This window comes from Hemitrygon akajei, chromosome 3, assembly GCF_048418815.1.
Source record: "Hemitrygon akajei chromosome 3, sHemAka1.3, whole genome shotgun sequence".
In the NCBI taxonomy this organism is placed as follows: Eukaryota; Metazoa; Chordata; class Chondrichthyes; order Myliobatiformes; family Dasyatidae; genus Hemitrygon; species Hemitrygon akajei.
In genome coordinates this window covers 35,185,611-35,730,846 of record NC_133126.1, presented here as the reverse complement: position 1 = coordinate 35,730,846, position 545,236 = coordinate 35,185,611, and the positions used below count along the sequence as shown (strand labels likewise).

The 545,236-nt window shown below is 39.8% G+C and overlaps 7 protein-coding genes across 12 annotated transcripts; 3 read left to right on the top strand and 4 right to left on the bottom strand.

Annotated features, from left to right (window-relative positions):
* Window positions 1-78,260: 78,260 nt before the first annotated feature.
* LOC140724855 (protein SIX6OS1) lies at window positions 78,261-149,728 on the bottom strand. Its single transcript, XM_073039547.1, has 21 exons — window positions 149,435-149,728; window positions 144,385-144,499; window positions 137,154-137,210; window positions 136,599-136,655; window positions 135,722-135,848; window positions 125,551-125,640; window positions 121,346-121,533; window positions 121,199-121,241; window positions 118,953-119,058; window positions 118,008-118,105; window positions 114,730-114,881; window positions 109,338-109,414; window positions 104,474-104,578; window positions 102,731-102,816; window positions 102,378-102,442; window positions 93,261-93,346; window positions 91,645-91,736; window positions 90,815-90,950; window positions 87,636-87,698; window positions 82,370-82,430; window positions 78,261-78,941 (listed from the first exon to the last, which is right to left on the bottom strand). Exons 3-21 carry the CDS (start codon window positions 137,203-137,205, stop codon window positions 78,784-78,786), a joined length of 1,842 nt encoding a protein of 613 aa, XP_072895648.1. The 5' UTR covers window positions 137,206-137,210; window positions 144,385-144,499; window positions 149,435-149,728; the 3' UTR covers window positions 78,261-78,783.
* Window positions 149,729-149,888: 160 nt separating this feature from the next.
* LOC140724854 (homeobox protein SIX6) lies at window positions 149,889-161,097 on the top strand. 2 transcript variants are annotated; one of them, XM_073039546.1, is made up of 2 exons: window positions 149,889-150,612; window positions 158,646-161,097. In XM_073039546.1, exons 1-2 carry the CDS (start codon window positions 150,041-150,043, stop codon window positions 158,689-158,691), a joined length of 618 nt encoding a protein of 205 aa, XP_072895647.1. In that variant the 5' UTR covers window positions 149,889-150,040; the 3' UTR covers window positions 158,692-161,097. The 2 variants fall into 2 exon arrangements, with proteins under 2 accessions (XP_072895647.1, XP_072895646.1); XM_073039545.1 differs by lacking the exon at window positions 158,646-161,097 and adding an exon at window positions 151,355-151,829.
* A 77,296-nt stretch (window positions 161,098-238,393) lies between these two features.
* Window positions 238,394-241,127, bottom strand: LOC140724853 (homeobox protein six1). Of its 2 annotated transcripts, none has more exons than XM_073039543.1 (2): window positions 240,310-241,119; window positions 238,394-239,252 (listed from the first exon to the last, which is right to left on the bottom strand). In XM_073039543.1, exons 1-2 carry the CDS (start codon window positions 240,867-240,869, stop codon window positions 238,949-238,951), a joined length of 864 nt encoding a protein of 287 aa, XP_072895644.1. In that variant the 5' UTR covers window positions 240,870-241,119; the 3' UTR covers window positions 238,394-238,948. The 2 variants fall into 2 exon arrangements, with proteins under 2 accessions (XP_072895644.1, XP_072895645.1); XM_073039544.1 differs by having other exon boundaries at window positions 239,068-239,252; window positions 240,369-241,127.
* Window positions 241,128-293,915: 52,788 nt separating this feature from the next.
* On the bottom strand, window positions 293,916-323,001 carry six4a (SIX homeobox 4a). Its single transcript, XM_073039539.1, has 4 exons — window positions 322,202-323,001; window positions 316,610-316,968; window positions 316,274-316,495; window positions 293,916-299,645 (listed from the first exon to the last, which is right to left on the bottom strand). The coding sequence occupies exons 1-4, from the start codon at window positions 322,933-322,935 to the stop codon at window positions 298,828-298,830; spliced, it is 2,133 nt and encodes a 710-aa protein (XP_072895640.1). The 5' UTR covers window positions 322,936-323,001; the 3' UTR covers window positions 293,916-298,827.
* Window positions 321,886-475,547, top strand: mnat1 (MNAT1 component of CDK activating kinase). Of its 2 annotated transcripts, XM_073039540.1 has the most exons (9): window positions 321,886-322,110; window positions 334,892-335,007; window positions 381,360-381,512; window positions 383,322-383,395; window positions 387,893-387,996; window positions 395,108-395,248; window positions 396,793-396,918; window positions 423,464-423,585; window positions 474,982-475,547. In XM_073039540.1, the coding sequence occupies exons 1-9, from the start codon at window positions 321,901-321,903 to the stop codon at window positions 475,100-475,102; spliced, it is 1,167 nt and encodes a 388-aa protein (XP_072895641.1). In that variant the 5' UTR covers window positions 321,886-321,900; the 3' UTR covers window positions 475,103-475,547. The 2 variants fall into 2 exon arrangements, with proteins under 2 accessions (XP_072895641.1, XP_072895643.1); XM_073039542.1 differs by lacking the exons at window positions 321,886-322,110; window positions 334,892-335,007 and adding an exon at window positions 356,895-357,014.
* A 3,023-nt stretch (window positions 475,548-478,570) lies between these two features.
* On the bottom strand, window positions 478,571-496,450 carry trmt5 (tRNA methyltransferase 5). 3 transcript variants are annotated; one of them, XM_073039537.1, is made up of 5 exons: window positions 496,418-496,450; window positions 484,747-485,390; window positions 484,310-484,434; window positions 479,799-480,450; window positions 478,571-478,964 (listed from the first exon to the last, which is right to left on the bottom strand). In XM_073039537.1, the coding sequence occupies exons 1-5, from the start codon at window positions 496,420-496,422 to the stop codon at window positions 478,894-478,896; spliced, it is 1,497 nt and encodes a 498-aa protein (XP_072895638.1). In that variant the 5' UTR covers window positions 496,423-496,450; the 3' UTR covers window positions 478,571-478,893. The 3 variants fall into 3 exon arrangements, with proteins under 3 accessions (XP_072895638.1, XP_072895639.1, XP_072895637.1); XM_073039538.1 differs by lacking the exon at window positions 496,418-496,450 and adding an exon at window positions 496,193-496,398; XM_073039536.1 differs by lacking the exon at window positions 496,418-496,450 and adding an exon at window positions 491,867-491,952.
* Window positions 496,451-496,501: 51 nt separating this feature from the next.
* Window positions 496,502-544,952, top strand: slc38a6 (solute carrier family 38 member 6). Its single transcript, XM_073039535.1, has 16 exons — window positions 496,502-496,595; window positions 505,368-505,498; window positions 507,597-507,670; window positions 507,918-507,970; window positions 508,698-508,737; window positions 518,293-518,368; window positions 519,127-519,212; window positions 522,432-522,490; window positions 536,056-536,118; window positions 536,990-537,040; window positions 538,239-538,318; window positions 539,147-539,247; window positions 539,337-539,461; window positions 540,332-540,476; window positions 541,283-541,377; window positions 542,811-544,952. The coding sequence occupies exons 1-16, from the start codon at window positions 496,536-496,538 to the stop codon at window positions 542,904-542,906; spliced, it is 1,335 nt and encodes a 444-aa protein (XP_072895636.1). The 5' UTR covers window positions 496,502-496,535; the 3' UTR covers window positions 542,907-544,952.
* The last annotated feature ends 284 nt before the right edge of the window (window positions 544,953-545,236 follow it).

The following is a 545,236-nucleotide window of genomic DNA, read 5'->3' as shown; positions in this document are numbered from 1 at the left end:
GCTGAGAGTAAGGATGGCCACATGTAGTGGCCTTTGGAGCAGCACAGTTGTCTTAGTCTATTTTTAAAAATATTCCTGAATTCATTCAAGGTGGCATGCAGAGGTCGAGAAACATCGCCCTGAGTTGCCAGGATTATCCGTAGGGTCCTTTGTTCTACCACAGCCTCCAGTGTGTCTGTCCAGTTTGACTACCAATAACAGAGCCACCCATGTTGATGCCATTGCCTCAACACACCACCATGTAGAAGATTGTGGCTTAATGCTGTTACAGCACTAGCGACTCGGGTTCAATTACTGCTGTCGTCCGTGAGGAGTTTGTATGTCCTCCCAGTGATTGTGTGGGTTTCATCCATGTGCTCCAATTTCATCCCACCTTCAAAAGATGTACAGGTTAGTAGGTTAATTGTTCACTTGGATGTAATTGGGTGGTGAGAATACATTGGATTGTAAGACCTGTTATTGTGCTGTATCTTTTTTTTAAAAAAAGGGAAGACCACTAGGTCATACTGAATGGTGGGACTGAAACAGGAGTAATAAGTCATTCCTACTTCCTATGTTCCTATTTGAATGAATGTTAGTTTGCTATTGAATTGTTTTCATGGGAATGGGAGTGGTGGGAAGCTTGTTTATTGCAGATAACCTCATTGAAATTTGCATACGTTTTGGAGATGGATAACTGGCTAAGAAAAGGCTGAAAACTTGCTTATGTTTTGTCTAATTCAGAATCATTCACATTTCAACAAAATCTGGAACAAGCTTGGTAACATGGTCAGTCGCCGTTGCAGATTTGGGTAACTTGCTGTCAAATGCACGCCTACCAAATTATTATGGAGTTCCAAAAAATTTGTTATGAACTTTTAAATTGAAACAACATATAGCTATTGACATCAGCTGCAAACCATACATTGGCACAATGCTGCTTTGCTTTTAAGTAGGAATTGTTGATCTAAAATATGATTATCGTCCAGTTTGAAAACTGATATTTAACCATGCTAGCGTACAGCACCAGCGACCAGGTTCAAGTTCACCACTGTCTGTAAAGAGTGTACGTTTTCCTCATGACGGCATGGGTTTCCTCCAGGTACTTCGGGTTCCTCCCACATTCCATAGACATACAGTCAGGTTTAGCGAGCTGTGGGCATGCTCTGTTGGCGCCCACAAAATGTTCCACCAGCATTTTGTGTGTGCGTTGTTGTTTGAATTTCCAGTATCTGCAGATTTCCTTGTGTGTACAATCTTTGCTGATCTGATTTGACAGAAACTATGCATTTCACTGTATGTTTCAATGTACATGCGATAAATAAATCTAATCCTAATCTTTTACAGAATTGAGCTAACCCTGTCCATTATTGGATTGACTTTTGTACAGTATTCTGCAGCTGATAGGCTTTAAACATTTCAGCATGATTTGGATTCTCAGTTGCCTGAGCCATTGAAATCAATGCTATTCAGTCTCCTGAGGCTGTGCTCTAAGGGTGCTAATACTTTTTGTTAACTGGGTAAATTCTATTTCCTTCTATTGTATCCCAGTGCTTATTGAAGTAACTTTATACTTGAGGGCAAAATGCATACAAAGGTTTAACAAATTACTCATCATGACTTCTGACAATGCTGAAGTCAGAAGAAAGTGTGAAAGAAATGCACCTGGTGTAAATAATTATAGACCAGAAAGAAAAGGTATACGTGGCACGGAACACCAAATGGCAGACTAATTGTTTGCAAAGGGGGAACAATCTGCTGCTGATGAGTTTGAGATCAGTTCGATTAATGCAAGCCTTCCTGCCAGTTTTGTTTAGCCATGTCATGGTCTGTTTCCTTTAGTAAAGCCATTAAATGTGACTAATGCAGGCGCCCAGCAGTTAGCCCTTACTTCCCTGGGGCTCAGGATATAATGTCAGTGGGCTACGATCCAATTCACTATGATCTGGATACATTGAATCTTTTTACTGTAGGTCTTATCAGGCAAGGCCGATTGTCTGCTATCAAATGCTCTGAAAGCACCCTAGCTCATATAAGCAATTTCATGTGCTCATTGATACGAAATAAATTCCTGAACCTCGAAGGTAAATTTTCAAGGTCAAAATGCTGTTATTTTATTTATCAAAATGCAACCTTTAAAAATATAAAGAGGCATAATGCTTTGCGTGCGTGCGTGTGAGAGAGAGGGAGAGACAGAGACAGAGAACGAACGCGCACTAGTGTTATGTCACCCTGCAATCTGGGGTTTGCTTGTCACAGAGACCACCAGAATTTAGCACTTGTTCATAGGTATACAATAATATGATTTAAACAAACAAGATCAAGCTATAAATACTACCAAACTGGTTTAGGTGTACGAGGATTTTTAATCTGCACTGATGCCGTGTTAGTGGCTGAAAGGAAAATTGTCCAGTTGCTGCTCTCACTGTTTTGTCTGTTCTACCCATCGCTAGTGATGAAGCAGCTCCCCATCTCTAAATCTGGATGACTTATTTACTTTCATTTTTGCCACGTAGATTAATTTTAATTTCGTATTGAACCTGAGGGAGAAATATTGTCTGAAAATTTACATGCATGTTGCACCATATTTGATGAAGACAAAAATTTCATTATGTTTATTTTGGTTCTCATATAGACATAATGTGTCCTCATACCTTGATTCCATTCTGTCCCCCGTGGTTCAGTCTTTTCCCACCTTCATCTGCGACACCACTCATGTCCTCGATCTTCTCAGTAACTTTCAATTCTCTGGCCCTGACCGCTTCACCATGGATGTTCAATCCCTATACACTTCTATCCCCCATCAGGAAGGTCTCAAAGCTCTCCATTTCTTTCTTGACAGAAGAGTCAACCACCACCACTCTACATCTGGCGGAACTGGTCTTCACCCTTAACAGTTTTTCCTTTGGCTTCTCTGACTTTCTCCAAATCCAACCATAAGCTGTATAGAACAGTCTGTGTTTGAAGCCTTGGTCATATTCCCCAACTCTTCCTCCGCTACACTGACGTCTGCATTGTCGCTGCTTCATGCACCCATGCTGAGCTCATCAATTTACTAAATTTTACCTCTAACTCCACCTGCCCTTAAATTCACTTGGGCATCTCTAACACCTCCCTCCCCTTTCTTGTTCTCTCTCTCTCCATTTTGAAGACAACCTGTCAACCAACATCTTTCAAAAACCTACTGATTTCTGTGGTTTTCTCAACTATGCCTCTTCCCACCTTATAAAAATGCTATCGCTTCTCTCAATTTCTTCACTTCCACCACATCTGTTCCCAGGATGTGGCTTTCCATTCCAGGACATCTGAAATGTCCTCTTTCCTTAATGAAAGGGGTTTCCCTCCCTCTACTACTGATGCTGCCCTCACTCAATCACCTCTATTTCCCATACCTCTGCACTCACCCCATTTTTCTGCAGTTGTAATAGTGATAGAGTGCCTCTTGTCCTCATCTACCACCCTATCAGCCTCCGCATCCAGCATATTATCCTCCACAACTTCCGCCATTTCCAAAGGGATCCTATCACTAAACATATCTTTACCTCCCCTACTCCACCTTCTGCAGGGATTGTTTCATCCACACTTCCCCTGTCTATTTTCCTGTCACCACTAATCTCTGTCCAGACACTTATCCATGCAAGCAGCCTAAGCCCTACACCTGTCCATACACCTCCTCCCTCACCTCCATTCAGTCCTTCCAGATGAGGCAACACTTCACCTGTGAATCTGCTGGGGTCATCTATTGTGTCCCATGCTCCCGATGCGGCCTCTACATTGGTGAGACCTGTCATAAATTGGGAGGTGCTTTGTAGAACACCTTTGCACCACCTAGCATAAGCAGGACTGCCTAGTGGACAAACATTTTAATAGCCATTCCTACATGCTGATCCATGGGCTCTTCTTGTGCCAAGATGAGGCTATCTTCAGGGTGGAGGAGCAACACCTTGTATTCTGTCTGGTATTCAACCTGATGGCAAGAATATTGATTTCCCCTGCCCCCCACCTCCATTCACCACTATTCCCCACTCTGACCTTTTACTTCTCCCCTGCCTATTATTTTCCCTTTCTCCTAGTGTTCATTCTCTCTCTCTATCAGATTCTTCTCCAGCTCTTGGCCTTTCCCACCCAACTGACTTCATCCATCACCTTCCAGCTAGTCTCTTTCCCCACCCCCACCTTTAAATCCATATACAAAGCAAGGATAAAATTTACATGTGAATTGCACATGAATAAACAAAGTACATAAGTATTGGCAGGTATAGAACAGATTAACTGGTGACACTTAAAATGTGATGCGTCAGGGAGTTCAGATGATTAATGGTCTGAGGGAAGAAACTTTCCCATCCTGACTGTTCTTGTTTTTATGTGTCAGAGTCTCTTGCCTGATGGTAGAACGTCAGAGGATGCTGGATGGCTGGGTGGGATCCTTGATAATACTAAGGGCCCTGTGTACACTGCACTTCTATTCAATGTCCCCAATGGATGGTAGGGAGACCCCTATGATCCTCTCAGCCATTCTCACACTCCTTTGTAGGGACTTCCAGTTTGATGCTCAGCTGCTCCCATACCAGATGGAGATGCAGCTTGTCAGGACGCTCTCAATGGTGCTCCCGTAAAATTTGGTTAAGATGGGCGGAGGGAAGCTAGTTTGGCTCAATCCTTAGGAAGTGGAGGCACTGCTGTGCCTTCTTGTTCAGGGAGGTAATGTTGAGAGACCAGGTGAGGTCATCCCTGACGTGAACTCCTGGGAACTTGGCGCACTTAACTCTCTACAGATGAGACAGAGGGGAACGATTCATCTGCACCTTCCTTGGTCTTCTCCACATTCAGACTTGGGTTGTTGTTCTCACAGCAGTCCACCAGATGCTCCTCTTCCTCTCTGTACTCTTACTCATCATCGTTGTTGATGAGGCCAGCCATTGATGTGTCATCTACAAACTTGATGACAGAATTTGAGCTGAATCCTACAACACAGTATCCACATCCAGAATAGAGAATAAAGATCAGCCTTGTTTGTCAGAAGTACATTGGAACATCGAAATATCCAGTGAAATGCATTGTTTGCATCAACAACCAACATAGTCCAAGGATGTGCCCAGATGTTTTGCCATGCTTCAGGCGCCAAGATATCATGTCCACCATTTAGTAACCATTACTAACCTGTATATCTCTAGAATGTGGGAGGAAACTGGAGCACCCAGACAAAATCCATGTGGTCATGAGGAGAAAATGCAAATTGGACCCGACTGCTGATGCTGTAAAGTGTTATACTAGATGCTGTGCTACCACACGAATAAAATAAAGTCACCTTTATATGGTCAAAGATTGAACAAGTTTGTGCACAGCCGAGTAAACTACACGAGGCAATGAGATAGCTGGCCAACCAGTTGGTTGTTGTGATGGCTGAAGGATGGTGTGAACCAGGTTGGTTTATGAGCTGCAACTGATGTTTCCTCTGAGCCACGGCACCTCTGACACCAGTACATTCCACACTAAAGTGTCGGTCTATCTCATATTCTTGGATCCTAGGTATGAATTGAAGTGATTTAATTCAAATGATAGTCCTGTATCTAAGCCAAGTTACCACTAAGCTGCCTGTAGCACTTGCTTAATTGGCAACTTCTTGGCCTTTCTGTTGGAAGGTAGTGGATTCAAGTAAAATTATAGGTTTGAGTACTTCAGCTCAGCTCATGTTAAAGGAGTAAAAGAATTTTACTCAAAATTGAGACCACTACCATCTGCTCAGATGAACACAAAGGCTCCTATTGAACTATTCAAAGAGAATATTGAGTACTTGTGCCACTTCCTTGAATTAACACTAACTGACACTAAGAGAATTATTTGAAATTGCTGATTCATCTCATTTGTGGACTGTCTAAGCGAGTTATCAGCTACTTTTTTTGCAGGATCACACATCAGAAGTATGTTCACCTTATTGAACATTTCATTATGCACAGATGATTTGTTGACCTACCACCGAACATATTCCTGAGTCCAATGCCAACCTCAATTTAAATTAGCATTATTTGAATAGCTAAGTTTAAACTTTTTACACATCAGCTTAATTCATATCTTGGCCCACTCAGAATGTACACAAGCCACTTCTTTTCCTGCATTAACTAATTGGTTGCTACCATAATCAAAACCATTTTAGGTATTATTTCAGTCTCTGCATGGGAGAGCTTGTATAATTTTTATTGTTCTCTTGTCATTTCCAACAATTGCACATTACTATGAATTGTAAAACATTCCTTATTAGGATAGTTTTTTTAACAGCAGCCATCTGCAACAGGTAATGGTGCAGAAAATACTGTCATTTGTGTGTGTGTGTGTGTGTGTGTGTGTGTGCTGGTAGTTGAAGTGTGAATGTTGGCTGGATATTGGAAGCTGTAACTTAATTTACATTGCCATGACCAGGCATCTGGGACATCAAATGTACAATCATATGCAAAGCAAATAATTTCGAACAATTCTGTGCTCCCTTGAAATTGAGGTCAAGTGTTCTATAGTCCTGACATGAACAGCACAGTTACAGGCCATTTGGCCTACCTAGATCCATTCATCTTTTTTCTGCTAAATCTGCCAGTATAACCTTTTTACTCCTCTATTCCCTTGTATCTTTTCCTAGCCTCTTCAATGCATTCACACTATTCACAATGTATCTGTACTCTTCTTACTCAGCTGAGAGTGCTTCAGATGTCCATAGTGTGAAGAATGCCGTGTGAAGGTTATTTCATTCTTTTGCTTTTCCCGCAGTTTCCAATTCATCATCAAACTAAATTCAATTTGAAAGCCCCTCAGTCATGTTGTATGCAAACACATTCTAGGCTGGTGCTCTATCGCAGTACTGAACAAGTGTTGCACTTTTAGAGTTGGCATCTTTTGGATAAGGTTTTAAACTGAGGCCTCCCTACTGTCCAGTGGTCATGAAAGGTGACATAAAATGTAATGCATTCTTTCAGTAGCAAAGTCTTTACAGGCCAACCAGTTGAAAGTTCAGCTGCCAGTGGCATGTTATGGAGATGATATCCTGATGTTAAGGGATAAGAAAACATGTGTATGGGAGACAACAGAACCAATTTACCCCCCCCCCCCCTTATTTTGTTATCTTAGTCCTTCATTGATTACTTCTATAAGGAACAGAAATAACAAAAATAGTGAAGAGACCAGTGACTTTCTCAACATAGAAATACTTAAAAAGATTGTTTCCTTTAAATGGAGATTTGAGACCAAAATATATTCAATATATTAATATAGATCACAAATGTCAGTACAATAGCAAAATGATTTAGGAATGTTCTAATTACTCTTTATTTGTCTCTTTTCAATGTAATATCTCCTTTCAAGCACATGGCCTAGTGAATAATTTACTGTGCTGATTTACATTTGATAGTTACTTCAAAGGCAAGGTATATCTTAGGATTTCTTGGTGAGATATTCTTTGAGAAGTTAACTTTGTTGGTAAACATTTAATATTTGTCATGAAAATATTTGTTTTCAGTTTAAGAAATGTTAAATGCAAATTTTATGATGTGCCAGGACCTAAACCAGAACCTAATTTTCCATTATGTTTCATTATTTAATTAAAAGAATGTTAAATATTTTACTTCAAGATAAAACATAATAAAAAATGATTATCACATGTAATTGACTGCAAATCAAATTTCACACAGAGAATTGGAGGTGTTTTCTATGGTCTACAGTAATTTGCCATGACAACACTTGATTGCCACAAATGCAAACTCACCAGTGTAAAAGACAAAGGCAGGATGAAGTTGCTTTTAAAGATTGCTTTCAAGGAGCAACTGGAAGAGACAAAGAGTTACTTGGGTGGTCCAAGCGCAAATCTCTTTAGACCGAGCAGGTACCAAGAAATCATTGTACACGTCTAGTTGGTTAATAGCTGAGAATTTTCTGCTTTTTCAATTGAATTGCACAACTTTTGAATACTCGCAAAACCTCAAAACAAAATCAGAAGTTATGAATTATTTTTTTAAATCAAACTGTGATGAAGTAAATTGATATACCATAATTCAACCAAGATGGTAAGAGTTAACGCAATTATTGTTTAATAAACATACAATCTGAAGACCAGGCTGCACCTAATAGGTGCATTTTATTAAATTCCAACAGCTACTTTTTATTAAAAGTTGAGAAGAAGATTTGGAATTCAGATTTTAACAAATTCACTATATACATATGAAATCTTCTAAGCTCACTATTTAATAATTTTGTTTCTGTGTATTGCTGAATGTTAGTAGAACTTACAAACTAGAATAAGGTAATTTAATATACAATCTTAGTGACTTGTAAAGAAAGCTATTCAAGCTTGACAAATAGTTGGGAAAGTGCCCTCTTGAGTTGCAAATGAAAGTTCAAAGTAAATTTATTACCAAAGTACATATATGTCACAATATACAACCCTCAGATTAATTTTCTTGTGGGCATTATCAATAGAATATTAACAGAATCAATGAAAGACCACTTGGGTGTTCAGCCATTGTGCAAAAGACAGCAAACTGTGCAAATAAAAATAATAGCAAATAATGACAGTAAGTAAGCTAACCAACCATTCTCTTATTAAAATATTGGTGTTGTTTACAATCAGTGACAATTATTAAATATTTGTCACTGCAATATTTTCTGCAATGTACATGCAAATCCCCAGATTTAGGAGATTTTTTTTTTACATAGGTCAGAGTGAAAATCTGAAACATTACCACTTTGAGAATTACAAGCTGGTAGTGTACAATTAAAGATAAGATAAACCAATATATAAAATGGAAAGGAATTGAGAGACAGGCATGAAGGAAATGGAGGAATACTCAAGTATAAAATCCTGGCTCAGTGGCTTGTTCCTCTGTGTAAATCCATCTACATATATTTCCCAATAGTCACTAAGTTTTGACTTGAAATAAATTATTTCATATTGCTAAACTTATTGCTTACTTGTCCACTCTCCTTTCATGAGAGAGTGTATAGTTAACATCTCTATGTTTAGTTTAAAACAGGACTTCCCAGCCTTGGGTCCATGGACTGCTTGGTTAATGGTATAATGGTAGGGGCCCAAGGCATAAAAAAGTTTGGGAACCCTTGTTTTAAAGTCATAGGAATATGTAGAGTAATTTTTCATTCCTTTTTCTTCTCCTGATGCAAAATCTTGTTTTATATTACTCCCTGAATCTTTAATGAACAATACTCTATAAGAACATAGTTTTGTTTAAGGTTTGATTTATTTTTCAAATTAACATTATATACCAGCAGGTGGCACTCTGTATTACTGCATATGCTAAATAATAGGATGCATTTTCTGATGGCAGTAGACAGGTAGTCATATTCTTTCGGGGTCAAAATCTACAACATAAAATACGGCATGTACTGTCGAGTCTAAAGGGAACTACAAGTAAAGTGTGTGTGTGGGACGACAATCTGCAAGCTTTTAACGTGTACTGAAAAGAGCTTTCAGTAACATTACTAACCAACAAAGAATGCAATTGAATGGGGTTACTAGGTTAACTGGCTGTTAGTTTAAGTTCTGGAATTTTGTTTTGTTTGAAGGCTATTTGCAAATAAATGCATTCACTTAACTGAGGTATAATTTCTAGTTTTAATGAATAAAAGTTTGTTTTCACTATTGTTTAATTATTCCACACATTCTCACAAAAACATTACAACATCCTCCAACACTACTCAGAAGTGATTCAAAAGAATGTTTGGCTTTAAGTAGGTTGGAAAAGCAAGGTGTTTACTATATACAGGAATTTGGGTGTTGAAGTTGTATAAGGATTTTGTGCAGTGCTGTCTCCTTAACTACAAAGAACATAGAATATAGAATATTACAGTGTAGTACAGGCCCTTTGCCCATGATGTTTTGCCAACCTTTTAACCTACTCTCAATCTACCAGTCCTGTCCTACATAGCCCTCCATTTTTCTATCATGTATATGCCTATCTAAGAGGTTCTTGAATGTCTCTAATGTAGCTGCCTCCACCAATGCCCCAGCAGGGTGTTCCACACACACAGCACTCTCTGGTAAAAACTTACCCCCGCCCCTCGTACTTGTCTCCAATCACCTTAAAGTTATGGCTCCCACCATATTAGCCACCTATAGAAAAGGTATCAATAAGAGCAAAGTTACAAGGATGTTGCTGGGACTTGAGAACCTGAGTTATAGGGTAAGTTTGATTAGGTTAGCACTTCATTCACTGGAGCATGGGAAAATGAGGAGAGATTTGATAAAGATATACAAGGCATGAGGTGTATATATAGGGTTGATGCAAACAGGTTTTTCCCACTGTGGCTGGGTGAATTTAGACCTAGAGATAATAGGTTCAAGGTGAAGAATTCTGTTGTATTTAACTTTTTTTGGTAGTATTTTGTTTCTTGTGCTGGGTGCGATAGATCTATTGTGGATGCACTGTGGTTTCATTTGGTTGTACTGTATATATGTACAATCAGATGACAATAAACTTGAACTTGAAAAGTGAAATATTTTAGGGGAACGTAGGAGAAACTATTTCACTCAGAGGGCGGTGAGAGTGTGAAATGTGCTGCCAGAGGACGTGGTGGATAAAGGTTTAATTGTAATATTTAAAAGTACATGGCTGGAATGAATGTCGAAGGCTATGGTCCAGGTGTGAGTTGATGGGACTAAGAATAACAGTTTGGTACACTAGATGGACTGAAGTGCCTGTTTTTGTGCTGTAGCACTCAGAGTCTGAGTTTTTTTTTCTCTTTTACATTTTTCCAATAGGAGGCACTGGCATTATTCTGCCTTCCAAATATGAAATATCCTTCACCTTCTACTCGTTTTCTTAATAGATCTGTCTCATCTGTCATTAAATACATTTTCCTCCATAATTGAACTCCAATTATAAAGAAAGAAACGGTAGTCACAATTCATCAGGAGAATCCAGTAAAAATATTTTAAGTGCTAATGTTGGTTAGCTGAAATACTTTAATGAATGATGAATATAAAGAATGGAAGATGCTTGTTCAAAGGACTGTGTTTGCATTAAATCCTTAGCATGTTGCACATACCATCTACTGAAAGAAGAATTTCAAATTTATTGTAGGATAGATGTATCAATCGTCACAACCTGTATAAGTTATGTTTCATGTTTTAATTTCAAAAATTCAATAATGTAATATTTGTATAGACTCACCTGTGTCTAAAAATGCATGCTATAATTTTAAAACATTAAACACAAGGAGGATAATTGCTGCTTAAAATAAATTCTGTTGCTACTCTGAAGACAATTATTTAAATCTTGAATGATATAAAATCTGAAATAACCAATCCTTTCAAATAATGGTTAATTGAGAGTTCAATGTGAGCGTTTAAAAAAAACCGAAGAAACATTATTCTAATTAGTGTTTGAGGAGTGAAGTTAATTTTAGTGGGGTCATGCTATGCTGTAAAGGGTCTAGTGACCTTGTCACAAACAATTGGAAATTTTACATACATAGCAATAGCCTTCTTTTCAGTTGATGACATAATCTCTTTAATTGATGTCGGTTAGGAGATCTACTTCTGAAAGAGTACTGGAAAACACCTATAGACAGCAATTTTACTCCATCTACTCTTACAACAATAATGCAGGAATGAACAATGTGCCAGAGACTCCTTGCAACTCTAGGCCTGTCAGCACAAAGCACTCGCAGTTGAAAGCATGGTATTGTGGATTAACAAATCTGTTTACATTAACATTGTGGTCTGTGAACCTCAAAGTATAGAGGACTGCTGAGTATGAAATGTTGTACAGAGGAGCACTGGAAAAATTACATTAATATGTCTATTTTATCTTGATCCAGAGTTTTGACTGCTGAAATGCACACGTTGGCTGACAATGAATCTAACATTAATATTCTACAATTACTTATGGTCTTCCCTACTCATTTATCAGTCCTATATGTAACTAATTCAACATTCAGAGGGGTAAATTTTCATTCATCTTTGGGTTAAAAGAAATTACTTTGATAATACTATGCCTAAGTTAGGAGGTAGGTCTAAATCCCATTTCAGCACAAAAAAATAAAGGCTGGCACTCCATATCATCAGTGGGTAAGAGCTGTACTATTGACAATGTCATTCAAATGAAATGTTAAATCAAGGTCCCTTCCTCCTACTCAGAAGCAACATAAATACTCCATGGAATTTTCCCAGTTGTCCTGGCCAACATTTATCTCACAACCAACAGCGTGACATGATGTGCTCATCGCATTTTTGTTTTGTGAGTACATGCTATTTGTTTTATGACTGCACTTCAAACATACTTAATTGGCTTTCAATTTCATTAAGATGTTCTCAGTTTGTCAGGTTATGAATATAAGATCTTTTTTTTAAAAAAAGGTCTTGTGTTCATAGCCTGAGGGAGGTCTTTAAAATAATGGATAGATTGGCTAGAGGAAATATGCAGTGAATGATTCCAATTGTGAAATTATTTTTAAAAAATTGCAGAATAGTGACTGCTAAGATTCAACATAGAACAAATATATATCCCTTGCCACCAATTTTTGTGGTGGATGTGTTTCAATTTCACAAAAGAAACAATGGGGACTGGACATGTGTACCAGTGCCTAATGGCATATGTGGTCTTGTCACATGCAGGGCCAGGAAGATTTAGAAATATGCTGCTTCCATGTTAATTAATGAGGGTAGATACCAGCCTATCTGATGAACAAAACCACTTTATATTTGTTATTTTCCACACACGTTACCACTAAATCCTATCCACTCCCATCAACAATCAAGGCACTTGTATAGGTTTCCCTAACCCCTAATGAACTGCAGTTTAGCTCTCTCTCTTATAGGTCTAATGTTTGACCCTTGCATCCTCTCCAATTCATTTCCACTAACTACTCTATGAACTCTCACCTTTCAGACCTCCTTGAACAAATTGTTGGATTAGCATTGCCCATCCATTCAGGTGCCTAAGGAGCTACTACTCCATTTCCAGCAGAACACCTTTACCTGGCATGCTCAGTTTGCCTGTTCTTGTGCTGTACTGTTCTATGTTCTAAGGTTCCTGTCATATACACTCTATGTGCTACCCACGATTTGACCCATCAAGTGCATCTGGATTAAATTCCATTTGCCATCAAATTGCCCAACTTTTCTGTTGAGCTGTGTCCCACTGTATCATGATCTTCTGGTCAAAATGCCACCAAGATACAATGTCTGCCAATGTTGTGGCTCAAACTTAGCTTTTTTAGGTTTGTAGGGATGGTTTTGGGGTGTAGTGTGCGAAGTTAGAGGTCAAGTTAGGGTTTGTAGGCAGGGTGGAGATGAAAGGCAGTAAACGAAGAGTCTGGGCAAGAGTTTTCATCCAGACTGGTTCACTCTGCAGTCAAATGTCAGCAATATTGAAGATAGAGTGGCAGGCAATGAGACCGGTGATCCCAGAGGTCAAGTCATAGTTAGTAAGACCAGCGATCCCTGGCCAGTCCTGGTCACTGGATGGAAGTCCATATGGGCAGCAGTTCCTGGGTTCAGGCAGGGCTCATGAGGGGGTCACTAGAATTGAAGGACTGGCAAGTCCTGATGTCAGCGAAGTCCAGAGGGAAAAGCCAGAGGTTGAAGACTGAAGGTAAAGGCCCAAAGGAGACACGACGGCCTAGGTCACTGGGGTCAGAATCCATGCGAGTCTGGTAGTGGAGGCCAAATGTCAAACCCATGATTGGAGAGTCCTGGGATGAAATCAAAAGCTGGAGGCCCTGACGTCTGCAAGTCTGAGAATCCAGGAGGTGACCTGTTCTGGGGTTGGAAGCATATCTGTGCGTATGATGTGTGGGAGGATGGAAACGGGACTTGGTTTGCTGTTTGTCACCATGCCAGTTCTGGATCCAGTTCACCAACGTGCCATAGGTCCTTTGCAGCTCAAATCTTCAGGACCAGCCTACCATGATGGACTTGGTCAAATATCACAGCCATTTCAAATCCTGAAGAAAGTATTGAAAGGAGATATCTCAAAAGCTGATATTAGCCAGCAGAAATCCATGATGCATTTTGGTCTTGTTTACTTGTTTGTTGTTAACTACAAACTATTTAAATCATTATAATAGTGAGTACCTGGACATAAATGATAGGAATGACAGCTAAAACATGTCTTCTGCAGAAGAAAATGTGCCAGCCATCTCAGGTAGGGGAAAGACAACAGAGCTGGAGGAACTAGTTTGCAAGGTTTTCTCACATCTAAAATCTCTCTTTTCCATCTTATTTCTTTCTCACCCAATATACACTGCAGAACCAATTACAGCAACTAATTGCTAATGCAGTTAATTCCTCCACAACCATCCCTTCATATTAATCGATTTGCAGTTATGCTTTTTATTTCAGAGATTGATTTCAGGAAAGGAAGGAGCACAGTTAATCAATAAGATCAACAAGCACCAGTTCAGACAGTGTAGCAAGAATATTTTAGGCTTGAGATGGGATTTTCACCTGCTGAATCATCAGCAGATGTGTGTGCAGGCGCCAGGTCAGAGGAATAGGATGGCACAGGGTTGTGTTTGCCAAATGTATGCACCAGGCAATGTTAAGTATTGCATCTTTTTTCCTATATTTTGCATATGTGTGCTAGAAATTTATTGGATACCAACTGCACAATGACCCTCTCAAGTGAAGTATTCATCTTAACTGTCTGTGAGCAGATACTGATATCAAGGACGCAAACACGAGGAAATTTGCAGATGCTGGAAATTCAAGCAACACAGAAAATGCAGCCTTCTATATATTGGTGAGATCCGATGCAGACTGGGAGACCGTTTCGCTGAACACCTACGCTCTGTCTCCCAGAGAAAGCAGGATCTCCCGGTGGCTACACATTTTAATTCCACATCCCATTCCCATTCTGATATGTCTACCCATGGCCTCCTCTACTGTCAAGATGAGGTCACACTCAGGTTGGAGGAACAACACCTTATATCATCTTATATTCCGTCTGGGTAGCCTCCAACCTGATGGCATGAACACTGATTTCTCTAACTATCGTTAATGCCCCTCCTCCCCTTCTTACCCCATCCCCTATTTATTATTCCCCCCTTTTTTTTTCTCTCGCTCTGCCCCTCTCACAATCACTCCTTGCTTGCTCTCCATCTCCCTCTGGTGCTCCCCTTCCCCTTTCTTTCTCCCTAGGCCTCCCGTCCCATGATCCTGTCCCTTCTCCAGCTCTGTATCACTTTTGCCCATCAACTTTCCAGACCTTAGCTTAATCCCTCCCTCTCTTCTCCTGTCATTTCGTATTTCCCCCTCCCCCTCCCACTTTCAAATTATTTCATCTTTCAATTAGTCCTGACGAAGGGTCTCGGCCCGAAACGTCGACAGTGCTTCTGCCTATAGATGCTGCCTGGCCTGCTGCGTTCCACCAGCATTTTGTATGTGTTGCTGATATCAAGGACTTCGGTAAACTGAGGGCTAATATGTATGCACCAGGCAATGTAAGTTGCATTGGGTGTTAAGTTAGGTGACTATACACAATAGCTTTAAGATTAAAGAAATTAAGCTCCAACTTGTTTCAAAGTTAAAATTTGTTATCAAAGTATAATTATCAAAGTTTCAAAGATTTCCGGTGAGGCACAAGGCAAGATGGCAGCACAGCACTGAGTACTGACATATAACCCTCCTTTTTCACATTCCTAAGCCTTGTATTAAGACCGTCTATGTGCCCTGAGTTGGAGAAAGATCTAACTAAAGACATGACCTCAAAAAAAGATCCAAATTCAAACAAGAAACAAGATATCAGCAGATGACACCAAGCTAGTGATTCATCCGAAGAAATAGCTATGCTAATTAAGCAAACAATGGCAACGGAGATGGAATCACTGTAAGAAACGGTAGCCCAAGTGCTAAAGGAGTTGCTGGAAAAGGCTCTTGACCCCATACAGAAGCATATGGCGGAGAATGGTAACATTCTCCAGTCGTTAAAGGAGCAAGCGGACATTCATGCTAAAAAAAAATTAGCATGGTCTTCAACAAAATAGACAACTTTCAGATTTGCTTACGCAAGAATGAGAAAGATACTATCTCCTGTCTCGCGGAGGTGACTAAAATACGGAAGTTAAACGACTTGGAGGACAGATCCAGGGGAATCAATGTACAGCTGGTCAACTTACCGACAGGAGCTGAGGGCGACGATCCGAGAGGCTACCCCCAGAAGATGCTGTCTAATTGGATTCCAGCACTGAAGAACTCCCACAGCACTCCATTGGAGATCGATCGAGCACATAGGAACTTTTCCAACAACACCTCAAGACCACAGACCATGGTTTTCAGGCTTCTGCGGTACACCAATCGGCCGGTATCCTGCGAGGAAAGCCAAACCTACTCTCCCTGATGGCACCCAGCTGCAGTTCTTCTCCGATTACAGCCCCGGCATGATGCAGGAACGGTAGGGATACAAGGAGATCCGCCCTAAGCTTCGACAGAAGGGGATCGACTAGTTCCTCATATGCCTCACGATTTTGGGAGTGATTATCAAGGGCATGAAGATGTGGTTTGACTCGGCAGAGGAACCGAAAGAAGCCCTGAATTCATCGGTGCTGGGAGATATGGAAGAAGACCCTGGGCAAAGTCCACACGCCCCTCGGGACGAGATGGAACTGCATTAAGAGCTCGGACCAGCCTGTATGCGCAATCTAAACAGGCATGGGCAAATTAACGGCCTAGGTGTGAAGTTTTCTGGCTATTTTATTGGAAAGTCATTCGATGCACTTTTGTATTTACGTACTTAACTAAGGGGCCAGTTTGTTTCTGAGTTGCAGGTCAGAGTTTTAAGGCAATGGCTCAGTTAGCTTGTTAGTACAAGGATAACATGGTATGGTAATGTGATACAAGTCCGCCTAGAATAAACTTATATCTTTTACTTTCTAAGGCATATATGTCAAACTCAAGGCCCGCGGGCCAAATCCGGCTGCAGTGGAATTATCTTTGGCCCGCGAGATAATATCTAATTACTATTAAAGCTGGCCCCAGTAATCGAAGCGCCTGTGGCGTATGATATGGCTAATGCTGAGTTTATTCAGGTACCAGGTTTTCAGGGTTTTTAGTGTTTATTCGGCAGTCTTCTTCATAAGAAACGGAATTTGTAAAGTGAAACACTTTGTAGTTATAGCAGAGACTGAGACACATGAGAGCAGGCTGAAAAAACGGAGGCAACGAAAGTTCGCACGCGTCCGACTGATCCGGCCCGTGACCTAAAATGAGTTTGACACCCCTGTTCTAAGGTGATATTCAACACACCCAAATGTCATACTTCAAGAATGAAGCTGAAAAACAGCCGTTTATTCTGAATAACTTTAGTTGTATATATTCATTTCGGGTTATGTGTCCAGTAGACTTGTTTACGTTCCTGGGCGCGAAGACGTCACTGGCGTCATCGCTAAGCGACGCTGTCCCACAAGTGAGCTGTTGGGGTCTTTATTGTGTGTTATACTTGCAGGGGGGGGGGGGGCTACAGCGTCCCACCGCTGGTGGTAGAAGCACCATTGTTCGTTGGTCTCTTCACCCCTGCCTCTGGGGTTAGCGGGCTCTGCGGCCAGGCCTGGTCTGGTCTGCTGCTGGGAGCATGGCCTGGTGATCTGTGTGACGGACGCCCCATTCTCCTTCTTGGCTTTCCACAGCAAGTCCGCCCGGGCTGCCACCTTCCGGGGGTCGCTGAAATCCGCGTCGGACGGCAGCAGGCGTATGTCCTCGGGCAGCTGCTCCAGGAACGCCCGCTCAAACATGAGGCAGGGCTTGTGACCTCCGGCCAGGGACAACATCTCGTTCATCAAAGCCGACGGTGGCCTGTCCCCCAAACCATCCAGGTGCAGTAAGTGGGCAGCTTGCTCACGCTGTGAGAGTCCGAAAGTCCTTATGAGCAAGGCTTTGAATTCTGTGTATTTGCCGTCCTCTGGGGACGACTGTATGAACTCCTCAACCTGGGCAGCTGTCACCTGGTCGTGGGAGCTCACCACGAAGTAGTAACGCGTGTCCTCCGAGGTTATCTGCTGAATGTAGAATTGGGCTTCTGCTTGCTGGAACCATAGGTGAGGTCGCAGCGTCCAGAAGCTTGGCAGTTTTAACGAAACTGCATGAACAGATGTGGCGTCGTTCATCTTCGGCCCAAATATCGTTTGGGCCGTCGGGGTCACCAATTGTAGCGGTGTGCTACACGCAGCGCTGAAATGACGACACGGAGTCGGTGAGCCGCAGTTGCAAAAGAGATTTATTCAAACTTCGTGGCCTCGCTTTAAAGCCTTCCTGATCCCGTCCTCCCCGGGCGGGAATGCTGTAGGGGGCATGTATTCATAGTCCCGTCCCACGTGCGGGCATTTCCCCTTGCTGGTGAAGCAGGCTTGGCACCCTCTTTGGGACTGGCCTCAATGCCAGCGCGCACCGCTTTGTGAGCCGGTTCGAGTGCGCTGGGAAGTGGGTCGCCACAATACTATATTTGAGGCGGGAACGATTTTAATTATATAGGTTAATGGGTTTGACCAGGTTTATTTTTTCTTGTCTCTTTGATATGTATGATTGTCTCTGAGAACCATTTTGCCTTTCTAATTTGTTGGTGCTGGGGGGGGGGGGGGAGCGGTTAATGTTCCGTGTCTGACATTGCTAAATGACACAGATATTACAAAGTAAAGGGTTGAATGGGAGGGGTGATGGGAAGGGGGTAACTCAGGCCTCCACCACTAACTTACAACAACAGATCCAGGGGAAGATGAGTATCACAGATAAATTAGATAATCTTACTATTGTATCATTTAATGTTAGAGGGTTAAACTCTCCCTACAAGTGTTCAAATGTTTTAGATTTCTTATGCAGAAGGAAAATAGATATCGCACTGTTTCAGGAAACACATCTTAAACCTAATGACATTCCCAGGGTTCAAAACCGCTTTTATAAACCCGTTGTGGCATCAGCTGATGGTACTCCTACGAAAGGAGTTATAATATTAATGAGACTTAGTATTAATGTATCAATTGAAAGGACTGGCTCCGACAATGAAGGACATCCAGCTTTTTGCTGTACATCCATTCAGGGTAAAAAAGTTGCATTCATTAGCCTATATGCCCCAACTATATTCGAGGCTGACTATTTTCCCTCAATAACCTCACAATTACTGAAGTTAAGTGACTACCAACTATATGTTGGTTCGGACATGAATGCTTTGGCAAACAATAACTTCGATAAATCTTTCTCAATTATATCAAGCTCTCAAGAATCTGCTTCCAAAGCACTTAACCTCTTTCTAACGGTTTAAAATTTAACTGATGTGTGGAGGGTGCATAATCCATCTGCTAAAGACTATACCTTCTTCTCCACAAGACATGAAACTTTCTCTCGGATAGATTACATTCTTATATCCTCCGGTTTGCTGCCTTTGGTACACACAATAGAATTTTTGCCCAGACATCTATCTGATCACAACCCAGTTATATCTACTTTTAATTATGACAAAATCAAAAATAAGACTACTAGGTGGAGGTTTAACTCCACCCTTCTAAAATATGATGAATTTCTAATACAACTGAGAACAAAACTGACGGAGTTTATAAATTTAAATAAAAATAGCATCTCCGATGTGACAGTGGTTTGGGCCTCCATCAAGGGTTTTTTACGAAATAACACCATATGGTTCAGTTCCCACCTACATAAAAGCTGGCTTCAAAAGATTTCCACCCTAGAAGAACAATGTAAGGTTTTGGATAATGATCTGAAAAGGGGATACACCATAACAAAAGAAAATGAGCTCTAAACAAAATAAGCAGAATTAAATGATTTATTAAGAAGGAGGGCAGAATATATGATCCATATAACCAAACATAAGTATTATGCAGAAGACAGTAGACCAAGCCATCTTTTGACACTAACACTCAAACAACAGGAAGCTAAAAGGTCTATACCAGTGATTAGATGTGCTAAACATGGAGCAGTATCTTCAACTGAGGAAATAAACAAGACATTCAAGAATTACTTTAAAGAACTGTATACAAGTGGCTGGCTCAGTTCCTTCCGAGAATGACTTCACCGATTTTTTTAGTGGATTAGACCTCCCTACATTGTCATTAGAGGACACCAAAGCTCTAGACTCTCCTATTACACTGGATGAGCAAAGCAAAGCAAATAAATAAAAAAATATTAAAAAAAAGCTACAAATAAGGGCCATATACCAGGTATAGATGGCATACCTGTGGAACTTTACCTAACACTTTGGGATATTTTTGGACTAGTATGGTTAGAAACATTAAATTATGCTATTGGAAATGGCGCTTTCCATAGAGATCTAAACACAGCCCTGATCACAGTTATACCTAAGCCCGGTAAGGACCCCTTGGAGTGTGCCAATCACTGTCCAATCTCCTTGATAAATGCCGACCTCAAGATATTTTCCAAAGTCTTAGCCAGTAGACTCGAGACAGTATTTGGGAAAATAATTAGCCCAGATCAAATGGGCTTTATCAGGGGATGTCTCGCATCTGATAATATTCGCTGGCTCTTACACATACTGAGTGCAACACATAGAATCCCACCTGCCTGTGGCTTGTTTCTAGATGCTGAAAAAGCGTTTGATCGCCTTGAATGGCCATATCTTTGGAGAGATCTAAAAGAATTTAAGTTCGGTGATATATTTATCAATATGATTCAACCACTGTATGCTAATCCCTCAGCCCAGGTATGTGTGTGAGAAGGTTTCTCTGAGTTATTTGACATAGGATGTGGCACACAACAAGGGGACCCTTTGTCTCCTTTAATTTTTACTGTATCTATTGAATGGCTTGCACATTTAATTAGAAACTCTTCTCAGATCTCCTCTATTACAATAGGTACAACATCACATTTTATATCACTTTACACGGACGACACATTAATTTATATGGCAAATGTTCAACAAACTCTCCCCTATGTTTTAAAAACACTGGAGCAATTTGGATTTCTTTCAGGGCACAAAGTTAATGTCAAAATCAGCACTGATGCTGATTAATACAAATAAAAGTAAGGTGTCTCTTCCTCCCCAGATTAATGAGATCCTCTACTTGGGTATTAAAGTTAATACTTCCCTATCATCTGTGGCTAAAACAAATTACTCTTTAGTTTTGGAAAAAATAGAAGATATTAATAGGTGGAGACACCTTGCCAGCATCAGTCCCAGCCCGCATATCGGTCACTAAAATGAACATCTTACCCCACATTAATTTTATCAGCTCAATGATTCCACTTGCACCTCCAGCAGGATATTGGTAAAAACTGGACTCCTTACTATGATGCTATGTTTGGAATGGTAAATGACCCAATATAAAGTGGTCACCTTTACAATTCAAAAAGTCAGATGGGGGATTGGCATGTCCAAATTTTAAACTGTATCACTGGGCATTTGTGCAGACTTTTTTTCTTGTCATTATTCCTTAACAATGCAGTATAACAACCATTTTACATAGCATTTACATTGTATTAGGTATTATAAGTAATCTAGAGATGATTTAAAGTATACGGGAGGATATGTGTGGGTTATCGTGGATCGGAATCGAAAAAAATCGGAAGTTCTCTTACTAAGTAAGTCAGAACAGGTACATCTGGTATTATTTAGCGTCAGTTAGTCAAACATTTGCCTTAGTATATGGTATATATTTTACCTTTCTATGCATATAAAACACTTAAGAACGTTTGTTTTAGCGCCGGGCACGGGAACGATAGTTCTCGGGACTTGGGAAAGACTGCTCCAGAGTGCGCTCTCCACTGTGCTAGGTTGATGTGGAGGATCAAAAACCCAAAACCCCATAATTAAACCACTACGTTGCTTAGTAATAATTGTAGCTTTCATTGGGGCAGAGCCTTTCTCACCTTATCCTTCAAAATTGTTCCGATCATTGACCGACTGTAGCCTAACGCTTTTCCAATGACCGATGGCGTTTCACTTCTTTCCGATCGCTTTATTATTTCCACTTTATTTTCTATCGTGTTCGTGATTATTTTCGCGAACAGAAACACTGCGGATTCAGATCTCTGCCGCCAGGTCCTAATGTCCACCGTATCGAGACAGGTTAAATGTCAGGGGTTCCACTGGGTCCTAAGATCCACCGCATTGAGACAGATTGAATAAGGGACTTGAGCATCCGCGAATTTTGGTATCCGCGAGGGGTCCCGGAACCAAGCCCCCGTGGATAAGGAGGGCCGACTGTATGCCCACATCAGGAATGAAAGCCTGGGTAGGGATATATCTGAATTGGGACAAGACTTGGACTGGGATGCGACTTGGGATAATGCTGCCGGTGCTTCGAAAAACCCAAATCATCGGTATATACACTTGAAATTTTGTCATAAAGCATATCTAACACCGAGAATTAGATATCGAATGGGACTGGTTCCTGACCCATATTACTCATTTTGCCCCCCACGGAACTGTTGGCTCTTTTATACATGTTGCGTGGGAATGTCCAGGGGTTTTTGGTTTGTGGAGGAGGGTTACCAGTACTCTTACAGAACTAACAGGGGTACGATTACCAATGGACCCCACTGTACATCTTCTAAATGATGACTCCCACCTTTCCCTTATGGAAAAAAACACGCAAAATCTGGCTGGCAGGCCTGACTGCAGCTAAGAAGATTGTAGTCCAGCGTTGGAAACCTCCACATAATATTTAGAGTACTCACTAGCTTCGGAGCTTTTTCGACATTTCTTATCTGGAATTATCATCAGCAAGAGTAAATGATGCATGACCAAACACAATCTTAATGTGTTCAAATTTGATATCTAACTTAAAAGATCTTCTGTTAAAATAGGAATGCTCTGTCTGTGTATGCACTACTATTCAGTTGGTTGGAGGGGGGAGGGGGTGAGGATGAGGATGGGGTGGAGGGGGGATAGTGATGAGGGTTGGGGTGGCTGGGTTAAACAGTCAAAAATGTAATTGGCAACGGTTGTATTGAATGTAATTTGTTGGTGTTGCAATAAAAATTAGTGATTAAAAGAAGTGTCACCATATACTACCTTGAGATTCATTTTCACGGGAAAATAAAGAAATACGATAGAATCAACTACACACAAAGATGGACAAGTAGTCAATGTGTAGAAGACAAACTATACAAGTTTAAAAATAAATAATACTGAGAAGATGGGTTGTGGAGTGTTTGAAAATAGAATGATTTCAGTGTATTTATTGATTAGTTTATTTTTTATTTAGAGATACACATACCAATCCTCATAGAGGGATCAGAAGTGGAGAGATCAAGCAGTTTCAAGTTCCTGGATGTCAAGATCTCTGAGCATCTAACCTGGTCCCAACATGTCGATGCAGCTATAAAGATTGCAAGACAGTGGCTATACTTCATTAGAAGTTAGAAGAGTTTTGTTATGTCAACAAAAACACTTAAAAACATCTATAGATGTACCATGGAGAGCATTCCGACAGGTTGCATCACTGTCTGGTATGGAGGGGCTACTGCACAGGACTAAAAGTAGCTGCAGAGGGTCGTAAATTTAGTCGCTCCATCTTGGGCACCTGTCTACAAAAGTACCCAGGACAATCTTCAAGGAGCGATGTCTCAGAAAGGCAGCGTCCATTATTAAGGACTGCCAGCACCCAGGGCATTCTCTTTTCTCATTGTTATCATCAGGTTATTCCTAAAAGGATGTTGAACCCATGAACACTACCTCTAAGTATATATTATTTCTGCTTTTGCATGATTTTTAATCTATTCAATATACATATACCATTATTTATTTATTTCTTCTATGTTATGTATTGCATTGAACTGCTGCTGCTAAGTGAACAAATTTCATGACACATGCCGGTGATAATAAACCTGATTCTGATTCCGTGCAGAACAGGCCCGTCTGGCCCAACAGGCCACACCGTCCAGCAATCCACCTATTTAACACTAGCCTAATCACAGGACAATTTACAATCACTTACTAACTAGAACATCTTTGGACTGTGGAAGGAAACTGGAGCACCCAGAGGGAACCCTCGTGAGCAGGTGGAGAACACACAAACTCTATACGGAACTCCAAACTCCAAAAGCCCCAAGCTCTAATAGTGTCGCACTAACCACTAAACTACCTTGGGTCTCCATATTAGTTATTGAAGTTATTTACACTGGTTCAGGAGCCTGATGCTTGTTGGGTAACAACTGTTCCTGAACCTGCTGGTCTGGGACCTAAGACTTTTGTACCTCCTTCCCAGTGGCATCAGTGAGAAGAGTGCGTGGTCTGAATGCTGAGTGTCTCTATGGATGCTGCTTTCTTGTGGCAATGCACCTTGTAAATGTGAATGAATAAACACTTGAAACAAGTTGAAACATGAGGTCCTGAATCTCTAAGCTATTGATTAATCTATCCAGTGATCATGACTTGGGTATCCCCCATGGTAAATCTGTCCTCAAGTTTATGTTTATTTTCATTTGATTGTACATATATACATATCCAAATGGAACAATATTGGACCATAACTGCATCAGACCATGGTGCAATCAGCATATAAAACAGAATATTATAAACATATTAATGCATATTTCAAAATGCATGTAGTGCAAGGCACAGGTAAACAGTAAGCAACTCAATGTCCTTGTATTGAGTGTTGAGACCTCAGTGGTGGCAGGATATTCATTAGTTTCACAGCCTGAGGGAAGAAGTTATCCAATTTGGCAGCCACGAGGAAATCTGCAGATGCTGGAAATTCAAACAACACACACAAAATGCTGGTGGAACACAGCAGGCCAGGCAGCATCTATGAGGAGAAGCACTGTTGACGTTTCGGGCCGAGACCCTTCATCAGGACCAATTTGGCAGTCCTGGTCCTGATGCTTCTGGCCAAAGAGATTGTGGGATGGTTGGCAGGGATCCTCAAAAATACTTTGGGCTCTTTGCTCTCAATGCTCCCAGTAAGTGTTGCAAATGGTGGGGTGGGGGGGGGGAGAGAAAGACTCCGGTAATCCTCCCTAGTCTTGCAGCTTCTGTACCACACTATGATGTAGCAGGGAGGACACTCTCGATGGTGCACCTAAAGAAAGTTGTTAGAATGGGGGCACGCCTCTGTCTCCTCAAAGTGTAGACACTGCTATGCCTTCTTGAGAAGTGAGGAGGCATGTGGGTCCAGGTTAGATGATCTCTTATGTACACACCAAGGAACTTTGTGCTCTTTATTCTCTCCACAGCAGAGCAATTGATGAGCAATGGAGAGTGGTTGACCTGGCCTTCCTGAAGTCCACAATCATCTTTCTTGTCTTGTCCACATTGAGACTCAGGTTGTCTTTTTGCATTATTTGACAAGCCTGTCTACCTCCTGCTGATACAGACCACATTTCTGGTGGTTCAGTCAAGAAGAATTGCCAGGAGTACTCCATGGCAATCTTTTGTCATGTTGGGCCAATATATGGTTAGGTGTAGTCTCAGAATGGTTGTGACACTTGTCTTGATGCGAAGTCTTGGCCTGAAGCGTTGGCTGTTTATTCCCCTCCATAGATGCTGCCTTACCTGCTGAGTTCCTCCAACATTTTGTGTGCGTTGCTTAAGATTTCCAGCATCTGCACAATTTCTGATTGATTAATTCCAGATTGATTAAGAAGGGGAAGATAGATTATGAAAGTAAATTGGCGAAAAACATAAAAGCAGATAGTAAGAGTTTTTATAGTTACATAAAAAGAAAAAGGGTGGCTAAAGTAAATGTTGGTCCCCTAGAAGATGAGACCGGGAAATTAATGGTAGGGGACATGGAGATGGCGGAAACGCTGAACAAATATTTTGTATCAGTTTTTACAGTAGAGGACACTCAAAATATCCCAACACTGGATAAACAGTGGGCTCTAGGGGGAGAGAAGCTAACTACGATTCAAATCACCAAGGAAATGGTACTTGATAAATTAATGGGACTGAAGGTGGATAAATCCCCTGGACCGGATGGCTTGCATCCTAGGGTCTTAAGGGAAGTGGCGGTCGGGATTGTGGATGCATTAGTGATAATTTTTCAAAACTCGCTGGACTCGGCAATGGTCCCGGCAGATTGGAAAAATGCTAATGTAACTCCTTTATTTAAAAAGGGCAATAGACAGAAGGCTGGGAATTATAGGCCAGTTAGCCTAACATCTGTGGTTGGCAAAATGTTGGAATCGATAATTAAGGAAACAGTAACAGGGCATTTGGATAAACATAGCTTAATAGGACAAAGTCAGCATGGCTTTACAAAAGGGAAGTCATGTTTGACAAATTTGTTGGAGTTCTTTGAGGACATAACATATAGGGTAGATAAAGGGGAACCAGTGGATGTGGTGTATTTGGACTTCCAAAAGGCATTTGACAAGGTGCCACACCAAAGATTATTACTTAAAGTAAAAAATCATGGGATTGGGGATAATATTCTGGCATGGGTGGAGAATTGGCTTTCTAACAGAAAACAGAGAGTTGGGATAAATGGTTTATTCTCAGACTGGCAGTTGGTGACTAGTGGTGTTCCGCAGGGGTCGGTGTTGGGACCCCAACTCTTTACAATCTATATTAATGATTTGGAGAAAGGGACTAAGTGCAACGTATCGAAGTTTGCTGATGACACAAAGATGGGAGGGAGTGTAATGAGTGCGGAGGACATAGAAACCCTGCAGGGGGACATAGATAGGCTGAGTGATTGGGCAGACATTTGGCAGATGAAATATAATACTGACAAGTGTGAGGTCTTGCACTTTGGCAGGAAAAATAATAGAGCAAGTTATTATCTAAATGGAGAGAAACTGGAAAGTGCTTCTGTGCAAAGGGATCTGGGGGTCCTGGTGCAGGTTCACTAGGTTAATTCCGGGGATGGGTGGGTTGATGTATGATGAGAGGTTGAGTAGATTGGGACTCTACTCATTGGAGTTCCGAAGAATGAGAGGCGATCTTATTGAAACATATAAGATTGTGAAGGGGCTTGATTGGGTGGATGCGGGGAGAATGTTCCCAATGATGGGTGAAACTAGGACTAGGGGGCATAATCTTAAAATAAGGGGATGCTGTTCCAGGACTGAGATACGGAGAAATTTCTTCACTCAGAGGGTAGTGGGGCTGTGGAATTTACTGCCCCAGAGAGCTGTGGAAGCTACTACACTCAATAAATTCAAAATGGAGATAGACATTTTCCTGGATAAAAATGGCATTAGGGGATACGGTGAGCGAGCAGGTAAGTGGACATGAGGCTAGGTTTAGATCAGCCATGTGATCTCCTGGACCAGTTTTCGATAGCCTGGATGGGTCGGAGAGGAATTTTCCAGATTTTTTCTCCTCAATTGGCAACTTGGTTTTTTCCCCCCGGGTGATCACATGGGTTTGGGCGGGATGAATAATAAAATAAAATGGGCGGCATGGTGCCCTGTTGGTTGGCACTGTTGCCTTGTGGGATTCGGTGAAAACTAGAGTTAAGATTGGATCAGCCATGATCTTGTTGAATGGCGGAGCAGGCTTGAGGGGCCGATTGGCTTACTCCTGCTCCTATCTCTTATGTTCTTATGTTTTTCTGTTTACAGTTGAGGCACCTGCCATCCTTTCTCTAGTTTAGACTGACAATTCACCTGCTTGAAGTGTATCTCCTTTGGTTTAAGTTAGGTTAGGATAGGGATGGCAGACAGTGTGAATACCATCACTGGTACCGTAGCACTGCAGAGCATACAGCATGTGGAAAGCATCATGCTCCAGCAAAAAAACAATATAGAGACTACGCCTGTTAAAAGTGATACTATGATGAACTATAAACCGGAAACTGATGTCATTTGTAACTGACTGCAAATTGTTCAACTATTAGAGACACAGTGAGTTAGCTACAGGCAGTGCTATCCAAGTCTCACAAGAGGTGCCGGTTGTAGTTGTAATACGTGACATAATGTGAGAACAAAGTTCAAAATAAATCTTATAGTAAAGTACATATATATCATCATATACAACCTGCAGATTCATTTTGTTGTGAGCATATTCAACAAATCTATAGAATAATATTAGATCAAAATCAATGAAAGACTGTCGAATCTTTGTGAAGACAAGGAACCAAACACATTACTCCAGATTCAGCAAAAACTTCTCAGAAATCAGAATTCAATTATGTGAGAAAATAGGCAAAGAAGTACTGCCTAGCCTTTTCAACCTTTTCTCATAAGGTAATCTGCCTGTTCTGGCTTTTATTAAACCTTTGAGCTGCTTCCAACACAATAACATTTTTCACTAAACAGGGAGATTATTACTGTAGCAGCACTCACCCCACATAACCAAAGTAATAACACTCCATAGGCTTTCTGAATTATTTGCCCTATACAGTATGCACACTATTGTGAATCATGCTCTGGAACACCACACCCTTTTACATGTCAGAGTCCTGTCTTCTCTCAACATTGAGATAATATGGCATTTTAACTGTCAAGATAAAAGTCCAAATCCATAGATCCCACAAGGTGGCTAAAAAGGCACATGGTGTGTTGGCTTTCATTAGCCATGGAATTGAGTTCAAGACTGCAGCTCTGTAAACTCTGGTCACACCACACTTGGTGTATTGTGTTCAGTTCTGAGTGCCTCATTATAGGAAGGAGATGGAAGCTTTAGAGAAGGTGCAAAGGATGCTGCCTAGATTAGAGAACATGTCTAATGTGGCAAGATAGGATGAGCTAGGACATTTTTCTTTGGAGTGGAGGAGGATGAGAACTGGCTTGATAGAATTATGTAAGTGCATAAGAGGCATAGATAGAAGGGATAGCCAGCTCAGTTCCCCCAGATTGGCAAAGGCCGCTACCAGAGAACATCATTTCATGGTGAGTGGAAGACACTTAGAGGAGATGTCAGAGATAATTTTTTTTCCCCACAGACTGGTAAGTGCCTGGAATGTTCTGCTAGGGTAGGTGGTAGGCACATGTATGAAAGAAAAATGGAGATATGTAGGAGGGAGGGACTAGATAGATCATGGAGTAGGCTTATATATGTTGGCACAAGATCATGGGCTGAAGGGCCTGTACTCTGCTCTACTGTTCTATGTTCTGTATTCTAAGATAGACATTTTTATATTTTCCACATTAAACTCCCATTTGCTATAGCTTTGTCCTCTTGCTTAACCTGTTTCTATCTGTCTGTTTCCTACTTGACCATACAACAAAGGAGCAGAATCACATATTTTGGCCCATCTAATCTACTCCACCATTGCAGCGTAGCTAAGTTATTATCGCTCTGAACCTCATTCTCCTGCCTTATCCTCATAATCTTTGATGCCCTGATTGATCAAGAGCCTATCAACATCTGTCTTAAATATACCCAATGACTTGGCCTATACATCATCTGTGGCAATAAATTCTACAGATTCACCACCTTTTGGTTAAAGAAAATTTCCTCATCTCTGTTCTAGGTGGATGTCTCTCGGTTTTGAGGCTGTGCCCTTTCATCCTGGACTCATCCACTATAAGAAACATTCTTCCATATCCACTCTATCTAGGCCTTTCAATATTTGATAGGTTTCAATGAGATCTGCCTCCCCCCTCACAAAACCATTCATCTCCAGTGAATACAGGCTCAGAGCTAAATGTTCTTCATATGTTAACCCTTTCATTCCCAGAATCATTCTTGTGAATGTCTTAGATAAGGGGCCCAAAACTGCTCACAATACTCCCATGTGCGGTCTGACCAATGCTTTATAAAGCTTCAGCATTACATCTTTGCTTTTGTATTCTGCTCTTCTCAAAATGAATGCTAAGATTGTGCTTGCATTCCTGACTGTTAACTTTTGTAACTCCTGAAATTAATTGAAAGTAAAACACAGGAACCACGGGATCTCTTGTGTACATTTTGATTTAGTGAGGCATGCACCCATGCTGTGGTGGCATAATGACGTATGCCATTCACGTAATTTTGCATAAACCCCTGATTTATGTAAACGACAAAGAATGCTTAATCAAACAATACTGTATACAATATTGCTCAAATAATACTCCAACTCAATATAGAATGCACCTCAACTATATACGCAGTATACTATATAATACAACTACTGTATAGACATCCATAACATAGTAGTCTTCAATCTTTTTAAACACTGTCTTGACCTTGCAGCACCTGGTCCATAGCTTTCTGCCAGAGTGCAGAGGCAGATACTAATCCAAAAATAAGCATATTGTAGTGATAAAGGCTTTTGGGAGCTTTTATGGTAAGAAACATTCTGGACTCTTTTTCCAGCTCCATCTGTAGGTAGACCACAACTAAGTCATCTTTGCTGAAGTGTTTTCCTTCAGAAAGGTTTGCAAAGATGTCCTCTATTCTGGGCAGCAGGTATTGATCTGTTTTCAGTACTGGGTTGATGGTGACCTTCAAATCAGACCCATTCTTCTTGGCTACTGGGACCACTGGTGTTGCCCATAGGCTCCACTCAAGCTTGGAAATAATTCCTTCAGCCTCTATATGATCCAGCTCACTGGCTATTTTATCATGGTTTCTATAAGGAACGAGATGGGCTTTGTAAAACTTAGGAGCAGCATTTTCATTTAACACTATTTTATCTTTGATATATTTGAGTTTTTCAATGCCACCCTTGAACACTACTGTGACATCATCCAGTAACTTTCTTAATTTGCTTCCAGTTGTTTCTTTTGCAGGGGATGTGGCATGCAAATAATTCAAGGTTCAAAGGTTCATTTATTATCAAAATACGTGTACAATATTCAACTCAGCGATTCTTCTTCTCCAGATAGCCATGAAACATAGAAAACCATTGAAGTAAATTCAAAGAAAAGCGGCAACCCCACCCCCACACAAAAAAGGAAAGAAACAAGACCATCGGCCCCCAAATCCCCCTCCGCTACAGAAAACCTAACAAAACTGCAATAAGAACATCAACCCCCAAGCCCCATTCCTGCACAAAAACACAATAAAAATATCGATCCCTAAATTCCTTACCCCGCACAAGAAAAACTAACAAAACACAACAAGAACACTGAATCCTTCCCCTGCACAAAAAAAAACGAGGAAGAATGGGTGACAACACAAAATATGAAAACCATAAGACTGAAAGAGTCCATAGTCACAATCCATAAACACAGAAGCTTGGGCACATCCTCCAACATCATGTAAAGAGAGAGACCTGGTTCAAGTGCAGAGGCCTACCATCTGGGCACAGTGATAAGCCAGACAGGCTCCTCCAGCAGCAGAGGGATCAAAAATGCAGGTAGTTGACGATGAACACTCACTCACCTTCTGCATTCACCTTGGTGTTTCAATCTTCCTCATCACTTTAATCGGCAAATAATGGAAACTTGAATTAGCAAAATGGAATCGATCATTGGCTTGCATTCCGTCTTGAAGTTTCTTTGCCTTGAGGCCTCAAGGGTTCAAGCTCAGAAAAAAGAATCTTCTCAGTGACAGCAAAATGCTGGATCACTCAATTGATCGCCAAACTGTAAGTTTCAGAAACATATTTAAGATGAAACACAGATGCAAAAGAAGTGAAATAAATTGTTTTGTGGTCTATCCAGAAGGAGGCGCTATCTAGACTGGAAATGGTGGATGGATCTCCTACAAAATTGTAGTTGTCTCAGCCAATCATGGTCCCACAATGTTCTTACCATATATAACCCCGAGGTGGCTTGTTAGTTGTTGTATTTCATTGTTATGAATGTCATTCCCACAGGCATTATCTTTTCTCTGGTATATGTTCTTAGCTGGATATCTGCAGGCTTCAGTTCAGTATCTTTGAATTGCTGTTCAAACTTATTTTGTGGAATGACTGAAACAGCCTCGCCAGTGTCCAATTCCATTTTAATTGATTTGCCGTTCACTTCTGGCATAAGCCATATTGCTGGTCATGTTAGTTTTCACATTATATATCTCAAGGCTACTCAGTCCTGTGCCACTTTCATCACTATCAGGTTTTTCATCAACAGCATGCCAAGATTAGTGCTCTTTTTGAAACTTCCACTTGATTTTTATCTTTTTCTTTTCCCCATGTAGCCCATTTATTTTTGTTTGCATGACTGCTCTTTTAATGCGTCTTTTTTGTTGCAATTTCTGCCTTTAAACCTGCATTGGCCTGGTGTATGTGAGCCCCTGCCACAATGGTAACAGAATTTGTTCGGCCAGGTAGGCTTCTGTTCAAATGTTGCAAATTTGTTCACACTTACTTTCATTCCTGATTGCAACTCAATAGTGTCCCTGGCTGCTGTTTCCATTGATGCAGTGATTTCAATTACTCTTTTAATTGTCAGTTGTGCTTCACTTAGATGCTGTTTTTGAATGCTTTCTTGTAAGATTCCACAATCTAAATGATCTCTCAGTGCATCATTAAGCCCATCAATGAATGGACAATGCTCTGACAATTGCTTCATTTCAGCTATGAAATGGACAGTTCTGATGAAGGATCTTGGCCTGAAATGTCAACTCTTTACCCTTTTCCACTGATGTTGCCTGATCTGCTGAGTTTCTCCAGCATTTTGTGAGTGTTGCTTGGATTTCCAGCATCTGCAGATTCTCTCTTGTTTTGTGAAATGGATTCCCCTTCCTTTTGATTCTGCTTATGAAACTTAAAGCTTTCTGCAATCAACAATGGTTTCAGTTTTAAATGTTCCTGCATTATGTTCAGGATCTCAACAAAGCTCATTTCAGCTGGTTTGTTTGGACCAGTCAAACTTCTAAGCAAACTGTATGATTTTCCACCTATTACTCTCAGTAACATTGACATGTACTTTTCATTGGCTATTTCATTTGCTTCAAAGTTTTGCTTAATTTGTTTGGTATACATAATCCATTTATCTGTTGTGTGATCAAACGTATCTACCTTTCCAACGTAGCCAGTCATTTCTCCTCTATTTTTATTTATTATCGTCAGCACCAGGAGCTCACTGTTTATGAACCCAGAAATTTCGTCTGTTTTCTGCCTTTTTTTTTATGACCACGTTTTTCTCCCCCTTCTGAAAGGGGAAAATACGCTCTGCTTTTTTAAAAAACTTGAATGCCTTTTTCTCCCTGTCCGAAGGAAAAATCATGCTTTTTAACTCAATGTCTTGCCAACTTCAACTGGGTAGGAAGTCATCTCAGGTTTGTTTTAAAACTACTCGTCACTACTGTTATGTTTTGTTAGTCCAGTAATTAATTGAAAGTAAAACATGTATGCTTTACTTTAGTGAGGTGTGCATTTATGATGTGGAGGCATAATGACGTAAGCCATTCACATACTTTTACATATAACCAGTAATGAATTGTGAAAACAACAAAGAATGCTTAATCAAACAATATGTTTACAATATTACTCAAATATTACTGAAATATTAAACACATAACACTTACCACCAACTCAACCTGTAAGTTAAACTTTAGGGAATCTTGCACGAAGACTCTCGAGTCCTTTTGCATCTCTGATTTTGGAATTTTCTCCCAATTTAGAAAATAGTCAATACCCTTATTCTTTTTACCAAAGTGCATGACCATGCAATTACCTACATTATATTATCTTCTTTACACTTACCTTTCTTTATATCAGCAAATTTAACAACCATATTTTTTTTGGCCCTTCTTCCAAGTCATCTGTATAGATTTTAAAATGTTGTGGTCACAGCACCAATCTCTTACTAAATATTGCTGAACATAAGATTCATTTAAGCTTACTTGCTGTTTCCTTTTAGGCAAGCAGTTTTTTTAACCATTCAATTTTGACTTTTCAAAATCTAACCAAATGCATTGATTAAATGTTATTAGATTAGATTTGATTACCTTTAGCTAATCACATGTACATCAAACATACAGTGAATTGCTTCATTTGCATCAACACCCAACATAGTCGGAGAATGTGCTACGGGCAGCCCACAAGTCCCTGTGAACTGCTTCTGGTGCCAAAATATCATGCCCACAATTTGCAAAATACAAAGTAAATTTATTATCAAATTACATATATGTCACCATACACACCCCTATGATTCATTTTCTTGTGGGCATTCACAGTAACTACAAAGAAACACAATAGTATCTATGAAAAACGCACACAACTAGAAGGACAAACAACCAATGTGTAAAAGATAGCAAACTGCAAATACAAAAAGAAAAGGAATAAATAAATAATAAATAATTACTGTCCCACTATTGAAGGTGGAATCTTAGTCTCACCCTTGTTTTTCCTTCTCTCATCCTTTCCATGTCACCTAATCACGGGACAATTTACAATGACTAATTAACCTACATAGTACATCTTTGGAAACTTGAGCACCCAGGGAAAACCACAGGGAGCACCATAATAAAGCACACTGCTTTATGTAAGTAAAGATTTATCTTCATGTTAAATGTATTTTTATCCATTAGTTTCCTATGTATACTTATGTGAAACTTTTGTGCCTTTGTTTTATATTGTTATTTATAGTTTCATTAAATTTACAAAATCCATGTAATAGATCAAATTCAATTGAAAAATAAAAGTTTACCATAATATTGACAGCCTACAAAATGGTTTTCCTAACTAGTGTTTAAGGATTTCTGTTGTTTTCTTTTTTAGTGAATAGTAAGCGTTATTTCTATATAACGGATATGAGAAGTGAATGACAACGGAAAATCAATGAAAGGTCAAGAGGTAACAAATACATCCTTTAAAGATAGCCTGAACAAATTAGACAATTGAAGATTACTATGTGTCCCTTGTCCTGACGACTCCTGTATTCAAGGCTGTCAATTTAGTTGCTGGAATGAGGAGAAACAAAGGTTTAAGTGCATTCAGTGTTTGTCCTTATCCCAGCGGGAATTTTTTCCGATTACCAGGTGACACAAAGTATGGACTTAACAAGCAAAATTTAAAAAAAGAACATAATTTTCATTATTTAGTCAATCACAATTAGAAGCAAATGTTTTCTCTGTGCAGGCTACCCTCTTTTCAGAACATTGTACTACAACCTTTTGTTCATTTCTAGAAAAGACCAGTGGTCAATGGGGACCAGAATGGTGTATACAGTGAAGTTTGGTATCCTTTGGTCTGCTATATAATGCGCTTTGTCAGGAGAACAACTCCATGTCCTGAACAGAATTGTTCAATTAAAGAGCACAGCAGGGAATAGGAAACTTGTTGCTAAGTGACTGACAACTGCTGCATGTCATTTGATGTTAGAGTGGGATGGAAGTGGCAATGTTAAGGCTGCTAGCCAATGACTACAAGTGTATTTACACAATCTGTTTTGGGAGCCAGCTGTTCATACAAATTATAAATAAATCTTTTTAATACTAAAGATTTTTCAAGGCACCAACCTGTTTCTTTCCATATTTCATGCCTTTATCATGGCTTCCTCATGCCATGAGGACTGATTGCAATAATAATCTCCCAGAGGTTCAGGTTGATTCCAGGGGCTGTCTCCAATTCTATGACTGTCAGATATTTTATTTGAAAAGTTGTATTAACATCTGTATCCTCTACATTTTGGAAAATGTGCTTACAAATATACTTCTCAAGCTTTAAGTTCCACAATCAAATAAATGATTCCAAATTACTCAGCACCCTTAGCCTTTGCCTACTCTTGCTGAAGCCTGTTGAACCAAAGTCTAAGTGATCATTAATGGAGAATGTGTGGAGCAGGTTAAGACCTACAAGTATCTGGGAGTACAGTTAGACGAGAAGCTAGACTGGACTGCCAACACAGATGCCTTGTGCAGGAAGGCACAGAGTCGACTGTACTTCCTAAGAAGGTTGGCGTCATTCAATATCTGTAGTGAGATGCTGAAGATGTTCTATAGGTCAGTTGTGGAGAGCGCCCTCTTCTTTGTGGTGGCGTGTTGGGGAGGAAGCATTAAGAAGAGGGACGCCTCATGTCTTAATAAGCTGGTAAGGAAGGCGGGCTCTGTCGTGGGCAAAGTACTGGAGAGTTTAACATCGGTAGCTGAGCGAAGGGCGCTGAGTAGGCTACGGTCAATTATGGATAACTCTGAACATCCTCTACATAGCACCATCCAGAGACAGAGAAGCAGTTTCAGCGACAGGTTACTATCGATGCAATGCTCCTCAGACAGGATGAAGAGGTCAATACTCCCCAATGCCATTAGGCTTTACAATTCTACTGCCAGGACTTAAGAACTTTTTAAAAGCTATTATTAATGCTTTTTGAGATAGTGATTTAGATGCATATCATATTTTTTACTGAGTTAAGTATTGTATGTAATTAGTTTTGCTACAACAAGTGTATGGGACATTGGAAAAAAGTTGAATTTCCCCATGGGGATGAATAAAGTATCTATCTATCTATCTATCTATCTATCTATCTAACCCTGGCCCACTCACACAGTGGCCACTCTGCTTAAAGCTTGCTTCTTTTTATTGGCCTTTGCTAGGTTACTAATAATTGAAGATGTCCCAAAAGGCCCCTCTCACTTTTTAAAACTCAAACCTATATAGAAAGAAATGGAAGTAATGTTTCAATTTAGTGAGTTTCCATCAGTTGAACTTCAGATATAAATGGCAGTGTAATTGGAATATACACACAATACTAGAAGGCCAAGGAAGAATAAAATCATATGTCAGCATATAAAATCATAGGACCCATGTCTTGTTAGCAACCTCTCCAATTCCTGGTATGACGAATTACTGCTTTGTTGATATTTCAACTTTCAGTCCCTTAACTTGTTAATACACTTTGCCTGTTTATTTCGCTATGGCTTAATCAACTTATGCCACACATTCTCCATAGTTTTGCAAAGTAAACTCTTAGATTATCAGCAAGTTTCTTAGGAAATACAATGAAAACAACCATGGTTCTTGAACAAATTGTACCTTAGATATTTATTTGGAAAATTGGTGCTACACCAATTTTCACCAGTTTACAAAACCATTCAAGGTCATCTTATCAGCATTGTGTGTCACCTGTATTCACATTATAGAGGGGGTGGATGGAACTATGGCATTAAAGCTGAATATTCTAGCTGGATACATCAATTATTCCCAATATGTGTAGATATGTTGTGATTTGTAGAAATAATGAACTATGAGGGGTGATTGAAAAGTTCATGGCCTAAGCTAGAAGGAGTCAATTTTAGAAAACCTAGTACATTTATTTTTCAACATAGTCCCCTCCTACATTTACACACTTAGTCCAGTGGTCTTCGAGCATATGGATCTTGGACCTCCAGAAAGTGTCCACAGCAGGGGTGATTGATAAGCTCGTGGCCTAAGGTAGAAGGAGATGAGTTATACAGCTCTCGTTACATGCACATGCAGTTCAACTCCTTGAGTGATTATGCAGAAAGTTTGAAGTTAATAACTCATTGGGGTGATTGATAAGTTCGTGGCCTATGGTAGAAGGAGTTGAGTTATGTCCCCTAATCTGAGGAAAGACATTTTTGCCATAGAGGGAGTACAAAGAAGGTTCACCAGATTGATTCCTGGGATGGCAGGACTTTCATATGAAGAAAGACTGGATCGACTAGGCTTATACTCACTGGAATTTAGAAGATTGAAGGGGGATCTTATTGAAACATATAAAATTCTAAAGGGATTGGACAGGCTAGATGCAGGAAGCTTGTTTCCGAAGTCCAGAATGAGGGGTCACAGTTTAAGCATAAAGGGGAAGCCTTTTAGGACCAAGATGAGGAAAAACTTCTTCACACAGAGAGTGGTGAATCTGTGGAATTCTCTGCCACAGGAAACAGTTGAGGCTGGTTCATTGGCTATATTTAAGAGGAAGTTGGATATGGCCCTTGTGGCTAAAGGAATCAGGGGGTATGGAGAGAAAGCAGGTACAGGGTTCTGAGTTGGATGATCAGCCATGATCATACTGAATGGCGGTGCAGGCTCGAAGGGCCGAATGGCCTACTCCTGCACCTATTTTCTATGTTTCTATGTTTCTATATGCATATAATTTTTATTTAATTTATTGCATTTTAATTATTTTTCATCAATTAATTACTTCTATCTTAAACTATTTTCTCTCTTTTTAATTACCAAAACATTTTTAATGGTCTTTGATTATCTCTGAATATCAGAAACATTTAAAAACTTACAACATCTTGATGATGCTCCAATCCTTTTCCTGCCTCCAGTCAAAGGCTACGAGAGTTCTTGAGGCAGAGCCTCAGCATTTTGCCACCTAAGCCCATTTGATGCTGAAGCCTCTTGGAGCATAAGGGCAACTCAATCTATCCATTGCACCTGACTCTAGGTAAGTCTCTGCGTGTAAAACCAGTGGCAAAGTATGGCTGCAGCTCAAATCCAGCCTGATTCAACCCTTTATTTCATGACATGTTATTCATATCACATTTTGCAGGATTAAAACCCAGATGTACCCAGGAAGGTTGCATTTGTGAATCTCCTGGATGTAGGTAACTTGGTGGGTGGTAAGTTGATAGTCTGGTCAATCCCTAGTTTCTAAGAGAAGCCTGTATTAGAAAATACCATGTCTGCAATTAGTTTCTATTGTAGGGAGTATACCTTTTGAATTTCAACTTCTAGCTTAATTGTCATCCAACCGTAAGTGAATACCAATGAATAAAACCAAATGAAACAGCATTACTCCAGGATCAAGGTGCAAAACACAGTACACACAGTCACACACAAGATACATATAGCACATATAATAAAGCAGTAAAATCCAGTCACACAAAAAAAATATAGTCCAGATCCTTCAGCCCATGAATGTTGCAGTCTGCATTTGAGTGCAATACAGCGTATCTTCTGCCACGTGAACGGGAGGGGGCTGGTGGTGGTGGGAATGGGGGACTACACCAACTCCAGCATGGATGCCATCCACACTGCCTCAGCCATTTTGGTGGAGTGCCTGACTCGAATACCTCCCCCTGACTGGCTGCAAATAGGTGACACCACGGCTTGAGGCAGAGTCTTCACCACGACCAAAGCGACTCAGCTCCCCTGCAATCCACCCCCACCTTTCACCAATAAACCAATGAATTGGACTTACAACGTTCCACCCCATCAATGTGCAACTGGGTCTAGTGATCACAAGAAAAGCAACAAAGATGATCACTCACTGTTAGACTGCACACCTCCTTTGTGCACCAATGCTTCTCTGTCGTAGGCAGTATCACGGTGTGCACCAAGTCCTGCTCTTTCAGTTTCTCTACCAATGAGAGAATCGCTGATGGGGTAAGACCTGAAATACTTGAAGTTCTTTATGCCCAGGAGGTCCTTGTGATCATAAAAATTATGTTTAAACAGACAATGGCTGACCTCATAGAAGCTGCTGTGCCCAAGCATGCTGCTGTCTTACTGGTACCTATTGTTAATGAATGTGAATCCAAATAGAAATCCAGTGCCTGACAGATGCCAGTAAGGATACTTCTGCTGAGATACTTCTACTGCTGACATATCAAATCTATGTAATACTTGTTCTGGGAATAATGAAATAACTTTTTTTCTGATTTTGACACCACTATTTGAAAGAATTAATGAGTAAACAATAAAAAACTCTAAAGATTATGTCTTTGCTGAATCTACTACTGCAAGTATACCAAAACTTGTTCATACCACATTCCTGAGTCTGCTTCCTAAGTGGAGATTTTAGAGACTATATAAAAAGGTATATACAATATTTTGCTTGCTTGGGACATATAGATGAAGTTTTATTGACTGAAGGTTAGGTTTTACCATATATTTGCCCAATGCCACCTGACCTGCTGAGTTCCTCCAGAGTTCCCTTCTACTGTTGTACAAACATAGATGCAGTTAACGTGGGCAGAACTTTGAGTATTTCAGCAAGCCTTCAAAGTATTATTTTATTGATACAAAATTACCACTACATAACAGAAATAAGTTTAAGGCTAACAAACACACCAGCAGTTGCAGAAATGACAACAGTAGGTTTCTGTTGCCTACGGTTTTACTGCAGGCCAGATGCTCAGTGCTTCTGGCCCTTTGAAATCTTTGCTGCTGCCACATCAAATCTGGAATGATCTTACTGCCTGACTTAGTCAGATCTACTCAGATTTATTCTTTAAATTCTTCTCCATCTTAGTCATCTTCTGTTTGATGGCATCTGTTAAGACAGCAAACAGCTGATTGGTTAAATCAGTTTTGACATTCTAATACAGCATTATAATACCATTACAGTCATACCATATCAAATCAGAGGCTACGTCTTTCTGCCTGTATTGTTATTTGTGAGTTTCATGGTACAATTGTCCATGAAATATAAAAATAAATTGTTATTTCCCATGGGTATTTATCAAATTTCTTTGTTCTAAGTGTGTAATTGAATTGTGGCAAATGATGCAATGTTCATTTCAGTTAGAATACTATTAATACCAGTTCTTACAAAGGAAGTAATATCCAAACTTTAGACATACAATTTAAACATTACGAACACAACATTATTATTGCATTATTTCATTATAAATCCATGCATAATATTTTAAAAATGTCATCAGAAGTATAAATTAGGTTCTATTTAGTATTAAAACTATCTTCCTGAGTAAAAAAAGAAGAATAATGACTTCGGAGTTACGGAAAAATAAAACAATAACCTTAAGAGGGGGCATATTTTACCCTTCTAGGTGATAGGATATATTTTCCATTCTCAGAACTCAAAAAATAGTGTACCTAAATCAATTTGGCAGCACTCTTCCTATTCAGGGTTTCAAACCATTAACATTGTCACTGTAAGGTCTGAGCAGTCATTTGTCTAACAATGAGAATTCCTAGCATGTTAGTATGTAGAACATAGAAAACTTACAGCACAATACAGGCCCTTCAGCCCACAATGCTGTGCTGAACATGTACTTACTTTAGAAATTATCTTGGGTTATCCATAGCCCTCTATTTTCCTAAGCTCCATGTTCCTGTCCTGGAGTCTCTTAAAATACCCTATTCTATCCACCTTCACCACCTTCGCTGGCAGCCCGTTCCACGTACTCATCACTCTCTGTGTAAAAAAACCTATGGCAGCCCTCCACACTATCCACAACACCCCCAACCTTTGTGTCATCAGCAAATTTACTAACCCATCCCCCCACTTCCTCATCCAGGTCTTTTACAAAAATCACAAAGAGAATGGGTCCCAGAATACATCCCTGAGGCACACCACTGGTCACCAACCTCTATGCAGAATATGACCAGTCTACAACCACTGTTTGCCTTCTGTGTGTAAGCCAGTTCTGGATCCACAAAGCAAGGTCCCTTTGGATCCCATGCCTCCTTACTCACTCAATAAGCATTGCATGTGGTACCTTATTAAATGCCTTGCTGAAATGCATATACACTACATCTACTGCTCTATCTTCATCAATGTGTTTAGTCACATCCTGACTATTCCTAATCATATTATGCCTCTCCAAATGTTCATAAATCCTGCCTCTCAGGATCTTCTCCATCAACTCACCAACCACTGAAGTAAGACTCACTGGTCTATAATTTCCTGGGCTATCTCTACTTCCTTGTTTGAATAAGGGAACAACATCTGCAACCTTACAATCCTCCAGAACCTCTCCCATCCCCACTGATGATGCAAAGATCATTTCCAGAGGCTCAGCAATCTCCTCCCTCGCTTCTCACAGTAGCCTGGGTTATATCTCGTCTGGTCCTGGTGACTTATCCAACTTGATGCTCTCTAAAAGCTCCAGCAATCCCTTTTCTTAATGTCTAAATGCTCAAGCTTTTCAGCCCATTGTAAGTCATCCCTACAATCGCCAAGATCCTTTTCTGTAGTGAATACTGAAGCAAAGTATTCATTAAGTACCTCAGCTACCTCCTCCAGTTCCATACACACTTTATTGGTCATACTCTCTCATGTCTTATCCTCTTGCTCTTCACATACTTGTAGAATGAAGTTAGATTAGAATTTAAACATGACTGTCCCTTCTTCAACAACCAGAGAATGTTTTTTAAAAAAAAATTAATAACAAATTTCAAATTATGATCTTTTGCTTTATGTACTGCTCAAAGACAGTTAATAACATTTCATATCACTATAGGACACTTGAAAGTTAAGCAAAAAGAGTCTTGAGCACAGAGTATAATGACATAATGTTGACTTCCGAATACATGGAAGGAGAGGTGAAACCATTTTTTCCAAGTAGATTGGACAGTCCTGACGAAGCGTCTCGGCCCGAAACATTGACAGTGCTTCTCCCTATAGATGCTGCCTGGCCTGCTGCGTTCCACCAGCATTTTGTGTGTGTTGTTGTTTGAATTTCCAGCATCTGCAGATTTCCTCGTGTTTGCTTTTTAAATAAACTTTATTATTTCTTTTAATGCATATATATGAACTTTCAATAGGAGCACAATGGAGAGCATCCTGACTGGCTGCATCACTGCCTGGTATGGGAACTGCACTTCCCTTAATCGCAGGACTCTGCAAAGAGTGGGGGGTGCGGACAGCCCAGCAGATCTGTAGATGTGAACTTCCCACATTTACAAAGACAGGTGTGTAAAATGAGGGAAGGATCACTGGGGACCTGAGTAACTCCAACCACAAACTGTTACCATCCGGGAAACAATACCACAGAATAAAAGCCAGAACCAACAGGCTCTGGAACAGCTTCTTCCACCAGGCCATCAGACTGCTTAATTCATGCTGACACAACTGTATTTCTATATTATATTGACTGTCCTGTTGCACATACTATTTATTATAAATTCCTTTAAATTGCACATTGCACATTTAGGCGGAGATGTAATGTAAAGATTATTACTCCTCATGTATACGAAGTATGTAAGTAATAAAGTCAATTCAATTAATTTCTTTCATCTAGCCTGCACCCTACTCATACAACCCACTACAAGTGCTGCAATTTGGATCAGAACAATTCTGGTGAAAACTTGTTGACCTGAAAAATTAACTTGGATTCTTTAGCACATATGCTGAGTATTTTCAAACTGTTCTTTTTATATTTCAGATTTCCAGTATCTGCAGAAATATACTTTTATGTTGAAACATAGAAACATAGAAAACCTACAGCACAATTCAGGCCCTTCGGCCCACAAAGCTGTGCCGAACATGTCCTTACCTTAGAACTACCTGGGGTTACCTGGAGCTCTCTATTTTTCTAAGCTCCATCAAGTCAAAGTCAAGTCAAGTCACTTCTATTGTCATTTCGATCATAACTGCTGGTACAGTACATAGTAAAAATGAGACAACATTTTTCAGGACCATGGTGTTACATGACACAGTACAAAAACTAGACTGAACTACTTAAAAAACAACACAGAGAAAGCTACACTAGACTACAGACCTACACAGGACTACATAAAGTGCACAAAAACAGTGCAGGCATTACAATAAATAATAAACAGGACAGTAGGGCAAGGTGACAGCCCAGGCTTCGGGTATTGAGGAGTCTGATAACTTGGGGGAAGAAACTGTTACATTGTCTGGTCGTGAGAGCCCAAATGCTTCGGAGCCTTTTCCCAGATGGCAGGAGGGAGAAGAGATTGTATGAGGGGTGCATGGGGTGCTTCATAATGCTGTTTCCTTTGCGGATGCAGCGTGTAGTGTAAATGTCCGTGATGGCGGGAAGAAAGACCCCGATGATCTTCTCAGCTGACCTCACTATCCGCTGCAGGGTCTTGTGATCTGAGATGGTGCAATTTCTGAACCAGGCAGTGATGCAGCTGCTCAGGATGCTCTCAATACAACCCCTGTAGAATGTGATGATGATGGGGGGTGGGAGATGGACTTTCCTCAGCCTTCACAGAAAGTAGAGGCGCTGCTGGGCTTTCTTTGCTATGGAACTGGTGTTGAGGGACCAGGTGAGATTCTCCGTCAGGTAAACACCAAGAAATTTGGCGCTCTTTACGATCTCTACCGAGGAGCCGTCGATGTTCAGCGGGGAGTGGTCGCTCTGTGCCCTCCTGAAGTCAACAACCATCTCTTTTGTTTTGCTCACATTAAGAGACAGGTTGTTGGCTCTGCACCAGTCTGTTAGCTGCTGCACCTCCTCTCTGTAAGCTGACTCGTCATTCTTGCTGATGAGACCCACCACGGTCGTGTCATCGGCAAACTTGATGATATGGTTTGAGCTGTGTGTTGCAGCACAGTCGTGGGTCAGCAGAGTGAACAGCAGTGGACTGAGCACACAACCCTGGGGAGCCCCCATGCTCAGTGTGATGGTGTTGGAGATGCTGCTCCCAATCCGGACTGACTGAGGTCTCCCAGTCAGGAAGTCTAGGATCCAGTTGCAGAGGGGGGTGTTCAGGCCCAGTAGGCTCAGCTTTCCAATCAGTTTCTGAGGGATGATTGTGTTGAAAGCTGAACTGAAGTCTATGAGCAGCATCTGAACGTACGTGCCTTTTTTGTCCAGGTGAGTTAAGGTCAGGTGGAGGGTGGTGGCAATGGCGTCGTCTGTTGAGCGGTTGCGATGGTACACAAACTGCAGGTATGCATGTACCTATCCAGGAGTCTCTTAAAAGACCCGATTGTTTCTGCCTCTACCACCGCCGCTGGCTGTCCATTCCATGCACTCACAACTCTCTGCATAAAAAACTTACCTCTGACATGTACCCTATACCTACTGCTAAGCACCTTAAAACTATGCCCCCTCGTGGTAGCCATTTTAGCCCTGGGAAAAAGCCTCTGACTATCCATATGATCAATGCCTCTCATTATCTTGTACACCTCTATCAGGTCACCTCTCATCTTCTGTCATTCCAAGGAGAAAAGGCCAAGTTCACTTAACCTATTCTCATAGGGCATGCTCCCCAATCCAGGCAACATCCTTGTATATCTCCTCTGCACCCTTTCTATGGTTTCCACATCCTTCCTGTAGTGAGGTGACCAGAATTGAGCACAGTACTCCAAGTGGGGTTTGATAAAGGTCCTATATAGCTGCAGCATTACCTCTTGGCTCTTAAACTATTCAAGTATATTTTTAAGAGACTTTTTCTAGGTCAAGGGTATCCTTGCATATCCGATTTCCAAAAAAAAAGCTAAAACTAAACTGGAGTTACATTCTACTTTTATTCTTTTATATCCTTCAAAGTTATTAGCTTTTATGTTTTCCTTGATGTTCCTTCTTTCCTTCCATTTACCTGCGCTCTATTTACAAGAAGCATCCCACAGAGAAAACTGCTCTGTTAATAAGAGGAAACTTACGAACCGGACATTGCATAGTGAGGTATTTTGTTACTTGTACAGGAAATGGGTGGAGTTGTGGAATGTTTCTCACTCTGTACTTATCATGGAGAAGGTCATGTAAGCTAGGGAATTCAGGGAAGAGAATAATAATATCTTGAACCATATCCACCGTAGAAAAGACAAGGTGCTGGTGAACTTGAGATACATGGATTATTAGGTTAATTGATCACGTGGGTGTAATTGGGCGGCATGGCCTCGTTGGGCTGGAAGGGTCTGTTACCATACTGTACCACTGAATGAATAGACAGACAGATAGATAAATAAACAAAACCAGATCAATGACATTTTATCAGTTCATTGACCTGAAACATTAATGCTATTTCACTCTCTACAGATGTTAACACCCTACTGAATATTTTTAAGTAATTTGTTTTTTTTTCACATTAATCACCTCTTCCCACTAGTTTAACTCTTGTATTCAGTTCTCCTCTTGCTTACACTCAGAAGACTGTTCCAAATCAAAGAAACTCTGATAAGAATTCAGTTTCTGTATCATGTTTATGGAAAAAATTGGTATTGAATTCCGAAATTACCCAGATGCTATTTTGATTGAATGAAGAGGGGAAAATTTACTGTATGCTGAAGTCAAATTGTTGGTATGTTATAACTGTTCTGGGACTGTTGATCAACAGTCAGTGTGTGCAGAAAATGAAGTGCCTTCAGCCTTTTCAAAGTGATTATTGATTGGCTTAGCACAAAGCTGCCAAGAAACATATGGTCTGGCTGTTATCCGATTGGATTACCTCTTGAATCCAACCATCATTCAGTGGAAGGATCTTAGCATCGGAGCAACTTTTGTAAGAAGCTAAGCACTAATCCAGAATTATCATCTTGCTGGATTTTATCCGAGTTCATGTTTTGAAAAGGTAAAGCACTGAGTTCAAATTCAGGCATATGTTAACAACTTAATATTTATTAATTTAGCAACACAGCATGTTAACAGCCCCTTCCAGCCCAATGAGCCCAAGCTGCCTAATTGCACCTATGTGACCAATTACCAACCTCTTTGGAATAGAAACATAGAAAACCGACTGCACAATACAGGCTCTTTGGCCCATAATGCTGTGCTGACATGTACCCACTTTAGGAATTATCTGGGGTTACCCATAACCCTCTATTTTTCTAAGCTCCATGTACCTATCCAGGAGTCTCTTAAAGGGCCCTATTGTATCTGCTTCCACCACTGTTGCCAGCAGCCCATTCCACGCACTTACCATTCTCTGCATAAAAAAACTTACCCCTGACATCACCTCTGTACCTACTTCCAAGCACCTTAAAACTGTGCCCTCTCGTGTTAGCCATTTCAGCCCTGGGAAAAAGCTTCTGACTATCCACACGATCAATGCCTCTCATCATCTTATACACCTCTATCAGGTCACCTCTCATCTTCCGCTGCTCCAAGGAGAAAAGGCTAAGTTCACTCAACCTATTCTCATTAGGCATGCTCCCCAATCCAGGCAACATCCTTGTAAATCTCCTCTGCACCCTTTCTATAGTTTCCACATCCTTCCTGTAGTGAGATGACCAGAAATAAGCACAGTACTCCAAGTGGGGTCTGACCAGGGTCCTATATAGCTGTAACATTACCTCTCCGCTCTTAAGCTCAATCCCATGATTGATGAAGGCCAGTGCACCATATGCCTTCTTACCACAGAGTCAACCTGTGTAGCAGCTTTGAGTGCCCTATGGACATGGACCCCAAGATCCCTCTGATCCTCCACACTACCAAGAGTCTTTCCATTAATACTATATTCTGTCATCATATTTGACCTACTAAAATGAACCAGCTCACACTTATCTGGGTTGAACTCCATCTGCCACTTTTCAGCCCAGTTTTGCATCCTATCGATGTGCCACTGTAACTTCCCACTATCCACAGCACCCTCAACCTTGGTGTCATCAGAAAATTTACTAGCCCATCCTCCCACTTCCTCATCCAGGTCATTTATAAAAATCACGAAGAGAAAGGGTCCCAGAACAGATCCCTGAGGCACCTCACTGGTCACCGACTTTCATGCAGAATATGACCCATCTACAATTACTCTTTGCCTTCTGTAGGCAAGACAATTCTAGATTCACAAAGCAAGGTCCCCTTGGATCCCATGTGTCCTTACTTTCTCAATAAGCCTTGCATGGGGTACCTTATCAAATGTTTTGCTGAAATCCATATACCCTACATCTACTGCTCTTCCTTCATCAATGTGCTTAGTCACATCGTCAAAAAATTCAATCAGGCTCAGAAGCCACAACCTGCCTTTGACAAAGCCATACTGACTATTCCTAATCATATTATGCCTCTCCAAATGTTCAAAAATCCTGCCTCTCAGGATTTGGAGTGTTCGAGGAAACTGGATCACTAAGAGGAATCCCAAACGATCATGGGGAGAATATACAAACTCCTTACAGCCAGTGGCGGGAATTGAACCTGGGACGCTGGCTCTGTATAGTGTCATACTAATCACTATGAAACCATGCTACCACAAATATAAGTTATGCCAATGAGATTGTCAATATTGAACTACCTTTTCCTTTATTGCAAACAGAATATTTGGCTTTTGGATGTTGCTAACAATTAGAGATATTTTTAAGAAATTTACTGCATGAACATCTCTTATGCTTAGAGGTCATATATATGAAGTATGATATTGCAAATTAAGAAAATTCATAGCTGATAAATATAATTTCCATTCATAATGAATGATGCAAAATATTGTCATGAGGAAAAAATATGTTACATTTATTTTCAAGTAATTGAACTTGACACAAAGGTTTATTATTGCAGCTTGGTGTACAATAATCCAGAAAACAATAAGTCCCTCTGGTCAGGGTTTGTGTCAGATAGACGATAGCTTAACAACAAATGAATTGGGACACAGGTTATAAGATAATGACACATCTTTTACATTGTTCGAGCCTTACATCATGAAATTTGTGTAGTAACACTTTGTGTGTTTTAACAGGGTGTACAGAAGAAGAAGAAGATAATGATGAATACTTTGCTTTATGTCTGCACACCTTTGTATCAATTAGATTAATACTGGAAATTATCATTTTGTCTGTGAGATATTTAATTTACTTACATCACAGACCAGTATTTGTTTCTGAGAAAACTAACATGATAAAATACTGTCACAGGATCTGAGGTGAGGCTTTCAACATTAACAGTTTTGATAGGGAAAGAAATCTAATGGGTATTTCTTGAATTTGCATAACTAGAGGTTGGTTCTCTGCCTGACTTACATTTTGGTATTGGTTTATTACTACCACATGTACTGAGATATAGTGAAAAGGTTCTGCTTCATATGCTACGCACTATGTAACATTGCTATTGATGAATTGATCTATCACTACACATTATTGTTTATGTAAGATTGCTGTAGACAAATTGATAAAATGCCAGAATGATTACTCCTCAAATATATACTTCTGTCTGTGAATTCCTTGAGATGATCTGAAGCATGAAAGGCACTTTATAAATGAAGGTTATGTTTATTTTGTTCAGCTCAAATTAATATTTCTTATTAATTAATGTTAGTGATTCTAAAATAATGTTGTGTACTATGTAGGGTGTGTACTATGATACGCTGTGTGAACTAATGTAATGTTTAATAGGTAATCATTGTGGTCTACCTTCCTACTAACTCAGCTGTAATGGAGAAAATTTTATATTTTCTAAGTGAGTCAGATTAAGCCTCCTCAGTGAATATGACCTGTTGCCATTAAGACTAGCTTTAATTTGCATATCAGATATTTACTATGGATTTCTAACATACTGTCTGAGCTTTGTAATCCTGATTAACTCTGGCAGATTGTCCTTTTAATCATGGCAAAGAATCTTTTGTATTATGAAAATTAAAAATTAAACATCTGATCAATTGGATAATGGTTTTCATATGGTCATCAATTCTGTTATACATACTGATTCTAGAAAAATTAAAAATTGCACATCCTTTACTAACGTGATCCCAAAAGAAGTGACAAATTGACTTACTGGATTTCTATTCACCCGCGTCACCTTTCTACTAATCCTCTCGAACTGATTATCATCTATGTAGATCGGGACAGCAGCGGTTTTATCTTACTGGACCAACTGAAGCTCAATGGTAAAATTCATCAGCAGTAAAGGCTTCCCAATTTCTTGATGGATCTCCTTCCTTTGGATTTCCAATGGATTCTTGAAGATTGGGTGCATTATTGGAGGGTAGTTCATACTCTATGCATGAAGATGGCTCAGAGAGTACAACAATCATCAATCTATAAGGACAAGAAGAGGTTTAATAATACCAGAAGGTAGACTAAGATGTTTAACTTAGTTCTACTCATTTTATCACCTCCTGTGCTCCCTTGGACTACTGACATGCAAACTAATCTATTCCTATGGAATTTTTGAAAACAATAATGCACCCAGTGAATTTAAAATCACTGAGTGGAAATAAAAGAAAATACAATGGATTCTGGTTACTTGGGAAGCATTGGGACCAATACATTTTGGTCCAATTAAGCAGCTACCTGAATTAGCTGAAGTTTCATGGAAAAAAGCGATAAAAAACAACTAACTACAGTTTAACTGGGTATAAGACCATAAATCATAGGAGCGAATCTACTCCAACACTTCATCATGGCTGATCCTGGATCCCATTCAACCCCATACACCAGCCTGCCCTCTCACCATATCCCTTGTTGACCCAACCAATCAGGAATCCTTCAACTTCCACTATAAATATACGTACCCACGGACTTGGCCTTCACCGCAGTCCGTGGCAGAGTATTCCACAGATCTAGCACTCTGGCTAAAAAAAAATGCTCCTTACTTCTGTTCTAAAAGGTCTCCCTTCAGTTTTGAAGCTGTGCCCTCTAGTTCTGGATACCCACACCAGAGGGAACATCCTCTCTAGTTCCACCTTATCTAGTCCTTCCAACATTTGGTAGATTTCAATGAGATCCCCACACATTTTTTGAAATTCCAGTGAGTACAGGTCCAAAGCTGCCAAATGCTGCCTATACATTAATCCTTTCATTCCTGAAATAATCCTCGTGAACCTCCACTGGACTCTCTCCAATGACAATACATCCTTTCTGAGATAAGCAACCCAAAACTGTTGCCAATACTCCAAGTGTGGCCTAACTAGTGTCTAATAAACCTTCTTGTTTTTAAACCTGCTTGTTTTTATATTCTATCCCCCTTGAAATAAATGCCAACATTCCATTTGTCTTCTTTACCACCGACTCAACCTGTGAATTAACCTTCTGGGAGTCTTACACCAGCACTCCTAAGTCCCTGTGCAGCTCTGATGTTTGAATTTTTCCCCATTTAGATAATAGTCTGCACTATTGCTCCTTTTACCAAAATGCATTATCATACATTTTCCAACACTGCTTTCCATCTGCCACTTTTTTGCCCTTACTTCCAATTTGTCTAATTCCGGCTGCAATCACATTGCTTCCTCAGCACTACCTACCCCTTCACCTATCTTTGTATCATCCACAAACTTTGCCACAAAGTCATCAATTCCATTATCCAAATCATTGACCAACAACGTAAAAAGTAATGGTCCCAGTACTGACCCCTGAGGAATACCGCTAGCCACTAGATTTAAATGAAATTATGTACTTAAATGAAGTACAGAACAAAATAGAACACTATCAGTACTACTACAGCACTATCAATCTATGTTTGTATATATTTTAGTTCCTAAATATCATCGACAAAGGAATTCATCCAGTATACCTGTAAGTTGTCATGTTCTTTTGACTGTAAATGAACAAAATCAGCGCAGACACCTGATGTAGATAATGGACTGCCTTCATGCAATGTTTTCAATGATTGCATCCTCCAAATCTTCATTTCCATTGTGACATTCAAGATGATTATCAATACCTTCAAATTCTTCATAGTTCCCAATTTGTTGAAGTAGTAAAATAATTTTGTTTTCACTCCCATCTGTTTCTGGCATCTCCAATCCTGAATGCCTGAAACCACAGTGATCAAAGCAGTTCTGAATTGTCCTACTGTTTATTTCTCACCACTATCAGTGATAAAAATATCACTGCTTTTTGAACACAAGTGCATGCAACTAATACCATTTAGAAACTGTTCACTCTAAGTACGGTGTGTAAGCATGGTGTAATGACACACCCACACGAGGATGCGTGTCGGATGCTAGTTAGAAACTGTTTGGCAACAGTCTCCTGCCCCAATAAAGCAGCATAATGCCCCAAATAACAATGGGACTCCTGCTGTTTTCTGAATTAGTTTTTGTTCTTTAAGAGTTGTCCCAAATAAGCGGCTGCACCAGTTAATTGATAGCCCAATTAACAGGAATCCACTGTATTGTGAAGATGCTGGAAATTTTCAATAAAAATAAATAGTTCTAGAAATTCATGGTAGATCAGAAGGCAGCTCTGGAAGGAGAAACCAAGTTATATAATGAAATTATCAATAAAACTACAGATGCTGAATATTTGAAATATTTGAAGGTCTGTAGGTTCTCAGACCTGAAAAGCTAACTTCATTTCTCTCTCCCAGATTCTACCTGATTTGCTTTCTCCAGCATATTTTATTTTTATTTCAAGTTTCTGGGAATGTATGTGGTGTCATTAAAAATGGAATTTACTGTTGATGAAAGAGACTTTATTTTTAAGTGGTTGAATTTTAGTGTGATAAAAATGATTTTGGGTGATGGCAAGTATTCTTGCCAGCTAGATTTCTTTAACTGCCCCTTCAGGTTAAAGAAATGGGAGCAAATGATAAGCAGTGAAGGGCTGCAGTGCAAGAAATAACACTGATCTGAAAACATCAAAGTCACATAAAGGATCTACTTTGCAACCAATAGAAAGAGTACTGTGGCACTGTGGCAGCCAGGAAATATCAGGTTGTTAAAGATGGGTCAAAGTGGAACAAATGTCAATTCAGCTTTGCAGATTGTCAAAATTGCTGTGTACTCAGACATAAATTAATAAAGTGTCAATTATTAAGGTGAGCAAGAGAGTTGGTTTAGTAAATTATTGAGGAGCTTCTGGAAAAGACTAAGCTGAGCATTTAGATGAACAGCTAATGTCATTTTCACCAACTTTAATATGACCTTTTACCAGACTGTGCTCCAGCCCAAACTAGGGTAAGTGAATGAATGAGTTGACCTGTTTTTCAGAAGAATCATGATTCATGAGCACAGACTGTATGTGCTGATAGTGAAGATGGATCAATACATTTGGCTGAGATGATGGAAGAGCCAACAACACAGATATTTTCGTGACTTGCAGGACATCATTGAGATGGAGATAATGACAGTGCAGAAGGTTTTTGCACCAAAAGAAACAAACAGAATCTATTAAGGAATTTGTACTTCTGCAAACAACATCTAACATAGTTTTCTCCAAAAAATCATATTCTGTATGACCTTCCTAATGCATGTCTCTAATAGGCCACCAAGCCTGCCCATACATGCTTCAGAAACTCACTCAAATTACACTACTTTTTTTTTAAATTAAGCAGGACCAGGAAGCTATGCAGCTGGATTCCTGTGCATTCATATTTGATAGTTAATAAATCACCCAACCTATGTGGCCCCAGTTGTGCATGCCATGTGAAGTACCCTCCAGGAGAAGAGAATGGTGAGCATTTTCACCAAGCATTCTAATACATTTACTTTCCCTTCTTTAGCTGGTTACCACAGCATTTGAAAGATAAAGATTAGCTTTACTTATATCAAAATATACAGTGAAATGTGTTATTTACATCATGACAAATCAGCGAGGATTGTCACCGCTCTACTGGCACTGATCTAGCGTTGCTATCATTTGCTCCACTGTCTGATGAATTGAGGTTGAGGCTAGGGGCCTGTTCCGGCTGCTCCAGACTTTGGGGCGATGGACTCACTTACATTCTGAATGCTGTTGCTCGCTTTCATTGTTTGCATGATGATTTGTGTTATTTTTCTCTCCTGCACATCTTGGTCTTTTTTTTAATGTGATGGCCTGCAAGCAGACGAATCTCAAGGTTGTATAATTTATACATATTTTGATAATAAATGTACTTTAAACTTTAAAATTTGAACATAATATGCCAACAGTACATTAATCCTAACCAATACGTCTTTAGAATGTGGGAGGAAACTGCAGCAGATGGAGAAAACCACACAGTAACAAGGGAAATGTACAAACTCCTCACAGATAGTGGTGATTATAATAGCCAAAAGAAAGCTAGCACCAAAATGACATCTGAATCCATGGTCATACATTAAACCAGAACAAAAATCATACATACGGTGCCTATAAAAAGTACTCACCCCCTGTCCCCTTGGAAATTTTGATGTTTTATTGTTTTACAACTTTGAATCACAGTGGATTTAATTTGGCATTTTTTGACACTGATCAACAAAAAAATGATTCTTTCATGTCGAAGTGAAAACAGATCTCTACAAAGTGATCTAAATTAATTACAAATATAAAACATAAAATAATTGGTTGCATTAGTATTCACCCCCTTTAATATGACATACAAATCATCACTGATGCAGCCAATTAGTTTTAGAAGTCACATAATTAGTTAATTGGAAATCTGTTTTTGGAGACCTGTGAACAGTCAAGGTGTTTCAATTGAGTGTAGTATAAATACACCTGTATCTGGAAGGTCCAGTTGCTGGAGGGTCAGTATCCTGGCAAAAGCTACACCCTGGAGACAAAAGAACACTTCAAGCAACTTCGCGAAAAGGTTATTGAAAACCACAAGCCAGGAGAAGAATGCAAGAAAATTTCCAAGTCACTGAATATCCCTTGGAGTATAGTTAAGTCAATCATCAAGAATTGGAAAGTATATGGCACAGCTGTAAATCTGCCTACAGCAGGCCATCCTCAAAAACTGAGTGAGCGTGCAAGAAGGGGATGAGTGAGGGAGGCCACTAAAAGACTTATGACAACTCTGGAGGTGTTACGAGCTTCAGTGGTTGAGATGGGAGAGATTGTGTGTGCATACAACTGTTGTCCAGGTGCTTTACCAATCGTAGCTTTATGGCAGAGAGGCAAGGAGAAAGCCACTGTTAAAAAAAAAACTCACATGAAGTTTCGGCTAGAGTTTGCCAGCAGGCATGTGGGAGACTCTGAAGTCAGCTGGAAGAAGGTTCTATGGTCTGATGAAACCAAAACTGACTTTTTTTGGCCATCAGACTAAATGCTTTGGCATCAAAAACACACCATCCCTACTGTGAAGCATGGTGGTGGCTGTATCATGCTGTGGGGATGCTTCACTCAGCAGGTTCTGGAAGGCTTGTGAAAATAGAGGGTAAAATGAATGCAGCAAAATACAGGGAAATCCTGGAGGAAAACCTGATGCAGTCTGTAAGAGAACTGTGACTTGGGAGAAGATTTGTTTTCCAGCAAGACAAGTACCCCAAACATAAAGCCAAAGCTACACAGGAATGGTTTAAAAACAACAAAGTTAACTGGAGTGGCCAAGTCAGAGTTCAGACCTCAATCCAACTGAGAATTTGTGGCTGGACTTGAAAAGGGCTGATCACTCATGAGACCCATGCAATCTGACAGAGCTTGAGCAGTTTTGTAAAGAAGAATGGGGAAAATTGCAGTGTCCAGATGTGCAAAGCTGCTAGAGACCTATCCACACAGACTCAAGGCTGTAATTGCTGCCAAAGGTGCATCTACTTAATACTGACTTGAAGGGGGTGAATACTTATGCAATCAATTATTTTGTGTTTGAGATTTGTAATTAATTTAGATCACTCTGTAGAGATCTGTTTTCACTTTGACACAAAAGAGTATTTCTGTTGATCAGTGTCAAAAAAGCCTAAATAAATCCACTGTGATTCAATGAAAAACAATAAAACATGAAAACATCCGGGGGGGGGGGGGGCTGTAAATACTTTTTATAGGCACTGTATGTCAACTATTTGCATTCTTGTAATGTCTGCCTTCCATGTGCATTTAGCTGCCCTAGTGCTCTGAAGGTGTGTGTCCTCCTCCCCCACTATTAGGTGGAGCCTAGCTGGTGGTAGGTGAGATATGCAGTGGAGGAGGGTTAAGATGACTTTATTGACCAATCACAAGGCAATTCACCACACAGTTTTTAATTAATACAGAGCTTGCACTTTGTTGTCTCCACACAAATTTCAACTAACTGTGAGGTACATCACGGTCTGAGGTACCCATCTGCTTCAAGCAGACTAGACTTGTGCTGGTACCTAAGAAGAACGTGGTTAACTGTCTCAATGACTATCATTCAGTAGCCTTACATCCACAGTGATGAAGTGTTTTGAGAGGCTGCTGATGAAACATATCAACTCCACCCTGAGAAGCAACTTAGTCCTGCTCCAATTTGCTTACTGGTGCAATAAGTCCACAACAGATGCATCTCATTGCCTCTTCACTCAACCCTGGAATATCTGGACAGCAAAGATGTATACATTAGGATGCACTTTATAGACCACAGCTTGGCATTCAATACCATCATCCCCTCAAAACTATTCAATATGTTTCAAGACCTTGGCCTCAATAACTCTTTATGCTATTGGATCCTCAATTTCCTCACTTGCAGACCCCTGTCAGTTCAGATTGGCAAACAACATTTCCTCCACAATCTCTATCAGCCCAAGTGCTCCACAAGGCTGTGTGCTTAGTCCCCTGCTCTACCCCCTTACAGTTATGACTGCCTGGCTAGGCAGAGCTCCAGTCCTCTATTCATGTTTGCTGATGATCATTTTGGAGGACCTGTCCTGGGCCCAGCATGTAAGTGCAATGACAAAGAAAGTTTCAAATTAAGTGCAATGGTTCAGCATAACATCTAAAATTTTGACTAACTTCTATGGATGTGTTGTGAAGAGTATATTGACTGGCTGCATCATAACCTGGTATGGAAACACCAATGCCCTTTAATGGAAAATCCTGCAAAAAGTAGTGGATATACCCCACCAATGGGCACATCTCCACAAAGCGTTCTCTCAGGAAAGCAGCATCCATCATCAGGGACCCCACCAGCCAGGTCGTGATCCCTTCTCACTGCTGCCATTGGGAAGAAGGTACAAGAGCCTGAACTGTTCCAGTTTCAGGAACAGTTATTACCTCTCAATCGTCAGGCTCTTGAACTGGAGGGATAACTTGCTTTATCATTGAAATGTCCCTATAACTTATGGGCTCACTTTCAAGGACTCTTCATTTCATGTTCTTGGTATTTATTACTTATTTGCAGTTTGTTGTCTTTTGCACACTGGTTGTACGCCCAAGTTGGTATGGCCTTTCATTGATTCTATTACGGCTTTAATTCCATTATGGATTTATTGAGTATGCCCAGTATACTCAATGGCTTGTGTATGGTGACATTTATATACTTTGATAATAAATTTTCTTTGGACTTTGAATTGTGTGGACTCCATGCCAACAATTTAAGTGATGAATCAGAATCAGAGTCACTTTATTGCCAATATCTGAAACATACCAGAATTGATTGTGGTTAAGTGCCAAGCATTAAACACAGGACAACACCATAACAGACAACACAACAGCAACCAACAATATACAAGACAATGTTGCAGTCATGAGCAATCAACTATTAGCAGAACAGTCACATGCACAAACATCAATAATCAAACTTAAATAAATGAAAACATGTGAACAGACTCATTAATTATCAACAGAACAAGGAGAGCAGGAAAGATCAATTAATAGATATTATGCTGGGATAGTAAGAGTATTGCACCTGAGTGAGTTTTCTTGAGAAGCTGGATAGCTACAGGAAAGAACCTTTGAAGATGACATGTAGTCCTGGTGGCGATGAACTTGTTGCATCTTCCTGATGGCATTTTGATGAATGGGTGGAGTCAGCTATTGTCCCATTGTACCAACACTTACTCAGACCACCTCTCCATCTTATACCATTGAAAAAAGGATCTCCCATTGGGAAAAAGATTGATTCTTTTTTCTCCCTGAAACCGGCATGGGGAGTGGGGAGGGGGTGGTCTTCCATGCAATTGTTAGTTACCAGAGTTCTCACTGCTTTTCATCTGAAGCCCTGATTCTCCTTGATTATAAGTTCAAATATTGTTTTTCAAGCTCATTGGCACTGGCCTATCTAGCTAAGATGTGTCAGCTTTTCTTTGACTCTGATCCAAAACAGCATCATGTTTTTCTTTTCTTTCAAGTAACAAAATGTAATTAATGCCTCTTTCTTTGTTGTCCCTGAATCAGAGCAGTTCAGCCAGTTGCTAAGCTCAGGTCACCTCAGGTCACAGACACAGACTGTCCTATTCATAAGCCTGCATGCACTGTCTTACCGAAGAACATCTCACAAACAACTTATTATTTGGAAATGATCTTTAGTTCAGCAGATTAACAGTAAGGGCCTCATTGTTTCCATTCTTAATTGCTTTGATCCAGCTATTCCTGGGCAAAACCTAATGTTCTAATCCTGCTCCTATGTCTTATGATCTACAACATTGAGCAGTGTGTAAGACTAGCAATGCGAAAGTAAAATTAGAAGCTTTTTTCGTTGACCTTAAAGATGTGTGGTAGGTCATGAATTTCCTGTGGCATTTCTGAATCTTTGCATTAAGCCTGACAGCCTTCTCCTCGTGCTTCTGATTTAGCATCCCTGTGAGTAATAATTGGTCCTCATCTGATCTCCTCCTCTCTGCTACGTCTGCTGTGGCTTCCAATGCTGTATCAGAAGATTTAAGCAGCAATTCTTACTGGGATTTAGCATGACTTCCAGCAAAAATGCGAAAACCTTTAGAACAGTAGCTTTCAGGCAGTTATTATAAAATATAGCAGATGCAGGGTGACTTTAAAGAATGCTAGATAAAGTTTGTTGGAGCTAGACACTAATCAGATTGAGCCTAAATTGATGCAGTGAAGCAATCCCCATCCTGGAAGATGCTGGTTGGTTACTGAAATCATGATGATGATAAATTTGCATGCTTCATTGGATAAAGGAGGTATGGCCTAATTTCACATTGTGTTCTTGGAGTCTCTTTCAGTACTGTACAATTTCATCTCCATAGATTACTCTAAGGATTTTGGAAGCATATGTCAAATTTAAGGTATTGAAATATTAATAGCCCTTGATAGAAGTCAATATATTATGGATATTTTTATAAATGTATTGAAAATAATTTTCCTACTTAAGAGATTCTTAGATAGGTACATGGAGCTTAGAAAAACAGACAGCTATGCGATAGAGAAATTCTAGGCAGTTTCTAGACTAGGTTATGTGGTCGGCGCAACACTGTGGGCTGAAGGGTCTGTTCTAGGAAAATAAGGAGCTTAATATTAGGATAAATAAAGGGAAAATGGACAAGGGAGAGCCAGTGGATGTAGTGTATCTGGACTTCCAGAAAGCTTTTGATAAAGTCCCACATAGGAGATTAGTGGGCAAAATTAGGGCACATGGTATTGGGGGCAGAGTACTGACATGGATTGAAAATTGGCTGGCTGACAGGAAACAAAGAGTAGCGATTAACGGGTCCCTTTCAGAATGGCAGGCTGTGACCAGTGGGGTACCGCAAGGTTCGGCGCTGGGACCGCAGCTGTTTACAATATACATTAATGATTTAGATGAAGGGATTAAAAGTAACATTAGCAAATTTGCCGATGACACAAAGCTGGGTGGCAGTGTGAAATGTCAGGAGGATGTTATGAAAATGCAGGGTGACTTGGACAGGTTGGGTGAGTGGGCAAATGTATGGCAGATGCAGTTTAATGTGGATAAATGTGAGGTTATCTACTTCGGTGGCAAGAACAGGAAGGCAGTTACTAGCTAAATGGAGTCAAGTTAGGAAAAGGGGAAGTACAATGAGATCTAGGTGTTCTTGTACATCAGTCAATGAAAGCAAGCATGCAGGTACAGCAGGCAGTGAAGAAAGCTAATGGCATGCTGGCTTTTATAACAAGAGGATTTGAGAATAGGAGTAAAGTGGTCCTTCTGCAGCTGTACAGGGCCTTGGTGAGAGCACACCTGGAGTATTGTGTGCAGTTTGGTCTCCAAATTTGAGGAAGGACATTGTTGCTATTGAGGGAGTGCAGTGTAGGTTCACAAGGTTAATTCCCGGAATGGTGGGACTGTCATATGTTGAAAGATTGGAGCAACTGGGCTTGTATACACTGGAATTTAGAAGGATGAGAGGGGATCTGATTGAAACATATAAGATTATTAAGGGATTGGACACACTGGAGGCAGGAAGCATGTTCCCGCTGATGGGTGAGTCCAGAACTAGAGGCCACAGTTTAAGAATAAGGGGTAGGCCATTTAGAACAGAGATGCGGAAAAACTTTTTCACCCAGAGAGTGGTGGATATGTGGAATGCTCTGCCCCAGAAGGCAGTGGAGGCCAAGTCCCTGGATGCTTTCAAGGGAGAGTTAGATAGAGCTCTTATAGATAGTGGGGTCAAGGGATATGGGGAGAGGGCAGGAACAGGGTACTGATTGTGTATGATCAGCCATGATCACAGTGAATGGCAGTGCTGGCTAGAAGGGTCGAATGGCCTACTCCTGCACCTACTGTCTATTGTCTATTGAAAAGCATTTCATTCTCCTTCACAGTAAAATATACAGTCAGTGTATTCATGACTGTATTTAAGAAAGTTGTTGTTGAGTGCTGGCAAGTCAATGGCAACCCTATGGATAGTGTAGTTGTCCAGAGGGTTTTCATGGCAGGATATGGAAGTAGATTGCCATGCTTTTCTTCTGTGCAGATACAGCTGCTGCCCGGGTTGGAACCCAGCTGGATTCAAATTCAGGACCATCCACCTCTAAGTCCAGTGTAGATGGCACTATACCACCAGCTGGTTCTACTTAAAATTTCAGTATGAATTTGCTTTGAACACAAATAGTTATGCAATTTGGTTTCTATAAAGTTTTTCCTCGCTTTGTAATTTACTGTGAAGAAGTGCGGTTGGTGCTGTAGTTAAAGAAAAAATAAGCTTTTTACAATTCTCACTACACATTTTGGAAAACAAAATTTTATTTTCAGATTGTACTAAATCTATGTAACACTTAAGAAACAAATTATTGAACATTACACAAGGATAGTCTGAATATCACTCCATCCCAGATTTTGCAGGTTAACATCAACAGTTCTGAACAGTGACACAAGCTGTTATCCATATGAACACCCCCCGACTGGGACATCCATGTGTAGGACATTGTATTAGTATAATTAGCTTGGATTCAACAGTGGCTAGATGGGAGATGCCAGAGAGTAGTGGTGGATAATTGTTTATCGGGATGGAGGCCGGTGACTAGCGGGGTGCCTCAGGGATCTGTTTTGGGCCCAATGTTGTTTGTAATATACATAAATGATCTGGATGATGGGGTGGTAAATTGGATTAGTAAGTATGCTGATGATACTAAGGTAGGAGGTGTTGTGGATAATGAGGTGGGTTTTCAAAGCTTGCAAGGAGATTTATGCCGGTTAGAAGAATGGGCTGAACGTTGGCAGATGGAGTTTAATGCTGAGAAGTGTGAGGTTCTACATTTTGGCAGGAATAATCCAAATAGAACATACAGGGTAAATGGTAGGGCATTGAGGAATGCAGTGGAACAGAGAGATCTAGGAATAACAGTGCATAGTTCCCTGAAGGTGGAGTCTCATGTAGATAGGGTGGTGAAGAAGGCTTTTGGAACGCTGGCCTTTATAAATCAGAGCATTGAGTACAGAAGTTGGGATGTAATGTTAAAATTGTACAAGGCATTGGTAAGGCCAAATTTGGAATATTGTGTACAGTTCTGGTCACCGAATTATAGGAAAGATATCAATAAATTAGAGAGAGTGCAGAGACGATTTACTAGGATGTTACCTGGGTTTCAGCACTTAAGTTACAGAGAAAGGTTGAACAAGTTAGGTCTCTATTCATTGGAGCGTAGAAGGTTGAGGGGGGATTTGATCGAGGTATTTAAAATGTTGAGAGGGATAGATAGAGTTGACGTGAATAGGCTGTTTCCATTGAGAGTAGGGGAGATTCAAACGAGAGGACATGATTTGAGAGTTAGGGGGCAAAAGTTTAAGGGAAACACGAGGGGGTATTTCTTTACTCAGAGAGTGATAGCTGTGTGGAATGAGCTTCCTGTAGAAGTAGTAGAGGCCAGTTCAGTTGTGTCATTTAAGGTAAAATTGGATAGGTATATGGATAGGAAAGGAGTGGAGGGTTATGGGCTGAGTGCGGGTAGGTGGGACTAGGTGAGATTAAGAGTTCGGCACAGACTAGGAGGGCCGGAATGGCCTGTTTCCGTGCTGTGATTGTTATATGGTTATATGGTTTGCCATATTTAGCTGACTAATGAATTGTCTTGTCCATTACTTAATAATAACATAACTTTTAAGGATATCTTTTTTAATATCTTGCCCATGGTGATGGTACAATTTAGAATCTATAAAGTATTACAATGGTTGTTTACAACTTATATTAATTTTACATATGAAGAAATTAAACAGGAGTTGGAAATATCTGAGGTTATTAGAATGGGTTTTCAACACTTAAACTGAAATCCACAACTCTCCTAGCCTTAACAAGGTAATATTCTTTATATTTTGCATTTATGCATTTATTATTAGGAACATTTATTTTGAGAAAATACAGTTTGATTCAATAAAGTCCTATAAACTTTTTACCTACGGTCTTAAATTTTACCAACATTGGAGAATGGTGTCTATTAAATGTCACTTTATATCTGTTCCCAGCACACTATCCTGTAGCTGTTTTGAAATACCGGATGAAGTCACTCAGCCAGCAGCAATGAATTGTCAGAAACATAATCATGGCCTTGAGCATGAGTTACTGAAGACAGAGAACATAAAGTCAACTCATAATCTAATCTTATGCCAATATTTTACTTTAAACTTAATTAATCTTGGCAGCATTGAGGCTGATTTTCTTCTCTATTTTTCTTTCATTATGAAAGAGTTATGCTTTTCAGGGTATAGTCAAACATTTTTTACAATGTCCTAAGAGCAAACAAAAATGTCTAAGATATTTCTAATATGAATTAAAATATACATCCTTTTTCTTGTCCAAAGATTCCTTTTCTTAAGAACATGTTCTCAATAATGATATGAATAGAATTTTGTAAGCTGCATGATGTGTTCACAAGAAATGGAAAATAGCTCATTTATACTCTGAGAATAGCAAGGAAGTCAGACAATGAAAACAATTCCTGATGAATGTCAGTTTTTAAGATTCAAGATACAAAATTATTTAATGTCATTTCCAATACACAAGTGTAAAGGGGAATTAAATAATTGTTACTACAAATCTGGAGCAGAAATTAAAAAACACAACAAAATAAAGAAAACGATAATAAAAATGCACAATAAATATAAATACATAAGAGAGTTCATGTGCGTAGGTTGATTGTACATTCAACATAGATTGATTGTATGTACCTAATAGGGAATTAAATTCATGCTGAAAATACCCAATATGTCAGACAGTATAAATAAAAAGAGAAACAGAGTTAGCATTTCAGAACAGTGAGCTGTGTTCAAAACTAATGAATATTAGCAAAGTGATATGCATAGCTAATAATGAGTATAACTTGGTGCTAATACTTTATACAATCAAAGTACTTCTGATATTGGAATGTATATTGCTTACTCTCATTATGCACAACCTTCTGTTAACGAATTAAGGTTTGTTGCATCATCTCCCATTCCATAAAATTGTACAGTCTAGAAAATTAACTGACAATTTCCGGGTGATATTCTATTGATTGTAGAATTGAGCAGAGTATTACCCTGGGTAATCAAGTTAGCAGGCCTGACCTTTTCCTTGCACCAGATATATATGAAGTGAGGTTATTATCTGTGTATTTCTGGCCTTCCAGTCACAACTTAGAGCTTGAAGGTGTATTGGTATTGGTTCACTATTGTCACATGTATTGAGATACAGTGAAAATCTTATCTTACAATATTGTTTATACAAATCAGATCATTACATAGTCTATGAGATAGTACAAGACAAAAAAAATGCAGAATAAAATGTAAAAGCTACAGAGAAAGGGCAGTGCTGGTAAACCTTGTACTATAAAGTGCATGATCATAATGAGGTAGATGTGAGGTCAAGTGTTCATCTTATTGGACAAGAGGTCTGTTCAAGAATCAGATAACTATGGGATAGAAGCTGTCCTAGAGCAACCTATGCAACCTGTTGAAGAAACTCAACAAGACAGGCAGAATCTATGGAGTAGAATAAATCATCACTGTTTTGGATTGAAAGATTAACTGATTATTCCACTCCACAGGTGCTGCCTGACTTGTCGAGATTTTCCAGTATTTTGTGTGTGCTTCTCAGGGTTTTCAGCAGCTGTAGAATCTCTTGTGTTTATGAAGCTGTCCTTGAGCTCTGTGATACATACTTTCAGGCTTTTGTATCTTCCACCCAATGAGAGAGGGGAGAAGAGAGAATCTCTGAAGTGGGTAGGGTCTTTAATTATGCTGAAGCAGTGAGAAGTATAGACAGGGTCCATAGATGGAAAGCAGTTTTCTGTGATGTGCTGAGTTGCATCTACAACTCTGCAGTTTCTTGTGGTCATGTGTAGAACAATTGCCATACCACACCATTATGCATTCAGATAGTGTGCTTTCTATAGCACATCAATAAAAAGTGGTAAAGGTCAACAGAGACATGACAAATTTCTTTAGCCTTCTGAGGAAGTAGAGGTGTTGGTGAGCTTTCTTGGTCTTATCATCAATGTGTTTGATATATATATATATATAGGAGTGGATTAATTAGATAGATAGATAGATACTTTATTCATCCCCATGGGGAAATTCAACATTTTTTCCAATGTCCCATACACTTGTTGTAGCAAAACTAATTACATACAATACTTAACTCAGTAAAAATATGATATGCATCTAAATCACTCTCTCAAAAAGCATTAATAATAGCTTTTAAAAAGTTCTTAAGTAGTTTACTTAAATACATTAAATACAATCAACCCCGGCACTTTAACATATCTTACTCCTGGCGGTTGAATTGTAAAGCCTAATGGCATTGGGGAGTATTGACCTCTTCATCCTGTCTGAGGAGCATTGCATCGATAGCAACCTGTCGCTGAAACTGCTTCTCTGTCTCTGGATGGTGCTATGTAGAGGATGTTCAGGGTTTTCCATAATTGACCGTAGCCTACTCAGCGCCCTTCGCTCAGCTACCGATGTTATACTCTCCAGTACTTTGCCCATGACAGAGCCCGCCTTCCTTACCAGCTTATTAAGACGTGAGGCGTCCCTCTTCTTAATGCTGCCTCCCCAACACGCCACCACAAAGAAGAGAGCACTCTCCACAACTGACCTATAGAACATCTTCAGCATCTCACTGCAGACATTGAATGACGCCAACCTTCTAAGGAAGTACAGTCGACTCTGTGCCTTCCTGCACAAGGCATCTGTGTTGGCAGTCCAGTCTAGCTTCTCGTCTAACTGTACTCCCAGATACTTGTATGTCTTAACCTGCTCCACACATTCTCCATTAATGATCACTGGCTCCATATGAGGCCTAGATCTCCTAAAGTCCACCACCATCTCCTTGGTCTTGGTGATATTGAGACACAGGTAGTTTGAGTTGCACCATATCACAAAGTCCTGTATCAGTTTCCTATACTCCTCCTCCTGTCCATTCCTAACACACCCCACTATGGCCGTGTCGTCAGCGAACTTCTGCACATGGCAGATCTAATATTGGACATTGGTATAACACAAAGCTACTGAATAGCTGTCAAAGTTCAAAGTTCAAAATAAATTTATTATCAAAGTCCAAACTTGTCACCATATACAGCCTCAAGATTCATTTTATTGCAGGCATATTCAATAAATCCATAATAGAATCAATGAAAGGCCGCATCAACTTCAGCTTTCAATCAGTGTGCAAGACAACAAACTGTGCAAATATAAAAAGAAAAATAATAATAGTAAATAAATAAGCAATAAATATTGAGAACTTGAGATGAAGAGTTCTTAAAAGTGAGTCCATAGGTTATAGGAACATTTCAATGGTGGGGAAAGTGAAGTTGAGTGAAGTTATCTTCTTTCATTCAAAGTTGATGGGCAATAGCTGTTCCTAAACCTGGTGGTGTGAATCTTGCAGCTTCTGATGGCAGCAGCAAAAAGAGAGCATGTCCTGGGTGGTGGGGATCCCTGATGATGGATACTGCTTTCCGACAACAATGTTTCATCTAAATGTGCTCAATGGTGGGGAGGGCTTTATCTGTGATGGACTTAGCTGTATCCATTACTTTTTGTAGGATTTTCCATTCAAGAGCATTGGTACTTCCATACCAGGCTGTGATGCAGCCAGTCAATAATCTATGTAAACAAGCCAAATAGGATTCACATTAGATTCTTTGATGCATTAGCCCCTTTTCATACCTTGGGAGTTAGATGTTTCAACTTGGCTCTGGAGTATCAGATGAGTAAGTGGTTGCAGTTGATAGATAAAGTGCCACTCCATTCATGGCATGACTAGCAGGGTTCTCTAGCAATTCCATTTTGTGAATCCTATGGATTTTATAAAATGGAAGCTCAGCATAGAAGAATTTACTATTAATATATTGTCAAATTGTTTTGAGCTCACAGTTGTTAAACTATTTGTATGTACTTAATATAGTGTATGGATTATTATTATTGGTGCTGATGAATTTTAACAAGGTATCCTTTAACAAATGTAGTAGAAGAATGGGAGTGTCTAGGCTTACATATTCCGAGTAGCACACACAAAATTCTGAAGGAACTCAGCAGGCCAGGCAACATAGGTGGAGAGGAATAAACACTCAAACTTTTGGGCAAAGACCACTAATCAGAATTGTGTGTGTTACTCTGAATTTTTGCATCTGCAGAATCTTGTATTTATGAGTTGCATATTCATTTGGCTTAGTGCAATAAGTTTTCCACAGAAGTGAAAACCTGATTTTGGCAGCGGGGTTTAATACCTACACAGAGCAGAAAGAGACTATCACTGGTATCACTGGTAAATCAATGTGCTTTGTCAAAATATTGCAAGGGCATAACATATAACAAATTTTGTTCTAGAATGCTTTGGTCTTTAACTTTAAATGAAGGATAGCGAAAAATTTCAAGAACAGGTTTTGCCCCCATCATCTTGCTTCATGATTATTAATTTAATTAATCTTTAATGACCACAAGTTACCGTTACTGCTGGCTGCAAATATAGTATGGAAATTATAAACTGCAGTATGTTCTATTTCCCCAAAACAATGGCCGCTGGAGCTAAATCTACTCAAGTGCTAATGCCAGTAGGAATACATAATTCAAGGTCACTAAGCTATTTACATAAATTTTCTGGAATACTTATGAGAACCAAGGAATGAGTTATTTGACAGCTAAGAACATAGACAATGAACTGAAGGGATTTTTAAAATTCCAATTAACATTCAGTTTTTTTCTTTTAAGAATTACAATGTTCTACATAACTTTCAAATAGAGCCTGTATCAATTAACTAATGGAATGAACCAGTGAATTTCAGATATATTTACAATTTCAATAACACAATTATATATACAATCACCAATAAACACTACAGTTCTGCATGGATATTTAGAATGCTAACCAATGCATGGTATAAAACTATATAGTCATAGATGGGTGAGGCAATTAGTGTAAACAATGGGCAATGGAATGGTGGATGAAATTTAATTCAGACAAGAGTAACATGATGCTTTTTGAAAAGTTAAAGCATAGCAGGACGTACACAGAAAATGGCAGGGCCCTGGGAATTGTTGCTGAACAGAGAAGCCTGTATGAGGGGTACATATTGGTGGCACAGATATCGACAGAATGATGAAAAATTGAGTACAAGAGGTGGCATGTCATATTTGTACAGATGTACAAAATGTTGATTAGGTTGCACTTGGAATATCCTGCACTGTTCTTGTTTTTAGACTGCAGAAAAGATGTGATTAAGCTAGGGAGGGCTCACAAAAAATTCACAAGGATAAACATGAGAAAGTCTGTAAATGCTGGAATCCAAAGCAACACACAAAAACGCTGGAGGATCTCAGCAGGTCAGGCAGCATCCATGGAAACAAGTAAATAATCAATGTTTGGGCTGAGATCCTTCTTCAGGATTGACAGGAAGTGGGGAGATGCTAGTATATAGATCCTGGTGGGGGGAGGGGAAGGAGGATAGCTGGAAGGTGATAGGTGAAGCCAGGTGGGTGGGAAAGATCAAGGGCTGGAGAAGAAAGAATCTGATAGGAGAGGAGGAGGGGACCCAGAGGGAAGAAATTGGCAGGTGAGAAGTAAAACATCAATGGGGAATAGAGCAAGTTGGGGGGGGGGCAGATACTTGTCTACTGGATGGAGAAATCAATATTCATGCCATCAGGTAGGAGGTACCCAGAGGTCCCCATGGCACAACAGGAGACCATGGACTGACATGCTGGAACAGGAATGGGAATCAAAATTAAAATGTTTGTCCACCAGGAAGTCCCTCTTGTGGTGGATGGTGCAGAGGTGCTCAACAAAGCACTCTCTCAACTTATGAAGGGTCTTACCAATGTAGAGGAGGCCGCATCGGGAGCACTAGACACAACAGACAATTCCAGCAAGTTCACAGGTGAAGTGTTGCTGGAGTTTGGGGTTCTGAATGGAGGTGAGAGAAGAGCTTTATGGGCAACACCTAGGCTACTTTCAGGGATAAGTGCTGGGAGAGAAATTAGTGGGGAGGACAAATGGACAAGGGAATTGCAGAATGAGTGATACCTGCGGAAAGCAGGGGGGGAGGTAAAGTTGTGTTTAGTGGTAGAATTCCTTTGGAGACGGCGGAAGTTGCTGAGGATAATGTGTTGGATATGGAGGCTGATGGGGTGGTAAGTAAGGACAAGACAACTGTTGTTAAAGAGGCGGGAAGATAGGATGCATGTGGACATATGGGAAAAGGAGAAGATCTTTGATGTCCTGGAATGGAACAGATAAGGTAGAGGCAGAGAAACTGAAAAAAATGAATAGCATTTTTATAAGAGATCGGATGGGAAGAGGTATAGTCGAGATAGTTGTGGGAACCAAGTCAAGTTCAGTTTATTGTCATTTAGCTATATACATGTTTATAATGTATATAACCATATATTGTATATAGAAATGATACAACATTTCTCCAAACCAGGGTGTAAAGCATAGTAGGTTTATAAAATATGTTGGTTGACAGCTTGTCTCCAGAGATGGAGACAGAGAGGTTGAGAAAAGGGAGAGAGGTGTCAGAGATGGATCAAGTGAATTTAAGGGTAGGGTTGAAGTTCGAGGCAAAGTTGATCAAATTGATGAGAGCATGGATGCATGAAGTAGCGTTAATGTAGTTGTCAATATAGCAGAGGAAGAGTTGGGGAGTATACCCAGGGAAGGCTTCAATGAAGAGGCATGCATAGCTGGGGCCCATGTGAGTGCCCATGGCTATACCTTAAGCTTGGAGAAAGAGGGAGGAGCGAAAGGAAAAATTGTTCAGGGTGAGGACCAGTACTGCCAGGTGGAGGAGGGTGGTGGTGGAGACAGTTTGGTTGGTTCTTTTGTCAAGAAAGAGGTGGAGAGCTCTGGCCCCCTTCTTGATAGGGGATAGAAGTGTATAGGAACTGAATATTCATGGTGAAAAGGAGGTTGTCAGTGTCAAGAAACTGACAGTTTCTGAGGAGAATGAGAGCATGAGAAGTGTCGTGGACGTAGGTGGGAAGGGACTGAACCACGGGGATAGAATGGAAATGAGATATAAGGACATGAGTTTAGTGGGGCAGGAACAGGCAGAAACAATAGGCCTAACCAGACAGTCCATTTTGTGGATCTTGGATACAGTTCACACAAATATTGCCTGCATTAAAGAGCTTTAGTTATAAGGAGAGATTGGATAAACTTTGTTTTTCCTGGAGGTTAACAGCTGATATGATAAAAATATATAAAATATGAGAGGCGGACATTGGGTAGATAACCAGAGTTTTTTTCTCCTTGGTAGGAGTGTGTAAAACTAGAGGGCAGATTGAATGAACTACCAGAGGAAGAGGCAAGAAAAATAACAACGTTTAAGAGGCATCTGGACAATGAATGACCAAGGCATTGAAGGGATATGGAATTAATGCTGTCAAGTGGGATTAGTATAGATAGATATAATAGCTGGCATGAACGCAGTGGGCTAAAGGAACTACCTTTATACTATACTGAATTTTTAGTATTTGTGAACTGTTAAATTTGATATTAATCTCTAAGTTAGTAGTTTATATGTAGTTTTTGTTTCCTAAATTAAAAAAAATGCTGGAGGATCTCAGCAGGACAATTAGCATCTGTGGAGAGAGGATAGAGTTAACGCTTTAGATCAAAGGCCTTTCATAGGAATTGAAAAGGTGAGGAAATAAGCATGTGTTGAGGGACTGATCAGGGGAAGGATGGAGAGAACAAAGGGAATATCTGTGATGGTGTGGAGACAAAGAGAATTCAGACAACTCAAATCTGTTGATGATATCTGGTGGTGAATACTTTTTAATTACAACTGATCTGTTTCACGAAGGTGTAAGTAGAAGGAGATGAGTGCTTTAGAATGGAAAAAAGAAACGATTTTGGAACTATGAAATATAGAACACAGCAGTTACAAGAAACCTAAAATAACAGAGAATACTGGAAATACTTAGCGGTATTACAGAGAGAGAAATAATGAGTTAACATCACAGATGAATGACCTTGCATCACAACTACCATATCTGTCACAAGACAGAAATTTTGAATTCAAATATTGCATCCCAAGGACTGCAATCTACTTGAATGTAAGATGAGGTGTTAGTCCTTGAACAACACCTGTGTTGTCCTACCTGTGCTAGTCCTAGTCAGATTTGCTTGGTCTCTGCTCTAACATAAACATTCCATTTTGTCTATGTTTAACCCTAACAACAAAAACTAATTTTCTCATTTTTCCCCAGTTCTGTTGAAAGCTCAGTGATTTGAAATGTTACATTTGTTTTTTTCTCTACAGGTGCTGCCCAACCTGACAAGCAATTCCAGCTTTTTTTTCTTTTCTATTTTTGTTACAGACTTCCAGCATCTTCAGTGGTTTACTGTTAGTAGTTTCTAATATCATCTTATTGAAAATATTTACACTGTAAATCAGAGGGCATCAATTGCTGGAGGAAGTATGGATTTTATAAAATGAATGCAACTGCAGTTTCTGAAGTTTTATCTGATCTATGAACCTGAACATTTGTATCAGACCTTCAGTTAAACGATATTAATAGTCAAAGCAAAATTACCAAATTATAATAATTAAAAGAGAATTTCATGCATTTATCTGATCTTTAATAGGGACTGCAAACTACTGCTTGAATTGTAATTGAAAACTTTAGCATTACATTTTGATGCAAAAAGTCAAAGACACTTTCCTTTGCAGGCTTCCATTTGGCCTATGTTTTTGTTTTACTTTACTCAAAATTGTCTGCTCATGAATTGCCTTGTATAAAAATTAATATAAATTGTCTAGTCTAGAAAAGTATGTTTCTCAATATTGTTACCTTTTGTGATAAAAGGTTTTTAATTTTTTCTTCAGTTTTCATAAATTTCTGTTAAATTGCTTTGATTAATAGAAACTGCAGTTGGTGTAGAGTATTCTTTCAAAACGGGTAGAAGTGAAGACTGCTTCAAAAAGAGATTAATAAAGTATTAATTCCATTTTGCCTTCTATGTTATTCTAAATGGACAATTTATATGAGATTAGTTTATATGAAATATCGGAGTATTCACTATTTGATAGAGTATTAAATACACAAAGAAAAAAGCTATTGCAAAATAATTTAAAGGTGAGAAGAGAGAAATTTAATAGAGACCTTTAGGGTGAGATTTTCCATATCAAGGGTTGTGAATATTTGGAACAAACTACTAGAAGTATTGGAGGCAGCTACTATTACAATGTTTGAAAGACATATGGATAGATACAATAGTTGGATCAGAAGGGAGTAAGAAGGATATGGGTCTAATGCAGGCAAAGGGGATTAGCGTAGATGGGCATCACAGTTGGCATGGATGAAACTGGCTGTAAGGGCCTGTATATTTGCTGTATACCTCTATTTAAAACTAGAGATGGCTTTTAATTTAAAATAAGCACCACACTGTTTCTGATATTGCTGTTTTATTATAAAGGCATTAATTTGCATTGTAGTAAACTTTCATGAAGAATTATATAAGTTTGCATTCCAGACATGGTCATGTATTCTATTAATCCCGAATATCATTTATTTCTCATTGACTGCAGAGTGGTAATTTGCAGGTAAATTTGCAAAGCCAAATGAGGCTTTTATCTATTGGGAGATTTACCCCGAATCCTGTCACAGTGATAAGTTACATAGACAATGATAGAGGCATCAACTCTGGGCTGCTAATGGCACATTTTAAATATATGACATAACTAAAACTAAAGGAGAAACTCCACTGAAAATCATCTAGAGGGTCAAATTCATTGACTGATTTCCTCATCAGAGTAGAACCAGTAGTTTAAATACCTTGTCGTGCTATATTAGGGACTACAAAGATGAAGAGGCGCTGGTGGAGGGGTACACTACTGGGGGAGGGGGTTCAATCACTAATTCATGAATACATAAATTAGTGAAAGTTAAAGGTTCACTGCACTGGATAAATTAATTAAAGAACAACATTTTCAAAATATAATAAAGTTAAATAATATGAATATGAATGCACATGTTAAAGTGACATAAAATATATAAATCCTTCCTGTGTTTTAAAGTCGACATAGATATGTAGATGATTTACAGATTATTTACATTTAATGGATAACAGGTGGCAATGCCATAATCTTATTAAGCGATTTCAAAACAGATTGCAAATAGCTGGCTGATGAATAGAATGAAGAACACATTACTCCTGAATCTAATGATTTCAGCAGTGCATTAAGATGGTTTACAGCCACAATGACAATGCAGGAAATTCAACTTTAGAACTGCTTTAGGCTGCAGGGTCAAACAGCTCACCAGAAAAGAGCATCATACACTGTTTAAATCAAAACCTACTCAAATAGGCATGGTACAGGGTCAGGGAAACTATATGCCATGAGGCAATTTCTCAGCAAGTTGTTCACATCAGAAGGACTGTAAGTGATGTGTCTGGAAGCAGAGCAGCAGAGCTGAGAACAACCTGGGTGTGAGTCACAGAGTATTAGGGCAAGGTCTCTCCACCAAGAATGAGGACTTTGATTGCTTTTGACTCATGTCATCTCTTGTGCCATCAAATGCAAAACATAACTGAGAAGCAAACAACTGTACTAGAAATGGACTCTTCAGCCACATAGATACATTAGGAACTACGTTTTAAGGATTATTTTCATTTGTTCTCCATATAGAATAATTATTTGGAATTTAATTTTAACACGCATAAAGTTTGGATTTTGTTTAGCATGTGTCAGCATCATTTTCATTGTCTATTGCTTTAATGCTAGCAATCTATTTTATTGTTATGATAATGTAACTTTTTACTCATTAGTTGTTCTGATAACAGCTTAAGAGACTGATTCTTCATAATGTCAATAACCCTGAAGAATTAAATTTTAAGAATGGTTGTTGCTGGGATGGTTTGAGCAATTTCACATTAACAGCTTCAGTTGGTTGTCTCTCTAACCCCACCAAGCCTTCCAATTTACTCTTAACAATTTTCATTGTTCAGATAATTACGTAACACCTGTAGACTGAAGGTTAAGATATTTTGATTAGAAAATATAGGATATGTAAAGTAGATGATTAGATAAGTCTAATAGATTCTTCAACAAACATTTTTAAGAAAGCAATTTTCCTAATAGCGAAACATCTTTATTAATTGCCTAATCTTCGATATTTTATTGCTAAATATTACTTCTGAATAATTAGGTGTTTATTTTTCACACATTAAACCTCAGCTGGTATCAAGGTAGATGGGAAAAAAAGTGATTAAACAGGATAACTGGCATTAATTGTGTATAAAACTATTATAATACTTGTCTTAAGTTTGCCTTCTGTCAAAGCCTATTCCAGGCAAGACCTTCATGCAATCTCCAGAAGGCCTAATCTCTATTTGAAAGTAGCAATTCTGTGTCGTAAGACAAAAACATTCAGAATCTGGCTTAATGTTTTCTGAACTTTAACCAATCTTTCATCCATGCTAATGTGGTATTCAAAGCATTGTGAGTTCTCATTTTATGTAACAAACTTCTGAGAGGTATTTTTAAAAAATTGAAATATACAACATCCTCTCGTTCGACTTGCAACTAGACTACAAGTGTTCTCAAAAATAATGTCCATTAGATTTGTTGAACATGGTTTAAAATAACATGCTATCATAATTTTGTCTATGTTGTCCTCTTCTAATTATTTTGCCTTTTTCTTTAAGCTTATACAAAATCTAGTCATTAGTTACTGGATGGGTCAATTTTCTATTTGCAATTTATTGCTGTATTTATAATATAATGTTGATGGTTGTCAATTTGTACACACATACAATGCAATTATATTATAAAATAAACTCAGAAAATGAGACAGAGAATTGTCCCATGAGCAAAGGGTCCATGGATGTTATCTGTGTTAAGAGCCCTACTTCAGGGTCTCTGATGAGATCACTGAATTCTTGAGACAATATAGACATACTCTGGGACAATGTTTTCTGCATTACCTCCTCTTGCCACTCTCCTCATAGCTGCCCCCACCTCAACCCACATTCCAAACCAACCTCCTGGACCATTTCTTCCCTTGATTATCTTGACATTATCTAGAGCAGGGTCTCTACTTTCTGCGAAGGCTGAGGAAAGTCCATCTCCCACACCCCATCCTCATCACATTCTACACAGGTTGTATTGAGAGCATCCTGAGCAGCTGTCTGGTTCGAAAACTGCACCATCTCGGATCGCATGACCCTGCAGCGGATAGTGAGGTCAGCTGAGAAGAACAGGGTCTCTCTTCCCGCCATTACAGACATTTACACTACACGGTGCATCCGTAAAGCAAACAGCATTATGAAGGATCTCACACACCCCTCTTCTCCCTCCTGCCATCTGGGAAAAGACACTGAAGCATTCGGGCTCTCACGACCACACCATGTAACAGTTTCTTCCCCCAAGCCATCAGACTCCTCAATACCTAGAGTCTTGACTAACACCAAATTACTGCCCTCTACTGTGCCTATTGTCTTGTTTATTATTGTAATGCCTGCATTGTTTTCTGCACTTTATGCAGTCGTGGGTAGGTCTGTAGTCTAGTGTAGTTTTTTCTGTGTTGTTTTTACGTAGTTCAGTGTAGTTTTTGTATTGTTTCATGTAGCACCATGGTCCTGAAAAAAGTTGTCTCAGTTTTACTGTGTACTGTACCAGCAGTAATGGTCGAAATGACAATAAAAAATGGCTTGACTTGACTTGACTTCACTGAGCTTTCTCCAATTTTGTGGGATTTCTTTATTTTATATATTTTTGGAGATTAGTAAAAGTGGTTATTTACTGATTTTGCTATTTTCTATTGATAATCAGTTTCAGTTAAAAAGGATGGACTGTACAGTTTTCATCACTTTGCAATACATATTATTTCTTCAGGCCACTGATCCACCTTCAGATCTATTATTAGGCTGAACCAGACTACTTATAATCTCAGTATTCAGTCTGACCTTGGCCTGTATGTAAAAAGAAACATCAATTTCCACCTGAGCCCATTCAGTACCAAAGTCCAAACGACTTCCTCATCCTTCAAGATTCAATTACCCCAATGCTTTAGTGGCTGCAATAAAAAAATTTCCAGCACTTGCATATTCTGTTGCTTATATCTGAAGGAGATCATCATATTTGAGAATGTTATTATGTAAGCACTTGGAATGAATTGGCAATCCAATGCTCTTTTTACTTTTATTTCTGCTGTTCAAATTTCAGAAAAGAATTTGCTTTCCTCAACTTAAATGAATTGTTAATTTGACTAACAAACCTTCTAATAATGTGTAATTTACTTTTTCCTGACAACCAATCAAAGAAGCAATTCATTTTCAGTTTATATCTCTATTAAAGGTTGGCTTAATAGCACAACACCATCTCCAACTGTGACTTTCTGAATGCAGCGGTAGGGAAGTTGACATTGGCTCAATTCAGTAACCTAGGTAAACCTATTACTGGATTTATCAGCCAAATGACTCTCTCATTCCAGGATAATAGAGACCCTAATTTTCATTCTATACAGGAGTTTGAAGAGGGTTAACTAGTGCTTGGCTGCTAGAGGAAATATGTAAACATCCCAACCTTATAAACCATGGAGTACGGGATATGCAGACATAAGATACTGAAAAGGAGTACAATGCATGAGTGTACCATTACCTTAAATGACTTCTGATTTTATGCTGGTCCTGGCTCTGTTAAACTGACTTTCTGTCTCCTGGTCATGTAGGGCTCCCCTCCTGCCTGTAACTATAGGCAGTAACTGCATGTCTCTTCATATTGCAAGAGAGGGAATGTTATCTGTGTGATGTGTCCACTGGTAATTTGTGAATGGTGTGAAATGTGTACTGTATACTGTATGTGTAAAATGCTATTCCTTTTTCTCAGTTCCTTTGTCTCCAACATACCTGTTCCCAGGATGAGGTTTTTCCTGGTCTTGACCCAGAATGTTCACTGTTTACTCTTTTCCATAGATGCTGCCTGATCTTTTGAGTCCTCCAGCATTTTATGTGTGTTGCTCTGGATTTCCAGCATCTGCAAAACCTCTTGTGATTGTATATATGAATGTTGTAATTGCTATATGTGATAGATTACAATGAGGTGAAATGGGTTTTACAAAAGTGTGTTAATTGCTGGGTATTGAGGACGCGGTGCTTTGACAGGGTAATGTTCAGTGGTGCATTTCTTTGCAGAAGGGCCTTATTGATATATTTAACCACATATATGAGGTTATTAGACTTCATCCAGTACTAAGATTAGGTCCTCCCTGACCATCACTTACAACTGCCTTTTCATTTTGGGCCAGGAAGGCTAAGACTAAGTAGAACTTACATCCACTGTGATGAAATGCTTTGAGAGGCTGGTGATGAAATTACTGCCTGAGAAGTGACTTGGATCCGTTCCATTTTGCCTACTGTCAAAACAGGTTATCAGCAGATACAATTTCATTGGTTCTTCCCTCAACCCTGGAACATCAGGACAATGAAGATGCGTACATCAGGATGTTCTTCGTTGACTACAACTCTGCAATCAACACTATCATCATCTCAAAACTAATCAATAAGCTCCAAGAGCTCTGCCATAATGCCTCTTTGTTCAACTGGATCCTCAATTTCCTCATTTGCAGACCCCAGTCAGTTTGGATTGGCTATTACATTTCCACAGTCACCATCAGCACAAGTACACCACAAGGCTGTGTGCTTTGCCCCCTATCCACTCACTTTATACTTATTACTGACAATGCCACTGTTGCTGGCCTAATCAAAGATGGTGACGATTCAGAATATAGCAAGGTGATTTAAAATCTGGCTGAATGGTGCCACAACAACCTCCCACTCAACATCAGCAAAAACAAAGAGCTTATTGATTACAGGAGGAGGAAACTGGACATCCAGGAGCCAGTCCTCATCAGGGCATCAGAGGTGGACAGGATTAGTAACATTAAATTCATTGATGTTATCATTTCAAAGGATAGGCCTTGGGTCCAGCACATAAGAGCCATTGTAAAAAAAATGCATGAAAATGTCTCTATTAGAATTTTGTGAGGATTCCACATGTCATCTAAAACTATAATGAACTTCTATAGATGCATGGTGGAGAGTATACTGGTTGTGTCACTGCCTGGTATGGAAATACCAATACCCTGAAAGGAAAAGCCTATAAAAGTTGTGGATAGAGCCCAGTCCATCACAACTCAAACTCTCCAAACCACTGAGCAAATCTGCAAGGAGTACTGTCATAGCAAAGCAGCATCCAACATCAAGGACCCACACCATCCAGGCCATGCTCGCTTCTTGCTGCTGCCATCAGAAAGGAGGTGTAGGAACCTTAGGTCCCACACCACCGGGTTCAGGAACAGTTACTACCCCTCAACCACCAGGCTCCTGAACCAGAGTGGATAACTTCACTCACCCCAACACTGAACTGATTCCACAAACTATGGACTTATGTTCAAGGACTCTATAACTCATATTCTCAATATTATTTATTATTATTATTTTGTTCTTTTTGTAATTGCACAATTTGTTGTCTTTTGCACATTGGTTGCTTGTCCATCTTTGTATGCAATTTCTCATTGATTCTATTATGCTTCTTTGTATTTACTATGAATGCAGCAAGAAAATGAATCTTAAAGTTGTATATGGTAAATAGATGTACTTTGATAATAAATTTACTTTGAACTTTGTTCGGGAGTCCTTTGACCAAGATATTGGTGAAATGGAACATCAGCTCCTAGAACTGCTCCAGCATTCCAATCTGCTGTGCTCTCATGTCTTTAGTGGTTATTGGTTATAGGTGGGAACGCAAACCAGGATCTCAAAGGTTGGGCAGTGAATGGGCATCCAATCAAAGTTAAAATCAGATGAAGGGACTGGGTGATGCTGAAGGTAGTGAGTCATGTTCAGGTGGTGCCTTTGGGAGACTGAAAACAAAGAACTACAGTATACATAACAAAAGGGGGCAGATTTCCCAGGTAGTTCCCAGTTTACAATTCCATGTCCTTCGATTTGCAGTACAGTTTGTTGAAGGAGATCTGCATTCATTGTAAGAATTAATTCTGCATGAGTGGCTATACACATATATTTGGTAGCACTGGAATCCAAAAGTGCTTAAATGCAACAAGCACATGGAGGACTCAAAATCAATTTACAACATTTGTAAAATACAGGAAATACTCAATTGCTTTCAGTATATCAGCTTTCTAAATAAATTCATTGTGCAGAGCATGTAAACTTTATGCTACTGAAGATAATTTTTCAGTCTTTATCCCTGACTTAATTTTCTTATTGATAAAGGAAAGCATCAAACACCACTCATTCCTGATGAATGCAAAGCTTCACTGATAGATGGGGTGATCTGACCTATACAGGAAATCTTATATGACCTTTGTAAAACCATCAGTGATGTCAAAAGACAATACCTGACCAGACTAGAGTCCTAGACCAACTGTCATGCATGGCAAGGCTTGCATGCTATAATGGGCTATAAAAGGAAATTGGACAGTTTTGATAGCAACAATACATCCCTCTCCAATAAGTTCAATGCACATTTCAAACAGAATTTCAAAGATATGGCACCACCCACTGCCAACAGCGTCTGATGCCCCTTCTAAAAAAAGTCATAAAAATGCAGCAGCACACCTGTTTTAATTCATCATTTGATCAAAAAGACATTTAACAGCAAAAATTAAACAGCCCATTAGAAATTATTACAGATAGTCAACATCAAAACGGTAACAAATTAAGAGAGCAGGTTTTTGTTTCTTGCACAACAGCTGGTAATAAATTTGAAATGTTTCAGTTTTGTAAATTCAGAACTGATAATTCATGCCATCACTAAATAATCGAGACAGAGTGAAAGCAGAGAGTATTTTAAACTAAGCAGTCAATTTTTTCATGTTAATTCTTGCTTGGAGAATTTCAGTACAAGACCCAGTTTTTTTAAGATTAGGTAACAAGCAAATCAATTGCATATCAATAACTATTGTAAAGGCATCCACATTAGCAGCAATCATAAAAAACAAAGCAATTAGAATTTAAGTCATATTACAATTAAGAGTTCATCAAGTAAATATTGTAAGCAAAAATACAAAACAGGAAAACCATTATTAAACATCAATATAGATTTAATATTAATGAGTTGAAGACTGAAAAAGATGTTTAACTTTAAAAGAATTTGAAAGGACCTGGTTGGTTTGATCTCTGATCTTGTCCAAAGGAGAAACCAAAACTGAAGTCTTCTTTGCTGTTTCCATAATTATTTGAAGATAAATCAGATTGGAAAGAAAATGTAAATGGCTGTTCACTTGATGGACTTGCCATTCCTATAAAAATTCAAAATAACACTTTCAAAATGAATTTTCCTAAACTATAATAATATATTGAATTTTAAACTATAACAACATCTGAATTTCAAGGTACTTACAAATAAAGAAGATATAATGGATGGAATAAGGCAAAGAAATGCAGAAATTGTGTTATTGAAGGTAGAAAGAGGCTCTTCATCAAGATAAAAGCAAGAGAAGAAGTAATCTGGATGTTATTGCAGTTCAGAAGGGACAAGCTGAAGATAGCAACTTCTGCATACTGATAGGATATTGTAGAATCTCTCAAATTTCTTGCTGGTGGAGTTGAGATAGGTGATTAAACAGAAGTAGGGCTAAAGTAGAACCCAAACTGTTATCCTCCACCACCACGCTCCTCTGTCTGGTGGAACTGGTCCTCACCCTCAATAATTTCTCCTTTGACTCTTCCCACTTCCTACAAAACAAAGGTGTAGCCATGGGCAACTGTATGGGTTCCAGCTATGCCTGCTTTTTTGTCAGCTACCTAGAACAGTTTATGTTCCAAACCTACACTGGTATCACTCTCCAACCTTCCCTACACCACATCAATGGCTGCATTGAAGCTTCTTCCTGCACCAATGCAGAGCTCGTTGACTTCATCAACTTTGCCTCTGACATCCACCCTGCCCTCAAGTTTACCCAGTCCATTTCTGACATCTCCCCCCTCCCACTTTCTCAATCTCTCTGTCTCTATCTCCGGAGACAGCTTATCTTTTATAAATCCACTGATTCTCACAGCTAGCTGGACTATACCTCTTCTTACCCTGTCACTTATAAAAATGCCATTCCCTTCTCTCAGTTCCTCCGTCTCCACTGCATCCACTCTCAGGAGCAGGCTTTTCATTCCAGAACTAATAAGATGACTTCCTTCTTCAAAGAAAATGGTTTTCCTTTTCCCACCATCAATACTGTCCTTACCTGCATCTCTTCCAGTTTCCGCATGTCTGCCCTCACCCCATCCACCTACTACCCTACTAAGGATAGGGTTCATCTTGGCCTCACCTACCACTCACTAGCCTCCGTGTCTCCATAACCCGACCAATTACATAATTCTCCATAACTTCCACCATCAAAGGGATCCCACCATCAAGCACATCTTTCCCTTCCCCCACACCTTACTGCGTTTCGCAGGGATTGCTCCTTAAGCTACTCCTTTGACCATTCATCCCTCCCCTGTGATCTCCCTCCTGGTACATACCCTTGCAAGCAGAACAAGTGCCACACCTGCCCCTACACCTCCTCCCTCACTACCATTCAGGGCCCCAAACAGTCCTTCCAGTTGAGGTGATACTTCACCTGTGAGACTACTGGGGTCAACTAATGTATCCAGTGCTACTGGTGTTGCCTCCTGTATATATGTGAGACCCAATGTACATTGGGAGACTGCTTTGCTGAGCACCTATCCTCCAGAAAAAGCAGGACCTCCCGGTGGCCACCCATTTCAATTCTACTTCCCATTCCCTTTCTGACATGTCAGTCCATGGCATGCTCTACTGCCACGATGAGGCCACACTCAGCTTGGAGGAGTAACACTTTATGTTCTGGGTAGCCTCCAACATTAAGGCACGAACATCGGTTTCTCAAATTTCCGGGTAAATGCCCTCCTCCCCACCTCTGTTTCACCATCCCCCATTCCTGTTTCCCTCTCTCACCTGATCTCTTTAACTGCCCATCACCTCCCTCTGGTGCTCCTCTTCCTTCCATGGTTTTCTACCTTCTCCTATCAGATTCCCCTTTCTTCAGCCCTTTATCTCTTTCACCAATCATCTTCATACCTTTCCCTTGTTTCACCTATCATCTACCACCTTGCACTTCTTTCTCCCCTTCTCCCACCTTTTTACTCTGACTTCTCATCTCTATTTCCAATCCTAATGAAGTGTCTCAGCCTGGAACATCAATTTACTTTTGTCCACAGATGCTGCAAGGTCTTCTAAGATCCTCCAGTATTTTGTCTGAGTTGCTACAACAGAAGGTCTTTCTTGATAGCAGTAACTCTCAACTAAACAGAACATCCTTCATGGACAGCCTTTACTCCCAATGAAACAGCAATGTTTCAGTTAGAAACATAGAAAACCTACAGCACAATACAAGCACTTCAGCCCACAATGCTGTGCCGAACATGTATTTACTTTAGAAATTACCTAGAGTTACCCATAGCCCTCTATTTTTCTAAGCTCCATGTACTATCCAGGAACCTCTTAAAAGACCCTATCGTATCCACCACCATCGCTGGCAGCTCATTCCACACACTCATCACTCCCTGTGTAAAAAACTTACGCCTGACATCACCTCTGTACCTACTTCCAAGCACCTTAAAACTGTTCCCTCTCATGTTAGCCATTTCAGTCCTGGGAAAAAGCCTCTGACTATCCACATGATCAATGCCTCTCATCATCTTATACACATCTATCAGGTCACCTCTCATTCTCTGTCACTCCAAGGGAAAAAGGCCAAGTTCACTCAACCTATTCTCATAAGGCATGCTCCCCAATCCAGGCAACATCCTTGTAAATCTCCTCTGCACCCTTTCTATAATTTTCACATCCTTCCTGCAGTGAGGTGATCAGAACTGAGTGCAGTACTCCAAGTGGGGTCTGACCAGGGTTCTATATAGCTGTAACATTACCTCTTGGCTCTTGAACTCAATCCCACAGTTGATGAACTCAATCCCACAGGACATGCTTTCTTAACCACAGAGTCAACCAGCACAGCAGCTTTGAGTGTCCTATGTACTTGGACCCCAAGATCCCTCTGATCCTCCACACAGCCAAGAGTCTTATCATTAATACTATATTCTGCCATTATATTTGATCCACCAAAATGAACCAGCTCACACTTATCTGGGTTGAACTCCATTTGCCACTTCTCAGCCCAGTTTTGTATCCTATTGATGTCCTGCTGTAACCTCTCGCTGTAGCCCTCCACACTATCCAGTCTTTGCTGTGTCTTCAGCAAATTTACTAACCCATCCCCCCACTTCCTTGTCCAGGTCATTTATAAAAATGACGATGAGAAGGGGTCCCAGAACAGTTCCCTGAGGCACACCACTGGTCACCGACCTCCATGCAGAATATGACTTGTCTACAACTACTCTTTGCCTTCTGTGAACAAGCCAATTCTGCATCCACAAAGCAAGGTTCCCTTGGATACCATGTCTCCTTTCTTTCTCAATAAGCCTTGCATGGGGTATCAAATGCCTTGCTGAAATCCATATACACCAAATCTACTGCTCTACCTTCATCAATGTGTTTAGTCACATCCTCAAAAAATTTAATCATGACTTGCTTTTGACAAATCCATGCTGACTATTCTTAATCATATTATGTCTCTACAAATGTTCATAAATCCTGCCTCTCAGGATCTTTTCCATCAACTTACCAGCCACTTTCAAGGGTTGGACTACTTACCGCTATCTTTTGAGGATGATTGAAGATTGTCTGCTACATTAGATGAGCAATGCTTTTCAGGCTGAAAAATGTATCATAAGAATTAGGTTGCAATCTCAAGTCAAATTACAAACGGATAATTTATGTAAAAAAAAGCTTCATTAGTTTGTTACTTAAATGTAATCAGTTGCCCTACCTCTATTTGTCTGCACTATTTGTATAATATCTTATTTCTTTCTTCAACACCCATGCAATCTACTCTTAAATGCTGACCTGACTGATGCCAACTTGATTAGGGGTACATTCTCCAGTGCAAACAGACCATTTCATTAAGTGCTTCTAGTTTACACAGTAACAGTTTCAGCTTTGTATCTTTTACCTCTGCTTCTTAAAACAGGTCAAGAGAACAGGGTAGAAGAGAAGTGGTGAAAGGGTAACTAGCATGGAAATGGAAAAAGTGAGGGAGGGGTTGAAACCAATGGGAAGTGGTTACTGGAATTTAGAAAAATTGATGTTCATCTCATCAGGTTGGAAACTAGCCAGACAGAATATGAGGTGTTGCAGTTCCAACATAAAGTAATCTGAAGTAATTTTTATGTCTTGCACTATACTGCTAAATTCTAAAAAAAAAATTCCAATTGTTAGACTCACTACCTTTCTGGCAATTCCACATGCCTCCTCTTTAGATCTAATACTACTTTCTCTACTAGATCTAATAATATTTCCTTGGTAACTCATGGACAAGTGCTCTTTCCTGACATATTTGATCCAGACAGGAATGAAAAAATATTGTACTTATGAATGCACTGTTTTGCATGTTATCCATTGCCCTTCAATCAACCCACTTAGAAAAGTCTCATACTATAGAAAATTTGAGCTCATGTCTTTATTGTTTCCAATTCCTGTTTAGTTTCAGTAGTTTCTGATTCAACCACCTCTCTTTCTCCTTTCATGAAGAATTTATTATGTCTGAGTCTAGAATAGCTTGCTCTCCAGTTGGTTTCTAAAAAGTCATTATGCACATATTTCAGGAATTTTCCCTCCATAATATTATTGCTAAGTTGGTTGGAGTACTAGCAAGTGCTTTTTAGATCAGGCCATTACAGAGTTTTTCATATGAACACAATACATGCAAAGACTAATAGGTAATTTAAGTAATTGAAAGACAAATTAAGATAAACAAACTGCTGAAGTCACTAACTTGGTGAACATGGCAATTGGTGAGTGAATGAGATCATTCTGAAATTCAGTTTTGCATAGCATTTACAATTTAGAATTTAATTCAGAATCTTAATTTTTAAAGCATTTTGCTTACAGAGTAAGTTAATTATTCTGTCAATGCTAGTTAACAATTATTGTAAAGCAAAAAAAATATTGTTCACAAAAAATACTGGCAATATTCAGCATCTTTGGAGAAACAGGCATATTTAAATAGCAGAAACTGGGGAGAAGTGGGGAGAATAAATTTAATGTCTATGGTAGGATGAAGACATAGAGCAAATAGATTATCCAGATTGCTATCTAGAGGCTAGACATCATCCATAAAGATTGAAACACAGTCAATACTAAGATAGCCATGTTCCACACTACTTCTCATAACCACAATCTTGCCAGTAATCTTAAGAATTTCCAAGACTTCTTAACCCTTTTAAAAGAAACAATCTGTGACATTAACTGGCAGAGCATGTGGGTTCGGAATGAATTATCATGAAAGTTACAGATGCATGTCTGCAATTAAGTGAGGCTTTTTACCCCACCAGGTACCTGGGCCTTTGAATTTAACATAACTTAGGTTTAAAATTAAGTCCAAGAACAAGGCATCAGCCACTTAGGATGTAGAAGATAAGGAGAAATTGCTTTATGGGAAAGTTTGTAAATCTTTGTTTTGGTGCATGGCCTAGTGGATAAGGCATCGGTCTGGTGATCTGAAGGTCACCGGTTCAAGCCTCAGCTGAGGCAGCGTGTTCTGTCCTTGAGCAAGACACTTAACAACACATTGCTCTGCGACGACACCAGTGCCAGGCTGCTTGGGTCCTAGTGCCCTTCCCTTGGACAACATCGGTGGTGTGGAGAGGGAAAGGCTTGCAGCTTGGGCAACTGCCAGTCTCCCATACAACCTGCCCAGGACTGCACCCTGGAAACCTTCCAAAGGCGCAAATTCATGGTCTCACGAGACTAACGGATGCCTATGTAAATCTTTGGAATATTCCATACACATGCTTCAGTCAGAAATTATACTCCAGGCTGAGATCAATAGGTGTTATAGATTTTAAAGGAATCTGTGGATATAGGGATTAGGTAGGAAGGTGGACTTGAAGTACAAGATCAGCCATAACAAAAACAGAAAATGCTGGAAATGGATATAAAGTCAGGCAGCATGTATAAGAAGAGCTACAGAGTTAAAGAACCCGTTAGAACTGAGGAGAGAAAAGAAGCTTGTTAAGATGCATGGAGTGTGGAGGGGAGGGTTATCTCTTGCACTTCTAGTTTAGTGCTATGGATTTGATGTTCACAATGCAGTATCCTCTACACTGGAAAACCCAAATGCAGATTGAATGATCACTCTGCAGAGCACTTGTTTTCAGTAACATGAGGAAGACTGTAGATGCTGGAAATCCAATGCAATACACACAAAATGCTGGAGGAACTCAGAAGGTCAAGCAGCATCTATGGAAGTGAATAAATAGTCAATGTATTGGCCGAGACCCTTCTTCAGGTCTTAAAAGGGTAAGATGCCAGAATAAGAAGGTGAGGGGAGGGGAAGGGCTAGCTGGAAGGTGATAGGTGACACCTTCTGATAGGAGAGTGGACTATAGGAGAAAGGGAAAGACAAGGGGACCCAGAGGTAAGTAATAAGCAGGTGAGAAGAAGTAAAAGGTCAGAGTGGCGAATAAGAGGAAGGGAGGGGGAAATTGCTTACCGAAAGGAGAAATTTGTGACATAAGGTTGGAGTGTATCCCGATGGAATATATGGTGTTACTCCACCGCCCTGAAGGTGGCCTCATCTTGGCACAAGAGGAGACCATGGACTGACACATTGGAGCGGGAATGGAAATTACATTGCTTGACTACCAGGAAGACCCACTTGTGGCAAATGGTGCAGAGGTGCTCGATGAAGCGGCTGCTCAATTTACATGGAGTTTCACCAATGTAGAGTAGGTCACATCGGAACACTGGACACAGTAGACAACCCCAGAAGACTCACAGATGGAATGTTACTTCACCTGGAAGGACAGCTTGGGGCCCTGAATGGAGATGAGGGAGGAAGTGTATGGGCAGATGTAGCACTTAGGCCGCTCACAAGGATAAGTGCTGGGAGGGAGATTGGTGGGGAAGGACAAATGGACAAGGAAACCATGGAGGGAATGATCCTTGCAGAAAGTGGGAGGGGGCAGGGGGCATGTTGAGGTAAAGATATTTTCAGTGGTAGGATTGCTTTGGAGATGACAGAAGTAGCTGAGAATAATGTGCTGCTTGTGGAGGCCGATGGCGTGGCAGGTGAGGACAAGAGGAACTCTTATTAAAGAGGCAGGAAGATAGGGTGAGCATGATGTAAAGGAAATGGAGGTAATGCAGGTGAAGGCAACATCAATAGTGGAGGAAGGGAAACCCTGATCTTTGCAGATATCCTGGAATGGGAAGCTGCATCCTGGGAACAGATGCAATGGAGGTGGAGAAACTGAGAAAAGCGAACACCATTTTTACAGGAGATACAGTGGGAATAGGTATAGCCGAGATAACCACAGGAATCAGTATGTTTATAACATATTCCTGTTGTTAGTTTGTCTCCAAAGATGGAGAGAGAAATTGAGAAAGGGGAGGGAGGTGCCAGAGGTGGATCAAGTAAATTTAAGGGCAGGGTGGAAGATAGAGGTAATGCCGATAAAATTGATGAGTTCAGCATGGATGCACGAAAAAGTGCTAATGTAGTCGTCAATGTAAGCGAGGAAAATTTGGGGAGTATAACTGAGGAAGGCTTCGAATATGGACTGCTCTACATAGCCAATGAAAAGGCAAGCATAGCTGGGGTCCATGTGAGTGCCCATAGCTACCCCTCGAGTTTGGAGAAAGTGTGAGGAGCCGAAGGAAACACCATTCAGGGTGAGGTCCAGTTCTCCCAGATGGAGGAGGGTGGTGGTGGGGATTGGTTGCTTTTTTTGTCAAGAAAGAAGTGGAGCGCTTTGAGGTCTTCTTAATGGGGGTTAGAAGTGTATAGGAACTAAATATTCATGGTGAAGATGAGGTGGTCAGGGCCAGGGAAATGAAAGTTACAGAGGAAATCAAGAGCACAAGAAGTGTTGAAGATGTAGGTGGTTTCAGTGTGAGCTGGTGACTCTGTTGCCTGTCATTTTATTTCTCTGAAACATCTGGTCCATCCTGCACTCTTACAATGAGGCCGACTCAAACTTGAGGAACAGCACATCTTTAGTATAGGCAGTTTGCAGCCTTCTTGCCTCAATATTGAATTCTACTACTTCAGGTAACTTGATTTCTAAGTCTGTATCCATTATTCATAGATGATATTGGCTCAGTTTATTTCTATTTTTTTCTCACTGGGAGTAGAGGACATGCCCAGCATGACCTGTCAGGCACGTCTTATTATTCTGCTATTTTGTCTGCCTTCTTTTACTTCTGTTCTCTTTCTCCTACTGCTCCCAATCACTCATTGGTTAGATATCTTTTACAACTTAACCCCTTGTCGTATCAATTTTATCCTATATTAGTCATCTCCCTCACCCACCTTTCTTATACCTTAATGATCTTCTCTTTTTCCCTTCCCAGGTTTTTTGATGAGACGTCCTTAACCTGAACTGCTAACTCTGTTTCTTTTCCCATTAGATACAACCAGACCTGCCAAGTACTTCCAGCATGTACTTTTTATAAATTTCCATTATCTACGGTTTTATTTGGTAGTTTAATTTACAGTATCTGCTACTGTATTATTGAACAAGCCTGCAGGATGGCTTAGCCTACTCCTGCATCTTTATTTTTTAAATTCTTATTCTAGGAAACGTTCATATTCAGGCAAGTGTTTTTTTTTACAGAGAGTGGTGGGTGCCTAGAACACACTGCTAGAAGTGATGGTGGAAGCAGATATCATAGTAACTTTTGAGACAGGAACAAGCTAGGGAAGAACTATGTGCAGGCAGATGTGATTAGTTTAAACTGGCATAATGGTCAGCACAGACAGTGTGGATCATAGAATCTGTTCCTATTCTGTGCTATGTTCTATGTGCATTTCACCTCATCTAACATTATGAAAGTTTTCAGATGCACTGATTTTTACCGTTTTCTTGAAAAACAAATTCGAGAACTCAAACTGGTTAACAGTGCTGTGGTTATCAGTCACCTGAAATGAAGTAAAAAAAAACTTTCAGTCCACAAACCAATAATTAAAATAAGAGGACAGCATGAATTGTTCAATATTATTTGCAGTAAATTTCAGGTTTTTCAAGTTAGAAAATCAGAGGAAATTAATTAATTGTTTATGGAAATCTCTGGCACTAAAGCAACTGAATGGTTTGCCTGTAGAAGACAGAAGGTAGTGGTGGAAGGGTATTATTGTGGCTGGATTTCTGTGACCAGTGATGTTCTGCAGGGATCAGTGCTGGGGACTCTGTTGTTTGTGATATATAAAAATGACTTGGATAAAACTGTAGATGGGTGGGTTAGTAGGTTTGCACACAGCAGAATGGTTGGTGGAGCCATAGACAGTTAGCGTACAGTAGGATATAGATTTCGGCTGGAGAAATGGTCATATCTTAGGTATTGCACTTTGGAAGGTCAAATTAAAGGAGAATGTATACAGTTAATTATCTTATCTTATGGTCTTAATAGGCTACTTAATAGCACTGAGGTACAGAGGGATCTTGGGGTCCAGATCCATATCTCACTGAAATGGCCACACAAGTAGATACAATGCTAAATAATAGTTGCCTTCATTAGTTGGGGCATGTGTATAAAAGTAAGGAAGTCATCTTGCAGCTATATAAACTTTCTTTAAGTCACACTTGGAATATTGTGTGCAGTCATGTCATCTCATTATAGTAAGGGTATGTAGCCTTTGGAAAGGGTCCCTGGATCAAAGAGTATAAACTATAGAGAGATTGGACAAAATGTGTTGTTTTCTCTGCAGCATTGGAGGCTGAGAAGATTCCTGACTGAAGTTTATAAAATTGTAAGAGGCATTAGGATAGGCAGAAATAATCTTTTACCGAGGGTAGAAATGCTAAATATCAGAGGATGTGCATTTAAGGAGAGAGGGTAAGTTTAAAAGAGACAATCAAGACGTACAAAAAAGCTGGATGAACTCAGCAAGTTGGGCAGCATCTGTTGAAAGAAGCAGTCGACGTTTTGGGTTGAGACCCTTTGTCAGGACTCACAAAGTCCTCATGAGTCCTGACGAAGGGTCTCAACCCGAAACGTCGACTGCTTCTTTCAACAGATGCTGCCCGACCTGCTGAGTTCATCCAGCTTTTTTGTACGTCTTGATTTGACCACAGCATCTGCAGTGTACTTAGTGTTTAAAAGACACAAGTTTGGCAAGTTTTTTTAACATGGTGTGTGGAATGGTCTGCCAGGGTAGTGTGGAAGTAGTTATGACAGTGGCATTTAAGAGGCTTTTAGATAGATAGACACATAAATATGCAGAGAATGGAAGGAAGGGCATGTACAATCAAGAAAGATTTAGTTTAAGTTGGTATCATGTTTGTCAGAATCAGAATCAGATTTATTATCACCAGCATGTTTTGTGAAACTTGTTAACTTAACAGCAGCAGTATAATGCAATACACGATAATATAGAAAGAGGAAAAAACTAAGATTAATTACAGTAAGAATATGTATGTATATTACAGAGTTAGGTTAAAATAGAGCAAAACAGAAATAATCTATATTAAAAAAGTGAGGTAAGGTTCTTGGGTGCAATGTCCGTTTAGGACTCATATAACAGAGGAAAAAGAAGCTATTCCTGAATCGCTGAGTGAGCGCCTCCAGGCTTCTGTACCTCTTTCCTGATGGTAACAATGAGAAAAAGGGCATGTCCTGGATGATGGGGGTCCTTAATAATAGACGTTGACTTTCTAAGACACCACTCCTTGAAGATATCTTGGATGTTACAGAGGCTAGTCCCCAAGATGGAGCTGACTAATTTTACAACTTCTTCTGTAGCTTCTTTTGGTCCTATGCAATAGCCCCTCCCCATCCCGATACCAGACAGTGATGCACTCTATCAGAATTCACAGTACAATTATAGAACTTGAAACTGCACACTCTCTCCACTTCTGATCCCTCTATGATTGGTTTGTGTTCCTTCACTTTCCCTTCTTGAAGAAAACAATTAGCTCTTTTGTCTTACTGACATTGAGTGTAAGGTTGTTGCTGTAACACCACTCAATTAGCTGGTACTCTCGCTTCTGTATGCCTCATTATCTCCACCTGAGGTTCTACCAACAATGGTTTAACATCTGCATTGTCACTAGCTTCATGGGCTGAAGGGCCTGTTCCTGTCTAACATTGTTCTATGTTCTATTAACAGCAAAAGGGATAAATGAGAAGTTGATCATAGCTTTACGGGAGAAGAGAGCAGCAGTTAAAAAATGGGGGAGAGAGAGACAGAAATGGGGGACAGAAATTGTGGCTTATCAAGAATACAGTGGGGAAAAATGACATTCAACAAATTCAGAATTAATATTAGAGAATACCAAGTTGGCAGTGGTGGTAGTGAAGAAACAGTTGATTAGAAGAGGAGAGGCTGAATAATTCCTTGAGAGTCAGTAGGGCATATTTCTTCTCCTCCAGATTCAAAAAGGGGAGAGTTAAAAAAAGAAACTCCTCAGTCAATTACCACTACCTACATTTCACTAGATTTTCTAAGATCTAGCACCCAACAATTAAAATGAAATCTATCTCATTTTCATTGTGGAATGTTAATGAAATCCCTCAACTCCTGAGGGTTGGATATTGATGTGGAATGCCAGAAAACTGCAGATAGAACCCAATACAGCAACTGGATTGTTGATCTTTATTTTAAAATATTCCATCCCAAGTGCTTAATATTGATGTTTTTTCCTCTTTTGATTTTCTTTTATTTGCTTTGTTGCTGTATGTGTCAAATTTAACTCTAGGTATCTTTTTTTCCCTAATAATCAGAGATTACTAGGGAAAAATAGGCAGATGATGGCTAAGGCAGCTGCATGTTTTTAAGGGGTATCATAATATCACCTCAATATTCATTCATGTTCAATTTTCATATATGTATATACTGTACAATGGTGTATGGATATGTATGTAAAACGGCTCCCCAAAAGAGATCAAATTTAATATTCTGTGCTATCCCTGGTGAAAATTAAACTTGTAATACAAAATTCATTTTATAACTATAACATTATATACATCAAAACAATCTCTTCCAGTCAACAGAGATATTTCAGAATGACTTTTGCATACTAAATAAATATATTTAACCTGCTCAGGTGTTTCAGTTAAGTCAAATGGCATTCTTCCAAATAAATTAAATCCAGTTGATTTGGGTGTAGATGTATTCAGGAAAGAAAAGCCAGGTGATTTTGATGGTGTTTCCTCACATTGCAAATAAGAATTCCTGATGGAAATGCAATAATTTTATTTGATACTTTTCCTTTTAAAAATTAAAAAATGATTCTGGGGTACAATATGCTGTAATATCAATTTGGATTATAATATAAAGGATAAATAGGGAATAACCATAGACTCTGCTCTTGTACTTATTAACATGCATGTGACTATCATCAAATTAGGAACATTCAACATTGTTATGGAAGAAGTTAAGATTTTAGCTTGATCCATAAAGTAACTTCCTTTGGGACACCTGTAGTTCACTAGATCTATTCTATTATGTCTCAGTTAAGTTATATTGGAAATCAGCTTCATAACTATTGATGCTAATTTGCAATGGAGAAAAACACATTAAAAGAGAACCAACAAAATTATTACTGTATGTTCATTGGGAGCAAACAAGCTACAGACTATGGAGAACATCTGTGGAAATATTAAGATGATTCATTATGCAATATATTTTCTTAAAGATCGTGCCCATTAAAAGACCTTCTTTAATGTATTAGGAATGTTTTTAGTGGCTTTCCCAAAGGAGGTTAGGATAACTTATAGCTTTTATATATGCAGATGAGTGCATGAATATATTCTATTCTGAAAAGAGTGCAACATATAATTTTTCTGAACAGTACATACTAAGTTTCTAACAAGAATATAATTACTACTAGATGACATATATTTTGTGTCATTAACTATATTATTACATTTCAAATTCCTTTTGCCCTGATTCAACCTGCTCAGGTGTTCTTGAAAAAATCTGTGTCATGCCCTTTGCAGCCTCTTCAGTGTCACCATCCTTTGAAATAATAAGAAAATATTATTTAATATGCACTGAGAATGGCATGTGCTTTCAAGATTCCAAAGTCATAGCCACCCTGGGTGATACAGTTAATCCAACAATGTATTACAGTTTTAAAGTAATATTAACTGTGACAGCTCAAATGGCCCTGGAAAAATTTCCACCAGTTTGGCTTGAAAACAATCAACAATATTGGCAGACCAGTATCTGTATTTTTTAAACAAAGCAAGATCAACTAGAAATATTAATTTGCATGAACAATCATACTTCCAAAAATATTGTTGAAAAATATTTAAAATTTAATACAACAAAAATAATTTTTGTAATTGAAATGTTGCCAAATACAAAGCAGTAGATCCATTCAAGATTTCAAATGGAAAATCAATGGAAATATCAAATATGAAAAGCTTTTTTTTATTATTCATTTACAGGATGTGGGCATCACCAGCTGAGCTAGCATTTATTGCCCATCCCTAGTTGCCCTTGAGAAGATGGTGATGAGTTGCCTTCTTGAACTCAGTCCGAGGCATAGGTACACCCATACCCACTTAAACCGCAGTGTGCTATTAAGACAAGCTAGAGAATTAACTAATGAACCAGGTATGCATACCAAATTCTTTTGCTCCTTCCTATCAGAATAATATAATTTATTGTCTTCCATCCTTTCAGCTTTAATCAGCCTATCATACTAATAATCCTAACATTAATATGAATGTATTGAGAATAAAATAATTGCTCCTCTGAATAAAAGGGCAATCAACATTCATGGACATATATGAAAACCTGAATCAAGAATAATTATGATCTGCAAAGAAAATGTTGCCACATTGGCTTCTAAACAGCAATGGTAGAATTTTACAATGGATCCCACAACAGATCATCAAGTTACACAGCGCATGTCTGATTTTCTATTAAACAAAACTTGGGGAAGAAGATAATAAGTTTAGATTTTTCTAAAAAATAAATATTATTTGATCTATTAAAATAGTATTTGGTGAAAATCTAGATTCAGACTCAATTAAAATACTGTATTCAAGTATGTACGTTCACACCATAATGAATATTGCAGAAGAGGGTCACAAGATGATTCTCATTTTAAATGTATTGACTTGAAAAATAATTAATTACATTAAGAGCTAAAATTACATTTAAGAACTACGTCAACTCAGGAATGATTTAATCGAAGTGCATAAAATAACAGAAAGCATATTTATTGGAGCACATTATTTTAAGTAGGTTTGCAAGCATAATGATGGATCAGTTAAGAGAAATAGATTGGATGTCGGGACTTCAGGTATTTACTCTCAAATTTGGTTGTGTTTAAATCTTTTCATTTTCTCCCTGGAATTGCCATGTCTATTGGTAGTTATGTATGTATTGTGGTATCTAAATCAAAGGAGGGTCTACACTATTGTGGAGTTTGAGAGTGAAAGGTGGTGGAAGGAGAACAACTTAAAGATGTAATCAACAAACTCTCTTGTTTTGATCCAAGTTGTTTTAGTTATACAAACTTTTGTTTACCTGAGAGTTATAAATTGATTCAGTTCGAACAAATGCCTTACTTTGACCAGCGTCCACTTTTCCCATTGTTCCATCATCTGCATTTACTACAGAAATAAAATACTGAATTAATGTGTTTCAATGTAAAAATATCTGTATGTTGCTGAGTCTAGGAACTTCATTAATTTTATTTTATTCTAAAATTATGATACATTTTCTAGGGATGTAGGAAAAAAGGAGAGTAATGTTAAATACTTCAATATGCCAAACTAAAACTATACCAGATTTTTAAAAAAATCTATGATATATTTATATACTATGTGCTTGTTCAGGCTGTGCTTATATAGTGTACTTAAATCTTGGCTTGTAAAATCTCAGGAGTGGCAATATGGCTATCAGTATTTCTCAGTTCTAACCATACTGACTCTACATCTCCTGATTCTATGTCACCCCTTGAAAGGGACTGAATTTCATTCCTCACCAGCAGAGCCACCCTCTGCCCACCTGTCTGTCCTTTCGATAGGACGTATATCTTTGAATATTCATTTCCCAGCCCTGGTCCTCTTGCAGCCATGTCTCTGTTATTTCTACAACATCATACTTACCAACTTCCAACTGAGCTTCAAGCTCATCCACTTTATTTCTTATTCTTCGTGCATTCATATATAATACTTCTAATCCATTACTCCCCTTGCTTCTCACATCGGTCCCTATTGCACTTGGCCATACTCTCCGATCCATTCCTGAGCTTTCTGCTCTGTCAATTCAGTTGTCTTTCTTAACTTTTCTTATTCTCTCTTTCCCTTTAACTCCATCCTTATATTTCCAGTTCGTCTCCTCCCCCCCCCCCCCCCACTTATTAGTTTAAACACAACCGTGTAGCAGTAGCAAACCTGCTTTCCAGAATGCTGGTCCCCTGCCTGTTAAGGTGCAACCTTTCCCTTTTGTACAATTCATCCTTACACCAAAACAGTGTTCAAAAAAAGTGAGGTAGTGTTCAAGGGTTCAATGTCCATTTTGGAATTAGATGGCAGAGGGGAAGAAATTGTTCCTGAATCGCTGAGTGGGTGCCTTCAGGCTTCTGTACCACCTACCTAATGGTAACAGTGAGAAAAGGGCATGCCCTGGGTGCTGGAGGTCTTTAATAATGGACACTGCTTTTTTGAGACACTGCTCCTTGAAGATATGCTGGATACTTTGTAGGCTAGTACCAAAGATGGAGCAACTAAATTTACAACTCTCTGCAGCTTCTTTTGGTCCTGTGCAGTAGCGCCTCCCCCACTTCATACCAGACAGTGATGCAGACTGTCAGAATGCTCTCCATGGTACAACCATAGAAGTTTTTGAGTGTATTTGTTGACATACCAAATCTCTTCAAACTCCTAATGAAGTATAGTCACGGTCTTGCCTTCTTTATAACTGCATCAAAATGTTGGGACCAGGCTAGGTCCTCAGAGATTTTGACATCCAGGAACTTGGAACTACCCACTCTCTCCACTTCTGGTTCCTCTATGAGAATTGGTATGTGTTCCTTTGTCTTACCCTTCCTGAAGTCCACTATCAGTTCTTTTGTCCCACTGATGTTGAGTGCCAGGTTGTTGCTGAGACACCACTCCACTAGTTGGCATAGCTTGCTCCTGTATGCCCTCTCGTCACCATCTGAGATTCTACCAACAATGGTTGTATCATCAGGAAATTTATAGATGGTATTTGAGCTATGCCTAGCCACACAGACACAGAAAGACACAGGAAGGCGTCCGCTCCAGCCCCAACAGGCGGTGCTCCTTGCCCCATCTGCAACTGTATCTGCACTTCGGACTTCGGCCTCAGAAGTTATATGCGTGCCCACAGACGTTGACTGCGCAACACATCTGTCTTCCTCGGACTTTGAGAGACTACTACTAGCCACACAGTCATGGGTATAGAGAGAGTAGTACAGTGGGCTAAGCACACACCCCTGAGGTGCACCAGTGTTGATTGCCAGCAAGGAGGATATGTCATCACCAATACGCACAGATTGTGGGCTTCTGGTTAGGAAGTCGAGGATCCAATTGCAGAGAGAGATACAGAAGCCTGGGTTCTGTAACTTATTAAATCCTGAGCTATAGTCGATGAACAGCATCCTGACATGGCGACAGGTAAATTGCAATGGGTCTAGGTACTTGCTGAAGCAGGAGTTCAGTCTAGTCATGACTAACCTCTCAAAGCATTTCATCATTTAGATGTGAGTGCTACCGGGCTATAGTCATTAAGGCAGGTCACATTCTTCTTCTTAGGCACTGGTATAATTGTTGCCTTTTTGAAGCAAGTGGGAACTTCCACCCATAGCAGTAAGAGGTCCTTGAATACTCCTACCAGTTGGTTGGCACAGATTTTCAGAGCCTTACCAGGTACGCCATAGGGACCTTCCTCTTTAAAGACAGCTTAACATTGGCCTCTGAGGGATATGACAGGAGTCATCAGATGCAGCAGGGATCTTCACAGCTGTAGTTATATTTCCCCTTTCAAAGCAGGTATAGAAGGCATTGAGTTCATCTATTAGTGAAGCACTGCTGCCATTCATGCTATTGGGTTTTGCTTTGTAGGAAGTAATGTCCTGCAAATATTACTAGAATTGTTGTACATCCGATATCGCCTCCAACCTCATTTGAAATTGTCTCTTCGCCCTTGAAATAGCCCTCCACAAATCATACCTGGTTTGCTGGTACGGGCCTGGGTCGCCAGATTTGAATGCTGCAGATCTAGCCTTCAGCAGACAACGTACCTCCTGGTTCATTCATGGCTTTTGGTTGGGGAATGTACAGTAAGTCTTTGTAGGCACACACTCATCCACACAGATTTTAATGAAGTTGGTCACAACTGCAGTGTACCCATCCAGGTTCGAAGATGAATCCCTGTATACAGTCCATTCCACTCATTCAAAGCAATCCTGTAAGCGCTCCTGTGCTTCCCTTGTCCATACCTTCTTGGTCCTCACTACTGGTGCTGCAGACTTGCTAAATACTAATTTAGTTCATCTGCCATCTCCTTGGTCCCCATTATTATTTCTCCATCCTCGTTTTCTAGCAGTCCTATATCCATTCTCATCTTTCTTTTATTTTTTACATACAGTCGGCCCTCCTTATCCATGAGGGATTGGTTCCGGGACCCCTCACGGATACCAAAAAACGCGGATGCTCAAGTCCCTTATTCAACCTGTCTCAATGGGGTGGACCTTAGGACTCAGTGGAACTCCAGACCTTATTTTAACCTGTCTCAGTGCAGTGGACATTGGGACCCAGCGGTGGAGCTCTGAATCCGCAGTGTTTCTGTTCACGAAAATAATCATGATCACGATTGAAAATGAAGTCGAAATAATAAAGCGAGCGGAAAGAGGTGAAATGCCATCGGTCATTGGAAAAGCGGTAGGCTACAGTCGGTCAATGATCAGAACAATTTTAAAGGATAAAGTGAGAACGGCCCTGCCCCAATGAAAGCTACAATTATTACTAAGCAACGCAGTGGTTTAATTATTGGGTTTTGGGGTTTTGGGTCTCGGCCTGAAATGTCAACAGTGCTTCTTCCTATAGATGCTGCATTCCACCAGCATTTTGTGTGTGTTGCTATGAAATCTTTTATGAGTATGTAATAAGAAAATGATTAGCAAGAACAAATGTGGGTCCCTTACTGCTAGAGTCAGATGAATTTATGATTGGGAAAAATAAGTGACAGAGGAAGGAGTCTTTATGAATGAAGACAAAAAAAATCTTCCAGGAGTGCTCGAGAACTAAGGATCAAGGATACAATATACTAACATTATCAGATGTCAGGCTTATTAACTTTTCTGGTAATACTTGTACTGCACTATTATTAGAAAGGAAATACAATTAGATAGATAGATAGATACTTTATTCATCCCCATGGGGAAATTCAACATTTTTTCCAATGTCCCATACACTTGTTGTAGCAAAACTAATTACATACAATACTTAACTCAGTAAAAATATGATATGCATCTAAATCACTCTCTCCAAAAGCATTAATAATAGCTTTTAAAAAGTTCTTAAGTAGTTTACTTAAATACATTAAATACAATCAACCCCGGCACTTTAACATATCTTACTCCTGGCGGTTGAATTGTAAAGCCTAATGGCATTGGGGGTATTGACCTCTTCATCCTGTCTGAGGAGCATTGCATCGATAGCAGCCTGTCACTGAAACTGCTTCTCTGTCTCTGGATGGTGCTATGTAGAGGATGTTCAGGGTTTTCCATAATTGACCGTAGCCTACTCAGCGCCCTTCGCTCAGCTACCGATGTTATACTCTCCAGTACTTTGCCCACGACAGAGCCCGCCTTCCTTACCAGCTTATTAAGACGTGAGGCGTCCCTCTTCTTAATGCTGCCTCCCCAACACGCCACCACAAAGAAGAGGGCGCTCTCCACAACTGACCTATAGAACATCTTCAGCATCTCACTGCAGACATTGAATGACGCCAACCTTCTAAGGAAGTACAGTCGACTCTGTGCCTTCCTGCACAAGGCATCTGTGTTGGCAGTCCAGTCTAGCTTCTCGTCTAACCAGATAAGTAAATTACCCTGACACCTGAAAGAGACCCAAGAACATCTACATTCTAGAGTTTTGAAAGAGAAGGTACCAGAGATAATGGTCTGTCATCATCTTCCAAAATTCTACAGATTCAGGAGATCCAAAGATTTTCAAAGACATACTCCCAAGATAGATGCTGAGTCAGCAAAGATATGTGGCGTGAAGGTAAGTTTTGATGAAATGGCAATTGAGGAATATCCAGATCAAAGTTGAAAATATTCAAGCCAAATATTAATCTATAAATTTACTAAATTATCTAGCTGGTGTAGAGCCAGTATGGCACTCGCCTATTCTTTTTTATGTTTTGAAAACATGCTCTCATTGTACTTCGCATTCAGCACAAAAAATTCTAACACAGCAGTAATACAGAGTATAACTGCTAAATCACCATTGGTTCAGTCAGTGCTCTATCTGAACTCTGAAATCTAATTTTTATTTTGTTCATTTAATTTACAGGTGTTACCATGACTATTGAAATCAAATTTCATCCTTCTCACTGTAGTAGTAAAAGTCATGCTGCACAAGTGCAGACAATGATTACCACCTTCAACAAGAAAATTTAAGCAATACCCATCACTGAATACTGCACCATTAGTTTCCCAAGTTTCATCACTGACGATAAAAACTAGCTGTAAGAGCAGACCAGATTTTGGATATTCTCCGGTGGATAACTCTTATCCTCATTTCCAAAGCCATCTACAAAGCACTGTAATAGAATATATTTTAATAACTGTAATAGACTATATTATCAAGACTGTAACAGAACATTATTTCACATGGCCAAGTGAATGTTGATTCAACAATATTTGACAAACTTGATATCAGCTAAGATAAAATAGCCACTTAAATAGAACTGTGTCCTAAACAATCATGCCCCCCTCCACTGACATTCTGAGGCTGCAGCAAGAATCATCTTCAAAACCTATTGCAATTTCTTACTCCAACAATATCTCCCAATTCCTCAACTTCAACTACCAAGAAAGACAAGGGGTAACAAGCACATGAGAGCACTATCACCTGCAGGATCCTCTCCAAGAAATGCATTCTCGATTAGGAAATAAGTCACAGATCTTTCGCTGTCATTTAGGCATAGCAGAAAAAATTCCTCCTTGGCATAACTGGGAGTTATGTTATCAGAATATGGCTCACATCACAACACATAAAGCATAATATCAAATAAAGGGAATTAAGTATAGGCATTAAATACTGCCCTGGACAGGACCATTCAAAAACAGGGGAAAAAGTCACTAACTGAATAGGTCCTTTTGATCATTTAAGACATTTAACTTATAGGAAGGCAAGAAATATCACCAGTGTTTTAATATTAAAAAAGCACTTCAAAAATATGTAAGCTACCTTTTTCTTTAAAGGAAATTATCTATGAGATATTATCTATGATGTTCCATGGCTTCTTTCCTTAGTATTTCAAAATCTATTGTAATCAATTATGTACATTAATATATACAATTTATATACTGTGTGACTAGCAGGCTGTATAAATAATCACTTAGCTGGTCCTACTTCACCCACTCCCTTTAAACTTACCATGGCTTTTTTTCCATGCTTAAGTAGCAATTTAAAACTGGTATACATAGAACATAGAATAGTACAGCACATTACAGGCCCTTTGGCCCACAATGTTGTGCCGACCCTCAACCCTGCCTCCCATATAACCCACCTTAAATTCCTCCATATACCTGTCTAGTAGTCTCTTAAACTTCACTAGTGTATCTGCCTCCACCACTGACTCAGGCAGTGCATTCCACGCACCAACCACTCTGTGAATAAAAAACCTTCCTCTAATATCCCCCTTGAACTTCCCTCCCCTTACCTTAAAGCCATGTCCTCTTGTACTGAATAGTGGTGCCCTGGGAAAGAGGCGCTAGCTATCCACTCTATCTATTCCTCTTAATATCTTGTACACCTCTATCATGTCTCCTCTCATCCTCCCCTCCAAAGAGTAAAGCCCTAGCTCCCTTAATCTCTGATCATAATCCATACTCTCTAAACCAGGCAGCATCCTGGTAAATCTCCTCTGTACCCTTTCCAATGCTTCCACATCCTTCCTATAGTGAGGTGACCAGAACTGGACACAGTACTCTAAGTGTGGCCTAACCAGAGGTTTATAGAGCTGCATCATTACATCGCGACTCTTGAACTCTATCCCTCGACTTATGAAAGCTAACACCCCATAAGAGTTCTTAACTACCCTATCTACCTATGAGGCAACTTTCAGGGATCTGTGGACGAGTACCCCCAGATCCCTCTGCTCCTCCACACTACCAAGTATCCTGCCATTTACTTTGTACTCTGCCTTGGAGTTTGTCCTTTCAAAGTGTACCACCTCACACTTCTCCGGGTTGAACTCCATCTGCCACTTCTCAGCCCACTTCTGCTTCCTATCAATATCTCTCTGCAATCTTTGACAATCCTCTACACTATCTGCAACACCACCAACCTTTGTGTTGTCTGCAAACTTGCCAACCCACCCTTCTACCCCCACATCCAGGTCGTTAATAAAAATCATGAAAAGTAGAGGTCCCAGAACTGATCCTTGTGGGACACCACTAGTCACAACCCTCCAATCTGAATGTACTCCCTCCACCACGACCCTCTGCCTTCTGCAGGCAAGCCAATTCTGAATCCACCTGGCCAAACTTCCCTGGATCCCATGCCTTCTGACTTTCTGAATAAGCCTACCGTGTGGAACCTTGTCAAATGTGTTACTAAAATCCATGTAGATCACATCCACTGCACTACCCTCATCTATATGCCTGGTCACCTCCTCAAAGAACTCTATCAGGCTTGTTAGGCATGATCTGCCCTTCACAAAGCCATGCTGACTGTCCCTGATCAGACCATGATTCTCTAAATGCCCATAGATCCTATCTCTAAGAATCTTTTCCAACAGCTTTCCCACCACAGACGTGAGGCTCACTGGTCTATAATTACTTGGACTATCCCTACTACCTTTTTTGAACAAGGGGACAACATTCGCCTCCCTCCAATCCTCCGGTACCATTCCTGTGGACAACAAGGACATAAAAATCCTAGCCAGAGGTTCAGCAATCTCTTCCCTCGTCTTGTGGAGCAGCCTGGGGAATATTCCGTTAGGCCCCGGGGACTTATCCGTCCTAATGTATTTCAACAACTCCCAACACCTCCTCTCCCTTAATATCAACATGCTCCAGAACATCAACCTCACTCATACTGTCCTCACCATCATCAAGTTCCCTCTCATTGGTGAATACCTAACAGAAGTATTCATTGAGGACCTCACTCACTTCCACAGCCTCCAGGCACATCTTCCCACCTTTATCTCTAATCGGTCCTACCTTCACTCCTGTCATCCTTTTGTTCTTCCCTTAGAACTTCCAACTGTTCTTCCAAAACCTCTTTATATGTTACATCTGGCTTTACTCCATGCACTTCTTTCACTGCTCTATCGCTCCGGGTCCCATCCCCCTTGCATATTAGTTTAAACCCTCCCGAACTATGCTAGCAAACCTACCTGCAAGGATATTGCTCCCCCTCGAGTTCAGGTGCAACCCATCCAATCTGTACAGGTCCCACCTTCCCCAGAAGAGATCCCAATGATCCAAAAATCTAAAACCCTGCCCCTTGCACCAACTCCTCAGCCACACATTCAACTGCCATCTCCTCCAATTCTTACCATCACTATCACGTAGCACTGGCATCAATCCTGAGAACGCCACCCTTGAGGTCCTGTTCTTCAGCCTTCTGCCTAGTTCCTGAAACTCACACTTCAGGATCTCATCCCTCTTCCTGCCTATGTTGTTGGTACCAACATGTATCATGACTTCTGGTTGCTTTCCCTCTCATACCAGGATGTCATGCACCCGGTCAGAGACATCCCGGACCCTGGCACCTGGGAGGCAACAAACCATGCGGGTGTCCTTCTCATGTCCACAAAATCTCCTGTCTGCTCCCCTGACTAAAGAGTCTCCAATGGCGACAGCTCTCCTCTTCTCCATCCCACCTTTCTTCACCACAGGGTCAGACTCAGTGCCAGAGGCCCTGCCATTGTGGTTCACACTTGGTCGGTCGTCCCAGCCAACAGAATCCAGGACGGTAAACTTATTATTCAGGGGAATGGCTACAGGGGTGCTCTGTACTACCTGTCTACTCACCTTCGCTTTCCCCCCTCTGACTCTGACCTGCTTCCGGTAGCCTAGGTGTGACTACCTCCCTGTAGCTCTCATCTATGACTGCCTCTTTCTCCCTTATGAGTTGAAGGTCATCCAGCTGCTGCTCCAGATTCCTCACACAGTCTTCCAGATGGCCCAGCCGCATGCACTTCTGGCAGATGTGACTCTGTGGGAGAGGGGAGTTCCTCCAAGACTGCCATATCTCACAGGATAGGCACATCACCATCTCAGGAGGCATTGTAAAGACTAACTGGGAACAAGCTTGTCTTCCACCTCTTCTCCTTGAAGCCTCTCGTGTCAAAGCCTCAAAGCTTCACTCACTCACTGGTTGCTTTCCACCACTCACTGGCCGCTTTCCATTTATTAGATTATATTAGATTTACCTGATATTGGTAGGTTATTTTCTAACCACGATACAGGAGCTTCTTGGTCCTGGTGAACAAATGGGCTAAGGTAACAACAGGAAGGTAGAAGATTAGAATTTTTCAGATTTTCTGCAAAATTATTACACACTTATAGTTTATATTAACTGATTGTACAAGATCAATGGGGTTATCTCTAGCAATAATTTTCAACTGTGGAGTAAAAGAAAGCATTTTAATTAAATATTTTGTCTACAAGTGGTATATATTTTTGTTCAATGTGTTGCCACATGAGCAAACAAATTGAAAGGTTCATAAGATTCAAAATAGATAAAATATGATTTTGCACAAGTAAAACCTTAAAGATTTATTACCAGGATTGAGCTTGTCCTTCATTCTTGGTTGCTAACGTCATCTGAAAAATTTTCTGTTGATGGATTCCACTTACTTCTGGGGTTTTCTACAAAATAATAGTCTTTTTTTAAGTAATCCTATTGTTTACAGAATTTTTCAATCAGTGTTTACTAATCCTGAAATCAATTTATAGCAAAACTCTGGCATGCTCAGGACTTTGATTTTATAAATTTTACAGTGAACACTACACTTAAAGGGAAAGCTAAGAGTGTAGTGAACACAACCAGTTAAGTTTAAAGAGAGGATGGGAACTAGGGTTCTGGCATGGGAATGGGTCTGCAGAAGATGAGCATGAGAACTTGAGCCTCAGTGAGTGGAATACCTGCCAGGTAACTGGGGTCTTGGTGAGTGGAAAAAGAACAAGGGAACCAGGATCCCAGTGATTCAGGGGAGGGAGTGAAAAATGGAGCACTAATGACTGGAAAGAGAATGCAAGACTTAGGGTCACAGCAAGTGGTAGGGAACTATGAGACACACTTGCTAAATTTACATTGCCTTTCATAAAGTATCAATTTGGGCAGCTGTACCTGCTCATTTGCCTTATGATTAACCATCAGGATGGTTAAATAACTATATAGTGGATTACCATAGCTTTACTGTGTTGTGTTGTGTTGATTATACATATATTGTATAATTCCTTTTAAATAAAATACATTAAAATGCATAAGCATGGTCCACCTATTTAGGCTGCCAATATATTCATCCATCACTATGGCATGGATTTCGTAGCTAGTAGCACAGCGATAGATTTGGCAACTGACCTAAAAAATGTTATGCATAAGGATCTAGCAATTGGGTTAAGCTTCAGTTAAAGAAGATCCCTTGTGTTCAGCAACTGTGATGTCTTCTAGTTGGCTGAGCAGGTGCTCATGTTGAAAAATCCTCATGGATATCAAACTCAGATGGAAATGGCATAACTCGTTAATGTTTCAAACATTTTTCAGAGAACAAAATAAAAATTAGAAATGCACATATGATTAAAGTGAATACTGAAACATTATTACATTTTTAAGTAATTTTTTATTATGTTAAAATACATTTTATTATGATACACTTGTTTAATATTTGTTCCTGTTTGTGGGGTAGGCAGGCTGAAGGTGTAGAATATTTGATAAACAATATTATAAATTAGTAATATAAACATAGCAAATTCTGGAAATGCTTAGTCAACGGAAACAGAGTTAACACTTCACCAGTAATGATATAATTTAGAGAAACCAATTACAAAATGCAGAGAGAGCTGGGGAGTGCAGAGAACAAAAGGAAAGATCTGTGATAGGGTGAAGGTGGGGAAGGATTAAATGAAAAAGGAATGATTGTACAAGATGAAAGAGGATGGCGAGTGGGGGAACAGACCTATAGTCAAAAGAAGAGGGGGACAGCAGAACTAAAATACTGCAGAAGAAAATGTAAATACTGGAAATGTGAAATAAATAAAAATACTGGAGATTTAAAGAAGACAAAAATAAGCTAGCCTAGGAAGAGCAATGTTTCATCGGGAACTCCTTGAGAATTCTGTATTTGGATAAGTATGCAGGAATCCTGAATTTACAAGTTTCATGTGCTAAAACTTTGTATTATTACAAGTGCAGAACATGAAGAAACCTTATTAACTTTTAGGCATTGTTATTACTATGTATAATATCTACATCCTTTAAACATCTATCACAAAGCACAAGGAAGAAAAGATAATATTTTCTTACAATGGAATTTTGAGAATCTTCTGGAACCACAGCGAAAACCTTTGTTAGAGATTGCTCATGTTTTGAGAATTCCATTACTGGGTCTTGGATATTATCTTCAGTTTCCTAAAAAGAACTTGGTTCCTAATTATCTCTGCTCCATCTTAGATAAAAATAGCATCAATATGGCAACTCAATCAATGAATGCAAAAAATATAGATTAGAAATTCCTTAACATGGGTGGAGTTAATGATTGTAAAAGATGGGAAGTATTACCCAGATCTCATAGTTTCATAGAAAAATGGATGACACAGGAAGTCATTCTGATCAAGGTAGCAGCCAAAAACAAAGCCACTCAGCCTGATTACACCATTCAAAGAAATATCTATTGCCCTGCAGGTTACAGTTCACATGAACTTACATAAGAGCTCATTAAATGTATACATAGAGACATAGAAATTTACAGCATATTACAAGCCCTTCAGCCCACAATGTCATGCCGACCATGTAACCTACTCCAGAAACTGCCTAGAATTTCCTTAGGCATTAGAATTAGGCAATAGAATTTCTATTTTTCTAAGCTCCATGCACCTATCTAACAGTCTCTTAGAAGACTCTATTGTATGTGCCCCTACTACCTTCGCTGGCAGTGCATTTCAGGCACCCACTACTCACTGTGTGAAAAATTTACCTCTGACATACCCTTTGTACCTACCTCCAAGCACCTCAAAACTATGCCCCCTCATGTTAGCCATTTCAGCCCTCGGAAAAAACTTCTGGTTATCCACACAATCAATGCCCCTCATCATCTTATACATCTCTATCGGGTCTCCTTCTCAACCAGTTCTGCCGAAGGGTTTTAGCCCGAAACATTGACTGTATTTTTTCATAGATGCTGCCTGGCCTGTTGGGTTCCTCTCCCTCTTGAGTGTGTTACTCAGATTTCCAGCATCTGCAGACATTTTCTTCTTTGTCAGTGTCCAACAGATTGAGTTACTTTCAGCTCATTTGTATGAGAGTAAGGTGGTTGAGGTACCTGGCCATTGCACCATGGTATAGGAAGCTCACAAGTGGAGAGAGGCAAACAAGAATGCAATGGTGCAATATAGTGTATATTAGTGCATGGGGAGAGACACTGCCCTTTACACCAAAGAGCAACACTATGTTTTTTGTTTGGTGTCTCAGTATGGAGAATCTCTCTTGGGAGAGGAGTTGAAGGTCAATTCAATAACCATTAAAGACAAAGACAGAGGTTTCACAAAGTTAGTAAGAGGAGCCAGTCACCAGCAATTTTTCATCAATTTATATCATAAAAGATACAGGTTACATCCTAGAAATAGCTGTAAATCAGGAATTGGAAGGAGAGGAAAAGCTAAAGAAAATTGCAATTAAAAGTAAAGTGGTAGTAAACAACTTGTTAAGAGTTGCAAATTGATAAATCCCAAGATTTTGATAGATTTTATCCCTGGGTCTTAAAAGAAAAACCCAGTACATTAATGTCTGCCATGGGAAAATGTTAGAAAACATTAATGACAATGTTATAGCAGGGCACTTCATAAAATTCAATCAGGCAAAATCAAGTAACTGAAGATTATGAAAATAGAAGTCAAACTAGTTAAGTTAGTAATCAAATGTCCAACTAAACTAATCCATTCTGCTTACACAATGTCCATATCGTTCCATTTCCTGCACATTAATATGCCTGTCTAAGAGTCTGTTGAATGCCTCTATCATAATTGCCTTCACCATCACCCCAAGCAGTTCCTGCCACACACACCAACTCTCTGTGTAAAGAAGTTTCCCCATATATCCCCTTTGAACATACCCTCTCACCATAAATGCATGCCTTCTAATATTACACATTTCAACCCTGGGAAAAAGATACTGTCTACTCTGTCTATGCATCTCATCCATGCTTTCTCTGTGGTTTCCTGTTGGAGAACACATAGATTGTCCTCTTCTTAATCCTCAAAACACTTGCTGATGAAGTCTGTGACAGTGGTGGCCTATCCATCTAGGCTGGAGGTTATGCTTTTGAACATGAACCGGTCTACCAACTCAGATCAGTTGTTTAGAAGCTGATCGATTTCCTCATAAACACAAGGGATTGTGCAGTTGCTGGAACTCCAGACTAACACATAATGTTGGAGGAACTCAGCTGTCAGGCAGCATCTATGTAAAGGAATAAAAATCCAACACTTTGCACCAAGATTCTTCATCAGAACTTGAAAGGAAGGGGAAAGAAGCCAGAATAAGAAAGGGCTCGGAGGGCAAGGAGCATAAACTAGAATAGATAGGTGAAGCCAGGTGAGGGAGAAGGTAGGTAGGTAGAGGAGGGTAGATGAAGTGAGAAGCTGGGAAGTGAAGGGTGAAGAGGAAGGAATTTGTTAGGAGAGGAGAGTGGACCATTGGAGAAAGAGAAAGAGGAGGGGCATCTGAGGGAGATGATAGGCAGTTGAGGAAAAGAAGAGGGGAGCCAGAATGGTGAATGAAAGAATAGAGAAGGTGGGGGGGGGAGTGTTTATATTACCAGAAGTTAGAGAAAGCTACGTTCATGCTGAGCATCGATGGAGGCTACTCAGAAAGAATAAATTGTTGCTCCTTCAACCTGAAAGTGGCTACATCATGGCAGCAGAGGAAGTCATGGACCAACATGTTGGAATAGGAATGGAGAACCGAGTTAAAATGGCTGGCTACTGGAAAATCCTGCTTGTTGCGGACAAAGAAAAGGTGCTTGACAAAGCAGTCCCCCAATATTCATCAGGTCTCACCAACATAGAGGAGGCTGCACTGGGAGCACAGCAGATAACTCCAATAAACTTACAGTTGAAGTGTTACCTCACCTGGAAGCACTGTTTGAAGTCCTGAATGGAATTGAGGGAGAAGGATGAATGGGCAGGTGTAGCACTTCTTCTGCTTGCAGGGATACACTCTAGGAGGGAGATGAGTGAGAGTGACGAATAGACAATGGAATTACAGAGAGATCGATCACTGCAGAAAACAGAGAGTTGGGGGTCGCAGGGAGAAGGTAAAGGTGTGTTTGGTGGTAGGATCCAGTTGCAAATGATGGAAGTTTATTTTCTTACACCAGTATTGTATGACCTTCTATAAGGTATCAACTTCTATTGTCTGCAGGAAGAAGGAGCATAATGCCTGGTGGTCTAATTTACCAAAGTGTGGATGGGGTTGGCTCAGGAGGTATCGTTGATGGTTGTATATCAATGGCCAAGGGTGTTTGATCCCCTAGTGGGACAGGAGACATGCTGGTGGTATTTTGGTAACACACTCTTGAAGTTGGCCTGATTGAAGTCATCTTCTGATTGAAAAGTCCCATTTTAAAACTGTTGAACAAAGTTTTGAGTGCAAGCTTCAGGTCCATTTGAGGGAAATATAAGTTGCCAGTAAGACAGCTGAACTCCTGTGGCAGGTAGTATGGGTGACATTTCACCCTAGATGTTCCAGGCTGGGGGGAGCAGGAACTTGCCAGGGTCATCACATCTGAGCACCATTCGGTATTGTCCCTTCTGAATCATACATATTTCTCAGCATACTTCAAAGGGGATCTGATTATAAACTTAACTCCACATTCTCACCTGTACATGGTAACTTTTGCACAACAAGTAATTGTGGAAGCAAATGGAATTTTATCATTTATTGCAAGAGAAATTGAATACAAAAGTAAAGATTTCACGCTTCAAATAAACAGGGCATTAGTGAAATTATATTTTCATATAGGATTGATCTTATTTAAATAAGCAAGTTAATGCACTACAAACAGTTCAGAGAAGATGTACCAGGCTAAGAAATGCATGGTCAGGTTGCCATAACAGAAAATATTCAACAGGCTTGGTGTATACCCAATGAAGTTTAGAAGTTTGAGAGAGGTCTCCTTTTTTCAGGGAAAGATGAAGTGATTTTTTTTTCTCTCTCAGAAGATTGTGATTCTTTAGAAGTCTCCTCCTTAATGGGTGATGGAAGTAGAAGGAATATAGAGGAAGAGCTTGCTAAATGCTTGAACATAAAGAGGATGAACAGTTACTAACAGCGAATGAGAACGCGGAGTTCCATTTACAATTAGATCACCTATGATGTTATTTAATGTTGAGGTACACTGAGAAGCCTTTATGATTCAGAAGGGACAATGTTAGCACCAAACTAGAAGACACAGAAGTACAGTAGATGGAAAAACAGTCTTCTGCAGCATTCAATGACCAAACCTAGTTGAGATATACTATCTGTTAATATTTGGTAAAATATCTGCCTGGCTTTTTAATGTATTTATGGTATTTTACCAATGCTAAATGATATTATAATGATGGAAGATGGAACTGAGGGACTACCGAAGAAGCATTTCCTCTATCCACCAGAAATAATAGTAAAACATTTAAGAGAAGGGAGAGGATCATGGGACGGGAGGCCTAGGGAGAAAGAAAGTGGGCCCCCATCCTTTGTTTGTTTGTTTGTTTATTTATCTATTTATTTATCTATCTATCTATCTATTTATTTATTCGTTCCCTTTTTTCTCTCTCTGTCCCCCTCACAATTACTCTTTGCCTGCTCTCCATCTTCCTCTGGTGCTCCCCTCTCCCTTTCTTTCTCCTTAGGCCTCCTGTCCCATGATTCTAGCCTTGTATCCCTTTTGCCAATCAACTTTCCAGCTCTTAGCTTCATCCCTCCCCCTCCTGTCCTCTCCTATCATTTCAGATCTCCCCCTCCCCTCCCACTTTCAAATCTCTTACTATCTCTTCTTTCAGTTAGTCCTGACAAAGGGTCTCAGCCCGAAATGTCGACTGTACTTCTTCCTATAGATGCTGCCTGGCCTGCTGCGTTCCACCACCATTTTGTGTGTGTTGCATATATTTTCACATATATTTTTCATCTTTACCTCGCATTCTTTTTGTAATGGATTAAGTTGTGAAACCAGCACATTACTTGCTTGCAGATTCTTCTGTGTTCCACTTTCTAAGCCACAAAATATGATTTAAAAGACAAATGAATTAATCCTATCATTCTGTGACTAATAGCCATCATATATCTTGAACAATAATTAATCATTTAAATGTAGTTTATTGGCTTTTAATTTAAATTCCAGTCATCACAAAACATGATGCAACAAGTGATGTAGGTACAAGCATCTCATCAATTTCAAATAAGATTATTGACCAGTAAAGATGTAATTCAGGTTAATAACAACAGAACAATATTAGCATAATACCCAAGGAGAGGTATCTCTACAAAGATTTAATTATTTCTGTAAGTAATTCTTTGAAGGTAACTGATAATTCCACAAGTTTGTATAAAAACATATAAAAACAAAAGTGCAGGAACCAGTAATGTTAGACTTTAAGTCAATTTAGTTAGTGACAATATAATTATTTTGAGAAGACAAATTTGCAGATTAAGTGACAACATACAACAACAAACTTGAAAAGCAAATAGTTTAATTGCTTGGAGAGAAAATTCCAGTGTAATAGGTGAAAACACGGGTATGATTGTAAAGTAATTGGTAAAGCTAAAAGGAAGTCAAATAGAATCCATTTTAATATCCCATAATTGTTTTTAATCTAAGATCATTGCGTTAAACTCTAAAAAATCCAAAATAGACGAATCAATAAAACTCAATTAATTAACCAATCAACTATTTTATAAACTGCAAGATCCAGCATTACCAGTATATTGAAATAACTCTTCTGCTTTATGTCTGATTGCACCATGAGACTTTTTTTTACATTCAAGCAAGCATTTAAGACTTAGCTAAACATCTCATCCAGTGGCATTTGCAGATTAGCCAATGGGGGCTGGGGTTTCAGCAAAGAAATCAAATTTAGTGGATGCAGACAAATTTATTTTAAATCTGAGCTAAAATAAAGTTCAAAATACATTATTAATATCAAGAACATATACATCACCATTTCCAATCCTGAGAATCATTTCCTCAATAAATCCATAATAGAATAATAAATATAGCAGAATGAATGAAAGACCACCCATCTAGGATCTACCAGAATGCAGAAGACAACAAACTGTGCAAATACAAAAAGAAGAAATAATAATAATGATAAATAAATAATATTGAGATCATGAGATGAAAAATCCTTGAAACCGAATCCATTGGATGTGGGAATATTTCAATGATGGGGCAAGTGAAATTGAGTGAAGTTATCCCCTTTGGTTCAAGAGCCTGATGGATGAGTGGTAGTAACTGTTCCTGAACCTGCTGGTGTGAGTCCTGAAGCTCTTGTATATTTTTCTTGATGGCAGCAGCAAGAAGATATCAAGTCCTAGGTGCTCAGGGTCCCTGATTATGACGCTGCTTTCCTGGGACAACGTTTCAAGTGGATGTGCTCAATGATTTGGAGGGCTTTACCCGTGATGGACTGGGCCGTATCCACAACTTTTTGTAGGATTTTCCATTCAAGGGAATTGGTATATACCAGGCCGTGAATCAGCCAGTGAATATACTTTCCATAACACACGTATAGAAGTTTGTCAAAGATTTAGATGTCATGCCAAATCCCTGTAAACTCTTAAGGAAGTAGAGGTGCTGCCACACTTTCTTCGTGATTGCACTTATGTGCTGGGCCCAGGATAGGTCCTCTGAAATAATAGCACCTAGGAGTTTAATGTTGCTAACCCTTTCCACTAATGAGTACTGGCTCATGGATTTCTAGTTTCCTTCTCTTGCAGTCTATAATCAGCTCCTTGATCTTGCTGATATTGAGTGAGAGATTGGTGTTATGGCACCACTCAGCCAGATTTTCAATCTCCTTCCTATATGTTGATTCAGCCTACAACAGTGATGTCATCAGCAAACTTGAATGTGGTATTGGTGCTGCCCTTAGCCACACAGTCATAAAGTAAGTAGAGCAGGGGACTAAGCACACATCCTGTGATACACCTGTGCTGATGGAGTTCATTGAGGAGATATTGTTACCAATCCAAACTGACTGGTGTCTGTAAGTGAGGAAATTGAAGATCCAATGGCACGAGGAATTATTGAGTCCAAGGCCTTGAAGCTTATTGATTAGTTTTGAGGGGTTGATGGTATTAAAATGTTGAGCTGTGGTTGATATAGAGCATCTAGATGTATACACCTTTGCTGTCTAAGGGTTCCAGGGTTGAGTGAACAGCCAATGGCATCTGCTGTGGATCTGTTGCTCTAATACGCAAATTGGAGCAGATCTAAGTTACTTCTCAGGCAAGAGCTGAATGTTTCAACATATCACTTCATTGCTATGGATGTAAGTGCTATTGGGTGATAGCTGTTGAGGCAAGTCACCACGCTCTTCCTGGGCACTATTATAATTGAAGCCCTCTTGAAACAGTTGGGTACTATACACTGCTAAAGCAAGAGGTTAATAACCTCAGTGAACACACTAGCCAGTTGATGAGCACAGATCTTTAGTACTTTGCTTGTACCACATCTAAACCAGATGCTTTTTGTGGGTTCACCCTTCTGAAGGCTGCTCACATGTCAGCTTCAGAGACTGAAATCATAGGATCATTGGGGAATGTGGGTTTGTGATAGTTCCTCCATGTTTTGACGGTCAAAGCAAGTATAGTAGGCATTGAGCTCATCTGGAACCGAAACCCTGCTGTCTCCTATGTCACTTGATTTATAACAGGTGATAGTATTTAAGTCTTGCCACAACTGCTGAGCATCCTTCGTTGATTTAATTGCCAGTCGCCCATGAGATGGCATTCCAGACATCGTGCCTGGAACTCTTGTAACCTTCTCAGTCATCAGACTTGAATGCCTCTTATCTTGCCCTCAGTGGACTGCTATCTCATGGTTGAATGCCTCTGATCTTGCCCTCAGTGGATTGCTATCTCATGGTTCATCCAAGGCTTCTGATTGGGGAAGACTCAATGATTTTGTGGGACACTCTCATATACAGCTATTTTAATAAAGTCTGTTACAACCATGGTGTAGTCATTCAGATCCCTAGATGAGCCATGGAACATGGTCCAGTCCACCGACCCAAAGCAATCCCGTAGCCACTCCTCAGCTTCTTGTTACCATCTTTTTGTTGTTTTAATCTATGGAGCTTTGCTCTTTTAGCCTCTGCCAGTATGCAGGCAGAACAGCCAAGTGATCAGATTCCAGAGATACGGTCTTGGCATGGAACAGCAGGCATTCTTTATCTTAGCATAACAGTGGTCTAGTTTGTTGGGACTTCTGGTGCTTCAGGTTATATGCTGATGATAATTGGACAGGATTTTCATCAAACAGGCCTGGTTGAAGTCTCTAACTATGATTTGAAATGTATTAGGATGGACTGTTTCTTGTTTAGAGACTGCATCATGAGTGCTTGATTATAGCCAGCCTCTGGTGGTATGTAAGCTGCGGTCAGGGTCACGGATGAGAATTCCCTAAATAAGTAGAATGGATAGAATCGACAGCATTTGACCATTCCAAGTCGGGCAAAAACGATTTCAACAAAACTGCCACATTGGAACACCACTGAGAATTTATCATGAAACTCATACTTCCTCCTTTTGCCTTTTCCAAATCAGCAGTTTGGTCCATTCTGTAAATCAAGAAGCCTGATTGCTGTCTCTGGCGTGCTGGGAGAAAGCCATGTTTCAAAAGCATAGAATAGAGCAGACTCTCATTTCTCTCTGATACAGCAATCTTGCCCTCAGGTCCTCAATTTTGCTTTCCAACAACTGCACATTTGCCAATAAATTGCTAGGTAGAGGAGGCCACATCCATCTGCATTTCAGCCTGGCTTGTAGCCCCTCTCCTCCTCCTGCCTCGCTTCCAGTCATGGCGATGAACTAATGTCCTCTTAAAGGTGCTGTACATGACTGGTCCACCGAGTCCTTCAGACAATCAGGTGAGATCTGAAGATCATTAAGTTGATTTAAAAGTACATTGTTTAGAGGGAAGTTACATGATGCAGATGGCAGTGAGTAATTCAAAAGAGGTATATTTCAAAGAATATTTGGAACTATTGGCTGCAGCCCACAAAACATCCACATTGCGGATGATCAACGGAGCCTCTTGATGTCTTGAAATCTGCATGTATTTAGACACAAAATCAAGGGAAATATTGTAGCTTTATAAATCTCAGATTAAACCACACTTGGAGAATTGTGTTCAGTTCTGATCACCTCATTATAGAAAGGATGTGGAAGTTATAACGAGCGTGGAGAGGAGATTTACCAGGATGATGCCTGGATTAGAGAATTTGTCTTGTGTGGAAAGAATAAGCAAGCTTTTGAGTGAAGGAGCATGAGAGACAACTTTATTGAGATGCATAGAATTATAAGAAGTAGACAGCCAGCATCTTTTTCAAGGGTAGCAATGACTAATATCAAAGGAAATTTTAGGGGAGGTGTAAGATGTAAGTTTTTTACACAGAGTGGTAAGTGCCTGATATGCACTACTTGGTGAAGTGGTTGAGGCAAATACATTAGGGGCATTTAGCAACTCTTAAATAGGCACACGGATGAAAGAAACATGGAGGGTTATGAGCTATGTAGGAGGGAAGGGTTAGGTTGTCTATGGAGTAGGTTAGCAAAATACCTTGGGCCATAGGGCCCATGCTGTGCTGTAGTGTTCAATAGTATGTTTTATGTTCTAAAACAAGTGTGACAGTAAGTTTCTGGGTGTGAAATCAAGGTGTTTTTTAAAAATCCCATTGTCTGACCTCAACATGAGTGTAATATGAAACACTTGACTCCTTTTACTCAATACAACACTTCAATGTCAATCTAAGTTCTATGTTTAAGTCATAATGGACAGCCTGAATCAATGACTTTGTGATTCTGTCAAGAATACTATGGGAGCATTCAAAGTGTAGTCAAGTACATCAAAGCATAACTGGAGGATCACTGGAAATGGAAGGAAATTCCATAATAGCAAATGTTTAAGCTTATGAGTAACTACAAATGGAACCAATTTTCTACTGAAGAAATTATGTGGTGCTGACTGAAATGCACTTAATTAATACTTAATTCTAATTACATTTTACTATAAAATTACATCTTTCCTTAATTCTCCTTATTTAATACCAAACAAAAACCCAAGAGCTCACAAGAATTCAGGTTATTCATTGGCATTTCCTGAATTATGCAGACATAGAAACAATTGTCTTAGAATCTATTCTCAGAAACTATATGAAGTCTTCAGCATTCGGTAGGTATTGCTAAGATTCATTATAATAATTTTTCTCTGATATTTAAAAAAATTAAATTCCAAAATTGATAGAAAAAGTTAAGAATCAATACACATTTACTTACTATAACTTTGCTGAAAATGAAGTACATACCTGTTTCTGTCCGTGACTGTTGCAATGGCACTTGGAATGGGTTCAAAAATAACGTTGATTTCTGATCAACTGTGGCATGTTTCTGGGATTGTGCCTGTTCAGGACTTACCACAGTATTTAACGTAACCGGGTATTCCAGCTGTTGGTAATTCCTACAAATAAAATTCAGATGCAATTGCATTAGGCTCTTTGTCCTGCACCATTTTACTCTAGATCAATGTAAATTCAAAAGCATTTTCCCATGGGGCACTTTCAGCCTTTTGAATGTATTTATCTGAACAATTCCAGATAATGCTTCTGCTGCTCCCATATAAAACTCCCTTAGATCTATACTTCATTCTAATTGCTCCAATAATACCTACATTTTACCTTTACATCATCAAGCCTTTTGGCATTTAAGCTCTTTGACATTCCACCCTGTTTCAGACCTTATTAGTTACTTGCCTCTTGCACCTCCCCACAATCCCCTGTGGCTAATTCTCCCAGTCCTTTCTCTTAACACAACTTTTTTCTGGTTCTGATGACTTGCTATGGATGTGGAATCTTAATACTTGTTTTTTTCTACTTAGTTTCTGCACAATATAGGTATATATCTGACATTTTTTCTTTGTTTAATTTTCAGGTTTCTAGAATCTGCATTATTTTGCTTTTGCATACCACATTTAACTGCTATAGGGTAACTCACTTAGGAAAAGAAGTGCACCAGATGTTCTTCTCTATAAAGTTCTACCATTATGTAGTTGTTCCTTTACATTTTTGTGCAGGAGTAGCTTCAGGTCACTCCCACATATAGAAAATATTCAAAGGAAGCTACGTGAAAGGATATATAATTTCATAATATGGAAGAATAGATTGAATGGTTGAAAACAGATTTACAGTTCAGAATAGGGTACACTGTTTCCACTCAATCCTATTATCTCAACTACAAATAATCAAAATTCCAGATCCTCTTTCTTGGGGGACATGGGCACATTATAAAAGGGAGCTTTTACTGTCTATCTGTCATTGCACGTTAACAGTGGTTTGTTAAGTCATTCTAGAAGACATTTGTTTATGGGCCAACCACATTGCTGTGAGTTTGGTGTCAATTAGGCCAGACCACTTCAGTATAGCGGAAGGATGTTAATGTACCTTATGGGTTTCATAATAATCTGTCGGTGTTTGTGGTCAAAAGAAGACAAGCAAAATGAAAACAAGAGCAAGAGTTGGCCAATTAACTCCTAAGATGGCCCCAACTTTAAACATGATCAAAGCTGGTCCACCCCATTTCTATATGGCCCTCAAATTCCTGGTCTTTCAAATATAAACCTATTTTCTCTTTAACCACCTTCGATAATCTAGCCTCTACACCCTCCATGGCAGAGAATTCCAGTGATTCACCACCATCTGCAAACATAGTATTTCCTATGCACTTCAGTTTTAAATGACCATTCCCCAAACTTGTTAACAATAGATTCTCCCAGTTGTGCAAGCATTTTGATATCTACCACCTTAGGATCATATGTTTCAATGGTATTATCTTTCATTCTTCTAAATTTCAAAGAATATAGATACACACTGAATATAGCTACATGCATGTCTATTTCTGTAATTCCATCTGTTTTGCAAAAAAGGCCATTTGCCTTCCTAATCATTTACTACGTCTTTGTATTAACTTTTGTTAATGCTAGATATTATTCTAGTGAATTTAAATCATTTCTTCATGCTTGTGCCAGTATTCTGCATTCTCACAAGCAACTTTATGTGGGTAACTCAGACAAAATGTTCCACTCTCCCAGTAGGTAATGGGTTTATGAATGGTAGCAATCAGTGCCAAGGGCTGGCTGGGGTTGTCAGTATTGTTGGCCTGCCTTTGTCAGACCTCAATAGGTGTCATCTCAACAGATATGTCTGGGTATAACTTCTCCCTCAAATTTTTCCACACTAATTCCCATATTACGTAAACAAAAGACTGGCATCCCTGTCTTTCCAAACTATCCAACACTGTCTGACAACTGGTCCCTTATATTTCCTGAAACTTGTTCTCATTTTAGTTAATCCATAATTATGCTATTTATAATTTCATAGCTCCAAAATGATCCCTAACAGGTAATTCATGCATAAAATATCTAGACACTTCTGTATTTCATTCATCTGCTATCTTTCAACATTTAGATAATAATCTGCCTTTAGATTCCTCTTAGAAAAGTGAAAAAGACATTAATTTCCATTTACCAAGATTTCACCCACTCACTCAACTTATATGTGTCCTGTTGCAGAGGCCAAAAATCTTCATTACAATATTCTCTCCCACCTATTTTTGTAGCATCAAAAAACTTGAATACCTTTGTAATGCCCATGTGAGCAAGGAAAATTGTTTGACATACAAAAGCTTGTTTACATGTGTGGGCAATAAAACTGATGACAAAACCTAAAAATATATATTTGCATTTTTAGGAAATAACTAAAATCATCTTGATACTTTGGCAAAATGTGCTGGGATGAATGGGCAATGACTTAGAAGCAAAAGGTATAATAACCAAAGTAAACTACAACCGAATGGGCAGGCATAAATCAAAAAAATTGTGGCATAAAAGCCTATCGCCAATATTAGTGATCTAGGCCTATAACTTTGATTGGCAGCATTTAGCAGCAAAATGTGGTATCTTAAGATATTGAACAACTGTGGTAGAAAATAATTACTGCTGCATATAAACTGGAATTAACACTATGATATGGAGCAACACACACAAAATCTGCAGATGCTGGAAATCCAGAGTAGCACAAACAATTAATAATTTGTTTAAAGCTAAAAGACAGAAAATTAAGATAAAAGATTATTTCAAAGATGGAAAAAATGTCTTCCTTGCAGATCTATTCTGAACAGTCACATAGTAAATTGTATGTTCAAGTTATTCAAAGGTACGAGGTTTATAAATGTACTTGAAGGACTACCAACAGAACACATGCAAAGTAAGTGATTGGGTGTAAATATTGCTGAGGAAGTCTCACATATCAATATAAAACCACAGTCTATTGAACTAATTTGAAACTTAAAAATCCTTTTAGTTCAATAGCTGATATTCCTAGAAAATGTAGGAGCCTCACCATAAGTTCTCTGCAGGAAGTTCCTGTAAATACACCAATCTTAAGTACTTTTGCAGAGGGAAGTCTTGATCACATGTTCATGAAATCTTCAAGAACCAGGCAATTCACCCAAGCAATACAACAATTTCCTGTATGATGTGTAGCTTTCTATCAGATTTATTTCATACATTCATTTAATCTTAAAACTGTACCTTTGAACTTGTTCCTTTGAAGTGGCAATATTTGGCAGATTGATATGTGACAGACTTGATTGAAGTTCATTTAGTTCTTCATTACCAGAATCACCAAACTGGTAGAAGAAATATAAATACATATTAGAACATAGAACATAGAATGGTACAGCATGGGAACAGGCGCTTAAATTTAAAAAACCCAAAAGCTAATCTCTCCACCCTACACTATGTTCATATACCTTCATCTTCCTCATACTACTCATGTGTCTATCTAAACATCTCTTAAAAGTCTCTAATATATTTGCTTCTACCATTATACTAGGCAATACATTCCTGGCACCCACCACTCTCTGAGTAAAAAAGCTTACACTTCACATCCCGTTTGAACCTACTCCCTCTCACTTTCAATGAATGCCCTCTGGTATTAGACATTTCAATCCAGGGAAAAAGACACTCCCTATCTACTCAGTCTATATCTTTCATCATCCAATAAACCTCTATCAGATTTCCCTTCAGCCTTCACCGTTCCAAAGAAATAAACCCAAGTTTGCCCAGCCTCTCATGAAAGCGCAAGTCCTCTAAACCAGGCAGCATCCTGGTAAACCTCTTCTGCAGCCATTATATGTGGATGCAGAATTAAGCAAGAATTCTAAAGTTCTGCTTAATTAGTACATGATTGGGTTATTTTCTGCATTACTGTACTTCAATTATGAGAATTAAATAAATTCAGGAATGTTGCAATCATTCTCTTGGTTCTACGTTTAAAATTTCAGATCTCGGACAGCCAAACTGCATTCTATAACTCAAGCTGTGTATTACCAATTATAATAGTTGCAGTAAAGTACATTAATCACTTCTACTCTCTAGTGATAATTCTAGTAACAACACCTACTAAAGTTTATATAATAGAGTAACACATAAAAAAATTACAAGTTGCAATGCAAATTTAAAAAGACAAGTTACCTGTGCAGCATTCTCCAACTGTTCATACTTATCTTCAGATGCCTTCTCTTGTCTGAGCGTATTAATATGTTGCAGAACATTACTTGTGTCTATTTTTAACCTGGCACTATTAGTGTTAAATGAGTAATACAAAACATACTAAACTTTAGTGGGATTACTCTTACAATTTGAACATAATGTCAGATGATATCAACAATGTTCATACCACTACCAGTTGACTCACTGATTATCAACTTCTAGGTAGAAATTTTGTATTTTAAGATTTTGAAGTTATAACTCTATCTCTTCAGGTTTTTTTTTGCTCAGGTAATGTTGACTCCAGATTGGTGCTATACTTATGTTATTGGAAGTATCATAACCCAAAAACACTTCATATCAAGTCTACATTAAAATGTAAATATGATTTGAATTACAAACACTGCAATTGCAAATATTCTATAGTCTTTCTCACATATAAAACAACATAAAATTTGCAAAAGTACAAAATGACATGCATTTAAAGTGAGAGAGGAAAAGTTTACAGGAAATCTATGAGGCAATGTTTTTTTACAGAGAGATAGGTGGTACTGGTGAAAACTGATACAATAGTGATTTTTAAGAGGCTATTAGATAGACATACAAATATGCAGGAAGTAGAGGGTCATGGCTCATGTGCAAACAGAAGAAATTCAATTTAACTTGGCGTTGTGTTCAGTGCAGATACTGTGGGCCAAAGGGCCTGTTCCTATGCTGTGCTGTCCTATGTTCCATATACTAAAATATAAACCAAGCTTAGCAAAATGAAAAAAAAATAGCAGATACATATTTTTAAGATTTTTTATATCAACAGAAAGATCCTTTGAATTATCTTCCGCATAGAGTGGAAATAGATTTATCAGGATTAGCTATTTTCGTAGGAGTAGGAGTAAGAAAAAGATTAGCATGTAGAGGGTGCCACCACTCAAGGTAAACTCAAATCAAATTCCAAGGAATGATTGATTTGAACCATATTTTTAAGAGGGATGGGATTGGATGGAACTTTTTCCTAATCTGGCAGAGCTTGTTTCATTACTTAATTGCAACAAATCACTTCTGATTTGCAGTTTGATAAATTTTGGAAAGAAATATTTCAAACTAACACGAAGCTTTTTAAAGTAAACTTTAAACCTAATCCTCTGACTGCCTTGTTTGGCATTGGTTGAGGAAATTATTTTACTCTTAAGCTGAATGATTTGCATATTTTGGTTTTTATTTCTCTTTTAGCCAGAAGAGTTTTGTTGCTTAAATGGAAAGATGCCGATCCGCCTACTCATGCCCATTGATTGACTGACGTTATGTCATGTTTAAATTTAGAGAATATTAGGTGTTCTATTTCTGTACCTAGACAAGATTTTTTCACATTATAGGGACCTTTTTGGAACTACTTTCACAATCTTTGACTTGTTCAGCAATGATGATGGCTATTATATGTCTGAATTTACGACTATGTTCAGGATTTTTTTTCTTTTCTTTTAACCAAACAGCTGTTTTTATTTCTCTTTTTCTTCTTGTTATGGGGTTTTGATTTTGTGTTAGATTAGAATAAAATATACCTTTTCATTATCACGTTTAATTTACTATACGTAGATATGGGGCATTTCAACTTTGTTTCTGTTTTCATAATATCATAATGTATTTGTATTCATCTATGCAAGTAATCAATAAAAATATTGAAAAAGAAAAAAATGATACATCAGTTTGAGTTAGGATTCAAATAAATATTTTTTGTAAACTGGAGTATTAAAAACAAGGCTTAAATCAGTTGAAATTCATTATAATCAAGCAATTGTGGAAGTGCCTCTCCAGTGCAAGGAATGAGGAAAACTAGCAACATTTTGTCTTGCCTTTTGACGGTGTGGTGATGTGACATAACTGTTAGGTGTAAGTAATGATCTTCAGGAAGTTTAGACCTTTTAACAATGTCTCTGGGAGCCTTGGTGGGCATTAGCCTTAACAATACTAATGACTCAGAGCCTTTACTGTGTCTATACTAATGTAAAGCAGAAAGGTTGATGTGGTTTCCATGTAGCCTTCAAGTTCTGTTACTTACACTTCCAATTTTAAAACTTAAAGACATCTTATATTGATTCATAATTATTGTTACGATTACATGGAACAATGAAAATGCATAATGTGCACTAAATATATATATATAAAACACCATTAAGAGTGCATAACTGTGTTACATTCAACCAAACATAATAATAAAAAAATAATCTTGCTGATACATTTCTAGAGCCCATTCATGGAATGATTCAAAAGATGATGGCTCTGTGAAAGAGATAGAAAAATGCAATTATTTCTTTTAAAATAAAAACACTTTCCATTGTAGGCTTTTCATTCTAATTCTACTGCACTAATCAAATTTTAATTACCTAGAAGGTCTGCAAGGAACTCTGCCTTTTGTTTCATTTGTTCAGTGCAGTTCAATACTCTACATCGAATGTCTTCCAACTCTACTTTTTTTCTTAAAAACTCTTTAGCTTGAGGAAATTCAGAATACTGTGATTGATGCTGTTGCAGAATATCTTTGTATTGCTTTATATATTCCTGATACATTTCCCTGTGAAAATTCAATTTTCCTTGCAATATTAATTGATAGATATCTCTTGTGCCATTAAAAAGCACATAGCATACAGTATATCATTATAATTCAGTAAAATATTCAGAAAATATCATAAAATAATTACCTTATTTTCTTCTAGCCCATCCTCAAACAACAGATAAATCACTGATTATCTTCTTTAAAATTAATTTACAGAATATGCATGTCAGTGAAAAGACTAGCAATTATTCCCCATCCTCAACAGCCTTCATGATGGTTTATGGACCAATGTTGTAGAACTGATAAAGATATTGGCGCAAGGTTTCAATTAGTAATGCTTAGGAATGATGATGAATTTCCAAACTAAAATAGTGTGAGTGAACGAGTGGAATTGTGGTGGTGATATCTAATTGATATCTTCATTCTTTCTGATTTCAGAGGTCAGTAGGTAGGAAAATGCTTTGGAAAAGTGATGGGGAATAACTACATTACATTTTATAGAGGATATATATTGCAAAATGTGTGTTGGTAGTGGAGGGAATGAATGTTTAAGGTGACAAGTAGGTTACATCTCTGCTTTATATTAATGGTGTTGAATTAGATACATATATAAGAGAAAAGTATTCCATCACACTCCTGGCTTGAAAATTATAAATGGTGGAAAAGGTTAAGGAATTAGGGGCACTCCAGCACAAGATGCTCAATAATCCTATTCATCTGGCAAAGATGACCACAGCAGACAGCCACAAGAAAAAGATTGCATAACTAGATCTATGGATAGAGTTTTAAACACAATAGTAGAGGAGTTCAACAGACTGGAAAAGTATGGATAACAAAAAAGGGAAGGAGAGCACAAGAGAGGCCACTGAAGTCTCCAGAATAAAAAATAAGAAAGAAAGTTTAGAAAAAGATGAGAATCTAACTTCAGACAACATGGTGACAAATTTGAGAAGAGGAATGGTGAGTGCAAGAATTAAGTTATTATATATTTGAAATCAAGCAATTTAAGAAATAAGGTATATAAGCTTATAGCGTAGTTAGAAATTAGCAGGTAGAATATTGTGAGCATCACAGAATCATGGCTGAAAGATCACAGCTGGGAGCTAAATATCCAAAGATTGTAACAAAAAGATAAGCAGGTGGGCAGAGGGGAGTGACGTGATTCTGTTGGTAAAAAAACCAAATCAAATCCTTAGCAAGAAGTAACAGGATCTGAAAATGTAGTATCCTTGTGGGTAGAGTTAAGAAATTGCAAGGGTAAAAAGATTCTGATAAGAGTTATATACAGGCCCCTGAATATTAGCCACGATATGGAGTACAAATTACAGCAGGTGAAAGAAAAGACATGTAAGAAAGGCAATGTTACGGTAGTCTTGGGGGGCCTCAATATTCCGGTAGACTGAGAAAATCAGGCTGGCATTGGATCCTAAGAGAAGAAATTTGTTGAATGCCTACAAGACAGATTTTAGAGCAGCTTGTGGTTGAACTCACTAGGTAAAGGACAATTCTGTATTTGCGGTTGTGTAATGAACCAGATTTGATTAGGGAACTTAAGGTAAAGGAACCTTTAGGAGACAGTGATCATAATATGATATAATTCACCCTGAGGTTTAAGAGGGAGAAGATAAATTCAGATGTATTGGTATTACAATTAACTACAAAGACATGAGACAGGAGCTGGACAAGGTTGATTGGAGGCAGACCTTAGCAAGGATGACAGTGGAACAGCAAAAGCAGGAGTTTCTGTGAGTAATTTGTAAGATACAGGATCACTTCATCCAAAAGAAGAACATTTAAAAAGTGAGGATATGGGGACTGTGGCTAATAAAGGAAATCAAAGACAGCATAAAGGCAAGAGAGTACATATAATATTGCAAGACATAGCAGGAAACCAGAGGAATGGGAAGCTTTTAACAACCAACAGAATGCGACTGAAAAGCAACATGAAGTTAGCCAATAATCTAAAAGGGGATACTATGTTTTTCAAATACTATATAGAAGGTAAAGGCAAGGCTAGAGTAGATATTGGACTGCTGGAAAATGACACTGCAGCAGGAGTAATGGGGATCAAAGAAATGGCTGATGAACTGAATATTATACATTAGTCTTCACTGTGGAAAATACCAGCAACATGCCAGAAGTTCAAGCAAGTCAAGGGTCAGAAGTGAGTGTAGTCGCAATCACTAAGGAGAAGGTGCTTGGGAAACTGAAAGATCTGAAGGTGGATATACCATCTGCACAGAATGGACCATCACTACACCTCAGGGTTCTGAAGCGAGAACTGAAGGGAATATGGAGGCATTTGTAGTGATCTATCAAAACTCACTAGAGTCAGGAACAGTTCCAGTAGACTGGAAAATTACAAATTTCACACCACTCTTTAAGAAGGGAGGAAGCCAAAAGACAGAAAACTATAGACTGGTTAGCCTGACTTCAGTGGTTTGTAAGATTTTAGAGTCCATTGTTCGCGATGCCATTTTGCGGTACATTGAAGCACATGATAAAACAGGTTGAAGATATCATGTTTTCCTTAAGGGAAGATCCTGCCTGACAGATCTGCTGGAATTCTTTGAGGAAGTAATAGACAAAGGGAGAGTTAACAGATGTTGTCTACTTGGATTTTCAGATGCCCTTTGACTAAGTGCTGCATATGAGGATGTTGTCCAAGATAGGAGACAATGGTATTACAGGAAGGTCACTAGCATGGATAGAAGATTAGCTGACCAGCAGAAGGCAAAGAGTGGAAGTAAAAGGGGCCTTTTCTGGTTGACTGCCAGTAATGAGTCATGTTCTGCTGGGTTTGGTGTTGGGCTGCTACTTTTCATTTTCTATGTTAATGATCTGGATGATGAAATTGATGGTTTTGCAGCCACATTGGTGGATGATACAAAAATAGTTGGATAGGCAAGTAGTGTTGAGAAAGCAGGGAGTCTGCAGAAGAATTTGGACAGGTTAGGAGACAGGGCCAGAAGTGGCAGATGGAATACAGCAGAGGGAAGTGTATGGTCATGCACTTTGGTAGAAGGAATAAAGGTGTAGATTATTTCCTAAATGGGGAGAAAATTCAGAAATTGAAGGTGCAAAAGGACTTGAGAATCCTAGAGCAAGATTACCTAATGGTTAACTTGCAAGTTGAATCAGTAGTAAGGAAGACAAATACAATGTTAGCATCCATTTTGACTGGATTCAAGTATTAAAGAATATAATGTTGAGGTTTTTAAGGTGCTAGTCATACCACATTTGGAGCATTGTGAGCAGTTTTGGACCCCTTATCTAAATAAGGATGTACTGGCATTGGAGAGGCTCCAGATGAGGTTTATGAGAATGATCCCAGGGGTGAAAGGGTTAATGTATGAAGAGCATTTGATGATTCTAGGTCATTAGTAACCAGTTAAAGATACTTATTTATGAATTAGTAAATGAGAACCTAGGGCTACTTACTCCAGCAGCATATTAAAAACATACTCATAAATAAGTGCAGGAGTGGTTACCAATGGCAATGGATAAGGGAACACACTATTCCGCCATGGAGGGCAAAATTAGGAAAGCTCTGTTATTATGCTTTTAAAGTAGAGAGAGTTGAAAAGTATAACCAGCACAAAGAAAACTGAATGTATACCCTGCTGTGAAAGGAATGGGGGGGACGGACGGACAAAATAGAGGGTTATACAGTTATGAGTGGCATAGACAGGGCAGATGCAATCTCCATGGTAGAGGAGTCTAAAACTAGATGGCAAAGGTTTAAAGTGGGAGAGGGACGATTTAAACAGGACTTGAGAGGCAACTTCACGCAGAGTGAGATGCATATATGGAAAGAGCTGCCAGAGGAGGTGGAACAGGCATGAACAATTACCATGTTTAAAAGACAATTGAATATGGACAGGCATATGCACTCCAAACCACACACATATTTGTTGCACAAGAGTAAAATGCAGGCATGTGAGAATAATGTAGATAGGCATCTTGCTTAGCATAGACAAGCTGGGCTGAAGGGCTATATAACTCTATAAATCTATGGGAATCTACATTGCTTACTTATCTCTCATTGTGCTAGCACGCTGCTCTACAAGCTGCTTCTGAAAATTTTCTTCATGCTGTGTTAGGAATAAACACGTTGGCTTCCACCTAATCCACAAGAACAGATGTTCAGTTCAAAGTAAATTTATTATCAAAGTAAATTTATATACCTATGTTACCATATACAGTACTAGTTTAAGATTCATCATCTTGTAGGCATATAAACAGAGAGACTGACAAACAACCAATGTGAAAAAGAAGACTATCTGTGCAAGTAAGAAATATACTGTAATACTGAGAAAATGAGTTTTAAAGTGAGTCTGTATGTTGTAGAATTAGTTCAGTACAGTGGTGATTAAAATTATCCATGCCAGTTCAGGATCCTGATGGTTGTACTGTATTAATGGTTCCTGGTGGAGTGGGACCTGAAGCTTCTGTAACTACTGCCCAATGGTAGCAGCAAGAAGAGAGCATGGACTGAATATCTGGGGTATTTGATGATTGATGCTGCTTTCTTGTGGCAGAACAATTCAAAAATAATTCACAATAATCAAGTTAACCTTTACTACAATGATACAAGACATTGGTGAGTCCACACTGGGTGGCCCTTAGTCAACGAGAGATCTACTACCCCAACACCTCCTTTTATAACAGAATCCTTGATTTGAACAGGCAACACCTCTGCCACAATTATTCTCAACACTAGTATCCCACAAGGATGCTATCTTGGCCTCCTACTATAAACTCACACACATTATACTATATACTCACACACATAGCCAGATTCTGCTCTAATCCATTGTTAGGTTTGCAAATGATACCACTGTAATAGGCTGTATCTCAAATAATGAGTCAAAATATCAATTATACCTGACATTCAAATTTTTGGGAAAAATGAATCCCAGTTTCCTATTCGCAAATTAATTTTCCTTGTTGGGAAGAAGCAAACAAGCTAAGGCTCCTCAGATATATTATTAGATACATTATGATGATGGAATAGATGGCTTTGTTGCCAAGTTTGCAGATGATACGTAGATCGATGGAGAGGCAGGTAGTGGAAACAGGAAGGCTGCAGAAGGACTTAGACAGATTAGGAGAATGGGCAAGAAAGTGGTAAATGAAATACAAAGTTGGTAAATGCATAGTCATGCACTTTGGTAGAAGAAATAAATGTGCAGTTTATTTTCCAGCTGGGGAGGAAATCCAAAAATCTGAGATGCCATGGTACTTGGGAGTCCTTGTGCAGAACACCCTAAAGGTTAACTTGCAGGTTGAGTTGGTGGTGAGGAAGGTAAAAGCAATGTTAGGATTAATTTCAAGAGGTCTAGAACACAAGAACAAAGATGTGATGCTGAGGCTTTATAAGACATTGGTGAGGCCTCACCATGAGTATTGTGAACAGATTTGGACTAAGAAAAGATGTGCCAGCATTGGAGAGGTTTCAGAGGAGGTTCACAAGCATGATTACAGGAACGAAAGAATTATCATACCAGGAAAATTTGATAACTCTGGGTGTATATTTGCTGGAATTTAGAAGAATGAGGGGATTCTCACTGAAACCTTTCAAATGTTGAAAGATTTTGATGGAGTAGATGTGAAAAAGATGTTTCCCATGGGAGTCTAGGACAAGAGGTCACAGCCTCAAGATAGCAGGGCATCTATTTAAGACAGATGCAGAGAAATTTCTTTAGCCAGAGGGTGGTGAATTGTGGAATTTGTTACCACAGGCAGCTGTGGTGGCCAGGTCCTTGGGTGTATTTAAAGTGGAGATTGAAGGGTTCTTGATTGGCCACAACATCAACGGTTACAGTGAGCAGGCCAGGGAGCGGGGCTGAGGAGGGAAAAATAAAGATCAGCCATGTTTGAATAGCCGAGCAGACTTGATGGGCCAAATGGCCTAATTCTGCTCCTATATCTTATAGTCTCATCAGCACAATCAAATAAAGGAGATGTCCTGCTGTGGTGTGTATAGAGGGGTACAGTGAGGGGTTTCTAATTACAATATTTCTGCTGCCACCATGGTTTTGAAAACAAATTGATAGGAGTTAAATCCAAATTCAAGGGCAGTTGCTGGGTAGCATTCTCTGGTGCCAGCTCAATCTAGAAGAAGGATGCCATTAGTAGCTATGTTCACTTGCTGTTACTTCAACCTTCTGTAACAATAATAACATTCATTCTCAGTAAAATATCCTAGCATAAGGCTTATTCCTTCATTATTACTGTTGGACATTATGCAGCATGTGGCCAGAAGTCAGGACTCCAGCCATAAATGAGTGCAAGCAGCTTAGGTAAGAAGTTTTCACAAAAATGAGGACAATAGCAATGTTGGACTTAAAGAGGAAGAGTGTGAAATATTGATGGGATAAACATAGAAGCAGAGATAGATTTCAAGGGTTTTGCATGTTGATAACAGAAGTGTGTTTGATGTAGCTGTCCTGGAATTTTGTAATACTTCTGACAAAGTCCATATAACACGCTAATTAAAAAGCAAAAGCCTAAGGGATTCAAGATGGAATGTCAAATTAGATTTAAAATTGGCTTTTTGGTAGGACACAAATAGTAAAGGTTGATGGAGGCTTTTCATGTAGAATATTGTTAAAAATAGGTTCTGCAAGTCTCAGTATTACGCCCTTGCTTCTTGCCACATAAACTAATGGCTGAGACACTAAACACCAGTCCAGAATGGAGACATTTGCAGGTCTCACAGAAATTGGTTTAGTGATTGACAGGGAGTAGTAAAGCTTTAGCCAGTGGGAAGATAAAGACGTCTACTTCGGCAGAAAACTTCATTTCATGTGTTAATTTGAATAGTCAAAATTATGCTTAATAGTAACGAAGCCTCAACACACTTTTACAATTACACTGGACAACAAAGATTTTGCTCCCTGAATACTTTTGGGTGTGCCTTATGGGTTGCTGAGCATGAAAATCACCACAAAATTTCCCTATCACCTACCACTCTTTTGAAATTGTTTATATTTGTTGATTCAATTCATAATTCAAGTCAATTAGAATGTTGCCCATAATGGATTCTTAAGGATAGGATCTACGAGCATTTGGAGAAGTACAGTCTACTCATGGATAGTCAACATGGCTTTGTGAAGGGAAGATCATGCCTCATGAGCCTGATTGAGTTTTTTGAAGAGGTAACAAAAGAAATTGATGAGGGTAGGGCAGTGGATGTGGTCTACATGGACTTTAGCAAAGCATTTGACAAGGTCCCTCATGAGAGACTCATCCAGAAAGTCATGACGCATGGGATAAGTGGAACTTTGGCTGTTTGGATAAAAAATTGGCTTAAAGGAAGAAAGCAGAGGGTAGTTGTGGAAGGAAAGTATTCTGCCTGGAGGTCAGTGACTAGTGGAGTGCCGCAGGGATCTGTTCTTGGACCCCTGCTATTTGTGATTTTTATAAATGACCTGGATGTAGAGGCAGAAGGATGGGTGAGTAAGTTTGCGGATGACATGAAGATTAGAGGAGTTGTGGATGGAGCTGTAGGTTGTCGAAAGTTACAAGAGGATATAGACAGGCTGCAGAGTTGGGCAGAAAAATGGCAGATGGAGTTCAATCCGGACAAGTGTGAGGTGATGCATTTTGGAAGGACAAACCAGAAGACTGAGTACAGGATTAATGGTCAGTTCCTTAAGAGTGTGGATGAACAAAGGGACCTTGGGGTTCAAATCCATACATCCCTCAAGGTCACTGCACAGGTTGATAGGGTAGTTAAGAAGGCCTATGGGATGCTAGGCTTCATAAGCAGGGGAATTGAGTTCAAGAGTAGAGAGGTCATGTTGCAACTCTACAAATCTCTGGTGAGACCGCACTTACAATTCTGGTCACATTATAGGAAGGATGTGGAAGCTATGGAGAGGGTGCAGAGGAGATTTACCAGGATGTTGCCTGGTTTGGAGAACAAGTCATATGAAGCAAGGTTAGCAGAGCTGGGACTTTACTCTTTGGAGCATAGAAGAATGAGAGGGGACTTGATAGAGGTCTACAAGATTATGAGAGGCATAGATAGGGTGGATAGTCAGTACCTGTTTCCCAGGGCACCAATAGCAAACACCAGAGGACATATGTACAAGATTAAGGGAGGGAAGTTTAGGGGAGACATCAGGGTTAAGTTTTTTACACAGAGGGTTGTGAGTGCCTGGAATGACTTGCCAGGGATGGTGGTGGAGGCTAAACCATTAGGGGTATTTAAGAGCCTCTTGGACAGGCACATGGATGAAAGAAAAATGGAGGGTTATGGGGTAGTGTGGGTTTAGTACTTTTTTTAAAGGATTATATGGATTAGCACAACATGGAGGGCTGAAGGGCCTGTACTGTGCTGTAGTGTTCTATGGTTCTATGGTAAGCTGAAAAGGTTTTTATTTTGTCCAGGCATGCTTAGGCAAGGTGCTGCATGGCTGGACAGGTTCAGAAAGGCTGTAAAGGCATCACACACACCATTTTATGCATTGCATTTATGTGTATATTAGTTTGTGATCATGTTGATGTGCATTGCTCTACCTGCATAGCATATGGTGTGTATTCATAATAATAAAGTCATTGTATTTTCAGGAGTATTTGTGATAGCAAAATGTCTCACCAATGTTGCTATAGCCGCAATATTTTCTGCTATACTTATGGTGTTTATACACTTAAATGTCAAAGATGGAGTACAACTCCTTTTATTAAGAAAGCCTATGACCTCTACTTTGGGAGTAAAATTGGCGACCAAGACAAAGCCTGGAGTCCTCACATTTGTTGTGCAACATTGCTGTCAATCTTAGAATTTGGCTCAGAGGTACTCGGAAGTCAATTCCATTCACTGTATCAATTATATGGTGAGACCAGACAGATCATGTGTTAGACTGCTACATCTGTCTGACCAGTGTGCCTGGCAAATCCAGTAAAAACAAGAACTCTATTGAATACCCCAAACTCCCTTCAGCCATGAGACCTATGCTGCATGATGATAGTCTTCCAGTACCAAAGCCAGCAGAGAAGATGCCATGATGCATGATCCATGAATGGAAAACAACACTGAAACTGATACAGATTTTGAACCCTTATGCCAAGTGAGCCTCATCTGATTACTCAATCTGAGTTAAATGACCTAGTCAGACTTGGGTATGTCAAAGCCAAAAGCAGAATTACTGGGTTCAGGACTTCAAGGATGGATTCTGCTGTCATCAAGCACAAAAGTTTCCTTGAAGGATTTCGATATTTGAGACAGATGTTTCCCAGAATAACTGATGCCAAGATTAAGGAAGGCAATATTGTGAGACTGGAGAAAATCTCATGAAGGCATTCAAGGATGTTGTTGAAAATCTTCTGGCAACTACACAGCACCAAACTACAAGAAGCTGGTTGACAACATGCTTCAAGCATACAAAACCATGAAGTGCAACATGTCACTAAAGATTAATTTTCTGCATTCCCACTTAGACTTCTTCCTGCAAATCTTGGCACTGTCAGTGATGAGCATGGTGAAAGGTTTCATCAGGTCATTGCGGACATGGAGGGAGTATCAGGGCAAATGGAATCCATCAATTCTGGCTGATTATTGTTGGACACTTAAGCAGGAGGCCTCAGACACGAGTACAAATGAAAATTATCAACAAAACATGTTTAGCTTAGTTGAACAATTGCTAAGCGTCAGCACTGTTATGCAATTAAATACATTATATTCAATAAAAGTTAGCTTCATATTTCTCCAAATCTCTATGTAATACAAGTAGCCTGAGTTATATTTGTGTTCAGATTCAAGCAGTCCATCATAAGCATAAAAAGTCTCTGAGGAAGCAATACTTTTGAGAAAAAATTTGCTGTCCAGTGAGCAATATTTGAAGAGATCATCAACAACTTGAGGAGGCAGTTAAGAGTCCACCATCATGGTAGGTCACGGGGTCACATATGTCAGAATGAGTATAGATTACTGCCTCCTTCCCTGAAGGAAATTAGTGATGTCATTTATATTCCATGACTGCCCATTGTTTCATGGTTACAAATTCTAAGTCAACCCTCTTCTTAATATTTCCAGATTTTAGACAATTGGAACTGCAGGATAGTGAACAATGTTTGATTTTCTTATCTGGATTTAAATCCTTCATTCATTCTTGCTAGAGCATTTGAGTTGCAAGTTTTCATATAATCCCTCCCATCATAACAATGGACTCATTAACGGTGCACATAATTATTGTGGTATTTACTACTTAGCTAGTATTTCACTATGATTGTTTTGTTATTGTCTCTGGAATAAAAAAGTGAGCACACGGGAAAATAGCATACTTGACCACTGCTATTTTCCCTTCTGCAATGCATACAAAGCGCTCCTCTGTCCGCCATTTGGAAAGTCGGATCACTCCTCCATCTTGCTTCTGCTGAGGCAGAAGCTGAAACAAGAAGCGGCCATAGTTAAAACCGTGCACTGTTGGTCTGACCAATCAGTCTCCATGCTACAGGACTGCTTTGATGACATCAACTATAATGTCTTTTGTGATGTGGATGTCTCCGTGTTCACAGATGGGATCACAAGTTTCATCCTGAAGTGTATCGAGGATGTTGTCCCCCAAAAATCGGTCAGTGTCAACCCAAACCAGGAAACCTGGATCAGTAATTCCATGTGAGCAGCACTTACCATTGCAAGATAGAGCTTATAGTGCCGGTAACTAACAGGAACTCAAGAAATGCAGCTACGATCTATGCAAAGTCGACAAGGCAGCAAAATGACAATGTAAGGACGAGATTCAGACACAACTTTCCACCAATGACACACGCAGCACATGGCAAGGTCTGCACACCATCACAGACTTCAAAGCTAAGCATAGTGGTGCTATCTGGGGCATACTGGGGCAGCAGTCTGAGGGTAGCAGACACCAACAGAATCAACAAACTCATTCGTAAAGCCAGTGATGTTGTGGGGGTGGAACTGGACTCTCTGATGTTGGTGCCTGAAAAGAGGATGCTGTCCAAGTTGCATGCCATCTTGGACAATGTCTCCCATCCACTCCATAATGTACTGGTTAGGCACAGGAGTACATTCAGCCAGAGATTCATTCCACCGAGATGCAACACTGAGCGTTACAGAAAGTCATTCCTGCCTGTGGCCATCAAACTTTACAACTCCTCCCTCAGAGTGTCGGACACCCTGAGCCAATAGGCTGGTCCTGGACTTATTTCCACTTGGAATGACTTACTTATTATTATTTAATTATTTATGGTTTTATATTGCTATATTTCTACACTATTCTTGGTTGGTGCAACTGTAATGAAACCCAATTTCCCTCGGGATCAATAAAGTATGTCTGTCTGTCTGTCTGTCTATCAACATTGCTACCTCTCTCCCAGAGAAGTTAAATCATTTTTACGCTCAGTTTGATATCGCCAATACTGAACTCCCGAGGACAGCCGCTGAAGCGACCTGCACCTTGGTCAACTCTAAGGCTGAAGTATGCAGGTGTTTCCAACGAGTGGACACTCACAAGGCTGCGGGACTGGACAACATCCCAGGGCGAGTACTCAGAATGTGTGCAGCTTAACTGGCAAGTGTGTTTACAGACAGTGTAGAGAGCCCTTCTGCTTCAAAACATCCACCATTGACCCTGTACCTAAAAAGACCATGTCTGAATGACTGATGTCCTGTCGCACTCAACTCAATAATAAGCAAATGTTTTGAGAGGCTAGTCAAGGACATTTGCAGCATGTTACCTACAATTCACCTACCCACACAACCGATTGACAGATGACACAACAGCCACAGCTCTACACACAGTACTTACACTTCTGGAGAAGAAGGATGTTTACGTGAGAATGCTGTTCTTGGACTACAGTTCAGCATTCAACATTGTAATTCCCTCCAGGCTTGACAAGAAGCTCAGAGACTTTGGCCTTCACCCTGTTCAGTGCAGCTGTATCCTGGACTTCCTGTCATATTGCTGGCAGGTGGTAAGAGTGGGTTCTCTCACCTTTGCCCCTTTGACCCTCAACACAGGTGCCCCTGAGGGCTGTGTCCTAAAGTCTGTCCTTTACTCTCTGTATACGCTGACTGTGTCACCACCCACAGCTCCAATCTGTTAATTAAATTTGCTGATGACACTACACTGATTGGCCTAATCTCAAATAATAATGAAGCAGCCTACACAGAAGAAGTCATCACCCTGACACAGTGGTGTCAAGAAAACAACCTTTCCCTCAACATCACGAAACCAAAGGAACCGGTTGTGGACTACAGGAGGAATGGAGACAGGCTAACCCCTATTGACATCAATAGATTTAGGGTTGAGAGGGTGAACAGCTTTAAGTTCCTTGGTATCTCATGTGGTCTGTTCATCCTGGCTGTTTGGTGAAAAAAGCACGACAGCACCTCTTTCACCTCAGACGGCTGGAGAAGTTTGGTATGGGTCCCCAAATCCTAAGGACTTTCTACAGAGGCACAATTGAGAGCATACTGACTGGTTGCATCATTGCCTGATATGGGAACAGTACCTCCTTCAATCGCAGGACTCTGCAGAGAGTGGTGCAGACAGCCCAGCATATCTGTAGATGTGAACTTCCCACTCTTCAGGACATTTACAGAGACAGGTGCGTAAGAAGGGCCCAAAGGATCACTGTGGACTCAAGTCACCCCACCATCTGGGAAACGGTGCTGCAGCATAAAAAGCCAGGACCGACAGGACAGTTTCTTCCACCAGGCCATCAGACTGATTAATTCATGCTGATACAACTGTCTTTCTATGCTATATTGACCATCTTGTTGTACAAATTACTATAAATTTGCTGCACAAATCCCTCTCTCACCTAGATGGGGTCAGTGGTGCTGTGAGGATTACATTCCTGGACTTCTCTAGTGCCTTTAACACCATCCAGCCTAAGATCTTAAGGCACAAACTAACGGAGATGGGAGTAGACTCTCACATGGTGGATTGGATAGTGGACTACTTGACAGATAGACCTCAGTATGTGCGGTTGGGAGACTGTAGGTCTGACACGGTGGTCAGCAGCACAGGAGCGCCGCAGGGGACCGTGCTCTCTCCGGTCCTGTTCACCCTGTACACATCAGACTTCCAATATAACTCGGAGTCCTGCCATGTGCAGAAGTTCGCTGACGACACGGCCATAGTGGGGTGTGTCAGGAATGGACAGGAGGAGGAGTATAGGAAACTGATACAGGACTTTGTGATATGGTGCAACTCAAACTACCTGCATCTCAATATCACCAAGACCAAGGAGATGGTGGTGGACTTTAGGAGATCTAGGCCTCATATGGAGCCAGTGATCATTAATGGAGAATGTGTGGAGCAGGTTAAGACCTACAAGTATCTGGGAGTACAGTTAGACGAGAAGCTAGACTGGACTGCCAACACAGATGCCTTGTGCAGGAAGGCACAGAGTCGACTGTACTTCCTTAGAAGGTTGGCGTCATTCAATGTCTGTAGTGAGATGCTGAAGATGTTCTATAGGTCAGTTGTGGAGAGCGCCCTCTTCTTTGTGGTGGCGTGTTGGGGAGGCAGCATTAAGAAGAGGGACGCCTCACGTCTTAATAAGCTGGTAAGGAAGGCGGGCTCTGTCGTGGGCAAAGTACTGGAGAGTATAACATCGGTAGCTGAGCGAAGGGCACTGAGTAGGCTAAGGTCAATTATGGAAAACCCTGAACATCCTCTACATAGCACCATCCAGAGACAGAGAAGCAGTTTCAGCGACAGGTTGCTATCGATGCAATGCTCCTCAGACAGGATGAAGAGGTCAATACTCCCCAATGCCATTAGGCTTTACAATTCAACCGCCAGGAGTAAGATATGTTAAAGTGCCGGGGTTGATTGTATTTAATGTATTTAAGTAAACTACTTAAGAACTTTTTAAAAGCTATTATTAATGCTTTTTGAGAGAGTGATTTAGAGGCATATCATATTTTTACTGAGTTAAGTATTGTATGTAAGTAGTTTTGCTACAACAAGTGTATGGGGCAATGGAAAAAATGTTGAATTTCCCCATGGGGATGAATAAAGTATCTATCTATCTATCTATCTATCTATCTATCTATCTAAATTGTACATTGTACATTTAGGCAAAGACATAACATAAACATTTTTACTCCTTGTGTGTATGTGAAGAATGTAAGAAATAAAGTCAATATTTCATCAGATATTAACATCAGACTTGAACCATAAGCATTTGTTTTATTTCAATATGAAAAAATTCTTACACTTTAATGTTCTCTATGGCATGTGTACTTATCTTCTGCATTCGATTAATTTCATCATCAAGCTGGCTACTTTTCACTTGTAAGTCATCAATTTGTTGTCGCTTTTTTAATATGTTTTCTGAATATACTAGAAAAAACACAAAATAGAAACTCAAAGTTTGTTCATATCGTTTACTAATTTGGTCTGAAGTACAACAGAATCTGTTTTATCTTATAATGCTTAAATAAAATCATTTCAGTTGCATAGAACCAAAGTTAGTATCTTCAAAATTTATGAATTTATGTTTCAGTGCCAATTTGCAGATGTACTTAGCTTACACTTATTAGATGAGTGATTTTACTTCACTCATTGATTGGATGAGTGTTAAGGTTGTAGGTGTTGAAGAATTTTTAATAAAAACATTCTTTAACTTTTTTTCTTTGATATACAGTAGTTACCATCATTTCATAATATCCAGCATTTTATTTTTTGATTAATTACCTGGGTCTTTATTTCCACATTACTAAAGTCAATTCTGTAAAATTTAGAATAATCCCTTGTTCATTGACAATGCTCAGGTAATAATAAAAAACAAAAAAAAATAACAGTTTTCTACTTTGGCATTAGGTTCCAAATTATGCCAGCATTAGAAAATGTTATAAATGTCATTCACAAGTTGCTAAACAAGGTAATTTCCATATTTGGAACTTTGCTCAGCAAGAGACCAAAGCATTACAATGGATTTAGAGCTTTTGGTTGGAAAAATACATCACCCAGAAGGTTAGAATGCTCCCCATACACTTGTTGAGCAAAGTTTCTTACTTAGATCCTTAAATCAGATAAGTTATCTTTACAGTCGTTTTTATTTGTATTGGCATTTGCAGAAATAAAACTTACTCTGAATCTGTTCCTTAATTCCTTTTTGCCGTTCTGAACTCTGATTCACCTGAAATACTGCCAAATTAACATAATGAATGATTTAAATACTAAGAATCAAAAGATTCAAATATGAGTAGCATACTTTAAAATCAGTGGAAGAGTATTATTCTGCTTCCTTTTATGGTAGCACATTTTCCTCAGGTCAGAATATTATGAGATTGTAACCTACTCCACCACAAAAATCTTGCCCAACATTCCAACAGTGAAGGTATACTGCAATGGCAGCACTGCCTTTTGAATAAGACTTTAGACAGGTTCTTTCTGGAATGGATGTAAAAAGAGCAGGTGGCAGTAATCTGACGAGAGCAGAGAAGTTATCACCAGTATCCTTGCAAATATTTATCTGTCAATCCACATTACTAAAAGGCAGATTATTTATTATGGTATGGTAATAACACCTGCCATATACAAACTGGTTACAACTTTTTCTACATAAGAACAGTAATCAGCTTCAAAAGTTCTTCACTGGGTGCCCTAAGAGAAGCATGTAAGGCATCAGTTGAATACTCTTACCTAGTTTCAGTAAAATCTTATCCAGGGTTGATAGCTTATTGGTATTATCCATCTTCCCTGAAGGGCATAAGAAAAACAAGTTGACAACCTGAAAATATTTGGGTGCCACAGTAGCATAGTGGTTAGTGCAATTCTATTACAGCTCACGGTGTCAAGAGTTTGGAGTAACTTCCAATGTCATCAGTAAGAAATCTCTACGTTCTCCCTGTGGGATGCGTGAGGTTTTCTCTGGGTGCTTCAGTTTCCTCTCACAGTCCAAAGACGTACCAGTTAGTGGGTTAATTGGTCATTGTAAATTGTCCCATGATTAGGCTAGAGTTAAATCTGTGGTTGCTGAGTGGCACAGCTCACAGAGCCAGAAGGGCCCATTCCTTGCTGAATCCCAATAAACAAAATGCTGGAATTGGTCAGCAGGTAAAACATCCACTATGGAATCAAAGAGTTAATATTTCAGATTGATAATCCTGCATCAGAACTTAATGAACCACAGTGTGAAGCAAGTTAACTATGAATGTATTATTTGGAAATTTTATTTGAATGTGATATGAATGAAGAGCAGTCCAAAAGCAAAATACTGCCAATGGTGGAAGGCAGGAATAAAACAGAAAGTGCTTGAACTATTCCACAGATTGCACATGTATTCAGGTCAATAGCCTTTTATTAGACAGATGAAAGTTAGAAATGAAACAAGTTTTAAGTTGCAGAGAAAGGTGAAGATAACAGTTGGAACAAAATAGGGTGGTGTCCAAGTCTGATGAAACAACTAACTGTGCAAAAAGGTAGTAAAGTTGTACTTGGAGGAGCTAAAAAGTAGGAGAAGCTAAATCTGCAATGAGACTAAAGACCAAATGTTGATTTAGGAATGGAAAGACTAGTTGTCTGACACCTTTGAATTCATCATTCAACAGTGTCATTTGCAAAGTTGGAAGATGGAGTGCTGTTCTTTGAGCTCATCCGGTATCTTGTTCAGAGGCAAAGGTTAGAGTGAAAGTACCAAGGAGACCCTCTATTGGTCGGGGTCAACCATGGGATGTACACGCAAGCCAGGGCAGTACAATCCGTAGAGCAACTGCTGCTCATGCAACGGGCTCCCCTCTCTGTACAGCTGATGAATCCAAAGGAACAGCAGAGGCCTACACAATTTGGCAGCAGCGCTGTCACAGGAGTTACAAGTCAGTGTTGAACTTAAGGTAGGACTTTTTTAGGGTCTCCAGCTCCAGATTTTATGTCGAGATTTATTCCCGAAGTTTTCCTCATGAGTTGGTATAGCCGCAAGACAGCGGAGGTTGGAGATCAATTTTCCTTCTCCAAGGTAAGCTGCCAACCATGGCTGACGAGCCCATCTGTCTGAAGTAGTTACTGTTTCAGATTTCCCCAAAGGAGATCCCATCATGAACACCAAATATATTTAATCAGAAGTACAAGTTCGGCTTTACCTGAAGGAACGTTTGAATCCATGGTTGGTGGGAAGTACAATTCTTACATTCTGTGTGGTTGCATAGGAAGTGGGAGGTATTGGTGGAAATGAAAGACCAGACTACTCCGATTGCAAATTGCAGAGAAGTCTGATAGACACCGTACTAAATGGTGACTTATGGGGATAACCAAATGAACGACGAGCGCAGTCCAGTGTAAAATGGGAACCTAGACAAAGTTATCTTTGATCTCGACAGAAGGTTAAGTGAGTGAAAGCAGTAAATGACAAACTATGTCAAGATGCCTGTTCATTATGGTGCAAGAGAAATCGCACATAAGAAACTTAAGTGCGATCTCCAACGCAATTCAGAGTAAAGTTTTGCAATAAACAATGAAGCTTAAATTAAGAAAACCATAGGGAGGGTCATAGCTGCCCGAAGATCCATCAAACTACACATCGGTAACCTATAGTACCGCAGGACAGGCGATCCTTCGTCGATCTGCGGTCCTTCCAGGTAACACGCCCGCCGCTCGACGCAAGGGAACCTTCTCGATCACGCGGCGCCTGACGGCGGATGGGGTCGCGCGGGGTGCGCGTGCGCATTTGGCGGCCGGCTTCCCTGAGGTTGCCGCGAGCGTCGCGTCGCGAGCTGCGATTCAAACCCGACTGCGCCGGCCGCGTGAGGCCCCGCCCCACTCCTGCTTCTGCTCTGGGAGCGGAGGAAGGTTGTCCCTCCCCTCCACATGGAGTTGGGGGGTCCTCATGGAGTCGAGACAGTCGTGCATCGCGGACCAAAGCATCCTCTCTGCGAGTCCGAGTTGCTCGCGTTTGACCCATAGCCTTCCAAGTTCTTTCTTTCCATGTACCTATGCCTCTTAAATGTTGTATCAGCCTCGACCACTTGCCTTGGCAGCTTAGTCTAGATAGTCGTTACCCTCTGAAAGTTTACTTATCTGGTCTCTTAAATCTCTTCCCTTATGTATGTGTGGGGAAATGCTATGACCATCGAGCTTAACCATCCCCCTCATTTTATATATTTCTCTGAGGTCCCTCCTCATACTCTTGTGCTCCAGCCAACCTCTCACTGTAACACAGAACCTTTACAGTCCAGACAGGAAGTGTTCTGCAGTTTCTCCAGCTTGACGATGCTGTTACTATAACATGGTGACCAAAGCTGTACACGGTCTCACAAAAGGACTTGTATACCTGCAGCATAATGTCACTACTCCTAAACTTAGTGCCCTGGCTGATGAAGGTCAGAAGGCTAAATGATTTTTTCACCATCCTGTCTACTTGCACAATGTTTTTCAGTGAACAGTGCACTTGTACTGCCAAGTTCCCCTGTTCCACAACACTCATTACTGCCTTTCACAGTGTAGATCCACCCCTGAAGCTGCAAGGCATCGGATCACAACACCCTACAGAGGACAGTAAAAACCTCTGTGAGGGTCATCATGTCTCCCTCATGATTTTATATTTGTATGCTAATATTATGGATGATACCTATCAGGCTAATATCAGTTTAAAAATAGGGGCCTAAGTGGCTATGATCAGTGGTATTATTGTCAAAACGGCTTATCCTAGGCTTTAGTGCAGAGATTAGACAAAGCGATTAGATGAGTCAGTGCAGATGGAGGAAAAGGTGAAAGATAGCAGTACTTAATGTTAGTGCCTTCTTTCTATTTTGGTACCTATGGAATAAAAGACCAAGTTCATTCTCACAGACCCGATCTCATCCTAGGGAATGAGGATCAGTAGTTGCTGGAAGTGTCTGTGGAGGAACACGTGGGGGAGAAAAAACAACCATAGTTTAGTGAGTTTTGATATAGCCATGGGGAAAAAAAATCGTCCTAGAGTTAAGATCTTAAAGTGGTGGAGGACTGATTTTAACAAAGTATGTTAGGACCCAGTGACTACATATTGGGAGCAGCCAATTAGGGGAGAGAAACAACACCTGATAAGTGGTCGGTATTTAAAGGCAGATTAGTAAGAGTTCAGAGTACATAAGGTTCCAGCCACCATGCTACGGGGAAGATGTGGAAGTAGTAGAAAGAGTGTAGAAGCGATTCACCAGATTGGAGCTTGGATTGATCATTGGTTATTGGTTTATTATTGAAATGTGTACCGAAATACAGTGAAAAACTTAGTGTGTACATGCCATTCATACAGATCATATCAAAACATAAACACATCAAGGTGGCATAAAGGCAAAAGCATGACAGAATGCAGTGTTATAGTTACAAAAATAAGTGTAGTTCAGGTAACAATATCCATATTGAAGAAGACTGTGATGCAAAGAGCTCATCTTTACTGTACAAGAGGTCCATTCAAGAGTCTTGAATAAAAGCTGTCTTTCAGCCTGGTGGTGTGTGTTTTCAAGTTTTTCTATCTTCTGCCCAGTGGAAGGGAGGAGAATATCTAGGGTGGGAGGGTTTTTTGCCGAGACAGAAGGGAGTGTAGATATAGGAGGGAAGATTGATTTTCGTCATGTGCCTTGTTAAATATTTAAAGGTCAGCTTTATTTGCCACATGTAGATTGAAACATACAATGAAATGCACCGATTGCATCAACAACCAACACAATCTGAGGATATGCTTGGGGCAAATGATGTCATGCTTCCGGCTCCAGCATGGCACGTCCACAGCATGCTAACCGTAACTCTAACCCCACATCCTTGTAATGTGGGAGGAAACGGGGGGAACTGGAGGAAATCCACACAGTCATGGGGAGAGTGTACTAACTCCTTACAGGCAGCAGTGGGAATTGAACACTGATCAGTGGTCACCTCCTTCCTCACCTCCATTCAGGGCCCGAAACAGCCCTTCCAGGTGAGGTAACACTTTGCCTGCAAATCTGCTGGGGTTGTCCATTGTGTCCATTGCTCCCGATGCAGCCTCCTCTATATTAGTGAGACCCATTGTAAGTTGTGGGACCACTTCATCAAGCACCTCTATACCATTCGCCACAAGCAGGACTTCCCGGTGGCCAAACATTTCAATTCCAATTCCCAATCCAATTCTAATGTGTTGATCCATGACTTCCTCTTGAGGCCACCCTTAGACTGGAGGAGCAACACCTTATTCTGTCTGGGTAGCCTTCAACCTGATGGCATGAACCATATAATCATATAACAATTATAGCACGGAAACAGGCCATTTCGGCCCTTCTAGTCCGTGCCAATGCTTACACTCACCTAGTCCCACTGGCCTGCACTCAGCCCATAACCCTCCATTCCTTTCCTGTCCTTATACCTAGTCAATTTTACTTTAAATGACAATACCGAACCTGCCTCTACCACTTCTACTGGAAGCTCATTCCACACAGCTACCACTCTCTGAGTAAAGAAATTCCCCCTCATGTTACCCTTAAACTTTTGCCCCCTAACTCTCAAATCATGTCCTCTTGTTTGAATCTCTCCTACTCTCAATGGAAAAAGCCTATCCACGTCAACTCAATCTATCCCCCTCATTATTTTAAATACCTCTATCAAGTCTCCCCTCAACCTTCTACGCTCCAAAGAATAAAGACCTAACTTGTTCAGCCTTTCCCTGTAACTTAGGTGCTGAAACCCAGGTAACATTCTAGTAAATCTCCTCTGTACCCTCTCTATTCTGTTGATATCTTTCCTATAATTCGGTGACCAGAACTGTACACAATACTCCAAATTCAGCCTTACCAATGCCTTGTACAATTTTAACATTACATCCCAACTCCTATACTCAATGCTCTGATTTATAAAGGCCAGCATACCAAAAGCTTTCTTCACCACCCTATCCACATGAGATTCCACCTTCAGGGAAATATGCACCATCAAATGGTGAACATCAAACATCACTATGAACATCAAATTCTCCTTCTGGTAAAAAAAAAATCCCCCCCCCCCCCCCGCTTTCCTCTATTTCCCATTCTGAGCTTTTACTTCTACTCACCTGCCTATTATTTCTCCCTGGGTTCCCTCCCACTTACTTTTCTCCTGTGGTCCACTGTCCTTTCCTGTCAGATTCTTTCTTCTCCAGCCCTTGACCTTTCCCAACCACCTGGCTTCACCTTTCACCTTCTAGCTAGCCTCTTTCCTCTCCCCCCCCCCCCACCCTTTTTATTTCTAACATCTTCCCCCTTCCTTCTCAGTCCTGAAGAAGGGTCGCGGCCTGAAGCATAAATTGTTTATTCTTTTCCCTAGATGCTGCATGCCCTGCTGAGTTCCTCCAGTGTTTTGTGTGTGTTCCTTTGGATTTCTAGCATCGGCAGACTTTCTCATGTTTCCGATCAGTGATGGCTGGCAGTGTAAAGCATTGCACTAACCACTACACTACCATGCCGCACTATGTTTAATGGGGAGAAATATAAAAGAGATATGAGGGACAAGGTCTGCACACAGATGAATATTTGGAATAAAGTTTCAAAGGAAGTGGTAGAGACAGATACAATTACAATTTGAACAGGTACCAGCATAGGAAAGGAGGAGGGAGATATGGACCTAATGCATGCAAATGGGAGTATGTAGACAGGCATTATATTATAGGCAACATGGATGCATTGAACTAAAAGGCCCATTTCTACGTTGTACAACTCTATGCCTCTAAATTGAAACACTCTGTGTTGGTGCACTAATACTAGAGCTTACATGGTCACCAAACAATTAAATTGCAGACCATTTTAAAAATAAAAATGCAAAAATGGTCTGAATTATCATATGAGGTTTGCAATCTATTGCAGTTCTGTACTGGACCCAGTCTCCACTGACCAATATTCAGGAATGCAATGCTTCCCAGGAGATGCAGTTGACACCAGATTTCATATATAGGTTATATCCTTATAATGCTAGAATATCAATATTGCCCTTCAGCCAAAGGTGAGCAACATTTTCCTTTTCATTTTCCATCAAGTTCTGTACACCACGTAAGATGTGTTTTCTAGCCCCAAGAACAAAGGTTCTTTGTTCTCTGTGTAAAAAGAAATTCTGCAATTCTGGCAAATGTGGATGCAGAAGTCTGCATTTTGTTCTTTCTCTTTCCAGTCCAATAAGTGCATCTAGATATAGAAAAAGAAAGAAATTTAAAGTAGACTGCTTAAGACCTGCATCACCAACCATGATCTTGGTGCTTCACTGATGTCGACTGACATGTTTTATGTTGCTGCTTTGAAATTTAGTGCAATCCACGCTGAAGAAATCACAGTACTGGTCCTCTACAGCAAAAGCAGGCCATTATGGCAGGGTCAAGGCCTGCTAATATATTACCGTAATTATCTGCAGGTGGGTGGTGCTTTCATGGAACCATCAAAGTAAAGGTAAGACATTTTATTTTGCAGGAAGGGCACAAACACTGATGCCAAAATACACTTCCTACCCACAACACATTGCACTTTCTAGCTAAATATTTATTATTCTACATGACTCTTTCAGTTTTATGACTTTCGTATTCCATGGTTTCACCTATTCTTTCTTGTTGCCACGATTTGTTAGTTTTATTGTGCAGGGGAGGAGTTTGGGGAGGGTTGATGTTCTTGTTGTCGCTCAGCATGCTTTGTTAGTGTTTTTCTGTAAAAAGGGTTGATGCTCTTGCTGCCCTTTAATGCGTTTTGTTAGTTTTTTGTGCGTGGAGGGGGTTTGGGGTTAATGTTCTTGTTGCCGTTTGGCACGTTTTGTTAGTTTTTTTGTGCAGAGGTGGTGGATTTGGGGGTTGATTATTGTGTTGCCGTTATTTTTGTGCAGGGGTGGTGGGCTTGATGTTTTGCTTTGAGAACTTTCCATGGTTCTTTGTTTCAGTCTATCTGGAGAAGATGAATCTCAGAGTTCAATACTGCATACATACCTTGATAATAAAGAAACCTTTGAACCTTTGATACAGGTTGATTTAGAAGGTAAAATTCTGAATTGTTTTTGATAACTATTGCTTCAAATCTCAGCTGAATTCACCATGATTTTATCTGGAATTACAAAATACAATACAAAATCATCCATGCTTAGACTTCAGTCTGTTACTCTTGCATAGAACATATTTGTTCAATGAAAAAATTGTAAAGCCCAGGCAGGTCACTACCTAGGCTGAAAGGAGAGAAAAAAGAGAAATACTCTGCTCTTGTTTTTATAATTTATATTTGTGATGAAAATTGATGACACAGTTGTGACGTTTATCGGAATAGTTTGAAAATGTATTTTTGTTAAACAAATATAAACACTTTTTTATTAATAATCAGGAAATATAGCATTTAGAAAGATTTTAATTTGGAGCAAAATGTACTGTATTCCAGTTCCAAAATACGTACCATACCTACATAAAAAGACATAGACATTTCTATTCATGTCTCAGAGTTTTTTGACTTTATAATCAAGGATTCCAAGCTTTTTTTTAGATAATTCTGGGGAAAATAAAACAATTATGTTGATATCAGAGTAATTACTTCTATTTTCCTCTTGAGTAAATATTTTAGAGTATGTAATTATAGTATAAACTGTTGCAGTTACATTTCTACATGTACTGCTCCATAATCCATGCTTGAAAAAGTTGGATTTCCAAATTCATATAGCATAAAAATTAAGTACTAATTACATCATGGTTGCATTTCCCAGAAGCTAGGATTGCAAAATGCTCTGTTTATCATTTCATTTTCACATGAAATATTTCAGTATGTCAAGAAAGAGTGCAAACCATAAAGTATAGATTACTAGTAAAACTATATAGTTTTCTAAGCGGCATTATCACCACACCAAAAAAGCATTATGTGTAAGTTTAAACATACAAAACTAATGCAATGTACAGAAAAATATAAACATACTACTAATCATATGCTTAAATGATAAGACTAAACCAGTAACTTAGTTTTCTAATTACGCTAAGATAACCATGGGATTAATTTCAAGCTGCCCTGTAATTAATATATTACAGCTACAATTTGATGATATAAGACTCTTTCTGAGATAGCAGGAAGCATTGAAGCTCAATATTTTTATCTCAGTAATAGAAGTACTCTGTGTGAAATATTTAGGCAGTTACAGGAATGACATTTTTAAAGATGTTTTTGAAACTTGATTGTAAATGTCTTTGGAGTAGTTCATATGGTGTGCATCAGTTGGTAATGGTGGCTGTCTCTTAATCTTAAAGATCAGGTGAAACATCTTTAAAAAATGAGATGATTGATATACTTTCCATGATATTAGAGGCTGTAGATTGCAATATTGAAATAGATTGTGAGATACAAAACTATGTAAATTAAAAATGTTATTCCAAGCAATATTTATATTTGATCATATTTGAGTCACTATTAGCAGGAGTAAACCACCAGGTTGTAAAAATGCCTCTATGTTCAGATAAAAATGTAGAAAGGTTTGATAAAAGGTAATGGCAGTTATCTCAATTGTTTTCTCCTTTACTTAAGCATGCAAAAAATCTTGGGCACACTACCCTTTGATCCACAGTTTGTGCACCAGATCTATAGGCAGCTAGGTAACAGGCAGTGGCCTGTGGATGGCATATGCTATTGCACCTGCAGTATAATGTCACATTTCCAGCCCTACACAGTTAGTGAAGATTTTTAAATGCATTATTAGTTAAGCTATAGGTGAAAATTGCTCTTGGTTTTAAAGGATCATAAAATTTGGAGTAGAGTGACTGTATTTCTTGCCTGAATTTATTATTAATCAGATATTAAGATACAGATCTCCATGTGGGGAACCTTCTGTATGACTTTACGTCAACTATATGTTCATGAAAATGCCCGTCAGATGGGTCAAGCTGTACTGCTGGTAGTAATATTTTAGTGTAAAGCATTAACTATTGGTTTTAAAGTAAATTATTGGGAAGATTTCATTTGTGTGATGGGTTGCCAACTTTTATGCTAAAATATATTAACAAATTACATATTCCTATAAGATGATATGCAGGTAAAACCAGGTAGAAGCTACCTCAGATTATTTCATGGGTATTATAAAATCTGCTCTCTTCTTCTTGTAAGTCCTAATAGAAGGTGATGTTTTCCTAATCTAATTATTTGGCTGACAAAAACATAAAAAAGGTGTTAATTTTGAGAATTTGAATCAAGTTTTAAAAGATCTCAAAGGAAGAACAACAACAAAATTGACAATGATGCAGTTGGATTGTTGTAACCACACGGCTTAGTTAACTGATACCCTTTAAAGAATTTGTTCTAATTAGCTCTGGCATACATATAACTCTAATTAAATATCTCTTAGCTGCTACCTAAAATAGCACACAAGAAATTTAGTTGTTAGAGCAGATAAATATGAGCAAGAAATGTTGGAGTTACCAATGATACTCATATACTGAGATTGAATACAAACAATGTAATCTATATGGACTATTGATGATTAGAAACATTATTGCCATCTCTGGCAAAGTCCTGGGTATTTTCCATTGTATTAACATTGCATTTGTCACTAGAGTAAAAACTTCTATCCTACCACACTAATGTGTAAAATAATTAATTCTTTATAAAATGGGGAATATCAAAAACATTGTTGGCATTCTAGGAAAATCCACATGCATAAATAAGTTATTTATCCCCATGAGGTTGGAGCTACAGCAATCAATGCACATTTCCACACAAATCAATAAAGTATTGTGTGTTCTATCTATTAATAACTTACCTCGTTGCTATGTTATTAATAGATAGAGCAGAATCTTCATAAGTTAACTTTTGAGGTTAACTGCTAGATGCAAAATTTAGAGTGTAATAAATTATGTGTATGCGTTTGAACCATTTTCCTCTACCACACTGAAACAATGCAGTTCTTTACCACGGCACTTAATACGCATAAAGTATACTGATCCACGTAGATTTCACAAACTATCAAGTTATGTATTCCAAATCTATTGAGAAGAAAGAAGCGCATAATATATAGAACGCTGCCTTGTATGTTACAGAGCAGAGCGCCATTCAGATTTCCTCTGAAGCGTTATCAATCAAAAATAACAGCATTCTGCCCCACATTGAGAAGTGTTAACATTATAAATACATGTTTTCATTAAATAATCGCCTTGTGCTTATTTTATAATTACGCGGTACGATTGATAGCTATATGTACAGGTGAACGACCATGGACTCAGTGGTTTCGAATAACTAGACCAGAAAGATTATATCTATTCAACTGTGGTCACTTGAATATAAATGATGTACTATATCATTTACGTGTCTTTAACTAATCCTTACCTTAAATGCATTCAGCTAATCAAATGAGCATTGGACACATATCAACGTGCCCCTTTCAGTTCAGCAATTTGGAATATCTGTGTTCTCGCAAAAATAAACGTTTATGTTGGGTTGCTGTGTCGCTACAAGCTTTCTGGCATAATCTGGCCCGCACTCGCACGTATTATAGTTTATGAAATAGATGCCTTGTGACAAGTTTACATAGAGAGCGTTTTATTTGCTTGGTTGATACTGCCGTCGTTGCAAATCTCAAGATAATATAAACAATGCAAAGAAGTGGAACGCCATTTACTAGCGCAGATTGGTTCAGTAATATTAGCACATCTCAATATAATAATCTATGCTTGGAAAGATTACAGATTGCCTATTGTATTTCCGAGCAAATCTAAGATGAATGACAAGTGCAAATAATATTTATCATATACATCCCTTGATAGATATAAAATATTTTGTCAGAGTTACACGATTCAAGATAATATCGCAATTTAATTGGGTCGGGCCTTCAATAAATCATTGCGGCTTACTTCTAAATAGCATTAGAAGCGGTGTGGCATAGATCGACATAACCCCATTGAACTAATTGCAATGAAAATCTTACAGAAGACAAATGCATAAACTATTTTTGCTACCATACCAGATTCAATGTAGAAAAATGTTTGCTTGTCAAGTGGTAACGAAATGAGGAAGAGGAAGTGATTGTATAATTATCGGGACTGGGTATTTTTAATCGAAAGAACGTGAGAGCGCGGGCCATAAATATCCTTTGTTGAATCCATCATTCTGAATGCAATGCCATTTCACCATTTCGGCATGTTAGTTAACTCTAGATGCGTTATTTTTCAACTATGGCTCCATTAAAATTATGAGCGTTTGTTCCAACTGAATCAGCTGTTGTCAGACGAGGCTTCGGGTGTCCATGCGCCAACGATGCATATTGGTTTATACTGCAGCATAATGCACAGAGGGCATTCCCAAACCTCTTGGAATTCACTCGAAATAGCTGCAATGGATATCTTTAAAAGTCAACTGCGTAGAAATGTTAAAATAATATAGATGCGCGTTAAAATGGTTCTTAATTTCAATGAGACAGTTGTCTAAATGCGAAAGCGACCAATTCTGATTGAAGGCAACAAAATTTTTCTATTCCCGCTTCCACTCGGAATTTTGGAAGCTGTGGCGAAGATTATTTTGAACGGTTTACACCATTTTGAGATTTTTTAAAAACCTTTTTATTATTAAAGGCCAAGGCATTTAAAGGAAGGTGTATCTTTAGAGATACGCAAGGACAGGAACGGTTCAAAATACATCAGATCATTTTAAATAGGCTATAAAACCATCGGATTTTTTCCACACCGTGGATATGAACATCATTGAGCATGTATTACTTTGAACTTAATTCTTTATCTTTAAGAAAATGATATATTAAGTTTTCGAAATTACAGTATATAATTAATTACACTAATGCGGGCAATAAGTTAAATGAGATAATATTTAGCCTGCCAGTTTGATGAAAATGTCCCAGTATGCTTAATCCTAAATGCTTTTTGAGATGTTTTGGAATACTTGGTAACAACTGTACATATGGATAATGCCAATGACATGGAAACTAAAGAATTGACCAATTCGCCGTATTATTTCACACCTTTGGATTTTGCGCAATACGTATTATTACAAGTAGAAAGCAAATATACTTACTGAACAAAGACTGTTGAGTTGAATTTTGCCACGTGAATTAATATTTCAAACTGGTCCACTTACAAATTTTCAATCTAAGCGATATGTGAATCTTACATCCAGAATCGACTGTATTGTGTTTTACGAATGGCTTTATATCAAGTTCCTTTCCCTTTTACCCGTGGAAATGTTTTTGTTTTATCCGTACCATTAATTTTTCATTACTTGTTTTTGTTAGGTTTATCAAATATAGAAACGAAAGTCAGCATGCTTGCTTTTTCAAGAAAAGCACTGTTTATTTGGAGGTGGTAAAATTCTGACTCTTACTTCTGGTTGATTGGCAAACTTGACAGTGATTGACAGGCAGCCATGGCAACCAGGCACTGAATCTGCCAAGTCCAATAGAAAATCAGATGTGGGCTGAATCCTTTTTTTTCTCCGGCTTTTAACAGCATCTCATCATCGCAACCGCAAAGGATCAACTGCTAACCCTGTCACTTGGAGCACCAAGTTCATGTTTGGCGTATGGGAATCTAACTAAAACGCATCGGCTGCCTATTTTGCCCATTGGAGTTCGTACCGTAATTTGGGTTTACATTTATTTAGCTTCGTCTTAAAGAAAAATCAATGTTCCAGCTGCCAATTCTGAATTTCAGCCCTCAGCAGGTGGCGGGGGTTTGTGAGACACTGGAGGAGAGCGGAGACATAGAGCGCCTCGGTCGCTTCCTCTGGTCCCTGCCAGTGGCCCCAGCAGCATGTGAAGCACTCAACAAAAACGAGTCCGTACTCAGAGCGCGAGCTATCGTCGCTTTCCACACCGGCAACTTCAGAGAGCTGTATCATATTCTGGAGAATCACAAGTTCACCAAGGAGTCACACGGCAAGTTGCAGGCCCTTTGGCTAGAAGCGCATTACCAGGAAGCAGAGAAATTAAGAGGTCGCCCCTTGGGTCCAGTGGACAAGTACAGGGTAAGAAAGAAGTTCCCCCTACCCAGAACCATCTGGGACGGAGAACAAAAGACTCACTGCTTCAAAGAGAGGACGAGGCATTTGTTGAGAGAGTGGTACCTGCAAGACCCCTATCCGAATCCCAGCAAAAAACGAGAGCTTGCTCAAGCAACTGGACTTACACCAACACAAGTGGGTAACTGGTTTAAGAATCGAAGGCAAAGAGACAGAGCAGCGGCAGCTAAAAATAGGTGAGTGCATACTGCATGAGTACCTGTGTATATGCATTGGATAAGCAAATATCTACATGGGTTAACCATTCTGCCAAATGCAGCAGCAATAAATCCAGTAATGTCCGAAAGTAATTTTTTTAAACTATATTGTTTGATTTAACTTAAAGTTATCCCAATTTTAATTACGCAAATAATTTGAAACCTTGTTTTAGAAAAATAAAACTTTGCAGTGCTTTACTGCGTAGGTTGAAAATGGAATTCACTGATCTGTGCTTGCCTACCTGTGTGTGCTTACAACTGACTGGTAAAGTGAACTCATAAACCATATCTCTCGCAAGATAATACTTCATGTTATATATAGTTCGTGCAGTAACTGTGTAAATTAGTTTGAGTAGGTTCATTTTCAAATAAGCATTCAGATTTCCTTATAAAACGGGTCACAGATGCATTTGGGCAGTACAAAATATAAGCGTGCTGTACTATTAAATGAATCTTTCTGACGTTTACAGATATTTCTGGGATTTCAGGGTTTTTTTTTTCTGATTCCGTGTGCGTGTTCTTAAAAACGCCAGCGTGTTTTAATGGAATAATCTTGATTTTTTTTTATTGTTCAACTCGTCTTTTTACAAATCTTAAAGGTGTTCCTTGGATGTGTTATTAGCTCCCCATATTGAAGTGTGGTAGTGTGTCAGTGTATGTTGTTACTACTTTGAGATTGCTGTATAATTCCTCGCTGTGTTCTTTTCCCTCACGGGGGCAGGCTGCAGCAGCAGATTTTGTCGCAGGCAACCGTGCGCTCCTTGGACGAGGAAGACGCCGCCGTGGAACCATTGGTGGGCGCCTCAAGTCCCGCCATCAGTCTCTGCAGTGTCTCGGGCAGGAACAAAACAGCAACTTTGGCGATCTCCATCACATCGAGCGATAGTGACTGTGACATCTGAGAGAGAGACAGAGAGAGCGAGAGAGCGAGCGAGAGAGAAAATGCCCGCAACCTGAGAGTGCCTCCGAATTCCTACACATTTAAATTGGGCAAAGACTGCCAATAATCCGAGTCGCCACATGCTTGCATTGGTCTTTTAAAAACGACTGTTATGCTATGAGGCAGAAGACTTAACGACTATGGTCTTAAAAAACTCGTTATTGCCTTTATTGAAAGGATATATATATATATATATAGAGAGAGAGAGAGAGAGAGAGGGAGAGAGAGAGAGAGAGAGAGAGAGAGAGAGAGAGAGAGAGAGAGAGAGAGAGAGAGAGAGAGAGAGAGAGAGAGAGAGAGGAGAGGAGAGAGAGAGAGAGAGAGAGAGAGAGAGAGAGAGAGAGAGAGAGAGGAGAGAGAGGAGAGAGAGAGAGAGAGAGAGAGAGAGAGAGAGAGAAAATACCGAAATGGTGCCTCAAAAAATCTGTCAACCTGCAACATTTTGAGCACCTGCTCTGTACCTTCGTGGGTATTTCATGTTGAAAATCGGTGTTATATTTTTACTTTACTTTAAAGTTATATATATATATATATACATACATATAAACATATGTTTGTTTATCTATTTAAAAAAGGTTGCGTTGTTAGTATTTTAAAATTATTTGTTTCTTTGTGCAAAGAATATTTGTAGAATGTTGTATGTTAGCTAGTGGATCTACAATTTAAAAGAAAATAAAATATTTAATGACGGGCTTTTTATCTGAATCTTCAGTTTTATTTTCTGTTTGTAAATGCAAATTTACATTCTATAATGTTTTACATAAACATTTCGATTAATTTTACTTGAATCAACTAAATCAGAAAGAATCATTTAATCCTATAATAGGAGAGAAAGCCAAGCGTCTCGCTTGGGGGGGATCCTTAAAACGTAGGTCGTTTCGTATTATACAATTTAACATTTCAACCGTTTGGTCTTTGTTCTACTTGCGCTCGCCGCATCTGTTTTCATTTGCGTTTTCCCATTAGGAAATTAATATCACTGTAACTTGATTTCTTGTCTGCTGTTGAACACTTAAGAATTATAGCAGAACGATATATCTTGACTGTGTACTATGTACATCTACGTTTATTGGCAAGTAGGAAGACCGCGCTGTTCAGTTTGTGATTAGCTATGTATTATACCTTATTATAACTTTATAATTGAAACTTGTATTGATCATAGGGACGCAAATAGATACATCCCCTGCTTATTTTCTTTAAAACCTGATTATCAATTAATTTGTTTTAATCGTTTTTGAAATCGACTGTAGAAACTAAGAAGAAATTGTGCTTATTTTCTCCACGGGAGCAAATGCTTTAGTCAGTTTAAGACAAACATTTTTGCGGGGAATTGTACAGGGCTTTATCTTGACGTCGCTAACAGTCAGCATTTCGTGAAGCGTTTGGCCACGGTCTGCAATTACTCCCATTCAAATAGTAACGTTCTCGAAAATAGTATTTACTATTTTCAACAGCTGAGAAATATTAGTGAGTCAATACATGGGGTAGTTGTAATATTTGTATGAATGAATTAATACTGCTTTATAGTGTACGTATTTTATTTAAGTCCGTAAGTTGCTGGATGATATATTTTTAAAAGTAATATAACTAAAACAGAAAATGTTGGAAAAATTCTGCAGATTGGACGGCAGTTCTCAAGGGATGCCGCCACAATCCACAGATGTCGCTTAAACAGCTGAGTATTTCCACATGTTCTGTTTTTATTTCAGATTTCCAACACTTGCAACTTTCTATGTCGCATACGATAAAGCGCGGAGGCTCTCTTCAACTTAAAGAGAAAGAGGGCGCCATATATTGTATTCCTTCATTTATTAAATACACACGTGCGTTATGCACTAACAAGGAGAGAGCGCTCTTTAATTCTTCAAATTTAATATACAAACGAGCGCGTCTCGGCCTCGATTGGTCAAAGTGAAGAATATTTACCGAATATATATTACTGAAACACAAAGCAGCAATACCTATAGAATCTTAAACCATCCATCATTTTCGATCATTAGTAATTCCTATTCATTCTATAAAAGCTGGCGTGAAAACTGCAGTGCGTCAGAGGACATTGCTAAGATAATAATCCAATTTAAAGTGCTGTGCTGCTTCATGCTTATCTGCTAAGAACTTGGCCTTTGGCGCGTCAGTGTCTTTGTACAGACGCTAGCGATCACACTAGATTTTACACAAACCATACTACTCATAATAAACACCATTCTAGTGACAGGATGCTGACTAATGCTTTCATTCCTCCACCTAGGGTTAATTTTAAACCAAAAATTAGATGTTTGTTTGTTGATATACGACATCGCATGGAGACGTAGATATAAGATACAGATGACAAAGATGCGTTTTGTTTTTTTCAATTTAGGAGTAAATTCTTGGTGAATTAGCTTTGAAACGAAGTACAAATTTATGAATTGTTAAACGATGTTTATGTTATTGTGGGTTCTTATGAATGGAGATTTTATTGTGATCAAGGAAAGGAATGGTGGCCAAATCAGGTTCGCGACTGCTGAATAAGAGCTGTTTTATTCCAGGTAAAGATTTAGCCAAAACGGATTGTTCACAACAGGTGTACACTTCGGTTTCTAACATTTTAATGCACAGAATAGAATTTTATATACTGGAACTTTTAGGAATGGATTCTGAAAACATAACTTGCTGTTGCAATTCATTATCCATTACTTTTTGAAAGCTCTGTTATTTATTTAAAGCAACTTTCAGTAGATTTTTCATCTTGAAAGGGTCATAGAGGAAATAGATCTCATTCACTGTATGCCATTTCATTCATCCATTAGGGATTTCATCAAAATGCTTTTTATAGATAACGATGAGGATAATTTATCGTTATCATTCTGCCGGCCGCAGTTAGGCGCAGACCAAGAATGGTAGACTTAACCCTTTAAGATAAAATAAAATGTATCTACGTACTGCTTATTATTCAGATCGAGCTCATGTGGTTTGCCGGATTAATTCAATAATTAACTCCAGTAAGGTCTTTTTTTTATTTTTAAACTACCATTTGTATATTAACGGCATCATCAAGAGCGAGTGAAGATGGAACATTCGATATATGCATGGTATGAAGTTTAGTGGTATCCATTGTATTGGGTTGTGATCCTGACAAGACATGACAAGACAGAAATCACCCGATCAGCCTTGCGCGAGAAAGACTTTCCACCAGCGTTCAGGATGGCACAAAAGAACTGGCGATAAGTTGCGGTCGTTTTAGGATAATGCAATCTATTTTAATCAATTTTTAAAATCAGCACCTAAATTTTGTTCCCGTGTTTACCTCGGAAGACAGACGTCCTTTAAATGTGTAGGTGTGCACGGTATCGTTCTGAATCACGTTTCATTATCATTCGACTGAAAACATCGGATGATTTCGTGAACCTTCTGCAGGTTTACATCCCCATGGGGATGAATAAAGTATCTATCTATCTATCTATCTATCTATCTATCTATCTATCTATCTATCTATCTATCTATCTATCTATCTATCTATCTATTGGCAGGCTGTAAAGCAAAAGATGAACAAAAAAAATTTCAATTAATATTCAGGTGTTATATTTAGAAAAAATTGCTCTTAAATAATCAGTTGATTGGTTGCACAACATTTATCAATGACATTCTAATCTACGGATCGTTCAATTGCGTAGCGTTTTCTTAGGAGATGCATGTTCTAAAATGCGGGTTCTCGTGAAACCTTCAACATGAAGTAAGCGTTTTACCGTGACATTATCTACATGTGATCATGAAGTTGACAGGGTCATGGAAGATTTAGGTATGAACATAATGGGACTCATGCTCTGGAAACGTTCGGCTGATTAACAAATGAATAACAAGTAGCTTCCAAACATAGCAACGGTGTACTAAATAACACGGGACATTGGAATTATGTGCTTGTTTCTATTTTACTAAGAACAGAAGGAACATAAAAATCCCGACCAATATTTCACATTTGTTGCCTGTATTTCGCATTTGCGAATTATGTGAAAGAACGATATTACCTAAAAGCGCAATTGTTGGTTTCTCGATCGGTAAAAGAGACAGAAAATATTGTGCTTTGACGTGATTGGGAGAGATGTGAAACATCTTATTCTCTTTTGTACACGAGCAAGGGAAATATTTGAATATTTCCGTTTCTATTCAAGCGTAGGGTGGACCTCGGCGGGAATGAATGAAAAAGTCTTGTAAGCAGTCAATTACATTGTCAAACTTCCCTGAGTAATAAACGCTAATGATGGGATCTCGAGTCCTTGGAGGACAAAGGGCGCTCTAAGTATTTTGTGAAGTTGTATTTGCTAACGAGGAGCTTACAAAAGATTTACCAGCCATCATTTTTGAATCCGCAAGAGGCAAGCAAAGCAAAAGGCTAGGGTTCAGACAGCATTGAACCATGCATAACAAAAGAGAATGAAAACAAGAGAAAGGCGAGCGTACGACTGAATGGGTGAGCACGTTTCCTTAAATGAAAATATTTTACAACTCAGTTTGTTTTTTAAGTTGCGGTGTTGCTTCCAGCTTAACTGTTTTAAATTCTCTTCTTTTCGCAAAATTTGATGACCTCACTTGATGTTTTCTGATATAGCCCGGATACTGGTTGGCTGATTTTGAGTCAAACGAATTGAATTGACAAGCGTATTGTTGTAAAGGTTTCAAATGTGATTAAGATGGAGACAATTTGGTAACATTGTAACGGAAGTGAATTCAGAGATAACACACTGAAAAACTTTAAATTAACAAGTGATTATAAATTTTGTCTAAGTTATTATCGGATTAAATATTAATATCTAAAGTGTTCATTTTATTGCCTATAAAACACATCTCTAAAACTCGGGAGAGCTTTTCTCTTCTTGCGTGGGTAGCGTGAGGTTACGCTTTAAGGTAAAAGTGCCACTTTTTATTTACGCGTATAATGCGAAGTGGGTGTGTAACACAGTACAGCTTATGAATCTAATACAGATTGCACTTGAATTATAAAACTGCATCAGCATCTCTTTATTAATAGCAGTGTTTTAATATTTGTTACTTATATAGCTCACTCACAATTAAATTAAACTTGAATTAAATATATTCTGCACAACATTCCAATGCCAAAAATTACAGCATTAAATGAAAAATAAATCTCATATATTGAAAACTAAAAGTTAGCCTATAAGGACTAAAGGGCTTGACTCCATATCTCTTGAATGCTGGTTCTCCGCTTTGAGTCTCCTCAACCACTGAATATCAACAGATTCAAGGGTATCTTATTCAGAAGATTTATTTATGCATGCCTGAGTGAAGTATCTTTGCCTGATATCTGACCTAGAAAGCTGAACCACATAAGGTAATTTCTTTAACTTCGGGCAACATCTGACCAACACTGATCTGTCTTGTTGGTTAACCCCAAAACACCCGTAACCAACCAGATTCTGCCTAATTTCACATTCAGATGTAAGTACTTTATGAACATACAAAGGATTCAAAGACTCCGAATGACCACAACTCACACCATTAGTGCATGAATCTGATGTTATAGAAATAACGTATATTTCAAATTTCAATATCTTTATTTTAACGTGAAAGTTATTCCAAAATATTTGTTATTGTTTGCACATTAAAGTCTTATTTAATTTGCAGATAATTTCTATTTATTTAAACTGCTCTGACTCCCCGTTCCTACTCTATGCTGATTTATAATACTTTAATATTTATAGAGTTTACAAGGCCAGGATCCCTATTAGACTACTTTGGGAAACATTACATCCGACGTTCAATATAATATCAGTATAATATCAGCACACAATTCCCTGAGGTGAGATGCCTGGTTGTTAGACTTTGCACCTGTTCGATATTCAGTTTTCTTGGGGGTGGGGATGGGAATGAAAGGGGCGTTGATACGATTTGAACGTTAAAGTTTGGCCTAAAAATGCACAGCCTCTTTAAAAATATGGATTTGTTACATCTTGACAAACAGTTGTCTATTTAATTGCTCTTTTGTATAATTCAAAAGTTGAAACTAGTAAGACCCAATTTCATATTCTCCTTTTCAATCCCCTTTCACTAATGCGCATTTCTCTAACCAATTTTCTGTATATTGTATTTGAGAACATTAAATCTGGTCCGCTACAGCTCTGTTCTGACAAATAATTTCCTAGACCACCTTTATTTTGTGTGTGAGTCATCTCTGTCTTCCGCAGCTCCATTGCCATCTGAATGGACATAATTTGTGTTAGATTTAATATTATCACCCTTTATGTGGGAGGGCAGCAAAATCTACAGACTAAACTCACATGAATATTCACTTTCCTTCTCCCCTTTAACTTGATTTTACATTTTAAAAATAAATCTGTTAGATTTTGATAGATCTACTTATCAAATTATTTTGATTCTGTTTTGTATATAGATATGAAAAGGAATAATATGAAATGATATGCAAATAAATGAACTCAATTCTTTGCTTATCGTGGAAATGTCCTCGTGGTCATTGTCAAGACATCATATTATTGACTGCTTAAACTTTAAATCTTTTTTTAAAAATCAGCTCAGCAGATTTTTAATTTTTATTTCTGTTTTTGAAGTACTTATTTTAACTTAACTATTTAATAATCATATATATATAATTACTGTAATTGAGTTTTTTCTTTACTTATCATGTTTTGCATTGTACTGCTGCCGCAAAGTTAACAAATTTCACGACATATGTCGGTGATATTAATTCTGATTGATTCCGTTTCTACTTAGAGTCGCAATTTGCAGATATTTTCAATTCCTTACTAAAATTTACCGTAGAGCAAGATAGCAATTTGCATGTTTTTTAAATTACTAACGTGAACATACTGCACTCAAACATTAATGTATTATGAAAATGTGTGAATTAATTTGAATGTGCTGTATGTCATGCAACTTATGTAGCCTATGCAACTTCTTTTTATTATAATTATGAAATTCATTTTAGATTAGTTATTATTACAACGTTTTGGAATTAAGTTTAACCCATAACATGTATTATTTGGATACATATTTTTCGCATTCTGTTCGGAGATTGTATTTATAGGCAACATACGCATAATTCTATTTGTTTTTTCCTCAGGCACCCTGAACGGAATATGAACAACGCTGTTTATCTTACTGTATAATCTCATAAAGTGCGCTGATGCAGTTGGGTATTGAAATGCAATACTAAAGAGGAAACGCTGTGTCACGCAACAAATAGAAAAATCCTATACTGACAACATACGATATTCATATTTGTTGAACTGTCAATGCTTCCTTCCAATGTAATTATAACAATTGTAGAGTCCACGCTTGTTATATTTGGATGAATCGTACTACATAGAATGCGAAGAAATATGGACATTTTCAATGTACTTATTCATTCAATAAGACTATTTCAGAGTCATGAATGTAGATTGATACTAAGTTCGCATGATTCGAATTTAATCTGCAAGGGATTTGTTTAAAGACAGCTGATAAATAAAATAGACCATTTGAAGTATGTAAATCGTGAGGAACCGTAAATCAATAACCCTCTACTGCTGTAACAACAATGTTAAATGTAAATGAAGTTACTAAACTTGCTGATACATATCCTAAGCTTTACAGAACATTGCAGTTTGAGGAAGAGAATGTAATGATATAAAAAAAATCTTCGATGTATCCAAACTGCGCTGGGGTCAAGTTACATACTTGTTCTGTCTAGGTTTGTCTACTTCAGCAAATGCTTAACAGTATATGTTAAAAACATAGTGTTTGAAATTGAATTTACAGGTGAATTATATAACGCAGAAAGTCACAGCCAGTTTACAGTTGGAAAAGATATCTCAAGTGACGAAATTATTTTTTGACAAAAGTTCGCCAATTTTCTTTACATAACTATTGTTAACAATAAGCATCATGCTAAATGGAATATATTGTCAAAATATCAAAAAACATGTTTTGTTGCCTTGATATCATATAGTTAAACCACTTTAGAAATGTTCAGTCTTCCCTGTTCTTGAGCTGTATACTGTATGAGCGATGTATCACGTTTATGATGTAACATTCTATTTATCTTTTCTCCCAATTTCAAACGATATACCGTAGCAATATTAGCTTGCATAAACTTCAATGGTTATTAGCTTTGAAATTAGAACTGTTTGCCTACAATGTCATAATTCTGTAATTTATAGGATCGAATCGGAGAACAGAGTTTTAGTAACGCATCGAAAGCTGCATGGACATGGAAGAGACCACAGTGGTTTGATAACAAGGGCTACAACTGTCATCTGCATCATATCTTGGCGCATACAGCTCTCCTCTAAGCAGCCAGATATTAGATAGAGAAAATTTGTAAACTATGTACAATTATAAACTACATTTTTGTGTAAAATTTAAATGTTAGGTTTCTTAAGCCAAACTTGTCCCAAGAAAACAATCAATATTTGCAACCTAACGGGATAGTTCAGTAATCTAAGTATAAATAATAATTAGATATTAATACAGCAAAGCTGCCTACATTTGGAATGGTTACGCCCTGGCCATACTAGAATAAAATGTTATCCTCTCTAAGTGTAGTTTCCGACATAACATTTGAGAGTCAATGTAACAGTTTAAAAAATGAGCATTGACTGTAACTTTATTTCACAGTTTAGTGTGGCTGTATGTGGTAAGAACGGGGCAGAGACTGAGCAGAAGGTTCAGGGTATCCATTATTAATTTTCTGCTTGACCTTCATTTCGTACTCCTTGGCCAGTTTCCAAAATTATACATATTGAAGATTAAGTTTTTAATATTTATTTCAGTATCTATAAGTAATATATTATCACATGGTAGACAGAGTAAGATGGAGCAACCATCAGCAGTTACAAAATTGGTTATCTTAATTCGTGGGGACTTTATAGTATCATTTTAGTTGTTATTTGTCAGAGTGCGTTCCGTAAGATTAATCGTGGAGTCAATGGGTATAAAAAATGGTTAAGTAACTGGGCTGGCAGCCTGTTGGAGATATGATTTTGAATCAACCAAGACAGTTGGGAAATTTAAACTCAAATAATAAATATCTGCAATTTTATTAAAGGCACAAAAACTGTTTATAGACACTGTAAGCACAAAACTCGCCTGTTTCGCTTGTAGCTAACAGGCCATAGCTGACCGGAGTTGCAGAATGCCTTACTTTCACTTCATCCATTACATCTACTTCCCCAGTAGATGACACTAATAGTAGTATAGGTGGTTTCAAAATGTCCAACTCAAAACAATCCTGATTTAGATCGGCGATCTGAATCTATGTCTTAAATCATGCCTCAGTAACCCCTCAAGTAATTTGTCTTTGGTTAAATCACTTTGGTTGATCTGAGATACAATAAAAATGGATAGTTGATTGACTACAGCTTTCAGTTTTTCTCAGTTAATGTACAGCATATCTAGCAATGACAAGAAGAACAAGCTAGTGGTGGAGACCTATGGGAAACACGGGCCTAAAATCATAATTTTCTTTTGGTGCACTATGTCTCATACCAATTTGTACCTTGAATATTATTTTTGAAATAAATGCATTAGAATTTCTTTTTGTTGTGTTGTAAACTCTTTTCATGATCTTCAACACCTTAGTGAAATGCCAAAGAAACGCGGAATCAGAATCTCTATAGGCCATGGACTGAAACTATATATTTATCAATCATTGGATGAATTAACAGAATTAATGGCACATCTTAGATCTGCAGTGTTTGTAGATCACTTTTTCGAGAGAGAGAAAATATCAATTACGTTCGGTGCGTTGAATCGTAGTGCAAGATGAACCACTTCAAAGTAGTTTAACGTGGCGAGTTCTATAACTTTCCCTAGGAATCTCAATTCCTCTGTTCGTTTTTCAATTGCAAGAAGACAAGCCGTGAAGAAGAATTGTTTTACAGAAGTTGATCGGAGCTGCAATTCAAACACATGTGCGAATATAATCTTTGTATGAGCTTGAGATTGTACCAGTTTCAGATATATGACTGGACGTAACATTCGTATTTTCAAATAATTGCACAACAAAATATGTCAATTCATATTCCAAGTGAATCAGTTTTTCAATCTGACGTGCACTGTAACAGGGAAAAATTGTTTCTTATTTTGATAGAATGAACTGCATCTTGAGTTAATGAAAGAGATATTTATAGTTTGAGTGTATGAAGTGTAGGTTCCGATGTCAGTACCAAGACGAAACTTTCTGAGGGATGTCTTGTTTTCCAGAAAAGAGGAGGATGCAAAACGCGACTTGACAGGAATTCATTCGCTTCGTTTAACGCCTCTGCGAAATTATAATATCGCATCGGTGAGCAGTAATGCTATACTTGAAAATAAAATGATCCGCAAATCTTGTTTTAGGACTGAATGAGAAGAACCTATCCACTTACCTGCATACCTTTCATATCAACTAATTTAAATGAACATACTCCTGTTTACAGAGGTTGCCCGTTTGCTCGGCCAATTGTTCCAATCGATTATAGACAATCAGTTTGTGACGAATAAGCATTAGATACTTTTTAAAATCAGTCTGTGATTTTACATGACCATTTTCTTTGGAAGTGGGAATGTTTGCTGGAATGATCACAAAGTAGCAGGGTAAATCGTTAATTAGAAATAACATAGCGTGATTAACATAATTAACCCAAGGTATGCGTAGAAATGTTTATGTTCAAAGAAAATTAAAACCGTATTTTTAGAAGATGTTTTTTCTGATTTATTATTTTAATATGATTGTGTAAAATGTTTTGTTAGATACATTAAGGTGCTCACGTTTACCATTTGTGCTTATCATAGTGCGTTTCTTCTTTCTATCAAACCGTGTCTTGTCCCGAAGCGTTAAGTATAACCACCGATCCTTCTACATTACCAACTACTGCAGCAATGCTCTCGACCAAAACCGGGCAGCCACTGTACTGTTCTAATCCCGAGCCCCGCCTTGTCAATTAGTGGCCCAGTTGGAGTTGTTTATTGTTCACTCAGGCGCTATCCTTGGGATTTGCCCTCCTTTCTCTTCAGCCTCTGCAGGGAACCCAACATGGCAATCAGGAAGCAATTTGCAAATTGGCGGCTCCTGTAAATAATCTGTCACATTTTAATAAAGAAGCTTTTTTCACTCGGCTTTATTGTTGCTGGACAATTTTAAAGTTAAAAAATGTCATATTAGCTTTTACTCCCTCTGCACGGCACGTTTCGTGCAATAAATTACTGATTGTCTTTTTCTCATTCGGTTTATTCTAGTCTTTGTTCGGCTCCAATGGAAGCCTACAGACGAAGTGAGTACATTGGCATTCACAATACCCTGCCTCTAATTGACATCCAACATCTAGTTTCTCGGCTGGTATTGCAATTAACACATCACAACAATGTAGCTCTATTTACTAGATTTACCGCAGAGATGTCTATATAAAATCGTTCTTTTGAAAACCTGGTTGAATTGGCTGCTGTACTCTACTGAAGGCAAAGCATTTTAACTTGTTTGTACTCATAGTGGTGTCTGAATACTTTAGAGCATGTCTTCCTCTAGAAAATTAATCACGAATGCTGGCATAACTCCTGTCATTTGGTCACAGGCGATTTGCTGCTTCAAGTGTAGGCACCAAAACACATCTCTGTGAAGAAAATTGAACTATAATTTTAGTTAAATGCGTGTTTTATTGTGAAAGGAACGACATTTTTATAAGGCTTTCATAATAAGTTTTTTTTAAAAAACACAGCAGTTTTAAAGTAAGTGCCGGTGTAGTGGGAGCAAGTGCTCTGTCATTACAATAATAGGCCATTCTGTGTGTTCCAGGAAGTATTGTAGCACTGATGAACCCACAGAGTTAGTAGAAGCTTGGAGTTTTATTTTAAAGCGAACGATCTTTCCAGTCTCTACTGTGTACTTCGAGATATAAATATAAATTTATACATTTTAATGTTGCAATGAGGAGAGGCGGCCATTTCAAACGGTTGCTTCCGTCGGAATTTTGCAAATTCCTTTCAACAGCGAAGACATCCCAACTAACTTCCTATCTAACACAATCCAGTTCTGTAGCTTTAAGTAGGATTTCCGCCTAATGCAGAGAAACTGCAGGACCAAAAGTTTTTATCTATGTAATGTTCCTTTCAATATAAAGCGCTTTCATCTTTATAATGTGAGCAAAACAATAAGAAGCCCTTTACTGAGGATTTTTATGGCCAAGCAATACGTTCATCTATACAATTTGCTCATCGTTTCATTTTAAACGTGGAGAAATATTCTTGGACACGTAAGCGGGAGTGCCACGTTTGCTAAGCCATATAAACACGTATTTTCAAATGTGATCAGACATTTGATTGAAGGTGTAGATTTTAGTATGGAAGTTCAAACTAAAATAGAAAGTTTACACGGGTGGAAAGTTTTAAGAAGGTTTGTAGAATTTCGGAGCTCAAACTGTTGCCAATGTAGAAATGAAAATTTAGATAGGCAAGTGGGAATAAAAGGAGGAGAGCGGAAATTTTGCTATTTCATGACGCAATAAAGGTTTGATGCTGAAAACAAGAATGAGAGCTTTTAAAGTAAAAGAGTTAATGGATGAAAAGCCAGTGTAGGTTAAGTTATCAGTAGTATATGTAGTAGAGGATGGATGGATCTTATTGTAAATTAGGTTATGGGAAGTTTTGCCTAAGCTCAGTTTTACAGAACTGACAAGAGATCTTTAACTTGAAGCATCAACTTTATGCTGCTCGATCTGCTGGATATGTCTAGAACTTTCAGTTATTCTTTTAGAAGTAAAGGCAAATATCTATTTCATTGCAGAGAGATTCCCATCCTGCATCCTGGGGTCCACAATCCCCTTGCTTAAAGGTTTTGGTCCATGGTACAAAAAAAACTTGGGTGCCCCTGATCTTGATGATGAGATGTATGAAAGGAAGGAGGATGCATCCATCATTAAAGACCCTTACCATCTAGGACGTGCTCTCTTCTCATTTCCACTGTCAGGAAGGACATACAGGATTGTAAAGAGGCATATTCAGTAACTTAGGAACAACATCTCCCCCCCCCCCCCCATCATCAGATATCTGAACAGTCCTTGAACCCGTGAACATTATGTCATTATTCTTCTTTTGCACTATTTAGATATTTTTGTAACTCAAAGAAGATTTTATGTCTGACACTATATTGCTTCTGCAAAACAACAAATTTCATGTCATACGTTAGTGATGATAAATCTGACTCTGACCCTAATTCTTATGGTCGCATGGAGAGGTGACATAGGAAATGCAGGTGAGAATGAAGAATATCTGATTACCTATATTGGCTCCTAGTCAAATATTTTATTTTCTGCCACTGGCTTTACATCCATCTATTCCCTCTCCACTTCCCACTTCTGTAATCTCCTTCACCACAGAAATGCTTTGGAATATTTGGGTTCATTTGCTGAGCTACTTCCAACTTCAAAGCTCTAAACTCTGAAATTCCCACTTTTACTCTTGAAAGTAGGCTTGTACTGGAGGTGGGAGAATTTGGAAGATAAACTGTTTAACCTGACCCTTGACCTAAATGGTAAGGACAAAAAACACCTTTCCGTGGTCTGAAAGGGAGGAGAAACAGTATGGGCCAGGGTTTCTCAACAGTGATTCTGCGAGTGATAGCGATTTTAAAACAATTTTTTTTTTAACTTCATGCAATGAACGATGCTAACGCTCACAGTGGTGGGCATCATCGATAGATATCTTGTTCGTGGTCCCTCAACCCAATACGGCTGTGCGCTGTATCATCGTGTTTATTTGGCTGAATCCATTCTTAGTTTTTGACATGAGATAGGGGAGGTTATGATAATTGGTGAGCGCTGTATTGCACAGAGGGGAGGACGATAGGCTGATGAGGAGCGTGAAGTGCATTTTCCAAGCATTGGAGCATTTGTAACATTTGTAAACGATGGTGAAATTCAAGAAAACGTTTTCTGATGCCAAGAGCTGCCCGAGACAAAGGCCAAGATATATTTAAAGCTTTGTCTTCATACTGGAAACAAAAGGCTTGTCTTGGAGGAACTGTGTTGGCATCCGTACCAATGGTGTCCCATCAGTGGTTGGCTTCATGACAGGCTTTGTTTCCCTGTGAAAATATTGACATCACAACACATTGCTTTCTTCACAGAGAGGTGCTGATGTCAAAAACTCTTGGAGATGAACTGAAAAAAGTTCTGGATGATGCTACAAAATTGGTTAACTTTATTAAGCAAAGACCAGCTCACTCAAGAATGTTTTAAAAATTCTGTGAAAATCTGGACAAGGGGCACACCAATCTCCTGCTACGTACAGAAATCCAGGGACTAAGCAGAGGAAGAGTTCTCAACGGGGTGAAAGGTGAATTGCAGGAGTACTTTCAAAAAAATAGAAGGCCAGATTTTGCTGAGTGTTTTGAAGATGAATAATGGCTGCAAAAAAGTTGGCTAAAAGTTCATTCTCTTTTCAATAATCTTGACAATTATTTTTGGAATATTATACTACTTCTTACTGATCACACTAATGTACTGTTAGTTGTAGGTATACAAGGATTTCCAGAGACCTGAAAATTATTTCAAGGGTTCCTCCAGGGCAAAAAGTTTGAGAAAGGCTGGTATGGGCTGACACACAGGAAATTTAATGGATTTCTTGAACTGCATAGATCTCCGAAATTGATTAGATGGCACTATAGGGTAGGGATTCCCAAACTGGGGTCCACGGACCACTTGCTTAATGGTATTGGTCCATGCCATAAAAAATGCTGGGAAGCTCTGCTATAGGATACCTGGTTCCATAATTTGCACCAAGTCTGAAATATCAACTAAACATAAACTGAGTAGCAGTATAGGGCTATTAGTTATTTCCCAAGGTAGGGGAGTCTAGGACAAAAGGGCATGACTTCAGGATTGAAGGATGTCTATTGAGAACAGAGATGCAGAGAAATTACTTTAGTCAGAGTGTGGTAAATCTGTGGAATTTGTTGCCACAGGCAGCTGTGGAGGCCAAGTCATTGGGTGCATTTAAGGCAGAGATGGATAGGTTCTTGATTAGCCAGGGCATCAAAGGGCATGGGGTGAAAGCAGGGGAGTGGGGATGACTGGAAGAATTGGATCAGCCATTGGTTGAATGGCGGAGCAGACTTGAAGGGCCGAATAGCCTACTTCTGCTCCTATATCTTATGGTCTTATGATCTTATAGTGAGTAAATGCCACTTGATGGTACAATTGGTGGCATCCTTTCTCATTTTGCTGATGACAACAGGTACACTCATGAGGTGACAATTCGCTAGACAGGATTTGTTCCACTTGGTTGGATATTGATAGTCCTAGATCACAACTCTTTAGCAATCATTTGGGGCTTCTTCAAGGTTCATAGTCATTTTTGCACCCAATCTTTCCAGTTATTTCTTCAAAAACACACACCATGCTGTAGCCATCTAGAAAATATGTCAATTTACTATAATGCATTAAAGTTTTCCTGATTTAAGAGAATTCAATCTACTTTGAGCTTAAGTGAGCCATACAATAAATTTCCAATCTTAATTAGTCTCTTTTGTAGCAGAAATGTCCATGCAGGATATTTTGGTACTGATTTTAAAAGTAAAGTTCAGAATCAGTCAAGGCATTGAATACAAAAGTTGCCAAGTCTTGTTGCAACTGCATAAAGATTTGGTTACACCACAACTGGAGTGTGGTGTGTAGATTTTTGATCACCATACCATAGAAAGGATGCTGCAGCTTTAGAGACCATAAGACCATGAGACATAAGGATGCAGAGTTTGCTCACAGGATGTTACTTATAGAGTATTAGTTATAAGCAGTTGTACAAACTTAGATTGTTTTCTCTGGAGCATCAGAGACTGTAGGGTAACCTAATAGAAGTGTACAAAATGATGAGGGGCATAGACATGGTAGATAGCCATAGTCAAATACTTGAGGGCATAGATTTAAGGTGAGGGGGGCAAAGTTTAAAGTAGATGTGCAAGCAAATTTTTTTACACAGGGAATGGTAGGTCAGCATTTTGCAAACAATTTCACACTTGTTACATTTTTGCAGTCATCAGCTAGCCAAACAAGCCACTCATTCTGTTCTATCAACATGTCAACTCTTGCCTGAGAAGTGACTTGGATCTGTTCCAATTTGCCTACAGGAACAACAGCTCCACAGCAGATGCCATTTCATTGGCTCTTCACTGAAACCTGGAACATCTGGCCAGCAAAGATGCATATATCAGGAAGCTCTTCATTGACTACAATTCAGCATTTGACACCATTATCCCCTCAAAACTAATCAATAACCTTCATATCCTTGGCGTCAATATCTCCTTGTAGACTTGTAGACCCCAGTCATTTTGAATTGGCAACGACATCTCCTGCACTATCTCCTTCAGAACAGGTGCACCATGAGCTGTGTGCTTAGCCCCTGCTCTACTCATTTGTACTTCTGACTCAGTGTCTAAGCGCAGCTCCAATGCCATATTCAAGTTTGCTGATGTCACCACTGTTGTAGGTCAAATCAGAGGAGGTGACGAATCAGCATATAGGAGGGAGATTGAAAATCTGGCTGTATCATGACAACAACCTTTTACTCAATGTAAACAAGACCAAGGAGCTGATTATTGACTCCAGGTGGAGGAAACCAGAGGTCCATGAGCCTGTCCTCATCGGAGGATCAGGGCACCTCCTTAGGAGTTTGTGAAGATTTGGCATGACATCGAATACTTTGACAAACTTCTATGGATGTGTAATGAGGAGTACAGTGACTGGCTGCATCACAGCCTGATTTGGAAATACCCATGCCCTTGAAAAGAAAATCCTACAAAAAGTAGTGGATATGACCCCGTCCAAGCCCTCCTACCAATGAGCACATCTACATAAAACATTGTTGCAGGAAAGCAGCATCCATTATCAGGAAATCCCATCACACAATACATGCTCTCTTCTCACTGCTGCCTTCAGGAAGAAGGTCCAGGAGCCTCAGAATTCACAACACCAGGTTCAAGAACCGTTATTACCCCTCAACAATCAGGCTCTTGAACCAGAGGGCATAACTTCACTCAACTTCACTTGCCCCATATTCAAAATATTCCCACAATCTATGGACTCACTTTCAAGGACTCTTCAATTCATATTCTCGATATTTATTGCTTATTTATTTACAGTATTATTATTAGTTCTTTTTTTAATGTATTTGCACAGTTTGTTGTCTTTTGTGCATTAGTTGAATGCCCAAGTTGGTGAAATCTTTCATTGACTCTATTATGGTTATTATTCTATTATGGATTTATTGAGTATGCCAACAAGAAATGAATCTTAGAGTTGTACATGGTGACATATATGTACTTCAATAATAAATTTACTTTGAACTTTGCATGAGGGGTTAAAAACAACCTTTTGTTGGCAATGACAGAGGGAGTATACTGGCTTCAAGACAAGATGTTGATCTTCTGAGGTTCAACAATTAGTTAAGCTTCCATGTCTCACAGTATGAATGGTGCACCAGGTTATTCACTGGTATTCTAGTCAAAGGGTAAACCCATAATATTTTGAAACCAGTTTCCAACTGAACCAACTTGAGACTGCCTGCAAAAAGACAGAAGTACGATTTGTTGTCTGATGCCCTCTCACAATTTACATGGGAAAGAGACCTCAGCATTTTTTTTACAGTAGTTCTGTATCAGAAAGTCATTTGTTGCAAGTTGATAGGGTGTTAAGAAGCTGTGTGGTGTGTTGACCTTCATTAGTCAGGGGAATGAGCTGTGATGTAAAGTTGCAGCTCTATGAAGTCCTGTTCAGACCACACTTGGAATATTGCATTCAGTTCTGGTCACTGCTTTATAAGAAAGAACTGGAAGCTTTAGAGAGGGTATAGAGGATTAGAGAACATGTCCTAAAGCATAGGTTGAGTGAGCTAGGGCTTTTCTCTCTGACTAAAGGAGGATGAGAGGTGACTTGATAGAGATGTACAAGATGACAAGAGGCAGAGATAGACTGGATAGCCAGAGACTTGTTTTCCTGGTATGGAAATGGCTAATACAAGGGGGAAACATGATTTTAAGATGATTGGAGAAAGTACAGGGGAGATGTCAGAGGTAAGTTTTTTTGCACAGAGTGTGGTGAGTGCATGGAGCACCCTGCCAGTGGTGGCAGTAGAAGCAGATACATTAGGGGCATTTAAGAAACTCTTAGATAGGCATGTAGACGATAGAAAAATGGAGGGCTAAGTAGGAGGGAATGGCTAGCTTGATCTTAGAGTAGGTTAAGAAGTAGGCACAATGCTCTGTACTCTGTTCCATGTTCTATGTTTATTAGTGCAATCTGCAGGTAGATGAATCACAGAAAGAGCAGCAACACTATTATGAATACTTCCATGGCTATAGGTGCTTTGGGATTTAAAACTCCAAAGTGCACTATGGCTGACTTCTTTTTGCTAATGAACCATTACTGCACTGCAGTGCTGACAGGGGATATCAGTTGTGCAAGTTTTGTGCTATCATGCAGTGCTTTTGACTGTGTGCGCAATGGAATTTTGCTGTTGATCGGCCTCCCACAAAACTATTAGTACCTTCTGCCTCAGCACAATTGTAAATAATTTTTTTCAGGCATTTCACAGTTTCTAGTCTCTTAACTTTATAACCACCTCTCATTTCTGTTTTCAAGGTGAGTAGCATGAGTTTCTCCACTCTCCTCGTAACGCAGCCTTAAGGTTCCTTCCCATGTTGTCTCCAGGATAAGACCATGGCAAGTACTCAAAAAGATGCCTCTGTTTGAGTATGATTTCATGGCATGTAATGTTTCTTGTCGTGTGTGATATCTTACTTACTGTAAAAAAAAACAGCTAGATGACAGCTGTTGCATCCCCTACACAGTCTGTTCCCTTGGGCCAAACTCACCTGCTTTTTTTACGACTGCACTGCATGATATTGAACTATGGCTTCAATATTCAGTTACTGAATAGAAAATGCCTGTCACTTTTGTCATTGTTGTGTTGATATGTTGAAACCTTTTGCTTTTATTAATCTTGCCAGTGCCAACTCTCACAGAGTTAGCTCTTGATTATCGCTTTTAGCTATGTAATTCTGCACAAATTACGGTGGATCTTCATAGAGGTCTTCAGCAAGAACACAACAGCTTTCCTTTGTTGGTCCATTTGAAGAGGAAATTGCAGAACTTGGAATGGCAATGCTTTTTAGAAATTGTGCTCCAATTTTGCCTACATCCACTTCTAAAATTAACGAGCATGGAAAATAATGTCCAAGGTGTTTAAAGGAATCGAAATAGGTTAGTTTTGTGTATGGAATGTCCTCTTCTGAGGGAACAAGAGTTGCCATGGTAATTGACATTCCTTTCACCTTCCTATCAGACTTACCCCGTGCAAATAATTATGAATAGATTTCAAAGTAGTGCTATTTATCTGGTGAATGTTGCTGGTAAATACATGAGCAAACTCTTCAAATGTGAGAAAGCAGGCAATCTGCTGTGTGCAATAATGCATGTTGTGGGAAAAGCTGCTTACAGACAATAGCTGTAACTTCAAAGATAACAGTTCTACTACATTATAAACACAAGAAATTTTGCAGATGCTGGAAATGCAAAGCAACATAGGCAAAACGCTGGAGGAATTATGCAGGTCAGCCAGCATCCATCACAATGAACAGTCGGTATTTCGGGCTGAGACCTTTTCTCAGTTGTATTATATTGCCAGTTTAACACTGGTACCAATGTTGTGGGAGGCACAACGAACAGATTATGGAACATGATTATACCTTCGGTTTCAACAAGCAGTCTGCATGTCTACATGTAATTTGGCTCTCTCCAAGCATTGAATTCTGCACTTTGTCATCACTGCTCTCTACCCAATCCCAACAAAGAAGTTTAAACTTAAGTGAAAATCATTTCATCAGCACATTAAGAATATTCATCATTGATTTTAAGAGGTGCCCAGAAAGTGCAAACCAATCAAGATGATTATTCCCTACAATTTGGTCAAATCAGGCAGAAAACTATTCTCCAAATGTATTGTGGCAGTTAACATTTATATTTTATTTCATAGTTGTTTCATGTTAAAGTGGCCTTGCTTGAAGAGGGATAACTGTTCTTAATTGTCATCTTTTACATGGAGTGTATCAGCATTTTATGACAGCCTTTCCTAGCTCTAAATTTATTTGCCATTGGGAAGAATAAAGAAAAATATATGCAAAAGAAAGAATATCTGATTCAAATCAGAAAAGTTTGTTTGTTACATATCTGTGTGGATTGGAAATAACATCTCCATCTCGCTGACAATCAACACTGGCCCACCTCAGGTATGTATGCTTAGCCCTCTCTCTCTATACCAATGACTGTGTGGCTAGGTATAACTCAAACAGCATCTATAAATTTGCTGATGATGCAGCCTTTGTTGGGAGAATCTCAGATGGTGTTGAGAGGGCATACAGGAGCAAGATATACCAGCTAGTTGAGTGGTATCGCAGCAACAACTTTGCACTCATTGTCAGTCGGACCAAAGAACTGATTGTGGCCTTCAGAAAGGGTAAGATGTTGGAAAACACACCAGTCATTATAGAGGGATCAGAGATGAAAAGAGTGAGCAATTTAAAGTTCCAGGGTATCTCTGAGCACCTAACTTGGAGCCAACATATTGATGCAGCCATAAAAAAGGCTTAACAGTGGCTCTATTTCATTATGAAGATATATATATGTGTGTGCATGTGTACGCTGACTGTATTTCAGAGTGTTTTCTCTACATGCATTGCATTCCACTGCTGTGCAATGCTAACAAATTTCACAATACATATGTTGGTGATATTAAACCTGATTCTGATATCTGAATTTTGCTACTTGTTGGGTAAATATGGACTGTATGTCTCAACATTCTCCCATAATCAGGTTGCTATACTGAATACAGCAAATGCCACCAGATCTGCAAAGATAGCCACAGCAGGTCCACGATTTTATCAGGCATTGCTGGGGTGTAGGTTAAAGCAAGGATTTTGTAATAAAGGAGAGGACTGTGACAATGATCCCACTGCAGGTCCCAGACTTACTGAGTAACTACTTGGAATCCATTTGTTGTTTTGCTGAGATTCTTCTCATTTCATTGGGAAATCTCTCTAATAGAAAGTACAATATTTTCAAATGGTGTGAGCTTGATGGTATTAATGTACAGAGGGGCCTGGATGTCCATGTCACTTAAAGCTACATCCAAGTCCTGCAACCACTGGGGGAGTCAAGGAAGAAATTGGCCTATATTGCAAAATTTGGGCACAAAAGTAGAGAAATCTTTCCTCAATTTTGTAACACCTTAGTGAAACTCCATTTGCAATTTTGCAAGGTCTGGTTCATTTACTAAATGGCAATCTAGGGAGGGCATTACAAGTTCACAGATTGATTCCTGGAGAGGTGAGTTTGTTGTATGAGGAGAGGTTAAGCAGGATGAACCTATACTCTCTAGAATTTAGACGAATGACAGGTGAAGTTCTCATTGAAATACACAAAATTTTTTTGCAGACGATGATGGATGCAGGGATAAAGTTGGGATGCTTGGAACAGAGGTAGGAAGGATTCCTCTTCCCTGAGAAGGCTGTAGATTTTTGTCATTCCATCCAAAAGGCTGGTGTATATTCAGGACAGAGATAAAGGAATCAAAATATATTGCATTTAGTGCAGGTGAGTAACACTGAGGTAAAAGATCATCAACTGAATGGTACATGGGGCCCATGACCTACTCCTCCTTCTCTATCATACATTCGATGAGATGAGAGATCTGTCAACTGTGGACAAATTATCTCATGTAATCCTTTCATTCTCACCCCTTCTCTTCTTGGAAAGGGCAAGGATAGAACTCTCACCTGCATTCCCACCAGCCACCACAGTCAATGAATCATCTTTCATCATTTTTACCAGCTTTAACTAAATTGTACACCTGACACAACTTCCCCTCTCCTTTCTACATTTCAAAGTTTCTTTCAAAACTCCCTAGTTCATGCTTCCTTCCCCACCAACCACTCCTCTTCCTGATGAAATTTTCCTACGTAACCAAGGAGATAGATCACCTGTTCTCACACACCTTCCCTCCCACTATACTAAGACTCTAACAGTCTTTCTAACTACTACAGTGATTCACTGAAACATTTTCCAATCTACTGTACAGCATTCAGTATTGGAGAAACCAAATCCTGATCCGTTGACCACTTTGTAGACTATCATAATGTGGGTTGTTGGAGTGGCCCCAAAAGCAAGACACAGACACTGAACTACCAGGAACAGAAGGAAGCAAGGGAAGTGAGGAAAAAAGGATGCTGGACATGACACAGGCCCTGGATGAGACAAGGACTCTGGACCTGGGCTAGGACTTGACTAGGATAGTGGAACCAGGACATGGAACTGGGAACTAGAAGCCTGGGCTTGGACTCCAAGCCAGAGACTGGACAAGGACCCAGAACCTGGGTTGACTCAGGCTCGGACAAGATGTGGCTACGGGACAAGGAGAAGCACACGACTGGACGAGAGACTCCTGGATGGGACAAGGGAATCCCAGCACCGGGCTGGGCAAGGTACTCCTGGGCTGGGTGAGGCACATGGACAAGATGAGAACACAGAGCCTTGGTTGAGGGAGAACAGGAACACTGAACACAGAACCAGGACCCCTCCTTGGGTACAGGACATAGGGCCAAACTCATTACACAGAACCAGGACCCCTCCTTGGATATAGGACATAGGGCCAGAACACAGTGCCTTGGTCGAGGGAGAACAGGAACACAGAACACAGAGCCAAGGGAGACAGGAACACGGAACACCGAGCTGCAGCCCCTCCTTGGGTACAGGACGTAGGGCTGGGACTCATTACACAGAACGCTGAACAAGACAGTTCCCAACACTAGGTAGTGGCAAAACAGCCAGACCTACCTAGCAAAGGCATGGACACAGACAGACAGTTCCAAACAGGACAAGGCTCCAGACACAGGCAAGGCAGGACAGGGCAGGGCAGGGCTTCAGAGGGACAGAAGGGAACAGTCTAGCCTCCAGGTAACTGCAATGACAGCCTGACTTACCCCACAGAGACAAGGACAGGACTGACAAGACAAATTCCACAGAGACCAGGACAGGGAACTGACAAGATGAACCCCATAGTAACAAGGAAAACCAACCACCAACCTCAACCGCAGGGCCACTTATATTCCAGGCCCCAAGACGAGAATCAGGTGCCTACAATTAAGCCCAAATGAGACAAGGGAACGCCAGAAGACCCGGAGTCTGGAATCCACGGACCGGACTGTGAGCCGGAATGCAGACTTCACGGACCGGACCGTGAGCCAGAACGCAGACTTCACGGACCGGACCATGACAGTAGACCTTCTGTGTCCAATCCATGGGGGCATCCCTGACTTTCTTGCAGTTTTGCTCTTTAATTCTCCATCCTACTCTGACTATGACCTACATATCAGTGGTCTTCTGCAATGTTACAGTGGGATTCAAGGCAAGCCTGAAGAACTGAACTTCATCTTGCATATGGGCACATTATAGTCTTCTAGATTTCATATTAAATTATTCATCTATTAATAGATTTCTCTCTCCATATTGGAATTGGTAATTTCACTATAAGTTACCCATCAGTGATATTGGCTTATTTTCTCCATTAGACAGCCCTGCTTTTAGCAATATTTTAAACTCCTTTGTCTGCATTATCTCCAGCTGCTGCCATTAATTCTGTTACTTATCTTCACTGTAATCCTGACCTCAGCCTATTACAGGTATTCCCTTTCTTATACCCACCCCTGCTCTCACCTCCTCTACAAATTAATGCCAACATTGTTCTCCCTTTTCTACTTCTGACTAATGATCCTGGACTTGAAAGTTTAACCCAATTTTTAATAACTGACCAGCTAAGAGTTTCCAGCATGTTGTGTTCTTATTTCAGACTTCTTAATTATTTTACTGTATTTCAATATTTTAGTGATTCTTAAGCTACTTTCGTTTAAATTTTTAAAAAAATAACTTTTAACAATTTTTGCAGCAATTTAAATATTTTCTTTTTTTTGTAATTTATTTTTTTTATTTAAGTTCATCATCGAACAAACATTTCCATAAGATGTATTTCAGACATTGTATGTATATATCACATAATCATATATGTCACAAATCTCCACATAGTATTTATCTGAGGTATACATTTATAGAAAAGAGTGGAGAGAAAAAAAACAAGCAAAAGGAAAGAACTATGTACAAGTAGGGAGTGATCTTTTTTTTACATCATATTCATTGATTTGTGAGAATAAAATCAGGCCTATGAAGCATTATGTAGTTAAACCATTTTTTCCAGTATGAATCAAATTGTTCCAGCTTATGATTAACAGATGCTGTTATCTTCTCCATTTTGTAAATGTCCATTGTAATTTCCATCCATGCATTTAAAGTTGGGCTCTCCTGTGATAACCATTTCCTAGTAAGAGTCTTTTTACCAGCCACCAACAGTATATTCATTAAATATTTATCTCTTTTCAACCATTCTTGAGGTATATACCCAAAATATATGGTCTTACTCTCTAAGGGTATTTCACATTTAAAGATGTCTTGTAGGGCATTATGTATCCCCCTCCAATAGTCTTTGATAACAGTCTTTACAGGTTGTTATCAGCCAAAATTGCTTGTATGGGGATGGGAAGTACCCGCTCCTCAATGTTTTTCCATTGAGCGTCATATGATGGGTTGCACCAACATATCACAGCTCTCAACTGTGCTGCAAAATAATAATCTCTAAGAGAAGGTAGGCCCCATCGCCCCTTTTCCTTTGCTAATTGCAAAGTTTTGAGATGAACTCTAGGCCTTTTACCCTGCCAAATATACCTTGATAACATCTTGTTCCATTCATTGAATTGATTTTGATTAATCTCTGTTGGTAGGGTCTGAAAGAGATATAACAGTCCGGGCAGTATATTCATTTTAATAGACTCAATCCTTGAACTGAGACTGAAGAAAGGAATCAGGTTCCATCTTGCCACATCTTCCTTAATTTTTTTATATAATAGCTGATAATTACATTCTGATAATTTTGCCAAATCTTTTGGCATAATGATGCCCAAATATTTGAAAGACTCTGTTTGCCATGCCCAGGGATATCTACTTTCAATTTCTTTTGGTGGGCTATAGTTATATGAAAGTAATTGGGTTTTATCTATGTTGATCTTGTATCCTGATAATTGACCATATTGATTGCATCAATTTAGGTCAAGAGTATGTTGGTTGCCCTAGATAGATCAAAATGTCATCAGCGTAACAAGCCAATTTATGCTCTGTCCCTTTAATAGTAATTCCCTTGATATCTTCATTTTGTCTGATGTATTGAGCTAATGGTTCCAGATATAATGCGAAGAGTAGCGGTGACCATACACAACCCTGTCTCGTGCCCTTTTCTAGGGTAAGACTATTTGATAAATATCCATTGATTTTAATCCTAGTAGTAGGGTTGTCATAGAGTGTCTGTATAGTTTTAATAATTGTGTCTTGGAAAGCAAATCTATGTAAAACTCTGTAAAGAAAATTCCAATTAACCGAATCAAATGCCTTCTCAGTGTCCACGCTTATCACTATTGCTTCGATTTTATTTTTTTGTATATGATCCATAATGTGAAGTGTCCTTCGTATATTGTCTTGTGTTTGACGTTGTCGTATAAAACCAGTCTGATCGTTATTATCAGTATGGGTAGAAACTCCTCTAATCGTTTGACTATGATGGGGGTAAATAATATATAATCTACTTTAAGAACAGATATTGGTCTAAATGACCCACATTCCATTTTATCCTTGCCTTCTTTTGGTATAGCTGAGATTATCGCTTCCTTCCAACTGGGTGGCATTTGTGCCTTTTTTAGAGCCCAGTTCAGTGTGGGGAGTAAAACAGGAATTAACTCATTTTAAAATTCTTTGTACCACTCTGCCGTATACCCATCTGATCCTGGTGACTTGCTTAATTTAAGCCTACTAATTGCAGCTTTTAATTCAACTTCAGTTATGTCAGCAATCATCATTCTATTTTGTTCTTCACTTAAAGTGGGTAACTCTAGGGAATTCAGGAAGGTGTCAATTTGGGTTATGCTTCCCCTGGAACTTTGAAATATAGAGTTTTGTAAAACACTTCAAAAGCTTCTTGAATTTCACTTAGCTTATTTTTTTAATCATTTTTGTTCTTGGATCCCTAATTCTATGAATTGTATTTTCCGCTATCTTTTTGTTTTCAGTTTCCACGCCAGTATTTTCATAGACTTAGATCCACTTTCATAATGTCTCTGTTTTAGAAACATTAATTTTTTCTTGATTTCTTGCATAGCCAAACTATTAATTTCATTCCTAATTTTTTAAATTTCCTCTAATGTATCCTGTGCCAAATTGAATTTGTGTTTTTCTCTAGTTCCTTCAGCCTATTTTGTAATTCCTCTAATGTTTTATTCCTTATTTTTTTCTTATATGAAGATATTGCTATAATTTTCCCTCTTAAGACAGCCTTCAGAGTATCCCATAAAATGGGAGGTGAAACCTCTCCATTATCATTAAATTCTAAGTAGAGGCCAATTTCTTTTTTAATTTGTTCCTTAAAGTACGGATCATTGATTAGACTTGAATTTAGTTTCCAAATGGTATTCTTTAGTTGTAGGTCAAATTAACAGATAAATAGAGAAGTGCATGGTCACTTACATCTATTGTCCCAATTCCACAGGTGTTTATTTTGTCTTTGTCTTTTCCAAATGTTATGAAATAGTCTATTCTTGTATATACAGAATGGGGAGCAGAATAATGAGTGCAATCCCTTCTGTCGGGGAAAAGGTCCCTCCATATATCAATTAAACCAACATCCTCAAAAAGTGTATTAACTTTCTTATGTAAGGATTTTGTTTCATAGGTTTTTCTATTGGAAGAGTCTAACTTTGGTTGCACTTGTAAATTTAAGTCTCCCCCACATATCAGGAGACCTTCTGTTTCCGCTACCATAATATCAGTAATTTTCTGAAAGAAACCAATATCACTTCCTGGGGGTGCGTATATATTCAATAGAGTAACTGAATTTCCGTCTATATTTCCCCTTACCAGAATATATCTGCCTTCCTTATCTCCCATTACTTTTTCAAAATTTAGCTTACTTGAGATGAGAGTAACAACTCCTCTCCTATGTCCTGATTTATATGAGGAGAAAAGCAAATTAGTGAAGCCCATTCTCTTTAGTTTTCTATGCTCAATATCACTTAAGTGAGTTTCCTGTAAATATACTACATGGGCTTGTTCTTTTTTCATTTTGGATAAAATTCTATTACATTTGATTGGATTTAATAGCCCATTGACATTTAAAAAAATGAATTTTACTTTGTCCTTAGCCATCTGTATTTATCTGTCAATGTATCATTGAAATATGCAGAATAAAACTTAATCGATCTACTCCCTGTACAAATAAGAACCAAGAAACGCAAATAATAACAAAAAAGGCAACGAAGGTGTGATTCCAAGGCTGAGGTCTCCAACACACACAGATACACACTCACTCACACACACACACACACACACACACTCACTCACTCACATACACACACACACACACACACAGATACACACACACACACACACACACACACACTCACTCACACACATACACACACACACTCACTCACACACACACACACACACACACAGATACACACACACACACACACACACACACACACACAGATACACACACATACGCATACATACATATGCACACACATATATTCTCATTTTGTTGGGGATAAAGGAGTAAGTGAGCGAATAAAGAAAAATAACTGAGTAATATAAATTCCACATTATAATAAGTATTTCTTGAGATAGGTATATCACCGTGTACTTTTGCTTCTGTTTAGCTTCTCAACATTTTAAAAGTTAGCCAAACCTTATGGCTTTTCTGTTAGGGGTGAGGGCTGTCTTTGGAAAACTCCCGGTCTCTTCCTGATATACTTCTCTCGGCCTCCTCCCGTCTCCTGCCTTCTCGATTCTCGCACTATTTCCCAAGCGGAGCGGGATAATTCCTCTGCCCGGCTTTCCCTCGGTTTGATCACGCTGATGGGCAACCCTCTGGCCTTCATGTCTGTAGTCGCCTCTTCCACTGTCTGATACAACCGTGTCCCGTCTTCATAAAACACTCGAAGTTTAGCAGGGTACAGGGTTTGAAATCTAATCCTTTCTTGCTTTAGTATTCACTTTACTTCAGAGTATTCTTTAAGTTTCTGCAGGACCGCGGGAGAGGGGGGTAATCTTGATCGAAATATATTAATTTATCATCTAAAAACACCCTCTTCTTACCCCAGGCCGTTTGTAGAATCTCCACCTTGGTACTGTATCGAAGGAATTTCATTATTATTGAGCGGGGCTTATCTTCTCTGCCTCGGGACGATCGCACGATGTGGTCTCTCAATTTCCAGCTCCATAGCAGAGGGAAGCTCCAGCACGTCCCGCAGCAACTTTCCAACAAACTCCGTCATAGACAAGCCCTCCACTCCTTCGGGAACGTTGTATATTCTGATATTTTTCCGCCGTGATCTTCCCTCCAGGTCAAGCAGTTTACCTTCTTGTTGATTCAATATTTTTATCGTCTTACTTCGTATCCGTTCCACGTTTTGCACTCGATCTTCCACCTTCTCACTTCGAGTCTCTGCCACCGCTATTTTTTGATTGGCATTGGCAAGCTCTGACTTAATATCATGTAGCTGCTGTTTTATATCTTTCTGGAACTCCTGTATCTCTTTAAAAATTTCAATCATAGTTGCCGCTTCGCCTGAATGAGGCCCATCGTCCGCCTCGCTAGCACGCAGTTGGGTAGGAGAGCCGCTCGCTGCACTCCTCTCGTCCACAGGGTCGCTTTTTTTATTTCCATTCTTTTTCCCCATTTTTGCCCCTCTGATCAGTTCAAATACTTTTGAAAAATCCTATATTTGATGGGTTAACGGGGCAAGATATGTGTTTTTCCGGAGGAGCTATTGACTTAAGCTGCCATTCTCGACCATGACGTCATCGGAACTCAATTTTAATATTTTCTACAGAATACCATTTCTCAAAATATCAGAGATGTCAATTCCTTTTACAAACTTGATGGGAACCAAGCTCCCAGCTTTTCATCCATTTTTGGCTTCCCTCAAAGTCTGTTGGGGCATCCAGAGTGAAGATCACTGCTACAAAGGATACATTTTGCCTTGCAAGGCATCACCAGGGTCTAAAGCCCAGGGAGATTCTGGCTATACATCCATGGTTAATGTACAGTGGATTCCAGTTAATCGGGACTCATTGGAATCAGTACATTTTGGACCAATTAAATGGCTGCCCTAATTAGCCAAAGTTTCATGGGAATAGTTAAAAGATATAAAGAACACAAGATCCACAAAAACACAAAAATGTTGGTAAATGGGAGATCATCCACTTTGGAAGGAATTATAGAAGAGCAGATTATTATTTAAATGGTGAAAGATTGCAGCATGCTGTTGTGCAGAGGGACTTGGGAGTGCTTGTTCAAGAATCGCAAAAAGTTGGCTTGCAGGTACAACAGGTTATTAAGAAGGCAAATGGAATGTTGGTCTTCATTGCTAGTGGGATTGAATTCAAGAGCAGGGGGGTCATGCTGCAACTGTACCAGGTACTGGTGAGGCCGCACCTGGAGTACTGTGTGCAGTTCTGGTCTCCATACTTGAGGAAGGATGTACTGGCTTTGGAGACAGTGCAGAGGAGGTTCATCAGGTTGATTCCAGGGATGAAGGGGTTAACCTATGAGGAGAGGTTGAGTCGCCTGGGACTGTACTCTCTGGAATTCAGAAAAATGAGAGGGGATCTTATAGAAACATACAAAATTTTGAATGGGATAGATAAGATAGAAGTAGGAAAGTTGTTTCCATTGGTAGGTGAGACTAGAACTAGGGGGCATCGTCTCGAGATTCAGGGGAGAAGATTTAGGATGGAGATGAGGAGAAACTGTTTTCCCAGAGAGTGGTGAATCTGTGGAATTCTCTGCCCAGGGAAGCAGTTGAGGCTTCTTCGCTAAATATATTTAAGATACAGTTAGATAGATTTTTACATAGTAAGGGAATTAAGGGTTATGGGGAAAAGGCAGGTAGAAGGAACTGAGTTTACAGACAGATCAGCCATGATCTTATTGAATGGTGGGGCAGGTTTGATGGGCCAGATGGCCTACTCTGGCTCCTATTTCTTATGTTCTTATAAAATAAAGTTAAAGTTAGAAGTAAATTCATTATCAAGGTAAGTATACCATACACAACCTTGAAATCCATCTTCTTGCAGGCAGTCACAAAACAAAGAATCACAACAGAATCCACACAAAAGAAATCACACACAACAAAAATCGAGAATCATTCAAGGCAAAAAAGAGGACACATTGGACGAGTAATAAAAGTGGTTTTTTTTAAAGTTATACATAAAACATGAGCTGCAAAGTCTCCGAAATTGAGTTCATAGGCTTTGGAAGACAGTTCAGTGTTGACACGACTGAAGTCCGTCCGGAGCCTGATGGCTGCAGGACAACTACTCCCAATCCTGGGGGTGTGGGACCCTACACTACTGCATCTTCTCCCTCCCCTGGCCTGATGGTAGTAGCGAACGCAGGTCAAACGCAGGCAGGTTGGATAGGTTCAGGTGTGGGATCTTGGCTGGCAAGAAGTAATGAGGCTGAATACCAGTATGTTTTCTGCTCTTGGGCCTTGATGCCTTAACCCGTCTTAAAGTTCACCCCAGTGATGTCCGACCCTCGTCTTCAGCTGCCGTAGCTGCGTTCTGGAGAGCCAAGTTTGCTGAATCCTTCAAAAGATTGTAAAATCGCTTAGACGTTTCAAAAATACATTTCTTGTAGGGAAATAACAGGGCGCGGATTGTAGTGATCATAGTTCATAAGAAGTATGCTTAGTAAATGTCTGGTAGTTCTGTGAGCTGCCTGCAAAACTTCACCAGATATTGCCAGCGCCGAGGGTTGCAAACCTTTGTTATGCCGTCGAACCCTATCATTACTGCTGAGTCCGCGGACCCCAGGTTGGGAACCTCTGGTTTAAATGAAATACAGAACAAATTAGAACACCACCAGTACTATTACAGTACAATAAAACTGTGTATTAGTTCCTAATAGTTATCGACGGAAGAATTTCAGTGTACGCTGCCGTGTTCTTTTGATTGTAAATGAACAAAATCAGCGCTGACGCGTAGTGCAGGTGGACTGAACAAAATAACCAAAAATCACTGCATTTTGAATTGGTGTCTGTTGTCCGTCGGAACAGCGTTCCTCCGGGGGCGCAAAATAAACTACCCACGGTCACATACTGTACAAGGGAAATGTAGCAAATATGATTACAATAGCTGAAAACTACTCCGTCACAAAAAAAAGATCACCCAAGTTCTTGAGCACCATAGCCTGTAAATTGATGTGGCACGGGATATTGTCCCGGAGTCATGCTTAATATAACACCAAGCACAGGCTATTTAAAAACTGCTCTCTCCGTAGTGTCTAACAGCCATACAAAAATGCACGTGACTGGCGCTAGTTAGAAACTGCTAGGCAACAGTCCCAGGTCCTAATTAGGCGGCATAGTGTCCCAAATAAACGAAGGGAATCCTGGCTATTTTCTTGATTGGCTTTTGTGCTTCGAGTTGTCCCAAATAAGCGGCTGCCCCGATTAACCGAAATCCACTATATTCAGAATGAGTGCAGATGCTCAATGCAAGCAGTCAGCCAAATCCAGCACGGAGGGTAATGGCCATTGCACGTACATGAAAAAAATGTGACAATGCCAGGAAATTTGGATTTGGGTGTCTGGGGGCAGACAGCAATGAGAATGGGGTTTGAGGTGAATTGCCTGTTCTGGTTCAGAACTGGCTTGAGTGTAGAAGATGGAGGGTAATGGTTGAAGGGACTTCAACTGGAGGTTGAGCTGGAGGTCTGTAATTAGTGGAGTTCCACAGGGAATGCACTGCCTAGTGTAGAGGCCAAGGTAGGTACACCTACCTTAAGATATGTCTGCATAGGCACATGGATGTAAGGAAGATGGAGGACATGGACATGGCGTAGGGAGAAGGGATTCGTTTTTGGGTGGTTTTGATTTGCTTTTTAGCTGGCTCATCACAACATTGTGGGCTGAATGGTCTGTCCCGTGCTGTCCTGTTTTATGTTCTATTTTCTATGTAGATCATGAGAAATAGAAGCAGTCTGGCCCTTCAGGTCTGCTCTATCAAACATGAAATTTATGGCTGACCTTCTGACTCAGTACAATTTCTCCAGCACCTTCCCCACCTCACTTCATTCCATTACTCTGTTTTGCGCGCACACGCCAAACCTGTCCAGAAAATTCCATACGTTCACCAACCCTTGAGAGGAGACAGTTCTCCTCACCTTGGTTCCAAATTGCTTACGTTTTTGTTGTGAAACGGTGTTACTTGATCCTCGACTTCTCAGCCAGGAGAAACAGCCTCCCTGAATCTAGTTTATCGAGCCTTTTAAGAACTTTGTATGTCTTGAGATCGCCTCTCATACTTCTAAACTTTATTACACTTTATAAAACCATTCCTGGAACCAGTATTTTTTTTTTTTTGCTGGAATCCTTCTTTGGCTTCAGAACATTTCGTGGGGTCATGGAAGGGAACTAAACCGAAATTTTCTTGAGAAAATCTGTATGTTCGTAATTTCTGTGGTCATTGGATAATACTGCCATCTATCTTGGAAACCAAACTGGGAAATCTGAGCTGAATGGTATGCAACAGTGCCATCTAGTGTTCAGATCAAGCCTGGAAAATGCAGTCAAGTGAAAAGAGCAGTCCAGCCCTTGTCTTACTGTGGATGATCACCTTTATTACACAACAGCAACGAATGGAGACGGCACATTGTAATTCAGTATTGATAAATAGAAAGCTAAGATTCTGGACCTTACGTGTTCACAACAGTGTATATTCTGGACGGATAATTTTGTGGTTTGCATATTTCAGTATCTGATCATCCCACACGCTTTTGTCTTCAGAGAAGGAAGGAATGTCTGGCCATTTGGTAGCCCAGGAGGGCCAGTCAAGATGTCACATAAGAACACTGTACTCTCCAACTGGCATTTAGTTCTGAATGTGGAAGAGGGTGCTGGTGCTGAAGGGGGTACCGCTGGAGCACAGCCTGTGACCCAATTAATTACTCAGCTATGCAGCAGAATAGGAAAAGGAATCACAGTGTTACCAGATCTAATAGGCAGGGCGACAGAAAAGATTTTCTGAATACAAAAATGATTCTAGAGTTAGCTCCCCAGAGCCAGGATTAAGGGTGTCTATTCTCATGAAAAATACTCAGCTTTGAAAAGTCAATCCTGTTTATCTCTTTACAGATACTCTCTGGCCCGCCTATCATTTTCTATTTCTTTACTTTCAATTATTAGAGAAATTGCAGAATTTTCAAACTTGACTGTAAAAGTGCTGAAAATCGCTGGCATTGCATCACTGAGTGTCATAGGAATCAAAAACCTTTGATTGTGTGGTTGCAGTATTTTTCTGCAGTTGAAGAGGGCCGTGTCCTTTTTGGCTCTTTTAATCTAACTACTCCAAAAGTTTTTGTGAGAGAAAGGGAAGCAAATACATGAACCCAAGTTAGAAGTGCTGGAAAAACTCAGCTTGACAAGCAGCATGAGTGGAAAGTGAAACCAGTTAGCATTCAGGCTCAAGAGTGTCCTGAGGTCTGAGGAAGGATTTCTGACTCGAAACGTTACCTGGTTTCTCTTTCCACAGATGCTGCTTCTCTGGTCGGGTTCTTCCAGCATTTTTGGTTTTTCTGTAAACAAGATAAGCATATTGTGACATTTAATAAAGAACTTCATATTTTGCAAAGTGCTTATAGGTTTCATAATTCAAATAACTAATTTTATTTTTCATAGATTAGGTCTAATCCATGATAGAATTGTCTGAGATATGGGCTTACTCTGCCACAATGACTCTATTCTGAATGCAGCACAAAATCCTGTTAATGCATTCCTCTGACATCCTCTATCCTTCCTGCTTCCCACCTATCTCTAAAGCTCAGAGTCCAGAATGTAAACAATCAGCAGCTCAGGCTGCATCTGTGCAAAGAGCAGTAGAGTCAATATTTCAGGTGAAGCACTCTCTGTTGGAGTACACTGTCCTTGTGTTCTTCCTTAACTTTGCCTCCACCTTATACATGGCCAGCCCTTTGACCTAGCCATTTCATGTGGCTACTCCAGTCCTGCAGGGAAACGTTATTCATTTTCTGGTCTTCTTCACAACTCACACTTATTTTCATCTCCACTTCCTTCACCGTCTAACCTGAGAAATATTTCTAACCCAGGAACAAATTCCAAACCAAGTGGCCTACAATTATACTTTTAAAATCTCACCCGTACAGATTTTAGAGGCTGTTTGCCATTGCCATTCACCAGCAACCGTCACTGCTGAAGAAACAGAGTGGTAGAGCCATTGTTGGAATTGCTTGCTTTTTAAATACTTTTATAAGATATAAGTTGAATTAATTCAAGACTAAAAGCATAGTCTTTTTTTACTGACATAATTTGTATTTTTGACAATTTGTATCTTTAACAAAATCGAAAATTTCACAGTATGTAGTGGTTTGTCTCCACTTACTGGCAGAGGGTGGTATAGCAGTCACATAAAACTCATTTTTTTAAATTGGCTAAGTATTAGCACATTATGTATGTGTTATAATTGTTTTAATTTTATAGCCTCTTGATTGGTTATTCTCTATCTAAGGAATTTTTGTTCTCTCGGATATAAAGGTGATAGACTTTTCAAAAGCACCATATTGAATTTATTCAATTTCTTTCATAGAAACATAGAAAACCTACAGCACAATACAGGCCTTTTGGCCCAAAAAGCTGTGCTGAATATGTCCCTACCTTAGAAATTACTAGGCTTACCGGTAGCCCTCTATTTTTCTAAGTTCCATGTAAGCTTCATGTCTGCTTTGCTTCTCAGCTGCTCATTTAGTTTCAAATGCTCTGTATTATTATTTAAACTTTAAAATAAATGATCGTGAAATTCAAAGTTTCTTGCTCATTCCTGAACTCCTGAAAGGACTCGGATCAAAAATAACTGAGACCTGATACCATACAGTACAGACATGGGTCTGTCAGCTCACTAAGTCCACACTGGCCGTCAAGCAACCATTTACACTAATCCTACGCTAACACCATTTTATTTTATTTTATCCATCAACTCCCCCCAGATTCAACCACTTTACCTGCATCAGGTCAATTTACAGTGGTCAGCCAAAGGAGGCCGGTCAGTCAAACCTGCGCATCTTGGAAGGAAGCTGGAGCATCCCAAGGAATCCACTCACTAACAGGAAGTGTGTGCACACTCCACACAGACAGCACTGGAACTGGGAGGTATCAGGTCTCCTAGTTGCACTGCTGACTAACCTCAATATTCTCAGAAAATAAACCACCGCACCTTTGTCTTAAATGGGTAACCCACGACCCCACAGTCTAGGTGCTCCAACAAGTGGAAACATTTACTGTACATCCACCCTGTCAAGACCCCTTGCCATCTCATATATGTTTTGATCCCTTATTCAGTTTTACCATGGTCAATCCCCAGGTTATGGACCTGAATTTTGCCCCTTTAGGATGAAGGTATCCAGATCTGAATGGATGCCATGCACATCTGGCTTTACCAGAGCTAGTATGGAAACATCGTGCTCTCCCCTGCCAGAATTATTCCAGGATTATCTTATTCCCCAGCTTCCTTTCTCCATTAAACGGAAGTTTTCCAAAAACCCTGACAATTAAAACAAAAACTGCAGATGCTCAAAATCTGAAATTAAAACAGAGAATGCTGCAAAAAATGTCTTTACTTAAAATGCTCTTCCTGCCTCTTCCACGCACACTGCCAAAATTAAGTCTTTGGACTAAGAGCTAGCTCCTGTGTTTCCCTCCTTCCCTTTTATTCATTAGGTTACACCCCATCTCTATAACCGTTCAGCCTAACTTGAAATTGTGTACAGTAGAGATGTCATCATCATCATCATCATTCTGTGCCATGTCGTATGACGAGGACGATCATGGACTTGACAATGATTGTTTCGGCAATTTTTTTCTACGGAAGTGGTTTGCCATTGCCTTTTTCTGGACAGTGGTCGTTGCAAGACGGTGGACCCAAGCCATCACTGGACAACATATTTTTTCAAAAGTGTTGCTTCCTCAGAATTTTTTTAATGATAGACTGCTTGAAGATGAACACAAATATAATTTCAGACTACTTGTATCACGTAGGAATTTGGAGAAACAACAAATTAACTTTTATTGAATATAATGTGCTTAATTGCATAATGGTGCTGATGCTTTGCAATAGTTCAACTAAGTTAAAATATTTTATTAACGATTTTCATTTGTACTCAGTGTCTGAGGCTTGTTGCTTAAGTGTCCAACAATAATTTGCCATCATTGATGGATTCCAGTTGCCCTGGTATCTTTTCTCCATGACCACAATGTCCTGGTGAAACCTTTCACCATGCTCGTCACTAACAGCACCAAGATTTGCAGGGAAGAAGTCTAAATGGGAATGCAGAAAATGTATCCTTAGTGACATGTTGCATTTCATGGTTTTATATGCTTGAAGCATGCTTTCAACCAACTGCATGTAGCTTGGTGCTCTGCAGATGCCGAGAAAAAATGTCAACAACTTCCTTGAATGCCTTCCATGTGATTTTCTCCAGTCCCACTAGAAATTCTTCAAATTGTCTGTCATTGATGACCTGTTTGATTTGTGGACCAACAAAAATCCTTAATCTTGGCATCAGTTATTTTGGGAAGCATCTGTCTCAAATATCAAAATCCTTCATAGAAATTTTTGTGCCTGGTGATAGCAAATTCCATCCTTACAGTCCTGAACCCAATAATTATTACTAAAATCTGTCCTGCCATGCAGCAGCCGTGCTGCCTAAGCATGCCCAAGCATGCGTGGACAAGATAGGAAACTTTCCAGCTTACATTGTAGGCCACATTTTAATTGACCTGAATTATGAATTGAAATAATAAACATAACTGATTTCAAAAAATGGTGCGTGATTGGGAAATTTCATGGTGATTTTCATGATCAATAGCCCAAAATTCACAAGATACACCTAAAGGTATTCAGGAAGCAAAATCTTTGTTGTCCAATGTAATCAATACTCTTCAGAGGTTATCTGCCTGGTGTCAGTGGTCGCATAACCTGGATTTGTTATGCACCAGCTGCTCATACGGCAATGCCACTGATAGGGGGTTAAGCAGGTGCTATACCTTGCCCAAGGCTGACCTGCGGGCTAGCACACAGAAGAAGCGCCTTACACCTCCTTTGGTAGAGATGTATCTCCACCTTGCCACTCACCACACAAACCATAATGAAAAATAATGAAAAATGCAATGAAGCTATGCGTTGACATATCAGAAAGAATAAAAGCATAAAGAATCCTTTGAAACAGATGCATTGCATGAAGTAGTACAGGGTTGGTATAAAATAAACAATATGTGCAATTTTTACAACAAAATAATTGAACACCCTGTAAAACTAATAAACCTGATTTCGATTAATTATGAGATGTATTTACAGAACTGATGCAGAGTGGACTACTCAGCATAGTTCACTGACTTCAGTGTAAGGTAGCAAAGGGGTAAATGCAGAGAGAGCAGGAACAATAATAGTCAAGTCGGACAACTTGATCCATTTATACTGCAACTACTACTTGCGGCTCATGCTGTTCAGCTGCTTTATAATTATTACAACCAGGAGGTGGTGCTGAATGTACAAAGTAATAGATGTATGAGGATCTATGCGTGCCAGGTGTATTTGAATAATTCCTTCATGTCTCCTGCTTGCATTTTGGCAGGAAAAGTAGGATTTCCACCAAAGATAAAATGGGCATGGTTGTATTCTACAGGAAGTTCAGAGAGTGCATGTGGTAACGTCTGTATTAACAACTTAAATCCAGCAAGTCAGGTGTTACTTGGGCACTTTGGAATTTGGATTGTCTGTTCTGGTTGTGAATTCTACTGGCTTGTAACACTAAATCCAACAGGTTGCTATCGATGCAATGCTCCTCAGACAGGATGAAGAGATCATTACTCCCCAATGCCATTCGGCTTTACAATACAACCACCAGGGGTAAGATATGTTAAAGTGCCGGGGTTAGGACTGAGCTTAAGTTACCATTCAATGTATTTTAGTAAACTATTTAAGAACTTTTAAAAAGCTATTTATTAATGCTTTTTAATGATTTTAGATGCATATCATATTTATACTGAGTTAAGTATTGTATGTAATTAGTTTTGCTACAATAAGTGTATGGGACATTGGAAAAAATGTTGAATTTCCCCATGGGGATGAATAAAGTATCTATCTATCTATCTATCTATCTAGATCCCAAAATCTCTCTTGTGGGAATTCTGGAGAGTCATCTCCTATCAATTTAGAACAGCTCTCTCTACCCAAGTCACAAACAAGAGAAAATCTGCAGATGCTGGAAATCCGAGCAACACACACAAAATGTTGGAGAAACTCAGCAGGCCAGGCAGCATCTAGGAAAAGAGTAGAGCCAATGTTTCGGGTTCCAAATTGCAGCTTTTTAGGCTTATGCTATTTTTAAAGAACACTAAAATTCTGATGCTAATGTGTCTGAAAACCAAAAGATACCATTAGTAATTACTAATGCAAGAAAATTATTCAATACCATAGGCAAATCAATATATTGAATAAGAAAATTAAATTACACACCTTGGCAAAATTTGGTAAGAACTGGGTAACTGGTCATTAAGGATGAGATAAGACTATCTAGTTAGTGGATCTTATGCCTCTAATCATACTATGGATGAATCAAGTCTTACTGTAGAAGAGAAAATGAGGAGCAGGCATAGAGGAATGAGTGCCGGAGATAAATTAAGTATACACCTTGACTGTGAAAACTGAGACAGTGCTACATGAAGACACATAGCAGTTCAGAGAATGATTTCAACTCCTCAAGCTATTAATTTATTAAGTAAAATGAATGACTTGCAACCTTTTCAACAGTTGCACACACCAACCACACAAGTTCAAGAGCATGTTCAAACTGTACATAAACCTGCATCGTGTGATGTCATGTCTGGAGCCCTCAAAGAATCAATGATTAACCACAGTTTTGTGGAAGTTGTGGTAAGGCAAAGGTTAAAGATGAAGATAGCCTGGGGCAGTTGTAGTCATGTGACACCTTTGCGGTGAGATCACTGGAGGCACCTCTGCTTCCTGCAGACAAGATAGGCTGGGATGACTGCAGCAATGTCTGCTCAAGGCAGACAAGCGAGACCTCTGTAGTCAGACTTTTTCCAGAAAGTTCTTAAAACATGGCGTCCATTTACACAGTTAGGGGTGCCAGAGACATAAGAGATAAGAATATTGGAAGAACGTGAAATATACCCAACAACAATGGAACAGTTGTCTTTACTTAATTTAAAAATCATCAGCTGTCTGCTTGAAGTTTTGATCGACTTCAACGCCTCTATTGTGAATGGCAATTGATCCTGCAAACAATAAATTCATATATAACAATCACAGCACGGAAACAGGCCATCTTGGCCCTCCTAGTCCGTGCCGAACTCTTAATCTCACCTAGTCCCACTTACCCACACTCAGCCCATAACCCTCCACTCCTTTCCTGTCCATATACCTATCCAATTTTACCTTAAATGACACAACTGAACTGGCCTCTACTACTTCTACAGGAAGCTCATTCCACACAGCTATCACTCTCTGAGTAAAGTAATACCCCCTCGTGTTTCCCTTAAACTTTTGCCCCCTAACTCTCAAATCATGTCCTCTCGTTTGAATCTCCCCTACTCTCAATGGAAACAGCCTATTCACGTCAACTCTATCAATCTCTCTCAAAATTTTAAATACCTCAATCAAATCCCCCCTCAACCTTCTACGCTCCAATGAATAGAGACCTAACTTGTTCAACCTTTCTCTGTAACTTAAGTGCTGAAACCCAGGTAACATCCTAGTAAATCGTCTCTGCACTCTCTCTAATTTATTGATATCTTTCCTATAATTCGGTGACCAGAACTGTACACAATATTCCAAATTTGGCCTTACCAATGCCTTGTACAAATTTAACATTACATCCCAACTTCTGTACTCAATGCTCTGATTTATAAAGGCCAGCATTCCAAAAGCCTTCTTCACCACCCTATCTACATGAGACTCCACCTTCAGGGAACTATGCACTGTTATTCCTAGATCTCTCTGTTCCACTGCATTCCTCAATGCCCTACCATTTAACCTGTATGTTCTATTTGGATTATTCCTGCCAAAATGTAGAACCTCACACTTCTCAGCATTAAACTCCATCTGCCAACGTTCAGCCCATTCTTCTAACCGGCATAAATCTCCCTGCAAGCTTTGAAAACCCACCTCATTATCCACAACACCTCCTACCTTAGTATCATCGGCATACTTACTAATCCAATTTACCACTCCATCATCCAGATCATTTATGTATATTACAAACAACATTGGGCCCAAAACAGATCCCTGAGGCACCCCGCTAGTCACCGGCCTCCATCCCGATAAACAATTATCCACCACTACTCTCTGGCATCTCCCATCTAGCCACTGTTGAATCCATTTTATTACTCCAGCATTAATACCTAACGACTGAACCTTCTTAACTAACCTTCCATGTGGAACTTTGTCAAAGGCCTTGCTGAAGTCCATATAGATTACATCCACTGCCTTACCCTCGTCAACATTCCTTGTAACTTCTTCAAAAAACTCAATAAGGTTTGTCAAACATGACCTTCCACGCACAAATCCATGCTGGCTACTCCTAATCAGATCCTGTCTATCCAGATAATTATAAATACTATCTCTAAGAATACTTTCCATTAATTTACCCACCACTGATGTCAAACTGACAGGTCTATAATTGCTAGGCTTACTTCTAGAATCCTTTTTAAACAATGGAACCACATGAGCAATACGCCAATCCTCCGGCACAATCCCTGTTTCTAATGACATCTGAAAGATCTCCGTCAGAGCTCCTGCTATCTCTACACAAACTTCCCTCAAGGTCCTGGGGAATATCCTGTCAGGACCTGGAGATTTATCCACTTTTAAATTTCTTAAAAGCGCCAGTACTTCCACCTCTTTAATTGTCATAGGTTCCATAACTTCCTTACTTGTTTCCCACACCTTACACAATTCAATATCCTTCTCCTTAGTGAATACCGCAGAGAAGAAATCGTTCAAAATCTCTCCCATCTCCCTCGGCTCCACACATAGCTGACCACCCTGATTCTCTAAGGGACCAATTTTATCCCTCACTATCCTCTTGTTTTTAATATAACTGTAGAAACCTTTCGGATTTACTTCCACCTTATTTGCCAAACCAAACTCGTATCTTCTTTTAGCTTTTCTAATCTCTTTCTTAAGATTCCTTTTACATTCTTTATATTCCTCGAGCAATTCCTTTACACCATGCTGCCTATATCTATTGTAGACATCCCTCTTTTTCCGAACCAAGTTTCTAATATCCCTTGAAAACCATGGCGCTTTCAAACCTTTAACCTTTCCTTTCAACCTAACAGGAACATAAAGGTTCTGTACCCTCATAATTTCACCCTTAAATGACCTCTATTTCTCTATTACATCCTTCCCATAAAACAACTTGACCCAATCCACTCTCTCTAAATCCCTTCGCATCTCCTCAAAGTTAGCCTTTCTCCAATCAAAAATCTCAACTCTAGGTCCAGTCCTGTCCTTCTCCATAATTATATTGAAGCTAATGCTATTGTGATCACTGGACCCGAAGTGCTCCCCAACACATACATATGTCAGCTGACCTATCGCATTCCCTAACATACACAACAGTCAACATACACAATTGATGAAATGGACAATATCTATGACTGATAAGACAATTCTGTACCAAAATAGCAAGTTTTCTGTCCTGGCTCTAGAACAGTGTGGGTGACAGGGGTCCATGCTTTTGTTCTTACGCACAAGTAAAGTAAAAGGAATGCTTGAGTTGTGAGAATGCATATGTTCTGGACCCAGTTATTTTATCTATTTTATTTTATTATTTGCGACAACAGTTTCAGCTGAATTCTTACAATGAATTGGATTGCTGGCATGGTTATGTGAGCAGGCTTCCAGAGAACAGTTCAGACTACTTGGTAATGCCTTATCTCCAAAGAAAATATGGATACTAAATAGAAACCAGGTCATTTCACCCCCCCCCCCCCCCCGCAAACCCTTGCAGTAACTTCTACTGAAAAAGACTCTACATTGAACTTTACTAATAGTGTGTAGTGGTTGACAAAATTATCATTGAATTAAATTTACAATCCTTATTAATAGCATGCAGTTTTTTTACCCTAGGACTTTACATTGCTATTGAAACCAACAATGCACACGGTATTCCAGGTATATTTTCACAAAAGGCCAATAAGCTTTGCAGCAAGACTTACTTGCAATAAAAGCCAGCATATCATTTTCTTTCCTAACCTCCAGCCTGCCGAATACTTACATACTAACTTCCTGTGCTTGGTGTATCAGGGCATCTAAATCTCCTAGAACTGTGCTTCTTGCCACTAAAGAAATACTATTCTTCTTTGCTTTCCAGCTATAGTAATGTTCCACAGGGATCTGTTCTGGGACCTTTGCTGTTTGTGACTTTTATAAATGACTTGGATAAGGAAGATGAAAGGTGGGTAAGTTAACAAAGCAGATACAACATGGAAATTTACAGCACATTACAGGCCCTTCAGCCCACAATGCTGTGCTGACCATGTAGCCTACTCTAGAGACTGCCTAGAACTTCCCTAGTGCATAGCCCTCTATTTTTCTAAGCTCCATGTACCTATCTAAGAGGCTCTTCAAAGACCCTATTGTATCCATTTCCACCACCGCCGCTGGTAGTGCATTCCACCCACCTGCCACTCTCTGTGTGAAAAAGTTATGCCTGACATCCCCTCGCACCTTAAAATATGCCCCCTTGTGTTAGCCATTTCAGCCCTGGAAAAGGGCCTCTGGCTATCTACATGGTCAATGCCCCTCATCATCTTATATACCTCTATCAGGTCACATCACCTGCTCTGTCGCTTCAAGGAGAAAAGGCAAAGTTCACTCAACCTATTCTCATAAGGCATGCTCCCCAATCCAGGCAACATCCTTGTAAATCTCCTCTGCACTCTCTCTAAAGTATCCATATCCTTCCTTCAGGTGACCAGAATGGAACACAGTACTCCAAGTGGAAAGTTTAGAGAGTCTGTAGATAACTTGAAGGTTGGTGATGTTGTGGGTAGTGTAGAAAGTTGCCTTAGGATACAATGGGATCTAAGTAGAATGCAGAATTGGGCAGAGAAGTGGCAGACGGAGTTCAGTCTAGCAAAGTATGAAGTGATACACTTTGGAAAATCAAACTTGTGGGCAGAGTACAAGGTTAATGGTAGGATTCTCAGTAATGTGGAGGAACATTGCTAAGCATTTTGAGGTCTAAGTACATAGATCTTGAAACATGCCATGCAGGTTGATAGGGTGGTTAAGAAGGCATATGGTGTGTTGGCCTTCATCAGTTATGGGGTTGAGTATGGGGTACAAGCACGAAGAATGTAGCTGCTATATAAAACTCTGATCAGACCATTCTTAAAGTATTATGTTCATTTCTGGTGGCCTTGTTATGGTGATGACGTGGAAAGTTTAGAGAGGGTGCAGAGGAGTTTTGCCAGGATGCTGCCTGGATTAGAGAACATGCCCTATGAGGAACAGTTGAGCAAATGAGGGATTTTCTTTTTGGAGCAACAGAAGGTGAGAGGAAATTTGATAGATGTGTATAAGATTATGAGAGGCATATATAGAGTGGACAGCCAGCACCTTTTTACCAGGGCGGCAAAGGCCGGTACATCTGTTTAAGGTGAATGAAGGGAAGTTTAAGGAAGATGTCAGAGGTGGATTTTTTATACAGAGTAGTGGGTATCTGAAACACACTGCTGGGAGTGGTGGTAGAGGCTGATACAATAGGGACATGGACCTATGAAAAATGGAGGGTTTTGGTCTGTGTCAGAGGCAAGGGTTAGATTGATAGTGGAGTACATTTATAAAGGTCGGCAAAATGTCATTGGTCAAAGGTTTGTATGTCACGGTCCTGACCGTTAATTCCCCATTTTCTCCTAATTCCCTTTGATGACGGCACACCTGGTTTTCATCAAGACCTGCAGCATAAGAACCCTGGCTTTGCACCCACTAGTTGCCAGATCGTTGGTTTTGCCAGTGTGGTAGTTAACGCTTCCCAGTCGCTTAGGATTGTGTGTCCTAAGCTTTGCTTCAGTACCCAGATTTACCTGTGAAACTCAGTCTCTCCGAGTCAAGATAAATTCTGCCTGTCTCCTGCCTAACTGCTCTCCCTCCTGTTTGCCATTCAACGCTCACGCCCGCGTCTGCATCCTAACTCAATCTCTGTGCCGGTGTCCTGCACTTGGGTGCACCTCGTTCGTTGCAACACTGTATGTTGCTGTACTGTTCTACGTTCTATGCTGCCCTTTCAAGATTACTTGCCATGCTAACTTCCATGCCATCAACCATACCACCTGGTGCCCTGCCGCTGTGGTTTCCACTCAAGTAGCACAGGCCAGGCTCTCAGCAAGGATGTCGCTTCCGCTCCAGTTCAGATGCAGCTGGCTTTTTGTACAAGTCTCATTTGGCCTCGAAGAGAGTCCAATGATCCAGAGACCTGAAACCCTCCGTCCTGCACCAGCTCATTAGCCACGTGTTGATCTACGTTCTGTCTCTGTTTCTCACCTTGCTAGCCTGTGGCATGGGTTAATCATCCGGAGACGACACCTTGGAAATCCTGAGCAACACACACTCACAATGCTGGCGGGACTCAGCAGGTCAGGCAGCACCTATGGAAATGAATAAACAGTTGACGTTTCAGGACAAGACCCTTCTTCAGGACTGGAAAGGAAAGGGGTGATGCCAGAATAAAAAGGAGAGGAGAGGGGAAGGAGGACAAGCTAGTAGGAAATTGGTGAACCCCCGATGAGTGGAAAGGTAAAGGGCTGGAGAAGCAGGGATCTGATAGGAGAGAGTGTGGACCATGGGAGAAAGGGAAGGAGGAGGTGCATCAAGGAGTGGGGATGGACAGGTGAGAAGAGGTAAGGACTCCAAGTGAGGAATAGAAGAAGAGGGAAGGGGGAGAGGAAAAAATTACCGGAAGGGGAAAAGAATATTTGTGCCTTCAGGTTGGAGGCTACCTAGGTGGAATATGAGATGTTGCTCCTTCGCCCTGAGAGCGTGGTAAAAGAGGAGCTCACATGGTGACATGTTGGAATGGGAATGGAGACAGAATTAAAATGGTTGGCCACCAGGAAATTCTGCTTTTGGCAGGTGGAGCGGAGGTGCTTGACAAAGTGGTCCCCCGATTTACACCGAGTCTCACCAATGTAGAGGAGGCCACACCAGATACAATAGACAACCCCAACAGATTTGCAGGTGAACCGTTACCTCTGTTTAGGACGGTCCTGCTGAAAGGTCTCGGCCCGAAATGTCGACTGTTTATTCATTTTCTAGATGCTGCCTGACCTGCTGAGCTCCTCCAGCATTTTGTGTTCATTGTCCATTTATTTGTCTTTTTAAGAAAGTTTGTGTTTTTACAGGTTTGACAACCTTTCTGATCTACCTGCTGGAATCTCAAGTGTCCTCAGCAGACTAGCAGTGGTCTTGACCAATACATTAGAACATCACTAAGCTGATGAGCAATTTGTTTACATTAGTCTTATTGCAAACACATCTTTTCATGAACAATATTAGAAGAATATTGTTAATATGGCACTTCATAAGTTGTGATATACTGTAAACTATTATTTTATCTCACTGCATAACACATTTAGTACCTAATTATAAATAACTTACAATACTGTGCAAGAGTCTTAGGCACATATATATAGCTAGGGTGCCGAATACTTTCGCATAGTACTGTAGCAATTTTATGTATTTTCACTGTACTGCTGCTACAAAAAACAGCAAATCTCTTGACGTAAGTGAGTGATGATAAACGTTCTATTATGGGTCTGTATTGTGAACTGAGAGTGGGAAGGGGGCAGGGAGAGGGGAATCATGGATGGAAGAAGGGGAAGGGAGAGAGAGGGGAGGGAGCTGAAAGCACCAGAGAGATATTTTATAATGATCACATATCCAATTATTTGGAATTAAATGTCCATGCTGGTGTCTCAGGGCTGGGTGTGTCTACACCCGTACCACCCCTCACCCCGGCACTCCTTCTCTACCACCTGTCCCACACCCCTCCCGTGTGACTCTATCGCTCTAAAAAATATCGAATAGTTAATTCCTGCATGGATTCTTAAGGAGAAATCAAGCTAATCCTACTTCTCTGCTTCATCCCATACCCCTGCAATATTTTCTCCTTAGTTATCTTTTAAGGCTATTAATGAATACACTTCCACCATCTCAAGTAAAGTGATTCCGCAGTTAAATACAATAACTCTAAAAACCTGAGCACAGAGCACACCCAAAAAACACCATGTAGTACCTTGTGTGTACTGAACAAACGTGTCCTCTCTATTTCATAGTGAAATGTTGAAGAGTAACAGGGAGAATTCTCCTCACCAATATGAATCCCTTAACCAACATCACTAACACACATTGCCTCATCAGTGTTTGCTGGATCCAGCTGTATCATATTGTATGCACCGATTTCTTCAATACAATAACAATGTCTCAATAATATTAATTTGCTGACAAAATGCTTTGAGGTCAAGAAAAGGAACTTTTAAAATCCATCTCTTGCTTTTTTTTCCCGTTGAAACATTCTTGGGACATGTGGCGACCTCCCATGCATGGAGCTATGGAGCTTAAAGATCTTAGTTTATAACTTGGCTTGAATGATATACAGTATGTCTGTGATTAGGCATTGAAACGGTTTATTCTGAACTAAGAGTTTTAAGAAATAAGACATAAGACAAAGGAGCAGAATTAGGCCATTCAGCCCATCGAGTCTGCTCCACCATTCCATCGTGGCCGATCCCAGATCCCACTCAACCCCATACACCTGCCTTCTCACCATATCCTTTGATGCCCTGACCAATCAGGAAACTATCTATCTTCACTTTAAGTATACCTATGGTGTTGGCTGCCTGAGGCAGAGCATTTAAAAGACTCACTACTCTCTGGCTAAAAAAATTCCTCCTTATCTCTGTTCTAAGGGGTCGTCCCTCAATTTTGAGGCTGTGCTCTCTGTTTAGACAGTAGTCCGCATTATCGTTCCTTTTACCAAAATGCATTATCATACATTTTCCAACACTGCTTTCCATCTGCCACTTTTTTGCCCTTACTTCCAATTTGTCTAAGTCCTGCTGCAATCACATTGCTTCCTCAGCTCTTCCTGCCCCTCCACCCATTTTCATATCATCCCGAACTTCATCACAAAGTCATCAATTCCATTATCTAAATCATTGATAAACAATGTGAAAAGTAGCGGTCCCAATATTGACCCTGAGGAAAACCACTAGTCACTGCCAGCCAACCAGAAAAGGCCCCCTTTATTCCCACTCGCTGCCTCCTGCCTGTCAGCCATTCCTCTATCTATGAAAACATCTTTCCTGTAATGCCAAGGAATTTTATCTTGTTAAGCAGCCTCATGTGAGGCACCTTATCAAGTGCCTTCTGAAAACCCAAGTAAATGACATCCACTGCCTCTCCTTTGTCCACCCTGCTTGTTACTTCCTCAAAGAATTCCAACAGATTTGTCAGGCAAGACAAATTCACTTTACATAAACCATGCTGATTTTGACTTACTTCAAGTACCCCAAAACCTCATCCTTAATAATGGACTCCAACACTTTCCCATCCTCTCAAGTTAGGCTAACTGGTCTGTAATTTCCTCTCTTTTGTCTTCCTCCCTTCTTAAAGAGTGGAGTGACAGTTGCAATTTTTTTGGTTCTCTGGAACTATGCCAGAATCAAGTGATTCTTGAAAGATCATAACCAATGTATCTAGTACCTCTTCCACAACCACTGTCTGGACTCAAGGATGTGTAACCCATCTGGTCCAGGTGACTTACCCACCTTAAGATCTTTCAGTTTGCCTAGCACTTTTTCCTTTGTAATATCAATGGCACTCACTCCTGCTCCCTGATACTCACAGACCTCTGACACACTGCTAGTGTCTTCCACAGTGAAGACTGATGCAAAGTACTTATTAAGTTCATCTGCCATTTCTTTGTCCCCCATTACTACCTCAACAGCATCATTTTCCAGTGGTCCAATATCAAATCTCACCTCCCTTTTACTTTTTATATAACTGAAAGATCTTTTAGTATCCTACATTGTATCATTGGCTAGTCTGCCCTCATATTTCATCTTTTCCCTTCTTCTGGCTTTTTTAGTTGTCTTTTGTTGGATTTTAAAAACTTCCTAATCATCCAACTTCCCACTCAATTTTACTACATTATATGCCCTTCCTTGGCTTTTATGCAGTCCTTAATTTCCCTTGTCAGCCACGGTTGTTTAGCACTGCCATTTGAGAACTTCTTCTTCTGTGGGATGTATCTACCCTTGTGCCTTGCGAACTATTCCCAGAAATTTCAGCCCTCTTTTCTCTGCCATCATCCCTGCCAGTATCCCCTTCCAATCCACCTGGGCAAGCTCCTCTCTCATGCCTCTGTAATTCCCTTTATTCCACTGCGATATAGATCTGCTTGTACATGCTTCTCCCTCTCAAGTTGCAGTATGAATTCAATCATATTATGAACACTGTTTCCCAAGGGTTCCATTACCTTAAGTTCCCTAATAAAATCTGGATTATTACTCAACATCCAATCTAAGAGAGCCTTTCTCCGAGTGGGCTCAAGTTCAAGCTGCTATAAGAAGCCATCTCTTAAACATTCAACAAGTTCCCTCACGAACCGACATCAACTTGATTTTCCCAAGCCCCTCGCACACTGAAGTCCCCCATTACAATTGTGACATTACCCTTATTACATGCCCTTTCCAGCTCCTTTTGCGATCTCAACCCCACATCCTGGCTACTATTTGGAAGCCTATATATGATTCCCATAATTTTTTTTTACCCTTTTAGTTTCTTAATTCTACCCACAAAAATTCATCATTCTCTGACGCTGTGTCAGTGCTCTCAAAAGATATAATTCCGTCTCTTACCAACAGTCACACCACCACCTATGCCTTCCTGCCTGTCCTTTCGATACAAAGTATACCCTTTGATGTTAAGCTCCCAACTACGGCCTTCTTTCAGCCACGACTCAGTGCTGCCCACAACGTCATACCAACCAATCTCTAATTGCGCCACGAGTTCATCCACCTTATTCTGAATACTACAGCGCCTTCAGTCCTGCATTCTTCACCCTTTTGACTTCTGCCTCTGTGGTACAATTTAACTCTTTGCTGTGTCTGCATTCGTACCCACTCATCGGCTTGTCCTTCCTTACATTCATGTTACACTCATCATCTATCTTTGTAAACCTACTGACTCACCCCCAGCTCTATCATCCTGGTTCCCAAGCCCCTGCCATATTAGTTTAAACCACTCCCAACGGCTATTGTAAACCTGACTGCAAGAATATTGGTCCCCCTCGGATTCAAGTGCAACCCTTGAGTTATCAGATTCTGGAAAACATTTAATGCCTACTTTAAACATTGTGCTCTCAGCCTGTACTTAAATCATATGCATTACCCAGCTGAAACAAAGTTGTATAATCTGAGTGACATCTACAATAAAAATATATGCTCATTATTTTCCTAAAGGCAGTATTATATTCAGATTTATTGCGGCAGCAGCTGCTGTTTGATCCTAGATTTCAAATTCCACAAGTAGGAACAGGAAGCATGCTTTAGCCAGTGTAGAACTAACCCCAGTGTAGTGTCCTGCCCGACTTTGATGCACCCAGCTTTGGAGGAGTGCTGGGTAAAGATGTAAATTTGCATTAGTCACCATACGTTGAGGAACTGGGCACATTATCGAGTAACGATCTCCTGTTTTATGGGATCAAAGCGAGTGGAATGTAAAAGCTGTGAAGTTGATTTTAATGTTTGTTCTGTTGCATAAGCGAGATTAGTGACAATTAATGACATTTTCTGCCAGTACGGCAAGCATGCTGTTGCTCTTTATTTTGAAGGATTTCTCATTAGGGTATGCTGCAGCAAGCATTTGCCAATTTGCAGCAGTGAGGATATTTCCCCCCCAGGTTCAACGAATTAATGCAACGTATCACCCTTTTTATGGGCAGGCCTGGGATTTATGAACTCACCAGGACTCCAGGGGAAGCTTTGGATGGCCGTAGGCTGGAGGGTTTGTCCCCACCCAGAACAGCTGTGTGCATCTGCCTGGAGGCAAAGCCATGAAGCAGGTTTCTTTCCTGTTGCCTGCAGAAGGCATCATGGAGGTGGGGTGAGTCGCAGAACAAGGTGCTGGAAGTGGCACGACAGCGTAGTGGTTAGCATAACATCTTACAGCACCAGAGACCCGGATTTAATATCCACCGCTGTCTGTCGGGAGTTTGTATGTTATCTCCACGTGACCACGTGGGTTTCCGCCAGGTGCTCCGGTTTCCCCCCCGCATTCCAAAGATGTACGGGCTAGTAGGTTAATTGGTCAGATGGGTGTAATTGGCCGCTGCATGGGCTGGAAGGGACCGTTGCCCGTGCTATAAGAGAGGAGGGGAAAGTGGAAGTTGCTCAGGGGGTAAAGGAGCATGGAAGACAGGTGTCCAGGGGATTGGAGTGGGGAGAGATTGGATCTGGTAAATGAGTTCGAAGTGAAGAGAGAGGACGGGGGAACATGTGACCGAAACATCTGGCCAGACTTTCTAAACTACACACCAGGCACACATCGCTTTTGTTCAGTCCATACCACTCATCAGTGGCGGCCCTCCAGGACAGTGGTGCCAGAGAGTCTGAACAATGGAACTGTATAATTTATGACTGGTGTCTCAAAGCACCTCCAAGATACAGTAATGACCTTGCATCCAAGGTAATTATATGCCAATTTATCATGCCTTTATATTCATGCCACTGTTAAAACTTTTCACTACACTAGTGTCTGACCTGTGTTTTTCTTTCTGTGCATTTTATTGTGCTCCCAGGCTGTGTATCCCTTGATTTGATTTAGAAAATATGCTTGTCCTACTTTAGGGCCTTCATTTGTTTGCAAAGGCAGCATGCCAGACACCTGGCTAATTGCTGAGGGCCCGTAGCTTAATAATTTAAATCAAGAGGCTATCCCTTTACAGGCTGCTTCCAGGTATGCTTACACATATTAAAAATACTGTGTTTTCCATAACAGCTGAAAAAACATAAATGATCATTAAATAAGGTCCAATTTGTTCAGGAAAGGCTAAGGTATGTTAAATATTACACTGGAGTAGAAATTTGCCCTATTGTATGTACTGAATGCCAAATATTAAAGGTTATGTGAACTATATCCTGCTGACCATAGGAAGTAAATTTCGGAAGCTAAGGACAGCCTGTATTTACTACCATTATGTGCGTGGCTGAAGTTGTCTGTAAAGTTTATATTACATAGACAAATGGAGAAAAGCAACTTTAAAGCTGGCTGTGCTATGACAAAGGATCTAGTGCTTTCCCAGAATATATGACAAATGAACTTTTCTCAACTGTTATCAATTTTAACTGACATTTCAATGTCAAACTCTGCCATCTTTATCAGGGATTATGCCTGGGTATGTCTAGTCCAGTGGTATATATACCCCCGTCATCCATCCCTCCTCATCCAATCAGGTTTCCTGCTACTCTATTCATCTTTTTTCTCCAGTCCTCCTGAAGGGCCTAAAACGTCGACTGTACTCTTTTCCATAGATGCTGCCTGGCCTGCTGAGTTCCTCCAGCATTTTGTGTGTGTGTTGCTCGGATTTCCAGCATCTGCAGTTTCTCTCTTGTTTCCAGTGTCCCGCTTGCTTACTATCAAATTCCAGATTTTTACTTGGAGCGAGACCTTCGTCTTTGCTCAAATTCTTTTTCTTTAGTTTTATTTCAATGGCTTACTTCCAGGCAGTCCCAAAAGCCATTGGCACGGCACAGTAGTTTTGTGCCATCGAAGTCAATCATTGCATTGTCATAAATTGCAATATTTCCAGTGTTCTTGGGCTATTGGGTGTCTCATCTGTAAGGTGTTATGCACAATAAGACCTGCATTGAAATTAGTTCTGTTAATTTGCAATATAATTAGCAATATAAATTCAGTTCATGCTATTACAAGGAAAGCATAAACACAAATGACTATATAAAATAGCAATACTTGGAAATTATGCAAAAGTAATAGGTAAGTATAATTTTCTTAGCCAGGAAAATGTTGACAATTTTTCAATAGTTTCAGGGTGAGCCAAATTGAAAAAAAAGTCCCAGATGTGTTGAAGAGGGATTTGCTGTAAGAAAAAGAGACATCAATTTCCCAGGGCTTCCTCTCACTTAATGACTGAGGAAAAAAATAAAACCTTGGATGGAAGCATTTTCTGACCATAATTAATTCCAGGCATTTTCTAATGCTGGCCAATGAAGGAAATTTGATTTGATTATCATGGCATGTTATACCGAGATGGAATATTTTAATTTAAAACCCAGGAAAGAGATGGGACTAGAGTCATCTTACACTCCTTCAGCTCTTGATTTTTGGAGCCATTGAGCTCAGTAACACAATTTGCTGCTCTCTCCAGTTTAGTGATTGTTTTTTAAACATCAGTTGATAACAGATTTACCTTCCTTAGTAATAACCAATGCCTCAGAAAATAATCTATTTTTTACACTGGGAAATGAAGTATTATTGGTAGTACTTTATTGATGTAAGATGGTCACAGGAGTTACATTGAGAGCGTCCTGACAAGTTGCATCTCCATCTGGTATGGGAGCAGTCGAGCATCGGACCAGAAGTCCCTACAACGGACTGTGAGAATAGCTGAGAGGATCATTGGGGTCTCCCTACCATCCATCGGGGACATTTGTCAGAGCCCTAAGTATTGTTAAGGATCCCACCCTGTGGTGAACTACATATACCTATCTGGACATGCCCCCCCCCCCCCCCCCGCTGACTGCTCCTGTGGCTCCTCCCACAGACCCCGGTATAAAGGCGATTGGAGGCACTGCTCCTCCCTCAGTCTCCAGGATGTTGTGTGATGGTCTCTTGCTGCTGACAGTGCTTTCTTCCAGCTAATAAAAGCCTATCTCGCCTCACGTCTCCGAGAGTTATTGATGGTGCATCACACCCATCCACCCAGCAGCTCTTTGACTTTCTACAATCAGGCAGGAGACTACGATGCATTAAAACAAGACATTTAGAATGAGAAACAGTTTCCTCCCCCAGGACATTAGGCTTCTGAACTCCCTGCCGCATCATATTCGAAGTGTCACTGGTTAATCTGTTCCACACTTTACAATATTTAATACTAATGCACTTTAGTTTGTTATTTATGTGTGATTCATCTGTAGCTTTTATCCTTACCTTCATAAGTTATCGTGTGTTATGTGTACTACTGTGCTTTATACCCCAGTTCGGAGAAATGTTGTCTTGTTTCTATATACGTTATATGGTTATATACAGGTATGTAGTTAAATGACAATAAACTTGACTTGACTTGACATCTTGGCTCCAACTGCAGTTTTTTGTTGACTATGAGTCTTGCACAGTTGTGTTCACCTGAGTCTTCCTTCTGTCGCTGTGCAGTAAGTTGAGGAAGTCTATAATGCTGGCTGTGGTGGTAGAGAGCGTATCAGTGGCTGAAATAGGATCAGAGGACGGAGGTGAAGTGAGGATCCTGGAGGGCCTGAAATGTAAATCTGGAAAAATATTTAGTGCTTATACTTTGTGATAAAATTCTAGCACTTGCATAAAGTTGTTGCAATTTCTGACAGAATTTCTAGGTTACTTGTTTCACATTTCTAGATCTGCATTGAAAGAACTGTGGGGAAAGACTGAGGAAGAGGGGATTCATTGGTTCATTCTTTCAAGGGTCTGGTGGTAACGCAGTAGACCCGTCTCTTGCTTGTATATTCTATCACTTGTGTTCCCTTGGCTTTCTTCACAATACTTCTGAAGATCAATTTCCATTCATCAATTACGTACTATTGCCATGTCTGTTTAACTTGTGAGTACTTTATATTTCTTGCTGTTAAAGTAAATTTACCATTTGTTCATTCAGTTGCAGAGTTGACCTGAAGCATTTTGGAAGTTCTTTTCCCCCCTGCCATTCTTGTATTTGCAGCTTTCAGAAAATCAAATTTAGAACTGGTCTTGAACTTGTTACGAATGTGCTGCAACTCTGAGGGGCCGAAGGGTACAAAGTCGCCCCCTCCTTTTTGAGAATCGCAAGATCGATATTAATTTGGGTCTGGGACCCAGGAAATGAGAGAGAATCCACAAGGTTTGGAATGTGTCCTGGCCTCAGCGAAACAAAACCATGGATAACGGCCATTGTCTCTTGGAGACAGAATTGTGTATTGAGTACTGTACTATTCATTGAAGCCCCTCAGGGGACGACCAGAGTGGGCTGGTTGAGGGATTGCATCATCCCAACCTGATTGACATCTGAGACCCCGTGAGTAAGGATAAAAGAGGGTCTGGGGAACAACCCCTTCAGACGCACCAGGAGAAACGCTAGAAATCCCGTGACAGCGTTTAATAGCGACAGCCGGTGGGGGGCTCGCGTGCGTCCTTTTCCCTTGCCTGGGATTGGCGGGCTCACCACGGAAGAACGGTTTTAGCTAAAGGAGAGGCCACAAGTGAACGGCCACACCAACAAGACTCCGACTCGTTGTAATCATAAAAGGAAAGCCGGCAAGTTTTTCTCCCAAATCTCTCTCTCTCTCTCCAACCATTGCAAACCCAGCGGTCCCCAAAGGCTGCAGCCTGCATGAACTGAGTGAACTTTATATTTCCATCGGACAATACATTATCCCCTAGACAATGATAGAGCTTATTTCTTATTGATTATTATTATACCCGCACTTTTAGATTTAGTATTGACGACGTATATTATCTGTATGTTTGCATTGATATTATTTTTGTGTATTTTTACTAATAAATACTGTTAAAAATCGTATCATCAGACTTCAATGGACCTCTCTATCTTTGCTGGTAAGTGACCCAGTTACAGGGTTCGTAACAAACTTCAAAGACTAAATGCTGGAGAAACTCGGCAGCTGAGACCGGATCTACGGAGAGGAGTAACCAGTTAATGTTTTGGGCTAATACTCTTCATCAGGACTAGAAAGGAAGGTGGAAGAAGCCAGAATAAAAAGATGGGATGAGGGAAAAGGTCATTATTGAACTTGCTAGATACAAAAAGCCTTTGGACACACCACCTGCCATGTTTCTCCAGAATAAAAATACATTCCTTTATACACATCCTGCCTGACCTGCTGAATTCCTCCAGCATTTTGTGTGTGTTGCTTTGGATTTCCAGCGTCTGCAGAATTTCTCGTGTTTACATACATACAATCTGTTTCATTGTTTGTTAAAACTGGTTGCTTCTTTTTTTATTGCTATTTTGTGCTGTTGTCATCGGGACAGACTGGTTCTGTGGCCTGCAGTCTATGAACAGCACAGCGCTAAATCAAACTGAACTGAACTGTGGTTTGATGTTTTATATTCTGTGTTTTTCGTTCATTTTTTGACGTCTGCGTGTTGGGTGTTTGATATCCCCTTTGAACGGGTTCTGTGGTTTTTTTCTTGTTTCATGGCTGTTTGCAGGAAGACAAACCTCAGGGTTGTATACTGCATATGTACTTTGATAATAAATGTACTTTGAACTTTGAAAACATGGCAACAGTGGAAATTTTAGCATGTTTAGTCAGGATTGCTGAAAATAGAAAAAAGATGACACCACATATTTTGCACAAGTAGAAAGAAATCAGGAAGGTTTCTAAAAGCAAAGGAATGCAGATGTTGAAAATCAAAACAAGTGCTGGAAATACCAGGACTTAGCAGGTCAGGCAGCACTTGTGGAGTGATAAGCAGTTTGATGACTTTTTTTCAGAGCTAGCTAAAACTTAGGAATCTGACATGCATGTACAGTATCTCATTTGCAGGAATGTGGAGGGGGCGGAGGGAATTCTCAGAAAGAGTAATACAAATGGCGTTGAAAGGGTTGTGAAAGCTTGCCGATCACATCAGGTCTGTAAGGATGAATGAGGAGAGAAGGGAGAGAAAAACAACACAGCAGCTGTTAAGGACCGAAAGATGGACATCTGAAATGAAAGTGGATGGTGGAAATACCCAACGGGTTAGACAGCATCTGAGGAAAATGAGAAAAAGGAGCAACATTACAGACTGGGGACTTCCCTTTGGAATTCACCTACAACTCTTCTTTTGAGTCAGCATTTTACCTCCCTCAGAATTTTGTGTTTTTAATCGGGTAGAAGTCACATCTTGGTTTGTATGTTAGTCTAAAATCAGTGTTAGTGAGTAGGCATTGATTTTTATTTAGTTTGAAGTCAATTGAAATAAAAGGAGGGATGTGAAGTGGGTTGCCAACTCCCTATCGTCCATTTTGCACTGTTGTACAGGCTCCTCATAATTGCTGACAGTGCTGCATTAAAATCCTGGCAATAATCCCTGGGTATGCAAGCAAATTTGGACTTCAGCACACGTGCATCCAAGCTCACAAGTCTCAAACTGCCTCATGTACTCTAGCTGGCAAAGCACAACTCGCAGAGATTTCCCAGGAATTATACTTGGGAATTCCTCATGGACCCCGAGTTGGGTTAGACTGAACACAACATCTGCAACCTCATTAATTTCAAAGTCAGATTTGTAGCTGCAAGGAAGAGAAAGAAATAATAAATGGTAGATATTCAATTTTAGCATTAGCTGTAATGTTTATAATTATGTAATATTTTTTAATATTTTTAAACAATTATTTAAAATGTTGATTGGTTGTTTAGAGTGTTTTAAATGCATCTGAATTTCGGTTTCAGAGCATTTTGAAGACTTGAGGAAAAGTGCAGATGCGATAAGTCCAAAGCAAAACACACAAAATGCTGGAGGAATTCAGGCCAGGCAACACCTACAGGAAAGTGTAAACAGACAACGTTTCAGGCTGTGACCCATCGGTCCTGCTGAAGGGTCTTGGCTGGAAGCGTCGACTGTTTACTCTTTTCCATAGAAGCTGCCTGTCCTGCTGAGCTCCTGAGTTCTGAGTGCATTGCCATTTGAAAACTTGTTTACTTTGGACTGAAAATCTAGCCACAGGAATTCATGTTAGATTAGTATGGCGCTATGGAAAATCCAGGAATCATATGTGGGAAGTAAGGTCCATCATATAGAATCTGACCCAAGTAACCAGACTGACTGTATCTTTGTGCGTCACTGTGTCCATCTTTAGTGCCCGTTGAGCGAGTTTCTTTCCAATTACCCTTAGGATTTGATGTGCTTGAGTGAATTTGGTCAAAATGTTAAAATACAATTACCATATTTTACTTTGTTTCTTGTCTTGCAGAACCTTTAGGATGAAAGGACCAGTGCTGCATTTCCCTAGGATATATTCCACAAACGGAAGCGTTTGTTTGAATTTGTTCCAAACGCTATTGCTGTGCCAATCTGATTCTTTTAAAATCCTGCTTCTGACAATTTAGTATTGCTTTACTTACTTCTGTGTTTTTTTTAATAAAGCTGTTTAAAATTACAACTGCATATCCATTATGTAATGTAATAATGTTGAATGTGCTCATAAGGTCAACTGATGGAATTCACTTTAAATTACTAGAATATCTGCTATAGTCTTGTGATTTGTTGCATTCTGCACAGTAGTTTTCAGTGAAAACTTAACATTTTTCATCCGTTGCTGGTTACTGAGAATTAAGCATTCAGAGAAAGCATGGAGTTGTGTCATTTTTGAGGATCAGGCGACCTTCCCTTTGGATGAGGTATGGAGAATTCAGCAAATTTTCACTAGTAAACTCTAGTAGCGTGCTGTGCTCAGTCTGATGGACAGCCTTGTCATCAGACTCTTAAATGGACCTCTTGTACGATAAGATTGATTCTTCACCTTTGTCTACCTGGCTATGATCTTGCACTTTATTGTTTACCTGCACTGCACTCTCTCTTCAGCATTTACTCTTTATTCTGCATTATTATTGAGTTACCTTATTCGACCTCAATGCACTGTGTATTGATTTGATCTGTATGAACAGTATGCAAGACCAGCCTTTCACTGATGCAAACATTTTAAGGATTAATTATTAGATTAATTTCTCAAGTGTACATCGAAATACCGAAACATACAGCGAAGTGAATTATTTGTGTTGGCGGACAGTGCAGTCTGAGGATGTGCTGGGGGCGGCCTGCAAGTGTTGCCGTGCTTCCGGTGCCAGCATAGCGTGTCACAGCTTACTAACTCTAACCCAAACACGTGCAATGTGAGAGAAAGTGCAGCACCCGGAGGAAACCATAAGACTTGGGAGCAGAATTGGACCATTGGGCCCATCGAGTCTGCTCCAACGCGGTCACCAGGAGAATATACAAACTCCTGGCGGGAATTGAACCCCAATCGCTGATCGCTGGTGCTGCAAAGTGGTGCGTCAACTGCTGTGCTACTGTTCCCCCCTCCTCTTGGGTACATGTGACAATGATATACCAATACCAATACCTTCCTTTACTCACTGTATCCACTTTGCTTGTCTTCTACGTCAGCCTCACAAATGGCCACTGCGGATTAAGGAATTCAGTTTCCCTGTCCTGACCCACCTTCTAGTGTCATGGTGCTGTTGGAGTTCGAACATGATGCTTACAGAAGAGCTTCCTTCTCATGAGCTGTCACTGATCTGTTGGATACTTTCAACAGACTTGTTGTTTTAAATCCATTAGCGTAGCTCAAAGTAAATTTATTATCGAAGTAACCATTTTGCACCATATACCACCCTGAGATTCTTTTCCTTGCAGGCATTTATGGGAAAATAAATAATTATAATATAATTTATGAAAAACTATACATAAGCAAAGACTTAGAAACAACTGATGTGCAGAAGAAGGAAAAATGTGCAAATAGAAAAATATAATACTGAGAAAATGGGTTACAGAATTCTTGGAAGTGAGCCTGTAGGTTGTGGAATTAGTTCATTACTGAGGCGAGTGAAGTTATCCTCGCCAGTTCCAAAGTCTGATGTTTGAAGGGTAATAACTGTTCCTGAACCTGGTGGTGTGGAACCTGAGGCTCCTGTACCTCTTTCCTGACGGTAGTAGCAAGAAGAGAGCATGGCCTAGATGGTGGGCGGGTCCTTGATGATGGACGCTGCTTTCTTGTGGTAGCGTTCCATGTAAATGTGCTCAGTGGTGGGGAGGGCTTGGCCTATTAATGGATGGACTGTATCTACTACTGTCGGTTGCTCGACAAAATTGAAATAAAATTAAGTCTCACTGGACATCACAGACATAAACACCACAGGTAATGCCGATACAGCTCAGCTTTGGGGAAGATTCCAAAATTGGCTGACTGTATCACTGGCGTTGGACCTTGGCTAAGTGCGACAAAGGCGGAGAATTGATTGGGGGAGTTAGTCATCGGAAACAGGAATGGCCAGGGCTTGGTAACCTGGGCAGAGGAGCAAATGGCAGCACGGCGGTACAGTTAGTGAAGCCATTGATCACTGCACCAGTGACCTGGTTCTATTCTGACCTTGGTTGCTGTCTTCCCCCTCAGTAACTTAATCATGGGGAGAATAAAATGGGATTAGTTTAGGATTGCCATTAATTGGTGAAATCAGTGTACCGTAAGACCATAAGACATAGAAGCCAAATTAGGCTGTTCAGCCCATTGAGTCTGCCCTGCCATTCTATCTGCTTTAGTATCCCCTTCAACCCCATTCCTCTGCCTTCTCCCTGTAACTTTTGATAACCTTATTAATCAAGAAATTATCAACCTCTGCTTTAAATATACCTAATTTCTTAGCCTCCATAGCCATCTGTGGCAATGAATTCCATAGATACACCCTCCTCTGGCTAGAGAAAATCCTCCTCATCTCTGTTCTAAAGGGATGTCCTTGTTTTCTGAAGCTGTGCTATCTAGTTCTAGACTCTCCCATCAAAGGAAACATCTTCTCCCTGTCCGCTCTGTGTAGGTTTTTCAATATTTGATAGGTTTCAGTGAGATCCCCCCTCATTCTTCTAAACTCCATCAACTACAAACTCAGAGCCATCAAACACTCCTCTAACATTAACCCTTTCAAAACCAGAATTACTCCCATGAGCCTTCTCTAGACCCTCTCCAATGCCAGCCATCCTTTCTTAGATCAGGGGCCCAAAACTCACCAGATTCCAAGTGTGGTGAGACCAATGCCTCAGAAAGCCTCACCATTACATTCTTGCTTTATATTCTTGTCCACTCAAAATGAATGCTAACATTGCAATTGCCTTCCTTATTACTGACCCATCCTGCAAGTTAGCCTTTAGGGAATCCTGCTCGAGGACCTTTGTACCCCTGATTTCTGAATTTGCTGTCTGTTTAGAAAATAGTCTACACCATTATTCTTTCCACCAAAATGCATGACCATACACTTCTCCAAACTATATTCCATCTGCCACTTATTGCCCATTTTCCTAATCTGCCTAAGTCCTTCTGCAGACTCTCTGCTTCCTCAACACTATCTGCCCCTCCACCTATCTTTGTATCATCTGCAAACTTGTCCACAAAGCCATCAATTCTGTCAACCAGATCATTGCCATATTACGTGAAAAGAAGCAGTCTCATCACCAACTCCTACAGACAGCCACTAGTCACCGGCAGCCAGGGAGCCCGTGTATGTGCTGTATGACACTACGACTATGACAGCCATTGAAATTAGGCTGAGACTGAACACATCCACATGAAATGCTGTCACAGGAAAGCAACATCCATCATCAGGGACCCTCACCATCACATGCTCTCTTCTTGTTGCTGTCATCAGGAAGAATGTACAAGAGCCTTAGGACTCGCACCACCAGGTTTACTACCCCTCAACCATCAGTCTCTTTAGCAAAGGAAATAACTTCACTCAAATTCACTTGCCCCGTCATTGAAATGTTCCCACAAACAATGGATTCACATTCAAGGGCTCTTCATCTCATGTTCTTGATATTTATTGCTTATTATATTATTGTTCCTTTGTTTTGTATTTACACAGTCTGTTGTCTTCTGCACTCTGTTTGAAAGCCCTAGTTTGGTGGTCATTCACTGACTCTGTTATAGTTACTATTCTAAAGATTTGTTGAGTATGCCCACAAGAAAATCAATCGCCCGGTGGCTTATTTGTACTTCGATAATAAAATTTACTTCGAACTTTGAGCTTTGAAAAACAATGCAGAGGCTCAACACCAGAAAAATTCCACTACTTCCAGCATCTACTGCAGGTAATTTCTTTACTTATTTGATGGCAGCCTCCATGGGAAGAGTTTTTTTAACTCCATGTGGACAATGTAATTCTGAAGACAGCCAACCTGCTTTCTTTTGTGTGAGCCTTGTCTCTGTTTCAGGGGTTAACAGCAAGATGGGCAGTCTACTCACATTCTTAAATGAGCACGCAAATGCTGGCTAACAAATTATGCAAAAACATGGGCTTCGGGGCCTTGAATTTGCCCTTTGAAAAGCCCAGAGAAACAATTCAGCATTTGGGCAGCCGCCATGCCATCTCAGCAGACTTCACTCCTATTTGCTCTTGAATTCGAAGTCTGGTTCATTTTAACGCCTTTTGGTGGGATAGGGGCCGATAAGGTAACAGCAGAAGGTTTCAGGCATGCCAGTGAGATTAGGGGAAAACTGAAGAAGTGGGTATCCTCTGGGTGCTCTGGTTTCCTCCTGCAGTCCAAAGAAGTACTGGTTAGTAAGTTAATTTGTCATTGTAAATTGCCCTGTGATTAGGCTAGGGTTAAATCCACGCGTTGCAGAGTGGTGTGGCTTGGCGAACTGGAAGAGCTTGTTCAACAATGTACCTCTAAATAGATAAATAAATAAAGCTGAGTATTATGTAAGAATCAAATCATCAGCACAGGAGAGCCCAGAGCAAGGGGTAGAAATGGTATACATTCACGCAGTCGCTCACTGCTGTCGCTTTCTTCCTCCTTGCATTCTCGGCTTCCCTTTATTACTTTTAAACAGACTCTCTAACATTGAATTGTTTAAATTATCTCTTTCAGATTCTTCACTTTGGTCCCTTCAAAAGACTGAGGTCCCATATTTCTGGAACCTGTACTTACTGTGAGAAGCACAAATATATTATTCAGAACTAATAACCTATTTGTAGCTCTTTAATTTCATTATACACGCATGGAATGTATGATTATGCACGAGTTTCTGCCTTTTAAATGGAAGTAGGTATACTGCCCACCTCAAGGATTGCAGCAGTCCGTGAAGGGAGCTCACTACCACTTTCTCAAGGGCAATTAGGGAATTAAATGCTTGCTTTGCCTGCAGAACCTACATCCCTTTAATGAGTAGAAAAGACAAGCTTATTATTTACAACAAAATAGCCGTAATCATTTTACATTACGAAACTTTATTTTCATAAAGCTGAATAAGCATTAAAGGGAAGGGGTTAATGAACTGATCTGAGGACTGTGTCATTTTCTGTGCTCGGTTGCACGCTCCATTTTTTAGATTTATTTTTAAGTTTTATTTTTAGTTACAGCCTCAGCAGCTGACCGGTGATGTCAGGCTGAAAAATACTTCTGAATTTCACAATCAAATTCCCATTTAAACTCTTGCCACGTTGCCAATCCGTGAGCTGTTTTCAACAAAGCTTACACTTGTCAGTGGATTCACGCCATAGCATTGGAGGTTTAAAGTGTTTACGAGAAGTGATAGGTTTAATGTTCGCCACTTTTACGTCTGGCTTTAATCTCTTGCTTGGGTCTAGAGAAGGGGTTTCCAACCTTTTTTTATGCCATGGACTGGTACTATTAAGCAAGAGGTCCATGGACCCCAGGTTGTGAACCCCTGATTTAGAGTATTTTGGATCTTTTTCCTTTTGTGGTGATTATATTACGTTCTGAAACTTTTCTGTCAGGTCTTGATAAGACCTACCAAGACTTTTTATATGTATTTTCCACCACAGAGAAGTTCTACCAGTTGCCCAGCTTCACAAGGTCGCTTTAATAGGGGAATGTGAGAGGCCATATGAGATAAATGTCCTTGTTCCTGCCTTGCTTTCAGCGGAATATGCAGTTCACTTTTAACTGCTGATCCACACCTTCACAGACAGTACTGGTCTGTCGCCTTTGGCAGGGGACAGCCAACTTGCCTTCCGTCTCCCACGTTATTTTCCAACAAAATCCGCATCTTTCTGGGGAAATCCACAAGAGTGTATCTCAGAACCTCAGAAGGAAGGACAGGCGATTCAGAGGCAGCATCACAAATGGATTTTGCACACAGAAGAAAGTGTGAGAATGGATCGATCATTCAATGCACAAAAAAACTCCAAGCGATTTCATTAAAAGTTCAAACCTGATATCAAAACAACAATCCCATTAGTTACTGAACATAGAACAGTACAGGCCCTTCAGGCCTTGATGTTGTACTGACCTTTTAACCTATTCTAAGATCAGTCTAACCTTTCCCTCACACATAGCCCCCCATTTTGCAGTAATACGAGGGCCTCTGTAAGAATCTCCTGATTATCTCTAATGTATCTGCCTTTCCATTTCCCCATGCAGGTTGTTCCATGGACCCACAGCTCTCTGTGTAAAAACCCCACCTCTGAAATCCCCCCACAAACAAGGGGAAATCTGAACAACACCCACAAAATGCTAGAGGAACTCAGCAGGCCAGGCAGTATTTATGGAAAAGAGTGAACAGTCAATGTTTCGGGCTGAGGAGTCCTGAAGAAGGGTCTCAGCCCAAATCGTTGACTGTTTACTCTTTTCCATAGATGCTGCCTGGCCTGCTGAGTTCCTCCAGCATTTTGTGTGTGTTGTCTGAAGTCCCCCATAGACTTTCTTCCAGTCATCTTAAAATTAAGCCCCCTCATATTCACAAAATCTTAGACCTTCTTTGACTAACCTTGTATATTCTAATACCTAGTGCAGTAATGATGAGGTGAGGGCCTTTGTCAGTCAGAGTTGGCCATGGATATTGTGTCCTAGCTGTCTCGATACGCAGGCCTGGGCAGTACGATATGGAGAGCAAGCTGTTTCCCATGTAGCAAGCTCCCCCTCTCCACAGAGCTGATGTGTTTATGTTCTTATGTATCCAAAGGAAGGGCAGAGGCCGATAGAGTTTGGCACCAGCAGCGTCGCAGGAGTTGCCAGTCAGCATTGAACTCAACGTAGGACTGCCTTAGGGACTCCAGTTCTGGATCTTTCCCTCGGGATTTACTCCCAAAGCCTTCCCTGTGAGTAGGTATAGCCGCAAGGCAGTGGAGATTTGAAATCGGAGTTTTCCTTCTGAGCTGCGAATCACAAGCTCCATCTGTCCAAAGCAACTGGTTTTAAGGCGCCAGTAACCTGCCTTTGCCCATTCTCCTGTCAGTAGAAACTGTTTTGCTGGGCTTCGTAGATAAGCTACTTGCAAAGGCCAGGAGCTAGACTTGATTCTCAGAAGCTATTTGAGATGCATGTCATTGGGAGCATTTAAAAGGTAGTGGGAGCTTGTCCCCATTACTACCCCCAGCTATAACAACCTGAAGGAGCCAATGTAGTAATACTGAGCATGGAAATATATTTTGTACTCTGTATTGTCTAATGTTCTGAAGTACCATTTTCTGCAGATTAATTTTCAAAACTGACAGCATATATTTGCGCCTTTAGAGACTAGATTTTTTTCCAGATTTTTACCAATGATAGCAGATAAAACACACAGGAAAACCTACATTAAAAGAAAACATTTTCCATTAATAATAATCTTTGGCAATATATTTTCACAGCTTTTGAAAAGAATTGCCACTTTAAAAATGGAGCTATTGTGTATTGACTGATGACTTGCATATTTGTGTAGACACAGTAGGATCTGCTTTGTTTGCACTTCTGCCCATTTTGTTATTCGGCACTTGTCGTATTTATTGTTGTATTTATTCATACCGTGTATACTGTTTACTCCGTGAACTTCTTGTGAAGAATCTCTTTGCACCCTGGTGTATAAGACAATAAAATAATCTAAATGTAATACAGGTGTCCCCCGCTTTACAAATGTTTGCTTTACGCCACTTCGCTTTTACAAAAGACCTTCATTAGTAACCTGTTTTCTCATTACAGAGAGGATTTTCGCTTTTAAGAACATTTTTCCCATATAAATTAATGGTTCTTTGCTTTACGCCATTTCAGCTTAAGAAAGGTTTCATAGGAATGCTCTACCTTTGCGGGGGGGGGGGGGGGGCAGACACCTGTAGTAATGTACCAAAGTAAACCCAAGAACATAAAACTTCTTACAGATGATGTCGGAATTGAACTCTGAACTCCGAGGCCACGGGCTCTAATAGCATTGTGCCATTATCATATAAGTCCCAGGTGATTCAATCTCCCCTCGTAGGCTGACCCCTCCTCTCCAGAATCTACCTGGTGAATCACCTCCACACTGCCTCCAAAGCCACTATATCTTTCCTCAAGTATGGAAACCAGAATGGCATGCTGTCCTCCAGGTGTGGCCTCTCCAGTACCCCATACAGGTGCAGCATAATCTCCCTGCTCTTAACTTCAAGCCCTCTAGCAATGAAGGCCAACATTTCATTTGCCTTCTGATAACATAGAACATAGAAATCTACAGCCCGTTACGGGCCCTTTGGTCCACAACATGGTGACAACCATGTAACCACTCTAGAGACTGCCTATAATTTCCCTAGTGCGTAGCCCTCTATTTTTCTAAGCTCCTTGTACCTATCTAACAGGCTCTTAAAAGACCCTATTGTGGTCACAAGAGAGTGGTGGGTGCCGGCAGCCCATTCCACACACCCACCACTCTCTGTGTGAAAAACTTACTCCTGACATCCCCTTGGTACCTATTTCCAAGCATCTTAAAACTATACCCCCTCGTGTTAGCCATTTCAGCCCTGGGAAAAAGCCTCTGGCTATCCACACGATCAATGCCTCTCATCATCTTATACACCTCTCATCCTCCGTCGCTCCAAGGAGAAAAGGCCAAGTTCACTCCACATATTCTCATAATGTACGCCCTCCAAACCAGGCAACATCATTGTAAATCTCCTCTGCACTCTCTCTACAGTATCCACATCCTTCCTGTAGTGAGGTGACCAGAACTGAACACAGTATTCCAAGCGGGGTCTGACCAAGGACTTATATAGCTGTAACATTACCTCACAGCTCTTGAACTCAATCCCACGGTTCATGAATGCCAACACACCATACACCTTCTTAACAACACTGTCAGTCTACGCAGCAGCTTTGAGTGTCCTATTGACACAGACCCCAACATCTCTCAGATCTTCCACACTGCCAAGAGTCTTACCATTAATATTATGTTTTGTCTTCAAACTTGACTTAACAAAATGAACCACTTCACACTTACCTTGGTTGAACTCCATCTGGCACTTCTCAGCCGAGTTCTGCATACTATCGATGTCCCACTGTAATCTCTGGCAAACCTCCAGACTATCCACAACACCCCCAACCTTTGTGACATCAGCAAACTTACTAACCCACCCTTCTACTTCTTCAACAGGTCATTTATAAAAATCACAAAGAGGAGGGGTCCCAGAACAGATCCCTGCAGAACACCACTGGTCACCGACCTCCATGCAGAATATGACCCGTCTACAACCACTCTTTGCCTTCTGTGGGCAAGCCAGTTCTGGATCCAGAAAGCAAGGTCTCCTTGGATCCCATGCCTCCTTACTTTCTGAAGGAGCCTTACATCGGGAACATTATCAAATGCCTTACTGAAATCCATATACAGTACTCTACATTCATCAATGAGTTTTGTTACATCCTCAAAGAATTCAATCAGGCTCGTGAGGCATGACCTGCCTTTGACAAAGCCATGCTGACTAATCAGATTATGTCTCTCCAAATGCTCATAAATCCTGCCTCTCAGGATCTTCTCCAACACTTGCCCACCATTGAAGTCAGACTCACTGGTCTATAATGTCCTGGGTTATCTCGACTCCCTTTCCTGAACAAGGGAACAAGATCTGCAACCCTCCATTCCTCCAGTACTTCTCCTGTCCCTGTTGATGTTCATTGCAAGAGGCTCAGCATTCTGATCTGTCGCTTCCCATAGTAGCCTGGGGTATATTTCATCTGGTCCCAGTGACTTATCTAACTTAGTACTTTTCAAAAGCTCCAGTACATCCTCTTTATTAACATCTATATGCTCAGGCATTTCAGTCCACTGTAAATCATCCCCACAACTGCCAAATTCTCTTTCTCTGGAAGATAAAGAAGCAAAGTATTCATTAGCTACTTCCGCTACCTCCTCTGACTCCATGCACATGTTTCCACTATCGCACCTGATTGGTCCTATTCTCACACGGCTCATCCTCCTGCTCTTCACATACTTGTAGAATGCCGTGGGGTTTTCTTAATCCTGCTCACCAGAGCCTTGTCATGGCCCCTTCTGGTTCTCCTAATTCTATTCTTAAGCTCCTTCCCAGCAGTGTAATTTTCTAGAGCTCTCACGGTACCTAGTTTCTTGAACCTTTCTTAAGCTTTTCTTTTTTTTCTTAACTAGATTTTCCACATCCTCTGTAAACCATGATTCTTTAACCCCACCATCCTTTCCCTGTCATTGCCTGTCGTACCTGGAATCTACCCTTTTGCCATTCATGCACAAGCAACTCCCAAGTCACTACACAACAGCACGCTGAAATCCTTCACAATCTAAATAATAATTGCATCTTCTATTTTCCCTTCCAAAGTGGATGACCTCACATTTACCCACATTGTACTCCATCTGCCAGACCCTTGTTCAGTCGCTTAACCTATCTATATCTCTCTTAAGTCTCTCTGCATCCTCTGCACAGTTTGCTTTTCCACTCAGTTTAGTGTCATCAGTAAACATAGATACTCTACACTCATTCTCCCCTTCCAAATACCTAATGTACGTATGTTGTGAACAGTTGTGGGCCCAGCACTGACCCCGCACCCCCACAGCATTCCGCTCACCGTTGACTGTCAGGCTAGAGATATGCCTACTCTTGTAGGCAAGTCGACAAAAATCGATGTGTGTAATTACTTCTAATGTACACTTTATTCCACCAGCCAAAAAATGGCTATGCTGTATATATATAAAAGAGAAAACCCACCCCCAAAATGTAATAACATATAACGTAACATGTAACATACATAGCGAACTTAACCCTTAACAGTCTGGGTGAAATCTGCCTAATGAAATTAAGGAATCCCTACACTTTCTGTCTTCTATTGGTTAACAAATCCTCCATCCATGCTAATACATTGCCTCTAACTCCATATATTATAGCTTATGGATGTCTTTTATACAACACCTTACCAAATACCTTCTGGAAATCCAAGGATACAACATACACTTCCTCCCCGTGCCAAAAATACTCAACAATCAGATGCAATGCTTTATTTCCTCAAGGAGACTTTGAGCACGTTTGAACCTTTCCCACTCTCCACCTGGTAATCTCTTCCCAAGGTAGAACTTGGAACTCGAGTGTGTCAGTTTTGGACGTGTGAATGACACGAATCGTTTTTATGCATTGGGTTGCTGCTACATGATTGGCTGATTAGATATTTTCATTGACAAGAGGGTATACACGTGTACCTAACAGAGTGACCACTGAGTGCATTTTGACCTGAAACATCATATCTCTTTCCACAAACTTTACCAAGCCTTCTGAACATTTCCAGCAATGTCTGCTTTTTTGTTTGAGATTTCCAGATGTTTAGGTTTTCTGATCTGCATAAACTGTGAGCCTGCTCCAGGACTCAGACATCTGCAGTTTCTGGTAAGCATTTCTTGATTTTAGCTTTTAAATTCCTGGATTGAGCTCAATGACTCTGCGAGACCCAGCTGTTCTGTTGCTGAAGGTGCCCTAAATCAGATTACAGCACTTCCCCCACTGTCTTTGTGCCAGTAACCTGCCTACTGGTTCCACCGGTTGTCCAGCTTTGGCTGCAATTTCTTTCCCTGTTTAAAGCTCCTGAATCAGAGCACATTACTCCTTTGCTTCTGGAGCTAAAAATGGAAACTAATTTAACTTTGTTCCTCAACTAATTCTGCATCCTTCCTGGATTTTCAGCTCCATATTAGGATTAGTCACAGAACACTACAGCACAGAAACAAGAACAGGCCTCCCGGCCCCTGCTCTGCCTAGTCCCATCCATGCACTGTACCTATCCAAACTTCTCTTAAATGTTCAAATTGAACCCCCATCCACCACTTCTGCTGGAAGCTCATTCCGCATTCTCACCACTCTCTGAGTGAAGAAGGTTCCCCCACATGTCCCCTTTAAATATTTTACTTTTCAACCTTTACCTAGGACCTCCAGTTCTTGTCTCATCCAATCTCAGCAGAAAAAGCCTGCTTGCATTTACCCTATCTCTACCCTTCGTAATGTTGCATACCCCTATCAAATCTCTTCTCATCTGATGTCCTGTTTAAATAAGTTTCTCTGTGGTGCTTCTAGGCCTCCCTTCCTCTCCCTGGGGTTGAATAACAGTTTACCAAAGCTTTGTGACCACTCTGCCATTCCTACATCAACTTTGTCCCATCAGAATATGATAATATTCGTCCTGTTGTTTGAGAGGAAGAAAATCTGGGTTGTATCAGTATTACAGCGGAGTAAAGGGAACTATAGAGGCATAGAGAAGAGCTGGCCAAAGTTGATTGGAAGGGAACACTAGCAGGGATGATGACAACACTGCAATGGATGGAGTTTCTGGGGGCAATTTACAAGGTGCACTGTAGATACATCCCAAAGATGAAGTATTCTAAAGGGAGGATAAGGCAACCATGTTGAATAAGGGAAGCCATAGACACCATAAAAGCAAAAGAGATGGCATATAATAGAGCAAAGATTAGTGGGAAGTTAGAGAATTCCGAACCCTTCAAAAAGGATTCGGAAAGCTTTTTTTTCCAAATACATAAGGAGTAAAAGAGAAGTGAAAATGGATATCAAACCGCAGAAAACTGACACTGGAGAGGTAGTAATGGGGAACAAGAAATGGTGGACAAGCTTAATAAGTATTTTGCGTCAGTCTTCACTGTGGAAGACACTAATACTATGCCAGAAGTTCGAGAGTGCCAGGGGGCGGAAGTGTGTGTAGCTGCTATTATTAATGAGGAGGTGCTTGGGAGGCTGAAAGGCCTGAAGTCACCTGGACTAGATGGCTACACCCTGAGGTTCTGAAAGAGGCGGCTAAAGAGATTATGGAGGAATTAGTAATGATCTTTCAAGAATCACTAGATTCTAGAATGGTTCTGGAGAAATGGAACATTGCCAATGTCACTCCACTCTTTGAGAAGAGAGGGAAGCAGAAGAAAGGAAATGATAGGCCAGTTAACCTGACTTCAGTGGCTGGGGAGCTGTTGGAGTCCATGATTAAGGATGAGGTTTCGGGTACTTGAAGGCACATGACAAATAGGCCAAGGACAGCATGGTTCCCTGAAGGGAAATCTTGCCTGACAAATCTGTTGGAATTCTTTGAGAAAATAACAGGCAGGATAGACAAAGAAAAGTCCGTGAGTGTTGTTAACTTGGATTTTCAGAAAGCCTTTGACAAAGAGCCACACAGGAGGCTGCTTAACAACATAAGAGCCCATGATTTCACAGGGAAGATATTAGCATGGATTGAAGATTGGCTAACTGGCAGGAGTCAAAGAGTGGGAATAAAAGGGGCCAATTCTGGCTGGCTGCCAGTGACAAATGTTGCTCTGCAGGGTTCGGTATTGAGATAGTTACTTTTCACATTATACGTCAATGATTTGAATGATGGAGTTGATGGCTTTGTGGCCAAGTTTATAGATGATGCAAAGGTAGGTGGAGGGGCAGAGAGTCTGCAGAAGGACTTTGACAGATTGGGAATTTCTTTTGCCAGAGGGTGTTGAATCTATGGTATTCATTACCATAGATGGCAGTGGAGACCAAGTCATTGAGCAAGTATACTTAAAGCAGAAGTTGATAGGTTCTTGCTTAGTAAGGCTGTCAAAGGTTAAGGAGAGAGGGCAGGAAGATTGGGTTGAGAGGGAAAATAAATCTGCCCATGATGGAATGGCAGAGCAGACTCAATGGGCTGAATGGCCTAAATCTGCTCCTTTGTCTTATGGTCTTATCATTTATTTACTTATTTCAGTATTATTATTATTATTATTATTATTGGACAGCTTAGCTTCTTTTGTACATTGGTTGTTTGTCGATCTTTGTCGTTTTTCATGAATTCTATTAAATTTCATTGTTCTACTGTAAATGCCTGCAGGAAGATGAATCTCAAGGCAGTATATGGTGACATATACATACATTGATAATAAATTTACTTTGAATGTTGAACTTTAAACAGTGACTTCTACTTTTAGATTCTCTCAAGAATCTAACTTTCCTCAGTTTTTTTCACTCCTGCAGTGTCTTAACTCTACCCATAATGATTCTACATCTTCCAATCCCATATCACCTCTTTCCAAGGATTTGACTTCACTTTTTACCAACAGAGCCACCACCACCCCCACCTACCTTGCCTGTCCTTTCAAGACAAATGTATCCTTCAATATTAAGCTTCCAAATATGATCTTCTTTCAGCCAAGTCTCAGAGATGCCCACATCGTCATGCCTGCCAATCTCAAACTGTGCTACTGGATCATCTACCTTATTCCGTATACTGTGTGCATTCAAATATCACACCATCCGTCCTGTATTCACCACCCTTTTCGAATTGTCCAGCATGTTACACTTCACCTCCTCCCACTAATTGTAATTTTGCTCTATCCCCTGCCTGTGCTTCCTCACAGTCTTACTACACACTGCATTAACTTGAATTCCAACTGCCCCATTCTCTGCCCTATTGCTCAGATTCCCACCCCCCTGCCAATTTAGTTTAAATCCTCCCCAACAGTTCTAGCTAGCCTGCCTGCAAGGATATTGCTCCCCCCTCGGGTTCAGCTGTAACCCATCCTTTCTGTACAGGTCACACCTTCCCCAGAAGAGATTCCAATGATCCAGTCACACTGAGAACATGAGCTGTAGAGTCCTTGAAAGTGAGACCATGGGCAGAGAAATTCGTTCAGTGTTGAGGAGAGTGAGGTTATCCATGCTAGTTCAGGAGCCTGTTGGTTGTAGGGTAAAAACTGTTCCTGAACCTGGTGGCTTAGGAGGAAAAAGAGAGCATTTTTAAAATATGGAGTCACCTACTGTATTTCAGAGAGATGAGAAACAAAATTATTTCTCTTTAGAGAGATAGGAATCTTTGGAATTCTCTTCCTCAAAGGGACGAGCAATCTACTGTTCTTAATCCACGTATGATGCTTACCTTCTGTCTCCTCACTCTCAAACTCCCACAAAATTGTTGATTTCTTGTGTATGCTTACTGGCTTCCATTTTAAATTACGTTGGAGGCTGTGTTTTAGGACTTCTCCTGGGAATTTTCGTTCTACAACTCTCTATGTTTCAATCTCACTTTTCTCCTCTGACACTCCCTTTAACACTCACCTGGCCTACACACGTCACGCTAGGTTGATATCGTTTGGACTTGTGGGACAGCTGCTTGTAAATCTGGAGGTAAGCACTAGGTGGCAGTATGCGTCCAGGAAATGTAACCCCTGCCTAATATTAAAATAGACTAGAGCACGGGGACTGCTGCTGCTTGGGTAATTTTAAAAATATCCTATAAGCTTTCTCCAGTATGTAAAGACTTCTGTTGACGTTGACGAATGCTTCTGGAGCATTCGACCCCGTTGTGACATAGAGAGAAATTCGAGCAGAATGCTCTGTATTGTGATAGAGTCATGTCATTGCGGCAACAAAGTTTCTGCGAATGAGACAGATATTGGAGCAAGCGTGTCAAACAAAAGGATTAAAAGGGCTGGTGGAAATACTAGACAATCTTGTAGTTCAGAAAGAGGCCATTCTGACCGTCCAAAAGGTGCCGGCTCTGTATCACCATTTCCAGAGTCCCTCCCTCCATTCTTCCCACAGAATCCAGCAAACTATTCCCTCTTTGCGTCTGGAGTTTGCAGACAATTTGGTGAAGAATCCTCATTTGCCAACCTGCAACTTTTTGCCATGGCTCTGTTGGCAAATCATCAACAGTTCGACATAGAGTCAAGTGACAGGGAAAGAGACCCTTCGGCCCACTGTGCCATGCTGGCCATTAAGACAGTAACGTAGCAGTTAGCGTAGTACTATTACAGTACCAGTGACCTGGCTTGAATTTTGCCGCTGTCCGTAAAGGGTTTGTATGTTCTCCCCGTGACTGTGTGGATTTCCTCTGGATTATCCAGTCCTCCCTCACGTTACAAAGACGTGGGCTGGTAGCTTAATTGGTCACACGGGTGTAATTGGATGGTGCAAGCTTGTTGAGCCAGAAGGGCCTGTTACTGTGCTATGCCTCTAAATAAAATAAATAAACATTTTTTTAAAACTTCTCTAAACTGATCTGGTTTTCCAGGCTTATAATGCAGTGTTTCCATTAAATAGCGGGTGTTGCAGATAACCCCACCTCCATCCTCAGGGCCTGAATTCCCGATTGCAACCATCTTCTGGGTGAAAACAATTCTTCCTCAAATTCCGCCTCAATCTCCTATCCATTGACTTAAACCTGATGCCTCTGGTTACAGATACCTCTGCTAAAAGGGGTACATTTCTCACTCTCTACCCTATCATGCCCCTCATAAATTTGTAGGATGCAGTCAGGATCCCCTCCCCCAGCCTTCTCCACTTCAAGGAAAACAACCCAGCTCCTCCCGTCTCTCCTCATACCCCTCTGTTGCGGAGAACAGCTCCAGCCACCTCCATCTTCTTTTCTTTCTCCATCCACTGCAACGATTTCTGCGGGCTCTTCAGTGCAATCATGTGTTCCTGCGCATGTGTGACCAGAAGTGTGCACCCTACCATGACTGCTGTTTGATGTTGCTTATGTCTGTAAGCCTCCCTACACTGTGCTTTGAGGTAAATACAGCGCATCTGCTTGTCTGTGAACATAGGACATAGAACACAGAACAGTACAGCACAGGAACAGGCCATTCAGCCCACAATGTTGTGCCGAACCAGCTAAAGAGCAGATCAAAAACACCTGAACACTAATCTCCCCTCAGCCTCCAGCGCGCCAAAGAAATCAACCCAGCTTTATCCAGCCTCTTGTGATAGCTCATTCCCTCTAAACCAGGCAGCATCCTGGTGAACCTCTTCTGCACCCCCTCCAAAGCCTCAACATCCTCCCTATAGTGGGGCATCCAGAACTGTATACAATGCCCCAGATGTGGCCTAACCAGACTTTTATAAAGTTGCAACATAACCTGCCAACTTTTGAACTCTGTGCCCTGACAAACAAAAGCAAGCATTCCACAAGTCTTCTTAACCATCTTATTGACCTGTGTAGCCACTTCCAAGGAGCTATAAACTTGGATCCCAAGTTCTCTCTGCTCAGTAACACTGTTGAGAATCTTGCCCTTAACAGGGTACTGAATCCATTCATTTGCCCTACCAAGGTGCAACACCTTTATGTGGGTTAAACTCTATCTGCCATTTCACAGCCCATATCTGCAACTGATCTATATTGTGCTGAATTCTTTCTGTTGTGTTCTACAACTCAACCAATCATCTGCAAACTTCCTAACACACCCATCTACATTTTCGTCCAGATTGTCGGGGATTCTTGGAGTGTATGCCAGGGTCCCTCTGGGTACTTCCTACGATTCAACAATTCATTGTGTTCATCCTAACCTCATTAGTCTTCTCAAAATATATCACCTCATGTACTCGGGATTAAATTCCACCTGCCATTGATAGGAATTATTTAGGCTGCCCCATGGGTGTGGGTGTGATGTCTACTGTGATTCTGTTTACACATAAACACAGCTAAACAAACCAGTTGGCAACAAAGAATGTGAACTGACCCAAACTGTCCAGGTGTAGGATTTTCACTGTGAAACCAAACTTCACCCACAGTCACCAGGGGTGTCTTTAGGTTCAACCAGCACAGGTGGACCTGTGTGGGGTGAGCACACCCCTTGTGAGTTTATCCTGTTCCCCATTATTTATGTCTGCCCAAATGGCACCAGGACCTGTATCACTTCGGGAGTGGAGCATCAAAACGGTGCTGTTTATACTGGAAGTCAGACACTGGAAGAAGATTTACCCAGGCTAGTCTGCATGTGACCACACACACACACACACACACACACACACACACACACACACACACACACACACACACACACACACACACACACACACACACACACACACACACACACACACACACAATATGGCTGAGTCTTACCTGTCCTTTGGAAAAAACCCAGCAGGCCACCAAGGTTCAGGTCAATGAGGAACAGGCATCGGGTCCTGACCTTCAAAGTTCACAGATCAAAGTAAATTTATAACCAAAGTATGTATATGTAACCATATACTACCTCGGAATTCATTTTATTGCACGTATTTACAAGAAGAATAAAGAAATACTATAGAATCTATGAAAAAACATATAAACAAAGACTGACAAACATCCGAAGTGCAGAAGACACACTTGCAAATAATAACAAAAAATATAATGAGACCAGGAGCTGTAAAGAGACTATGGCAACGACACCAACAGCCAGTGAATAAACTAAGCGGTCTGCTCCTCAGAAACCAATTCCTGATGATGTCCAAGGATTTCCTTGTGGTGACAGTGCAAGTGAAGCTGTTGCTCCTTGAGCTTTTGGACAGAACGGGTTAACAGATCTGTGGGAGTGTAACAATACGGGGAAGTGTAATGTAACTGGGAGGACAGAGACAAGGGGACCTTGGATTGTACATCCACAGATCCTTAAAAGGCAGCAAGATGTGATTAAAAGCACATGGATTGATTTTGTCTTTAGAATAAGCATCATCTATTAAAGGAATGCCACGGTGCAAGAAATTCAAAACCAACTAGGTCACGGCTTAAGATTTGAATTTTAGAAACTGTAATAAGAAACAAACACTGTTGAAGATTTTATAAGGACGATGGCAAGGCTAGAAAATTGTAACCATGAAGGAAAATTGCATAAATGAGTATTTTTTTCATTGGGACTGAGAAGGCTGAGGAGAAACATGAATAAAGTGTGTAAAATTATTTGGAGCCTAGATGGAGTAACCAAGAAGGGCCTTTTCCCCATTGCAGGTGAGATCAAGAACCAACGGGGACAAACTGATAGAGAAGTTAGATAGGAAGTGGGGAAAATAAATTTTACCCAGAGGGTGGTTTTGGACTCACTGACTGAAGGGATGATACAGGTTCTCCACATTTAAACAATACCCAAGTATTTGTACCATGTGCTAAATATGTCCAGGGACTCTTTGTGTCTGTGTTGATTTTAATTCTGCAGTTTGATATTTCAATGAATGGTGCTTCTGCGCTGCACACACCCAGGCCCTGCTGGGGGCTGTGCCTCAGTCCACACCCCCGCCTGTGAGAGAAGTCAATCATTAAATAATTAATGATTCTATCAAGAGTTGAATCCTGCTGCAAACGTACACCGAGTCTGAGGGGCTGGGTGGTAACCGGAGCTCTGAAATCTAGATGCCTGATTCGGTGTTAGAGCTCCAGGTTTTTAGGGCATTCGAGACAAAAATGCACCTAACGACTGTGAGCCAAAGATAATTCAATTAATGTGTGTCAGAAAGAACACTGGGGAAGTGTCTTCTGACCTGATTATCGGCAACTGGCGTGCAAAGCGGAAATATGTAAAGTCGACCTCATTTTGCACATCTGCAGGGTTACAAGTGTCTTCGCCCTTAATTATTTACCGTTTCTCTTCCCACCGATCCGGTCTGACCTGCTGGGTGTTTTCAGCATTTTCTCGGGGGTTTTTTTTTGTTTTAATTTTCTTAATCTTAGTAATTTTAATGGATTTGTAACCTTTAGTCTGACTTTGCTTCTGTGCGGGTTTATAAAGGAGGAAATTATATTTTCATTATTCAGTAATTAAATGCCTCCCAACATCTAGAATGGTATTCTGCGATAGTTTAGTGACGATCTGGTTTATCCTTGTATGATCCGAGGCAACGATAACAATCCTCAGTTTTCATTTGAATTGAAACCTTTAGTTGGACACCTCCTGTTCTAAATCCAAAGATTGGAGACAAGGCGGTAGTATATTATGGGTTCCTTTCGGTTTCGGGGCAAAGTAAATGAGAAGAGGCATTTTCCTTTATTCCCAGAAAGAGAGCTTAGTCCACTTTGGTGTGGAATGGAACTCCGCGCTTCGCAGGAGAGAGGAGTCCATTCTGGATTAGAAATGTACGAGATTAAAGCACGGAGCAAGATTTCACAACCTCAAATTAGTCATTATCTGAACAGGAGGTAAACATAGATGCAGATTTACACATGCAAGATATGTTTGTCAATCGCTTTCAAATGTGGCCACGTGACTTCGTGCACTTGTTTTCTCATTCTGCACCCCGTCTTGCCCCCTGACATCTCTTGAGAAATCTCTGCCACTCGCTGCAAGATCACATATTCGGACACGCGTTTTAATGACTCCCGCGTCGGCTGTAAAAATCTAATCATGGAAATGCCGGCGTTACAAACAAATTTGAAACTACTGTTAGTGCCGTCATAAAACTCTCACCTTTGTTGGAACTCAATTTTGCTCTAGAAATCGCTGATGCGTGTAATTTGCAACAGATTTGTTTCTGCTATTTGGGTCATAGGAAGTAACTTATGAACTCTGCCTGTGTCGTCTAATTAATATTCCCGATGCAACGCAATGATTTTTAATAATCGTTTTCAGGGAGCAGTGTCTATGCCATCCAGTTACTGCCCGGTGCTATTTCCCTGAAGCCGGATATCACGTGACGTTATTTGCGCTTCTTATTGAATATCAAGATTTACAATAAACCGTTGATCGGATGAAAATTCAATACTCTTGGAATTTTGGAGATAATGATGTTCGTCCGTGTGAATGTATTCACCCTCTCCGTTAATAACGCTTTTCTTACCGTTTGTCTTTGAAACGTACAAATATTTATGTTTGGGCTGCATTCTTTTTCCTAATATAATTGTCCACAGTGGGATACAAATAAGCAGCACTCTGAAATAGGTGTAACTTTAGCTCTTACATTACCAATTAATATTAATTTGTAACGATGTTGTTATTGATATCTAGAGCCTAGGCAATGTCAAATTGTCAAATTGCTCCTTCCTTATAATGGGCGTGCGGTACCACGGTAGCTATTTCAATTTAAACAGATAGATAAGCGCGTCGCCTTTTACAGGTGCAATGCACTGTCACGTTATTAATGGTCACTTAGTTGAAGAACAGCATATTGCGTTGCGTGACCTCTCCCCTTCCAACGCTTCCTTTCACATCGAAACGCGTACACATTCCCGAGTGTGCAATGCCACAGGGTGATGCGACGCAGTATGTCACGTCGGCAAATGGCTCTGTCAGCTCTTGATTGGAAAACCCCCAAACTTCATGTCAAGAAGGTGTTTAGAAAGTTGATGCCAACTCGTTGTAACGGTTGGCCGTGTTTTTATAAATCCGATTGTGCATTCGTGCACAATTATTATGGTAAAAAAAAGTACCCGTTAAGTTAAGGGATATTCTGACACTGAGGCACCAAAAACAGGTTTCACTCGTCTGATAGGTTGTTTGGCAGTGAAAAATATATGCTCATGTGAACTCCACCAGGGTCACATGGTTGGACGTTGTTTTGACATGAAATACAGCAATCGTCGAATTTTATGAGCAAAGCGCATTTTTGAAAAGGGATGTTATTTTTGGGAAGAAAAGTGCTTATTGTACACTTACGAAAATGTTGACCCATTTAAAGGGCTGCTTAGACAGACATTTCTAATAAATGTGGGAGCAGGCTGCCAGCTCGCTGCTCAATGTGGCGGCTGTTTTTTCTCTGCCATCTAGCCGCAAAATAATCCGGGTAGGTTCCTGTGAGCCTTTGTGTTTGCTCCGGGAGATGTTGGCTGAAAGGATCGGGTTACAACTTTCATTTCCTGAAATGTTTGAGGGGACATCAGAGTTTTATCCTCAAATCAGCCAGCCCCACCAGCTCGTGTTTCTCAGTCTGTCAATCAGCTGTCAGCGAACAAATGCCCCTTTTTTCAGAGAAGGAGATGGAGATCTACCTGTTATTCATGACCTTTTAACAGGTGATCGCTCACCGTAAGAACAGGTAGTAATAATGATTTAGCTTGTCCCTTGTTTCCTCTTTTTAAAAATGCTGGTAAGTGAATACTATTCTTCCCTTCCCAGCGTTAGGACAGATGAATACATCAAATGTAAGTCAATATCTGGCTTGTTTAGAAAACGCTCGGCCATTCATACAAACCCCCGGTAATTATAAATACCTCTGAGTTTTTTTCAATAAATCGTTTGAACAAATAAACCTGGCCTTAAACCTGTAACCACAACATCCCGTTCGCTGATCCGAACTGTGATCAAACAAGTATACGGTTCCATATACTGGAGTCTCCGACAAAAGCTTCGCATACAATCAGTAACTTTCTTCATTTTTAATTTAATCCGTCCTTTAAATGTGATATTATCCATAAGAAGGCATTCCACGCACACACCGCACCCCCGCGCCCGAGATAAGATAGACTCTTTGTGTTTCTAACGCACGAAATCTTGTTTTAAACAGCTACTGCTAAATTCTTGCCAAATCGAAATTAAGTATTAAATTTATCGGTTTAATCCAGTTGGAAACGGGCAAAAAAAAAATTATCAACAAGACATTTACATCGACTTTCAAACTTCCCTCCCCAGTAGCGTTCAGATTTGTTCCACCCGGGAATTTGGAAATTAGCAGTTATTACGAAAATTTGTAATTAAGTGCTGGCAAATTAATTGTGTATAAAAATTACATTTATCATCAGCATTACCCTATATTCCCGAACCAATATTAAAGTAGATATACGTTCCGTGTTAGGTTTTGCGATTTTGAAATTAAGATCTTCCGGACGACTGTGGGTCTCACAAGCAAGGGTGGTTTCAAGTAAATTGGAGGGGGAGGAGAGGCGAGATTTAATCATAACAACTCCAGTACTTTAAAATATTGAAGCAAGAGAACATAGAGATCTCAGTCAGGGCATCTGACACTAATTGAGAAGATTCTAATAGGAACTGTATTGCAGAATCTAGATATAAGGATATTTTCCCCAGTGTGATGTCGGAACCTCGCCAAATTACAGAAGTGTCTAGATTCCTACTGGATTAAGTGAATTTGCATAACAACTAATAACATTGAGTAACAGCACCTACTTTCCCTTAAAATGTCTAGATAAAATATATCGCCGCAGCCGGCCGTTAATGAATGCATTTTTGAAGAGCCTGCCGTCGCAAGTAAATATTGTGCTCGTTACCACGCATTGCTAAGTTTAAAAATACGTCTGAAGTAATAGCATCCTCCTCCCTACTGAGTGGGTCTGTTTTTCTTTTGGAGGTGGAGGGCGAGTACTCTGTCAGGGTATATAATCCGGGTATGTTTCTGTCCAGCATTCCGCTGAGCAGTTCCCCATATGCTTAGTGCATGTGCTCTCGGGAAGGCGGGCCTTCTCCCGAATGAATATTTCAGCTTGATGCTTGAATTTGAAGTGGCCATATCCGAGCCAACTCCCCTTTCGTCCCATTCTCGGGAGTTGCAAGCACAAATGGGGATTAGGCGATATTTAGTTTTACGCGCATTCCGGTTACTGCGTTCCTGGGAGAATTGCTTTTGTTGCTACATGACATCCGAAGCTGCTCTCCACTCTCGTGCCTCTCTGCGGTACCATCTCGCCTCGAATTTCAGCTTTCTCGCGGCTCTTGCATTTTAAAAAAAAATCGATATTTCAATTACATAAAGTAAAAGAACGGGAAACTGCGCACACTTTGATATCTCGGAAAACGTAGAGAAAAAGGGAAGTCTCCCCCAACAGCACCAAGCCACCACCCTCGTCCTTCCTAACATCGCATTTTCACTTAATGCGGATTAAAAAAGCAAATACATTTCTTCCCTGACTGGATGCGTGCACTGCCTGCCTGTCTCTCCACAACAAATAAACCGGCTAAATTTGGTTTTATCAATAAAGGTCTGTGTAGTGTTGATCTGGTCTCTTCGAGTTCTTCGCCCTTCAGTGGCAACTTCAGGAAGACGGAACATCTTGAAGTGCACGTAGCATCCACATCAGTACAGGGGAATGCAGGTAGTCGTTAATTTGGAAGGTATTCAAAGGGGCCGGATATATACATTTTCGAATGGGTTAAGGGTGAAACGTTAAATGTTTAAGGGGAACATGAGGGGCAACTTCTTCAATCAGAGGATGGTGTGAGTGTGGAACGAGCTGCGAGCAGACACGAAAGATGCGGATTCGTTTTCAACATTTCGGAGAAATTTGGACAGGTACCTGGATGGGAAGGGGTGCTCACATGGTCCGAGTGTAGGTCGATGGGACTGGGCAGACGAATAGTTCGGCGCGGACTAGATGGACCGATTGGCCTATTTCTGTACAGTGGTACTCTGTGACTCTTCTTCTAATTACTCGGCAACTCTAAGAAATGAGACACACAGACTGCTGGTGGAACACAGCAGGCCAGGCAGCATCTATGAGGTGTTGAATGGGTGATTTATGATTTATGTTGAAAAATTAGGTGAGCAGTGTTTTAAACGGCAGCAGCAATGCAGCCTGTGACATCCAAATTATTATGATACCGGCGTTGCCAGCACAGTGCTTCTCCTCATAGATGCTGCCTGGCCTGCTGTGTTCCACCAACATTTTGTGTGTGTTGTTGTTTGAATTTCCAGCATCTGCAGATTTCCTCGTGTTTGCTCTAAGAAATGAGAACCAGTTTCATTTTTGTCTCTGTTATTTAAAAATACGACACTTTCTATTCTGATTTTATCACCTGAAACAAAAACATACCTATAATACGCTTCCGCGACCACTTGATATTTTGGAAACAATCTGGTTTTGAGAAGATCTTGAAGGAAGAAATCACACGACCAGTTCACCTCCCTACTAAATCAGATAGTATACAATGTTGATGCGAATACGTGTTAAGTTCTACCTTTGCAGCGATGGGACAATGTCCCAGTAAACACCCTGTAAGACAGCCTGATTCTAGGGGTGAGAGTGCTGGTGGAGAACGGGGTGATGGTGGTCAAAAGGACTCCTTAACCTTCGGGCGGTATAGTTTGGGTCGCCAGAGATCGGTAGGCAATCGTCAGTGAGTTGTATCGGGAAACACGTGGCGGTGGAGAATCTTTAAATGGCTGCAGCCAAGGCTAGATAGAAATAATCCGCTCTGGACAAGGCACTCATCCGTTACTGATACAGGAAGGAACATCACTAATTTTAGAGCAGCAGTGCCTCGGTTGTTTTATTACGGGTTTGAAGCTGCAGCAATGGAATCTAACTAAATTAATTCCCCTGCTGCAGCCCCTTGCCTTCCCTTTACCATGTTGCAAACGACAACAAAAAATGTACTAAAATCAACTAAACCGTTCGTTTTATACCGAAGCAGTTAAGTGGCAACGCCGGTATCATAATAATCTGGTTGTCACAGGCTGCATTGCTGCTGCCGTTTAAAACACTGCTCACCTAATTTTTCAACATAAAACATAAATCACCCATTCAACACCTTCGTATGGACAGTTTTCTCCATAAACGGGAGCATTCTACCCATAAAAAGAACATATTTCGTTCAATGCATTCAGTGTTTGCAGATTTTATTTTTTTTAAGGATTTTTAAAAAATATATTTTTCAGGCTAATGAAAAAAGATGGCCCTAACGTTCACAGCTTGTTCCTGACAAACCGACCGCACAAAGGGTCGAGCGGCCGCCCGTCTGGCTTCTATCTCATACAAACTCAACCAACGTTTTTGATTATTATTTCGAAATGGAGTGGGTGGTCATTTATTGGACAAGCATTACTGAAGAAGCACACAGTAGTAACTGATCCAATAAAACAAGCAAAGAATGTTATCTTTTTCCCCCGAAGAAGAGTCCTGTATCAATGGTTAATACCAGGCCGTTAGCCTCTGCCTTATCGCGCATAAGGCGCTCGCTTAATTTGCACACGGCTTGCCTATGACGTGTTCATACTCGTTAAACCCTCCAAAGTATCGAGTCATGATATACAGTATCTATGCATTATTTTTAAATAAAAACTATGTCAATGTTTCTATTTAAATTAATGTCTGCCATGCAAGTCATTTCGCAAATTTATTCTGAACGTTTATCACATTTAATCCTCAAAAGTTAGACGTTTAATTTTCCTAATAGGTTATATTTTGCATGACTATTCACAAATACAGACGTGCAGTAACCGAGCTAGGGGAATTGGAAGAAGTGGTCAGTAAAAAAAAAAGCAATAACATGCATCTTGACTATTGCTTCCCTGGTAATGAATCCCCCATGATCGTATTGCGCAAGACATTTGATAGGACACACCAACTTATCCAATTTGACACATTAATTTTTAGATTCAAATCCTGCCCCGGCGGCACTTGTCCTGCCCATCCCATCGGACAAATGCTGCCCTTCCGAGATAATTAACATCTTTCTACAAACCAACATAGTGAATGTCACCTAGCTAGAGTACATGGCCCCCAAATGCCAATGAGCGCCTCCGCGGGAGATCAATTAATGTAATTCAGAAACAAAATTATAGTTAATTGTTGTCCTTTTGTAAATTCGTTTTGTGAGCTGGTTGACGACGTCTGTTGCCTAGAGTTATGAAAATCTGTTATCCAATTCAATAGTCGGAATGCTCAGGTACATAAATATTTGCTGATATCTGAAAAGTATGAATTTAATTTAATACATCGGGCACGGTAGAATTGTGAACTTATTAAATATAAATATATTAAAAGCTATCGTGTTTTTTTTAAAAAAACCGCCAAACGTTTAACTAGACCGGTGTCCTTAATAAGCTCAACGTTTCTTCGATCTGGCCAGCTTTTCTGTGATTGTCATTTGAACCTTGCTGTATTCTGTTCACGGAAAACAATATAATTTGGGAACTATTTTGTGCAATTGCAATTCGAATGCTGCATTGGAGGTCCGGCTGAAAATTAGTTTGAATCGTATCTACCGCTTGCTCCTACTTTCAAAGGACTTCCCCCCATTTAAAAAAATATATAATTCAACGAGATATAGGCCACGTCAAGACTGATTTACATTAATCAAACACATTTTCTTTAAGCATTTTTTTTTGCTAAGGAGTACTTTGACATTCTACGTTGGCACCGTTTCCCATTTCAAACAGCCCTTTATACTTTCCTGATAATTCAAACCATGGCTAGGTATGATTCAAGCCAATCTGCGGGAAAATATGCGAAGTCTGTCAATCTGATTGATTCCAACCAAGGAATCAACTCTCTTCTGTTAGAGTTAAGGAATGGACTGTAGAGTGGAAAATGTTTCATTTTAATTCGTTTAGCTGCAGGATTCTTATTGGTTCTGATAAAGGACAGGACTTCGGGTTATAGTAAAAACATAACCTCTGTTGCGGATTTAAATAAAGAACCTAGTTTTGTGAGCACGCTTAAAATGTAAAGAAAACAAATTTGAAATCAGTGCCGAGGTGCTTCTAAAAACACAAAAGACTGAATTGAATGTCTGTAATATTTGCCAAAATCTGCTCCACATTCAGCAAGCGCAGTCCAGCCAGCGGCTGGTTCACATTAACTCCAGGAAATCCTCAGTTCTCTCCAAACTGGAGCTGTTCAAAACAATTACCCTCATCTCATAGAAGGCCTTTTTAGTTTCCAGCTAAAAGTGTCTGGAGGCCAGTCGTGTGTTTATTTTACATTTAGAAGAAAACTCGACCAAAATCGAACGTCTTTCGTAACCATTGGGGTATGGGGCGCTTGTCGATTGAGCTGCTATTTTAAAATTAACTGAAAATAAAACGTCCGAAGTGCAGCAAGATCAAAGTCACCAAGGGGCAGACCGTGATGATGCCACATTCTCTTCACAAATACGATGCTAAGGTACAAGATGTATGAGGAGTAGATTTGAAGATTTGAAATCGGCAGTGGCCATTTGTCGAAAATATTCTGTCTCGAATTGCTAACTTGTAGTTTGATGAAATCCGGCCCACCGGGTTGCTTTGTCTAACTAGACCAAAGTAGGGTATCTGTGTTAATTAGCTTGGTGAAAATGTAATGTAAGCAAATCTCCATAAGCCTTCCTTCATAAACTTACAAAACGTAAAACAATACACATAATCTCCTTAACCTACGTTCTACGAAACGGAATAAACAGAAAATTCAGCTATGGAGAATTTTTGTTCTGTTTTAATAGGTACAGCTTTTTAAAAAAAAACATACTTCGTAAGATTTCCTGATGATTATGACCTATAAATGTTAAAGGGCTTTAGTCTTTAGAAAATAAAAGTTTTGTCCGGGGCCCGGTACCCCTAAAGTTACCATAAAATGTCATTACAACCGTTCCGTCCCGGTGTCTAATGAAATGATGCAGTCGATCACAACTGCTCGCTTTAGTCTCTTTCTCCTTAAACTGAGTATCAGAAAAGAAGAGGGTGCGCATGCCCAGTCAGCTGCAAGTTTTCATCTGAATGTAGTGCAATAAAAGCTGAAACTCCCCTTCGATCTCAGGTAAAACCTGGAAGGACTCATGTTTCAATTAAATCCTCTTCCAAGGCGATTATTTGTTTTAAACAAGAGTTCAGGCTGAAATAAGGCAATCCCGAGTGAACGTCTGGCCTCCAGAGGGGGCGAGATCTCCATGGCCCGAAACACACAGAATAAACATTCTACAATGTTCAGTAAACCATAACTACATACTATCAAAGTGCATTAGGAACACGACATACGAACAAAGTACTAGAGAACCTGCAGATATGAATTTGATATAAATCTGGATTATAGATTTTACCGGAAGTTGGGGCGTGTACCATTTTAGTCTGTGCCATTCCCCTGCACAATATTTAAAGGCCTTGAGGACACATAATAGTAAAAATGTATTATCTCCAGCAACCTGACAGTGATATATAGTGTAGGATGTCGAATTGGATAAAGGTTTAATTTGAGAGACTTCACTAACGGTGGCAAATGGATTATTAATATTAAAGGACATCGTTAGTATCCCAAAAACCGATAATATTGTAATTATCGATAAAGCGATAGTATTGTAATTTCTGCTGTGCTATGTAAAATAAGTAGATCCAAGCTGATAGGATGGGGATCGAATTTCGTCTTTAGGGAGAATGACTCGAGGGTGGGGAAAGGAGGCAATAAAACAAGATGACACGATTTTAGCAGCTTAGGTAATGTTTCATTTTTTTGCGGCGCATATGTTACAAACCAAACTGTAGAAACGAAATCATTCGCTTCATTAAACATTATTTTCTGGGCCATACCCTTAGCATTCTAGAGAGCAAGTCCAAAACCAAAATAAATAAGTACTCACAGAAGTGCACTCGGAAAATGCCGAATAATTGTGGCCCAGCTAAATCGGTCCCCTGCTTTAGCTGTAGGGCAAAGATTTGCTCTTTGGAGGCGAGCCGCTAATTTGACTGGTGAGAAACTCATGTAATCGTTTAGTTGCTAAATTCTAAGAATAATACAGCGGTTACTCACTGTGATATTGTATGAGGGAAACTTGTAGCGTGAAATGGGACAACGCAAACGCCGGGTACAAATCGTCGAGTCGCCTTGGCCACTGTTTTTTAACCGAAGGCTTCATTCTTCTGAATGCGACCGACAGCATTGTAGATCCAGTAACTGTTGCAAGCATTATTTTCTAGAAAGAAAAGCTGCAATTTCTTAAAAAGAATTAAAATAAGGAGACAACATAAGCACGCGCTTTTCACATGTTTTGATTTTATTATAAACTATTTCCACGTAACTCTCCATACACCACTGGTGAAAATGTAAACTTCGAATCGCCTCTGTGCCAGAACTTTGCATGGGTTAAATGGGGTGTCTTTTTTTCTCTCTGCGGTTACCTCAATTACACACTGTTTCCCCTATTCGACGTTTCATTTCAGATTCGCGATCGGTCAAGAATCTCAAGGAAGGTAGAGATGGAAAACGGGATGTAATCCAGGTCGGACTCTGACAGATGTTCGAACCTGCCAGCAAGAGAGGTGGTGGACCCGCGTGTTAACTTCATTTGCAAGGCCCTTTGTACAGTGGAAGAGCATCGGGATTTGAAGAGCATTGAGTGAAATGTTAAGCCTCTCAGCAGTTTACGAAGATTTTGTTTTGGTAAAGGCGAGAATCTCGTTTGTTTCACAGATTTAAGGACCATCAGTTGAAAATCCATAACTTCGACAAGGCTGTTAAATTATTTACACAGCACAGTACTGGAGTGTCTGTTCAGTTCATACTTGGACTATACAGCGGCGGGTTCTTTTTACGATCCCAGGTCGACCAGACTGGATGTTAGAGTGCCCAGAAGAGTGTCCTGAAGTCCATGCGGATGGATTGAGCCGGCGTGGCCTCCTGGCGAAGAACTGAGGCCGTGAAGAGAGAAGCTGGAATCCACAGATTGGTTCAGACTCCCGGGCAGCAGTAACACGGGACTGCCCGTGCAATGGTCGGGACTTTGCGGCGGTGACAACTCCTCGTCCGAACTAGACATCAGGTTCTTACTACGATTGATAGGGGACAACTGGTTCTGTTTATTGCCAGAAGAATTCGTGTTTTCGTTGTTCTCCCTATTGGAACAGGAAATATTGCATAATTTTAAAATGAGTGATGACAGTATAGAAGATAACCAACCAAGAAACCCTGATTACATTCACCGTTCCCTTACCCTGAAAATTTTCTCGGGTAGTTGTGATGAGGGTGCTAACACTTGTTTAAAATTTCATCTTAAATAAATTACCCCCATTGGACGGGATCTCTCATTACGATACCCTGGATTGAAGAGGTTCTATGTTGGGTGGGTGACATTCGCAAGGAGAGCTGTTTCCTCAAAGGGACGAGCAAAAAGATCTCACTTCACCAAATGCTGAACATTATAATCAATGTTAATGTCTATCAGTTAAATTAAATTGCTAACCTGGGCTTTAAACTTTCGAAAATGCAAAGCCAAAAAAGGACAATGAAGTGGAACAAATAAAATACATGACTGGCTTTGTTGCTCAGACTTGATACGAGGGTGCTGAGTTTATCGCGGCTTTACCGGGAAAGATAACCTCATCGGAGCAAAAGACCTAAATTCTATCACCTGGCTAGGCCTTTGCAAACGCCAGAACGAAAAGAATATACGGTGCAAGTGTGTCTGCCTCTCAGTTGTCATGTAGAGCTTCCCCAACTCTAAGAATCAAAACCTTTCGGTCAATTTCGATTTTAAAAATCTATTTTAGGCCTTATATTTTCACCAGCTCTATATCTAATTGGCAATTAAGATACTGGCATTTTAATATTTTGCTTTCAATTTAAGATAGCATCGACGCAGATTTGGTTTAGCAGACGCTGGTGGATCAGTGAATTTAGATAGCTTCCCTGCCAGCTCGCTGTAATTTGGTTATGTACACGAAGAGGATTCAATGCTACGGAATGTTTTTTTTTGTTCCTTCCCCAGAGTAGGCGAGATGATGACCACACACGCCGTCCCCGTTGGTCATGTCTACCGTGACTTAGGGCCGGAGTACGGAGGAACCGCTGGAACGCCGCGGGAAAATCTCCGTGGGAAAGCGGACTGCTTAAGTACTTCACCGGGCCCCCTTTTCTGTGTCCGCACGACCTACAAGCAGCGGCGGGGCTTACCTCTCCTTGGCTTCCGCTGCTCGGTCTCTCTGTCTTCTGTTTTTAAACCAGTTGCTAACCTGCGTGGTGGTGAGCCCCGTGGCTTCAGCCAGCTCCCGTTTCTCTCTCGGTGATGGGTAAGGGTTATGAGCGTACCACTCTCTCAGGACACCCCGCGACTTCTCCTTGAAACAGTAACTTGTCTCTTCCCCGTCCCATATCGTCCGGGGCAGGGGGAATTTCCTTCGGACCCGATACTTGCCCACGGCACCGAGGGGCCTCCCCCTGAGCTTCTCGGCTTCGATGTAGTGGGCCTTTAACCAGAGCTGCTGCAGCTTGGAGTGATTGTGCGGCGAGAACTGGTGACTTTCTAAAATCTTATAGAGCTCTCGGAAGTTACCCCGATGGAAAGCCACCACCGCCTTCGCTTTAAGAACGCTCTCGTTCTTGTGGAGGTGGTCGCAGGCTGGAAGGGACCAGAGAAACCTACCCAGCCTCTCCAGGTTACCCCCTTGTTGGAGAACTTCGCAGACACAAGCCACTTGCTCTTGAGTAAAACCGAAAGAAGGCAGCACTGACATGGCTCACTTAGAATCAGGGCGTAGTATCCGCAATCAGATCGCCACACGCAGGAAAAAAAACACAGTCGCAGTGGCCAGCAAGGGTTAACAGATCCAAGTAAGTCGCCGATATCCAGCGGCTGATACTCTTATGTGCTGGTGATCGGTGCTGGCGGCGGTAGTGTGTTCCCATCCTTGTAAGTGCGCATTAATAGCGATGAATCGCCGCTGATTGGCTGCACATCCCTCCTACCATTTGCAAGAGACAAGAGCAAAGTTTTCCTAAATGAAGGACTCTGGAGAACACGTCAGGGTCTGAAATACGAGAGCCTCTCAAATGTCACCTGCGGGATTGGCCGGCTTTATACGCAAATCAATTAAATTTCGCCTTTTTGAACAAGTTCATGTATTCTCCCCAGGACTCAAACTCCCGCCTATAATTTTTCGCAATGTAGTCGCAAATGCACAATTAATTCGTGGTCCACTCATCTCACGTTTTTAAATCATCAACTGTTATTTTTTTTAAAAAAGGACGATGATCTTACTTTTTTTTTAAAGACAGCGATTTAGAACCGAAGAATCCTGCGGAACGTGTAGCAAATATTCTAGGACAAAATCCTTAAACTTGTCTGACCATTGTCATCAGATCTTAGCATATCCCCACTAGAAAATAAATTGAAACATCAAGACAAAAGTATAAGACGCCAGCTGGTCAATGGCGCACATCTTTGTTTGTGTGTCTGCTTTGCTCTAGGTGTGGGTTAATGGTGGTAAGTCGACTCCGGGTATTGTACACGCACAACTCTTGCTGTAGCTTCACCGTGCAGCCACATAAGGAATACAATCTTCCAACATGAATTCATTGAGACTTTCGCGCTGCCCGCTCGCTTTCCCAATGGAACGTATCCCTGGCAGTTGTGCTGGGCAAAGGTACAACGGCAATCAAATTTTACATCTTTCCATTTACAGGGGAACTGCTTTTCTTTTAAAGCAATTGGAAACGAGTTTTTGTTAATAACAATGTAATTTAAGTGACTTAATCACGGGTGAGTTCTTTTGGAACCAACTAAAATTGATCAGCTTCATTCAAGTCGTTTGGGAAAGGGAAATAGGCAATATTTCCGAATCTTGACTTTGCCTCTTATTCAATTTGCCTCTCATAAAGGTCTATCGATTAAGTATCGTAAACTGCATCAGATCCGGTTTCTGCTCAGAAAAAAAAAAACAAAGGAAGACACACATCAAACCATTTTACTGGTCAGGCAGTTTTCAGCGGAAAAGTTCTGTACAAAATATTCTCCTAGCTCTTAGATTGTGCTGGCTGATTAATAGGCCTTACACATAACATATCTCTTACTGAATGGTGGTTAAGTGGATTGAATGAAGTCTTCCGAATTTTCAGGTGTTGAGTTGGTTCTGCAGAGTTCTGGCCTGTTCTCTGTGCTGGGAGTTTCCTGCAATATTCTGATACACACTACAGGTAAGCATTTTGCTGCAAACTCGGCAGATTAGAACGGGACAATTCATGCTTCAGGTTAATTAAAGTTAATTGACTTGATGTGATCATTGTCATGGTAATGAACGTGAACGCATTATCAATTGACATACCATTTCTATTTTCACTTTTATTTCCCGTCCGCCAGAAATTAAAGTTCAACGTTCCATTATTCCCTACGATTTAATATAACTCTGACATTTACAGTATTTGGGTCATATACGGAGGAAATAAAGCTAATAAATAAAGACATGATTAAAGGTAATTTCAGTTCTAACTCTCAGAAACAGTTTCTTAATCTCAAAGATCAAAATGTTTAGCTAGAATTTACACAGTACATTTCTTTTCCGATTAGCAGTTTAGTTTTGGTAGGGTAACAGTCAAAACAATTGGTAGTATTTAATTACCTAAAGGCTTTTCTCTGCACTGGTCTTTCTAAGTTAATTGAAAGAATTCTGAAGCAATTACACTTCTTTATCTACAATGATAATCAGGACGCCTCGGTAGCCTCGAATGATGAAGTCGCGTTTGACTGATAAAGGGATTAGGCAGTGATCCGCCAGATAGCTGTCTTTATTTAGAATTGTTGATTTCATCAGAATACAAAATTAGAAGGGAAAAGGCATTGCCCTGCTATGTGGCTTGGTGACTGCTTTTCTTTCCTTATTTTAGTGTCTGAGAGTGGGAGATGGAGTTAGGGAGTAGGGCTGGGTCCTGACAGCAGGGATGTCTCCACTTGTGGCAGATCCTTATTGACAAGGCAGCTGTTTGGGGACCGGAACAGATCCTTAACCCTCTGTCTAAGTCAGTGCTTACCGTAAATCTTCCAAATCCACCGCGTGTCTAACCGTGGCGCGCCCACTTCCAAAACAGTCTACTACCGGCCGAGACTTGTACGTGTCTCCTCGTCTTCATCACAACAGCGACTGCATATCAAAAGCTTTCGTGCGAGAGAACCCGAGGTAGCGAGAGGCGCTATGTAAATGCACGTTTTTATTTCTCGCTGTTCCCAGCGCAGACATATCCAGAAAAATAACCAGTACGTTTCAAAATCCAGCGCTTTACCATTTGCAGCTAGCCAGAGGTATAGGAAATGAGCAGATAGTGAAGCTCCACTACTAATATCATTTTTATTGAATCAATAGAGCAAATAATTAGCATCATTCGAAGTAATTGTCCTCAACCGGTCCAATTCTATCCACTTGGCCATCTTGAGGATCCACTCCAATTCTATCCACTTGGCCATCTTGAGGATCCACTCCAATTCTATTCCACTGTTTATGCATTGGAAATTCAGGAAAGCGGCAATCACGGAAGACCTTAAGACATGGGAGCAGAATCGGGCCATTCGGCCCGTCAAGTCTGTACCGCTATTCCACCGTGGCTGATTTGTTATCCCTCTCAACCCCATTCTCCTGCTTTCTCCCCGTAACCTTTGACGCCCTTACTAATCAAGAACCAATCAACCTCCGCTTTAAGTACACCTCATGAGTTGGCCTGCACAGCCACCTGTAGGAATAGATTCGCCACCCTCTGGCCAAAGAAATTCCTCCTCATTTCTGTTCTAAAAGTTCGTCCTTCTATTCTGAGGCTGTACCCTCTGGTCCTAGACCCGTCTACCACAGGACTCCTCATCTTCACGTCCACTCTATCCAGGCCTTTCAATATTCGATCGCTTTCAATGAGATTCCCTCTCATTATTCTACACTCTAGCGAGTACAGGCCCAGAGCTTTCAAAAGGCCGCTCGTACTTTAACTCTTTCATTCCCGGGATCGTTCTCGTGAACCTCCTCCGACCCCTCTCACATGCGAGCACATCCTTTCTTAGATAATGGACCCAAAACTGCTGAAAACGCTCTAAGGGGGGTCTGACCAATGTCTTATAAGTCCCCAGTAACACTTCCTTGCGTCATTGTACATCATTCCACTTCTTCCTTTTCACGTTGGCAGCAAATCTCTGGTTTTAATTTTCCCTTTGATATTTTCCCCCAATTGAAAACGTCTTGAATATGTCTTAAAGGTTTACAATTGGGTTGCTATTGTAAATAGGCTGGCATTGGATAAATATAACTTCCTACTGACGTATTAAAAACTCTAAATAATGTATGCAGTTTCAGCTCTACCTAGCCTTTGCTCTATTGTGGTCGATGCCGATTACAACTGTAAAAACGAGCCCAAGTGTGCAGTTGATAAAACACGTACCTGACTAGAGCGGTGCCTTCGGAATAATTTATTGGGTTCCGCATAATCCTCTTTATTTAGTGAACACATTCTTTATCTATGGCCTTTACTGCACCATGAGCAAACGTCCCGGGGTGAAATAAGAATCTTTCTTTTGCTCCGATGAATATATCAAAGTAAAAATGTTATTCGCTGGTTGAGCAGGGTATCATGTTATACATTAATCTTGTGTCACAAAAAAGACTAGTTCTATAAGAAATAGATAAATTTATTACATGAACGTTGGGTTTGTCCTCCATTCGTTCCTCTTTGTCTGTAGGTCCTACCTTTGTAGAATTACGCATGAAAATTGTTGATAAAGCTTTTCTAACGATTAGGTCCCTCTGCAGTTTTAACGACTATGTCACATTTCCTTAACGTTAGTTAACTGTGAATTGAAATGTTATACCCTTTCTCTCCGGATTCTCAGGTTTCTGTGACTAGGCGGAGGTCCGCAGATTTTGTTAACCCATTTCTGTAAATGTACGGATATATCCCTAAACATTTAACAAATTCTGCCATTCATTTTGTTGAAGTTATCTAAATCCTCGCCAAGTCCATTAGCTTGGTTTAGAATAAACTTTTAATCACTTTTAGTGTTTCATCCGAACACCTGTAAAAACAATGTTTGCGAGCGCCCTGGGAGATCTGGGGCTGGGACCATCCTTCTCTACGCCAATAGCAGTTCGTCTGTCTTGAAGGAAAATATAACCTACTTTTAGTATTAAGCTTACTTATAGTGCCTTCAACAACAAAAACAATGGCAGGTTGTTACTGGGCGCGAACTACTTAGCAGTGCCCCACTATTTTTGTCTGCAGTGGACAAACAGTCAGCAGTGATGGTTAAACATATACTCGCATATATACTACATAGGAAATTATATCAACAAATTCCATGACAAACTAAAACGAAGTTTTAAAAGTAAAACGCTTAATTTCTGATCATTTCTGTTCAAGTCCGCATGTTCAACGAAAATGGCCATACAAAAGAAATCTTCCCTATCCAGTAGACTCGATGGTCGGATATTTAAAAGCAAGTGAATGTTATGTTTGGGATAGTATTAAACCACTATCCCAATAAGAAAACGCATCTATTAAGATATTAGAGATAATTTTATGGGAATTTAAAATATATTTATCTCCATAAATTTGGCCTTAATGCAGTCTGAAGTAGAAATGTCACTTTTTTTTAGCTCCATGGTCAATGATATAATAGAAAATTCAATTCATGTAAACATATTAAGTCAAGGGTCTATGACTTTGGTAGCATTTTCTGCCGGGCAATTTCGGGAGTATTTCAAACAATGAGACGGGCGTTCGCTAATTTCGACCGCGTTCCTCATAATAAAATAATTTTCCAATGAAACTAAATAAACATATTAGTTAGCATGTTACAAAGTGAACGGTTTGGTCACATGTTTGATCCTTGGAGATAATAGCAAGTTCCATATAAAATTATTTGTAATGACGGGAGAATGCTGTTTAGTAAGAGGAAAGTGTGAATGATACTAATGTTGTGTGACATTAAATAAACAATAGGGCTTGTCTGGAAAGATGGAGTTAATTAGCCGGTGCTCTCTGTTTAAATGAGGGCTCAAGAAGGTTGATTTGTTGCGGCGCAGTCTAATGGGATGGGGAGGGAGGTCTCACTGGGCACACCCCATTGGTTTCCTTTTAGCAATGTGAGCGCAAAATCACACATTCCTCTTATTTGTCACTGATGGGAATATGGGGGGGGGGGTGCGAATTAGATGGGTTGTTAAGAACTAGGCAGCATTTACGGCAATTAAAATTGTGCGCAATAACAATTCTTTTTTCTCTCTCCTGTCCTCTGTGGAAATAAAGATAAGAACAGCGTACGGCCTACTAAATAGTGGACTGTGGGGATGTGAACTTCGTCGGCGTGAATTAGCAACGCAATTCTGATAACATATATACATAAACCGAGATTATTCAGGATTGTTTATGGTCATTTTTTCAGTGCACGTGTGTAAAGGAGAATATTACTGTTTGTTAATGGCGATTCATTTGCCTTATTTATGTTGTGAGCTCATCTTCGAGCATCGCCCCTAAAATTAAAAAAAAATGTAAAACATTTTATTGTTGAAATTGTCTTTAAAATTTCGTCTTCGACACACGGCGATTTTTATATGGCAATTCTCCGGTAGCGAAGCATCACGAGAATCTTTAAAGCAAGATTATTAATTCAAAGGATTATATCAATAATATATTTTAATTTCTAGTCACAATTAGGAAATAATTGCACTAAAATGAGTACTTCAGTCGTCAATTGTAAAAGGCATAAATGAGAAGCCCTAGGAGCGAGTTTGGAATCAGTAGGTACGGTCCCAGTGCTCTGGACTGTACGGTATCGTTTGTCTCTAATCAATCCAAATGCAATGGGGCGATTTGAGTGCATGATGAATGGATCTCAGGTTTCTTGTAATGGCTCTACCACATTTTACAGGCCCGCCTTTTTTAACCCGAGAAGCTGCTGCTTGTTTCAAGATGTTGGGAAAGCCTGTGGGCTAATTCTGCCGTGCATTTGCTACTGCTGCTAAATGGAACGATCAGCTGGCAAAAAAACTAGTAAAACCCTTCATCATCAACCCGCATATCTCTCACTGGCATCATTTTTCTCTATTAAATAAGAATTTCTGGACGGAATTTTTATTTCTCTTGAAGCATTTGCCCTACCGGCATTTCGTCCCTCGTCTGGGAGAACAACCCTTCGTCAGGGCGTTTGTGTGCAATTTGAGACGCTGTAAATCACCGTCCTCGCCTCAAGTCACCATCATTTTTTAATTTGATTGATACCTTGCTTTGCTAATCTAATACATCTCCTAGTAATACTACGTCTCCGAGTGCCTACGTTTTAGAAAACGAGCTGTTTATTATTAACGTATATTAACATAATTTTAATGCAAAATCTGTACGTATTATTGGAAGCACTCTGCCCCTGTATGTATAATTCAATGTTTCAATTACGTGTTCAGGAATAAATGGCTTATTCAGAGTACAATCGAATGCATTACAATTGTGAAGCGCTGTTATCATTACGCCAGAGTTGGATGGTTTAAGAGTTGGGAATTAGTTATAGAGCTATAATTTGATCTCCTTAAGGACATTCCAGTAAACTTGGAGAGTAATTTCAAAGTTACTGCTAAATTATCTATCTGTCTGTCTGTCTGTCCGTTACATGCAGGTTTGTATTTTAAATAACTACTGCAGACACGACTTTAAATAAAACAAACGTGTTTAAAAATTATGAAATTAACTTCTTTTGAATATCTTGGTTTATTCTTGAAAAGTAAATATATCCCCTTTTGCAAGCACAATTATGTCTAATGGGAATGGTGAAAATAAAAGGAGAATGGGCTGGGTCACTGATGGCCATATCCGTCCGAGAGACAGTTAAATTATGATCAGATTGTTTCAGTTGCACCGTTATGATGTATTTCTTAGTGCAGATATATCAAGTTATGTAGAATCTATGTATCCTCCTAAATGCTCTATACTAACTTTTAAGCTCTACATAAGCCTCCTTCTTCTGACTTTATTTAATTCATTCAGTACCCCTTACTATTCCTTTTTCACGTGCTGATAAAGTTTTTTTTGTGTGTTTTTTACACTGTTCAATTCAACTGTTGCTATTAGAAACAAGTTTTAAACTTTTACCGGTCTTGGTGGGAATAAATTTCTCAAATTGCTTCTCAGATTTTACTGATCTTGATCTTACATTTATCATTCCTGTTTTTTTTTCTCTTCCACTGGTCAGATATCTTTAGAACTTTATTGAGTTACTTTCCATCCTCTGCTTCAGTGGAGAAAACAATGCTAGTCTGCTGACCCTTTTAGTTCTGCCATCATCCTCATAAATCTTCCTCTGCACTCCGTTCTCCAGTGCGCTTCCAATTTACCATGAAAACCAGAGTTCTGAACAATATTCCAACCTTCTCTACCCAATGTCCCACGTGTCATTAAAACCAAGTGCCTGCTTTACCCTTTGTCCAGTGTTTGAGTTGACCTTTTAATTTACTCATTCCAACCATAAGAAAAAATAAGTAGTCCTTAAAGGGATTATTGTTCCAAATAGAACTTCAGAACATTGTTCATTAATGGCTGAAATTAGTGACTATCATCAATGAGCACGTAAATGATAAATGATCATTAGCAGGTTCTGGATAGCAAAAGTCTAAGAACAACTTCTAACACATGTTGCTTTTCATGCAAATCTGGCAGTCACTTTATAACCACTAAACAGGATGTTATCTCAGGTGGGCAAACAAGAGCCATGGAATCAATTTTAGCTACAAATGAAATGTTCATTGATTCCAGGAGTCAAACAGATTACTTCTAAATTAGTTCAAAATGAAGAAAACAAAATCCTTGGAGCTAAACTCCTTCTGAATCATAGTTGGCATTTAAATGAGCTGCATATACCTCTCAAAAATGTTCTTTCTTGAGAGGTTAATGAGCAACTAAGAAAAATAGAAACCACAAATGCTCACCTCAAATACCCACCTTTGGGAAATGCATTAGGAATAAATAACAACATCGAGTGACTTTAGGAGACCACAGATTAGTCAAGCTTGCCACTTTCTTGATTTCACACTTGGAAGATTTGCTCTCAAAGTTGACATCCAGCAAGTCAACTTTTTAAAATATATTCATTCACTGAATGTGGGCATCTTGGTAAGATCATCCTCAATGCATGTCATTAACTGCCCTTGTCCTGAGTGACTTGCTAACAAACTCAGCAGCACTAACCTCCCCAGCACTGAGGACATCTTCACTAACCTCATCATTAAGGATCCTCATCACCCAGGACATTTATACCATATAGGAGCCGGAAGACACACACTCAGTGTTATCGGAACAACTGCTTCCTCTCTTCCATCAGACAATGAATCAATTCATGAACACTACCTCACTATCTTGCTCTCTTTTTGCACAACTTATTTTGGTTATTTTTTTCCATATATATATATCTTATTGTGATTTATAGTATTTTTATGTACTACACTGTACTACCGTCATAAACAACAAATTTCATGGCATATGTCTGTGATAGTAAACCTGATTCTGATTCTGACTCTGCTTCTGAATCAGAGATATTTCTATGGAAGCAGAGTGACATTTCCTTACATTAAACACATGCACCAATTTGTTGGGTTTAATAGGAAGGTTTCCTACCTGGATTATTTCTATTGCTGTCACTCAAGGACTATGTTGAGCATTATTCAATCTTCCTCGTGTATCCATTGATAATAACAAAAAAAAAGATACTTAGCAATTTGATTCTTCCCTGCTGACCCAATTAATGACATTTTAACTTGAGTTCCTCCACGCATGCATACTAATTCTCTTTTAACTTGTACAAACCAGCTCTGAATATGAAATGTATTTAGGTCCAGACCAGATTAAAATTAAGATGATTAAGAAATACATTTCCTAGAGTAGGAAGTGACATCATATGTGGACTACTGCATGTCACATGATATGCTGTACTTTAACTGATAAAGGTTCAGGAAAAGGTTCTGAACAATAGACCTCAATATAAGATTAAAGTGATGGCAGCACTTGTAATCCATTCACTTTAAGGATTCAGTTAAGGAGTTACAGAATGAACCATAGAAAGGTAAGTGAAACTAAGGAAGGTGAGTTATATTGTAGACAGATGTAGTATGGAATGCAGAAGACAAATTGGATAGCAGAAACAGTCTATTTTCTTGTCAAAGTCGAAAAGGGTAAAGTTGGCACAAATCGAGTGATTTTAGAATATGTATCATTCTTGTAGTAAGCTGTCAATCTTCCTTTAGTATATCATCAGCCTTGTCTTAGTGGGTTTTGGGTGCAGGTGACCTGCTAGAGTGCTGGACATATAAATGAGGCCGAAACTTCACTACAGAACAAAGGGAGCTATATTTTTTTTGCTGAAGACATTGGACTAAGATACAAATAATCCAATTGTGTGAAGAAGAACAGGCAAGATCACGATTTGTTAATATTTATTCACTATCTATTTCTCAACTAACAATGCTGAAGCAGACTGATTATTATCTTATTGCTCCTTATTGGATCTTGTTCCATTTCAGTTGTAAAAATACATCTTTGTCAGTAAGGCACCTTATAACTTACTGATGTCATGAAAGAATTACTCTGCCTTCATTAACAGTCAACGGATTTGATTACTGCAGAATGACACAATGAGTAATCAGAACGCTGGACAGTTTAACCCAAACAACGGAACTAAAAGCAGAGCAAATTATATTCAGTTTTATAGTGCTCTGCTTAGGTGGTACCTGGAATACTTCATCATGCTCTCATCACAGAAATGCAAGGCATTCAGGTCCTAGAGGTTATACAGAGAAGAGTTCTGAAGCTGATTCCCAGTGTCAGAAGATTGAATTATGGAGCAAGGCTATTAAAACATGGGTTTTGCAAGGAAAAGCAGATGACTTTATAGAAGTATGTACACAAGTGTTTCCACATGTTTGAGGTGCAGAATGTCAACAGCAGCTGCTTGGCTTTCTGCAACTAGTCATGCTAGACATAAATCCAGGAAGCAAAGGTAATGCTTGCCAGTAAATGTCATTTGAGTAACTAAGTCTCTTCATTAGTTATACAATGGGCATCCATCTTCAGCAAGGTGGCATCAATTACACAGGAGAGTTCCTGCCATGTCAAGTGCCACAATATTTTAAATGTTCAAGTGCAGGGCTAGCTATCAGGTGTGTTTGCTTCATATTCCTTTACAGAATGTGGACATCTCTGGCAAAGCCAGACTTTATTGTCCACCCCAAGATATCCCCTGAATATTAGCTTAGTCGGGGTTTCACAGGTGTAACATATCAACCACATTGGTCAGTCGGAAGTTATATAGAAAAGGTAATATGACACATTTCCTTTCCTGAAGGCTATTAATAAACAGGATGAATTTTTACAGCAATCTGTAAGGCTTTAAGGGGACTAAAAATGATAATAGCTTTTTATTCACACTTTTTAATTACTTGAGTTTAAATACTTTAGCTGCTGTGGAAGAATTTAAATATTTGTTTCCAGGTCAATAGTTAGTAATTTAACTCTTATCCTATTAGATTCCGGTAGTTCACCAATTATCAGCAAAAAGTGAAGAGTCTAGGATATACAGCTGTTTTCCTGGATGAAGTTCTCTGTTTATGAGCAAAATCTTGGAAGAGTTCAAGCCATGGATACTTATTGGTATCAAAATAAATTCAGTGCTAAATGGTTACGAACAGAAAGGAAAATGTCATAATGTAAACAGTGTGGTGACATATTTTGGGATTGTTCTTGCTGGATGTATATTGTTTGATCACAAGAGACTGCGGAATTTGTAGTTCTCATTCAGAGGAAGACTACAGTGAGATGTCTTCTTCTTCTCCCTCAGTCCTCTTGCAGGATTGAGGATGACTGGCTTCCACTCCGGTTTTGTGGGTTCTGAGGTGAACAATGCAGCCATTCTGTATCTGCTGACTCTGCTACTAGGAGGGGCAATGGCGCGTGATGGGGAGGATGGGTGCATAGTTTACGAAGTGGTGCACTCTTTCTGCTGTTTATGTGGAACATCTGTGTTTTCCTTGAGTTGAACTTCAACTTCATACATGTATACTGCCAAATGAAACAATGCTCCTCCAGACCAAGATGCACAACACAGTACATATACTCACACAGAATACATAAAGTAATATTACCACAAATAAATTAACAAATAATGAAACATATTCCAGAAGAATAACATGCAGCATAAGATGCATTTACAAGATAAGATGTAAACAGTATAACACTGCTGGTGCTTCATATGTGATGTGACCTGGGTGGTGGAAGGGAGTTCGGTAGTCTCGTGGCCTAGCGGAAGAAGCCTTTTCCCATCCTAACAGCCCTTGACCTAATGTTATCGTATCTGCTGCTTGATGGTAGCAGATCAAATAGATTGTAGGATGCATGGGAGGGATCCTTGACGTTGCTGAGGACCCTATGTACACAGTGCTCCTGATAAATGTCACAGATGGATGGAAGAGAGACCCCAGTGATCCTCTCAGCTGTCCTTGCATTAATTTGTAGGGTCTTGCAGACAGATCCCTTGCAATTCCTGTACTAGGTGGGGGTGCAGCTGATCAGGGCACTCTCAATTGTGCTCCTGTAAACATTGGTTAGAATGCAGGTGGAGGAGCCTCGGACCCTCAATCTCCTCAGGATGTGGAGATGCTGCTGTGTTTTCTGGACTAAAGAGGTGGTATTGAGGGACCATGTGAGATTGTCCAGTATGTGCACTCCTAGAAACTTGCTGCTCCTAACCCTCTCCATGGAGAAGCCATTTATGTGCAGTGAGGAGTGGCCTTCCTGAACCTTCCTGAAATCCACAATCACCACTTTAGTATTGTCCACGTTGAGATGCAAGTTGCTGTGCTCGCATCATTCTACAAGCTGCTCTACAGCCTCTCTGTACTTTGTCTGATCATCGATGCTGATGAGGCCAACCACTGTGGTGTCACCAGTGAACCTGATGATTCAGTTTGAGCTGGATCCAACAGCACAGACATGCTTCAGCAAAGTGAACAGCTGTTGACTGAGCAGGCAGCCCTGGGGAGGTCCAGAGCTCAGCGTGATGGAGCTAGAGATGTTTCTACCAACACAGACTGACTGTGGCCTTTCTGTCAAGAAGTTTAAGATCCAGCTACAGAGAGAGTTGTTGAGACTCAATGAGGACAGTTTACCCACTAGCTTCTGAGGGATGGTCATACTAAATGCTGAGCTGAAATAAAAACAAAAAAGTATCCTGATGTAGGGACTTGAGGTTCTCAATACCATCCTGAAAGCACCTTCTCCACTTCAGAACCAGAATCAGGTTTAATATCATTGGCATATGTCGTGAAATTTGTTGTTTTGTGGCAGCAGTACATTACAATACGTAATACTAAAAAAAACTATACTTACAGTAAGAAGTATATATAAAACATTAAGTTAAATAAGTAGTGGAAAAAGAGAGCAAAAAAAGTGAGGTAGTGTCACTGTGTCCGTTGTCCATTCAGAAATCTGATGACGGACGCGAAGAAGCTGTTTCTGAAATGTTGAGTGTCTGTCTTCAAGCTCCTCTACCTCTTTCTTGAAGATAGCAATGAGAAGAAGTTATGTCCTGGATGATGGGGGTCCTTAAGGATGGGTGCTGCCTTTTTGAGGCATTGTTTTCTGAAGGTGTCTTCAATTCTCATGATGGAGCTGGCTGAGTTTACAGCTTTCTGCAGCTGTTTGCTGTCCTGTGCAGTGATTTCAATATTGTTGTTGTGACACCACTCAACCAGCTGATCTACCTCACTCCTCTACGCCTCGTTGTCATCATATGAAATTCTGCCAACAATAATTGTGTCATTGGCAAATTTATAGATGGCATTTGAGCTGTGTCTAATCACACAGTTATGGATGTAGAGAGAGTAGAGCAGTTGGCTAAGTACGCCTTCTTGAGATGCGCCAGTGTTGATTCTTAGCGAGGAGATGTTATTTCTGAACTGCACTGACTCAGATCTTCCACTGAGGAGGTGAAGGATCCAGTTTCAGAAGGAGGTACAGAGGCCCAGGTTTTGGAGCTTGTTGATCAGAATTGAGGTTATGACTGTGTTGAACGCTGAGCTGTAATCAATAAACAACAGCCTGACATGGGTATTACTATTGTCCCGGTGATCCGAGGCCAATTAGAGAGCCCCAGTGAGATTGCATCAGCTGTAGACCTATTGTGATGACAGGCAAATTACAAATCCAGTTCCCTACTTTGGCAGGTGTTGATTCTAGCCATGACCAACCTCTCAAAGCACTTCATCACGCTAGATGTGAGTGCAACTGGGTGTTAGACGTTGAGGCAGCTCACCCTTCTATTCCTGGCACTGGTATGGTTGTTACCCTTTTGAAGCAGGTGGAAACCCCTGACTGCAGTAGTGAGAGATTGAAAATGTCCTTGAACACTCCCACAAGAAGGTTGGCACAGGTTTTCAGTCCCCAACCAGATACACCATCAGGGCCTGACACCTTGTGAGGGTTCACCCTCTTGAAAGATGTTCTGACGTCGGCCTCCGAGCCAGAGATCACAGAGTCACCAGATGCTGCAGGGATTCACAGAGCTTTAAGAGCATAAGATATAGGAGCAGAATTAGGCTGTTTAGCCCATCGCCAACTGCAGGAAAAATCCACTCTATGTAAGGCTTTCTATATTCAATAGGTTTCAGTGAAATCCCACCTTATTCTTCTAAACTCCAGTGAGGAAAGGCTCAGAGTCATCAAACACTCCTCATTGCCATCAAATGCTACCTTTCATTCCCAGGATCATTCTCGTAAACCTCCTCTGGACCCTCTCCAATGCCAACACATCCTTTCTTAAATAAGGGGCCCAAAACTACTCACAATACTCCAGGTGCTTTCTGATAAAGCTTTATAAAGTCACCTTCAATGCTTTATAAAGCCTCACCATTACATCCTTGCTCTTATATTCTAGTCCTCCAGAAATGAATACTAACATTAGAAACATAGAAAACCTACACCACAATACAGGTCCTTTGGCCCACAAAGTTGTGCCGAACATGTCCTTACCTTAGAAATTACTAGGCTTACCTATAGCCCTCTATTTTACTAAGCTCCAAAAAGACCCTATTTTAAAAGACCCTATCATATCCACCTCCACCACCATTGCTGGCAGCCCATTTCATGCACTCACCACTCTCTGAGTGAAAAACTTACCCCTGACATCTCCTCTGTACCTACTCCCCAGCACCTTAAACCTGTGTCCTCTTGTGGCAACCATTTCAGCCCTGGGAAAAAGCCTCTGACTATCCACACGATCAATGCCTCTCATCACACATCTCTCATCTCTCTTATACACCTCTATCAGGTCACCTCTCATTCTCCTTCACTCCAAGGAGAAAAGACCGAGTTCACTCAACCTATTCTCATAAAGCAAGCTCCCCAATCCAGGCAACATCCTTGTAAATCTCCTCTGCACCCTTTCTATGGCTTCCACATCCTTCCTGTAGTGAGGCGACCAGAAGTGAACACAGTACTCCAAGTGGGGTCTGACCAGGGTCCTATATAGCTGCAACATTACCTCTCAGTTCCTAAATTCAATTCCACGATTGATGAAGGCCAATACACCATACACCTTCTTAACATTGCGTTTACCTTCCTTACTGCCAACTCAAACTGTAAGTTAACCTTTAGAGAATCCTGCACAAGTCCCTTTACACCTCAGATTTTAAAAAATTTCTCCGTTTAGAAAATAGTTTACGTCTTTATTCCTTCTACCAAAGTGCATGACCATACACTTCCCTACACTATATTCCATCTGAAACTCTTTAACCTTTCTCCCAATCTGTCCAAATCCTTTTGCAGATTTCCTGTTTCCTCAACACTACCTGCCCCTCAACCTACCTTAATATCATCTGCCATCAATTCTGTCATCTAAGTCGTCAACATCAGTACAGACCTCTGCAGAACACCACTTGTCACTGGCAGCCAACCAGAATGGGCCCCCTTTATTCCAACTTTTCTATCCCTGCTTGTATCTTCCCTGTATTACCATGGGCTCTTACCTTTAAAGCAGTCTCCTGTGTGGCACCTTGTCAAAGGCCTTCTGAAAATTCAAGTACACAACATCCACTGACTCTTCTTTGTCTCTCCTGCTTGTTATTTCTTCAAAGAATTTCAAAGGATTTGTCAGGCAAGGTTTCCCCTTGAGGAAACCATTCTAACTTTGGCCTATTTTACCACATGCCTCCAAGTACCCCAAAACCTCAGCCTTAGAAATGGACTCCACCATCTTCCCAACCACTGAAATCAGGTTCACTGGCCTATCATTTCCTTTCTTCTGCCTCCCTCCCTCCAGTTCTCTTTTGGAGCCATTCCAAAAGCTAGTGTAATTTTATTCTCCCTTTCAAATTGTGTATAAAAGTTGTTTTGCTCATTTAGGAGTGAAGCAGCACAGCCATTCATGATGTTGGGTTTCGGTTGTAGGAAGTGGAGACCTGCAAACACTGCCAGAGTGGACCTGCATCTGATTCCTTCTCTAACTCAATCTAGAATTTTTTTCCTCTCTTGAACCAGTCTTCTCTAGGATGTACCTGGACGTACATTTCTGAACCACTGGTCTTGAATGCCACGTATCTAGACTTCGGTAGACTACGAATTTCCAGGTTCATCCATGGGTACATCTGTTATTATCTTGAAGGCACACATTCACCCACACAGGTCTTGATGAAGTCAATGACAACTGTGGTGTACTCATTCAGATTCAAAGATGAGTCCCTGAATATCGTCCATTCCCTGGAAGCACTCCTCTGCCTCCATTGACCGTACCTACTTAGTCCTCTTAAGTGTGCTGTGGTCTTTAGTCTCTGCCTGTACACTGGGAGTAGAAGCATAGCCAGGTGATCGGACTTTCCAAAGTGTGGGTGTGGGATGGCACAGTCAGTGTTCCTTGAGTGGTTGTCAGCCAAGGGTTCCCAGAGGTTCAGCAGGGAGTCTATATTTTACTTTCAATGTGGCTTAGAGCACATATTTGAATCTTTTCCTTTGTCTGCCTCTTAATTCCTTCCTATGAAACAGCTCAAAGTTTTTCAGAAATTTGGTGTCAGCCATGAATGCCTAACAGAGCTGATTCAGTTAGGTTCTCAGTACTGTGGATGTCGGCATGGGCTCTTTTAGGTGTCTCGTGAACTCGGAGTATTTTATAAATCTGGTGCTGGTACAGCTGAAACCTGATGTGTGTACACATCAGGCAAATGAAAGTTATCACTCAGTAGCCTCTCAGTTTCAACTGCTGTAACATGGGGTGATCTCACATGACATGGTACCAGAGCAGGCAAGGTTTAGGGCAGAGGTATGTATGGACTTCATGCATGGAAAGTACAAACTTTACCCCCTACCCTGACTATCAATTCCTGCAGGGATACACATCAATGTGGCTTTTGTGTATGTGCTTGCCATGAACCCACTGTCTGAATTGTTCAGTGCATGGCTTTACCACAGATTAAACCTAGATTTAAATCTTAAATATGCCGAATTTATCTAATATAAAGGGGAAAAAAGTCTACATTTACATGAAGGAATGTGTCAAATTCAGACGGTAAGTGAAGCAGAAGATCTTAGAAAAGCTCCATTACTTTGATCTCAACTGGGAAATAAACAAATCTGTCATCGCCAAGCTGCAGAGTGTTGGTCGGGGATATGGTTGTTTTAGTTTCATTGAGAGGAAGTGCCAGAATGTGATCTCCTTTTGATTTGTAGGCATTCAAAAACACTGCTGTATCATCTAAATGTGAAAGTTAAGCTGAATTTTATGAAAATTCAGGAACCATTTGGCTGTACCACCATCAAGTGCTTTCTGTTAACAAAAAAGCAACAGCTTACACATTGCACTTCACCTGTCAGCGTAGGCTTTGGAATGAGAATCTGATTACCCACCTGAGCTTCATGTTGCAGTTTCTTATCCTCAACTTATTAGCAAAGGCATAAATAACAAAAAAAAGTCTTACTTCTGCTGCAAATCAGCCAAGTCAATAGTGGTTTTCTTTCTGTCACTTCGCTTTTCTTTTTCTGGATTGAACCTTCTGAGTTTGCCTTATTTATTCAACCTGGACTTTCCGCACCAATAAGACAGACTTCCCATTGCCAAATCTACTGCACGTTCTGTATTGGATGTTTGGAAAGCAATGTAATTGCATTCTAAATATTCAATACTACAATATTCAATAACTTTGCACGCTACCTTTAGCTATAATCATTTTACCTTGATTGAGAAGCACTGATATAGCCGTTCAAAGTTCAAAGCAAATTTATTATCGATGTATGCATATGTCACCATATGCTACCCCAAGGTTCATTTTCTTGCAGGCATTCATAGTAAAACAAAGAAACACAATAGAATCAATGAAAAGCAAAGAGTGACAACCAATGTGAAAAAGTTAACAAAATGTGCAAATATAAATAATAATAATAATGATTTATTTAATAATAAAAATAAGGAAAAGTACCAGCAGTGATAATGTTCTTAAAAACTGATACAAAAATTTACTGTCTTCAACTGTACCTATTAATACATATCAATAATTTACTTAAAGTTCCTGAAAAAGAGCCTGAATTTTTGACAGATGGTAAAACGTATCTTTTATATAAAGGAGAGATGACAAATTACCCATCAAAATATCATCTTTTTACTTGTTTACAAATTATATATAAAATTTTAACATCATGCATCTCACAATTAATCACCACTCACTTAGATAACCACACTATACATACAGAAGAGCAGAAAAGATGTATGTAAGGATATGAAAGGATGTAAAGAATGACTGATAATAGATTCTGTAATTCTAAATCAAGCCTGGAGGAAAGGCAGAAATCTTTCACATCACTGTATCGACTACCAAAAAGTATTTGATTCTGCACTACACTCATGGTTAATCAAAGTTCTTAATATATATAAACTACATCTAATACTTGTGAAATTCCTACATCTAATGAAGCATTTATGTACTATAATCACCCTACCTATTAACAACCAAACAAGAATGACGACCGTTATCAAAATAGAGGCATTTCTCAGACTGACCCTCTAAGCCCATGATAGATTTGTCTAGCTTTAAATCCACTCTCTAATTTACTGAATCAGAGTAAAACAGTGCATCAACTTAGAGAAAGCCAAATGAATTATACCTTGGCACGTGGACAATCGAAATTATACTCACCTTGTCAGTAAAGCTAAAGCAATTAATTCAAATTTTTTAAAGATATAAACATAATCTTTGGACTAGTTAAGTGCAGAACATTAAACATAAAGAAAGGTGCAATAGAGCCAGTAGAATATAAAACAGAGCAGCAGGATACAATACAACTGATGGATGAATATGAAAGATATAAGTATCTGGGAGATCAACAAGAAAAGAAAATAGATCATAGTGTGATCTAAAGGGAAAACTTTCAACAGAATTTACTTCAAGGCTTAAGAAAATCTGCCAAACAGAGCTCAATAGTAGAAATATAACAGAGGCAATAAACACTTTTGCTATACCCATATTAATGTATTCTTTTGGCATAATATCTTGGTCTGAATCTGATCGGGAATATTTACAAAGAAAAATTAGAATAGAAATGACAAATTTTAGAAAACATTGTGTACACTTGAACACACTTAGATTAACACTACCTAGGACAGCAGGAGGAAGAGGAATAACAGACATAACAATTTACGCAACAGTCAGATAAAACTTCTAAGGATATTCTTTCATTAACAAAAACAGGATTCAGCACTCTGTGTGAGCATATGCAATTCTGATAAGATGTACACACCACTAAACATTAATGAAAGCACAAACCGGAAAAATGAAGAAATTATTATTACACAAGCAAAAGTTCACAAATGGAAGGCCGCGACCCTCCATGGAAGACATCCCCACAATCTGAGCAGATTAGATGCCAACGAAGAAGCATTGAACACCTGGCTCAGAATTGGAGAATTCTTCCCAGAAACAGAGGAGGAGTTCAACACAGGTGGTTAACACAAAAAATGATCAAAAATACATAATAAAAGACCAACAAATTCAAACTGTAAATGCAGAAAATCCAAGAGAAAGCAGAAACAAACCAGCACATTACAGGATCCTGCAGCAGTTTAACTCAATCTGATTACTTACACAGGCACAATCAAATGACAAACATTATTCACTAAAATCTTAATTTACAATACAAATTCATAAAAGACACTGTGCCTCACTATAAATACAAGCCTGATCCAGTTTAGGAGTCAGAGTCCTACAAATTATATTATGACTGATCCAATATTATAGATAGGACAATCCATAATAACCGTTTGGATTTAATATTACAGGACCAACAAGCAAGAACGACTTACTTAATTGGTAGTGCCATTCCAAACACACATAGCATATAGAAATCAACAAGTGAAAAACACCAGAAATATGCTGAATTAAAAGAGGAAATTGAAAGGCTATGGAACATGAACAGGGTATACATTATCCTAATAGTAATATCTACCAACCAGTATCATCCTGGTCACTACACCACAGGATTAAACAATTAGGCCTATTTATGGAAATCTCCAGATAGCCACAATACTAAACACCACTAGAATGGTCTGAGAGCTCCTATCAATTGAGAAATGACTGTGCTTGTCTATACCTGTACCTCAGGTTTTACCAGCTTGAGCTGAGAAAATATAAAAATACAACAATAATAAGAAAATAATACTGAAAACATGAATTGTAGAGTCCTTGAAAGTGAGTCAATGGGTTATGGAACAACATCAGTGGAGCTGAGTGAAATTATCCACACTGGTTCAGGAGCCTGGTGGTTGAAGGGTAATAATTGTTCCGGAATCTGGTACTATGGGACTTAAGCCACCTGTACTTCCTTCTTGATTGCGCCAGTGAGAAGAGATCATGGCCTGAGTAGTTGGGGTACTTGATGATGGACGCTGCTCTCTTGTGGTAGTGCTCTTTGTAGCTGTGCTCAGTGGTGGGGAGGGATGGACTGGGCTGTATCCACCACATTTTGCAGGCTTTCCCATTCTCGGGCACTGGTGTTTCCATACCAGGCCACGATGCAATGAGTCAAGATACTCTCCACCCTGCATCTATAGAAGATTTTCAAAGTTTTAGATGGCATGCTGAATCTGTGTGAACTTTTATAAGAGTGGAGTTGCTGCTGTGCCTTCCCTGAAATAACTCATACATGCTGGTCACAGGACAGCTCCTCGGAGATGATAATGCCCAGGAATTTAATGTTAAGGATACTTTTCATTAATTGAAATTGAAAGCCTGCCCTTACAGTGGCAGAGAGATCCAAACTGAAACTTAGGAGATTAACAAAAAGAATACCAACACAAATTATATAAACAAATCAGGATGACGCTATAGAAATGCTGCATTTAATATATTAGCTCTACAATGTGTGAGATTTTATAATAATAGAAAATGTTCTGGTTACCATATTAACCATGGTCCAAACAAGGATAAAGGAGACAAATATTTGCATTGATATGAGAATGACTTCCTTGACATCAGGGCAGTGTTTAGCAAAATGTGGCACTGGACAGCTCTTGTAAAATTGGAGTTAATGAGGACCTGAGGGAAACTTCTCAATTGGCTGGTGTCATGTCTTGCACAAAGGAAGAGGATCATGCTTGCTGAAGTGCCAAGATGTTGCTGCAGGAACCCCAACTATCCTTAGTTGTTTCTACAATGAGCTCCTACCATCATAAGGTCAGGGGTAGGGAGACTTCTGTGGATTGCTTGGATATCAATTCTATCTGCAATTCCTTTGTTGATGGGGCAGATTATTCTCCACCATCCTGGAAGTCACTATTTACTACTAACTGAAAAAGATCAACTTTGTAAACACATTAACAAAGAGTGTGTTGTTGAGGTGACTCACTTTGTGACTAGTCAGCATGGAAAAACTTCCACTTACTTCAATCTATCTTCAGTTCCGACAGCACTCAAGAAACTTGGCACCAATCAATTCAAAACAGTCCATTTGATCAGCACCTCATCCACCACTTTAAAGATAGATGATAGATAGATAGATAGATACTTTATTCATCCCCATGGGGAAATTCAACTTTTTTTCCAATGTCCCATACACTTGTTGTAGCAAAACTAATTACATACAATACTTAACTCAGTAAAAAAAATATGATATGCATCTAAATCACCATCTCAAAAAGCATTAATAATAGCTTTTAAAAAGTTCTTAAGTCCTGGCGGTAGAATTGTAAAGCCTAATGGCATTGGGGAGTCCCAAGATAGTCCCAAGAGAGGATCAGTCCCTCTACTATAAAGCAATTTTGCTCACATACAGTGATTTTGCTTCTGCTGGATGTGATAACATTTCATGACATTTGTTGAATAGATGCCTTCAGGTACGTCCAAATCTATAATTCATGATAGTTATTGCCAATTTGTCTTACTGCATGAAACATTATCACAGATAGTGTGATGTTTAATGATTCAGTTTTGCACTTCTAAATTGCTCAGCCTGGTTACATAACCATTGACAGTGCAGTAAAGTTACAGGGCTTGTAAGAGAAGTCGTGGACTAATAAATCCACAATTACAAATTAAAATCCCATTTTGACAACTATAGAAATTGACATATTAAAAAACAACCAATCTTTGTAAAGATGACCACAAGATCTTCATACTGCCTGTCATTCAGTTTCCTTGGAGGAATCTGGAGATTTTAAGATTCCTTTACTGAGACCAACCTGATTATGGCTTTCGATCCAAAGCAATGTCGTTCATTCTTAACTGCCCTCTGAAATGACCCAATTAGCCTTCTAGTGTGTCAAACTATCTTATTAAGCAAAAATAAGGTAGAACTACGCCAACCAACCACCATTGATCTTGGCAAAGTTATTCCCAGTCCAGATGTTCTTCTAAAGTCCTCACTGTGATCCTTTAGGAACTGCTGACTTATTATGGAATGCTGTCCCACAGACTAGTCAAGTAACAGCCTGACATAGTCAGGTTCACTGAATTATACCTTATGAAGCTACGTGATCATTCACATGACAGACTCCTCCATCACACTTCCTGGCTGCTTCTTGTCCCACCATCAGCCAGATCACCAGCGATGGAGTTGCAATGGTTTGTAGGCAAGGTGGAATAACCCTGGGAGTCTTCAACTTTGACAGCAGACCTTACATATTATGTTCTCTGAGTGGGGATTTGAATGTCCACCACCTGGAATGGCTTAGTAGCACCATCACTGGTCAAGTTGACCAAGACCTGAAGGACATAACTACCAGACTGAACCAGTAGCAGATATGTATTACTGAAGACCTGCGCTCCAAAACCAGCCATGACTTTGGCCAATGCGTTCAGCTACTGTAATAACATTGTCATCCAGATGATAATGCAGAAAGTTGCTCATGTATCTGTCGTCTAGAAAAGAAAAATGAGCTTGGCTAAATACTGTTTAATCAAGGCAAAACAATGTCTTAGTTTAATATAAAATAAAACTGAGTGCAGAAGCACATGGGAGAGTCATCAGTGATATAGTTGACTAGTTGACCATCCTCTCAGTGTCAAAATTTTACTAAATTAAGGACCAACTAAAAATAATGTTAACAATTAATAATCGCTCCAAATTACCTTGCAATCTCTACAACATTCACCATCAGAATTATTTTGCACAGGGTTCCAGCACATATGCATTTAGTGTGTTGCAGCTCTTATATAAGAGAAATACATTGGAAGTTTATGTCTTGGGTTAATTTAAGGTGGAAGTTAATAATTTCATGATCGGTCAGGGCATCAAAGGACATGGTGAGAAGACAGATGGATGGGGTTTGGGATCTGGGATCAGCCATGATGAAATGGTGGAACAGACTCGATGGGCTGAATGGTCCAATTCTACTCCAATGTCTTATGGTCTCTACCCAACTAGTGAATCATAATATTATGAGTCACTAGGGAATTTCTTGTCTTCATGCTCTGTTGCTGATTAATCAACTGTTGATATTTGGCTTTGCAGATCCCTTTTTTAAAGTCTAGTTTTATCTTTGAATGGCTAAAATGTAAGGGAAACTTAACTCTACATCCTTCCATTGGTAACTCCAAATACCTCAGTGTTGGCTGCACTCTTGAGTTCTGTACCTCAGTTAATTTAGGCTTAAGCTGTCATCAATGCATGTTGGATGTGATTATGCCAGAAATTATGCATCTTAATGTAAATAAACATTACCAGGAAATGTATAATCCCTCTGCTGGTAAACAGTGTAGTTCTTTGGCTTACTAGTGGCATAAAAATGGTGCAGAAAGAAAGCAAAATAAATATTTTGTTGATGCAGGCCTTCAGAATGAACCAGGATGTGTTTGCAAATTTTCAAGGTTGGTGAGTTAATTGACCAGTGAGAAAATTTGCAAGGACTGATCAGAACCTGCTTGATTGTCCCTGAGAGTTAAGGGATTTCTTAGTATTTTATTTTTAACTTGGCCTAATATTTTTCATTGCCTTCATATGAGCTTCTCTGAGAGATTAGAACAAGGGTGACAAATTTTCTCATCTTATTAAAAACAAAAAGAAAAAGAAAAAAGAAGAAAATAAAGTGTTAATTAGGAACAACTTCTCTTACACAACTGGTGGCTGATAAGTAGGATGTGTCGCCTATTGACACGATGGAGAAATACTTTATTAGGGCTTTTAAGGGGGAATTGGATAAATATATGGTGAAGAAATATTTGCAGATTTATGGAGAAAGGACACATAGGTTGGAATGAGTGAGTTGCTGTGGTAGAGAGGTAGAGCAAATACAATCAGCTGAATGGCCCCCTTCTTCATTATTGAAACTGTACAGGGAACACTTGTCATTACATTTGCTCATTAAGTAACTGCTTTCAATAAAATAACGTTAACAATAATTAACAATAAATAGACCATACTACTCTATATAATAAAAAAAACTATAACTTTTGGTAAACTAGGTTATATAGTGCAACTGGTTCCAAATCTGCCTCTCATTCTGTACTGTAGCTGCTGATATCATCTAGGGCTGTATTAGGACAGTGTTTCTCAGCTGTAAAACAAAACAGAGGTTTCCTGCTTCTGATGTCTTTCCAGGATAGTGCAGAAAAGTGTGGACAGATCTGGATTTGGGCTGGGCTGAGCTACAATATCCTCCACAGCAGGATGAAGGGTTGCTGATTAAAGCTAATAAATGCCAGACCCTTAATTTCTGAATGAGAGATTAGCAGTGGAAACATGGCACATGTAAAGTAAGTCATAAGTTCCTTCTTGTATTTATTTTGTAACTTTGCAAGCTGGGATGTAATGCAATACAAGAAATAAACACAAGTCAAGCAAACTACTCTGTTGCTTGGTTCGTTTTACTGTTCAACTTAAAGCATATGCCACTTGAGACTTGTGAGATCCGGCAACTTAATTTTTCCAACAGGTTTATCTAAGAACCAAGTAAAAACAAATAATGTAAAAAGCCAAAAATAATTAGTGACTAGACAGGCAGATGACCTGTGTTAGGCAGAATGGAATGCTTTGTTCTTTCATTTCATTTGCCCCATAATATGCAGAAAGAGCTTAATGGCTGATGGTGATTTAAAATGAGACAGGACTGTACTATGAAGAAAGAGGTCGTTACTAAAATGGAACCAGTACTGGTTTTACTGGCATGTCTCTTTAAATGCAACTTAATTCTTACTTTCTCATGGTCTACTTACTAACTAAAATTATGTAGATGCTGCAAGCATCAAAAAGAGCTTTACATAAGCTCCCTTTCCATTGTTTAGAAACTGACATTTTTTCCATGTATATAAAATATTAATGCAGTAAGCACATTAGTACTTTTTGCTAAAAGTTATAAGAATTATCAATAGCAAAGCAAAACCAATGATGGATGTGGATGAATAATCTGTTGGAAGTATGAGAAATAAAATTAATGAATATAAACCATTATTTTCTTTTCGGAAATTAAGTATCTGTTTAAGAAGGTAAATTTTCTTTTTTTATGTACTGCTTCAGTTATTTACATTGCTTCATTCCATTTCACCTCTATCTAAACTTCTATCCTTCAGTTCCATTTTCTCACATTCCTCTTCCAATTTATTTGGCTATACCTCCTCTTCCTGTCTTCACATCTCCAGTTACATTCCTTCTTTCATCAGAACTTTAGATCCCACAGATGCCAACAGGGGCATGCGGCCATGCAAGCTCAGTCAGTTTGTTCTGCCCTTTGCTCTTACAAAAAAAAAGTCTGCATGACTCTACATATTTCAAAACCAACAAACATTTTATTAATTTGGCATTTCTTTTTATGATTTTTTGTCTTTGATCATCTGTCTCAGGAGTTCCTCTGTCAGTATCATAGAAATTGTGACTACTAACTTAGCTCCAATTCATCGATGGATCTCTTTGCTTTGTATTTTTTTCTCGATGTGCTTCTTTCACTTGCGTGAATTTTTCCAAATTATTTATTCCTCTTATGGCATTTTATTGAAATCCTCTCAGTGCACTTTTTTCGTCTTTGCATGTAGAGAACTGGATTGGGATTTTTCAAGTTATTTTAAGTAACTAGTGGCTAGGAGAATTAATATTGCAGCAGCAAGTACCGAATTCACACCCAGGGTCCAGAAGTCATAGGGTCATAGAACACTACAGCACAGAGACAGGCCTTTGGCCCATCCAGTCCATATCGCACTATTACTCTGCATAATCCCATGGAACTGCACTTGGACCACAGCCCTCCATATCCCTCCCATCCATGTTCTAAATGTTGAAATCACACCTAAATCCACCACTTCCACTGGCAGCCTGTTCCACACTCTCACCTCCCTCTGAGTGAAGAAGTTCCTCCCCATGTTCTCCTTAGATATCTCACCTTTCACTCTTAACCCATGACTTCTAGCTCTAGTTTCACCTAACCTCAGTGGAAAAAAATGCTTTGAGCCTATCTATACCCCTCAGAATTTTGCATACCTCTATCAAATCTCCCCTCATTTCCCTATGCTCCAGGGAATTGAGCTATCCCATTGCACCATCGTTCTCATCAACTTGAAAAGTTTTGAATTGCTTTGATGAACCGCCTGCATTGTCAAATGCTTTGATGAAAAAATAACTATTCTATTCAAATTGTACTTTGTGCTTTTATATTAATAATACTTTTGTGTTCTTTTTACTGTAAAATGGTTTACACAAGTACTTTCGGGAGATGATACAAGCAGTTTATTTTTTTTGCAAAGAGCTAGCAGTTTTAGCAGATTATAATTGATCTGTTGTCCAACCCTTTAAACATTAAATATCGATTTAATGGGAGTTAAGAACAAAATAACTGGACTATCTACACCTTATCTTAAAAGTGAATTTAGTTTCAGCATGGAGAGAGTTAGTATCATTACATTTCCTTTAGTTTAGTTGACTTCATGATGAAGATAATGTTGTTTGAGTGCTTGATCGATTTTGTCTTCATTAGAGGACATCATTGGCAATCGGCAGAAGGCCAAAGGAGTCCAGCGGTACTAAGCCAAAGGTCAAAGGTCGGCTTCTCCAGCAAGTAGAGGCCCAACGTCTGCAAGTCTGTAGGTCCGGGCCAGGGATTGGAGGTTGGAGGCCGGACGTCTGCGAGGCTGAGTATTGGGGCATAGGACCAGAGACCCAGAGACAGTGTGTCCTGGGGTTGGAGGCCTGTCCATGTGTGAGTGAGAAAGGGGCTTGTTTTGCTGCTGTTGTTTTGGTTTGTTGTGGTTATTGCTGCTTGTGTTCTGTTGAACACTGCAGACATGTTTCGATGGGCATGTGATAAATAAATCTGAAGCTTGATGAAGAACCTTTCTGTCCTTGACCAGAAATTTTTCATTTCTGGTTCTCAATCTTTCACAACCAAAGATCATGTTAAGTTTGGAGTATGTTATGTTAATGATCTTTTCTAGGTGATCTGATCATTTGTAGCATCGCAAACTTGGCTAGCACACATGATATTTTTCTAATGTTAAACCAATATCTAAAGATATTACACACCACACATTTCCCCATGCACTAATTTCAATTTGAGCTTCAAATTCTACTAAATGTTATCATGGGTGCAGTGAAGGCAATGATGAATTTAATCATTAATATCTGCCATCCTTAGCAGTTGTATCCTGAGATACTATATAAAAGGTTTTCCATGTTTTCTTGGATCTTTGTAGGCATTTATTGCTGATTGGTGTTGTTTACAGAGAAGACAGGTTTGCATTAAGCCTTAGTCTTGCGAATGTTATATGAGAGATTTGTGCTCTTATTTGCTTCCATGATTAACTTGATGTTGGCTTGGATCTCAGCCTTCAAACAGGTACATATGGAGGCATTATCTGAGGGTTGTCCCAGCGGGTTAAGATCACGCTGTGCATAGCATCATTTAGCAGGCTCATGACAGGGATGTAGACGGTCAAAGCCAAAGTTCACATCCGTGCTTTGTCGCAGGCCGATGACCCTAGTCCAATTGCCCTCTGTCAGCCCATTGGACAGGTGACAATACAGACTCTATACTCTGAGTCCAATCAAAGCAAGAGATTACCCAGTGAACATGGGAGACAATTCAAGGATGCTCTCAAAGTCTTCTTCAATGAGTGTAATACCCCCATTGACTCCTGCCCAAGGTATTTCAAAATGGAGATGGAACTTTATGGATGGCACTGAGAAAATTCAGTCCTGAGTAGCCAGCAGGAAGAGCAAATCACACAGATACCTGTCAATCTGCCCCTTTAAGTACTTCCTGCCCATCTGGGGCAAAGCATGATGACCCATATTTGGCTCTTGAATCACGTCAGCAATTGAAACAAGTCATCCTTGACTCCAAGGGCCACTAAAGAAGAAGAAAGACAAAATTACTGTTCTTGATTTTTTTCATCAATACAGTATTAAGAAATCAGTTGTCAGCCAAGTATCTCACTCACACTGAATATCGTAAGAAACTCTTCTGTCTTTTTAATTTCAATAGCACACAGAAGCTTCAGGTAGGTATTTCTGATGTGTACTGAACAAGTACAGGAGTGATTGACTTGAGAAAGAATAAAGACAAGGCCACGGGGAAAGCAGTCAAACCAGGCCAGTGGAGTTTACAAAGAAACCGGTTAGGCCAGTGTTGTCCAAATTTCTGAGCTCCATTGTGGGCCAGCAGAGCGAAGCTGATTGGCTCTCTGAGCACAAACTGCATGCTGTGCATCACTGACTCCATTGCACCTGTCCTTGCTGCCATGCTACTATGGAAACCAGGGCCAGGTGACAGGGAAGTAGTAACACACAGCCACAGCTGTTTATTTTGGCTCAGCTGAAAACTTGTGAGCCTGTGTAGAACCAAGCAATGCTGAATCTTATTATTTTTAAAAATATTAGTATGGTCTTAAGTTTTCCACACTATCTACCTTTAGAGTGTGTTTCCATTTAAGCAAAATATTAGTCACCACAGCCACAACAGAACGATGTCCTTTCATAATAAAGTAAGTTGCAGTGACTCATATTAGGAGTACTACATGTGCAGAATTTAGCATTGAAATGTTATGATATTCTGAATGCCCAACATTGAATTCCTACATACATTATTTAAAATGTTAATAATTTTCAGATGTGTATATTTAACAATTGCTTTCACTAGTTTGTCAGTTCCTTACTCAAAGCCAAGTTGTGTCTATTTATTCAACCGTTGATTTCCACAAATATAGAATTTCATTCCAAAGGATTACTTTGAGAGGACTAGGATATAAAAGCAAGGATATAATGCTGAGACTTCATAAAAACATTGCACAGACTGCACTTGTTGTATTGTGAGAAGTTTTGGGTCCCTTAACTAAAAAAGATTGGAGAGGGTCCAGAGGAGACACATGAGAATGATCCCAGGAATGAAGGGGTTAATGTACTATGAGGAGCATTTGATGGTTCTGGGGATTCACCTGCTGGAGTGTAGAAGGGTGGGGAGGAGGGGGTTGAATCTTTTGAAACTTATTGAATAGAGTAGTGGAGTCTGGGACCAGAGGAGCCTCAGAATATAAGGATGTCCCTTTGGAACAGAGAAGAGGAGGGATTTCCTTAGCCAGCGGGTGATGAATCTGTGGAATTCATTGCCACAGATGGCTGTGGAGGCCAAGTCATTGGGCATATTTAAAGCGGAGATTGATATGTCCTTGATTAGTAAGGCTGTCAAAGGTTATGGGGAGAAGACAGGAAAACTGGGATAATAAATTAGCCTTGACCAAATGGCAGAGTGGGCTTGATGGGTTGAATGGCATAATTCTATTTCAAGGTCATGATATTAAGGATCAATGATATTGTTTGAACCCTTGCTTTATGCTGATGCTCTTGTATATTCTAATATACTAACTTTGGAATCTAAACTAAATGAATTGTAGAATGTCATGAAATTTCTTTCATTCATCCTACATTTGGGAGGTCCACGCAACCCGGTTTGAAGAACAGGAAACTTACAACTGGAATTGCACAGCCACATTCCCAAGAATGGAAACTGAGAAATGGATTATAGGAAAACTTTGGATGCAAGTAATTTTATATCAAGGTTGAACGTGTTTTGGTAGAGCGTGTGGAGTATATGGAAGGGCTATTCCAAGTATTGATATACAGTGGGATCTCGTGGTGCAACTGCATAGCTCTTTGAAAGTGTCTACACAAGTAGATGGGGTGGTACCGAAGGTATACGGCTTGCTTGGCTTCATCATTTGGTGCTTTGGGTGTTGCAGTCATACAAAACTTTGTACGGCCACATCTGGAGTACTTCATTTCCACTCCGCCAATGATACCTGAAGCCTTGCAGCAGAAAACCCATCGCTATCCATTCATCACCATGCCCCCACCCCCCACCTCCATTCTCCCGGATACTCGATTGTATGTATTGGCTGTCCATGAGTTTGGGGTTCAAACCTGCAGAAGACCTGAACTTAGAAAGAGAGATTGGATTTGCTATATTTATTCTTGCTGGAATATAAAAGGCTGCAGGGTGATCTGACAGAAGAACATAAAATTATGAGAGGCCTAGATTAGATAGTCTGAGTCTTTTTCAAACATTTGAGGTGAAAGGGAAAAGTTTAAAAGAGATTTGTGGGACAGGTTTTATTTTAACACACAGCGTGGGAGGTGCCATGGGTGCATTGCCAGGGAGATGACAGGAGGAAGGGTCTGTTCCTGTTTTCGACAAACGTGTTTGTTAGCTGTGGTTTGGACTATAAATCTGTTTTGATTCTGCCCATCTTACTTCACATTTCATGCAGAAAAAATTCCCTTTTATTACCAACAAATTATTTATAATTAGATTGCCATGTGTCTCTGAATTATCTTAATCCGCGTGCATTAGGAAGCATTTAAATATACTTGTGTTAAATGTCAGCCAGTTCTCTGAGATGCCTGTCCATTAGGATGCAATTAAATACAGGCACAGACTAAAGAGCAAAGATCCAGAGATATAACAACAAAGAAGTGGTCACAGGAAGCAGAGGAGCAGCCACAGGATTACTTCGAGTCAGCGGACTGGGCCGTGGTCAAGGACTCAACTGTGGATCTGAATGAATACACCATGGTTGTCACGGAATATATTAAAACAGAGTGTCCCCACAAAATCATTCAGAGTCTTCCCCAACCAGAAGCCCTGGTTGAACCATGAAATCTGTAACCTACTGAGGGAAAGATCAGAGCCATTCGAACCTGGTGGCCAAGGAAGTTACAAAAGGTCTAGGTATGATCTCTGGAAAGCCATCTAGTGGGTGAAGTGGCAATTCCAGACTAGACTTGAATCATTGAAGGATGCTTGACAATTGTGGGCAGGGCTTGGATGCTATGAGGATGAGGCTCTTAGTTTACAGAGGCAGCGTATTATGAGACCGCTAGCAAGGAGATGCTGATGATAGGGCAAAATTGCAGTCAACAGGACAAGTTGCAGTGTAAAGGTGGACAAAATGGAAAGGGGAGAATACAGGACTGAAGGTGTTAGATTTGATTGCGTGGAGTATATGGAATAAGGTAGATGAACTTGTCGCACTGTTAGAGACCGGCATGTATGATGTTGTGGGCATCACTGAATCGTGGCTGAAAGATTATAGCTGGGAGCTTAAAATTCAAGGATACACATGTAATTAAAGGACAGGTAGATAGAGAGAGGGGGTAGGGTGGCTCTGTTGGTAAAAAAATGACTTTAATCCTTAGAAAGAGGTGACAATAGGATTAGAAAATGTTGAATCATTGTGAGTAGAGCTAAAGAACTGCAAGGGTAAAAAGACCCTGATGGGAATTGTCTACAGACCCCCAAACAGTAGTAAGGATGTGATCCACAAATTACCATGGGAGATAGAAAATGCACGCCAAAAGAGCAAGTTACAATAGTCATGAGAAAATCAGGTTGGTGCTGAATCCCAAGAGAGTAATTTCTAGAATGCCTACAAGGTGGCTTTTTAGAAAAGTTTGTGGTCGAGTGCACTAGGCAATCAGCTATTCTGGATTTGGTGTGTACAGTGAACCTGAATTCATTAGAGAGCTTAATGTAAAAGAACCCTTAGGGGCCAGTGATCATAATCTGTTAGAATTTTCCCTGCAATTTGAGAAGCAAATGCTAAAGTCAAAAGTACCAGTATAACAGAGAATAAAGGGAATTACAGAGGCATGAGAGAGGGCTGGCCAAAATTGATTGGAAAATAACACTGGCAGGGATGACAGCAGAGCAGCATGCTGGAATTTCTGGGAGCAATTCAGAAGGTGCAAGATATATATATCCCACAGAGGAAGAAACATTCTAAAGGCAGGATAATACAATCATGACTGACAAGAGAATCCAAAGCCAAAGAGAAGGCATATAATAGAGCAAAGTATTGTATATGTATTTTGCATTAATCTTTACCGTGGAAGACTCTAGCAGTATGCCAGAAGTTCGAGAGTGTCAGAGGACAGACGTTTGTGAGGCTGCCATTACGTGAGAGAAGTTTCTTGGGAAACTGAAAAGTCTGAAGGTAATAAGAAACCTGGACCAGATGGTCTACACCCCAGGGTTCTAAAAGAGGTGGCTGAGAAATTGTGGAGGCATTAGTAACGATCTTTCAAGAATCAATTGATTCTGGCATGGTTCCGGAGGAATGAAAAATTGCAAATGTCACTCCACTCTTCGAGAAGGGAGAAAAACAGAAGAAGGTGTGACACGCTGTAAGGTTTCACTGCTAATGTAATGTCTTCTCTATAAAGAAGACACGAATGGAGCGAGTTGGTAGACTGCGGATGGAGTTGACTTGGAACGAGGGTCCAAAGGTCAGCAATGATCGGAGGAAGTCGACGGTGGATGAACGGCCTTATCAGTGAGCTCCAACGTTGTGCATTAGCCTGCCTCATGAAAATGGGCCCTTTTTCTTTTTTTGTTTTCTTTACTAACCATAATGTCAGGAGGATGTTATGAGAATGCAGGGTGACTTGGACAGGTTGGGTGAGTGGGCAAATGTATGGCAGATGCAGTTTAATGTGGATAAATGTGAGGTTATCCACTTTGGTGGCAAGAACAGGAAGGCAGATTACTATCTAAATGGAGTCAAGTTAGGAAAAGGGGAGGTACAATGAGATCTAGGTGTATTTGTAAATCAGTCAATGAAAGTAAGCATGCAGGTACAGCAGGCAGTGAAGAAAGCTAATGGCATGCTGGCCTTTATAACAAGAGGAATTGAGTATAGGAGTAAAGAGGTCCTTCTGCAGCTGTACAGGGCCCTGGTGAGACCCCACCTGGAGTATTGTGTGCAGTTTTGCTCTCCAAATCTGAGGAAGGACATTCTTGCTATTGAGGGAGTGCAGCGTAGGTTCATGAGGTTAATTCCCGGAATGGCGGGACTGTCATATGTTGAAAGATTGGAGCGACTGGGCTTGTATACACTGGAATTTAGAAGGGTGAGAGGGGATCTGATTGAAACATGTAAGATTATTAAGGGATTGGACACGCTGGAGGCAGGAAGCATGTTCCCGCTGATGGGTGAGTCCAGAACTAGAGGCCACAGTTTAAGAATAAGGGGTAGGCCATTTAGAACAGAGATGCAGAAAACTTTTTCACCCAGAGAGTGGTGGATATGTGGAATGCTCTGCCCCAGAAGGCAGTGGAGGCCAAATCTCTGGATGCATTCAAGAGAGAGTTAGATAGAGCTCTTATAGATAGCGGGGTCAAGGGATATGGGGAGAGGGCAGGAATGGGGTACTGATTGTGTATGATCAGCCATGATCACAGTGAATGGTGGTGCTGGCTAGAAGGGCTGAATGGCTTACTCCTGCACCTACTGCCTATTGTCTATTGTCAAATTAAGAATTACAAAGCTCATTTGTTTAATTGCATACTGTGTACTGTTATTTTGTGGTACTGATTTGTAACAAGGGACACATCGCGCAGCATCCATCCAAATGAGATTTCTGAAGTTTGGCCAGGCCGGGGGCTATCATCCCCTATATGAAGCCGCTAGCAGAAGCGAGAGTTACAGTTGTGGGGACTACGTTCAGGATTGATTCTGCTGAATGAGTGTTGAACCAGTGGGGTAGATATTCGTACTCTGGATGAATTGTTAACTCGCCCGTTAAGTACTGTTAAAGTCATGATTGTGAGTGGAGGTTTGGTAAAATGGTGGGCGCAGCTCTCGTTTTAATGCAGACCAGCGCTGATGTAGTGGTAGCTGGGGGTGGAGATTTCAAAGACAGGGTTTTATCGTTTCTGAGGAGTGAGGGGAAGGAGGAGTGGTCGGATTTGGAATGTCTAATTAGTCCCCATCCCCTAGGGAGAGTGAGAATTCTGAGGTAGTATCTGCCCTTACCTCTCTGGCGAATAAACGGAAAAATTGGATTTAAAGTCCCAGCTATGGTAGGCTCCACCTATTCTCTGGAATTATGCCCACCCCTAAAGGGGAGGAAGAGTATCAGACTTGGGCGGAGCAGACTTCGCAGTTGTTAGATGAGTGGCAGTGCTCTGATGATGAAAGGGGACAGAGATTGGTTTAAAGTTTGAATGGGCGGGCTGCTGACATTGTGAGAGCTGTCGGGTTAATGTGTCCCGTAGCGACAGCTGTCAGTTACATGCAAGCGCTGGACAACGCTTTTGGCCCGACAGGAAGCCGAGTGGAGCTCATGGCGGGGTTCCAGAACATGCGTCAGGAGAAGGGGGAGAAGCTTTCTGCTTTTATATTTCAGCTAGAGAGGCAGCTAAATTGTTTGCAGCGCAGAGGGGTCATTCAGGGGGCTGAGGTGGATCAGTTAAGAATGGACCAGATAGCCAAGGGCACCCAGTCCGATGACCTGATTGCATGGGGTCTCCGACAGTCTCGTAAAACGCACCCCCTGTGTCTTTTGTTGAGCTGATCTGAGAGGTATGGAAAGAGGAGAATGCATTGGAGGCAGAGGAGGCCTCCGTCAGCAGGATACAGTCCTCAGTAGTGGGTCCCTGCGGTGAAGTGACCATGGATAGCCTGCCTTTGGGGAGCGGTAGAGGAGATTGTGACAGAGTTCAGAACAGAGATACTTCGGCTGTTATCAGCGGATGTGGTCCCCCCCATATGATGGAGCTGATTGGTGGGGTGGATTCCCCAAGGGGACGAACAATGCGGAGGGCTGCTGGGTCCAAAGGTCAGAAGGTCAGTGACGATCAGAGGAGATCAATGGTGGGCAAACGGCCTTGTCAGTGAGCTCCAACGTTGTGCATTAGCCTGCTTCATGAGAATGGGCCCTTTTTCTTTTTTTGTTTTCTTTACTAACCATATAGTTACTGTCGATGCAATGCTCCTCAGACAGGATGAAGAGGTCAATACTCCCCAATGCCATTAGGCTTTACAATTCAACTGCCAGGACTTAAGAACTTTTTTTTTTTTTTTTTTTTTAAAGCTATTATTAATGCTTTTTGAGTTAGTGATTTAGATGCATATCATATTATTACTGAGTTAAGTATTGTATGTAATGAGTTTTTGCTACAACAAGTGTATGGGACATTGGAAAAAATGTTGAATTTCCCCATGGGGATGAATAAAGTATCTATCTATCTATCTATCTATCTATATAGTCAAATTAAGAATTATAAAGCTCAATCATTTAATCGCATACTGTGTACTGTTTGTTATTTTGTGGTACTGCTTTGTAACGGGACACATCGTGCAGCGTCCACCCAAATGAGATTTCTTAAGTTTGGTTGGGCCGGGGGGGCTATCATCCCCTATATTAAGCCGCTAGCTGAAGCAAGAGTTACAAAAGGAAAAGATAGGTCAGTTAGTCTGACATCAGTGGTTGGAAAGATATTGGAGTCGATTGTTAAGAAAGTGGTTTCGGGGTATTTGGAGGTGCATAATAAAATAAGGCCATAGTCAGCGTGGTTTCCTTAAGGGAAAATCTTGCCTGACTAATCTGTAGGAATTCTTTGAAGGATAGACAAAGGAGAGTTGGTTGATGTTGTGAACCTGGATTTTCAGAAGACCTTTGACAAGGTGCCACTGGTGAGGTTTCTTAATTGGTTAACCCCTTGGTTAATGACAGGGGTCCATGGCATAAAAAAGGTTGGCAACCCCTGCTGGGTTTTCAGCTTCTGCAGAATCTCTTGTGTTTGTATTCTCCAGTTTTCCTCCCTCTCTCTCCTCTGGCAATACAGGTGAAATGCAACTAGCTTAGGTGGGCGTCTGGTCAAGCAAGTACAAGTTGAGGCAAAGGGCCTGTTTTTATGCTGTATTACTCTGTGAATCTATGCTTCTCCATTAAGCCATTGACATAAATCTCAGACTATCCATCTACTCCACTAGTCATTCACTGATGCAGCCTGGATAACTTAATAACATTGCACGTGGCTAGTAGCTGGTGAATCCATTTCCCTCTGTGATTTCTCAGCTCCTCCTCCTTTTTATACATCGTATAGATTTTATCTATTGAGCTATGGGTGTGACATGGTTCTTAATAAAATAAACTTTATTTTAACCTATCCCCTTTTACCTTTGACATTTGTATCCTTTTGAACATTCTTTGCAGAACTCTCCTCCCCTCTCCCACCTATAGTTTTTTTCATCTGTGGTTTCCCCATGCCCCTGGGAATGTTTTTGTTTGAACCTGTTCCTTCATATGCTTAGAGGATCTATACTGAATGACTCTACAGTGATCTCAACCTTCACCTAAATTTTCCCAGTTCTGGATGAACAATAACCTCTTTCAAATTACATCAGCAAAACCAAAGCCTTTGGTTTGCCTCCACCAAAAATGTAGCCTTTGACTTCATCATCTTTACAACAGCTTACTCATGCTGGCGGTGCACGATTTTGGTATTTGACCATCAGCTGAACTCTATGTTTTACATACAAGTCATCACTAAAATGCATTCTTAATTCCAGTCTCACCTGCCACCACTATCCCAACTGGCCTGTTGACACTTTGAGGCTCTGACTTTTCCAACAGTCTGCTTAATGCTTAACAGTTGTATTCCTTCTGGGTAGCCTCCAGCCTGATGGCATGAACATCAATTTTGCTAGCTTCTCGTAATTTCCTCTCTCCCTTTCCCTTTTCTTCACTTCTCCCATTCTGCCCTCTTATCTCTTCTCCCCAACTGCCTATCATGTACCCCTGGTGCCCCTCCTCCTTCCCTTTCTTCCATGATCCACTCTCCTCTCCCACCAGATTCCTTCTTCTCCTGCCCTTCGCCTTTTCCACTTATCAGCTCCCAGCTTCTTGCTTTATCACTCCTCCCCCATGCACTTGACTTCACCTATCCCATTCTAGCTTGTCCTTCTCGGCCTCCCCCCACCTTTTAATCTGGTTTCTTCTCCTTTCCTTTCCAGTCCTGAAGAAGGGTCTCGGCCTGGAACACCAACTGTTTATTCACTTCCGTAGATGCTACCTGACCTGCTGAGTCCTGACAGCATTTTGTGCATCTTGCTTAATGGTCTCCTAACTTCTGCTCTCACAAATCGCATTGGGTCTAAAATACTATTGCCCATATCCTATCCTTCCAAGTTAACTCAGTGAATCTGAACTCTTCATTGATTACCTTAAGGCTTCAATTCCAAGAAACCTTTTTTTCTTATCCACAGTTGTTCCATTGCTTTGTTCTTCATCCTCTGTGCTTTTCTTTATTTCTAGGATTCTGCATCATTTCTCATTCTTTTGAGTCTGGCTTTGTGATATCCCTCTGTTCCACCATCAGTTCTATGGCTTTTCAGTGTTCCTTGCTAACAGCCTGGAATACTTTCCTGAAAGCGTTCACCTTACTCAACTGTATTCACAAGAGTGATTTCACTGGGTTATCATCCAAAACCCACTGCTCCAAAACTCAGAAGTTTCAAAAGTTGTAAGATTTGAATTCATAACATTTATCCAAAAAAACTGATGGTGGTGATTTGAATCTACTTACAATGCAAAGTTAGGTGCTACCCCTTAGCTAAATTTATCCTGATATTTGGCTCGACCCGTAACTTCAGTCACGCTCTGTGTCCATCATAGATGCTGCCTGACCTACTGAATTCCTCCATCAGTTTAGTTTCTGGCTTTAAATCTGAACAATGTATTTTAATATTTAATTTTGTTCCCAAATGTAGATTCATCATTTTACTTAGTGGTATAAGTTTTTTTTTCCAGTGGGATTTTCTTACACACAGAGTTATGAGTGGATGGAGCTAGGGGTGATGAAGGAGGCAGATATGTTAGAGGTATTTAAGAAACTCTTAGTTAGGCACATGAATGATAGGAAAATAGAGGGCTATGCAGGAGGGAATCGTTAGATTGATCTTTGATTTCGTTAAAAAGTTGGCACAACATCGTGGGCCACAGGGCCTGTACTGAGCTGCAATGTTCTATGTTATGTGGGCTTACCAACTTTGATGTATAATTATTGACTCCTGGATAGCATGACATGGTTTTTGCTATGTTCCGATGAGCTCCTGTTAACATCTGAACATGTGCATTCTGGTAAATCAATTGCATCTTTGTTAAGCAAACACGAGGAAATCTGCAGATGCTGGAAATTCAAGCAACACACACAAAATGCTGATGGAACGCAGCAGGCCAGGCAGCATCTATAGGAAGAAGCACTGTCGACTAGTCCTGACAAAGGGTCTCGGCCCGAAACGTTGGCGGTGCTTCTTCCTATAGATGCTGCCTGGCCTGCTGTGTTCCACCAGCGTTTTGTGTGTGTTGCATCTTTGTTAAAATGAAAACTGCTCTGATCCAGAACTTCCAGGTTTATTCATTCAGGAGCAACAAACAATCTGCTGGAAGATCTCTGCAGGTCAAGATGTATCTGTGGAAGGAAAGGAAATGTTGACATTTTGGGTCAAGAAAGCAGCATGAGGACCATGAGTTCTTCCAGCAGATTATTTATTACCCAGATTCCAGCATCTGCATTCTCTGTGTCATCAGTTCTCACTCAGGAATATTTTTTGAATGAATTAGAACAGGTAGGTCCTTCCACTTGAGGGCAGCAAGAAAATTTAAGAGATTTAAATGAGTGGTAAAGGCTTTCAGAATGTCAAGATCTGCCCATATATTACAAAACCTGAAGACTACTTGAGCCTCTTACACCCTTTCACAGATTTAACTTTGGTTTTAGCTTTATTTGTCATATATACATCAAAACATACTGTGAAATATTTTGTTTGTGTCAAATCAAATCAGCGAGGTTTGTGCAAGTGCTGTCATGTTTCTAGTGCCAACATAACATGCCCGCAACTTACAAACCCTAACTGTATGCCTTTGGAATGAGAGCAGAAACCAGACCCAGAGAAAACCCATGCAGACTCTTTGGGAGAATGTACGGGCAATGGCAGGAATTGAAACCCATCTTACAGCTGGTGATATAAAGCACTGTAGTAACTGCTTTTCTACTGTGCCGCCCTTCGCCTCTTTGTTTCTTTTGGTTTCAGTCCATTTTATTTTCTCTAGTTTCATTTGTTTGTCTTTCCCTTTTTTTTTGAGTACAATAGAGGAGGCTAGGAAGGAGGATTCTTTTCTCTTGACTGTATATCTAGCCTTTGTCAGCAAGCACTGATAAATCTCCTGCTGTTCCTACTTCTTTAGATCAATGATGGATGCATCCAGTTATTGACCGCATTGATTCCAACTAGTTCTCAGTGTTGGTGCCAGCACCAAAACCCTGCATGAAGCTCCAGACTTTAAATAATTGGAGGTAGCTATTACAACACGCTTACAGACTGAAACAACAAGAGAACACTATTACAACACAAGAAGCTCAAAATTATGTTTACTAATGGAAACGTTAAATTTTTCTCTTTGTTTTATTCCCCACTCTCCTGGATACTTTGCAGATCTCAGTGGCTTTTTCAAAGCCCATAATGTTCGCTGGAATCTTTGCCAGCATTCTCACTTATTATATATGTACTCATGAATGCAGAAGGCCGAATTTGCTAGCTTGTAGTTTTCAAGATGTCAGTGGCTCAGAGGGAAAGTCCTGCCTCAGAAACTTCCATAGGAACTTTTGGCAGCAGGTGGAGTCCTCTATTCTCTAAGCTTTGATGGTCGTATGAAGTATTTTTGTACCCTTTACATTCAGAGACATTTAAAAACTAGTAATATTGAGGTATGTAATTAAAAAATAATAAATAAGAAAATTAATGACATTGAAAAATAATTAAAGCCATTGTAAAAATGTAACTTGTTTCCTAAATAAAACCTTTACAATTTGTACTGAAAGCAATGGGGACTTCAATCATACAGCTGATCTGACTAGGTGCAAGTTACAACAGACAGCTCTTCATTACCTGCACGATTGTCTGTGCTCTGAATTCTACATGGAGTTAAGGTGACGAATGAATCAATAGATTCGGAGTTCAGAATGTATCAGCAAGTCCACAACTTCTATATTTGACTGTGCTTGTACAGGATCTTGGGACAGTTAAAGATCTAAACATCAGTGGTTCTGTTTGAGACTACTGACCTTCTACAGTGATATCTGGTCCAGCATGTCAGATTGATGACTTTTCATCATATTGCCACCCAGACTGTCAATCCTTCTTCTCCCGATACAGACCTATTAAATATCTCCAGCATTTTCCATTTTCACCAGATTTTCAGCACCTGCAATAAATTGATTTTGTACTTTTGTGATAACCTTCATTTTTGAAGGCATCATATACTCAGGCAGGGCCAGCATATTGTCAGAAGAAGCATCACTGCTCAGTTCCAGAGAAAGTTGGCTCAGCTGCCACCAGCATTTCAGTTCATTGCTGGTCACTTTGGCAACATGTGGGTTCCAAGCCCAAGCCCTTTCTAGTCTATGGTTTGGACTGATGGTGCTTAACAAGCTCCCTGCATAAATATTGGCATCCATGATAGTTCTATGTAGCTGATTTTTAAAGGGAGGCTCATTGTGGAACTCGCTTTGACCTTTTCAAAACAGATCAATCACACTGCATTACTGATTAGGTGATAAGGAACTTATATGCTTTACTGCAAAGGCAGAATGCAGTTTTACTATGGATCTGTGGAAACAAGAAACTTTATGACAGCAAAAGGAAAACAAATCTAGGCTCATCCACTTTGGTGTATACGTGAAAGATGTATTACATGAGTAAATGTCATTAATGGTGACTATGTGGAAGCTTGCTCCAAAGATTTCCACTCCTTGCTGCTAAATGACTGTATTGCAATGGAGTTTTCCATAAGGAGAGTAATACAAACATTTAATTGGCATTGTTTGTCATGGAACCAAATTAATGGCATCACACAGCGTGGCAAATTGCTGCTCCAGGCTCTGTATCTACGACCTTCGTGGCGATTTATCCCGCTGTGTGAAGCTGAGGCTGTGGGCCTACTCTGGCTGCTCCATAGGCTCCGTCTATGGACTCGATTTCATTCTGAATGTTGTTGCTTGCTTTTATTGTTTACATGATTTGTGTTTTTTCTCTCTCTGTGTGTCTGTGCATTGCTTGTTGGTCTTTTATTACATTGGGTTCTTTTGGGCCTCTTGTTTTGTGGCTCCCTGTAAGAAGACAAATCGCAAGGTTGTATAATTTATATATACTTTGATAATAAATGCTACTTTGAACTTTGAAATGAAGCCACTTGGCTCAATACATCCATATTAACAGATATGGATATAGATAAACAGATATAGAGAGCAATCTAGACTAATTACACTTCCAATGCCTCTGGTGTTGGGCATCAAATGGGTTTCCAGATCTGGTTTAAACGTTTCAGGGCACAAATTCCAGTCCTAGCTCATTCTGGTGAAAATCTTTTCCTCCTCTATAATCAATCCAATCACCCTTCACCAGAAATCTATGCATATTACTTTCCTTCCTCTCTGCTATCTACCTCTTTAAACGTATTTGTGATCTTATATTGGATTGGAATTGGAATTGGTTTATCATTGACACATGATACAGTGAAACCTTATCTTGCACACTATGTAGACAGGTCATGTGATTACACAGTGCATTGAGGCAGAACAAGGCAAAACAATAACAAAGCAGAATAAAATGTTGCAGTTACAGAGAAAATGCAATAAACACAACAAGATAGATTGTGAAGTCGACGATCTATCTTATCCATAGGTACAGAATTAGGCTCTTCAACCTATCGAGTCTGTTCCACCATTCCATCATGGCTGATTTATTATACTCTCAACCCCTTCCCCGTAACCTTTGATGCCCTGATTAATCAAGAACCTATTAACCTCCGCCTTGAATATACCCAGTGACTTGGCCTACACAGCTGTCAGTGGCAATGAATTGCACAGATCCACCAGCCTCTGGCTTAAGAAATACTTCCCCATCTTTGTTCTAAATGGATGTCCCTCAAATTTGAGGATGTATCTCTGCTATTAGACTCCCCCCCACTATAGGAAACATGCTCTCCACATCCACTCTGTCTAGGTCTTTCAATATTTGATAGTGTTCAATGAGATCCCCCCCCCCCCTCATTCTTTGGTGAAATGCCCTTTATTTGCCCAAAGCTTTGAAATGCTCCTTGTTTGTTAACCTTTTCATTCCTGGGAAAATTCTCATGTACCTCCTCAGGACCCTCTCCAATGTCAGCACATCTTTTCTTAGATAAGTGGCTCTGAACTGCTCAGAATACTCCAAATGTAGTCTGACAAATACCTCATAAAGCCTCAGTATTACATCCTTGCTTTTTTATTCTAGTTCTCTTGAAATGGATGCTAACATCCCCTTTGCTTTTCTTACCACCAACTCAATCTGCAAGTTAACCTTTAAGGAATCCTTCACGAAGACTCCCAAGTTCCTCTGCACCTCTGATTTTTCAATTTTCTCCTCATTTAGAAAATAGTTTGTCTTTTTTTCCTTCTACCAAAGTGCATAACCATACACTTCCCTACACTACATTCCATCTGCCACTTCTATACCCATTCTCCCAATCTGTCCAAATCCTTCTGCTGACTCCCTGCATCCTTAACACTACCTGGCCCTCCCCCTATCTTCATAGCGTCTGCAAATTTGGCCACAAAGCCATTAATTCCATCATCTAAATCATTGACATATAAAGTTAAAAGAAGAGGTCCCAAAACTCTGTTGGAACAGCACTAGCCACTGGCAGCCAACCAGAAAAGGCCCCCTTTATTGCCACTCTTAGCCTTCAGTCAGTCAGCCAATCTTCTGTCCATACTAATATCTTTCCTGTAATACCATGGGCTCTTACCTTCTTAAGCAGCTTTGTGTGCAGCACCTTGTCAAAGGTCACCTGAACATCCAAATAAACAACATCCACTGACTCTCCTTCATCTACCCTGTCTGTTACTTCCTCAAAGAATTCCATCAGATTTGTCAGACATGATTTCCCCTTTAGAAAACCATGCTGACTTTGTATCTAAGTACCCCAAAACCTCATCCTCAATAATAGACTCCAACATCTTTCCAACCACTAAAGTCAGGCTAGCTGGGCTATAATTTCCTTCCTTCTGGCTCATTTGCTTCTTATCATACTAGGGAACCATTCAATGGTTCACATCATTGGGATCAAAGCTGTGCTTAAGTGCGGTGGCACATACTTTTAGGCTTTTGTATCTTCTGCCCTATAGAAGAGGAAAGAGAATGTGTGGGATGGGTGGACTATGCTGGCTGTTTTATTGAGGCATCACAAAGTTTAGATAGAGTCCATGGAGGGGAGGGTGGTTTCCATTATATGTTGTGCTGTATCCACAAAATCCCTGCAGTTTTTTGTAGTTACATACAGAGTAGTTGACATACATCCAGATAGCAACACACACAAAATGCTGGAGGAACTCAGCTATGGAAGAGAATGAATAGTCAATGTTTTGGCCCAAAACATCAACCGTTTACTCTTTTCCATAGATGCTGCCTGGCCTGCTGAGTTCCTCCAGCATTTTGTATGTGTCGCTTGGATTTCCAGCATCTGCAGACTTTCTCGTCTTTGTGCTAATACATCTAGATAGGATGCCTTCTATGGTGCATCAATAGAAATTGGTAAGGGTCAACGGGGGCATGCCAAATTTCTTTAGCCTCCTAAAAAAAAGTGTAGGGATTTATTGGGGAGCCATCATGGCTGTGGCATCTACTTGGTTGGACCAGGACAGGCTGCTTGCATTAAATCTCCTCTCTGCCTCCTCTGATCTTAACAATCCCAACCTTGCTGCTCTTTCCTTATAACTACTCCTGTCATGAGTTTTCTTGGAAACCTCCTCTACACCCATTCATATATTCTTATAGCTTGATAACTAAAACACTTGTCAAGCTTTAATGCAGCTTTACTGTTACCAACAAGGCAAAGGATTGAGAGCTGGGATGTAAAATTAACCAAATATTTTGGCCATTAAGGACAAATGGATGGCCCACATGCCCGCTATCTGTGCAGCAAGTTTCCTGGTTATATTATTCTTTGTTGGAGTTCTTCTTCCTTGTTAAACTATTTTTCAACTTGCCCTGCAACTTTCAACTAATGCTGAGGAAAGTTCCAACCCTCTGTTAAAGGCATACGTTAAAGTCTGAGGCCTTTTCCACTCAGGCACTTGGTGCCAGATATGTTCTACATGGTGTTTACCTATACCATGCATGGCATTTCATCATTCCACGACACAGACACACTAAAACCTGGAAGTTCATGAATTCTGATGAAATTGCAATGTGTACTGCATGATCGTACCCCTTCAAACGTTCGAATTTCCAGGTCACTGTTTTCACTTTTAGGTTGAATAAAACAAGATGCTAAACATAATCACCAAGAAATTGAAGACAGGATTAGGAAAGGAAACTTTTTCCTAAGAGGTCTAGAATACAAGAGCAGGGATGTGATGCTGAGGCCTCACCTTGAGTATTGGGAACAGTTTTGGCCTCCTCATCCAAGAACCGTCCTCTACGCACTATCCTTTCGCATCTGGAGAAGAAGGATGCTTATGTGAGAATGCTGTTCTTGCACTACAGTTCAGCATTCAATGCCATAATTCCCTCCAGGCTCGACAAGAAGCTGAGAGACCTTGGCCTTCACCCTGCTATGTGTAGCTGGATCCTGGACTTCTTGTCAGATCGCTGGCAGGTGGTAAGAGTGGGCTCCCTCACCTCTGCCCCTCTGACCTTCAACACAGGTGCCCCTCAGGGCTGTGTCCTAAGCCCCCTCCTTTACTCTTGGTATACCTATGACTGTCGCCATTCATGGCTCCAATCAGCTAATTAAATTTGCTGACGACACTAGAAGAATTTATCACCCTGACTCAGTGGTGTCAAGAAAACAACCTCTCCCTCAATGTTGCAAAAACAATGGAGCTGGTTGTAGATTACAGGAGAAATAGAGACAGGCTAACCCCTATAGACATCAATGGATCTGGGGTTGAGAGGGTGAACAGCTTTAAATTCCTCGGCATAAACATCACCAAGGATCTCACATGGTTTGTACATGCTGGCTGTATGGTGGAAAAGGCACAACAGCACCTCTTTTACCTCTGATGGTTGAAGAAATTTAGTATGGCCCTCCAACTTATAACAACTTTCTATAGGGGCACGATTGAGAGCATCCTGATTGGCTGCATCACTGCCTGGTATGGGAACTGTACTTCCCTCAACTGCAGGACTCTACCGAGAGTGATGCGGACAGCCCAGTGCATCTGTAGATGTGATCTTCCCTCTATTCAGGACATTTATAAAGACAGGTGTGTAAAAAGGGCCTGAAGGATCATGGGAGACTGAGTCACCCCAAACACAAAATGTTCCAGCTGCTACCATCTGGGAAACTTACTGCAGCATAAAAGCCAGGACCAATGAGCTCCAGGACAATTTCTTCCACTAGGCTTCTTAAGCTTCTTAATTCATGTTGACACAACTGTATTTCTATGTTATATTGACTATCCTGTTGTACATATTTATTATAAATTACTATCATTGCACATTCGAACGGAGACGTAGCATAAAGATTTGTACTCCTCATGTATATGAAGGATTTAAGTAATAAAGTTAATTCAATTCAATTCAAATGATGTGCTGGCATTGGGGAGGGTTCAGAGGAGGTTCACAAGGATGATTCTGGAAATGAAAGGCTTATCATACAAGGAACGTTTGATGGCTCTGGGTCAGTCCTCACTGGAATTTAGAAAGATGAAGGGGATCTCATTGAAATCTTTCAAATGTTGAAAGGCCTAGACAGAGTAGATGTGGAAAGGATATTTCCTGTGGTAGGGGAGTCTACGACATGAGGGCACAGCATCAGGATAGAGAGGCGCCCATTTAAAACAGAGATGCGGAGAAATTTCTTCAGCCAGAGGGTGGTGAATTTGTGGAATTTATTACCATGGGTTACTGTGGAGGCCAGGTTGTTGGGTGTATTTAAGGCAGAGCTTGATAGGTTTTTGATTGGACATGGCATCAAAGGTTAAGGGGAGAAGGCCGGGGAGTGGAGCTCAGGAGGGAGAAAAGGATCAGCCATGATTGAATGGCGGATCAAACTCGATGGGCCAAATGGCCTAATTCTGCTCCTATATCATATGGTCTTTTCCTGGAGTGGTGAGAATGTGAAGAATATGAAACAGATGGAATACCTCCTGTCCTAATATCGTGGCCACTAAGTCTACTGTATGTTTGTGGTCTTCTGCTACAGCAGCCCAACCATTTCAAAGTTCAATGTGTTGTGCCTTCAGAGATGCTCTTCTGCACACCACTCTTCTAACACCTGGTTATCTGAGTTACCGTCACCTTCCTGTCAGCTTGAACTAGATTTTTTCATTCCCTTCTGACTTCTCTCATGAACTTTTGCCCACAGAACTGTCGCTCACAGGATTTTTTTTTTTGTTTCTTGCTCCATTGAGATTGTAAACTCTTGAGATTGTTATGAATGAAAGCCACAGGAGATCAGCAGTTTCTGAGATACTCAAACCACCCTGTCTGGCACCAACAATCATTCTATGGTCAAAGTCACTTAGATCACATTTCTTCTCCATTCTGATGTTTGGTCTGAACAACAAAAGAACTTCTTGACCATATCTGCATGCTTTTTTGCATTGAGTTGCTGCTACATGGTTGGCTTATTAGATATATGCATTAATAAGCAGGTGCACCCATTAAAATGGCCACTAAGTTTATATACGTAGAGGATTCTGCTAAGAAATAATGTGAAAATGCCGGAAACATTTATCAGGTCAGGCAGCATTCACGGGAGAGAAAAAGAACCAACATTTTGGATCAAAGACCCTTTGCAGAAACTGAAAAAGTGAGAAAATATGAACATTTTAGAAAATAGAGAATGCTGGAGAGATTGAAGAAAATTCCTGTGACAGGGTTGTCCAGGTAACAACTACTTTGGGACACAATAAAAAAAGAAACAAGTAAATACATTTATAGTGAAATATTCAGCCTCATGTGTGGACAGGTTAAAAAAAAAACAACAAAAAGAATTAGGAACAGAGGTAGGCCCTCAAGTCCCTCACATCCACCTCCATCACTGAATAACATCATCTGATCTGATTGTAACTTCAGCTCTCCATACCCATTTACCAGTGGTTACCTTCACTTTCTTTCTAATCAATAACCTCTCAACCCCTGCCCTAACAGAGACTACTTCCACAACACTTTGAGGAACTAAGTGTTAACTAACTTAGTCTCACAACCTACTGAGAAAACAAAGATTCACCTCACCTCTCCACTTAATGTGTTTTTAAAACAATTCTCACTCTTGTAAACTCTAACCGATGGAAATTTAGCCTGTGCAATGCTCCCCACTAAAACAACTTGACTATTTTAGGTAATAATCTGGTAAATCCTCTTTAAACTGCTTCTGATGCATTAACCTTCTTCCTAAAATTTGAAAACCAATACTCTACACTGTATGTGTGGGCTTATCAGTGCCTGAAATAACTGATAAATCACCTCCATAATTTTGTATTCAATTCTTTGAGTAATATGATAACTTTCCATCAACTTCCCTCATTACATATTAGATATTTCCATATCATTCATCAATACAGCCAGCAGGTGTATCTAGAACTTTGCAAACTCTCTATTAATCATATTATGCCTTTTCCTGTTTCCTACCAAAACGGTCAATTTCACACTTTTCCGACAGTTTGCTTCATTTGTCAGATCTATGCATGCTCACATAATATATGTATATCTCTTTATAGCAGGGGTTCCAAAATTTTTTAATGCCATGGACCAATACCATTAAGCAAGGGGTCCATGGGCCCCCTGCTTCGTAGCCTCTCATGTCTTCTTCAGAACTTTTAAGCCTTGATACACCTTCTCTTCCAGAATAATGACATTTTAAGATCACTTCCAAAAGTAGATTATATATTAATAACTTTAAGATGGGAAGTTATATAGGATTTTGAGATGGAAACTCAATCATTCGTATACAGTAAATTATTTATTGATTACAACTACTATAACCTGCACTAGTTAATCTCCTGTGGCTGTGAAATTTAGCTGCTTCTGTGTTTTGACCTTTGCATGACACAGTTGATGTATGGTCTACTAACATCTGAACAATTTTATAAGTTGTAAATGGTAGCCAAGGCTAATTAGAAGTCAGTGATTTTTGGGATCCAGGTGAGTAAAGACAGGATAAACTTGGTTTATTTCTTTTAATATTTTTCTGCAAAATGTACAATTTGTTTATCTCCAATAATAAATCCCTTAGTAAGTCGAAGGAAGTAGTTTTATGAGTATACCAGTGCAAAGGAGTGTGAGGAAGAATGCTCTTCTCTTAGGTCTTACTGTCTCTTTAAAGCCTGAAATTGTAAATGATCTCTACCCTTGAAATGAATGGCCAGTATATTTACAGGTCTGAATGTTGCTTTCACTTATGAGTAAATCAACTCCATAATCACACAATATGGCTACAGTTCTGAATGAAATAAAAAATTTTGCCTTGTAGACTGCTCTATCCAATAGATTCAGAATATTAGCAGATCTGCTATTGCATCACTATAAAGGAATTGAATAAGGATGGAATTGTCCATGCCCTACCAGAAGATTATACATAGGCTACCAGTTTATAGAGGCAACCAATTTTTATTTTCTGTGCTTGAATGTGGTTTTGCATTTCACTCCTAATCTTTATGAGAACAATATACAAAATGTCATTTATTCCTTTTGGTACTTACATTTTCAAAACCCTGTGAATGATGTACCAAATAAGAGGTACATTTCTAGCTACTTAACTGCACTGCAAGATTCCTGGTTGATTAAAGAAAGGAAATTTTTGAGGTGGGGCCTGGTTCTTTTGTAAACAACTTGTCCTCATTATATTTACATGCTAAAATCAATTAGCTACCTGTAGCATTCATATAAATTGCCTAGAAAGATTCTTCAGCTTCCATTACAGCTTCTGCCATAGTTGGTTTCAGTACAATACACATCATCTTTATCAAGGCCTTTAGAGAAACTCCAACCCTTTGCTAGACTAAACTAATCAACCCCAGGGGCAATCACTCACCACTGTTGGCAGGAAGCCCTGAAACTGAGGGATGAGTTATTAGAAGAACTGCAAGGACGCCAGAGCAGTGAGCTTAATTGGAGGCAGCCCTGCACTCTGGAGACATGAAGAAATCATCTTTCTTCTGGCAGATCTAATACACATGGAAACTTCTGCACTTAGCAAATCCTGAGATCCTTCAGGGCGTAAGCTGAGGCTGCTACTGTGGTAAAGTCGCCACTGCAACAATATCTGCTCCTAGAGCCTTCAACAAGAAGGAAATCTGGAGAGTCAGAGAATGCCTGTTGTGATAGAGCTCACAGACACTGGAAGTAGACCTGTTTTCAAATCTCGTGATGTGAATTGCTCCTCTCTTATGATGCATTCTGCCATACATTTACTGCCAAGAGAAAGTGTGGCAGAAGTTAGACATTTGTCACCAGAGGTACTGTAAATATACAATGCCATCAATGGCTGGACATACTCATCTCCGCATCTTCAGTTAAAGTCAATGGATTTTCTGTTTTAAGTCATTGTAAAACTGTAAGAACTTAAGACTCTTTTATTAAGAGGTAACCCAGTGCTGCAGCTGGCTCAGCCGTTACCTCATTGTGTCTAAGACCTGGGTTCAATCTGGACTTTGTGTGCTACCTGTGGGAAGTTGCCAGTCTCCTTGTGACCTTGTGTGAGGGTGCTCCCAAAGACATGAAAACATAGAAAACCTACAGCACAGTACAGGCCCTTTGGCCCACAATGCTGTGCTGAACACGTACGTGTAGGTTGGTAGTTTAATCGGCCACTGCAAAGTACCCCAAGTGTGTAGATGGAATGGCAGAATTTGGAGGGAGATTAAAGAATGAATGGCCAATGGAATTAAGGTAGGTCCAGTGTAAAAACAGGTGGCTGATGGTAGTATGGACTAGGTGGGCTGATTGGCCTGCTTCCAAACAGCCTTATGACTAAGTATAAGACATCATCATGACCTTCTCCACCTAGTTATATATTTCAAGGACAGCATGACACCGCAGCAGTTAGTGCCATTGCCACTCAGCTCTGGGAACCCGAGTTCGAATGATCTGCCCATGGGTAGTCTGGGTGGTGTTTACACATCCTCCACTGGGCATTCTAGTTCTCTCCAAAACATGCTGTGCTAGGTTAGTTGGTTGCTAAAGACAATCTCTCAGTGAAGATAAGCAGCAAAGGAATTTAAGTGGAGTTAGTGGGACTGATGAGGTCCTGAGGGCCACGAGACCACTTTCCATGTTGTAATAAATAAGATTTGCTGTTAATGTTTAAGAATAACTGTGACTTTGGAAGAATGCATGAACTTTTGAACAAGGCTCTTAAAAACATATTTTCCCTGCTTACCAGATACTTGGGAAAACTCCTCTCCTCCCAAAGAGCACTGGCCAATGTGCTGCCTGTCCTCATACTCTCTTGACTCTGAGGCAAAGAGAACTAAGATGAAACAAGAAGAGCAAGAACCCCAGTCATTTGTGTAACTCACTGGAGACTCCGAATCACTTTGGGACATCTCCCAGGCATGGAACTGGGATGGGAAACATGGAAATTGCCAGTACCACAGCAAGGCTTAAGAGGTTAGGCAGCACAGGGGCAGGGATTGAAACCTTTAGCGCAATGTAATTGATAACACACTTTTACAGTTTTCAATCTCTAATTGATAAAAGAATTAAACAAAAATCTCACATTACAGCTGGTTGTTTATTTTGATATTGAACACATGTAAAGGAAGTATTTTGGAGATTAGGACCGTTGTATATTGGGAAAGACTGGTCTTTTTAATGACAACCCCTCATCTGAATGGCATTAGGGAGAAGTCAGCATGACACAAATGTGAAGTGGCAGCTCAGAGCTTGGACAGGAAGGCAACTCTACTGTGCAAAAAAGGTGGAAGCAAGTGTTAAAAATGGAAAGAAGCAAACTAGGATTGGCCCAGAGCAACTGACAACAGTTGCTGAGTATTCTGTGGGGCCAGAGTGCTTCCGTCTATTTTGCTGAGTTGTCGTTGGACAGTTATCAAAAAAAATCTTGCACCAGTTTATCACTTGTTCAGAATGGCAAATCAAAATAAAAACCAGCCAGATTAAGTGTTTGTATGCACTTTGTTCCTCTACCAATTCAGTACTTGTAATAAAGTTTGTAGATTACACAATTCCAAAACGAATGAAAATTGCCAATCTTTAATTGTCTGTCAATTGAAATATTACCTGAATAGTTTTAACAATTCATTCTCTACTTTTCATAGTTATACAACACAGATACTGAGCCTTCAATGTACAATAATCCCACGTTATTTTCCATGCATCATGCACCCCCACCGATTATATCATAAAAGCAATTTACAGTGGCTAATTAATCTACCAACCTGCAACTCTTCCAAATGGAAATCCCACACATTCACGGGAGTATGTGCAAAATCCACCTATTGACTCCAGTTACTGGAAGGGTGAGGCATGCTACCACAAATACATTATTTGCAATATAACCTGTGTGCCTGATCAGTGAATTAAAAATGCACATTATAATTAGAATATGTGTAAAGTGGTTGGCGCATCATAATATTCTATTTTAGAAAGTTGTCAATCACATTTTAGAATTTCATTTCTACAACACCTGTCCTATTTACTGGAAATTAGATACTGTCAGCTTGGAGACTACCAAGATGGAATATGAGGTGTTGCTGCTCCATCCTGCGCGTGGCCTCATTGTAGCAGAAGAGGACGCTGTGGGCAGATGTGTCAGTATGGGAATGGCAAGTGAAATTGAAAGAGTTGGCTACGGGAGATCCTGGCTGTTGTGGCATGTTGAAAGAAGATGCTCGACGAGGTGGTCCTTCAATCTGTGTCGGGTGTCACTGGAAGCACCAGATGCAGTAAATGATCCCGGTAGGTGAAGCACTGCTTAGGGCTCTGAGTGTTGGTGAGGGAGGAGATGTAGGGGCAGGAGTAAAACTTCACATGGTTGCAGAAATAAGTGCCAGGAGGGAGAAAGGTGAGGACATACTGGTGGACAAGGGAGAGAGTAACCCTTGCAGAAAGCAGAGTAATGGTGCCTGATGGTAGGATCCCTTTGGGGATGTGGGCTTGTGGGGTGGTAAATGAAGGCAAGAGGGACTTTATCGCTGTTATGTTGGGGTGGGGAGCATGGGGTGAGGGTAGACGTGCATGAAATGGACGAGATGCAGGCAAGAACGTCATGGAAAGCAAGTAGTGATAAAAGCCAGCTTATTGTTTATCAGTGTAATGACACTAAACCGGTTCTTTCTGAGATTCCTTTGTTTATTTTTACAAATGCTGAGATTGATTTGTAAAATGGTCAACCATCTCAAAAGCTTTCGGGACGGCTGTTGGTAGGAATGGTTTACACAGGCAGGGGATATGGGATTCCAAACAGCAAAGCAGAAATCCATGTGATCCCCCCACATGCACTGGACCTCAAACACAAGTTTGGGTTTCTTGGATTTGACATGTTCGCCACCTGTTCGGCCTGAGCGACAGGTTTGGATTCCAGGAAGGGATCTACAGCAGACAATCTGACACAGGTTGTTGCAGACTTTCCATAGCTCACAGGCAGAGCTGGAGGCATTTATGTAAGATTACTAGAAAATGGAATTGGCTATGTGATTTAAATGTAACATTTGACATTCAGTGAGATAAAGAGTGATCTTCTACCACAAATTCACTTTCACATGCTACCCCTCAGTTCCCTTGATATCCAAGAACTTATTAATCTCTTGCATATACTTTTCCTTTGTGGTAAATAATTCCAAAGAGTCACAATACTTTGAGATGAAGAAATTTCTCCTAATCCCAACATTTACCCCAAGTAAGGGACACCAGCCACACTCTCTCCAATCAGGGTAATCATTCTTAGCTTCTTCCCAAACCAGTTGCTGGGTTTCCTGAAGTCCTGAGATATCAAGCCAGTTGTTGTTAATAATGCAAACAGACTAAATTGGAGACCACATATATTATTAAAATATTTTAATTATCAATGCAGTTTTGGGAACTGACTGATTACCCCTCATTGAGGTTAGGTTTATACACAAAATGTAACATCTCATCTAACCTCAGCTCATCAGCTTATCATTTTATGACTCTGAAGCCCAAAATCATTCTGCAACAGAAGGAAAGAATGTTTTCACCTGACTTGCCAGGAAGCAGACATGTAACTGAGTTGTGACAGTTTCCAACTATCAGAATAATTTTGTTACTGGAAGATCAGAGGAAGAGAGGCATTTATTCACAGATCCAAGGCTGATTCTGGTGCTTTTCTGGAGAATAAAGGAAGCTATTGTGCTGCTAAGTACAATATTCCAACAATATTTTGTATAATTGAAAATTTTAAAGGCACCGGACTCTTGAGCTGACATTTCCATCAGCTCTAAAACAAATTCTAATGGCAATTTATTGTTTTGTATCAGCCACTACTGCATTACCTGCAAAGTAACAGCAAGTTGTGGTGTGCACAAAAAGCTAGCAAGGAACAACTTCTTCCTCTGTGCGTTACACTCCTGCAGTTTATCCCGAAACGCCCCTCAGCAGAACCTAAACATACCTAAGTGTCAGCCACTACAAAAGAATTGGCTTATTCAACCTAAGTAATTAAATATCAGAGAGATCACATATTCATAGCTTTGGATACAACCTGATTCTACAGTGATTTAATAATTCTCCCTGTCAGTGGCTGAATATTTAGTACAACACTGAGACAAACTATTTGATTCAATCCCTGCGTGGTGTTCTGTTAGCTTAAGATCACAGCAGTAGCCTCACACGTCACCCCCAATAGGCCAGTGGTGAGTGAGGCTTTACAACTGCTGCATACCCAGCAGCAGCAGGTATGACCCACTGTCTGATGCAGCACAGAGAAAACTGCTCTGCCAGAGCTCTAGCTCGTCCCAACTACCCACAAACCCACCTGAATTTATACATTTGTAGGGATGGGTCAAATATGCTCTCTATAGCTGGGGCTTCCAACTCAAATGAAAATACCACAAGGCTTCTGATGACAACAAAGTTATAAGACCATAAGCTACAGGAGCAAAATTAGGCCATTTGGCCCATCAAGTCTGCTCCGCCATTTCATCATGGCTGACCCATGTCCCTCTCAGCTCCAATCTCCTGCCTTCTCTCCATTATCCTTTCATGCCCTGAAGACAAATTATATGTCACCTTGCTCTGAAAGGAGGTCTTTTGTTGTCATGTTAACAAACGAGAAAGGAAGCTATTATGACGATAATTGTTGGCTATGCAGAAGTTCAATCAACCAGCCAATAATCTGACCCAAGTTCTGAATTCATACACAGGTTCAAAAACATTCATGAACTGCAATAAATTAAAACAAAGGACAATACAAAATGTATAAATATAAAGTTCATTGAGTATAGGGTTTAGAAAAATAAGTTCAAATCATTTCAGGATATAAACAAAGGTCATATAACAGTATAGACAAACCAGATTATATGTCAAAACTATCATTTAAAATATCTTTGGTATAATAAGGGTGAACACAAAACACGAATACATGCTCAATGTACCATCACCAAGAAGTTAGTGCAGTATAGATGTTTTAGCTATCCATATACCTCACACTGGTTTGATTACGTCTATGTTTATACAACTTAAAAAGTTTATAAAGTTTCATGCCAAATCTACCATACAGTAAAACAGACTTGAAATCAAAGTATATAACTTGCAATGGCTAATTAAACCTTCCCTTTAAATTAGTACCCCTCAAGAGTAAGCTACAAAACATTAACTAACAAATTCCTAGATATCGAAAAGACATTACTTTTCTTCATGTGCAGTCAGATAAGGAGGTGACACAGTGATACACATCACTTCACACCCCAATAATTATTTTAAGGATCATGAAAATGTTTTTTGCAAGAACCGTTTAGAATAAGAGTTAAAAAAATATAAAGTATAAATAATGCACTGTCTCATACCTTACATGTTCAAAGGTCAGCAGTTCAAAAGATGATTTGAAAAGAGGTGACTAAGATTTAAGGTAAATCAGACCAAATTATTTTACTAGCTGTTATGTTGATGCTGGAGTACACAAACCCAATATTTACTATAGAAGAAGAACTGTGGAGTGTCTTTTTTTCCAAGACTCCTCCTTAAACTATCTGCAAAACAGTTCTTTTTTGGAAAGGATTTTTAAAAAATAATTGATGCTTTGATAGAGGTTTTAAATTTTAAAACAAATCTTAAGGTGAGCATCATTAAAATCTTTGTTCAAACCTCCTGCTGACATTGTCATTTGCTCTGGGAAACTTTATGCTCATATAAAAATATGCTTATCCAAATAATATGAAGATTGTCTCAACATACAGGCAGGTTTCACATATCAAAAAAAGTCATACTTGGCTACAATTCAATTCTGCTTGGAGAACAATCGTTTTTTCCCCCTCTTTTTTCAATGAGTTAGACAGGTTTTCAGATGCCTAACATTCTTGAAATAAATTTAAAACCGAAGAGGCACTGAATGCAAGAAGGCATATTAAGATATTGAACATACTTGCATAAATTTAAAATGCATATATAAAGAGTTACAGAATTTCCATTTCACAAACAGAAAATATGTGTTTACACTTTTTAAAAACGTCATAAGGCACACAGGTTCGGGGAGAGGTTCAAGTAATTGAAAAACATGAGTGTCTGTACCAACAATCCGATTTCTTAGATTTTAAAAACAGCAACAAGTTTTGGCAAGTTAAATTTGCAAGAAACAGGTATGCATACTAAAAGGTATGATTATAATTGAACTTAGTACCATGGCTGTTGAATTTTTGAAATGGGATTAGATTGCCTGGTAGAAATTGATAATAAATTAAAGTGTTTCTCTGAATGATAGTTAGGTTGCAAAGTAACAGCATTTCAAACAGTTGAAAAGGACTTCATTAAACGTGCTGACCAAAGCTGAAGGTGTTCACCTCAAGATTATTGTTACTGTATATACCTACAGTATTATTTTGCTGATATAGAAATGTTATATTTACATTTTGTTGGCTGTTAACATAACTGGCAGAAGCTTCTTAGAAGACAAAAGTGTTACGAATCAACAAAGAGTGATATCTTGACCTATCTTGGTGGTTCTGTGACTATCTTAACTTCAGACAGGAAAACTGCAATGCTGTAGCACTTAATGATTGGGGAAGATCATATAAACCATGAAAACATAACCACATTGTGTGCATAATCTGAAATCTTGATTAATGACAATCTAACAGTTTAAGCTCCTTGTATAATCAAAGACAAATGTTTGAAATTTTTAAAAATTGGCTTAAAATGCAACGGAATCCAATATAGAGTTAGTGGCCATTTTATAAGGTACACCTATTAGTTAATGCAAGTATCTATTCAGCCAACCGTGTGGCCGCAACTCAATGCAGAAATGAAATGTTCAAGAGGTTCAGTGTTGTTTAGACCAAACATCAGAATGAGGAAGAGGTGTGATCTAAGTAACTTTAACTGTGGTTAATGCCTGATGGGGTGGTTTGAGTACCTCCAAAACTTCTGCTCTCCTGGGATTTTCACATCTGACAGTTTCTAGTTTATAGTTCTATGGGCGAAAATGCCTCATTAATTGAGGGAAGTAAGAGGGGAATGGTCAGGCTGGTTCAAACTGACAGGAAGGTGTCAGTAACTCAGATAACCACACGTCACAGCAGTGGTGTGTAGAACACTTTAGTGTACCTAACAGGTGTGGCTAATAAATCAGCCACTGATTATATGCTGGTAGCGAGCAGGAATTGACTGAAATTAAGTGGGAATTTTGGTGTCAGTTATGCATTACATCAATGAAACAGAAAAGTACTGTATTTCAGCAAAAGGGAGATAAAGGGGTACTTTGTAAAGCACAAAGATATTAAAGTCTTTTTACTTTTAATTTTGATATTGATTAATAGTATGACAGCTTTGAGTAATCCCAGTGACTATGTGAAAAGGGGCTCAAATCAATGTACAGAAACACCACAAAACATGATATCCCTAGCCAAGATTCAAGTAGTTAATTGAACTAGTCACATGCACATAAAAGTTAATAAAAAATAAAGTTTCCTTGTAGTGCTTTTTTCATGGATTGTACCAATTTGAGATGTTCACCTTTACACCACATCCCATCTGCATTAGTATTTTGTGCAGGTTGGTGAACAGGAAAGGCAAACTTCCTGTCAATTTTCACAGTTTTTATTAGACTCCAGGATATTTAAAGATAAGTTTTTATACTGTTATGGTAGTTCTAGTTATAGTTCTAGTTTTGATATTGATTGTCAGTTAATAGTCATACTAAAAAATGTCAAAAATGTTTCCTATATGATTTTGGTACCGTCTTAAAAGAAGCTGTTTGAAAATATGCAGAGAATAAATTACATTTGAAGAGTATTTCTTTAAACATTTCTCTGAGGAGGGGCAAACTGCTGTTTTTCATTATATATGTGTCAGTTTGTGGACAGTGCATTGGAAATGCTGAAAATAGTGTTAACATTTGCTGATGGCAGGCTGATATCAAACCATGCATATAAAACAACTGATAGATTCAATAATAATAATAATAATAATAATAATAGACATGTGCTTTGAAAACAATAACCAAACTATATTCTTAAGTTCAACTGACTAGATGAGTTTTTTTGCCATCTTTATACTTTGGAAAAATAAATACCAGCTTAAAACTAAGAATTCTCAAGACTCCAGTAAAAATGTGTAACAGACAATCTTCAGTTATCTCAATCAATCTGTGAATTTTTTAAAAATTATGAAGCAGATAAAGTTTGCTACCAAAACCACTTCTGTATTAGGATGCCTTAAAATGCAAGGACGGAAACTACTGAAAAGTTTAATCTGCAAAAGTTAGCCGCATATGCGTAGAGTGTTATAAATCACCGATATCTTCATCCATGGGAACATTTTGAAGTTTTGCTAGTTCTTTTTCTTCCGTTTCTAATTCTTTGCAGACATTATTAACCACATCATTTATAACATATTTGGATTTAGAGTCCATCACTGTCAGATGGTTACTAGGTTTGTTCTCCAAGACGACCAAGTAGTTTTCTTTTACAGGGGGGTGAAGTACTGACACGTGCCCACTACTGAATACATGTGCCTCCTCAGAGATGGGATTTCTGGGTTTATCTCGCATGTCAGAAGCTCCAGTATTAGATTCTGTTACAGTCTCTTGGCCGGAGTGTGAGAGCAGATTGCAGTTCTGGAGTGTAGCATACTCATTGTTGGCCATTGACACAGGAACTGCATTTGTTTCAGTAGATGGCAAATGCTGGTCACAATTTAGAGATGCAGTTGTCGACAGTGGAAGACTCACCGTGAGGCTGAAGCTTAAGGTATTTGATGTATTCAGTAGATTTGAGGAAGTCAAAGGCAGGCTGTGAGAAAGGCCTGTGTTTACCAGAGGCGACGATTGAGTTTGTAGTGCTGTAACAGCTTGATTCCCAGTAGAGGTATTAACATTCAATTGATTATTTCCACTCACAGACATCAATTGTGAAAAGATTAGGCCCCCATCCACTGTTTCTTGCTTGACTGGAGGTACAGCCTGTCCTGAATTAGGTAATGCACACATCACTGCATTTGGAGGGAGTGTGGCAGCCAAGAAAACCTTACCTTGCTGTAGACTGGCTGCAGTACCGCTTAGGAATGTTCCTCCCTCAGATGTATTTGTTATCAAAATGTTTCCTGTAAAACAGGATAAAGTGTAAATCATATTGAAGTGTACATGTAATAACAACCCACTGTAAAAACATATACACGAGGCACCCTATTTAAACTGTAAACATTGTACTGATTTATGAGAATGTACAATGTTGCTGCCATAGTTATTTCTATATTGTTAGTTTTTTCTCCTTAAATTGGACGCGGGAATAAAATGCTCATTTATACAAAATAACAGTAAGATGATTCAAACCATCTCCAGAAGCAAATTTAAGAAGTCTGGGTTACGATCAACTGAATGCAATTGCGTTGTTAAAAGCAGACACTTAACAGTTTGAAATCTATTGTTTATTTCACTCCACATTAAAAAGACATACTGCGATACACAGTAATTGTTAATTATGTTTTCCAACATTAGCACTGCCGTTACTTCTGCAGGACATAGCGAACTCGAAAACTACTGAAAACCCCAAGCCGGAAGAAAAACAAATAAACACAGTTTGAGGCTGTGTATTTAGTGGCCGTCCTGTAGATGCTTCCTCCAATAAAATACCATAGTCGCATCCCTTCTACCCCTCTCAATCATACTTGACAATTTTGTTTCTGCCAGGTTAAATCCCTGCTGTCAGAATTTTAGCACACACAAAGGCTGTATTATAACGGGAAAATCCACTTTCATCAAATGCTACTGTCATCGACGGCGTGTATTGCGCAGATAACACAAACATTTTTGTGAAAATGCTGCAAGTTAGTGTAGTGAACCTGGTCAGGTGTCAAATTATTGGTGGACGAGCAATTTGGAGACAGGACCACAACTCCCTGAACTTCAGCATAGCTTTGGACAGAGATAGGAGCAATAGGAGCAGGCGCTATGAGAAAGTATTTGATTAGGGGAGGGCACAACACCATGGGCCTAGGAGCCTGTACTGTGCTGTTATATGTTCTACAAAACAAAAAAATTGAAATGTAACTTGCTTTAGAAGCAATATAATACTGAAAATGAATGCAATTAAATAATCAAATAAAGTGCCATGATACTGTAACACTTTACAGTGCCTGCAATCAGAAGACTGGTGGTTCATTCCCGCTGCTGCTGATAAGGAATTTGTACATTCTCCCCATGACTGCATTGTCTCCTTTGGGTGCTCCAATTTCCTCCCGCGCTCCAAAGAAGCACGGATTAGTTAAAGAGTTAATAAGTTGGCACAAGAAGCATGGCGACTCTTGCGAGCTGCCCCCAGGGCATTCCAGACGATCCATGGTGTGACAGGTTAATGAATGGCGGCACAGTGGTAGAGCTGCTGCCCTTGCAGAGCCAGAGACCCTGGTTCAATCCTGACCAGCTGTGTCAAGTTTGCACGTGCTCCTTGGACGTTGCCTCCCACTGCTCGTGTTTCATATTAGTTGACCATTGTATATTACCCCCAACGTACAGGGCGAGAGAAGGAATCTGGGAAAGTTGATGGGGATTTGGGAAGAATAAAGTAAAAGGCTTAATGTAACTTTGTGTAACTTAGCTTGATGGCTGGTGCTGAGACAATGTAGCCAAAAGGAAAATTTCTACATTGTATCTCCATGAAAACTCTTAGTGTGTGGCACAGTAGTGCAGCGATTAGCACATCATTTTACAGCGGCAGCTACCAGGGTTCAATTCCCACCACTGTCTGTAAGGAGTTTGTACCTTTTCCCCATGACCATGTGTGGGTGATCCAGTTTCCTCCTACAGTTTACGCGGTTAATGGATCACATGGTTGTAATTATGTGGCTTGGAAGGGCTGTTTACTGTGCTGGAGCTCTAAATTAAAATTGAATTAAAGTGCAACAGAATTAAAAACTAAAATGATGGGATGAAATACAGTGTCTGTCTTTCAAGATCCCTCAAAACTTTTTAAGAGTCATCATGGTCCCTCAGTCAGGATATTGAGAATACAAATTATGGAGCAATTCTAAAAGACAATAATGAGGCTTCGCTTGGAATATAGTACAGTTTTGGTCACCCTGCCATACAAAAGATGTTATTAAACAGGAAAGAGTGCAGAAAAGATTTAGGAAGATGTTGCTAGGGATTGAGTTTAGGGAGAGGTTGGATATAAGGTTTTTTTCCTTGGAGTGTAGGAAACTGAGAGGTACCAGGAACGATAGATCTTAAGAGATCCTGCACCACCTGAGAACTATTGCTAACTTATTAATCTAAACTTCCCAGCAGGCATTCACAGTACAACTGAAAGCAAATTACTCAGCAAAAGGAAGATTGCACAGAGAACAAAACTATCTCTTCTTAGAGATACAGCACAGTAACAGGACCTTCTGGCCCAACAAGCCTGCATCACCCAATTACACCCATGTGACAATTAACTTATTAACCCATGCGTCTTTGGAAGAGAGTCACAGAGAAGTATAGCACAGGAACAATCCCTTCGGCTCATCTCGTTCATGCTGAACTATTTAAACTGCCAACTACTATCAACCTGCACTGGGGCCATAGCCCTCTGTACCCCTACACTCCATGTACCTATCCAAACTTCTCTTAAATGTTGAAATCGAGCTTGCATGCACCACTTGTGCTGGCAGCTTGTTCCATACTCTCGTAACCCTCTAAGTGAAGATGTTTCCCCTTAAACTTTTCACCCTTCACCCTTAACCCATGACCTCTGGTTGGAGTCCCACCCAACCTCAGTGGAAAAAGCCTGCTTGCATTTACCCTATCCATACCCCACATAATTTTTATACTTCTGTCAAATCTCCTCTCAATCTTCTACGTTTAAAGGGATAAAGTCCTAATAACTCAGTTCCTCCAGACCTGGCAACATCCTTGTAAATTTTCTCTGTACTCTTTCAACCTTACTTACATCTTTCCTGTAGGTTAAGTAGCTAAGAATGCACACTATACTCCAAACTGGAACTCACCAAATGTCTTATACAATTTCAACATACTGTCTTCTGTACTCAATATTTTGATTTATGAAGGCCAATGTGCCAAAAGCTTTCTCTACGACCCTGTCTACCCATGACACCACTTTCAACAAATTATGGACCTGTATTCCCAGAATCCTTTCTTCAGTCACACTCCTGTGCCCTACTGTTCACTGTGTAAGATGCTGTTTATTCCTACCAAAGCGCAACACCCCGCACTAGTCTGCATTAAATACCATCTCCCATTTTTCCAGCAGGTCCAGATCCCACTGCAAGCCTCACTGTCCACTACACCCCCAGTCTTGGTGCCATCTGCAAATTTGCTGATTCAGTTAACCAGTGATCATCTAGATCCCAGCACCGATCCCTGCAGCACTCCACTAGTCATGGGCCTCCAGTCAGAGAGGCAACCATCTCCTACAGCTATCTGGCCCCTCCCACATTACCATTGTCTCATCCAATTTACTACCTGAATGTGGGAAAACATGCAAACTCCTTAAAGAGTGCGAATTATACCCGGGTCGCTAGTGCTATAAAGCATTACACTAACTGTTACACTACCATGCCGCCTGATGCTTCAGGTAATGCGGTGGTAAACCGTTCTGGGAAATGTACAGCCAAATTTCTGATTGACATAAAACAACCCAGAACAGCTTCACTTTGACCTAGAGTTGATAATTTGGCATTATCAAATTTCCTAGCTTATATACTCCCATTGCAATTTACTGACTATTGTCAAATGATACTATTTCTTTAGAGATACAGTGTGAAACAGGCCCTTCCGGCCTAACTACCTACAGTGCCCAGCAACCCACCTATTTAACCAACTAACCTAGTAACCGCCATGTCGTTGGACGGTGGGAAGAAACCTCTGTGGTTAAGGGAAGGATCTACAAACTCCTTACAGAGGATGCTGGAATTGAACTCTTAACTCCAACGCCCTGAGGTGTAATAGCATCGCATTAACTGCCATGTTACCATGGCGATGAAATGGAAAACCTTCCTGTAAATTTGTCCCATTGTAATTGCATTCTGTCACTAATGGTGGGGCTGTAGCATCTTAGTTTGTCACCTCACTCTTTACTACTAGTAACAGCAGTAAATCACAAAAATGTCACTCCACTTTTCAAGAAGCAGGTGGGTGTAGGCAAAAGACAGGAAATTACAGGCCAGTTGGCCTGACTTCAGTGGTTGGCAAGACACTAGATTCCATTGTTAAGAATTAGGTTTTGGGGTACTTGGGGAATCTATTATTAAGGATGAGGTTTTAGGGTACTCTGAGGTGCACGATAAAACAGGCCAAAGTCAGTGCATGATTCGCTTAAGGGGAACTCTTGCCTGTCAAATCTTATGGAATTCTTTGAGGAGATAACAGACAGGATTGACAAAGGAAAGTCAGTTAATATTGCTTATATGGACTTTCAAAAGGCCTTTGATAAGGCACCACACGTGAGACTGTTAAACAAGGTAAAAGCCCATGGTTTTGCAAGAAAGATACTAGCATGAACAGATTGGCTGACTGATAGAAGGCGAAGAATGGGAATAAAGGGGGCTTTCTGGTGACTAGTGGTGTTCTGGGAGGGTCAGTTATTTTTCATGTTATATGTTAATGATCTGATGGCAATAAGTACTCCATTTTGAGTACTGTTGGCGGGTGGGGGAACCTACCTGGGGGTAGCAACAGCGGTCGTGCCTCTGGCATTGAGTCTGGCCCTGTAGCTCAGAAGGGTAGGGAACAGATGAGGATGGTAGCAGTAATTGGGGACACACAGGCGATTCTGTGGATGTGAAAAGGAAAAACAGGTGGTAGTTTTCCCCACCAGGTGTCAGGGTCCATTATGTTTCTGAACGTGTCCACAATATCCTGAAAAGGGAGGGGAGCAGCCAGAAGTCATGGTACATTTTGGTACCAATGACATAGGTAGAAAAAGGAAGGAGGTCGTGAAAAAAAGGATACAAGGAGTTAGGAAGGAAGCTGAGAAGCAGGAGCTCAAGGGTAGTAATCTTGGGATTAACCGTTTGTGCTACGCGTCAGTGAAGTTAAGAATAAGGTGGTAGAAAAATGTGTGGCTGAAGAATTGGAGATAATTGGAACCTCCTCCGGGGCAGGCGTGACTGGGGTTGCACTTGATTCCGAGGGGGACCAATATTCTTGCAGGTATGTTTACTAGAGCTGTTGGGAGTGATTTAAACTAGTATGGCAGGGGGATGGGAACCGGTATGATAGAGCTGAGGAGGAGCCAGCGGGTTTACAAGTAGATGATGGGTGTAACATGAATGTAAGGAAGGACAAGCCAATGAGTGGCTACAAATGCAGACACAGCAAAGAGTTAAGTTGTACCACAGAGGCAAAATCCATAAGGGCAAAGAGTGCAGGACTGAAGGTGCTGTATTTAAATGTGCGTAGCATTCGGAATAAGATGTAGAGATTGGTCAGTAAGACGTTGTGAGCATCACTGAGTTGGACAAATTCAGCTGTATTTAAACACGCATAGTATTTAGCATAAGGTGGATGAACTCTTGGCGCAATTAGAGATTGGTTGGTATGATGTTGTGGGCATCACTGAGTCGTGGCTGAAAGGCAGCCATAGTTGGGAGCTTAACATCAAAGGACATACTTTGTATCGAAAGGACGGCAGGAAGGCATAGCTGGTGATGTGGCACTATAGGTAAGAGATGGAATTACATCTTTAGAAAGAGGTGACATTGGGTCAGAGAATGTTGAGCCTTTGTGGGTGGAATTAAGGAACTGCAAGGGTAAAAAAAACATTATGGGAATCATATCTAGATCTCCAAATAGTAGCCAGGATGTGGGGTTGAGTTTGCAAAGTAAGCTGGAAAAGACATATAATAAGAGTAATGTCACAATTGTAATGGGGGGACTTCAATATACAAGGGGATTGGAAAAGTCAGGCTGGTGTCAGATAATTAGAGAGGGAATTTGTTGAATGCCTACGAGATGAATTTTTAGAGCAGCTTGTGCTTGAGCCTACTTGGGGAAGGACTATCTTAGCTTGGGTGTTGTGTAATAACCCAGATCTTATTAGGGAGCTTAACGTAAAGGAACCCTTAGGAGGCAGTGATCGTAATATGATTGAATTCACACTGAAATTTGAGAGGGAGAAGCACAAGTCCGAAGTATCAGTGTCGCAATGGAATAAAGGGAATTACAGAGGCATGAGAATGAAGCTTGCCCAAGTGGATTGTAAGAGGATACTGGTGGGGATGACGACAGAGCAGGGATGACTGAAGTTGCTGGGAATAGTTCACAAGGTGCAGGATAGATATGACCCATAGAAGGAATGGTTCTCATATGGCGGGGGTAGGCAAATGGCTGACAAGGGAAGTTAAGGACTGCATGAAAGCCAAGGAAAGGGCATATAAGGTAGCTAAAGTGAGTGGGAAGTCAGATAACTGGGAAGCTATTAAAATCCAACAAGAGGCAACTAGAAAGCTATAAGAAAGGAAAAGATGAAATAGGAGGGCAAACTAGTCAATAACAGAAAGCGGGATCTAGAAGTTTTTACAGTTATATAAAGAGTAAAAGGGAGCTGACAGTTGATATTGGACCACTGGAAAATGATGCTGGTGAGGTTGTAATGGGGGACAAAGAAATAGCAATTGAACTTAATGGGTACTTTGCATCAATCTTCACTATGGAAGACACCAGCAGTGTGCCAGAGCTCTGTGAGTGTCAGGGAGCAGGAGTGAGTTCCATTGCTATTACAAAGAAAAAAGTGCAAGGCAACTTAAAGGTTTTAAGGTGGATAAGTCACCTGAACAAGACAGACTATATCCCAGTGTCCTGAGAGAGGTTTCTGAAGAGATAATGGATGCATTGGTTATGATCTTTCAAGAATTACTTGATTCTGGCATGGTCCTGGAAGACTGAAAGATTGCAAAAAGGAATCTTCTAGAAAGGAAATGATAGGCCAGTTAGCCTAACTTCAGTGGTTGGGAGAGTGTTGAAGTCAATTATTAAGGATGAGGTTTTGGGGTGCTTGGAGACTAATGATAAAATAAGTCAAATTCAGCATGGCTTCTGAAAAGGGAAATCTTGCCTGACAAATCTGTTAGAGTTCTCCGACAAAGTAACAAACACAGTGGACAAAGGAGAGGCAGTGGATGTCATTTACCTGGATTTTCAGAAGTCATTTGATACAGTGCCACACATGAGGCTGATTAACAAGATAAAATCCTATTACGTTACAGGAAAGATACCGGCATGATAGAGCACTGGTCCCCAACCTCCGGGCCGCAGAGCATGCAGGGGTGCAGCGGTAGCCAGAACACACCCAGCACATCTTTAGGAAAAAAGACAAAATAAACAAGCTAATTAATTAGGTGCCGCCTGGCACGTAAGTGCTGGCCCAGCGCCTCTGATCTGGGCCGACATTTACATGCCAGGCGGCACCTAATTAATTAGCTTGTTTATTTCGTCTTTTTTCCTTAAGATGTGCTGGATGCGTTCCGGCTACCGCTGCATCTCTGTATGCTCCGTGGCCCGGAGGTTGGGAACCAATGTGATAGAGGAATGGCTGACAGGCATAAGGCAGCAAGTGGGAATAAAGTGGGGCCTTTTCTGGTTGGCTGCCAGTGACTAATGGAATTGATGGCTTTGTGGCAATGTTTGCGGATGATACAAAGATAGGTGGAGGGGTAGGTAGTGCTGAGGAAGCAATGCGATTGCAACAGGACTTACACAAATTGGAAGAAAGGGCAAAAAAGTGGCAGATGGAATACAGTGCTGGAAAAATGTACGTTAATGCATTTTAGTGAAAGGAACAATAGTGTGGACTATTATCTAAATAGGGAGAAGGTTCAAACATCAGAGGTGCAGGGGTCTTAGGGAGTCCTCTTGCAAGACTACCAGAATGTTAATTCACAGGTTGAGTTTGTGATAAAGAAGGCAAGTACAATTTATTTTAAGGGGAATAGAATATAAGTGCAAGGAGATAATGCTGAGCCTTTATAAGACACTAGTCAGGCTGCACATGAAGTATTGTCAATAATTTTGGTCCCCATATTTCAAAAGGGATGTGTTGTCATTGGTGTTGTCGGAGGAGATTCTCGAGGATGATTCCAGGAATGAAGGGGTTAACACATGAGGAACATTTGGCAGCTTTGGGCCTGTACTCACTGGAACTTAGAAGAATGCTTGGGGATCTCATTGAAACCTGCTAAATACTGAAAGGACGGACTGGATAGGGTGGATGTGTAGAGGATGTTTCCTATGGTGGGGTTATCCAGACTAGAGAACACAGCCTCAAACTGAGGGCTGACTTTTTAGAACAGAGGTAAGGAGAAATTATTTTAACCAGAGTAGTGAATCTGTGGAATGCTCTGCCACAGACTGCGGTGGAGGCCAAGTCCGCGGGTATATCTAAGGCGGAAGTTGATCGTTTCCAGATTGGTCAGGGCATCAAAGGATATGGCGAGAAGGCAGGTGAATGAGGTTGAGTGGGATCCGGGTTCAGCCATGATGGAATGGCGAAGCAGACTCAATGGGCTGAATGGCCTAGTTCTGCTCCTAGGTCTTATGGTTTTATGACAGAATTGATGCCTTTGTGGCTAGGTTTGTGGATGATACAAGGAAAGATGGAGGGGTGGGCAGTGTTGAGAAAGCAGGAGGCCTGCAGCAGGACTTGAAACAGATTAGGAGATGGGTAAAGAAGTGGTAGCTGCACTGCAGTCTGAGGAAGTGTATGGTCATGCACTCTGGTAGAAGGAATAACGTGGTAATTATTTTCTAAGTGTGGTTACAACTCAGAAATCAGAGGTGCAAAGAGGCTGAGTCCTAGTGCAGAACTTGCTAAAGATTAACTTACATGTTGAGTCTGTAGTAAGGAATGCAAATGCACTGTTAACATTCACTTCAAGAGGACTAGAATATAAAAGCAAAGATGTAATGCTGAGGCTTTATAAGGCATTGATCAGACCACATTTAAAATATTATAGCAGCTTTGGGCCCCATATCTGGGAATGGATGTGCTGGCATTGGAACAGGTTCAGATGATTTACTGGAATGATCCCTGGATGACATATGAGGAGCGTTTTATGCTTCTGCACTTCAATGGGGGGGGGGGGGGGTCTCATTGAAACCTATCAAATATTGAAAGGCCTAGACAGTGTGGACATAGAGATGATGGGAGAGGGCGCGGCCTCAGATTAGAAGGATGTCCCTTTATAAAAGAAATAAGGAAGGTCTTTTTCAGCAGAGGTTTGTTGAATCTGTGGAATTCATTGCCACAGATGGCTGTGGAGGCCAGGTCTTTGGGTGTCTTTTAACAGAGGTTGATAGGTTTTAAGGGCATCAAAGGAGAATGGGGTTTAGAGGGAAAATAAATTTGCCATGACTGAATTGCTGAGCAGAGTCAATAGACAATAGGTGCAGGAGTAGGACATTCGGCCCTTCGAGCCAGTACCACCATTCAATGTGATCATGGCTGATCATCCACAATCAATACCCAGTTCCTGCCTTCTCCCCATATCCCTTGACTCCACTATCTTTAAGAGCTCTATCTCTTTCTTGAAAGCATCCAGAGAATTGGCCTCCACTGCCTTCTGAGGCAGAGCATTTCATAGATCCACAACTCTCTGGGTGAAAAAGTTTTTCCTCAACTCCGTTCTAAATGGCCTACCCCTTATTCTTAAACTGTGGCCTCTGGTTCTGGACTCCCCCCAACATCGAGAACATGTTTCCTGCCTCTAGTGTGTCCAATCCCTTAATAATCTTATATGTTTCAATCAGATCCCCTCTCATCCTTCTGAATTCCAGTGCATACAAGCCCAGTCACTCCAATCTTTCAACATATGACAGCCCCGCCATCCTGGGAATTAACCTCATGAACCTATGCTGCACTCCCTCAATAACAAGAATGTCCTTCCTCAAATTTGGAGAACAAAACTGAACACAATACTCCAGGTGTGGTCTCACCAGGGCCCTCTACAACTGCAGAAGGAGCTCTTTGCTCCTATACTCAACTCCTCTTGTTATAAAGGCCAACATGCCATTAGCTTCCTTCACTGCCTGCTGTACCTGCATGCTTACTTTCAGTGACTGATGAACAAGGACACCCAGATCTTGTTGTACTTCCCCTTTTCCTAACTTGACACCATTCAGATAGTAACCTGCCTTCCTGTTCTTGCCACCAAAGTGGATAACCTCACATTTATACACCTTAAACTGCATCTGCCATGCATCTGCCCACTCACCCAACCTGTCCAAGTCACCCTGCATTCTCCTAACATCCTCCTCATATTTTACACTGCCACCCAGCTTTGGGTTGAATGGCCTACTTCTTCTTTGTCTTATGGTCTTATCAAACTTTTTAGCTAGTACTACAGGGAAACGCCCTTGCTTGCTTGCCCCCCCCCCATCCATCTCTCCATTTTCTAAACTATTTTCAGTACTGTAGTTAACTTGACATAAAAATAATTGGAAGTAGAAAGGTATTAACAAATAAAAGGACTGAATGCATAGTTTTAGAAACGGTGACTGAATTTTTTGTGTAGGCTTTTCATTCTCCCTCTATTCCCACTTCATTTCATTTGTTTTTGACTATCCACGTGAAAAGAAATAGGATACTGACTGTCAAGATTTATATAAAAACAAAATTTAAGAACTAAATCAGTAAAATGAATGTACATTTTTACACAGTGGTAAAAGATAGTCCTGTACCTTCCTCACCAACTCAATAACTCTGGTGAATTCTGACCTCCTACATTTTCTATCTTGAGTTTACACATTGTTCCTGACTAAATGTTTCCCAGTTTTCTCCTAAATATATACTGCTTGTTAGTTTAATTAATTTTTCTGAGTTATACCTAGTGAAGGTGACTGGTGGAAGAACCATGTAGCTTTCACGGGTATGCATGACGGAATGGGTCACAGGGAAATTAGTGTGCGATGGGAATGACTGGTAAAAGAGATCCCCAGATCCTGAGATTCAGACCCTCAGCTCAGCCGAGATAATGGACTGAGATTGTGAACTATTTTCTTCACACAGCATCCAAAGGGCAGGATGGAACTGATTCAGAAGTAATGGAGATTGGCTTGGGACCTAAAGGTAAGTGTTTCTGTCTCATTCACAAATCTCAGTTTCTAGCAAACTTCTACAGAGGTACTGTGGAGAACACTTGAACTGGTTGCATGACCATCTGGCACAGAGGATGCAAGGATTGGAAAAAGCTATAAGAGGGTTGCAAACTCAGCAACTCCATCAACGAGGACATCCTCAAAAACGCGCCTTCCACCATTAAGGACCCCCCATCACCTGGAACATGCCCGCTTCTCATTCCTACCATCAAGGAGGTGGTACAGGAGCATGAAGACATGCACTCAACATTTTGGGAACAGCTTCTTCCCCTCTACCGTCAGATGGACAATGAATCGATCTGATGTATGATAAATCCATATACACTACCTTACCATTTTTTCCTCTCCTTTTGCACTTGGGTGAAACTGTAGGTAATCCATAAATAGATACTGAGCAAGTGGATTAACAATACAAGTACCAGAAAAATTAATACAGCTGGTGGTGGGGCGGATTGTACGTAGAGCTTCAGAGAAAGAACACAAGAGCTAGCATGGTAGAAGGAAAGTAACTGTAGTCTAATTGCTAGGAGAGTTCAAAAGCAGCAACAATGACACTGGGGGAGGTTTTCATGGAATTGCTAAGAAGTCAAGACTGGAATCAGAACAAATTTCAGATTGAAGCAGATGGTCATGTCAAAGGCTTGAGGTAAATCCAAAAATGCGAAGTAATACAAACAAAATGTTGGAGGAATTCAGCAGGCCAGGCAAAATCTATGCAGAAGAAGCAGTTGACATTTCATTGAAATAAATGTCAACTGTTTATTCCTCTCCACAGATCCTGGTTCACTGTTGAGTTCCTCCATCATTGTGTGTGTGTTACTCTGGATTTTCAGCAACTGCAGAATCTCAAGAAATGCGAATAAGAATAGTTCAGCCACAGAGATTGTACTTTGTGATTAAATTTACATTTGTTTCAGAGTCTAACTAAACCAAAATAAAGTAACCGAATGATAGTGCTGGGGGAAACACTAGTACAGATTTGTGAGATGAGAATTTTAGCAACTAATGGAACTGACAAACAGGACATATTGCACTCCACCTGCCACCAACATTACCACATCACTCAACCTCCAAGGATGGAGGAGTCACAAACAAGAGGAAATCTGCAGATGCTGGAAATCCAAGCAACACACGCAAAATGCTGGAGGAACTCAGCAGGCCAGGAAGCATCTATGAAAAAGAGTGCAGTCAATGTTTTGAGCCGAGACCCTTTGACAGGACTGGAGAAGAAAAGATGAGGGGTAGATTTAAAAGATGGGGAGGGGAGAGAGAAACAAAAGGCGATAGGCAAAACAGGGAGGGGGAGGAGTCAGTTATTTTCTTTGAGGATAATGACGCTGGTAGATTTGGAAAAGGAGATCACCCAGAGAACCATTCAAAATATTGGCAGGCCTAGGGGTCAGGAAGAGAAATTGAATAATGAACAGTTCAGAGATATATAATTGGAATAGACACAGATGCGCCACAGGTTTGGAATGGACACAGGCTCATAGCAGATGAACGGAGATGGAGAAGAAATTGGTTTGGTGGTGATGCAGAAACAAGGTTGAACTGGGCAATACCAACTGAATGAATAGTCTTCATCATATAATGACTTCCGTACATGTCTGAGTGTGGGGTGGTGGGAGGGTGGGGTTAGAGGAAGAGGGATGCAAGGGTGTAGATAGTACTGAATAGTCCTGGTCTGATGAGCAAGGCAAGTCAAACCATGTCTGTGATAAATTAATCTAAACATATTTCTAAACGTGTTTATTTTTCAGAAGTAGGACATTGGGAATAATGTCAATGAAGAAATGTTTGATAGCAAATGCGACTGAATGCATGTTTGATAGAGACAAGTTATTCTTTAGAGGAGCTGCAGTTTGCAGAGAACTGGAGACAAGCAGAAAAATTTTAATGGTTGAGCCTGGAGATGACAAATGCTCTGGATGATGCCTTCAAATATAGCGTGATGAGGAGAGTGGAAATAGGGCATTTTATGCTGGAAAGCAAACAGGATTACTGTAAAGTTAAGACAGAGGACAAGATTGAATGTCAAGGAAAAGGGAACTAGGAGAGATAAGACAGAAGGAAGGAGGGCAACGATAAAATCTTTTGTAAAGATCTAATGTCCCTTGAGAAGACTGATAAGTAATTAGGGTGCTAGTCGATACAACTCAAAGATATGTTAAATAGAAAACAGTATTTTCCTGCAATGCTCGTCATTGAAAGGGTGGTACGGTAGTGTAATGATTGGCATAATTGCTGTACAGCACCAGCAATCACTGAGTGGGGATCAATTCCCGCCGCTGTCTGTAAGGCATCTCTCCGTGATGGCGCGAGTTTCCTTTGTGTGTTCCGGTTTCCACTCACATTGCAAAGATGTTCAGTTAGGGTTAGGAAGTTGTGGGCTGCCCTGAGCAGAGCACAGTCTGCTTTAATTTGATTCGATGTACATGTGACAAATAAAGCCAATCTTTCTGGAATACAGTAGCATGGAAACAGACCCAAAGGCCCAACTCGTCCATGCCAGCCAAGATACCCACCAAAGCTGGTCCCATTTGCCACCATTTAGCCTGTATCAGGGTTACCAACCTTTTTTATGTCATGGACCCTGATGGATCCACAGACACCAGGACGGGAACCATTCTTATCCATATACTCATCCAAATGCCTTTTAACATGTTGCTATCAGACCTGTCTCAACAACTTCCCATATGTGCACCGTCTTCTTCATGAGGAAGTTTCCCTTCGGGTTCTTTTTACACCTTTCCCATCTCAAATTATACCTATGCCCTCTAATTTTTGATTCCCTTTCCCTAGGAAGACCATGTGCACTCACTCAATCTATGATCCTCATATACACTTCTTCAAGGTTGCCCCTCTTTCTCTAACATTCGAAGGAGTAAAGTCCTAGCTTGCCCAATCTCTCCTTGCAACTCAGGCCCCTGAGAATATTCTCATAATATTCTTTGCACTCTTTCAATAGTCCAATGGTTCCATTTAATATCAGAGAATGTATACAATACACAACCTGAAATTCTTACTCTTCATAGACAGCCTTGAAACAGAAGAAAACCCCCCAAGAATGAATGACAGAAAAAACATAAAGACCCCATGCACAAGCAGCATCAAACTCCCCCTCCCCCACTTATTCTAGCAGAAACATCAGCATTCCCACCATCCACCATGCAAGCAAAAGCAAAGACCCCAAAGAGAGACCATGGTCTACAGTCCTTCAAAAACTAACTGTTCACTCCAATATTTCAACATCCCACAGGCTCTCTCTCTCTCTCTCTAACAAAGGAGAGGCAGATACCACTCCTTCCACAATGAGAGGAGAGACAACAGTCATCTTTCCTATTACAGGGCGACCACAAAACTGTACACAGCACTCCCAAGTACAGCCTCACCAACGGCTTGTGCAATTGCAATGCAATGTCTCAACTCCTATACTCACTTCTCTGAGCGATGAAGGCCAGTGCACCAATCACTTCCCTCACTAACCTGTCTACCTGTGATGCCACTTTCAGTGAACTATATTCCTAGGAACCTCTTTTGGAGGTGGAAGTGGAAAAAATACCTGTAAAGTGAGTGGGAAAAGGAAGAACAAAATTGATCATCTTAAATAGATATTTATCCGTAGATTGCGAAAATCAATAAAACTATTTGTTGGGGAGAATGGTTAGAAACGCAAAGAGAAATAAAAAACTATAAAGGAGTAAAATTTTAAATTGAATGTAAATTTCAAATGGGAGGGTAAATTCCCTTAGATAGATAGATAGATAGATACTTTATTCATCCCCATGGGGAAATTCAACTTTTTTCCAATGTCCCATACACTTGTTGTAGCAAAACTAATTACATACAATACTTAACTCAGTAAAAAATATGATATGCATCTAAATCATTATCTCAAAAAGCATTAATAATAGCTTTTAAAAAGTTCTTAAGTCCTGGCGGTAGAATTGTAAAGCCTAATGGCATTGGGGAGTATTGACCTCTTCATCCTGTCTGAGGAGCATTGCATCGATAGTAACCTGTCGCTGAAACTGCTTCTCTGTCTCTGGATGGTGCTATGTAGAGGATGTTCAGAGTTATCCATAATTGACCGTAGCCTACTCAGCGCCCTTCGCTCAGCTACCGATGTTAAACTCTCCAGTACTTTGCCCACGACAGAGCCCGCCTTCCTTACCAGCTTATTAAGACGTGAGGCGTCCCTCTTCTTAATGCTTCCTCCCCAACACGCCACCACAAAGAAGAGGGCGCTCTCCACAACTGACCTATAGAACATCTTCAGCATCTCACTACAGACATTGAATGACGCCAACCTTCTAAGGAAGTACAGTCGACTCTGTGCCTTCCTGCACAAGGCATCTGTGTTGGCAGTCCAGTCTAGCTTCTCGTCTAACTGTACTCCCAGATACTTGTAGGTCTTATTCATGCCTCAAGGGCTGGAAAAGTTGCTCGATCAGTTCATGCAACATCTGTCTTGTTCTGAATTATTACTATCACCATTAGTAAGATAGAGGCATTTGCCCTATCAAGTCTGCTCCGATATTTCCTCATGGCTCATCTATTTCTCTCTCAATCCCAATCTCCTGTTTTCTCCACATAATCCTTCATGCCCTAAGTCCATAAACTGATTCTTGGCTTATGTTATTGAATTTCTGTGCCTGGAACTAAGTTTTAACAAATACAGACACAGAACAGTGCATGCTCAGTTGTTTAACTTTCATTTTAGCTCTCTGCCTGTAAATGACATGGCTCGTTTCCAAGAAAAATTGTGGATGACACTCACTTCCTATCGATTAATAAATCAGAAAGCAGGTAACAAAATCAAGGCTGTCATCAGCAACAATATTAATAGGCAGTGAGCATTTGCTATCTACACATTACCAGTCTGCAGAACAGAATGGGCTTATTCTGAAAGGTCCTGGAGGGGATTACAGATACCTTTGATAAGGTTATTGGTGCATTCAATTCTGATCTAATATCAGATGAGGAAGCTTGGTCTGCTCTAAAAACATAAAGAGCCACTGCAATAGAAGTTTAATGGTAAAGAACAGAACAAGATGCAAAGCCAATTTTCCAAAGGGAATCAGGTTTTGCCAATGCCTTGTGACTTTCACCCAGTGACCTTGTTCAGTGACTGAACCATACTGGATAACAGCAATGCTGCCAATTTTTTTTTGTTTAGCAGTTGGTATTCACTATGCAAATACTGCACTCATCACATTTCCAGCACAGGTCAGGCATATGTTTCTTTTTTTTTTGTTGCTGGAAATTTTATATTGCAAAGTTAAATTCCAGGATGCATGTTTGTTTTATAGGTGAAAGTTACAAAACAAGGCACCAGTTGCTCAAAGATTCAAAAGGATTTTTCCACAATATACATGTCCAAATACCAATCCAGTTAAGTAAGCTGATGATGTTTGCATGCAGCTGGTCAGCTGTTAAAGAATGAATAAGGCCTACATTTGTCAGACATGATGCTTCTCAGCTCAATAGTGCCACTTCCACAAAGTGGTATGTCAATTATATTAATACCTTGCATTTGGTATTATGCAATCAAACTAAACTGTTCATTTTTAAGAGTTAAGAGTTCAAAATATATAGACAGTGTCTAGATCAGAGAAAAAGAAATGCAAATGCAACTTGCCTTGAGATGAAGTAGCAGAAACAGAAGGCAGCTGCAGTGAAGGAATCCCAACATTTCCATTTACCAGTTGGATATTATTCTCCGAGTTCTGGAGCTGCACAAGGCTATACTGGCTTACTTGTGTTGGGCCTTGGTTCACTTCTGTAGAACTTGAAGATGCCTCTTCTTGAGAGGGGACGATGTGTACATTTTCAGTTTTAATTTCTGTGCCATTAACAGAGCCTGGGAAGAGTACACATTAATTTGGATTGGAAAGTCATAATCAAACAGGATGCCATTTCTGACTAGTTTCTAAATGGTCTTATTTGAAGAAGAGCAACTATTTTAATCACTTACCATTTGAAATATTGTTAACCAGCACACTTGGAGTGGTTGCTACAGGACTTAAACTTATTGCTTGGGCATTTCCTAATGACAGACCATTTACAAGGACACCAGTGGGCCCTTGGATGAAAGAACCTCCATTGTAAAAAACAGGAGATCCATTTGCAGTTACTAGGTTTCCATTCAGTAGTATGCCAGAGGAGCTCTGGGAGGGCTTCAGTTCCCCGATATGATGCATGAACATGCCTTCTGGATGAATATGGATATTGGACTGGTTCATTCCTTCAGATGGATTGGATAGTGGTCGAGGTGACATGTCATCTTGACCCTTGGTGGATTCATCTTCAGTACTGTGATTACCATCTGACTCACTGTAAAACAAGATTAGAATTACTCACTCTATGTTATTAATGTTTATTACAGAAGATCAATATTTAAAGCTATTGTTTAAGAATATTTCACTTGGCATAATAGGGATGGATAGTACTTTAATCCTTTGTCCTATAAATGCAGAGCATTAACATGATAGCATATTTGCAAATGACATGCATCGTACTTCTAAATCTAAACTGGCAGTGACCACCTAAAATTTGTGCTCAATAATATGTGAGCAGATATGATGCATGAACATGCCTTGTGGATGAATATGGATATTGGATTGATTCATTCCTTCAGATGGATCGGATAGTGGTGACTTCATTTTAAATAATATCTGATCCCAAAATAAATATTTAGATTATCAATTTCACCTTCAAGTGGTCCTAAAAATGAAACTGAACTTTAATTTTAATTTTAAAAACTAGATGGGAATGAGGATCACTCAAATCCACTAAAAATGCATTATATATGAAGAAAATTATATATAGAAAAAGAGTTCATACACCATGTAGTGAGTGTTTCTGTTTGAAATGTATACTTCAACAAATATCAGAATAAACATTGTTTTAAATTTACCATAAAATGATTTTCCAACATACTGGGCTGGAGGAGAGGCTAGGTCATCCGGAGATTTAGAGCATTAATTATTAAGTCCTATGAGCAATGCTTCATCAACTTCAGAATGATGGGATAAAGGCTTTCTGCCATCTGCTAACATGGCTCCAGAGGTGGAAAAGAATCAACTGTAATTCACTTTGCAGTGGGCTTGGGATATAATGCATTCCAACTAATAATGATAATACAACTGACAATAACTCTTTACTTAAACTGATACAGAGAAGTGTACAAGAACACACAGGGCACAGACACTCTGGTGTATATATGCTGTGTGTAGGTATACAGAAGTTACAAAAACCGGTGGTGCTGCGGCATGAAAGCATTGTGGTTCAGTTACTGGATGAACATAAGAGTCTTGAGTCCCACCTTGGTTGCTCAAAGGTTATTTCATTAATCTGGAATAAAGACATCTGTAAAAGTGATCATAAAACTAAGCAACTTCACAACTAGCCCCTCCCTCAGCTTTACACCAGGTATGGAGTGCAGCCCCATTCATCTTACTTTATTTGTGTTTTTTAATTAAGTTCATTTACTTGCACAAACTTGTAAAATAAATTTATTTTTACAAATGACTTTGATCACTTTGAATGTCTCTGAACCTCAAGAAATATATAGAAGTTCAGAGCCTTTTATGGTAGTGAAAGGCTAAAAGCACATTGTGCTCTAATTGTGTGGGGAGTGGGTCCTTAGGATCTGTCACCTGAGGCCCAGTCACGGCTGACAAATGATTCAACTTTTTGGAACAACTGTATCCAGACCTCCAGGAGAAATGGTCTGGGACACTACAACCTGTTTGGTTCACTGACATCTTTCAGGAACTGAAAATATGCTATCCAAATCTGGTATGAACTACATGTGACTGCAGATAGATGTCTCTTAACTGCCTTCTGGAATAATCAGCAAAGCCATCATTTGAGGCTGAGGGAAAGTAGATCAATGCCAGCTTTCTATGAATGTATGAATAACTGAGGCTGTAGTTAGATCCATTCTCAGTGAATGGAACAACTTTTATTTTATTTAAAGATAGAGCACAGTCTTTCCAGCCCAGTGAGCTGTGCCACCCAGCAACCTACTTATTTAACACTAGCCTGATCACAGGACAATTTACCATGACCAACTATCCGACTAACTGGTATGCTTTTGGACTAGGAAGGAAATCAGAACACTCAGAAGAAACCCACGCAGTCCCAAGGAGAACACACAAACTCCATACAGATGGATGCCAGAATTGAACTCCAACACCTTAAGCTTTACACCAGCAGCTATGCTACCTTAACACCCCAATTAAAGAGTACCCCAAACTCAGCCCACCACAGCTGCACTTTTTGTAGTCTCCCAGGCCCATTCTCCTGGAGGTTTGGATAGAGTCGATCCAAAAAGTTGAATGGTTGTAAGCACTGACTAGGCCTCAGGTGACAGATCCTAAAGATTCACTCCCCACGCAATTATAAAACTGATGTACTTTTAACAACTCACTACCATCAAAGGCTTTGAACTTTTAATTATTTCTGAGATTCAGAGACATTCAATTTCAAAGCCATGGCCAACTCCAACCTGAGCTCATCGCTGAGTCCTGCAGTGCGGTGGGAGGTCAGATGCCCAGCTGACCTGGAGAGCTCACAGGAGGTGAACAGCATACGACATAACCAATAGTGGTTTTCAATGGAACTGCCTGTTAGCGAGCAGCTTCAACTCTCCAATAGTATTCACAGTATGCCAAGATTCATTAACAGTTTGTGTAATGCAGTCGATTTACTTGCAATAAACACCCACTTTAACAACGTAGATGTCCTGGAGTTTCTTAACCCAAACGATCGAACTTTGAGTGAATGTTGCGGAAGGAATAAAGTTTGGGTGTGACACTGGTGACAACTAAACTTCTCACCTTCAGCATTAGTACCCTCAGTACTCATTGCACAAGATGCTTGGGCCACCTTCAGCATTACCTAAGAAGCAGCTGGGGCTTCAGTTTGTTTAAAAGGCAGGCAATATCTCCGATGACACAGCAAACCTTTAGCACTGCACTAGATGCTTGGGCTCCAGCTACGAAAGTGGGACGTCAAAACTGAAGCCCTGGGCTCCAGCTACGAAACAGAGACAACGAAGTACAATGACCAGGAAGTTACTCTGAAAATACGTTGACACAATTGTGAATGATCATAGACAAAACATAGCAGGAAGTATGAAAAGGCTTTGGGATGGTGCAGAGCTCAATAGATGAAGAACAATGGTTATGCAGCTTTCTAGAAAAGGTGAATATTTCCACTAAAGCGCAGAAAGGCTCACTGTAGTTCTTATGGGTGTCTAAAATAATGAATCCTTGATAACCATTAGTAATCAGCCTTACACCCATTTCAAAGTATGTAAGACAGACAACCAGATTTCAAATAACCAGGAAAAAGGACTTGAGGTGACAAACAAAAAGGCTAGGATTTAGAATGTATTTCCTGACAGGATGGTGGGTACGTTCTAAAATTGCTAACATGCGAAATTGTTAAAGTACAATTATACAAAACTGCAGTGAAATAATGAGAGAAATGAGAATAATTGGATCATTCTTCAAAAGGGGCAGCAGGGTGAATTTTCTTCAATGTTGTACCATGGCAAGGTTCAGGAGAGAGCCCCATCCTTCCCACCTGCTAATCAGCAGGTACCATACATTTTCCCTGGTAAACTGGACTCCTCGTTTATTTTCCCAGTATGTAAAATATGACAGCAGCAAAAAACTAATACTAATAAGATATGCACTTCCTATGGTTGTATTTATCCCTTTAAAATAAATAACAAGACTATTAAAAGAAACCATGCAAATTAATACCTGCACCAATAGATCTTATGCTTTGATAATTATCCAATAGAACTTCATTAATTTTAGGAGATGCACCAAGAAACAAATGTCTCAAAAAGTTAAAGTATTTGATAGTTGGTGAAGAGCAACAGCACCTGCTTCTATTTTTACAGTCTATCATGATACAATTTTTTGTTGGGAGGGCATGATACACCATTGTCAGATCAGAAATATACATTTATGTTTCAGCTTGAATTTGCTTTCCAGATATTTGGTTTGTCGGGTTATTTTATGAAGATTTGGAGCTATTATTTTTCATCGGATGCACAGCGGATCTGTGATAAATAAAACAACCTATCCTCCGTGTTGTCATTACGGGCGTACAGAAGCTTTCAATTGGCTTTCATGATTTGGAGACCACAAATTACCCTGTAAACAAACATAACAAATTTTCTTTAGGAACGCTTCCTGTTCCTTGAATTCTTATTATGTTACGGATTCGTCTTTTCAGTTAGCATTTTAAAAAATATTTAGCAAATCAAACGTCCGTTGAAAACACAATTGTAAAGATGCGCGATCACTGTTGAACCCCCAGTGCTACATTATCCGTTTAATCTTTACGTTTTAGGAGAGTTCTCCTTTCGGACTTTCAGTCTGCACTATAAATACCACCTTCGAATTCTTCATGCGGTCCCTTCGCAGCGACGGCTTTCCTCCTCCCGCCATCGCGATCAAACAACCCCGATAGGGCAACTCAGTAAAGACCCCCATGACCTTTAGGTCTTACAGTGTAATAAAGTTCTTTACCAAATCGTACCGGCGATTCACTTAAGCGTCCATGTGCGTCTGTTTAGCGCCAGGTACCTTGCGAAAAAGCAAGAAAAGGGAGACAATAGTGGCCGATGAGTCAGAAGCCCGGTTCCTTATTTGTGGAATTTGACTTTTCCTATACAACTGAAGGCTGCGCCAATCCGAGTACAAAGGCGTGCTTTACCTCGTTTACTTTACTAATGCCCAGCAGCAGTTTCTTACATCACCATTTGAAGAGAATACAGTTTGAACTTGTCGCTCGACACTACCTCCGCCAGGTGCGCACTTACCCCTTCAATACAAAAGCATTCATTTCGACAACTTCATGCAGCAGGGAAAAACGAACCCGCCACACTGCATTAGATCCCCCCCACCCACCCCCCAAAGAAAAAAAGGGGTAAACAAATAAGAATCAGCACAACCCCCCATCTAACAGTGGAAAGGAGAGCAAAGGGGGAGGAGAAACACGCCAGAGGTGCGAGTTAGTGCAGGAAGAGTTCGATGAAAGAATAGGCAGCAAACTTGCTGCCGAGAAGTGAACTCGGCTGAAATTCGAGCCGAATGGGAAAGACTCAGGTTTCAAAACAAAGCCAAGAGCCCGGCCATGCTGCAAAGCAGCTTCAAAAAACACCAAAAATAACCGGCGTGGACACACACTCGCTGCTTTCTGTCTTTGAGGAAGAAAATCAGAATAACACAGAACAAACGAATGACCTCTTTGTTCTCTCTGCTCTTGTTTTTTTTTAAAAGCAGAACACTTCCCTCAACAGTTCGTCTGCAGCCCTCCTCTCGAGGCAGCGGTGGCGGCCCCGCGCTGCCCACTGGCCCGCAGGCTGGGCCGGGGATAAGGACTGAGGTAGTGCAGAGGCACACTGCACACTACCAACAATCCCACGGCGTGATCCCTTGTAACTTTGAGGTAGGAAATAATGGACAAGATAAGCGCCATTTTGTGGCATTTAGGAAGCGCCCCCTGACTGGGAAAAGTTGGGAAAGTTTTGCTGCCTCACCTTTTCGAATGCGTTTCCGACGGGTTTCGGTCCCGCTGGCGCCTGTTTTTGAACCAGTTGCTGACCTGGGTGAGAGAGAGCCCCGTGATCTTTGCTAAGTTGCGCTTCTCCGCCGGCGAAGGGTAGCGATTCTGCTTGTACAGCTCCTTGAGCGCGTTGCGTGACTTCTCCTTGAAGCAATAGACCCTCTCCTCGCCGTCCCATATGGTGCGGGGCAAGGGGAACTTCCTGCGCAGCCTGTACTTGTCCACGGCCCCCAAAGGCCGGCCCCGGACCTTCTCGGCTTCTGTGTACCGGGCTTTGTACCATAGGTCCTGCAGCGAAGTGTGGCACGACGCGTCGAAGTTGTGGCTTTCCAGAATGCTGTAGAGTTCTTTGTATCTGTGCTGGTGGAAGGCCACCAAAGCCCGTGCTTTTAGGATGCTTTCGTTGCCACGTAGCAGATCGCTGGGAGGCAGAGACCACAGAAACTGGGCTAAGCGATCCAGGTTCCCTCCTTGCTGCAGAGCCTCGCACACGCACGCCACTTGCTCCGGCGAGAAAGTCAGAGCGGACGCGGGGTTGCTTAAAAGTTCAACGGGAACCTGCTCGGCAATCTCCGGGCTTGCAGACAGTGCATTTACTTCGGGCTCCAGAGTGGCTGGAGAGCCCAATACATTGATCTTTGGCTGCAGGCTGGCGTTCTCCTCTTTAACCTCAAGTGTGCTGGTGATTTCGCTGGAAGCGGAAGACATGATTCTCCTTTCCCCCCCCCACCCCCCACCCTCCCAAGTTACGCCCTAAAGCGCTCTTTTCTCGGCTAAATTTAGCCGATCAGGTTTCCCCCCCATGCAGATGACTATCTCCCAGGATGGATCTGTGTGTTTTCAACGTGACGGCGACCTACTCTGCTGTAGGAGCGGATCGTCCTCTCTACTAGTGATTGGTCAAATTTTCCCGAGGGTGGGTCCAGACGGATTAAGACCTGGTCGTTTCTATGGAAACTGTCAATCAGTTGAAATTAAATTTCCCTGACTTTCTGGGAGAGAAAGTCGTAGCTAATAGGATCTTTCTTTCTCAATAAATCTATGGATACTCAAAATTGTTTTCAATTAAGAAGGATAATAAAATTTTGCTAATGTTACTTATTACATTGTGGACTTTGCGAACTCTCGGCAAATCAAGAGTGTAACTCAGAACGAATGAACTTGTAAATCATATTGGATTGGTAGAACATATCTTTTTACACTTATTTACTTATAAATATACGTGTAAAAAGTAGTAATTACCCTTTGACAAATTAGTTTACGTTGCAAGGGTCCAAGTACTTTTGTGTCAGGTTTGGGGAGAGACTGCAAGTGCTTGGAATATGGAGCAGGAACACAAACTGCAGGAGGTCGGCAGCCGGTGAAGACGCATCTGTGGAGGAAGAGGGATTGATCAACGTTTCGGGCGAAGACCTTGAGAATGGTAGATTATTGGTTTTGGATTGCGTCTTTCAGTGGGATAGAACCGAAAACGATTCTTATCAGAACAAAGACAGCAGAAACTGAAGCAACGCGGAAGAGTTGAAATCGCTCGATGTACCTGACACCAGGGATTTAAGTTTCTTTTGGGTAGAGACCATAAGACATAGAAGTCTTGCGAGTTTATCTACGACCCTCTTCCGGTTCGTTCTTCTTTCGTTGTTTATGTATCTATAAATTCTTACGATTTCCTTTCATATTCGTTGATATTCTAATCTTATATTTCCCGTCTTGTTTTCCGTCGTGATCTCTTGTTCAAGCCCACCTTGAAATCTTTCATGTATAAGTTTCGGGTAAGGATTTTCCCCCGATTTATTTTTAACCTCGATTTGTTATTAATCTTGGTTAGCTATTTTTCAGTTGGGAATTACTTCTCATGAAAGCTGTTAGTCTCCTATTGAGACATGGTGTCTTGTTGTACTACCTTGAGAATATTTTTGTCCTTTTATCTTTCTTAGGACACTGGCCCATTGTTGGTTTTTATCCAGTCATTTCTTTGGTCCATACTAAAGAATGAGCAAGTTGAGACGCTTTGAAAGTAGAACAAAACAAGCGGAGATCTTTAATCTATTACCTTAAAGCAGCTTTATATCTTATTTCATTCCTCTTCCAGCCACTTTATTTGGGATTAGCTGCCATTATGAATGATTGTATTTTTAAACTCATTATGAAATACGCTTAGTGGCCACTTTATTAGGCACAACTGTACACCTGCTGGTTAATACAAACATTTAATCAGCCAATGGACAGCAGCTCAATGAATAAAAGCATGTAAACATTGCCATGAGGTTCAGTTGTTCAGATCAAACATCAAAATGGGTAAGAAATGTGATCTAAGTGACCTCGATCATGGAATGAATGATGGGCAGTTTGAGTATCTCAGGAACTGCTGTTTTCCTGGGATTTTCAGTCTCTAGAGTTTACAGAGAATTATGCCAAAAATTCCAGTGAGTGGTGGTTCTGTGGATGAAAATTCCTTGTTAGTGACAGAAGTCAGAGGAGAATGACAAGATTGGTTCGAGCTGGCAGTGACAACTCTCACTCTACCAGATTCAAAATAGTTTGTCATACAAATCAATGATTTGGACTTAGAAATCAGAAGTACACTGTCAAAAGTTGCAGATATGAGGGACATGATTAATTATTTGGACATGTAGACAAAATGTAAGGACACATAGACAAGCTTATAACATCAGAGATCCAAGAGTGACTGCAGATGCTGATCTGGAGCAACACGTACAAAATCAGGAGAAACTCAGCAGGTCAGGCAGCATCTATGACCAGTCGATGTTTTGGACCAAGATCCTACATCAGAACTGGTACGGAAGAGAGCAGTATCTACAACAAAAGAAGGGGTGGGGTGGGGAGGGTGAGGAGCATGTGCTGGCAGGTGATAGGTGAATCCAGGTAAGGAGAAGGTGAAAACAGGATGGTGAGCGGGGGGGGGGGGAGAATTGAACGATTTAAGAAATTGGGGCATGATAGGTGGAAGAGGCTGAAGGAGAAAGAATCTGATAGGAGAGGACATTAGATAAGAAAGGAGGCAGGGAACCATAGGGAAGAAGGTGAAGGTTATGAGGTTGAGGAAGGGGAAAGTGAAGGGGTGAAGGGGTCAGGAAGCCATTGGGATAAGGAAAAACAAAAGCAGTGGTTATCAGAAGTTAGAGAAATCTACTTTGATGCCATCATGTTTGAGGCTATCAAGACAGAAGCTCCTCCAATCTGTGCCTGGCCTCAACAAGGACTAGCAGAAGTCATGGACGGACATGTCAATGTGGGATAGGAAAGTTGGATTAAAATGGATGGCCACTGAGATATCCCAGCTGTCATGGCAGATAGAGAAATCTCCCTACCAGAGTTGTATCTGCCAGATGCAGATGAGACCAAACGGGAAACACTGGATACAATGAATGATATTGATGGATTCACCTGTGAAATGTTGCCTCACCTGGAGGTACTTTTTAGCACCTTGATTGGTGGTGAGGGAGGAGGTGTAGGGGCAGCTGAATGGTAGGATAAAAGATAAATGAAGTTTACTAGAGTAAGGTAAGGTGTAGTTCACGTTGATGGGCAGGAAAGGAGACCTCTAGTATCTTGGGTAGATTAAAAATTAAATTGAATAGAGGAGAAAAAGATCTGGGGAATTAACACATGCAAACCATAAGAGCATATGACATAGCTGCAGAATTAGGCCATTCAGCCCATCATGGATGATATATTGCTCTCAACCCCATTCTCTTGCCTTCTCCACATAACCTTTGATGCCCTTACTTACAAAGTACCTATCAAACTCCACTATAACTATGCTCAATGATGGTCTTCACAGCTGTCTGTGGCAAGGAATTCTACAGATTCACCACTCCCTGGCTAAAGAAATTTCTCCTCTAACAAGATGTCATTCTATTTTGAGGCTGTGTCCTGAGGTCCGAGACCTCCACCCCCCCCCCCCCCACCTCCACTCTATCTAGGACATTCAACATTCGATAGGTTTCAATCAGACATGGCAGATGACAAATGCAAAATAAAAACACAGATTAATTTCAATTGAAAGTACAGCTATTTTAAAATCATGTAGAAATTGGTGGAATCTTATGTGTAGTAGTGGTTTCCACTCAGCAGAAAGGAGATTGAAGCACTGAACAGAGTGCTGATTAAAATAACGTGCACAATGTTTACCAGGCTTGAAAGGATACAACTGTCAGCAAAGAATGAACAGGGTAAGACTCGTATCTCTGGAAAATGAAAGAGCTAGAGAAATCTTTAATCTATTGGAGTCTTGGTAATGTTTAATCGAGTGAATGCAGAGGAAACATCTCCATTTGTGGGTGAGTCTAGAACAAAGCAGTGTAAATATAAAAAGCCACTAATAGATCAAATAAATAATTTAGGCTGAGCTTCTTAGCACAAAGTGATGAGAATATGGAAGTTGCCAGTAGATGGATACTTGAAGGTGAGGCATACAGAAAGTTCCCGATTCCATTAGTAAGCCAAACAGCTGATCTGTTGTCAGTGGAGCCTCAAAGTACGATAAACTTGTTTGGTTAGTATATGAATTATCAAATTTGCATTGAGATTGGCTTAATTCTGAAGGTCTAACAGCTCACTGATTCCAAAGAGACTTTGCTTATCACTATTCCAAAGGAGAGCATCAAAGTTGTAAAAAGGCAACTGAGAGGCAAGGATTGAGCCCCCCTCCCCGACCCTTGGTGGGTAGTATAACTAAGAGTAACACATATAAAATGCTGGAGGAACTCAGTAGGAAGCATCTATGGAAAGGAATAACTATCTACATTTTGGGCAGAGGCCCTTCATTAAGACTGGAAAGGAAGGGAGAAGAAGCTGGAATAAGAAGGTGGGAGGAGGGCAAAGAGTACAAGTTAAAAGGTGATAGGTGAAACCAGGTGTATGGGGGATGAGGCAAAAAGCTGGGAGGTGATAGGCAGCAAAGGTAAATGACTGAAGAAGAAATCTGACAGGAAAGGAGAGTGGACTATAGGAGTAAGGGAAGGAGGAAAGGCACCAGGAGGTGATAGGCAGGTGAGGAGAACAGAAGAGGTAAGAGGGGAGCCAGAGTGTGGAATGGAAGAAGAGGGAAGAGGGAGGGGGAAAACAACTGGAAGTTAGAGAAATTGATATTCAAGCCATCAGGTTGGAGTCTACCCAGACGAAATATGAGGTGCTGCTCTTCTAACCTCAAAGTGACCTCAATGTGACAATAGAGGAAACCATGGACTGATATTTTGGAATGAGAATGGGGATTAGTATTAAAATAAATGGCCACTGTGAAATTCTGCTTGTTGTGGATGGAGCACAATAAAGGTGCTCAATAAAGTGGTCCCCAATCTACGTTGGGTCTCACCAATGTAGAGGAAGCCAAATCGGGAGCACTGGATGCAGCAGATGCCCCCAGCAGATTTGCAGATGAAGTGCTACCTCACCTGGAAGGACTGTTTTGAGCCCTGAATGGAGGTGAGGGAGGAGGTGTAGCAATTCTTCTCTTTACAGGGAGAAATGCCAGGAGGGAGATTAGTAGGGTCATATGGACAAGGGAATCATGGAGAGCTAAGATTCTCTGCATATGTCTGAGGTTTATTAGCCCACTCAAAACTCATCGCCTCACATTTTATTTTCAGGATTAAACTCCACCATTTTTCTGCTCAAATTACTAGCCCATTAGTATCAGAATCAGAATCCTTTATTATCACCAAGTATGATGACACACACAGGGAATTTGATGCCGGTTTCCCTGAGCTCTCTCTCTACAGAATTAAAAGCAAACAAAAACAATAGTGCAAATAATCATAAACTATATACAATGAGGTCCACCTCATTGAATGTACAGGTGGATTGATTTCTAATAGACTAAAATTCAAGTGTTCATAAGACTGATGGCATACAGAAAGAAACTGTTCTTGTACCTATTTGTCCTGGCATACAGTGATCTAAAGCGCCTACCAGAAGGAAGGAGTTGGAACAGGTGATGTCCAGGGTGTGACGGGTCTACAATAATGCTGCTTGCTCGCTTCCTGACTCTAGATGCATATAGGTCCTGGATCGAGGGCAGCTTCACACCAATAATCCTTTCCGCAGCCCTGACAGTTCTTTGTTCTTTGTTCTGAAGGCAAAGATTGCCCTCCTCACTATCAACTACATCATCAGTTTTTGGATCATCTGTGAACAATTGTCCCATTGTGATTTGCACTGAAAGTTCAAGTTGAACAAGAATGAAGTCGGTGAGGTGACACATTTTGGAAAAAACGCCGAGGAGTTATTAAATGCATTCATTATGGTGGTACCTCAGGCAGGTGTCACCTCTGCTTCTGCAGGTGTTGCTTAGCAGAGTAGTAATGGCACTTTGCCTACATTTCAAGATTTGTATGCTGAACAATTAGGAGCAGAAGTCTCCACTCTCTCTAAGGCATTGTTTACTTTATCCCAAATCAACACATGATACTCTTAATTGTTACAAACTGGGGAAAAAACACATCACATTCTGCAGCATGGTGGCACAACAGTCTTTGTTGCTGCCTCCCGGTTTGAGATACATGAGTTTAATCCTGATTTCCAGTGTTGTTATAGCAGAGAACAGAGCAGCACAGAATCAGCTGTTGTTCACGTGATGAAGACCATGGAGCGGCTGATAATACAGAATCTGAGGCCACAAACCAGGCACGCCCAGGATCCTCTTCAGTTTGCATATAAGGAGAAGGTGGGAGTGGAGGATGCTATCACGTATTTGCTGCACAAATCACTCTCTCACCTAGATGGGGTCAGTTGTGCTGTGAGGATTACATTCCTTGACTTCTCTAGTGCCTTTAACACCATCCAGCCCAAGATCTTAAAGCACAAACTAATGGAGATGGGAGTAGACTCTCACATGGTGGATTGGATAGTGGACTACTTGACAGATAGACCTCAGTATGTGCGGTTGGGAGACTGTAGGTCTGACACGGTAGTCAGCAGCACAGGAGCGCCACAGGGAACCGTACTCTCTCCGGTCCTGTTCACCCTGTACACATCAGACTTCCAATATAACTCGGAGTCCTGCCATGTGCAGAAGTTCGCTGATGACACGGCCATAGTGGGGTGTGTCAGGAATGGACAGGAGGAGGAATATAGGAAACTGATACAGGACTTTGTGATATGGTGCAACTCAAACTACCTGCGTCTCAATATCACCAAGACCAAGGAGATGGTGGTGGACTTTAGGAGATCTAGGCCTCATATGGAGCCAGTGATCATTAATGGAGAATGTGTGGAGCAGGTTAAGACCTACAAGTATCTGGGAGTACAGTTAGACGAGAAGCTAGACTGGACTGCCAACACAGATGCCTTGTGCAGGAAGGCACAGAGTCGACTGTACTTCCTTAGAAGGTTGGCGTCATTCAATGTCTGTAGTGAGATGCTGAAGATGTTCTATAGGTCAGTTGTGGAGAGCGCCCTCTTCTTTGTGGTGGCGTGTTGGGGAGGAAGCATTAAGAAGAGGGACGCCTCACGTCTTAATAAGCTGGTAAGGAAGGCGGGCTCTGTCGTGGGCAAAGTGCTGGAGAGTTTAACATCGGTAGCTGAGCGAAGGGCGCTGAGTAGGCTACGGTCAATTATGGAAAACTCTGAACATCCTCTACATAGCACCATCCAGAGACAGAGAAGCAGTTTCAGCGACAGGTTACTATCGATGCAATGCTCCTCAGACAGGATGAAGAGGTCAATACTCCCCAATGCCATTAGGCTTTACAATTCAACCGCCAGGACTTAAGAACTTTTTAAAAGCTATTATTAATGCTTTTTGAGATAGTGATTTAGATGCATATCATATTTTTTACTGAGTTAAGTATTGTATGTAATTAGTTTTGCTACAACAAGTGTATGGGACATTGGAAAAAAAAGTTGAATTTCCCCATGGGGATGAATAAAGTATCTATCTATCTATCTATCAGACTACTATGTCTGTGCTGAAAATAATGCCAATTCTCTTCTACCCCCATATGATCTATAATCTCCCATTCTCTGCATATTTATATGGCTATATAAAACTTTCTTAAAAGCCACTGTCATATCTGCTTCCCCCAATTCCACTGGTAGCCTATTCCTGGCCACCTACCACTCTCTGTATAAAGAAAACTTAGTTCTTCTCACGCCTTCTAGTTCTAATTCTCCTGCTCTGGAGAAATGATTCTGAGCATCTATACCTTCATAATTTTATAAAGTTCAAAGTAAATTTATTATCAATGGACATATATTGAATGTCACCATATACAACCCTGAGATTCATTTTCTTGCAGGTATACATCACTCAGTAAATCCAAGAACCATAATAGACTCAATGAAAGACTGCAACCAATGTGCAAAAGACAACAAACTGTGCAAATAATAAATACGTATAGAATTAGGTAGGTAAATAAATATTGAGAACATGAAATGAAGAGTTCTTGATAGTGAGTTCATAGGTGGGAATAGTTCAGTGATGGGGTAAATGAAATTGAGTGAAGTTAACACACTGGTTCAAGACCCTGATGGTCGAGGGGTAATACCTGTTCCTGAACCTTGAAGTGTGATTCCAGAATCTTCTGTATCTTCTTTCTGATATCAGCAGCGAGAAGTGACCATGAGCTGGGTAGTGGGGGTCCCTGACGAAGAACACTGCTTTCCTGCGACAGTCCCTGTAAACCTCTATAAGGTCACCACTCCATCTCCAAAGTTCCACTGAAGATGAATCCAGCCTATCCGATCTCTCTTTATAACTATAGTCCTCCATTTCAAGCAACATCCTAGTGTATCTATTCTGCACTGTCTTTATTGCCTCAACCCTTGAAGACAAGCATATCAAGTGCCTTTTTTTTTAACCACCTATCCAACTTTACCCACATTTGAAGGGAGATATGGACTTGTACTCTAGGTCTCTTTGTACATCAATGCTCCTCAGGTCCCTATTATTTAATCTATATGTCCTACCAGGATTTGACTTCCCAAAGTGCACATTCTGTTTGTTAGGTGAATCTGCTGTCTAATTTGCCCCAGTGTAGCTGGGTGGTTGCAGAGAATTTAATATGGGAATGAGATTGGTGGGGTTACTCTAGAGCAGAGGTTCCCAACCTAGGATCCACAGACCCTTTGCTTAATAGTATTAGAACATAGAACACAGAAGAGAACAACATGATAGCAGGCCGTTCAGTCCACAAGCATATCAAAAACACCCAAATGCTACACCATATTCATATCCCTCCATCTTCCTTACCTCCATGTGCCTATCCAAATGTCTCTTAAAAGCCTCTAATATATTTGCCTCTACCACCATACCAGGTAGTGCATTCCAGGCATCCATCACTCTCTAAATATCCTCCTTGAACTTACTTCCTCTCAACTTCAATCCCTGGCCTCTGGGTATTAGACATTTCAACCCTGGGAAACAGATACTCCCTGTCTACTCTATCTATGCCTCTCATAATCTTGTAAATCTCTATCAGATCTGCCCTTAGCCTTGAGTACTTCAGAGAAAACAAACCAAGTTTATCTAGCCTCTCATGGTAGCACATGTCCCCTAAACCAGGCAGCATCCTAGTAAACCTCTTCTGCACCCTCTCCAAAGCCTCAACATCCTTCCTATAGTGGGCCAACAAGAATTGTACACAATACTCCAGATGTGGCCTAACCAGACTTTTATAAAGTTGCATCATGGCCTCCTGACTTTCGAACTCAATGCATCGACTAATAAAAGCAAACATTTATTGACCTGTGTAGCCACTTTCAAGGAGCTAAGAAATTGGATCTCAAGATCTTTCTGCTCAGCAACACTTGCTCTTTATACTATACTGTCTGCCCTAATGAGATGCAACCTGTAACATTTATGTGGGTTAAACTCCATCTGCCAGTTCTCTACTCATATCTGCAACTGATCTATACCGTTCTGTATTCTTTGCCAGTCTTCTACACTATCCACAATGTCACCAATCTTGGTATCATCTGCAAATTTACTAACCCACCCATTTACATTTTCATCCAAGTCATTTATATACATTACAAACAGCAGAGCTCCCAGCACAGATCCTTGCTGAACTCCACTAGTTACAGACCTCCAACTCGAATAAGTCCCATCAACCACTATCTTCTCTCTTCTATGCATAAGCAAGTTCAGAATCCAGACAGCCAATTTGTCACAGTTCCCATGCACCTTAATCATCTGGATTAGCCTCCCATGAGGGACTTTATCAAATGCCTTACTGTAATCCATGTGGACAACATCCACTGCCCTACCCTCATCAATCTCTCTTGTTACCTTGTCAAAAAGCTCAATCAAGTTAGTAAGGCATGAACTGTTAAGCACAAAGACATGCTGGTTCTCCCTAATTAGGCCATGGGTTTCCAAATGCACATATATTCTATTCATAAGAATTTTCTCTAGCAATTTCTCTACAACTGATGTATGACTCACTGGTCTATAGTTCCCAGGATTTTCTCTTGATCTCTTCTCAAATAGAGACTAAACATTAGCCACTTGCCTGTCCTCCAGGAACTTGCCTGTGACTAGAGAAGACACAAAGATACTGGTCAAGGGCCTAGCAATCTCATCTCTTGACTCTTTCAATAACCTGGGGTAAATCTCATCAGGTCCTTGGGGCTTATCTACCTTAGTATTCATTAGGAGGCCCAACACTTCCTCCTGCTTGACCTCTAAATGTTCCAACATTTTTATACACTCACCAGCAGTGATCTCCTGGTCCTCCATGCCCTCTCCCTTGGTAAATACTGAAGCAAACTACGCATTAAGTACCTCACTCACATTCTCTGCATCCAAACAAATGTTCCCCCCTTTATCCTTGAGTGGTCCCACCCTCTCCCTAGTTATCCTTGTCTCTTGATGTATGTATAGAATGCCTTGGAATTCAACTTAATCCCAAGGCATTCTATTGCATGAAAAAGGTTGGGAATCCCTGCTCTAGAGTCTGGCATATATTTGACGGGCCAAATGGACTATTTCTATATTGCAACAAAACATAGAGTTTGATATTTCTTAATATTCAGGTACCGTGCTACTGAATGTGATTAAATATTATCACCTTCAGTAGACATCAATTGATAATATTTAGTATGATGTCTAATATTACCTGTGCATTCAGAGTGACATTTTACTTCCAATAGTGATGGAGCAAGAAGCTATAAATATTTAAAACATGTTTAGAAAACTGCACATGTAAAGGATTGCATCGATATTATGTAAATTGTGTTTTAACAAGATCATAATTTGTAAAGATAATGATTTATGAATGGTGTTTATTGCTTAGTAAATGTTATTGAGATATGCATGGCATGAGTCAGAATTAATTACTTGATAGTAAAATATTACCCATGTACTGTGTATTTTAAATTGTTCTGCATGTATTAGTATTTTTCAGTTTTGATTTTGATTTTTTCTGAACTGAACTGATTTCACCCAAGGATGAGGTAGATTCTCAGGATTGTGTCTGTAATGCTACAAACCAATTTCTGGGGATGTTGAACATTCCAAGGGGCATAAGTTCATATTCATCGTTGTTTTACAGGTGCTGGTTTGCTGTGCAATGAGAACATGACCTACTGTTGAGTGATTCATGTCATTAGCATGCTGTGAAAGGCGTTTGTATGAATGCAGGAAAATCACCAAGCCAGTCTGAACAATGTTGATCTGACAAATTGGACATCAACAAAATATCTAATCCAATATATTCATATCATAACACTCAAAATGTAGTTGCAGAATGAAGTCCTCCTTTATATACAACTTATTTGATTTATTTAAATGAAACATCATTTCTTTGTAATTTGTTGGTACTGGTTTGTAGGGCTCTTGGTTTTTTAGAATGACTTTGTACTTTAGACTTCAATATCGTTTCTGAAAATCACAGGAAGGTGTGGTAGAAGAAAGATAAAAACATTTTAGCTAAAGACTTTTGCTGCATGATATAAAGGCACTAGTTAACATTTTTCATGTTCCAATCCTAATTGGGGCAATAAAGAGAAGATTTGCCTTCAAGGGCTTCTTTGGGAAAAGGGCTCTGTTCATTGTGAATGTTTTGGGTGCAAGTTATATGCATCTTTTATTTTGCTCCTCTCCACACCTTGTGATGCATCGGGCGGCAACCCTGCCGTTTCTTTAGCATTTGTCTGGTTTTTTCGTGAGGCTGTTTTGCTAGCTCGGCACTCAATCCAGCACAGATGGAAAGAGTTCAAGGAGCCGGCCGGATTTGAACCTGGGACTGTTCACCTCAAAGTCTGGTGTAGATGCCACTACACCACCAGCCAGCCATATATACATCTTAGTAAAGGTTGATGCTTGATGCCTATTGGCTTCTTTTACCTTCTCAAATACAAGCACAGAATAGGGCTAAAGGTGTCAGGAGTTTTAACAATAATTCATACTTTGGAACATCCTGCTGCTTTCAGGAAATCTTAGTCTTTTGCTCCATGAGTGTGAGATTCATTTTCTTCTCCCTCAGAGGACAGCAACATATAACATTTGCAAAAATCATGGACTTCATGATGGTGGAAGGTGCTAATATGTTTCTTCCTTTGAAGTTTACAATTTTATTTGTTTTACCAATTCAAATCTCTGTTTTGATGAGATGTTAATTATCTGCAAAGAAATGATTCTTGTCAATTAGATTCTGCCTGACTTAATGTTGAGTTTTCATAATTTTCTCTTTTATATCAGATTTCCACCATCCAAAATGTGTTTTGCAAAGAAAAATCCAGTCCTCCGACATTCAAAAATGAAGAAATTGCAGAAAAACATCACACTGTCCCAAAGTGCTTTGCTGGTGAAACTAGGTACTTTTGAAATGTTGCCATTGTTTTCATTTATGAAACGTTTGAAAAATTAAAATTATGGCATTGGTATCACAAATATCCTTTCTTCCACATTTTTTGTTGTCATAAGCCATCTAATTCGGACACATTTCTAATAAATTGTTAGAAAATTGTCTATATTTAAGAACCAAAATCAACATAATATGTGCTTTTTTGCACATTATTTATAGAAATTACAAACCTTTTTTTGGAAAATGCTTAAATTTTAAATATGAGAAAGTCTGCAGGTGCTGGAAATCCAGAGCATCACACACAAAGTGCTGGAGGAACTCAGCAGGTCAGGCGACACCTAAGGAAAGGAATAGATAGCAGATGCTTAACTTTGCTTCAAGAAATTAAAAATCATCTTGTAAAGAAGAGAGGTGCTGTGCATGTATAACGCTGTTTAAGATTCAGTCACTTGCTGAAGTGGGTGTAACAGTGTAACATCTTAACTGGTAAAATAATTTCAAGTCAGGAAATCTACAGCACATTACAGGCCCCTTGGCCCACAATGTTGTGCTGACCATGACCTACTCTAGAAACCGCCTAGAATTTCCCGACTGCATAGCATCCTATTTTTCTAGGCTCTATGTACCTATCTAAGAGTCTCTTAAAAGACCCTATTGTATCCACCTCTACCACTGCTGGCAGTACATTCCACGCACCCACCACTCCCTGTGTGAGAAATTTACCCCTGACATCCCCCTTGTACCTACTGTTAAGCATCTTAAAGCCTTAGATGCAGGAGATCTTCACGCATTTTCATTTTTGTTCCTGGATGTTATTGAGGACACGTCAGTAAAAGGCCTGTGAAGCTCAAATACTTAGGATTTTTTTCTTCTTAATTAAGCTGTAGAAACAAAACACAATGTGAATGAGGCATATTATAAATTAGATCCAGTAGGTATCTGGAAGCAAAGTGAGATTGTACCAGTCTAAGTACATTGACAGATGGGAAAAACGTATGATTCCTTTCAATGTATAATTAACTACCACAGTTTGAATTAACAATATCAAAGAAATAAACTGTATCTGTCATCCACATTGTATGTTCAAGTCACAGCTGCCATAAAATGAAATGGCATTTGACAATTCCCAGGCAATTGTTCTGCAGCACATACCATTTGGAAGATCAAAAGTTTGTACAAGGGCAAACCCAAATCAATCAAAATCAACTGACAGCAATCTTAGTAATAGGCTATTTCAGATTAATCTTTAGTGATAGGTAGGGATGTTTGAAACTAAAGAATAAACATTGATAAGCTCCAATGCAGTTGGGCTAATCCTTATTTTTCTTACTGAGAAAGCTAGAATATTTCGGACTGATTTACTTATTTAGCATTACAAAATGGAGTAGGCCCTTCCAATCCTTTGAGCCACACCGCCCCAGCAGCCCCACAACCCCGATTAACCCTAACCCACTCATGGGACAATTCACAATGACCACTTACTCTGCCTGATACATCTTTGGACAGTGGGAGGAAACCAGAGTAGATGGGGGGAAACGGATGAATTCCACAAGAAGGGCACGCAGAGCCTCCTTACAGAACAATGCCAGAGTTGAACTCTGAACTCTGAACTCCGGAATGCCCTGAGCCTTACTAGCAACACACTATCCGCAATGCTACCGTGGCACCTGTGTTTAAGTTGTTTAATCTTGGTTAATTAATTGAATTAATCTGTGGTTAAAGACTAATCCTGTCCCATTTACTTTTTAAAACAGAAATGGAAACAAAGTAATGTTGGAGCACATTCTTTTTTTTTACCGAGTGTGGGCAAATACTTAAAGGAATGTCAAACTAAAGGCTGCTGGAAAGGTATATCAGATTGACCAGCACATGAATGGGAAAGCTGGATTAACATTTCTCATCCTCACCCTGACTCCTCAGAACCTGAGTTCCACTTGTTAGATTGTTAGATTTCAATGGCCGGTTAACCTGCTGTTTACTTGTCTTTCATTTCTGATTTTTAATGTTTCTATATTTTTTATCTGAGAAAAAGAGGGTAAGTATAAAATGATTATTTCTGTTCAGTGGTTATCAGTTCATCCTAAGTGGCAGAAATCAAGTCTGGCAGTTGTTTTAGCTGAGCTGTGTAAAAGAAACAAATGCTGCCTACTTTGTGTGAAGAGAAAACAACTCTGTACCTCCTTTTTTGTCAGCTGTAAGTTGAATCTAGGGGTTTCCAGGTGGATATGCTCTCTTATGTACACTAAGTATGACAAGTTAGTTTGATTTTAGGTTTGATTCTTGACCTGTATGCAGTTACCTGAGATTTGCCACATTGATAACATTATGGGCATAGGTCTCATAGTTCTAGGCCAAAGAATAAAAAACTGCTGGAAACTGCTCTTGATTGTCATTAAACAAACTCAGCATGCAGGTCAAATATTTTGATGACAGTGAGATTTTACCTGGCAATCTGAGGTTCACACTTGGAGACATAAGAGACACTGCCATTGCTGGAATTCTGGAACATTGGACCCTTTTGTACTTGACAAAATCAATTGTCCATTTCCCTACATAGATGCTGCCTCGCCTGTTGAATTCCTCTAGTATCTTGCGTGTGAGGCGTACATTTGGACGAGGTTTTGAGCAGCACAAATGGGATATTTCGGCCATTATGGAATGGTGGAGAAGACTCAATGGGCTGAATGACCTAAATCTGCTCCTATGTCTTATGGTCTTATGACATGGCAAAACTGTCAAAGAAAGGAAATGTGAAGAGAGTAGAATCAGAAGGAGAATAATGTTGGACAGAATAAGGAAGTGAAGATAATGAAACAACTAAAACTGAAATTCCTGCTGCACTATAACAAGCACAAGTACATACAAGTTCAAGAGACAAAAAGACAGGAACTATTATTCCCAGATTTCAAAATAATATGTACTCTTTGACTTCGAGATGCAAAAACAAATTGCTATATTAGGCAGAAAGAAAATTACTGAACTCCCTGCTGCCACCCAGTTTATAATGTATGAGGCGCCAGTAGTGTTACTCTGTTTACTTTTTAACTTGTGTTGCAAATGCATCTTATTATTTGTTGATTTACTAGTGATAATATTATTCAATTTGATATGTGTGTGAATTATATATACTGCGTTGTGCACCTTGGTCAGGAGGAAAACTATTTCGTTTGAACATACATAGGTGTATGGTTGCATGACGATGAACTTGAAAATGTCAGTAATGTTGAAAATGACAATGACATTAATTTGCAAATTCAAATTAAAGTAAATCAAAGTAATATTCAAATTTTAAAAAATATGATCTACATCAGTGGCATAATGGTTATTGTGATGGCACAATGGTTAACTTACCTTCTTGTAATCCAGAGACCTGGTCTGACTGTCCACAGTTCATATCCTACCACAGGAGCTGTCAAATTTAAATTTAGTGAAGAGCAGCAGCTTCTAACAAACTGTGTTAGGGAGATGGAGCTGGAACCGGATGAACTCAGGATCACTTAGGAGGCTGAGCGGTTCATAGACAGAATATACAGGGAGGGAGTTACACCCAAGGTGCAGAACACAGGTAACTGGCTGGCCATCAGGAGGGAGAAAGAGGATAGGCAGCCAGTGCCATTTAGTTTTGAATACTACTGGGTGGGGTTGTATGATCTAACAGAGGAATGTCACAGCAGTTGGGTCTCTGGCACTAAGTCCAGCTCTGGGGCTCGAAAGGCAAGGGGAGAAGAAGTGAGTTGTAGTGATAGGGGATTCATTGTTTAGGGAAACAGAAGGAAGTTTCTGTGGATGAGAAAAGATTCCCGGATGGTATGTTGCCTTCAGGGTTCTAGGGTCATGGACAACTTGGATCGAGTCTATGGCATTCTTAAGTGGAGGGTGAACAGCCAGAGGTCATTGTCTATGTCAGTACCAATTACATGGATAATAGGGGTCCTGCAAAGTGAGTTCAGGGAGTGAGGTACTAAGTTAAAGGACAGGACCTCCAGGGTTGAGAACTCAGGATTGCTACATGTATCATGTGCTAGGAAGATCTTACAGTTTAACATGTGGCTAAGGAGATGGTGCAGGAGAGAGGGTTGCAGTATTTTGATGATTGGACTCACTTCCAGGCAAGGTGGGATATGTAGAGAAGAGACAGTTTGCACCTGAACTGGAAAGGAAGAAATATCCTAGTGGGAAGATTTGTTAGTGCTGCATGGAGGGGGATGGGAACCAGAGTGCCAGAACAGATAGTGGAGTAGTTGTGGAGAAAGACATTATTAAGCGTACATACAATGTTGGAAATCAGTAGGTTCAGCTTGGTGAGACTAATGATCAGAGCTGTGTATTTCAATGCAAGGAGTATTGTAGGAAAGACGATGAGCTTAGGCCATGGGTCAGCAAGTGGAATTATGACATTGTAGCCAATAGTGAGATTTGATTGCAGGAAGGGCAGGACCGGCACCTCAGTGTTCAGGATATTCTGTTGTTTTAGATGTGATAGAGCAGTAGGGACTAGAGGGGGAACAGTGGCATTACTAGTCAGGGAAAATGTCATGGCAGAGCTCAGACAGGACAGACTGGGGAGCTTGTCTAGTGAGCCTTTATGGGTAGAACTTGTGTTCAATATTGAGGGATAGTGCAGAGGAATAATAAAGGTATGACCACATTAATAGGATTATATAATAGACCACCCAACATTTTGTGGGATTTAGAGAAGCAAATTTGTAGAGAGATTGCAGACTGTAGCAAGAAACACAAGTTTGTGATGGTAGGTGATTGTAATTTTTCACTTATTGACTGGGACTCCCATACTATAAAAGGGCTGGATGGGAAAGAGTTTGTCAAATGTGTTCAGGAAAGTTTCCTTCATCAGTACATTGAAGTCCCAACTTATAGAGGGTGTGATACTAAATCTCTTATTAGGGAGTGAGACAGGGCAGGTGAAAAAAGTTTGAATAGGGGAACACTTTTCATCTAGTGATCATAATGGTTTTACTTTCCAAGTAATTATGGAAAAGGATAGGTCTGGTCCTTGGGTTGAGATTCTAAATTGGAGAAAGAAAAGATGCGGCAAGTGTGGATTGGGACAGGTTGTTCTCTGGCAAAGGTGTACTTGATACGTGGGAGGCCTTCAAAAGTGAATGTTTGAGACATACAAAGATTGTCTGTTCCTGTCAGAATAAAAAGGCATAGATAAGAGATTTTGGGAATCTTGGTTTTCAAGAGATACTGAAGCCTTGGTTAAGAAAATGAAGGAGGTGCATTGCAGGTATAGACAGGTAGGAATAAATGGGGTGCTTATAGGGTATAAGAAATTCAAGGGAACACTGAAGTGAGAAATTGGGGGGGTCTAAAAAAAGGCTTAAGATTGCTCTCAACAACACACACAAAATGCTGGTGGAACACAGCAGGCCAGGCAGCATCTATAGGGAGAAGTGCTGTCGATGTTTTGGGCCGAGACCCTTTGTCAGGACTAACCGAAAGGAAAGATAGTAAGAGATTTGAAAGTAGTGGGGGGAGGGGGAAATGCGAAATGATAGGAGAAGACAGGAGGGGGTGGGATGAAGCTAAGAGCTGGAAAGGTGATTGGCGAAAGTGATACAGAGCTGGAGAAGGGAAAGGATCATGGGACGGGAGGCCTCAGGAGAAAGAAAGGAGGGGGGAGCACCAGAGGGAGATGGAGAACAGGCAAACAACTAAATATGTCAGGGATGGGGTAAGAAGGGGAGGAGGGGCATTAACGGAAGTTAGTGAAGTCAATGTTCATGCCATCGGGTAGGAGGCTACCCAGCCAGTATATAAGGTGTTGTTCTTCCAACCTGAGTTTGGATTCATTTTGACAATAGAGGAGGCCATGGATAGACATATCAGAATGGGAATGGGACGTGGAATTAAAATGTGTGGTCACTGGGAGATCCTGCTTTTTCTGGCAGACTGAGCGTAGGTGTTCAGCGAAACGGTCTCCCAATCTGGGTCGGGTCTCACCAATATATAAAAGGCCACTCCGGGAGCACCGGTGATTGCTCTAGCGGCTAAGGTGAAGGAAGAATCCGAAGGGCACATTGAGTACAGGAGTTGGGATGTTATGTTGAAATTGTAGAAGACATTGGTGAGGCCTAATTTGGAGTATTGTGTGTAGTTTTGGTCACCTACCTCCAGGAAAGATGTAAATAAAATTGAAGAGAAAATGGGCAAGGATGTTGTCAGAACTTGAGGACCAGAGTTACAGTGAAAGGATGAATTGGTAGCTCAATATTCCCTAGAATGTAGAAGATTGAAGGAGGTTTGGTAGAGGTATAGACAATTATGAAAGGTATAGATGGACTTTTACAGTGAGGTTGGGTGAGACTGCAACTAGAGGTCATGGGTTAAGGTTGAAAAGTGAAATGTTTAAGGGGAACATGAGGGTGGTGAGAGTGTGGAACCAGTTGTCAGTGCAAGTGGAGGATGCAGGCTCGATTTCAACACTTAAATGAAATTTGGATATGTACATAGATGGAAGGGGTATGGAGGTCTATGGCCCTTATGCAGGTTGATCGGTCTGGGCAGAATAATGGTTTGGTATGGACTAGATAGGCTGAAGGGCCTTTTTCTGTGCTGTAGTTTTCTATGACTCTATGACTCCAATAACCTGTTATTGTAACAACAGCTTTTCATAGTAATGATGATCCCAAGAATCTGTTATCCTTATTTGCTTTTACCTATCATTTCACTCTATGTGAATGTCACTTAAAAATGCACTCTGACCTAACAAGTTAAGCCATTAAGGTATCATCATGTTCCCAAAAGGCTATCCCAATAATGCCCAGATACTGAAAAATGAATAGAGGAATCCTAAGACACATCATACTGTGTTTTTTTTTTCACACAGTGCAGAAGGAACACCATGGCATGTTAGAAATCCAAATGAAAATCATATCCTTACTTAACCATATATTTGGCCCTACTTTGTATGCATTTAGGAAGAAAAAATCTGCAACCAAACAGAAGTAATTAAATATGGTTTACTCAATAAGTCACTTGATGAGAATAATATGTAATTGATCTGTATAAATGAATGTAAATGGATGTCAGTACCATGCAGTTTGATATCAGCCCTACACTCTTTTGACCCAAGGAATAACAAAGCAACAAGACTCCCTCTGGAAAGTATTTTCAAATGCATTTAGGTGGGGACATGATTGGTCTTTTCGATGATATTAATTATCATTCACATCGCAGATTGATAGTCTCAAGAATTGCCCCACGAGGAACAACATGTTCTCCTTTAAAGTGGATACAAGTGTTCAGAGGGGAAGTAGACAAAAATTAAAGAACTGAAGAACAAAAATAACCAGTAAGAATTTAAATACAAAGCTACAGACAACAATACATAAGCTTGAAAAAAGAACCACGTAGTATGATGAAGCGTTGTAGTGGGACAGAATACAGAATCATGGTTACTTATAGGATTAGAGAAATCTATTATGGTACATTTGGTTGTCTTCAAGAGTTTAAAAGCAGAATATACTTCACGTTCCAGATTCCTCCAGATACTCTTCCAAAAATACTTGCTCAGCTTCTGCTAAACTTCATTTATGTTGTCAGTACACATCCCATTTCTATCATTCTCTGCTCTTTTTGTGAGGTAATTATGCAACTTCACTTGATGATGTGGAGTTTCCTATTACATTTTTTAAAGCCCTAAATAAATATATTTTATGGATTAAGGTTAAGGCTGCAATAGGCTTAGATCAGTACCATTCAAATGTTGGTCTGTTAGTGAATCATTCACTGAAATTCTTTATAAAAAAAGTTCCTTTGTGGTAAGTTACAGTACTGTGTAAAAGTCTTAGACACATATAAAAAATCTGTAAAGTGAAGATACTTTCAAAATAATGAAATGAAAAGTTTTTCAATATCTAGAAATTACCATAAAAAGCATTAAACAGTAAAAAAAAATCAAATCAATATTTGATTTGAGCACCCTTTGCCTTTAAAATTGGATCAATTCTCTTAGGTACACAGTTGGGCAGTTTTGTAAGAAAATTGGCCGGTAGATTGTTCCAAGCATCTTGGAGAACTTGCCACAGTTTATTTGCAGACTTTGGCTGTCTTGCTAGCATCTGTCTCTCCAGGTAATTACAGAGCGTCTCGATGATGTTGAGATCAGGTCTCTGTAGAGGCCCTAATATCTGAAACGAGATTAAAAATCTAGGGTGCCTAAGACTTTTGCACAGTACTATAAATACATAGAAAAGTCAACATATTAGATCAGAATAGCAGGAATTTCATTTTCAATTGGCTTTTTTTTTCACCTTCTGCATCAGAATGAATTGGTCAGAAAGATGGCAGCAATGCTGGAATGAGATGTTTTCGTCCCAGCCAAAAAGCCAGAAGGTTTGCTCCATTCTTCTTAGGACATAAAAATTAGCATCATTCTGCTAATTAGAAAAAAACAAATAATCAAAAATTTATTATTCATATTGCTCTTTTTGTGCACGTAATTTCTAATGATCATTGAAATATTGGCATATGTTGATCAACACCCTTGTATTTAAGAAATTTAGGTGGACTTAAGGGATATTTAAGAAGGAAATGTGGGTACATGGATCCATGTTCTACATCAGAATGTCTTGTGGATTTTTACTGAGTTCCTCAATTGTCACTTTCTCTGCTGACAGAATGTCTTTTTAACTGAGGTCTTTGGTTGTTATATTGTCTGCTGAGAGTGCTTTTTATTTTGGAAACCAGTACGATAGAGTTGAGGATGAGCCAGCAGGTTTAAAAGTAGATGATGGGTGTAACATGAATGTAAGAAAGGACAAGCCAATGAGTGGGTACAAATGTAGATACAGCAAAGAGTTAAGTTGTACCACAGAGGCAAGATTCAAAAGGGCGAAGAATGCAGGACTGAATGTGCTGTATTTAAACATGCATAGTATTTAGCATAAGGTGGACAGACTCATGGCGCAATTAGAGATTGGTTGGTATGACGTTGTGGGCATCACTGAGTCGTGGCCGAAAGAAGGCCATAGTTGGGAGCTTAATATCAAAGGGTATACTTTGTATTGAAAAGACAGGCAGGGAGGCATAGGCGATGGCGTGACTCTGTTGGTAAGAGATGGAATTACATCTTTAGAAAGAGCTGACATGGGGGTCAGAGAATGTCGAATTTTTGTGGGTGGGGTTAAAAAACTGCAAAGGTAAAAAAAATGCAAATTGTATGTAGGCCTCTGAAGAGTAGCCAAGATGTGGGATTGAGATTGCAAAGGGAGTTGGAAAAGGCATGTAATCAGGGTAATGACACAATTGTAATGGGAACTTCAATATACAAGGGGATTGGGAAAATTACGTTGGCAACAGATAGAAAGAGAGAGAATTTGTTGAATGCCTACGATATGAATTTTTAGAGCAGCTTGTACTTGAGCCTACTTGGGGAAGGACTATCTTAGCTTGGGTGTTGTGTAATAACCCAGATCTTATTAGGGAGCTTAACGTAAAGGAATCCTTAGGAGGCAGTGATCATATGACTGAATTCATACTGCATCTTGAGAGGGAGAAGCACATGAGATGTATTAGTATTGCAATGGAATAAAGGGAATTACAGAGGCATGAGAATGAAGCTTGCCCAGGTGGATTGTAAGAGGATACTGGTGGGGATGACGGCAGAGCAGAGATGACTGAAGTTTCTGGGAATAGTTCACAAGGTGCAGGATAGATATGTCCCATTGAAGAAACGGTAGGTAGTGCTGAGGAAGCAATGCAATTGCAGAAGGACTTAGACAAATTGGAAGAATGGGCAATAAAGTGGCAGATGGAATACAGTGTTGGGAAATGTATGATAATGCATTTTGGTAAAAGGAGCAATAGTTCAGACTGTTATCTAAATAGAGAGAAGATTCAAAGATCAGAGCTGCAGAGGGACTTAGGAGTCCTTATGCAAGACTCCCAGAAGGTTAATTTACAGATTGAGTCTGTGGTAAATAAGGCAAATGCAATGTTCGCATTTATTTCAAGGGGAATGGAATATAAAAGCAAGGAGATAATGCTGAGCCTTTATAAGACATTAATCAGGCTGCATTTAGAGTATTGTCAACAATTCAGGGCCCCATATCTGAGAAAGTATGTGTATTCATTGGAGAGGGTCCAAAGGGGTTCATGAGGATGATTCTGGGAATGAAGGGGTTAACATATGAGGAGCATTTGTCAACTTTGAGTCTGCACTCACTGGAATTCAGAAGAATGCAGGGGTGTTTCATTGAATCCTACCAAATGTTGAAAGGAATAGATAGGGGGAGGATGTTTCCTATGGAGGGTGTATATAGAACTAGAGGGCACAGCCTCAAAATTTAGGGGTGACCTTGTTGAACAGAGGTAAGGAGGATGTTTTTAGGCCAGAGAGTAGTGGGTCTGCGGAATGCTGTGCCACAGACTGTGGTAAAGGCCAAGCTCATGCATCTATTTCAGGCAGAATTTGATAGTTTCCTGATTGGTCAGGGCATGAAAGGATATGGTGAGAAGGCAGGTGTATGGGATTGAGTGGGATCCAGGATCGGCCATGATGGAATAGCAGAGCAGACGATGGGCTGAATGGCCTAATTCTGCTCCAAAGACATGGTTTTATAGAGTCCCAGTTATCTTTATTCCTGCAAATGAACCACAACTTTGTCAATGACATGGAGAGCTATGTTGGCTGGAGTCAGCGCTTTATGCTTTGGTTCCATGTAGGATCATCCATGCCAAACAGGTCAAAGGGTAAGGGCCAGTCTAAGGGTAGTCCACTGATCCTCCAGGTTCAGAGGTTCAGCTCAGGGTTAGCAATGCTGTCTGATCAGACAAAATTGTTACAGAAACAGAAATGAAGAATCCTTCACTGTCTGAGTGTGACAGTATTCCTGAGACTCCACCCAGGACCTGCATATTTGACAGTAGTTAAGGCTGAGAAAGCTACTGACATGACGAAGGAAGCCCTAAGCACGACTGGGGAGGGAGGAACTTCATTGTTGACCTAAGTGGCAGGGGGGTAATGTACAGTAAGTAAGGAAGTTAACTTTATTGAGACAATTGTTGCTCACTGTAATATGGGACACTTTGTTTTCTGTGTCGGTTTTCATTATATTACACTGACATTTCATTGTGACACTGAAGGGATGCTGGATAACTGATAGTGACATCTTCCAGATGACATATTGGTGTAGGAAGAGCTAGGAGTTTTCTCAGTATTTTTACCAGGATATATTGTTAATTCAACAGTATCAGATCGGTTAACTAGTTATTCACCTCATTGCCATTTGTGAACTTTGTAGTTTACTTACAGTTTATAATTTGTAGTTTGTAGTTTGTGAAGCTTGTGGCTACAGGCAGCTATTGAGTGTCTTAGTATGGCGTTTCAAACAATTGAAAGCAAAGCAGGCAGGGCAGGTTATGGCAAATTTTCCAGTTAGCTTAAAGAAGACACGAAAAGCCAGCCAACCAACCGAAACATCGATGGGCAGCTGGCCAATTAAAAATGCGGGTATGTACAGTAAGTCATGTAGAGATAGCAAATGTGAACGCACTAAGATATTTAGTTTACTTCGTTTTCATTTTCCAGGTATGAGTGCATTGATGAGAAAAGGCTTTCTTTTTAAAGAAGTGTGCTTTGACTTTAGCAGAAGTAATGGCAATAGTCTAGGTATCACTAAGGTGGCTTTTTAATGCTACTGTCATCATAATCAGAGGTAATGGCAGTATATTAATGTTGTGTTTTGATGTATTGTGCCAATCTCTGAATTTGAAATATTGAGTTTACAGTCTCTAAATTCTTCCTTTTTTGAGACAATTACACTCTGATAAGCTAATAATGAAATGCAGTCCGACTGTGTTGTTTCTTAGTGATCAGCAAAGAAATGATATCAAGGCACATCAATAGTGTAAAACCACCTAATATCTACTCCTTACTCAAAATGATTGAAAGCTTGTGTGGCATGTTTTATAAGTATCACCCCAGACTATATAACAGTTTCTTCCCCCAAGCTATCAGACTCCTCAATACCCGAAGCCTGGACTGACATCTTGCCCTACTGTCCTGTTTATTATTTATTGTAATGCCGGTACTGTTTTTGTGCACTTTATGCAGTCCAGTGTAGGTCTGTAGTCTAGTGTAGCTTTCTCTGTGTTTTTTTTTATTACGTAGTTCAGTCTAGTTTTTTGTACTTTGTCATGTAAACCATGGTCCTGAAAAACATTGTCTCATTTTTACTATGCACTGTACCAGCAGTTAGGGTCGAAAGGACAATAAAAGTTGACTTGACTTGATTTGACTTGACTTGGGTATCAATATTGTTGGAATGAATTGGCTGAAGAAAACTGCTGATGCTTTACATCCAGAATATTTACATAGAACTGTACAGCACATTAACAGGCCATTTGGCCCACGATATTGTGCTGAACTAGCTAAAATGTAGTTTTTAAAAAACCCAAAAACTAATCTCTCCTGCCTTCACAATGTCCATATCCATCCATCTTCCTCATATTCATGTGCCCATCAAAATGTCTATTAAAGGCCTCTAATGTATTTGCCTCTATCACCATACCAGTCAGTGCATTCCAGGCATCCACCATTCTTTGAGTAAGCAACTTACTACTCACATCCCCTTTGAACCTACCCTTTTTCACCTTCAAAGCATGCCCTTTGGTATTAGACCTTTCTACCCTGGGAAAAAAGATACTCCCAATCTCTTTATGCCTCTCATAAACTTATAAACCTTTATCAGATCTTCCCTCAGCCTCTACTGCTCCAAAGAAAGGAACCAAAGTTTGTCCAGCCTCTCATGATAGCACATGCCCTCTAAACCAACAGCATCCTGGTAAACCTCTTCTGCACCCTCTCCAAAGCCTCAACATCCTTTCTATAGTGGGGCGACCAGGCCTAACCAGAGTTTTATAAAGTTGTAACATAACCTATTGACTTTTGAACTCAATATCACTAATAAAAACAAGCATTCTTTAAGCCTTCTTAGCCACCTTATCAACCTGTGTTGACACTTTTGAGGAGCTATGAAGTTGGATTCCAAGATTGCTGTGCTCAGCAACACGGTTAAGGACCTTGCCTGAATAGTGTACTGTCTCCTTGCATTTGCCCAATGAGGTGCAATATCTCACATTTATGTGGGTTATGCTCCACCTGCCATTTCTGAGCCCATATCTGCAACTAATCTATATCATGCTGTATTCTTTGCCGGTCTTCTACACTATCCACAACTCCACCAATCTAGGTATCATCCACAAACCTACTAACCCACCCATCTACATTTTCATTCAGGTCATTTATATACATCACAAACAGCAGAAGTCCCAGCACAGATCCCTGTGGAACTCCACTAATTCTGACCCTCTAGCTTGAATAAATCCCTTCGACCACTACCCTTTGTTTTCTATGTGCAAGCCAGTTCTGAATCCAAACAATCAGTTTGGGAAGCCCATGTATTCTCATCTTCCAGATTAGCCTCTCCTGAGGGACTTTGTCAAACACCTTACTAAAAACCATGTAGACAATATCCACTGCTCCACCTTATCAAAAAAAAAACTCAATCAAGTTGGTAAGACACGATTTGCCCTGCACAAAGCTATGCTGGCTCTCCCTAATTAGGCCTTGGAATTCCGAATGCTTATATATCCTATCTCTAAGAATTTTTTCCAGCAATTTCCCCACAACTGACGACATGAGACTCACTGGCCAATAGTTTCCAGGGTTTTACCTTGCTCCCTTCTTAAATAAAGGTACAACATTAGCCACTCACTGGTCCACTGGGACCTCACCTGTGCTGGAGAGGACATGAAGATACTGGTCAAGGCCCCAGCAATCTTGTTTGTTTCCTCCCTGCCTCCCTCAATAACCTAGGGTAAATCCCATCAGGCTCTGGGGACTTAGCCATCTTAATGCTCATTAGGAGACCCAACATTTCCTCCTCCTTGACCTCTAAACATACTCAGCACTGACCTCCTGGTCCTCCATGTCTTTTTCTTTGGTAAATATGGAAGCCAAGTACTCACTATGTAACTTCACTCACATTCTCTGTATCCTAGCAAATGTTCCCTTCATTATCTTTGAATGGTCCCACCCTTTCCCCAGCGATCCTCTTGCTTTTGATGTATGCATAGAATATATTGGGATTCACCTTAATCCTATTCACCAAGGACTTTCTATGGCCCCTCCTGGCTTTTCTTATTCCCTTCTTTAGTTCTTTTCTGGCTTCTTTATACTCCTCATGTGTTTTGTTTGATCCCAACTTCTGAAGCCTTACATACTTTTCCTTTTTCTTCTTGACTAACTTAATCGCTTCTCTGGACGTCCGAGGTTCTCTTATCTTTCCATCCCAGTCCTTCCTTCTAACAGGAACATACCTTTCCTGTACTCTGTGCGGTTGATGTTTAAACACTCTCCACATGTCTGATGTGGACTTGCCAGAAAAAAAGATGTTCCCAATTAGCTCTTCTTAGTTCCTGCCTAATGCCCTCATAATTTGCCCTGTTCCAATTTTAGGACTCTCCTACAAGGACCATGCCTATCCTTATCTATATCTATCCTGAAGATTCAGGAATTGTGCTCACAGTTCCCTAACTGCTCACCCACTGAAAGGTCAGTCACGGGGCCAGGCTCATTATTCAACACCAGGTCCAGTACGGCCCTTCTCTCATTAGAACATCTACATATTCATTTAAGAAACATCCTGGATACACTTGACAAATTCTGCCCCATCTAAACCTTTTGCACTAAGAAGGTCTCAGCTTATATCAGGGAAGATGAAATCCCCCATGATAACAACCCTATTATTTTTACACATTTCCTTAATCTGATCACATATCTATTCCTCAATGTCCCAGTGGCTATTAGTAGGTTTGTAGTACAATTCCATCAGTATGATTGCACCCTTCCTACTCTTGAGTTCTACCCAAAATGGACTCAGTGTCTGACCCCATGATTATGCTTCCCCTGGGTGCAGTTGTGATATTGTCCCCGATTAGTCATGCAATTCTCTGCCCCCCTTTACCTCTCTTACTATCTTTTCTAAAACTTCAAAAACTTAATCACTCGTTCCTGCTGCTCTCTCAACCATGTCTCTGTAATGGCCACAACATCGTAGTTCTTAGGTCTATGCTCTAAGTTCATCACATTTACCCATAATATTCTTAGCATTAAAATACCCACACTTCAAATTGACACATCATGCCTGTAATTTCAATTTTGTCCTTCAATACTTTCCCTGACGTCTACCTTCCTATCTGATCCTTCACTTACTGGCCTGGTGCACCAGGTCCCTGACCCCTGCAAAACTGGTTTAAACCCTCCCAAGTGGCAGTAGCAAGACTCCTAGCCAGGATACTGGTTTCCCTCCAGTTCAAGTGTAACCTGTTCCTCTTGTATAGGTCACCCCTTCCACAGAAAGGGTTCCAATGGCCCAAGAACTTGAAACCTTGCTCGCTGGACCATGTCCTCAGCCACTCATTCATCCACGCTGTCGTGCCATTCCTACCTGCCCTCGCCCACGGCACAGAGAGTAATCTGGAGATTATTACCTTGGAGAGCCTTCACTTCAGTCACTTTCCTAACTCTGTAAACTCAATGTGTAGGATCTCTTCTCCTTTTTGCCTATGTTATTGCTGCCAATATGCACTACGACCTCCGGCTGTTCACCCTTCCCCTTGAGAATATCCTACAGCCACTCTGATACATATTGGACCCTCGCACCTGTGAGGCTATACATCACCCTGGAGTCTCTTTTGCAGCCACAAAATCTCCTGTCTGTTCCCCTAACTATCGAGTCTCCTATCACTACTGTACTGCCTGTCTTTGCCTTTCCCTGCTGAGCTTCAGAGCCGGGCACAGTGCCGTGCCCTGGTGGGTTATCCCCTCCCCAGCAGTATCCAAAGAGGTATATTGGAATCTTTTTCAAAGTGGGGCTGGGATGGAAGAACACAATGGGCACTTTGCTCGATCTTGATGCCATTCGAGGGCATGCGGGATTAGGTGAGGTGCTGTAGTTGCATGACATGGAAGTTGGTGGACCCCATTGTGGTTTCTGGTGGCCACATCTGTAGCAAGTGCTTGAGGAACTCAGGCTCAAAGCTGATGACTTGAAGTCCGCTTCAAACACTGAATTGCAACAGGGCTTGGGAGAGTTACCTGGTCACTATTTTTCAGGAGGCATTCACGTCCTCTTGTCCCTAACCACAGACCATATTTGAAGTACTAGATGAGCTATTTTAAATTTGGCCTGTAGTTAAGGACAGGTGGGCATGACTGAGTGTAAGGCAGGTAAGAGGATCCAAGAGATAGGCTGGAGGATCTTCAGCCCTTAAGCTTGTCTGAGATTCTTGCTCTCTGTGTTAGTGGGAGTGGGGGTTTTAGGAAGACACTATGGTACAGGAAACTGTTCAGCTGGGGAGGACAGAAGAGAAATATAGTTGTAATTAGGGCTAGCACAGTTAGGGGAATAGACACAATTCTCTTGCAAAAGTCAAGAGTCCTTAAGGCTGTGTTGCATGAATGACACCCGGTTTCGGCACAACACATTTGACCTGAAGTGGAACTTGAAATGGGTGGGGAAAGATCCAACTGTTGTGGTCCATATGAGTACCAACAGTATACGAAGAACAAAAAAAGAGGTTCTGCTGAGGAAATTTGAGCACTAAACTAAAATGCAGAACAAAAGAGATAATAATGTTTGGATTGTTGCCAAAGCCATGTGCAATTTGGCGCAGGATTAATAGTCAGTTAAATGCATGACTCAGAGATTGGGGTGGGATAAATGGGTTTGAATTCATGGAATGTGGCATCAGTATTGGGAAAAGTGATTCAGATGGGAAAGGTTCCATCTGAACCAAGTTGGGACCAGTGTCCTGATGAATTGCATAAGTAGGGCTGTGGATAGAGTTTAAAACTAAATAGTAGGGGAATGTGTTCAACACCGTGGAAAAGTATGCAAAAAGTAAAAGGCATGGAAGGTGTAGGAGAGGTTACTGAAGTCTCTGCAATAAAGAATAAGACAGAAAGTTAAGAAAGAGGTAAGAGCGTCTCCAGGTAACATGACTGGGCCCAGAACCAACCCAAGTTACACCACTAATCACAGACCTCCAGTTCGAGGAACGATCTTCTACCATCACTCTCTGTTTTCTAACAACAAGGAGAGCATCCTTTTATGCATTAATTGGACATGATGAGAACTCATAGTTTCACTCAGTCTCCAGGAATCACAGCTGCTCCAGGTCAAATGATGCAATGTGAATAGGGTGAAGAAAGGTATTCATTGCACTTTTATCCTAATTTAACTATTTGCCTTTGAAATACCATGTAAAATATCTTCAATGATGTTTCAGGAGGCACGGCAATGTAGCGGTTAGTGTAATGCTCTTCCAGCACCCAGGCTGAGGGTTCAATTCCCACCACTATCTGTAAGGAGTTTGTATGTTCTCCCTGTGACCAGTGCTCCTGTTTCCTTCCCTCATTCCAAAGATGCAAGGGTTCATCGGGGTCATTGGTCACATGGGTGTAATTGGTGGGCATGGGATTGTTGGGCTGGTTACCGTGTTGTATCTCTAAACAAAAATAAAATTCTCAGTCTTCATTTATAAATGCTGATTCACAAATTAAGATTGAATTAATGTATTGATTTCAAAATAGATGATTTTGGAACAACTTAAGTATGCGTCCACTTAAATGAGACTCACACTACCATCATCTACTCCCCATGATTAATGCTTTTGAATTTCATGATGCGTCAAATACTTGCTTCTGTAGCGATTGAACCCACTCCTCCTGTTTATTTTTGAGTCCAATACTTTGTTCATTTTAAGTACCTTCCTGCCATCTATGCATGCTCTATCAGTTCTGCTAGCTGCTCGACTGCTGGAACTGAAGGAAACTGTTGAAGTATAAACCCTTCCCGTTGATTGAAACAAACCAAGCTGAATGTCACCCAACATTACCAGGTGTACTCGTTCGACAAATGGATGTAGATCAGTCAGGAATACCATCTTCCTCACCATGAAATTTGAAATAGGGCCAGATTGTAAAAATGGTAGTTCAATTGTTCTGTACATGAGTCATTCAGCAAACCACCTAAAGAGTAAATTGTGGTCTTATTGTCTTTCCATCTTTCAGTTTTTTTATGGATCAAAATAAATAACTAGCTTTTATTTAAACAGGGCATCATTTGACTTCACTACTCAAGAAAATAAATACTCGGTTGTTTAAAATGCAAATATGAATGAAAGCAATGTGTGTGCATAATCAGCATAATTCACAATCATGGAAGCGAAAGAAGATTTTTATTTCTTTTTTACATAAACACACACACACAGACATGGAAGGCCTTTTCACTCACATGGGCTTGCTTGATAAATGAGAAGTTGATACGTCAAGTGAAATTTATTGTCATTTAACTACATATATGTATATAACCACGTAACATATATATAAAACCTTCGACCAGGGTGTAAATCACATAACACATGATAACTTATGAAGGTAGGGATAAAAGCTACAAATGAATCACACAGAAGTAACAAACTGAAGTGCATTTATATTAAACATTGTAAGGTATGGAACAGATTAACCAGTGACACACTAAATATGATGTTGCTGGGAATTCAGAAGCCTAATGGCCTGGGGGAAGAAACTGTTCTCATCCTGACTGTTCTTGTTTTCATGCATCATAATCTCCTTCCTCATGGTTGAAGCTCAAACAGGATGCCGGATGGATGGGTGGGATCCTTAATAAAACCAAGGTACCTGAGTGTGCAGCATTCCTGATAGATGTCCCCGATGGATGGTAGGGAGACCCTGTGATACTCTCAGCTGTTTCTTTCAAAAGATTTTTTCAAAGGATGTGATGACACAGAGAAGCAAAATTACAATCCTATTGCAGGATGTATCCAAGCAATGCAGAGTTTAAGTAAGGTCTTTAATATAATGTAGCATTATAGAATTTCTCACAATGGGTGTTGCCATTGCTTCTTTTTTAATTAAAAGTGCCCTCACTAACATTTTAGATTCCTCTTAGACTCATTAGGTTCTCTGAATGGACTGAAGATCTCACTTCATTTACTTATAATATCCTGAAGTTATTCATAGAGCTGTGTTAGCCTAGGGTGCTGCAATGACTGGGATCAAAATTATCATGTCTTTCAAATGTCTACATCTTTTGTATGAACAAATAATCTGAGATGAACAGTGATAGTCCTCAGGAAATGGCCATTTTAAGAGATTGCAGGTACTGGAAATGTGGAGTAATCAACAATCTACTGGAGGAACTCAAAAAGCATCTGTGGGGCAAAAAGAATTGTGCACATTTTGGGTTGAATCCCTTCATCAGGATTATGATTGCCTTATTTAATTGCCTTTTGTAATGATAGAAAAATAATATGCACAATACTTCCTGCTTCACAGAAATGAATCCTTTCCAATGAATACCTTTTAGTACCTGGCTGTCCCACAGTTTCACATCTCAAAAAAAAACCGGCTTTGTTCAAGCCAATGGGATCGATTACTTTGCATGCAATAACTAAGTGATCTTTTTCAATTTCTGAAAAAAAAGTTGTCTTTGTAGATCTTGAGATAACCTCAAAGCCACCTCAATCTCAGGTTTTGTATTTGCATTCTACATGACTTTTTAAAGTAATCCTGTGAAAAAATTGATCACTTAAAGTTTAAAGTATGATTATAGATTGTTTTCATATTTTGTTCCTGGCAGGATGTTTCGATCTATTTCTCTTTCTGTCTCTTTGTTAATCTATCCACTGTGACATTTTACTATGTTATATGAAACTTACAAATATTATAACTCAGACCCAACAAATCCCTGCACCATACCAAAGTAATGCATTTTTTGTCTTATTCACACACTCTCAACTTTACCATTAACAGTAAACATAAACATTTTGCCAAAATGTGTTAAGGCCATAAATTCTTTCTTCAACTAACTTTTTGAAGCAACCAAATAGATGTGTTATAAAGTGAAAGAGAAGAGACCATCATTTTGCAAACAAAGTGCATTGAGCATCAGATGACTGCAATGTTCATTGTACAATGTGCTTTGAGCTAATTAACTAAAGGAATGAAGTTCAAATCGAGAATTCAAGAAATTAAGATCTTCATATAACAATGTTAATACAACAATATAATGTTAATGGATGTATCAATGGACAACAATATACTAAAGTCCAATTGTGCAGCTTATAGATGTCACAGAGGTAAATTAACATAATGACAATAAGGGTAAAAAGCTTCAGTAACATTTTTAGTCAAGGACACTTGATTCATTTGTAATATTAACCAAGAAAAATGTCAAAATATACTTAAAAGGAAAGTTATCAAAATTAGAAAAGGTGATTAGAATTAAAATAGCTTGATCAATAGGTGACCAGTAGCTTGATTGATGTGTGTTTTAAAAGGAGTGACTTCAAATACTGGAGAATTTAGAGGACAAATACTAAAAATAAGATGAGGAAAATGAAGGCATGAATAGCATGGTGAAGCCATCAGAGGGATGCAGGGGTTATGAAAGTTGTAGTACCAGCGAAGATTACAGAAAAAGGAAAACAAGATCATGGAAAGACTTAAAAACAAGGATGAGCATTTCTAAACGCAGACATTTCCGTCCCCATTGTATGATGAAACAAAGGCAATGGGACTTGTGAATTGGAATACAGGCGGTGAAATTTTGGATAACCTTAAAAGAAGCTGGGGTTGCTTCCCTTAGCTTGAAATATATTAAATGTAGAATTCAACCTATTTTAAGCAATGGATTATAAATAGTGGCTATAAAATATTTTGATAAACATAAGAGTACTTCAGTTGACTAGTGGGTCTGTAACTAGAGTGCAAATTCAATATTTTTGGCAAAGGGCAGCAGTTAATTTGTTTTACATAGCAAGTCCTTATAATTTGCAAATTTACTTTAAAGACAGATGAAGGTGGACAGAAATTCAATAGTGGCTTTCAGAAGTGAATTGTATTCATACTTGGAAAAATATAGATGACTGGGGAAAGAGCAGGGAATCGGATTAATCAGTTAGTTCTTTCAAAGAACTGGCACCAACACTTATAGTGAATGGAACAACTGTCTTATTCTAAGATTGTAAAATTAGAATATTTTTTCAAGAAAGGCAATCAATTTTCTTTGGGAAAATAGATTTTAGTTTTTTTTCAGTTACTTCATTGATAACAAGTAGTGAAGTTAATTAATGTGCATCTTCATTTTAATGTTGACAGCCAGTTTCCTAGTAAAATGCTGATGAGAAAGGTGCATTTATCTATAATTATATGTATGGACATAAAGTCCATATGGAAACTGCTGGTGTATGATATGGAAATATATATTATAATTCATCTTAAAACAGCCATGGGTAGAAATAAAAATGCTGGTTAAGTTGAGAAAATTATCCTACATAAAACTGTCGGGAAGTTGAGGAAAATATCCCAGTGAGAATATAGCTTGAATCAACCTTTGATGAACATCTCATCCTTTGATGTCAAAACCGCCAGCTGCACTAAATGTGCAAATGTTAGAAAGTAGATTTGAATTGGTTTAATTAAGCATTCAATAAGCCATGCAGTTCTGGATAAAAAATTTTTGTGTACCAACATAGATGCATTCAATAAGATGTTTATATTTGTTCAGGTGGTGCCGAACGCAAAGCTAAATAAACATTGATGGGACAATGACACGCAGATTTAAATTGAATTGGAGAAATAGCATTCATTTTTTTCAACAGGAAATTATAAACTGTTCTGTAATTCAACACCTGAGACCGAGAGCCCTGAAAACATCTGTCCAGGCCAAACCCTACTCAAAACATTGCGTCTTTCACTTTCATTGGTGTCCTCTCGTTTACCTTCCTTCGTCGCCGGACTGTTTGTAAAGCGTGTAAGTTGCAGTCGGATGCCTTTACTTGCTGCACTGTTTCCAAGGGACTTGGCAGGATGGATGATCAGGGCTGTCCTCGTTGTAAGACCACGAAATATCGCAATCCTTCCCTCAAACTTATGGTGAATGTGTGCGGACACACGCTGTGAGTGAGATATTATAACCACACCGTGCAAAGGGCATTTTATAAAAAGAATCTTTTTGAGTAGGTTTGGGTGATCCGATCTGTAGGTAAATTGCGTGTTGGGTTCAGTGGAGTTGTTTTGAGTTTAATTTATTATGATAGAATTATGGTTGTTTTTGTAGAGGCCAGTTACACGTGTCTGTACTGGGTTTTAAGTAAAAGCACCAGGTTATTGTGATGGATATGGTTCGCGTATGTGGCACAGTTAATGCAGGATATTCTCAGCAGGGCACATTGATATATATTTGTAAAAGTAGTGAACGGTATTTTGTGAATTTGCCGATGTAAACCAAAGTAAACAAAAAAGATTTCTTTTTTTGCTGTAGTCAGTGCAGGAATTGTGTTTTTTTTAAAAAAAAGAACAGTCAATTTCGGTTAACAAGTGAATGATCATGGTTGTAAACCTGAACTTTGGATAAATCGTAATTTTATGGGTCAGTAATCTAAATATTTTCCTGTTTCTCTAATTCAAGAAATTATCTTAAAGTATATGTTAACATAAATCTTATTGTAATATCATCTGTCTGCTGAATCCGTCATGACAAACCTTATTCTATAATTTGTCTTTCACAGTTTCTTTATTTTCTATGAATAATGTATTTTGGATTTACTATCAGCTAATCTATTAACTTATTTTTCTATAATGAGTAGTAAATTCCTCCTTTGATGTATTGCCTCTTATACTTGAGTTCAGAATGTTGGTGGACAAGCTAAGAGGAAGGGGCAGCAAACCCCATTGATAGGAAAAGAAGAGATGCAGAGCTGGGAAATATCTCTGGTTAGAAGTTCTCAGGTCCCCGCCACTGTCTTTACCATTCTTTGATATTTTTTTCCATCAGTCATTTGATATGAAATAGCTGAGACTGTTGGGGTGAGTAAATATGCTCTGACGACTAACAGCGTTAAAGATTTGTGTATTTTTCCAAAGCAGTTGTGATATTGGAATCCATTCAGTAGAATACATTCCACAATTTCAGTCAGGAGGAGTAAAGAAAAATCTAATATTGCCATTTACTTCCTCTTAGTTCATTGGAAAACATGATGGAATAATTTATCAGTAGTGTTGTTAAGTGACATCAGTTGATCAAAGCTTGATACACTTATGGATGGTAGGATTTTCTTATTATAAATGCTAAGAAATAACCATCTTAAAGTAAGATTTCAAAGCACCTACTGAATATCTTGGTAGTCAACAGTGATAATGTATTGTACATTTCCATAGCATACCAACAAAATTGTTTACATTGCGTCAAATGATTTATTTTCTGATCTTTAAAACATCACTATCAAACAGCACACCAATGTACTGTTACACTTAATAGATTTTTGGATGGACATTGCTTCAGAAGCTGGTTGTCAATTGGAATAGCATGATTTGCTCAGCTGGGGATTTTTCAGTCTTCTGAGGAGGAATCCATTGTTATGCAAACACAATCTTGTCAAAATTCCCTGCCCTTTTACTTGCCCAACTGAGCCGCATCTCACACTCCGTACTCACCCCATCTTCTTGCTGCCTTAACAGTGATAGAGTTCCTCTTGTCCTTACCTACTACCCCATGAGCCTTTGCATCCAATGCATCATTCTCTGCAACTTCCACTATCTTCAAATGGATCCTATTACCAAACATATCTTTTAACTCACCCCACCCCCCCGGCATACTGGAGGGATCACTGCCTCTGTGATTCCCTTGTCCATTGCTCCTTATTCCTCCTTTCCCACTAACCTCCCTCCTGGCACTTTTCCCTGCAAATGGACATTTGCCCATTCAGCACATCCTTCACTTCTATTCAGGCCCCCAAACAGTCCTTCCAGGTGAGGCAAAACGTTATCTGTGAATCTGCTGGGGTTATCTGTTGCGTTTGGCACTCCCAATGAGGCCTCCTCTACATTGGTGAAAGCCATCATAAATTGGGGGGCCGCTTTGTTGAGCACCTCTGCCCCATCCCCCAAAAGTGGAACATCCCGTGGCCAAACATTTTAATTCAGATTCCCATTCCCATTCCAACATGTAGGTCTATGACCTCCTTTTGTGTCACATTAAGGTCACCCTCAGGGAGGAGGAGCAACAATTTGTATTCCATCTGGAAAGCCTCCAGCCTGAATATCAATTTCCCCTTCCAGTTAAAAAAATTCTTTCCCCCTTCCCTCTTCTGCTATTCCCCACTCTGGCCCTTTACTTCTTCTCCCCTACCTATCATCTTCCCCTGAGTCCCTTCCACCTTCCCTTTCCTAACTACCTGGCTTCACCTATCACCTTCTAACTGTCCTCTTTCCCTTCCCCCTCCCCACCTTTTTATTCTGTCGTCTTTCCCCATCCTTTCCAGTCCTGATGAAGGGTCTTGGCCTGAAATATCGATTATCTGTCCATTTCCATAGATGCTGTCTGACCTGCTTAATTTCTGCAGCATTTTGTGTGTATTGCTTCGTATTAACAGCATCTGCAGAAAATCAGAATCAGATTTAATGTCACCGACATAAGTCATGAAATTTGACCTTGTGGCAGCAGTACAATGCAATACAGAATAATATAGAAAAAATGTGAATTACAGTAAATATATATGTATAATATATCAAATAGGTAAATAAGTGTTTGCAAAAATAGAAATAAAAAAGTAGTGAGGTAATGTTTAAGGGTTCAATGTTCATTCAGAATTCAGATGGCAGAGGGGAAGTAGCTGTTCCTGAATTGTTGAGTTTGTGCCTTCAGGCTTCTGTACCTCCTTCCTGGTGGTAGCAATGAGAACAGGGCAAGATGATGAGAGTCCTTAATGATGGACGCTGTCTCTGAGGCATCGCTCTTTGAAGATGTCCTGGATACTACAGAGGCCAGTGCTCACGATGGATTTGACTAATTTTACAACTCTCTACACCTTTCCTTTTTTTAAATAAAGATAAATGAACAGATTGAAAGCAGTGGAAACATTCAATATAGATTCAATGAAATTTAAATGCTTTTGTACTTCTTGCCTTTATTTATGATACCAGATGTTTCATTAGCAAGCCTTTCAGCATTGCCTGACACTTGCAAGGGTTTATACACAATCTAACCCCAGTTCCTTTTTATTCCAAAAAACCTTTAGAGCTCTGCCATTTAGTGTATATTGTCCTTTTTCAAAAATTAGTTTTAAAGGATGGAAATAATGATCAAGTATAGACTGTAACTCAGCATTATTTATAATATGGATGATTTTCCATGTTGGCTTGCCTAAATATTTGGATCCACATGAACAGGAAAGTGTACTTTCTTAATTCTGTTGAGAACTTCAGTGGTTTACTTAACCTAAATTTGATTTGCTTCCTAACTCACTGAAATTTTATACAAGCAGCTAAGTCAGCACTAGGAATAATACTATACATTTTTGTTTTTTTTTATTTTGTTTCTCTCACTTCACATTAGGGTAATTGTTGTCCCTGTTGAATTTGGATATTTCAGCACAAAACAATGAGCAAACTATCTGGAGACTATTTCTACTCCACCCCATCCCTTTTAATCTGCCTTCTGAAATCTGAAATTTGTGCTATTGAATTTTTCTTTGCTAATAATAATCTTATATCTATTTTCCCAATGTAACTGTTTCAGATGATAAAAAACAGAAAATGTTAGAAAAACTCAGTAAGTGAGACAACACTTGTGGAAAGAGAAGCATTTATTGTGTTATGTCCAGGATCCTTTATCAGGACTGAAAAGATAAAACTAAGTTGGTCTAGGTACGAGAAGGTGGGGGGAAGGTGATTCATGGAACAAAGGGAGTTTGTCTGGAAGGCTGAAATAATTAGTCCATTAAGAAGTAGTTAAAATCAGGTTAAGCTGCTTTTTAATGTGTTGCTGAATTTGTATGGTCTGTTCTCAGGACACACTCAGCAGGCTAAAAAAACCAAATGTGATGGGCAAAATTGTCCTATTCTTAAACAAAGAGGATAAAAAAGAGCAAGTTGCTTAAAGTTGGAGAAATGGATTTTGATTCCTAGTGGCCAGAACAAGCATAAGGTATTCTTTCCTCGAGCTTTGGTTGAGCTTTGTTGCAACACTGCAGGAAGCCATGGACAGAAAAGTTGATTAGGATGGTGATTTAAACCATTAGACAACTGGGAACTGAAGTTCATTCCTGCAGATTGAGTACAGGCACTCCATGAAACAATCAAGAAATCTCCCTTTGGTTTCTGTGAATAGCAATTGCAGAACACTAGATTGGTAGGAGTGCAAGTGAAGCATTGCCTTATGGATGGTTTTGTTTATGGGCATACAGTTAATCTATGTACATAAGCTATCTTACAAATATGCATTTATTGCGATTTTTATTATTATTGTATTCCTTATTTTGTGTTTTTTTTTTTGCGCTGCATTGGATCCAGAGTAACAATTATTTTGTTCTCCTTTACACTTGTGTACTGGAAATGACAATAAACAATCTTGAATTTAGTTTCTCCAGTGTAAGAGCCCACATATCTCATCCACAATTTAAGCTTCACTTTTCTTCCCTATATAGTAAAATTCCCTTGCCTCCAGAGTGTTTTGACCCTAGTCTTGAATATATTCAATAACAAGAATTCTCAAGACTTACTTCACAAATTTCTTCTCATGGCATGTCTCTCATCCTGAGAAAACCCTTTTGTTTAAGACTCTTTTAACCTCTCCCTGCTTTAATATGAGGATCCCATTTGCTTCTAGAAGACCACAATCATCCCTGTAGCTAAGAAAATCAAAAAAAAGTGCTTTGAACGGACTAACTGGCAGATGTTCAAAGAGGCCACTACAAATAGAGAAGATGTAGAGCTCAAGCAATATATGTCATCTGTCACTGGCTACATCTGTAAGTGTGTGGACGACATCAGTAGCTCAAGAACTGTCATCTCATGCCCCAAGCAGAAGCCCTGGTTAAACATAGAGGTATGTTCCCTACTAAGAGCTCGGGACGCTGCCTTCAAGTCTGGAGACAACAGCTCTCAGAGTAGCCAGGAGAAACTTCATCTTAGGCATCAAAAGGGCAAAGTCTGGCTACACGCAAAAATTTCAGGAACACTTACCCGATAACAATCCCCAAGCATATCTGGCTGGGCATCATGGGCATTACTGACTGCTCAAGGAAAAAAAGATGTTGATACACTGGTGGTACACTCTTCCTTTGAGTACCGGAACACTAAGGACATCTATGTTGTATAATTGTTTATTGACTGTAGCTCTGCCTTAAATGCTATAATTCCAAGTAAACTCATTTTTAAAATCCTAAACCTGGGACTCAACATCTTCCTTAGCACTGGATCCTTGACTTGCTGACCCACAGGCTACAGTCAGTAAGAATTCTCAATACTGTCAACACACAAGGCTGCATCCTCAGTCCCCTACTCTACTCCCTCTACACTTGTGACTGGCCAGATTCTGTTCTGACTCCATATACAAGTTTGCAAATGATATCACCATGATGAGCTGGAAGACAGAAAGGAGATACAGAGCCTTGGGATATGGTGTCATGGCAATAATCATTTTCTCAAGACAAAAGAACTGGTCATTGACTTCAGGAAGGGAAATTGTCAGTGTCTACATCAACGGTGTTGAGGTTGAGAAGGTTGAGAGCTTCTTGTTCTTAGGAGTGAACATTACCAAAAGCCACTCTTGGTCAAAGCACATGGCCAAAATATCTCACCAGCAACTCTTCTTCCTCAGGAGTCGCTTTGATTCTCTCTGAAGGAGAATTTCAGTGTTGTATACTTTGATACTAAATGAACCTTTGATATTTATTGATGCACCTTTACAAAAGCATTCTATCCAGATGCATCATGGCGTGATATGGCAATGGCTGTGCTCATGAGCACAACAAACTATAGAGAGTTGTGGATGCAGCTCAGCAGATAACGGAAATCAGCCTCCCCTCCATGTATTCTGTCTACTTTTCTCGCTGCCTTGGTAAAGCAGACAGTATACCCTGAGTCCTTCTCACTACAGACGTTCTCTCTTCTTGTTTCACCTCCTATTGTGCAGAAGATACAAAATAACACACACAAAATGCTGGAGGAACTCAGCAGGTCAGAGAGCATCTATGGAAATTAATAGGCAGACGACATTTTGGGCCGAGACCCTCCTTTAAGAGTTGAAAAGAAGGGGGAAGACACCAGAATAAAAAGGTGTGAAGAGGGGAATGAGGACAAGCTAGGAGGTAATAGGTGAAGTCAGGTGGGTAGGAAAGGTAAAGGAAGAATCTGATGTGACCTCCTCTACTTTGGTGAGATCCGTCATAAATTGCTCGCTTCATCAAGCACCTTCGCATCATCCGCCACAAGCAGGACTTCCTAGTGGCCAGCCATTTTAATTTAGATTTCCACTCTCATTTTGATGTGTTGATCCATTGCGTCCTCTTGTGCCAAGATGACGCCACCCTCAGGGATGAGGAGCAACACCTTATATTCTGTCTGGGTAGCCTCTAACCTGATAGCGTGAATATTGATTTCTCATTTTGGTGAACAGATTTCCCTCACTTGCCCCCCTATTCCCCACTCTGATCATTCACTTCTTCTCACCTGCCTATTCCACTGGGTCCTCTCCTCCTTATCTTTCTCCCATTGTCCACTATCCTCTGCTATCAGATTCTTTCTGCTGCAGCCTTGACCTTTCCCACCCACCTGGCTGCACCTACCAGCTAACCTCTTTCTCCTTCCCCCACCTTTTTATTCTGGCATCTCTCCCCTTCCTTCTCAGTCTTGAAGAAGGGTCTCGCCCTGAAAGGTCAACTGTTCACTCTTTTCCTTTGAAGCTGCATGAACTGCTGAGTTCCTCCAGCGTTCTGTGTGTGTTGCTGTGATGGTTGCCTAAAAGCAGACTCAATGACAGCTTCTGTCCTACTTTTATAAGGCTGTTTAATGGTTCCCTTGTATAATAAGATGGAGTCTTGACCTCACAATTACCTTGCTGTGACCTTGTTCCTTAACATCTACCTGCACATACTTTCTCTACTGTAATACTTTATTCTACATTATTATTGTTTACCTTGTATTATCTGAATGAACTTTTATAGACAATAGACAATAGGTGCAGAAGTAGACCATTTGGCCCTTCGAGCCTGCACCGCCATTTTGAGATCATGGCTGATCAACTACTATCAATACCCGGTTTCTGCCTTGTCCCCATATCCCTTGATTCCCCTATCCATAAGATACCTATCTAGCTCCTTCTTGAAAGCATCCAGAGAATTGGCCTCCACTACCTTACAAGGCAGTGCATTCCAGACCCCCACAACTCTCTGGGAGAAGAAGTTTTTCCTTAACTCTGTCCTAAATGACCTACCCCTTATTGTCAAACCATGCCCTCTGGTACTGGACTCTCCTAGCATCTGGAACATATTTCCTGCCTCTATCTTGTTCAATCCCTTAATAATCTTATATGTTTCAATCAGATCCCCTCTCAATCTCCTTAATTCCAGCGTGTACAAGCCCAGTCTTTCTAACCTCTCTGCGTAAGACAGTCCAGACATCCCAGGAATTAACCTCGTGAATCTACGCTGCACTTCCTCTACAGCCAGGATGTCCTTCCTTAACCCTGAAGACCAAAACTGTAATACTCCAGGTGTGGTCTCACCAGGGCTCTGTACAAATTCTGTAATTTTGTAGTGAATTGAACTGCATGGATGCTATGCAAGCCAATATTTCCCTTGCACTTAAGTACCTGTGCCAATAATAAAACCAATTTACCGATTCTCCATACAGAGGATTCAATCTCAGAAACACTTTTGTTTGCTTTCACTGAGATCACCTCTGGTTCTTGTAAACATCAGTGAATGTAAGATCATCTTGCTCAATATGTACTTGCAGAATAACAGCTGTCCATTTTGCAAACCCATTAATCAAACTAGCAAGTCTTCATCGCATTGTCACAAAGGTAAGTGTATCCTTGATTTGATTCGGTAAAATTATACAATTTGCAGCAGTATTACCTTATTTTGAAGTCAAATCCTCTGGCAATAAGGTTCACCACTATTTGCTTTCCTAACTATTGCTGAATCTGCTAGTTAATCACTTCATGTTTTGTATACAATGACACTTTGAGCACTTGGAACAGATTTTTAACACTTATTGGTCATTTAATTTTTTTTCTATTCATCCTACCAAAATAATTATCTCACCATTTTCTTTCAGTTAGCACTTTTTTGCCCACTCATTTCAACTCTCTATCAATTTTGGGTTCAAGTTTTTCTCTTAGTTTATTGTTATTCATAATTTACTTTTCCTTCCAACTTTATACAGTTGGCCCTCCGTATCCATGGGTTCCGCATCTGCGGATTCAACCAACCGTGGATCGAAAATATTTGGAAAAAAAATTTCAGTAAGTTCCAAAAAGCAAAACTTGAATTTGTCGTGTGCTGAGCACTACACTGAATCCACATGAATGAAGTAATGTGTAGGCATACCCTGCTGTAGCCTCCCGCCATTTCACAGGTCATCAGTCTCTCTCCAGCACTCGTTGTTTGAGCATTGTTCGCCTCGCGTCTCGTTTGGTCGTTACTTGTGTTGTGAGCGAGAGGAAGGAGATAAAGGCTGGTAAGGGATGGCTGGCTAGCTCTGTAAAGCGCCACAGCCTCTAGATCACGGGAGAATCGGGATCGGCTAATGCCGAGGCAGCATCAGTGTTCCCAGAAGAGCTACGATGGTTGCGTCTGTACTGAACATGTACAGACTTTTTTTCTTGTCATTATTCCCTAAACAATACAGTATAACAACTATTTACATAGCATTTACATTATATTAGGTATTATAAGTAATCTAGAGATGATTTAAAGTATACGGGAGGATGTGTGTAGGTTTTATGCAAATACTACGCCATTTTATATAAGGGACTTGAGCATCCGCGGATTTTGGTATCCGCGGGGAGGGGGTCCTGGAACCAATCACCCGCAGATACCGAGGGATGACTGTACAGGTGCCATATTGTGTAGATTCTCCTTTGTCCCCATGTCGATTGTAACTAGTGGAAGCTCAGCACTGATTCTAACAGCAATCTGTTGGAGAAAGGCTGCTGGATTGTGGATGAACCATTTCTTTTGTTTTTTGGCCTTTAATCTGTTCTTTATCTGTGCGTGTATTAATCCTACCCCAAGAGCCTTTGGTTTGACGTCTTATGCAATGCCTACTGAAAATATATTTGTATGTCATCTGATCTTGCCATATCTTCAGTAAATTTTATTAAATTTGAAGAAAAAACTATTGCCCTTTCACAAATTAACATTGACTGCTTAATTGAGTATGATATTTTTAAATGCCCTCGTTTGATTAAACCTAACAGGTGCTTCTGCTCTAGAATTTCATTAGCAAGAACCAAGTGAGTATTGGACCCTACTAAGCATCAGCTATTTCTGCATTCATCTTTCTTTTCGTTTTCAAGATCGTAGGCTTTTTGATGCAGGGAATAACTGATTTTTAGTCTCAGTGGTTTTTAGTGCATTTTATTTGCTAATTAATTACTGTCTTATCAAATTTTTGTTTCCTCCTATTTTTGTCTCTTGTAAAGATGAGTACAAGGTCTTTAATGTGCCATTAATTATCTATTAATTGGAACTTTTAGTGTTCATCTTTCACCATTTTACACTGACTTGTTTCACAGTTGCATAGTGACATTTAAGGTTTGTTATTTATTACTCAAATCAGCCTTGACTTTTCATCTTCATCTCATTTTTCAGTAAAACATTTTAATGATGAATTTAAGTAAAACAGTAAATCTACATTTGTAGTAAGGAGAACATTGTAAAAAGGAAGCTGAAGGAAGACAAGGAGCACGTGTTAGCATGCAGGTGTGGTAATGTAACTGGCATTGATGCACATTGATACCTCCTTTTTTTCCACATGTGATTACTTTGGAAAATATTGGTAACTTTTCTGGCAGTGTTCCTTTCAGGTTAGGGGGTTGTCTCATTGGTGGGAAGTGAGGATTTGAAATGAGGCAAGCTTTTGTCTTTTTCTTATCTGTTTTCCCAAAATAACCTCTGCTTCGTTTTTGATGTTTTGGGCAAACAATTATATGAGTGCATAATGTTTACATAGTTAACCTTTCTTGTCAGAGAGTCTGTTTCTTGCCAAGGCCAGAGACTTAATACTCAAAGGTCTACTGGTGCAGAAAAAAATGGCAAGGCTGGATTGTTGAATGGTGGGCTGTCTTTTGATGTAAAGTTTGGAAGATTCTAGCTCTTAGTAATATGGCAAATGCTTCTGGTGAGTGGGCAGCCAACGGGTATTCAGCCTTCTGATAGCAATTAATCCCATGAATCTTAACCATCAGATTGATTGACCTGGCTATTGTGAATAATAAGTGATTTAGTACAGAAAGTGGAAAAAACTATTTTAGATTGTGGATTGTAGTTAGTAGTGAAACAATGACACCATCTTGGTTGAATAGAAGTCTGAATGAAGGATCAGGATATGTTTTCTGTGGAGGTTTAATGCACTACAGACAAGTGAAGTCAAGCTGCTTCTTTTTGTTTTAACAGTTTCATATTTGAATCCACTAGTTCTTACGTCTTTCAGTTCGTTGCTGGCCTAGCCAGTTCTGAAAATTTCTTCCACAGTTTGTTGTGTTGCATTGATATTTGTTAATTCTTTGCAATCACCACCATCAGCACAGGTGCACCACAAGACTGTGTGCTTAGACCTCTGCTCTACTCAATTTTGCTTATGACTTTGAGGCTAAGCACAGCTCCAATGCTATATTTAAGTTTGCTGATGACACCACGGTTGTTGGCCGAATCAAGGTTGCTGATGAATCAGCATATAGGAGGGAGTCTGACATTATGGCTAAATAGTGCAGCACCAGTTGTAGTGTATTTACAAACGTTTGTAATATTTCAGTAATATTTGAGTAGTATTATTATTAGAATGCTTAATCAAACAATATTTGTTTACATAATTCATAATAGGGTATATGCAAGAAGTATGTGAATGGCATATGTCATTACGCCACCATGTCATATGTGAACTCCTCACTTAAAAGCAGCAAAATAGACAAACTATATTCCAGCTCCTGTTTTTTTATTTTGTTTGTTTTTTGGAGTTACAAAACATAACAACAATAACAATCTCTCACTCGATGTCAGAAAGACCAAGGAGCTGATTATTGACTTCAGGAGGAGGAAACCGAAGATCCATGAGTCAGTTATCGGGGTATCAGAGGTGGAACTTCAGATTCCTCAGTGTTATCACTTCAGAGGATCTGTCCGAGATCCAGCATGTAGGTGCCATTCTGAAGAAGGTATGGCAGGCCGCTACCTTCTTAGAAGTTTGCGAAGATTTGGCATGTCAGCTAAGACTTCGACAAACTTTTGTAGATGTACGGTGGAAAGTATATTGGCTTTTAGATCACGGCCTGGTATGGGAACACCAATGTCCTTGAATGGAAACACCTACAAAAAGTAGTGGATACAGCTTAGTCCATTATGGGTAAACCCCTCCCCATCATTGAGCACTGACACAAGAAGCAGCATCCATCATCAAGGACCTATACATCAAGGCCGTGTTCTCTTCTCACTGCTGCCATCAAGGAGGAGGTACAGGAGCCTTGGAACCCACAGCACCAGGTTCAGGAATGGTCATTACCCCTCAACCATCAGGCTCTTGAACTAGAGAGGATTAATTTCATTCAACTTCACTCACCCCATCACTGAACTGTTCTCACAACCTATGGATTCACTTTCAAGGGCTCTTCATCTCATGTTCTCGATATTTATTGCTTGCTTATCTACATCTATCTAGTTTTTCTTTCTTCCCACTCTTTGTATTTGCTCAGTTGTCTTTTGCATATGGTGGGTTTGTTTACAGCCTATTGGGTGTGGTCTTTCATTGATTCTATTGTGATTCTGTATTTTCTGTAAATACCTGCAAGAAAATGAATCTCATGATTGTATATGGTGACATATACAGTATGTAGTTTGACAATAAATTTACTTTGAATTACACACAGTTCAATTCTTTTTCTTTCCGGATTGATTTGAGGTGTATTTTGTTGAATATACAGTCATCTCAAGAGTCACAAGTGACCAGATCAACCACCAGGAGAAGAATCATACTCGACTCAAGTGATCACTGATGATGATTACTGAAGTACAAATTGTAATAAAATTAGAAACCTCTTACTGGAATCACATATATCACTGAATCTTTGGTAGAATAACTTCAAAATATAATGGTTAGTTCAGTGTAAAATCAGTAAATTTTATTTTCTAATTTTTTTGAATGATTATGATATTTTGAAACCCCAAAGCCTTTCCACCATCTGTAAGGCCAGAAGTAAGCTGCTTGATGTATAACCACAACTTTGATGAAGTTCACCACCATCAGAGTGAAGCAGCAGATTAATTAGCACCCTGAACATTCTTCCTCTCCATAGCCATTACACTTTGACTTCAGTGGGTAAAATCTACCAGATAATTTGCAATTACTTGTCTCATCTACTTTTACAGCATTTCACAAACACATGAGCTGACTCAACCTTTACTCACCCTTTCATTGCAATCATGCCAGTGGATCAAACTGGTTCAATGAGGGCATGCCTGAAGCACTACCTAAAAATGTCAGTTTGGCAAAGCTACAATAGAGTTTGACTTTCAGTGGTCCTGATGGATCAAGAATGACTTGCCTTGACTCCAGTTTGTAGGTTCAATGGTGACTGATTCAGGGGATGTCTAATGGGATAGGAAGGTAAGCAGATTGTGAGGTACTCTTTATGTTTCTTTATGTAGGGCTTTTGTGTACTCATAATGCAAATAACTTTGTGTTTACATCTATTGGAAGGAGTGTAGTGGTTCAAATAGATGACTGGCCATCACAGAGTCATACAGCTCAGAAATGGGCCTTAGACCCACATAGCCCATGCCAATAAACACCTTTGTACATTTGCTTCATTCTTCTTCTTCTTCATCTCTCTCACCTACACATTAGGGGCAATTTACACTGACCAATTAATGTACTATCCCATATCAGGATGCAGGTGAAAAATTGAACTGCCAGAGGAAAGCCACACACTTGTTTGGAGAATGTGCAAACTCCACACAGAGAATCCCAGAGGATGAAGTCGAATCAAGGTAACTGGAGCAGTGAAGTATCAGCTCTGTGCCATCCCAGCATCACCATAAGGGCATTTGGGGATGGATAACAAAATGCTGACTTTGCTAACAATACTCACATCACAAAAATGAGTGGAGTACCTTTTACACTCCTGATGGCTATACCCAGGACTTGATTTTTTTTAACTTTTTAATTGTGGTTCAATTTATGGGTAATGAGCTCAGAAACACGAGCTCAAATGTTGATTTTGAAAGGTGCTGATCTTTATGATGTGCATTTAAATGAAACAATGGCTTTAACTTAATTATTAATTCAACAAAATTATTTTCTTTCTGGTGACTTGAAATGCTTTTTATATTTCACCCTATTAGTGAGGCTGTGTTCACTCTTCAACCTGTTACACTACTGTTATGCCACCAACCAAACCATCCAACTAATAAGTCATCTACAGTGTATTTTGCAAGAACTGTAAAATCAAAATGTATTAAATTGTGATTCTGCATGTTTGACATTTTCTGGCAGTAAAGAGTTTTATTGGTTATATAAAAAAGGTGATTTTGTAGGTAGGCTTTTGGAGGACTTCGTAAATTGATTCAAAACTAAAAAGATTCAGTCCCAACAAACACCTACATCATTTTGAGTTTGAAACATATACAAAAGTTAGAACATTTTATTTCAGCTATGGCGGTGTGGACTTAATTAGGGACAGTCATTTTAGTCAAGAGCTTTATTTTAACAGCACATAGTTTGAGCCCAAATAGAGCATTCATCTGTTAGACTGACTTTCTTGTGCTTTAATACTTCCAAGAAGTACTGTGATTTTCAGCTTGATAAACTAACATGTCCTGCGTCCCATTGCAAAAACATTCAATTTGTTTTGGATGGTAATGTAGCTGTTTAGAAACTGGTTTGATCAAGCCAGAGATCCTAACGCTGTGGTTTCATATGACTCAAAGTATTTATGTAGGTGGTGGGACGTAATACAGGTGTGTTTAATCTTATTCTTTGAATGTTGGCAAACAGGAGAGTTGGTAGATAATTTGTAATGGCTTATGTGCACTGTTGAGGATTATTCTGATTTGTTTAATTCTGTTGCAATGCAAATAAGATCAAGACTGGGCAGAAATTCTAGACTGTTTAATGTCAGTTCCTGTACACAGGTATAAAGGGAATGAAATAATTGTTACTCTGGATCAAATGCAGCCAAAAAACACAAAATATAAAGAACACACAATAATATTAATGACAACACAATAAATAGCTTATATACATAGATTGATTGTATGTCTATAAAGTGATGCTAGGCTGTACATAAAGTGACTGAAAGGAAATAATAAAGTAGTGGTGGAGTTAGTGGGTGGAGGTGTTATTACTTGGGGGGTGGGGGAGTAAGTGTTTTTTGGATTTGGTGGTCCTGGTGTGTATACTATGTAGCCTCCTCTCTGTTGGGAGTGGGACAAACAGTACATGTGCAGATGTGTGGAATGTTACTAGCCCCTTTTTGGCACCTTTCTGTATGTCCTTAATGGCAGGTAGGCTGGTGCCAGTGATGCATTGGGCAGTTTGACCACCCATTGTAGAGCCTTCCTGTCCACCATTGTGCAGTTTCCATAGCAGTCATACTCTGTTGGAAAAAAATACTGACTAATTACAATGAGGCACAGAGAAATCTGTATTTACTGACAAGTACCTTATAGTTTAAACTAATGAGTATGTGAATTCATACACTAAATATCTTGTGTGCACACTGGCTAGGTATCCCTGAATCTCCTGAATAATCAAAGAATAGCAAAGGTAGCAAACTCCCCGGGCATGGGAGTTTACGCTGGCCAGGCGTTCCTTGTTGTCCCGATTCACTTGTCACGTGTTTCACACAGGGTTCCTTTCACTTGTATCTGCGATAGTTATTCTTCCAAGTTACCGCTACCAGGAACTCATTCATAACGGAATGAAACTCGTTCATAACCCGGGGACTGCCTGTACTTTTAAATCATCTCTAGATTACTTATAATACCTAATACAATGTAAATGCTATATAAATAGTTGTTATACTGTATTGTTTAGGGAAAAATGACAAGAAAAAGTAGTCTGTACATGCTCAAACAACGAGTGCTGGAGAGAGAACTTCTGGGTTTTCCTGATCCATGGTTGGTTGACTCTGTGGATGCGGAACCCGCGGATAAGGAGGGCCGACTGTACTTTGTTTAAAAACTGAACCGTGGAGTTGTTCAGTTAAGGCTGACACACTTTTTTGTTCTAGCCTTGAAATTTCATATAAAAATCTCATTATTTCAATTCTCTTGCAATTTATTATGTCAAAAGAGTTGAAATTCAACCCCTCCAAATAATCTAATATATGACTTTAAGTACATTTCCACTGAAGACATTAATGGGTAGTGAATTGATGTATATGTAACTTTGTATAAAGTACCACACTTGTATGTGAATCGCAAAGCAGCAAATTTAATGAAATATACATTAAATATGGTATTTTAGATATGAAGACACTTGTCCTGTGATTGAATTGCAACTTCACATATTAGTTTACAGTGTATTCGATTACTAGACATTCCTGAGACGACGACTTCTTGTGGATTCCAGAATACTAATTCAATTTACAAGATCTGGATAGTTTCATGGAGTACAATGGGATATGTCAAGCCCATTACAAGATCAAGCATGTGTTCTGAAGCTAAGATGAATGTTGAACAGGCACTATATGATTTTTAATTTTGTTTTTGCCTTGTATCATAATCCATTTTTAGCAAAATGCGGTTATATTTTAATTTTCCCAATAGGACTCTATATTTACAGTTTCTGTTTATCATTGTAACTAATTTGTTCTTTGGTCTTAAAATTAATGTCTAGATGAGAATTGACTTGTGAAATATTTGAGATTGGAATATGAGATAAAGTCTGCCACAATTTGATAAAACCATTTAAGTGATGTAAAATTTGATGTTGTTTGATGTTATTTTCTACTCCATCCCCCGCAAACATTGTGTGAGTTATTCATACTATAATATTCCACAAGTTAATTTGATAAAATTGTGCAAGTGTAGAAGATAGCAAAATCAGTGCAGAGTTTCCTGCAGTGGTGAAACTGGCAACATTAGCTATTGTTTAGAAATTTCTCCAAATATTTCCTGTGTTTGTAATTTTGTTACCGCAGCAAGCATATTGGCAAACCAGAAGTAGGAAATTGGAAGAAGATTTGTGTCTGGCTTGTCTCTTAGATATGTATGCAGTTTTGTTTCCATACCAACTTGTAGCCAAAATAAAGTTTCAGAGGTTCAATGAATTGATTTGTTTGCTGGAAGTTGTTAATACTGTTCTTGGCATTACTTTGACAATCTTGGATTGTTTTCACTGGAGTATTGAAGGTCAAGGGCTGACTAAATACTATATAAAATTATGAGTGGTATATATAGAGTACGCCAGGGTGGAAATGTCAAATACTAAAGGGTTGAGGTTTAAGCCGAGAGGGGAAATGTTTAAAGGAGATGTGTGAATTAAGTTTTATTTTAAGCAGAGAGTGGTAGGTGCCTGCAGCACTCTGCCAGGGAGGCGATAGGGAATTGAATGCCACATTCAAGAGACCACATGAACAGGGAGAGAAATTTGGGATGCAGTATTATGGTGGGCCTGTTCCTGAGCTGTATTGTTTGTTCCATTTTAAGTCTGTGGTCAGCAATGAGCATGAATGAGATCGATGTGAAACCATGTCTCAGAGAAAGTAATTCAATGGGTTGATCTTTACTACATGTTTTCAAGGTTATTATTAGTACCACTAACTTTTTACTTTTCCAGTTTATCTAGTATTGAAATGTTAATTTTATGCTCATGTCCCTGTTCAAAGACCGGACCTAGATAGGGAGACTGCTTCGTCGAGCACCTTTGCTCCGTCCATCACAACAGGCAGGCTTCTCCCGGTAGGTAGTTAATTTTAGTTCCAAATTTCTATTCTAACATCTCAAGTCATAGCCACTTTTATTGCCATAATGAGGCCACTGTCAGATTGGAGGAGCAATGCCTCATATGCTGTTTGGGTAGCCTCCAATCTGATGGCATGAACATCAATTTCTCTAACCTCTAGTAATTTCTCCCCTCCCTTTCTCTTTTTCCATTTCCCAGTCTGGCTCCCAATTCTCTTTTTCATACCTGGCCACCACCACCTACTGGTCCTCCTCCTCCTTCCCTTTCTCCCAGATTTCATTCTCCTTTCAGGTTCTTTCTTCAGCTGGACTTGTTGTTTCTCTGTCCTGGAACATCTAATAATTAAGTGCCAGCCCTTCTACTTACCAAGAGAGTTCTCCTCTGTGATCATGACCACAGTTCACATACCATCAAAAGCTGACATTAAGATTTTGAATGATGCCGTCATCATTCAAACTTGAAACTGCTCACCCCATTTGAAGAAATCTCTGCCCAATTATCATCAGTATATAACCTGCAGCACCAGGGATCCCACTGCTATACCATGATTATAAATGCCTACATTTACATGCCTAGACAGTATTTCGGGAAATCTGATTACTTGGCTGTCTCTCCTACCTGCATATAGGCAGAGCAAGGCCTCAGTGATAGGGACAACAAAGAGGTGATCGCTGAAGGCAGAGCAGTGCCTTTGAGATTGCTTTGAGTCGGTAGAGTGGGCATGTTCAAGGATTCATCAGAGGACCTGAATGAAGGCACCATATTGTCATGGACTTCATTAAAACAATCGTAGCTGAGTTTGTCCCTACAAAATAATTCAGAGTCTTCCTCAACCAGAAACCCTGGATGAACCATGAGATCTGCAATCTGCTGAGGGTCAGATAGGTGGTGTTCTAGTCTAGCAACAAAGTAAGGTACAAGCGGTCCAGGTATGATTTCTGGAAAGCCATCTCATGTGCGAAGTGGCAATTACAGACCAATTACAGACTGGGGGATGCTCAACAACTGTGGCAGGACTTGAATGCTATTACCTCTTACAAAGATGATTCAACTATTCCAGATGAACCCAATGCCTTCTATGCTCACTTTGATCATCAAACATGGAGGAACCTTCACAAACACTTACAGCCCCTGATGACCCTGTGATTTCAGTCTTTGAGGCTGACACGAGAGCATTCTTCAAGAAAATGAACCCATGGAAAGTATTTGGCTCAGGTAGAGTACCTGGCCAAGTAAGACAGACCTGTGCTGATCAACTGGCTGGAGTGTTCACTGATGTCTTTAACTTCTCACTTCAGGAGTCTGAGCTACTCACCTGCTTCATCTTGCGTCAGTTATACCGGTGCCTAAGGAGAATGTGGTAACCTGCCTTGAGCACTATTGCTGCAATTTGCCTCTCGTCACAACAGGTCCACAGTAGATGCCATTTCACTGGCTCTTCACTCAACACTAGGATATCTGAACCGCAAAGGTGCATACATCAGGATGCTCTTTATTGGCTACAGCTGCAGTTTGTTGTCATTTGTTTTTCGACCTGTTGGGTGTGGTCTTTCATTGATTAGAGTCATAGCATCTCTGGTTCCCATCCTCCTGCAATTCTAGTTTAAGCCAACTCCCACCCCTACCCACCCGCGGCAGCACCAGCAAACCTTCCTGCTAGGATATTAGTCCCCTTCCAGTTCAGGTGAAAACTGTCTCTTCTGTACTGGTCTGGTCCCACCTTCCCTGGAAGAGAGCCCAGTGAATGAAAAATCTGACGCCCTCCCTCCTACACCAACCCCTTACCCACGTGTGATCTTCCTATTTCTGGCCTCACTGGCACATGGTTTGGGTAGCAATCCTGAGATCACAATCCAGCAGATCCTGACCTTTAACTTAGCACCTAAATTCCTGAACTCACTTTGCAGAACCTCGTCACTATTCCTACCTATGTCATCGGTACCTACATGAACTATGACCTCTGGCTGTTCACTCTTCCACTGACGAATGCTGAGGACTTGATCCGAGTTGTCCTGGACCCTGCACCCAGGAGGCAACATACCATCCGGAAATCTCATTCTCATCCGCAGAACCTCCTTTCTGTTCCCCAACTAATGAATTCCCTATTGCCACAGCTTGCCTCTTCTCCCTTCTTTCCTCTGAGTCACAGAGCCAGAGACCTGACCACTTAGACTGTTCTCTGCTAAGTTATCACCCACAACAGTATCCAAAGTGATATACCTGTTGTTGAGGGGAGGGGATGTCCACAGGAATATTCTGAACTGGCTCTTGAATACCTTTCCCCTTCCTGACTGTCAGTGAGACTCCTGTGTCCTATACCTCGGGTGTAAATACCTCTCTATATGTCCTATCTATCACCAGCCCCCTGAGTGTTAGAAGCTGCAGCTGGATGCATTTCATGTAGGTATAGTCGTCAGGGAGACAGGAGGTCTCCCTGACTTCCCATGTCTTGCAAGAGGAGCATTCAGCTATCCTGCCTGCCATCTGTACTGTTCTAAGTGAGTATATATAAAGAAGGGAAAACTACAGGGAGAAAAAAAATCTACCTATGGCTTTTTGCTTTCTCTGACTGAAGCCTCTCCACGCTGAAGCCTCGAAGAGCTAAAGCCTCAAAATCCCCACTCTAACTCTGTCCATTCCAACAATGGCTGTTCCACTTACCCCTGCCTTAATTTAATTTGTTCTTGGGAGTCAATCCCAAATGCTAATTGGCATTTGCTCAGAACACCAAACTGCTGTGATTCGATGTCTTTTCCACTCAGTTGGCGAACCTGAGTGAGCTATGTCATCTCACGCTTCAGATCTCCGATTGGCAGCTGCTCAAAACATTGTGTTCCTTGGACCTGCAAGAAAACGAATCTCAGAGTTGGTGATGTTAACATGTATGTACTTTGTTAATACATTTACTTTGAACTTTGAAATGGGTTGTTCATTATAATGAGGCCATACTGTACCAGAAGGACTTCATTGGAGTTAGCATTTCCTTCTCTTCCTTTGCCAGTGGATTGTGCATTTCCTGAAACTGAATTTGAAGTTACTTAGAAAGATCGGGTCATTTCACTTTGTAATGACGTCCAGGATATTTTTCAAAGTCAGTGTAAAAGTTCTCCTTGCCTTATCCGAAATTCCAGGGCACTAATAAAGGCAACAAATTGGTTCTGTATCACAATGAGCTGAACGGAGAGGTAATTTGGTATTTGCTAATTCCATGGGGTAAATTATTCTTCATGGTAAAACTGAGTCCAGGAAGATGGTGTTTTTCTGGTTTACTCTCCAGAAGTCTAGCCACTATTGTATTGCCTATTTTCTTATGGCTTCTAAATTGGGATAAATTGTATTTGCAATCTAATCAAACAAAAATAGCTCTTTTTGAGGTTTACATTGTTTTTATATGCTACAACTTATCTCATTGTGAGTGTATAATGGTTATTAAAACTTAGATGGGCATGTTGATGAATCCAAAATAGATTAGAATTACAGCCCAATTATTTGCTCCTGTACGTTTGTCAGTGGGTTTTCACGTATGTAGGTTTAGGGCGATGGGTTTCTAAGTCTTTTATTTTGTCATAGATTTTTAGCTATTGAGTTATTCAATACCACCTCTTTAGCAAAGAGAGCACAGTAGCACCTATACTTCCTGAGGAGACTCGGGCAAGCAAGACCCCCCCCCCCCCCCCCAAACCCCCAAACCCATTCTCACCATATTCTACTGGAGCACCATTAAAAGTGTCCTGACCAGCTGCATCATCGTTTGGATTGGGAATTGCATTGTATTAGGTGGCTGGACCCTGCAACAGATAGTGAGGACATTATTGGAGTCTCACTGTCCCCTCCCTTCCCATTCAGGGCATGTGTCAGAAGCATTGAATATTGACTTCAGCATTGTCAAAGACCCCTTCCATCCTGCCCACAATCTCTGACCACTTGTCATTAGGCAGAAGGTATGGCAGTATAAGAACCAGAACTGTCAAGCTGGGTAACAGCTTCCCTGCCTCTTCGTGGGTTATGTGGAACAGTCTATGCTCCAAATCTATACTGGTACTGCTCCTCAACTTTTCCTTCGCTACATTGATGATTACATTGGTACTGCTTCCTGCACCCATGCTGAGCTCGTCAATTTCATTGACTTTGCCTCTAACTTTCACCCAGCCCTTAAATTCACTTGGTCCATCTCAGACAGTTCTCTCCCCTTTCTCGATCTCTTGGTCTCCATCTCTGGAGACAGACTGCCCACTGATATCTTCTATAAACCCACTGACTCTCATAACTACCTCTACTGTACCTCTTCCCACCCTGCCAAATGTAAAAATGCTATTCCCTATTTCCAGTTCCTCCATCTCCGCTGCATCTGCTCCCAGGATGAGGCTTTCCATTCCAGGACATCTCAAATGTCCTCTTTCTTTAATAGTCGTGGTTTCCCTTCTGCCATCATCAATGATGCCCTCACCCGCATCTCCTCCATTTCCCGCACTTCGGCCCTTACCCCATCCTCCCGTCACCACAACAGGGACTGTGTTCCCCTTGTCCTCACCTACCACCCCATCAGCCTCTGGATCCAGCATATTATCCTCTGCAACTTCCGCCACCTTCAACAGGACCCCACCACCAAGCACATCTTTCCCTCTCTACCCCTCTCCGCTTTTCGCAGGGATTGTTCCCTCCGCGACTGCCTGATCCACACGTCCCTCCCCACAGATCTCCAACCTGGCACTTATCCCTGCAAGCGTAAGTGCTACACCTGTCCCTACACCCCCTCTCTTACCACCATTCAGGGCCCCAAACAGTCCTTCCAGGTGAGGCAACACTTCACTTGTGAGTCTGTTGGGGTAACCTATTGCATCCGGTGTCCCGGTGCGGCCTCCTGTACATCGGTGAGATCCGACGCAGATTGGGGGAGCGCTTCGTCGAGCACCTACACTCCGTCCACCACAACAGACAGGATCTCCCGGTTGCCACTCACTTCTACTCTCCTTCACATTCCCATTTGGATATGTCCATATATGGCCTCCTCTACTGCCGTGATGAGGCCAAACTCAGATTGGAGTTTGGCCTCATGTACTGTCTGGGTTGTCTCCAGCCCCTTGGCATGAACAGTGAATTCTCCAACTTCCGGTAATTCCTTCCCTCTCCCTTCCCCCATCCTACTTTCACTCTGCTTCCTCTTCCAGCTGCCTATCACCTCCCTCATGATACTGCCTCCTTCTACTACACAGTGCTTCCCCCTTACATTCCTTCTTCACCTATCCTGCCTATCCCCTCCCTGCTTCCCCTCCCCCACCCCTTGATCTTTCCTCTGATTGGTTTTTCACCTGGCACCTTCCCCCCCTCCCCCACCTTCTTTATAGGGCCCCTGCCCCCTCCTTTTTCAGTCCTGATGAAGGGTCTCGGCCCGTAATGTTGACTGCTCGTTTCAACGGATGCTGCGTGACCTGCTGAGTTCCTCCAGCTTGTTTGTACGTGTTGATTTGACCAGAGCATCTGCAGTGTACTTTGTGTTTAGCTTCTTCCCTAGGCTGTCAGAATTTTTAACACCTTACTGCCACCCACCACACACATATGTATAATGTCTGAATGGCCTGCCTCCTTACCACCACCCCTCCAGTCAATTCATGGACACGTTCTCATCCTGGACTGGTTATTTTTCATCTTTTATTGCTGCTGTTTCACTGATTTATACTACTGTTTGTTTTATTATAAGAATGCCAGTCTGTCTTACATAAACTTGCTCCTCATACTTTCTGTCAGTCTTCAGGCCGTGCCACTCAAGGACTGAATGTGCTGGATCATAACTATATGTGCTATGTGTGGCTATGTGTACTGCGTTTTGCCCCATGGCCCCAGAGGAATGATGTTTTGTTTAGCTGTATACATCATATAGTTGAATGACAAAACTTGAACTTGAAAATCTAGTTACATACCATGAGAAATACATTGCATATATAAACATAAGACTTCCCTTTTCCACCAACTATTTTCATGAGCCACATATATTATGCTGTATCCTTTGCTATGGCATTATTGTTTGTGATGCAAAAAAATAGTAACTTCAGCTGATGGTAAAGGAACTACCAAATTTGCTTCTGTCAACAGAGTCTTCAGCTCAGCATTACTACAATAGCCTACAAAACTTGGAGGCAAACTGTTGTGTATTTAATATCTAAGTAATATTTGAGCAATCTTGTAAATATATATATATAGATTGATTAAGCTTTGTTTGTTTAAATAATTCATTACAGTTTATATGCATAAATACATGAATTTCACACATCATCACGCTGCACGATACATTCGCGCCTCGCTTAAAGTAAACACGAAGCTATACACACATTTCAGACTCCTGTGTCTTCTTTTAAATCAGTTTAATGTTTTAAAGTTACAAAACATAACACAAACCATTACCTGTTGTAAAAGCTGTTGTTCATTTTTAAGTATCTGTAATGGATGGAAGGAAAGAGTTCAAAGATGAAACTGATAATATAAAAAAATTAAATAATACAAACATGTTAATTAAGAACATTAAAGTGAACCAAAATAATTTAAAGTAAATTATTGTTTCCTACTGCCTCCTACAATTTTTCTAACAAAATTTTATTGACATTGTTGTGTTTTGGGATCCTGTACCATGTCACATTTGGCACAGGATCTGAGAGACAATTTCCCTAGTGTAGTGCTAGGGAATCCCATGAAGACTGGGTAAACTAATGAATTAATCCTTCAAAATCTGTTAATAAATCTCAGAATTCCATGTTTCTCATTTCACTTGGGGACATTAGTTTCAACAGCTGATCATCAAGAGTTCCATTTGGGAGTGCTGGCAATAGATGAGGCATTCTGGTGCACTGTATCATGGTCACAAATAATTCTTCCTCATTTGAAATAAACATACTTAAGCAGGTGTTAATTCCATAGATTTGAAATAATTTAAATTTTTTAATGCTATGTTTCAAATGCCTTGCATGACAAAGAGTGACCAGATATATACTGATACTGATAATGTAGACAGTGTTTTAAAAAGATCTGTTCTGTAATTTTTTGGAAAAAATAAATAGTTTTCTGTCCTCTTTGTGATTACAGGATTGTAAGGAATACCAAAATTTTTATCATTGTTGAAGTGACTGTGTTATGCTCTTTTTACTACCATTGCTGAAATACTTTTCTCAATACCATGACTCATTAAATATTCCAATACATGAGGAGCGTATTTGTACCTGTGGGAATGCTGTATTTTTGAACTTGCAAATTAATTCGACAAATACATTATGGTGTTGAGAATGATATAGTCATTCACAATTTATAAAAGAAATTAATCTGAAATAAGTCTACCTTTTTAACAGATGCGAGAGCTGTGTAGAACTGTTATTTATCAGAGGTTCTGGAAACTGTCAGGAATGTGGTACAGCGCTACGAAAGAACAATTTCAGAGTGCAACTCTTTGAAGATCCAACAGTCGATAAGGAGGTAGAGATTCGAAAGAAAGTATTGAAAATGTAAGGGAATATTACTTCTGTTTTTCAGTAGTATTCGTGAGGATGGTTAGCATGAGTTGATAGAATATAAGGTATAGTAACAAGCTATTTAATGTTAAAAATAGAAAATGAAAATAATCAGTTCTGAATTATTCTGACTTTTCAGTCGGTGACTGAAACATTAATTTTTTTTCCTTACATCTGCTGCCTGACTTACTGAGAGTTTCTAATTTTTTTTTATATTTCAGATTTCCACCGCTTTTAGTTTTTTTTTAAATCAGGCAACTTGATCTAACTAGACAATGGCAGTGTTGAAACTTTACCTGAGCCTCTTTGTACGATGCCAATATGTTACCTTCTGCTGTAAATACCAAATATATCTTCCATATATTTGCATAACTGAAAATATTTCTTGAATATTTTTGTGCCAACTCCCAACAACTTCAATAAGCAGTAATTATTATTTTTTCAATACTTCAAATAAAGAAATTCCTCAAAATTTAATTGATCTGCTATTTGTTCTGGTCTGTTATTTGTTATGGACACATCTACAAATGGAACAATTTTTTGCATTTACTCTTTGAAACACATTTGTAATTTGAACAAATTCCTTAATTACTTTCCACCTAACATGTTCTCACCCACTCACTGTACTTTAAACCAACTTTATATTCCCTTTTGTATTTAAAATCATACCAAGGTTTCCATATTCCCATGTTTCCTTTCTGCAGAATAACCAGTTCATGCCAGATTACCTCCTATACGTGCTCTGACATTATTGACCAGTCTCTGGTATGGAACCTGATTGAAAGCATTCAGAAAATCTAAATATACTGCAACCACTGTTTCCCTTTAATCTATTTTACTAATCACAACCTCAAAGGACACCAACAGACTAGTCAGACATGAATCTAGTTTATAGGTGTAAGTATAGAAATTGAAATAGAAAATAGCTGATTTCTCACACAAAATGATCATGGCTGATCATAAATGTCAGTAACATGTCCCCACTTCCTCCCTTTACCCATTCTTCTGGAAATTTAACTTTCTCCTTAAAAATATTTGGTAGGTTCTAGAATACATGGAGGTTTCCGATGTCCTTTGTGAAGTTCCTTTATCAAAGAAATATACACCATTGACAATTTTAACGATAACTACTTTTTACACTGCCCACCATTTTCTCAGTACTTCCTCTTTTGCTGTGATTTTTGATTTTCCTTGTTAACAATAGGTGCAAAGTATTCATTTATCACTTCAGTATCTACACAAGATCATCATTTTGATTGCTAATCAACCAGGAAGTAAGTGTTGACTACCTCATCTTTTAGCAGAGATGTTGGTATGTTTGCTACCACTGAGGTTAAACCAACTAATCTGTAAATCTGAATTGATTGTTTCTCCCTTTCTGTAGCTAAGATTTTTATTTGTGAGTCAATATTAGCTCAGTCTTTTGTCCATTAGAGCCTATTTTGTTCTATAGAAAGTCAACCTGTCAAATATGCCAAATGTCCTGTATTACTATGGGTTTCAAGGCATGATCTATGAGTGCACCAAATTTCAGTGGAAATAGGAATTATTAAGGGTAATTATTTATTAAAGGCATTCATTCACCAAAGAACTGCGCAGGGCAAATTTTAAGACCACCATGGCTTTTGGAACTGGATGTCTATACAGCTAAAGTTATCAGAATGAACCAACGGTAACTTGCTGAAATTTTTTAAAGTTCAATTTTTAATTTGAATATTGTGTAATTGTTCCTATATTATTTAGATATATGATATTTAATTTTAAGTTTGCTCATTCTCTCTTTTTCTCCATTTTGATATGAAGATACAACAAAAGAGAAGAAGACTTCCAGACTCTTAAGGAATACAATGACTTTCTTGAAGAGATTGAAGACATTGGTAAGTTTAAATGAATAGACTCCCTCTTTTTAAATTATCTACAAAATGTGGATAATCTGCCAGTGTCAACATTTATTGCTCATCCTGATTTGCCCAGTAAAAAGAGTCAGTCACATAGATAAATATATTCAAACCACCTTCTTCTTTGTACTTTATTCCATAAACATTTCAATCAAAGTATGACTGTAGGAACATTTTTGCATTATTTGAAAGAAACTTGACTTTCCAGTTTTGGATACTTTTTTCAGTGTAAGTAGAATCTGGGGTTGTTGATGGCAATGTGTGATTATGGATAGTGTAAATGTAGAAGAATAGTGTAGGATTGATGCAAATTACTGGTTGGCCTGGATTTGATGGGCCAAAGGACTTGTTTCCAGCCTGTATGATTCTTATTCAATGGGAATATATTATATGTTGGCAGTGGATGAAACTGAAAAATACTTCACTGTTAGTAGTTTTCAATTATGAAATAAAGAAAGCATGAACAGTTTCTTGTAAAAGACCGGGGTACAGATGTTGTAAATTTTGTTCATCAGTTTACTAACTGTAATCTGGAAAATGGGTTGTTTGCCCTGGAGTAGTTATATTTGTACTATGTCATTATCCTATTAAATGAGTAGCATTTAGAATAAAATTGTATTATATTCTAGTAGATGGTCAAGCAGTTTATAAAAGAACTAAATGAAATGTCCTTTTTGTCTTCATCATTACACCACATTATTATTTGTTATTCTTGAAGCTGTTTTATGTACTGGAACATTGAACATTTTTCTTGGTAAAATAGTGTGCTGTCTCATGGATGTTCAACATTTTGATAGATTTTTCCATTCTCTCTTGTTACCCTCTTCTTCTTACCTGCCCATCCTCTCCCTCTGGTTCTCCTTTTCCTTCCCTTTCTTTTATAGTCCATTGTCTTCTCTGATTAGATTAAGAACATAAGAACTTAAGAAATAGGAGCTAGAGTAGGCCATCTGGCCTGTCGAGGCAGCTCTGCCATTCAATAAGATCATGGCTGACCTGGCCATGGATTCATCTCCACCTACCTGCATTTTCCTTATAACACTTAATTCCCCTACTATGCAAAAAAAAACCTTGTCCTTCAGCCTTTTATCTCTTCTATCTATTCCTCTCCCAGATTTTACTTCTTACACCTTCTGCTCAACTGGTCTCACCTATCATCTGCCAACTTGAACTCTTTCTCCCCCCTTACCTTATTTTTCTGGCTTCTGCTCCCTTGCTTTTCAGTCCTGATGAAAGGTCTTGGCCTGAAATGTCATTATTCCTCTCCATAGATGTTACATACTGTGCCTTGAAAAAGTATTCATCCCCCACAACTATTTTAACATTTTACTGTCTCATTTTCAAAATTTAAAATGTATTGAAGTAGCATTTTGATCTAATTTACAAAACATTGTGGCTCATGTCAAATCAACAGAAAAATCCCAAAACCTGTCAATTTACTAAAAATTAAAAACCAAAATTTTGAGGCAGAAAAAGTATTCTTCTACTTTCTAATTATCACACTAACTTTCCTCAGTGGCAATATATTACCTAACTAACACACCCAATTTACTTTTGTTGAAATTTGGAAAATCATCTGTTTTCAATTAATTCATAAGAATACTGCAAATATCCTCTCTCCTGAAGTCTGACAATATTGTAGATTTTCAACAGACCAAAATGAAGATAAAAGGGCTGTCAAGCTAAGTCAAGGAAATGATAATAGAGAAGCACAAATCTGGGGAAAGATACAAGACCATCTGAAGGACACTGAACATAGTTTGGAGCTCAGTGCAGTCTATTGAGAGAAAGTAGAAAAAATATGAATCAACAGCCACACTGCAGAGGTCAGGTCACCACTCTAAACTTAGTCGCTGGAGGAGAATAGCACTGTGAGAAGCTACTGTGACACTAGCAGTCACTCTGAGTGAGCTGCAGAAATCAGTGGCTGCAACTGGAGATGAAGTTCATGGCTCCACAATCTCTAAGGCCTTGCGCAAAAAGGGTATTTATGGAAGAGTGGCATGGAAGAAGCCCAAGGCTGAAAAAAAACATATCTTTGCCTGTAAAGACTTTGCAAACATCACTCAGAAGATACTGTAAAGAAGTGAAAGAAAATCTTGTGGTTGAATGAGATGAAGTGGAACTTTTTGGCCTCAACAGTATGCGGTTTGTGTGGCGTAAGTCTAATGCTACTAATCAGCCAGGTTAACACTGTCACTATTGTAAAGTGTAGTGGAGGTAGCACCATGCTATGGGGTTGGATTTTAGCAGCAGGGATTGGAAATCTGGTCAGGATTGATGGGAAGATGCTGCTAAATAGAGAAATCGTGGATAAAAACTTGCTTGCCTCTGCCAAAAAGCTTAAACTGGGGTGGAAGTTACCTTTCAGCAGGCCAACAACCCAAAACACGCTGCCAGAGCAACCATGGAGTGGGATCAGATAAAGAAAATTGATGTCCTTGAGTGGCCCACTCAGAGTCCTGACCTTAACCTTATCAACATCTCTGGCAAGATTGCTGTTCACCGCCACTCTCCAACTAACCTGGCACAGTTTGAGCAATTTTTGAAGGAGGAATAGACAAGTCTTGTTCCATCACATTTGCTGATAGAGACAGATCCAGAAAGGCTGTAAAAGCTGCGAGAGGTGGCTCAACAAAATACTGAGCAAAGGGGGATGAATACTTTTGAACTACTGACATTTCAGTTTTTGAATTTCATGCTTTACAATTTTCCCTGTTTTTTTTTGCGGGGGGCTCTACTGTGAAAAATGGAGCATATTATTCACAAATAAAAATTCTCAGTTAAGTTGTTCAAAATTCCTGGTTGTGGTACTCATTTATGTGAACAAGAGGTTGAGGGCTGAATATTTTCTCAAGGCACTGTAACCTGCTGAGTTCCTCCAGCATTTTGTGTGTGTTGATAGTTTACATTGTTTTGTCTATTAAGCTCGCAGCAGTTTAATTAAATTCAATGTGAATTGTAGTGGGGATGTACAGAAATAGTCAAAGTGAATAGGCATAGACACAGTATGTAGACTAGTATGGACAATAATGAGGAAAATTATTCAAGGAAGATTCAAAGAAAAGTATTTTTATTGAAATTTTGTGAGGTTGAAAGATGTTGCTTTTTGGAAAAAAATGTTTGTTCACACAAATCATTGTAAGTTAATGTGCGGGAAAGCAAGTGTTATGGTAGGCAGATGATATAATGGGATTTATTGCTTGAGAATGTGAGCATAAAAGTAGAAATGTCTTGCTCTTGCTTTGTAGGTTGTTGTGAAACTGAACCTTGAATATTGTGTATAGGTCTTGACTCCCTGCCATTTGAATGATGTTTTTGCAGCTGAAAAAATACATTGAAGGTTCATCTAATTAGTACTTGGGATAAGGGATCCTCTTATGAGGAGAGATGAAGTAGCTTGGGCCTATACCTAAAATTTGGAAGAATGAGGGCTGACCTCATTGAAACACACAAAGTTCCTATGGGGCATGACAAGGTGACTGGTGTGTCTTGAACTTGTGGTGACAATCTCAAAATCAGTTGTCGACCAGAAATGAGAAGAACTTTCTTCACCCAGATGATAAATCTTTCGGGTGAATTTATGGACTTCACTGTTCAAGTGGCAATGTGGAAGCACCTTACTGAACATATCAAAAACATTTTAGAAAAGGGAGTTGAAGGTCATGTGATTAGTGCAAGAAAATGATTTTGAGGTTATCTTGCATTACCTTTTGGCTTACCTCTCTGATGTGCCTAGATGCAAACAGCACTCTGAGGTCCTGAGATGCCATGTGAAGCATGTAAAGTATTTAAAAATTTAGAGTAGATAAAAGTCACTCATTTGCTTAGGCAATTGACCTATTGTTGCAAGCTTAAATGCCTCTATGGCAGCTGAGGAAATTAAATTCAGGTAATCAAATAAATCTTGAAAGTAGCACAGAACTACCCCTCTCCATTAAAATGCACCTGATTCATATGAGAGGTGAATGAGGTGGAGGTAGCTAAGAGGGAAAGGGTTTTATGAGGCTGATACTAGAGGAAGGGTGGCAGGGTTATGGAGTCTGAGGGAAGCGGGAATAAGCAGGGAGGGAATCAGGCTGGGGTCCAGTGCTGAGGAAGAGTGTTTGGCGGTGTTGTGTGCGGGTCTGTGTGTGGGAGGGGGGTGGAGGGAGTGTTTTTTCCTTATTTTATGCATGCTAGGTCCATGGAATAGGGTCTGGTCTTGTACTTCTTTGCTTTTGGACCAAAACCTCCTATTAGTGTCATGTCTGGATGATAGCTGGTGTACATTGGCCATCACAGGACATGGGTATGTTACACTCCTTAGAAGTGGAGTAGAAAAGGGTCATTTCAAGAGGTGATTGCAATCTATTCTGGTTAATTCACTAATTAATTTTGAAAAGCATTAACAGGAAATTTGATTTAGCAACTTCTGTGTAAGTAGTAGATATGGGATTTTTGCAATTGTTCATTGAAACTTTAATTTTTTTGCAGTGAATAACCTGACCAACAATATGGATGTGGAAAACACCAAAAGAAAAATGGAGCAATATCAGAAGGATAATAAGGACATTATTTACAGAAACAAGTTAAAACTGGTCAGTTGGTTTGCTTCAGATTATTATCTGAGTGAGGGAATCATAAATATACATGCAGTCTTTTAATTAAATTTCTTGGTGCTTTAATATTCTCATGTTCTGTTTCTTCTTCTTACTTTTTTAGCTGTCTTTTATTTTTTTTCAATCTTCTAGTCTACCACTGATATTTAGAAAATTAAATGACTTCCCTTTCAATGCCATTCTTAACTCCTTTGGTTAGCCACAGACAGACCAGAATCTTTATTTCTCTACAGAAAGTGTTTTTTCTTCAGAATTATTTAATCTTTCTGATTCACTCTTTCACTAAGGCTGCATTAGCCTTGTTGTCAGAAGATTGGAACCATATTGGTTTTCTTCCTTGAGACTAATATTATATACAGTACTCTAGAATAAGAATAAAGTAATACAGGTTGAGTACCACTTATCTAAAATTCCAAAATCGAAAACCTCCGGTCCAAAATATTTTTGAGCACGGACATGACATCACAAATGGGAAGTTCCACAAGGCACTGGGAAGGTTTACAGGTGATGCACATGTCTCTGCATAACACAGACAGTTCTGAGAAGTGATCTCACATACCCTGAGTGGGGTCCTGTTGGTTCCAGTTTGTTTTCAGTAGTCATCATAGCCTGACTTTTATGCAATTCTCATGGTGTTTTGCATTGTTCGCTGCTCTGTGCTATGGAGATATTGTTGAAAAAGTCAAAAAGGCCTGCTTGTACCCTTATGGGTAATGATGAAAAGAAAAAGAGGACACACTTATGTTTATCTTTAGAACAGAAAGTCAAGTTGTTGGAAAAAGTTGACAGTGGTGTAAGTGTAAAGCATTTTATAGAGGAGTATAATGTTGGGACAAGCATCACCTAAGATCTGAGGAAACAGAGTGACAAACTTTTAAGTTCTATGCTGAAAGTAACGTACAGAAGTTAATGAAAAATAGAAAAACTGCACAAAGTGAAAAATGAAGATCTCAGTCGTGTAATGAAAGAGTGGATTCGTCAGCATCGGAGTGAACATATGCTGCTTAACAGTATGTTGATCGTGAAACAAGCAAAGATCTATCACAACTAACTGAATATTGAAAATAATTGTGAATATTCAGCAGGCTTGTTGTAGAAACTTAATAAAAAGCACAGCATAAAATTGTAAAGATTTGTGGTGATCAAGCATCTGCTGATCAGGAAGCAGCAGAAAAAAATCATTGTTGAGTTTGCCAAGATTTTCACTGATTCCAGAATGAGTCTACAGTGTTGATGAAGTGTACATTGTTCTGAAGTTATTGCCCCAGGAAGCTACTGTTTATAGCTGATGAGAAAACTCCCTCAGGAATTAAGAATGCCAAGGACAGAATAACTTTGTTGAGATGTGCTAATGGTGTAGGCATGCATAAGTGTGACTTGCTGTGGTAGGCAGAAGCTTGTGTCCTCACTGTTTTAAAGGAGTGAATACCTTACCAATCCATTTATTATGCTGACAAAAGGGCATGATCACAAAGGACATCTTCTGATTGGTTTCACAAACATTTTGTTTCAGTGGCTCATGCCCACTACAGGGAAGCTGGACTGGATGACATCTGCAAGATTTTGTTATTCCTTGACAACTGTTCTACTCTTCCTTTAGCTGAATTTCTCATCAAAACTAGTGTTTGTCATGTACTTTCCCCCAAATGTGACTGTATTAATTAAGCCATGTGACCAAGGTATCCTTTGATCAATGAAGATTAAATACAAAAGCCATTTCTTGAATAGCATGCTCACAGCAGTGACCAGGGGCATGAGTGTAGAAGTTTTCCAAAAGGATATTAGCCTATGCCAACGTGTGGAACACTAACTAAAGACACACTTATGCATGCCTGGCACGACGTCTGGACTATGACTATGTTCAGCAATGGTGATGAACAAAGTAATGAGTTTGAAGGATTACGTGTGTCAAGTGAAAGAAGTGCGATATCAGAACTCCTTCATTACGTAAAAGGGATACCTTCAGAGTCTGTCAATGAGCCGGAGGAATTGGATATCAAAGAAGTACTTAACCAATAATGAGGCACCAGTTGTTCATTCATAACAAAACAAGAGATCAAGTCAGTTTATAAAATAGAAAAAAGATTGCTGTGACAAAAACCCTTGTTAATGAGGTGGACAACACTGGAAGAAGCATTTGGAAAAGTCATCCAGCACAGTGCCTCCTCATCCTGAGAGAATCCACCTCCAGGTCCTTCAACCACGATGATGTACCCTGTCCCTCAGACCCGATGTAGTTGTGTTTGGTGCTGCAGTTTCTGCTTTTGTAAGCAAAGATCATCACCTTTTTTGGTAATTGCAAACCATCTTTGCATAAAATCTGAATTTCATCTCCACCTGAAATCTTCTGTTTTTGAGTGTAACATGGTCAGTGCCATTATTGATTTATAAATAAAGTGACTTTTGTCACAGTTTTCATTACATTTATTTGTAAATAAATTCAATCTTTTGTTTTTATATCTTACATAAAGCCTAAAAAAAGTGAAATACAAATACAGTGTTTTAATCAAAACACGGCATCATAGGTAGAGACTGAAAGCCTGCCATTGTTTGTTGTGGTTCAACCGCTGATTCAGGTTTTCTCCCAATGCAGCTGTGCTGCTTTTGTTACCCTGCACACATTTTATTTTCATTATATTAATGGTATGTAATAATTTTTATTTTACTGTTAAGCACATTTGAGCAAATGCAAGACATAGACTGCTTACCAGTAGCACATAAGTTCTGAGTCAGAAATGATGGTGATCCCAAGCTATCTCATTATATATTCCAAAAATCTGTAAGTCTTCCAGCCCCAAGGATTTTGGATAAGCGATATTCAACCTATATTTAAGCTCTTGGTTTGTGGTTGTTTCTGGGTTTAGCCTGTTGAAGTTTTAGGAGGTAATGATCAATGTTAATTTTCTTAAAAATACAACCTTTTATTAAACAGCATGAGTCAGTATATAATACAAAACAAGATCCATTTACAATTCCATTTAATATGCCATATTTCCTATATGGTTAGACACTACCGCATATACTATGGCATGTTACTTTACGTTATCCTGTCTGCATCCTCACATTTTTAACAAATATTAAAATTTTCTATTTGGTGGTGTAGGTCTCAGCATTTCACATATGTCCATATCCTATTTGGAATCCATTATTTAAATTACCCTTTGTTTTCAGTTATAAAAGCAAATTGTTACAACTTTAACTAATTCTCTTTCACTCCATTGGATCTATTTTGTTTGTTCATTATTTGCTGGGAATTTTATTGGGAACCTTTTGGAAATCAAAATAATGTTTTTTCCATTATGCTATTCTTTTCCTCCTGAAAGTGCACTTTCAGCCATGTATTTTAAATGTCATTAATTTTTCAAGGAGTAAAGTTTGTGTAACTGCTGTAGTTTCCAGGATTTGAATTTAGTCTGTTATATTAATGAGAGTTCCTCATGTACTGTACTTTTATTTTTTCCAATGTCTTTGTATACCTCGGTTTCCAATATGCATTTGAAATTATCACTCTAATCTGGGTTGATACAGAAGATGCACCCGAGTGTAGAAGTAAATTTGGCCCCTTTTTTTTAATATTGGCCTTGAGTTATTTTAAAATAGCTGAACATAGAGAGGAATACAAGATGAAGAAAGATAAGAGTAAGATGGTTGAAGATTATTGAATTATGGAAGTAGGACTTTAGTATATAAAACTTAGATAGAAGGCAGTGTGCAAGAAGGTTGATATAAGATATTGGAGAAAGTAGAAAAGCTGTGGAGGATCTGAAGTTAAAATTGTAATAATGGGAACAAGACAGTAAAAGGATGGGATTTAGCGGGGATGAAAAGGAATAGGATATGTTTCATATATCTGGATGGTTAAGTATTTGTAAAGTTAAGCTTCAGAGCCATAATGAGTTCCATAGGTAATCATAAGTGAGGGTTAGTATTTCAGCACTCACACCTACTGAGTAGTGGATGGTTATTGCACTACTCTCATAAAATTTCATGGATGATTTTGGCATTAGTGATTTGAGCATTTTAGATGGAATGGGAATAGGCTTGAAGAGATTTGTCTTGAAGGAAATGGCTCAGTTCAAAGTAAATGTATCATCAAAGTACGTATGTCACCATATACAACCCTGAGATTCATTTTCTACTCAGGCATACTCAAAAATCCAATAACCACAGTAGAATCAATGAAAAACTGGGCAAATGGGGAGGACATCCAGTGAGCAAAAGACAACAAATTGCGCAAATACAAAAAGAAAGAAAGAAAAAGAATAATAAATAAATAAGTAATAAATATGGAGAGCATGAGATGAAGAATCTTTGAGCAACTGTTTTGTGGCAACAGTTCAGTGATTGGGCGAGTGAAGTTATCTGCTCTGGTTTAAGAGCCTGATGATTGAGGTGTAATAACTAACAAGAGAAAATCTGCAGATGCTGGAAATCCAAACAACACACGCAAAATGCTTTAGGAACTCAGCAAATCAGACAGTATCTATGGACATCAATGGAAAAGAGTAAAGTCCATGTTTTGGGCTGAGACCCTTCGGCAGAATTGGGAAAAAAAAGATAGGGAGTTGGAGTTAAAAGGTGGGGGGGTGGGGAGGGAGAAACACAAGGTGATAGGTGAAGTGTGAATTAAAGAGCTGGGAAGTTGATTGGTGAAAGAGGTACAGGGCTGGAGAAGGGGGAACCTAATTAGAGAGGACAGAGGGCCATGGAAGAAAGAAAAGGGGGAGGAGCAGCAGAGGGAGGCAATAGGTAGGTAAGAAGATAAGGTGAGAGAGGGAAAAGGGGTTGGGGAATGGTGGGGGTGGGGGGGGTTATTACCGGAAGTTCGAGAAATCAATATTCATGTCATCAGGTTGGAGGTTATCCAGACATACCAGAATGAGAATGGGAAGTGGAATTAAAATGGGTGGCTACTGGGGGATCCTGCTTTTTCTGGTGGATGAAGCATAGGTGCTTGGTGAAGTGGTCTCCCAATCTACGTCGGGCTCACCGATATACAGGAGGCCACACCAGGAGCTCAGGACACGGTATATGACCCCAACAGACTCACAGGTAAAGTGTTGCCTCACCTCAAAGGACTGTTTGGGATCCTGAATGGTAGTGAGAGGGGAGGTGTAGGGGCAGGTGTAGCACTTGTTCTGCTTGCAGGGGTAAGTGTTGGAGGGCTGTCAATGGGGAGAGACGATGGACAAGGAGGTCGCATAGGGAGTGATCCCTGCGGACAGCAAAAGTTGGGGAGGAAAAGATTTGCTCGGTGGAGATGACGGAAATTACGAAAAATTATGTGCTGGACTTGGAGGCTGAGGACGAGGAACCCTATCCCAGGCAGGGTGGCAGGAGGATGGGGTGAGAGCAGATGTGCATGAAATGGAGGAAATGCACTTGAGGGCAGCATTGATGGTACAGCGAGGGAAGCCCCTTTATTTGAAGAAGGAAGTCATCTTTGTTCCGGAATGAAAAGCCTCATCCTCAGAGCAGATGTGGCAGAGACGGAGGATTTGAGCGAAGGGGTTGGTGTTTTACAAGTACGGGGTGGGAAGATGTTTAGTCCTGGTAGCTGTGAAAGTCTGTGGGTTTATAGTAGACATCAGTGATAAGCTGTCTCCTGAGATAGAGACAGAAAGGAGTCAGAAATGGACCAGATAAGTTTGAGGGCAGAGTAGAAGTTGGAGGCAAGGTTGATGAAGTCAACGAGATCAGCATGGGGCAGGAAGTAGCTCCAATGCAGTCATCGATGTAGTGTAGGAAAAGTTGGGGAGTGATATTGCTGTAGGCTTGGAACATGGACTGTTCCATGTAGCAGACAAAAGGCAGACACAGCTGGGACCCATGCGAGTGCCAGTAAAAGATGGATCACCTAGGAGCCACCCATTTTAATTCCACTTCCCATTCCCATTCCAACGTATCAATCCATGGCCTCTTCTATTGTCGTAATGAGGCCACAATCAGTTTGGAGGAACAACATCTTGTATTCCATCTGGGTAGCCTCCAACGTCATCAATTTCTTGAACTTCTGGTAATGACTCCTCCCCTCCCTTCTCCACCATTCCCTAATCCCCTTTCCTTCTCTCACCTTATCTCCTTGCCTACCCATCACCTCCCTCTGGTGCTTCTCCCCCTTTCTTTCTTCCATGGTCTTCTGTCCTCTCCTATTAGATTCCCCTTTCTCCAGCCCTGTATCTCTTTCATCAATCAACTTCTCAGCTCTTTACTTCACCCCCCACCAGATTTCACCTATCACCTTGTGTTTTTTTCCTCCTCTTCCCTACCCCCCCACATTTTAACTCCAACTCATCTTTTTTTCTCCAGTCCTGCTGAAGGGTCTGGGCCCAAACTGTACTTTTTCATAGATGCTCCCTGGCTTGCTGAGTTTCTCCAGCATTTTGTGTGAGGTGTAATACTGTTCTTGAATCTGGTGGTGTGAGTCCTGAGACTCCTGTACCACCTTCCTGATGACAGCAGTGAGAAGAGAGCATGACATGGGTAGTGAGGCGACCCTGATGATGGATGCTGATTTCCAGCGACAGTGCTTCTTGTAGATATGCTCAATGGTGGGAAAAGCTTTACCTGTGAATGACTGGGCCGTATCCACTACTTTTTGTAGGATTTTTCTTTCAAGGGCATTTGTATATCCATTCTAGGCTGTGATGCAGCCAGCTAATATACTCCCCACCACACATTTATAGAAATCTGTTAAAGTATTAAATGTCATGTAAAATCTTTGCAAACCTCTAATGAAGTGGAGATGCTGCTGTGCTTTCTTTGTAATTACACATACATGCTGGGTCCAGGACAGGTCCTCTGAAATGAAGTTGTTGTTGTGGCACCACTCTGCCAGATTTACCACTCTCCCTGCTATATGCTGATTCGTCATCACCTTTGATTTGACAGTGGTGGTGTCAGCAATCTTATTTATGGCATTAGAGCTGTGCTTGGCCACATAGTTATAAGTGTATAGTGAGTAGACCAGGGGGCTAAGCACACAGTGTTGTGGTAACCTGTGCTGATGGAGATTTTGGATAAGATATTGTTGCCAATCTGAACTGACTGGGGTCTGCAAATGAGCAAATACAACTGTTTTCCATTTTAGAACCGGGAGCAAGAAGACTTGGAGGAGACTTTAGAACTTGAACGGCAAGAGAATGAACGAAGACGAATACTCTTGTTGAGGGAAGAACAAATGCAGCAGTTAGCAAAAAAGAAGAATAAGCAAGCCCTCATTGATGATCTGGTAAGTGTGGATCTGATCCCTAAACAAAGAAAGCAGTTTAACTCGTTATATATGAATACCTTTGTGTGAGTTGACTTAGTTGGATGGACATATGTCTTTCACCTCTGGGACAACTTTGTTTCAACTGCATTGTTGCCTTCTGATTGTAATCATTAGCCTGGAGCCAGCTCCATGTATTTACAAGTTACAAAATTTACCATTTAGCTCCCAATTTACCATCGAGCTGGTAAACTTGCATTGGTGCTTGTTTGGGGATGTTATTCCCAAGAATGAATTCTCAGAGAAGCATATTACCCAAGGTGGAGGGAATTAAAAAATATATTTAATAAAGGCCTGAGTAGACTGAAACTAATGAAAATATAACTACGATAGCACAGTGGCACAGCAGTTAGTGTTGCTGCCTCAAAACAAAACACAAGGAGTGCTGTCTGTGCGGAGTTTGCATGTACTCTTAAAATCAGAAATTTTAAGAATATAGCAAAAGAACAGAGGATGTTAGAACTCTAAAAGGTAAAGGATAAAATGAAATTGAAACAGGCATATTAGTAAATATTTGTTATACACTATTGAAAACTATTGAAAGTGGGTTTCTATTGAATTACATTTACACATTCAGAGAACTTTTCAACCTTTACATCTTGTCTCCTCATGAAATGCTGGAAGAGAATGATGAAACACTTTGATCAATGCGATAATGAACTAAAGGCAATCTAATTGCAAATTACATGAATTCTTTATGATTGAGATACAGAAAGAGACATAGACCATTAGACCCCGCTGTATGCTCCACCATTCAATAAGATGATGGCTAGAACATGGAACTAAAGTGAAATTAAAAAGTGGGAAATATATTCTCATGGCCACACAAGGACTGATTGTCAATATTTAAATTTACTGTTTATTAAACTTCACATTTTGCGCATTTTGTTTCTTTTTAATCATTCTGTGCCCTAGTTTGTATAGTTTGATATCAAATTCTTCCCTGGTGAGGATCTTTTATGGAGTTAACATAATAACTTGTGACTTCCACACCCCAGACTTTTACAGGAAACAGTTCTTGCTTCCTGTACTTTATAATTGAAAACTATTACCAAGATAGTGCTGCAACTACTCAGGAATAAATGTGCTTTCAGTGTCTTTTTTAAAAAAATCTCCATTTTAGGAGGTACTTTCACTACTCAGAGGAAGATGGTGGAGTTGAGAGTTGTATCTTCTGATTTTTTTTTTGTTTGATTTCCAGAGACATAATTTCTAACTTTGTTTCAAGTGAAATGCCTAAAGCTGCCTTGGAATGCCATCCACATGACTCAGTGCTTATTCCAGATAAATAATAAGAAAAGTTGTGAAATGGAGTTAATGGAAACCTAATCTAGTGTCAAAAAGAATTTTGAATATGATTCGCTAAGTACAAAAAGATTGTTGATTTTAATTAATTGGTTAGGATTTGAATTCTTTTTATACCTCTGATTTTGAACATGGAAATGAAATTACAGTTCTCTACCTTCTCACCTGAAATTTTAATTTGTCACTAATGTTTGTGGTAGGAGAGTTCCCAGCTGCCCGCTAGTATGCTCTTGGCTCAACACAAGGACCGGGCTGTGCAACTGGAAGCACAATTAGAAACACAACAGAAAGTTAAACCTGTGACATTCTCTACTGGCATCAAAATGGTAAGAGATTATATACTTTGGATATGGTATAAAATATAGTCAAAATAATGGTTTTCGATGTTGTATAGGACTTAGTCGGCGAATATGAACGTCTTAATTTCTACTTTGAGTCTGCAGGACGCACAGCTGGATGGAATTAATGTTCAACTTTGAAAGTAAAACATTACATGAATGTAAACCTGCTTTGTGCACAGCATTTGAATTGGTTGAGTTAAGAGTAAGGCATTGCTTCCCCCTGCTCTGATTAGTGATTCCATTTATGTAAAATTCAAAGTATGATAATGTTGTAGAATTGTGAATTTATATGGTAGTGGTGTGATGTTCAGTGAATTTTTACTCTAGTTTTATGCAGTCATCTCTAGTATTGCAATTATTGCATTTAATCACAACCACAAATGAATATTTAGTTGCTGGTTCACTCTCAGGGTTGTTTCTTTCTACTGTGGTGTGAAATTGTTTATCTTTTAGTGATATGAGATCATGTTTTCAACAGTGCTGTGGGAAGTACCTAAGAATTACTTGGCTATTATTTCTGTACAGAAGGATTGAGAGGAGAAACGGTATTTTAAGCTCACCTATTAATGCGTATCAAAATATGGTATAGAACAGTGCAGCAACAAACCCTGCTGTAGGAACTCAACAGGTTGAGCATCATCTGCAGGAGAGAATGAATTGTATCCTGATACAGGGTTTCAACTTAAAATGCAGTTAGTTCCTCTCCTCCCACAGATTCTGCTTGACCCGCTGAGTTTCTCCAGTAGATTGTTTGTTGCTCTAAATTCCAGCATTTGCAGTCTCTTCTGAATCTGTACTACAGTACACCACAGAGACTGGCTGTTCAGCCCATTATGACTGTGTTAAACACAATGCCAAATTAAATTCATTCTCTTCTGCCTGTACGTGATCTATATAGGCCTCCACTCTCTAAATATTCATGTGTCTATCTAAACAGCCTCTTAAATATCACTGTTTTGTCTGCATCACCCATTACTTCCAGCAGCCCATTCCAGCCATCTACCACTCTATGTACAAAAAATATTTGCCCTGCACATCTCATTGAAACTTTTGTCTTCTCTTCCCCAGCATGCTGTCCAGAACTTGACATTTCTACCTGGGGAAAAGATTCTGACTATTAAGGCTGAAAGGTCCTCAACTGCAGGGCTGGAGAGAGTAAAGTAGTTCATGGTCTAGAAAGGATGCAGAAGAGTGAGAAATAACAAATATTCCCCATTTTCAGTATTTTCTTTCAGTAGCCCCCTTTTCCTCTTTTTATTATCAGTATACTACTTCTCTTTTAATATTTCAGTCCCTCTTATCCCTTGTTTCTCCTGATATAGGTATTAAAATTTTTAAATCTCTGAGTTGAACCTTCTCAGCAATGAGTCTCCATGGCCCTTTGCCCTCCTGGATGGAGAATTCCAGTGATTCACTATCCTCCGGGAGAAAGTATTTCTTCACAACTATGCTGGAGAGCTGATTCATATCCCAGTTGGTCTGTATCCCAGAGTTCTGAAAGAGGTTGCTGAAGAGATGAGGGATGCATTAGTCATGATCTTTCAAGAATCACTTGATGCTGGCATGGTCCCGGCAGACTGAAAAATTGCAAATGTCACATGACTCTTTAAGACGGGAGGAAGACAAAGAAGAGGAAATTATAGGCCACGTACAAAAGCTGGTTGAACTCAGCAGGTTGGGCAGCATCCATTGAAATAAGCAGTCAACATTTCAGGCCGAGACCCTTTGTCATAAAAAGAAGTGATCCCAACACTGACCATAACCTCACCCTTAACATCTTAAGGGTGACTCCAACATCTTTCCAATCACTGAGTTCAGGCTAACTGGTCTATAATTTCCTTTCTGCTGTCTCCCTCCTTTCTTAAAGAATGGAGAGACATTTGCAATTTTCCAGTCCTCTGGAACCATGCTGAGCCCATTGATTCTTGAAAGAGCATTACTAATGCCTCTATAATTTCTACTGCTACTGCTTTCAGAACCCTAGCGCACAGTTCATCTGGTTACTTATGTACCCTTGGGTCTTCAGCTTTATGAGCACCTTCTTGCTTGTAATAGTAACTGCACTCATTTCTCTTCCCTCACACCCTTCAACACTGCTGGTACACTGCTAGTGTCTTCCACAGTGAAGAATAACGCAAAATACTCATTTAGTTCATCTGCCATCTCCTTGTCCCCTGTTGTTACTTCTCTGGCCTCATTTTCTTATCCTATATCCACTCTCATCTCTTTTTTTTATTTTATATATACTTGAAAAAGCCTTTTCTATCCATCTTGATATTGTTTGTTAGCTTGCTTTGATATTTCATTCTTTCCCTCCTAATGATTCTTTTAGTTGCTTTCTGTAGGTTTTTAAAGCTTCCTAATTCTTTATCTTTCCAGTAGTTTTTGCTTTGTTATATGCCCTCTCTTTTACTTTTACATTAGCTTTGACTTCCCTTGTTAGCCATGATTGTACTATTTTGCCATTTGAGTAATTCTTTGGTTTTGGAATTCATCTATCCTGCACCTTCCTCATTTTCCCTAATAACTCAAGTCGTTGCTGCTTTGCTGTCTTCTCTGCTAGCATTTGCTTCCAATTTACTTTGGCCAACTCCTCTCTCATACTACTGTAATTGCCTTTGCTTCACTAAAATACTACTGTGTTAGACTTTGCTTTCTCCCAATCAAATTTCAAGTTGAACTCAATCATATTGTGACCACTGCCTCCTAAGGGTTCCTTTAGTTTCAGCTCCCTAATTGCCTCCAGTTCATTACATAACACACAATCCAGTAAAACTGATCTCCTAATAGGCTCAACATCAAACTGCTCTAAAAATCCATCTAATAGGCATTCATCAAATTTACTCTCTTGAGATTCATTATCAACCTGACTTTCCCAATTTATCTCACATGTCTATCATAACGTTGCTCTTTTGAAGCACCTTTTCTATTTCCTGTTGTAATCTGTAGTCTACATCCCAGCTAGTGTTTGGAGGCCTGTATATAACTGCCATCAGGGTCCTTTTACTCTTGTTGTTTCTTAACTCAACCCACAAGGATTGATTATCTTACGATCCTATGTCGCATCTTTCTAATGATTTGATGCCATTCATTACCAGCAGAGCCACGCCAACGCCTCCACTTACCTTTCTATCCTTCTGTTACAATGTGTAACCTTGGATATTCAGCTCTCAAATACAATGATCCTTCAGTCAATATACAGTGATGGCCACAGCATCATACCCAACAATCTGTAAAAGTGCAACAGGATCATCCACTTTATTTCTTATACTCCATGCATTGAGATATTACACTTGGAATACTGTATTGATACCCTTTTTGATTGCGCTTCCCTAATGCACTGATCATCACCCTGCTGGCTGCAATTTTGTCCTGTCATCTGCCTGCCCTTCCTGACAGTCTGATTGCATGCTGTCTTTGCCATTTTTTTTACCATCTGTCCTATTCTGAGCCCCTTCACTCCATCGAGCTATGTATTGATTCTTAATAGTTATAGATAGAGGAGTTCATCCACTGTACACTGCTGTGTGTTTTCCATTGGCTATTTTCTTGATTAGTTTTTGTTCTTGAGCTGTCCCTAATAAATGGCTTCCCAATTAACTGGAATCCACTATTGTCCAGCATGGACTAGAAGGGCTGAAGGGCCAGTTTATGTGCTATCATGTTCCATGACTCTATGATAATAACAATGAATCCAGCACTGATCGCTGCGATTTAAGATGGCGTTGGTGAAGCACAGCGAAGACTTGCTGGCAGCAAGCAAAACTGTAAATTACTGTATTAATCTTACTTTTTCTTGAAAACAATCACTGCAAGCAGTAACTTCCCTTTCGGAGCTGAACTTTTGTACTGCCTGCATGACCAGACATTTTCGCAGTGTGAACTGAAGTCTCAAAGATCCAGGATGGTTGTTGTGTGGCAGGTACAGGCCAAATGGAGCTGGTAGGGCCCGGGCCCGGGCCCGAGAGCAGGGAATGAGCCAATGTTTGGCTATTGCTGAAGCAGACCTGGAGGCTATTCAATGCGGCAGAACTGAGGCGAGGCAGAGGCGAAGTGGCAGGACCTGGGTCTGAGAGCGAGCAAAGTTTGGCCGATTTAAATGCCAATCTAGATTGGAAAGGTCTGGTACAGGCCGAATTGAGGCACTGGGGCCCGGGCCCCAGAGTGTATCAAAGCCATAGGGCCAGGGCCGAGAGTGAGGAACAACCTGAGGCTTGGCCAATTTAGTCCCAAGCCAGATTGAAAAGGTCAGGGTTTTGAGGCAGAAGGAGAGGGACAAGCCGGTGTTCATGAAGTTTATTTGTTCCTGTGGTCTGCTTGCTCCTGGATCAGTTGGAGTGATGACTGGCTGCATGGGTGTGGGCTCAATTTCATAAACTTCAGTTCTGAATGTTGTTTGCTTATTTCTATTGTTTGCACAATTGTTTTTTTCCCTGCACATTGGATGCTTGACGGTCTTTTTTATTGGGTTCTATTGGGTTTCTTGTGGCTGTCTGTAAGGTGATGAATCTCAAGGTTCCATATACATACTTTGATAATAACTATACTTTGAACTTTGAACACTGCTACCACTCTCTGGCTTCTTCTGTGAAGCAATTGTCGAATCCAATTCATTACCTCATCCTGAATGCCAAGCAACTGAACCTTCTTGAACAACCTCAAGTCCATCTAGATAACATCCATTACCTTTACTTCATCAACTTTACTGATAACCTCCTCAAAAAATTCTATTTTGCTATCCTTAATCGGTCCCAGTCTATCTAAGTACTTGTATATCCAGTCCATTAGAATAAAAACATAAGGGTTTCCGGTGACGTCATTGTCGAGAATGGCAGCTTAAGTCACTAGCTCCTCTGGAAAAACGCGTATTAAGCCCCGTTAACCCATCAAATATATTTTTCAAAAAATATTTGAACTGAAAAGAGGGGCCAGAATGGGGAAAAAGAATGGAAATAAAAAAAAAGCGACACTGCGGAGCCTGCAGCCGAGAGGAGTGCAGCGAGTGGCTCTCCCACCCGACAGCGTGCTAGCGAGGCGGACAATGGGCCTCGTTCAGGTGAAGCGGCGAATATGATTGAAATTCTGAAAGAGATAAGGGAGTTCCAGAAAGATATAAAGCAGCAGCTACATGATATTAAGTCAGAGCTCATCAATGTCAATCAAAAAATAGCGGTGGCAGAGACTCTAATTGAGAAGGTGGAAGATCACATTCAAAACGTGGAATGGATACGGAGTAAGATGATAAAAATATTAAATCACCAAGAAGGTAAACTGCTTGACCTGGAGGGAAGATCACGGCGGAAAACTATCAGAATATACAACGTTACCGAAGGAGCGGAGGGCTTGTCTATGACGGAGTTTGTCAGAAAGTTGCTGCGGGACGTGCTGGAGCTTCCCTCGACTATAGAGCTGGAAATTGAGAGAGCGCATCGCACGCTTGTCCCGAAGCCTACACGAGATAAGCCCCGCTCAATAACAATTAAATTCCTTCGGTACAGTACCAAGGCTGAGATTCTACGAAGGGCCGAGGGTAAGAAGAGGGTGTTTTTAGACGATAAATTAATATATTTCAACCAAGATTACCCCCCCCCCCCCCGCGGTCCTGCACAAATGTTAAGAATACTCTGAAGTAAAGCGAATACTAAAGCAAGAAAGGATTAGATTTCAAACTCTGCACCCTGCTAAACTTCGAGTGTTTTATCAAGATGGGATCCAACTGTATCAGACAGTGGAAGAGGCGACTACAGACATGAAGGCCAGAGGGTTGCCCATCAGCGTGATCAAACCGAGGGAAAGCCTGGCAGAGGAATTATCCCACTCCGCTTGGGAAATAGTGCGAGAATCGAGAAGGCAGGAGACGGGAGGAGGCCGAGAGAAGTATATCAGGAAGAGACTGGGAGTTTTCCAAAGACAGTCCTCACCCCCTTCAGAAGAGCCATAAGGTTTGGCTAACTTTGAAAATGTTGAGAAGCTAAACGGAAGCAAAAGTAGACGGTGATATACCTATCTCAAGAAATACTTATTATAATGTGGATTTTATATTACTTAGTTGTTATTCATTATTCGCTCACTTACTCCTTTTCCCCCCACCAAAATGAGAATATATATGTGTGCGTATGTGTATGTATGTAATATATATGTGTATATATATATGTGTGTGTGTGTGTGTGTGTGTGTGTGTGTGTGTATGTATGTATATATATATGTGTGTGTGTGTGTGTGCATATATGTATGTATATATAGGAGGAGTACACAGGGAAATCTTTTCTGTGTAATGGATTTGTTCACTGACTTTTATGAATACTGCAATGGGGGCCCTCACCTCACAAGTAGGAGGGGTTATCCCCCACAGCTAGACATTTCCTCTAGCTCAACGCAGGGTCATCTACTAGAGACCTCAGCCTTGGAATCACACGTTCGTTGCCATTTTTGTTATTATTTGCGTTTCTTGGTTCTTATTTGTTCAGGGAGTAGATTGATTAAGTTTTATTCTGCTAATTTCAATGATACATTGACAGATAAATACAGATGGCTAAGGACAAAGTAAAATTCATTTTTTTAAATGTCAATGGGCTATTAAATCCAATCAAATGTAATAGAATTTTATCCAAAATGAAAAAAGAACAGGCCCATGTAGTCTATTTACAGGAAACTCATTTAAGTGATAATGAGCATAGAAAACTAAAGAGAATGGGCTGTGGAATTGGGACAATAGATGTAAGTGATCATGCACCTATATATTTATCTGTTGATTTTGACCTACAACCTAAGAATACTATTTGGAAACTAAATTAAAGCCTACTCAATGATCGTATTTTAAGGAACAAATTAAAAAAGAAATTGGTCTCTACTTAGAATTTAATGATAATGGAGAGGTTTCACCTCCCATTTTATGGGATTGTCTGAAAGCTATCTTAAGAGGGAAAATTATAGTGATATCTTCATATAGAAAAAAATAAGGAATAAAACATTAGAGGAATTACAAAATAGGCTGAAGGAACTAGAGAAAAAACACAAATTGAATTTGGCACAGGATACATTAGGGGAAATTTAAAAAAATTAGGAATGAAATTAATAGTTTGGCCACGCAAGAAATCAGGAAAAATTTAATGTTTCTGAAACAGAGACATTATCAAAGTGGATCAAAGTCTATGAAAATACTGGCGTGGAAACTGGAAAAAAAAGATAGCAGAAAATACAATTCATAGAATTAGGGACCCAAGAACGAAAATGATAAAAAAAATAAGCTAAGTGAAATTCAAGAAGCTTTTGAAGTGTTTTACAAAACTGTATATTCCAAAGTTCCAGGGGGAAGCATAACCCAAATTGACACCTTCTTGAATTCTCTGGAGTTACCCACTTTAAGTGAAGAACAAAATAGAATGATGACTGCTGACATAACTGAAGTTGAATTAAAAGCTGCAATTAGTAGGTTTAAATTAATCAAGTCACCAGGATCAGATGGGTATACAGCAGAGTGGTACAAAGAATTTAAAAATGAGTTAATGCCTGTTTTACTCCCCACACTGAACTGGGCTCTAAAAAAAGCACAAATGCCACCCAGTTGGAAGGAAGCGATAATTTCAGCTATACCGAAAGAAGGCAAGGATAAAATGGAATGCATGTCATTTAGACCAATATCTATTCTTAATGTAGATTATAGATTACTTACCTCCATCATGACCAAATGATTAGAGGAGTTTCTACCCATACTGATACGTAATGATCAGACAGGTTTTATACGACAACGCCAAACACAAGACAATATACGAAGGACACTTCACATTATGGATCATATACAAAAAAATAAAATCGAAGCAATAGTGATAAGAGTGGACGCTGAAAAGGAATTTGATTCAGTTAATTGGAATTTTCTTTACAGAGTTTTACATAGATTTGGTTTTCAAGACACAATTATTAAAACTATACAGACACTATATGACAACCCTACTGCTAGGATTAAAATCAATGGATATTTATCAAATAGTCTTACCCTAGAAAGGGGCATGAGACAGGGTTGTACTTGGTCACTGCTACTCTTCGCATTATATCTGGAACCATTAGCTCAATACATCAGACAAAATGAAGATATCGAGAATTACTATTAAAGGGACAGAGCATAAATTGGCTTGTTATGCTGATGACATTTTGATCTATCTAGGGCAACCAACATACTCTTTACCTAAATTGATGCAATCCTTTGAACAATATGGTCAATTATCAGGATACAAGATCAACACAGATAAAACCCAATTACTTTCATATTACTATAGCCCACCAAGAGAAATTGAAAGTTGATACCCCTGGGCATGGCACACAGAGTCTTTCAAATATGTGGGCATCATTATGCCAAAAGATTTGGCAAAATTATCAGAATGTAATTATCAGCCTTTATATAAAAAAAGGAAGATATGGCAAGATGGAACCTGATTCCTTTTTTCAGTCTCCGTTCAAGGATTGAGTCTATTAAAATGAATATACTGCCCAGACTGTTATATCTCTTTCAGACCCTACCAATAGAGATTAATCAAAATCAATTCAATGAATGGAACAAGATGCTATCAAGGTATATTTGGCAGGGTAAAAGGCCTAGAGTTCGTCTCAAAACTGCAATTAGCAAAGGAAAAGGAGGGATGGGGCCTACCTTCTCTTAGAGATTATTATTTTGTAGCACAGTTGAGAGCTGTGATATGTTGGTGTAACCCATCATATGACGCTCAATGGAAAAACATTGATGAGCGGGTACTTCCCATCCCCATACAAGCAATTTTGGCTGATGATAACCTGCAAAGGTACATAAATACTATTGATAACCCATGGGTGAAATTGACTCTTAAAATATGGAAAACTACTATAAAAGAATATAATCTAGAGGGAGATGTTGCAATTCTTAAATGGTGTGCAATTGACTCGGATTTTATGCCAAATAAATTGAATGCTAGATTTAAGGACTGGACAGCTAAAGGGATAGCAGTTATTTGCAACATAATGAAAGAAGTAACACTGTTCAGTTTTGAAATGTTTAAAGAGAAACACTTATTAGAAAAACAAGATTTTTATTGGTATTTACAGATGTGCCAATATGTTAATAAGACGCTTAAAAATGTAACCAAGACAAGTACATGCTTGATAGAGCTATTTGGAAAAGCATATAATTCAGATAACGGTAGTAGAATCATTTCAAGCATGTATAAGGGGTTGTCAAATCTTAAAACACATTCGACTTCATACATTAAAACAAAATGGGAGAAGGAAGGAGGGATAATTGTATCTGAGGAAGAATGGACAATAATTTGGAGGTATCAATGGAAGTGTACCAGTTCACATTCCTCGGACTTGCCTGATGCTGGGAACCAGAGATGGAGACGTCGAAAGCAATGTGCGAGGAAGCAGAAGCGAGGCAAACGGGCAGGGGTCTGTGCCAGGCTAAAAGCAAACTCTAGCCGGCCAGCTCTCCTGTCCATTCTGCTCTCCAATGTCCGCTCCCTGGACAATAAAATGGACTACATCCGACTCCAACGTAATACTCGGCGGGAGTACAGAGTTTGCTCCGCGTATGTCTTCACAGAGACATGGCTCGCTGATGGGATTTCGGATGCTGCCATCCAGCTAGATGGGCTAGCTTTGTTTTATTCGGACAGAGATGCAGCTGTCTCCGGTAAGGCTCGCGGTGGCAGTGTCTGTGTTTACATCGACACGGAATGGTGTAAGAACTCTGTGCTGGTTTCCAGACACTGCTCATCATTAGTGGAGTTTGTGGCAGTTCGATGCAGACCATTTTATTTGCCACGGGAATTCACCTCTGTCCTTATATTCGGTGCCTACATTCCCCCCCCCCCCCAGTGCTAATACTAAGGAGGCACTCTGTGAACTGTACGGGACTATTAGTGAACTGCAGAACGTGCACCCTGATGGTTTGTTTATTGTCACCGGTGATTTTAACCATACGAACCTTAAGTCATGCTCCCCAAATTCCATCAGTATGTAGACTTTGCAATGAGGGGGGAGAACGCATTGGACCTGGTTTACACAAACATTCCCGACGTGTACCGGGCAGAGCCCCGCCCCCACCTTGGATACTCAGACCACATCTCTGTTATGCTAATCCCAGCATACAGACCGCTCGTCAGGCGCTCCAGACCAGTTCAGAAGCAGGTGAAAACCTGGCCAGCAGGAGCCATCTCTGCTCTTCAAGGTTGCTTTGAGAACACTGACTGGCACATGTTCAGGGAGGCTGCAACCGATGGCGACTCTATCAACTTAGAGGAGTACACAGCATCAGTGACTAGTTACATCAGCAAGTGCATTGATGATGTTACTCTGTCCAAGACTATCACTATACGTGCCAACCAGAAGCCATGGAAGCCGCGGAGGTGCATGCGCTGCTGAGGTCCCGCGACTCCGCCTTCAGAGCTGGCGACAAGGCAGCTTTAACAACAGCAAGGGCCAAACTGTCCCGAGCCATCGGAGGGGCAAAGCGTGCACATGCCCAGCTAATCCACAGTTACTTCCAGGACAGCAGCAACACGCGGCGCATGTGGAAGGGCATCCAGGACATCACAAATTACAAGACAACATCACCTGACTGTGCAGGTGATGCCTCCCTCCCAAATGTGCTGAATAACTTCTACGCCCGGTTTGAGGCGGAAAATGACGTGGCGGCGAGGAAGTCCACCCCTCCTACGAATGACCAGGTGCTGTGTCTCTCCGTGGCTGATATGAGAAGAACCCTGTGCAAAGTCAACCCACGGAAGGCTGCTGGACCAGACAACATCCCTGGTAGAGTGCTCAGAGGATGTGCAGACCAGCTAGCAGATGTTCTCACTGACATCTTCAACATCTCCCTGAGCAGCACCACCATTCCAACGTGCTTCAAGGCCACCACCATCGTCCCCGTGCCAAAGAAGTCTTCAGTGTCCTGCCTAAATGACTACAGTCCTGTTGCACTCACATCCATCATCATGAAGTGTTTTGAGAGGCTTGTCATGAGGCATATCAAGACCCTGCTGCCCCCCTCACTGGACCCCCTGCAGTTTGCGTACCGTCCCAACTGCTCAACAGATGATGCCATTGCCACCACCCTCCACCTGGCCCTAACCCACCTGGACAAAAAAGACACATACATCCGGAAGCTGTTCATAGACTTTAGTTCAGCATTCAACACAATCATCCCTCAGAAACTGATTGGAAAGCTGAGCCTACTGGGCCTGAACACCTCCCTCTGTAACTGGATCCTAGACTTCCTGACTGGGAGACCTCAGTCAGTCCGGATCAGGAGCAGCATCTCCAACGCCATCACACTGAGCACGGGGGCTCCCCAGGGTTGCGTGCTCAGTCCACTGCTGTTCACTCTGCTGACCCACGACTGTGCTGCAACACACAGCTCGAACCATATCATCAAGTTCGCTGATGACACCACCGTGGTGGGTCTCATCAGCAAGAACGACGAGTCAGCTTACAGAGAGGAGATGCAGCGGCTAACGGACTGGTGCAGAGCCAACAACCTGTCTGTGAATGTGAACAAAACAAAAGAGATGGTTGTTGACTTCAGGAGGGCACAGAGCGACCACTCCCCACTGAACATCAACGGCTCCTTGGTAGAGATCGTTAAGAGCACCAAATTTCTTGGTGTTCACCTGACGGAGAATCTCACCTGGTTCCTCAACACCAGCTCCATAGCAAAGAAAGCCCAGCAGCTTTTTGCGAAGGCTGAGGAAAGTCCATCTCCCACCCCCATCCTCATCACATTCTACAGGGGTTGCATTGAGAGCATCCTGAGCAGCTGCATCACTGCCTGGTTCGGAAATTGCACCAACTTGGATCGCAAGACCCTGCAGCGGATAGTGAGGTCAGCTGAGAAGATCATCGGGGTCTCTCTTCCCACCATCATGGACATTTACACTACACGCTGCATCCGCAAAGGAAACAGCATTATGAAGGACCCCATGCACCCCTCATACAATCTCTTCTCCCTCCTGCCGTCTGGGAAAAGGCTCCGAAGCATTCGGGCTCTCACGACCAGATTATATAACAGTTTTTCTCCCCCAAGCTATCAGACTCCTCAATACCCGAAGCCTGGACTGACACCTTGCCCTACTGTCCTGTTTATTATTTATTGTAATGCCTGCACTGTTTTTGTGCACTTTATGCAGTCCAGTATAGGTCTATAGTCTAGTATAGCTTTCTCTGTTTTTTTTTATTACGTAGTTCAGTTTAGTTTTTTGTACTGTGTCATGTAAACCATGGTCCTGAAGAACGTTGTCTCATTTTTACTATGCACTGTACCAGCAGTTATGGTCAAAATGACAATAAAAGTTGACTTGACTTGACTTGAACTACATAATGCCTCAGGCCTGATTTTATTCTCACATAGTTGGAAGAGCAAATGTGTAAGGAGATAGCAGATATTTGTAGTAAACACAAGGTGGTGATTGTGGGAGATTTTAATTTTCCACACATAGATTGGGAAGCTCATTCTGTAAAAGGGCTGGATGGTTTAGAGTTTGTGAAATGTGTGCAGGATAGCTTTTTGCAACAATACATAGAAGTACCGACTAGAGATGGGGCAGTGTTGGATCTCCTGTTAGGGAATGCGATAGGTCAGCTGACAGATGTATGTGTTGGGGAGCACTTCGGGTCCAGTGATCACAATAGCATTAGCTTCAATATAATTATGGAGAAGGACAGGACTGGACCTAGAGTTGAGATTTTTGATTGGAGAAAGGCTAACTTTGAGGAGATGCGCAGGGATTTAGAGAGAGTGGAATGGGTCAAGTTGTTTTATGGGAAGGATGTAATAGAGAAATGGAGGTCATTTAAGGGTGAAATTATGAGGGTACAGAATCTTTATGTTCCTGTTCGGTTGAAAGGAAAGATTAAAGGTTTGAAAGCGCCATGGTTTTCAAGGGATATTAGAAACTTGGTTCGAAAAAAGAGGGATGTCTACAATAGATATAGGCAGCATGGAGTAAAGGAATTGCTCGAGGAATATAAAGAATGTAAAAGGAAACTTAAGAAAGAGATTAGAAAAGCTAAAAGAAGTTACGAGTTTGGTTTGGCAAATAAGGTGGAAGTAAATCCGAAAGGCTTCTACAGTTATATTAAAAGCAAGAGGATAGTGAGGGATAAAATTGGTCCCTTAGAGAATCAGGGTGGTCAGCTATGTGTGGAGCCGAGGGAGATGGGAGAGATTTTGAACGATTTCTTCTCTTCGGTATTCACTAAGGAGAAGGATATCGAATGGTGTAAGGTGTGGGAAACAAGTAAGGAAGTTATGGAACCTATGACAATTAAAGAGGTGGAAGTACTGGCGCTTTTAAGAAATTTAAAAGTGGATAAATCTCCGGGTCCTGACCGGATATTCCCCAGGACCTTGAGGGAAGTTTGTGTAGAGATAGCAGGAGCTCTGACGGAGATCTTTCAGATGTCATTAGAAACAGGGATTGTGCCGGAGGATTGGCGTATTGCTCATGTGGTTCCATTGTTTAAAAAGGGTTCTAGAAGTAAGCCTGGCAATTATAGACCTGTCAGTTTGACATCAGTGGTGGGTAAATTAATGGAAAGTATTCTTAGAGATAGTATTTATAATTATCTGGATAGACAGGATCTGATTAGGAGTAGCCAGCATGGATTTGTGCGTGGAAGGTCATGTTTGACAAACCTTATTGAATTTTTTGAAGTAGTTACGAGGAATGTTGACGAGGGTAAGGCAGTGGATGTAGTCTATATGGACTTCAGCAAGGCCTTTGACAAAGTTCCACATGGAAGGTTAGTTAAGAAGGTTCAGTCGTTAGGTATTAGTGCTGGAGTAATAAAATGGATTCAACAGTGGCTAGATGGGAGATGCCAGAGAGTAGTGGTGGATAATTGTTTATCGGGATGGAGGCCGGTGACTAGCGGGGTGCCTCAGGGATCTGTTTTGGGCCCAATGTTGTTTGTAATATACATAAATGATCTGGATGATGGGGTGGTAAATTGGATTAGTAAGTATGCTGATGATACTAAGGTAGGAGGTGTTGTGGATAATGAGGTGGGTTTTCAAAGCTTGCAGGGAGATTTATGCCGGTTAGAAGAATGGGCTGAACGTTGGCAGATGGAGTTTAATGCTGAGAAGTGTGAGGTTCTACATTTTGGCAGGAATAATCCAAATAGAACATACAGGGTAAATGGTAGGGCATTGAGGAATGCAGTGGAACAGAGAGATCTAGGAATAACAGTGCATAGTTCCCTGAAGGTGGAGTCTCATGTAGATAGGGTGGTGAAGAAGGCTTTTGGAACGCTGGCCTTTATAAATCAGAGCATTGAGTACAGAAGTTGGGATGTAATGTTAAAATTGTACAAGGCATTGGTAAGGCCAAATTTGGAATATTGTGTACAGTTCTGGTCACCGAATTATAGGAAAGATATCAATAAATTAGAGAGAGTGCAGAGACGATTTACTAGGATGTTACCAGGGTTTCAGCACTTAAGTTACAGAGAAAGGTTGAACAAGTTAGGTCTCTATTCATTGGAGCGTAGAAGGTTGAGGGGGGATTTGATCGAGGTATTTAAAATGTTGAGAGGGATAGATAGAGTTGACGTGAATAGGCTGTTTCCATTGAGAGTAGGGGAGATTCAAACGAGAGGACATGATTTGAGAGTTAGGGGGCAAAAGTTTAAGGGAAACACGAGGGGGTATTTCTTTACTCAGAGAGTGATAGCTGTGTGGAATGAGCTTCCTGTAGAAGTAGTAGAGGCCAGATCAGTTGTGTCATTTAAGGTAAAATTGGATAGGTATATGGATAGGAAAGGAGTGGAGGGTTATGGGCTGAGTGCGGGTAGGTGGGACTAGGTGAGATTAAGAGTTCGGCACGGACTAGGAGGGCCGGAATGGCCTGTTTCCGTGCTGTGATTGTTATATGTTATATGTTATATGTTATAGTTTTTTCCTTTGCTTGTTTTTTCTTTCAGCTCTTTTCTATAAGTGCATACCTCAGTGATATATATGATTATATGATATATATGTACAATATCTGAAATACATCTTATGGAAATGTTTGATGATGAACTTCAATTAAAAAAAAAAGAAATTACAAAAAAGAATAAAAACATAAGAAATAGGAGCAGGAGCAGGAGTAGGCCATCTGGCCCATTTAGCCTGATCTACCATTCAATAAGATCATGGCTGATCAGACAATCGACTCATCTCCACCTACCTGTCTTTTCCCTATAACCCTTACTTGCCTTACTATACAAAAATCTATCTAACCTTGTCTTAAATATATTTACTGAAATAGCCTCTACTGCTTCATTGAGCAGAGAATTCCACAAATTCACCACCCTTTGGGGAAAAGCAGTTCCTCCTCATTTCCATCCTAAATCTACTCCCCCAAATCTTGAGGCTGTGTCCCCTGGTTCTAATCTCACCTATCAGTGGAAACAACTTTCCTGTCTCTATCTTATCCATCCCTTTTATAATTTTATATGTTTCTATAAGATCTTGTCTCATTCTTCTGAATTCCAGCGAGTACAGTCCCAGGCGACTCAATCTCTCCTCATAGTCTAAACCTCTCATCTCTGGAATCAATCTGTTGAACCTCTTTGGTACCACCTCCAAAGCCAATATATCCTTCCTTAAGTAAGGAGATCAGAACTGCATGCAGTACTCCAATATGGAGTACCTTGTACAGTTGCAACATAACCTTCCTGCTCTTAAATTCAATCCCTCTAGTAATGAAGGCCCACATCCCAATTGCCTTCTTAATTTGCACAAGCACTCCCAAGTCCTTCTGCACAGCAGTATGCTGCAATTTTTTTTACCATTTAAATAATAATCTGCTCTTCCATTTTTCCTTGCAAATTGGATGACCTCACATTTACCAACATTGTATTCCATCTGCCAGACCCTTGCCTACTTAGTTAAAGTATCTACCGTATATCTTTCTGCAGACTCTCCGTGTCTTCTGCACAATTTGCTTTTCCACTCAATTTAGTATCATCAGCAAATACATTCCAATATCTTACCCATTACTGCCATCAGGTTTACAGGCCTATAATTTCCTGGTTTATTTGTAGAGTTTTTCTCAAACAATAGAACAAAATCAGCTGTCCTTCAATCCTCAGGCACCACACCCGTGGCTAAGGACTTTTTAAATACCTGAGCTGTGGCACTGCAGTTTCTGCCCTAGCCTCTCACAGGGTCCAAGGGCACACCTTGTCAGTCCCAGTGTATTTATCCATCCTTATTTTTCTGAAGACAGCAAACATTTCATCCTCTGGACTCCATATAACTATGACCTCACTGCTCTTTTGCCCCAGTTCTATAGATTCTATGCCCATGCCCTGAGTAAATATAAATGCAAAAAAATTAAAATTTGTCCCCATCTCTTTCGGCTGCATGCATAGATGCCCATTGTTGATCTTCCAGAGGACTAGTTTTGTCCCTTTCTATCGTAGTACTCAAGATATCCAGAGAAGTCTTTGGGATTATACTTCACCTTTTTTGCCTGAGCATTCTCATGCCTTCTTTTATCCCAAGCAAGAGAAAATCTGCAAATGCTGGAGGAACTCAGCAGGCCAGGCAGCATCTCTGGAAAAGAGTAAACAGTCAATGTATTGGGCCTAGACCCTTCATCAGGACTCTTTCTTTATCCCTTCTGCTTTCCCTCTTAAGCTTCCTCTTTCATTTCTTATACTTCTCAAATAAAACAAAACTCTAAAAGATATCACCATAATTAATCACAAAATTTATTGAGCACCAAAATAAATATTGTAGAAAAGTTACTTTTTTGGAATTAGAGTATGTTTCATAATCAAATAATAATATATTGGAAAAATAACATTTAGTGCACTGCTTCACAGTTTTCATTGTATGAGCACTGAGTCAATGATATATTGTAAACAATTTTGCAATATACCTTGTAACCTCGTTTCAGGATGTACATATATATAAAAACTTTGAAAAATAGGGAAGTTTGAACACCTAGTGGTTAGATGTTTCAGTTACTTTGTGTCTGTTTTTTAAGTTGGTTCTTTTAAGCTTTAAAATGTATTCATCTAATCATTGTTTTTTTAAATAGTGCAAAAGTGTGCTACATGTTGAATGATGTGTGCTCTGTAAATGTAGCCCCTTCGTACTTGCCTCCATAAATGTGAGTAGCTTTTACAGCTAGAGGGCTTCATGCCAAACAGAACAGGTTTTACTTGTCTGTGAAGATTTATACCATAGTGCAATGCATGACTGCCTTTGCATAGGTCATTTCAGAGGTCAACGGAATGAATGTATATGACAAGCCTCGAGCCATTACTATCTTGTCTGTGAGGCAAAAAAAAAGTAGTAGGATATAACCACAGAAAATCTACTGTTATGTAGGTCATTGACCATATTATTTTTAAGATTTTGAATGCTTGCTGAAAAGGTTTGAAAAAGTCTGACTTATTGGAAAACGGCCAGATTTGTGAAAGGAGGAACAGGCTGCGATGATAAATTAGGTTTTGCTAAGTGTTGCAGCAAATGTCTGATTGGCACCAACATGTGTATTGGCAACTGGTGGAATACTAAGTAGATGTAAAAATACAGCCCCAACAAACCTCCTAGTATATAATTGTACATTTTATACATTTTTCCATAATAACAACTGTATTTTAACCCATTCATCATTAAAGCTGTCGCTTATCATCAGCCACTTGGCACTTCCATGCATGCCAAGGTCGAGTCATTGCCGATAGTAAGCACTTATGAGAAGAGTATAAACCAATTGAATTTAGCAGTTATTTCACTTTTAATATTGTGCAAAATGTAAATTAATCACAGTTAAATTACCATTAATTTTAATAACATTTTTTATGCATTCAGCCATTAACGAAACAGGAAATAAGTATAATTTCCAGGAAAAATTATTGCACTTTTGGCTATTTGGTGTTTTCTCTGTTTTGCAATCCTTCTGGGACATTCAGTGAGTGGGAAAAACACGTCAAAATGTATGAACATCTGTGCTGATGATAATGTTTAACACAGTGTGGTTTATTTTCTGCTTAGTCTGTTGAGAGTACATTAAATACATTTTAACTTTAATTTTTTTCCCCCGTTCCCTGCAGGTTTACTTGTTTTTCTCTATCTGAGGCTCTATGCAGTTTATAAATGCATTGGTATTCTGGATATTGTTATTAGAGGTGCAGTAATTCAGTGAGAAACAATTCATTTGCTGTCTGTTAAATTGGTTAGCAGTTGTTTCTAAATTTGTCACATGAAGTTTCAAAGTATATTTATTATCAAAGTATGTATACAGTATACAACCCTGAGATTCATCTTCATGCAGGCAGCCATGAATCCTAGAAAAACCATGTTACCCATTCAAAGAAAACATCAAACATCCTTTGTGCAAAAGTAAAAAAACAAATTGTGGAAACAGCAAAAAGTGAGCAAATAACATACAGAATATTAAACATCAAACTGCAGAGCCCTGAAATGGTCCATGAGCGACAGCCACTGAGTCAATTCAGTTATGTGCTGTGTTAATGATTGCAGGCCTCAGCCGCAGAACCAGTTCCATGGCAAAACGCCTTGATCAAATCGTGCAAATAGCAAAAAGAGTAAACAGATACACATTGAGCTTGAAATACAGAGTTCCTAAAAGAGAGTCCACAGCAGCAAAGTGCAGTCATCTTGTTTAGCACTGAGGAACTATATTCATATCAGGCTATATTTCATATGTACTAGTTCTAAAGAGCAGTAAATATTAATAATAAGTTAGTTGGTAGTGAATTTCATTAGCTACAATATATCTGCCTTTGCTAAGTGACATTTTCAATATGGAAAATAGTTCATACTTTTCAATGAGTAGGCATAGAATTTTATTGAGTTGTGTCTGGCAAGGTTAAGAGTTGGTTGCTCTGATGTTTGGTGGAGAATGAATGTTCACTGTAAAGCCCCTTGGATATGTTTCAATAAATACATCAACAAAAACTTGGGGCTTGATCTGAGTGTGCATGCATACAAGCACTGTTTACATGCAGCAGCTCATTAACTGTGGCTGGGGTGACCTTGATTTTAGAGTAGAGCTTGGTTTTAAAGTAGATTAGCTTGCCTCCAGCACTGTGGAAGAAAGATTGAGAACAGAGTTGGAGCAATGTTACAGCTTTGCCTGGCCCTTGTGTGCATGGGTATTGAGTCTATTGATCTTTTAGTTAGTACAATGCCTTGACAAAGAATGCAGATAAATTTTTGAGGCCAGATGAATTTGAGAAGGATTTTCCTTGATAACTATCAGTTGGCAGGTTCAAATCTTTTGTACTGTTGGAAAAGGCCATTGTTGACAATATTCTCTGCTTTTTTTGTTTATGTATCAGATGGAGGTCAAGTTCATTGTGACTTTTGATGGGTCATGTCCATATTTCAACTTCTTCGGCCACTGAGGAGATAGTTCAAGAGCATCCTTATGATTTTCATTGTAGAGACTTTTCTTTTGTACTTAGAATCTGATTAGTGTCCTGTTGTGAAGAAGATCAGATTATAGCATTTCTGAAGTCCTTTTTTTTTATGCCCACCTTCCAGATGAGGAGAAAGAGGCAATGTCAGAAGTTTTAGAACATCTGTAGGGATACCACTGCTCCTGAGGCTTTGTTGTTTTGTATCTGGCAAGGTGTCATATGATCTTGTTTTTTCAAATGGAGACAAATGAACTTGTTGCAAGGACTGATCTTCGTTGAGGAGATCTTCAAAATGCTTCTTCAGTGGGTGATAACTGCCCAATTCTCTCTGATGAGCTTTCATTCATTCTTGGCTCTTAGTGTGTGGACTCTGAGAGTTTGGGCCTTAGCTAGTTTTGATGAATGCTGAAGAATGCGCACACATCATAGTAGTCAGTAACTTGCTGCATCATCTGCACTTTTCCATCTACCCTTCATTCTTAATAGCATGAGTTATTCAGTTAGACCTCTGCATCAGGTGCTAATGGAACTATTCATTTCCTTGCAATCTTGTAATGTCTTTTGTGATCAATTGGCTCCTGGATTGCCTGGTTATTCGCATCAAATCAAAAGTAGTATTTTCTGGTAGTGGAACCAAACATCTTTTCACAGGTGCTAGTTGTGGTGGACCTGCAGGCTCTGTGGATGTTCTGCAGCTGCTGTTGTTTTGAGTTGTCAGGCTGTCTGTGAGTGCTGACTGCAACTGTCTTTGAGACCTTCAACATTTAAGTTTCTTCTTTTGGCAGTATTTTGTTGCTGCTTTGGTCTAGTGGCCTGGCTAATGGATATAATAATGTAGATTAGATGGTTGTTGCCTCACTGTTCTCCAGCAACTCTGTGAGTAATCATCTTTGCATAATGATTTTTGTGCTTGTGTCTTGGTGGTCTTACACATGTCTCTCTATCGAAATAAGATGAGGGACCCTTTCACTGGGCACCTCTGCACCATCCGCCACAAGTGGGACTTCACAGTGGCCAAACATTTTAATTTCAATTCACACACCTGTTCCAATGTGTCAATCCATGGCCTTCTGTTGTGCTAAGATGAGGTTACCCTCAAGGTGGAGGAGCAACACTTTATATTCTCTCTGAGTACCCTCTAACCTGATGGCATGAATATAGATTTCTCCTTTTGGTGAACAAATTTACCCGCACTCCCACCCTCTGTTCTCCATTTTGACTTTTTACTTCTTCTCACCTGCCTATTACTTCTCCCTGGGTCCCCTCCTCCTTCTCTTTCTTCTATTGTCCACTCTCCTCTCCTTTCAGATTATGACCTTTCCCATCCATCTGGCTTCACCTATCACCTTCCAGCTAGTCTTTCACCCCTCCCCACCTTTTTAATCTGATGTCTTTCCCCTTCCTTCTCAGTACTGAAGAGGGGTCTCGATCCAAAAAGTCGAATGTTTACTCTTTTCCATAGATGCTGCCTGACCTGCTGAATTCCTCCAGTATTTTGTGTGTGTTGCTTTGAAATAAGATGGTAATTATGACAAGGTTGCATTCCAAGTATTTTGTCAGAAGGACAATTCCACTGGAGTTGGCTGAAAAGAGATTGGTGAAGGTTTGTTAATGGTGGTTATTCTGTCTGGAGGAAATGTAGGAGGAAATGTAAATAGAGAGCTATATCAACATAGGAGTGGGCAGAAATGTCATTGGTTGTCAAGGTTTTCCAAGAGTTTGAATGGTTATGAGTGAGGGCTTTTCATTTTCCCACAAATAAATGAGGAAAAAATACATTGTTATACAATTTTATGTAAGTGCTGATGGCACCACTGCCTCAGTGAAAAACAACTGGCAGAGTTCAAACGTATCATGAAGTGGATAGACTTTGTATTGGTCATTTTTAAAATGAATGTCTGTATTTTCTGGAATCCCAAGGTGGCAAACTCTTTTAGTTCTCTGTATAGTTTTCCTGAGATGTCAATTAGTTTGAAATGCTACGTGAAGAAGTTCCTTAATGTTTGCAGTGTTAAATAGTAGGATTAAAGATTTATTTTGGTTCTGTAAAGAAAATTTAAGTATGTACTGTACGCTGTGCTGGAAATTCTCAGTCTGTCAGGTTAGCTGTGTAGAGATAAAATTTTCATCACACTTAAGAAAAATTTGAATTTTTCCAGCATTTTCTGTTCTTATTTATTTCCAGCATTTTGCTTGTGGACTGTAAGATTCTTCTAAATTGTTCCCGTTTAAATGTGAAAAGATAACAAAATGTTAACACATTTAAGTACGCAAGTGAACTACTTTAATGAACTTTTAAGTAGAATGAATCTTTTTAAATGAACCACTTCTATTTGCATCCTGATTCAGGAGCTAGAAACAAAGTGCTATCTGATCCTTTTCCACCAGAAATGCTGCTTGATATGTTGAGTTCCTCTGGCAGCTTGCTTTTGCTTCAGCCTACAGCATCTGCAATTTCTTGTTTCTCCATCTGATTTGGCGATGCTGATTGAGGTAGGGGGTGGTTGGGGACTGGGATGCTAGTAATAATTTGCTGTTGATCTATGATATGACATAGTTCACATCCTTCTGTGATGCAACTGTATCTTGTCTCATCCAAAAGGACATCATTTTCTAATGTGCATTTGTGTAATAGCACAGATCTTGGTGCTCAAATCTCTGAAAAGGGAAGAAATCACAATTCTGAATAGGGGAGGGACTGCTCTCAACTGACCCATGACTAATGAACACAAAATGCAATAATGGCTTACCATCAGTGTATAAATTAATTTTATTAATTTTATCAAAAAGAACTACAAACCCCATTTCCAGAAAAGTTGGGATATTTTCCAAAATGCAATAAAAACAAAAATCTGTGATATGTTAATTCACGTGAATCTTTATTTAACTGACAAAAGTACAAAGAAAAGATTTTCAATAGTTTTACTGACCAACTTAATTGTCTTTTGTAAATATACACAAATTTAGAATTTGATGGCTGCAACACACTCAACAAAAGTTGGGACAGAGTTAAAATAAGATTGAAAAGTGCACAGAATATTCAAGTAACACCGGTTTGGAAGACTCCACATTAAGCAGGCTAATTGGTAGCAGGTGAGGTATCATGACTGGGTATAAAAGTAGCGTCCATCAAAGGCTCAGTCTTTGCAAGCAAGGATGGGTCGTGGCTCACCCCTTTGTGCCAAAATTTGTGAGAGAATTGTTAGTCAGTTCAAAAGGAACATTTCCCAACACAAGATTGCACAGAATTTAGGTCTTTCAACATCTACAGTACATAATATTGTGAAAAGATTCAGAGAATTCAAAGACATCTCCGTGCGTAAAGGGCAAGGTCAGAAACCACTGTTGAATGCGCGTGATCTTTGAGCCCTCAGGCGGCACTGCCTAAGAAACCGTCATGTTACTGTGACAATTATAGCCACCTGAACTCAGGAGTACTTCGGAAAACCATTGTCACTTAACACAGTCCATCGCTGCATCCAGAAATGCAACTTGAAACTGTATTACGCGAGGAAGCCATACATCAACTCTATGCAGAAATGCCGGCGAGTTCTCTGGGCCCGAGCTAATCTCAGATGGACCGAAAGACCGTGGAACCGTGTGCTGTGGTCAGATGAGTCCACATTTCAGCTAGTTTTAGGAAAAAATGGGTGTCGAGTTATCCGTGCCAAAGATGAAAACAACCATCCTGATTGTTATCAGCGAAAGGTGCAAAAGCCAGCATCTGTGATGGTATGGGAGTGCATCAGTACCCACGGCATGGGTGAGTTGCATGTATGTGAAGGTACCATTGTCTCTGAGGCGTATATTAGGATTTTAGAGAGACATATGTTGCCATCAAGGCGACGTCGCTTCCCGGGACGTCCATGCTTATTTCAGCAGGACAATGCCAGACCACATTCTGCACGGGCTACAACAGCGTGGCTTTGTAGACACAGAGTGCGTGTGCTTGACTGGCCTGCTGCCAGTCCAGATCTATCTCCTATTGAAAATGTATGGCGCATCATGAAGAGGAGAATCAGACAACGGAGACCACGGACTGTTGAGCAGCTGAAGTCTTATATCAAGCAAGAATGGGCAAAATTTCCAATTGCAAATCTACTACAATTAGTATCCTCAGTTCCAACAATTAAAAAGTGTTATTAAAAGGAAAGGTGATGTAACACAATGGTAAACATGCCTCTGTCCCAACTTTTGTTGAGTGTGTTGCAGCCATCAAATTCTAAATTTGTGTATATTTACAAAATACAATTAAGTTGGTCAGTAAAACTATTGAAAATCTTTTCTTTGTACTTTTGCCAGTTAAATAAAGGTTCATGTGAATTAACATATCACAGATTTTTGTTTTTATTGCATTTTGGAAAATATCCCAACTTTTCTGGAAATGGGGTTTGTAATTTTGTGTAATTCTTGAGAAAGTTAAGCTAACTTAGAAGCAGTTCTGTTTTTTTTTACTGTGGCTCTTTTGTTTCTGGAGGCATTCAGTTGAACAGCATTGTTATTGCAGCTGCTGCACGTGTTCGCCCTGTCAGCTGAAAGTCATCTTACAAAGATTTTTCCCTGCCCCCATTCAGCTGAGTACATTTCAGGCTGTGTGATTTTCTTGAGCATTACAGACACACCTTTGGAATAAGATATTTAGCTTGCCTAAACAAGGATTCAGCATTATAGACAATAGACTGTAGGTGCAGGAGTAGGCCATTCGGCCCCTCTAGCCAGCACTGCCATTCACTGTGATCATGGCTGATCATACACAATCAGTACCCCGTTCCTGCCCTCTCCCCATATCCCTTGACCCCGCTATCTATGAGCTCTATCAAACTCTCTCTTGAATGCATCCAGAGACTTGGCCTCCACTGCCTTCTGGGGCAGAGCATTCCACATATCCACCATTCTCTGGGTGAAAAAGTTTTTGAAAGCGCATTTGGAGGCTTTTCTTGTATTTTTTAAAAAACTTTATTTAGTTTTCAATGAGTGAAAGTGAAGTTGGTGAGTAGGTTAGCAACATGATTAAGCAAGAGTCCGAGATGTCAGTACTCTTCTAGGTAATTTGCAAAAATAACTATAATATTCACACAATGGAAGTCAACCTTATGTTGTGAGCAAATGTCAGGTCTTTAATTGTTGTGTAGACCATGTATATATTCATACTAAACTAAATTTTATCCTGCAATCTTTTTTAAAGTTATAAAATAATATTTGAGTATCACTGCTTCCTTAGAAACCCCTTTTAAGAAAAAAAATTAATTAAAAATATGTGGGGTGGCTTTCAAAACTCAAGATTCTGTAGCTACTTTCATTTTATCTTTGAAGACTGCACGAGGTCTTTGGTAGAAAAATGTTAACATATAAATATAGCTCTCTGCAAGTGAACAAAGAATTGGTTATTCTCTAACATCACCTCAGAATGTGCCTGAGGAATTAGCCTTGAATTGACCTCAAGATATTGATAAATTAGACCCTGTTACCTTAAAGGAGTGCGCTAGAAAATGCATTTCAAGTTTTCCAGAAGACTAATGCATTACCTATTGCCATGCTTGAATGCACATATATAAACAAGCTTTCTTCAGGTTTGCGACTGATACTATAGGAAATCAATTACTTTATGTTAAAGACAGCTTTGTTGACAAACATAGTTGCAAGCATTAAATAGTTAAATAATTAATTTATGCTTTCTAAATTCATTTTTCCAATTGTTGTTTATTGCTAGTTAAGGGTTAAATTTGCATGAATGGGCCTTTATTTAACAAAATGGATATATTGAGTACACAAGAAGGTCTTTCATCCTTTGGCCTTCACCCTGAGAGTCTCTTGTTTCTGTCTTAAATGGAAACTCAATGATTCCTTACCTTGCTCTCCTGGAGGATTTTGATCTTACATTGACTTCTACTTTATTCATATATAACCTGCTATAGATCCCACAGGGATCCAAGCAATGTCTGTCTCTTATGTAAAATGTGCAGCGCTTATTTTGTTCACCAGCATTGAGAAATTTTATCAACCTTTTTCCAATTTACACCTTTGTTCCCTTTTATATTTCTCATCTCTGGCAATTCTCTTCTCTCCTTTGACAACTCTATTACTGGGTAAAGGACATGTGAACAACTTTCTTAGTTGTTCACATAGCTTATACCTAGACTTGGGTATAGTTTATTCTCTACCCCTTTACATGAGTGAGCAGTACTGAGTGTTTCCAGCCACCTCTGGTTTTAAGTGTCTATCTGCCTTTTGCACTGCCTTCCCTGCTCTTAGCCTCTTGCGTTGTTCAGCAATAATTAGATTTAAACTTAATTATTAACATCTTATCATTTAATTAGACATTTTATAATCTAGGTGACGGATATCGTATTCAACTTTTTCCCTTTACGCTGTCTCTTTACAGGAAAACTCTGGTAACCCACTATGTAACTTCTCAGAAATCCTGATGGTTTGGCATCTGGCACACCAGGTGTTGTTGCCATGCTTCCTTCTTACTTGCTACTTCCTGTGAGCAGGATTGGGGCTGTCGCCCACCATTGAGTGCAAGCATACATTTGGTACTACTGCACCTGGGCCTCTGTACCTCCCTCTGCAATTGGATCCTCAGCTTCCTAACTGGAAGACCACAATTTGTGCGGATTGGTGATTACATATCCTCCTTGCTGACGATCAACACTGACTCACCTCAGGGGTGTGTGCTTAGCCCACTGCTCTACTCTCTATATACACATGACTGTGTATAGCTCAAATACCATCTATAAATTTGCTGATGATACAACCATTGTTGGTAAAATCTCAGGTGTTTTTTGCATGTTTTTTAATCTATTCAATATAAGTATACTGTAATTGAATTACTTATTTTATTTTTTCTTCTATATTATGTTTTGCATTGAACTGCTGCTGCTAAGTTAACAAATTTCACGTCAAGTGATTCTGATTCTGATACTTTTGGTGGAAAATCTTGGTCACTAAGAAAATGTCTTTAAATTGTATATTATCTTTGTTTAGGCAATTTCCACAAAATAGTCCATAGCTTTATATTTCAGTTATAATAGTGGCATATTGACACTGGTGCTTCACACTTTTAAACATGAATTTATTTTTTTGAAAATTATTCCTAATGTGCAATATATTTTGCAAACAGGGTCAGCAAATATCTTTGCAGCCAGTACCAAAGATAGAAGAGGCTTTGTACATATATCAACCATTGCAGATGGAAATATGTGGACCAGAACTTCCAGAATATGAGCTGCTTGAAGCAAGGGGGTAAGGAATAAATTCACATAATAATTTGTCTACCTATTTTCCTAGTATTGGGTACGTAAATAGGTCTTTCTCAAAAGTACTAGATTGTGTATTCGGAAGATCAATGACATATCTTCCAAAGAAGTTGAGGTTTTGTTTCCTGGCCTTTAAATTTTGACAGTTTTGACCATCATTCCTCAAAGACGATTGGCAAGCACTGATTTAAAAAAATATCATGAAAATATTAAAAAATAACAAATTATATTCTCTACACCGGGGTATCTCAACCAGGGTTCCGTGGAACTCTAGAGATCACTAGGGGTTCTGCGAAAGATCATGATAGAAAAATAAACATTGTTTTTTGAACTTTGTGCGATGTTAGCACTCGCATCAATGGGCCCTGACCGAGCAGTCCTGTTAACGATCTTGTTGGGTCTCTCAGTATGGCAGTATGCAGTAGGACTGTGTTCATTCTCAGTTTTTGTCGCGAGATACGGGAGGCTGTTGATAATCTGTGAGTGCTGTATTGCACAGAGGGGAGGATGGTAGGCTGATGAGGGGTGTTAGTCTGTTTTCCGAGTATTGAATAGACTCACCCAACTTGAGCTGTGCTGCTGCCGACTGACTTATGGGATCAAACAAACTCTACTGGCATGGTAGAAAATTGAAGGGAAATTTCATTTGTAAAGACAATTGAGTGTAGCAATTTTTGAAGAGGATGTGTGAGAAGGAAGAAGAGGATTCTAAGCCTAGGCCTACCAACAAATCTGATAAGGTTAGTGATAAGGAATTACAATCTCCTGAGTCATTTCACAGAACTAGTGCAACAACGGACACAAAAAGAGTCTGTCTTTTTTTACAAAACTATAAAAATTTATTTATACAACGAATACACAAAGTACAAACATTTACAAGACAAATATTTTACAAATATTTACAAGACAGTGAATAAATTCAACTTAAAATATGATTACTACTGCCTATAAAACAGTCAATTCCCTGGGGGGCCACTGCTCCTGGAAATCCCCCACTGTACTCATTGTGACCCCGTGTTCCCTCTCCAAGGCCAGCCATGCATGAATGTATCCTCGGAAGAGGGACAGGCACTTGGCCCTGGCAGAGCCCTTGACTTTCTGCCACCTGGACCCATGAATGGCCATCAAGAGCAAACCCACCGGTGAATCTTCCTCCCGACCCACCCCCTTCTGTACTGGGTGCTCATATACAAGGAGTGCAGGGCTGAAGGTGTGACCAGAACCTGAGCAGCAGCCCCTTCAGATACTCAGACAGGGGCTGCAGCCTCTTACCCGCCATATAAGCACAGTTCACTGTCTCCTCCCAGCCACAGAAAGGACAGGTGGACGGGGTGTCAGTGAACCAGTTTAAAAACCTGTTGCACTGTACTGCCTTCCTCCCCGGGTCCCCAGGGGAAGGACCTCTGCATAAGGAGATTTCCACTGGGGACCTCCTCTGCTGCCAGGTGGTAAAGCAGATTGCCAAAGTGTGCAAGAACAGTCCATACAAGAAATGCTTTGGAGCGTCACGGAAGGGCACAGCGGGCATCCCGTGAGACGGCTCATGTTGTGTGGGACCGTCCCATGTGGTATCCTGAGGCCTGGGTCTGACAGGCAATTCCGGCTGATCAGGTGGTTGTATACCTGGAACCCCTCCAATTCTCCAAGCCCCTTCGACACCCACCGTGATAAGATGGAGACCAGACCCCTCACAGCTATAGCACTGCCTCCCACTGGCACAGGAGCACCCTGTCTGGATAAGACTAGACACCATACTCTTAACAGCTCTTGATGGCAGTGAGGTAGATCCCTCAAAGTGGTGTGTCTGATGCTATCTGCTGGAAGCCACGTGCCCTCCTGTAGGCAGCCTCCGTGGCGGAGAAAGTGCGTTTCTAGTGCACCCCATCTTGGAGGATCGTCGCTGTACAGGTATCTCTGCAGGGTCCTGAGGTGGAAAGCCACTAGCTGGATGCGCATACACACCAGTGACTGACTGCTCTCTGGGATCGGAAGTCTCGGGACCGCAACAGAGACCCAATGCCTCCTGTTGCCCCAGAAGCCGTCCACCAGCCTCTTTTGGGTCATGGAGAAAAAAGCAGTGGGCGGGACTGAAGTAATCAGCTGGTACCATAGCTTTACAATGAAGCTACTTATCAATGGGTTTTATATGGACTAGTGATCCAAGTTGTCCTGTTCCATTGTGCCTAGTTTGAGGCAAACAACCTACAGTAATGATGCCAGCAAAATTGAAAAGATTTTTCAAATCTTCTTTTTCGGTTGTCCACCGCAATCTAATGATGACGTCCACTCCTTTAACGGTGAGATCTTTGATGACTATACAGTCCTATCCTGGACCCACAAGTTTTATTGCAGGTGAGACATGAACATGTGGTGGTAGTGGTGGTAATGACGGCAACCGTGGCTGCACTTTTCCTGGCTCTTTTCTGCTGTCTTCTGGTTGTTCTTTCCACCTCCAGAATATGAACCCTATCCCTACACAGCTGTTGCCAAGTGTTACAGTCAGCAGCAACATCCTTCAGTTCCTCAGGTCTGATCTTGCACTTCCTTAAAGCATTCTTCATCTGATCCTTATAGCATTTCTTCGGCCCTCCAGCTGAGCGTCGACCATGATGTAGCTGGCCGTATAACACTCTGAGGGGTAGCCGACATGGGGGCATCCTTATCACGTGCCCCAGCCACTGCGACTGACACTAGGTGATCATGGCCTCAATACTTCTGCAGTTGTGTTTTGTGGTATGCGGCCAAGTATTGGTCTTATTTATATTGTCTTGTGCTGTATACAGTGGATTCTGGTTAATTTGGCTGTCAGTCGATCAGGGCAGCTGCTTAGGGACAACTCAAAGAACAAAAACTAATTGAGAATATTGCCAGATTCCTTTCATTTATTTGGGACTCTATGCCACTTAATTGGGGCAAGAAACTATTGCTGAACAGTTTCTAACTGTGTTCTTCGCATGCACTTGCGTGGCTGTTAAAGCTTACAGTTTTTAAATGGCGTCTGTTGCATGTGTTTGTGTTCAAAAAGCAGTGACTTTTGTCACTGATAGTTGGTGAGAAATAAGTAGTAAGGCAATTTAGAACTGTTTTGTTCACTGTGGTTTCAAGCATTCAGGCATGGAGATGCCAGAAATGGCTGCAAATGAAAATGAAACTATTTCACTTCTTCAACAAGTTAGGAACTATGACAAATTTGAAGGTATTGACAGTCATCTTAAAGGTTTTAATAAAAATGAAGATTTGGAGGATACTATTGTCAAAAGCATTGTATGAAAGCAGTCCATTATCTGCATTGATTTTCTTCATTTACAGTCAATCAAAAGAACACTGGATGAATTTCTCTGTCAATAATTATTTGCAACTGTTACAGTTTTATAGTACTGTAATCATATTGGTAGTGTTCTAATTTGTTTTTTATTTCACTTAAGTACTCAGTTTGTCAGTTTTGTATCTTTTGAACGATTTCCACAAACCTTTGACTATTTGGGCAGCCCTTAACTGGGCCAAAATGTACTGGTTCTGATGTGTCCAAATGAACCGAATTTCACTGTGTTCCCTTATGCTATAAAGAAGGATACTTGATGTCATCTGTAAAGTAGTTGGCATCCAAAGGAAATATGCATTGTAGCCATAGGGAAAGGAAGAAGAAAATCTTATATATTTTTTCCTATGCTCTGATTTTACTTATACTTTCTTAGAGGACTGGGTCTATACCACTTGAGTCGAAATCGGAATGCAAAGTCCTGATGAATAATGGTTGTTATTATTGGATCCAGGACTACATTTATATCGGGTCATTTCATAAATACTCCATGTTAGCGTTTTATTTCATTGAATACAGATGGTGCAGATGCTGCATACTCTTGCGTAATCATATTTAACAGCATTTTACACAAAATCATTAATTTGGCAGAACATTTGTAATTTTTAAATTCACTTAATTGGAATTGAGATGAAGTTCAGGTAAGCTGTGCTTGTTTAGTAACTATGGGGTTTATGGGTTTATGTTAAAGTTTTATATTCACCAGCTGTTTTTTTTCCATTATAACTAAAGCCAAGCCTTGATTAATACAACAAAATTGTTGGTGTAATGCAGGATTACTGTTCTTCAATCGAAACCTTGATACACTTTTCTGACTATAGAAATTTTAGAACTCTTGGAAACATTAGTAAATAGTTAACTGTCATTTAGACAAAATTTGATCAGGAATTTGTACAAAATATATTGATAATATCATATGGTAAGTGATAAATCTGAGAAATCCTGATCTCGCAGTTCATCTTTCTTAATATTGATGGAATATATTTAGATCCTGGTGTCTATTTGCTTTGGTTCCCCTTGCCACTAGATCACAACCTTATTCTATGAAGGCCACATCGTAGTTAGCGTGCAGTGGCCACCCATGTTAAAAGGAATCATGCACAGGCAGTTTTCAGAACACTACATAGAGTTTCAAACCTGGGCTATCAGAAACCTTATGAACAATCCCAAAAGTGACTGATCTGAATGCTGCCATGCTGTCAGGAGCCCAGACACTTTGACATCAATATTATTACATTGAATATTATCACACAAATAAACGGTGGTACATCTTCTTGTAGAGGGACCAGCTGGGAGAGGAATGCCTTCTTTATGGAATAAGCTTGCAACTACAGCAAGTTTCCAAAATTATGAACCGTTGGAACCAGAATGCTGTGCATGTCAGTACAAATATATAAAAACTGGAAGCTTTAAATGATGCCAAGGAAGACTTCTAGTTTAATACTGGTTTAAAAGGAAAAACTGATCCTCCAGTCCAAGAAGTGAAGAGATGCAGTCCTCTGGCAAAGAGTGATCAGCAAGAAAAAAAAACACTCTAATTGGAGCTTTCTGTTAATAAAATACTTGCAGCATTCTTTTTTTGGTAATGAACATCGTATTTCATCAGAGGGACAAGCACAAGACATGGATTGAAGAACATTGGTTATTTGGTGAGATTTGATAAGTTGAACTTGTTTTCCCTGGAATAAAGTAGGCTGAGGGATGACCTGATAAAATTATAGAAGATTATGAGGGCATTGATAGGGTAGATAGTCAAAATCTTTTTCCCATAGTAGGAGTATCAAAACAGAAGGCATTAGCGTAAGATTAGAGGAAGGAGTTTAAAGGGGTCCCAAGTATTTTTACACTGAACAGTTGTTGTTGGAACCCACTGCTTGAGGAAGTGGTGGAATACGATACATGTACTACAATTAAGAGGCTTTTTAACAGACACTTAAATACACAAGGCATGCAGGGTACAGACCTAATGCTGCAAATGGGATTAGTGTCAATGGGTAAACTGGACATGATGGGCTGAAGAGTTCATTTCTGTACTCTGTAACTTGACTTCATGACCATGATCTCTTATGAACCACGAACAAGCTTTTCTCACAAACAACCTTTCAACTCCTGGATTACTTAAGTGTGCCTTAGTTGACACCTATGTAGAAACTCCATCTTCTTTATCAAGAAGAACCTTGATCAGTTTGATGAGAATGATAAGGAGACTACGAAGTTGAGCAATAAATACTTAAAAGAAACTAAGCTTTCCTGTATTGGAAGCTCAACCTCTATTCAAGGACAAATGAACAGCAGTACAAGGATTGAAATAAAAAACCTCTGACCTAAAGGTGAAATTATGGGTGGAGAGAGAGCAGAACAGAGGCCTAGACTCCATCTCTTAGCAATGTATTTTTGTTAATCTTTCTGCCACCCCAATTGACCAGAAGTAGAAGTTCATTTCTCATCCCAAAGAAGTACAAGGCATGGCAACAGGCAAAATCCTCATTAAATTCTAATACCAGCAGTAAAGAGTTTTGATCTTCAGTCCACAATTTCATTGCCAACAATTTCAAGAGGGAAGATATACTCGGGAATGTCAGAGGTGTTATCATCTTCAAGAAATGAGATATCTCCAACTGTATTAACAACAGGGAACATCAACTCTTGAAGAATAATGAGCTTCTCCCTAAATCATAGTATGGATCCGATCCATTCAGAGACATCATGGACATGATTTTCACTCTGTGGAAACTCAAATGAAAAGCACCAGCCAAAATACATGACCTTCTTTGATCTCATGAAAATCACTGATTCCATTGATTGAAAGTAACTTAGTTAATAAATATGGCTGCCCACTGAAATTTATCTCCATCTTTCATTTGCTCTATGATACCATGCAAACTATGATGCTAACTAATGGCCACTTTTAGCCAGATGATACTTGTGATTGTACATGCTCAAAAGCCAAAAGCCAACAACCTTTACTCATCTAGTGAAGAGAAAGGGCCTACATCCAAAAGACCCTCTACCACCATATCCTGCTGCACCACATCATCCTCTGATAATAAATGTTACCTATAATACCTGGAAAACGTGGAGCACTTCCCAGATCTTGTGAGGCATTCCTTGGCAAAGACAGACATTGATAATAAAGTTTCCCACTATCTTCAATGTGCCAGTGCAGTCTTTAGTCAATTGAAGCAAAGGTTGTTTGAAGGTCAAGACCTCAGAATTAGCATCGAACTCAGTTTATAGGGGAACAGATCCTTCCTTTCCTATATGCTCCTTATTTCTGGACTACAGCAGATGCCACAATGCACTGAGAAAATACTAGTGATATTCATTAGAAAAATAGGCAAGCCAATATCAGTGTCTTCTTCCAGGCTAGAAGCCTTAGTTACTCTGTGTTGGTTGTATTTGGCAGGCTGTGTTGTTTAACATGACTAACACCAGTCTCTTGACACTGTTGTGGGAGGACATATGCGAAAAGGTTGCAAGAGTGACAGGAAAAAGTTTCTATGATGTTCTCAAAGCTTGAAAATGTCCAGTGCTTTCACTGAATTTTGGGAGCCTCTTGTTCCTGACTACTAAAATGAGTGAAATTTGGGCTTCGTGGGCCTCATTAGCCATTTCAGAACCCAAAAAATGATGTGGGAGCAAGCCATTCTTCATTCTGAGGGATTATCTAAGAAGATAATGATTTTGGTATGTGTGATGGAAAGTTGCTGAAGATAGACATATGGTATTTACCCTCAGAAACCATAAAAAAATAATTGGCTGTTTTTCACTGCTGATTATAGCTTCACTTTGCAAGAAGATGTATTGATAGAGTTGAAATATCTTTCATATTGATCAAAACAACTTATATTTACTGCTGCTAAGAGGATTGAATACAATTTTAAAAGTACTACAGTTCAAAAACAAAGTCCAATTCCCCCCCCCCCCCCATTTATATGTCCATTGTGCTTGAAACAGAACTAAAAGGAGCTATTGTCCATTCAGTTTTAATATGTTACTAAATTAATACAGTTGGGAACCATTAATATATTTTTAATTGACTTCAGGTTCCAGGTGGCAATTACTCTTGTATCCTTGAGATATAAATTCCTGACATACAGAAACCAGATTTCTTTTGTGTTTGGGAAAACAATTGCACTCAAGGTTTGGATCCATTGTTTAGGAAACCAAATTAGTGCTGAAAACAGAGCAGACAGGGACACATCAGGAATTGATCCCAAAAAATGTTTAGTACTGACCTGAAACTGAAAGAATGGGATTCCTCCAAAAATTGAGCATATTGTAATTCATAGGGGAATAGTTGCAAAATTACATCAGTGTAGCATTTTCACATCGCTTTAAGGCTTGCTTTCCAATGTTTCCCATTGGACTCATTTGTGTAACCTTTCTGCAAGGTTCTGCAACTCTGTATCATGAACTTTGGAGCTATCTGCTTGTTCCCTCTATGCAGCCTCCTTTATCTTTACTTTCAATATCTTAGGGCCATCTTGTTAATAATTTCTAGTCTTTCCAAGCCTCTATTTGTATCTTTTTCCTCTTGATTTTCATTGAAACCCCTTTCTCATTATAGGTATAAGATCATAAGACAAAAAAGCAGAATTAAGCCATTTAGCCTATTGAGTCTGCTCTGCCATTCCGTCATGGCTGATTTATCATCCCACTCAACCCCATTCTCCTGCTTTCTCCCCGATTCCTTTGACACACTGATTAATCAATAACCTATCAACGTCTGTTAAATATACCCAATGAACTGATCTGCACAGCTACCCGTGGCAATGAATTCCACAGATTCGCAACCCTCTGGCTCAAGAAAACTTTCCTTACCTCTGTTCTAAATGGATGTTCCTCCATTCTGAGGCTGTGCCTACACTATGAACTATAGGAAACATCCTCTCCACATCCACTCTATCTAGCTCTTCCAATATTTGATAGGTTTCAATGAGCTCCCCCTCATTTTTCAGACTCCAGCGTCCAGAGCCGTGAAATGCTCTTGTCATTCCTGAGATAATTCTTGTGAACCTCCTCTGGATCCTCTCCAATGCCATCACATAGTTTTTTAGATAAGAGGCCTAAAACTGAACATGTCTGACCAATGCTTTATAAAGCTTCAGCATTAAATCCTTGCTTTTGTATTTTAGTCCTCCCAAAATGAATGCTAATATTGTATTTGCCTTCCTTACCACCGACTCAACCTTCAAGTTTACATTTAGGGAATACTGCACGAGGATTCCCAGGTTCCTTGGCACATCTGATTGTTGAATATTCCCCCCACTTAGAAAATAGTCCATGCCTTTATTCCTTGTGCCTAAGTGGATGACCATGTACTTCCCTACACTATATTCCATCTGCCATTTGGTTACCCATTCCCCCAATCTGTGTAAATCCTTCTGCAGACACTGTGTTTCTTTTACTGATCTTCATATTGTCTGCAACTTGGCCACAAAACCATCAGTTCTTTCATCCAAATCATTGACAGTTTAAGTGAAAAGAAAACACAAAATACTCTACAGATGCTGGGGTCAAAGCAACACGTGCAACATGCTGGAGGAACTCAGCAGGTCAGTCAGCATCCATGGAAACGAGCAGTCAATGTTTCAGGCCGAGACCCTTCATCAGGACTGAAGAAGGAGGGGGCAGGAGCCCCATAAAGAAGGGGGGAGGGTGGGAAGGAGAAGGCTGGTAGGTGCCAGGTGAAAAACCAATAAGAGGAAAGATCAAGGGGTGGGGGAGAGAATAGGCAGGAAAGATGAAGAAGGAATGTAAGGGGAAAGCACTATGGGTAGTAGAAGGGGGCGGAACTATGAGGGAGGTGATAGGCAGCTGGAGGAGGAGGAGGAGGAGGAGGCAGAGGGAAACTGGGATGGGGGAAGGGAGAGAGAGGGAATTACTGGATGTTGGAGAATTCAATGTTCATGCCAAGGGGCTGGAGACTACCCAGACAGTATATGAGGTGTTGCTCCTCCAACCTGAGTTTGGCCTCATCATGGCAGTAGAGGAGGCCATGTATGGACATATCTGAATGGGAATGTAAAGCAGAGTTGAAGTGGGTGGCAACCAGGAGATCCTGTCTGTTGTGGCGAACGGAGTGAGGCGCTCGAGAAGCACATCTTTCCTTCTCTACCCCTCTCCGCTTTCTGCAGGGATCGTTCCCTCCGCGACTCCTTGGTCCACACGTCCCTCCCCACAGATCTCCCACCTGGTACTATCCCTGCAAGCGTAAGTGCTACACCTGTCCCTACACCTCCTCTCTTACCACCATTCAGGGCCCCAAACAGTCCTTCCAGGTGAGGCAACACTTCACTTGTGAGCTGTTGGGGTCATCTATTGCATCTGGTGCTCCCGGTGCGGCCTCCTCTACATCGGTGAGACCCGACGCAGATTGGGGGAGCGCTCCGTCGAGCACCTCCACTCCGTCCACCACCACAGACAGGATCTCCTGGTTGCCACCCACTTCAACCCTTGGCACCTGGCACCTACCAGCCTTCTCCTTTCCACCCTCCCTCCACCTTCTTTAAGGGCCCGTACCCCCTCCTTCTTCAGTCCTGATGAAGGGTCTCGGCCTGAAACATTGACTGCTCGTTTCCACGGATGCTGCCCGACCTGCTGAGTTCCTCCAGCGTGTTGTACATGTTAAGTGAAAAGAAGCTGTCTCAACACTGACAGTCACGGGGAAACATCCAAAAAAGGACCCCTTTATTCCCACTCTATGCCTCCTGCTAGTTGGCTTCTATCCATGCCAGTACCTTGACTGTAATAACATGGGCATTTATCTTGTTAAGCAGTCTTGTGTGTTGCACCTTGTCAAATGTCTTTTGAAAACCCATATAAACAACAACAACCGATTTTATTTTTTTTACTATCCTGCTTGCTGACTTTGGCCTATTATATCATGTGCCTTCAAGTACTTCAAAACCTCATTCTTAATAATAGACTCCAACATCTTTCCAACCACCGAAGTCAGACTAACTGATTTCCCTTCTTTTGCCTTCCTCCCTTCTTAGAATAATTGAAACATCTTTACTGTATTAAAACAAGCTTTTCTGTGAATAAATTGATATCTCATTCCAATCTCTGAGGTATGGATAGACACAATACTTGCTTCTAATTAAAACAACAGTATCAGCATTTATTTAACATAGTTTTAAAAAGTATTGATGCAGCTGATTATTGGCATAATTAGATGACACAATGTGCTGATTACTAGTTGGTATGCATTTAAAATTGCAAAATGACAGTATCTATGCATTTGAATTACAATAACCAGGCAGCTTTTTATCGTAATTCTGAAGTGAGATAAGAACCCCTTATTGTCTAGTCAGCTGAGAATGCTTTTAAGAATGTGATGACTACTAATATTATGCATCAGAAGAATTTATACTGTAGTATGTGTAGAAGGCATCATTTCTGTTCACACCTATCTTTCCGTTTGTGTGAATTGCTTACCGGATATGGATAAAAATTAGTATGTAACTTTTAAAATATTCTAATCACAAGCCTGTTTAATTTCACCATTCTCTTTTTGTAACCAAAAAAAAAAGTATTTATCATTGCATAGTTTCATTTTTTGGCTTCTCATTCTGCAGCACTTCTAAACTCCAGCATATCCTTGATTTTGTGGTCCTTTCAAAAACCGCTGTCATGGTTGCTTCATGTTACATTTGATTTACTTATTCTCATCTGTAACAAGTGTCTTAGTTCCCGGGTTCCTATAAACTTTTCACTATCTTTGTATTTGCCTGAATGACAATAGCTGTAACAATACTCAAGAAGTATGTGAACAGGAGTAGACCAGTCAGTCCTTCTCTGCCTTTCAATAGCATCCTTTTTGATCTGATCTGGGCTTCAACAGCGTATTCCCATGTTCTCCTCAGACCTCTTGATTCCCCTGTAGCTTAATTATCTTTCAGTCACTGCCCAAGTATATTTAAAGACTCTGCCTCCAAACTATTCTGGGGGAAGAATTCTAATAGCCACTGTCTCTGACAAATCAAGCTTCTCCTCATCATATCTTAGATAGATGACTTCTATTCTGAAACAATGCCTTCTCGTTCTGGATATCCATGCTTGGGGAAATACCCTGTCAGGATCCACTTTGTCAATCTTCCTCAAAGTCTTGTATATCAATAAAATATTCTACTGAGTATGAATTACAAAAACCTGGTAGCAAGGTGGAGATGACTGGGAATTAAATATCCAAAGCTATCAGGTAATATGGAAAGATAGGCAGGAAGGCAGAGGAGGTGGGGTGACGCTCTTGATTAGGGATGAGATCAAGGCGATTGTAAGAGACGATATAAGATCTATGGAGCAGAATGTTGAGCCCATCTGGGTAGAGATTAAGAATAGTGAAGAGAAGAAATCACTGGTGGGTGCTGTCTATAGGCCACCTAATAAAAATATTGCAGTGCTAGAGGTGATAACCAAGAAATAACTGAGGCTTGTAAGAAATGAATGGCAGTTGTCATGGGGGGGATTTTAACTTCCACATAGATTGGGTGAATCAGGTTGGTCAAGGAAGACTTGAGGACTTCATAGAATGCATCCATGATGGCTTTCTTGAGCAGCATGTCAGTGAACCTACAAGGGAAAATGCTATCTTAGATCTAGTCCTGAGACTGGAGGATTGGGAAAACTTTAAAACGTAAAAAAGAACAACTGAACAAGAAATATGGGAAGGGACTATAAAGTATGAAAGTAAATTAGCACAAAATATTAAAACAGCAAAAGTTTTTTTAAATATATAAAGCTGAAGAGGGTGGCTAAAGTCAATGTAGGTCCCTTGGAAGACGAGAAGGGAAAATTGATACAGTATTGGGTGATAAGTATTACAGTATTGGCTGAGGCATTGAATGACTATTTTTTTTCGGTCTTCATGGTGGAGGACACATCTAATATGCCAAAGAAAGATGTTATGGATGAAATGGGAGGTGACGACCTTGATAAAATCACTGTCACTAAAGAGATAGTGATGGGCAAACTAGAGGGCCTGAAGGTAGATAAGTCCCCTGGTCCTGATGGGATGCATCCCAGGGTGCTGAAGGAATTGGTGGAGGTTATAGTAGATGCATTGGTAATCACTTATCAAAACTCTCTAGACTCTGGGCAGGTCATGGCGCATTGGAAGACAGCAAATACCATGCTATTTTTAAAAAAAGGATGTAGGCAAAAGATGTGAAACTATAGGCTAGTTAGCTTAACATCTGTAGTAGGGAAAATGCTTGAAGCTGTCATTAAGGAAAAAATAGCAAAACATTTAGAAAGGAGTGGTTCCATTAGACAGACGCAGCATGGATTCAGAAAGAGCAGGTCCTGTTTGACAAACTTACTGGAGTTCTTTGAGGACATAATGAGTGCAGTGGATAGAGGGGAACAGGTGGATGTCGTATACTTAGATTTCCAGCAGGTGGTTGATAAGGTGTCGCACAAGAGACTTATAAATAAGATTCTGATGCATGGAGTTGGAGGAAGTGTATTGGCATGGATAGTGGATTAGTTAACCAATAGAAGGCAGAGAGCTAGTATAAATGGGTGTTTCTCTGGTTGGCAGTCAGTGGTGAGTGGGGTGCCGCAAGGGTTGGTGCTGGGCCCGCAGCTGTTTACCATTTACACTGATGATTTGGAAGAGGGGACTGAGTGTAGCACAGCAAAATTTGCTGATGACACTGAACTGGGTGGAAAAGCAAATTGTACAGAGGATATGGAGAGTCTGCAGAGGGATATGGATAGGTTAAGCGAGTGGGCCAAGGTCCGGTAGATGGAATACAACGTTGGTAAATGCGAGATCATCCAGTTTGGAAGGAATAATAGAAGAGCAGATTATTATTTAAATGTTGAAAGATTGCAGCATGCTTTTGTGCAGAGGGACTTGGGAGTGCTTATTCATGAATCGCAAAAAGTTGGCTTGCAGGTACAACAGGTTATTAAGAAGGCAAATGGAATGTTGGCCTTCATTGCTAGAGGGATTGAATTCAAGAGCAGGGAGGTCATACTGCAACTATACAGGGTACCGGTGAGGCCCCACCTGGAGTACTGTGTGCAGTTCTGGTCTCCATCCTTGAGGAAGGATGTACTGGCTTTGGAGGCAGTGCAGAAGAGGTTCACCAGGTTGATTCCAGAGATGAAGGGGTTAACCTATGAGGAGAAGTTGAGTTGCTTGGGACTGTACTCTCTGGAATTCAGAAGAATGAAAGGAGATCTTATAGCAACATACAAAATTTTGAAAGGTATAGATAAGATAGTAGGAAAGTTGGTTCCATTGGTAGGTGAGACTAGAACTAGGGGGCATTGCCTCAAGGTTAAGCAGAGAAGATTTAGGACAGAGATGAGGAGAAACTGTTTTTCCCAGAGAGTGGTGAATCTGTTGAATTCTCTGCCCAGGGAAGCAGTTGAGGCTTCTTCACTAAATATATTGAAGATACAGGTAGTCCCCGAGTTATGAACGTCTGTCTTACGGATAACTCGTAGTTACAAACCGAGGAAGGAGAACGCCTTCCGCCATTTTAAGGTGGATCGCGATGTTGTCCGCCATATTAAGTTGTTGCTGTTGACACTATGTTAATTGTGTAACTTTGTATTTGGCTTAAATTTTTCTTAGCAAGATTCACCCTGACCCCGCCTCCCCTTTTCCGGTTGGCTGGTGGCACAGTGAGGTCAGCGCCAGGCTCGAGACAGACTGCTCCCGAGCGCACCGGGTTGATGTCCATCCAGTGACTCCCGTACCATCCGTGCTGGGTTGATGTCGAGCTCGCAACTCGACCTCGTGAAAAAAAACTGCCACCTCCAGTTTAAATTATCACGCGGAATATTGTGGAGGCTCAAATACAATACCCAAATCCAGCACAGACCCCACTTGTCCCATTTAACCTGTCTCAGTGTGGTGGAGTTTAGGACCTGAGGATTTTAGAGCGGTGGTCCTTAGGACTCAGTGGAGCTCGGGAGCTGGTGCAGCTTGGGACCCGCTGCCCGCAGTGTTTCTGTTCCGTTGAGGGTAAGCGATTGCGATTGAAAATAAAGTGGAAATAATAAAGTGTTTGGAAAGAGGTGAAACGCCACTGGTCATTGGAAAAGCGTTAGGCTACAGTCGGTCAATGATTGGAACAATTTTAAAGGATAAAAGATAAAGTGAAAATAATGGAGCATGTGAAAGGCCCTGCCCTGATGAAAGATACAATTATTACTAAGCAACGCAGTGGTTTAATTACTGGAATACATACGTTTCTTAAGTGTTTTAAATGCATAGAAAGGTAAAATATATACTATATACTAAGACAAACATTTGACTAACTGATGCTAAATAATACCGGATGTACTTGTTCTGACTTACGTACAAATCCGACTTACAGATGGACTCGGGAATGGAACTTGTCTGTAACCCGGAGACTGCCTGTACAGTTAGATAGATTTTTACATAGTAGGTGAATTAAGGGTTATGGGGAAAAGGCAGGTAGATGGAGCTGAGTTTACAAACAGATCAGCCATGATCTGATTAAATGGCGGGGCAGGCTCGATGGGCCAGATGGCTTACTCCTGCTCCTATTTCTTATGTTCTTATGTAATTCCACCTCTCTTTGTAAGTAATCTCCTTCATCCCAGGTGTCAACGAGTTACCTTTGCACTGTTTCCAATATGGAAACCTTATGATCAGACTTTTTTAAAAACCAGGTATAATCCCATTGGCACTGTGTAAACTTCCTTTATTGTAAATGAAATACACTAAGTGGGCACTTTATTATGTACCTCCTGTACCTAATCAAGTGGCCATTGTGTATAATGTTCATTGTCTTCTACTGCTGTTGCCCATCCACTTTCCAGGTTCGACGTGTTGTGCATTCGGAGATGCTCCTGCACCTCACTGTTGTAACACATGGTTATTTGAGTTACATTGCCTTCCTGTCAGCTTGAACCCGTCTGGACTTTCTTATTAAAGGGAATTACAGAGGCATGAGAAAGGAACTGGCCAAAGTTTATTGGAAGGGGATTCTAGCAGGGATGATGATAGAATAGTAATAGCTGGTTTTGATGGGAGAAATTTGGAAAGCGCAGGAAAAATAGATGAGGTAGTATTCTGCAGGGAATCCTGGCTGACAAGGGAAGTCAGGGACAGCTTAAAAGGCAAAGAGAGGGCATATAGTATAGCAGAAAGATAGTGGGGGGGGGGGGGGGTTAGAGGATTGGAAAGCTTAAAGAAAACAATCAGAAGGGATCTAAAGTAATACAAAAGAAGATACAAAAAGTTTTTCAGGTATGTAAAGAGTAAAAGAGAGCCGTGCGTGGATATTGGACCACTGGAAAAATGATGCAGGAAAGGCAATAATGGGGTACAAAGAAACGGCAGACGAACTAATAAGTATTTTGTGCCATTCTTCACTGTGGAAGATACTAGCAGTATGCCAGAAATTTGAGAGTGTTGGGGCAGAAGTGAGTGTCATTGCAATTGCTAAGGAGAAGGTGCTTGGGAAGCTGAAAAAACTGATGGTAGCTAAATCACCTGGACAGTTGGACTACACCCAAGGTTGAATAATAATAATAAATATTTGATCACAAGTGGGAAATTCTTTCGTTACAGCAGCAACATTTAAAAACACACTTAGCAGTGTGGAGACTTAACCAGTAATAAATAGAGAATAATAAAAATTTGCCAATGTGCAATAATAATTCATGAAATAATAAAACAGAGACTATTGTACTATGATGTGTGTTTTTCTGTCGCACAGAGATGAGCTGCTGTATATGCTTTTTGCATTTGGTAGGAAAGATTTTCTGTAAGGATCCTTGTGACAGCGGTGCTGAATGAGTTGGTTTGAAAGGGCGCTCTGCTGCTTATTCAGTAGGTCACGGAGAGGACGTGCCTGATTGTCTATAATGGATAACAGTTTGTTTAGTGACCTCCTCTCCACCACTAACTCAAAAGAGTCCGGATTGGAGCTAAGGATGGATTCAGTCTTTTTGATGAGTTTATTTAGTCTTTTTGCATCACTAGCACCTATGCTGCCCCCCCTCCCCCCCCCAACATAAAGCCTCAAAGCACTCAGTACAACAGACTGGTAAAAGAATCTCCAATATCCTGCTGCACACATTAAAGGATTTGTCCAAGTCTGATACAACTGACCACTGGAGAGTCATCAGAAAACTGCAAGTGACAAGACTCAGATTTGTACTGGAAGTCTGTGGTGTACAGTGTGAACAGAAATGGAGAAAGGACAGTCCCTTGTGGCACTCCAGTGCCACTCACCACCATCTCACACAGAGAACTACCCAGCCGCACAAACTGTCTGTCAGATAGTCAGTAATCCAGGAAAGAGGTAGCTGAAGAGATTGTGGAGGCATTGGTGGTAATCTTTTTAGAACCACTAGATCCAGGAATGGGCCTGGAGGCCTGTGAAATTGCAAATGTCATTAATGGAGGGAGGTTAAAAAAAGGTAATTATAGCAACACATAGAAAATGCTGGAGGAACTCAGCAGGCCAGGCAGCATCTATGGAAAAGAGTCCAGTCAATGTTTCGGGCCGAGACCCTTCAGAATGACTGGAAAAAGAAAGCTCAGGAGTAGAGTTAAAAGGTGGGGGTGGGGGGTAGAGAACCATGAGGTGATTGGTGAAACCTGAAGTGGGAGGGATGAAGTAAAGAGCTGGGAAGTTGATTGGTGAAAGAGATACAGTGCTGAAGAAGGGGGAGTCTGATAGGAGAGGACAGAAGGCCATGGAAGAAAGAAAAGGGGGAGGAGCACCAGAGAGAGGCGATGGGTGGGCAAGGAGATAAGGTGAGAAAGGGAAAAGGGGATGGGGAATGGTGAAGGGGGGGGGGGGGCATTAACAGAAGTTTGAGAAATCGATGTTCATGCCATCAGGTTGGAGGCTACTGGAAGTTTTTCGAACTTCTGTTAATGCCCCTCCTTCACAATTCCCCATCTCTTTTTCCCCGCCTCACCTAATCTCCTTGCCCACCCATCGCGTCCCTCCGGTGCTCTTCCCCACTCCCCTTTCTTCCATGGCCTTCTGTCCTCTCCTATCAGATTCTCCCTTCCCCAGCACTGTATCTCTTCCAGCAATCAACTTCCTAGCTCTTTACTTTATCTCTCCCCTTTCAGGTTTCACCTATCACCTTGTGGTTCTCTTCCCCCCCCACCCCCCACCCCACCTTTTAAATCTATTCCTCAGCTTTTTTTCTCCAGTTTTGCTGAAGGGTCTCAGCCCAAAACGTCAACTCTACTCTTTTCCATAGATGCTGCCTGGCCTGCTGAGTTCCTCCAGCATTTTGCGTGTATTGCTTGGATTTCCAGCATCTGCAGATTTTCTCTTGTTTGTGAAAAGGAAATTATAGGCCAGTTAGTCTCAATTCAGTGGCTGGGGAGATGTTAGAGTCCATTATTAAGGATGAGGTTTCAGCTCACTTTGGTTTCCTTAAGTATGTGTAGCATGTATAGAAGCTTGTCTGATTGGCAGGAGACAAAGAGTGGAAATTTTGGTGGCCTTTCCTGGTTCACTACCAGTCTTTTAGTGGTGTTCCATGAAAGTTGGTGTTGCAACTGCTTCTTTTCAAATTAAATGTGTCAGTGATTTGGATGACAGAATTGTTGGCTTTATGGCCAAGTTTGCGGATGATATAAAGATAGCTAGAGGGGCAGGTAGTGTTGAGGAGGCAGGGAGTCTGCAGAAGGGCTTAGGAGAAGAGAATTTTGAAACCATAAGTGCAGGATTCCTTAAAGGTTACCTTTCAGGTTGAGTCAGGAGTAAGGAAGGTAAATACAATGTGAGGATTTGTTTTGAGAGGACAAGAACTTACAAGCAGGAATATAATGCTGAGTCTTATAAAACGCTGGTCAGACTGCACTTGGAGTATTTTGAGCAGTTTTGGACCCCTTATCTATGAAAGGATGTGCTGACATTGGATAGGGTCCAAAGGAGGTTCATGGGGATGATGCCAGGAATGAAAGGGTTATCTATGAGGATGGATTGGTGACTCTGGGCCTGTACACACTGGAGTTGAGAGGAATGAGGGGGGGGGGGGATCTGATTGAAATGTATTGATTATTGTGAGGTCTAGATAGAGTGGATGTGGGGAGGACGTTTCCGATAGCGGGGAAGTCTAGGGCCAGAGGGCACAGCATCAGAATAGAGGGACATCTATTTAGAACAGAGGAGGAGGAGGAATTTCTTTAGCCAGTGGGTGGTGAATTTGTGGAATTCATTGCCACAGATGCTTGTGGAGGCTAAGTCACTGGTTATATTTAAGGGGGAGGTTGATAGTTTCTTGATTAGTCAAGGTGTCAAAGGTTACAGGGAGAAGGCAGGAGAATGGGGTTGAGAGGAATAATAAATCAGCTGTAATGGAATGGCAGAGCAGACCATTATAAGACCATAAGACATAGGAGCAGAATTAGGCCATCTGGCCCATTGAGTCTGCTCTGCCATTCAGTCATTGCTGATTCTTTTTTCTTCTCCTCAACCCCAGTTCCCAGCCTTCTCACTGTAACCTTGGATGCCATGTCCAATCAAGAACTAATCAATCTCTGCCTTAAGTACACCCAACGATCTGGCCTCCATAGCTGCATGTTCGAACAAATTCCACAAATTCACCACTCTATGGCTAAATTTAATTTCATTGCACCTCCTTTTTGAAATTGATACTCAAACTACCCCATCTCGCACCAACAATCATTCCATGGTGAAAGTCACTTGGGTCACTTTTCTTCACCTTTCTGATGTTTGATCTGAACCACAACTGAGCCTCTTGACCATGTCTGCATGCTTTTATTCATTGATTTGATGCCATATGATTGGCTGATTAGATATTTACATTTTAATGAGCAGGTGTACATGTGTACCGAATGAAGTGGCCACTAAGTAAGAGACAATATTCCGTTAGCATTACTTAGTATCTGATGCAGCTGTATGGCAGTTCTTCAGGATCCTGGTTTTGTTTGTACCATAGAATTTAAATAAAAACTTGTTTTTTAAAAAATTCTTGTTGAGTTAGCTAGACATGTCCCATTACAAGGTCTTTTACTATTCCAGCTAATTTCCCATCTTCAACAAATCTGACCTCTGACCTCAACAACTGTTCACTCCTTCCAGTGCTGACTGAAAAATACTTTATTATGTGACATTTGGAAGAAACACTGCTGCAAATCTCTGAGGTTGTTTCTCCAACAATATCTCCAACCAATGACTTGCACTACATGGAAGGATAAGGACAAGATGGCAATTGTAAGAGAATGACTGCTTTTAAATCAAAACAAGTTCTGACTTAAAAAGTATTGCTTTTCTTACATTGCTGAGTTGAAATCCCAAGACTGCCTACCAAACATTCAATAGGTGTACCTTCACAGTGCCCAGAATGATTCAAGAAGAAAGTTTGGTACCACCCATTTGAAGACAGTTAGCAATGGATAATGATTACTGATCTTACAAGCAAAGGTGAAATCCTGAAAATGGAAACAATAATTCAATATTCACACTATGAATTAATTCCCATCTCAACTATACCTTCTAAACCTGAATAGTCTTATATGATTTTCCTCATACTGTGATTTCCTGATTTGGTCTTTTGACCTCTTCTCTCATTTCTTCTTCATTCTTGCCACTGACACTGCTGCTCTCCAGCTCTTCCTAATCCCCACAACAGCCTGCTATCTAATTGACATCAGAGAATTCATTTGCTTTGCACCTCCTCTTTGAGACTTTTGATCTTCCAGATGATTGGTGTGTGGTGGCATTTGGGAGGGGTCGGCAAGATGAAATATGGCAAGCAGTTGTTGTAGCCTCATTGGAACAAATCAATAATCTCAGGATTTTGCTCCTATTTTTACATAGCATTTTAAAAATTTTGTTTTGATTTATCGCTTTCTTTAACAGAAATGAAATGACATTGCTACTATAATTTTGTAAATTATTAATATTGTTTCATTCTCTAAGAAACATTTGTAAATAGTCTGCAAAAGTAAATATTTAAAAGCTGCCAAAGGCGATATGTGTTGACAGGTTTACACTGTTTAAAATTATAACCATTCATTAAGCTAAACATTCTTTTGCAAGTAATATAAATCATTCTATATTGCATATGCTTGTACTTTTTTATCCTTGCTTGGGATAAGATTTTCTAAAACTATTGAGTTAGGTTTGGATTTTTAAATTGACATTTAAATCAAACATATTACTGAAGAGATGCTATGTAAAGCCATGGATTCTTAATCCTCTGCTTTTAAATTATTAGTAGGTATAGAGAAGGACCCTTTAGAGTAGGTATTGCTTCTGAGTTTAGAGTGTGTTTCTGTAAAATGTCAAACTCAGGTTTTGCTTAATAATAGTTTTGGTGATGTAATGGTAAATTTTGCACGTCTGTTAGGACCAAATAGAACATGATTAATGCTTTAATAAGTGGTGTTATACCACTTTATGATGTGGATCTGATATGGTTTCCTGCACAGTGACAGAGCAGCAGGTGTGCAGATATAATTTTTCCTAAAAAGTTAAATTATGTCTTTCAAAATAGAGTGCTTAAACTTTAAGGTCTTGGCTATTTTTATTTATGACAATTACACTTTATTCTTTCATGTGCAGTACAGAAATTATGTAGTTATGAAAACAAAATCATTTTGGTCTATACAGTTCATTCTGATGTTCAGTTTGGGTGTACTTATCTGAGAGGAAAACCATTTTAATCAGTAATATGAGTGCAGTAGTCTAGCACATAAATTAGCACCTGAAAATTCTCAGATTTACTCCATGGATCCTTAGTTATTTCCTGCATGACCATTTAAAAACCCTTAAATGTTGTCTCAGTGAATAACAAACTTTACATTTTAATAGACTTTGATTTCTGACTGTTTGCAAAACATATACCATAATGACAAAGAAGCATTTTATTGTGTGGATTTCAGAATTTTGCAGTTCCCTACAGTTTTAACATCCAGTCAAAATTAGCATTTCTCAATTAATGACTTATTTTTTGAGCAAATGTATTGACTGAATCAGATTTTTATATTTTACACTTCATATTATTTATAATTTAACTTATTTACATTAAATGGTATAGCTAATGAATATTAAATCATGTTTAATTACAGTCCACTTGCTTTGACTGTAATTATAAAAACTTGCATTTTTTAATGCCTGCTTGCTCAAATTCTACTTAGTAACGATAGAAATTATTGAATTCTTCAAGCTGACCTGGTACTTAAAACTTTAGAAAATATTTGTTTCTATCTTTGCATAATTTTTCTCTGTAAATTAAAAGTACTATCTTTTATAAAGTAAGGGTTGTGTTTCTGACATTTACTTAACTGAAAATGACCTATACTTGCCCATTGATAACAACATTTAAAAGTTGCATTTATGTAGAACCTGTAATGTAGCACAAACTCTCAAGGTACTTAACAAGATTGTAATGAATTTGACAGTAAATCTTGGAAGATGATATTAGATCAAGCAGTTGGAGCAAGGAGAATTTAAAAGAAAGACGTGGTGAAAGTATGATGAGGGAGATTTTAGAACTAAAGGATAAGATAATTGAAAATGTTGCCTTCACTGGTGGTGTAATTAAAATCAGAACTGTCAGAATTTGAAAGCTTGATGCCACATAGAACTGAAGAATAGGGAAGGACAGCGCAATAGAAGATTTGGGAAAAAGAATGAGCTTTTTAAAATTTAGTAAACCAGAAACAAGTGAATTAGGCTAAGGATTAAATGGACTTGGTACAAATTAATTTATAAATACAGTTTGGGTTAGTACGACTGTTGTTAGCATGTGGAAGATAGGAGGCTGACTAAAAGAGCATTGATATGCCAAGTCCGGAAGTAATGAGAATAAGGATGGAAGTGGACAAAAGCAGGTGATGGAAAAGAAGAACAGATTTGGTGATAGAATGGTTGTGTCCGAAAACTTAATTCTTTAGTTAAGTGGTTGCTGAAGGGAGAAATGCAGATAGTGATCAGGTAGTGATAGCATCCTACCTATTCTACCGCCGAGAAGTATTTGGCGTTCTTATCTTCACTGAGGCTGTGGATGAGTTGAGGGATGACTAGGGATAGCTTATCATACTTGCATAGAATGATATTTGATATTTTTTAGGGTTCAGAGTTGCAAGGAATTTATTTGTATATTTGAAGAGAGATGCTGAAACTATTTAAATTTTATCTTTTTTGTTAAATTAGAATATTATTTCGATGTATTACTATCTCTTTTTCAGTTGCCCTAAAACAGCTTTGTTGTTTATGCTGATAGTTTATCAATTTTGTATCTAGTTTGGCATCTAGTTTTATAGAGATATTTTGGATAGTACATCACATTTAATTTAGCATGAAATAAGTAAGAGCATTGAGTAAGTGGGAACTTGGCTACCCTACAGAATAACAATAGATGTGCATTTTATCAGTCTTGGTTTGATACTCAACAAACATGTTGCTGTTAAATAAAGCAAGACTGGTGGAGGTACTTGCCTTTTTAATTCTTAACCAGAGTATTCTAACTGTTTTTGTTTATTAAATATTAGAAGTATGGGTTCAAAAGTTCAGAACAAATAATTTCTGCATATTATGTTTCAGTTAGAGCAGTGTGAACATTTTTAATTAAACACAATTTATTTCCTAAATATGGCACAATGTAGCCTGTTTATTTAATATTTGGCAGTGTGTTTCTCATTGTTTTGCAAAAGCCCTGAGGCATTAACCTCTACACTCTTTGGGAATTGTGCAGAGAATACGGTACATTATGCAAAACTTTTTATTATAGTTGAGTTTTAGTATTTGAATTGAGCAGATGTGACATTTTGATTGAGAATTAGAATTTAGATTCATATTTTAAAAAGTACATCTAAGCAATTCATTAGAAAGAACACATAAATAAATAGTGTTAATACGATCATCCATGCTGTATTTTATGTGAAATTATACGTAGCTGAATAGGCACTGTCCACTCAGCACCATTTTATGAAAGGTCTGTAGTCTAGTGTAGTTTTTGTGTTGTTTTATGTAGTTCAGTGTAATTTTTGTACTGTTTCATGTAGCACCATGGTCCTGAAAAACATTGTCTTGTTCTTACTGTGTACTGTACCAGCAGTTATGGTTGGAATGACAATAAAAAGTGACTTGACTTGACTTGTTCTACTCTTTCTCTTAATTTGGAAATAATAGCACCCTACCTCCAAGGAATTGCAAGTCCTGATGAAGGGTCTCAGGCCGCAACATCATCTGCTTACTTCCCCTGCGTAGATGCTCCCTGACCAGCGGAGTGTTGCTCAAGAGTTAAATGTGATCTTTTTTAACCATAGCCTGGTGATTTTTAAATGGCTTATTTTTATTGTTGTTTTCAACAGGCTTACTCCAGGCTAACAATTCAAGCTTAATTTAATCTGAATATTAATTTTAATTTAATCTATGGAGCAGAGGCAGTTCAGGGAAGATTTAAATGAAGTGGATGAAAATTAAAAAATCTCAGAGGTGGGAGCTCAGACAGACTTGTACTGCATAAAAGTGAAGTCAATGTTAGGGATATGGATTTAGGTAATACCACCTGAATGGATGGTAGATGTAGTAACATTCATCCCATCTAAAACTGTCTTGAAAAATTATATTGTACTGAAACCTCCAAGTTAACAGATCTGGAACTAGGAAGTGTGACTGAACTTTGTAGAACCATTTTGCCTGTTTGTTGTGGACTTGATTGGTGAAATGGCCTCCTGTGATGCACCTATTATTCTGTGCAGACACTTGGTTGTTGACAATGATTTAACTTACTTCAGATATGATTTCCCTGGTGTCCAAATTTAATAATCACTTTCTAGAACTTAGTAAAATGTAAGCATTCCAGGATTTGACCCTTAGCCTCTGTCAGTTTTTTTTTCTCAGACACTTTTATGTTAAAATTCATTAGATTTTTCTTCATAAATGCATGTGGATATCTACTAGAGGGACTTCCTCACAGTTATAAGAAATTTGAATAATTGCTTGAAATTTTTGAAACAGAATTAATACAAGTTACTTTTACTCCATGACTTGTGTTCCTAAAACACCCTGAAAACCTTGACAGCTGGCAAAGCACTCATGCAGTTTTGCTGGCTATAAATTCTATAAGGATTTAATTAAAAAATTAAATGACAGAATTTGAGAATCATTTAAAAACTGAAATTAAAGCTAACTATATAAACAAATGGTAAGAGATTCCTAGGGGACATGTTGAAGTCTTCAGACTGAGTGATGGAAATCAGGATTAATGAGGAAGGACACCTACTAATCAGCATGGATATGGTGGGCCAAACGTTCTGTTTCCATGCTGTATGACAAAAGCCACCTATCTCTGCTACCGTACACTATCCAAATTTGTCCCTACCAGACTCAATTTGTCAGTGAAATCCTTGTATCTCCAAACTTAATAGCTTTTCTTTATTACTCAACGATCATTAATCTCCAACTGCCGCTCCCATCTCCAATAAATTTCAGTTCAGCCAAGTTTCTGCTCTGTATTTCTTGTGTTGTGTTAAACCCCAATCGTCTGTCTTCGTAACAACCCCAATGGTGGCTCATGCACCTGGAGTATCATTTTTAGAACTTGTATTTTCAGTAGCTAAAACAGAGAAAATTTACAAGGATGTTGTTGGAACTTGAGGATCTCAGTTATAGTGAAGGGTTGAATAGGTTAAGATTTTATTCCCCTTTATTCCTTGGAGGATAGGAGAATGAGGGGAGATATGGTAGAGGCACACAAAATGATGAGGGGTAGAGATAAGGTAACCTTAAGCAGGCTATTTCCACTGAGATTGGGTGAGATTAGAACTAAAGGTCATATGTTAAGGGTGAAAGGTGAAATGTTTAAGGGAAACATGATGGGGAATCTTCTTTACTCAGAGGGTGGTGAGAGTGTGGAATGAGCTGCCAATGGAAGTGGTGGATGAGGTTTGATTTTAACATTTAAGAGAAGCTTGGATACAGGGATGAGAAAGGTATCGAGGGCTAGTCCAGATGCAGGCTGATGGGACTAGACAGAATATAATTTAGCACAGACTAGATGGGCCGATGGACCTGCTTCTGTGTATAGTGCTCTGTGACTCCAAAACTGTATGGTTCTGTTTGGTATGTTTTCTTCTCACTCCAGCCTCATTTATATCACCTTCCTGCTGAAGTTATTAAATTCTGAGAGGCATAGATAGCCAGTATCTTTATCCTGGGGTTAAAATGTCTAATACCAGAGGGTATATATTTAAGGTGAGGGTGTTGTAGGAGGGGTGGAAGTTCAAAAGTAATGCACAAGACAAGTTTTTTTACACAGAGTGGTATTGCTTGGAATGTGCTGCCAGATTAATAGTGGAGGCAGGTATGATAGAGGTGTTTAAGATCCTCTCAGATATGCACATGAGTATGTAGAGGAATAAAGTGATGTGGACCATGTGTAAATAGAGGGGATTAGTGTAATTAAGCATCATTAGCTTTTAATAGCTCAGCACATCATTGTGGACCTAAGGGCCTGTTCCTGCGTGGCACTGTTCTGTATTCTGTATATTCTCCCTTCCTTTACTGTGATTCAGCTATTCACAAACAGCTTCTTCCACTCTGCCATCCGATCTCTAAATGGACATTGGACCCATAAACAACACCTCACTTTTTTATTATTTCTGTTTTTGTACTACTAGTTTTAATGTATCTATTTATTATACACAATACACTTACTGTAATTTATTTAGCCGCTAAATTAACACATTTCATGACATATGCTGGTGATAAGAAACCTGAATCTGATTCTGATTTTATGCTTTTAATCTCCTTTAACACCACATCACAATCAAAATCAGTTTTAATGGAATCACGTTTATTGTCACTACTGTGTATGATGTAAAATTTGTTGTTTTGTGGCATCAGTACAGTACCAGGGCAAAATTACAAAATAAATAACCTAAAAAAAAGGAATAATACCATGGAGTTCATGGACTGCTCAGAAATTAGATGGTGAGTGGGGGGAAAATCTGCAAAATCATTCCCTTCTCCTCACTAACTTCTTGGCATTTTTATTTCCTTTTCCTCCTTTTAAGACACCATAAATCATTATCACATTGGCCAAGCTAATGTTTTTTGATTCTGTATTGATTTCCCCTTTATTTATTTGTGCATGCATTTCCACAGTAAAGCTGTTGTACAAATGCAAATAGATGTATATGTTGAAAACACCTTTTTCGAAAATCCAAAAATCTCTGAAATCGAAAATTATTTTGAGTGTTGACATTATGTCACAAATGGAAAATTCCCCAAGATGCTACGAAGGTTCCTTGATGATGGGCAGGTCTGTGTGCACCACAGACAGTTCTGAGAAGCTACCTCATATATGCAATGAAGAGAAGTTAATGAAAAACAGAAGAACACTGACTAAAGTGAAAAATTAAGATCTTGATTGTGTATTGAAAGAGTGGATTCGTCAGCAGTGGAGTATACGTATGCCGCTTAACGGTATGCTGATCATGAAACAAGTAAAGATCTATCACAACGAACTGAAAATTAAAAGTAATTGTAAATATTCAGTAGGCTGGTTGCAAAAATGTAAGAAAAGGCACAGCATTAATTTCTTAAAGCATTTGCTGATCATGAAGCAGCGGAGAAATTCATTGAGTTTGCCAAGATCATCATTGATGAAAATCCAACACCAGAACAAGTCCAAAATACTACGTAATTGTTTTAATACCTTACATAAAAGCTTAAAAGTAAAATGCAAATACAGTGTACTGTAACCTTTTAATCAAAACACATCATTATAGGTAGAGACTAAAAGCCTGCCGTTTGTTGATGTTCAACAGCTGATTCAGGTTTTCTCCCGATGCTGCTGTGCTGCTTTTGTTACTCTGTGTGTGTGTGTGTGTGTGTGTGTGTGTGTGTGTGTGTGTGTGTGTGTGTGTGTGTGTGTGTGTGTGTGTGTGTGTGTGTGTGTGTGTGTGTGTGTGTGTGTGTGTGTGTGTGTGTGTGCGCGCGCAAAGCACTTCCAAGTATTTTGGATAAGGAGGTACTCAACCTGTATTTGCACATGAGCCACATGAGTCAACATAAAGTCAAATCAATGATTATTTTTGTGCATTTTTTTCTTCTACTGTCACAAAGTAGGTTGTGGGAATGTTGAAATGTGGACTTCTCGGTAGATGGAAACCAAGTTTGTAAAAATGATGAATTATTAAAAATAGGCATTATTGCTTATAAACTGAAATACTCTTCTTAAAAACACCCTCTGTAAAGTTGGAGATTGCTTTTTAGAAATTTAAAGTAATAAAATAATTTCTGCTCCTTTTGTATATAATTTAAATTCCAATCATATATAAAAGCATATTTTATGTTGAAAACTTCTTCCAGTGCTGTCATCCTTATATAAATAAAGAATCTGTTTTGTAGAAGTTTAAATGCATAGAAATTCTGGTTATATCTGTTCTTCAAGGAAGTGTACATTCTCAGTGACCTTGGATTTTGAGACGTGGGAAAAATTAAATAAATACTTGAGACCAAGATTGGGGTTCTCATCAGTGCATTTTTATCATGTAAAATTTAATGGTGCTTCTTTTTTTGTGTTAGTATAATCAAAATGCTGCGAGGTTTAATAAAATCTCAATTGAGAAGCATTGCATGAAGGTTTCTTCCATGTACAAAAAATACAGCAAATGACAGGCATGCATACTGGAAGATTGTTTTGCTCTTGGCATAAGACTGACATTGGCATAGCTGCATTTATGAATTCATTCTTTGTTCCCTATAGATGATGATGGTTTTGTACACCTAGTTATTACAGGGAAATACTGACAGTGCTAGGTTTTGGTACCACTTTCCCTTATTTTTAATTGGCTTTGGCATGATTTTCTATTTTGAGATAGAAGGGAATCTTTGAATCTGGTGGCACCCTTTGATCAAGAAACCGTTGGGTGTTATTGATGTCAAAGTATCTTTCCAATTATGCGTGTATAACTCTAATAAGAAAATTTTATCTGCTAGCTGCAATTTTAAAAATATACATCTTCTAAAGTATAATGTTTAGTAACCTGGGAAACGTTAACCTTTCCCAAGACCATTATGTAACTAATAGTTTTGTTTGTTAACCAGAGATCATGGTATTCAGATTCAAATTTGTATATTATTTAAAAAACATTTTCCCGCTTTCAACTGCCCTGAGAACAATTTAGTAGCCACTTAAATATTCTTCCAGCAATTTTATTCCAAATAGCATAAATAACAGATTTTGAGCATTGAAACATTGACACTGAATCTAGTTCCAAAGCATATCAAGAACAGTGAAGATGTTTTACTTTAATTTTTTGGGGGGAAATTCACATTTTTCAAATCTGCTGGAGAGGAAGCAGGAAGAAGGGGCAAGAACTCAAATGATATTGACCCTCAATTTGCCATCTTTGAAACAACTTGACAGCTTTATGGTTGAGAGAAGCTATGAAATTTGAGAAACAACTGCTTTGAAAGCTTGCTAGACTCCAGATTTATTAGTGCAGTATTTATGGGGTACATTTAAACATACAATAAACACTGCTGCAATGGTGTGAAAGAGATTTGTGATAGCTAGTATACTCTCAAGGGCAGTTATTGGTTGAGTATGTAAACAGTTGGCTATCTTAATTTATGTAATGAGTTATATGATTGTAGACTAGAATAATGCTCTTCTGCATTACTTTAGTTGTAATATTTCATTTGATTTCTGACTTTCAAACAATACATTTGTCCATCTAGTTGTTAATTGATGCAAAAAAATCAACAGATGGCTGGTGAATTTTTAGTAAGATGCTAAGATTGAACTGACAAACATGGATGCTCAGTCTGAAAAATATATAATGATTTTTGAGCTTAGAGTAAATAAAGTTATTTTCTGACAAATAATCTTCCCTTCCTCACTTTTGGAGGATCACAATTTCTTTGTTGTGATCCACATTTGGTTGATTTTATGTGGTTAATTTGAAGACTTAATGTAAGGATGGCACTGGTGAACCATGACAACGTTCTATGGGCTGTGGACAATACTTCTAAATATTCTTTTAAGTATGCCTCTTTCAAATTGCTTTCACTGCTATTTGCAGCATGTAATTTCCCTCTAAGCAATGCACTTTTAAATCAGCTTAATGATCTACAGATTTCACAATCGTCTGAAGGTCTCAGCAGACTAGGGAGATATGGCACCTTTAAACAAACGAAGGTTCATAACCATGGCCGGAAGTGAGGTAGAATGGGGGACTCTAAGCCAGGTTGAAACGCAGAGGGATGAGGCCCCCTTTACCCAGCGTCTTGTTAGCAAATGTGCAGTCATTGGAGAACAAAATTGAGGACCTAAGAGCAAGATTGATGTATTGGAGAGAAATGAGAGACTGTTGTATTCCATGTTTGACCGACAATTGGATTTCTCCCAGCACATCAGATATGATGATCAGACCGGAAGACTTATCAATTTCTGTGTGGACTGAACTGCACACGGAAAAGGAAGAGGTGGTGGTGTGCGTTTCATTATAAACTCTTGGTGGCACTCTGATGTGACGGTTTTGTTGAACTCATGTTCCCTGACCTTGAACACTGAACGAATACCATCCAATTTATTTACCGAGTAAGTTCTCCTCCATATTCTTGACCGCAGTTTATATACCACCAATGGCCGACTATAATCAAGTACTTGAGATGCTGCATAACACATGCATGACACATTTCAAATCATAGTCGGGGACTTCAATCAGGCTCGTTTGAAGAAAACCCTGCCCAATTACCATCTGCATATAACCTACAGCACTAGAGCTCCCAACACACTAGACCACAGTTATACTAGGATAACGAATGCCTTCCATTCTATGCCCAGACCACATTTCAGTAAATCAGATCACTTGGTTGTCCTTCTTCTACCTGCATACAGGCAGAGGCTAAAGAGCAAGACTCCAGAGATTAGGACAAAGAGGTGGTCGCAAGAGGCAGAGGAGCAGCTATGGGATTGCTTCGAGTCGGTGGACTGGGCCATGTTGAAGGACTCATTTCTGGATCTGAATGAATACACTATGGTTGTAATGGACTTTATTAAAATAGCTCTAATGAGTGTGTTCCACAAAATCATTTAGAAGCCCTCGATGAACCATGAGATCTGCAATCTCCTGAGAGCCTGATCAGAGACATTCAACTCTGGTGACTAAGGAAGTTGCAAGAGTTCCAGGTACTATCTCTGGAAAGCCATCTTGTGGGCGATGTTTACATACCACCAGCAGCCGACTATAATCAAGCGCTTGAGATACTGCATGATGACATCTCCAAACAAGAAGCAGTTCATCCGGAATAAATCAATAGAGGATGCTCGACAGTTGTGGTAGGGCTTGAATACTATCACCTCTTATAAAGTTAAACCAAGCTAAATGGGTCATGGTCTCCTAGTTCATTTTAGCAAATATAAGGTTAAGTTTTAGTACAAAAATATGTAAAAAGGAATAAAATGTAGGTAGAGGTATATTTAAGGCAGAGGTTGATAGGTTTTTGATCGTTCAGGGCATGAAGGCATACGGGGGGTGGGGGGACTGGGGGCAGTGGGTGTAAGGCTGGAGACTGAGGCCGAGAGGAAAATTGGATCAGCCGTAATGAAATGGTGGAGCAGACTCATTGCGCCTAATGGCCTAATTCTACTCCTGTATTTTATCATCTAATATGGACAATGCTGAGTTGTCTATTTTGATGGGAATGTGAAATTGAGATTAAGGCACGATGTACATTGATCTTATCAAAATAGTGAAGTGGGCTTGAGTGGCCAAGTAGACTACTCCTGCTTCTAATCAGCATATTTGTGTAGTTCTTCAAGTGGAATGCCCATAGATCTTTGAATCCAGCAGAACAGGTGTCGACAAGATGGTTGAGAAGATTTATGGGATTTTTGCTTTTGTTTGAGTTATTAGGAATAAAAAAATGATCAGACTGGAAATCTATAAAAGAAGGAGGAATATGTTGGCTTACTTCCTGGAGGATTTCCTGTCACAAGAAAATATGCAGAGCTGTTTTACAAGAAGTTTGGTTATGAAGAAAGTCTCTAGGTTGTGACTTTTTTTTCTTCTTTGAACAAATGGGTAAGGAAAATTATGGGAGTCCTAGCTACAACCCAGAAGGACCAATTTCCCTTAAGGGATGGGGAAATGATCTTCTAGCAACATGCACAGAATTCTGGTGGGAGGTACTCAGCAAATCAGGAGGTTGTTAAAACAAACAACGCATTTCAGCGTATGTTTCAATGTACACGTGGTAAATAAATCTGAGCCTGAATCTGAATCAGTGCTGCTGGCAAGAAAGGTGAAGAAAATGTATGCAGCTGATCATAGCAAATTGCACAAAGTCCCCTTTTATTGTTCTAAGTCATCTATGAATCTGACGTGATAGTACATGAACAAATCTAGGCATCTTCAGTAACATTGAAAAATTTGTAATTCACACCTCAATGGTTTGACGGTTTTCATTGGCATATGTGTGATCAACACTGTCCAAGGCCCAGTTTTGTAGAAGAAGTTTTTATAATAGACTGTATTCCCTGATGCATGAGAAAATGAGGGGAGATCTTCTAGAGGTATACAATATAATAAGGATTCTAATAGAGTAAATATATGCAGTCTTTTTCCCGTGAGATCAGGTGAGACTAGAACTAGAGGTCATAGGTTTCGGGTGAAAGATTAAATACTTAAGGGGGACCTAAGGGGCAGGTCTTCTTTCAGAATGTGGTGAGAGTATGGTATAAACTGCCAGCAGAGGTTGTGGATGTAGGTTCAATTACAACATTTTGGGTTAAGTTCGTTACATGGTTAAGAGGTGTCTGGAGGGCCATAGTCCAGGTGTGGATGATGGACCGAGAGAGGAAAAAAAAGGTCAGCGGAGAATGGATGAATCAAATGGCCTGTTTCTGTGGTGTATTGTCCTGCGACCCTATAATATCTGGCAAGCTTATTTCTCCATACTTTAAGATAGCAAGCCTACATGAGAAGATCATATGAAATTAGGTACTTACGCAGTTCTCCTTTAAGACCATCTTACTGCACTTTTGAATTTATCAATTATGAGATGTAGTTAAAAACCTACAGATGGCTGATGGTATAAAATTCGTTTTGGTTGGGCATTGTTATTCTGATGCCTCACATAAGTAAAAAAAAGCATTTGCATTGAAATGAATCCTCCTTATGGTCTTGTTTGACCAATGACAGGAAGGATATACCAATTTATTAGCAAGTATATGAAGTCAAAAAGTTTTTTTCTGTACAATCAATACAAATATCATTGCTTCTAATAAATGGATTATAATTAATTTTTGTTGCTCCATTCTTTCAGGTCCAATTTGTAATTAGTTAAGCTTTACTTTTTCACAACTACTGTCTGCTGTATTTGCGGTGGAATATTGGAGATTGGAAGTGATGAGGTTCTACCCACAAATCAAAATGAATTGGTGTTTTTTATTTAATTTATATATATTATATATTTTACATAAAATGTGATATCAGACAAATATACATATCACATCAGACAAATCCTGTTTTGGTGAGAAAATGAGTAAAAATGTATAAACATATTTAGTGGTTCATATGAATTGGTACCATAGAAACAAAATCTACTTTATAAATAAAATTAAATATTTTGTACAAAGGACTTTGCTTGCTCTTGAAAGAAATTAAAACCTACAGGATTTTATTTGAACTAAGTTTATGTTTCTTCCTTTTTAACTGACAACCTGTAAATAAAGACATGTTCTGGCTTATAAGCATAATTTTACATTTCCTGAATGGTATTTCTACATTTTGGCGCTCCTTCTATTGCTTTCTAAATTTTTGTTTTAATCTTGTCTCAGAGGAAGAGCTTCAAACAGGCAATTTAAGCAAATGTATTAGATGCTTGGTTTTGTAAATAAGAACATTGTATATGAATGAAAACAATGAGCCTTACCAACTTTTACAAGACTCCAGTTAGGCCTCAGCTGGAGTACTGGATGTGATTCTGTTGACTAGATTATTGGAATAAGGTTGTTGAAGCCATGGAGTGGATACATAGGAAACCATAATAATGCAAAGAATCAGCAGAAGATTTAATAACTTGGACTGTTTTCCATAGAACATGGAAGGTTAAAAGGAGACAGAATAGAAATGTTCAAAGCATCAGATCCCCTTAAAGTTCTAAGTATAGAGGAAGTATTTTATATGACAAATGTGATGTAGCCAAAGGAATCACAAAGGCATCTGAGTAGACATTTCTCCAAATGAAAGATTATACAGATCTAGAACATATTCCTGCACGTTTAGTAGAAATAGATTCCATTGTAACATGAAAAGGCAATTGGACGCAGGAGAATGTTACTAAGTAAGGCAGCAACTTCAAAGGGCTGGCACAGGGTTGAACTATAACCCTCTATGCTGTTTAGCACTGATTCTGAGATAGATGACCGTATAAACTAGTAAGAGTGATTAGAAAGATGAATATTTTCTCTTTTCTAATGAAGAAACATGTCTCAGGTGAATGGAGACTGCTTCAATTGTAATGTTATGACTTTATGTTCTGACCTACAGCTGCCCTGTTATGTGATATCTTCAGTTTCTATATATAATTATATAAAACACAAAGAGTCTGGTCTTTATTTTACTGCAGTTTCGATGTATCCTTGATGCAGATGTATTTTTGGTCTGCAGCTGCCATTAAAATTGCAACCTTTCTGCAATGGAAATGAGCAGAAATTAATGTTTTGTTCTATTTTGTATTTGCTTTTAATGATATCAATCTGATTGGCAGAAGGGTTGGAATCTCTTAATTGTGTAGTTTCTATAGTGAAGCAGTTCACACTGGGAAATTGGCTCAAAATCCCACTCTTTTGTTCAGGATAATTATCCAGTATTGTCCTGAGGGACTGTTCTGTTTTATCCATACAACTTGTAAACACAAGTTGAGGATTGTTACCTTTGTTGTTTACTAAAGCAGTTTGTATGACCTGTTTTCCTTTTAGCAAAAAGATTAAAACCATCAAAAGGGGGTATTTTATATCTAGTTATTTTATATAACTACTGAATGTTGAAGGAATTTTAATCTGTTGCTATTGAGTATTTTAGAATGTTTTTAAACATTTGCTTGAGAAATATGGGAAATTGCATTTCATTATAAATTTGGCAAATGCTTTGACCTTGGCTTCAGAGGATTTGAAGAGAATTGTGAAATTAAATCTGCTGGCTCTTGAAATGGATTCCCTTGCTCTTTATTTTTTCAATTAAGAGATGATGAAGACTTAAGAGGATGGTACCTCTCATTTGTCTGTTAGTGTAGACAATCCCTCAGAATACAGAATAACTTACTACTCCCCTTCTGTACATTGAGGTGGCTAATGAGACCATTGTCGGAACCACTGACTCCACAGTTAAAACAGGTGATGGCCTATAGAGCAGGTGGATATACTCTTTCTGTTACTTACCACATGGCCCCTGTGTGCTCCTAGCATATTCTCTATATCCTGATCACTTTGGTCTTGAGCAGAGATTTCCAGGAGTCGGTTTGTTCAAGGAGGCTGTTCAGCTGGTAATCTCTTCTCAGGGGAGAGTTTGGAGTCCTGTGCTGGAGTTGGTGTCATGCATCCAAATTGTGTGTAACTAGAAGATCAATACAGAGTCTGTGACCTGGAAAAGGACACTGATGTAGGTTTATTTGTCATTTGAGTCAATTAGAGAATTTTTTGGAGGCAACATTGGTGTTGTTTTTTCCCGGTGCCTTGATGGGTCTACAGTACATAGTCCAGGTCTCAGGAATGTACAGGAGGGAGAGCATCATTACTTCTCATAGACCACAAGTTTTGTCTCAAGTCTGAGATCGTGTTTTTGACAAACACTTTTACTTAGTCAGCCGAAGGTTATGTGGAATACAAGCCTTTAGAACAGAAATGAAGAGGAATTTCTTTTGAGAATCAGGTGATGAATCTATGGAATCCATTGCCATAGATGGCTGTGGAGACCAAGATACTGGGTATATTTAAAACTGAGGTTGATAGGTTCTTGATTAGTAAGGGTGGCAAAGGCTATGAGGAAAAGACAGGAGAAAGTGGTTGAGGGGGATGATTAGTCAGTCATGATAGAGTGGTGGAGCAGACTTGACGGGTTGAATGGCCTGGTTTTGCTCCTTTGTGTTAGGAGTATTGAAGGTGGTTGTGAATTTCATGGTCAATGTCTTTGGTGAGAAATGCATACTAAGATAAAGGAAGTGATCCACATTTTCCAGTGTATTGCCCTGGACCTTTATTGTGCTGGGGAGAGGGGTGTTGCAATGTAGAGCAGAAGGGGCAAAATAGTTAGGGGACGTGTAGCATTGTTATGGCTATCAACAAAGGCAATTTTAATGACTTTTATAATGTTTGCTAAAATTATAGATTACCACCAGCTGCTGTTTTAGTAACTGCCTATCATGGCTTAGTTTCAATGTAGTAAGAACAGGCAGAACCTAAAATACATGTGCACAACTTATTAGGTGACTTGAGATGCGTGCTGTCAGTAGTCCAGATGTTGGAAGCATATAGAAGAGCAGGGTACTAAACTGACAATGAGTTGTACAGAGTATGTCAAAGAATTTTTACCTCACCCTCTAACTTTTCACTTGTTTCCTCTCTCAGTTACATGAGTGTTAAAAATTAAAATCTGCCTCACAGTGTGCACAATTAATGTAGATGCAACATAGATGAAGTAATCATTGGGTTTGATAATACAGCTGTGTTTTAGTGAAAATTACTCTGTTTTGGAATTCTGCTGTGTTATTTTATGAAAATTTAAATGAAGGAAACATTCTCGCTTTTGTCTCACACTTGGACCTCAGGTTGCCTTGCATGTTTCTCCCTCACTTCCCTGACCCATCAAAGTTTATTGAACATAGGAAACACGGTAAACAGAGTATGAGCGGAGAGCTCATTTGTCCTTGCACATATTAAAAAATTCAGTTTTATAGACAGGGCCTCATTTATAGCATTTGAACTGTTTGCTCCAGTTTGTTAAAATGATTTGAAGGAAGGTTACATAAACAATATAACTGTACTGAGAGAGACCATTCTGCCCATTAAGTCTATGCCAGATCTCTGTCGAACAATATATCAGCCTCTTTCCCATGCTCTGTCTCCAGTACCCTGCATGTATTTACATTTATCCATCTGGCTTCCAGAATTATTATTTGCATATGTTTCACCAGCTTCTTATGCAGTGGCTTCCAAGTCATCATGAATTGCAGAGCAACACACACACAATGCTGGTGGAACGCAGCAGGCCAGGCAGCATCTATAGGGAGAAGTACAGTCGACGTTTTGGGCCGAGACCCTTCGTCAGGACTAGCTGAAAGAAAAGATAATAAGAGATTTGAGAGGGGGAGGGGGAGATCCAAAATGATAGGAGAGGACAGGATTGGGAGGGATGAAGCCAAGAGCTGGAAAGTTGATTGGCAAAAGGGATACACAGCTGGAGAAGGGGAAGGATCATGGGACGGGAGGCCTAGGGAGAAAGAAAGGGGGAGGGGAGCACCAGAGGGAAATGGAGACCAGGCAAGGAGTGATTGTGAGAGGAGCAGAGAGAGAGAAAAAAGAAGGGGGGGGAGGAGGAGGAGGAGAAATAAATGAATAAATACATAAGGTATGGGGTAAGAAGGGGAGGAGGGGCATTAACGGAAGTTAGAGACTTAGAAGTTAGAGGCTACCCAGACGGAATATAAGGTGTTGTTCCTCCAACCTGACTGTGGCTTAGTGGCCACACATTTTAATTCCACATCCCATTCCCATTCTGATATGTCTATCCATGGCCTCCTCTACTGTCAAGATGAAGCCACACTCAGCTTGGAGGAACAACACCTTATATTCTGTCTGGGTAGCCTCCAACCTGATGGCATGAACATTGATTTCTCTAACTTCTGTTAATGCCTCTCCTCCCCTTCTTACCCCATTCCTTATGTATGTCTGTATTTATTTATTCCCCCCCCCCTTTTCCTCACTCTGCTCCTCTCACAATCACTCCTTGCCTCCTCTCCATCTCCCTCTGGTGCTCCCCTCCCCCCTTCTTTCTCCCTAGGCCTCCCAGCCCATGATCTTTTCCCTTCTCCAGCTGTGCATCACTTTTGCCAATCAACTTTCGAGCTCTTGGCTTCATCCCTCCCCCTCTTGTCTTCTGTCATTTTGGATCTCCCCCTCCCACTTTCAAATCTCTTATTATCTTTTCTTTCAGTTAGTCCTGACAAAGGGTCTCGGCCTGAAATGTCAACTGTACTTTTTCCTATAGATGCTGCCTGGCCTGCTGTGTTCTACCAGCATTTTGTGTGTGTTGCTTGAATTTCCAGCATCTGCAGATTTCCTCGTGTTTGCGTTTATGAATTGCAGAGGTTTGTTTTTAGCAAAGTTCTTTATCATCTCTCTCCTGTAGCTCTTATCCAGATTTTCAGTTCACCATCCCCTAATCAGCTAGTACACAGGCTAGTAGAAAGCTTCTTGTTCATTTGACCTATTGATCTCTATTAAAAAAAATAGTTGATGCTGAAAATATGAACAGAAAGTAATGAATAAACTCAGCAGATTAGGCATCTCCATCATCAGCCTTAAAGGATAATTCTGTTTCCCTCTCTACAAATGTTGCCTGACCTGCTAAGAGTCTACAACATTATCTATATTCATTTGTTTCTAAGCCATCTGTGTAGTCATATAAATTCTGATAATAAGAATTTGCCTTGCTTTGATGCAGCGAAGTTAGGCATCTTTTCCAAACTGCATGAAAATGAATCTAATAAGCAAGGTATGAAATGGCTCTTGGAGGATGTAAGTTGAAAAAATGAGCATAAGAAACTTACCGTAATGTAGAGAGAGTAAAATGATGGGAGAAAGAATAAAGGATAATATGAATTAACTTTTAAAAGTGTTTTAAAAATGGTGAGACCTAGAGGTAAATTTTTGATTTGCTGTATATAAAAGCTGGTATTGTCATGATGAACAAATAGTTTATCTTTTCAATGATTCCATGTCAAATTATTAAATGTAATTGGGCTATTAGGAGTGAAGTGGGAGGAAGCGGCTTTCAGAAAGTATAGAGAACACCTGGATCTTGTGACTTCAAAAGTATGTGGATGCTGATAAAGTGAAATCTGCAGATTCTTATTCAGTATGGATATCGTGAGAAATAAAGCAAAAGCATGCTAACATTATTGAGAAATAGATCGGGCCAATCAAAATGCATCCTTGCATTAAGCAGATTTGAGGGATTGAATGGTCTACTCTTGTATTCTGAATTTATTTGTCTGATATTTAAGACTTCAAAGGTTTGGTTTCCTAATAATGCAGAGCCTTTTTTGTGGAAGGTGCCTAGTTTGTAACATGCAGTTTTATCAATTATATTAATGAAGAAAGAAGATTTAAGGTTATAGTCAAGACAAATTCACATCAGCATGCTTGTACTATTGAAGTAAGAGTCCTCAAGTGTGTGAAATGGGCGTGTTACAGCTTGACCAGGTTTTGTTTGCTTTGAATTCTCTCTTGTGAGAGTAATGACACCTCAGCCCCATTAAGATAAACAAGTGCATGTTTTTATAAACTACAACAGAGCCAGGTATGTCAGGTTAGTATTGTCATCCCCAACTGTCCTTCATTCTAGACAAGACCCAGCTTTAACACCAACTGTGAACTGTAGTTTCCTTAAGCTGTGGAAAAATCATCATTAGTGGATTGAATGCAAATTTTTGTGGGATATCACTGGCCAGAAAGGCCTGCTGTGACATTTGCAGGGAACATTTGTAAAAAGAAATGTACTTGGCTACAAGCTTTCTGAGAATTCATAAAGTTGTAAGTGGGAGACATTGAGATGATATATTTTGCATAGTGTAGCATTTAGTGCGATGCTGTTACAGCTTGGGGCATTTTGGAGTTCAATTCCGGTGCCATTATGTAAGGAGAATGTACGTCCTCCTCGTGAAATGTGCGGGATTTCCCTGGGTGCTCTGGCTTCCTACAGTCCAAGGACATAATGGGTGGATTAATTGGTCATTGTAATTGTCTTGTGATTAGGTTAGGGTTAATTGGATTTGTTACAGATTGTTGGGGTGGAGTGGCTTGAAAATTTCCCACTGTTCTTTATAACTTTGCAGTTGATAAAATGAAGGGATATGATCTGATACTTGACCTGGGTAAGTGTGGCTAGTACATTGCCTTTTGCAGCCTTTTTTGTGACCTTGTGTTATAAGCAGATATGAGCAATCACTAGTGCATTCTGTATAGTATGCCAGCAGCCAGATTGTCTGCCTTACTCTAATATACTTTGCTAAATGAAGTTATGTGCAAAGTGGTATTGTGCCCCACTGTTACTGTACCTTGCAATATATTTTGTATGTAGAAAAGGAGTAAACATTCTCTAGAAATGTTGTATTAACATTGTCAGAGAGAAAAGCCATTGTCATTTACCGAGGAGGAGTATATACCTATCAGGGAGAATCTCGCCACAGAACTTGATCACACCTCACCTGAGCACTCTGCTGCACGTTTCTACCATTTGTGACCATGATCAGTTTTAATAACAATTACATGTAGTATGCAATTCAGTATTATGTTCCAAATGTTTGGTTTAAGTTTTGAGAAGATTGTACAGCATTGCTTTTATAAGAAACTGCAAATTCACAGACTGCTCATTCCTCTTAGAATGAGTTTTCTGGCAATGTCATGCAGAATACACTATCTAATGGATCAAGGTACTTCACAAAATTTAGATAAGACTAGGATTAATTAATTTCTAATTAAAGCAATGCATTGAGTAAAAGGTTAAGACTTATTTCCTGATGGAATCCAATGTCTTTGCTTTGGTAGACCTAGATATTTGTCCCTTGAATGTAGTAAATTGATTAGGTACCAAGTCAAGTCAGCATTAGGAAGAACAGCATTCCTTAACTGGTTTTTGAACCAAGTATCTAGATTTTTTAAATTTGTTGCCATATATCTATTTTTGCATTTGTTGTTCTGTTAAAGTGGAGGTTGATAAGTTCTTGATTAGTAAGGGTGTCAAAGGTTACGGGGACAAGGCAGAAGAAGGGGGCTGAGAGGGATAATAAATCAGCCATGATGTTATGGCAGAGCACACTTGATGGGCCAAATGTCCTAATTCTGCTTCTCTGTCTTTTCATCTTTTAATTTGTGAAAAGCTTTCATTAATGAAAATTATTTGAAATGATGGGGTAGGGTATAATGTACACTAAACAGAATCTTTATTATTAATGCTATAAAGTAAATAACATTTCAACTTTAGCCCTATTCCTCTGAGTGAGAAAATGTTCTTGTTCAGTGTGGTTTTAGAAAATTCATTGGAATTATTTATTAAACTAAGCAGAGCATGAAGAAATTTTGCTGCAGACATTTGGGAGGCCCTTGAGAGATTTTAGAAATGGGATTGAAATGCAGATTTTCTGTTCTCCAGCACTGGATAAAGGCAAGCATAACCAGAGAGCAAGAATACATTTTATATTTTAAATTTTATGTAGTAGTACCATTAAACACATATGCCTGTCAAATATTACCATATAGTCTTGTGGTAGTACTATGCTGTGATAAGGTTTTTAAGGTGACAAAAGGGTATTTTGCTCAGATTTACTATATCTGCCTTTTACTGAATTAATAAAATAGGAACCTGTACAAAATCACTACTGATATCATACTTTATTTATTGAGGCAATTGTTTATTTGCTAATTAATTATTTTCAATCTTTTATGCAGTTCCTATTAACACCTCAAGATACTGTCAATTCTGTTTAGATCACAGCTCTTTAATCAGAGTAATTTTGCCCTCTAGTGTCCATTAATCTGTCAGCTTTTATGGTTAGTAAGTAACACAATGTCATGAGAAAACAATGCTGGTAGATTCAGAGTAAAAATAGTATTAATTTTATAAATTATGTTAAAAGCTCAAATGGATATACTTTTGTGACAAACAGAGCAACTATTAACATAGGAACACAGGGAAATGGGAGCAGATGTAGACAGCCTGTCATGATTTTCAAGCCTGCCCTACCACTTAATGATTGTGGATGATTAATGCTGCCTTCAAACCCATGCAAAGATAATTGAAACTGCAGAAAATGTAATTTAGTATATTAAAATAATCAGTAGTACACATCTTTGTTATATATCAGGTACATCACTAAACAATTAATTCTGAGGAGAATGTAACTCTGCTTTTAATTATCAAGCAAGCTGAATACAGTTTTTATCTTTAAAAAACTATCTCAGGTCTTGGGCTTACAACCTCATAATAATTTTGTGTCTCTACTACCACTTAAATTGGCCAAATTAAGCAGAAGTGTGTGGAAAGTTTCTGGAAAAAAAAAGCAATTGAAAACTGTAACCTAATTTAATACAGTATTATAAGGCAGTATTATCTGCCACTTGGCCCATCAAGTCTGCTCTGACATTCCATCATGGCTGATTTATTACCCCTCTTAACATTCTCCTGCCTTCTCCATGTAACCTTTGAGGCCCTGAGTAACCAAGTACCTTTCAACCTCTGCTTCAATACTTAGTGACTTGGCCTCCAAAGCTGTCACAGGCAATGAATTCCATAAATCTCCACCCTCTGGTCCTAGACACACCCACAACTGGAAACACCTTCTCCACATCCACTCTGTCTAGGCCTTTCATTATTCAATAGGTTTCAGCGGGATCCCCTCTCATTCATCTAAACTCCAGCAGTTATAGGCCCTGATCAAGTGTTCCTCATATGTTAACCCTTTCATTCCTGGAATAATTCTCATAAACCTCCACTGGACTCTCTCCAATATCAGCACATCTTTTCTTAGATGGGTTCAAACCTACTCTTAAACGAGGTTTGACCAATGCCATATAAAGCCTCAGCATCACATTCTTGCTCTTATATTCTAGGCTTCTCTAAATGAATGCTAACATTGTATTTGCCTTCCTTACCACCACCCCAACCTACAAGTTAACCTTCAGGGAAACCTCTGAATTTTGAATTTTCTCCGTTTAGAAATAGTCTTAACCTTTAATCTTTCTACCAATGTATGACCATACATTTCCCTCCACTATATTCCATGTCCCGCTTATTTGCCTATTTTCCCAATCCGTCCATGTCCTTCAGCAGATTCTTCAACACCTCTTCCCCTCCACCTATCGTTGTATCATCTGCAAGCATGGCTACAGAACCATCAATTCCGTCATCCAAATCATTGAAATATAATGTGAAAAGAAGCAGTTCCAATACTGACCTCTGCAGAACACCACTTGTCGCTGGCAGCCAGCCAGACTAGGCCCTCGTTATTCTTACTCTTCGCCTCTTGCCATCAGCCAATCTTCTATCACTGCTAGTATCCTTCCTGTAATACAGTGGGCTCTTAGCATGTTAGGCAGCCTCATGTGTGGCACCTTGTCAAAGGCCTTAAAATCCAAATAAGCAACATTCACTGACTCTCCTTTGTCTATCCTGGCTGTTATTTCCTCAAAGAATTCCAACAGATTTATGAGGCAAGATTTCCCCTTAAGGAAACTATGCTGACTTTGGCCTACTTTACCATGTACCTCCAAGTACCCTGAAATCTCATCCTAAATAATGGACTCAACATCATCTCAACTACTGAAGTCAGGCTAATGAGCCTGTAATTTCCTTCCTTCTGCCTCCCTCTCTTCTTAAAGGTCAGTGTGACATTTGCAATTTTCCAGTCCTCAACAGTTAGCAATTCTTGAAAGATCATTACTAACGCCTCCACAATCCTTTCAGCTACCTCTTTCTGAACCCTGGAGTCCATCTGATTTAGGTGACTTATCTACCTTCAGACTTTTCAGTTTACTTAGAGCCTTCTCCTTAGCAGTAGCAAGTACTGTACGCTTACCTCTGCCCCCTGAAACTTGGATTTTGGCATAGTGCTTGATAAGTTTATTTATTAATCATCAGGTTTTATTCAGATTTACCAGCACTTATCCTTTCATATAGTACTGTAAAGAACAGTGAATTGTTTTGTATTTTTACTGCATTACTTGAGTCACCTTTCTCTCTCCATTATTTTCTCCGTTTACTTTTAGTCTCACTTTTGAAGAAATAGTCATGTTATCTATTTGATTTCATTTCCTTGTATATAAATACATGTGTGTTAATAAGTCAGCTGGGCCCATTGAATATATCTAATGAACTACTTGTACTGTGATATGGATTACATAATTCAAAGACCCTATGTTTTCAAAGCAGAGAAAATGGTTATGTGATTGCTTTTGTAACTCAGTACAATGGTTATTTTAGTTTGTAAATTTGTTTTTTTTTTAATTGATAACTACGTGGCTGCAAGGGGATTATTTATACAGCTTGCAATTTTTTGCAGTGTGCAGTTGAAGGGATGACAGCTGTCAGAACTGTGGGGAAGCATTATTATGCCCATATGGGGAGGCAAAATAGTCTTAATTATTCACTGATAATAGCTGAATAATACAGCCTTTGACCTAATTATATTCTTAACACATTCTTATATGTTGAGCAATATTTGGATAAGTAGTGGTGTGACTCTATAAAACATAATTTAAAGTGTACGTCAAGTATTTTCACTCTTTACTGAGTACAGTATTGACTGGATCACCTCACTGTTAAATTATTGCCAAACAACACTTAGCTTAATGTTTCAAGAAAAGATCAGAGGTTTTCAATGACAATACAAAAACCACCTGTATTCAAGTGGTGAAAAGAATCAGTAAGCTACTTCTAAAATAGTCTTGAACACACTGAATTCATGTTGCAATAAGTAATAAGTCTCATTGTCAAACTTCAGACATACCTGCATTTAGTAATCTACTGTAGACAAAAATGGTGGTGAGGGCAGAAGTAGCTCTATGAACTGAAGACCTATTTGTTTTTCCTCGTTTTAAAATTGCACTGCATGCTTCACTTTGTTCTAATCCATAATTGATAACTACAATTTCATATGATCTTTAGATATATACTGTGGAACAACAAAAAAAATATGATGTAAGTGAATACTGAAACAAATGTTTTGGAATGTTTATATGTATTGAATTAACTGCCAAGAAAAAAACTGAATGTAAAGTAGTAAGTGACCCTAGAACAGTTCAAATTAATTTATTGATTGGGGGCATGATTCCCAACATGGTGGGAACAAGGCTGATTACTGGAAGCTATAATGGTCCATAAGGCTTTAATAAATACTTAACATTTTTGTTGGGCTTTAGTCAAAAAAGTTGCTTGTCACTAGATGTGGGGGATGGAATGAGGCTTTACTACCAATTTACACCAAAGATCAAAACCAGGTGCATGGCTTGTATCAGAACCATATTGAAATGCAGTAAGATCGAGAGTCCACATGCTTAGACAGTAGTTTAATTCAGAAACTCACATAATGTAAAAGAAATGCATTTATTTCTTTAATGTTTTATTGTAAAAATATGCTTTGTACATGATAAAATAGTATGCAGACTTTATTGAAAATTAAGTAATTGCCTAACCTTGCCTATTGCTCCATATTAACAGGGTCAACTTGTACAAAGAAGCGAAAGTGGGTCAATTAGAATAAGGCTGGTGCTGTACTAAGGTTCTGTGAAAGATAATGACCCATCTGTTTCATGTATGAACATTACATCTTGTTGGCTTAATAAATCCTGATCTTTGATTATTCTACCACACGAGGCTCAAGGCCTATTCAGAGTTCAGGGCCCATTCTACTCTCATGTCATTGCATGGATGAAGTGTTGGAGAGCAAGTTGAAGAAAAGTTGGCAGGAGATGTTGGCTGAAGAGAAGGTGGATGGCTTTTGAAGAGGTGATTGAGTCAGATATTAGATGATTGGACTAAAGGCTGAGAACGTGAGGGGTTTGGGACTGACAACCTTGGCAGCAAAAGAAGAATGGGGAAAAACACAAAGATGTGAAACTATAAGAAAACAGACTCCTTTAAATTTCCAGTATTTGCCCAGGTAAAATCCTTTAAGGCCTTCTTCAGTATTCAAGGCCTATTTTGTTTGTAGGTTTTACACATTTTATATTTACATTGTACAGTTTTGCTCAAGTAACATCATTAGGATTGTGTGGTATTTGGTGTCACTTTGCCTTCTCTGCAGCCTCAGTGAAATACTATCATATTGGATGTGGAAGGAAACTAGAGCAGCTGGAGAAAACCCACATGGGCATAGCAGAATGTACAAACTCCATACTGACAGTGCAGAGGGTAGAACTGATGGCTTGAATTGTGATGCAGTAACTTGGTACCACAGTGGCTTCTGCAACAATATCTCTCATCTCAGGAAAAAGTGACCTGTAAACCTGAAAGACACTTAAAAATGAATACAGCACCTTTTGTAATCTCTGGACAACCCAAAAAGGCTTTACATCAAATTAAGCCCTTTTGAAAAATTGTCAGTATTGTGATAATTTATGAAATGTTGTCATTGTTATAATTATAGGTAAGTATAGGAATCAGTTTTGTCTAAATGTGATAATTTGTTCTTTAATGAAATTGGTTAAAGGCTGATGTTCTAACGAACAATAAACTGGAAAAACTCCTTTGTCCATTTGTGCCAGTGATCTTGTTTCTAAAAAAAAAGCTAGCTTAGGCCTTGGTTACACTTACACTTGGCTAGTTTACACTTCACTCAAAAATGGCACCTGCAGTAGACAGCATTCCTTCAATTCTGCAAGAAAACATCTATACAGGTATTTGTTGAGGTCTCTTGCGTGACGCTTGCATCCGTAGCAGTCTGATAGCACTTGTAGTTTATCTGGGCTGGTATATTAATGGGCAAAATGAATATCTATCGTTTGTAAAACTGTGACCTGCTTCCTCTGTGCAGAGGCTGCCTGCCCTAAATCATCAAGCTGAGTCGAAGCGTTGATTGATTAGCATGTGGTCAATGGTGATTACCTGATTACAGGACTACCGAAATTGTACTCAATGTCAAGCAAATCTTTATCTTGGTCAAATTACATTTCCTTGAGCTGCATAATCATTTTAGTTTAGAAATATAATTAATGCTGTTCAGGTGATTTAAAACATGCCTACATCTGAACCTTGAAATCTAATTACGGTACTAAGTAACTGCATGTTGCCTGCCTTTCATTATAATGTGCTCTATTCAATGTATTTTACTTGCTAATCAACAAAAATAAGGTGGATCATTTAAATCTTTGTTCATTATTGGACCTTTCTGTATTTCAATTAGCATTCTTGTCTATAAAACAGAAATTACACTTCAAAATTAATTTGTAACTTAGAACATTACAGCACAGTGAAGGCTCTTTGGCCCATGATGTTGTACCGATCTTTTAACTACTCTAAGATCAATTTAACCCATCCTACATAGTCTCCAATTTTACTTTCACTCATGTTGCCTATCCAACAATTTCTTAAATGCCCCTAATGCGTCTACCACCAATACTGACAGGGTGTTCCATGCACCTAACACTCTGTGTTTAATAAAAAAATATATACCTCTGACATTTGCCCCCCCCCCCCCCCCCACCATACATTCCACCTAGAAGGGCCTGGCAATCTCAATCTACTTCCATACCTTGCCTTGAAAACCCTATGGACAACTACACTATTCATAGGGTTACCATGAGTCAACAGCAATTCAATGGCACTCAACAACAACATACTTTCAACCAATCAACTTAAAATTCTGCCCTGGGAAAAAGTTTCTGGGCTGTCAGCTTAATCTATGCCTCATACATCTCTATCAAGTTATCTCTTATCCTCCTTCGCTCCAAAGATAAAAGTCTTAGCTCAGCTATTTAATCCTCTGCACTCCTCTTCTGTTCTGAGCCACAGAGCCAGGCTCAGTGCCAGGAAACTAGTCACGGTTCCCTCCCTTGAGAGGAATGGCCACAGGACTACTCTGTACTATCTGTTTAATCTCTTTTCCTCTCATAACAGTCACCCCAGTTACCTGCTTTCTTCAACTTATGGCTGTCCACCTCCTTGTAGCTCCTATCTATCAATTCATTCTTCTGAATGAGCCACAGATCATCCGGCTGTAGCTCCAGTTTCTTAACATGGTCTCCCAGATCTCCCATATCTGGCACAAAGAACTGACGCTGGATCTATTCCCATTACTCTAGCTAGTTACAAATAGACAAAGAAAAAAATTACCAGAAACATACCATAGTCTCCACCCCTTCTTGCTGAAGCCTCTTGCATCAAAGTCTCAAGCTCTCCATTCTAACTCTGTCCACTCCAACAATGACCACTTGCTTAAACCTCAATTCTGCTTGTAGGCCTGGCCAAGTGCCTAATGAACCATGATATCTCAAACCCACTGAGAAGTTCCAAATCTTTATTTAAATCTTGCGATCACTCTCTGCAAACAAGGGACTGCTCATAATATCTCAAGCCTGATTTATTGCTTGAATTGGTTTAGAAGATCCAAAATTGATGAGTGGCTGTTCCTTAATATAATGGCCGGATTTTCCTTTCATTAGAATGTTTCTCTGTTCTGATGGTGACAGTTGATCATCTTGATCCTGGATCCATTCCCTTAATAATACTTGAATAAGTATTAACATTACATGGTTTAATAGTTGACAATCCTGCAAATTATTTGTTGTCAAATTTGCATAGTTAGAAACAATTAAGTAAACCTGAAATCCTCTCTTTCCAAGGTTGTAGCATTGACAAAATATAAAACAAAATTACCAATAGATTTGAAAGTAGTGTGTAGAGCAGGTGGAAATCAATTTGACATTTTTGAATTAAAGTTTGCAAACTGATATGACATTGCTATATACTTGAGCTCAAAAATGTTGCTTCCAAATTATTTGAAGCACTGGCACTGTAAGCAGTAATTACAGAATTACTGGTAAAATTGCCAAAAGATATTTCCATATTCTCTTCCGTCTCTCAACCCCCCCCCCCCCACTCCCATCTCCTCCTCTTCCTTTCTAGGCCTGCTGAAGAAGATACAGAACTACAAATATTTTTGATAAAAGATATTGTTAAACTTCATGAGTTTGGCTAAACGTTAGAACAGATAATCACAGCAGCTACTGTTCGTAAATTCTTATGATTAGGTCAGTTGAAGAATGGACTAAAACTGTTTGATTTTGATAGTTAGCCAAAAGAGAGATAGAAAGCTCTGGCTTAAGAGCATTGTTGGCAAGTTGGTGCTTCCTGTTATTTGTTGGCAACTGGTGCTTCCTGTTGTCATGTGGACCTTTTGTAATAAAAGTCTGTGTACGAAGATACCAGCATTATACTTTTTTCCTGAAATGGCTTTGAAGGACTTAGCGTAACATATTTTCTTTAAAGAGGAAACTTAAACATGTTCAGAAGTATTGAAACGGGTTCAAAATTCTGACCCATGTATTATCAAAACAAAATATTGATAAATCACAGAATATGTAAAGTTTGTCTTCCTTGCGCAATTCTTTCTGATTAAAAGCTAGTGAACCAGAATAATGGATACTTTTGATGAAAGTAAGCTTGTGGACTTCAGGAAGGGTAAGATGAGGGAACATGAACCAATCCTCATAGAGGGATCAGAAATGGAGACAATGATCAATTTCAAGTTCCTTCATGTCAAGATCTCTGAGGATCTAACCTGGTCCCAACACATCGATGCAGCTATAAAGAAGGCAATACAGTGGGTATATTTCAGTAGGATTTTGAACAGAATTGGTTTGTCAACTAAAACACTCAATTTTCTATAGATGTGCCATGGAGAGCATTCTGACAGGCTGCATCACTGTGGTGGTGTGGGGGGGGGGGTGGTGGGGGGTGCTTCTGTGCAGGACCGAAAGAAGCTGCAGAAAGTTGTAAAATGAGTCAGCTCCATCTTGGGTACTAGCCTCTGTAGTTCCCAAGACATCTTGAATGAGTGGTGCCTCTGAAAGGTGACGTGCCTTATTAAGGACCCCCATCACCCAGGGCATCCCATCTTCTCATTACCATCAGGAAAGGGGTACAGAAGCCTGAAGGCATACACTCAGTGATTCAAGAACCACTTCTTCCCCTCTGCCATACAGATCCTAAATTGACATTGAACCCATGTACACTACCTCACCTTTAAAAAAATATATATATATTATTTCTGATTTTGCACTAATTTAATCTATTTAATGTACATATATACCTACTGCATTTTTTTTTTCTGTATTATCATGCTGCTGCTAAGTTAACAAATTTCACCACACATGCTGATGATGATAAACCTGATTCTGATTCTTTTAAAAATAGGAAGTCTGTATGGGAGTATATGTGGCTCATTTGGACCACTGTATCAGTATTTACTAGGAAATCTGAAGATTACTATTCATTAAAATTGTAAAGCCTTTCTCCAAATCATGTAGGATATAGCAAGAAAAAAACACTTCTTTCAGAAAATGAGCAGTTATTTTTATAACCAAAACTAAGTATTTTGTTGGGTTCTAGTTACTTAATTTGTCATTTCTCCAGGTATTCTAAAGATTAGAATAACCTAAATGAATTTATGAAGGTCAAGGTCACTTCCACTTCATTTGTAAAGTATTTTTCAACCATTTTGTTTTAACGTAGGAATTACATTCGACTCGAAGGTTCAAAATGCAAAATGTTTAATATTCCAACTCTCAACTATTAGAATTGGATGCAAATGTCAGAATTTGTGTTTTTACTAAATAAACCAAGATGATTCATCTCCTTCTCTTCCTTTCCTTTCTGTTCTCTCCTGAGCACAATGACTCATTGTACTGTGAAGATCACATTTCTTATCTCTGCATTACTGCTGTTTTAATAGTCAGGATGCTCATTCATCCGTGTCGCAGAGGCAGATGTTGGAAAAATTGCAATGTTGTTTCAATAATTCTTGGTTATCCCTTTCCTTGAAAGAATCTCATTAAAGTTTCTCCCACTAAGCAGAATCTGAAACACTTTTATTATTTTTAACCTATGTGAAGCACTTTTTAAATATGGAATGAGAGAGAATAGCTCGCATAGACATGTAAACAGGTAGACTCAAACGTAGCCTATAAGTTGAATCAAGATAGACAATATTGTAAACTGCAGCTAATATAGATCCCTGTACCATGTACTAGCTGCTATGATTTCTTATGCAATTAAATATATTTTCTGTTTTATGGAAGATGCACTAAAAAGAGTAAAAATACCATTTTCTATTATGTGCTATAAAAATAACAGACTATACAACTGAGCTTCTGGTTTACTCAAAATTCACTTTCAACATAACTGTCTTAAAGCACAAGATATTCATCATCTTTGCTACTTGCTAAATAAATTTTAAATTTAACCTTAAGTCTGTCTGAATCATATGCAATACAGTGAAGAATACAAAAACATTCATCTGTTCTCTCCCTCAAGTGCACATGTAGAGAATTCTGCTATGCAATCAATCACATCTCACCTTGAATGTGATGCTTTTGGCTTCTCATGATTCAGTTTAACCCCACCCCCACCTCCAGCATTAGAACTATTTTGTCATATCTCACCCAATGCCACTGTTTAGGTTTTCAATGTTTAACTATATCTTTTAACTGCATGTTAACCCTATTAGATTGAATTTACAGTCTACATTACAATCACAACATACAATTAGAACCTAACATTACAAATTGCTCGTCAGCTTCTCTAACACATAAATATGTGATCCCCAAAATCAAAATTACTCTGTCTCAGAAAGGCAGCATCCATTATTAAGGACCTTCAGCACCCAGGGCATGCCTTTTTCCCATTAGGTAGGAGGTACAGAAACTTGAAGGCACAAACTTAGTGATTCAGGAACAACTTCTTCCCCTTTGCCATCCGATTCCTAAATGGACATTGAACCTTTGAACACTACCTCACTTTTAAAATATATATTATTTCAGATTTTGCACAATTTTTAATCTATTCAATATAAATATACTATAATTGATTTATTGATTTTTTTCCCCTCTCTTCTATATTATGTATTGCATTGAACTGCTGTTGCTAATTTAACAAATTTCACGACACGTCGGTGATAATAAACCTGATTCAGATTCAAAACTTCACTGAGTTCAGTCCTCTAAGAAAGGTTTTTATTTTGGAGATTGTGTGTTAACGATGCTTGTAACAAATTAAACTTCCATGTAAATTGTTGTTAAATTCATTTTTTAAAGTTCTGCACTTTGTTTTAAAAGGTACCTGAACCATGTTCGTACAGCCACTCCCCAGGATCTGGCAGGGGGCTACACTTCCTCCCTTGCATGTTACCGTGCTCTACAAGATGCATTTAATGGTCTTTTCTGGCAGTCCAACTAGTCTGATGGACATGAAGCTTCAAAGGTGGCCCTTGGATAGATACCAGGAATTTCAACAGCCAGACTTCCGTTAAAAGCATACTATCAGCCACATCACAGCTGAATGGAAAATTGACTGTCAGCCAAATAAATTGAACTTGGACAGCTGTTTGGAGACAGCAGGTGACAAACTCAAAAAGATTACCATTTTCTATTTACATGGAGAGTGTGCTGAGATTCACTTACAGGAAGGGGATGCAGGGTAAATACAGGTGGTTACAGATGTGTAAGCACCCTTTGACAAAGAGGATATAACTTCTGATGATTAAAGATTGAGGAACTATTAGTATTTCTGAAAACGCTATTATTGAAACTCAGTAAATTTATCTATATTGTGTAAAAATGAATGTAAGTTCGTCCAAGCAATTAAATTTTCATTTTGAATAAAATTTATTGATACCTTTTAATTACTGTCCTTTCTTTCCAATATTAATGTATCTTAAAGTCAATGGTTAAACATATATGAATATTTAATTTGTATTATTGACCCTGGATATTTTATGTTGATGCATTCATTATAAATACTCCAGAGATGAATACATGTAGAAACCTAAAAATACCTGCCTCCTGGTATTGCAATTTGAGATGTTGCTATCATGATCTTTCACTTGGAAATGTTTGAATAGAACTTCCTGAAATTTTATCCAAGAATCTGGACATTATTTTGTTTAGATTTTTATCAGCTCATCTATGTGATGATGATTATATAGAGACACCTGATGTAGCTTAATCTTACAAACCAGATCAAAAATCAACTGTTGCTGAATCACTGAGTTTGGTGATTTTTCCCAAAAGAACACCAGTCCAAAACCCAGCGTTGCAGACCTGTATGTTTCACACTCCTAATACTGATGCTCTGGGAAGTTGCAGTATGGGGAAAATTGCAATCTTCTTATTTAAACAAAATAAAACGCTTGCCGTTTATTCTCTTCAGCACTTTATTCCCTTCAACAATAAAATGACATTTTCAATTTTTGATCTTGCCCTTTGGAGCTGAAGTAAAATATATAGATAAGAATCATGGTGTAATTATGGTACAAACTTGAGCCCACCTTGTATAGTAATCCATTCAGTCTCTCTCACTTTTTATCCCTTAGTCTTCAGGTGTTTCTCCAGTTCTTTTTGAAAGCCCTGAACACTTCCACCACTCAACTGCTATTGGACAAATGGGGGAGGGGAGGAGAAATCAAACATGTCCTGTCTAATCTTGTATTTCAAATTTTCTACATCATGCTTAGCACCTTTATATCCTTCCTGGAGTCCTGTCTATACGTCTGACCGCACTCTATTTCTTGTGTATGTGAGATTAAAACAGGAAATGGAGTCACTGCCATTAGGATGAAGGGAAGCTGAGACCAGTAGCGTTGAAAAGGTCAGTGTAATTGGAATGTATTGCTGCTGACAAAGAATGGAAACTGGATAGGTGGGAGGCAGACAAAAAGAATGGAGGTACACACAAACATAAATAGCTTGTATGGATGGAGATGGTGAGGTCCTTGCCAATTCCAAGATCCCATTCAATGCCAGAAGCACATTCATGACCTCATTCGGATACTGAAATAATTTCCCCAGACTACACAAGTGGACAAAGAACAAGATAACTAAATAAAAATGTTTATTAACAGATGTATTTTTAAATGGCCTGTTGTCTCACTTGTAATGTCTGTTTATAATAAGTATCTCAGATGATATTAATGTTTAGCCAAGAATAATGTAAGGGATCATAAGCACCTTTTTATTTTATTCAAAGAGTAGGCCGATCTTTATAGGATGAAGTCATTGGTCATTATTGAAATGTGGCTTATATTTTGATAGGCTACTTGCTCTTACAGACTTGAGTAGAAAACAATCTTCCCATACAACACCTGTAGAAAAAAAAATCCAGATAGGGTCTTCAGCCAGAAAGATCTATGGCATGGGATGGGTCAGGAATTGCCCCTGTTCATTTAGAGTTAATATAGATCCTACTACCTGACATTTCCTGCTGTTTTAAGGTGTTATGTTCACTTTATAACTTGATATCCTTTTTAAAAAAAAAGTGACAATGGTCATTATTTAAGACGTATAAATTTTTAAAATAACTGACCCTAATATGATATTGCTAATGCTGAAATTTGAAAATGAAGCTGCATATTGTTATGATAACCCAAGACACAGACTGAACTGACAAAATAATGAAATGCTGAATCTTTCTTGTCACTTAACTAAGGTAACAGAAATGGTTCATGTGACGCTGGGGGGGGGGTGGGGGGTGGTTTCCTTAGGTGCTCCAGTTTCCCCCCACAGTCTAAAGATGTACTAGGTAGGTTAATCGGTCATTGTAAATGGTCCTGTGATTTAGGTCAGGGTTAAATTGGATGTTGTTGAGGATTGCTGAGGCAGCGTGGCTCAACAGGCTGGAAGGGCCTACTCCACGCTCTATCACTAAAAAAAGTCTCTGCATTGGTGTGACTGAAATATTACACCAGGACTTTGAATACAATTTGGATGCAGAATTCCAGCAAAGTAGAAGAAACTTAACATGCCTGGTAATCTATTGTACTTTTCCCAATGATGTCACACATTAACTACAAAAAACAAAACTGTTATTACTATTCACAGTGATGCTCAGAACACTGAGAACCAAAAGTCGAACCTGTTTGATTGGCCATGTCATTCACAAGATTTATACTCACTGGGTCTCAATCCAAAATGCTGGTTATTCTTTTCCCTCCACAGATGCTGCTGAGTTCATTCAGTAGCCTACTTATTTATTTGATTGATTGAGATACAACATGGAAAAGGCCCTTCCAATCACATTGCCCAGCAATCCACAATTTAATCTTAGCCTAATCATGGGACAATTTACAATGATCAATTAACCTAACAACCAGTACATCTATGGATTGTGGGAGGAAACTCACATGATCATGGGGAAAATGTACAAACTTCTTACAGGCAGTGACAAGAATTGAATCCTGCTAACCACTACGCTATCGTACTGCCCCTTTGTCATCAGCAAAACAGATTTATATTGTTATGTTTTTAATAGTGTGCTAACTCATTTTTAAACCTAAAAATTTCCATGATAAATAATCATTTGGCATATTTTCATTGTTTCGAATCTTAGAAAAACATTGGATGTTTTTATTTTATTAATCTTGATTATAACAGCCCAAAAGCAGAAAAATTCATTTAACAATCTCAAGATATTTGTTATGAGTATCTTACTCTTTCAATGGAATACAAACTGCTTCACCACTACTGTAAATTGAAACCCAATCATTTAGATACTATAGCTGCCGAAAATAGGTTATGATAAATGCAATTTATTTTACTGCATTTGGGCAGAAGCCCAAACCTACTGAAATTTGCTCTGCTCAAAAGAATATATTTCAAGATATTTAAGCTTTCTGAAAGTGTTCCAAAAACCAAAATGATTCATGAATGCTGAATGCATTTTTTTAAAATTTTATTTGCAGTTCTAATGGTGATGAAGGAAGTCAAGATTTTCCATTGGTTACTTATTAATATGATAGAATTCAATATCCACAGTGGAAAAACTATCCTGGCTAGAAAGTAAAGTGAGCCCTTGAGAGGACTTCAATCCCCATTATAACAAATCACTGGCTGTTTATAGAAGCAAGTCATGACCAGGAGAAAGGAGACCAGGAAATGATGCAAACATTCAGATTCCTTTAAGTGACTGGCAATTAAATTGCACTGTATTCAGTTTCTTAACTGCTAAAATTGAGGTTGCTCATTTATCACAAGTCATCGTGGTCCATTACAGGCAGTAGTCTCATCAAACCTTAGGCGTTTTGGAGCTGGTTCTTTGGTATTGTCTGGGAAGTAAAAAAGAAAATTGCATATGAATGACGGAACTTTTAATCTGCAACTAAACTAAAACTCACAAAAACAATTTTGTTTTAATCCAGTATTTCTGATCTCCAATCCCTTAATAAAATTTTTTATAGTCTTACAAATTCCTGCTCTGTATCTCAAATCTGCTTTAATTATGCTGGCGGTATACAATTCTTTTAATACTGGGTAAATTAATTCCAGCAGTCCTCAGTATACGCTTTATAATAAATAACCATTTTCAGCAGTAGGATGAAAAATGACATTCTCTTTCATAGTTTCCGAACAGTGTCTTTCCCTGCCAGAAAGGTGGTCACAACAGGATCACAAAATGTAGGAACAAGTTATGTGTAAAATAAAGGAATTAAATTTCACTTATTGAAATCAAATATAGCACAATAAAATCAAAGTATTTTTAATTATTAGTGGCTACCATTATGCTTAAAATTACAGAGCTAATTTATACCCATACGCTAAATAAAACATAGCTCAATTATAAATGTCACAAGCCTTCAAATTTATAAGATAAATGGTTATACTAATAACCAATTTAGGTTTGGGGTAGTGCAATAGCTTTTAGCAATACAAGTCCTTAGGGCATTTACAGAAATATTTAGTGGTGTTCCTTCTAATGCCAGCCCCTGAATTTGGAAGAATATTTTTTTTTGTAGATCAGGTTAACAAGGGTGATATTCTAATTTAAATGTTTAAGGCATTGTCTATTATGCAATGGTAAACTTAATCACAATGAATTTTGGAAAATGTCACAATTACAATGTGACATGATCAAAAATAGATACTGCCATAGAGGTACTAACCTTCTGCTGATGGATTTCTGCACAGCACCTCAGCAGGGACCATAAAACTTATACACATCATTTCCTTGTTTGGGGCCACATTGCGAACCAAATGGATCGAGCAACGTCCTTCTAGAGTGGTATTTAGGAAATACTCTGCTCTTCTCTGAATATCTTGCGCAGGTTCATCGTTCTTGGAAAAACTGTAGCAATGGACTGTAGGCAAAACATCAAAAGAATCCTGTTCCTGTAAAAGATGTCTAAATGCATCCAGGAACTCAATTGCCAAACCAGGCAGATTCATGATTATGTGAATAGAGTTTTTGTCCTCCTTTAAAGAAAATGTTGCAATTTGTTTTGCTAAATCTTCTTTAACTGGACCCATAATAAAGTTCCTACCATCCAGATTGAATGTTTGTACATTTTTATCTACTTTGTTCATCTTGCAGTTATGCACCAGCCACTTATAAGATTCTGGGTTAAGATCATTTGCCATAACTTTGCATTTTTTCTTTGCTGCTGGAATAGCAAAAGGTCCAACACCAGCAAATACATCATACACTAGATCTCCAGCTTTCAAAAGATCAACTATTCGACCATGTTCTGTGCTGAGTCGCGGATTCCAGTAGACTTTGGAAAAATCAAATTCATATGTTATGTTGTTCTCTTTGACCTATCAAGACACAATGTATATTTTTTATACTTCAATTGCTGATAGAAAGTAAATAAAATCATTAACACTAAGCTATCAAAACAGAACTGTGAGAACACACCCGATTGTAATTTTTTCAAGAATGGAACAGATAAGATGGATTTAAAAGTGAAATAGAACACTGTCTTTTAAAAACAAATCACCTACTTCACGTTACAATAGAACTACTAGTGCAAAGTATTCCTGACTAGCTTATCAATATAGTATTTAAACACATCCCTGGGAATGGATGGATGCAGCAGGAGACTGGCATCTTAAATACTTTCCACCAAATGTCCTGTAATTATTACCGTAAATCTATGCCAGGTTTTACTTTGTAAATAGAGTCAAAACATTATTTTCCGGCAGACATTCTATTGTGTCTTTAAAAAGTTATCCACACTTCCTAGAAAAGGCAATCAGACAATTCAACCCTAGTACTGCTGTCCTTTACAAATTCCATCCACTATTGGGTTCCTATATAAATTGTATACAATTTAATTCCAAATGAAATGCATTAAGAATAAATAATAAATCTATTATTTTTGCCCTGGTGTTACAATGCGACCCAAATATCATGAGACTCAGTACATTGCTTTTTTCAGATATTGAAAGGTTAAAAAATCCAGATGGGAATCAGACAAAATATTAATTTCACATACACAATTCAAGGATTAAAAGTTGTTTCTCGATACCCATATTTTATCAAAGTTGCACTCTATAATCATCTTACCAAATATGTATAAAAATATTCTTTCATTATTGCATAAAACATTTGTTTCTGGATGAGGTGGTTTTGGTTTGTGATGGTTAAGATTATTTGAAAGTTAAAATGTAGGCATATTCTCTTTCTATCACATATTTTAACTTCGGACAATATTGCCTTGGATAATGAAGAGACTGGATTGCCTGTAACTGCAGTTTAATACCCAAGGTAACACCAATGGCAAAAATATGATGACCATTACTTTTGAGCAGCAGCCAATCAGAGATTGGAAGACATAGCTCACTCAGGTTCACCGAGTCGAAAAGGCATCGACTCATGATGGTTTGGTATTTTGAGCAGAGGCCAATCAGCATTTGGGATTGATTGGCAAGAACAAATTAAAATAAGGTAGAGGCAAGTGAAGCGGCCATTGATGGAGCTGCTGTTACTGGAGTGGATAGAGTTAGAGTGGGGTTTTTGAGGCTTTAGCTCTTAGAGGCTACAGCAAAGAGAGATCTGAGTGAGAGAAGGCAAACGTTTGTAAGTAGGATTGCTGGATATGTCATGTGCTAGTAAGGCCAGAAATATGAAGACTATACAGTTGAACACTAGGGAAGGAGTTGGTGTGAAGGGAGAGAGTCAAATTTTTGGATCACTGGGGTTCTCTTCCTGGGATGGTTGGACCTGTGCAGTTGGCACCTGAACTGGAAGGGGACTAACATCCTATTGAAAAGGTTTGCTGGTGCTGTATGGTGGGGGGGCTGGGGGAGGCTTTCAACTAGAGTTGCAGGGGGATGGGAACTGGGGCACCAGAACAGATCGTGGAGAGGTTTTGGAGACATGTTGTTAAGCCCATAGACAAATCCAGGAATCAAAAAAGTTGAGCATGATGCGACTAACGTCCTGAGCTGTATCTATTTCAATGCAAGATGTATTGTAGGAAAGGCAGATGAGCTCAGGGCACGGATCAACACATGGAATTGTGATATTAGTGAGATGTGGTTGCAGGACTAGCAGCTCAATATTCTGGGGTTCTGTTGTTTTAGATATGACAGAGCAGGAGGGATTAATGGAAGAAGGGTAGTGTTACAAGTCAGGGAAAATGCCACAGCAGTGCTCAGTCAGGACAGACTGGAGAACTCATCTAGTGAAGCATTATAGATGGACCTTGGGAATAAAAGAAGTACAACCATGTTAATGGGGCTATATTACAAACCACCAAACAGTCAGATGGATTTAGAAGAATGATTTTGTAAAGAGATTGCAGAATGTTGTATGAAACATAGGGTTGTTATACTAAGTGATTTTAACTTTCCACATATTGACTGGGACTCCCATACTGTAAAAAGACTAGATGGAATAGTGTTTGTTGAATATGTTCAAGAAAGTTTCCTTAATCAGTATGTAGAAGTCCCAACGACAGAACGTGCAATACTTGATCTGATATTAGGAAATGAGGCAGGACATGTGACAGAGGTTTGTGCAGGGGTACACTTTATATCTAGTGATCATAATGCCATTAGTTTCAAAGTAAAAAGATAGGTCTGGTTTGCGGGTTGAGATAGTAAATTGGAAAAAGGCCAAATTTGATGGTATGAGAAAGCATCTGGCAAGTCTGGATTGGGGCAGCCTGTTTTTTGGCAAAGGTGTACTTGGTAAGCAGGAGGTTTTCAAAAGTGAAATTTTGAGAGTTCAAAGCTTGTATAATCCTGTCAGAATAAAAAGGTAAAGATAAACAGGTTTAGGGAACCTTGGTTTTCAAGAGATATTGAGGCCCTGGTTAAGAAGAAAAAAGGAGATGCATAGCAGGTATAGGCAGGTAGGAACAAATGAGGTGCTTATGGAGTATAAGAAATGCACAAGAACACTTAAAAAAAAGAAATCAGGAAAGCTAAAAGAAGACACGAGGCCCTAGTACACAAGGTGAAGGATAATCCTAAGGGATTCTATAGGCATATTAAGAGCAAAAGGACTGTGAGGGACAAAATTGGTCCTCTGGAAGATCAGATTGTGTGCAGCCAAAAGAGATGGGGTAACCCCAAATGATTTTTTTGCATTTGTATTTACTCAAAAGATGGACACAGAGTATATAGAAGTGAGGGAAAGCGGCATCAACTACAGTGACCCTACACAGATTACAGAGGAGGTGGTATTTGCTGCCTTCAGGCAAATTAGGGTGAATAAATCCCCACAGCGTGGCAAGGTGTTCCCTCAGAGCCCATGGGAGGCAAGTGCAGAAATTGCCAGAGCCTTTGCAACACTTCACACTTGTCTGCATTAAATTCCATCTGCCATTTGGTGTTGCACTTCAGTACGACCAACCAGGGTAGGTTTCACAATTAATGGTAGAGCACTGAGGAGTGCTGTAGAACAATGGGATCTGGGAATATAGGCCCATAATTAATTTAAAGTGACATCACAGGTTGAAAGGGTTGTAAAGAAAGATTTTGGGACATTGGACTTCATAAATAAAGGTACTGAGTACAGGAAATAGGATATTATGTTGAGGTTTTATAAGATGTTGGTGAGGCCTAATTTTAAGTATCGTGTGCAGATTTGGTCATCTACCTGATGAAGGGTCTCGGCCCGAAACGTCGACAGCGTTTCTCTCTATAAATGCTGCCTGGCCTGCTGTGTTCCACCAGCATTTTGTGTGTGTTGTTCGAATTTCCAGCATCTGCAGATTTCTTCGTGTTTGCTCAATAACTACACCTGCCTATTTGTTGGCTGCGTAGATCAATCAGTGTTTGTTCTAAACTGATTTAATGCCACTCCCCAACTCTTTCTCTTACAGCACCCGCTGCACTGGCCCACTATGGTCAATTTCAATTAACAATTGCTGCCTGACCTGCTGTGTTAGTCCAGCAGTCAGTTTTATTCTGCTCCAGGTTCCAGCATCTGCAGTGCTGTGTCTCCATGATTATTACTATGTTAAGTTTCTTGTTTAAATTAGGTTTGCACATGTTAAAAAACAAAGCATTATGTTTGCACGTGAGCATCACAATTTATGTTTCTGCTAAAAGATTGGCCAAGATTCTTTAATTGTGTCTGTTAAAAAAGCTGTTTTTTAGAAAATTAAAAAGATTATACGAACATCACTGGGGAAAAAAATAAACTGAAATTTAAAATTCTTACCTTTGCTATCATATTGTCTTCCCCCGCCAGTACTTCCATCTGAAAATTACGGTAAGTATTCTCAATAATATTAATTTTATTAACCACTGAAGTTATTCCAGGATTCTTATCCATTATAACTTGACCTAAGAAAGAAAATTATTGGCATGTATGTAATAAGAATCATAATTTAATTCAGTTGTTTTGAATAATCTGCATCTATTTTTGATATAGGACGACAGCCCTAAACTAAATGCATTATTTATAAACTTACATTTTAAAACTTAATAACAAATTAAATCTAAATATTTATCACAAATATTGGTAAAAATAGATGATTGATAGATTGATTAGTTATATGTCATCAATTCAGCAAAGTTCGCATTAAATAAAATTGCTATCTCTATGAGACAGAAAATATTTTCTTTTGCTTAAAGACAATTAAATACAGACCCTACCAATCAAATGCTTGTATGGAAGCTGATGATCTCGAAGATTCATGTGAGCAATGTGGCCAATTCTGCTAAATCCAGTAGTTACGTCCTGTCCTTCAGGCAAAACTGCCTTCAGAATCTCTTCAGGTTTGAAATGTTCATATGTCAGTTCTAAATTATACAGGTGAATCTGAGGATCAACATTATATTCCTTTAAAACAGCTCTCTCGAAAGCTCCAAAAGATTCTGAGCATGATATTTTGTTTGGGTCCATCAAGATGAATCTATACATTTCATCCTTAGAATCTTCAACTACACGCTTCAGTCCAGGTCTTTTTATTGCAACATTTCTCAGAGGTTTCATGACTTTGTTGATTAAGTCCTTTCTCACTTTAAGAGCTGGAACTGCAACAGTTTTCTGAAATAAGTCCCTGTTTAGCTGAGTTAAGCCACGGACTGCTGCAGCAGGAACATAAAGATCAATGTCTTCTTCAAGTTGCTGTACTGACATCATGCCAAATTCTGGGGTGTTATCTTTGTAAAAAAATCGTTCTGCAAAAAACCGTGATTTTATTGCAGTAAAGTAATACCACTGCTTCTGTGCCAACTTTTTAGGTGATATACTTAAAACACTGTTTGCCCATATCTTGGTAAAGAAAACAAGAAACCTAATTTGAAGAAAGAAAATCAATCAGTTAGACTGAAAAGAAACCTCAAGTTTCTGCATCACCAGCTCATTTATCAGATTTTTGCCAAGCTAAACACAAAGGAATACATTACTGAAAATGACGGAATGTTATATTTATAAAATAGGTTCTCTAAGAAGTAAAGAAACAATGCATCTCAAGTCACAAACAAGAGAAAATCTGCAGATGCTGGAAATCCAAGCAACATACACAAAATGCTGACGGTCCTGATGAAGGGTCTCAGCCCGAAACGTCGACTGTACTCTTTTCCATCGATGCTGCCTGGCCTGCTGAGTTTCTCCAGCATTTTGTGTGTGTTGAATGCATCTCGGGTCTTGAAGTTCCACTGATTCCAAAGATGCTTCAAAAGTGCTTGCTTTGGAAATCTAAAATTCACACTCCTGTCTGTCTTTGCATAATTGGTAAAAAAAAATTTTTGCTTCTCACTATTTCCTGTAAATTGATTTCCATATTAGTAGTACTTCTTGTTCTTGTGCCAACAATAAACTCCTATGAACTCTGCTTCCAATTTCTATCCTTACCTCCCATTCACATATCCCATCTGTGACACTTCTCATTCTGAACTTATTTCAGAGGGGTCACAAAAAACTGCAGATGCAGGAATCTGGTGCAACTGTGGAATAATTCATTTGTGGGGGAAAATGAATTGTCAGCATTTCACGTTGAGACTAAATCCATTTCAAGGGGCTGGTTATCAACTCGTATCAAATTTAAGCACACCATTCTCCATAACTTCCGCCATCTTCAACGGGATCTTACCACTAAACACATCTTTCCCACCCCTCTTCCCACTAATCTCACACCTGGTACTTATCCCTGCAAGTGGAAGAAGTGCTACACCTGCCTATTGACCTCCTTCCTCACCTTCATTCAGTGCCCCAAACAGTCCTTCCACGTGAGGCAACATTTCACCTGCGAATCTTGTTGGGGTCATTTATGTTGGCCTCCTCTATATTGGTGAGACACAAGGTAGACTGGGGGACCACTTGGTTGAACACCTTCGCTCCATCTGCAAAAAACAGGTTTTCCCAGTGGCCAACCATTTTAATTCCAATCCCTATTCTTATTCCGACATGTCAGTCTATGTCTTCCTCTTCTGCCACCATGAGGCCACTCTCAGGGTGGAGAAGCAACACTTCATATTCTGTCTGGGTAGCCTCCAACCTGATGGCAGAACATTGATTTCTCCATTTTCTGGTAACTTCCCCCTCCCCCTTCATTACTTCCCCACTCTGGCACCACTCTTACCTCTTCTCCTTACCTGGCCATCACCTTCCCTGGTTCCCCTCCTACTTCCCTTTCTTCCATGATCCACTCTCCTCTCCTATCAGATTCTATCTTCTCTGGCCGTTTATCTTTCCCACCCATCGCTTCCTAACTTCTTACTTTGTCCCCCCTCCCCCACCCACCTGGTTTCACCTATCACCTTCTAGCTTGTACTCCTTCCTCTCCCCCACCTTTTTCTGACTTCTTCCCCCTTCCTTTCCAGTCCTGAAGAAGGATTCTTGGCCTCAAATGTCAAGTGTTAATATTCAGTTCCATAGATGCTGACTGACTTGCTGAGTTCTTCTAGCATTTTGTGTGTATTGCTCTGGATTTCTAGCATCTGCAGAATCTCTTGTGTTCAGTTCACTTCTCTGGCTACTTTAATTACACTTGTTCCTACCACATTTCTTGGAAAGACTCATTCATTTCCAACAATTTTGCCATCATCTTTGTGAAAATGATTTCACTTCTGGTAGCAATGCATCCCATCTATCATGCATTAACCTTAGCTGAAGATTTACCTGCACTCTGATTTATTCAACCACATCCTTCCCACTTCCTTATTTCTGATATTACTTCCCCTCCTTTCCAGAATGACTAAAGAAAAATTGCTTTTGTCCTCATTTCCACTCTGTTGTTTCAGCAATGACTGACTGAGGTTCTGAATACAAATATAGTTTATAACAAGTTCAATGGTGAGACAGTCAAAAGATCTCAAGATATTATTTCTATCTTCAAATGGATGCCTGATAGGTCATGCGGTTGGGAAAAAACAGGCAGTTATCTCTTGTATCCTGATGCCAGTATTCATGCCCTAGTCAAAAATTTAAAGCTAATTATCTGATTTTTACATTATCATCTGTGAATGCATGCTGTTCACACATTAAATGCAAGGCCATAATTCAGAAGTACATTAATGGTTGTAAGGTGACATTCTGAAACAGGCAGGAAAAGCTCTATATAAATGCAAGCCATTTCTTTTCCTCCTGCCAAACCCATCACACTTTGAACCCTTGGAGTCAACAACACTAGCTTCTGCAACTGGATTCTCAACTTGCTATCTGCAGACCGCAATAGTAAGCACAGGCAGCATACCTCTGTCACGATTATTCTAAACACTGGTGCTCCACAAGATTCCTGCTATTAACTATGTACCCTGCCATCAAGTTCGAACTTCTGAAGTGTATCACTTTACACTTATTTAGCTTGCCACTTCTCAGCCCAGCTCTGTATCTCGTTAGTGTCCCATTTGACAACCTTCTACACTATAAACACTGACCTTTGTGTCATCTGCAAACTTACCAACCCAGTCATCCACTTCTCCATCTAAGACATTTATAAAAATCACAAAGAGCACAGATGTACAGGAATAGATCCCCGCAGAATGCCATTAATCACCGACGTACAGGGCAAATAAGCTCTATTTCTGCCTTCTGTGGGCAAGCCACACAGCAAAGATTCTCTGGATCTCATGCTTCCTGACTTTCTGAATGAACTTACCATGGGGAACTGGTTGTACACATTACTAACTCTAGCAAACCTAAATTTTGCTTTCACAAAGTCACTTTCACTCTACTTGACATGATTTTCCAAAATTTTTCTTAATAATGGATTCTAACATTTTCCTTCACTAATTGGCATCAGAGTCTGAATTTTATAAAATGTCCAGTGATATATCATCTTTCAAAGCCTTGTGCATTTAGGGGTTTTGTACTGTCTTTTTTTAAAAAAAGAATTCCAGTAAATCACATGGAAAATCAATTTTTATAGTTGTCAAAATTATGTTGAATTTTTAAAATTTAAATCAATAGACCAGGTTTTTATAAATAGTTCTATTCAAAGTTTTAATTGAAGTATTATTAAACGTATTACTTTTTATGTATTACATCTGAATTAGCTTTCTGAATGCACGTAAATTACTTGATTCCTCATGCAGGGTCAATGAAAGTTTAAGAAAGTACCAGCGTCAATATGCATTATCAAGGAAGATTTTGTACTCCTGTTAAAGCTTATAATTTGTGTCTGCAGGATTGATTGGCACTAGACCAATTAAGATAACCTATTTTGTAACCTTCCTGACTGCTCCTCACCTCTATCACTAATCAAAATATCCTTCACCAAATGCTCATTAGCCGGAAAATATTTGTTCCCATTTTACACTCCCAAGTTATTAACAGCATCATAATTCGCTCTGTCCCCACCCAATTAAATACTGTCAAAGTAAATTTATTATTTAAGTACATATATGTCACCATATGCAACCCTGAGCTCATTGCCTAGTTCTACATCCAGCATGACCTCATCAGTGTGTCCATATATTGTGTCAGGAATCCTTCCTGGACAAAAGAACAAATTCAGCCCCATCTACACCTCTTGCACTAAGGAGGTGCCAATCAATATTAGTGAAGCTGATGTCACCCATGATAACCCTGTTATTTTTGCACCATTCCAAATACTGACTACTGATCTGTTCCTGCTTCCATTGTGTGGGCCGAAAGATTACTCCTAAATGTGCGATTGCTCCCTTCCGGTTTCTGACTTGCACCCATACTGAATAGATGATCCCTCCACGATGTCCTCCCTTTCTGCAGCTGTGATACATCTTTTACCCCCACAACAGCAGCCATTCCTCCCGTTGTGACTACTAAGACTCTGTAACAGCCAGAATGTTTTATTTCCATGTACTGACTCATGCTCCGTTCATCACTCCTGTTCCTGATAATGCAGGAAAATACCCATCTCAGTGACTGCAATTTTACCCTATCAACTGCCCCATCACTCTGGTTCCTATTCCCTTGCCAACATAGTTTAAACCCTTCTCAACGGCTCTGACAAACCTTCCTGCAGGACATTGATCCCTCTCAAGTCCAAGTGTAACCCATCCTTTATATAGAGGTCCGACCTTCCCCATAAGAGATCCCAATGATCTACAAACCTGAACGCCTGCCCCTTGCACCAATTCTTCAGCCACACATTCATCTACTCTGTCACTCTATTCTTACCGTCACTGGTGCGTGGCAAAGGCAGCAATCCTGGGATTACTATCTTTGAGGTTCTGCTTTTTCACTTCCTTCCGAGCTCCCTATATTTGCTTTTCAGGACCTCATGCCTTTTGCTGGCTATTGTTAGTACTAATATGTACCACAACTTCTGTCTGCTCTCCCTGCCCCTTTTAAGAATGCTGTGGACTTGATCTGAGCTATCCCCGACCCTCACACCCAGAAGGCAGTATACCATCCAGGAGTCTCTTTCACATCCACAGACTCTCCAGTTTTGTTTCACTAACTGCTGAATCTCCTATCATTACCACTCTCTTCTTCTCCCCCTTCCTTTCTGAGCCACAGGACCAGACTCAGTAGTGGAGACCTGGTCACTGTGGTTTGCTCCTGGTATTTTTCCCCGACCAACAGTATCCAAAGCCGTATACTTTTTATTGAGGGAATGGCCACAGGTGTACTCTACAGTGTGTCTATTATTTTTCCCTCTCCTAACAGTCACCCAGTTACTTGCCTCCTGCAACTTAAGCGTTACTGCCTTTCCTGTAGCTCCTATCTGTCAGCTCCTCATTCTTCTGAATGATCGGTAGGTCATCCAGTTTTCTAACACAATCTGCAAGGCGTTGCAGCTGATGGTACTTCTTGAAGGAGTAGTCATCAGGGACACTGGAGGTCACCCTATATCATGCAAGAGGAGCATCACTACTGCCCTGGGTTCCATTCTTGCTGCTCTGCCTGTGCAATAATAAAGAAAATTAAAAAAAACAAAACTTAGCCAGAAACTCATCTTAGCCTCTGCCGCTTCTTGCCAAAGCCTCAGCTCCCCACTGTTACAACATACACTCACAATATAGCCACTCCTACAATGCTTAAAACTACCTTCTTTTTCTTAGTCCTAGTGAAATCCATAAGCAAGGAGACTTGTTCTTTTCAATGCTTCCTGCTCTTGCACAGGTCCGCTCTGCAGATTGGGTGAGTACCTTATTCTATCCATTTGCATGGCCCTGAGTTCCTGCCATGTCTCATTGTAAGATTTTGCTCCACTTTGTCTTTCACTTCATACAAATTTCCAATAAACAGCATTTTATCTTTCAGTTAGAAAAATTATAATTTCCCACATTTAAGATGATAAAAGATATTAACAGAGTGAAGAACCAGCATGTTTGCTCTAGGTTGGAAGTATCTGATACAAGAGGGCATAATTTTAAGGTGATTGGATGAAAGTATGAGGGAGGAGTGTATGTCAGAGATGGGTTCTTTTCTTACAGAGTTGTGGGTGTGTGAAACGCCCGAGCAGGGATGGTGATAGAGGCAGGGATATCAGGGACATTTAAGAGAACCTTTGGATAGGCACATGGATGAAAGAAAAATGGAGGGAAGCATGAGATTGATCTTGGAGTAGGTTAAAAAACATCATAGGCCTGTAATGTGCCATGTTAAAATTTCAAAGTAAATTTATTATCAAAGTATATATATGTCACTATATACAACCCTCAGATTTGTTTACTTGCAGGCATAATCAGTAAATCCAAAAACCATAATAGAATCACTGAAAGACCACAACCAATAGGCAGACAACAAGTGCACAAGACTAATTGTTCAAATACTAAAGAATAAAAAAAATCAATAACTAATAAATACTGAGAAAATTGAGATGATGCGTCCTTGAAAGTGAGTCCACACTTTGTGAAAACAGTTCAGTGATGAGGTAAGTGAAGTTGAGTGAAGTTATCCCCTCTGGTTCAAGAGTTTGATGATTGAGAGGAAGTAACTCTTTCTGAACCTGGTGGCGTGAGTCCTGAGGTTCCTTTATCTTCTTCCTGATGGCAACAGTGAGAAGAGAGCATGACCTAGGTGGTGACAGACCCTGATGATGGATGCTGCTTTTCTGCGACAGGGCTCGATGTAATTGTGCTGAATGGTAGGGAGGGCTTTACCCATGATGTACTGGGTCATATCCACTACCTTTTGCAGGGTTTTCTGTTCAAGGGGATTGATGATGTAGCTAGTCAATATACTCTCCACCACATATCTATAGAAGTTTGTCAAAGTTTTAGATGTCATGCTGAATTTTAGCAAACTTCCAAGGAAGTAGGAGCAGAGCCATGCTTTTTTCATAATTGCACTTACATGCTGATTCTAGGAAATAACATTGAGGAATTTGAAGTTGCTGACCTTCTCCACCTCTGATCCTCTATTGAGGATTGGCTCATGGGCATCCGGTTTCCTTCTCCTGAGGTCACTAATCATCTCCTTGGTCTGTTGACATTGAGTAAGAGGTTGTTGTTATGGTACCACTCAGCTAGATTTTCAATCTCCCTTCTGTATGCTGATTCGTCACCACATTTGATTCAGCCAATGACAATATTGTTGTTAGCAGTCTTAAATATAGCATTGAAACCGTGCTCAGCCACCGTCATAAGTGTAAAGTGAATAGGACGGGGGACTAAGCTCACAACCTTGTGGCGCACCTGTGCTGATGGAGATTGTGGATGACATGTTATTGCCAATCCGAACTAAATGAGGAAATCAAGGATGTTGTTGAAAAGCTAATTCTAGTTTCAGATCATAACCAATGATTCCATTTTTTTTGGACAGCATTTGTATTTATAGGTTCTCCAAGCATATGTAGATATGTCATTAATATGTAGATAAGAAAGAGGATGTGCTGGAGCTTTTGGAAAGCATCAGGTTGGATAAGTTGCTAGGACCGGATGAGATGTACCCCAGGCTACTGTGGAGACAAGGGAGGAGATTGCTGAGCCTCAGGCAATGATCTTTGCATCATCAATAGGGACGGGTGAGATTCTGGAGAATTGAAGGGTTGCGGATGTTGTTCCTTTATTCAAGAAAGGGAGTAGAGATAGCCCAGGAAATTATAGACCAGTGAGTCTTACCTCAGTGGTTGGTAAGTTGATGGAGAAGATCCTGAGAGGCAGGATTTATGAATATTTGGAGAGGTATAATATGATTAAGAGTAGTCAGCATGGCCTTGTAATGGGGAAAGTTGTGCCTTATGAGCCTGATTGAATTTTTGAGGATATGACTAAACACAATGATGAAGGAAGAGCAGTAGATGTAGTGAATATGGATTTTAGCAAGGCATTTGATAAGGTACCCCATGCAAGGCTTACTGAGAAAGTAAGGAGGCATGTGATCCAAGGGGACATTGCTTTGTGGATTGAGAACTGGCTTGCCCACAGAAGGCAAAGAGTGGTTGTAGATGGGTCATATTCTGCATGGAGGTCAGTCAACAGTGATCTGGGATCTGTTCTGGGACCCTTACCCTTTGTGATTTTTATAAATGTCCTGGATGAGGAAGTGAAGGGATGGGTTAGTAAGTTTGCTGATGACACAAAGGTTGGAGGTGTTGTGGATAGTGTGGAGGTCTGTCAGAGTTTACAGCGGAACATTGAAAGGATGCAAAACTGGGCTGAGAAGTGGCAGATGGAGTTCAACCCAGGTAAGTGTGAAGTGGTTCATTTTGGTAGGTCAAATATGATGGCAGAATATAGTATTAACGGCGGATCAGAGGGATCTTGGGGTCCGAGTCCATAGGACACTCAAAGTAGCTGCGCAGGTTGACTCTGTGGTTAAGAAGGCGTATGGTATATTGGCCTTCATCAATTGTGGAATTGAATTTATGAGCCAAGAGGTAATGTTACAGCTATATAGGACCCTGGTCAGACCCCACGGAGTACTGTGCTCGGTTCTGGTTGCCTCACTACAGGAAGGATGTGGAAGCCATTGAAAGAGTGCAGAGGAGATTTACAAGGATGTTGCCTGGATTGGGGAGCATGCCTTCTGAGAATAGGTTGAGTGAACTTGGCCTTTTCTCCTTGGAGTGGAGGATGAGAGGTGATCTGATAGAGGTGTACAAGATGATGATAGGCATTGATCATGTGGATAGTCAAAGGCTTTTTCCCAGGGCTGAAATAGTTGCCACAAGAGGACACAGGTTTAAGTCGCTGGGGAGTAGGTACAGAGGAGTTGTCAGTGTTAAGTTTTTTACTCAGAGAGTGGTGAGTGCGTGGAATAGGCTACTGCCAATTATAGGCTGCTGGATACGATAGGGTCTTTTAAGAGGCTTTTAGATAGGTACATGGAGCTTAGTAAAATAGAGGACTATAGGTAAGCCTAGTAATTTCTAAGGTAGGGACATGTTCAGCACAACTTTGTGGGCCAAAGGGCCTGTATTGTGCTGTAGGTTTTCTATGTTTCATATGTAGTTTTAGTCATCCCAGTCCTATTTTGCCTAACATCATCCCCGCCCTTTGTCATTTACTCATGCTTTGCTTCCAATCTCAAAACATTTTCTTTAGTTCATCACCAACTAGGCAGCCTGCTTCGCCTCTTGCTTGTCTCACTTTGTTCTTATGACTGTGAGGTTAAGCACAGCTCCAAGACATATGCAAGTTTGTTGGCTAAATCAAAGGTGGTGATGAATCAGTACACAGGAGGGAGATTGAAAATTTGGTTGAGTGGTGCCACAACAGCCTCTCACTCAACATCAGCAAAACCAAAGAGTTGATGATTGAGTACAGTTAGAGGAAACTGGAGGTCAATGAACCAGTTCTCATTAGGGCATCAGAGGTGGGGAGGGTCAATTCCTTGGTGTTATCACTTCAGAGGATCGATCCTGGGACCAGCACGTAAAAGTCATTACTAAGAAGCATGGCAGCGCCTCTGCTTCTCAGAAATTTGTGCAGATTCAGCATGTCATCTGAACCTTTGACAAAGTTCTATAAATGCACAGTGGAGAATATTCTGACTGGTTTCATCATGACCTGTTATGGAAACACCAATGCCCACGAACTGAAAAACTTACAAAAAAAAGTGGATACAGCACAGCCATCACAGGAAAAGGCCTTTCAACCACTGGGCACATCCACAAGAAGCAGTGCCATAAGAAAGCAGCAGTTATCATCAAAGACCACCCCCCAACCCACAGCATCCAGGTCATACTCTCTTCTCAATGCTGCCATCAGGAAGGAGATACAGGAACCCTAGGCCCTATACCACCAGTTTCAGGAACAGTTATTACCCTTCACTCATCAGTCTCCTGAACCATCATGGATAACTTCACTCACCTCAAAAGTAAATTGATTTCACAACACCTTCACGGAATCTACAACTTTTGTCCTCAATATTATTTATTTATTGTATCTCAGCAGGTTAGGCAGCAAGTATGGAAATGAATAAACAATTGATGTTTTGGTCTGAAGCCCTTCTTCAGGACTGGAAAGGAAGGGTAAGAGGCCAGAATAAAAAGATGGGGTGGGGGAGATGGAAAGGAGAACAAGCTGAAGGTGATAGATGAAGCCAGGTGTGTGGGAAAGAAAAAGGGCTGGAGAAAAAGGAATCTGACAGAACAGAGTGGTACATAGGAGAAAAGGAACAAAGAGGGGCTTTGGGGGAGGTGTTTGGCAGGTGAGAAGAGGCAAGAGCCCAGACTGGAGAAAGAGGAAGAGAAGGGACTAAGTTGTGGAATTAGTTTAGTGTTGAGGTGAGTGAAGTTATCCATGATGGTTCAGGGAAAAACATACTATAAGGAGAAACCCGTGTTCATCACGCTGGAGGCTACCTAGACAGAATATGCTCCTCTACCCTGAGAGTGCCCTCATCGTGGCAGGAGGCCATGGTCAGTCATATTGAAATGGGGATAGGAATTATGATAGATGGCCACCAGGAAATTCCACTTTTGGAGGATGGAACGCAGGCGCTCAACAAAGCAGTCCCCAATTTATGCTGGGCCTCATCAATGTAGAGGAGGACACATTGGGAGCACCACGTACAAAAGACAACCCCAACACTTCATCTAAGAATCTGCTGGGGTAGTCTATTGCTTTTCCAGCATTTTTCTTTTAAATTCAGATTTTCAGCATTTGTAGTTTTTTTGTGTTAATGAATGCTTTAGGGAATTTCTATCGAGGAAGTATAAGCAAACGCAGGACTGATGGACAAATGGTCCTTGATGCTTCATCACTTCACCATTTGCAAAGTACCAGGGGTGATTGATAAGTTCGTGGCCTAAGATAGAAGGAGTCAATATTAGAAAACCTAGCACATTTATTTTTCAACATAGTCCCCTCCTACATTTACACACTTAATCCAGCAGTCATGGAGTGTACAGATCTTGGACCTCCAGGAAGTGTCCACAGCAGGGGTGATTGATAAGTTCGTGGCCCAAAGTAGGCGAGGAGTTATTAACTTCAAACCTGCATGTGCACGTAACGAGAGCTGTATAACTTATCTCCTCTCGTAAGATAGCTGTATAACACCTCTCGTAAGATAACAGAAATTTAAGATATACCCTTAGTCTGAATCAGTGCAGCTTTAAAACAGAAACCCTAAAACTAATCCTAAAGTATTTTGTGTGTGTGTTGCTCACAGAATATCATGATGCCATTGTCGTAGTGCCCCATAGTTTGGAAGTTATAACGGCAGTGGAAGAAAATCTCTGGGTAACATGAGGTAGGCTCACATCAGTCACACACCCACCATGGTTAGCAGAAAGGAGGTCTGAGTGCGGCCAGGGCCCGTCTCCCTTGCCTGGACTCGCTGCATGTGGACCGAGTTAACGTCTGCTCCGGTCCACAATGAATATTCTCCCCCTCCCCAAAGTATCTGGATGCAGGTCAGTCGGGATCTCGTTCCGGGGGAGTTAAGTGCACAGTCTCCACACAGGGAACAGTTACCCGGGTATTCCAACGAGCCGTCACTCACCTCATCCCCGGGCTCCGGTAGCATGACGATCCCCCGGAGCGTCATCAAAAAGCGCGCGTGACGTGCATCGTCACGTGGTGGCCGCCGTCCGGAAGGCTCGGACTCGGCTGCAGGTGCAATGGCGAGTGAGTTGTGTGACGGTGATGGTGGGGTGGACGAGCAGTTAATCCCTAATGCTGTAAGTGCGTTTAATATCAAACTCAAGTGTTGATTTAAGTGCAAGCTTTATACGGCTGATTAAGAACTTTTAAAAATACAGCAATGTTGTACCTAAATATTTCAAATTTCATTTATTATCAAAGTACGAATATGTCACCACATACTAATCTGAGATTTTGATCTGTATCACGCTTTTGTCTCTGATAACTCTGGGCTGGAGTTAGTTTAAAACTGAGGTTTTTTTTCCCGTCATTCCAAATTTATCAGCACTGACCAATTCTCATCCTAGCACTTCAATCTCAGCATTAATTCCGATTTTCTCCCTCCGTAGATGCTGTCTGATCAGATGATATTTTGTATTTTTTGACCAGTGGAAATTAAGAGATTGGGTTAGGGCATTTCTGAAATGAAGTTGTGGTTGGGTGACAGGCTCTGTGTTTTGTTTAGGTTTTGCTGCATTTGGTGTAGGATTTATGACAATCTACAGTTCTGATTCAGTTGGTAGCACTTTGTGAAGCTGAAGATTGTGAGTTCACATCCTAGAAGATCTTCAGCAAAATGCTTTTGCTTTTGGTACGCTGGCCTTTATGAATCAGAGCATTGAGTATAAGAGTTGGGATGTAATGTTAAAATTGTATAAGGCATTGGTGAGGCCAAATTTGGAATATTGTTTACAGTTCTGGTCACCGAATTATAGGAAAGATGTCAACAAAATAGAGAGAGTACAGAAGAGATTTACTAGAATGTTAACTGGGTTTCAGCACCTAAGTTACAGAGAAAAGTTGAACAGGTTAGGTCTTTATTCTTTGGAGCATAGAAGGTTGAGGGGGGACTTGATAGAGGTATTTAAAATTATGAGTGGGTTAGATAGAGTTGACATGGATAGGCTTTTTCCATTGAGAGTAGGGGAGATTCCAACAAGAGGACATGAATTGAGAGTTAAGGGGCAAAAGTTTAGGGCTAACATGAGGGGGAACTTTACTCAGAGAGTGGTAGTTGTGTGGAACGAGCTTCTAGTAGAAGTGGTAGAGGCTGGTTTGATACTGTCATTTAAAAAAAATTGGATAGGTATATGGACAGGAAAGAAATGGAGGGTTATGGGCTGAGTGCAGGTAGGTGGGACTAGGTGAGAGTAAGCGTTCGGCACGGACTAGAAGGGCCGAGATGGTCTGTTTCCGTGCTGTAATTGTTATATGGTTATAAAATAAACTGAGACTAAAAATTCAGTTTAGTACTGAGGGAATACTGCACTAATGGAGGTGTCTTCAGCCTAGGCATTTAACCAGAACTCTGTTGTGAACGTAAGGTGGAAATGCTGAAAATGCCATCATCTCTTGGGAAAGATAATGAGTTAATGTTTCAGTTCTGTGAGTTTTCATCAGAACTTGGAAAAAATGAGAAATAAGTCAAGTTTTCAAGGAGTATTGAAGAGAATAAGGGAAATGCCAGTGGAAAAGAGAAGAAATGATGTAAGAAATTATATAGCTGGGTTTGAGGTAGTGACAATAGAAAGTTAGGCTGAGGCTCCGAATATGAGATAGAGAACACTGTAGTTGCCAGACACATGGGGGTGGGGGGGGGGGGGGGGAAGAATGCTTGAAATGCACAGCGAGTAGGGGAGCACCTGGAGGGAGAAAACCCATGTCTGCATTAACTTGTTATATGCCACGTTGTACAATGTGGGCAAGCAGAACTGGCTTGATGGTAGGAAGCAGAGTGTGACAGAAAAAGTTTGTTTTTCAGACTTGGGGTCCAGGACTAGTGGTATTCCCCAGATGTTGGTGCCAGGCCCATTGCTACTTGTCATCTATATCAATGAGTTGAATAGGAATGTACAAGGTATGGTTAGTAAGTCTGCAGGTGACACTTACAATTGGTGGCATCAATGACATTATAGACAATAGACAGTAGGTGCAGGAGTAGGCCATTCGGCCCTTCTAGTCAGCACTGCCATTCACTATGATCATGGCTGATCATACACAATCAGTATCCCGTTCCTGCACTCTCCCCATATCCCCTGACCCCGCTATCTATAAGAGCTCTATCTAACTCTTTCTTGAATGCATCCAGAGACTTGGCCTCCACTACCTTCTGGGGCAGAGCATTCCACATATCCACCACTCTCTGGGTGAAAATGTTTTTCCGCATCTCTGTTCTAAATGGCCTACCCTTTATTCTTAAACTGTGGCCTCTAGTTCTGGACTCACCCATCAGCGGGAACATACATCCTGCCTCCAGTGTGTCTAATCCCTTAATAATCTTATATGTTTCAATCAGATCCCCTCTCATCCTTCTAAATTCCAGTGTATACAAGCCCGGTCGCTCCAATCTTTCAACATATGACAGTCCCGCCATTCCGGGAATTAACCATGTGAAGCTACGCTGCACTCCCTCAATAGCAAGAATGTCCTTCCTCAAATTTGGAGACCAAAACTGCACACAATACTCCAGCTGGGGTCTCACCAGAGCCCTGTACAGCTGCAGAAGGACCCCTTTACTCCTATACTCAATTCCTCTTGTTATAAAAGCCAGCATGCCATTAGCTTTCTTCACTGCCTTTCTTCACATTGAAGATGGTTATCAGGATTTACAAAAGAATCTTGATAAGATGGGCAAGTCGGCCAAGGTATAGCAACTGGGGTATAATTTGGGTAAGTGCAAGATGTGGCGTATTGTGAGCACCAATGGGCGCAGGGCTTTTGTGGAATGGTAGGGTCCTGGGGTGTGTTGGAGCTACGAGTAGAAGCATATGGTTCACTAAAAACAGCGTCACAGATGGACATGGTGCTGAAGAAGGCTTTTGACATGCTGGCCTTCATCGGTCATGGCACTGAGTGCAGAATTTGGTTGGAGCAGTACAAGATGTTCATGAGGCTGCATTCAGAATATTACGTTCAGTTTTGATCACCCTGCTATTGGAAAGGTGCCATTAAGTGGCAAAAATGCAAAGCAGATTTAAGAGGATGCTGTCAGGACTTGGGACTGAGTTATGAAGAGAAGTTAATCACGTTGGGACTATTTTCATTAGATTTTAAGAGGATGACAGGTGATCTAATTAGAGGTGTATAAAATCACGGGCAGAAATGGGATGACTGTCTTCTTCCCAGGTCTGTAGAGTCAAGAATTGGAGGGGATAGGTTTAACATAAGAATGGAGAGATTTAACAGGATCAAGAGAAGCAACCTTTTCACCCAGAGAGTGGTCAGTGTATGGAATGAGCTGCCAGAAAAAGTGGTGAGGCAGGTGTATTAACAACATTTTTAAACGGTATTTTGACAGGTACATGGATAGGAATGGTTTAAAGAGATAGAGGCCAAATGTGCAAGTGGGACTGGCCTTGATATAAATCTTGGTTGGCGTGAGCCAGTTGGGGTGAAGAACCTGTTTCTGTTTTGTTTGACTATGGCAGAATACAGATGCTCTGCAAAATGATTGTCCATTCTACATTTGGTTTCTCAATATTGAGGAAATTGTTTAACGAGCACCAAATATAGCCTACCAAATTGTGAAAACGTAGAAGTGAGTTGCCGCATAGCCTGGAAAGACTGTTAAAATTCCTGAATGATGAAAAAGGAGGAGGTGAGATAACAGATGTTGCATCTCATCTAGTTGCATGGGACTGGTGGGAAATGAAGGAATGGAAAATTCATCCAGGGAGTTGTGAAAAAGATAGTCCCATCAAAATACTGAAAGGGAGAGGGCCGTTGTCTGGTGGTCTAATCTTGTTGGAGTTGGAGGAATTTGTGAATGCTAGAGGCTGGTGAGGCTTCTTTTTCTGCTCAGTAGAAGAGGAGTGATAGCAGAGGTACTTGCCTACAATGGTGGAGAGAGTACAGTTGTTCAGAAAGAAAGAAGACATTTCAGAAGCACCTTTGTTGAATGTCCCATTGGAGAAAATGGGACTGTAATGCAGAAGCTAGGAGAATTGAGCAGAGCCTGTACAGGAGGCAGGGTGTCAGGAAGTAAAAATAAGATTACCATAGGAGTCTGTGTGTTTTAAAAGATACAGAAGGGAAAGGAACATGTGAAATAGGTTATATGCAGACAAACAGCTTGGGAACAGACCACAAAAATGATGATATTTTGAAGTTCTGCATTAGTGCAGGAAACGATACCAGGAAAGGGAAGTCAAGAGAGCCTACAGCATTCTTTATTGTTGTGTCAGCACTAGAAAGGGTGAGTGACTTCAAGTTCCTGGGTATCAACATCACAGAGCGTGTACTCTGAGCCCAATGTATTGATGCAGTCCTGAAGAAGGCATGCCAGTGGCTGTACTTTGTTAAGGGCACCAATGTCACCAATGACTCTTGCCAATTTCTAAAGATGGTGAGCATTCTGACTGGTTCCAATGTGGAGGGCAAAATGAGGCTACAGAGGGTTGTAGACTCAGTTAGCTCCCTCTCGAGCCCACCATCGAGGACATCTTCAAAAGGTGGTGCATCAGGAAGGCAGCATCCATCATTAAGGACCCTCACCATCTGGGTCATGCCATTTTCGTTCTACCATCAGGGAGGAGGTACAGGGACTTGAAGACTCAAACTCACCATTGCAGGAACGGTGTCTTTCCTTCCACCATCTATTTTCCAAATGGTCCATGAACTCTACATTTTTCCATAATCTATTATCTATTGATTGTAATTTACAGTAATTTCTATATCTTGCACTGTACTGCTGCAAAGCAGCAAATTTTCTGATTAAACCCGATTCTGATTTAGTGTAATGGTAAAAATGCAAAGGGAGAAGGTCTGAATAGGACTGAAACAAAACCAGATGCAGCTTAGACCAATATGAGTTCACATAGGTTTACCTTTGATCTAGAGAAGGTGAATGGAATTGGACTTAAATGTGAGGACTAACCTGTTTGTATCTCTGGTTGGAAACGGAAGATCATGTAGTACTTTTGAAAGAACAAGGGATTGACTCCATTCTATAGATACTAGCACCACTTTGAAAGAAACTGGAATTTTGAAGGAAATAACTACTTCATTCTGTCAGTGACTGAACTTTTATAAGTGCTTATTTTGCTGTATCATTTATTTTAAAAATGCTTGCTGGTGGCGTGAGATAATCAGAATCAGATTTAATATCACTGGCATATGTTGTGAAATTTGTTGTCTTTGCGGCTGCAGTATAATGTAATATGTAATAATAGAAAAGAAACAAACCATAAATTACAGTAAGAATGTATATATTAAATAGTTAAATTAAATAAGTAGTGCAAAAATAAAATAGTAATGTGGTAGTGTTCATGGGTTCAATATCCATTCAGAAATCAGATGGCAGAGGGGAAGAAGCTGTTTCTAAATTGCTGAGCGTTCAGGCTCCTGTACCTCTTTCCTGATGGTAGCAATGAGGACAGGACAGGGCAGGACATCAGTGATGGGGTCCTTAATGATAAATGTCACCTTTTTGAGGCATTGCTCTTTGATGATGTCCTTGAATGAAAGGGCTTTGGAATAATCTAATTAGGATCCTTGGAAGACATAGAAAAATGTTGGAATGCAATGAGATTGAATGTTGATGAAATAAATAACTGCATATTTTCAATAGTCATTGACTCAATGTACTGAGTTTAGGGAAGTTCTTGACGTCTGTCACAAGAGACAATGCTTGGCAGCAGGCAATTAGTTGCTGATCAGCTTGTATTTGTGATGAGTCGCTCTGATGAGTAATAGACCATAAGACCATGAGATATAGGAGCACAATAGGCCCATCGGGTCTGCCCTGCCGTTTCATCATGGCTGATCCGATTTTCTTCTCAGCTCCAATCTCCTGCCTTCTTCCCGTATCCCTTCATGCCCTAACCAGTCAAGAATCTAGCAACCTCTGCCTTAAATATACATAAAGACTTTGCCTCCCCAGCTGCCTGTGGCAAAGAATTCCACAGATTTACCAGTCTCTGGCTAAAGAAATTCCTCCTCATTTCTGTACTAAAAGGACACTCTTCTATTCTGAGGCTATGCCCTCTGGTCTTAGACTCTCCCACCACAGGAAACATCTTTTCTACATCCACTCTATCGAGGCCTTTCACCATTCGATAGGTTTCAATGTGATCTCTCCTCATTCTTCTGAATTCCAATGAATACAGGTGCTGAGCTCTTTATATGACCAGCCTTTCAATCCTGGAATCACTTTCATGAACCTCCTTTGAACCCTCCAGTTTCAGCACATCCTTTCTAAGGCTACATCCACACTAGACAGGATTATTTTGAAAACGCCGGTTTTGCGTAAAAACGATAGGCGTCCACCCTATGCGTTTTTGAAAATATCTCTAACCACATTGAAACGGAGATTTCGGCGAATCTCCTCCTACTGGGCATGTGCAGGACACATCTACCGAAAACAAGCGACATGTTTGGTGTGGAATCTCGCCGTAAAAGTGCGCGTTTGTGTAGCTGCAGACTAGAAAAACTTAAAATGACGGACAGCTGTTGGCTCTCACGCAGGAAGATTTAAAAGTTTTTTTTAAAAAAACCAAATACTGAAGCGTATGGAGGCACCCGGCAGGGAGTTCACGGACTGTATGACCCGGCTGATGACGAACATTGAAAAACTGACTAACTCTGTTGCATTAATAAAGCACCTTGTTAAATGTGTAAAACATGTCTGCATCAGTGTTGTATTTCCATACAATGTTACATTAGACTGTTACACATCTATTGTCAGAGAAGTACTTGCATAAATAGGTAAACCACCTTCATACGAGCAAGGACAGAAAACAGGGCAAAGTGAGTACAATATACTTATTTATTCAGTAAGTTATGGGTTAAAGTATTTAGTGAGTACATTTCTAACTCTTCTGGCTTCAGTCTCGTTGCGGTCTGTTCTGAAATTGTGAGTTTGCGTTCAAGAAAACAATGAAATAGCATGCTGCCGTCTGACAGCGTTTTCAGAAGTCCACTCTGATCTGCCTGAGCAGCATTTTCAAAAATACCCACCCTGGAAAGCATTTCTGAAAAGCTCTGGTTTCGGGGGACGAAAACGCTGTTTTAGTGTGGACGGAGGGTAAAAACGAAGAGAAAAGCTTCGGTTACGGATTTATCCGGCGTAGTGTGGATGTAGCCTAAGATAAGGGGCCCAAAACATCTCTCACTACTCCAGCTGAGGCCTTACCAGTGCTTTATAAAGCCTCAGCGTTATATCCTTGCTTTTATAATCTAGTACTCTTGAAATGAATGCTAACATTGCATTGACTTCCACAGACTCAACCTGCAAATTAACCTTTAGGGAATCTTGCACAAGCACTCACAAGTCCCTATATACCTCAGGTTTTTGTATTTTCTGTCCATTTAGGAAATAGTGAACCCTTTCATTTCTTCTACCAAAGTCATGACCGTACACTTCCCGACACTGTATTCCATCATTTCTTTGTCCATTTTCCTAATCTAAGTCCTTCTGTAGCCTCTATACTTCCTCAAAGCTACCTGCCCCTCCACCTATCTTCATATTGTCTGAAAACTTTGCAACAATGCCATCAACTCCATCATCCAAATTGACATACGAGTGGTGATTGATAAGTTTGTGGCCTGAGGTGGAAGGAGTGAATTTTAGAAAACCTAGCACATTTATTTTTCAACATAGTCCCCTCCTACATGTACACACTTAGTCCAGCGGTTGTGGAGGATATGGATCTTGGACCTCCAGAAAGTGTCCACAGATGGGTGATTGATAAGTTCGTGGACTAAGGTAGAAGGAGATGAGTTATACAGCTCTCGTTATACACTCTTTGAGTGATTATGCAGAAAGTTTGAAGTTAATAATTAATCTCCTTCTACCGTAGGTCACAAACTTATCAATCACCCCGATGAGTTATTAACTTCAAACTTTCTGCATGAGGTCCAGCTACCTCATCTTCAGCACTATTATCCACCTTTCCTACAATACTTCTTGCATTTAAATATAGACCGCACAGGTTACTAGTCGCGCCATGCTCCACCTTTTGATTCCTTAATTTTGTCTGAGGTCTTACCAACATTTGCCTGCACAACCTCTCCACTAACTGTTCTGGCACTCTGGTTCCCAACCTCCTGCAAACTAGTTTAAACCCCACCTGGCATGGGTAGCAGTCCCGAGATCACAACCCTGGAGGTCCTGCCCCTTAATTTAGTACCTAACTCCCTAAGCTTACTTTAAAGGACCTTATCACCTTTCCTACATATGTCATTGGTACCTATGGCTGCTCACCCTCCCTATTAAGAATGCCACATATTCAATCTGAGATATCATTGAACTTTTGGTGTTCAGGGGTTCTGCCAAATGACATGTACATTCTGTTCAGTGAACTACCCACCAGATCCACTGTGTCCTTTTCCTGAAGGGCTCTGATGAAACTTAACACAGAGCACTGACTAATTAATTGACGATTAGAGGTGATCTTTTGGGTAAAGTGGCCTCTGAGGAACAGTGGGTGCAGAACAGCTGAACTAAAAGGTTAAAAATGGCTTGACTGGGCACAGAGAAAATCTCAAGTTGTGGTTGTTGCCTCTTGGTGGCGGGCAGAGTGGAGAGAGAAATAAGCAGAAATTCTTGCCTGGCAGAAGGTGCCTGCAGCTCCAAAGCAGCCAGTAACTCCATCCACATTCATTCCTCTGGCCCCCTAAATGCTTGTTAATGTATATAGGGTGTCCTTAAGCTGGGCCTGCATAACTGGGGTGAACCAGATACAATGGGACTGCAATTACCTTGACTAAATGACGTAAGTAGATTCTAGTGTGGGGCTATTTCGCCTGATATGGACAGTTTTCTGAAATAGTACTTTTAAATGCATTGTATTGTAACTTTATTTTGACAGGTACCGCTACGTCAGGAATCTACAGTAGCTTCATTTGCATCCTCTGTGTTTAATGTAACACATGCAATCATGGGAAGTGGCATCCTGGGATTGGCTTTTGCAATGGCTAATACGGGTATTATTGGGTTCAGGTAAGAAAGCAGAAACTATCTGAGTGTGATTTCATTTGCTGGCTGATCTGAGTTAATTGTTTTTATTTGAACATGAGAAGCTGAGTATTAGATGTTTCTAAAGGTCGTAATAAAGTTGTAAGAGTCATCAATAAAAAAGGCTGGAATAAATGTAATAACATTATTATCTGCTGGAATTCAACATGATGTAATAATTGACAATTATTAGTCAAGGTGCTAGTAAAGTTGACAGAGCCCCAGAAAGCTAACCACTCAAAAATGCTTCTAGTTAGCTAGGACTAAGCTGGAAGTGTGTGGAATATTTCTTCATTCGCATTTACATCAATACCCTATCTAGCTTGACCAACACAGCACTGATTTGTAAAAGTGCACTTGGTTTTGGAGGCCAAGCATTCACAGCCCAGAAAAGATGTATTTGAGTTGTGCCCTGCTATGCTTGGGGGAAACCTGGTGTGAACTCCTGCCCGCCGCTGGCATTCCTGTAGTAATAAATGGTGATCTTGTTGCTGTGTGGTACGGAGTGAACCACTGAGACAGTGTGCAGAAGCTACCTGTGAAGGCTGGTGTTGGGTGGGTTGGGTTGAACAGTGTGACTACTGAACGCAGAAATATTGGGCTTGGGGGTCCTGGCTGGCATCGTGAATCCGGAGCATTGCAGAGGACTGACTGGTAGTGGCTATGTTGGCAGATGGCCTGAACCCTGTGGTATCTTCATCTCATCCTCTTGGCTGTGATGGAAGCCTTTGACTCCATCTTTGACTGCGTGGCTTTCTCTCCAGCTCCGTGGAATTCCCCATGACAGCAAGATCAATGCTAAGGAAGTGAGACGTATTCCATACTGATCCTTGTGGTTATTTCTACTGTCTTATTGCTGTGTGAGTACCAGGAGAGGACTGTACACTCAGCAAGGATTACAGCACAGAGTATGGGGAGGGCCAGTGTCCAGAGAGATACACAGGAGGGAAGCAAATCTTTCATCCTACTAAGTTTGTTCAATAATGAAGTGTCCTATTTGCACTAATAAAATGGGTTTTATTCTCCCCATACTTCACCATTCATCTACATACTAAGGCCAATTTACAGATCAGCCTACCAGCTTGCACATTCCTGAAACTGGAGCATTCCTGAAACAGAGGATATTCACACTATCACAAGGGGAAATAACTGGATGGCACTGGAAGTCAGGATTGAATCAGAGACTCTAAGGCATTATGCCATCCCATATATACTGTCATAATGGCCCCGTTTCCCATTGATACCACTAGTGCTAGTGCCCTTGTTCCTGGGAAGGTATCATGAGCATTATGTGAGGTACCAGTGAATATATTTTTCATTTTCCCCCATGAATATGTGGCATAACAAATGAGAAATATGTAGATTTTACCAACATTCAATCAAAAGAGGCATTTTGACACTTGGATCCCTGGAATATTTGCTTTTTTAAACAACCAACATTGTTTCAAGGTTGAATTTAAGAAATTGTAGGCAGAATAATGTAGAATATCTTAAATTTTATTCTGCTGTCAGATTTTACCTGGGATTGTATGTGGGTGTCAGTGAATGCACCAAGTTCCCAAAAGCTGCGGAGTTGTGGAGGGGTAAATATTAGAAGGAGATTTGGTGCTCTTTGAGAGGGATGGTAAGATCTTTGCAAACTTGAATAAGCTGATTGGACCTTTGTTTAAAATTTATCTCCAAACTGTACAACATTTTATCATTTTAACATTTAATATTTTAACGTGAGAGTCAGCTACTATGATATTTTTAAGCTGTAAAGAATGGAGGTTACAATTGAACTGATAGGAGTGAGAACTTATCAAGTGGATCATGAAAGCCCAATTGCAATTGAATGTGTCTAGACAGATATCAGCTCAATTATTGGAATGCTGAATGGTTAAATGGTCTACTCCCTTTTTTTGGATTGGATTATAAATCAAGAATGATATTCGGTCTGGATCCTTTTGGTGCTACATCTGTGTAACTACAGAAGATTTAAGGGTGCATTGTATGTCAACTATGATAGTTGTGTTTATTTCAGATAAAGTGCACAGGATTCATTTTTGTCGGTAACTGTGTATTTAATGTTTTATATTTGCAGCATTCTCTTGCTGATAGTTGCTTGCTTGGCTGCCTACTCAGTTCATCTGCTGCTGGAGTTATGTCAACAGACTGGTGAGTGCAGGACCAAGCTCTTCTACCCTCCCTGTGGAAGTTGTCTCAGAAGTGTTTAATGTGTTCAGTTTGAATTATCTAATGACATAGTTGTTGTATGAATAATACTCAATATTCCATTTAATTAGGTATTTATGGAGAGCTATTTTAAATAAAAGGACTTTGAATTACATTCATGAAATCTTGAGGCTACATAGTGAACAGTAAGCCCAGTTCTACTAACTATATCTCCTCTGTATATTTATAGCGCTAACATCCTATGAAGACCTGGGGTTTCAGGCCTTTAAAACAACTGGAAAGGTAATAAAAGATATAATTTATTGTGCTTCATCAGGTTTATTACATTCACTGTCAAGCCCTTGTTATCTTTCCCTGATAATAAGCCATGCATATCAGCAGAGCACTGTAAATAATCCCATTCATTGAGAGCTAGCTATTTTTCTTTGCTCATTTCTTTTATGTTGACCAATCTGTCAACACTTCCACAGAATCACCCTGTGTACAAAATTTAAAGTTAAGAATTGCTTCAAGTAATAAAATATTTGCTTGCTTAGGGAGATGCTTTATTTGCCATGGGGAAAGGGGTTAAAACTGTTTATCCAGAATAATCAACAATGTTGGGTACCTTCACACTGCAGATTGACTATTACATTCCTGCATGATGTAATGATCACTAAACACTCAGCGTTCCTGCTTCTGATTCGAAAGTTGCAGTCTTAAACTCATTTGCAGAACTTGAGCTCATAATCTGTGATGATATTTCATTGTAGCACTTAAGGATTTCTTTGTTGTTGGAAAAATCTTTTAGATGTAGCATTAGACTGAGATGCCCTTGGGGAATTCCAAAGCACTCTGGGCAATAGTCTTTCCTGCATCAATGTTAGAGGTTAATAGATACCTCAGTTGCTTTTGAGATTTTACTATGCAAAAAAAAAACACAAAATAGTCTTCTCAGGACATGCCTAATTGGTTGTATTTGTTATTCAGGCCATCAGTTATTTACAAACTGTGGTTCTGTTTTCTTCAGGTTTTGGTTGCTGTTGCAATATTGATACAGAACATCGGAGGTAATCTTTTCTTTCTAGAAAGTAACTTCTTGACCAAAACATGTTGCCTAACTGGATTTCCTTCCTAAAATTCAAGCAATGACAAAGTTGCAAGGGGATTATTCCATTTTTAAAAAATGGTTGGTGTCAGTGTATAATGTTGACATCCTTGCTCAGGAAAAAAAGTCACTTGGAGGTGTTGCAGAAAAGATATATTTGATTACTGCATGAAAAGTTATCACGTGAGAGCCAATTGATTGCCGTACACCCATAGTCAATACTTAGAAATGATGAAAAATAATTTCATTAAAAATATAAAGGTTTTGGCATCTATACTGTAAAACCTTCTCTAGGGTTAGTTGTTTAGAGTTAGGATTGTAGATTCAATATATAAATTGGTCATTTGGAATGGATTTTCAGAGGGTTGTGAAGGTTCAGGTGATGAACATGTTCAAAATAGAGATGGTTTTTGAACTACAGTATAAAGAAATTGGGGAATGTGGCAATAGCTAGACAATTCTCAGTTTTGAAATTCTGTTTTGTCAATGTCTGAGTGGGGGAAAAAATCCTCATCTCTAGCTTAATTGGCCTATGCTTATTCTGAGATTCTGAGCCCAGTTCTATTCACCAAATAGGGGAAACACTCTCCCCACATCTGCCCCGTCAATCTCTGGAAGAACTTTATAAGGGTCAATGAAATTGGTCTTCATTGCTCTAAATTGCAATGGGTATAATCTTAATCTGCCCAACCTTCATCTCGTGCATCAGCCTAGTAAATCTTTGAATGCCTCCAATGCAGATAGATCCTTTTTTTAAATATGGAGGCCAGTGCTGTACTCAGTGTGGACTTAACAGCGGCTTTAAAGATACATCAAAGCTTCATAGCCCTTGTGATGAATGCTAATGTTCCACTGGCCATCCTGCGAATTTTTTGTTTAATTCGTTAGGAATCCCAGATCGTATTGTCTCCTATAATTTAATTAATAATTTGTCGTATTTTTTTCATTGCGAGGTGGATAATGTCACATTTTCAGTATATATTCTCTGAATCGATTCTTGCTCACTTAAACCATCACTGTCCCTTTTGCAAGTTCTTTTTGCAGACTCTACAATTTCCTAACCTGCCTGTCTTTGTATCACTCACAAATTTGACTACATCTAGTCCCTTCCTCCAAGTCATTAGTATTGATTAGAGTAAGTTAAGGCCCCAGCACTGATGCCTGTGGCACCTCACTGCTTGCCAATCTGAAAATGATACGTTTATGCCATTTCTTTGTCTTCCACTAGCCATTTTACCATCTATGCCTTGATATTGCCTTCAACTCTCTACATTAGTGTCTTACCCTTTTATGTCGCATTTGATTGAATGGCTGCTGGTTCCCCTTAAGTCACTCCATTTGTTATATCCTCAAAGAACTCTAGCAAACCTAATTTTGCTTTCACAAAGTCACTTTCACTCTATTTGACATGATTTTCCAAAATTTTTCTTAATAATGGATTCTAGCATTTTCCTTCACTAATTGGCATCAGAGTCTGAATTTTATAAAATGTCCAGTGATATATCATCTTTCAAAGCCTTGTGCATTTAGGGGTTTTGTACTGTCTTTTTTTAAAAAAAGAATTCCAGTAAATCACATGGAAAATCAATTTTTATAGTTGTCAAAATTATGTTGAATTTTTAAAATTTAAATCAATAGACCAGGTTTTTATAAATAGTTCTATTCAAAGTTTTAATTGAAGTATTGTTAAACGTATTACTTTTTATGTATTACATCTGAATTAGCTTTCTGAATGCACGTAAATTACTTGATTCCTCATGCAGGGTCAATGAAAGTTTAAGAAAGTACCAGCGTCAATATGCATTATCAAGGAAGATTTTGTACTCCTGTTAAAGTTTATAATTTGTGTCTGCAGGATTGATTGGCACTAGACCAATTAAGATAACCTATTTTGTAACCTTTCATAGTATAAAACTGTGACCCAGATTTGCCTTTTTGTTTAAATTGCCTGCATCCAATGCTTATAACAACCATCAAGCTTGTTGTAAAGGTAATAATGCATAAAATCAGTTTTTCTATCAAAAACATTGTCATGTCCTTTCTCAAGAATTAAACATAAATTATATATGGAACTACAAATTTTCATTATTATGAAGACTTCAAGTGCTTATTTTTGTTTTTATGGAGATTTTAACTTTATAATTGGCTGATCCTTCAGCTTGATCAAACAACCCTGTCAATTCATAACCTTGCTATGTGCAGCTTGTGTAACTTCCACCAAATAAGCTGTAGTCAATGTAATTGTAGTAACATTTTGTCAGTTTCCTTGGCTACCCAGAATTAGATGTGTTGAGAGACCAAAATGGTGAGAGCTTTTTATATGTGCTGCTGCAAAAAGTGCTGTAAGCAGGATAAAGGACTTGGCCTCCCAGGATTAAGGACTCTGGATGATAGTTCACATTCATTAGCTTCTGGTATTGTATTGTTCCCAAATCAAATAGATTCCAGTTTAATTGTTATCTATCCTAGAAAATTCTAGCAGAAACTGGTAAAAGTCATGGACGCATTGAAAATAAAAAAGCATTTTTTTGCATTCATTTGGTACCTTGCTGAATTTAAAACTATGCATGAAAATGGAGTGGTTCAAATCCAGCTGCAATTTAGAATTAGAGGTTAACCTAAAGCATCAGGATTAGTTGATTGAAAGATTTAGCAGCATTTGGTTTTTAATTTCAATTTGTGCAACATGATTTGTACTGATGTTAGAGACTTTATTGAAAGAAGACATTTTGCAAATTAAAGTGACAATGGAATATTCCTGATCGAGCTGCAGAATATTTTGTCTGTCTGTTTTTAACAATAATTAAATTTCTGTACTTGATCACTACAAAATTATCTCAACAATATTGCAGACAGAATAAATATAATGTTACTGAAATTTATTTTGAAATGATAAATACCCTACACATTCCATCCTTGTGTAGGACTGTTAATTATTTAAATCTACTCACTTCTGTCATGACGTCTTCTTTTCTATTTTTCATCAGTGGAAGTGCGACTTGCAAGAAATTTAAATTGAACAGTAAATGAGGTCTCCAGGGTGTCCCAGTATTTGATATGTACCATACATCACCAGCTGATTTTTGAGGCAAACATAATTTTCCAAATCAAATATTAACTATTTTGTGTTAAAGCAAAGCAATTTATAGATTGACGGATTTTATTGATCTATCATTTGAGACCTTATCGTACAGATGCAACAATAAATGGCTATCTTACCACATGGTGTTCAGACAGGAAGTTGAATAGAAGTAATTGTAATGGTTAAGTGACCTCCAGATTGCCAGATCACATTTCTTAATCTTAAAGATCAGAAGAGATTTCATTGATGCAACTTTCAATAGAAATGCAGAATGTTGAATTAAACTGTCTTGATAGATTTGCAGATAGCTTTTGGTGACAAGGTGAGATTATTTTGTCTACACAAGCACATCTAAATGTATCTTGATTGAATTATCCTGTATTTGATGGATTGTTTTTCCAAATTATTAAAATGCAAAGGGAAACATTGTGGATTTTGAAAGAAGCATAAATGAACCTGCATTCCTTTAGCATGGTTGAATAGAACATTCTAAGTCAACTTGCAGATCAGTATTCTTGAAGAGCATTCACTGTTCTACCGTGGGGGACATGCAGTCAATTTTTAGATTGCAAGGTCCATAAATCACATAATGATGACAAGTTAATCTATTCTGATGGTGTGATTGAGACAATATAGGGCCAAGTACTCCAAGTGAGGAGTACTCGACAAAGATCAAATGGATCCTGTTCCATACATGAGTAGCCATCCAGAATGCAGTTTAAATATTGCTAGAACAGAGTAACCAATGTCAGGAATTTAGTTAGTGTGGGAATTCACTGCATATGGGAAAGTGATTTTGCCAGATATTATAAATGAAAAAAATAGGCTGGTTTGCTCATTTGGTGAGTGACTGGATTTCTATTCCTTGTTCTGGTAAATAGAACATAACAGGTTTCCTGTACCAAATGGAAAGTGTTTCTTGTGCTCTGAGCAACTATGTGTAAAAGAAGAAAGATCTTTTTTCGTTGGCTCTTGAAAATTAGCTGGTGTCATTTTAGTGCGCTCTGATGGTGCATTTCAGGATATTTTTGATTACTAATTTATTTAGCGCAACATTGGGAGCAAAGGGCCTGTCCCTGTGCTGTACTGTTTGACAACCACTCTATCTGCATGTGCTGCTCCTTGTATTTTAAATGTTACTGCATTGTGTTGGCTTCAAGGGGATTTTAAAGTATGATGGCACATCTAGTTGTGTAGACTGCCTCACAACCCCCGTGACCTAAGTTCAATCCTGATCTCAGGTGCTGTCTAAGTAACATCTGCAGGTTCTCCTGTGACTCTACAGGTTTTCCTGAAGTGTTTGTTTTCTCTCATTGCAAAAATGTGTTATTCATTGACTGATGTAAATTGACCTTAGTATGTAGGTGAGTGGTAGAATCTTGGTGAAGAGAATAAACTGGGATTCGTGTAGTGGGTCAGGTGCTAGATGGTCAGCATGGACTTTATATGCTGAAAGACTCTTGTCCGTGCTTTATGATTATACTGGTAGAAAGGAACCGAGTGATCATGGGGTAAGCTAGGGTGCATCTGACAGTGGAAGGGAAGAAGTTGTCCTGAGTTATTTGACTGTGAGCCTTCAGGCTCCTGTGACTCCTCCCTGCAGGAGCAAGAAGAGAGCATAACCTGGATGGTGTGGGGCCTTCAGGCATCGCCTCTTGAAGGTGTAACACTCTCACAGCCTCTTGCACAAGATGGGGTACTCTAGGCAGGTTCGTGCATATGAATGTGTGATTAAAGAGATAGTTCAGGGGTGAGAGCTTTAGATGAATGAGGCATTAGCTTAATTTGTGCAATTATATCTTAATAGGGCTGCATTCAATATCCTCATGGGGAGATTCACTCGTACTATTGGAGACTATTTAACTTGGTTTGGGGGGATGTGTGTACCTGACAGTATTTTCGGCCAAATTGAATGTGGAAGATTAAGGTTTCATTAATGAAGAAGCAAAGGTTGGATTTATAACGCACTGAAATCGATTTTAGGATAGACAGGAATGGAAACAAAGCCTTCATGATTACCAAGTTGTCAGGTGAGGTAGGGAGTTCATCAGAAGGGCTGCACAGTATCACATTAAGGGGAGTCTGTGTGTGAGAAAAATCAACAAATAAAACCAAAAGAACTGATATTAAGAAATAAGTAAAGGGTGACTTCCCTTGCTAGGAGAACATTATATTCCCTCAAACTGTCAGATGGTGAGGAAATATGTAGGTTCGTTTTTGAATGGTGCAAAAATGTTTATGTTATTAATGATTTGAATGAAAATGTAGGTGAGCTGTTTCAGTAAGTTTCTAGATGACACAAAAATTAGGGAGTTTTGAATACTTAAGGTTGTCAAATGAATCAACAGGATATGAAAATGTAGATTTACATTTGGAAATGTGGGCTGAGAAATGGCATGTGAAGTTTAATCTGGATAAGTGCAAGGTGTTGCATTTTGGGAGCTCAGATGAAAGAGGAAAGGATACAGGAAATGGGAAGACCCTTGGGGGTAGTGATGTACAGAGTGATGTTGAGGTGCAAGTCCCCAGCTCCCTGGAAGTAGCAACACAACTAGATGGAGTGGTAATGAAGGCACATTCCACGTTTATATTCAACATCCCGACCATTGAAGAACTATTCTTGTCTTCACTGGTCAGAACGTTGAATGGAAGAGTTGTTAAGTTATATTATGGAAGTATACACCTTTGGTTAGGTCATATTTGGAGTACTAGAATACTGAACAGTACAGCACAGGAGCAGACCCTTCAGCCCACAATCTTGTGCTAAGCCAGTTAAATTGGTAATCAAATAGTTAGCTAAACTAATCTCTTTAGCCAACACAATGTCCATATCCTTCCATTTTCCTCCCTTCATGTGCCTATCTAAACATCTCTTAAAAGTTCCTAATGTTTCTGCCTTACCATCACCCCAGGCAGCACATTCCACATACCCACCACTCTGTGTATATATTTAATAAAAACTTGTGCCTCTCATCTCCCTCTCTTCTTAATTGCATGCCCTCTGGTATTAGACATTTCAACCCTGGGAAAAGGATGCTCACTGTCCACTTTATCTATGCTTATAATGTTATTAATCTCAATCAGATCTTCCCTCAGTTTCTGACTCCAAAGGAAACAACCCAAGTTTGTCCAACCTCTCAGTACAGCACATGCCCTCTAATCCAAGCAACATCCTGGTAAACCTCTTCTGCATCCTCTCCAAAGGTTCAATGTCCTTCCAATATGTGGTGACTGGAACTGTATGAAATATTCTAGGTGGGGCCTCACGAGAACATAGAATCTATCTGCTCATCAACACTATAGAGGGTCTTGCCCTTAACAGCGTATTGCCTATTTACATTTGACTTACCAGGCTGCAACATTTCACATTTGACTGGGTTAATCTCCATCTGCCATTTCTCTGCCCATATCAGCAATTGATCTATATCTCACTGTGTATGCTTTGCCAGTATTCTACACTATCCACAACACCATCAATCTCATATCATCTGCAACTTTATTAACCCAGACAGACAGACAGATAGACATACTTTATTGATCCCTAGGAAAATTGGGTTTTGTTACAGTCGTACCAACCAAGAATAGTGTAGAAATATAGCAATATAAAAACATAAATAATTGAATAATAATAAGTAAGTTATTCCAAGTGGAAATAAGTCCAGAACCAGCCTACTGGCTCAGGGTGTCTGACACTCCGAGGGAGGAGTTGTAAAGTTTGATGGCCACAGGCAGGAATGACTTCCTATGACGCTCAGTGTTAGACAATAGACAGTAGGTGCAGGAGTAGGCCATTCGGCCCTTCTAGCCAGCACTGCCATTCACTGTGATCATGGCTGATCATACACAATCAGTACCCCGTTCCTGCCCTCTCCCCATATCCCTTGACCCCGCTATCTATAAGAGCTCTATCTAACTTGGTGCATCTCGGTGGAATGAGTCTCTGGCTGAATGTACTCCTGTGCCTAACCAGTACATTATGGAGTGGATGGCATGCAACTTGGACAGCATCCTCTTTTCAGACACCACTGTCAGAGAGTCCAGTTCCGCCCCCACAACATCACTGGTCTTACAAATGAGTTTGTTGATTCTGTTGGTGTCTGCTACCCTCAGCCTGCTGCCCCAGCACACAACAGCAAACATGATAGTACTGACCACCACAGACTTGTAGCCCATCGTCCAGCAGATGTTAAAGGACCTCAGTCTCCTCAGGAAGTAGAGACGGCTCTGACCCTTCTTGTAGACAGCCTCAGTTTTCTTTGACAAGTCCAGTTTATTGTCAATTCGTATCCTCAGGTATTTGTAATCCAACACCATGTCCACACTGACCCCTTGGATGGAAACAGGGGTCACCGGTGCCTTAGCCCTCCTCAGGTCCACCACCAGCTCCTTAGACTTTTTCACATTAAGCTGCAGATGATTCTGCTCACACCATGTGACAAAGTTTCCCACCGTAGCCCTGTACTCCGCCTCATCTCCCTTGCTGATGCATTCAACTATGGCAGAGTCATCAGAAAACTTCTGAAGATGGCAAGACTCTGTGCAGTAGTTGAAGTCCGAGGTGTAGATGGTGAAGAGAAAGGGAGACAGGATAGTCCCCTGTGGATCCCCGGTGCTGCTGACCACTCTGTCTGACACACAGTGTTGCAAGTGCACGTACTGTGGTCTGCCAGTCAGGTAATCAATAACCCATGACACCAGGGAAGCATCCACCTGCATCACTGTCAGCTTCTCACCCAGCAGAGCAGGGCGGATGGTGTTGAACGCACTGGAGAAGTCCAGAAACATGACCGTCACAGTGCTCACCCATCTACGTTCTCATCCAGGTCATTTATGTACATCACAAACAACAGAGGTCCCAGTATAGATCCCTGCCGAACGTCACTAATCACACACCTCCAGTTAAAATAAGTCCCTTCAACCACTACCCACTACCGGCAGACTAGCTGAATTCAAATGGTCAATTCACCATTGATCCCATGCATCTTAATCTTCTGGATGAGCCTCCCATGAGGGACCTTTTCGAACACCTTACTAAAATCCATGTAGATAGCATCCACAGCTCTACCTTCATCAAAAAACTCAATCAAGTTAGCAAGACATGACTTGCCCCGCACAAAGCCATGCAGGCTTTCTCTAATTAGGCCATGGTTCTCCAAATGCTCATAAATCCTATCCCTAAGAATTCTCTCCGGTAACTTCCCTACCACTGATGGAGCTTCCCCAGTCTAGTTTCCCGGTTTTTCCCTGGTTCCTTTCTTGAATAATGCAGCAACATTAGCTACTTGCCAATCCAATCACAGTATTACAATGATTATGTGGAGACCCTGGAGAGGGTGCTGAAAGGTTTTTGAGGATGTAGAAAATATTAACTGTAAGGAGAAGTTGGACAAACTTGGATAATTTTCTCTGGGGAAGTGCAGATTGAGGGTTAACTTGATAAAAGTATACAAAATTGAGAGGTCTTGTTCCTGGGGTTGAAAGGTCAGATCTTAAAGGGACTAGATTTAAGATGCGAGGGAAAATTTAAGTGACATTTATGTGGCAATTTTATATTTACACACAATAGTGGTTGTCTGGAGCATGCTACCAGAGGAATGGTGGAAGCAGATGTGATGGCCTCTAGTTTGAGGAATTTAGACATGTGAGCAGGTAGGGGATGGAGGGATTTAATACATGCACAGCCAGGAGGTATACAGTTTAAATTGCCATCATGGTTGGGGCAGACCTCGTGGGCCAAAGTGCCTGTTCCTGTGTTGTTCTGTTCTGTAATCTGTAATATGGGAGTAATTGTGGGATTTTCAATCGCCCTAATGTTAACTGAAACAGGAACAAAACCATTGCTGTCTAGGTAGCCTCTTGGATTGGAGTAAAATGGAGCATCCACTCTAGTACTTTGGGTTCTGAGGTGACTAAGCAAGGCCAATGTGTAAACTTAAGATGTTCCCACCAATCGGGCAGGAGGTGCCCGCTGGGGTGTGCCCAGCCCCATAATTAATGTGCTTGGCCCTGCACTAAATTGTACATTTGGTTTCATTCTATGATATATACAGTGGGTTCTGGTTAATTGGGTTATTGGTAATTGGGGCAGCCACTCATTTGTTACTATTTTGAAGGAATTGCAAGTTGCTGATAGCTTCAAATGTATTTATATTATTTATGAATTAATTACATTTGTGTTCACTGGTTTGTAATTTGAAATCTGACAATTTGGCTTAAGATGGTAAAGCTAAAATAAAATTGTCATAGAAATCATTTATTTGTTGTTGCTTTCATAGTTTAGTGAATACAAATTGTTTCATGTTAATTGCCTTATGAAATCTTTTTGGTCAGCAAGTTAAGCAGTCATTTTACTGTTTGAATCATTAACAGAGATTAATATAATGCTTGATAAAATATATTATGATTCTTGACTGTTATTATTTTTTTTGCCATCAGCAATGTCATCTTATCTGTTCATCATAAGATCTGAGCTGCCTGCTGCAATTGCAGGTTTTCTACACAACCACCATGGGTAAGTGACAACAGTAATAATTGCCTATTGTGTGCAGATTCATTAATGGAATTGAAATATATAATTCAATTTAAATAGGAAAGTATTGGTAAGCTAATTGGCAAAATCAAAAGTTTACTTGTTCAGATGAATGCTGTCATTTTGATGATACTGCTTAAACATTTTGGGTTTTTTCCACGACTACTCTTGAGTGATAAGAAATATTTTCCAGTAACACGTACTGCTCAGCTCCCTGAAATACAAACTAATTTCATTAACCTGGGTGCTACATTAGTGCACTGGTCAGCATGACAGTATTGCTGCTCGTGGTGTCGGAGTTCAGTCATGGCATCCCCTGCATGTCCTCCCTGGTGGAATGCGTGGGTTTCCTCCGGGTGCTCCAGTTTCCTCAAACAGTCCAGAGATGTACTGGGTAGATTAATTGGTCATTGTAAGTTGTCCCATGATTAGGCGAGGGTTAAATCAAGTTTGCCAGGCGCCACTGGGTGGCATGGCTTGAAAGTTTGGAAAAGCCTAATCTGCACTGTACCTTGCAATCAAAAAATAAAAACCCATTGTAGAAGTAGTTTTTTAAAAACATATTTAGCCCAAATGTCTTTCTGTGAAATGATTTGTAACAGTGGTCAGAAGTTTGCCAACCATGCAGTTTACACTCGCAGCAAATGGTGTCAGCCATCCTAAATATTCTTACTCTTATCCCTGCAGTCCTTTACGAGCACTGTTGGTGTTTAATCTGAATATCTTTCTTAACATCACAGGACACCATGGTATCTCAGTGGACAAATCCTCCTCATCATTATCGTCATCTGTATCATTCTCCCTCTTGCTCTTCTTCGTAAAATAGGTAACCATTTTACAACTATTATTCACATGTTCATAGACACTGGCACAAAAAAAGTGTTTTTAATTGCAAATCAATTTTCCAAAATCTCTTTAGTCAACAAAATAAGTAGATGGGAAAGGAGAAGCTACTGTACTAATTTTAAAATCTGCTGGTTAAGTTCTCAATTATGCTAAGCTGTCACATGATGTGTGCAGGTAGACACTTACCTAATGCATTTGTTTTGATAATAACATTTCTTTTGTCTTAGTAGAGCAGCCATTACTGTGAGTAAGTGTTGATTTGATTTTGCACTTCCTTGCCAGTGTGATATGCGAGATCAATAACTGTCCTTGTGTTTTATTTCTCATGTCCTGTTATCCTACTGCAAGTAGTTTTAGGATTTACCAATTAACAGAAATTATTTGAAATAACATATTGATGTAGAAATGCATTATGTTGAAGTGAATAATTACATAATATTTTAATCTGTAGCGACTGACATTTTTGAATGTTTCTGGAATTATATTATTTTGCTTAAATAATATATTAATTTTAATTTTGTTGGTGCTTTACCTTTGAATGATCTATTATGGCAGCTGCTTGTGTGTGCCAGCACTAACCTAACACTCTTGTGAAAGCATGGATTTTATGAAGCTTCACCTGTCTATATAATGAATGCCTAAATCTGAAATATAAACATAAAATATTGGAAATATTCAATAGGTCAGACAGAAAATTTTGTTTAAAGAAAACTCGATTTATATTTTGAGTCATTGACCTGCAATGTTAACTCTGCTTGAAACATGTCATCGGCATGAGAGTAAAATTTAATTTGCTGGTCAGAAGCAATGGTCAGGATTGCAGCCCGTTTATGGAACATCTCCTCAATTGCAGGGCAATTATAATCTCCAGGAACACAAATATGGAAGATGATAAACTTCCTTAACTTTTCATGTAAACATTGACCATAATAAAGAGGACTTTCAAGCAGAACAATAACTTGAATAATTCAGATATCAAATTTCTTGGATTGCTTGTTTGCAATCTAATCTTTGATATTAAAAGTGTACTCTGGATGAAGTTGTGTTGTCTTAATAGATTATTTATGATGGGGATCAACAGTCTAGGTGTTTCTTTTCTGTTTTCTGGATGGTCACTTCTGAAATGTGGCTTCAAAGTACATTTATTATCAAAGTATGTATACGTTTTACAACCTTGAGATTTGCCTCCTTTCAGGCAGCCACAAAACAAGAAACCCAAAAGAACCCATTTTTTAGAAAACAAACCAACAAACACCCAAAGTGCCGGGGGTGGGGACAAATTGTGCAAACAAATAGCATTTTGAATGAAAGTGAGTCTTCAGACACAAAGTGCAGAACATCTGGAGTAGGCCCTTGCCCTCAGCCTCAGATTATCAGGTAGTGGAGTAAGACATTGCAGAGACTGCAGACACAAAGCCCAGGGCTACCCCACAGCCTCAGCTTTAGTGCACCAAAGAGCGGAGTAAACGTCGTGGAACAGTGAGCAGAACCAACCTGACCCTTGCCTCTGGTCCTCATACCCTGCCTTTTCAATCCATCTGGCCCAGCGTTTAAATCACTTTTCCAAATTGCTGAATTTCTAACTCTCCCTGTGACTCCCGGTCATGCATCATTCTGTTCTGAGAACCAGATAAGGAGGCTGCAGCAATTGTATCCTTTTTGGTACTTTTCTATTGTATTACAAAGAGTTGGGATTGCAAACTCTTGAACCCTATATTTTAGCTTTCAGCAGTGAGGTTACTGGTTGCTAATATTCTGGCCCAGAATGGTTTAAGTTCATTTGGATAATTAAAATTTTTAAGGCAATTTTTATCTTCAAACTTTGCAAGATCAGCAATAAGGAGAGTAAATAAATGATGCAGATGAAAACAATGTAAAGCTATTACAGCATCAGTGACCTGGGTTCAATTCAGCTGCTGTCTATAAGGAGTTTGTGTGTTCTCCCTGTGACTGCATGGGTTTCCTCCCACTTTCCAAAGACGTACAGGTTAGTTGGTTGCATGGGTTTTATTGAGTGGTGGGGCTTGTTGGGCTGGCATGGTCTGTTACCATGTTGTATGGCAAAATATTGAAACAACTTTTGTCCCGTCATGTCAATGCTGGATTTCCTATTAATCGCCAGCCTCTGCTCCTGCTCATTGGTTCTGCAGATGGTTTCTTGTCAGGGTCCAGGAAAGTTGTAGCAGGGATGCAGACATCACATCTGTACTGATTATTAAGTACCCTTTTACACTGATTCTAACTTCACCCATTTTGCTTACCCCACTGTCAACATACCCCTCTAAATTCCACTAGTTATCTACATTCTCAGCGGAACTTAGTCACCAAGTAACCAATTAATCTGCACGTCTTTAGGGTGTCGCAGCAAATCTGACCACATGGAAGAAATCCACGGGTGAATGTGCGTAATCCACTCGGGCAGCTTTGACCCTGAGTTACTGGAACTATGAGGCAGCATCTCTGCTAGCTGCACCACTGTTGAAGTTGTTTTGAAAGTTAATATTGCACTTGCTTCTTCTAGCCATTCAAGCAGTGTATTACAATTTACAGTAGTTATAGAAACCTCTTCTTTGTTCCTCCTACCTCGTTGTTTCTTCCCATTGTCGCACCTGTTTCACAGCCTGCACTCCCAGCCTTCATTTATTTATTTTACATCACAAGGGTCCATATGTCTTCTGGTTACTGCACCTCCTTCCGTTAGGGGGAAATAAATTCTCATTTATTCTTATTTTTTTTTAAAAAGTCTTTTATTCTTTAAACCTCTTGAATCTCCCCTTAATTTTCTGTTCTCCAAGAGAACCTTACCAGTTTCTCTGATCTCTCCCATATAACTAAGCACTACCTCTTAGCTGAAATAATGTAACACATCCGAGCCCAGGTTGTGTTCTCACCCAATTACTTTCAGAAATGTGAATGGTATAAGAAGCACGTAAACTTTGTTTATAGTCCTTTGGTGCTTTTGATTTCTGGTGCTGTGTAGTTCTTGTAAAGAGCTACTAATGTGTTAAATAATCATTAGTTGATAACTATCCATGTTTTACTGTGCTATTTTAGAGGTGGAAGACTTAAGCATATTTTTATTTTCACAGTTTGTGGTTTATGGTGGGCAAAACAAATCATTTTTTCATGCAAACTGTTACTAACCTTTATCAGTGTTTATTTGGGATTTTGTAATATTTGTATTTAATTGTTTTTGTAGAGTTTCTTGGTTACACAAGTGGCTTGTCCATATTGTTCATGATCTATTTTACTGCAGTGGTGAGTTTTGTTTCATATCTATTGCCTTTAAACCTGTCCCACTGGATTCATTTTAAAATGGTTGATAAGCAGACTAATATGTACCAATACATTAAATACCTCCGAGTTCCTCAACACGTACTTAAATGCCCACTGGTACCTCCAGATTATAGTAATAAGGTAAATACTGGAATAAGATGAGCAGGCATATTTGAACACTGAAAGGAGCAAGCCGTGGCTCTGGGCCTCTACTCTCTGGAATTCAGAAGAATGAGGGGTGACATCATTGAAACCTATTGAATGTTGAAAGGCCTCGATAGAGTGGATGTGGAGAGAATGTTTCCAGTGGTAGGGGTGTCAAAGACCAGAGGATGCAGCCTCAGAATAGAGGGGTGTCCTTTTAGGGTGGAGATGATTAGGAATTTCTTTAGCCAGAGAGTGGTGAATCTGTGGAATTCATTGCCAGAAGTGGCTGTGTGGGCCAAGTCCCTCAGTAAATTTAAGGCAGAGGTTGATAGATGCTTGACTTGTCAGGGCATGAAGGGATATGGTGAGAAGGCAGGAGATTGGGGCTGTGAGGGGAAATGGTTCAGCCCTGATGAAATGGTGGAGCAGACACGATGTCCAAATGGCCTAATTCTGCTCCTATAGCTTATGGTCTTATAAGCCAAACATGTTTATTTTTTATCTTTGACATAGTTGCCAGTGTTGCTTCACTATTGTCTTTTTCACTGGATAACACCTGTTGGTTACATTTGTATCTACACATTGGCTACAGGTGTATCTGTTCCCAGTTCAAGCCTTTAGCTCTCTTGATCCTATCTGGTATTCATCTTTGAACTGTGTACCATCATGTGCAGGATTTCATGAGCATAATCTAGAAAATATAGTATCAGTTTTGATACTAATGTAAATGGCATGCAGCTTTACCTTGCTTTACCCCTCTTTGATGCTTTCACTGTCTATAAGTATTTGGCTGAATTCTAATATTGATTGGGCTGAATTTATGCCAGCCATTCCACAATGCAAACTCCATCCCTCTGTATAACAGCTGTCCAAAGTATAAGAAGATAGTTCAGTCCATAGATTATATTTAACTCTAGGATGGGCCTCTGACACAGATTCGCGTCTGACTGAATTCCATATTATCAGTCAGCTGCACATTGTCTCTCACCCCGTTTGCTACAACCCTCAATTTTTGTGTTTGTAACTTCTGGGAGATCCTTGCGAGCCACTGACAGTTTAAATTTAAGGTCTATTATTCTGAGGTGATTGCCTATTTCCATGCACCAAGTCCCTTTCACTACTAGCCCAGCACCTGCTGCTCCACGTTGATTTCCATTTAAGCAGCACTTTGAAAATTTACTACTTTTTTTCCTTTAAAAACTATCTTGAGTCCCACAACTGGATTACCTATGTTTCTCCTGTTTTGGATTCTTGTTCATTCCTGACTCCAGTTCAGCTGCAAGAACCTTAAAATTTTGAAGCTTCCTCCATAAGCCCCTTCATATCTCCTTTCTCCTTTAAAACTTCCTTAAAATCTGCTCTAATACTTTTTGATGGCTGTCTGTACTACTATCCATTCTTGTAGATAAATGTCTTTCTTTTGACATTCCAGTGAAACAATGATGGATTCTTTACTCTGTTAAATGTGTTAAAAATTGAGTTCTTGAGCATTTCTGTAATATCTCTTCTGGAGTTTCACTACACTCCAGTGATCCTATATACAAAATTTTCCACAGTTCCCACTTTGTTATTACAATTGTCCAATCATTCTTCAAAAACAGCATAGCTGGCATATGATAATGGGTGAGTGCTTGACTGGAATATCTTTGTAGGCAGTTTCATTAGCATTGGCTGATTCGGTGAGTAGGTTGCAGTTGAGGAAGTGGATATTATAAATCTAGTTAAGAAAATTTAAATTTATGACAGTGTATTTTTGTTTGTTTCCATGGAGTGTCTTTATCTAGATTTCTTTGAATCAAAATATTTTCTTCTGAGTAGGACGAATGCACTTAGTCCAACGAATTTGAGAAGCTTTGTGTAATTAAGCACAGGAGGAAGTAACAAAGTGATTCTTCATACTATAGAATCTTCATCAGTGCACCGGTGTGTTGCTGTTGATCTACCTTGGTCTATGGCTGACAAATGAAACCACACACACAAAAAAAAATTCTGACGGTGAAATGTCTTAAAGATATAGAACATTTGCAGCGACTGTCATTATCATTGAATATTTTCATTTGAACTGCAAAGAACAGTTGTTATCTATTTGTCAAGTGTATTTTACACTGCTATTAATGATATTAATAATATTTAAATTAACAAGGCATAGATTGTACTTTTGTTAACAGTTTAAGACATTGGACTTTTCTAACATTTGTCTAGTATTTCAAATCGAGTGAAAGATTGCAATTTTAAATGCAAAATACTACACTTTCTTCATTAACTGGGATATTTTATTGAATAAAATAGCTATTTGGATTGGATGGCATCCATTAGTCTTGCAATACCATGAATCTGTGCCTGGAAAGCCTTGTGAGTGTCCTCTCCAGGGCTCAGGCCTGGGCAAGGTTGTATGGAAGACCGGCTGTTGCCCAAGCAGCAAGTCTTCCCTCTTCATGACACCGATGTTGTCCAAGGGAAGGGCAAGGGCCGATACAGCTTGGCACCAGTGATGTCGCAGGAGTTGCCAGAGCGAGGTTGAAGGCAACGTCGAACTCCAGCTCTGGATTTGTCCTCAGGGTTTACTCCCGAAGCCTTTCCCATGAGTGGGTATGGCCACAAGGCAGCGAAGGTTTGAAATCAGAGTTTTCCCTCTCTTAGATGGACTGCCTTCCCAGGCTGATGAGCTCCAGCTACCCGAAGCACTGGTTTCAAGGTGCCAGGACCTGCCTTCGCCCCTTCTCCTGGCATTAAAAGTGGTTCCGCCGGGCTTAGTGGCTAAGCCACATGAGAAGGCCAGGAGTTGGACTTGGTTGTCAGAGGCTTTTGGAGGTGCATGCCATGAGGAGCACTTTTAGGTAGTGGGAGCTTGTCCCCACTGCCACTCCTCGGCTTGACAACCTTGGAACCAAAAAATAACTATATAACATAGCTATATAAATTCACATTTATAATAACAGGTGAATCAAAGGGAGCAGAAATGGAAATTTACTACTTCTGGGTGTTGTGTAGATTTCATAATATTGTGAAGAAATGTTTAATTCTGCAGGTCACTATTATAACTGGACTTTTCCATCTGGAAAGAGAAATCTTGGAAGCATTTGCATATTGCAAGTACAGATTGTGATATGAGCTCAAATCTGTAAGCTTAAAGAAGTAAAATTCATTGCTTGTACACTTACCCCCACCTGCACCATCTCATCCACGTTTTCTTTTTAAAGAGAATCCACATTTTGTTTTGGAATTCTGCTATCCACTTATTCTATGATTTTTAAAGTGCTGTATGGAAGATCTACTTCCATTCAACATTTGGGATGTGAATTTTCCAAAATCCTGAATAATGGATGTTTTTGATCTGTGATCTATCAAGACTCTACTGTGATATTCAAAGCACCTTACTTCTGATTACTGATGGGACTTTTTTTCCATGTTCCACCTTATTCCCTTTAGAAAGGCATCCTCGAATGATTTGTTTAGAACCACATGCATGACTTCCAGTTATGTGATCATTGCTTCTCAGAATCGATTGAATTTGCAACATAAAAGGAGATCGATCAATATACCTGTACTAGAATTGCTACTTTCATTGCTGTCCATTTTAATATTATTTACCTTCTTGTAATGATTTTCCTTTTGAAATATTTATTTGGTTCTTTCTTTATATGACGTAATGTCTCAGTGGAAACTGCAGGAAAGCATTTGTATTTTAATGATCCGCTGGAAAAATATTTTTGTTCTACAACAGAGAAATTCTTGGTCAGTGTCAACATTTATAAACCAATGTCAAACACTATCAGAAATGGTTCAAACTTTATTTAGATGGTAAAATGTCATTTCTTCAGGCTGGTTATAAATTGACAGCTATCTGATGGGGGGAAAGATTAATTGTTTTACTACATTTAGGCTTTCATCAAACTACCCGTCTATCACTAAACTGAATTACGTGTACCTTTTCCATCTCCACCATCTTTTTTTAACATTACCCTCTTTTGGTCATACTTGGTGTCAGTGACCAATCATGTCAGTTAAGCATCTTAACATTTGCACAAAAGTTACTTTAGTTTCAAGCTTTGAGAAGAAATTTGTTTCTGACAAGACAGTCACACTCTTAGTAACAGTTCTTAATTCTGTTCAGTGGGGAGAAGGATTTTAAATTCATGTTCCACCGATAGAGGTACTGAGTGATGGCTGAGAGTTTCCCAGGTCATCCTAATCTCCACTTCCCTCAGCCCCCACCTTCCAACAACTCCCCAGTCATCATGGACTCACCTTCACTACTGAGCGGGGAGAAGGGCTCTGAAAACTCTGACATAGCAAAGCATTGGGACTAGATGGCGTGAACCTCAAGGATCTGAAAGAGTGTGCTGAGCAGTTGTGTGGAGTTCTCCAGCATATTTTCAACTGAGTCTTAGCCTGGAAAGAGTTCAGACTGTGTGGAAAACATCATGCGTGATCCCAGTACGCAGGAAGCACCAACCCGAAAGTCTTGAGTGATTACTGTCCAGTGGCCCTGACCTCATCCATCATGAAAACCCTAGAGAGGCTGGTCCTGGCTCACCTCTGACCCCCGGTCAGATCAGCCCCCCATCCCCTGCAGTTTGCCCACCAGTAACTCATTGGAGTCGACGATGCTGTCATCTACCTGCTGAACAGACCCTACTCTCATTTGGATAAGCTGGGCAGCACTGCGAGGGTCTTTTTTGTTTTTGATTTCTTAAGTGCTTTCAATACCATACAATCCTCATTGCTGGGGAGAAGCTCTGTTCAATACAGATTGGCACTTCCATTATATCCTGGATAATGGACTACCTGACTGGCAGACCACAGTACGTGTGGCTTCAGAGCTGTGTGTCAGATACGGCTATAATCAGCACTGGAGCCCCACAGGGACTGTATTGCCCTGTATACTTAGGACTTTAAATACAATATTGAGTCATTTCATCCACAGAGATTCTCTAATGACTCAACAATAGTTAGGTGTATAAAGGGAGGATGAATACAGGCCCCAATGGAGGACTTTGTCAAATGCAAGCTGAATTATCTGCAGCTCAACATTAGTAAGACAAAGGAGATGGTGATGGACTTTAGGAAGACTAAGTCTGCATTGCTCCTTCTTACTACTACTGATGGTGAGGACATGGATGTGCTGAGGACCTACAGGTACCTGGGGGTACACCCAGATGGCAGGCTTGAGTGGTGCGCTAACACAGAGGCTGTGTACAAAAAGGGACAGAGTCGCTTCTACTTCCTGAGGAGACTGGGGTCCTTTGGAGCGCACAGGCCTCTCCTTCACGTGTTTTAGCAGTCTGTTGTCACCAGTACAATCTTTTATGCAGTGGTGTGCTGGGCAACAGCATCAACACGGGTGATGCCAACATAAACTGATTAGAAAGGCTGCCTCTGTTATAGGAGTCAAACTGGACACACTGGAGGCTGTGGTAGAACACAGAACCCTATGGAAAATCTGGCAATTCTAGAAAATATTTCCCACCCTCTGCATGCCACCTTGGTTGAACAGAGGAGCACTTTTAGTAATAGACTAATACAACTGTGCTGCTCCAAAGGCCGCTATATGTGGTCATTCTTATCCTTGGCCATTAGGCTCTATAATGAGTCAACCTATAGATGGGAAGTGATGACCCCCTCCTATTAGACTCTTGGTGATTTTTTTTTTATTCTTTCTCCTTCTCTTCTAATATTTATATCTGTGTACTTGTAATGCTACTGTGACATGGAAATTTTGTTTGGGATCAATAAGGTATTTATGTAAGTCAGAAGAAGAAACAAATTCATTCATTCTTCAGCTGTCATGAACATCTTTTAAGAAATTGCTGTCAGAAGTTGCAGATGGGCAAGTTTGATGCAAATTTGTGGGGGGGTGGTGTTGAAGGAGAAATGCTTTTGCTTCCATTTCTGTTACCTTTTAATCACATGCTTTTTCTAGCATTTGTAAATGTTAACAACTAAGCCTAAAGAGCAACTGAATTGCACTCATCATACAGATTTTTTTAAGAGATGTGCTGGAATGGAAGTTAAGCCTTTAAGTATAAACAATGGTTTCTATTTTAAAAGAGCTTTTAACGTATAAAATCCCAAGTAACTTTATCAAATGAAATTTTGTGCTGTGCCTCAAATGGAGTTATTGGGACTAGTGCTAATGCTCCGTTAAAGCAGCAGCTTTTTAGAGGAACAGAGGCAGGAGCTGAAGATGGCTTAAGTAAAGACCATAAGACATAGGAGCAGAATTAGGCCATTAGGCCCATCGAGTCTGCTCCGCCATTCAATCACGGCTGATCCTTCCCCCCCCACCCCCCGCCAACCACATTTCCCGGCCTTCTCCCTGTAACCTTTGATGCTATGTCCAATCAAGAACCTATCAATCTCTGCCTTAAATACACCCAGCAATCTTGCCTCCACAGATGCATGTGGCAACAAATTCCACAGATTCACCACTCTTGGGCTAAAGAAGTTTTTCTGCATCTCTTTTTTGAGAGGGCGCCCCTCTATCCTGAGACTGTGCCCTCTTGTCCTAGACTCCCATCATGGGAAACAATATTCGAAAGGTTTCAATGAGATCCCCCACCTCATTCGTCTGAATTCCAGCAAGTACAGACCCAGAGCCATCAAACATTCCTTGAATGATAACCCTTTCATTCCTGGAATCATCCTTGTGAACTTCCTCTGAACCCTCTCTAATGCCAGCATATCTCTTCTAAGATGAGGAGCCCTAAACTGTTCACAATACTCAAGGTGAGGCCTCACCAGGGCCTTATAAAGCCTCAGCATCACATCCTTGCTCTTGTATTCTAGACCTCTTGAAATGAATGCTTAACATGGCATTTGCCTTCCTCACCACCAAGTCAACCTATAAATTAACTTTCAGGGTGTTCTGCACAAAGGCCCCCAAGTCCCTCGCATCTCAAATTCCTGGATTTTCTCCCCATTTAGAAAATAGTCCTCACATTTATTTCTGCTATCAAAGTGCATGACCATACATTTTCCAACATTGTATTTCGTTTGCCACTTTTGTTTGCCACTTTCTTGCCCATTCTCCTAAGTCCTTCTGTATCCTATCTGTTTTCACAATACTACCTGCCCCTCCACCAATCTTCGTATCATCTTCAAACTTGGCAACAAAGCCATCTATTCCATCATTTATATCATTGATGTACAGCATAAAAAGAAGTGATCCCAACACCGATCCCTGCGGAACACGACTAGTCACTGGTAGCCAACCAGAAAAGGATGCTTTTATTCCCACTCGCTGCCTCCTACCTATCAGCCAATGCTATAACCATGTTAGTAACTTCCCTGTAATACCATGGGCTCTTAACTTGGTAAGCAACCTCATGTGTGGCACCTTGTCAAAGGCCTTCAGAAAGTCCAAATATATAACATCCACTGCATCCCCTTTATCTATCCTACTTGTAATCTCCTCACAGAATTTCAACAGGTTCATCAGGCAGGATTTTCCCTGAAGGAAACCATGCTGACTTTGTACTATCTTGTCCTGTGTCACCAAGTACTCCATCACCTCATCCTTAACAATTGACTCTTAACATCTTCCCAACTACTGAGATCAGGCTCACTGGTCTATAATTTCCTTTCTGCTGCCTTCCTCCTTTCTGAAAGAGTGGAGTAACATCCGCAATTTTCCCATCATCTGGCACCATGCCAGAGTCCAGTGATTTTTGGAAGATCAATGCCACCACAATATCTAACGCTACCTCTTTCAGAACCCTAAGGTGCAGACCCTGTGGTCTGGGTGACCTTAGATAGCTTTAGGCCTTTTATCTTGTAACAGTAACTGCACCCTTTTCACTTCCTTTACACACTACAACATCAGGCATACTGCTAGGGTCTTCCACAGTGAAGACTGATGCAAAATACTTATTTAATTCATCAGCCATCTCCTTGTCCCCTGTTGTTATGGTATTTCTCCTGCTTCATTTTCTTGTGGTCCTATATCCACTCTCATCTCTCTTTTATTTTTAGCATACTTGATAAAACTTTTACTATTCTCTTTGATATTATTTGCTAGCTTGCTTTCATATTTCATCTTTTCCCTTCTAATGATTTTTTTTTAGTTGCTCTCTGTAGGTTTTTAAAAACTTCCCAATCCTCTATCTCTGCATTGGTGAGGCTGAATTTGGAGTATTGTGTGCAGTTTTGGTCACCTAATTACAGGAAGGATATTAATAAGGTTGAAAGAGTACAGAGAAGGTTTACAAGGATGTTACCGGGACTTGAGAAACTGAGTTACAGAGAAAGGTTGAATAGGTTAGGACTTTATTCCCTAGAGCGTAGGAGAATGAGGGGTGATTTGATAGAGGTGTATAAAATTATGATGGGTATAGACAGAGTGAATGATAGTATGATAGGCTTTTTCCACTGAGGCTAGGGGAGAGAAAAACAGGTCATGGGTTAAGGGTGAAGGGGGAAAAGTTTAAAGGGAACATTAGGGGGGGCTTCTTCACGCAGAGAGTGGTGGGAGTGTGGAATGAGCTGCCAGATGAAGTGGTGAATGCGGGCTCACTTTTAACATTTAAGAAAAACTTGGACAGGTATATGGATGAGAGGGGTATGGAGGGATATGGCCTGGGTGCAGGTCAGTGGGACTAGGCAGAAAATGGTTTGGCATAGCCAAGAAGGGCCAAAAGGCCTGTTTCTGTGCTGTAATGTTCTATGGTTCTTACTAATTTTTAGAGGTGATCTAAAATCAGCAGGAGAACTTTAAAATGTTTTTCTTGTTTGGGAGTCAACAAGTACACATGTGACAGGTAAATGAACTGGCAGTTTCAGTTAAACTTGATTTTTTTAATTGGGATAATTTCTTCCAATCCTATTCAGGAGCTTATCTGTGGAATTATTTTCTGTTTGGTAGTTTCTGATAAGTTGGTTGTTAATATGCCAATGTGCTATTTTTCAATATAGAGTTTGTACCAAAATAATGCAATATTGCAACTGTAAAGTGAGGAGAAGCTGATCCTTGGCCTTGTACATCCAACATACTTATCCTTTGCTATTAAGAATAGGATAATCAGGTAGAAAATTAATTGATAGCTGATTGATAATAAAACTTAGTTGATGCCAATGATGTTGAAAGCATGGCTCAACGTGCTTAAGAAAGACTGTTGAATTCTGTTTTAAGTTACAAACCTTTTTTTCATTTTTAACTATTAAATTAAAATGTTATAATCTGAATTTCTGCAGCATTTTAACTTTTGGAAGTACTTTAATAATTATGTTCCTTTCTATCTATTCCCTGGTGTATTTCTGTGCTATTGCTCCAAGGTGTTTTTCTCTGAGAAATATAACTGCATACACCCTTCTGGAGACCAGCCAGAACTTTACAGCATAATTTACTTAAATAGTAGCATACAAATTAGATCCAACAATGTTTATTCCAATGTAAATATGGAACTAAATATTACTGAGCCTGAAAACTGTTTACGTTTTCTTCATATTTGTATACAAGAATGAAATTAGAATGCAAAGATAATTAATTTTGCCACTTTTTCCCAAGTATAAGAATAGCAGGCTTAGCACATTAGATTTGCAAAATTTCTTGTCAGCAACATGGGAATAATGGCAATTTTACCATTCAGCATTCTGGTTTCACTTTTCTTTTTGCTATCTTCTCAGAAAATACTAAAATAAGATAAACAGGTGACTCTTTGCTGTAAATCGCTCTATCCCCCTGGGGTGGGGGGAGGTGGTGGGAGTTTCTAAGATAAAGATAAGGGGGCAGTGGGGGGAGGGGTGCACCTAAGGCATGGCAGGCTTCATTTTAGAAATTAATTAGTTATTATAAGCATTTGATCCTCAGTGTCTCATAATTAATTACAAAGATCACTTAATCACCACATCTCTTGCTAATCCACCACTTTGCTCAAAGTGTTGAAAAGCAAGGTGACTATTTTCTATTTGGCATATCACAAGAAATTTGGACTGGAGAAATCATGTTATTTCCAGGCCTGGAATGCATTATTACCAATTTGTAATACAGTGTTAGTATGATTTCTATATTCCAATCGCGCAGCAAAGCAATGCCTGTGAATTAGGGTATGGCGTTCAGTGGGGTAAAGTTCAAAATCTGCCTGTTCTTGACAGCATTTTTGTAGTCCACGGTCCAATGGAGATGTTGCTGCCCCACCTTATTTGCCTTCAGGCAGAGAGTCTGGTTTTGCCTGAGCTATGATGATGTAACTCTACCTTTACTGATCAGTGCTTGAGGTTGGGCTTAAACAGTAGGTGATTGACTGGTCGTTAATCCATAATGAAAATGGCAGACCAAATGCAAAAGAAGTTAGAGGGTATAGTGTTGTCATCATTGTTAGGTCGCATCTGGAATTTCCAGTTGGACGATTTCCCTCCATGCCACTCTGTCCCGACACTTGTCGTTAACATCATTGTTTTGATCCTTTGTTGAGACTGACATATTGGGAAATCATGTATTTGGCAGGTTACAACAGTGGTTTGCCTTTGCCTTCTGCTGGGTGAATTTAAAGAGATCACCACCTCTCTTCTTGTTAGATCATCTGCTTGCAAAGCAACCATTGTCTTCCAAGGTCGTAGCTCTTCCGTTTTAACCACCAGTCTCCTGCTGGGTCCGCTGTTGGCCATCGCTCGTAACCCCGAGCAAGGGACCCTTACCAAGTGCTACCAGCCAGGTCAGCTGGACCTGGGGTGTTTCACCACGCCGTGCTCTGGGCCGGGTGTTGCAATGGCCGACGGCTGTGGCGGGGACACTGGGGATGGAGCAGCAGGGCCTGGGCCCGGCTCGAAGTGAGCATGGCGAAGGGCTGCGAGCAGACATCGCAGGCGAAGGTGGGCTCCCGGGAAAAAATAACTGGAAACACATTTTCGTCCTTAAGATCTTGTCCAACCTTCCTTTGGAAGAGATGCGTTCTTACGGTTCCCTTTGTGTTTCTTCCACTTCCGCCGCCATCTTGCTCGTTTCTGTGGCATATCTGAAGTATGGATTTATACCAGCACCAAGTAACCATCAGCAGCCAATGCATCTCTTGTATGAAAATGTTGTTTCTTTTTTCAAATGAGGCAATGAAATCATTCAGGCTTCTTAAACATTTGAAGAGAGCATCTGATAAAGCAAACAAGAACTTGGCTTATTTTCAGTCACTTTGTTAAAACTTTCAGAAATGGGAAACACTTCAAAACATGTTTGCCAGCACTTCACAGCAATATGGTGATGGTTTGTGTGCTTCAAACAACTTTTCATTGTTCATTTGCTAAATCTGGAAAGCCCCATACAATTGAACAAGAACTGATTCTGCGGACAGTAAGGGTGGTTCTGAGAATAGTTTTGGGTAAGTCAACAGAGGAATTAATTTTGCTTGCTTCACCAGACCAAGTAATTAAAGCGATTCTGCTCAGCGACAACTCTGTTCAAAGGTGAATAGATGAAATGTCTGAGAATGTAGAAAAACGCATTGTGTTACATACTAAGGACAATGGAATTTGCTCTGCAATTGGATGAATCAACTTTGCCAGACAATGAATCTTTGCTTATTGGTTATGTTTGCTTCATAAAAGATGAAAGCATAGTTCATGAGTTGTTATTTACAAAGGGTCTAGAAACAGATACGACACAGAAGTCAGTGTTTCAGTTTGTTGAGCAGTTTTACAAAGAAAAGAACATTCTGCTCACCAATATTCTTGCTTATGCAGCAGATGAGGCACCATCAATGACAGGTCACCACTGTGGGGTTATAACTTTATTGGGGGAAAAAACTGACCCTGGTATATTTACCATTCACCATGTAGTTCACAGACAGCAACTTGTTGCAAAAAACCCAGGTGATCAGCTGCAAATGTCATTATATAGCATTATCACTGCGGTAAATAAAATAAAGTTTCATGCTCTCAGTTCTCAACTATTTTGAGAACTGTATTGAGAACGATCAACAGCTTGAAAGCGTGCTGTTGAACACTGAAGCCAGGTGGCTCTCAAAAGGAAACTGCTTGAGATGGTTTTATGCAATATGTGAAAGTGATAACATTGTTTTTTGAAGACTTGAGTGCTTCATTCAGTAATCAACCCTAGAATATTAGGCATGATGTTGCTTATTTGTCAGAATTATTCACAAAACTTAATGAAATCAATCTTCAATTGCAAAGAAATTATGTGAATCTTATCAAAGTCAAATCAGTTGTCTCCACATTTCTTTCCAAGTTAACCCTTGCAACATTGGCCATTGCGACCTTTTCCAATTTCTGAGCATCTCTGAGTTGGAAGAGAAGGAAGGAATACCAGATGATATTCAAATATATTGTGCCCACCTGGCTGAGCTGCATAAGGGCATGTCAGACAATTTCAGAATCTTCTCTCGATCCAACTTCCAGATTGAGTAATAAGTCCATTCTTGAACACTTGTAATGAGGAATTAACAGGAAAGATGGAGGAAGTATGGATCTCACTAAAATGACTTTGAGCTTTCAACAATTCATATCAAGACTTTTGATTGCTGAATGAAATCTCTGAACAGTATCCTGCAGTGTGGAAAAATAAAAAGATGGTTTCTTACTGCCTTTGCAATGTCACATTTAGTGGAGTGCAGTTTCAGTGTAGTCACCCAGCTTCATTCAAAGCAATGAAACAGGCTGCATGTTACTGAATGTGGGAAATCGGAGACTCTTTCTGAATGATATTCAGCCTGATGTGAGAAGCTGATACACTGCACCAAGTCCACCCATCTCAGTGAGGGGTGAAAAAGCTAATGTACTCTCTAAAGTTGATGAGAATTATTTTTACTGTAATTAAAGACATTTTATTTGTAACTTTTAATCAATTTGAAAAATTTTTGCTATTATTTGTCCCTGCATTAAATCTGCAGTTTCTGTTTTCTTTCACTGTGCATCATAACTCAAAATTCTTTATAATTTTTACGTAATGGCCAGAAGGGGAATGTGGTCTGGGAGCCAAGGAGGTGGTAACCCAAAAAATGTTTGGGAACTACTTGTGTAGATTCTTAATTTTTTTCTAGTCATCTTTATTAGTGCCATATTTTGTTTCTCTAGGTTGCTGAGTTTCCAAGCAGATATTTGAACTAAAATAAAAATTAAAACAGTGGAGTCAAATTCCTTCTGATGGTTCATTGGTAAATGCAATGTCACTGAAACAGATGTACTGTAAAGGTTAGAGATTTTAACTGGGTTGGCAAATCAGGGATTTGTCAGTTGGTCTCTGGGTTCAGATTCTGGGGCAGTGGATAGGTAAAATGATGAAAATTCAGCTCACGACTAGTAATCTATATGTAGGATTAAGCTCAACAGTGACCCCTATCATTGGAAAAATAATTCATTCCATTGCTGAAAGTTCTCGTTAGTTCTGGCTCTGCAAACAAATGGAATTATTTCAACAAAATCTTGTCAAACGCACTGTATACTTTCTTTTGTAGGTCATTGTTAAAAAATGGTTCATTCCTTGCCCATTGTTTAATGGCACTGTAGATTATGCTCAGGTAAGTTACTTATGATACTCCTCTGTGTATACACATTTCATGTTTGGATATAATATCATTAGCTTTGTGTTCCATCCCAACATCATCGTAGCCTCACCCAGAGTGATCTTTTTAATAGTACCTGTTCCCCTGCCCCCACCTTTTTTTGTAAGCTTGCTTCACTTGCTTCTAAAAAGAGCTGGTACTAGACCCATGAAGAGACCATCTCATTGGTATTGGGTTGGGATACTCATATCCACGAGGATCTTGTGATTATAGGCAATGAAAGTTTTTAGCCTCTCACAGCTTTCGAACTCATGTTCCAAAAGTTTGGCTTGTTGTTTATATAATACAATTTTAGAACTGATAAACAAAAATGAATTGGCTCAAAACATTTTATTTAATAGAATTAATTACTTTAACATATGTTTTCAGGTGCATTCCAATTTTACAAAATACATATATGCTTTGTAATGTGTTTCCTTCAACTTGTATTTGTACTTGATAGCGTGTCAGGGCTTTTATAATTGCTCCAGACTTCAAATGTATCTATTGTTAGTGAAGAGTATTAATATTAATCTATACCTAATCAGCACCCTACAGTCTCTTGTGAAATATATGAATGTCAGAATCAGACTTAGCTGTGATTATTGTTATCTTTGTATAGTGTTCTACTGAAAAATTAGTACCCAACCCCAATCTGTTGCATGCTGATAAGTATGATAATAAGTAGGAAGGATTTTTTTTCATATATAAGTGTTGGTGACTTCAATGAGTAATACAAGTAATATTATGCAAGTTGGTTAATGTAGACTGTGCATGATTAAACAGCTGAAGAGACAGATGATGGGCATCTTGACAGAATTATAATAAACTTCTGTTTCTTGTTTAGAATTTCAGTTCTGATGAGTGTAAGCCGAAATTTTTTCAAATTTCATACAAGGTTTGTATTCTTTCTTATGGTACGCATTAAGTGAATACAATTGTGGAACACGTCACTGGTGCAAACTGCACTGATAAGTAACAGTTTGCCTCCCAGTAAAGTTCACATTTGTATCTAACAGCTTTTGATAACTTTAAGCCATGTGTGGTGGCTTTTTATGAAGGACATTTTGTAATTATATATTATGCATAATCTGAAAAGGTGTAAAAGTGTTTTCTAACACCTAAAGATTTAGATTTAACTTGAAATGAGATGTACTGTGGCCAATTGCTATTCACAAAATGATCCAACTCTAATCCAGTTTTAGTGATGTGAACGTGTCCAGTCACAGCAGAGATCTGAATGGAATCTTCCAGGAACAAATGAATGCCATAATGACTGGGATTAAGCACTTGCAGCCTTTAAATCTGTGTTCTTCCAAATCTGGCTTGTGCATTCCAGATCATTCTTTAAATGGATGGGTGTTCAGCTGAAGTTCCCTCCCATGGAACTCTCCAATAGAAGTACAGTAGATTCTGGTTAATTGGGTCATCAGTTAATCAGGCAGTGCTTATTTGGGACAGCTCTTAGAGAACAAAAACAAATCGATTAAAATTGCTGTGACCCCCTTAATTTATCTGAGCAATGTTTTTTTTCCTAAACAGAGTGGTTGATATCTGGAATGTGCTGATGGAGGTGACAGTGGAATCTCATAGAATTGCTACCTTTTAAGGGGGATATAGACAGATTTGAGACAAGTGGAATTGGTTCAGACAGGCAAAAAAATTACCTTTGACATGGTGAGCTCAAGGACCCATTCTGTGCTGTACAACTGTGACTCCAGACTGCCTCTTACTTTCAAGTCATTTCTTAACATCTGCCATGATGATCACGTTCTTATTCAACTCTCTAAGCACATTGTGTGTTCTGTTCTCTTTGATAACTCTTCTGTAAGGTGCTTTGATTCATTGTACTTTAAAGATGCTGCATTAATCCTACATGTTGCAGCAGGAGTTTTGAAAGGGAGAGGGATGATACTGATGAACAGAAACTCATTTTACAAAACATCAACAGGCCTCGTGGTTACAAAATTTTTGGCTGGTCAGCCATTTAATAAGAATGGAGTGCAAGATAGATCACCAGAAAGTGCAAATTTAGTTAGATGGGAGCAAGACCAGTTTTATTCAATGTGTTTATGACTCGTCTTTTTGCATTGCAGAGTGCTTATGCAATTCCAACCATGGCCTTTTCATTTCTCTGTCACACGTCTGTATTACCCATTTACTGTGAGCTCAAAAGGTAAGTGGGTGGAAGGACCTGCTAAACAAAGTAATAAATATTATTTAAGCTGGCTAATATTTTATTGAGTGTGTACCTGTTACCCTGTAGAAATCAGTCCACCTGAGTTCTAAATTTTGCTGTTCAAAATAGTCCTCTATTGTCCAAGTGTAATTTTAATTCACTTTTCCTCCAATAGTGTGTGTGTGTGTGTGTGTGTGTGTGTGTGTGTGTGTGTGTGTGTGTGTGTGTGTGTGTGTGTGTGTGTGTGTGTGTGTGTGTGTGTGTGTGTGTGTGTATATATATATTCATCCTTATTAGGTCATCCTTAATAACATATAATAGAATACATTATATCTGCTGACTCACTGGCTAGTCTCCAGTATCATTATATCATTATGAAAGGGATAGTATATTATATTAACTTAATCTAGCTAAAAAGCTGTTTTAAATTGATGTGGATGACCTAAAGTATTAAAATAATGAATACAAGTTTGCAATTAATTTCTTTTATAACGTTGGTGGGCATTTGACTTGGAAAATGTTTCCCACATCCAATTTCCCACTAACTATATAAACTTGCACAAAATATTCAAGATACAAAAAAAATAGTGCAAGTTTTTAAGATGCCATTCAAGTTGTTGTTATTTGATCCCTTGGCCTGAAGTGTTGACTGTACTCTTTTGCCTAGATGCTGCCTGGCCTGCTGAGTTCCTCCAGCATTTTGTGTGTGTTGCTTGGATTTCCAGCATCTGCAGAATTTCTCTTTTTTTGCCCTTTGGACGAAAGTGGGTGCTATACTTGTACAACGGTTTATGTTTATGGATTTCTTTTTTCTCTCTCCTCTAGGCCTTCAAAGAGCAAGATGCAAAATGTAGTTAATATAGGAGTAACTCTGAGTTTTTCAGTCTACATGCTGTCAGCCTTGTTTGGTTACCTGACTTTTTATGGTGTGTAATACATACAGTTTCATTTCTTAAATCTTTCTGTAAACGATTCAATTTATTTATTTATTTTTGTTGAACTTTTTTTCTTTTAGGCAAAGTGGATGCACAGTTACTGCATACCTACAGTCAATATCTGCCGCATGACGCTCTCATCATGTCTGTAAGGTTATGCCTGCTCTTCTCTGTAGTCCTGACAGTGCCTCTAATCCATTTTCCAGTGAGTTCTGATTTTAAAAAAAACTTGTGTACTTTAGTACAGCTTTTAATTTTCATGACATTTGAAACAATATCTTACGATCTTTCAGAAGTGCTGAATTAAAATTTGCATCTATGGACTTTGCCGTTAATGTTCTCATTTAAATGTTGCCTTTATCTCAGAACCATTTTTATACCTTCGCAAGTCTTGGACTCTCAAGGGATAACATTGCACCTTTCCAAGGCACATTCCTGTTCCCTTATTGTTTTCTTTTTATTCTTTCCCTCTTATTCCACATCTTTGTGCCTGTTAATTCCAATTAGCACACAAAACAACAGTTTGTGTTGATAGAATTTAAAGATAATGATTTTTTTTTTGTTTTGTGTGTCCCTGGAAGCAATAATTCTTTGCCCTGCTCTGAGGACAGAGTTTAGGTTGGTGAATAATCACCTGTTTAGAGTGCTGATCATTGCAGACCCAATGGGAAAATTCACTGGTACTGCTTGAAACAGTTTCAGTCAAAATCCACAAAAAAAGTACAAGGATTAAAAAAATCACTGTAAATACAAATGGGGATTTGAAAAATTAAAAGTAAATTACAGTCCCCCTAAATTGCAGTGGGAGGTTGTGCACAAAATACAATTTCTAAGTTGTTGAGCACTCAATAAATATTAAGTGAACTGGCTTGAAAACCAAAACTAAACAGATTCAAGGAACCAGTTCAGAAATGGTTCATATTCTGATTGGTTCAGAAACACATAATTATGTAAATGTTACTGCTGTTTCTTTGAGAGGCAATGCATAGCTAGTTTTTTAAAAAATAAGTATACCATGTAAGGAGAATTATTCTAAAATCTGTTTAATTATCTTTTGAATTTCATTTATTTGCAGGCAAGGAAATCGTTAATGTTGTTGTGTTTTTCAAACCGCCCCTTTTCCTGCATCCATCATATTGTTGTTACACTTGCTATTCAAATATTGATTGTGCTGTTGGCGATGTACGTGCCAAATATTCAAAATATCTTTGGTGTGGTTGGTAAGTGAATTAATTTTGTGATCTTTAATCAAAATAGAAATAAAGTGTCACTGTATTCTTTTAAAGATAGAATTAGGGAACCATGCAAACTTTAAAAAGGGTTGAATAGAGTTATCTTTAGCACTGATAATCAATTTATCATCCGTATTTAATGAAATACAACACAGCAAACATGTTGGTGAAAAGCTTTGTTGGGGCACCTGTGATTTTTAATTGTGTGAATGATGAGTACCAGGGACTATGTGGAGCATGCTGAAATCTTTTTAGGGAGGCTGTGGTCTGCATAATGCTCCTATCTTGCCCCATTTGTGAGAAACTGTTGAAAGATTTGCCATCAAACTAACAGCCATAAAAGCTAAAGACTGCAATTTCCTGGTTTCATGATTAAAGTTTCCTTTTGTGTTCCAATGTTGAGCATTATCTTAATCTTCACATTTTAAAACAAAAATGGCAGTTGGTGGGGGGGGGGGGGGGGGTTTGAAGAATCTCTGCATTTACAAAAAGTTTCACTTGGGCTGTGTTAATAAAAACTTGAGTTTTTTAAAGTCTTTCATCTAATACCGTGATGTTTTGTAGCAAATAAGGTGCATGAATGAGGAAGAAATGAATATGATAGCCTGAGCGATGTGAGGGTGTGGAATATAGACATGAAATAGGCCAAATAGTCTATTTGTATGCCATGAGTAAAAATACAACATGCATATGTAGTTAAAAGCTATTTCAGCTTTTTGATGACTTTAATGATAGCGATCCTTTTCTATTGTGTGAACTATAACTTAGTCTAAAATCCTGTCCCATTTCTTCAGGTTCCACTACTTCTGCTGCTTTATTATTTATCTACCCTGGACTCTTCTACTTACAAATAAGCAGGGAACCTTTAAAATCCTGGAACAAGCTTGGGGTGAGTTTTGTATAAAACTACAGCTGGCTTTCAGTTACCTTGGCTGTCATTAATCTTAGCAGTTTAATAACTTAGTTGTAAATCAGTCTTCCTCCATCATTAGAATGGGGTGAGGATAATTTGTCAAAGTGCTGTCTGTATCCCCTAATGTCACTTCATTAATTTAAAAATGTTTTAGATCTTTAACCAGTCCGTAACGGTTCTCTCTGTCACAGCCACTTGTTTCCTTTCAGAATAAATGGACATGGTCAGAATCAACCAGATTATCTCACTTAGTCGATTGCCATGTTTGCCTACATAGCCATGTTCTCTAAGTATCAAAACACGGATAACAGATTGAAACCAGCATTGCCATGTGGAATGCTTTAAAGACACTTGCCCTTTTAATCTGTTACTCTATTCTCCTTCCCATTGTTTCCACCGCTTTTACAGAATAACAGGCATTGTGTGAGAGAAGTGATGTTAAACAGTACCATCTCTTTCCTGCCTAGAGTGTGTAGAAAAGTGCTGATACATCTCTGAAAGCAGAAGGTGTCAGTTTTCTCTAAAACTCAGATTGATACTGCACAGCTGTGTACAGTCATGTCTCCAGTTTCAAACGAAATTGGGTATACAAACAAATTTGATTGCTGATGAAACCCTGCTGGCTAAAGGTAGGATGGGTGTAGTATTAATTTTAAGTTTATTCATTTGAAACTCTTCCCATTCCAACCAGTTGGTGAACCCCACTTAAAATAGTAGAGTGCAATGGGCTGGAACTTCCTGCACTCAGTCTATCGTCTAGATTTGCCACATGCCCGGAATTACTGCTCCCAGGTATTGATAGCTGTATGAACTGGCCCTGTGCATCGAACAGCAGGAATTGTCTCTGGGTGGGGAGTATGCCCTGGACAATCCATTGGGCCTGCTTAGAAAAGCCATGGCAACCTTTGCCGGCTCACTGACTGCCAAAAACTTCCAATTTAGTTTAAATGATTCTGAATAAAATAAATAAAATTAAGAACACTGTTAGAAAAAAAATTAAATCCCATATCTTAAGAACTAAAACATATTAGAATATGGAAAAATAACTTGCATTCTTTTCCATAGTGTCATTGTTGTCCTAAAGTTGTGTTTTTTTAAAAATTTCATCTGTCTTCCTTGTGCAGCACATTACAATTTTGTTCCTGAAATGGACAGTGAATTTAATAATGGAATAGCCATTCTGATTATATGCAAATAGCTGATACCTGGTACTTCCATTTAAAACCTCTAGCTGTCAGGCAGGGCGGTTTGGTCCATTGTATTCAAACAAGTACATAGTGGTGGTACACCAGTATTCAAATTACTGAATCAAAAGCTGAAACTAAAAAGACTTTAAAAAGAAACTTAATTTATGTTTGGATTGTGTTATATTTGGTTCATTTCATGCTATATGTTTTTTGTCTTGGCAGGCTCTGGGATTAATTATTTTGGGCTTCTTGATGGGTGTCAGTAGTTTAATCCTTATCATTTTAAACTGGGTTCATAGAGCTGGCGGTTCAGTATAAACAGCAGAAGTTGTACAAACACAGGGAATCATCAGCTCTGCAGTGAAGTCATGATCTCGGCAGCCATACACTAGTTCTGGATCCACTGGCATCACTTTAGCAGCAGGAAGAAAAGATAGACACTGGGTCAGAAATTCCGAATCTCTCAATGGAAGCTTGAAGAATGCTTTTCTCAGTATATTGTGATTTGGGTAATGGTCAATATCAACTAACCTAAAGCCATAGTGCCATGCAAAGATTTTAATCTAAAAGAAAATGTCTAAAAATACAACTCAGCAGAGCCCTTTGGAATATTTCTACGATGTGTGCAATATTTTATAATGTGTATTTAGTAAAATTGGAAGTATTGGGAATTATGAAATTAAGCCTATTTCAGAGTATGTTATTTTTGAAATTGCTGGAATTGGTCTGTTTTAAATATTTAAATGTATGCTAATTAACAATTTTCATGGGTTGAAATCAAATGAAATTATTGGACATTGTGGGTCAAATGTTGGCCTAATCAAATTCACTTTGAACTGTGTATATCACCTGTTTATCTATTATGATTTAATATTCAACTAATTTTTTGACCTTGAATAGTAAATATGGGTTAAAATTTTGTGCAAAACACTTCAGATTTGTCTAAATACAAACAATAATAATTATGAATAGTTGAATGTCAATAGAAAGGTTATTCTTGTCATATTCAATATTAATTTGTTTTTGTCCCAATATCTTTGGATATTAAGCATTGATATACAGATTGTTTAAAGTGCTTGTTTCTTGTTTAATTTAATAATGTTGAATAATTTGAATTACTTGTATAATTTTGATTACCCTCATTTAAAGAAATACTGATTTCACACAATCTATTTGCAGATTTTTTACACTGGTGAAAATAGATGACTATATTATATGGTGCTTGTGTATCAGGCTTCTTCACAATTATCATTGTTAACATGTTTTTGAAATTAATCTGTTTTAAATGGAACTTTATGAATGATAGCTGTTCTTTATCACATGCATGTTATTTATTTATGTCCTAATACCTCAAGTTATGCAAGGTGAACCTTGCTGACAGTTAAGGTGCATTAATAGTTATCTACCTCTGTCTACCGAATAATGTTTTACATTTACGTTTTATGTCATTTTTGCCTATTAACTATTTTAAGGTAGTAATGAAGTTCACAAATTGGAATCTGTGCAAAATTCGGGGAAAACAACTTGGCATTGTAAATGAAACTGTGAAATTTAAATGTTTATTTTCCTCCATCATATTTAAAATGATGTAAAATCTAAATTGCTTTTGATCCCGATTATCTCCATACTCATAGTTGCAAATGATTACTTTTGTGGCATAATGAAGCCCCCCTCTGAAGGCTAATGCGTTTATGATGTTGGAGCTTCCTGGAATCCAATGTCTGATCTGTATCTAGCTTTATTTTGAGAAGCTTGTACAGTTCAGCTCATTCCATTGATTGTACTAGCACAGAAGAAAATGTCTCATCTTCTTTAGCAAATGTAATGTTCTTGTGAAATTTTACATTGAAAAACTTTCAATTTTTTTTTGCCTGTTCATATATTGCCTTTTTTACTTTTCTTTGTAGCTAGTATAATTGTGGTATTTTGTACACTTTTGAAAATTATTGCCAAAAGTTATTTTATTGCTATTGATCTGTATTTCCAGAATTTGCACGAGGTATAATAAATTCTTAAAAGATGTTTCTGAATTTATCTGAAAGGTTTAAGATTTTCTAGTGCACTACAAATAATTAACTTGAAGTAGTCATATCTTCTCACCTCAGCCTGAAATTAAGAGTTCTGTTCATAGCACTATCACTGTTCTGTCAGTAAAATATGCAACCTGTCAGCTGTCTTTGTAGAGCAGCAGTTTACTTTTGCAGAAAGTATTGTATAACTTTTTATGCTTTTTCCAAAAAAGGGACATCTTCAGGTACATGTAAGTTTACATTCCAGCTGTACGTTTTCATAAATAAAAGTGATCTCTGTAATGTGGTTGAACAACTGGATTGTTGTAACATTAAATTTGTATGCAGCTCTCTAGTCTCAGTTGTCTTGGGCTGTTTGTGTCATTGGTGATATCCATGGGGATCAGCTTGTTCTGAGGCACGGATATTTTAATATGATTACAATTTTTCCTTTGCTCCTCTTTTTCATTTTTAAATAAAATTTTGCTCTAAGGACGTCCTTTCTTAAAGGCTGGCCAATATAAGCATCAGCACTTTCTCCCAAATGACCCTTGCACTGTGAATCTTGATGAGTTTGTGTGGTGGGTATTGTAACTGAACTCAAATCCTAGATCTACTCCCATTTGAAATCAAAACCAA

Bases quoted from the DNA above. Each gene is read 5' to 3' on its own strand.
- LOC140724855 (XM_073039547.1), bottom strand. From the start codon at position 137,205: ATGGATAATACCAATAAGCTATCAACCCTGGATAAGATTTTACTGAAA. The intron at 121,534-125,550 runs GTAAGCAATGTA...GAATTTTCACAG, and splicing joins GCTAGCACAATGAGAGATAA to GGAAATGTATCAGGAATATA. The intron at 102,817-104,473 runs GTAAGAAAATAT...ATTATTTTGTAG, and splicing joins AAGATTCTCAAAATTCCATT to AAAACCCCAGAAGTAAGTGG.
- LOC140724854 (XM_073039545.1), top strand. From the start codon at position 150,041: ATGTTCCAGCTGCCAATTCTGAATTTCAGCCCTCAGCAGGTGGCGGGG. The intron at 150,613-151,354 runs GTGAGTGCATAC...TCACGGGGGCAG, and splicing joins GCAGCGGCAGCTAAAAATAG to GCTGCAGCAGCAGATTTTGT.
- LOC140724853 (XM_073039543.1), bottom strand. From the start codon at position 240,869: ATGTCAGTGCTGCCTTCTTTCGGTTTTACTCAAGAGCAAGTGGCTTGT. The intron at 239,253-240,309 runs GTAAGCCCCGCC...CTGTTCCAATAG, and splicing joins GCAGCGGAAGCCAAGGAGAG to GGAGAACAACGAAAACACGA.
- mnat1 (XM_073039540.1), top strand. From the start codon at position 321,901: ATGACCTCTTTGTTCTCTCTGCTCTTGTTTTTTTTTAAAAGCAGAACA. The intron at 383,396-387,892 runs GTAAGTTTAAAT...ATTTTTTTGCAG, and splicing joins TGAAGAGATTGAAGACATTG to TGAATAACCTGACCAACAAT. The intron at 423,586-474,981 runs GTAAGGAATAAA...TTGTTTTAAAAG, and splicing joins GAGCTGCTTGAAGCAAGGGG to GTACCTGAACCATGTTCGTA.
- six4a (XM_073039539.1), bottom strand. From the start codon at position 322,935: ATGTCTTCCGCTTCCAGCGAAATCACCAGCACACTTGAGGTTAAAGAG. The intron at 316,496-316,609 runs GTAAGTGATTAA...TACTCTTCCCAG, and splicing joins GGTTAACAATATTTCAAATG to GCTCTGTTAATGGCACAGAA. The intron at 299,646-316,273 runs GCAAGTTGCATT...CCTGTTTTACAG, and splicing joins TTCTGCTACTTCATCTCAAG to GAAACATTTTGATAACAAAT.
- trmt5 (XM_073039536.1), bottom strand. From the start codon at position 491,910: ATGCCCATGAGCCAATCCTCAATAGAGGATCAGAGGTGGAGAAG. The intron at 485,391-491,866 runs GTCAGCAACTTC...TCTTCAAATTAG, and splicing joins GAGGATCAGAGGTGGAGAAG to GTTTCTTGTTTTCTTTACCA. The intron at 480,451-484,309 runs GTAAGAATTTTA...GTGTCTTGATAG, and splicing joins AAGACAATATGATAGCAAAG to GTCAAAGAGAACAACATAAC.
- slc38a6 (XM_073039535.1), top strand. From the start codon at position 496,536: ATGGCGAGTGAGTTGTGTGACGGTGATGGTGGGGTGGACGAGCAGTTA. The intron at 507,971-508,697 runs GTAATAAAAGAT...TGTTTTCTTCAG, and splicing joins CCTTTAAAACAACTGGAAAG to GTTTTGGTTGCTGTTGCAAT. The intron at 539,462-540,331 runs GTGAGTTCTGAT...ATTTATTTGCAG, and splicing joins TGCCTCTAATCCATTTTCCA to GCAAGGAAATCGTTAATGTT.